General features: G+C 38.5%; 20 protein-coding genes across 39 annotated transcripts in view; 12 read left to right on the top strand and 8 right to left on the bottom strand.

Annotated features, from left to right (window-relative positions):
• Nucleotides 1–17,733, top strand: part of LOC103034590 (GEM interacting protein) — a 23,699-nt gene extending 5,966 nt beyond the window's left edge. The window contains exons 3-21 of one of the 2 annotated variants that reach the window (XM_015603612.3): nt 210–288; nt 381–456; nt 5,330–5,455; nt 6,989–7,053; nt 7,156–7,263; nt 8,404–8,484; nt 8,595–8,756; nt 9,462–9,599; nt 9,918–10,108; nt 10,261–10,367; nt 11,659–11,721; nt 11,870–11,959; nt 12,058–12,218; nt 12,510–12,686; nt 13,073–13,210; nt 13,345–13,547; nt 14,745–15,075; nt 16,244–16,346; nt 17,240–17,733. In XM_015603612.3, coding sequence (XP_015459098.3) covers nt 210–288; nt 381–456; nt 5,330–5,455; nt 6,989–7,053; nt 7,156–7,263; nt 8,404–8,484; nt 8,595–8,756; nt 9,462–9,599; nt 9,918–10,108; nt 10,261–10,367; nt 11,659–11,721; nt 11,870–11,959; nt 12,058–12,218; nt 12,510–12,686; nt 13,073–13,210; nt 13,345–13,547; nt 14,745–15,075; nt 16,244–16,346; nt 17,240–17,691 — 2,851 coding nt within the window. In that variant the 3' untranslated portion in view covers nt 17,692–17,733. The remainder of the gene's footprint in view (nt 1–209; nt 289–380; nt 457–5,329; nt 5,456–6,988; nt 7,054–7,155; nt 7,264–8,403; nt 8,485–8,594; nt 8,757–9,461; nt 9,600–9,917; nt 10,109–10,260; nt 10,368–11,658; nt 11,722–11,869; nt 11,960–12,057; nt 12,219–12,509; nt 12,687–13,072; nt 13,211–13,344; nt 13,548–14,744; nt 15,076–16,243; nt 16,347–17,239) is intronic. The other variant, XM_007229046.4, reaches the window with a different exon arrangement.
• Nucleotides 17,734–21,795: 4,062 nt separating this feature from the next.
• lmx1al (LIM homeobox transcription factor 1, alpha-like) lies at nt 21,796–47,395 on the top strand. 2 transcript variants are annotated; one of them, XM_022668055.2, is made up of 9 exons: nt 21,796–21,981; nt 24,632–24,717; nt 25,783–25,966; nt 41,669–41,901; nt 42,234–42,397; nt 42,486–42,563; nt 42,664–42,781; nt 43,602–43,757; nt 43,870–47,395. In XM_022668055.2, exons 1-9 carry the CDS (start codon nt 21,938–21,940, stop codon nt 44,022–44,024), a joined length of 1,218 nt encoding a protein of 405 aa, XP_022523776.2. In that variant the 5' UTR covers nt 21,796–21,937; the 3' UTR covers nt 44,025–47,395. The 2 variants fall into 2 exon arrangements, with proteins under 2 accessions (XP_022523776.2, XP_007229109.2); XM_007229047.4 differs by lacking the exon at nt 21,796–21,981 and adding an exon at nt 24,117–24,240.
• A 973-nt stretch (nt 47,396–48,368) lies between these two features.
• On the bottom strand, nt 48,369–53,422 carry LOC103035235 (coiled-coil-helix-coiled-coil-helix domain-containing protein 5). 2 transcript variants are annotated; one of them, XM_007229048.4, is made up of 4 exons: nt 53,314–53,422; nt 52,913–53,053; nt 51,317–51,468; nt 48,369–49,913 (listed from the first exon to the last, which is right to left on the bottom strand). In XM_007229048.4, coding segments are annotated over exons 1-4 (321 nt in total). In that variant the 5' UTR covers nt 53,316–53,422; the 3' UTR covers nt 48,369–49,887. The 2 variants fall into 2 exon arrangements, with proteins under 2 accessions (XP_007229110.1, XP_049332023.1); XM_049476066.1 differs by having other exon boundaries at nt 52,913–53,049.
• Nucleotides 53,423–55,339: 1,917 nt separating this feature from the next.
• Nucleotides 55,340–79,017, top strand: atp13a1 (ATPase 13A1). The gene is made up of 25 exons (XM_007229050.4): nt 55,340–55,905; nt 57,845–57,934; nt 58,270–58,530; nt 59,912–60,067; nt 60,296–60,365; nt 60,808–60,914; nt 61,849–61,978; nt 62,148–62,203; nt 62,720–62,846; nt 63,848–63,985; nt 64,361–64,481; nt 64,587–64,744; nt 65,913–66,088; nt 66,249–66,359; nt 67,393–67,518; nt 68,172–68,280; nt 69,682–69,875; nt 70,488–70,584; nt 71,513–71,700; nt 71,966–72,080; nt 72,884–73,080; nt 73,368–73,510; nt 77,730–77,841; nt 78,191–78,334; nt 78,442–79,017. Exons 1-25 carry the CDS (start codon nt 55,573–55,575, stop codon nt 78,550–78,552), a joined length of 3,570 nt encoding a protein of 1,189 aa, XP_007229112.1. The 5' UTR covers nt 55,340–55,572; the 3' UTR covers nt 78,553–79,017.
• A 1,890-nt stretch (nt 79,018–80,907) lies between these two features.
• Nucleotides 80,908–87,809, top strand: LOC103046063 (DSN1 component of MIS12 kinetochore complex). Of its 2 annotated transcripts, none has more exons than XM_022668056.2 (11): nt 80,908–81,003; nt 81,310–81,337; nt 83,047–83,335; nt 83,526–83,599; nt 83,709–83,781; nt 84,248–84,329; nt 84,427–84,477; nt 84,600–84,671; nt 85,429–85,576; nt 87,002–87,089; nt 87,209–87,809. In XM_022668056.2, the coding sequence occupies exons 1-11, from the start codon at nt 80,972–80,974 to the stop codon at nt 87,283–87,285; spliced, it is 1,014 nt and encodes a 337-aa protein (XP_022523777.2). In that variant the 5' UTR covers nt 80,908–80,971; the 3' UTR covers nt 87,286–87,809. The 2 variants fall into 2 exon arrangements, with proteins under 2 accessions (XP_022523777.2, XP_022523778.2); XM_022668057.2 differs by having other exon boundaries at nt 80,979–81,091.
• Nucleotides 87,810–98,368: 10,559 nt separating this feature from the next.
• Nucleotides 98,369–136,813, top strand: pbx4 (pre-B-cell leukemia transcription factor 4). 5 transcript variants are annotated; one of them, XM_007229052.4, is made up of 10 exons: nt 98,369–99,876; nt 105,367–105,480; nt 108,494–108,567; nt 124,678–124,922; nt 126,303–126,493; nt 126,766–126,901; nt 127,811–127,859; nt 129,148–129,251; nt 131,451–131,537; nt 131,903–136,813. In XM_007229052.4, exons 1-10 carry the CDS (start codon nt 99,695–99,697, stop codon nt 131,993–131,995), a joined length of 1,275 nt encoding a protein of 424 aa, XP_007229114.1. In that variant the 5' UTR covers nt 98,369–99,694; the 3' UTR covers nt 131,996–136,813. The 5 variants fall into 5 exon arrangements, with proteins under 5 accessions (XP_007229114.1, XP_007229113.1, XP_007229115.1 ...); XM_007229051.4 differs by having other exon boundaries at nt 98,370–99,876; nt 127,811–127,967; XM_007229053.4 differs by lacking the exon at nt 105,367–105,480 and having other exon boundaries at nt 98,371–99,876; nt 127,811–127,967.
• A 1,404-nt stretch (nt 136,814–138,217) lies between these two features.
• On the bottom strand, nt 138,218–151,725 carry lpar2a (lysophosphatidic acid receptor 2a). Its single transcript, XM_007229056.4, has 3 exons — nt 151,607–151,725; nt 144,621–145,522; nt 138,218–138,855 (listed from the first exon to the last, which is right to left on the bottom strand). The coding sequence occupies exons 2-3, from the start codon at nt 145,357–145,359 to the stop codon at nt 138,545–138,547; spliced, it is 1,050 nt and encodes a 349-aa protein (XP_007229118.1). The 5' UTR covers nt 145,360–145,522; nt 151,607–151,725; the 3' UTR covers nt 138,218–138,544.
• A 1,998-nt stretch (nt 151,726–153,723) lies between these two features.
• On the bottom strand, nt 153,724–170,649 carry LOC103046365 (epoxide hydrolase 3). The gene is made up of 7 exons (XM_015603450.3): nt 170,271–170,649; nt 166,872–166,957; nt 166,033–166,190; nt 165,813–165,941; nt 160,661–160,764; nt 160,222–160,370; nt 153,724–156,571 (listed from the first exon to the last, which is right to left on the bottom strand). The coding sequence occupies exons 1-7, from the start codon at nt 170,511–170,513 to the stop codon at nt 156,262–156,264; spliced, it is 1,179 nt and encodes a 392-aa protein (XP_015458936.2). The 5' UTR covers nt 170,514–170,649; the 3' UTR covers nt 153,724–156,261.
• A 2,005-nt stretch (nt 170,650–172,654) lies between these two features.
• On the top strand, nt 172,655–214,019 carry brd4 (bromodomain containing 4). 5 transcript variants are annotated; one of them, XM_007229062.3, is made up of 21 exons: nt 172,655–172,744; nt 179,036–179,205; nt 199,784–200,159; nt 200,466–200,603; nt 200,745–200,883; nt 201,033–201,367; nt 202,076–202,138; nt 202,692–203,063; nt 203,525–203,653; nt 203,741–203,965; nt 204,162–204,382; nt 204,501–204,874; nt 205,496–205,606; nt 205,705–206,097; nt 206,735–207,523; nt 207,712–207,818; nt 208,039–208,201; nt 208,349–208,479; nt 209,515–209,720; nt 209,813–210,068; nt 211,301–214,019. In XM_007229062.3, the coding sequence occupies exons 3-21, from the start codon at nt 199,920–199,922 to the stop codon at nt 211,367–211,369; spliced, it is 4,461 nt and encodes a 1,486-aa protein (XP_007229124.3). In that variant the 5' UTR covers nt 172,655–172,744; nt 179,036–179,205; nt 199,784–199,919; the 3' UTR covers nt 211,370–214,019. The 5 variants fall into 5 exon arrangements, with proteins under 5 accessions (XP_007229124.3, XP_007229123.3, XP_007229121.3 ...); XM_007229061.3 differs by lacking the exon at nt 172,655–172,744 and adding an exon at nt 172,807–173,999; XM_007229059.4 differs by lacking the exons at nt 172,655–172,744; nt 179,036–179,205 and adding an exon at nt 185,649–186,382 and having other exon boundaries at nt 204,504–204,874.
• A 3,561-nt stretch (nt 214,020–217,580) lies between these two features.
• LOC103037501 (protein PET100 homolog, mitochondrial) lies at nt 217,581–219,771 on the top strand. Its single transcript, XM_007229057.4, has 4 exons — nt 217,581–217,680; nt 217,977–218,063; nt 218,973–219,005; nt 219,155–219,771. Exons 1-4 carry the CDS (start codon nt 217,654–217,656, stop codon nt 219,254–219,256), a joined length of 249 nt encoding a protein of 82 aa, XP_007229119.1. The 5' UTR covers nt 217,581–217,653; the 3' UTR covers nt 219,257–219,771.
• A 1,032-nt stretch (nt 219,772–220,803) lies between these two features.
• On the top strand, nt 220,804–238,801 carry stxbp2 (syntaxin binding protein 2). 2 transcript variants are annotated; one of them, XM_007229065.4, is made up of 19 exons: nt 220,804–221,054; nt 222,191–222,240; nt 222,357–222,438; nt 223,203–223,279; nt 223,387–223,462; nt 223,685–223,788; nt 224,054–224,208; nt 224,716–224,800; nt 226,849–226,979; nt 228,524–228,631; nt 228,733–228,790; nt 229,602–229,667; nt 229,775–229,855; nt 233,102–233,243; nt 234,780–234,886; nt 234,971–235,069; nt 235,145–235,230; nt 236,796–236,953; nt 237,266–238,801. In XM_007229065.4, exons 1-19 carry the CDS (start codon nt 221,018–221,020, stop codon nt 237,343–237,345), a joined length of 1,782 nt encoding a protein of 593 aa, XP_007229127.1. In that variant the 5' UTR covers nt 220,804–221,017; the 3' UTR covers nt 237,346–238,801. The 2 variants fall into 2 exon arrangements, with proteins under 2 accessions (XP_007229127.1, XP_007229126.1); XM_007229064.4 differs by having other exon boundaries at nt 220,806–221,054; nt 236,793–236,953.
• A 768-nt stretch (nt 238,802–239,569) lies between these two features.
• Nucleotides 239,570–251,194, top strand: LOC103046674 (uncharacterized). 2 transcript variants are annotated; one of them, XM_049476217.1, is made up of 11 exons: nt 239,570–239,924; nt 241,079–241,199; nt 242,564–242,748; nt 243,557–243,760; nt 244,669–244,813; nt 245,683–245,858; nt 246,653–246,874; nt 247,089–247,182; nt 248,901–249,175; nt 250,542–250,583; nt 250,697–251,194. In XM_049476217.1, the coding sequence occupies exons 1-11, from the start codon at nt 239,862–239,864 to the stop codon at nt 251,084–251,086; spliced, it is 1,917 nt and encodes a 638-aa protein (XP_049332174.1). In that variant the 5' UTR covers nt 239,570–239,861; the 3' UTR covers nt 251,087–251,194. The 2 variants fall into 2 exon arrangements, with proteins under 2 accessions (XP_049332174.1, XP_049332172.1); XM_049476215.1 differs by having other exon boundaries at nt 239,571–239,924; nt 250,694–251,194.
• Nucleotides 251,195–252,466: 1,272 nt separating this feature from the next.
• On the top strand, nt 252,467–265,949 carry xab2 (XPA binding protein 2). Its single transcript, XM_022668030.2, has 19 exons — nt 252,467–252,642; nt 253,508–253,656; nt 253,774–253,897; nt 254,988–255,185; nt 256,152–256,286; nt 256,395–256,559; nt 256,669–256,813; nt 257,706–257,857; nt 258,766–258,885; nt 259,012–259,143; nt 259,256–259,387; nt 259,500–259,613; nt 260,475–260,637; nt 260,880–261,070; nt 261,539–261,661; nt 262,079–262,250; nt 263,479–263,605; nt 263,814–263,923; nt 265,508–265,949. The coding sequence occupies exons 1-19, from the start codon at nt 252,607–252,609 to the stop codon at nt 265,567–265,569; spliced, it is 2,550 nt and encodes an 849-aa protein (XP_022523751.1). The 5' UTR covers nt 252,467–252,606; the 3' UTR covers nt 265,570–265,949.
• A 3,097-nt stretch (nt 265,950–269,046) lies between these two features.
• camsap3 (calmodulin regulated spectrin-associated protein family, member 3) lies at nt 269,047–330,788 on the top strand. 6 transcript variants are annotated; one of them, XM_049476065.1, is made up of 18 exons: nt 269,047–269,610; nt 297,772–298,037; nt 312,740–312,880; nt 315,942–316,019; nt 316,283–316,315; nt 319,776–319,914; nt 320,462–320,601; nt 321,398–321,491; nt 321,604–321,634; nt 321,749–321,813; nt 322,686–322,722; nt 322,828–324,871; nt 324,958–325,079; nt 325,264–325,565; nt 325,655–325,748; nt 325,863–325,981; nt 326,173–326,291; nt 326,833–330,788. In XM_049476065.1, the coding sequence occupies exons 1-18, from the start codon at nt 269,478–269,480 to the stop codon at nt 327,133–327,135; spliced, it is 4,260 nt and encodes a 1,419-aa protein (XP_049332022.1). In that variant the 5' UTR covers nt 269,047–269,477; the 3' UTR covers nt 327,136–330,788. The 6 variants fall into 6 exon arrangements, with proteins under 6 accessions (XP_049332022.1, XP_049332019.1, XP_049332018.1 ...); XM_049476062.1 differs by having other exon boundaries at nt 322,650–322,722; XM_049476061.1 differs by having other exon boundaries at nt 321,604–321,640; nt 321,752–321,813; nt 322,650–322,722.
• A 2,091-nt stretch (nt 330,789–332,879) lies between these two features.
• nr5a5 (nuclear receptor subfamily 5, group A, member 5) lies at nt 332,880–344,215 on the bottom strand. The gene is made up of 7 exons (XM_022668082.2): nt 344,029–344,215; nt 341,271–341,386; nt 340,510–340,651; nt 337,106–337,833; nt 335,410–335,529; nt 335,172–335,319; nt 332,880–333,684 (listed from the first exon to the last, which is right to left on the bottom strand). The coding sequence occupies exons 1-7, from the start codon at nt 344,126–344,128 to the stop codon at nt 333,437–333,439; spliced, it is 1,602 nt and encodes a 533-aa protein (XP_022523803.1). The 5' UTR covers nt 344,129–344,215; the 3' UTR covers nt 332,880–333,436.
• A 5,449-nt stretch (nt 344,216–349,664) lies between these two features.
• On the bottom strand, nt 349,665–358,924 carry soul5 (heme-binding protein soul5). Its single transcript, XM_015603663.3, has 8 exons — nt 358,803–358,924; nt 357,081–357,140; nt 355,874–355,958; nt 355,664–355,784; nt 352,714–352,853; nt 352,452–352,615; nt 350,571–350,670; nt 349,665–349,911 (listed from the first exon to the last, which is right to left on the bottom strand). Coding segments are annotated over exons 1-7 (651 nt in total). The 5' UTR covers nt 358,805–358,924; the 3' UTR covers nt 349,665–349,911; nt 350,571–350,591.
• A 6,567-nt stretch (nt 358,925–365,491) lies between these two features.
• On the bottom strand, nt 365,492–380,389 carry shfl (shiftless antiviral inhibitor of ribosomal frameshifting). The gene is made up of 10 exons (XM_007229071.4): nt 380,204–380,389; nt 377,687–377,822; nt 375,966–376,015; nt 375,813–375,851; nt 374,449–374,505; nt 374,312–374,356; nt 373,923–374,078; nt 371,105–371,208; nt 369,722–369,879; nt 365,492–369,143 (listed from the first exon to the last, which is right to left on the bottom strand). The coding sequence occupies exons 1-10, from the start codon at nt 380,228–380,230 to the stop codon at nt 368,908–368,910; spliced, it is 1,008 nt and encodes a 335-aa protein (XP_007229133.2). The 5' UTR covers nt 380,231–380,389; the 3' UTR covers nt 365,492–368,907.
• An 877-nt stretch (nt 380,390–381,266) lies between these two features.
• Nucleotides 381,267–390,276, top strand: zmp:0000001048 (retinol dehydrogenase 8). Its single transcript, XM_022668029.2, has 7 exons — nt 381,267–381,447; nt 383,075–383,206; nt 384,524–384,685; nt 386,754–386,933; nt 388,431–388,524; nt 388,710–388,893; nt 389,887–390,276. Exons 2-7 carry the CDS (start codon nt 383,110–383,112, stop codon nt 390,094–390,096), a joined length of 927 nt encoding a protein of 308 aa, XP_022523750.1. The 5' UTR covers nt 381,267–381,447; nt 383,075–383,109; the 3' UTR covers nt 390,097–390,276.
• A 2,017-nt stretch (nt 390,277–392,293) lies between these two features.
• Nucleotides 392,294–434,548, bottom strand: notch3 (notch receptor 3). Its single transcript, XM_007229075.4, has 33 exons — nt 434,204–434,548; nt 431,606–431,672; nt 419,843–419,985; nt 419,057–419,392; nt 417,770–417,892; nt 416,838–417,071; nt 416,598–416,753; nt 416,287–416,472; nt 414,457–414,570; nt 412,568–412,681; nt 409,086–409,319; nt 408,852–408,962; nt 408,543–408,735; nt 407,525–407,670; nt 406,437–406,670; nt 405,439–405,591; nt 405,082–405,310; nt 404,786–404,987; nt 403,943–404,093; nt 403,608–403,792; nt 403,198–403,330; nt 402,182–402,436; nt 401,908–402,020; nt 400,534–401,063; nt 399,213–399,539; nt 398,949–399,097; nt 398,572–398,794; nt 398,338–398,428; nt 397,476–397,644; nt 397,041–397,342; nt 396,790–396,937; nt 396,598–396,695; nt 392,294–396,471 (listed from the first exon to the last, which is right to left on the bottom strand). The coding sequence occupies exons 1-33, from the start codon at nt 434,262–434,264 to the stop codon at nt 394,948–394,950; spliced, it is 7,434 nt and encodes a 2,477-aa protein (XP_007229137.3). The 5' UTR covers nt 434,265–434,548; the 3' UTR covers nt 392,294–394,947.
• Nucleotides 434,549–544,256: 109,708 nt separating this feature from the next.
• Nucleotides 544,257–556,722, bottom strand: rdh8a (retinol dehydrogenase 8a). Its single transcript, XM_022668035.2, has 6 exons — nt 556,556–556,722; nt 550,871–551,032; nt 549,477–549,656; nt 547,882–547,975; nt 547,600–547,783; nt 544,257–546,387 (listed from the first exon to the last, which is right to left on the bottom strand). The coding sequence occupies exons 1-6, from the start codon at nt 556,659–556,661 to the stop codon at nt 546,160–546,162; spliced, it is 954 nt and encodes a 317-aa protein (XP_022523756.1). The 5' UTR covers nt 556,662–556,722; the 3' UTR covers nt 544,257–546,159.
• Between the last annotated feature and the right edge of the window lie 19,994 nt (nt 556,723–576,716).

Here is a 576,716-nt window from a genome sequence, read left to right as displayed (position 1 = left end):
CTTTATGAATATGAACTTGTTTTTTTTGCGTTATTTTAGGTCTGCATTTTTTGTTGTTGTTATTTCAGCCATTTCTTATTTTCTGCAAATAAAAGATCTAAATAATCATAATAATAATGTTAATTTTACTGAAACATGTGACTATAAACAGCAAAATCAGAGAAACTGATTCAGAAACTGAAGTGGTCTCGTTTTTGTTGCTCCCTTAGGTCAGTGGATGAGCTACTTCAGGATCCAGACACACTGTCCCTCTCGGAAACAGCTGATATCACTTTAGATGATTTGACAGTGAGATATAGTTATAATATTCATCCTCACTCTTTTATATGTGTCTGTTTGGTATTATCATACAACACGTGAATGTGTGTGGCTTCTTGTAGAATGAAGAAGAGGATAATACAGCAGTCTGCCAGGATGGGGAGCCATCGGGAGAGGAAAAAGAAGGCAGTATGTCAGGTAACACTGGTGTGTGTGTGTCGGTGCGTGTGTTCGTGTGTGTGTGTGTGTGTGTGTGTGGACGACTATGAGAGTGAAAGAGTTGGTGGCTAGAAAATGTATTATGAGTTTAGAGGACGGAAGTCAGAATGGTGTGAATGTCACACATTAAATTTTGACACACAGAAAGTAACTCTGTCATGATTAGGGCCTCAATCTGAATGACTTCAGCTCGGCATGTTTACTCGTGCTGATCTTTCTACAGCTGCATATCTGCCTGTCCTGTCCTGTGGCAACTGCTGGCAGTGCTGATGGGGTCTTTTTAACTATTTAACGTTCTTCTTATCTGCCATATTTACCATGTTAGAACTCATTATTACAAATAGAAAAATCAATTTTATTTTGCCACAGCCACTATTGGATATTTTACACATTACTAAAGAATTGATTAACTTAATATTCAGTAAAAATACAATGTATTATTAGATTATAATAAAAGTTAATAGAAATTATTTTCCACAGTGTGAAAAAAAGTATTGTTGTGGCATAAAAACACTAACAATGTACAGTATAACACCTACACATAATAAAATCACCTCATCATACAGTTTACCTAACAACACAAATACCCATAAAACACACATCAACAAAAGTTAATCAGATTTGCAAATGTATAATTTTTTTACTGCGTTTGGTTTGGTTTGGTAAAAGTATTTCTTATGCATTTTCATCGTAGCTTTTGGCATCTTATACAGTTTGCCAGTTTGGCTGTCGCTGAGGTCTACCACAAATTAGCCACAATTTTACCTAGATTAGAAATCAGCATGGTTTAAAGCAGCATTGTGCAAGAACTGCTGTTTTTTGGAGGGTGCGTTCTGTCTATTACAGTAATCTGAGCATCAACATGATTCTGAAGCTGATATTTTAAAAAGTGCTTTATTTAAGTTTTTAATAGAGATATCATGTTTTGCACTCAGGCCCTAGATTGAGAGGAAATGAGATATTTTCATCGTGAATGTCTGCACCCTTTCTTCTTCTTTTTCAAAATTGTGTTTTAACTTCATTGGTCAGTGTGGCTTGTTTCGAAATACATGAGACCTCTGACACTGACTTTTGTGGAGAGGATGGGGGAAATGTTTCCTTCAGATGACTCTTCACTAAGGGTCATATTAGTGCAGTTATTGCTTGTTGCTGCACAGTAGAACAGTGCACCACCTCTGCAAAGCCCACTCCAGCACTGCTCCTGTGCACCTTTTTCTCACCTGGACAGGGCCAGGAGGTGATATTTAAGGCGGTCGTCTTGCCACAGCTCTTTAATCTTCCTGCTTCAACCTTTCTTGTTTACATGTAATTAGCCACATGGGCTAATTGCCCTGAACTAACGGGATTATCGTAGGCTGAGGGTGGAAGATTAAACCCATAGGCAGCTGCTGTCTTTCTGTGATACCTCTGAGTGCAGTAAAGATATGGCACTAGAAGCATTTTAATTACAGACGAAATTAATTACAGACCAGTATCACTGACTGTAGTAAATAAACTTCAGTTTAACAGCAGAGTCTGAATGAGATATACAATAGGCATGATGATAAGTGGGGGGGGGGTTATACAGCAACATGCTGTTCTTTACCGTACATCGTCTTAGACATAGAGCCGCTTGCCCTGAAGCCTGAGGTGTGCGCCAACAGAGATTAGGGATTACTCTCACACATGCCACGCACTGTGTTTAAATAACAGCATCAGGAGGCATGCGAGGCACTCTGTTCTGTTCCTGTTCTGCTCATGTTGGGAATATCATCTTCAGTTCTCTGAAGGAACAGTGAGCAGATCTTGGGCTTATTGTGGCTTTTTAATCTGCTGCAGTATAGATCCCCCAGACCTCCAACCCCCATTGTGTGCAGTCTGACCTGTAATTATCAAATGGGGGTGGGTGATGAAGTGGGCCATACCATTTTCAGATTTTTAGATTTAAACATACTCTTTTTTGTACCGTTGCTGTTTTTAACCTTTTAACCCTTTTTAAGTCTTATTAGTCAACCTCCTCTGGATGTGTCTTTCTGTGTCCCATAACAAAATAACTTCTTCTTAAAAGTTCTTCAAATTTTGCCTCTGCATGCCATCACAATTGGATTTGAAATGAAACAAATGAGGAGGCTTTGTAGAAAAAGTGTTGCAATACCTAAATAATTTAAAGGATATTTTTGTTCAACCCCTTAAATTAAACCTATAAGTCTCCAATTCAGTTGCACATCATTTGTTTCATTTTAAATTCAGTGTGATGACATGCAGAGCCCAAATCATAAAGATTGTGTCACTGTCCAAATGTTCTTGTGTCTAACTGTATGTGTGAAGGTTATAATGATATTGTAATTACAGTATTAGAGCAAAAGGATTTTGGTTAAAGGAGTTTATTGGTGAAAGCTGTACAGTTCTATTACCCTGCCTATTTAATATATAATATGCTAATGTCATCTGACAGCTGGATGTGTTTGCAAAATGCACCAGATTTTCTTGGGGTGACAATGCAGGAAAGGTTTTCTGATGAGTAATTTGTGAAGGTCATATTAGTGGTAGTGTTGCTGCACAGTAGAACAGTGAACCACCACTCCGAAATCTGCTAAATATTCCTGTGTAAAATCTTGGAGTGATCATACATCATTTACCAATGGAACACTTTAACTTAAACTTAAAATATATCGGTTCTCCTATTAAGTTGCCATTTTTTATATATTAGGCTTTAATTGAACAGTCATAAGAATGGAAGATATGGTCTGAGCTGTAGAGATGGAGAGAGATAAGGAGATAATAAGAGAGAGTGAATGAGCCTCAGATGGCAGATACCAATCAAAAGAGGCATTGGTTAAGGGTTACCAAGCCCTGCTCAGTGTTAGTACACTAGAAATTAGCAGCTAAATCTAAAGCCTGTTACTCCACAGTCTGGACCCTTCTGGATTAGCCCTCCCCCATACACATGAAGTAGTACCCCAGTCCCAGGATATGGGGCCAGGAGATGGATAGAAGACAGGATGGTATGTGTTAAAGACAGAGTGCAGATCTTTGCTCTGTTTTTCTTAGCTCGTTGAGGAAATATGTTGTCTGAATGCATATTTGCAACTGAAGTCAAGCTGGCTTACTTACAGATCACAGCAAAGTATAACATTTTAGGCTGCAAAAATAAGACGTTTAATTTTATGCACAAAAATTTAAGACCACCTTTACCTACTGTAGTTACAATATAATCACTTTAAACACTTTTTGTGTTCATATGTCAGAAACAGCAATGGTGTTCCCGGTTCAATTTGATTCGGTGCGTGTGTAATTATCCAAAAAATGTTAAAAAAACAATTTTAATGTTTCACTACTTACTTTTAAAAGAACAACATATAAAAATAATAGTTTTACATAACACTGAAACATAACATTGCAATTTTGTTTCAGTTTTAATTTTTGAAGGGGTTGATTGCAAATATGTGAGGGCTTGGAGCATTAGCCGCTAACTGCTATTTCCCCATTCAGAGGTGAGTATTATCAGCCTGTAGCCTGCTGCTAACCCCGGCTAGAACTGCCAGGACAGCATTAGCATTAGCCGCTAATCGCGCTAGCTCTTTTGTTGTTCAGAAGGAAGTATATCGGCCTGTAGCCTGCGTAGTTACTGTGTTAAAACAAGATACATGGGATGAACCGCTAGCTTATATTATTTTGGCTTACCTGAGCATTTAGGGTCCCTCAGTGTAGCGCTGTTGGGTGGCATTAGCAGTTAGCTGCTAATGCTAATGCTCCAGCCTTTGTGCTTGAGGAATTCAGAAATGTAAGCTTACTGTAAATAAACGGAAGCACTTTGTTCACCCAGAAACATCTAGCACTTGTTTGACTTATTACAGTTTTGTTTACTTAGATTAGCTTTACCCCCCCCTCCCCCTCCCCCCAGTGTCTCTTAAAATGCACCTTAAAATTCGGTGTGCCTTATGTATAAAAATAGACCAGAAATAGATGTTCATAGATAATGTACCTTATAAAACTGTATGCCTTTTATGCCTATGACTATCCTCTTTCCTTTTTTTTTTAGAGTGCACAGTGTACCGGTTTTGTAATAGGGAGCATTTTCAAATGCAGCGTAGTTTTTCCCACCCACTGAAGTGCAAGTTCTTAGAAACAAAAAAGAGAACAAGTAATGAGCAACATGATCAAGGTGGTGGAGGGCGAGGAGGGTGAAACAGTGTGGGTGAGTTACAAAGAACTGGAAAGAAATGGAGAAGAGGAGTGGGGGGGAAGAGGTTAAGAGGGAAAGTCTGAAAGTGGTTTAAGTAGATCGAGAGACAGAAGTCTGAGCAGAAGTTGAGGGATGGATGTGTGATTGCAGTGGAATCCAGGTCTGCAGTAAAGCTGTGATTAGTGTGTGGGTTTGACTGGATGGAGGTGGAGGAGGAGGAGGAGGAGGAGTTAGGGCACAGATAGGGTGTGGTCAGAGCATGTGAGGTGCCTCTGAATCCAGAATCCTCATGCACACTGTTCAAATGGCCTAAGAGCTTCTGGTACAGAATTTTTTTTTCATGGAACGATTTGCTTTTTTTTTTTTTTTTTTTTCATTTAATAGCTTGGAGATTTGGAGGTCTTCAAGGACAAGAGCTTTGAATTGATGCTTGGAATGGACTAAAGACTGTTCAGCTACTCAATAACTCAACTGGGAATTAAAGCAAAAAGATTAATCTTTGTTATTTTTCATTGATAACATTGTTCCACACTGGATGATCCAATGGAATCATGAAAAAGTCATTTATAGTTTTGATAGTTTACTCTTTGGACTCATCAGGGTGTGTTAGCCCCCATGGACCAGTGTTGGTAAGGTGAGTTGGGGGTAACACACAGGTTTCAGTGATGCTGATGTATTCACTCTCAGCCCAGGACGCTGACCTGGCCATGTGTCGAAGCGAGAGCGGCGTGGAGCTCGCACTGCAGTATGCCAAGATGTGGTGCCGCTATGCCAAGGACCTTCTCACGTGGCTGGACAAGAGAATCAGCCTGGGTGAGTGGAACCTCATTGTTTTCTATTTAAATAGAACTGTACATTATAAGAGTTTTTGGTCTATATGATCTGGTTATAGCTTCCATGTCTTTTAGATCACATTGAATTCACTTTGATGGTCCTGGGAACCTAACTAAGCCTCAATGAACCTCACTGAGCATCACTGAGCATCACTGAACCTCACTGAGCATCACTGAGCATCACTAAGCATCATTGGTTCATTCAGTGTTGATTCATCTAGGCTGTTGTATCCCTCTATAGATTTCCATGAACAAATGTGTATACTATGCACATTTTCAAAGCTGTGCTACAGTATATTTTTCAGTAGTTGCTTAATTAAGTTTAAAAATAATTTGAAATTAATAATTTGACTTGGCCCTACATGAGTGCCTCACAGACCTCAAGCAGCTTGGACTATCTTCCTCCAAACTCTGTTCCCTTGATTGACAAATGAAATGCAAAATTTACTGATGATCAGTGATGGTTTGGAGAGACATGTCATCTGCTGGTGTTGATCCACTGTGTTATATCAAGTCAAAAGTCAGTGCACTGCATGCTTCCCTCTGCTGACAACTTTTATGGAGATGCGGATTTCATTTTTCAGCAGGACTGGTCTTACAGTATATAATATTCTCATTTTCAGAGACACTGATTTTTGGGTTTTCATTGGCTGTAAGCCATAATCATCAACAATAAAATAAATTAATTCTTAAAATAGATCACTCTGTGTATAATATTTTTTAATTACCTTTAGACGTGTGGGCATCGCTCACAGTGCCATCTAGTGGCAAAGTTATGGTATTACAAGTAAAAATGTGTAAAATGTGAACCTGCTGTGGATCCAGTGTGGAAAAACTTTAAAAGGTTACTTAGGACTCTGGCCTGTCCATATAGCAATTCATGGTTTAATGCAGCGAGTCATGAGCTGAGGAAGAAACAGTGCAGTTAGCCTAGAATTTCTCTATTGGGATTACAGTCCAGATTACAAGGCCATGTCAGGAAAGCTGAGACACTGCTGGAAGAATAGCAAATAGGATTAACCTGGAAACACCATGCTCAGGTGTCCATAGTACACGTTTTTCTGCTATTTACTAACTTTACATACAAACTGTGTTTAAGCAGTTGGTGGATATTTTAAGGGAACACTGGTTGAGCACTAGGCTTGTGCACTACTCTTAGCACAAAGTTGATGCCAGATAAAAAACATAAAAATTCAATATGTACTTTTTCCTGTGCATCCATTTGCTCTAAAATCCATAATTTGACTTATATAACACAAGCATTCAGTTGTATCATATTGATCCTATTTAGACAGCTGCAATCCACTTACAGCCTGTCAATACACATATAATAGCAGGCACTCATATTTCCTAATAGATGACTTTTGTGGTATTCAGAGAAACCTTAAATGCACCAGTGTGTTTGGAAATCATGTACATGAGATGATGTAAGACGTTATTGGTCACAATATTATCTTGCATAAATACATTACATAATCTAACCTTACATCATCTGTTTTTGATTTCTTTGTAGAGCAAGAGTACGCCAAGAACATCACGAAAGCAGCAGAAACTGCAAAGTCCTGTGTAACTCAACAGGTATATGAGCACACGTGGGTAAATGTGGATGTGCATGCTTTTGCCTTAAAATGTGAAGAAACATGCTTTTTGGTCAATGATGCCTCATGTGCTTGTGTGCAGGACATGATGCCCCTGCAGTATATTTACACCATGGCCATGGAGCAGGACATTAAAACCAGCGCCACCGCCAAACACACCACCGAACTGCTCCATCAGCGCTGTTACCAGGTACTCCATCAGACCGTATCTGATTAGAGCTCCAAGCAGGCAGGAATCACTGTAGATAGTGTTTAGATTAAAGCACATATGAATATGCTATATGAACAAATAAAGATAGCACACTGTTTTCAGAAAGCTGTGTGCAAGGACACATAGGAGAAAATCAGCCCCAAAAAAGAACTGAAAGACACTGAAAGATGCTGCTACAAAAAGTGTTCACAAGCAATGATACTTCACAGGGAGGTGTTATTTAAAACTGGCTATACAGGGTTCCCAAACATTTACTTCTACTTTATTTTGTTTATTTAAAATATAATCATGAATAAAATAAATATTCCATCATTGTCAGCATTACAGAGAAATATAAAATGTATTCCTGTACATATGATGAGTTATATATGCAGTGAAATGAAGTAACCTAAAATAAAATAGCCTAAATACTAAATACACCTCAATTAGTGAAATATGTTCAATCTCTCTCTCTTTAAATAATGCAAAGTAAACAAGTTCATGTTCATGAAGTTTTAAGAGATGAGAAATCAATATTTGGTGGAAAACCCATTTTTTTAAATCACAGTTTTCATGCATCATGTTCTCCTCCACCAGTCTTACACACTACTTTTGGATAACCTTATGCCACTCCTGAAAAAAATCCATCCAAAGATCATCTGTCTTCCTCTTGATTATATTCCAGAGGTTTTTAAATTGGTAAAATCAAAGAAACTCATAATTTTAAAAGGTCTCTCCCTCTCTCTCTCTCTCTCTCTCTCTCTCTCTCTCTCTATATATATATATATATATATATATATATATATATATATATATATATATATATATATATTTACATCCAGGAAATCCTACATCCTGCAATACCTTACTAGTGGATTAGGACTTCGGACTTTAAGCTGTCAATCTGGATTTAGACCATGACACTCTGTCTTTGCTATCATAATGACTGGAAAAGTACACTTTGCTTATATATTAAGAAAAATTACTATTTAATGCTATTTAAACAATGCAAGTGAAAGGTGTGAAAATAGAGTGTTGGCGGGGTGTAAGATAGCAAAAAGCATCTTGCTGGAGCGTGAGATAGGAATAATTTGATTTGCATTGATATTTAATCAACTGGTTTTCCAATCATTCCCATAGGCTCTGTCAGCCAAGCGCAATGAGATTGATAAGTGGCGTCGGGAGTTCAAGGAGCAGTGGGCAAAGGAACAGAAGCGCATGGTCAGTACACTATATTCTTATATGCATCTCCAAAGATATTATATTTACAGTTTTTCTGAACATGAACAGGCTGTTCACATGTTAATGTGAGTGTTGTCTGTATGTTAAAGAACGATGCAGTTGCAGCACTGAAGCGAGCTCGGCAGCAGTACCTGCAGCGCTGTGAGGAGCTGGAGAAGGCCAAAGCCATTAGTGCTAAAGGACTAGAAGAAGCTGGAGGTTCAAAGACTCTGGACAAGAGGAGGAAGTCTCGAGATGACGCTCAGACAAAGGCAAGCATCTGTTGACCACGCTTCCTGCGTGTAGTGGATGGAGAAATTAAGTCATCAAAATTCTTCTGAAAGTCACAAATGGATATCTTGTTTTGTAGAACATTATCTAATACAGCAGTCTATTACTGTCAGGGGGAACCAAAGCCAGCCATGTTTGAATTGTTATGGTTGAACAAAATATATAAATAGTAAAAATATAAAAGTAAGTGACTTTGAATGTGTTACCAAACTGTTAATTTACCTCAGAATGATACATTTTTCTTTTATGGTGGGCTCATGGAAAATAAGATAAATGCCACATAGCATCGCCTGGATCAGCCCAGAATGTCTTAGCACAGTAACAAATGAATAGATGGATGGATTGATGGATGGATGGATGGATGAAAGGATGGATAAAAGGATGGATGGATGGATGGATGGATGGATGTAATGGTGTCCTCTATACCCAGAGGTGTGACGTAATGAAGTACAAAGTAGAAATGTTGGTTATCTACTATAAAAAAATAGCCTTGTTACTCCTATTTCATTTCAGCTCGTTTTCAATTTAGCTTCTCATCGTTCAATAACATCCTATCCAGATAAATCTCTCCATCCAGATAGAGTGAATCTAATTGTGATTGGATGTAGAGAAGTATAAACGTATACCATACCGACTCCCTATTGGTTTATACTGTGATCCATCACACCTGCACACTGTCTCCTTAGGTGGCTGATGCTGAAGCATTATACAGGCAGTGTGTGTTTGACGCCAACGCCCACCAGGACGAGCTGGAGAAAGTGAAGGAGAAGATTATCGTGCACATTCGAAAACTCATTTGCCAAGGAGACACGGTGCTGAAAGAGGTGGGATTTAAAAGCTTTAAAACTAACTTTTGAACACTTGGACAAGCAGTTTTTTTTCTCAGTGGCGATATTTGTTTCAGTATCCAAAATGCTCATCTCTTTTACACTAGTGGTGATGGTAAAATCTTACTGAAGCTCAGTGATTACCTGTTTAGTGGTAAAATAGCCAGCTCCCCCATTTCCATGGCTGCAACACACTGTTTGCATGCTGTTGTGTTCTATACCTGGCAACTTGGGGTGTGGAAATGGGACTTACTTACCTGTCTGCACTTACTGTAACATAATTAGTTAAATACAGCCTACTGTTTCTTCACCCAGGTGACCGTGAACATGTTCTACTACCAGAGACAGCAGACTGAGGCGGTTCCTCTAGGTTACCACAACCTGGAGCTGACATGCAGGCCATGCGAGCCCGGTGATCCCTTCCTACATTACGTCTTCAAAAAGTGTCGTCATGAGCAGCCGCTCCAAACCTTCGCCTTCCAAGAGTTTATCCCACAGAGCAAGAGGTGAGGAGACCGATGTGGAGGAAAGTGGACAGCAGAAGTTACACTCATGTGGAAATGCCAACACCTGTATAAGTTGTGAGGTGATATCTGATTTACAACATATACAGTGTTTAATGCTAATGTTGATTGGGACTCTTTTTGATTTCCTACAGGTCTCCCTCTACGGGGCGGCGTAAAACAAGCAACCCCTTGGCGGCTCTGCAGGACCCGTTGGCCTTAACAGATGAAACACGGCGTGGCAGCAGTGTTAGTGATGGAAGTAAGTCCCACTTACATTACTGCTAGATTTTTATTTGTCAACTTGATTAAAATGAACTCTGGTTGAATTGCTCTGTTAATTCTGGTTGTTTGAGCAAGTGTCCATAATGCTTTTAAGCTCTGGTGTGAACCAGACGGAATAAGCCACCTAAGAAGGTTTATAAATGAGTTCCTTTTCCAAATGAACTCTGTATGAATCAAAGATATCTAAACAAACCAAACACAGGATACAGACGAAGCATTTCGCAGCTTTAACATATGTCAATTAGTACCAGTAAGCATACAACATTTAAGAAAATCATGTGAAAATTGTCAGAAATGTTCTTTATTTATGATATCAGGATGAAGTGATTGATGACCCACTGTAAATGAAATCCTGTCTGCTAGTTATTATGTGGATAATGCAGGACCTGTGGACTCATCCATCTTCAGCATGCCTCTGCTAGCAGCCTTCCCTAATACCTAATACATACTCATATGTCACCTATTTTTCCTAATATTAAAATGTTAATGTTGATCAATTTGGGATGCACTAGGCTGTTCCCTGTTTCAGCTGCATATATGCCCATTTAATGTATTTTTGTAGAATGTAAATATGTTAAAGAAGCTTAGTTGGACTGGAGTTTATCTGGAGTTCTCTTGAGTCTCTGCACTGATCATCTTCATACTAGACTACATACGTCTGCTATGTTCTTACTGAAGTGTGGGGTCAGGATGTGTGCAGGTCTGATGGATTGTATAAACCAATAGGGTGTTAAAATGGTATCTGTTTCTACAATTAGATTGACTCTATCTGGATGGAGAGATTTATCTGGATAGGGGTTTTATTGAACGAAGCTGGAATGAAAATGAAGTAGAAGTAAAAAGTTGTCTGAAAAATTATTACTGCAGTAAAGTATAGATCACCAACATTTCAACTTAAGTAAGTTAGTGAACTATTTTTACTTACCTATTTAATACCTCTGTAAATTAGGAGACACAATGTAGAAGAGGATATTAAGAAGAAAGCAAGGTCAAACAGAGACAGTGGAGATCAAGTTTAGGTCTGGACGACCAGCCTAACCACAATAAAACGGATGTGTGCCGTATTTAGATCTATGCCTTTTGGAAATTACTTGCATATTTACAGTATTAATTATTTATACACCAATACAAAAATTTGATTAATTTAGATTAGATTAATTAGATTAAAAAGTTAGATTTTTCTCTGTTTAAATTGGCCATTGTTACACTGCTTTGAAAGTACATCATTTTATACATGAATATATGAATATGAACTTGCTGATACACAGGGCGCATTGGCTACAGTGACAGTGAGAGCATGGGAGGAAGCCTTGAATCTCTCTCCAGTCCAGGTAAGATAAATATATATATATATATATATATATATATATATATATAAATATATATATATATATATATAACTTCGAGCCTCTAATTTTACAAATAAGTATTACATAATCTGCTTAATTTGATCTGTTTTCTGTTCTTCGTCTCCTGAAGCCCATGGAAATCGTAAGCTACCCAAAGCCCCCTCTACTGGAACCATGTCTTCAGACGACCTGGATGAGAAAGATATTAACGCTGAAGCCGGTGAGATCAAAAAGCACATTACACATAACTCCTGCTTTCTCTTCTAAATGTAAGAAATATTGATGTGATTATGCCCATCATTTTTTTTCTCCACTTAGAGTGTGGCGATCCTCTGAATGACAGCAATGGTAGCTTCTGTAAAGTACGCACCGCCTCACGTGCCGCCCTCACCCACCGGCTGAGGAAAATGAAGAGCAAGATGGTCAAGTGCAAACAGTGTGAAAACTTCATCTTGGTCAATGGCATCGAGTGTGAGGAGGTAAGGGAAGGAAGGCAAACATTAGTCTTTAACCTTTGTAGCCTTAGAAAAGGTTTTACTAGTTTGATAGGTTTATGTATATTTTGGCGTCATACATTTAATTGGTCAGCACAACAGTTTTGGTGTTTTGGAATAGTTCCATAGCCACAACTAACAATATCTTTATAAAGAGGCCAGGATTTTATTTTGCAATTCCATGTCTTCATGTTCTATAACAGGAAAACTGCTTTATCTGTTTCTTTCCTTCCTTTACTACTTTCAATTGGACTGACCTGTCTTTCCTCTCCACAGTGTGGCCTTGCTGTCCACAGGAAGTGCCTGGAACTTTGCCAGACAGAGTGTGATCACAGGCGAGGGAACCTGTTTGGAGTGGAGTTTTCCTTGCTGCCCCGAGAGCAGCCTCAGGACGTGCCCTTTATTGTGCAGCGCTGCACTGGAGAGATTGAGAGCCGAGCACTCACCGTACAGGTATACATGCTAAAGACAAATGACAACTTTCATGCAGATGCGGATTTCATTTTTCAGCAGGAATTGTCACACTGCCCACGGTGCCGCTTAAAATAGATCACTCTATGTGTAATACATCTATATAATATATGCATCATATCTGTTCACATTTTGAACAGAATTCTTGAAATTAAGTAACTTTTCAATCAGTTCTATTTTTTTTTTTGATGCACCTGTATATGGAACAAGGCAACAATCTTGGGACACGATAGTAGTTCCTGTCCCATTACCTTTTTGCATGTTAGGATAAAGGTTTTTATTCGTTTATAGGTTTGTTGAGGTGTGCCATAGAAGAATTACTTTGATTTTATAAAGAAGCATTCTTTGTCTCTCTCTCTCTCTTTCAGGGGGTTTATCGGGTTAGTGGCTCCAAACCTCGGATACTGAAGTTGTGTCATGCCTTTGAAACCCAAAAAGACCAAGTTGATCTTGCCGAGGTCTCTCCTCATGATGTCACTTCTGTTCTGAAGTACTTTTTTAAAGAGGTATGTGGGCTTTCACAACATTTTTCTTCATGTCATGAAACTCTAACGAAATGAGACTTAAGAATAGAAAAAAGGTTAAGGTAAAGGTTATGTGCACACGCCCACAACAGTGACCTCCTCATTCTCCTCTACAGCTTCCAGAACCTTTACTCACCTTTGACCTTTACAACGACTTCATTAACATTGGGAAGGAGATTCAGCGACTCAGTGAAAAGGACCATGTAGCAGAAACAGCACAGATAGTGGAGAACATTGTGATTAATATCAAACAGTTGCTGGCAAGACTTCCCCCCTGCAACTACAGCACAGTGCGACACATGATGGGTCACCTGCACAGGTAACACACTGCCCTTTACACTCACTTTTCTCACAATAATACTAATTTCTCTCTAATAACACTTTTCCAGACGTTATTAAATAACTTAAATATATCCAGACCATTCCAGCTTCATAAAGAATCTTGCGTTCTTCAAATGTAACAATGCTGTACCACAGCAACCACTTGGCAACACCTGTTTAACTATCAGTCACTTTCCACACTGTATCACATATCTGTAAACTTACCAACAATGGATCAACCACCTAGCAACACCATAGCAACCAGTTAGCAACACCTTAGCAACCACCTGGGATACCACAGCAACCACTTTTTGACTCCTTACAATACCAAAGACACACCGCCACACCCTAAATCTAGCTGCGTGATGCACAATTGACCGGTGTGCTATATATATGTATATATATATAACTAAAATAGTGCCCTTTGTTTCTTCTTTAGGAATTAGGAACGTTTCTATTTAATTATAATGTCATATTAATTATTATTTTATACATCAAATTTATTTTCAATAGCTTTATTTTCAATAGAACAATAAATACTACAAATATAAGCTTTAGTATTAAAAACAAAAAATGATGTAATCATAATAATATGCAGGTAAACTGCAACCTTCATTTGTATTTTCACTGTGTATTAGATCTAATAAATTCTAATATATATTTATTTATATTCTTGCAGTAAGGACAGTGATGGTGGGGAAAGTAATATAGTGTTATAAAATATGCAAAGCTTGAAAAGACATTAACATTAATAATACATTTCTATCCTTTTAGATATTATAAATATGAATTAATTGTTTTTTCTATTATTTATTATCATTATTTGATTATATTTTTTGCACAATAACTTATGTTATAAAACCTATGCTATTATTTATTTTGTAAGGAAATGCACTCTTCTAGTTAATTATGATGTCATGTTAAGGATGTATTCATTCACCAAATTTATCTCAGTCATGAGTGAGAACAATAAATACTAAAAATGTTAGCTTTGTAATCATAATCATATGCAGGTAAACCACAACCTTCATCTGTGTTTTCACTGGAGTGTATTAGTTGTAGTGAATTATAATATATATGTAAAATATAAATATCTACTTCATTTCATATATATTGAATATATTGAATGGTGTAGATATGTAGTATAATATATATTATTGATACTACTGACAATGTTTTGTTTTTTCTTTCTCAGAATATCTGAAAATTTTGAGGAGAATAAGATGTCTCCTGGGAACCTTGGCATTGTGTTTGGCCCCACTCTCCTGCGCCCCCTGGTGTCGGGGGATGTGTCCATGATTGCACTTCTGGAAAGCAGCTATCAGGCCATGCTGGTGGAGTTTATGATCACCAACCATGACCAAATCTTTGGCCCTGCTCCAAGAGCCTGCACTCCACCTCCACCTGTACCCACCGCCCCGCTCCCGGAAACCCCACCCAGGGCCTCCTGCCCTGCAGCACAGGAGGGATCTGACTCACTAGACGGATCTGGGGCCTCCACTAGAGAACGCCCACGCTCCCTAGAGGTAGGAAATGTGCCCTGCTATTTTGGTCTTTTACAATTTCAACAAATGAACACATTGATTTATTAAAACACCAAATACACTGCCTGGCCAAAAAAAAGGTCTCACACTCTGATATATCATTGGATCACCTTTAGCTTTGATTGTGGCCCACATTCACTGTGGCATTGTTTTGATAAGCTTCTGCAGTGTCACAAAATTTATTTAAATCCAGTTTTGCATTAATTTTTCACCAAGATCTTGCAGCAGCATTGATGATGGTAGAGTCTGACCACTGCACAAAGCAGCTCTTCTCCATCCAGCACATCCCAAAGATTCTCAATGAGGTTAAGATCTGGACTCTGTGGTGAACTCTCTCAATCCATGTGTGAAAATGATAAATGATGATCTCATTCTCCCTGAACCCTGAACTCTTTCACAATTCCAGCCCCATGAATCCTGCCATTGTCATCTTGGAATATACCCGTTCCATCAGGGAAGAAAAAATAAATCCATTGATGGAATAAGCTGGTCTATATTCAGTATATTCAGGTAGTCAGCTGACCTCATTCTTTCAGCACATACTGTTGCTGAACCTAAACCTGCAGACCAACTGCAGCATCAACCAACCAACCCCACATCATTTACTTATTTAAATCCAGACTTCTTTTTTTTTGGCCAGGAATTGTAATATTGGACACAATGCAGTGTTGTGTCAGTCTACTAAGCTTTAATATAAAAAAATGGGCTGTCTCAGTGTTCTGTCCTGCTGGGATTATGATGATGGTGATGGATTACGTTAGTGCTGTCTAGATGACGAATCTGAGCTCTTTTCCTTTCTCTCTCTTGCTATCTGTTGCTTAATCCTACTTTCCTGGACAAGGAGAAACCTGGAGGGTTTAAACACTTAATCTTTAAGGATTAACATGTTTGCCAATGTGTTTGTTGCTTTTACCTGAACCCCAGGTGCTACTGCTGCTGCTGCTACCACGATAAGCGCATGCCATGCCAGTACTATCTTATAGCCTTTTATAAACTTACTGAAATTTTAGATAGATGAATTGTTTATAAGATCACATTTAAGGAGTATTTAGGCATCTTAGAATCTTTTTATGCTTACCAAGTATGCCCACTAGTATGTAGTAATAGCACTTACTTTCAGAATTTGTCATTTTAAAATCATTTTTAACAGAGACGCACACTCAAGAGAGACTTAAGCGAGGGTTATATTTCTGATAAGTCATCGTCCAGTGAAGCAGTGGACCAGCTGAGCGCTGATGCCAGTGAAAGAGCAGGTAGGTGGCAGATGCTGGTGAAAGAGAGTTGATATTAGTTAGGATTATTTAAACTAAAATGATTTAAACTGAATGCTTGCCTCACTGCTTTTTGCTATTTGTGCTTTCTCTCCTGCCTAAACTAATAATGCAACAAGTCTGCTTTTCTTTTGATTAAATTGAGCTTTTTACTAGATGTAATAAAAAGACACTCCAATTGTCAGAATTTCAGCCTATTTTATTGTGATTGTGGAGAAACTGACTCACTTAAATGTCTTTACAATAGTGATGATAGTACCCAGATTTTCTCATTTAACTACAGTCTGAAATGATCAGTGAAACATATCAGTGATCAATTTTTATACATAATTTAAAAATTGTTAGAACAGTTTGTACTCCTCTCCCACATTTTTTTTAATGGTAAATTTGAACATTTTAACAAAGAAACACTGCTTTAACAGTCTGCCGTCAACCCTTATATGTATTTTGAACAATTAAACAGCAATTTATTTTGTATTAATTTAATTAATAAACTTCACAGTTAGTGTATTATTCAAAATAATAAGTGTAGTTACAATGCAGAAATGAGATGTGGGTCCTACATATTAAAGTAACTAAATTAAGTAATTCTCTAATTACTCTAATTTGTAAAAAAAAAAAAAAAAAAAAAGCCAAATGCTGGATGTTAACCTACACAGATTTTTCTCCTGAAAACTATTTATTTGGGTGAGTAAAGTGCTTCTGATTATTTACAGTAAGCATAGATTACCAGGCTGTTAAGGCTGAAGGCATACTAACGATTTTTGGAAAAATTAAAGGATCTTAACTGTGCCTTGTAGTACATATCTGTAAATATATGCATCAAGTAAATTCAGTGCATTACTTTGACTAACATATATTTCTCTCTCTGTCAGTCCTGGCTATGAGGAGTGCCATGACCGCTCCGCGGGGTCACTCAGAGGGGGTTATAGACCCTCACTCAGGGACCCAGATGAGGGGTCACTTCAGCAGACAGCCTGTAAAACCCCAAAGGCATGCAGCTCCCTGTCTGCGCTCAAAGACACCAGAGCATATCCTACGCTCTACCAGTCCGTCCAGTATTACTGGACACTCCCCCCTTCCTCATTCTCTACCCTGCGAGCCTGAAAGAGGGACACGGTTCAACGCATCAGCAGCACTTCTATCCAATGCAAGGACAGAGAAAGCAGGCCCTCCTCTTTATCAGAACAACAACCAATCCAACCACGGACTGACCCGATCACTCCGGAGACACCCAGCAGAGGAGAGGACTGCCCAGAAGATTCTGTCAGGACTGAAGCTGAGGCGCAGCAACTCAAGGAAAGGGGAGCAGCTCCATTTTGTCTGAGACTGACTAGAAAAAGACTGCAGTTGATGCTGACTGAAGGAACTAATTTTTTTCTCTTAAACCAAATGTAGTTGATCCATTTAGGCAGGTTTGGTGTATAAAGATTGCTTCCTTAGATTTGCACAACAGATATTTTATGATTTTTCACTAGAAAGCTTTTAGTATTGGCCCTTTTTGAAATACAATAGGTCACTCCAAGTTGTATATGCATACTGCACTGAAAATAACTGTTCTTCTACTTCTATTTACACCATTGCTTGCATTAGCCAATAAAAGAAAATAGACCGAAAAAGTATTGAATCAGAAAAAAGTCCCTGGACTGACTTCAACCTGTATATTAGGACTCATGGCCTCGAACACCCGACTGCAGATCCATGGAGGGAGCCAATCAGCGATAATACGTTTGCATGTCATGAATATTCATGAGTAAGACCTGAAATCCTGTCCTTGTTCCTCGCCCATTTCTCCGCCGAACTAACAGCCTGAAACAGAAGAACCGGAGCACTTTTTATTTTCATTCATTGTAGAGACCACCACAAAGTTTATGAAAAACAATAAAATAATATATGAAGGAAATTGCCTTTTTAAAAATAAACAATATTGCTTTTCTACTCTTTAAACTTTAACAGGTTTGAGGACCTAAAAACATGAAATAATGTTTCCTCCACTTTTGCTAAAATAAGGTCTTCAATTTTAATTGAAATTTCTTAGTATTTTGTACATTTAGACATATTTGTTCAGTATTTTATATTATATAAAAAATATATATTTTTAAATATTTGTATAAATATCAGTTTTAAAAAACAGTACATTTAGCAAGATTGCTATTATGATCAGCATACTAAAAAATGTAGCATGATATATTAGCTTAGCACTCTCCATCTACATGTGTAGTTCATTATACACTTGCCCCATATAGATTCGTCTGAGGTTATGTATTCAGAGATGCATTACGAAGAGCCTATCTCCCCCATTATATCAGAAAATGACTAAAATCCGCTAGAGTGAGTCCGCGAGTGAGTCCATAATAAATGGGGGTGAATTGAGCAAAACAGCTAAAAACTTCATTTAAAAATAGAAACAAATTGCTTGTTTATTCCTTTAATTTTAGAATTTTGCTAAAAAAAATAGTCAAGAAAATTTACCTAACTATCCTATGTATATCCAAAAATACAATCTTAAAAAAGGCTAGTCTGTTTTTGACTCCACCCTCTGCTCAAATTGGAAAAATGATTTTAAAAAATGGGAGGGGTAGTTTGGGAGGGACATTGGGTGATGTGTGGGTTTAGAGGCAGGCCAGGAGAGAGAGCTGATTGTCTGCGCTGCAGCAGCAGCAGTGTGGTGAGAGGTGAGATGCAGATGTTTGGACATCATATTGTGAGTTTCTGGGTACCAATATAAACAGAAACACCATCCTCGCCTATAGCACAGTTGAATTTGTGATGGCGCTGCAGAGGCAGAAATGTACAGAGTAAAAGTGTTTTAAAGCTTAGGAAAGGTTTCTAAAAAAAAATTAATTTATTTTTGCTGAACATTTCCTGTAAGCTTATTCACAGGCTACACAATGAGATGAGACATGACTATTGACTATAAATCACTATAAGACTGTAGTCTTATGTAAATTATGGAAGTTTAGCACTCTTGGCCAAATTACATGTATTGCTTTTATTAATAGTAAACGCAACCTCTCTAGCTAATCAAATTTAATTTTTATCAGAGATCATTTCAGAAAGAGATTTGAAAGGCTTTATTTGTTGCTGTGTTTTCTTTCATAATCATAATCATATCAGCTGAGTGCAGCAAGCAGTACATCTTCAAAAAAATTTATTTCCTATATTGTAGATATCAATTGTTATGGACACAATTAATGACTGTTGTAGAGTTGTTTTCCTGTTTTCTCAGGGAAAGTGCAAAAGAAAAAGAACAAGGGATTACCACAAGAGGGCACACATGGTACTACTATGCAGACAGAGTAAACGTGCTGGATCCTGAACAGTCTGAAAAAATAATTTCTCTGGATTACACAGTTGCCCCTTCCACCTTAATCAGTCCAGACATTTTTAGTGTTTAAAGTAACCCTTCTTTAGTTGTGCACTGGAGCTAAAAGGCTAATGTAGCTACACCTCATGACTAAATAATGACACAAAGGTCACAGTTAGGTTTGCCACCTGTCCTGTAAAATACAGAACATCCGTTATTTGTCAATTAAATATTACGTACCGCATTAAACTAATATGTGAACCCTAGCCACAGTCAATATTAGTGCAGTACATCTTCTAAAAAGACTTGCTAATATGGATTATGCATGTTTGTGTATCCATACATTTGTCTGTTATAGAGAGAGCTCAGTGTTGAAACACTGTCAGAGCAGACTTGTATTGTCCAGCAGACAATAGAATTATTACAGGCCAATATAATATTATTGTTTGTTATTGTCTGCAACTTCTTAGCCTTCAGTGTTACTGAGGGCTTCTTTCTGTTGCTGCTGTTCTGCTGGTGTCGGTGTTGCAATGACAAGGGGCCCAAGGACTTCAAGGTGTCTAGTCTGCACAAACGACCACAGATTTTAACGGTTTCGTCTATTTCATTCACATCTTCCATCAAGTATCTGTGCTCTCAGGGATCCCACTGATCTTTCAAAATCTGCACAAAATTAAATTATTAATAATCTCAATTCCACAGAATCTTAGGACTGCTCACAGTGGTGAAGAACTAAAAAATCTGTAATTACATGTGTGAGTATTACATATGCACTGATCAGCCATAAAATTGAGACCACCTGCCTAATATTTTGTATAATTTAAGAAGATTTTTCTGGAGGTATCTGGAGGTATCCTGTGTTGTCCGCCACCAAGACATTAGCAGCAGATTCTAAAATCCTATTAGGTGAGGCCTACATGAATTACATTCCAGTTCACCAGTTGGCCGTCATTGGTGCACTTTTGATATGTGATCACCATGCAAACACAATAAAACGTGTATGAAACCAATATTAAAATAAAGGTTTAGTTTTTTTTTTATAGGAAGCAGCTCCCTTTAACCTTACAAGCAGCTTTTAGTGAACAAGCTGAAAATAGCCTCCTTATGTTTGAGTGATATTAAGGAACAGTGTAAAATATTAAAATATTAATATCTGAAGGTGGTTATCCACCTTCATATCACTGCCACATATAAGTTTTTACAGCTTTTTGACAGAAGCACAAGTCTACCTATTGAGTTTCTATATGTACAGTGGCAGTTTCTATATGTACAGATGTACTGTCTCAATTATTCTATTTTGAAAATCACAATAAAGCAGTTATTTCATTAATCAAATTAATTTGTTTAACTTTTCAGCCCTAATTAAAATGATAACATTAAAAATATTTAAAGCTCTGACAAAAATAACATCAGATTTTTTAATTGCATTATATTCATTTTTTTATTATTATTTATAGGTATATATTTGAGTAAAATGAACATTGTTGTTTTATTCTATAAACTATGGACAACATTTCTCACAAATTCCAAATAAAAATATCACTTAGAGCATTTCTTTGCAGAAAATAAGAAATGGCTGAAATAAAAAAAAGATGCAAAGCTTTCAGACCTTAAATAAGGCAAAGAAAACAAGTTTATATTCATAAAGTTCTAAGAGTTCAGAAATCAAGATTTGGTGGAATAACCCTGTTTTTTAATCAGTTTTAATGCATCTTGGCATGTTCTCCTCCACCAGTCTTACACACTGCTTTTGGATAACTTTATGCCTTCACTCCTGGTGATAAAATTCAAGTAGATCAGCTTAGTTTATTAGCTTGTGATCATCCATCTTGTTCTTGATTATATTTCAGAGGTTTTCAATTTTATGGTCATGGTCAGCTCACAAACAAGAATTGTCTCCATAATAGAAGGACAAGAGTGTGTGTCTGTGTGTGTGCGAGAGAGAAAGACAGAAAGAGAGAGAGAGAGAGAGAGAGAGAGAGAGAGAGAGAGAGAGCAAGACAGAGAGTGTGGACCACATTTCTGCCTTCCCATCTTCCCCTCCTCCTCCTCCTCCTCCTCCCTCATTTCCCTCCCTCCTGGCTTTGTGTGTGTGTGTGTGTGTGTGTGTGTGTGTGCGTGTGTCTGCTTTTCAGTCTTGCTCCTCACTCAGCTCAGCCTCTCTCAGTCCAGCAGTCTCACAAACCCACTGGAGTTTAGAGCCAAGCAGGCGATGTCCCTTCAGCCCTGAGTCCAGTCTGGGATTTACTAACTCTGGAGGTCTTTCATGTTACCTATAGAAATCTCAGGAGGAGTGTGTTTCACCGTGAGGTAAGTGCCACTCTGGACATTAGAGTATCAGTGCACTGCTAGAGCACTCGGCTGTACTGTAAACTGCTATCCATATATTGCATGCCCAAAAGTGTTCAGATACCCTTCCAATGAGGGAAGTTAATAGAATTACTTTCAGGTGCACTCATTGCTGACTCAGGTGTTTGGTTTGACCACCACTGAAAAACATTGGCAATACAATGGGATGCTCTGGAGCAGCTGCACATCAGCCAAAGATCATCTAGAGAGGTATAAATCCCCCCATCACTGGAAGGTGCAGCAGGGGAGATGTGTTCTCTGGTGTGATGGAGCTTCATGCAATGCCTTTACTGTAAGCTGGAATGCAGAACAGACATCCAGCATTGGTACTTGATCTTATTACTGTTGTTGTGGCTTAATGCAATCAAATAGTCACAATACGAATGTTTCCATACATAGTTTACATATTTCTCAGAAGAATACAGGGTGTTCTTACACTATATAGCCTACTTACTCTTAGATGGTTAGTTTTTCACAGACTTTATGATACGTATTCATTATATCTCATTGTTTAAGAAGAAAAAACGATCTGTAAATCTACGCAGTTCTGACAGCCGCTCGATTCATTCCTCTGTGTGCGTGCGTGCGTGCATCTGTATGTGTGTGTAACCCGCATTCAGAATCACAGCGTTGGAAAATATAGATTTCATCATTTTTACAATAACGATGTAAACGAGATTAATTCAGAATTTAGTCGTTTAAACAAGTCTGCATTTTATGGGGATTACACATAAAAAAATAAAAAAAAAAACGAATTATTTTTACATTTATTAAATTTGATTTAATAAATTTTATGTGGATCTCGCGGCTTTAAATTAGCACACTAATGTAATTTGTGTAATTTAGAGCTAGCCTTTAAAGCCAAATATCGCGTTATGCTCGGTTTATATATTAATAACTAATAAAATATATATACAATTCAAATTAGAAATTTAGATTTTTTTGTGTCATATTGTTAAAAAAACACAATTTAACCGATTTAATTTAAAGCAATTAGCTAGTTGATCAGGAGCACTGTTAAAATATTATTATTTAATAAATAGAATTATGTATGTTTAAATCTGAGGAAAGACTAGATATAGAAAATTTAGTCAGCTAATAATCTAAAAAATATTTTAATTAGGTTTATGTTATTATACGATCGGGAGGTCAAATAACGCTTGAATCATATTATCCACATTTAAATCTAATCTAAAACAGATAAATCAGAACTGCGAAATGCATTTGTGTCATTTTTAATATAATAATAAATTAGACCTCATCTATCGCTAAACCTATATATATATATAGGTTTAGTATTATAGAAATATTCGAGTCTATATAATATTTAGGGCTAATATCATGCGCGTGTTTTAATAAAGACTGTTTTATAGAAAATAATCAACGAAGACCTGTTAAAGGTTCTACACACATTAATAATAATAATAAATATAATAATAAGTATAATAATAAGTAATAATAATAATAATAATAATAATAATAATAATAATAATAATAACATTATTATTATTATTAGTAGTAGAAGTAGTAGCATAATTTACATACCGCCATGGGTTCACGCTTAAATAAAACTAAGAAATTAAAGGCATGTGTATATATTCTAAAATTATAAAATAAATAAAAACATTGTAATTATTAATATTTTTATTAGTTTTATTTATTACTACTATTATTGTTATTAGGTCTGTTATTGTTAATGACCAGCTCTCACCTTCACAGACCATCATGGGATTTTACCTGTTTGTTCTTCTTAAAGAAAATGTATCAGTAAACTTTCCCAAACAGATATGCAACAAGCCAGCACCAGACATAAAATGTCTTCAAAATAACAAATTACATCAAATAAACAAATTAACAAACAACCTGCGTTTTTCGCCTTTCTCTGCTTTGCGCTCTGGGCTCGTCAGTATTTCGCTTTTCCCACCCGTTGTCAGGCGCATTTCGTTTTTTACGCTATGAATGGCTAATGCTGTGTACTCTGTGCATGATGATGAACTTCCAACCAATCAGGGCGCGAGCAGCAGGGCGCTGTAAACCAATCACAGCGCAGGGAGCGGAATACGGGTGGAGAAAAAAAACACGAATACGCAGCGCTGGAATTCTCAACGGTCAACTGGTTAAGGTGCGCGTGAAGGCGGCTCAAATCGGATTTTTTAAATTTTAAAATGTAACCGTCAACGCACGCGCTGCGGAATAAGATAACGGCTGCAGGCTAACCAGGTAAAATTAGCTGTATTAATACTCAAAGAAACTGTAGAGAAAAACGAAGGTTTATAAAATGTTTAGGCTTAAAATGACATCTTGCAGGCAAATTCGCATATGTATTATAAAATATTCGATTTTTACAAATGATAAATCCAATATAGATTGTTTTGGATAGGTTCTCCTTTAATATAAGTAGGTAGCGTTATGTACTTTAATTTACACATTAAAAATGTACATTTATTTATTTATTCTTGTTTAAATGGTTTGCTTCATGTAAAATGTGAAAAAGTCCTTTTTTCAGTTTCGTTAAAGTTGAATTTTCACACCCGTTCTTTTTTCGATATGTCTGCGTTGTTGAACGTTTCTTAAACGTGTGAATAAAGTGTCATTGTTTTATTTTATTCAGCCAGCACTCAGAGAGAGGCAGGAACGGTATGAAAACAGAGGAAAACCAGTCATGTCTTCAACAGACTCCCTCCACCACACCTTATGGTGAGAACATGAACCATTCAGACACAATTCAGCACAGTACGTTCTTTCTGTAACTTTGCTTTATTCTGTACATTTGCTTTATTTATGTTTATTCAGTTCAGTCCTCTCAGATATGTTTCATTTGATATATACACAACTATGGCAGACTAAGCTTAGCTTGAATATTATTGTCTGTGCATTTGAAGAGGTTTAGACTGTAGTACAATAATTTTATATTATATTTAATTATATATGTATACCTAGCTTTTAAATGCAGTGCTGTGGCACAATGCTGCAATATGCCGTAAAATGGATTAGGGTAGAAGAAATATGTGTTAAAAAAACAAGTTCTTTCAAAAACAAATTCAGTCTGTTGCAGAATTCTACTAAAAATGTCATCACTTGATTTTATTTGTATGTACACTGAGGAGTTGTGAAGCAGTGTGTACTTTTGTACATTTATTTTGGTGGGATATCACCGAGGTTTATCCTTATTACATATAGACATATTTTTGTGTATGTCATATTCTTTATAATAGGTATAAGTTACCTTGTTACATACACATATTTACATATGATCTCCATTGATGTCTTTTTTGCAATAATTCTTTATATTGTGTCGCAATTAAAATTGCATTGACTTGAAAGTATATATAAATATATTTTATATAGGTTTATATAGGTGACAGCACCGGTATATTGAATGCACAGTATAGCCAATACATTAAACCTGTCAAGGGGTGGAACAAACACTATAAACAGCAAGTGAACAGTCAGTTCTTAAATTTGATGTGTTCGAAGCAGAAACAAAAATTGCAAGAATAAGAATCTGAGACACTTTGAGATGAGCTGATTTGCGATGGCTAAATTACTTGGTCTGGGCATAAACTGATGTGGAGTTAACGGGTCATTGCTGTTGGCATCAAAAAGGGGGTGAACATTTTTAGGCAGGTGGTCATAATATTATATATATATATATCTGATGTAAAATAATGAGGGTTTTAGAGCAATTATTTATAAATGACATCATGCCCTGACTATACATAAACAATTGTATATTTTTTGTGTGCTTTTTGTTCGTGTTAGAGCATGTGGGTGGAGGTGAGGTGTGTGCAGGCTGTGAGTCACCCATAGCCGACCGATTCCTCTTGCGTGTAAATGAACAGTCATGGCATGAGACCTGTGTGAAGTGCGCCGTGTGCCTGAGCACCCTCAGCGGGACGTGCTACTGCCGAGACCGTCTGCTCTACTGCAAGCACGACTATGAGAAGTAAGGCAGGACGCCTTGCATGCATCTACACGGCCATTGAACACTTTACACAATACATTTCCATTTTTAGTACACAAGTAGAATATAATTTTATCCAATATCAGCTTTAAGGTGCATATTTTTGCACTTTGTTAAAGTGCATGGGTAGGGAAATCACCAATATGGGTATTCTGGTCTTTAAGATTGGAACTATATGTCCCCTTCTATACCTGTTTAGATATTGTTTGATCCGTACTTGTGCATTTACTGTTCCTGGTTCATGGGTGACCTGGCAGATCTGTGAACCAGCAGTTACATCAGCAGGGCCCAGACAGCTGAAGGTCCATCCCTTGAGCTATTGTGAAATGTGTCAGACGTTGGCAGGCAGCAGCCATACTCCCTTCAGCACTGACACCTGGAGCTGAAAGGGAGAAAGGAGGAGCAGGACAAAGAGATAGGGAGAGGAGAAGTTAAGTATGGTCCTAGCATGACTGTACACTATACAATGTAAATGACTGTGGTTTGCTTTAAATGGTTAAGCAGGTTAACTTTTTTAAACTCATATTTTTCACAAAAAAATTTTGCTTTCAGAGAAGAAATGTAACATTGACCTATATTCTAAGCAGGCAAATAACTATTTCTGCAAAGAACCCTCAATTAACCTTTTTTTTATTAAAAAAACAGCTCCACAAAACGTTTAAATAACATGGTTTATTACTTAAGCCAAATGCAGGTAAATAACCAACACAACACAACCAACATTACTAAAAAGGTTCTAATGGCCCTGGAGTCAGAAGCTTTTAAATGTGCTACTCTACAGATGGCACTGAAAGTGTAGCAGGTCATTCCAATGGGACTTTTTTTTATCTGTAAACAGGTAAATTAATCCCTAGTAGACTGCTCTTCTTATTTATAATGTATGTGGATTAATCTATAAATCCAGACTTAAATCCAGACTGAATATCATCATATTGCGTGGTGGGTTTCTCTAATGAACGCATAGAAACAAACCACCCACTCTGACAAAATAGGGCAATTATTATAACCCACAAAGTAATCCATAGTGTGGGGTGGATTTTACAACATAAGGCTAAAGGAAAACAGACCTTGTACTTGTCAGCAAACAGGTGAGGATATCTCATTTACTAGCTTCTAAATGTTTGAAAGAAAACTCTTATAATGAGAATTCAACCAGCAAATGATTGATGGCTTTGAACAACTTAGACTACAGTATGTCAGATGACCAGTAGAACAGATATTCTGGAATTTTTTTCTTAAAAATAAGGAACAGAACCACACACGTACATATGTGTGTGTGTGTGTGTGTGTGTGTGTGTGTGTGTGTGTGTGTGTGTGGTATTTAGTATAAGTTGAATGGCATGGTATGTATCTGTGAAGGAGATTTGGCACACGACTGTGCTGATGACCTTGAGCGGATGAGCAACAATGACTCCTTGTGTTCCCTGCCGTCTGTCCATCGGCACCCAGCACCACTCAACCGCCCCTCTCTACTCACCACCACATAACCTACAGCAGGTGTGTGCCCTATTTAAGGACTGCCAAGAAATGTCTGATAACAATAATAAATGAAATTTAAGCAAAAATATTCTTGTGCTTTACCCTATTTTGAACAACATGCCCATTTCTATTAAATAATATTTTTTCTTCTTTTTGCATTGCAGTAATGTCAGCACTGTACTTATTTTAAAAGTAGGGTTTGCAGGGTTCCACTTTTTCATGTCTGAAACCAATTCTGAAACTGCAACCTTAAGTATCTGCGGATATCAAGAGCAGTCAGATGCTTTTAGTAATACATTTGTGTAAATGCACTTTTAAGTGCTTAAAGGACCAATAAAGACAGTATGTACTAAATAACAGGAACCATGTAAATTATCTACCTCAATCTAATTTAAAAACTCTGCAAAGCAAACTCATGGCAGAAAACAAAGCTCCTGCTCTTTGGTCATTGTAAGGTTTAGGAAATGATTGTATTGGTAAATAACTATACAGTTTGCTTTTCTGCTTTGTCTCCGCATTGTCTTATAACTTTACATCTTCCTCACTGAGCATGCTTCCTTCCCGAAGTGTTTCAGAAACACCCACACAAATTCACCACATACTATCCCACTTTCATCCCCTCATACTGTCCGTTAGGGTCACAGAGCCAGACAAACACAGTCTTCTTCACGCCTCTAGACTTCTCCACACGCAGCAGGCAGCCAGGCAGCCGGCCCTGCCTGCAGCAGCCAGTCCCACACCAATAAAGACAGGTAGCCCCAGGGCACGGCGCCCTACATGCAGCGAGCGGATATTTAAGATACTCCAGGTTTAATAGATCACTCTGCAGCATGGGGGACACCAACATCACAGTAGATTAGTCCTGTCTTCTGGAGCCGAGAACCATACCCACCAACCGTGAGATCTGCAAGTTATGGGTTTTAAATATGTATTTTTATTATGGTTGTCTTAATGCTTGGCAGATGAAACTTAGTCATCCTACAGTCCACAATTACTGCAGCTGATGATATTGTTCCTTTATTTGGACATTTTAATTGCTTCATAAGATTAGCTGATTAACGTAATAGCCAATTTATTTATTATTTGAAATAATTCTGAATTTTTGCATGCTTGTGTGAAGAGTTCAATATTTTCTTTAATCATCTTCTCTTAAAAACACGTAGGATGCACTTCAGGGCTTAATTCTGCAACAACATATACAGTCTTACCAAGTAACCACTGTTAAACCACAAGTAACAGCTGCTATATGGTAACACATATGTAAGCTATACGTTGCAATACACAATGTCATGTCTAAAGCTGTGATAAGGGTGGCATCTCTAAAGAACCTTTTGGCTCATCTTTTCGATTTAACTGAGGTTTGTCACAGGCTTAAAGGACGTAAGATATCTATGCCAGATAGGACTGCAATCACTAAGAAATAACTGCTTTACCCAACATCTGCAGGTAAAATGAATCCCATCAGAATAGGGCTTACCCCAATACACAGGAAATTTGGCAGTGTTAAATCAACACTGTTAGTGTTAAATTAACACTGAGAGTGTAAAGTTTAACACTAATAAGTGTTGATTTAACACTGCCAAATTTCCTGTGTAGGTGAATTTATTTTGTTGTTTTTGGTATACTATGTTTATGCCATACTTAACTTTATTTTATTGTTTTATTGTAATGAAACATAATTTCAAAAAAGGGAGTTGGTGTTCAAAATTGGACTCTGATATTGAAGAAACAATGACATAGAAGAAGCACTGTTTTTTTCATACAGAACCTATAAAACCTTTTTGAATTCTGAAGTTTTAATAACCACCATATTGGGGCTGCACAATATTAACAATTACACAAGATACCTTTTTTTATATTTATTTTTTATGCTATATATATTGCCTTCCTTTTTGTATAAGGCAAATTATAATATGCCGTGTTAATATTTCCTTATGTGACTATTGAGCATGCCCAAATTACAGTGGCGATGCTAAAATAACAAATTGTGCAGCCCTATTCCATATAATGTAAAGATTCTTAACAATGGTTTACCTTAAAATTGTATATCTATGGCACATCTATGGTGCATGCTAGTACCACATACTACAAATAGGTTTAGAGCTATGCATATAGCAGGGAACCTTTTAATTGGAACAGAACCATCTAATGGTTCTAAATATTTTTTTACTAAACTATTGAATAACCTTGCTTATTTAAGAGTGTAACACTCTTCTCCAGAACACAGGGAGCAAGGATAAGCAGGTTTTTTTCTAATCTTTCTTTCTCTCTATCTCCAGTGCCTCCCTCCATTACCTCGTTCATCACTGTCTGGTTTCTAATAATATTTCTCTGTTCCAAACCTCATTGCTCGCTTGTTGAGATTGATAGCAGTGATGACACCAATCAGTTTATCCCTCCATTTATCGCCCGTTTTCTCTTAATCATCTCCCCGCACGGTGGCTTTGCGTCTGGAGGAGGCGGGAGGGGGCTGCCATGATTATGGGAACAATGCTAATTAGGCTCTCAGACATGTCTCCACGCTGTGCTGAGAGCAGAGAGCTGGCTGTTACTGAACAGCTTCTCGTGTTAATGGACACCAACAGCATTTGGTAATCAGGGTAAACTTTGATCTCTGGGTTAAAGCTGCTGTACTCCAGTGCAACTGAACGTAAAACTGCAGCTGATTTTGTGGATTTATAGCACATTCTTGTTCAGGGATGTGGTTGTCTCACTGAGAGTGAAGTGGTTAGGGTACCCTAGTGTGCTGCTGAGAGTTCAGAGGTGAGCTTCCCAAAGGAATCATTATAGTCCTGGCATCATTGTAAGGTGATGGAGAGAGTAGCAGTACATTTGGAAAAAGCAATCTTAGTGCTGTTCAGATGGCAGAAGCAGCAGTTTAAGGATATATTCCCTTTTTTTTGCTACCACCTCCACCTCAGCACCTAGGGATCTATGCTGATATTGAAATGATCAGTATTGGCAGATGCTACTCAAAACTGAATGTATTGTAATATATCAGACAGTTGTCTAAATTTAATCAATAATGAACCAAGAATGAATGTTTGAATATTTGATGACACATTTATTGTATTCCTCCCAGGTAAAAGTTGCAGTTGTCTGAAATGCTGATCCTGGACATTGTAGTACTGGTTTTATACATGCCATAACTCATGGCATAGCATATTGTATGCTTGGGAATGCCCACACCTGAATAAGTTTTTAGTCAGGTTTTGTCTTGGGATTGAGGCTGAACACTGGCCAGTGTGCTCATGGCAAGGCGATGTAAATTATCATGGAGAGGTGATGCGAGTTCACTTTGAGCATACTTTACCCTCCATAGGAAATGGCGAAATCATACGAAACAATACCAATCCAATGTCTCATGGCATTTAGGGTTAGGGGAATTGCACCATTTCTCAAAAAAATATTCAGAGTGGTTTGATTTAAAATAACTGCACAGAAGCAAACAGGCTTACCTGATTTACACTTCAGAATTTTATGTCATAAAATCACAATTACAGAACTCTGCAGACGGTTTTAATTTAATCACATGGTGATGTGATGATGCTCATCCCAGCCTTCCTGTCTCAACACACTCAGCAGTAAAGAGAAAGAAATAAGGAAGACAGGGAGAGGAGAGAAAAGAGAAATGGAGAATAAACCAGCTCTTACAGTTTAAAAGAACATTCAAAATTAAAACATAGTGTCCATTTGATGAGTACATCAAAGGCATCACATTGCAATAGAAAATTCAAAACCATTGTTTGTAGTGGAGGCATAATGGAGGCATGCTGATGCACGCAGGCGCTTCACAAATCCGAGCACTGTTCACTTCAGCTAAGGTTACTATTCTAGTCCTGTACAGCATGTATCTTTCACCTGAAAACAGCCAGTTTGTATATAGGTAGTAAATAGTACAAACTGTTACCAAGTATGACAAGTGATGCAGAATGCTTTACTTTATTTATTTGAATAGAGTAAAAATTTGTTTTATGTTTCAAAATGAACATAAAGTATTATGGCTCTTTGACATGCACTGCTACGCACTTTTGATATTTGTTTTTGGCCAGGAAAAGAAGGGGGAGTGTTAGCCTGCCTGGAGAAAACGCTAATTTATCAGCATTAATATCTGCAACAATGTAGAGAAATATGGATGTTTTGATTTGTCACTGTCTTAAAACTTTGTAAAGGCAGTTTTTAGCTTTTTATGTTTTGACTTATTTATTTTGCACAATTCACTTTTTTTTTGCATGTTGGGAACATATTATAACAAATGGACTACTAGTAGAATAGTTCTTTTCATTTATATATTTGAGGATTCCTTTGTGTAAATCCTAAATTGAAATGTAGGATTTTTAACAACATTAATGGAGAATTAAAGCTCTAAATTAGAGCTCTGATAGAAGTAAGTTTCACTCATTATCTATTCAGGCCATGCTGAAGAGAGTGGCAGACTTTGGAGGAGAGAATGGAGAGAACAGAGTGAAGAAGTAGAGTTTAGAGGGGGCGGACAGGTCAGGAGAGACTGTGGAAGAACTGAGAGGAGAAAGAAAGGTGGCCATGCTGAGGCAGATGACTCTGAGGTGTCTCCTCCTGCGATATTGCCACTGTTTTTGCATAATGTGTGATGAGTTCTCATCATCTCGGCTCCCCCTCAACAATTTCATTACAGGCGGCTAATAAATGTTTCATGGCAGAACAAGCTGCTCGCCTCTGCTTTATTAAATCTGAGATAATAAAAGGAGAAATGGAGAAAGGGAGGGGCCAGGCCAGAGAGAGAAAGAGAGAGAGAGATAGGGAGAACGCCATAGACATTCTCAAACAGGCCCGCCGTATCTTCTGTTTCTGGGGCAACGGGTCCCCCCTCCCTTTTCTTTTTTTTTCTGTCTCGCTCTGCCACAGAGACACAGGAAATGAGAATCTGGCTGACAGGATATTGCGTTCTGGTGGCTTGGGGATTAGCTGTTTTATCCAAACACAGACACACACACACACACACTCTCTCTCACACTAACACACACACACACACACGCACACACAGGTTTACTCTCACCTCATTCAGACACACCCCTCTGCACGTTGTCACTTTTAATCTATACACCTCTGAGTATCCCACACGCTACATAAACAACCAGGCTGAGGTGATTGAGCTTGTGTAAACCATGCACAGGTCATAGTATCAGTTATCAAATATTTCATATCCACTGTTCAGCTGCAGTCCTACTGTCCACAGCAGTGGTTGTCATCTTCCAGAACATCCACTAATCAGGAGAATTGAAATCATCTCACTGTTTTGACATAACAAAAAAGCAACTGATATTTCACAGACTCCACAGTGTGCCACAGTGTCTAGACAGCATTAACGAATACCATCCATACGAATACCTTTTTTTAACCTGATCACTATCACATCTGTAGCATATGGTCTATCACCACAGACAATAATATCAGTGTGTTTTCTTTCTCTCTACTGGAAAAAGCACAACATCTCTGAATGATGAATGAGTATCTGTTTTGGGCCAATAGTAGTGGACAGCACAGGATCAGATCCAGTTCCTTAACAAATTAAGCCTGAATTAGATCTCTAAAGTCAAATTGTCCTTCTGTTGTCAGCATCATGCTTATATCAAGAATTGTGGGTCTAAGCTGGATAATGTGTGAAAAAAAATTAACAGGAAATTAAAGGAAAGTTTAATCAACTATCTATTGGTGTCAGATGAATTTTAGCTGCTCTTTATAGCTATTTAGATTATATGGATGCCTTGGTCCATATTTTGAGAGGTGATGCAGAGGACACAATACATAACAGTTCCCTATTCAATCTCTAAATGGCAGTATGGACCTCACTCAATTCTGAGGAACACTATTGCTCTATTGAAACAGACAGCGATGGCAAAACCAAACTTTTAGCCAAATACACATAGTTCAGAACCAGCAAGTCTCATGTTCTGAGAGCAAAGCACTGCTAAACTGTTGCAAAACTTGATATAACACTGTTGCACTATGGACTGACATAATGAAAGTATCATCCTCATCAACATACTACAGTAAAAATCAGCAAGCTTAGTTAAGCTAGTTTAGATTCATTTTCTGCCAGCAGTAGAATACAGTTTAAAAAACTTATTTTAACTTTATACGTATTATTATTAAGTGTTAACAATAGGCTGTTTACTTAATGTAACTTTACATTAGTGTATAGAAATGTTTACATACTTATCTCAGCTAAAACCAAAAATTCATGTTTGGACTTGTTAATTATCTGATAATGCAGAGAATCAAGTGTCATTCGGATTTTTTTTTTTTTTTTTTTTTTTTACAAAGAACATCTTTGTTTTAAAGACCCGAAGATTGTTATAATGGGCGTAACACCAATTTAAGAATGAGACACAAGTTCCGTTAACCACATTTTTTAGTTAAAAAACTTTTTTATTTTTTTTATTTTACCTCATTACCACTATGCAATCGCTACATAATTGTCACTGAGGACAGGAGTTGTCAAAGCCAAATTTCCAAAACTGCAAAACATCAAGAAACTGGAAGGTAGTTTTACGCAGGGCAAAGTGTGGATGGCTTACCACAGCAGCCCTAACAGCCTGCACAAGCATCAGCAGAGACACCCAAGCAACAACTAGAATATTTTCTGTAAATGTGTGAATAAAATACACTGTTAAAATGTGCTAGTGCTTTTGGTCTGGGAGTTCATTCACACAGAATTTCCACACCTGCAATGTGCCATTATATCTCACTTATGCCCACAACAGCAACCAATAGGACTATAACTGTGGACTATTTGTCACAGATTCTGTATATAGTAAGTTTAAAATCACCTCATATGAACAACATGCAGATTGGCAGTCATATCAGTGTGTCCTGCTCTTTGGCCTCATTCTCTGCACATATTCACCTAATCAGCCACAGACGGTCTGTATTCATTAGCTTTAGGCTTATTTATGTTTACTTTAATGCTGAGAATCAAAAAGGTTTGTCAGCAGAAAAATTACACTGCAGAAATATTGTACTGCAATATATTGTACTGTGTATTTTTCTGCTAAGGGATTAATTTTATATTAAATCGTGATATATACTGTATTCCCAGATTTTTGTCAATACACTACTCTATCAAAAGTAAGTGAACTTAAAGGCAAATAACATTAAAGTATATTTTGATTGTGTTAAAATCATTTGAATCAATTATGTTCAATTTTTTTTTCGCCTGGCACTGCAATCACCTTAATTTCTTCACATACAAGTCACACTGCGATTACAGTAGCAGGTGAGACAGAGCTTCAAAGCTGTTATACCTAGGCCTTCTTCAGTGCTAATCTGGTTTACAGACACTATTTTATAACCTTTTACTGCTTCTTTGGCCTCATTCTCTGCACATATTCACCTAATCCGACCAAAATAATGGGGGGAAGTGCCATGGGTGTCATTGATTATTTATAATAGCCACTTAATGCATGCTCTAAATGAGCATATTTTTTCATAATGGCTTTCTTGGCTGTGTATGTTTTTTTTAGAAAGTAGATCATGTCAGTCCTGAGCACATTCAGTCATCCTCTATGATCTCTTATTTGACAGTGAGTGGGCTCATATATACATTTATCACCTACCTGTTGGTGTTTGCATATTATCTTTGTGGATATTTGTGTTTCTGTGGGTCTGTGCGTGGGTGCGTATCTGTGTGTGTGTGTGTGTGTGTGTGTGTGTGTGTGTGTGTGTGTGTGTGTGTTAGTGGTTGTAGCAGGCGAGCGTTGTGGGGAATGCTGGGAGATTTTAATAACGCAGAAGCAGTGCAGTGAGATTTAATAAAAGGAGATGATGTGATTACTGAACCCTGGCTCTGAGCCACCTTGCTTCACAGCAATATCCGCTCACATACACACACGCTTACTCAGGCACACACACATATGTGCTCACACAGACACACACACACATACACACGCACACACACGAGCCATGCAATTATATTTACATGTATGATTTGCGTATTGACTCCTAATACATATACAGTTTCTTCAGCACAATGGCTTGCAGTGTAACAGACAGTACAGAAAAAGGGACCCCTGCTTGAAAGTGTGTTCTGCGTGTACGTCCACCCACACCACCGTTCGGAAAGATTCACCTGAGATTTGTGTTAAGCTTCACCAGAGCGACAGTATGCCTACCTGCTGCCTGGTAAGGTGAGCTCCACTGCCTTTTCCCCCAAAGGTCAGGACCACAGTTAACCCCTTCACTCCTGGCTGATCAAAGCTCGGGTGAATGTTTCAACTGATATTGAGACCTCACCATGATGCCATGGTTAAAATATACTTTAGTTTTACCATAATTTACTCTTTATGCCTCTAAATACTAAATGACACACACACATATTGGAGTTTTGCACTTTGTGAAAACTAAACTTAAGGCAATCATTAATATTGTTTAAAACAGTGTTTGGCTGCATCATATATTGATGTGTTTATGTTACAGATAGATACAGTAGCCTAGGCAAACAGATGTGTACCAAATTCAGTGTTCACTCTTTTGCAAAATTGTCCACCCTGTTATTGTCCATCCTTTCATTCAGCTTATATGATATGGGGAACAGGTGACAGGAAATAAAACATGATTAAGATTGGGAAATGATGATTTCTTTTTGGTCTGGAGTCTTTTTTTGTTTTATTTTGACAGCCAAAAGGCACAGTATTTTGATAATGAACTATCAGTATTTTTATTTATATTCCCCCAACTTGGAAAATCTGGCTTGTAATATTGTAAAAGGCAGCAATGTTGTTATCTATAAGCATGAACCAAAATGTATATATAGTGTGTACAGTTATTATAACAAATTATACCACAGTCATTTCTGACCCTCCAATGTGATTGGCTGAGAGGCATTCTATGATTGCCGTTATCAGCCGGTAATGCACTGTAACTGAAGCTCTCCATGTATTACTCCGCCGCATACAGATAACCTAGCAACGATGCAGCACTTACAACCAAACAGTGCAGCTACAAACAGAGCAGCAATGGAACTATTTTAACTCATGGAGTGTTTATAACTAAACAAATCAAATATTCTCGTCCTCTTTAACTTAAATTTTTTCAGTAAACAGTTCATCATTTGTGGACAGTTTTTTTTCCTTTCATTTTTGACGTATGAATATGTCAGCTTTATATTGTGTTTAAATGTTATGATTGATCAATAGAAATGCTCCAAAATGACTTGGAATTAAATATTTTTACATTGACATTTTTTACATAGGAATGTCCTTTCCTGCTTCTGTTAAGTTGTTATTTTTTGACATACATAGATAATATGCAGTGATGATATAAATATTAAATATTATATAATTATTAATATTATATTACATATTGGCAGTATAAATGTGAAGTTGCTGATTTGTCCTGCAGTTTGTGCATTGTGTTGTTCCTTCTGATCAGGGCAGCTGCAGTTTGTTAGTAAGATGCAGCTTCAACCCAGCAGATTCAAAAGCTCTGCTTTTCGGTACAGGAGAGAGAGCTCTTGCCTCTGGCTAAAAAGCAGAAGCTACCAGAGAAACGCACATTAGAGACTCAGCACTAGAGAATTAGTGTTTTAGATGTGAAAATAAACATGTTTGGGTTGACTCGCCTGTGCAGTCCTTTGCATGTGTGACTTGGCCTGTGTATACTGATATACTATGTATATTGAAGTAGGAAAACACAGAGAAATTTGGTAAGTGAGACGTTTATACATTATTACATTTAGTATTTTATATGACCTCAATTACATTCCATATTTTTTTAAATTATTTTTAATATACTGTAACACACTGATCATACTGTACTCAGATTAACAGCTCTGTCTTGTCTTAATGCTTAAACATGAAGATAAACATTGTATGCCGTGTGATAGTGTCAGAGCAGCTACATTGCACAACCCAATCTTTACTTTTACTCCTCATCTTCCTTAGCAGTGCAGGCCGTGTGTGCTGCAGTGATTATACACAGTTACTTGCATAAGGGAAATATATGAAAATAGGTGAAAAATTCATCACAGGCACTTTCAAGGTCTAAAGAAAAGTTATGTTTCTGTCTTCTGTAAATGTAATGGAGTAAGAGTATTACGTTTCTACAAAACTTTAAATGAATACAGTCACAAAAGTATTCTTCACCCCTGTGTTACATATTTGCAGTTTTGGTATTACTGAGTGTTATATAACTTCTCCTGGAGTAGTATTTACTCCTATACAAACCCATTACTGTTGATTGCAATTATATGTATGTAGTGGCATTGTATGAGAGCTCTTTAATTCTATTCTTGTTTTTAGACTTGATTGTTGATAAAGTATGGATAGTCCTATGTAGATTTGATCTGGATCTGTATATTATCAAGCTAAATAAAGTCGACCAGACAAAACATTTAATATATTTACACTGTCTCCAGTGACATCATTTAAGTAAATGTATGAAACATTGCCTATTACTTCTCTTGCATTTTCTATTTTCTATCCCATTGTTTTCTGATTCTGTTAAGTGCTGTTATATGAACGCAGTTATAGCTCTGGAAAAAAATAAGAGACCACTTTAGTTTCTAAATCAGTTTCTCTGATTTTGCTATTTATAGGTATATGTTTGAGTAAAATGAACATTATTATTTTATTATTTAAACTATGGACAACAATATGAATAAAATATTGTCATTTAAAGCATTTATTTGCAGTAAATGAGAAATGGCTGAAATAACAAAAAAGACGCAGAGCTTTTAAATATCAAATAATGTAAAGCAAACAAGTTCATATTCGTACATTTTTAAGAGTTCAGAAAGCAATATTTGGTAGAATAACCGTGGTTTTTAATCACAGTTTTTATGCATCTTGGCACGTTCACCTCCATCAGTCTTACACACTGCTTTTGAATAACTTCCACTCCTGCTGCAAAAATACAAGCAGTTCAGTTTGGTGGTTTGATGGCTTGTGATCATCCATCTTCCTCTTGATTATATTCCAGGTTTTCAATTTGGTAAATATCAAGGAAAAACATCATCATTAAGTGGTCACTTATTTTTTCCAGAGCTTTATATGGGTAGAAATACTATGTGCTTGTGTATAAAGGCAGTGTGAGTGCTAATGACTACTTATATGAAGGTAGTTTCAGTGCTATTGCATGACGGCAGTTTCAGTACTATACACCAGTACGCACACCTTACGTTGAACTATTCATCACACTTCAAAATTAGGCTCTATAACACGAAAAGTTTGTTTCCAGCTGAAACCAAAGATAAGTAGGTTCCTCAGTGGGGACTGAGAGCTCTTGTGCAACTCCCTCTGTTGACGTATGACTGGTGCAAGTTTTTTTGGTTAAAAGGGCTTTTTGAGGACTAATAATGAATGCTGCCATATGAAGGCAGTTTCAGTAATACCTAACGAAGGAGTTTTGTTGTATAATGCCGTTTAAGTACTAATTAGTTCTGTATAAATGCAGTTTAAATTCTGTTGATTGTTGTTCTACAAATGTAGCTTGACTACTGAGGGCTTAATAAATGAATGTAGCTCATGGACTATACATTTGCTTGACATCTAGAACGATATGAGCTCCCGCTGGAGCCTTTCAATCACGGTAAACGAAATTTCTTTGTGTACGTATCCACGGGCTGTTGTTTTGGTGATCATATCTTCAGGCAATGTCTAATGCATCTTTCATTTCAGCAATTATGAGCCAGCCTGTAATTTGTTTTATTCTCATGAGTAAGATTCATTTCTGTTCATTCAGTTTTAAAAATCTTGCTTTGTGATATTTTAGGCGTTTGCAGTGAATGTAATATTTAAAGAGCACTTACATTGTTCTGTAGCAATGAGCAGGGAGATGACTGAGGGGAACTAAAGCTGTGGTTCTGTGTTCTAGTCAGAACTGTACAATATGGATATAATATGCTCAATATACTCCTTAAAGTTTGGCCAGCAAATGTGTTGATTGGGATACTATAGCAACATCCCTGATAGGTCAGGATGCTCACAGCTCACAATTGACCATTCAGTAAGTGGTTAGAGGCATATTTGTTGTACACTTCAGAGTTATCAGGATTGTGCCGGCCGATGTAACAGGCCTATCGTGTGTGGTGAGTGTAGTTTAAGGATCTGTTGCTCTGGGTGACTGTAAGGAGAGCCCGGGGTCTTTGGTATGAGTTTGTTAAGTAGAGGTTGGTGTAATTTGGCTGGTTTGGCAGATGGATTGAGACAGATTAGCTGTAGCAGCTGCGTTTCGGACAGGATCATCACATCCTTGCAGATTAGACCCCTTTATTCGTGGACCTGGCTGCCTCTCTCTTCACCAGATTTGGGGAATAACACCTTCTTCTCACTCAGCGAGGGTTCTGCGACACACGAACACACACTCACCAACAAACACACCCTTCCTGCAACCCTCTACAGTTATTCATTTCAACATTTCAACACATTTCAACTTTCAGAATTTTTATTCTTATTTCTTTCTCCACAATTTTACACATGCTAATTAAAATTTACTGTAATCAGTGCTTAATCTAAAGATTTAATTGCTTTTATATAAGTGATGCATTTAATCTAAATTAATCTAGCTTTGTAAATCATCTCCACGTGAAATATATACACCAGCACAATTTAATTTTTCAGTTTACCTACTTTTTGCAATAACTACTGATATTTTATTAATTAAAAAAAGGATGCTCCACATTGGAGGCAAGTAAATTCAATGTGTTTACGTGTATTGATGAAGTTGTGCACTTGTGCACAAATGTGAGCTTTTCTCCTTTAAGGATGGACTCCATATCAGCACAACTGCAGGTACCTGTCAATACTCATGAGTGTATTCACGTGTCCCTGGTCGGGCGCGTGCATCTGTGTGAGCGAGCACACCGTGTTTATTTGAGTGTGTGAAAAAGAGAGAGGAGAGATTAACCCCATGCTATCCTCAATCCCTGGTTATGAGTTTATAGCGTCTGTCTGGGCATCGCACTGTTTAAACAACAATCTAATTAATCCTGTCTTTATTAGTTTCACTGAGCTGAGCTGCGCAGGGAGAGCGGGAGGGAGCGAGGGAGGACGGGGAATTCTGGCAGAAAATACCAACAAGGGAGGGAGGGCAGGGACAGGAAAAGAATGGGGGATTTAGGAAGAATTTAAAAGTGAACGCCCGCATCTTTAAAAAGATCTGACTTTTTGGGGGAGACCTGATGAAAAGGGAATCTCAGGCCTGTGAATAATTGTTGAGTCACCGATGGTGATAATATGGTGGTATATACCGCAAGAAAGTTGCCTGAATTGGGAACCCCATGAGCTTTTATTATTTGAGGTAATTACTGTATTATCTGTTGGGAACTGCATGCTGCTGGGTTTAATTAATTAATACGTTATTGTCATCTGAGGGTCAGTTAGTCTATTGTCAAGTGCTGCCCCCCAGTGTCTTACATACATCACTGCAGAGACTTTACACAATGGGTCTCTTCCATTACTAGCCTCTACTGAGGCTCCTTCAGGCATAAGAGATAAGTTTAAATTATTAGTTTAAAATTAAGTGTTTAACTGAAAATGTAATTATTGATCAAAGTTTCAAAAATGTTAACCCAATTTTGCTGCAGATTAATTGTATTTAAATGAAAAACCAAAAATCAGTGTATCAGAAAATGAGAATATTATATAAGACCAGTTGGTCTTGGTTTTATACCACACCAGCAGATGACATGTCTCTCCAAACCATCACTGATCATCAGTAAATTTTACATTTTATTTGTAAATCAAGGGACCGGAGTCTGCAGTAAGAGTGCTTAAGGTCTAGTGTGAAGTTTACACAATCAGTGATGTTTTGTAGAACCATGTCATCTGCTGGTGTTGATCAACTGTCCAAAGTCCAAAGTCAGTGCAGTGTTTTCCCGCAAAATCTTACAGCACTTCAAGCTTCCCTCTGCTGACAACTGCGGATTTCATTTTCACGAAGGACTTGGCAAACTGCCCACACTGCCAAAAGTACCAATTGTTGTTATATAATATTCAAATTTTCTGAGACAATGATTTTTGGGTTTTCATTGGCTGTAAGCCATAATCATTAACCATAAATAAATAAACACTTGAAATAGATCACACTTTGTGTAATACATCTATATAATATGAGTTTCACATTTTGAACTGAATTACTGAAATAAAGTAACTTTTTTTTTTAGATGCACCTGTACTTTCTCTCATTCTGGCTTTCTTTTTCTGGCTTGTGTGTGTGTGTGTTTGTTAGGTTGTTTGTGCGGAAGTGCAGTGCGTGCCTGCAGGTGATTGGGCGCTCAGAGCTCATCATGCGTGTGCTGGGGCAGGTGTACCACCTGGGCTGCTTCAGCTGCTGCGAGTGTGAGCGCCGGCTGCAGAGGGGTGATGAGTTTGTGCTTAAGGAAGGTCAGCTGCTGTGCCGGGGTGACTACGAGAAGGAACGGGAGATGCTGGCTGCCATCAGCCCCGCCCCTACTGAGTCAGGTAACAGAATGCATTTGAGAAGAAAATCTCAGGAGGAGGTGTGTCATTGACTTTAAAAAACACTTAAAAATTAAATTAGTGTTTAATAAAAAATAATTCACCATTTAAGAACAGCAGTGGCCAGTAGCGAGACGTACTGCTTTTATTTTAGCTAAATAATTAAACGTGCCATAAGATTAATAACTGAATAATAAGCTTATAGTTTCATGGGCTACTCTAAGGATGGGCAGTATATCTGCAGGCTTCCTACACAGTGAGATAGTGATGCCACTTCTTTGTTACTGTCAAAGTACAATATTACAACTGATGCCTTTTTTCTTCTGTCCTTGTAGTGAAGAGTGAAGATGAGGAGGGAGGAAGTGGCTCTGTGGGAGGAAAGGCTGGAGACGATAGTAAAGAACACAAGCGATCAAAGCGACCACGCACCATCCTCACCACACAGCAGCGCCGCGCCTTCAAGGCATCCTTCGAGGTGTCCTCTAAACCCTGTCGAAAGGTGAGCAACCACACAATTTAACCTGTACTGGATACCCACATAAAGATAAGCATGAATTTAAGAGACGCATCATGTTTCTGTACTGTAGGTGAGGGAGACCCTGGCAGCTGAGACTGGGTTAACGGTACGAGTTGTACAGGTCTGGTTCCAGAACCAAAGAGCGAAGGTAAACCTACAGCACCTGCTCTGAGAAACGTATGCATTAATGCTTGGCTTTATTGAAGCCCCTTCTGAAAAGCAATGTGCTTGTTTTGTTGTGTGATCAGATGAAGAAGATCGCTCGCAGGCAGCAGCAGCAGCAACAACAGCAGGAGCAGGAGCAGATCAGTGGGAGCAGAAGGGGCCCAAGCAGAGGGGGGCGTCAGAGCAATGATGATAGTGAAGGTATGGCATAAAAAAAAGTTAAGAGGTTTACGTTGAGATGCTTTAAATGGTTCAGGAGACTAAGACGCTGTCACTATCATCTGAGGATCATTAAAAATTACAGCTCATTCTGCTCGGCATCAGCAGCCAGAGTTTGAGAGAAAGAGCATGATTGACCTTGCTCACTCAAGGCAGTTAAGAATCCCAGTGTGGAAAGAGGAATGTAATGCATGGGACTTCCCCCTTCTAGTTTTGGGGGCATAGCTGGTGTTTCTAAAAACTTGGCCTTTTAAATTATAAAGAGAATGGGGTAAAATTTTAAATTGAAAGAAATGTTGAAGCAGAGCTTCCAGACCTCAAATAATGCAAAGAAAAAAAGTTCATTTTCATGAAGTTTTAAGAGTTCAGAAATCCATATTTGGTGGAGTAACCCTGGTTTTTAATCACAGTTTTTATGCATCTTGGCATATTCTCCTCCACCAGTCTTACACACTGCTTTTGGATAACTTTATGCCACAAAAATTTAAGCAGTTCATCTTGGTTTAATGCTTTATTATCATCCATCTTTCCCTTGATTATATTCCACAGGTTTAAAAAAAAATCTAAGAAACTCATCATTTTGAAGTGGTCTCTTATTTTTCCTGAGCTGTATGTGGCGTGCTATGCAGAAATATTTCTGTAACAGAGACAGGTTGTTCTGTACATTAAAAGATTACACTGTAGATCAGTAGTCTCTGACCCATTTCCAGAGGTCTTTGTAGAGTTATAAATAAATATACAACTCCAGATAGTCGTAGATAAATAAATCAGAGATGTTGAGGCTCCCACTCTCTCTTCGCAGATGGTTCCAGCAGTCATGGATTAGATGGCATGCTCTCCTATTCCTCTATGACACGGCAGCAGCTCTTGGCTCTCGACCCAAACATATACGGATCTGAGCAGTTCCGGCATGGCCTAACACCCCCTCAGCTAGGCCCAGAGCAGATGCACCCTTATGGTAAGACAGCAGAAACATGCAGCAGCTAAATCTCTTATCAGCCCTTGGATGTTATCGCGCTTTGTCTCATTTTCCAGCGCTTTGTTCACCATTGGTGTTTTTATTCTCCCAGACTCAGAAACAGTGTTTCACGACTTGGACAGCGACGGAAGCCTCGGTCACCTTGGTGATTGTCTCTTGGCGACGGCCGATGGAGTCGTGGCGGGACGCGTGGGAAATCCAATTGACCGCCTCTATTCCATGCAAAACTCCTACTTCACCTCGTGACCCCTCTTCACCTCTGACCCCAGACTAAGCCCACCACCGCCACCATGGAAAGAGGCAGCATGCTGACGAAGTCCTGCTGGATATTTAACCTTCAAACCACCAAGTTTAATAGAACCTCACACATCACAGTCTCACTTCAGCTGTGCCAGTCATGGTCCTTTGGGAGTAAAGTTATATGCGATTTAGAGAGCAGGAAGCAAATTCCACAAGCTTGGGATTGATTGAGAACTAGGCTGGAGGTATCCGGAATAAGAGCATCCACAAGTTTAATCAATGATGATTGTGCATGATACCAAGATAAGGAAGATACATGTACATATACATTTTTGTATCAGTCATTGGCACACTATAAGTACAAACAGGCAGCTGATCACAAAGGTATTACCTCATCGTACATGTACATGTTGTTGATAGAACAGCTAAAATGTTAACATATTAAATTCATACAACCCCAAATGAGAAAGTGTTGGGACAGTATGGAAATGGGGAAAAAATGCTGTTTCTTAGATTTGCTTTGACTCTTCAATTTTTATGTTTTGTCCGGTCAACTTATTTCATTTGTATATATACTGTACATCCATTCCACACAGGTAATTGTATCCACAATTTATATCCACAAAAGGTTTGAGAAGCGAAGATGGGCGCATTACTGTGCAAAAAGATGCCCTTATGTCAACCATGCCCAGAAGTGGAGTCAACTTCTGAGGGCTAGGAGGCATCTGGGGTGAACCATCACACTATCACTGGGAAAATGTGTATTGTGGTCAAACAAATCAGCATTCCTGGTCCTTTTAAAAAAAGAAATGGACCGTGTGCTCTGGATTAAATTATTCCAAACATTTTTGAACAAGACAATGCAAAACAGCATGCTGTACACACATTACAGAGGAATGCCTGTGGACGAAGAGGGTGCAGGTCCTGATCTGTCCCCAGTAGAGAATTTTTGGAGGATTTTTGAATGCAAATGCATGACATGTGATATCATAAAGCAGCCTATCATCTCTTGGTATCTTTGCTACCAAAACAGCACGATGGCAGTCACAAATGTTTTGGGAGTGTGCTAAAATGCAGGAATGGATGTACATTAACAATTTAATTAAGTTGAAAGGGCAAAACATGGAATATCTTGGGTTTATTCCGCTTGCAAAGTTAATATGAGACACACTGTTTTTTATTTGCATTTTTAATACTGTCTTAGAATTCTGTCTGGAATTTAGTGGTAGATCTGTAATTTATAAAGGACCCATTATTTGCCAATTCTTTTATGTATACAGAAAATAAGCATAATTGCCTAGGAATTACTTTTTTATCACCCACAAATGTTTTTTGTTTAAAAAAATAGTTTACATGTTTAAGAGTATATATGACCAGTATAAATGCAACAAAGGACCAGAAGTTTGTTATTACTTATAGCCCAGTCTTTTCTAAGACATTGCAGGGCAAAGTTTAGTATGTTTATTGCCCTCAGCCAATTCTGAAACACTGCATAGGATGTGTTATTCAGCAGGAAAGTGGTAAACTGTGCCGAGTCACAGCCTGTCTGCTTTGAAACTGTGCTCCATTAACTTAGGGAGTTTTGATAGGGTTCAGAGAGCAAAGCAGGAAAATACATACCAGAGTGATTAAGACAGAGCCAAATGCAGCTCGACCTTAGCAGGGATGTGTACAGAGCCATAGCTGGATGGACACGATCAGGTGGAATTGAGTGGAAATGGACTAATGGAATAATTAAATACTGGAAGTCTTTTAGTTGTAAAACATACAGCACTGTGCAAACATCCTAGGCATCTAAACAGATTGTATACAATTGCTTATCTTGGCTATTTGTATTAGATTTGCTTGAAAAAAAAAACATAGGCTGTATATAAGTATACAGTATATGGTAAAAACACCACTATAGGAGCCAATGAGCCTAAATACAGTATTAAATACAAGGAATATCTTGTTTTCAAGGAAGTATTCGAAATATTTTGAGTTGGTTAGTTAATTCGAAAAACACAGGGTTTGTTTAAATGTTCCAATAGCAGCGGGACTAATTAGCCAAAGCAGGCTACAAATAATAATGAGCCATTTTAGAATTATTTTATGCTTACAGCCTTTAAAAAGAACTGAAAAGATTGTTTGCACAATTCTGTATATTAACAAGGACCCCATTTACTCCTGGTCACTTCATGGGATTAGTATGTAGATTTTATCCTCATGCATTTCCACTTGGTGGTCAACTGGATGTTTGGCTAGTTAGACTGAAATTCACTTCTGTGCGGGATTAAATGTCCAAATTTGCTTTGTTGTGTGACGATTATTACTGGTGTTTTGGTTGTACGTGAGATTTTTACACTTGCATTTTATGTATAATCCTGATATTCAAGACACATAGTTACAAGTGACCAGGTTTAAATGGGTCTAAGATAACTGGAGATGGAAATAGAGATCCAAGATTCAACAGATTTAGGAGTAGGACCAATATATAGAGCCAAAATATGGGTTAAATAGATCTAAAAACGTTGAATTAGGTTTATCTGAGCTGATTTTGCAGCAAAGCTTATCCATGTCATTCCACCAAGTCTGGGCTAACTAGAATTCTTAAAAGTGTGCCATTCTTAAAAGAGTTTTTCCTCTTTCTTGATCTCAGACCATATTTAGGGTAGTCTTGAATTGCCAAATGTTGTTAAGAGGCTTGTTTAGGGTCAGGAAACTCATCAGGGTCTAACACAGCTAACAGGGTTGCTTTGAGAGCCTTGCGGGTTACAGGGTAGAGGTATGCTATCATAGCATTTACACTATTGTTATTATTATTATTCTTTACTACGAGTGTTAAGGAAATAAACAGCCCCTTGGTGTTTTTTTGGGGGGGTGCACAGCACTTGGCAGGTTGATGCTAAATGTAATTGAGCTCTATTGTAATATGCTTAGTGTGTTTGTACTATTACTACTGTTGTTGCAATGATCACTACGGTCTCTCTGTGGCTCCGTATGATATACTGTTGGATATTTTGTAGTTTCTCCTGTGTGGCAGAACTTCAGTATTGGAATATTTATGTTGCAGCATGATATACTGTATATGTGAGACCTTTCTTATTTAATAATTGAAGAATGTACAGAGCACTTATTGTTTTAACAGTGTCGACTTGCTATATTCATCTCTGACTAATTGGACCAAGCAGCCGCAAGCTGTGACTGGAGAACCTGGATGTGCAGAAGAATTTTAACAAGTCAGATGTTCCTGGATCTTTTGGTTACGTTGGACTGTCTCCTGGATAATTCAGTGTGTGATATTTCATGAAGGACTACTGAAAGGGAAGAGATTTAAGACACAATGTTTTCTGTTTGTTTTCTTTCTGTGATTCTCTTTGCGTAAAAGAAAAAATGTCTCTGTGTGTTGTGTTTTCACCTTTACAATATAATGACTCATTTTTGCTGTTGATATAACCTTATCTACTTGATTAATAATGAGTCTTCATCTTTCATATTGGCTTTTGTGATTGCCATTCTGTTAAAAGAAACAATAACGGTGCCTGGAAGATCTGATCTTTTTGTCCTAGTGACCAATCCAACACTAATGAGAAAAAGTAATGGAAATGTTCATGCCTAACAGACCTATCCTCCCACTTATACTGTCAGTGGTCAAAGAGATTCTTGCCCTGCAGAGCCCCCCTTTGCTCTTTTTGTTCTCCTGCCAGCGGGTAGCTGGACATGATATGAGGGAGGGACCGCACACATTCCTCAGTTTAATATTATACAGTGATTTCAGGAAGAAGACAAAGAGATCCACGGGAAACTGAGAGAAAGCACTCCACACACTGTCTTGCTTAACTCAAAAAAAGAAAAAAGAAAAAAGCAGCCATAATTTGACTACAATATGAATACTAATAATAGAAATATAATATTACTACAGTAGTCATACTGATATGAATGTAAAAAATAATTTATTCCATATTTGATGAAGCACAACTGAGAGGAACGGGCTTTGTTCAAGTTATCTGCACAGAGCTAACTACACTGATTCAGATCACGTGTGCAGCTTTATAATATATATATATATATATATATATATATATATATATATATATATATATATTACAGACGGTATATTATATCTAAGACATACTTTTATTACAATTTAAAGATCAAAAATATATAAATGCACACAGAGCTGCAGGAAACCTCAAAAACAAAAAAACACCATTAGCCTATACACTGAAGCAGCTTAATTAAGTAAACAAATATATACATAGAATTAGTTAAATATATATAATAATATAATTATTATCAGGCTTAAGACTTCATAATACTGAATTATTATGAAGATTTAAGAACAGATAAGAAACAACTATAAAAACAATATACAATCACCAAGCATTTTATTAGGAACACTTTATTCTACACCTACATATTCATGCATCAATATCCAACCAGCCAATCATGTTGCAGAGATTTTCAACGTATACATTCATGCAGGTACAGGTCAGCAGCTTCAGGTAAGGTTCACATCAACTATGTGAGTTTCTCATATTTCTAGAATTACTGATGTTCTTAAGACTTTCAGCACACGGATCTGTAGAGTTTTCTACCCAGAACAGTGTAATGAAGAAAAGACATCCAGTGAGGGGTTCTGCTGAAGGAAACATCTCACTGATGAGAGAGGTCACTAGAAAAACTGACCAAATTAGATGGTGCTGATAGAAAAACTACAGTTACTACAATAACTCAGATTACCTCCTCCAACCTTGAGGAAATTGGTCTCAAAAAGCAAAGTATGGGCATGTAGGGTTACCATTTAATCATCCAAGAACAGAAAACTGAGGCTGCAATGAGACCAGGCTCACCACAACTAGACAGCTGAAGGCTAGGAAACATGATTGCCTGACCTGATTTCTGAATCTAGATTTCTGCAGAGGCACACCAGTGGTAAGGTTAGAATGAATCCATGAACGCATTTAACCTTGTTTGAGCACTATTTGAGCACTGCTGCTGACCATGTGCATCCCTTCATGTCTACTTAAAGCTTGTGGCATCCATTCTGAGAATAAATAAGGCTGTTCAAGAGCCAAGGAAGACCCAGTATAAAGCCCTATACGGACGGGATAAGGTTCTCGGGGGACGTCTATGAAAAATATTTAACACTTCTACTCAGTGATAAAACTCTTGCATGAAGACTGCAACTAAAAAAACAGGAGAACCAGTGAGTTTTTCGTGAGCTTTCTTGGTCACGTGACATTGCGTTCAGTAGCTCCTCCATTTCCACTCGCTGTTGTGTTTATATGGATCTCCGTGGAAACGAGCGCACAAAGTGTAATTACGGCGCGTGGCAATGGACAAATAGCTATTTTATTAAATGTTGAGCAGACGAAACTCAGATTTGAGATTTGAGTCCAGATGGGACTAAAATTACCAGAGGACCACGGAGTTCAGTGTAAAACAGTAGATAATTCAGCCTGTCATTTTCTCAGAGGTCATCTTAGAAAAACATGTACATGGTCGTTCCAGACGGGAATAAAATCACAGAGGACCCCGCATAAAAGTGAGAATTACTCCAGGACCCCCCCATAAAAGTGAGAATTACTCCAGGACCCCCTAAGAAACTAATCCAGTCCAAATAGGGCGTTAATATAGCATTCCTATAAATGCTCAGAGAGTACTTAGTAGTATTAAAAATAAATACAGAATATTGAGGTTAGTAGATCTTTTTTTAAATATATTTTAAACATTGTGTGCAAAAACAAAATTAACTGGATTAATTGTATTACAAAACCTGCTGTGTCTGTACAAATATATATTTTTTAAAGTACACTTATTGTTTTGATCAAGTAGAACAATAATACTCCATGGCTCAATGTTGAGGTCTGACAGCAGGTCTTGAGGTTTATGTAGGTTGAGGCAGTGAATTTCCTGTTAAGAGAACAATAGACTGCTGTTAGTTTGGGATGTTTCAGAAATACAATAGAAGTTCTTATGATGATCTGCTACAACGATCTGCTAATCACTATGCACTGCATTATGGATTAAATCTCATAACTAACTCACTCTTTTACCCCTTCCTCCTCTCCCTCTCTCACACACACACACACGCGCGCTGCCTCTGTAAAGCCCTCATTTGCAATGTTTCCTCTCCTACCTTTTTTAATCCACCCATTTATCTGCTAAATAGTAGTGTATAATAGTATAAGCAGTTTTGCTGATTGAGCTTCCTTAAAGCTTCTGTGTTTGAGCTTCATTATGTTTGGAATGAAACATTTACTTAGCATATTAAGGACTCTAAATTTAAATCATTCTAACTACATTCAGATAACACATTTTTTATATGTTTACTTTAGCCAATTTGCAATGCATGCTCCCAAAATACGTAATACAAGCATTTTAACTTGGGTTACAAAGATTAATCACAAAATATTGACATAATTAATCAGATTTTTTATCAAGTCACCCCACTATAGAAAATAATATAACAAAAGATTGACAGTTTTCAGCACCAGCTACCAATTCAGAGGCCTAAGTGAGTATTGTTATTAATTATATAATTATTAACTATATAATTATATACATATTGTTATTAATAATAACTATTAGCATTTCAATAAAAAAATTATATGTATATCAAACTGCTCTGATGTCTTACAGTGTTTCTCATCCCCTATCCCAGAGGTTCCCCTGCTTTAATGAGCTGGGATGGATTTCCCAGAAGCTTCCTGGTACAAAGTTTATTTGGTACCACTTTAAAATAAGACTACCTTTATAAAGGGTTTATAAATGGCTTACAATTAGTTTATTAATGGTTACTAATTAGGTGGTAAATGCCTTAAAAATCATTAATAATCAGTTATAACACATACGCAGAAAGGGCAACAATATAGATGGCTGTGGGTTCACTATTTGGCAAAAAACAGGTCTACGTACATTTCTACGTATGAGTTATAACTAATTATTATTATTTTTAAGGCATTTACAACCTAATTAGTAACCATTAATAAACAAATTGTAAACCATTTATAAACCCTTTATAAAGGTAGTCTTATTTTAAAGTGGCACAGTTTATTCTTATATGGTTGAGCGAGCTTCAGACCTGAGCAATCTCTCCCTCTCTCTCATTAGGATATTCTTAATGTTAAGATGATTTTGGGAAACTTGGCCATGATTAGTTGAATCAGAAGTGTTGGGAACATGGTGGGAAAATATGTAAAATATGCAGGACAGGATGCCACCAGGACCAGGGATGAGAAACACTGCTCTACACTGTCTAGATACAGTTAATCCTCTCCTAAATGTGAGGTTCTGAGATGAACGATGATGCATACCTAAACTTTTGACATCGACGCTCTCTGCACAGGCCAGAAATCGTGTGACGTGAGGAGAGCAGGTAAGAGCAGAGGCTTGATTCTCTCGTAGACATTTTTCAAACTCTGTAAATTCTCCTGCACAGTCTGTCCGGATCTTCCTAATCACCGGGCTGCATGAACAAGAGGAAGGGAAAGAAAGGAGGTTCGTAATGCAGAACTACCAATCTAAAGATGCAGAGCCAGTTATTGACCCCCTGAGACAGTCTGAGATGATCAACAGGAGGTCATAATGCCTATTCGGAAAGTCAGGAGAGCCTCATCAACCCAGAGTCCAAATCCGAGATAGTAGTATTATACAGTTTATTAGCAGTTATTTTTATGCATCTCATCAAATCAGTCGTCCACCTATTAATCCAGCTGTGGTTAACTCCTACGTTTAAGTTTTTTTTATTGTAAATGTTTAATATTAATGTAATGAGTGCAACTCATTTACTAATATAACAGACTCTCCATGAATGACTCTGGTATTGCAGGGGGTGCGTTTTGGACCATTGGTATTATTATGAGATAATACCCCTAGACTTCGTATCTCATAATTATGACTTACTAGCTCATAATTACAACGTACTGTCTCATAATGCATCTCATAATTATTAATTATTATGAGATACTAAGTCATAATTGGGAGATAATACCCCCAGACTTTGTATTTCATAACTATGACTTCCTATCTCATAAATACGATTCACTGTCTCATAATACATCTCATTATTATGACTTAGTATCTCATAATTATGACTTAGTGGAGGACCCTTATTTTTCCAAGCGGCGGAAATTGGCTTTCGTATTAATTAGTATATAAGAAATAAAATATATAAAACGTTTATAAACTACAGTAATAATAATTCGCTCATTTGCTCCATATTAACTCACTCGGTAGCGCCCTCTGCTGGTGCAACAAACACCGAAAGGCAATCACAAGTAGGAATTCTCCTTTCTAGAGAGTCTCTATTTATGCTGGATGCATTGACTCGTTTCTGATTGGTTAAGACGCTACACTAAACGCAACCCAATTGGCTTTTTAGCATGTCAATCATGAAGCATGTGTGGGTCTTAGAGGAGGCATGGCATTTCTAAAAAAAAAATCAGGGACAAAAATTTGGTTATTTTACGTAATTTTACATATCTTTAGTTCTCTTTTCAGTGGCTCTCTTTTTCTTCGTAATTCTATTGGAATTATGTAGCTGCTACTCCTGACTCCCAGTTGCTGACTGTGTCAGATATCTATCATGCCAAATATTTGACAGGTATCTCTGAGTGGTCTCTGCCTCTGATCAGAGTTTTTGTCGCTTTTCAATGAAAATCTGACAGCAACTGAAAAACTAAAATCGTGTAGTATGAACTTGGCATAAATGCGATAAGTGGTGTATTTTCTGCCAATACTGATACAATTCCGATACCATCACCACTACTATTAAGTGTCCAGAGAGCGCCCTCTAGTGACTGGACAGTCTCTAGTCATCAGTTTGTCCTTGGTTGTCATGTTATGAATGATATATATACTCTCACACACAAATGCTCAGATCTAATGAGAGATAAAGCGGGTAAACGTACTGGGAGGAGGTGCACTGCGCCACCTGCACCTTCAGGTCGTGGCACTGCTGCTGCCAGGAGGATGGATGAGAGGCAACACAAGCCCCATACTGCTCCATCTCCTTCTGACAGTACTTAGTGGTGATCTCCATAGCCGCCTGCCTGAAACAAGAGGCAGCGTTCAGCATACAGGGTATTATTATTAGTAAACACACTTACTTAAACATAATACAACTTACTATTAGAATAAAGCTCCTACAACATACAAAAAAACACCAACCTAAACCAACACAGACCCACAACAACTCTGCTAATCAAGCCATATTAATCTCTATATTAAACCCACTACTTTTATATATTTAATATATAAATATGTAACTCGAGTGCAGCAGGTTCTTCTCCTTTTAAACTAGGAAACTTACATATTTAGCGGTTAAAACTGAACTTCAGCACAGCACGAAAGAAGCTTGTTTAAAACCACATGGATATCTTCCCCCTGTGCTAAATCGGAAGGTCACAACAAAGCTGGTTTAGGTCGAGCCTGCCCACTCCCTAACTCATCCCTTTATAGCGTAAAATGACCACACCGCTAGAGGGCGCCCGCGAGTGAGTACTCAATGAATAGGGGTGAATGAAGCTAAATGGCTAAAAGCTTAATTTAAAAATAGTATCTAACTACTTTTTCAGGATTTTATTTTATATTTTATAAAGTATAATATAAATCTTTACTAACAATGTAAAAAATATTACGTGTATTTTTATTTTTCTCTAGAAAAAACAGGTTCAATGCAGTACAGACGCTAGCATTACTGCTAATATCAGCTGACTGAGCTTTAAACTGGAATTCAAACGCTTTAAAATCATGTCTTCATGTCTTCAGTACTTCACTAATTTGATATTGTTTTGTTTTGAGAAAATGTGAAAGCCAATTTCCACAACTTTGAAAAAGTCTTAATTATGAGATACAAATGTATTATTATGAGATAATACTCCGTAGTCTTCGTATCTCATAATTATGACTTACTAGCTCATAATTTACAACGTATTTTCTCACAATGCATCTCATAATAATTAATTAATTAAATAATTAAATAATTAAATAATTAAATAATATTAAGTCATAATTGGGAGATAATACCCCCAGACTTAGTATTTTATAATTTTGACTTCCTATCTCATAATTACGATTTACTGTCTCATAATACATCCCATTATTATGACTTAGTATCTCATAATTTTGACTTAGTGGAGGACCCTTATTTTTCCAAGTGGCGGAAATTGGCTTTCGTATTAATTAGTATATATGAAATAAAATATATAAAACGTTTATAAACTAAAGTAATAATAATTAGCTTATTTGCTTCATATTAACTCACTCGGTAGCGCCCTCTGCTGGTGCAACAAACACTGAAAAGCAATCACAAGTAGGAATTCTCCTCTGTAGAGAGTCTCTATTTATGGTGGATGCATTGACTCGTTTCTGATTGGTTAAAACGCTACGCTAAACGCCACCCCATTGGCCTTTTAGTATGTCGATTCTGAAGCATGGGCGGGTCTTAAAGGAGGCACGGCGTTTCTTAAAGAAAAAAATCAGGGACAAAAAAATCGGTTATTTTACGTAATTTTACGTATTTTAACTTGCTGAGGAGGCTTTAAACGAATGCATGTGTTCACATTTATCCAGATTTTAAAATAATATTTTTTTCATTCTTGGATAAAAAAACTAATTTCCTCAACACAGAACAATATCAAATGTTTCTGAACGGAAGACATACGTTTAAAACGTTTAAACTCCAGTTTTAAACATTTTATAACTCTTTTTAAACTATGTTTTATTTTAGCTTCATTCACCCCCATTCATTCTGGACTCACTCGCGGGCTCCCTCTAGCGGTGTGAGTTATTTTCTGATGTAACGGGGGAGAAATGAAGTGGGCAGGCTTAAATCAGCTCTGGTTTCACCTTACGACAAAATAAAAGTCTCTGTAAAAAAAAAGGGGAAATAAACTGTACATTTGTTAAAAACACAACCAATAATAATAATAATAATAATAATAATCATAATATAAAAAACATAAAACTATAATGTTATTAGTATTATATTATTATTAAAATGCATATATATATATATAGCTAATAATGATAAAGCTATTATTATAATTATATAATTATAATAATAGTTTCTTATAATTGTGTCGTACTTGTATAGATGCTAATATTTATTGTGTATTTATTATTAGTATTATTATTATTATTATGTATTGCTTTCTATATTGAATTGATTTTTTTACATAATATATAACTGTTACATGTATTTGTTTTTATACGTTCTTGTTGGATGTTTATGAATATATTATACATACAATATATTAAAATGAATAAATAAGAAATGAAGAAAATTTTAAACACAAAAATCTGATTTTTAGCGGAACTTGCGTGTGATGCGGCGCGTGCTGACGCATGCGGAAGGTGTGTGTGTGAGTGTGTGAGCGGTCGGTCGGCCGCTGGTTTTTAATTAGTTTATTTATTTGTATATTCGGGAGAGACCCGGCGGCCGGACAGCGCGCGCGCAGCGAGCAGATACTGAGCTTTAGCCGCGTGTCCGCCGCCGGTCAGGAGGAGGCGGAGAGCAGCCGGAGGGTCCCCGGAGAGGGAGCGAGGCAGCGGGAGCGGGAGGCGCAGGATGGACGCCGCTAAAGCCCGGGGAGAGGACGGGGCTCGGCCGCCCTCCAACAACCACCTGCCCCTCCAGCAGCGGGAGAACGGAGCCGGGGACGAGCTGGTTCGCTCGGTGTCGCTGTACCGGCGCAGGCCGCGGCTCTTCCACGGCACCGTGCTGCCGTTCGCCGCCCTCCTGTACCCGGGCTGGATGTACGTGTGGCTGTGGGTGTACGGAGCCGCGGAGTACCCGGAGGCCGGCCTGCTGGCCCTCGCCGCCATCGGCATCGCGCACGTCCTCACCGTGCTGTCCGGCTACTGGTCGGTCCACATGCACTGCTGGCTCACCTGCTCCAAGGTGGGTAAACACCGCGGAGAGAAACATCAGCTGTGAGCGGTTTCAGGCAGGAATTCTCTGTGAAAATGCACAGTTTAATGGAGCTAACTCTCCTCCAAAATAGCAGAGCAGACATTAAAGCAAAATAAAAGACCCTAAACAAGCTAAAACTAAAGCTATAAGCTTGACAGATGATGTGGGGTTGATGCTGCAGTTGGTCTGCAGGTTTAGGTTCAGCAACAGTATGTGCTGAAAGAATGAGGTCAGCTGACTACCTGAATATACTGAATATAGACCAGGTTATTCCATCAATGGATTTTTTTTTTAGAAAAAAATATTCCAAGATGACAATGTCAGGATTTATGGGGCTGGAATTATGAAAGAGTGATTCAAGGAGCATGAGATCCTCATTTATCATTTTCACACACGAATTAAGAGAGTTCACCACAGATCTTAACCTCATTGAGAATCTTTGGGATGTGCTGGATGGAGAAGAGCTGCTTTGTGCAGTGGTCAGACTCTACAATCATCAATGCTGCTGCAAGATCTTGTTGAAAAATTAATCCAACAACACTGGATTGAAATAGAATAAATCTTGTGACGCTGCAAAAGCTTATCGAAAACAATGCCACAGTGAATGTGTGCTGCAATCAAAGCTAAAGGCAGCCTAACCATTGGTACCTAAAATTAATATAGTGTGCAATCTTTTTTTCGGGCCAGACAATGTATTATTTAACTAATAAATAGATTTGATTGCATGTATATCTGTCCAGAGTTGTGTTAATGTTTCCCCAAGATCTTGTATTGATGATGGAATATGATAGAATAACTTGGTCATTCAGTATATTCAGGTTGTCAGCTGACCTCCTTCTTTGGGCACGTAATGTTGCTGAACCTAGACTTGAACAACTGCAGCAACCCCAAATCATAGCCCCCACTGCCTCTACAAACTTGTACAGTAGACACTAGGCATGATGGGTGCATTACTTCAGCCCTCTATCTTCTTACCCTGATGCTCCATCAGTCTGGAACTGGGTAAATATTGACCCATCGAACCACATGACCTTCTTCCTTTGCACCAGTGTCCAATCTGTATGCAGTGGTCCACTGTAGTGGTGATGTCAGCAACACACAGATATAGCCATTTTAACCACAATTCAAAAACTGTCTCCCAATAATTGACATTGATTAATTTGTAAAATGTTGTGATTTAAACAAGATGCCTGAACATAACAGGTTTACCCCTAGTTTTCTTCCATTTTTGTTTATAAGAGAGGGCTAGTCTACAGTTACAGTAGATACAGGAGCCATACACGATAGTGTGGCATCTATACTGCTGTGTGACTGGTGTGCATGCAAATATTTTTAACTGGTTATTGTTGTTCTTTTTCTTTGTTGATTACTGAGTTATATTAGCCTGTCATTTATGTAATTTATATGAAATTCTAAAAAAAAAAAGTGCTTTCACACTGCAAAAAATGAGGACTCTCCAACAAGGAATGTTGGACTCTTGTCTCCAGTTTGCAGCAACGTGCTGTTTACACCTAATGATCAGTGTTAGAGTGTTGTTAAAGTGTTGTGGACTGCAGGGCCAAAATGTGGAAATACTGAAAGCTGAAGTTCATCTGGCATACAAGGCATTGATTTAAAAAGAAATGCCTTCCCATTTATACCGTGACAGAATGGAAAATAAGTCTCTGACTTGTCTTTTTAGATGTGAGAGGGAGTCTTTTCATAGTCGTCTAGTGTATGGTTAGCTTTAGGCTGACTTTCACAATTAGGATCTAAAGCATTATGAACCTCTAAGGCTCAGTTAAACAGTGGATTATTATATGGACATATGATTGGACATATAAGTATATGTCCATTCTGTATTTGTTTTATTTTGCTAATTTATTATAAACATATCTGTGGCAATTAATAAAGCAATGTGTGAGAATCTCTCATCTGTTTCTGACAGGAACCTGATCCAGCAAAGGCCAGCTTAGCAAAAGTAATACCCACGCCTAACAATGGTTCTGCTGAGCTGGTGCCGCTTCAGAGGGACAAGGTGAGGCTGCTTATCCTCTTTATTCCTGTGTGGGTTTGACACGGCATTGATGGACATCCGTAGGTGCATTAGCATAGACCGCATGCACTCAGCATAAGAGTTTAGTCTGTTTTACGAGTTCTAATAAAGTATTAATGATCAAATATCAAGCATCTTATTGATTTCAGGACAAATGGTGTCTTGTGTATATATTTTGATTTAAACTGAATGTTAAGACTGGATGTTAAGTCCTATATATAATAGCATAATGTTTTTGTTACTAAATGACTGCAGTTTCACACAGTACATTTACTTATTTTCTAATGCAACTGTGTTTGTGTTTTTTCATACTCCAGGACGAGGACGGAGGGGAGATCCTGTCCTTCGAGTTCCAGAAGATCCGTTATGTGTTTGACAGGGAGAGGAAGCACTTTTTACCCGTGGCTTTCCCTGTCGACCATCCAATGAGCTACTTCCAAACATGGAGAGGCTACCAGGAGGAGGCAGAACTGCGGGCGGCGGAGAAGCGCTACGGGACCAACCGAGCAGAGATGGTGGTGCCTGATTTCCTGGAGCTCTTTAAGGAGAGAGCCACAGCCCCATTCTTTGTCTTCCAGGTGAGAACCTTTAGATCTTTTATTTTAGACTCTTTAAGCATTTGTTGTGTACAGATGCAATTTTCATTGCAAAAAAATAAGAGACCACTTAAAAATGATGAGTTTCTTTGATTTTACCAAGTTTAAAACCTCTGTAATATAATCAAGAGGAAGATCACAGCTATCAAACCAAACTGAACTACTCGAAGTTTTGCACCAGGAGTAAAGGCCTAAAGTAATCCAAAAGCAGTGTGTAAGACTGTGATTTAGAACCAGGGTTATTCCACCAAATATTGATTTCTGAACTCTTAAAACTTTATGAAAATGAACTTGTTTTCTTTGCATTATTTGAGGTCTGAAAGCTCTGCATCTTTTTTTTATTTCAGCCATTTCTCATTTTCTGTAAATAAATGCTCTAAATGACAATATTTTAATTTGGAATTTGGGAGAAATTTTGTCAGTAGTTTATAGAATAAAACAAAAATGTTAATTTTACTCAAAAATATTTAAATAGCAAAATCAGAGAAACTGATCAAGAAACTGAAGTGGTCTCTTTGTTTTTTCCAGAGCTGTATGTGTTTTAAATTCGAAATAACATATTTTTATTTATCATTATTGAAGTAATAAAATATCAGTTAATTAAAAAGTTTAGTATGGTAGCATTTCATATCATTTCTTATTTTTTTTGTTTCGTTGAGATTTAAGGGAAAGGGGCAGTGATATCACTGTCATGCAAAAAACTAGAATCTCCACAGTGGCAACTTGAAGAAAAAGGAACGGGGGAAAAAATGCAATGTCAATTAACAAAAATTTAATTCCAGATAATTTTGGAGCTTTTCTACTGATACTTTAAGACAATATAAAGAACAATTGCCAAGAACAAATTTAAAAGTCAAATTATGCCAAAAAGTTAAAAACTGCAGGTATTCACATGACGATGATAAGCTAAATATAGACTGGCGTCCAAATGTCATGGCACGGCAATATTTAAATTAATCCTAAAATTTTGCCACTAGCACAGCCTTTTGAATGCCCATACTTGTTTAAGTGTGAGGTGTTATCTTGTGAGTGAGGTTGAACATTGGCCTGCATGCACATGCACCCATTAAACATTCCTCAAATCAACATTCCTTAGCTAGAATTGTCTGTACATCCAGACACGAGTCAATTTTACATCCACATTTAATGCAGGAGACTCCAAACACACACCGCACAGGTCAGGGCGACATTCTTTAGCGTCCATGGGACATGATACTAGTTCCTGCCTTTGCTGTGCTACGTCTATGTGTAAAAAAGACTTCCCAACGTGTATAAGGTACAATTTATAATGTGTGTATTTTTGACCATTTCAGAGACTGTGTTTGAATTACATGTTGTTTTTGTGTACATTGTGTGTCTACAGGTGTTTTGTGTGGGGCTGTGGTGTCTGGATGAGTACTGGTACTACAGTGTCTTTACCCTTTTCATGCTTGTGGCTTTTGAGGCATCTCTGGTGCAGCAGCAGATGAGGAACATGTCAGAGATCCGCAGAATGGGGAACAAACCGTATATGATTCAGGTGCTTTTACACTCACAGTCATATTTTCCAGAGAGTTAAGAGACTTGGTAATTTCTTTTTAAAGACTGAAACCTTTATAATTCCATGAATTTACACACATATGCTTTAAGAGTGGAAGTTATATTTAGAAATTCATGTAGCGTGCAGTATCACTGTATGCATGAAACATTTATATGTTGCACTATAATATAATGTTTATTTATTTATTTATTTATTTTACCTTCTTAGGTTTATAGAAACCGTAAATGGCGGCCTATATCCAGTGATGAACTCGTCCCTGGAGATATTGTTTCAATTGGTAAGTTTCACCAAGCAGTTATTGCACTTCAGCTTACTTTTCCTTTTTCAATCAGTCTTTTTATCACCAGTAATACAAAAAAAATGAGCTCATGAGGTGCACATATTGCATTAGCCCAGCCCACATTCTCATCATGATTTCAAAGAATAGACCTGCATCCTTCTGACCTAGTTTAAAATGATAAAAATAATCACCGGGCTCAACTGAAACCTGCACCAGAGCATTTGTAAAAAAAACAAATGCAGGCCAAGGTCTTCTGTTGGCCCACATACACACACACACACACACACACACACATATGCTGGGACCATTTTATACAGAAGAGTTTCTCAGTAAACAGAAATAACATCAGAGTTGAGGACTGTCTAATAACAATATCTCTTACCATTCCTCAAAACAAATTTTCTTTGGAGGTCATCACATCTCATTACTTTCTCCACAGGACGCTCTCCTCAGGAGAACCTGGTCCCCTGTGATGTACTGCTGCTTAGAGGCCGCTGCATTGTGGACGAGGCCATGCTTACCGGAGAGTCTGTGCCTCAGATGAAGGTAATTATGCATCATTCTTTTAAAAAACCCAAACAAAGAAAAACACAGCTTCTCTCTACCTATAGTTCTGGTTACCTAACCAGTCTTGTTTTCCCAGTTCAACCAGTTCTGATTATCATCTGGAAATAGTTCAAGTAAACCTTTTGCTTTAAAGACAGTATTGAACGCTGTTATTCTCTCAGTCAGCTTTATAATGTAGTCCCCTACATTGGATCTTCAAAAATATAAACGTCACCTTCTTCACCAACAATAAAAAACGCCGTAATTGAGAGACGACTCGTAGCTATATAAAGGGAAATGTATTTTAGCAGCTCATATCTGGAGCATCTTTTGCTGGAGTGGAGAGTGAACAGCTGGTCTGGTCGAGGAGATGAAAAGAGGCCAGGTGGTTTGCTTTTGCTGTTTTTGCAGCTATAGCTGCACAGCTGCACCGAGAGATGCTAATGCGTAAAAGCAAAAAGATCCTATGTCCACGGATATTAAACGTATCCGATTAAGGACCGCATATGAATGTGAATCAAATCTGATTTTGAAAAAAATCAGACTTGACACGTTCACACAGCCATAAAAAAATCAGATCTGAAGCCGCATTGAGCAAAAAAAACACATTTGAGTCACTAAAGCCTGGTGATGTGAACGTAGCCTAATGTGCTGCAGCTAATTTTATTTCTAGATCTTCTAAGTTGTAAACTGTGAGGGTGTCCTATTTTTTCCATACAGGAAAAGTGTGTTTCTCTTAAATACGACAGTTTTTTGTAGATTTCTTTTTTTTTATATATATTTATTAGCTCCATCCCTAAACATTATAAAATAAAGATCAATTGTTCATATGCTTGATTATGTTGAAAGGACAAAGCTTTTGCAAAAGGCTGCCTAACTTTAAACTGTGCTTGAAGAAAGCTGCTAATTGCTGGATTGTGTTTTATTTCTGCAGGAACCTGTTGAGGACTTGGACCCAGAGAGAATTTTGGACCTACAGGCAGATTCCCGTCTGCATGTGATCTCAGGAGGCACTAAAGTGGTTCAACACAGCCCCCCACTACGTGCCAGCGCTGGCCTCAAACGTGAGTACGAGCAGTTCTCCCTGTTCCGCTGTGTCTCCTCTTTGATGCCAGTCATCTGTTTGCTCTTTTTACTCTCAGCACAGAGCCTGCTGAGAGTCATCTTTTATTTGGCTCAATCTTATAGTGTTGGTCTTTCTTCTCTCTTTTTCTCTCTTTCTGTTTTCTGCAGCTGTGGACAATGGCTGTGTGGCGTATGTTTTAAGAACAGGGTTCTATACTTCTCAGGTAATGAGTTCTTTACTTCATACTACTTTTCTATATACAGTCTGAGTTTTTGAAAGTGTCTAATGTGATACAAGTCATTTTAAATAAGGCTTATTTAAGGCTCCACCAAGATTTTTTAGGTAATAGTTACCCAGCCAACATGCTCATGGGTAGAAGAATATGGACTAGGTGGGTTCCAGGTGGACATGGGCACTGAGTAGGATTTTACATGTGTTGTTACTGGGTCCTAGTTGGGCTTCCGAAGCTTCCCATCATTACCACCCACCATAACCGCTCATGGGTCCCATCTAGGTCCTAAATGCAGTGCAGAGCCCACTTGTACAATTCATACAGATGTGGGCCTCACATGGGGTTTTTATCTGGAAGATAGGGGTCAGGGTGCCTTTAATATATCATATATATTATATATTACCCTTATTTTTGTCTCACAACATTGAACATTGAATTTCTTTTAATAACAGTTCACTACTTGTTAATATAAAGTCTGAAATTTTACATGCTGTGTTCTGTTTTCAGGGGAAATTGTTGCGGACCATTTTGTTCGGAGTGAAGAGGGTAACGGCCAACAACTTGGAGACGTTCATCTTCATCCTTTTCCTGCTTGTTTTTGCCATTGCTGCTGCTGTATATGTGTGGGTAGAAGGTGAGTTGCTGCAACACACTGTGGAACACAATGACATTTATATTATTAGTCCTCCTTTGGTGTTTTGCTTGCTTATTGGTACGTGTAATCTAATAATCCAACTAGTCCAACTATAATGGTGGCTAAATAACAATGTTCACATATATGTCTGACTAACACTGTGTGATTTGGATTGATATCCTTCTAACTTCTAACCTATTAGTCTAGCCATAACGACACTGTTTGCCACATTATTAAAACCACATTGATTCCACACACACTTAGATTTTAGACACAGAATTGCACAAAATCCTCTGTATTTAATTTCTTATATTGGAAGGTATATAAAGGTGTAATGCTTTACAAAATCACAGTTTGGCTATGAACCTGATGTTTGAACCTGATGTTTGAACCTGATAATTTGGTACGAATATGCTTCAACAGGGCAAGAAAACATAAGACTAATCCAGGTTTGTCTTTATTTAGTTTTAACAGACATTTGTGCTATTTACCATGTTGTTCCATATAGGGCTGCATAGTGCCCCTGTTAGGTGGTTAATACATACTGTAGTTGGAATTAGTATTAAACATGGTATGATTTACATGTTTCCACATAATTCAGACACATTGTCCTTTTTTAATTGTTCCTGCAATTTTCAGTTAGTTTCAAATCCAAATGTGAGAAAAGTGAGTGAGAATGAATGAAGAAACAGAAGGAACAAATCCCTCTCTCTTAAAGCAGCAGTGAGACGGGGAAAAAAATGAGGGAAAGAAGCAAGACCACAGTTACTGAAAAATATTCTTAAACCACTACAGTTCCCATAATGCCATGCAAGACTGGGGGGAGCACACACCCGTGTAATTACTGCATTTACCCTAATGCACCATATATTCTGTGTTACTGCATTCACGGAACTGTCGCTCATAACAGTTCTGTATGTAATGAAATTAAATGGTTCTGGTAGAGGACACACTTTAACTTTTCTTTCATATGTCTTTTCTGTTTTCTGTTTCTCCTCCAGGGACCAAGGACCTGAGCAGGAATAAATACAAGTTGTTCCTGGAGTGCACTCTCATCCTCACCTCTGTAGTGCCTCCTGAACTGCCCATCGAGCTCTCACTGGCTGTCAACACCTCTCTCATCGCCCTGGCCAAGCTCTGTGAGTGTCTGTGTGTTACTGAGTGAGATCTCGGTCTACATGACAAGCTTGACTTAATGAAATAAGTCAAATAATGATGTTGAAGAAATACTCTTACTCAGAACAAATGCATTTTAACTGAAGCTATAGTTCTTGCTCTTTTGCTGTTTTTGGCAAAATATATATATTTTTTATAGCTAAATATTTTTATAAAAGCAATACAAAAGGAAAACATCCAAGGAGTGAATACTTTTTATAAGCCCTGCTTTATGTACATTACATTTTATGAGAGCTGTTGATCTCAAGTTCATAGTTTGTGTTCCCGTCATATACTTTTTTTTGCAGCATTAATATTATGGTTTAATATTTAAATTTTATGTTGTATCTTTTTGTCAGATGTATTCTGCACAGAGCCCTTCAGGATTCCTTTCGCAGGAAAGGTGGAGATTTGCTGCTTCGATAAGACTGGAACCCTAACAAGTGACAGCCTGGTTGTTCGTGGTGTGGCAGGATTAAGGTACAGCTTTTTTTTTTTTTTTTTTTTTTTTTGTTATTTGAAAAAATTGTTTTTTTTTTTATGCTTCTCTGTTTACCCTTGTGAATTTCTCTTGCTTTCTCACAGAGAAGGGAAAGAAGTGATGCCAGTGTCAGAAATCCCTGTTGAGACGCACAGAGTCGTGGCCACTTGTCACTCCCTGGTTACTCTTGATGATGGTCAGCTGGTAGGAGATCCTCTGGAGAAGGCCATGCTGACCGCAGCAGACTGGACCCTAACTAAAGGTCAGGAGGCCTGCCTGGGCTGCTTGTGTTAATCATTGCACGCTTTCTCTAACTGTTATGTTAAATAAAGGTGTAATAAAATATTGATACAGTTGAGTATTGTAAAACGGTTCTTTCTGTATTTAATTACTGTATTGATTCACAAAATTGTATAGTTTTTGGAATTCATTGCTTTCATACAAACATTTATGACAGGCAGTGGTTCCTTTTGTGTTGTGTTATGTTTTTTAACCACTTACACCCATGTTTATTGTTCAGTTGTTGTTCTTAATTTAGAATCTATTGTGAATAATCTAGTAACCATTTGGTTTAGCATTTTTTGTGAAGTTCCCCAGGGCCTATAAAACAGATTTTTAAGAGGGTCTACAAAGCATGGGCTTAAAATACAGCCATTAGACACCACAGTTATGCTAAAATTAGATTTAAGAAATACAATATATTGTCTTGCTAAAAGTATTGCAATATATCACTCTATATCGCCCTGTTCCCGATGTTCCCAGCCTGGCTCTCCACTGCCCACTGTGTTGTTCTCCGGCTCTGCAACCCTGCACTGATTAACATTAGCACACTCAGTATCTGTTTCTGTATTAGTCATAGCTCTATAGTTTGTGCCCGTCACATTCTTGTATTCATAAATTAGTACCTGTTATATTAGCCATAGTTCACATTAATTCTCTGTACTGTTTTTGTTCTGTTATTTGTTTGTTGTTTGTTTGTACTGAGCGGGTCAACCCGAGTAGGATGGGTTCCTCGGACTGAGTCTTGGTTCCTTCCAAGGTTTCTTCCTCTTAAAGGGAGTTTTTTTTGCCACTGTGTCACCATAAAATTGGCATCTCTGTGGTGCTGCTCATAAGAGGCGTGGACCTGTTTTACCTGTAAAGCGGCTTTGTGACAACCTTTGTTGTAAAAAGCGCTATATAAATAAAATTGAATTGAATTGAATATCGAATTGTATCCCCTGTACGTGGATACATTTCACATCGCCAAGTTCTTGCCAGTATGCAGCCATATTGTTAAATAATCTCAAAGCTAGCTATTGTGTTTTATTTTATTTATTTTTTTATCCTTCTGTCCTCTAAACATAGACAGAACTGTGCAGAAACAGGCTGTGACATGCCTATTACTTCTATGTTTGACCTCACTTTTGTCTATTTCTCTCTTGAACTAGATGAGAAGGTGTTTCCTCGTGCAATAAAGACTCCGGGTTTGAAGATTCACCAGCGGTTCCACTTTGCCAGTGCTCTAAAGAGGATGAGTGTCCTGGCATCATATGAAAAACTGGGCTCTACTGAGTTCTGCTACATCTCCACTGTTAAAGGAGCTCCAGAGACACTTAGGAACATGGTAAACACATTTGCCGTCATTGTAAGAAATTTGTGAATATTACACTTTGACCACATTCACTGCATGGACTGGAAAGACTTCAAATGCAATATAGATCTAAAAGATTATATCAGAAAATATTGGATTATTATTAACAATTTTTCTTGTGTCATTTCTCCAGTTCTCCCAGTGTCCAGACAGCTATGATGAGGTGCACAGAGAGATGTCCCGAGAAGGAGCCAGGGTTCTTGCACTGGGATACAAAGAGATGGGGCACCTCAGCCATCAGCAGGTACACTACTACTAGGCCTGTCTGTAGTATGAACATAATCTCAATCATTTTTTTTTGGTGTTGATATTTCCTATTATTTTCACATTTGAACCTCCTAAGACCTGGCGTCCACTTGTGTGGACATCACATTTTGCGTTGTCTAGACCACAACACTACATTTTGCTCTACAAAGGCCTGGTGTCCTCTAATGAGTCCATTATACTGTCACCTAGTGGTGGCAAAAGAGTTTAATACATTACAGTTTTGATTTTGTTCAGAAATTTAATTGAACAGTATGTACAGTAAATGTTTGTTTTTTTACTTTGGTATTTATGTCTTTGTGTTGAAGCAGCACTTCAAATTAGCCATATTGCTCAAAGGGGCACAATTGTTGTTTCTACTTTTGTTTTGTGCTCAGGCAAAAAATGCTGCTGTGTTCGGGGACAAAATAAATGTTTTGCACATCATTACTGATTGTGACTTTATTGTGTTCTATTTGAATATAAAACTAAAGTCCTCATATGTGGACAACATTTTTCTTAAAAAACTACATCATGTAAAAAGATAATTCTTAGTTTTTACACTAATCTGTTGTCTATTAGCTCAAATAGCAAAGAAAAACTAGAAATCCATGCCATGCAAGAGTTCAGGAGGTTAGGAACATCCCACTAATGAATGTAAATGAGTCAATATATCAAGTGATGTAGGATATTTCAACATAACATAATATTCCAATTCTACCTTCTAAGTGTTCTTAATTATTTCAACTTCATTGCTTGTTAAAATAATTTGTAAATACATCTTTATGCTGTTATGGTGTTATTATAATATGAGTGGAACAACATGGTCTTAAAACTAAAATATTCCTGATTATCGTGATCATTTCCCAGAACATATATTGTCCCAAAAAGTATTATACGGTTAAAGTGAAAGGCCTTGTACTTCTACTGTCTAATAGACATAGAGATTGGTAGCTTTTTAGTCCACAACACTGTAATTCCTGCAGCAGAAATGAAGATGTATGAGTGCCGGTTCACCTTTTGTGTCTTTGCAGGTACGAGAGATGAGCCGTGAAGCTCTGGAGTGTGACCTGACCTTCGCTGGCTTCATGGTTGTTTCTTGTCCACTGAAGAACGACAGCAAAGCAGTCATCAGAGAGATCCAGGAGGCATCTCATCATGTGAGTGCACCTTAAAGATTATTTACATTCCTTTAGTCAATCACCACTTATGGGTAGCTCTAGTCACTGTTGATTTTGAATTCAATTAGGATTTAGGAGCATTACTAAAAGGATCTTTGCACTTATATTTATAATTATAAAATAAGTGCCCTTTTTTTTTTCATTTCAACTTTTGTTTGTTTTTTTGCTATTGCTAGGTGTAATTGCAGCAGTTTTAGTATATACAAAGTTGCCATTTTCTCTTTGTTTTTTGGTTTAATTCCGTTTCCAAAAATAATAAATAATAAAAAATAATAAATAATATTTTTTAATAAAAATAAAATGGAATTTGCAAAAAAAAAGCTAAGTGTAGTGATGCTGTATTAGAGACAGTTTAAAAGAGGCGCTAACACTTACATGCATAAGAAAAGGCATGTGTTAGTCCTCACCCTCCTAATGTATTAAGGGCATTGCCAGTATTGGGGGTGAGTCGGTAGGTTACTTGACTAAAAAATGGGTAAAAAAAAAAAGACTGAAAGCTGTACTCTAAATCTGAACTTTTTAAAATGCAAAAAGGTCCATAAACTCTAAAGGAAGCATTATGCAGGCATTCTGATGGTGTTTTAAAGCTTGCATGCTGTGTGTTGTCTCTTCAACTGTCTCTCTGTGCTTAGGTTGTGATGATCACTGGTGACAATCCTCTCACAGCCTGTCATGTAGCGAGAGAGCTCCACTTTATCCAGAAGGAGCACACACTGATCCTGCAGCCTGGACCCACTCAAGGTACATTTAGTCTTTCATAACTTAACTAGTAACCCACATTACAAGCATTGAAAAGGGAATTAAGTCTTTTATATATTAAGCAAGGATGAACATTTCCACTATTACATGTTTTTAATTGACATTACTGTGGCATATGCTCTAATTTTTCAATTGAATGATGGAATGTTTGCCAATGTTCTTTCTAGCCCAAAAATGCACCTTTCAATTTGATGGGAAATCTCAAAACTTGGAACTCGAACTGAGAGCGGAGCACATAGAGAAGGGGCAGGTCATGTGACTGGCTAATTGGGTTACACAGGCAAAACAAGAGCACGGTACAAAAGGAAAATATTAATAATAAAATAAGTAAATACTAATGAATAATCTAAAAAAAAAAAAGGCAAATTAGTCAACCACGAAATTAATTATTAGTTGCAGCTAGATCTTAGATTCTTTGCACCAATCTGAGAGATTTCCCACCACTTTTCTCAGGCCGTGTTGGGTCGGGCTCAATAAAAAGGGTCTGTAACACAGGCGTCCATTTTTTTTTTAATGCTATGTTTATTTTATATAAAGCTATGGCGTGATAATCACAATATAGCTAAGTAACAAAGCAAACTGTGTTTTAAATAAAAGTTGCACAAGTTAGAATGTTATAATCACGCAGCTCGATGGCTCATGCACACCTGAGCTCCTCCACTTGTTTGCATTATGCACTGGACTTGCAATGCAAAAACAAACAAAATTATTTTTTTTATAATTTGATATGTTTATGCTTCTTTAGTGTTGCAGTGTTATTTAACATTATTCTGAACAGATTTTGCTCATTCAAAAAGCCTGTAAAAAAAAAGCTCTTTTTTTTCGCTTTTATGAGGGGTTTAAATCGGGCTTGGGCTCGATGGCTCATGCACACCTGAGCTCCTCCACTTGTTTGCATTATGCACTGGACTTGCAATGCAAAAACAAACAAAATTATTTTTTTTATAATTTGATATGTTTATGCTTCTTTAGTGTTGCAGTGTTATTTAACATTATTCTGAACAGATTTTGCTCATTCAAAAAGCCTGTAAAAAAAGCTCTTTTTTTTTCGCTTTTATGAGGGGTTTAAATCGGGCTTGGGCTCATAATGACAGTGTGTAGGGCTCGGGCAGGGTCAGAGTTTTTTTTTAATCATGTCCACTGATATAAGTTTGGCAGTACTGCGTAATACTACTACTTTAGATACTGTTAATGTGCAGTGTTAGTCATCTTAAGTATCTAAATTGTGGGGTGGTGAGGCGCTCTTTTGGGGGTGTTCCTGTTGAAATTTCCTACCTAACATCAGAAGATCCAGCATCCAAATTCAAATGCATTGTAGCATAACAGCCTGACGTCAATTTCTCTCATCCATATATTTCCTCTGGTTTTCTGCTTTTCCTGCAGATGAATGGCAGTGGGAGTCTATAGATGGTAGCGTGACTGTGCCTCTGCCCCCTCCATCTATATCAGGGCTGGTCAGCCGCTATGACCTGTGTGTTACTGGAGAGGGGCTGACCAGACTCACCCACGACCCTCGTTTACTCAGCGCACTGCTGCCACACGTGCAAGTGTTTGCTCGTGTCAGTCCCAAACAGAAGGTCAGTGCTTTACTTGTAAGCTTGTATGAGATGAATTTCCTATTTCATGAGCTAATTCTGGGCTGATATGGGAACTGAATCATAAACTTAAATACTTTTTTTTTTACTTACCATAGTTTAGTTTTTCATACCATACACTCCTTTTTTATACTAATTTATAATAAAGTGGTTCAAAAATAAAGCTTAAACAACATGAGTATTGAATCACCTGTTGTATGATAACGATCATGTAGCTTGACGCGAATGACTGCAGAGTGGAAATGCTTTTCTCAGTAGGATATATTCATATCCTGCCTGCTATCTAGGTCAATAGAACATCTGTTGTTTTTCTGCTTCTGTATTTAATAACGTTAACTGTAACATTAGGCCAGTCTTGATTGTCTTAATCTGTTTTTAAAGAAAAAGTAGCAATTTTTCTTGTACAACGTTTTTGTTGAGCTAATGTTGATATGCAGTTTGGATTAAAAGATCTTAAGAACCTTTAATTGATCTTAAGGCTCTTTTAGAGTGAATGTGTTTTCATTTAAACATCTCTATTACAAACAGTCATGCTTTATATTATTTTCAGCAAACTAAAATCATATTTTTTTCTTTTGTTTTTTTTTATTGTAGGAGTTTGTCATAACAAGTCTAAAGGGATTAGGCTTCATCACTCTCATGTGTGGTGATGGGACCAATGATGTAGGAGCTCTTAAACACGCCCACATAGGTGAGATTTTACAAATTATAGAGGCTTGCAAAAGTACAAAATATTCATACTCCTGGAACTTATTCTTATTTTTCTGACATTACAACCACAAATTTAAATGTATTATATTAAGATTTTAAGTAATAGACCAACACATATTAGCACGTAATTGTGAATAATTTTAATCAAATAAAAATCTGAAAAGTGTGTCTTGCTAAAGTATTCATCCTTTACTCTAAAAACCCCTAAATAAAATCCAGTGCACTCATTTGCCTTCAGCAGTCACTTAATTAGTTAATAGAGTCCAGCTGTGTGTAATTTAGTCTCAGTTAAATACACCTCTTCTGTGAAGGCCACAAAGCCAGTAGAGACATACCCCCAAAATACTTGCAGCTGTAATTGAAGTGAAAGGTTGCTGATTATTGTTATTATTGTTATACTGATTATTATTGTTGATTATTATTATTGAATACTTCTGGAAGTCAGACATTTTAATTTTTTTTGTTTATTACAATTTTAAAAACTATATCATTTTTATTTAAATACACAATAATTAGCTATTTTGTGTTGGTCTATCCCTTAAAATCTTAATAAAATACATTTACATTTGTGGTTCTAAGTTAAGAAAATGTAAAATAAAATAAAAAAAAAATAAATAAGTTGTGTAATAGTAATGCAATATCTTTTATGTCTATTTTTTGTTGTTTTTCACTTTTTGGCAGAATGTGAATCTGACAGTTGTTCTTATTGTGTAAAAAAATGCATGATTAATTTTTGTGCGACAGCTAGAAGTTGTCAATATGGCCTAAAAATATCATCACAATATTTTTTGGCAGTTAGAATAAACAGTTTATGATATGCCACACACCTAGTGACAGCTAAAATATGTGTGCTTTTGCATTTCTAGAATTTAGTAGAATACACACTGATTCACTGTCTGCTTTTACAGGAGTGGCGCTATTAGCTAACGCACCAGAACGCTTGCCAGAGAAGAAAAAAAGAGGAAGAGATAAGGAGGCACCTGCTGCTGACCCCAGACCCATGCCTCCAATCTCCAGTTCAGGGGGAAAGCTGAGCTCCAGAGCAGCCAGGCAGAGGGTGATGGCCCAGCGAGAGGAGCAGCTTGCTGCACAGAAGGTGTGTGAAGGAGGGTCTATTTGTCTCTCTTAGCGGGAGCTAATTGATCAGCATGTCCTGGGCTCGTATAATCTTTAGGTCCTGGAGGACTAGCCCAGATCACATCTGCTGAACATGAAAATCAGGTGTGATTGACCATGAATGTCACCAGATTGTTCTGGAAAGCAGCACTCCAGGACAGGACTTTTGAATCCCTGCTCTAACTGCTTCCTGTTTAGCAACAAGTTAAGCTTGTTTTTGAAATTATGTATTCATTTTGTTGCAGGAGAGGATCTGTCAGGTACTGCGGGAGTTGGAGGAGGATCAGCTTCAAGTGGTCAAACTAGGGGACGCCTCAATAGCTGCACCATTTACTTCAAAACTTTCCTCAATACAGTGCAGTGAGTACATTTTACACTTACATTTATTTAGAGATTAGCAGATGATCTAATCCAGATTAATTTTACTGGATTAATCTAATCCAGATATTTCATTTACTTATGAAATATCCTAAACTAGTTGGTAGAGGCTAGAATAAAAAGAAACGACAAGCTTAGATAGTGCATCTCAAAAAATAAGAATATAATTGAAAAGTTATTTTATTTCAGTAATTCAGTTAAAAATGTGAAAGTCATGTAATATATAGGTGTGTTACACACAAAGTGATCTGTTTTAAGCGATCTGTTTTAAGCGACCCCCCCCCCCCCCCCCCCCCAGAAATTCTTACAACACTTCATGCTTCCCTGTTCTATCAACGTTTATGTTTATGGAAATGAGGATTTCATTTTCCAGCAGTACTTGGCACCCTGCCAAAGTACCAATTGGTCTTATGTACAATTCTAATTTTCTGAGACAGTGATTTTTGGGTACACTGTGTGTAATTAATCTATATAATATTAGTTTCACATTTGAATACAAACTTTTGAATTGATATATAAAAGATGCCAAGAAGATAAGTGCTAATTTATGTACTCTTCAAAGAGATGGGTCTTTAGTGGCATTTGAAGGCAGCAAGTGACTTCTGTTTGTAATTGTCAGATTTTTAAATGACAAGACACTCCTCAAGCACTTGGGTGGCTTCCCTAGAGAGAAAATGTTGAATTCTCCAGAAAACCTGTTTTTTTGTTTGTTTTTTTTCTGTTTTTTTTTCTGCACTTTCCCACAGATAGTTATACTATGTTTGTTTCTCCCCATATCTCCCCAGTTTGTCACGTAATAAAGCAGGGCCGCTGCACTCTGGTGACCACGCTGCAGATGTTTAAGATCCTGGCTCTGAATGCTCTGGTGCTGGCCTACAGCCAGTCTGTGCTCTACCTGGAGGGAGTCAAATTCAGTGACTTTCAGGCAACTCTTCAAGGCCTGCTACTTGCAGGCTGCTTTCTGTTCATCTCTAGGTCAAAGGTGAGACAACATTCTGTTTTTGTGTTTTTGCTTTCTCTTTCAGTGCTTGAAATATTTACCTCCTAAAGGTGGAATGCTCTATAGGAGAATAACCCTGATTTTTAATCACAGTGTTCATGCATCTTGGCATCATGTAGACTCTAGTCCTGTATCTGTTTTTCTGCATACTTTATTATCCACATTTTCTCCTGTTCTTAACTGGTCAAGACCCCACAGCATAGTCCACTACAGGTCTGTGCTCCCTAATGCTTTAAAATAATGCTCTAATTTCTTGTTCTGGTTTGCAGCCCCTGAAGACCTTATCCAAAGAGCGCCCCCTGCCCAACATATTCAACCTCTACACCATCCTGACAGTTCTGCTCCAGTTTGCAGTGCACTTCTGCAGTCTAGTCTATCTGTACAAAGGAGCACAGACCAGAAGTCCTCCCAGGTATCTTCATCTGTTATGTTTTTTTTACTCTATTTAAATTGTAGAAAATACAAAGAAAAGGATTCACAAAACTGGATTTTTTGGTTAAAGCTGAAATATATATATTTTTATTATGTGTTTATTGTACATGTTAGACTTGCAGATAGATGTCTACCAGTTACTGTCACTGTGGCAATGTTTTGAAGTGCTGCCCATTGCTACACCAGGGAAAAAATTATTCTACAAACTCAGGGGAACTGATTTTTTTGCAACCACATGGTGGTGCTCTAGCAGAGGTGGCAAAAATATACAGTCATCATGCTTTTGTAAAATTACAAATATTCCAGTTAAATACTAAAGTAAAAGATGAAGTATGCTCAATTTTTTACTCAAGTAAAAGGATAACAATATACAGTGCAAAAATTTATTTCTTTAAACAGGAGCTTCTAATTTATATATTTAAATATTTGTTCATTTTTTCAGCAGCAGTAAGAGCAAAAACTGTCCCTGTCCTGTTGCTACTGTCCCGCGACACTCTCCTACTGTCCCGCGACACTCTCCTACTGTCCCGCGACACTCACCTACTGTCCCGCGACACTCACCTACTGTCCCGCGACACTCACCTACTGTCCCGCGACACTCTCCTACTGTCCCGCGACACTCTCCTACTGTCCCGCGACACTCTCCTACTGTCTCGCGACACTCACCTACTGTCCCGAGACACTCTCCTACTGTCTTGCGACACTCTCCTACTGTCCTGCAGAGCTCTTTAACTGTACCGCGGAGGTTTTTAACTGTACCGCGGAGGTTTTTAACTGTACCGCGGAGGTTTTTAACTGTACCGTGGAGGTTTTTAACTGTACCGTGGAGGTTTTTAACTGTACCGCGGAGGTTTTTAACTGTACCGCGGAGGTTTTTAACTGTACCGCGGAGTTTTTTTTAACTGTACCGCGGAGGTTTTTAACTGTTTTAACTGTCCTGCAGAGCTTTTTAACTGTCCTGTGGAGCTTTTAACTGTGCCGCAATGTGATTGTGTCTTATCTTAGTTTTTTTGAGACGACTTAAGACTTATGAGATAATTCCCCTAGATTTGACCATCAAATCTATTATATAATATTTCCAGTGTCATAATACAAAATATCAAATATCAAAAATAGTATGACTTTAAATTAATAACTAATATGGACACAGGTAACGACCTTGTTCATGTCTGCACACACATTACATGTGTATTTAGCCTAATCTCACAGTTATCACACTCATATATCTCTTTTATATTCTATATCACATTCTGGTATAATTATATTTTTTATTATTCATTTTTTCTGATGTGTGTGTACTTATGTGTGTCTGTATATAAGTTCCTGGAACAGTCTAATTAATAAATTATTTTTTTTTGCTATATTCTCGTTTATTATTGTTTATCTACATTCTATTAAAGTCTAAATTAGTCTAAATTAAGTCTAAAAGTCTAAATTTTAGTTAAAGCATTTGCACAGCATTTTGCTTATTTTTTTCTTGGTAAATTTTCTTTAAAAATAATCAATAAAATCTAGGTGTTTGCGTTACACTTAAATTCATAAATCAGTCATCATAAATCACCATCATGAAAAAAACGTATGTGCTTGTTTTGGGCTCTGAATTACTTAAATAATGTAAAATATCATTTCAATTGCTGATATTTAGATTTTTGCAGTGTAGGTATGAAACGATTTCAGTGACACCGTTTAATTTGTGGTCTTTTGATAGAGCCTATTCTATTGCTTATTACACTGTTTTTCAATCCTGGTCTTTAAGGGCCACTGCCCTGCACATTTTATTAATTGTCATACTTTGACAGCCCCACATTAACACAATAATTGACAGCTGATTGTCTGGTGTATTGGAAGCAGGGACAACTCCAAAAACTGCAGGACAGTGGGCCTCCTTGGCCAGGGTTGAGAAACACTGGCCTATTCCATCAAAATCCCATCACTGTGTACTTGTATTAGTTACAATTAGGGTTGTGCCGATGGACAATATCATATTATTTATTATTATTATATTATTATTATATTATTATTAAGATATAATTATTTATATCTAGGTTACAGCTTGTCTTCGTTTTTTTTCTACATGTCTGTATTCATTTTAAACATTTCATGTTATTCACACAAATATAATACGCCTGCTAGATTTCTATTATTATTACAAAAATAATTCACATATTTATTGATATTTAATCAAGAGATATCAGGCAAAATGCGCTGCGCCGTGCCTCTCTCTCTCTCTCTCTCTCTCTCTCTCTCTCTCTCTCTCTCTCTCTCTCAGCGCGGAGCTGAATTCAGAGCGAGGCTAAAAATAAAAACTCAGTTTAGTTAAATAAATTAAGATGAGTGAGGACCTATAAATTGAATCAAATATAAAGGATAGGTTGAGGTTTTGGTGAGCTGTTTCAATTATTTGAAACTGAAACAGATATCATTCTGCGTACTATTAGATAGCCTTTGATTGTGTTTTAAATGAGTTTTTATTTTATATTAATTATTTTTTTATTCATTTTAAATATTTTTAGTATTTTATTGATCAAACTTTTTTTGGCTATAGCGGCGTTGGCTGGTCACCTGAGCAACTACTGTGCTTTTAATCCTCTCCTGCTGTAATAAACAGTGGGGAAACCACTTTTCTTAGGTTCTGGTTAAAACTTTTCCCGCTGTGTTCTCAGAATTAAAGAGGTATAGCGAGAGATCAAATGTTACTGGGTGAAATAGTAATAGACACACAGTTTATCAGCATGATTACTGTATTTTAAATCCTCTGAATTCACTGCAACACCTGCACTCATCTCTGCATTTCATCCACCGAGGTAAACATGTTCCCCTGAACTCCTAAAGTAAACGTCAAGCAAAATGACATGATACATCTACAACAATATTGTAATAACTTAACTTTGTTTAATAAGTGTTGGATAACTGCTTGCCACGTCTGCATTGTATAATTTGATTTAATCTGCTTTATTAGGTCTACAAAAAAACTGCAGGACAGTTTAAAAGTTCCACAGGACAGTTAAAAAACTCCACGGTACAGTTAAAAAGTTCCACAGGACAGTTAAAAAGCTCCACAGGACAGTTAAAAGCTCCACAGGACAGTTAAAAAGCTCCACAGGACAGTTAAAGGGCTTCGCAGGACAGTTAAAAAGCTCCACGGTACAGTTAAAAGGCTTCGCAGGACAGTCGTTGAGCTTCTCAGGCCAGTTAAAGAGCTCCGCAGGACAGCAGGCGAGTGTCGCGGGACAGTACGTGAGTGTCGCGAGACAGTACGTGAGTGTCGCGAGACAGTACGTGAGTGTCGCGGGACAGTAGGTGGGTGTCGCGAGACAGTACGTGAGTGTCACGGGACAGTAGGTGGGTGTCGCGAGACAGCAGCAACAGGACAGGGACAGTTTTTGCTCTTACTGCCTCTCCATTTTTTTGTTACAAAGGAACACAACCATGACATTGAGTCATCTGCAAAATCATACAAAATTTGTCTGTTCTGTTTTTTGTTTATCAAAAACAAAAAGTATGTAATTAATCCTTTCAGACCCCATATCCATAACAACGGATCATGTAGCTTATTTTCTTTATTCTTAAATGTTTTTGTTGCATATAACACTGCTTAAGAGATGTTGTGATGAACTAGCCAATGAACAAGCTTATTAACCAATAAAACAGTATCTTGACCCCGCACACTGCACTGAAAAAACGTGGTACAAGAGCCATTAAGGGGACAGTAACAGCTAATTGTAAATGATTAGGAATGGTTTATAAAATAAAAAAGGTCATTATAAAATATAAAATATTACATACAGGCTTTTAATTGTAATGGAAATAAAACAAATATTTTATATATATATATATATATATATATATATATATATATATATATATATATATATATATATATATATATATATATATGTGTGTGTGTGTGTGTGTATATGTGTGTAGATTTTATAGTAGAATATTAGTTCTTTTCTGTGCATTACAGTCAGAAAACAGCATTCTTACATTTTTTTCTCCATCACTGGAAATAATTCTATAATAAGTTCACAGTTACACAGCTCATAGTTACAGTATATCAAATCAAAAGTTTTTACCAAAATAAATGTAAAAAAAAATACTAATGCTTTAGAGTGCCCAGCATGATGAGACATTGTGTACACTACGAAATAAAGCGTCAGTGCCTCTTCAGCTTTTGTTTTAATTTGTTGTTTCTACAGAGAGGAGCAGTTTGTTGATCTGTACAAGGAGTTCGAGCCCAGCCTGATTAACAGCACTGTGTACATAATGTCCATGGCCATGCAAATGGCTACCTTTGCCATTAATTACAAGGTACTGTTTAAATTATTTAATAGCGGCTATATTAAATATTAAGGGGCAGTTTCCCAGACAGAAGCTAAACCTTGTCTTGGATTATGTAGCATTTTGAAGGAAGATTTTGCATTGAAAGGAAAATATAGTCTATGACTAGGCTTAACCTCAGTCTCGGAAAACTGTCCCTTTATGTTTTATTTCATTGCTGTCACAGAAAAAACGTGCATCTCCAAGCAGTAATTTGACATTTTGGACTATTTTATTGGTTTATTCTTCATATTTACATTATATCAAAAACAGCAAAAATTAATATACTAGTTTGTCATCATTCAGATATTTGGCACTAAGGAGAGTCTTTCTCATGCAGGGCCATCCTTTCATGGAATCTCTTACTGAGAATCGTCCCTTGCTGTGGAGCATTGCCTTATCTGGACTTGCCATAGTGGGGCTGTTAACTGGGTCATCTCCTGAATTTAATGAGCAGTTTGCCCTTGTGGATATTCCAACAGAGGTGAGCACATCCAGCTCCTAACAAAAGCTATTTTCAGTTATTTCTACCTGAACATCAGAAATGCTTCATCAATAAAATGTCTTTTCTTCTGCCTCATGTCCCTGCAGTTTAAGCTGGTGATTGCCCAGGTCCTGGTGCTGGATTTCGTCGCAGCGCTGCTGGTGGACAGAGTCTTGCAGTTCCTGCTGGGCAAAGGGACGCTGCGGTTGCCGAACTGAACTGTTCAGTCAGTAGTCGCCAAAGCAGCTGCTGCCTCCAGCGAGCTGACTGCAAACGGGGAAGAGAGGGTGCAGTCGCTGGTGGGCGGCCAACTCTGCGACGCTCAGAGGAAGCAGGGATGGACAAGCATGGCACTCAATACTGTACACACACCAGTGTTCCCCGTCTGTACTCTCATTCTCTCCCTCTTCTCCTTCTGTCTTTCTTTTTCTTAACTCTGACCTGTTGCTTTCTACGTCAGATTATGTTTCCCCTTCCTACCATTCTAACCTCTGCCTCCCCGACCCTAAAAGGCCAAGAAGATAACAGTATTGTGTGGAATGGGTGTGTGTGTTTTGATGCGTTTTGACTCACGCAGCAGAGAGTGGCATTCTCTAAGAGAACTGCAGAGTGATTTAATTTTTCTCTTTTTCCATTTTGTAAAAATACAAATGTCTGAGAGACTTATAAAAGACCAAAAACCACATATGTCACTGTGTCCTTTTTTTGTTGCCCAGATTCCTAGAAGACACCAAAGTACTGGAGTTTACATTAGAAACTTTTTTCATGTTTATTATAAACATTATAGTTCTATTAGATTTAGATCTGTACATTGTGGGCTTTAAGTGGCTCAGCAGAATAAGACACTGTTGCAATTTCAAATCCAGGGACATGCTCCTTTTGCCATCAGCCATTAAAGTATAAATGGCTGTGCTTTTTCTGGGTGGGTAGATGGCGCTCCCCCTCCCCACATTACTCCCAGTGTGAAGCAGGTCAGCCCATGTACAGCTCTAAAAATAAAAAGCATTAATTTGCAGAAAATGAGAAATGGCTGAAATAACAAAAATATACAGAGCTTTCAGACCTCAAATAATGCAAAGAAAACAAGTTTATATTCATAAAGTTCAGAGTTCAGAAATTAATATTTGGTGGAATAACCCTGGTTTTTAATCACAGTTTTCATGCATTTTGGCATTTTCTCCTCCACCAGTCTTACACACTGCTTTTGGATAACTTTATGCCTTTACTCCTGGTGCATCAAATCAAGCAGTTCAGCTCGGCTTGATGGCTTGTGATCATCCATCTTCCATTGGGAAGAAAATTGGGTAAATGTTCTGCTATCATGCTGGAGAAAGCATGTAAATTGCTGTCATGAAGGGATACACATGGTCAGAAACACAACTTAAATAGGCTGTAGATTTTATATATTAGTAACAGTGGTCTGAAGTACGCCAAGAAAACCTTCTCCACATCATTACACCACCTGTTAAAGAGCTGCACAAGAGATCAGCAGTTCTAGAAACCGTCAAACCAGCCCATTTGGCATCAGCAGTCCTGCCATACTCAAAATCACTGAGATTTTTGTTAGAAATATTCCTAATTCCTAAGGCTAATATCACACATTCATACAACCCAAGGACACAATCAACACTACAAACATGTCCTGCACACCAGCATACCTGTACACACCAGCAAGAAGCAGCAGCCATCTGCAGATCACATTGTACTCATCCAGACTGTGGGCAGAATGATGAGTGTACCGGTAGTGTTGTGTTCTGGAGATTTTGGAGAAAACCATTTAGGAGAAAATACCTTTCTGATGATCTTAGCTGGTCATTATAAGGCACTGAAAAAAATGAGCTGTAATAAAATCAGTGACTCAACAAAGCTGAAACAAATATCACTAATTAAAGTTGTTCAAATAGCAATTAATTTTCAGAAATAACTTTATTCTCAGATATTTATTGGCACTGGGTTCACATGACCGATTTCTAACTCAAGTTTAAATCGGTCAAACTACTACTGATCTCAGAAGATCAAAACACCCGTATGAGAGAATGAGCACTGCTTAATAATGTAATGTAATATAATGACACATTCTGGGATCTGTTTAGAGGCTCTTATTTCTGCCAAAGGAGGATATATTAAATATTGGTGTAATTTTGTAAATCTGTTTGGGTGCCTAAATTTATACGCCTGCCTAATTTTGTTTTAAGAATTATTTGACACTTTCTGTAAATCCTGTAAACTTAATTTCACTTCTCGGATATCACTGTGATTGTCTGCTATATGCTATATTTGATTGAAATTTCTGATCTGAACAACCAATGATTTATAAAGGAAAATCTTGAAAGTTATCAGGGGCGCCCAAACTTTTTCATACTACTGTAAATACAGCTGATGTCTGCTTAAAAAAAAGAAGAAGAAAATAAAATTAATAATAATAATAATTATTATTAATCATTAATAATAATAAGTTGTTATTATTATTATTGTTGTTATTATTATTATTATTATTATTATTATTATTATTATTATTATTATTATTATTATTATTATTATTAACCCCTGACTCGTACTCCAGTCCAGGTGATGGCGGTAATGCTCCAGGAAAAAAGGCGGAGGGCGGTGGAGGCAGCGCGCGGGCTTTGAAAGAAAATGGCGGCGCTTCAAAATGACAATATTGGAGGGTTCGTAGTTTTGGTTGTTTTCTGTTTCTTATTCTAAAACGAGCGCGTGCCAGCCGATCGCTTTTATTTAGAACGATCTTTTATAAAGGTGACGCTTGAATATATACCTGTACTTGTCTTAATTCGGCTAGTTTTTTCGGTAAATGGACTGAGTTGTGTGCTGAATGTTAGTTAAACCCACAGTTAACCTGCCAGCTGACTAGCTTTAAATACAAATATCCTGTTTTTTTGTGCTTTTACTCCAGTATTTACTGTACAACTACATCCTGTGTAACCGGTTAGTTAATATTTGTGTCTGTTTAACAGGGCAGAGGGAGGTGAGATGCATTCTACGGTAAGTAAAATCTAACAAAGCCAGGTTAACTCAAGCTAGGAGCGCTCCTTGTCATATTGGAAGGTTTTCAGTTATTTAGTTACGGTAGCTATCTTTTTTTTTTTTTTTTTTACCTTTCCTATTTATGGCCCACATGTTTATTAAATTAAGGCCTAACTAGGTATGTCACAATATATATTTTTTTTCTTTTAAAGACAAACAAATAAATTAATAATAATAATAATAATAAAAAAAAAATATATATATATATATATATATATATATATATATATAGATAGATAGATAGATATAGATATATTAGAATATCGTTAATAAGTTACTGTATTTCAATAATTCAGTTAAAAACGCATATAGATGTATTACACACAAAGTGATCTATTTTAAGAATGTATTTCTTTTATGTTGATGATTATGGCTTACAGCCAATAAAACCCAAAAATAAGTGTCTCAGAAAATTACAATATTATTCAAGACCATTTGGTATTTTTGGCAGTGTGGGCAGTGTGCCTGCTGGAAGTCCAGCTGGAAAATTAAATCCACATCTCCATAAAAGTTGTCAGCAGCAGAGGGAAGAACAATGAAGTGCTGTAAGATTTTGTGGGAAAACAAAACTGCACTGAGTTTAGACTTGATAATAAAACACAGTGGATCAACACCAGCAGATGACATGTCTCTCCAAACCATCACTGATCATCAGTACATTTTACATTTCATTTGGAAATCAAGGGAGCAGAGTCTTGAGGAAGAGTGGAGAGACACACAGTCCAAACTGCTTGAGGTCTAGTGTGAAGTTTCCACAATCAGTGATGGTTTGGAGAGACATGTCATCTGCTGGTGTTGGCCAGAACAAAATGTTAATAATAGTTAGTAAATTATTGAGGCATTTATGTCACATCTTGATTTCAACCTTTAAATATATGCAGTCTTGTTTCTGCAAAAAGAAACAAATATGAATGAACTGCTCACTGAACGAACCTGGTGATACTAAAACTACTACTTTATACATGGGTTACGATTCAATATGTTTGCTCAAAATTATTCCATATATCTTTCCATATATCTGTTTATTTATTTATCCATATAATAATATAATAAATCATAATAGGATCTGAAGAAACTAGACATAACTTCTAACATCCAAACTGATCTGCACCAATCTTTGCATGTAAACTATATATATTTTTTAAGAATCAATGCAGTATTGCAAGACCACAGTACTTCTCTTGCACCCCTAATTAAAAAGCTAGCATTCAACAATCAACTTTTAAAAAGTTAATCAATTTATGTGGTGTTGATTTTATAAGTAAATGTAAGCCCCCTCTCCTACAAAATGTAGCCACACAAATAGTTTTTTTATAGAATATTCTACCACTTATACTAATATTGTCATATTGTAACATTTTATTACACTGAATATATAAAATTAGCCTATTTATGCTAACTTAACACAATGGGCAATATTGAGAGCAACTAAATTTGAGGTCATGTCCATATGTTGAATAATAAGTCAATACTGTATTTATAAAGACAACAAAAACAATGCATTTTTTATGCCATACCTTCCACCATGACAGTTATTTAGTAATGCATACATAAATCCTACTTTAGAAAAACTGCTTGTATTTTATTTAACTGTGGAACTTTGTGGTCATTATCTTTTTTTACTGCCCGTCACCTGCTGTGCCTCAGCTTTTTGTTTCTTTATCTAGATAACAGAGGATAATTCACAAGGGACCAAAAGACCATTAGACAGGACCCCAAGTCCAGAACCTCCTCTAAAGTCTCCTCGCACTTCATCTGGCCAGCCGTTCGACTTTCCTATAGGAACGGAGAAGCAGCCAGATGAACAGAAGTCGAGCTCCGCTGAGGACAGTGTTCGAGAGCCCGTGATGGAGAGTGTTCCGGTTCCTGATCTTGACCCTCGCTCATGTAGAAAATCTTGGAGGAGGTCAACTAGAGGCAGGAGATCACTCCCTGCCCTCCCTAGCACCTCCCAGGGTGAGTCCATTTGGTCTGCCTTTCTTCTGCTGTGTTTAGATATGCAAAGCATCTCATTGAAATGTAAAACAAAGAGATATCCCAGAATTAGGTCTGCCTTTGTTGTGCCTTTAAAGACAGTATCACTGTCCTGATAAAGTAATCAGTGGTTTTATCTTTTGTTTCTTATTGTTCCCATTATTCTTGGCAGCTCTGTGTAAATCAATCAGCCAAGACCTGCATGATGATGAGAGGCTGGAGAAACTAATGGAAGCTGCAATGCAGGTACTTAACACTGATTGTAAGTTAATTCAGTCTTAAGTCATGCCGTTTTGCTTTGATCTTGCTTTTAACTATTACATTTCCCTCTGTTTTTAACTCTGTGTCTATGTAGCATACAGTCAAGAGGCTACAAAACAGTCTCCAGACCATCCCTGATACTAACATGGAAGCATTTCAAACACAAGGTACTTATTTATCATAAAATATATTTTTAATGGGTATTAGTTTACGTGTTGGTGTTATGGGAAATGTATTTTATCACAGTGTTTACCACAGTATTTAAAACATTTTCACGATGCACAATGTGCATCACACAGATTTTGATTGTAATAGGTTGACTTTTGTTGGTCAAAAGTGTGTTTACTCTGCTATAACATGTGGCTCACTTGCCTCTCAGATCACCTCCTTAAGTGGTTTAAGTGATGGGATTTAACTATGTTATAAATGAATTGTGTATGCATTTATACTTGCAATTTTATGATTTTTATGATTTTCTGATATTTAACAGATTAACTGGCCAGGTGTAATCTATGTAATGTCCTTATTTGTTTATACGACTGTATAGGCACTTGCTTCTGTAGAGGTATAGTTTGCAAAATTCCAGGAATGGACAAATAAAAAAAAATAATAAATCTATTTTTCTTCTTGTAGTTGATTCGCTACAGACAAAATGGAAAAGTCTGGCTAAAAACATTTCTGAAGAACGTTTACTTTTACTCTCCAGCACAAACAGGTAATGGAGAAGTTTGTAAGGATGCTCAAAGCCACCTCTTCTTTAACCCACAATAAAATCTTTATCACTTGTTAACCTTATCTCTGTATATCTGTAGTGACCCTGCCATTCAGAAATCAATTGATCGCACTAAGGAGGCCATCAGCAGGTAGGATCATGTGTATGTTCTTGAGCTACTGTTGTAAAACTTAAAATTGAAATGTATTCAATTCATTTTGAATTGAGAGTTTAAATTTAAACTGAGTTTTAAAAAAAAAATCTTTGTTTAAGGTTGCAAGCTGAGAGTTTGTCTTGGGACTCCTTGCTTACCAAACATCGCTCGAAATCTGAGGAACTGGCCAGGTGAGTAGAGCACGCACACAGACACGCTAACAATCCCCTACAAGGTGATGACTGAACAGCTCCTTCCTACCTGCACTCACTCCTGAAGGCTTACGCTACCTCCCGGCCACTGCTCTCCTCCAATGAACGCCGCATCGCTTTCCCAAACAAACATTTACACAAAGCAATCCAGACTGTTCTCATACAGAGTTTCCCAATGGTGGAACAAACTACCTTCTACTACCAGATCGGGAGAATCTCTCGCTATCTTTAATACACTCCTGAAGACAGAGCTCTTCAAAGAGCACCTACTCTCCTAACCCCTCTAACTAACTACCTTCTACTACCAGATCAGGAGAATCTCTCACTATCTTTAATAAACTCCTGAAGACAGAGCTCTTCAAAGAGCACTTACTCTCCTAACACCTCTAACACACGAACTACTTCTAACTTCATTTCCTTCTTCCCCTCCTTCACTCCTCTATCCCGTTATTATTTCCCTCTGACCTCCTTTAGGCCCTGTCTAAAGATATTTTTACCTTTAACTTCTATTACTTTTGTACTTTACTATTATACCTCGCTTTGGACAAAGCGTCTGCCAAATGTAATGTAAAATAGGTTCACACTTTTACACTCAATTTCTACCTTCCACCTTCCAACCCTAATGACCTGGAGTGTGTATTAAAGTAATTTGCGTTTTATAGTAGTAGTTACTAAAATAAAATAAGCTTAAAAAATTCTAACAGTTTCTAAATAACATGCCTACTTGAATCTGCAGGCGAGTGGAACAGGGGCAAGAGAAAGCATTGCCGCTGGACCCATCCTGCATCGCCCAGTCCTCTCAGAGCAAGCTTATCCTGAATAAACCAGATTATCACGAAGTTCTGTGTAGACAGCACAGGGTGCTCAACACAATGGAGTTGGTGGTAAGTATGCCCTGTACCTATGATAAGTCTAAGAGGACAGTAAAAATGGATTTTAGTACTGATACACATTTTTAGCAAGTCGTGATTGCAGTTACAGCTGTTGTCCAGCAGGCAGTGCTGATGAGCTGCTTTTATTATTTATCACAAGCCAGGCCAAAGCAAGTCAACGTTTTCAGTAATATGAAACCAGCTTTAGTTGCAGGGGAAACTCTGTAACAGAGTGTCCAGTCTTCTAGGCTTCTCTGTAAAGGTTTAATGTGGCATTCTCATACACTCAGGCAGTAGCGCCCCAGATACCACATTTGTTTAATCTTTTGGACCACAGCAACACTAATAAAATGGCAGGTCTTGCAGAAAAAGGCTGTAAAGAGATACAAAAGCATTAGCAAGAAGCAACTTTTACAAAATGCAGTTACCAGAAAAGAAAATGGAGGTTTAGTTAAGGTGAATATTTGGTAAACCAAGATAATTTCAGCAAGAACTGCTCATAGAATTGACTACAAACACCTATAAGAGAATTAAGCAGACTCTTGAGTTGTAATGCACTTTTCTTCAGTGATGCAAAAATTATCTTCATGGAAGAGTCATCAGAGCAAAACTTACAGCCCCCTCACTAAAAAGAATTATAGAGAAAAAAAATAAACAATCTAAACAAGCATGATAAAGTCCTGTGTATATGTAAAGTTAAATATACCAAAAAAAAGGTCACACATTCTAGTATTTCCTTGGACCACCTTTAGCTTTGATTGCAGCATGCATTCACTGTGGCATTGTTTCGATAATCTTCTGCAATGTCACAAGATTTATTTTAACCCAGTGTTGCATTAATTTTTCACCAAGATCTTGCAGCAGCATTGATGATGGTAGAGTCTGACCACTGCACAAAGCAGCTCTTCTCCATCCAGCACATCCCAAAGATTCTCAATGAGGTTAAGATCTGGACTCTGGACTGGTGAACTCTCTCAATCCATGTGTGAAAATGATAAATGATGATCTCATGCTCCTTGAATCACGTTTTTACAATTCCAGTCCCATGAATTCTGACATTATCATCTTGGAATATGGCCGTGTCATGAGGAAAGAAAAAATTGATTAATTGATGGAATAACCTGGTCTATATTCAGTATATTCAGGTAGTCAGCTGACCTCATTCTTTCAGCAGCACATACTGTTGCTGAACCTAAACCTGCAGACCAACTGCAGCATCAACCAACCAACCCCACATCATTTACTTACTTAAATCCAGGTGGAGACTTTTATTTTTGGCCAGGCAAAATGTTAAGCATGGGGTTGGAAGCATTTCACCTGAAGGAAAAAGAAGAATGGCATCAATTACATTCCAAATAAAGGCTGAATATAATTAGGATTGCTTTTAGAAAAGGACCGGCACCAAAACACTTAAATAACCTCTGTTTTTGTTTCTAGCTTGATGCCCAGTGTATGATGGTGAAGGGGCTTCTGTCTTTCCAGCAACAGTCTCAGTTACTGGTGAAGGAGACCAGTAGCAGATTGGGTGAGGAATTGCTTTGTGTCTTTTTTTTAACACATAATTAGAAACGCTGGAATGTAAGAATGTACTGTACAGTAATAGACTTTAATATTAACCTGTTTCTCTCTTATTTTCCCCCACAGCTCAGAGTGCTGGGTTTGAGGACCTCCCATCATCTCCAGTGAGACAGCTCCTAAGCAGGACTGCTACATCGTCTTAGATCTGCTCAACTGTTCTTTTTTTAATGACACTCTTGATACAATTAATTTTCTTGTTCTGTAAAATAAGGTATCTAACCAGCTAATTTTCAATGTCATGCATTATCTTTTGGCATAAATTGAGTTTGTTCTTTACACTGTGTACAAATTTCATTATAAATGCTCCAAAATAACTTAATGTATGTACAATAAAAATCTTATACAGTCTCTTTACATCAATTTCAATTTACGATGGTATCTTTTACAAAAATGTCGATTTCTTTGTCAGAACTTTGTTGGTAGGTCTAATTTTAAGCATTTTTGCACCTGTTAATGTCTACATGTTACTCAGTATATCAGCAGTTAGATGTTGATGCATTAGTAAATTCTATCTCCCCTATAAAGAAAGACTGCTGATCACTAGATGGCAGTGTAGTTATTAATATTCATCACACTTTATGATATTTACTTGTTTATTTACTTACCTTTACCTGTTTCTATGTTTCATATTATGTTAAATAATAAAAGAAAGTGGTTTAATTGGTAAGATGTCTGTTTGTGGGTTTGGCTAAGAGCAATGGAAAGGGAAATACTTTCTTTTAAGCACTTCTAGAAAAACATACATTGTAGATCAAAAGTTTTAGAACACCCTATGTTTTTTTTTTTTATCCAGTAGCAGTGCTGTATGCCCCAGACAATTTAGTAAGTTATTTATATATTTCCACTTATCAATGATTTTATTACTGCCGTTCTTCACCTGTCAGACCTCTAATTTCTTCTCTTCGCTGCTGAAACTGAGACTTAGTCCAAGCAAAAGGCTAAAGATGTTGCCATGTGGGTCAGCCAGACGTGACTCTTTCTGTAGCAGTTTTCTCCGGTTTCCAAGAGTCTTTTGAAGACTGCTGTCTGGCTTCACCTGTAATTTCTCTAAAGAAAAGACTTTTTAAGATACTTTTAATAGTTACAGGGTTCCCTGTGTTTGTGTCTTTTCTAGATATTATGATGAAGTATAAATGTGCTGTGTGTATGTGTGCTTTATTACAGACTAAGGGTTTGTAAAATGTTTTATCTATTTCCAAAGCTCTGTTTATTTCCACTTATTAGCTGTTGGCTCTTAACCAATTAATTAAAAAATCACCCCTTTTTTGAGGTTTTAGTTCAGTTGTTTTTCTTACAGGCCCTGGAAGTTTGCTACAAAATCTTGTACCATTTTTGTTTATTGACTGGACCTGAAGAGCTTAACTTGTGAAAATAAAGGGGGAAAATGGGATTGACTTGTAGTATATACTAATCTGAACCGTTTCTTTTTTAAATGGTTCTATATTTTTCAGCATTTAATTCAGTGAGTTCCGGACTGTGTGATCATTTCCTAAACAGCTCAGGTCTTGTCCTACACTAAGAAGGTTCCATTTGAGAATTGTCCTGCAGGATTGTGTGTATCAGTATGTACAATACATGTAATTAGATGAACCAGTAATGAATAGTCTTTGTTGACTTGCTTCCAGCTGTAATGTTTATGCTGCTTTCTGCTTTATATTCTTAATGAACCGTCCCCACTCGTTCACTGTCTCACAGCGTAACCTCTGTGTCTGCAACAGCAGAAGAAACCTGCAGCCTGCTTCTGATTTTCTCTGGTCCAAAGGAGAAGGTGCTTTGCTGCCCCATGTTCTCGCCACCCATTTGTATCTCATGACCATTCTGAGGGCCTTTCCCCCTCCCCCACTCCAGGCACACCACCCCCTCTCTTCCCTCTCAGTAATGCCGGGCTGCTGAGGCAGAACGAAGCACTGACATTGTGCCAGTGATTCACACTCCGGCTTTTCATTCACATCTTCTCTCATGTGCTCTCTCTCTTTAGCTCTCTCTCTCTAGCTATCTCTCCCTTTCTCTCTCTCTAGCTCTCTCCTTCACTCTAGCTCTTTCTGCCTTCCTCTCTCTCTCTCTTTAGCTCTCTCTCTCCCTCTGTCTTTTTCTCTATCTAGCTTAACTATATCTCTCTCCCTTTTCTCTAGCTATCACTTTTTCTCTCTGCTCTTTCTCCACCTTTCTCTATTCTATCGCTTTCTTTAGCTCTCTCCCCTTCTTTCTAGCTATCTCTAGCTAACTAGCTAGCTGTCTATTTCACTCTCTCTCTTTTTCTCTTTAGCTCTCTCTCTCTCTGTCTTTTTCTCTCTCTAGCTTAATTATATCTCTCTCACCCTTTTCTCTAGCTATCACTCTTTCTCTCTGCTCTTTCTATTCCTTTCTCTCTCTCTAGTTCTCTCTCTATTCTAGCTGTCTGTTCTCTCTCTCCCTTTCTCTCTCTCTCTAGCTCTCTCCTTCACTCTAGCTCTCTCTGCCTTCCTCTCTCTCTCTTTAGCTCTCTCTCTGTCTTTTTCTGTCTCTAGCTTAATTATATATATCTCTCCCTTTTCTCTAGCTATCACTCTCTCTCTGCGCTTTCTCTACCTTTCTCTCTCAAGCTCTCTTCCCCTCTTTCTATTCTAGCTCTCTATTCTATCTCTTCATTTCTCTCTAGCTATCTCTCCCTTTCTCTCTCTCTAGCTCTCTCCCTCACCCTAGCTCTCTCTGCCTTGCTCTCTCTCTCTCTCTCTTTTTCTCTTTAGCTCTCTCTCTGTCTTTTTCTCTCTCTAGCTCTCTCTCTCCCTTTCTTTCTAGCTATCTCTAGCTATCTAGCTAGCTTTCTATTTCTATTTCTCTCTCTTTTCTCTTTAGCTCTCTCTCTGTCTTTTTCTCTCTCTAGCTTAACTATATATCTCTCCCGTTTCTCTAGCTATCACTTTTTCTCTCTGCGCTTTCTCTACCTTTCTCTCTCTCTAGCTCTCTCCCCTCTCTCTATTCTATCTCTACCTTTCTCTCTCTCTAGCTCTCTCCCCCTCTCTCTATTCTAGCTCTCTATTCTATCTCTTCCTTTCTCTCTCGCTAGCTCTCTCTCTCCCTTTCTTTCTAGCCATCTCTAGCTATCTAACTAGGTTTCTATTTCTCTCTCTCTCTCTCTTTTACTCATCCGCTCACTCTCTTTGCATCAAATCGGAGCAAATTTTACTTAAAAAAATGTATAAATAAACATACATGTTGATATATGTACGTGTACATATACTGACTATTTGATTATCTAAGAACTACATAAATCACATGATCTCACCAAACTAATAGCCCTATATTTTCCCCTGTCCCATATTTTTTTAAATGCTCTAAACATAAACTAACTTGGGTTCATACTGTCTGTAATAAAATAAAAGAGAAATAAAATGTTCTGTAAAATGTTCAACTGTTTAGTTTTTTTTCTTTGTGTTTTCACCTACATACTGTCCCAATCTTTTCTGATCTCTCTCTCTCTCTCTCTCTCTCTCTCTCTCTCTCTCTCTCTTTCCTCACTCTCTCTCTCTTTTTGCATCACCTCTGTTTAGCAGGAGAAGCGCTGCAGGCTGCTGAGGGTCGAGGACTGTTTGACTGTTTGAGAAGAACCATGTTTGCTTCTTCTCAGAAATCACAGCTCTAGACTGGAGGAACTGTCAGTGTTGGTGGAGGTGAAGTGAGTGTAACAAGCTTAGAAACTTTCTTTAGAGGGCCAATATTGGAAAAAAGTTTTATGTTACTATTAAAACACATTCAAAACAAAACACATATAAAACAAATAAGTTCATAAATAGTCTAGGATGCCTTCATTTTAACTTATTGTTTTATACTGCCATTAATGGAATCTAGATCCTTTATATATAATCCTCTACTCAGCATGCAGCCCCTTATCATTATGATATTTGGATTCTGTAGACTCACAGGTACCATTGGGTTAATAGAACCATCATAAATTAAAATATATACATGTATTAATATTGGAAAATGTATCTGATTAAAAAGAAAATAATCAATAACAGCAACATATTGTGTAAGCGCTGTTTACATCAATCCTCAAATAGAAGCAAATTTTACTTTCAAAAAATGTATAAATAATCTTACATGTTGATATATGCACATCTACTGACTACACAAATGACATGATCTTACCAAACATGGTCAACTTCTCATTTTCCTCTCCGTCTACGTGGAGCTGCTTATTATTAGGCTTAAATTCCCCCTGCCCCATATTTCTATATATATTATATATTTATTTGGATTGTGTTAAAGAAATGCTGAAAAGATAAAGAAAGAAGAAACTGTTTCTTTGTGTTTTTGCCCAATATTTTCTGATTTGGGGTTGTGCTATAAATTATTTAACTACTATATGTTATTTAGTAACAACTACACTGCTGGCATTTGCTGCTAATTCAAGAAACCAACAAGCTTTTTGAGTGATTCAAATATTTAGATTTTTTTTAAAGGACGAGTAATTGAAATAATAATAATAATGCATTTTATTTTTATAGCGCTTTTCAGGAAACTCAAAGACGCTTAAATAAATAAATAAAATGTCCATCACATCTTATGTTATTACTGTAATAGTTTTTTCAGTAGATTTAAAAAGGAATGAGACTGCAAATAGAACATATATAGATATACACACAACATGCCCTAAAAAGGTCACACAATAATATTTTGTTGGACCACCTTTAATTTAGGGGCATAGGGGCATAATTTACATTACATTGCATTACATTTGGCAGACGCTTTTGTCCAAAGCGACTTACAATATTGAAGTGCAAATAATAGAAGAGGTTAAGTACAAAAATGATAGAAGTTAAAAATAAAACATCTATAGATAGGGCCTTAAGGAGGTCAGAGGGAAATAATGGGATAGAGGAGTAGAGAAGAGGAAGAAGGAGATGAGGTTAGAATTTCCACATGCTTTTTAGTTTTATTTCTGTCCAGAGTTGCATTAATTTTCCCCCAAACTCTTTATACTTTACCATCCTCCTTTCATTCTGTTCTTCATTAATTAAGACCCCACATGACCACCACTGAGCATTATTTTTATTTTGTTCTGGTGAGAGTAGATCAGATGCAGCAGTGCTGCTGGAGTTTTTAAACGCTGTGTTTAATGATTCACTGTCCTCCACTCTTTTTTCGACTCTCCTACCTACAGCTGCTCCATCTTAGATGTAAATTCAGAGACAGAAGCTCTGAATCTGTTGCTGCACAGTTTAATCCTTCATCAGTGGTCACAGAACGTTTTTTTTTTCCATTGGAACCGTTTAAATATTATGCAGCTTATAAAAATTGCAGGATTTCCTTTTTTTAACAAGATTTATTCCTCATGGGTCTACAGGTATCCAAGTAATACTAATGTAATAGCAGAACCTACACTTTAAAAATTCATTTAATGGCGTTTATCTCTCAGAACTGTTGGCACCTTATGTCTCCTGGACTCTTGACGTTTTTCCATCTTGTTGATGAGTTGATTAGTATTTCATGTGCGTGCTGTGAGATTGGAGGAGATGTGGGAGAAAAGTGGGGTTAAGTCCCTGTGTTTGAGGCAGTGGTGGTGGAGGAGGGGGTGAGATGGCACACAGCTAAAGATCGATTCTTATTTAGATGAAAATGAGGCCTGAGTGCTCGTGGGTTGAGAGTGCATCTGCCTCAGAAAGAGCTAAAGAGGACACCTATTAAGATTGCAGTGGACAAAAAAAAACGATTCTCAAAGAGACAGGTAGCTTTCATTTTGAACAGATGTGGCAGGTCACAATCAAAGCCGCAATCAAGTCCACGTGTTTTATATTTATTAACTGATTATTAGCTTAAGTGAAATAGACAGGCAGTCGAAAACAATTGCTCAAATTGCTTAAAAATGTGTCTGCCTCTGAATGCATTTTGTAGGCTCTGCTCTGGTCTTGAGGATATTCTCATTATAGGTTGTCCTATCATTAATTAGATACACCAAAAGTGGTCTAAATTATCTGAGCTTAGTCCAAAAAGTTCTCAGTTTGAGTGTGTCGCCATGATGTTACCTTAAGTTCCTCACTGTTCCTTTTATGTGGTTCTTCACCAAAAAAAACAATAAGTAATTATTCGAAACCTTATAATTATATTTTTAGTGCTACTATAACTATATTATTACCTAATAACATTCTATTATTTTCTTTTTATTATTATTTGTTTTCTGCTGAAATCTTTTCTTGCATTCTTTGTCTCATGGATCCTGAGATATTAGCAGTGTTCCAACTATTTTGCTTACAAAAAAAAAATGAAAAGGAATATGGTTTGGGCACACATTAAACGTAATAATAGCACAAATACGCCAAACCATCAACATGAGATACTGAACCACAGCAACCACCTGGGATACAATAGCACACAAAAGCAACCACCTAGCCATTAATAGTAATATCTGGGCTTGAAATACCATGGCAACCACTTTGCCTTTATCCAGCATGCAATTAACAAACACCTAGCAATTATTAGTAATATGAGATGCCTGAAATACCATGCCAACCACTTTGCTTCAGTGTAGCATCCAATTAGCAACCACCTAGCAATTAATAGTAACCCTGGTTTTTAATCTCAGTTTTCATGCATCTTGGCATGTTCTCCTCCACCAGTCTTACACACTGCTTTTGGATAACTTTATGCCTTTACTCCTGGTGCAACAATTCAAGCAGTTCAGTTTGTTTGATGGCTTGTGATCATCCATCTTCCTCTTGATTATATTCCAGAAGTTTTCAAATTGGTCTCTTATATGTTTTTCCAGAGCTGTATATTTTAGTAATGTAATTTGTTTTTTTTTGTAAATTAAATATACAGCTCTGGAAAAAAATAAATAGGATACAAAACATTAAATATCTTGGGTTTATATGTCTGCAATCAAATAAAGTAAATGGATATGGAAGAAACATTTTTTATGTGCATTGTCCATACTGTCCCAATATGCATATGAAAAAAGCTTTTTGACTTTTTTAGTATCCTGATCTGTGTACAATATCTGAAGCCACATCAAATCATATTGGAAGATTGGACACTGTGTTGAAGTGGATGTATCTGTTAGGGTTAGGTTGTGAGAGATTAGGTAAACAGTGAATGTTTTCTGTGCCCTAAACTCATCGTGGGTGTGTAAACCGCAGTGCTGTGGTAATGAGTCGGGGTCATGGTTGGCGCTCTCTCTGTGCATCCTCGCTCTCTCTTCAGATTGATTAGTTGCAGATTGTAGCCGAGGGATGTGTAGAGCGTCAGCATAAACTCCGGCCAGTTTTTCGTCCCGTTCCCCTCCTCGAGCGGCGTGTTCCGGCCCGCCACTGTGTCTTCCTCCTCCTCCTCCAGCCATTTTTCAGAGAAGGCTGTCGTTCTCCTCAGAGTGATGAACTACCGCAGAAGTGTGCACGTTTGCAGAAAAAAAATGGGACTCGGGCTTATTTTTAATCTGAGCTTGCGAGATAACGGATTGCGGGGGTTTTATTAGGTGGAGTTGTGTACAACCTTACCCGATGAAAAAGTCTTGCCACGTGTTTATCTGTGATAAACATTATGAAATTTAGATGGCCTAGACTGTTGATTCCCAAAAAGTCTGAGTTGTCTTACAATGTTCTGAACTTTGGAGGGAGGCCTGGAATTTTGTTGGTTGTCCAACTGAGTTTAGATATATAGTAATGTTTAATGATGTATGGTTGTTAGGATACATCTCTGATAAAAAGAAAAGAGGAACTTTGCAGACCAGGAGTGGAGGTCTAAGGGAATTTTAGACCTGTAAGTCCAGTTAAAGAAGAACTCCGGTGTAAAATGGACTTTTGGTGTAGTAAAACATCATTAAGTCATTACCTTTGATTAAAAGCACACCTCTGTTCTCCCACAGATCCAGAAATTTTAACAGTTTGTCCAAACACCCTTTAGACTGGATGAAACGGGACATAATTTGCCCTGATAAATCAGCTCAATGTAGCTCCACACCTCCTTGCTAGAATTCAGAGAGACCTGATATTTAAAACGAGTCATTAATAACTTAAAAACTTTAAGTTATGCCATAATAGGCATCATATACAGCTCTGGAACAAGAGAAAACTTACAAATTAAAAATGTTTCTTTCATTTTACCAAATTAAAAACCTCTGGAATATAATCAAGAGGAAGATGGATGATCACAAGCCATCAAACCAAACTGAACTGCTTGAATTTTTGCACCAGGAGTAAAGGCATAAAGTTATCCAAAAGCAGTGTGTAAGACTGGTGGAGGAGAACATGATGCCAATATGCATAAAAACTATAATTAAATCCCAGGGTTATTCCACCAAATATTGATTTCTGAACTCCTTAAAAACACTATGATTATGAGCCTGTTTTTTTTTTTTTTGCATTATTTGAGGTCTGAAAGCTCTGCATCTTTTTTTGTTATTTCATCCATTTCTCATTTTCTGCAAATAAATGCTTTAAATGACAATATTTGTATTTGGAATTTGGGAGAAATGTCCGTAGTTAATAGAATAAAAAAAACAATGTTCATTTTACTTACACATATACCTACAAATAGCAAAATCCGAAAAACGTAACTTTTTCCAGTGCTGTATATTACTTACTGGTGGTTTTGGATGGAACTAGTGGTTCTACTAATGATTAGTGGGGTATAGGGGTTCTTATCACCACCACTATAAAGAGATCTCAAGATTTACCTTAAGTTTTTACAAAACACTATGATTCATGATTTACATCTCAACAACTGCATTATGCAGAAGTTGTAAACAGTCAGTCAAATTCCTAATTTTCCATTTCTTTTCTTTTTCTGGCCTTCTAATTTTGTACTACTACTTGATTGTTTTTTTTCTCTCTGCAGTCACAATACTTTAAATTGAATGTGGCATTATACATCTCTGCATGCCTCTGCTTGAAAATGCTTATGTTCCTGTGCATTTATAATTCACTTTTCTACTAGATGTGTGAGAATAACTTTCTCTCTAAAGGACTTTCACCTGGTAAAATGTGCTGAGTCTTGCACATTCCATCAGATCTCTGAGATTATGACTCCCGTGTCATCTCCCTAATCCCCTAATCCTGAATGACGAGGTGTCAATTAGGGGAGATGGTGGAAAAAGGAGCAGGACTTATTTTGGATTAACAGACAAACTAAAAATATCTTGATGGAAGTGAAATTCTGTGTTGTTTTTTTTTCTGCTATGTTTTCTTCTATATATGTTTGTCTATCTTTGTCTATATATGTCCATCTAATTTGCACATTTTTACTACTGAGTTATACAGAAACAATTTTATGTACATAACCGTGTACTGGGAGAAAAAGGCAGAAACTAAGATGGACTTTTTATGTGATTAAACAAAAATAAGCCACATCATCAGTCGATTTCAACAGTAATTGGACTAATATTATAATTGAATGATGTGCAGCAAAACATGTATAGAAATCATTGTATTATGCAGGCAAAAGTAATGTGAAATATTGTGATATACATTTAGGCCATATAATCCAGCAAGTCAAAACTAATATTTTGGACCAAAAGAATCCCAAAACGATATGAACAAAGTCTGTATATATTAAGAAGTGCTGTGTGAAAACAATTATTTTGTACATGGATTCACCCAAAATGTACAGTTAATATTTTTTTTGATAGATTTTATCCTTGATATGCTTGATATGGCTTTTAATGATCTTTTAATGATCATATGTATTGTATTTTAGTTCAGATAATGATAGAAAATCTGATTCAAACAACATAGGATTATATACAACATATACACATATACAACATAGGATTGAATTTCAGTTGTTTTTTTTATATACTTTTACAAGGATTTAATTGACTGTTACAACACTGTCTATAGTTTGTTTCAGTCAACCCCACCTACACCACCTCACCTACAGTGTTGGTTATAACACTGCACACATTGCAAACCTATTAGGTGATATGTTAATGAAAGTGAAATAATTGCTGGATAAAAAATTACTTTTTTTATTTATTTTATTTAGTATACAGAAGCAGGCTTTTCAGTAATGTTCTTATATACCATGCTTAGCAAATATATGCCCTGTATTGATACACTCATTTAAAAATGAAAAATTGTCTCTTAAAGGAGTGCATGGTTGCAGTTAAAGACATTCTGTATTCTGTGCCTTTTTTAAACAATCTTCTATTTAAAGCAGTGATTTAACATTTCTATTGTTATTACACAATATGTAATAATATTGTTGTAAAATGTAAACTATTCGTTTCTAGTAGAGCTTAACACTGGTCCTCTGCTCTAACAGACTCGGCTAATATAAGGGGGGTTAACAGTAATGGGTCAGTGGTCCCAGGATTCACCCCTCTCTGCTGCAGGAGCACCATAACATGGCTGTCCTTGCACTCTGACTCTGCCTTTGCAAGCTGGGATATGCAAAGAGAACACATATGTGGTCCAAATCGAGTTTACCTATATATCATTAAAGGAAGACGATAAGCATTGTTAACTAGTTAATTTGTTGGATCAGGTGTTATTGCTTGAATATTTTTCAGAAGTGTTTTGGAGAAATGGGCTCTTCAGCTAATTATCATGCAACATATAAAATTAACCACTTTCCAATCTACCAATTTGCCAGTATTTTCTCTTTTACTCATAACCCTTGTCCTAACTGTTAGCTAGTTTGCCAGTTGTGATCTATCTATTGAAAGCAGTGCTTGATCAGCATTGGTTTATAGTGGTGTAATAACATGCTGCTAATATAATACAATGTATGATCAAATTCCCCTTAACTTTTTAAGCTATATTTAACTATGTATGTTACCAAACTTCATGTGAACATCAGATTATCTCAAAAAGAGAGTTTCATGAATAGGCAGACAGGTCTGGGATTGCCTGTTTTTCCATTTTTGCATCTTGTAACACAAATGTGATGGTGTAATGCAACTTATGTTTTACTAGATTAATTTGTTAATTTCATTTTTTCCTGAAATTGTAATTGAGTTGCAAAAAAAAATCCATTTCTTCTATACTACACCAAATAGTAAGGATTAAATAATAAATAGGGATTTGCCCTCAATTTTCTATTTTCGAAATTAACCCTAAATTGTCAGACAAATAAATTGATTAACGTTAGACTGACCGTGCTGTATTTATTATATCGACAATATACAATACATGCTGTCCTATAGATTAGAATAGAGCGCAGCGCCCCCTATGGTCACTCCCCGCACTGCACCCTCCTCCTGGGCGATGACGTAGCGGCTAGTGTGGCCGCTACAGCGGCGCGATTTAAGAGCAGCGAGAGGAGCGGAGGGAGAGACCCACAGAGGGAGAGAGAGGGGCTGAGCGAAAAGCAGGGCTTACGGGGGCACAATTACGGAGCCAGCGGTCGGGTTGGCTGGGATGGAGCCGAGAGTTTTCGCGTTTTCACTCTGACTCGTGAATGCGGCGTGTTTTTCAGCGCGTGTTTCGTTTTTAACGCGATTCGTGTGCGTTTTACTGAGAGCCGAGTGAGAAAGCTAGCTACCGCCAGTCCGTCCTCGCGCGCGGAGCCGTTAACGTTAGCCTGCTGGGCTAGCCGCTGATGCTAACAGCGTACGCTTGGCTACCAATGCTAGCTAGCTGGCCTCGCTGCTAAAGAAGGATAAGAAAGGGAAGAGAAGCGTGTTTTTCCTTTCTTTGACTGTTGAATTACCTTAGAAACTGTGACATTTTCAGCTTTTTACCTAAGCTAGTCTTCCCAGTCGACTTGACTGTGTTTTTAAAACTGTTTATCGACGGTAAATGTCACGGTAACGGAAAGTCAACGGAAGAGCCTAGCCAGCTTTGTGTTTTTACAGTACAAAAGCTGTTTTTTTTAATTAGCTTAACGAGGCTTTACGGCTGGTTTACTCCACCCTTGGTGTGACTATCCTCGCAGACTTTTAACTAACTGAACTGTGTTTACCTCTGATACCAAGAAGCAGATCTATAGGTTATTTGTTTCTCCTGAAATTTAGCTATTTATTTCAAAATTGGCGCTGATGTGGGCAGCCCACTTTTGAAAAGACACAAGAAGCAAGAGCGTACACCAAGAGTCTTAAATGTAGTCTTTCTTATTTTTTACCCCTTTTTCTTTAATCTAGCTACATTTATTGTCTTTTTTGAACTCTTCGTTGTCTCTCTTTGCTTAAGAATTAACTAATTAGCTAGGTTAACACATTTTTCTGTTGGGCTCAGTGTGTCTGTGTTTATCTTTTATTGAGGTTAGCTAAGCTAACCTCTAGGTTAGGTTAGTATTTTTGCAGTCAGGCCATTAACGTTAAACCCTACAACCTCCTTCTTCCATGCTCCCTCCACAGTCTGCCTGGCTAGCTAACTAACTAATTAGTTAACCTGTCTTACTAGCTGATATTTTCACCGTGAATTGTGAAGGAACTGCATGTGCTTTTTTTTTCAATCCTCCTTCGGACTAAAGCCCCTTACCCGTGTGTATGTATTGTTTTCGTGGGCCTTGGTAGTTACATGATCGCGGCGGACACTTAGCCTAACTTAGCTTAAACTCCCTCGCAAGATTGTTGATTTTAGATTTTTTTTAAATCTTCCTTCCACACCAAAACGGCGAGGTTTCTTTGAAGAAAGCATGGACGATCAGACCCGCATGCTGGGTCTGGCGGGACTCGGCGCTCTGTCCCAGGCCGACGTCGGCGACCCGGACGCCGCAAGGAAGCAGCAGGCTCTCGGTCAGCCGCAGCAGGACATAGGGGACATCCTCCAGCAGATCATGGCCATCACGGATGAGAGTCTGGATGAGGCTCAAGCACGGTAAGAAAAGGTCTATCACGAATTTTCAGGCTGTGGAGAGTGAGCAGGCGTGTTGTTACCAGCTAGTTGATCGTTTGCTACTTTAAGGAGTTGTTGTTTTTAATGTCAGTTTTTTAGGTGTATAGTTAACATAGGTGCAACTGTGCTACTGTATTGCCTATGTTAACTATATTGCTTGTAATGTGGCCTTGGCGTTGGCAAGAATATTTGTGTGCATATTTATATATTAGCTGTTAAAGTTGTTTCAGCTCTCAGCTATTGAAGGTCTTTACGTGGCCTTTATAACCCAACTATAACTTATATTACACATTCATTTCATAGTAGTAACAAAATAATTACCAATGGATTTGAGGCAGTGAGTGGTTCGAGGTTTCAGCCTCGATTGTATGTTTTTTTTGTCTAGCTAACCTAGGTTAAATGACTGCTTTCTCAGTAGTTAACCCATTGATTTAAAATTGGTCTAATTAATATCATGAGGTTTTTATCCCAACGTGGAACTACACAGGAAAATCCCTAAACTTTAGCATTGTTTAAATTATGCAGTATGGCTGCACAATATACTTAAAAAAATCACACACGTCTTGTTAAAACTTTCTTGCATGTATTATGTATTATATATGTGCCCAATATCGTTTTACCGACTCCAATATTTGATACACATATTTCATCATTAATATTAAAACATGTTGGATCATAGATGCATATAAACAATCACTGAAAATTCTTGTGTTGTTTTTACATTGCAGTCCATATTACAATACAATACAATACAATATCCCAATGCCAGTTTTTTCCTACTATCGTGCAGCTCTACTGTGGACATGTAAAGTGCAGACATAGAGGGGGTTTAATTCCCTGGCCTTATTTCTCCACAACAATGTTTAATTCGAAAGGAACATGAAGAAAATAAGTATCCGCCAGTGTTGTGCTGAAGCATCCAGAGCTAGTTGTGAAGAGCACGCATGCCTTGGAAAAGCCGTTTGGCCGACCAAACCGTGGGCCCCGGTAGATAAATGAATGTGATTAATCTGCTCCCTCGTCATTAGCATAGCTAATCAGGCAGCTCTTAATTAAGCCATCGCCGTCGAGGGTTTGCTGAGGTGCAGGCCTCAAAAGCTTGGCTCTTCATTGGAAAGATTTCAGCACCCGTAGTGGCCTGTACGTATCGACTGGTGGTCTCATCGATCTCCCCGTGTATGTGAGGATGTTCTCATGGGTCGTCCACGATGGAAGATGGAGGGCTTCTCGGGTTGTGTGCTGTAAGGGTGTAAGGAAGTTTAACCCTAGCTACAGAAATCACCACCATCCAGCTTTTTGACGAAGGATTGTGGGCTGCTCTGCGATGTGTCATTAGCTCGTGATTTTCCACCAAACCACTTGACCACCTGGTTCTCTTAATTAATTCACTTCTTTCACCCCCCTCCATCCCCTCCATCCATCCCTCCCTCCCTGGTGTTCATCCTTTTCATTGTGTGCAGGGCGCAATCAATTCTCCTATAATGTGTACGCGAGTGCAGCTGTCCGCAAATCGAGTTTCTATTAATGAGATTGGGGAGGGGGGTTACACGGGCAGTTTATGAACACAAGGATATTGCTTTCTACGAGTGGATTACGAGTTAAAGGTTTTTACCCAGTCCATGATGCCCATTGTCTGGTTTTGATTGCATGATTTTGCTTAACTATTTTTAAATGTTTCGTGGTGTCTTCACAATAGGTTTACTTTTTTTTTACCAACACTAATAATTACTTATTATTAATACTAACTATTGTATGACTATGTATTGTGTAGTGTACATAATTATGGGGAAAAAAGTATAAAAACAATTTTTTACACCACTTGTTAATTGCACTTGAACATTCAGTTAGGTGGAATTTAAATGGAATTCACACAGACTTAATAAGATGTGAGGGATACTGCAACTGCATGCTTTACATTTTCCTTACGTTTTTTAAGTCTGTTTTTATTAATATTTTATATAATTACACTTAATCGATTAGCTGACTAATATGAATTTATTTTGATTAGTGTTTCACAATGTTTTTGGATGGCTTGTTTTCATTATTTTGAAATAGCTTAGTATCTGTTGACAAGAACCTGAAGAGATTGAAGTTAGTATGTTTAGTATACTAAAGATGGGGTGTATACAACCTGCCAATGAGCATTCAAACACAGTATAGGCTCACTTAGTATTCTAAAAAATGTATTACATAAGTACTCTACTTAAGTATTCTGTTCAAGTCAACCAGGCTATATTAAATGGATCTTCTTTGTTTGTGTTTAATTGAGATAGAGACAGTAGCTATATATTTTTGCTGTCATACAAAAACTGAGTATCTTCAGAATAGCAACTGGATGAGGAATGAAGAAAGAAAATAACTTACTAACTTTCAGTGGCAGTCAATGGCAAAATGTTTTATTCCAATTCATACAAATTAACACAATTTGGATAACAATTAAATAATCTACATACTGACAAAAAGTGAAAACAGCTAAAATTAAGGATTTAGCAGGGTCATGACAAAATGTAAATGTTATGTTAAATTTGGTTTGATCAGTGGTTGTTTCCGAATAGGCTTTACAAACATTCCAGAGCTTTGGCTCTGTTGCAGAAATTACAGTGCGACAGATCTGCAGCATTTTGTTAAAAATGCCACAGCCGCACAGATGAAATTGGAAAGGGTCCCGATTGTCCGTATCCAGCTGGCGTGACCTTTGTTTCCACTCAGAAGTGAAATAACAAGTTAAATGAAAAGCAGGTTGTGAACATACTTTTTTTTGGCATAATAGTGTGTCTGGCTGTAACAGGCAGTACAAGCTGAAGGCAGGCTTCCTCCCAGGACACTGTTAGTGTTGGTAGGTACTTGCATTTCCTGTATGAAACAACCAGATTATTTTCTTTAAAAAGCAAGTCAATATGTGGGTGTGTTTTGCCAGGAAAATCACCAAACTCTGTAGAACCCTAGATATATGCACTGAATGTATATACTGGTGCAGAATCCTGTATGACGTAGTGTATGTACTATATACTGCATGGGACTTTTTTTTTTTTTTACAATCCAATCCAGTATGTGGTTACCATAATCTAGAGTGTACAGTTCTACTGGGTCACATGACGGACAGTTATATCCATGGTTACATCTTCCTAAAATAACCACACTGGGACGCAGTATATCACAGAGGTAGCTCTGATAGCCAACATAATACATCATTCAGGTATCTCTGGTGTACTGGAGAAATTGATGTTGTTCGCAAACTGCATACTACTAATTACTCTTGGGCATGATCGGTGTTACCTTGTTTGCAGTGAAATTAGTTTGAGGCGCAAATGGTAATTCAAATATGGATTGTGGATAGCTGCCATGGTAAAGTAGGGTTGGACAATATGGTAAAATAAAATATATTATATAGTACAAAGCAGTTTTTTGACATGCAGACAGAATGCAATAGTAGGAGTAGATTAAATAATTGCTGTCTAAAACTGTCCCATACATACAGTACACTTATTATTATGCTGCATTTTGCTGCAGCCTGTCCAGTTAAACAGGACTAGTTACATCCTTTGCCATAAAACATGCAGTTACTAAGTGATCTTTAAGTACTGATGGTATCCAAAATATGCTCACCTTAATGCTGGAAAGTTTATTTCCAAATAGGGCTGCACAGTATATTGTTTTAGCATTGTTAGTCATCACAATGTGTGCCTGTGCAGCAGACACATTACAGGTTTTGCAGTTTTACGTAGTTCAAATTAAATCTTACATAGTATGCCTCATCCTGCCTATTTTCCGTGGTATATCTACCTGAGGCAGATTATATCTTGCCAAAATCACTTATCGAGGAATGTGTTTAAAATATATGTAATGCTAGTATTGCAGTATATATCACAAAACAATAAAATATCAGAATAATATCAACAATAGTCTTGTCACACACACAAGATGTGCAGTTTCACATAAGACCAATTAACCCCAAGCTTTTTTTTTTTCAGTTTAATACTAAAGAAAAAAATCCCTTTTCTCAGTTTTTATGGTATATCTTTTAAAATAATATTCTATCTGCCTGGGATCATTTATTTTACTCTAATCCTTGATGCACAAAGGTCATTATTAATATCTTAACAATTATTATGTTTGATTATTGAGGAAATCTGTGAAAACCCCTGGATTGTTTTTAAACATTGCAACATGTCAGTTTTATTGTGCAGTCCTATATGGTACTTAATCATTATTAAGTATTTGATAAATATTTTAGAGCCATATGTGCTGGAAGAGGGGTTAGATGTACAGGAATAGGGGTTGGAAGCACACTCCAGAGAAAGACAATCTGTTTATTCAGTACGTTTTCCTTGTAGTCCAGGACCTTTAAACAATGACTGCTAATAAATGAAATTAAACTATGAAATCTTATTTGTTCTATTTGATTTAGCCTTTTATGTTAAACTGCAGTCATACCACTGGGATATAATGTAAGAAGGGTAGGGTAGGGAAAACTAATGCCAGGTTCTTTTGCTAGTAAATCTTAATATTTATTTTTTATTATTTTAAATCTGATGAAAATATAAATTGTACATTGTTATACATTATGAACAGCAGAGTTTTAGAAAAGTAGGAGATGTTGAGTACAAGTTTTTTGGTGTTACACCAGTTACAGAAAAAGCAGGAAGAATTGTTTGTCTAGGGGGATGTGGCAGGAGAGAGATATATTGGTTGAAATCATTGCCATATGTTCAGTTTGAACTTTGCTGTGAAACCCTACAACTTAAACATAATTTACTTTCTGGTTGTTAGCGTACTGCAAGGGAGCCATCAGGTGCATGCCGTGTTTTTTCTTTCATCTGAATCGTGGATCATTTTGGTCTTAAGTGACTGGTTATTTAATCAAATTCTCCCTTGATAATAAATAAAAGAACCTTTCGATTTCTGTGTATATTTTTGTCTGACCTTGCTAAAGCAAGAAAGGCGACTTGGACTTGATAAATGGACAGTGCTAAGTGCTGCTTAACAGGCCGGATGTGAATCTTATTGCATGATTTTTTTTTCCTTTGCCCTATCAAATTGTTAAGAGATGGAGGGAGAGAGAGCGGACCTTTTACTGGCTGATTTCTGAGAAACAAATCCATTAAAACGTCTGTTCTGTTAAATTCCCAGGAGTTACCGCAGTCATGCATGTCTTATTTATTCACCTCTGATTCCATTGTGGTTATTTGAGCATCAGGATAGCATCAATAGAGACAGACCCAACAATAGATGGCACATAAGACCTTGTTGTCGATGCAAAGACCAAGCTGATGTCAAAGACATACGTGCACCTGATACAACCACATGCTCTCAGGTCTACTATTCTCGGCTCACTGCGGAGCTTCAGCCTCTGACTCACACAGGCGTTGCATTGTTGGGTTGGGTTGTGACATTACTGGGGCGGTGGAAGGCGATGCCGGTGCACTCCGTCCCGGCTGCTCCCAACCTTTCACCTTGTTGCCCTGTGTCCAGATGCTGGCAAGAGGAGGGACCAACCGAGTGGGGTGGAAGAGATGACCCCACAGAGGGAGGGGGAGCTGGGGGGGGCACAGCAGGGGGTGCCCTGCCGCTCAACTTCCAGCACAGGTCAGTATGGGACTGCATGTGCACCCCCCCCACCCACCCCCACCCCGCTCATACCTTCTGTGACAATGGCAAGCAGTCATTTCTCTCATTTTTGGGAGAAAGAAAACCAAAATACACACACTGTCTCAGTGGCAGTCGTTTATTGTTAGGACCTGTTTTTTTAAGGCAGGTTTGAGGTTGCCTACAAGTAAATTTAGACATATTAACTAATATAGTTGGTTCTCACCGTGGCTTGAAAATCAGTGTCCGGTATGAATCCAATAAGGCTACCTCCACTGAGGTAGTTGATACACCCTGTAGTGTATTAAGCAGAAGAATAGAGCTAGTAATTGTACACTTTCACATAGGTCATGTTTTTTATGCAGTTATGGTTCGAAATTGGCTACAAAACCTAACCCACTCTCCCTAATCTAATTAATTACTGCTTTTTAAAATTCTTAGTTGGCTGAATAAGGTGAATTTGGATCGGAGTTGAAACCTGAAGAATAGTAGATCTCCAGGAGGAGGGTTGGAGATCACTGCTCTAGCCCAAAGAAATTACAGAAAAAAAACACCTTTGCCGATTTGGGAAAAAAAGTGGAACAGTCTTCTGTCTCCTGTGTCATTTGCATCTGCCATAGTCAGACAGCATTAAGCCTGAGCTAAGTTTACCATGCCATGTTGATAACTTGGGTGGAACTAAAATTGTGAGTGAAAATTGGGGATGTATAACAATCATCAATCTTTACATATAGGCTGTTGAGTATCCTTTGTGTTACTGCATGCACCAAACATCTGAAATGTTTCAAGAACTGAAATAAATACATGTACCATTACACCTCAACCTAGTTGTGTTTTTTATCTTTCATAGATTCCTCTCTCTCCATCACTCTGTCACAAAAAGCGTCTTAATTGCATCTTTCATAATCATTTGTCAGTGAACAAAAAGTTTGTTTCAGCATGTTAGAGGTGATTGCTAAAACGATTGATCTACTTTACTTTGATGACTGTTACGTGGCATTGTTTTTCGCTTCAGTTTGAAGTGATTTGTAATGTTTCAGCAGGTTATAATTACTGTTTTCATGGTAGGATTAAGCAATATGGTTTAACCAGTGTTAGAAGAAAAAATATTTGAACTCATTTGGAATGGTTGTGAATTTCTGGATTGCGAACAAAAGGGAATGTGTCAGATGCCTTAATCCTTTGGGGTGCATTATTTCCTGAAAGAAAATCTTTTTTAGTTCAAGACAAGAAGAAAATGTAACTGTTTAGGCTTGGCTCTGGGCTGAGAGGGGAAAAATTATGTAATAAAATATAAAAATATAAAGGCTTTATAACTGTAAGCAGTTGTGTCTTTTATTTCAATTTCTGTTCTTCATATTAGATAAATTTACCCATACAAATATTTAGTAAACAGTATTTAAAATGGACCACAACTTAGAGTTGACTTAGGGAATAAAAAAATAGGATCTTTACTGAACAAATAAAATGCTGGACTTATATTCTGGCAATGTTTGAATTTGTTGGCTGTCAATGGTGAGTCTTGGAATTCTTTCGTTTATGACTGTGCTGTCACACAGTCCTTGTTTTACACAGATTTAAATATAATCAGTGTCCACTTTTTACAAGCTGTAGGATAACTGGCTCTTGCACAGGTTCTTGGCAAAGGTGTAAACACATAAACTTTAAAAAATGCTGATCCAGTAAACAGTACTGTAGTACAGCACTGCTTGACATTATTATGCATACGACTTAGAGGCTGATCATAGTCAGTGATACAGAAAGGAATTCTTTCATCTATTTAGTATATATTCACATGTATCTGGATATTTTTAAAAACAGAGTTTTCCTTACCTCTTTTTTTTGAAGTAATTTACATTCATACAGATGAAAATGCTTGCACAAGCATGCATGCTCTGTATGGTGTACCTCATAAAGAGAAACTTCAAAACACATAACGAAGAAAGATAAAAAACACAGAAGTTTAATTCCATATTACACACTATTCACACACTAAGTTGTTTACTGTGAAACTAAATAATAGCATTATATATTTGTAATTGAGTGTTATATACTTTTATTCATGTGGAAGTCTGAAATGTAGTGCCGTCTGCATGTAGACCTAATAGTTTTATGTCTAAATAATGAGTGGTTCACTATATAGAGAGTTGGAAGGTATTTAGGATTCAGCCTGAAACTTGCATTTGTTGGGATATCAGCATTTCATAAAGCAAGTTTTCCCCGTCCACACAACAAGGATGGGTCCTCTGCTGGCCACATGGTAATAACTGGCAATAATATTAGAAAATGTTAAGTTATTGCTTCTGGAACATCTGGTTTATTTTCCTCCTTCTACTGTAAGTGAAGGTTCCCTCTGAAAGCCGTCTGCATACCTGACCAAAATGAATTTTGTTTATGGGAGGCCACATTTGTAATGATTGGCTGCTAGTGTTGCTTTGTGTGTTCTCTGCATAGACCACTCTCAGTGTATAAAGAGGAGGTGGGAAGAGCACTGGAGGGGAGATGGTGCTTAAACAGCTTCTCCCTGAAGACAAATTAGGACTATGCTTCATTTAACTGTAGAGAGGCTGAAGGACTACTACAGTGCGCACTGTAGCTAGGTTATAACTGAGATCAGATTAAATCATTTGGCTTTTAAGGCATGTGATGTCAGTAATGTCTTCTGAATTGTGACTAGTTTGAGGCTTCAAACTGAATCATTTAGAAGGTTGTGTGGGGATTTGACAAATTCCCTTTAGATTTATAAATGAGGAACGTATTTGTTATAAATCAGATATTTGTTTGCATGTATACTTATTTTTTAAATACTTACTCATCCAGTGTTCCTGTGTTTTGCAATATTCTGCAGTATACAGAGACCGGCTGTATTTCTGCACACCACATGCGTCAGTCGTGAGATATTAGTTCATTGCAATGTGTTTATGACTGTCTTTTTGAGTAGTTCAGGAGTGAATTCACAGTCTGAAAAGAGTTGTACTGATGGGTGCTTTCTCTCTCTTTCTCTTTCCTGCAGGAAACACGCCCTGAACTGTCACAGAATGAAGCCTGCTCTCTTCAGTGTGCTCTGTGAGATCAAAGAGAAGACTGGTAAGTTATGCGCTCGTTTCAACTCTACTAGACTCTTGTGCAAGTTTTGTGGAAGTGTCACTCCACTCAATTCCATCTCAACTAGGCAGCTAACCTCTCCCAGTACATCTCTTTGGGTTAAGATTGATCATATAGACTGGCTTAGGTTCAGCAGATGTCCAAATGAAATGTTATATTTGAGTTTTATCCTAAACTGGTCTTCTCTAAGATTTCCTTGTCACACTTTTGTCATGAACAGCAGATTCAGGTTCTGTATGATGTCAAATATGTCAGACAGAAGTACTGAAAATATCGAACTGTTCAGGGTACATGAGCCAAGTCACACTTTCAGCATTGATTGAATGCTCTCGTCATCGGAACTTAGTCTTCATTCATGTTGATGATCCCAGTCCAGAGCGCTGTCAGCTCGTTTTTCCTCATGTGGTGCCTCACTCAGCTGCCTGGAGTATCCTTTGCTTTCTTCATCCAGGCAAGATATCCAGCCATCATGTTGTGATTAGCTGAAGTATTTGACTCCACTTATGTGTCTCCAGTAAGGACTGCATAGATCGCTTTTGAGGGCAGGATTTTATTTGGATCTCATTAACAGATTATACAATATAAACAAATTATTTTGATTTAAGAAGTAGAAGATGTACAGGTGCTTATGCATAAATCAACTGCTTTTAAATGAACACTGACATACAAATGAACTACAAATGAAAAAACTTTCTTTTAGATATTTAAGCTTTCAGGGTTGTAACTATTCATTCAAGTTATGGTAGTCTTTTTTCTGCCAGACTTGACAGTCTGATGTTCTTTATGTTTACACAATACTGTGCAAATGTTTTAATTGTCTATGACAATTTGATTGGGCAGCATTAGTTTATTTATTGAGAAAAATTGTAATGTTACAATAAATAAAAAATTAAAGAAATAAACGTAGTGTATTACATCACTATGTTCACTAAAAATTCTTGTAGTCCTATATGTTTATAGTTATTGTTATATCAGCCCTAGTTTGCTATATCAGTGCTTAATGATGGTAAATCAGGTAAGCTGGTGATGGAACACATCAAACTGGGCCACAAGAAATCTTAACTTAAAAGAATGCAACTACTCTATTTACTTCAAAATGAGAAATTATTAGTAGCATTAATTTGTGTGCTTATTTTACCTGCATCTGCTCTAATTTGATCTAGAGTTTTTTTTTTGCAAGTAGAGCAACTCTCTCATTGCTCTCTAAATGGTTTAAAATAATAGTGCCTGAAACATCTGCACAGTACTGTTTATCCTTATATTTTATTTTCCCAGTCTTACTTTGCAAGAGCCCTCCGTGAAGCATGTCCATGTTGAATCACAGTGTAGAAACGTTGAGCGGGCACCAGTTTACGGCGATCTGTCAATAACCCGGCCTTGCTTCCCCCTAATTGGATGCAAGAAACGGTCGGCTAGAGGAAAGGGGGTGGATGAGGGGGGTTGTCCCTGTTGCCAGGGCAACCTGCTGTCTTATTTACCTAATGTCATTCACTTTGATTTTCACATTTAGCCTGCCAGCTGAGAGTGGGCCTAGTAGAGAGACACAGCACTGAAAGCGAGGCACACAATCCTATAGGGGACACAGACCATATAGAGGGCAGAAAATCTTTTTTTTTTTTTAGCATGTGTGTTATGACCAAGAGGAAGCTTGAAGGAGGCCTTTTTTCCATACATATAGCTAAAAAAGAAATCTGTAGTTTAATATAAACAATTACTCTATATAGCCTAGAGTATTGTTTTTTACAGCATATAGGCCAGAAACCTGCAGTGTATACTGTAGTATATAGGTCTGTGTAGTCGTGATATATGAAGGTGGAGATGCTATAGCTTATTTGTTGGGGTGGTGTAATTATATAGAGTACAGTTGCTTGGTATGCAGACTGGAGTGCTTTAGTATGTAGGCTGATTTACTGCAGTATTGCAGTTGGTGGGCACTATGATAATATTAGTGAATTGATACAGGAAAAAAAAAACAATCCTGGACCTAATCATTCAGGCTACACTTAGATCCCCTAGGCCATTCCCTTTACACAGATTTCACTCACCCACTTAACCGGAAGTTCTGCACATGGTTCATCAAGTAGATACTTTCCTTTTCCAGTGTTTTGTTTAATTATGCCCACTATGATACCTCTGGAAAGCTCACTTCACAGATAGATCACCTAAACAACTTTAAACACACAGAACCACACTGGCCTCTCTGGTGACTAAGGCTGTAGGTATTACCATGCTAAATAATTCTGCAAATCTGTTAGTAACCCTACTGGTATGTAAGATGCATTGTATGATTGTATGCTTTATGTATATTCTGAGTACCAGATTTGCGTGGGAAGTAAAGCATGTGCTAGTGACATTCCTATGCTCAACTTTTATTTGTCTGTTATGCTGATATTTTGCTAGTAAAAATGAGCAGAACTATTGTAAAAAAAATAGCTCTACCACAGTAACCGGTGAGCAGGCAGAGGTCTAGTGTCTGGTATCTACACAAGTTCTGTGGGATTTACATTAAAGTGAAGTCTTACATGTATTCTGTGTGTGTAGGAAATATACATACAACATCCTGACCTCACTAAAGCTATGCTCCACAATTTAATAAAAGTCCTCACTGGACAGTAGGGTATATGGTACTGTAATATTCTATGCTTAAATACAGTAGTGTGTTTACAATGAGGTAAAATACTATAAAATAGTATAGCTGTAGTGTATTTATCAGCTGAAGTGCTGTTGTCTGTAGGTTGGAATACTATTGCCATCAGGCTTTAAATGGGGAAATGTAATCATGTTTAGTATTTAGTAAGATTTTTTGTGTTTTAATGTGTTAATTAATATAAATTAATGTTCTATAATAATAATTAATGTTCTATAATAATAAATTAATGTATTAGGTTTATTAGCTTGTATACTGTAGTTTGTATAGAAATTGGATTTCTGTAGTTAATGTATACAGTAAGCGTTAGTGCTGTGGTTCGTACATATGTAGTACTGTTACTGTAATGTATGGACTGTTAGGTTGTGCGGTGTCCTTTACACATTTACAGCGCTCATTAGGAGTTCTGTTGGCTCGTCCGAGCTGTCTGCCTGACATGGACTATTCTTGATACTTTAAGACCCCATACTGCTTTTTTGTCCAGGCTCTGGAATGTGAATGAAACCAGGGTCTCTCGTTTACTTACTGCAAGTGCCTTTATAACAGCAGTCATCAGCTCTCGCTCTCTCTCTCTCTACACTTTTTTATTTCTCTCTTTCTCTTTCTGTCTCTTTCTTGTTAACTCACCCACTTCACTCTCTTTGCACGGTTCTCTCTCTCTTTCTCACTCTCTCTTTCTCTCTCTCAGCTATTGGTTGCTCTCTCCCTCTGTTACTGCCGAACAGCAGGGATGAAAGCCGTCGGAGCTCAGGGTCTATCCCCGCTGCTTCGGTCTTGTCCTCTCCTCCTCCCTCTCTCTGCCTCGCTCCCATTCTTGAAAGAGAAGACTTGCTCTGAACTCCGGGCTTTGATATGATAATGGGTGGTGGGGAGGGTGATGGGGAACCGGGGGAGAGTGGGGGAGGGTCGCTGAATTCCTCTGAGCACTGCAGTTGAGGAAGATTGTTTTTATTGTTAAGGAAATGTTCTGCTCAAATGCAAGCTGGCCCCTCGCAAAGGATCTTCCCCTTCTTTTTGTCTGCTGTTAAACATGACCTTCATATGCGTGAAATGTTTTAAGATTTGTTAATTAATCTCCTTAAAACGAAATTAAGAGAGATGTGTTTTCTTTCAGTTCTTTCATCCTTTCCCAAACCACCCCACCCCCCCCTTTTTAAGAGTTCGCTCAAAATGGCTGCTTGCCGGTGAGCCTCTATGCATTCCAGATTTTCTTTTGCCAATACATACACTTAGGTTTATAGACTGAGTCATATTGGAATGAGGTATTTTTCTTCCCGGTGTTGCAGCCAGAAATTAATTTCGAGGGCTGGTTATCACAGCAGCCATTGGCTATCCAGTCATTCACTATATTTTATGTTGCATTTGCAATTAAAAAAAGCCATTTTAGTAGCTAGAATTATATTTGCAGGCTTGATTTTTGACTAAAGGCAAATGAAAATGGACAGATTAGCTTCACATCTTGCAAACAAAAGCCTATATCTCACCAGATTTAGCTCAATTGAACTGTAAATGACTTGAGTGCCATGACCTGGGACTAAACCAGTATGGTTTGTTGTAGTTTTTTTAGTTGTTTCTGGGATGGTAAATTGGACAAACAAATGTAGTTATCGTGACAGGCCTTCCCTTTACTCTTATTTACTTAGAGGAGACTACCGTGGAGCACGTCTGTAAAACAGACAGTTAAGTTTCAGTTTGAACAAGAATTAATGGCAGTGACTTATTTGCACATCATATTGTACTGGAGATAAGCTCATTATTATATGCTAAAGCACACTGGTACCATAAAGGCATTAAAAAGCAATTAATCTGACTAATAAGGTACTTTCACATGATAGATTGCTCTGATTTAACACAGAAAGTATTAGTAGGGTTTGTCTAAATGAACAGCTTAAATCTGATCTTCTGGTCTCTTGATTGTGTGGTAACTTGACTGGGCTTGCTTGTTCTTGAGCACTGTAACTTGAAACTTGAAGGTTAACTCTTGGGATTTGGAGAACCGTGTGCATTTCTTTCTTTCTCTGGTAATCAGTGTGCTTTACGTTTACATTTGCCACATGGCCTTTATAAAGAATCTGTAGACCAATTAGACTCCACGCTGTTTCCTTTCTGCATCAAGACAGTATATTGTTTAGTTGTGTTGTGTTCATAAAATATTTACCAGCTTGCATTCTGATCCTTTTCACCTCATCACCTAGTATGACCTGAGAGGTTGGTCAGTGTTTGCAGGCTGAACACACTTACAGCAATACTGCTTTTAGCATGATTGCTAATAGCTCATAATGGTGTGTTGGATATGGCACTGTCAGTTTCACTTGTTTTTCTGCCAAATATTCAAATATTTAAAAAAACATTGAATACATTATTTGTCACAGTGTTTTAAATCTATAGCTATGTCCATAAATGTGAAGTGTGTAGTGTTACGAACCAGTTGTTTACATTCTGCAGATACAAGTTGTTATCCTTAAGGTATCTTGGCTTCTTTTTTATGTACTTTTAAGAAAGACTTTTGCATAAAATCCCCCAGGCCAAAAGGAACGGCGAACGTCTGTGTAGATGAAAGCGTGAGTGTAGCACTTTGGCATGAGTAGCTGCAGTGAGTAGTCTGTAGCACTGCTCATGCAAATGTGCTAAACTACTTGGACAAAAGTATTGGGACTACTCATTCAGTGCTTGAGTATTCACTGCTTCCAGAGCTCAGGGCTAGAAGGCTTTATATCCATCTAGGCCATCTCATGTTGACATTAGGCATGATGCCAACAAGTTTCAGTTTGTCCTATTCTATTGGCTGAGAAGCAGAGAACTGTTTTTCTGTCTGTTACAGTTAATATAAACATATCACTTTACTCAGAGTGGCTGAGTTGATTAATAACTGTCAGATGTTTTATTTCTATACATTTAAACACCTTGGTGAAGCTAAAATAGATTATTTTTATTCGGTAATGGTCAGCAGTAGCATGGTCGTTCATGCATTTGGTAGTCATTGTGGTTGGCTAATTGGGCTTTAAATATTCATTGTGGTTGCCAGATGTAGGTTTAAACATTCGATTATACATTTTCAGTGCTAGAGTGTGCTTTTTTGGGGGCAGTCAACCTCCCTGTTTGTGTCAAAAAGGATTGTGTCAAAAAGACAGTCAAACCTTGAAAAGTACACATTAAAGGTGCTGTAAACTATTCTGGAGAATAGCTTTTGATAGTTGAACTCCTTTAGAAGTTAATTAGTGCAAAGAAACTCTAGTCTGCTGTTGAGATTTTTTTTATTACCAAATATATACTAAACCACAGGTCTAAAGCTAGAAATATGCTTGCTGTTTGCCATGCATTCACGTAAACAACTGCCAGCATTTTGAGTGTAACTATGTCCCCTGTGAGTTTTTCACTAGACGCTTACACTCGCTACAGCAGCAAGTATTATTATACATATGCCGGTAATTGCTGTCATGGCCATCTAACTTTTGGCCATTTCATTGCCTGCAATGCTTCTAACATTGTCTGTTTTGGACATTACATACACATTGCATTATTTTAGGAGGATGTGCACAACCAGCATATCACACAGACACAGGATATGTGAATCAATCAGCATGTGATTGTGAACACGTTGCTAACAAGTATAAATATATCCATCCTCAACTAGGGCTGCACAATATGTAATATTCACAATGCAGGTTGTGCAATATCATTAAAGGCAAATAAAATTATAAATTTTAGATACTTCTGTTCTCATTTTCCATGACATGCCTACTAGAAGTGGCTTTAATACACATAGCGTTTTATTAATATTATGACACTTTTGATCAGTGACTGAATGCAGTATATATCGCAGAACTCAGTGTCAATTTTTTCAACATCATGCAGCCCCAGCCACAGTTGCTGAGATGCTATTGAAAAGCTATGCATATCTGATTGTAATGACTAATGTGTCAAGCTAGCACACTTAAATGTATTTGTAATTATTTTGAGCCAGTTGGTTAGAAACTTGTGTCCTGCTCTGTACATTACCACCCACTACTGCGAAGGGAGGCACCTACTGCTGCGTAATGATGAGAAAAATCTTCACTATTTTACAGATGCAATTATAGATGCAGCGAAACTCAAATTTTAGACTCTATGGGGAGCACATCTATGCTTGGAACAGCTAAAGTTTTTGGGTAATTTTTTTTTACATTTATAAAAAGAGTTTTGCATGTTTCTCCCTTTTTGAATACCCAAAGAAAACTATTTTATTTAACTGACATTTAATCCAGTCTGTATATGCTTGCACCTTACAATTGCAATCACAGCCTTCCAAGTTTCCTGTGGGAGTTGAATTTGTAAAGTTGAGCTTTGTAAAGTTCTGACAGTAAGCTGAATGTCCAAGCCTGGCTGAGCTTCCACTCCTGGAAGTTCAGTCAATCACAGACCTAATTAAGGCTTTTTAATTATTATTCGTTCTTGAGAGAGCTTAATTTGAACCTTGCCATTAAATTTTATGAGTTGTTGGAAACCACAGACTTCTATTATGTTTTATGAGGCCAAGTCTGCTGGCCCATTGAGCAGAGGAAAGACTGCAGGGAAGAGAGAGGCAACAGGAATGGTGGAAAGACATACAAACGGCATACATACAACAGAAAAAGGAAAAAGATTAAGAATCAAATCAAATTTATGTGCACTCATTTCTGTCTCTGTCTCAGCTCTGTTTAATGCGATTAATTTTTACATTGAACATATACCTTTATTTATTTTTGTATATAAAACACTCTGAAACTAGCTATTTTCTCATGTGGCGGCCGTCCACCTTGGTCTGTGTCTCCTCGTCCCTCCGCTGGCGTTTCCTGTGTGGCTCTCTGTCACTCAATCTATTTTTCTCTCCTCCATTCCCCTCTCAAGAGCAGTAAGAACGAAAAAAGATACAGCGTGTGAAGGTGGTGGTGGTGGAGGGGGTCGTATAGAGAGAGCGAGGGAGAGGACGATAGAGAGAGATTGATGAGGCTGTAAGAGCAGCAGTAATTACTCTGTGTCCATTCCCCATGCCGGATTGGCAGACGGCTAATATCGCCCAGACCCCTGGACCTGACAGGCACCCCCCCCCCCTTCCCCCCAAGCACAGCCACTCTAAGAGGGGGTGGAGGGGTGTCGAGCATCACCTCACACCCTCCACTACAGCCTACTGCTGTGTGGGCTTGGATGTCTTTTCTCCCTCATTACGTTATTCCTCAAGGAATCGAGCGTCTGATGTCCTCTTCGCGAGAGGACGGACAAATACAAACTGGGACCGGGGTTGTTCGTGCTGCTGAGATGCTCTGTGTTTTTGGCAGTAGGCCTCCACTACAGGAGCTTTAATGAGCACCAGAGTATTGCAAGACCTGGAACAATGTATCATTAAATATTAAGATATGTGGACTTGTATCGTATCAAATTTACAGAATAACTCTTAAAAGTACACGCTGGTACATCATGTGCATCCTTAATCGAATTGCTGTATATTAGAAATGGAATGCATTTTTGCTGGTGCAAGTAACCCCATACACATGCTTTTAGAGAGCTGTAGTATATCAGGGATTTGACTTCTCTGTGTGATGTCTTTATTTTCTGCATGACTGGTCTTCAGGGATGGGTTGGTTCACACATTTCAATCACACTTTTAATTATTTCATTAAATTAATTGATATCGTACAAGGGTAAGCTATGGCAAAACCCACAGGACCAACTGTAGTAAGTTAATAACGCCAGTCTGGTTGGTTGTACTTTCACTGTTCTGACCTTTCTCTTTCTCTCTCTTTCTCACTCTCTCTTTTTCTTTTTCCCTCTCAGTGTAGGGCCAGCATTTGGAAGAAGCCAACATCTATTTAATTAAAGATATGTAAATATGGCCTCAGCTGGATTGCTTTCGCTGGCGTGGTTGTGGCGGGGCGGTAGCGTGTCGGAGCCCAGCTCCTAATCCAGACTAATTAAAGATTAATTACAATTGATAGGAGCCTTCCACCCCTCTGTCAAGCTCTCTGCCTAATTTGCTGGGGTGTCTTCCCTCCCTTACGCTAGTGACCTGGAGATGCGACCTTTTAGGGTTTTGATCATGACTGCAGCAGTCTTTGGGTCCAGTGAGGGCCTCTCTGTCTTTCTACAAACCCTACGAGCTCCCCTTCATGCCGGGGACTTTACGTGGATGACACTTGGATTGAGGTTTTAGTCGTTTGGTAATCTAGACTAATCTGGGTGCCTCACACGAAGGTGTCAAGACAAACGCTCTTGCGAATGAGCTGGGTCATACAGAAATGTCTGTAAGTTGTATTGGCAGCAACTACGGTACTTAGAGGAATTACTTTGTGGGTCTTTTTGTGATAACACATATTGTGGGTCTCCATAAGTATTGGATGAATCACTATTATTCCAGACAGTACAGTTCTCAGTTCAGTGCAAAGGGGCTTCATTAAGATCAAGCCCACTACTAGGATTAACCATGGTGTCAGTAGGTTAAAAAAAATGTTTTGGGACCAAAGAGTCTTATTCTGTAGGCAATACTTTTCTACAGGGACTACATAAGCTTTAGTGTGTAACTTGAATTCGCTGCATTCTTTTGTTAAAATGGGAATCCACAAACTTTTGGACATATAATGCAGATAAAGTCTTGTTGCACAGCTTGGGCCATTGCCTGTTGAGATGCCTTCTCCCCCCACAAACACACAGGTAATTCTTCTGTTCTGTCTCTCTTGAAAGAGTTTAGCTGCTGCAACACAACGCTGTTCACCTCAGTACACAGTTTGACACCGTCAGCCCTCTCGGGGTGCACACACACAAACACACTGCACGGGATTCTGGGTAGTTCACTCCGGTGCCCGCCTCTCCCTGGCCCTGTTCGGCTCTGTCACGGTGCTCGTTCGCTCGTTATAAATGGGGGCTGCTCCTCTGATCTATTGCTTAATTGCCACCTAATTTGCATAACAGTGCAAATTAACGACCTCTCAAATGAGCGTTCATTTTTCACAAGGTCTTTAGGAGCTCCTTAAGAGGCGGTGCTAATTAGCACAGGAGGCAGCTGTGCTGATGAGCCAGAGAGTTGGGGAGTGCGAGTACAGTAGCGACTGAGAGCAGAAATAGGGGCGTGTCCACCGAAGTGACGCATTACCACAGCATCAACCATGTTGTTCTTACTTCTTAAGACTCGTTTGTAGTAGATGTCTTAGTGTTGTTTGTTAAATGGTTCCACCTTGCACACCAAGTATAATTTTTTTTTTGTGGTAGTGATTCATAAATTCAGATTCAGAGATTTGTGTATTGTATTTTCATAAAATTTGATTGCAATTGAATTGTTTTTTAGTTTAAAAAGTATATATAGAGAAAAACACTACTATTCATATTAAAACTTATCTGGTTGACTATTTATATGCATGGTTCCCCCCTAATGCTACCTAGTTCCCCTGCAATGCCAAATGGTAGTGGGGGTCTGGGGGTGAGAGCTTCACCTCTGCGTATTTGTTTTTTGATGTGATGAAGTCAGACCGGCCAGGGAAGCCTGTTGTCTTGGTGTTGATGTGTCTATGAAATGCTGGCTGAGTTAACGGAAGGCTGATTAGTGGTGCACTAGGTCGAGGCCATGTGTTTGCTCAAGGTGTGAGCACTCCTGTTCACACCTTAATCAGATCCCACTGTGTTGACACTGACCACTGACCACTCCTTCACCCAGGAAGCAGAAGGGTGTGTGTATGAGAGAGAGAAAGAGAGAGAGAGAGAGAGAGAGAGAGGCTAAGTGCGTGCCACACTGCTCCAGTAAATAGACCCAACAGACGCTGATTAACCTGAGCTGCTTAGAGCTGGAACTGACCGATGGATTGTGCAGCTTACTCCACCCTGGCACAAACTTGCATGCCCTCTTCCTCTTTCTCTTGAGTACCTCCAAATAACACCACTCACCCTGACCTCATCTACTCCCGTCTCTCTCTCTCTCTCTCCATCACACTCTGCCTCTGTTTGAGGTAAAGTCCAGGCTCTTGACATTTTTCTCTTGATGATTGTTTGTCTTTCTTTTTCCACTCACTCTTTTTGCTCTCCCTTATTTTCCTTCGCCAACTCTTGCCTCATACTTTCTTAGAGGTTGCTTAAGATGTTTGGGCAGTTGTCTGCTGCTGTCAACCCTGTTGTTTACCCATTTGTGTGCAGTCAGGTTGAGATTTTTAATATGTAGTGTGAAGAGAAAGGATTGTAGTGTCTTGTTCTATTGTTCTATGTTCTAAGTGTAGGTTGGTGTACTTAGTACAAGACGGATTAGAACTGATGTTGTTTTAGTTGTAAAATAGGTGTACAAATAATTTTTTATATATTTTAAAAAAATGTAATTAGGTGTGACTCTTATTGCAATCAGCGACATTGATTACAGAAATCTGTCCATTGACAAATTTAACATGCATTGGCACGTTGCAAAGTTACCCTTATCCACTGAATACAGGCTACGTCCCAAACCACAAACTACCACACCAATTATACTGTATTAAATATAGCGCACCACTGCAGTAAGTAAAGTATAGAAGGCTGTGGTTTGGCATGCAGCTTTGTCAAGGTGCCATAAGTAGCTTTATCTACATCGCCGCATGTTAGTCATTTATGCATTGCTGCTGTTTTGGTAATATAATGTTGATATTGGACATTTTATATGTCTCTGTTTATTTTAATAGCCTGTTTCTACAATGTGTAAATTGTTTTAATTATTTTTAATCCACTACACTGATGTAAACATCCATTTGCCTGTGATGACCGTAAATACCTATATTATCCCAGTAATTAGACAATCCCTACTATATATTAATAACTTAAATGAAATAAAACATTTAAAGCATATATAAATATGTAGGTAATATTGAAATAACATAGAAATTCATGTTTTTGTTTATTTTATTATATTATAATTAAATCATTTTAATCAAGGAGCACACACAAGACCCTTTAGAATAAGATGTCAAACAATCATTAGATTAATCAATAAAAATATAAACGTTAAGTGTAGCCCTAAAGCTGAGCTCTTAGACAAGTCTGAAATCTGTCCTTAGGGACACCCAGATGGTCGACTTTTTTGTTCTACCACGCTTCATTATACACATTTGAGAAAATGTGCATTTTATGTAAATTCTGTAAAAAAAAAAATCTGGACAAGGATCGTAGAAATGATGTAACTTTTAAACGAACAAAGTCATTTTGAAGCATTTCTATTGGTCCATTCATCGAAATAAATGGTAATACATATTTTTTTTCATGACAGGGATATATTTTTTATTTTGTGATGTGAGTCGTAATTCTCAATTGCCTCTATCAGACTGGGCCAGTCAAGATCTGATTAAAGCTGTTATTAAATTTAAATTAAAACAGTGATGTTCTGTTGGTCTGTGATGGACTTGTGAAGGCAATGTTGATAAATCATGATATAAAATTTTTCTGACATCATCCAATATGTTAATCTTTTATAATTTTATTATAATTAATTTATTACAGTTTCTAATAACGTTAAAAAATGTTAATGACCATCATATTCTTGACATATTTGTTATTGTATACGTTTTTACTTAGCTATTTCTTAGTGCTCAGAAATCCTGAGCACCTATTGCTCTAGCCTCCGTCCTGTAGGATTATCAGCAGTTGCGGTCAGAACACAGTCGTTTCTTGAATGTTGTTTCTCTCTCTCTCTCTCCCTCTCTCTCTTGCTCGCTTTCAGCCCACTATGATTACCCCATCTTCTTCTCTCTTTCTAGCCACCCCCCCTCTACCAGTGTGTGTGTCTCTCCCTCCCTGGTTTTGCTTATTCTCTCACCCATCCTTCTCTTTTGTGCTCTGCTCCTCTCTCTCACTCTCTCTTTTGCTCTCTTCGTCACCATGATGCTTTTATATCACCTCCTGTGATTCTCCTTTTGCCTCCCCCCCTCTCCAATTCTCCTTGGTTCTCCTTCTCCCTCTTTCTTACCTTCTCTCCCTCTCTCTCCCTCTTTTTCTCTCTCCCCCTCTCCCCTGCTCCCTCACGCTCTCCCAGTGAAAGGCTGAGAATACCCAAGGGAGCTGATGCAATTAAAATGCTAATCCTGTCTGTCTACAGAGAGAGGGAGGGAGGGAGGGCTGACAGCATGAGGGATTGCGGCTCACATGGAGAACTCGACTGAAATGGAGAACAGAGGGAGAGACCGGGGGGCTGGGGGCGCGGAGAGAGAACGAGGGAGCGAGAGAAGGGGGGTGTGTTTGGCGGGAGAGAGGCCAGAGTGAAAAGGGGGATGCGAGCGAGAGAGCGAGCTTGTGTGTGTGTGCGTGTGTGCGCGCGTGAGAGAGAGAGAAAGCGAGAGCGTTAAGCGGTACAGAAGAAAAAGACAGACGAGGGCTGAGCAGGAGCTGGGAGCGGAGAGCTGTGATGGACTGTGTCTCCAGTAATGCACTGAAAATGGCACCATTAATATACTGCTTGCAGCAGTGAACACAATGCCTTCGTCTGCACTTAACACATCACCTGTAGTGTACCTGAATAGCACCACTCCATCGTCTGGGCCAAAATGAGAGGGATTATGTATGCAGTCAAACCCAGCTGCTTTCTCTGAATATTTCATAGGATGACTTGCCAGCTCTGTATGCCAAGCCCACACATTTTACCAAGCCTGTGAGGTGTAGGAGAGAGATTTCCTTTCTTTCTGGCCCCTTTTTATTTTGGATTTCTAGCTATTAAACGTCCATCATTATTGAGAAATTGGGAGATGTGTGTGAGCTGCGATTGGACGGGATTTTATATATTTACTGTTTTTTTTGTTTATTTGTGTGTGTGTGTATATTATTACGTGGAAGGTTCATGAATTTAATGGAAGGATATTATCGCAGCATGGACAGATGTAGCACATTAAAACGTGCATTATCTCATTAGCATGGGGGTGTGTTTATATTAATGAAGTGTGCTAATTGAAAGATTTACAGGCTGGCTTTATTAATCCTCTTAAAGAACACAAACATTCACACACCGTGAACTCGCGGGCTGCGCCTCAGAGCCTCGGCACAGAAGGGAAACCCACTGAGAGAGATACATATTCCGCCATTTGTCTTTCGCCATTTGCCATTTAATTAGTGGCTAATTGTGGGTTTCAAAATCATTTTGCACCATACGGCGTACTGAATCTGAATGGCAGAAGAGTAGCTTAAACAAGAGGTCTGCAACCCTTGGCTCGGAATGGTGCGGGGGTATTTGTGTGATTATTAGCAATCACAGCTTAATTGGGATAATTAGGGTAAACACAGGCCAGTAAGCTTTAGGGCTGCAGCTGGAGGCTATAGGCTATAGTTTGCGTGTATGTGTGTGTGTGTGTTATTGGAGAGGGGGTGACTTAGAATGGCCCTTGGGGGTGAGTAGGTGGTGGTGGTGGTGGGAGGTGCACTTTGGCTCATTTTGACTCAATTCTTATGCTGGTAAAATGGTACCTCTCCTCCGGCTGACCCCAACCATTGGTCCTTTCTGCCTGGGCAGCTCAGGAAATGGCTGGCGAGTCTGGGAGTGTGTTTGGGGCAGCCGAACCCGTGTTTGTGTACTGAACCATATGGGGTTTTTTTATGCCGTCTGCTCTCTGCATGTTAGTCCAAACCGCTTTTCCGCTGCGCAGCCACCATCTCCACGGAAATGTGCACAGACACTTAATCTGATTTAATGTACCCTCCAACAAAAAAAGTTTTACTTCCTTTTTTATTAGACTTAGGGGAGCTTTACTGACTTGGAAAAAAGAAGAACGAAAGAGGTAAAGATAAGAATAGAGAGAGAAAGAGGGATGGGCGAAACAGGGTCATTAGTTCAGTCGGCTGGGTACGCTGCATTCCTGAACCGTGAGAGGGGGAGCAAGGGAGAGAAGGAATGTGGTGGAGGGGGGTTGAATGGACCCAGAAGAGGCAAGAGGGAACAAGAATGAAACGAGTGCTAGCCAGAGGAAAAAAGTTTAGAACTTGAAGAAGGAGGGAGATTATTAAGTGGGGGGAGTAAGAAACAAATTATGTGGTTAGATGATGTTGCTGTTGGAGCAGCTAAAAATGTAGAATCAGTTAATGCTTGGAAGTGAACATAAAGGAAAGCTTTGATTTTTCTGGTTGGGTGGAAAAGTCAGCAGATCCACGTTAGACAAGGAGCCTTTGCTCTGCGATTGTGCTCCATCTTCACAGCAGAATAAAAGAAACTTTAAAAAATATTTGATGTAAATTAGATTTGACTATTTCTACCAATTCATCCACTGTGAAGTAAATACAAAAACTGAAGAACTGAAGAAAGATTTGATGTTTTATAAATAGCAGAAAAATTGTTACAAGGTTCTGAACTTATAGCAACAATACATTTGCCTTTCCCCAGTATATTGATTAGTTCTACTACTACCCTTTCTCACTGTTTCATCTTTATTTACCTTCTGTGGCTGGCAAGAAACTGGCTGGACCAGCAGCCTCACAGACTCCCAGTCATAGCCTTTGTTCTGGAATGCAGTCTCTCAGTAGTCTGTCACTACAGACTTTTGCTCTTGCTGTGTATCAGAGGACAAAGAGTGTGGCCTTCCTTTCCTCTCTGTCCCGTGATCCACCTTCTTTAACTCTCTGTCTCTTACAGGTATCCCTCTCTGTGGCTTTTCGCCTCCCATGTACATAAATATGAGGGGGGTGGCTGTATGTTGTATGAGAGATGTGCCGGAGCCAGCGGGGTGACAGAGGTCCTGGGTTAATACACTGCTGTACTGCTGGGGCTGAAAGCTGTACTTATGGCTGCTGGCGCTGCTAGTGACAGCACATGCTCTCCTATTACTGGAGCCATGCCTCATACTCGCCTTACACTGGCCCACTGCCACTGAGGGGACATGCTGCCCTCTGTTGGTCAGAAACAGAACTGTACTCTTAACATCATCCAGCTGTTGCTCGTTTTATTTGCTTTTTGGTTTGTTATATTAAATATACAACGGTAGATTTGTTTTACAACTAACTGCATTGTTACATGTAATTTGCTGAGAAAAAAAACTTTCATTAATACTCTGTGATGCTGAAATAATAAACATTCTTTGTGACTGATTGCAATTAAAGCACTCTCGATATGTTGTCTATAATGTTTGTCACACTGTATATCCCCCTTATTTTTTATCGCAGTAAAAAATAACTAGTAGCACCATGCTGCCAAACTCTATTGTGGAGAACATACTTTTTTATGGTTTAATTTAATTTGAGCTGTACTATTGTATAGTACAGTATAGTAATGTAAGGTAGCTTTAGTCTTAGCATTTGTTTGTTTGTTTATTATTTTTTGGCATAGAATTGTTTTAATGATAGCAAAGATGACTTTAAGTTGTATATGTCTTTGAAACAGTAGTCCAAACTTAAGAATGAAAGTGATGTTGGTCAAATTCAAATATTAAATACTTAAGGTGCCTGATTATCAATGTAAAGTAGTTTCTACTCCATCCGTTATTAAAGACCATCTATGTTCTCTTCTTTTTCCACAGTATTGAGTATAAGAGGTGTGCAGGAGGAGGATCCCCCAGATCCGCAGATCATGCGCCTGGACAACATGCTTCTCGCTGAGGGTGTGTCTGGTCCGGAGAAAGGTGGAGGTTCAGCAGCAGCAGCAGCAGCCGCCGCAGCAGCAGGGGGTTCACCCAATGATGGCAGCATTGAGCACTCGGACTATAGAGCCAAACTTGCACAGATCCGCCAGATCTACCATTCGGAGCTGGAGAAATACGAACAGGTACAAGAAATGTTCCAAGTAGTTTTAAGTAATCGCGATTTTACTTCTTTACATATAGACATCTTTTTAATCTAAAATACTGAGCTCTGAGGACTGAATTGTACCGAAAAAAGTTCCATCTCTCCTTTAATGTTTTTTTTTTCTGTGACTCATTTAGTGTGTTATTTCTCAATTTTTATTCACAAACCTGCGTTCTGAAATATAATCCAGTGTCCATCAGTGTGAGTTTCTTCATGGGGGTGTAGACTGCAAGGTCAGAGCATGATATAAACGCAGTTAATTGATTTACTCAATCAGTCGAATCAACCCAAAGCATCTGAACGCCAAAAAGATCACAATTATTTCACGAAATATCAGCGGAGTTTATGTGTCCCAGCTTTTAAATGCCTAATTCATGTAATTTTATGTACAGATAAACCTAGTTTTGAACTATTTCTTTGTCATTTGTAGTTTAAAAAATCAAAAATCTGATTTTTTTTTGTGAAAAAAGTTTTTTTTTTTTTTTTTGTTTCTTTTTAAGGCCATATTGCCAAGCACTAGTTTCAAGAAGCTGAGCTAATACTAATGAAGCTCTTGGTGCATATTGTCACTGTCCAATGAAAAACAAGTATCTCTTTTTTTGTCTCTTTTTAGTTTACTACATAATTTGAAACGACAAACAGTCCCTTACATTGCGCTAATACTTTAGAATGACCTGAAATAAACTTCCATTAAAAGTTTAGAAGATTTTTTTTCTCTCTCCTGTAAAGTTGCTGTTTTGGAGATGCTTGTTTTTTATTGGACTGCAACAATATTTACATGTTATGTTTTATCACATTTGCATTGAATTTATGTGTACTGTAATATACAGTATTAGGCATTTAATTAATGTAGGGTAAAATCACTACAGCACAAAGTTTCTTTGAAAGTCTAAAGGGTTTTCCATTGTAGAGAAAAAATTACATTACATCAGCTAAAAAAATGTATATTCAGCTTGCATTATTTTATTACTAATAGTACACATTCACAATTGTATCGGAGTTCTAGTATTGTGGTAATATTATATTGTGGAGCCTCTGATTGGCAAATAAGTCCTTCAGAATTTCCCAGAATTACCTGTTGTGTGTGTGTGTGTGTGTGTTTTGTCAGCTTTTTAAAAAAAGTCACAAATCATAGGCAAATGTAAATACATTTTATCACTTGAGAACAATGCAAATATGCCATAGGGAAGTAGGTCACATGGAAATATCAAGGGCTTATCTATGTGTTGACTCTTATTACATTGACAGAATGCATGAATATAACTACAATAATATCGCTAATATAGCTGGGGTGATATATTTGTCATGGCCTGCAGCCCTACAGTCTTTAGTGACTATGTTCTTCTGTGTGGTGTCACAGGCTTGCAGTGAATTCACCAACCATGTGATGAACCTGCTGCGAGAGCAGTCACGTACGCGGCCCATCTCGCCCAAAGAGATTGAGCGCATGGTGGCCATCATCCATCGCAAGTTCAGCTCCATCCAGATGCAGCTGAAACAGAGCACGTGCGAGGCAGTCATGATCCTCCGCTCTCGTTTCCTCGACGCCAGGTGAGTCTGCAGCATCCTTAATTGTTTTTGTTTTTAAGATTGTGCATTACAGTTCATCTTAATTAAATAAAAAAAAAAAACCTAAAAGAGAAACAGATATCTTTCATGATTAACTTTTTAACTTCACAAATAAGTTTGTTCTTTCCTGTTACCTGAATTGTTTTGCTTTGTTCGAGTAATTTGTTGTGTAAAAAGTGTAAAAACTATTCCTTCCTGTTTGTGTCTAAAGGTTTAAAAGTAACTAAACTTGCTAAATGTATTTTTCTCCACAGACGCAAAAGACGTAACTTCAATAAGCAAGCGACAGAGGTGCTGAATGAGTATTTTTACTCTCACCTGTCTAACCCCTACCCCAGTGAGGAAGCCAAGGAGGAGCTGGCCAAAAAGTGTGGGATCACTGTTTCTCAGGTGAGAATTCTTGCAACGATTAAGCCGTTTCCATTCATTTTTTTGCTACAGAAAATATTTATTTTACATTTATTCATATAAAAATTAGGACACTCCATGAAAGCTAATGGACATTTGGTCTTTTTTAAACAATACTGAAAGATTAAGTAATGGAGGTTAAATAATGATGACACTAAAGCGAATACATTTATAAAATTATAGAAATACAATGTTCATGAGAGGATAAGTTAGAACATCCCCACATTGTATTACTACTTTAAATGTCTTAAATCAACTGCAGATATTTATATTATGGTTAGAGAGAATGTGGGAGGAGTCTGTCTCATTTAAACCTTAGTGTTAAACATTAGTGTGGTAGTAGAGCTCAATATTTAAAAAAATATATGAGCGATTATCAATTGTGATTATGATTTTTAGTTCTTACATAACTACAGTTGTTTAATTTCTAAACAGACAGCACCATTTAAAGTGATGCCCAAGCTACTGTACTCCTTTACATTTCATTTATTTTATATATTTTTTTTACGAATAGTAAGCAGCCTTATATACAGCTTTTATATTAAACACTTAGCAATAATAACCTCCTTGTATTTCAGTTGAGGAAAAGTGTAAAATATGAAAATCACTGCCACATAGTTCTTCACAGGAGCAAATGTCTTATCTACTGAGATTTCCTCTGGCAGCTTTTATAAGTAAAGATGTACAATCTCGATTATCTCTTTTAAAAAATTGCTTTAAAAAATAAGATTTTATTAATCAAATTAATTAGATTATCCTCCCATTCCTTGGTCGGATTCTTTGTCTCTGAGAAAGAAAGAAAGTTGTAGACATTCATTCATGGTATGCAAGTTGCTACCTTTCACACTTATAATTTATCCAACAGTTGAAGTGGATTCTGTGTTGTTTCAGGTCTCTAACTGGTTCGGCAACAAGAGAATTCGGTACAAGAAGAACATTGGTAAGTTCCAAGAGGAAGCGAATCTGTATGCAGTTAAAACAGCGGTGGATGCTGCAAATGTGTCTGCACAGGCTAGCCAGGCAAACTCCCCGGCGACACCGAACTCAGGTAATGTCTGCACCGCCTACATATTAACACACAAACACACACACACATGCACACACTCATACACCCACATACACTCCTCATAAACTCCCTCCCACTTCACATGCCAGTTCAGTTAGTTCACAGACCAGGGCCTGTACAGGCCTTGAAGGACTTTGAAAGGAGTCTATCTATTTTTCTTAAGTCTCTTACAACACAGACACACGCACACAAACACACACTCAAACATTCAAACTTAAACACACACCCACACAGCTATCGCAATTGGCTTTCCTTTTCAAGGTTCTGTGTGTCTTCATGTTTGTCTTTTCACCAGTCCTGAGTCCTCTTGTTTTTGCTTTGTGTTCATGGTCACCACTGATATTTTGTGCCATGCCCTTTCTAGGTTGTAGTGAGGTCAGGTATTAGAGGCTTAATTTGAATGTAATCCCTAACCATACAGGTTTGTCATTCTATTATAGCAGGGTACTTTTTATTATTTTCAAATAATCATAAAATACAGGTGATTTGTGGTGGTGGTGGCTAAAAATAGCTTTATAATAGCTGTATAATGAGGTTCATACTGAAGATACTGCGTCCGGTTTGTGTGGTTTCCTCTGAATTCTGGCATGCTGTTAGCTTGTGTCTTTGTCACCTTGAGCCATCTTCACACGAGCCTGTTTAACATTAAACACACACTAACCTTCCCCTCCCCCTCCACTGCAATGCATACATATAAACCTCTAGTATAAATAACCTCTATTTGCTATGGAGGCAGAGGGTAAAAGGTAGGTGATTTAACCTTATTTTACCGTGCTTAGTCATGACTGTCACTGATGCCTGTCACTGATTTCAACTGGTATGATGGTTTAAGATATGACTTTGCGTGCAGAGACAAGTAGAGAACAGTTAAGTAGACTTGGGTGTAAAGGACATGTAATGTTAGACTTGTGCCAGCTATGACTGCATCCGCTGTGGCTTTCTGACAAATGTTTGTTCCTATTTGTTCCGTCTATTTTTTTTTCTTTCTTTCTTTCTTCAACGGAAACGTTAATTGCAAGAAGTCACTAAAGCATTGGAATGTGACCTGTCTTGATTTTCGTGCTCCCTGAACAGGGTGGATAGGACATACAAACCGTACAGTTATATATCCTTAAGCCCTTTCCATACCTGACCCTGGCAAAACTGCGTATACTGCCTGCAGGGTCTTCAGGGTCCTATGGCTTGTCTCGCACAGGAGACAGTTACCTCAGCCTGCGTTCGCTCAACGGGGAGGGCCTCAACATCGCCCCCTCTCTACAGCAGCAGGTAGGCACTGAGGACACCCCCATGGCTTGCCTCAATGCCCCCTCTCTCCCAGTGCTTTTACCTTTAGTTCATTGGTTCCCACCCTGGTATAGAGTTACTCTGCCCTGCATATTTTAGTGTTGTTTTGCTGCTCTTCACTTACCTTCACTTTAGAGGGACTCATTTAAAAGCTGCAGGTGTGGTTGTAGTACAAGATGGTACCAGAGATCTGTACTTTTCTTCAATGCTGTTAAAACTGGCTGTAAAGAACGGCCTGGCCTTACTTTCTAAGAAAGACATTTCTAAGAAAAAGTCTTAGGACGCTTTTTTTATCTGGTCAGTTGCTCAAGTTCCAGTGCACTGTTTTTATGAAATCATTAAATCCAATTTGTATAACTGTAAAATAATTAAACCATTAGGCCTACATTTAGTCGCCACATTAGACACACCTATAAATCACACTCCAACAAAACTGTAGTATTGCTTTAGGCTCTATGTTTTCTTCTTTTAGTTGAGAGTGATTTTGACTCACTAGCCACACTTTCCAGTTGAGAAAGTCCAGTTTCTCAACTTCTTATGTGCCTGTAGCCACTTGCACCACCTGAACGCAAGTCTGAACAGACCCTAGTTTAAGCATCAACTACCGTTATGCTCGAGTTAACCAGCTACTAAGTTTGGGATACTATTTGATTGATTTGATTTAATTTGATTTGTGCCACTTTAGAAAAAAAGATTTACCACACAACCCAGACTGAAACAGAGCATACACAGTACAACATCTGTGTTGTTTGGCTCTGAAATACAGTTTTGACTACAGGGTCATTCCAAAACCAAATGTCATGATGTCATGATGCATAAAATACACAAATCAATTGTATGCAGCCATGAGAACAGTTACATTGCTGTTATGTAGAAAAAATATATTTGTTTAATATATTGCCGTAAATTGGTTTCAAGTCCTGGAAGTCCGTAACCCTACAGGTGAATTAAGAGGGAAACATTTTTTAATTTAATTTAATTTAATTAAAAACCAAAATATGGTGCAGAAACATTAATGACACATAGACCTTAAATTAAATACGGAAAGAAAAAATACACTCTGTAAAATAGTAGTAGTACACAGTGTAATACTTCCTTCCTCACCACTTCCTAGTCTGTTTGACAGTGTTTACTGTCACTACATGAACTACATTACCATGTGGTTTAAAATAGCTCCAACTTTTTGCGTTTTTGCTGGTGCAGGTAGCTACTGATGAGTGTGATTAAAAATAATTTGGATCAGGTATGCTACAGCAAGCGGAAAAACACCAAAATGTGAAAGGCAGTGGAACTTTAGATTGCTTTTGTTGTCTTCCCACCCGTCCCGAGCTCGTGCTCCCCTAGTGTTAACAGGCGTCCACCATTGGACTCCAGCAGTAGCTCCTGTATTTTTATACAGTATTTTACCCACTGTGTCTCAGTCCTTACTGAGCCCTCCCTACATAGAACAGCCATCCCAAACCCTTCTGCCATTCCCTTTTACCATCATCTTGTAAAACAAGTTGTCTGTTGTTTTACCTTGTGCTCTTTCTTACCTTGTGTTTGACCCATGTGTTTGTGGGCCTTGTGATTCAGTGGATTCTTTCAATTCATCAAATCGTTTTCCCAATTGATTCACTTTTCTTTTTGCTGCTGTCAGCTGGAACTGACAGAGCAGAGGAATCATCATGTTCTTGCTTGGCCACTGTGGCTCTAATCCATGTAGAACTAGCAAGGGCGAGGATTTTGAGAATAGGGGATTGTGATCTTCCTGACAGCCCATGCCTGATAAGTCACTCCACCACAGGAAAATGATTGGAACCATTGATAAAGCAAGCATTCGAGATCTGACTTGGAATGCTGAAGAGTTTTAGGGATATGTGGTGTGTGATTTAACAAAGCTGTGCTTTCCTCACCTGTAAGATCAGATCAAGATCATATATTTAAACAGAAGTTCTTTATTAAATCGTTATGGAAGATACTATATGGTGAACAATATGACATGCTCTTTATTGTAGCTGATTATGGCCTGTGGCCTGTGAATAGATCTACAAATTTGTACTTTGACATGACGTTTGTACTGTAATTAAAACTGGGAGTGCCATTCAAGTGCCATTGTGTGTTTTAGCCTAGATTAAGGTGTGTGGGTGTGCATGTGCAGGAGGAAATGATGATGTATTCTCTTCTGTTTGTGTACAACAGGTGGATACCCTGCACCGTGCTACACACCTGACGGGCGGCTATGAGGAGCTGTCAGGAAGTGCCCTTTACACCCCACACCACCTTGATGTGAGTAATATTGCACACACACACACACACAAACAAACACACACACACACACAATTTCAGATAATTGTGTTTCGACATTATCTTTCACAGAAGAGCTTTTCTGATTTTTATTGCAGTATTGGCCTCTGCAATACTGATTAATTAGACGACTGCAATAAATATTTTAATTGTGCTTTGATTAATCATATGATATGTTCATGAATTAAAGCAATCAGATAATCCATCCCACAAAAAACATACTGCATATTGCAGCTGTAATTTGGAGAAAAATAATTATAAATATTATTTTGTATTAATTATGCATTAATTATATAGTCTGTGTGGAATCTAACTCTCTCTCACTTTTTACTCCCATTCTGCCTTAGGCCAACAGCAGCTGGCAGGACAACCCCAATCCCTCCTCCATCACCCCTCCACCCGGACATCCCAGCAGCGTCCACTCGGACACCTCCACCTGAGACTCCCAGCTTCCACCGCCCCTGACACAAACACTAACTCACAAGATCTGAACTCAGCTTCCACCAGAGCAGCCCTGCCTCCTCCCTCATCTCTCCTTCCATCACGCAGACTCACAGCTGTTAAAGCTGACGAACGTTTTACCGAGTTCCACTTTGTCGGTCAGCTGCACTGCGGGCTTTGATAGGCCACAGACCACATAGAGAAACACACATATACAAACACACACACACACACACAAACACACACACTCTTACTCTTATTTACTGACCCATTCATTCAGCCACAGTGAAGACCATGCAGGAACTTCTTCCCTCCCTGCTGAAACCAAAGTGCTGTCAGCAGTCGAATCTCCTTCTGTTCGTCAAACTACAACCTCAGACAACTGAAACGCAGAGAAACCGTGCATCCGAAATCTCCTCAGTCCCCGATTAGAGCCCGTTTCTGTCGGGGGACGTTTGCGGTGAACTTTACAGCTGCCTGAATAGAGTAAATAATTTTGTTATTATAAGATTCACAAGCATTTACACTCAATTCCACTCGTTCCACAAGCGTTAATGTATCAGCTAAGCACAAATTTCACAACTTTTTAAGGTGGACGTGAAAGAGACAACACCATTGTTGTCTTTTAGAGGGGCTCATGTTGGTGTCATTTTGGGTGGAATGGTGGGCAGGTCTGAACAGGAACAGAGGGCAAAAGAGATTTCCACCATGCAGCTAGTGGCTATGGTTTAGCCCAGCCCCGATGTGTCTTTTAAGAGAAGTAGTAAAAGAGTTTTTTTAGTTCTGGATTTCTTTGGTTTCATTTGTTGAGGTAGTTTAGTATTTCGTAACACATTTTCCCACAAAGAATGCACCAGCCACCAAATAAATAATAAATACACTGTAGACTGACTTTTTATTAGAGCTTTTTCAGTTTGTTAGAAAGGGAGTGGATGGACGGTGAATGAAGCGGTGGTTTAGTATTGGGCCAGGAGTGTTGCTAGAAATGATCCTATTCTTTTTTTTTTTTCTTTCTTTCTTTTTTTCTTTCTTATTTTAAGGGATACGTTACAAAACTGTCTTCCATGCATGCAGGCTTCAGAGCTGTTTTAGAGATTCCAGTAGCTTGTCGGTTTGAGATTTTGTTCATTTTCTCATTGTTGGTTTTACATAAAGAAATGCTACAGAATGGAGAGGATATAATAACAGACCAAAAACAAAAAATTAAATAAATAACCTTACCATGCATCTTGCGTCATGCGTCACGTACATGCACACAGAGTGCGGCCCCTCCAGGACAGGACACCACAGTTGCGGGGCCTCTTGCAGTACGGTGTGCTTCCCTACGGCTTTGCATCAGCCCCTAGATGCGAGGATACGCTGAAAAAGATCCAGACTGCAGTCTTTACCTGTACTCTTCCAAACCAAAAATGTTAAATACTAGATGCTTATGAGAGCGTCTCATAAATGTAGATGTAAATTGTGCTCGTTACAGTTTGGGAGGAAGCGGATATTGTAGGGAAATGGTTTTGATTTTGTGCTTCTGTATGTGTTGTCTGATGGCCTCTTGTGGTACATATATATGTGTGCGTGTGTGTGTGTGCGTGTGCACGTGCGAGCGAGCGTGCACAGGATGTGTTTGTTTTTTTTGTTTTGTTCTGTTGTTGGTTTAAGTTTTTGTTTGTTTGTTTTAAATTGGTCTCGTCACACTTTTTATAACTGATTGTATTGTATGTGCAATTGAAAGCACCCATTCCGTAATAATAATACTAGCATGCCATAGAAACACATACCGTCTCTTCAGTTGCGTAGCGTTTATGCTTCATTACGCAGGAATTCCTTTTCTTTAAAATCCAGTTAACACACGGCCGAGCAACAAGGGCTTTTCTCCTCTGACGTTTAACCAAAAACTAGCATTAGAACATGTTCTGAATTTGAACTAGGTGGACTGCAGCCAGCACTGAGGAATAACAGACCGAGACCAAATCTCGAGTATAGTTTTTCTTGACACAGGAGATATGGTATGCTGGGTCCTGTTGTTTTTAACGTGCGTCTATCCCTCTCTTCTCTCTCTCTTTTTGTTTTTAATACGATCCAGCCGTGGTAGTAGCAGGGTGTTTTGATACACGAATGGAAATTGTTACACAAAGGACTCGACGCTGAAACATAAGAGGGGTTTTGTTTATATGTATGAAAGAACAAACTCTAAGGACCTTTTCGAGGAATTACCCAGATCATAGTGTCATGTATAGATTTATGTTAGTTCAAATATTTCATATGGCTGTCTTATAACTAATGCTATTACTACACCAAATTACGTTACAGTTTTATTCTTTTTTTGTTTGTTTGTTTTTTGCTTTTCTTTCCTTCCTCCTTTTTGTACCGGCCATCTATGGATGTCATTGTACAGATTGTGGAATGTTTCAGTGTATTTCTCTTTTTATATACTTACATGTTTCTTTTTTTATGCCTGGTTTGTTTTGCCTTTACTCTGCTGATGAGTTATAGTAATATTTGTAATAATGTTTGTTCATTATCAGTTTTGTTTGACTTTTGAATCGGGGTCGTGGAGTGTTACTTTGGTTTGTTTTTTTTGTTTTTTTTTGTATATTTGTTAGAGCTGATGTTTGTGTGATGCAGTGAGAATCTCCTCATTATCCCACACCTTTATGATTCTGTACAGTCTTCAACAACTAGAAACGTGCATCATCCAGCAATAACTGTACTCATGGATGATTGAAGACAGCAAGGATAGTAAAATTTAGGCACCAGTGGTTTAGCAGGTTTTGCAGGTCTTACAGGGCTTGCTTCCTGCTCTTGCTGATCAGGCTAGGCTAAGATAAGCTCTTTGTCTGAGCTGGAACAGTAAATCTTTGAACAGTGAAGAAGAGCTCAGGCTTTTTGTTTTCAGTGGCATTTTCTGAGGCGTAGGTACAGGAACTGTCACGTAACTGTAGTTAGAGGTAGATCTGTCCTAGGAAGAGTCTTTCTTAGTAGCCTGTTGCTCATACAAACGGAGAAGTTGAACAAGGCTATGTGGGCTTTGTGGTACAATTTTCTGCAATTGTGCTTGAGGAAGAGGAAATTTGTTAGGTAACTTTGCCATTTTTACACACTTTTTGTTGTTTTTTCCCCTTAACATTTTAAGCATGCAGAAAATTGTGGGTAACTATTGCCATGAAGGATACATCAGTTGCACCCTCAAAATGTTTCTTAAAGGTGGCTGCATGTTTCATCTCTGTACAAAAAGAGTCCTTCACTTTAGAACAGCTTTCTTCTCCAACTTCAGCTTTGGGTTGCAGCTACTGTTACAGGCTCTAAAGGTTCCAGGTCAGTGTGCAGTTCAGGAATTGAGTAGAAATGAAAGAAAATGGTCTAAAGCCCTATCCAGATGGGATAAGTTTCTCAGGGGGTACTCTCTGGGATTTTATTCCCATCCAGAACGACCATATGTGTGTCCTCTGCGAAAATTACAGGCTAAATTACCTTCTGTTTTTCGCTGAACTCCGTGGTCCTCCGGTAATTTTAGTCCCGTCTGGATCCACATGTCTGAGTTTTGTTTTTTCGTGTTTAATAAAATAGCTATTTGTTCACTGCCGCGCACCATAATTACACTTTGGGTGTGCATTTCCACAGAGATAAACGTAAACACAACAGTGAGTGGAAATAGAGGAGCTACTGAACGTGATGTCTTGTGACTGAGAATGCCTAAAAACTCACTGGTCCTTCTCTTTTTTTGCAGACTGGATGCAAAAGTTTAGAGTTTTATCACTGAGTAGAAGTGTCACGTCTGAATAGGGCTTAAAGCCGTGGCCACCAAAACTGCCCCTAATACCCTAATCTACAAAAGTGTTACCTTCAGAAGTGATTGATTTCCTGAATGTTAGAGTCAGGTTTGGAGGTAAAACCTGCAGTAAAAAGGTTTAAGTTGTGAGATACTAAAGAACTGCATGGAGAGCTTTGCTCTTGGCCAAACCTCTGCATACATCACAAACGATCTTTCATCTATTCTCAGATAATGAAATTAGCTGGGTCTCTTCTTTTACAAAGGGTTTCTCAGAAGTAGAAACCAAAAAGCGCTTTAGACAAGCCATCTAGACACAGCGCAGTTGTACCACATCTCCGCGGTCTAAAACTACTTTACAATAGTTGCAGATGCAGCAGCAGCATGTGCCTGAATGGCACATGCTACACTTTCGTTGCGTCTCTTTGCTTCACTAAAGGAAGTGACACATTTCACACCAGAGATTTGCTTAGCAGGTCGTGCCCTCTCACATTACACTTTTTAAGACGCGTTTTCTTTTGCTCGCCTTCAAACTCGGTGCAAAGTACATCAATGCTCACGCAAGCTGTCACTTAGAGCACTGACCCAGCATCAGTCTTCTCTATTTTTTACTGAATTCAGTCACAAAACTGACCCTAGATCAGCACTCCTGCTCTGCAAAGATCATGAGCAGACCCCTGCCACTCGCGTTATCAACAGAGGATAATTCTCTACTGCATCACAACAAACATCACAAAAAAGAATGATACGGAGGTGTTTTCTTTTGTTTTCTATTATTTTCTTACAACTGTAGTATATCCTTCTTCCTCCCATCGTTTTTTCCCTTCTGTATTCACCACTCCCCCTTTCTCTACCTCTCCTATTCTTTCCATTTCGCTTGTATATAAACCCTGCCATTTTCAGACTTGCTAGTCTGTTATGAACTCCTTTTATACCTCAACTTTAGAACTGTTCTAGTAAGAGAAAAAAAAGACAAAAACAAAAGAAATATGAGAATTGTAGTGTTCCTTATTAGAAAAACAAAAACTAATAAAATAATCTAGTGTGCTTTTGATCTGGTGTGTGTGGTTTATCTTTAGATCGTTTTAATTTTTCTGTTAAATGCTACGTTTTTGTGTGGTTTCAGTGTAGTAGTTGTGTTCAATTTAACATTTGGTTGTGTTTAAGGGTTTGGTAAAGAGGTTAACAATCAGTGGTCTTGAACCAAACTCAGTTCTGTTAATGTGAACCAGTGATTTTTTGTGTTTAAACATTTAGGGAAGAAAACAGAAGTTTTATTTTCTGGTCATGTTTAACACTGATGATATCTCAGATCATGTTCCGTTCACACCACAACTTCCTAAACTAGACTAGAACGTAGAACCCAGTAATGTACTGCATTCAGCAACACTGCTGATGTCAAATTTTTTTTTTTTTTTTTTTAAAGTATGCAGACTTGAAACTTACTCAGAATTTGTCACATGTATTTTTACATTTCACTGCAGCATCATTCTCTGGAGTATTCTTGCACTTAGTTTTTTTTTTTTTTACATTTCTTTTGAAACTGAAAAGATTGGTATATGTGGGTTTTGGGTGTTAAAAATGTAATGTGGTTCTCTTTACACATTTACAAAAGTGCTGCGGCGTCTTTCTGAGACCACACAAATAGTAATAAAGCTATTTTACTCATGATGTGTTTAACCTGTGAGAACTGTAGCTGGTTATGATAAGCCTCAATGTGTTCACATTAACAAACAAAACAATAAGCATTCTGAAAATACACATGAAAAAAATGCCCATAGAAACCTATTCAAAATTATCAGTATTTTAACATTTACACAATAATATGCAAATGTCTACAAAATCCCATCTTATACCCAGTTCAGCACCTTATAAAGAGCACAGTGGTAAGCAGATCTGTGGATTAAAACATGTTATAACTTTTCTCAAAGACAAATATAAGAAAATTCTTTGTGAAGATATTTGCGATTAAAGCCCGTTATCTTTGCTAAGCAAATGACTTAAAGTTTAACCAACTAAACTATTTACAAAATGGTACCAATGACGAAAAGGAAAAAAAAATATTACGAACTTTATAGTCATATCTATAATTGGATTTAGCGTTCCATCAGCTGCCAGAGCCCTGAGAGAGCACAATTGACCTTGCTCTCTTTGGGTGGGTACAGTAGATGGTGCTCTCTTTCCCCTCATTACTCTAAAGGGTGTTGTGGATCAGCACAAGGCTCTGTCCATCTGTGAGCTGATGTATCAGAACCGAGTCGCTACGCTTTCCTCAGAGCGTTAGCGCAGAGTTTGACTTCACATGTGTCCGAGGAGGCACTAGTTATAGGGGTTATAGAGAGTCGAGTCGAGTGGGTTGAGTAACTGGTTGAGCAAATTGGGGAGAAAATGAGATTTAAAAAAAAAGATTCAGACATTTTAAAACATTACAGTAATAGAAAAATGGATAGAAGTGAACTCAAATTTTTGTAGGATTTTATTGACTGGTTACGTGATCAGAGGTTTAGATGTTAACTTTCTTTGCTTCTGCCGTGAATGCAGAACATAACGTACACTTGGTAGACTTGTGGTCTGGGAAGTTTCACAGTTATTTTCATCGTTTCCCTCTTTTAAACCAGTTCAGACAGTGCACCACATCTGCATTTGTGAAACAAGAACAATTTTACTGTCAGTTGCAGTGAGAGGAGTATGAGGTGATCTGCCGCTCGTGTCCGTGATTGCATCAGAATCACGTTTGATTCAGAGAGAACAGCACTTCAGCAGTTCTGTAGCCTGGTAGAAATCCTCACAGAGTGTTGGTGAAGTTCTCTGGGTATTTCTCCTTCAGCAGACGCTCTCTTTTAAGAGTATCGCTCTGGACGTTGGGGGGCTCGCTCTCCGGGTCAATCCCTCTCCTGCAGAGGAAGCACAGGATGCGTTTGAAGGTCTTCCTCATCTCCTTGTCTCGGCACGAATAGATGATGGGGTTCACCAGGGAGTTGCACTCGGCCAGAACCAGACAGTACTTCTCGTATTTCAGAACCTGACACTCTGAACAGTTCAGCCCGTCCAGCAGCAGAATGACCAGACCCGGAGTCCAGCAGATCACGAAGGCGCCTATGGACAAACAAGAGACAATGAGCAAACAAAAAGAAATTGTCAGTTGCTGTGAATCTTCTTTTGTGTGCGTCAGGCCCCACATCCTGTTTGCTGCACAGACAACCACAAGCAGCCTGGTGCATGTAAAGGAGCCGCTGACTTGATCTCATTAGGAACTGCAGTTTCAGTCCACGAACATCTGTTTCCTAGAGAATGTCAGCCTGCAATTATCATTCCAAAGAGGACCCAAACAAGAAAACAGGCTGCATACCAGCCTGTAAAACACACAGTTACGTGTACTGTACTTTCAAACTGCCTTCATCATTATCATTAGCAGCGTGTCGTGGACGCTGACTCACTTCCTCTCATAACCTCCAATTATATCAACAATATACATATATAATCTCATTAAATCAGTAATTAGAACAATATGCGGTGAAAAAATATACAAATTCTAGCGCACACACTACTACTAACTGTACAGAGATTGTTGTGCTTGAGATGTATATAACATTCGTAGTAACCCCATCATTTCAGAAGATCATCACTGAGAAGAGACTGAGGTTTCATTACCTCATTGCATAACAGTGAAAGTCTACAGTAGGGAACGGCCTACAATAAGTTTGGCCGCGGCCCAGATATTTTTCAAGCCATTACGTGGCGGCCACAAAAAATAAAAATTATGTTTTGGAAAACTACGCGGAATCGAACCCGTGTCACCAGGGTCGCGGTACAATACACTCATCACTGCCCCGGCTAGTGAATTGGGACATGGCTGGGAAAAAAACGCACTTATCAGGAGACAGGGAGCACAAGAACAAGCAGAAAAACGAGAGCAGGCAGAAACTAAAGTCACGCTGAGACGGGAGGAATATAAACAAAAGCTCACCAGAGAAGCATTTTATTTATTAATTATTTTCATTATCATTCATTCATATATCGTTCAAAGAACCTCACAAGCTTGTGAGCCACATCTGGCCCGCGGGCTGCTTATTGCCGACCCCTGGCCTACAGCATCATCTCAATCTCAAAACCATAAGCAACTCATATCTGTTCTAAATTACAAGGTATGATAAAGGGTTGAGGTTTCGTCCTCACTGCAGTTTCGAGAAAAAAGAAGAAATTTCACATTATTTACTGTATCTATCACACACTACAACAACAGATAATAATTACAGGCTGCACTACATGAATGTTAAATTGTAAAAATATTGTTAAAATGTTTGTAGGTACAAAAAAAATTCACTTTGGCAGTTTTTGGTATTTTTTCTGTTTTTTTTTTTTTTTCGTTGTTCTTATCAATATCAGATTTAATAATAATAATTTTAACAAAAATTAAGGGGCATACTGTGATGTACTATATTTTCCAGCCCTGGTTCACACTTCTTGGTTCATCTAAGACCCAATGTTCCAGTAACCGTGATGTAGATGAAGTTTGTGTGGTGTGTAAACCACAACCATTTTTTAAAGGCAGCTGCATATTCTGAGAAATTCTAAAAATAATGCTGTCACCTACCAACAAAGAACCATATAGTTTTCCCCTTTTGGAAAAAATTAATTGTTCATTCTTTCTTTTTTTTCCATTTTTTATTTTTCAATGTAAAAAAAAAAAGAATAATAAAAAAAAGAATAAAGAACTAGGGGGAAATGTTCAACATATGATTATCCATTAGAAGGCACACATTTTTATACAGCAGATCTAAAATATATCTGTCCCAGCTGGTACAGGAATGTAGTGTGGGTTTAGAAGGGCCAAAAATAAATAAATAAATAAATGAAATAAAAATCAACAACCAATATCTCAATATGAGTTATGTTAATAACTATTTTTGCTTGAATGATATACTGTCTCAAAAAAACATAATGGGCAACATCAAGTAAAAAAAAAAAAAAAAAGAGGTTGTTAATATATCTCTGGAAAAAGTTCCAAATCGTCAGTTAAGATCAGGAATTGCTTTACTAAATATTTTCAGGATGAAGCACAAAAAGAGTGGTGAAGCAGCTTTGTGTTCTAGCTTTAAAAACCAGATAAAAACACATTTTTAGCTTAGCATTCTATTACCTTCCTTGTTCATTTTATTCTACATTTTATTTTAATATTTAATGTTTTCTTTGTGTAACCTATGTAATTATTTGAGATAAAATAATAATTACAGAGGAGAATAGCAGTTGAAATCAGCAATATGTAAAATCAAATACAAAGGGAATGCCTAGAGAGCAACCCTTTAATCTGAAAACATCACAGTTGTTAGATGCTGTTTAACTGGGTGCCTGCCCCTTTAAGGCAGAGGAAAAAACGACTGTTAATCAGATTCTGCTGTGCTGCTGCAGTTTGCCTGCATCTCACTTATCAAATGAGACTCACTAACTATTTAGAAGCTTATTGTGATTTTGTTGTGGTCTTTCCACCTTAGTTGAAGCTGTAGACTACTTTCCTGTATTTTTTTGACACTCAGTGGGTGACACACTGCAGTGAGGACAACTTGGAGTTTTTTTATACTAATTTTTGGAAGTAATGCACTTTTGTCTTCTAAATATAGGCTAGTGAGCTATTTTTTCCTTTAAATATGAGCAAGCAAATTATTTCCATCTTCTGAGACAAGCAATGGAGTACAAAAGAGGAAAAATACCCTGTATCTGAGCTAGCAAATCCTGGTTCCCCTCCTGGAGTTGTAGCACAAATATTGATTATTTAGTTGTTTTGATCTAACTAGCACTTAAAACCAGTCAGGATACGGTTATAAAACCTTTTTGATAATGATAGTTGACATTGGTGTGAAAATAGTTCAGTTAAACTAAAGCATGGTACTGAACTGTACAGGTGCTGGTCAACGAATTAGAATAATTTGAAATAGTGCAATCATGAAATTCTTTGAATGCATTTTTTGTGCAGAAAGCAAATCAGGTGTTCACCGCACCTGTCCTACTCGTTAGACTAATCACAGAACTCGTTACCTGGAAAAAAATTTGCTCAGCTGAGCTTTCCAAAAGCCATTTAACTGTGACACTGTTGTTTTATTGAATTAGAATAATGGAGAAACCGTTTCATTGAATTAGAATAATTTTTATTATAATTACAATCATCACTTTCTCAGTATTTTGTGGCTGCCCCCTTGGCTTGTATGACTGCCTGAAGTCTCCGCGGCATCGATTTGACCAGCTTGTCGCAAGTTTCCGCACTCACAGCTTCCCAGGCAGTGGCGATGTTCTGCTTCAGTTGGTCCAGCGTAGTAGGCTTTCTGTCTCGAATTTTCCGCTTGACGATGGCCCAAAGGTTTTCAACGACATTGAGGTCAGGCGAGTTGGCCGGCCATGCCAAAACTTCAAGCTGTTTTTTAGTGAACCAATCTTTGGTCGACTTTGCCGCATAAGCCGGTGCAAGATCCTGTTGAAATATGAAGTCTTCTTCGCCAAACTGTTCCTCAACAGTCGGAATCAGGAACGTTTCCAGAACATCTTGATATACGGCAGCACTGACAGTCTTCTTGAGGAAGCAGAGTTTCCCCTACACCTCGAGCGGACATGCATCCCCAGACCATAACGCTCTGGGGAAACTTGACGGATCTTTTCACGCACTCGTGGTTGTAGGTTTCGCCACCACGACGCCAGACACGAGGACCTTGGTCACCGAAGGAGATGCAGAAGCGTGATTCGTCACTGAAGACCACTTTCTGCCAGTCTTCAGCAGTCCACTCGCCGTGTTCTTTGGCCCACTTCAGCCGTTTCTCCATTTGTTTCTTGTTCGGCATCGGTTTTACTGCTGGAACGCGAGATTTGAAGCCGAGTTCGCGCAGACGACGGTAAGTGGTTGATCTGGAGACGTCAGCGCCGGTCTGCTTGTTCCACAAGTCGGTGAGCTCGGAAGTGGACTTGAACCGGTTGCTGACTGCGATCTTTCTCAGCTGCTTGTTGTCGCGAGCAGAAGTTTTTCAGACGCCGGAACAGTTGGTGCGCTTGCTGCAGTTTTTCTTAAGAGCTTTGCAGATGGAAGACTGGCTGATGCCGAGCTGCTCAGCAATTTTAGTTTGGGTCAAGCCTTGTTGGCGAAGGGCTTGAATTTGAGCCACTATTCCGGTTGAGAGGTCGCGCTGCTTACCCATGATTGATTTTACAACTTAGAAATTCTACTCAACCCTGACTATACTGCACAGTGAACACTCTTCACAGAAAACAAAAATTCAAGCATTTATTCTAATTCAATGAAACGGTTTCTCCATTATTCTAATTCAATAAAACAACAGTGTCACAGTTAAATGGCCTAACGGGTAACGAGTTCTGTGATTAGTCTAACGAGTAGGACAGGTGCGGTGAACACCTGATTTGCTTTCTGCACAAAAAATGCATTCAAAGAATTTCATGATTGCACTATTTCAAATTATTCTAATTCGTTGACCAGCACCTGTATAGGGCTAATCATTATGCTGGCAATTGCTAACCATGGGGGCCATGCGGTCTGTGTGCTTGACTGCACAGTGAAATGTAGCTCTATTTTCCCTCTTCCAGTGAAAGGGGTTAAAATATATATATGTATGTACGTATGTATGTTCCAGAAAGTTGTAATTTTGTTCACTGTTCAACGAGTTGGTATTTTGATAGTGTGGAAAAAATATATATTTTATTTATTTTTATTTTTTTGTTAAAAGTTAAATTACTGAGGGAGCATAAATGTGTTGTATGAAAAAAGGAAAAAAGAAACCCAGTATGCTGTAGAGCTAAAGTAATTTCTGTAAAATTTGATAGTAACATGTAATGTAAATTTGATACACATTTGTGCAGACTGGTTTTTTGAAGACTCTTTTCAACTGGAGAACCAGCCCTGTGCACACTTTCTGGAGGGAGACCTGCTTCTTCCAAATTGGCTCATCATTTCCATGGACACTTATCCTCAATAGGTGGTAGGACTTGAGTGCACTCAGTAGGTACAAGGACAAGGGACAAACAAACAAAAAGCGGAACAGGACAATTTTTGTTTTCGATCCATTCTTTTATTTTTTTATTGGAGATCTCCCCATTATTTTATATTATTTAATTTTTTTTCCTGGTACCAGCTTTTCATTGTATAAGGTAAATTACTGTAAATGTATACATTTTGGAACTTGGTGGTTATAAATTAGTTTTGTTTAATGTAGACCATAAAGCATTTCAATGTGAATCTACTTCCGAAAGGGTGAATCTTATTTATCCATTTTAAGAAAAAAACGAAAACCAAGACTCAGTATACTTTAAATACAAACCATTTTTTGTACCAGTTATTCAATTCTGTCATTTTCTTGTTGATGGGGTGCAATTTATTAAAGTAACATGTCTATTTTGCGAGCCTAGCCTAGGTAAATATAAGTAGTACTGGGAGAAATTTAACAGATCCACAAAAATAATTGAGTTGAAAGAATATAATTCCCTTGTTTTAGAAAGGGTGGCGAGCCAGAACTTTAGACCTAACTCCTTTTCTTAGACTAGAATCCCCTTCCACTAGCACACCTAGGTTACATTTGTATTAAATATTTCATTAAACCTTTACTTTTTAATTGTTTTTAGTCGTTTTATATTACTTATTTTTTGTAAAGTTTTCTGTTTTACTTAATTTAATTGTAAAGCACTTTAAGATGCATTTTTATGTATGAAAGATGCTATATAGATAAGGTTTATTATATATACACACTTTTTTTTGTACGGCAGGTCAGTACAGAAAAATCGATATGATTATCGTAACAGGCCTTTGTCAGACATATCTGGCAACCCAGTACAAGCAAACAGACAAAAAAAAAAAAAAAAAAGATTCTTACCCAGAATCATGGAGACGGTCTTCATGAGGCTCACGAGTGTGTCCCCGGTCTTGTCCTGGACCATGCACAGCGTCATGCTCTGGTTCTTCCGCCGAACATACACAAAAATGCGCGTATAAATGGCCACCATGATGGAGAAGGTGAGGAGGTTGAGCAAGGCCCAGAACACCAGGAAGCTCCGAGAGTAGAGCGGAGCCACGGTGGAGCACAGGGAGGTCTGGCACACACAGTTCCAGCCCATGGTGGGCACCAGGCCCATGATGATGGCCACCACCCAGATGAACACGATGAGCAGCAGCACGCGGCGGTTGGACATGGTGCTGTGGAGCTGCATGGTGAAGATGGTCTGATGGCGCTCTAAAGCCACGGCCAGCAGGTTGAGCACAGAGGCGGTCAGGCTCATCTCTATCAGAGCTCCGCGGACGAACCACTGCTGCTGGCTCAGCGTGATGGTCCACGGGCCAGTGTGAAATATGAGATTGAAGTAGGAGATCCCAGCGAAGAGGTCGGCGGCCGCCATGTTCCCCAGCAGGTAGTAGACGGGGTAGTGGAAGCTGCGGTTCACGAGGATGGCCACCATCACCATCAGGTTGGCGAGGATGATGAGGAAGCAGACCGGGACCCCGAGCCCCACCACCACAAAGTCGATCGACTTCCACTGTTCGCTGATGGTCTTATTAGTCTGAGAGTAGAAAAACGAGACATTCTGCCCAAGGCCCTCACACTCCTCAGAGGGCATTGCTCAGGAAAAAGGTCAGGGTTAGGGAAGTGTCCTAACCGTCAGCAGCTAGATTTCCCTTTCCTGTTGTAGAAAGTCACGCTCCATTGGGAAATAGGTGGGAGAACCTTGGGAGGCATCAGTGAAGACGAAATATTCCACTCATTCCACGCTGGTTTTGGTTCTACAAAAAGGAAAATCAGAATGAAAAAAATGGATTAAGGATCAGGATAAACATTCTTACAAGGAGGATTAAAAAAAATCCATATTTAAAAGTATTTCATAGACATGTCAAAGGTAGAAATGATGGCATAACTCGCATTCCAAAGATCAGCAAACACAGATACCAATCCAAAAGCTTCTAAAATGAGATTAAAAGCATGTACATGACCTCCACCGAGCCTGTGCTTTGTTATGGTTGGCAGTAAAAGTGGAAGAGACGCTCCAATGCTTAAAAGACTCTTGGCTCCTAATCTTCTTATCTTGTTTCTCTGGAACACCTTGAGAATACCAAGTCTCTGTATTGCTGTCCACGCAACAGTATAAGTCTAACAAATGTTGTAAACTAATTAGCTATATCTCGCTTTCCTGTAACTTACACTTTTAAAATTAAACCAATCCTTTTTTTCCTGTGTTGCAAACTATAGCACTTTTAAGGTTAATATTTCCAGAGTTTGAGATTCCTATCCTTTATATCACTATTAGACGATTTAACATTTAAACTCCTGCACAGCTGTAGTAGTCTGTTTTTTCTTTTAGGGGCTCCACAATAGAGCACAGCTTCAACTGCAGACATGTGCTTGACACTGAAGACCAATTTGTTCAAGATTGGGATTGTTATATAAACAAACAACAAGCCCTAAAATGATACCTTGTTTGTGTAACATTTATTAGCCTTTGTAAAAGAAAAGTGCATATAAGTATATATTTAAAAAAATATAAATAACATAAAAAAAGTACATATTTTTAGCAAAAAAATGAATACATACTTAAATACATACTAAATGTTCTATTGTAAAACAACTTACGGCAACATAAAAATATTAGGTTGTGCTTTTGAGTATTTTTTTTTCATATATCTTCTGCAATCTTAAGTAGAATATGTATTTTTAAACATCATTTGTAATACACTCGAAGTATATTGTAAATATATTACTTTGCAGATTGATGCACATATTGTGTACAGTGGATTCATGACATTAAAGTGCACTTTAAGCAGTATTTATTGTCACTACATATATTTTCTATCAACACAGCATATCATTTAAAGCATATTGCTTAAAAATGCATTTAATGGAAATAGACAGAAAGTATATTTATTGTGCATTTTCATTAAGTATATTAAACAGAAAATGCATTTTAGTATTCTTCACCTAATTTGAGGTGGAATAAGAAATTAACTTTTATTAGAAACTAAATAATATATAAAATTAAAAAAAATCAATGTTATATGTTTATAATAGAGATATAATGAAATATACTTATTAATACAGATCATGTATACTGAACATAGGGTGAGTTATACATTATTTTATTTCTGTGTTTCCACTATTAAAAGTCTTGGGGTCCAATTTTAGCAATCTATAGTGCACCAGTCAATTGCGTAACATGCAGCTGGATTTAGGGCATGTCGTGCGTCTTTGGTATTGTGAGGGTTTATTAGAAAAAAAAAAAAAAAAAAAAAGCTGTCAGGGTTTTAATCAGTCAGTGGCGCACCTGTATTTCCCACCCCCAAGATAGAAACACGCCAGAAATTTACATAAACACACCTCACTTCTGGAACACCACACCCATTGGCATAGGTGGGTGATTCTCACGAAATCAGACTAATGAGGTGGCATTAAGGAGTGTGATGAACAGGTAAATGCTATCAATTTGGGAAACACTGGTTTATAAACATCTCATCAAAGGCTATATTGGAAGTGATTAAAAGTAGACATTGTGATATTTTAAATTATGTATTTTTTATAATTTAGTGTGAAATTCTCAGTACCGCAACGCGTCCATTGCTGAATCTCGGCTCTTCAATTACACAATTTTAATATTTAAAATAAATAAATAATAAAAAACTTAAATGTATCTCATAAAGTAAATTGTTACAGTCAATAAAAATGTATTACTTGGAATTCATTGGTAAAAGAAAAGAAAATATTTAGAAAAATAACTTTGGTCAGAACCAATGTTCTCAGCCTCCGCAACAATTTTCAAGCACCATTTAAGACCACAAGGAACAGAAAAAAAACAGCCATTTTGAGAGGGGGGACACCTTTTAGTATGACACCCAAGATGGCTACCAGGTAAGCACCTAATTTTATACCTCTCCAGATAAATGTTAAAAACTTGGTTGTCAGCGAGCATACACAACTTTTTGTTTCTCATTACCGAAACAGCTAGTTTTTAATGTTTAAAAAAATGAAAATGTTATTGTGTTTTGGGAATTTTTAAGGTTTTTAAAGTCTAAATACAAAAAGCTAGCAAAAGTTTAGCCAGGCATCATGGTGGCCCCACAGAGATCAAAGAAGGTTAAGGTCCCTCATACTCCGCAACAGCCTTCTCATACACCGCAACAATTTAAGGCCTGTTGCGGTAGAGAGATTCACTGTTGCGGTAAAGAGAAATTAATGTTTTAAGTGACATGAACTTATATATATATATATATATATATATATATATATATATATATATTGTTTCATATAAAAAGCCTTTATTTACTTATAATAAACAATATATAAAACAATACATGATGCAATTTCAGATAAAAAACAGATTTATGTAGCAGGGCAGTGACACCCATATAACTTCCACATAAGATATAAAAATAATATATAAAAATAATATATATATATATATATAATATATAATTTTCATATATATAATATATACATTTCATGAAACAACTTTTATTGTTATAAACTGTTAATAAAGGTTGTTTCATGAAATTTATTTTTATAAACTTTTATTGTTATAAACTGTTTATATGTATATATATATATATATATATATATATATATATATACACACACATTTTATGAAACAACCTTTATTAACAGTTTATAACAATAAAAGTTGTTTCATGAAATGTATATATTATATATATGAAATTTATATATATACACACATATATACATTTCATTAAACAACTTTCTTTAATTTTATCTTTAATTTTAATTTAGTTGCACATTGATGTTTACATTTTTCATGAGATTAATGCTTAATACAAAGATGTTTAATGAGATGTTGAATTGCTTGTTTCATACTTAAATATTTAATTTCAATTTAGTTGTACATTGATGTTTATATCTGTCATGAAATTAATACTTAATAAAAAAGTTGTTTTATGAGATGTTGAATTACTTATTTTGTATTTAAACATTCCATTTCAATTTAGTTATACAGTGATGTTTAAAGTTTTAAGGAATTTATGTCTAATGAGGTATGTTGAAATTTGTTTTATTAAAATACACAGTTCAAAATAGGATATTTTCACAGCTTGAGTCTTACTGAGAATAATTTTCAACAGCAAATACCACATTTTGTTCAATATTACTACTCCATACAAAACTCAAGAAGTACATCATTAGAATTTGTTATTTATTCACAGCATTCACACTCTGTGTTTGTTGTGTAAAGTGTTATTGTTAATTAAGTAGGAATCCTTGTAATGACTCTCTTTACCGAAACATTGACTCTCTTTACCGAAACACCATTCTCTTTACCGCAACACATATTTATTTACTAATTATTTTACTGTTATAAAACAAATTCTAGTTTATAATGGTATTTGGATAAATTGTATTTCTTCATAGGTCATCTGTACTAAATAAGAAATTATACATGTAATTTTTCAGTTAAATATCCTGAAAAGACAGGACATGAATCATGAAATCTGTTGCGGTAATGAGACAAATCATAAAATAAAAAAAAATGGGAAACTTATAAATATAATATTTTCTGGGTTATATACACATATGAGCACAACTGTTAATAATATCTATTTAAAAAGTAACAAATGTGTAACTTTTAAACCATATCTGTTCTGTGTTATCATGTTGCGGTACTGAGAATGTGTGTGCTCTGACTGACTAAAATGGTGCAAAATATACAGAAAAAAATTATAAAATTAAAAAAAAAAGTATTTCTAAAAAGTTCAGACCCTAGTCTTGCATAACAAAAAGAAATTTTATATTTAAATGCCTTTTGAAATTTTTCAAGTGTGAACCCTTTTAAATCTGTTTTTCGTGAGAATCACCCAGATGTATTTTTACACTCCAATGCTATTTTAACAGTGCAGGCACAAGCCGTGTAAATAGACTGTTGACGGGGTGTAAGATAGCAATGAACATCACAACGTGCCTTGCACATGATGTACAATTGGGCCCTCTTGTCTTGACAGGGCCTCAACATGTCCTGGTCTTGGTCTTGATTACAACACTAACAGGAAAAGATCAGGTGTAAACAGAGTCTGTGTGACTGTGTTTTCAAATAGAAGGAACTCTAGATAAGAGTGTTGGCCAAACACTACACACATACAAAAATGATCACTGGAATTTCAGTTTTCTTAAATGAGACCAACATTTCATTTATCTGCAATGGCATACAGGTAGATGTAGAGCCATCTTCCGCACCAGAATTAATGACAAAAACATCAGCTACCTTGATCAACCCACAATTCCCATATTGTTGCATCCCAACAGCTCAGAAAAAGAAAGGAAAAGCAAAGGGCAATGGGTTTATAGCAGGATGGAGAGATGTCCAATTGCTGTTTTTATTATAGGCAACTTCTACAGCTCTGAAAAAAACAACCCTAAACGAAGAGCAATAAAGTAATTCGAGCAGGTCTCTGACTCACTAGAGTGTAATGCCAGGCATTTTGAAACCCTAAACCTTTGCCTATAACCCAACTCTAAAAAAGTTAATCACAATTACAAGCAGAACAAGTGGTTTTAGCACAATCACCCCTAAAGAAGACTGCCAAATTCATAACATCTAACTCTATAGAAGATAAGCCAGGGCTCTGGGTGAGCTCTAAAGTGGTTATATGATGTGAACGGGCGGGACGGTAGCTTAGTGGTTAGCTTAGTGGGTCCCTATCTGGGTCTAGAGATCTACTGTAAAATGACCCAGAAAAATTGGTATTTATGTACGTACATTTGTGTGTGTGTATAAATGTATGTATGTATAAATGCGTGACCAAATATGGATGTCCTGGGTAAAATGCTGTTCTGCCCGATGCAGTCCTTCAGGTGAACAGTTGTTTCTGGTTGAGAGTACGCTGCGTGCTAAATAAGTGTAAATTCAATAATATGATCAACCCCTGTTAAAAAAAAAGTGTTTATTAACCAAAGACATAAAACACATTACCATTCGACATTTATTAGGCTCTTTTGGTTACGATGTTTTCAAAAATTTCTTTTATTATAGCTTTTTTGTTAAATCTCTTTCTCAAATTAATTTGAGTTTTATTAATTTTATTATAATTTTAACTACTTACTTACTTTTACACTTTAAATATTGAATTAGCTCCAATTACTAGCCTTTTATTGTTGGTTAATTGTTGTTTTGTTTAGTTATTGTTCCTTCTGTTTGGATTGTAATATCTACTTTATTAAATTTGCCTTTTAATGTTTGTTAATATTGCTTTTTTTGCTTACATGTTCGTGTATGTACATAATTATAATAATAATAATTATTATTATTATTATTATTTTTTTTAAATTATTATTGAAATTGTTATTATTACTACTATTATTATTAAAGTGTTAAAATATAAAATTTAACACCAGCCCTCACCCTCACCCTCACCTCACCTCACCTCACAAAATATACCGGTTTTTCTGGTTCCTCTTAATCTAGACAACAGACTGTGGGTTAGAGAGAGCTGTAGGCAGGTAAAGGTGTAGGTTTACAGGGATTAAAAGCCTTAAAAAGGGAGGGAAATGTATTTAAACTCTATTCACAAAGTAATGACTAATTGTTTGTCTCAAACTTCTACAAAAATATAATCACTAAAACACTCAATATAATCCAGTGCAGCTCATTTTCATTCCTCAATTTTCCCGTTCCACCTTAAACGATGCAGCAATTCCATTCAGGCGCCCGAAACGCAGCACAATTTAAGGTGGACCGTGAAAGTTCAGAAACAAGCTGCCGAAACATAAAAACCCCGGTCTTTCTCCTTCAACAATTCCCTAGAAAAAATGAACAATTCCCGAAAACAGACCGCAGCTTCCCAAAAAACTAACTCTCTACATGAGCTGAACTGACTTACCCTCACTCCCTGTCCAGAAAAGCCCTCAGAAATGTGAGGAGCTGAATAAACCCGACCCTCCTGCGCGGGTGTTCCACTCAGACTGACGCCCCGACACATCTCTACAGCGGGGTTATGATTTATGGCTCTTTCTGCCTGAAGCCTGCCTCGGCCCTCCTCCCGCCTCCTGATTGGCTGAGGGGCTTTACGCGTCTTACGTAGCCAAAAAAAAACACTTCACGCTTTACGAAGAAAGCTCGTTTTATACAGCTCTGGAAAAAAATTAAGAGATCAATTCAGTTTCTGAATCAGTTTCTCTGATTTTGCTATTTATAGGTATATGTTTACGTGCAATGAACATTGTTGTTTTATTCTATAAACTAAAGACAACATTTCTCCTAAATTCCAAAAAAAAAATATATATTGTTATTTAGAACAATTATTTGCAGAAAATGAGAAATGGCTGAAATGACAAAAAAAAAAAAAATGCAGAGCTTTCAGACCTCAAATACTGCAAAGAAAACAAGTTCATATTCCTAAAGTTTTAAGAGTTTAGAAATCAATTATTTTTAGTTTTCATGCATCTTGGCATATTCTCCTCCACCAGTCTTACACACTGCTTTTGGATAACTTTATGCCTTTACTCCTGATGCAAGTTTAATTTGCAAATTGTGTTTTCTTTCTTTTTATGACTTATTACATTGTAAATTTAATATTAAAGACTATATTAAAGCTATACAGGAGCACATGCTGAATTAGTCTGTAAACAAAACGTATCAAACAAACTAGAATATGTTTTTTAACATATACATTTATCTTTGAGGAAAGATCTGCGCATTCTTGGTATTTTAATCTCAGTGTCTTCATGAGGGAGTCACCTGGAATAGTTTTCTCAGCGTCTTGAAAGAAGGAGTTTCTGGAGGTGCTGAACAATTGTTGCTGCTTTTCCTTCACGCTGTGAAAGACGCTCCCGCTCATCCCAATTAAATGACCTCAAATCACCATCTCAGTTCATCAGGTTTAGATCAGGGAATTAATGTGGAGGATTAACACTTTTATTAGTGTTTACTACATAATTCTTATTCTATATGTGTCCCTTAATTGTTTTCATGTATATACTTTTAATATACAATGTGGAAAATAAATTAAATAAAGAGCAAAAGAAAAACACTGAATGAGAAGGTGTCCAAACCTTTGATCTAAATTTTAATTAGCATTTACTTTTTTTTTGCATAATGACATCACTAAGCCCCAGAATATGCAGAGGTGAATAAAAGTCACTAAACTAGAATATTTTACTTAAAGAATGTATACCTATAGATGATCCATGTTTAATTTTAAATGAACTATAAAACGTATGTTTAAATTTTCTTTAAAAAAACATGCAACTGTTCAAAAACAAGGATTTGTGAGAGATAAAACTTTCTTAACCTTTAATGGAAGTCAATGTAAAAGAGTTTATTTCAGGTCATTTTGGAATATGTATATATAATAGTAATATAATAGTATTTATTACTGTTCCACAAAAAAAAAACAGCTTATGCACATCCATCTACTGCTGTCTCTGGCAGAAATACATGTCAAATCACAACCAGTTTATTTACATAAACCAGTCTTTAAGGTATTTTAAATAGCCAGTTTAATTGTTATTGTCAGCATAAGGTTCAGGATGGTTTTATGATACACTGAATCTAAATATATACTGTCTATTATAAATATTCAAACTGTGTAAAAATGGCAAATAAAGACACATTTCTTTGTATAATTTTGTCATATGATTTTCCTTATTTTTCTTGTTTTCTAATTATTGTTTATGTTTTTATTTAGAGAACATATTTATACTGTACATATATAGTAAGTATATATTTTACCTTGATATATTTAATAACCTCTAAATATACTGTTTCAAATATACAGTTGGCTCCTCCCACCTGATTTTAATTTAAGTCTATCCACCTACTTGCTCAAAAATCATCAACAGCCCTGCCAATACACACAGAACTTCTACGAAATTTCAGTTTCAGTCAAGACTGTTGTTTCAATGAAGCAAAATACAAAATACAAGACAGCCAATCAGATTACTGGTATTTTTTCGTACTTATGCATAGTGTATTTAATGTACATTACCGGAAAAAGAAATGAAAATGAATCACTACAGTTTTTAGTAAATAAATACACACAGTGCTCATAAATGGATCTTTTTTAGGATACTGACCTTTTAACACTGACGGAAGCATAAAGGTCAACGTGTTTATGCATCTCTGAGAATCAAATTCTTGTCATGTTTCAGGGTAAGCTAATTTTCTGTGCAAAAGATGCTACTTTCTGATGTGTTTAAAGTGTTTATGGCTCTCATAATGAAAATATGGGAAGTAGCAAAAGTAGCAATAGCAAAAGTGAAAATATGAAGTCAAAGATGTGCCTAAATGAAAGTTAAAAAAGGAACCACACTAAAATACAAGCAGCTGTACAAAGTATATAAACAGTTAAATTATAATTAATTAATGATGCTGGTAATAATATAGGCCTAGACAAACTGCCATAGTCATGTGGTTTGATTTACACTTATTTGAGTTTGGTTAGCTGCTTTAATAAAACAATACATTTCGAAAAACAGCATCTTGGCTTTTCTGGCAAAAGGAAAAAGAAATCATAGCAGTACTTTGAAGGGCGAATTAAAAATGTAAGAAGTTTTTGTGTCCTTAAAATATAACTGAATACATGCACAAAGATTTAATAGTAGTAGTACTTGAATAATACTTCTCAACATCAGTAATGAAGTACAGCTGTAGTATTTATCCACACAAGTACGAGACGAGAAAAAACTGCTTTAAAGACATGTTCTTGCGTTACTTAGCAGTACTTGAGACATAAGGGAAGCTAAATAAAGAACTAATCCTGAAACTACTAGGGCAGACATACTGAAATCTGTTTCTGAAACTCAAAAAAGGAAGCACTGGCACACAGGGCAAACATTACAATTTTAAATACATTTACATACAAACAATGTGTGATAATACGTTTTACATTTAATAAACAAGATTTACTCTGAATCAGCACATTATTCAAACATAGAGGCTTATAAGGCTTTAATTAAATATCTTTAAATTCACTTTTGTATATTTCATACAGTTTTTTTTTTTATATGAAGATGTTGGGTTTTTCATACCATACCTGTAGTGCTGCCTGATTGAATATTTTTACATAATTACTATACTTTTTTAGCTATTTTCATAAAAACATAAAATTATTTAAACATTTAGAACATCCAGGAAATGTCCACCCTGTCACCTTTTGACAACCCCGCCCTTTTTAGAAAGTTATCTTTGTGAGATCACAACCTCCACACTATTTAATCTCCTATGGACTGAAGACACGTTATGCATGTCCAGAAATTAATAAAACTTTTCATGGGAAAAAATATTTCTCATATTGTTGCCATACGTGGCTAAGGTAAAGATAAATTTGTCCACCCTGTTGTGTTAAAATGTCAGCATAATCAGGAGAGAACTAAGGTTAGCGGAAAGCTAGCTAACATTAGCGGCGAGCTAGATAACATAGTAACGTTAGTGGCGAGTTAGCTACGTTACCGTTGAAAGAACTTAGGTTAGCGGAGGGCTAGCTAACATTAGCGGCGAGCTAGATAACATAGCAACGTTAGCGGCAAGTTAGCTACGTTACCGATGAGAGAACTTAGGTTAGCGGAGGGCTAGCTAACATTAGTGGCAAGCTAGATAATATAGTAATGTTAGCGGCGAGTTCGCTACGTTAAATTTTGATTTCAAATACAACAAATAATTTCCTAACAAAGAAAATATGACTACATTTTTGGGTCTTAAATTATATTTATTGCGGTCTATAAAAAGGTCTTAAAAAGCATTAAAATTTGACGTTTAAAATGGTGCAAGAACCCTGATTTAGTCTGGAGCCTTATAAACATCATAGTCAAAAGAATTAAAAATCCTAAAAGTCTTTTTTATTAGACTGTGTTATAAGACGCCAAAAGACGGCTCAGTATCCTGATAATGACCTAAATAAAGAGGAATAAATGGCATACTACAGATAATATTACAGTAATTATGCAGTCAAAAGTTTGGACATGCCTTCTCATTTAGTGTTTTTGTTATTCCTTTATTTAATTTAGATTAATATTGAAGACATGAAAACAATTAAGTGACACATATGGAATTACGTAGTTAACAGTAATTTAATATAGTCTTTAATATAGTCTTCAATATTGAAGTTACAATGAAAAAAATCATAAAAAGAAAGAAAACACATTGAATGAAAAGAGGTGTGTCCAAACTTTTGACTGATACTCTACATCATTTAACCAAGAAGCCAAGAAAGCTTTCAAAATTACTGAATTAAATCAAACTGAATTACTTTATGATAAAACAGGACATTTTATGATGCCCTAAATTATTTTTTTAAATAACTTTTATATATTTGCTCCATATTGTTGTATAATCTGTGAGCTCTGTAAATAAAAACCTTTTTTTTTCCTTTAGGGAACTCATGCTGTTCCTGCCCAGCCGGAAGCATATTAAGAGTCCAAAGTCCATCGCATGTAAAGATCCATCCCTATCTCAACTCAATCCTTAGCTTATAATAATAATAATAATAATAATAATAATAATAATAATAATAATAATAATAAATGTGAACCATAGCTACTACTGCTGTAGATCACGGGAGTCACCATTCATAGCCCAGTCAGATTTTGAGGCACTAGAGAATCGTCTGTCTTCTATATGATTGGATGGGATGTCTCTGTCCAGAAGGAAGTCCCACAGTAATTTGTTGACGGTCTCTGGTTGGTCTTGCTGTACCCAGTGACTGCAGTCTGGGATGGTATGAACGACCACAGGGCCTCTGACGTAAGGCCGCGTCCCACCGGACATCCCTTCCACCAGGATACTGTCTTCTTCTCCCCAGATTAACATACTGGTCACTGCCACGTCCTGGTGCTTGTACAATGTGTTACTGCATCAGAAAAAAGACACACACAAACAATCACACATTTTCTTTTTTTTATTATTATTTCTAATTTCCTTTAATTTTTCTCCCAATTAAGCTAGGCCAATTGTCACATCTATTCAGCTGCTAGTCACTAGTGATGCCATAACACTAGGAGGGTGAAGACTAGCACGTGCCTCCTCCGACACATGTGAAGTCAGACTCCACCTCTTTTCAAACCTCTTTTCGGTTCCTATACATGAGTTCACAGACGCCTAGTGCCATCTACCCACCCAGAGGGAGCAAGGCCAATTGTGCTCTCTCAGGGCTCTGGCAGCTGATGGCAAGCTGCATGACCAGGCTTCGAACGACGGACACATTTAGGAAATCATTAAGGACACATCTATCTCACTAGAAACCTGCAAGTCTTCATCAGAAAGAGGCGTACGTAAACAATTTACAGCTGTTGGAGTTTCTGCAGTGCTTTTAGAAAGCAGCAATACAATAAAGCCTGAGGGTTTTGATTTGTATGATAATTAAAATATTAATATGATACATACAGTGAAATATTTATTATTATAATTATTAATAAAGATTAATACTTATTATTAATGAAAAACAGGTAAGTACAAGCGTAAATATTTTTATTCATGATTTTATTTGTGATTAACCACAAATATAAATTTGATCTAACATAGATTTTTTTTTAGTTACTTTTAAATATTCACAATTGTGGCTAATACTTTCTTCCACATACGTTCTTCAATCTAAAACTGGATGAGTTCTATGTGTTTATACAATGTGTTTCTGTGTTTGTGTTTATACAATACAGTCTTAAATTTACGCCCAGGTTCTGCTTACAGCATCCGGCATTCTGCTGATCAGGCCTGTACTGTACAGGCCATCTGTTGTTTCAGGGCCTTTTAGCCTTTGGTTTTATCTTTAGCGTGTTTAGCATGTGAAGCGCATGCCCTTTTGGATTCAGTTTGACTCGCCTGACCGATCAAGAGCCGCCTGACAAATGTCTTGGCTTGTCAGGAAAGTGTGTTTAGGGACAACGGCTTGCTCCACAGTGAAGATCTCCTCAACAGGCTCTTCAGATTCAGTATCTGAAGCACTGCTAGTGGACTGTTCTTCTCCATCCTGGCCCTTTCTGAGTAATTGAGGGTAATTATGTTAATCACGCACCGTTCTCTTTTTGAAGCCCACATCTGGTAGTTCACCTCTTTGAAGTTCTGCAAGTAAAGTTTCCTGTTTGCATTAGCCGCGTCATTTCAGCACCATTATTCTGTGTGACTCAGGTCTTGTTAGTAACACTAGTTATTAGTAAAAATTATAATCTCCTGTAAATCGTTTTCAGAGGTTTTTAACATGAAAAAAACATCTCAGATAAAAGACTCAAGCTGACATAATAACCTTGCTTATGTGCGTCATAAAAAACACAGACAACTGACTCAAGGAGCTGTTACACAATAAATGCTATAATAAATACACTAATATTGTAATATTTAACACTCACAGTGTTAATTTAACACAGGCTCATTTAGTTCTGTCTCTGCCATTCGTTAAAAAACATTTATTAATTGTAATAATGGTAAAATATTAAATATGGACTATTTAACACAAATATTGCAAAAATGGCTATTTATCTCATTTCTCGGTGCACTTATTTAGACCAGTCTTTGATGTTTTCTATTTAGCATTTTTTAATCTTATAGATGTATGTTTTAATGTGATTTGTGCTGGGGTTTGTTTTGATTTTTATTTTGTGTACCAGAGCAGATTCTAATGACCCGGTGAAAATATGTTGAAATTTTAAAGGTCGATACTCTGAATGTACTTTGAAGCCACAGCGCTGGTGTTGGTGTGTGTACAGATTCAGAGGCAGACGCAAGGCCTGCAAAATGTATCATTAGTTAATCATTATCACAGTCTTGGCCTTTGCAACAGGATACATCGCCAAGCCCAACAATATAAATAAACCTCCAATCAAATCACTAAATTTTAGTGTGCTATCAGAATCCTGATTTTGTGCTTAAAAATACTTCTGTAAGTTGAAAAATCAACTCAAGCTTTTTATTCCTTAAGTAAAAGTGTAAAAGTACTGGATTAAAAACTACTTATAGTATAAAAGTAAAAGTAATGTAAAATGGCATAGAGTACAAAAGCTTAGGCTGCCCCACAGAGTCCTATAGTGCACTACCCCCCTCCCCAAAACATATTTTTCTAAAAGCCATAATGACTATGATGTTATATTAAAATGTTAATGTTGATAATATATGCTGATAATATATATATGTTGATAATGGGATGCACTAGGTTGTTTCCTGTTTCAGCTGCATTTATGCTTATTCAAAGTGAATGAATTTTAGTAGAATGTAAATATATTAAAGAAGTTTAGTTGGACTGGAGCTTGTCTGTAGTTCTCTTGAGCCTCTGCACGGATCATCTTCATACTAGGCTACATACGTCTGCTATGTTCTTGCTGGAGTGTGGGGAGAGGGAGGGCATGGCGTGTGCAGGTGTGATGGGTCACAGTATAAACCAATAGGGTGTCGGAATGGTATATGTTTATACTTCTCTACATCCAGTCACAATTAGATTCACTCTATCTGGATGGAGAGCTTTATCTGGATAGGGGTTTTATTGAACGATGAGAAGCCGGAATAAAAACAAGCTGAAATGAAATAGGAGTAACGAGGCGTAGAAAGTCAGATAATTGTGTTAAAAAAAGTAAGAAGTAGAAGTAAAAATAATCACTCTAGTAAAGTATAGCTAAGCAAAATTTCTAATTAATAAGGTAACAAAGTATTTGTACTTTATTACTTGACACCTCTGGTGTGTACAATAGCAAAATTCCATCAACAGTCTATTTTCACGCCTTGCACCTGCGTTGTTAAAATATCGTTGGAGTTTAGAAATGTATGCGCTGTTAAGATGTCAACACGCCAAATTCAGAGCACCCCTGGCTCTTAAAGGGAATGACAAGTAAAACACTGATTGGTTTATTTCATGTTACGTCCAAAACACGGCCATGATTAATTAAGAAAATTAGGTAATGCCTTTTGCGTGATTCGAGCCACGCAAGGCATACTTGTTGCGTTTTTATGATACCGAAGACACATATCCAAAGCCCTATCTGGACGGGATTAGTTTCTCAGGGGGTCCTGGGGTCATTTTCTCTTTTATTTGGAGGGTCCTTTGTGATTTTATTCCTGTCCAGAACGACCATGTATGTGTTTTTTCTCAGACGTCCTTTGAGAAAATTACAGGCTGAATTATCTACTGTTTTTCGCTGAACTCCGTGGTCCTCCGGTAATTTTAGTCCCGTCCGGATGCACATCTCTAAGTTTCATCTCCTCGCATTTAATAAAATAGTTATTTGTCCACTGCCACGCACCATAATTACACTTTGGGTGCACGTTTCCACGGAGATGCCCGTAAACACAACAGAAAGTGGAAATGGAGGAGCTACTGAACGCCATGTCATGTGACCAAGAAAGCCAAAAAACTCACTGGTCCTCCTGTTTTTTCAATTGCAGTCCGTTTGGAGGAGTTTAATCACTGAGTTGAAGTGTGAAATATTTTTCACAGACGTCCCCCTGAGAAACTAATCCCATCCGCATAGGGCTCCAGTCAGAATCTGGCAGTGTAGTTTTGTGAGATGGAGTTCTAACCTGAGAAGGGAGCGGTAGTAGCTCAGAGAAGAGGTGAGTGCTCCAGGCTGGGACAGGTAGTACAGGTAGCCCTCCAGCTGGGCTTCAGTTAGTCTCCTCGCCCTGTTCCTGATCCCCATTCGGCCTCCACAGAGCAGACTCCGCACTAACTGCACACAAGTAAAGTATATGGTTTGATTAAGCAATAAAGATATTTACCTCTTATCTTGGAAACTGATCAAAAGGAACCACATTTCCATCATTAAGCAGAATGTAAGATACCCCTGATTTTGTAATCAATTTAGAAACTCGCCCCCTTTGTAGCAATAACTGAACTAAAATGGTCTAGTTTCTGGTAACTGTTGATCAGTCCTGCTTAGTGGAATTTTAAAATGTATCTGCATACAAAACAGCTTCAACTGTGGGATGATGGTGGGTTTGGTTGTGGTTGTGGTGGTACCTTAAAGTCTTCTAAAGAGAGAGCGATCTCGGGCAGGAACGGAAGCTGGAAGAAGCACACTTGGCCTGAATGCAGGAGCTGCGAGGGACGTCTCAAAACGGCATCTGAAACCCAAGAGAACACTGCTTTTTTTTTTACTTTATTTTTTATTGAGTTTAAACATACAAAAAAACAAGAAAAAACATAGACAGAAAAACAGAAAAGGCAGGGCTCTTCAAAGTTTGACAGGGCTCTTCAAAGGAACATTTAAATGCTATACATACAGTATGTATATATTAAGTAGAAAAAGAAAGAAAGGCAAAACAGGAAGTCTAAAATGAAAACTACAATTTATGAATCAATGACGTAAATCAGCTCAGAGCCAAGTAAGATTTCCAGTTTCTCCAGTATTTTTCAAATCTTTTAGTCGCATGTCTTGATGGAAAAGTCATTTTCTCCATGATATAAATCTCCTAAACAATTTCAACCCACTCACAAAGAGTTGGAGATTCTTTACTCAGCCATTTCTTAGTTATTGCTTTTTTACTACCTGCTGATAGTATTTGCAACAAATATCTATCCTGGTTCCTCAATTTAGCTGGCACATTTCCCAAGTAAACGACACTAAAATTGAAACCAAGTTCATGATTGAGTATTGATCTAATCTCCTTTACCAGTAAGCACACATTCTCCAGCCCTGATCATGTGCAGGGTTGTTACTTTGTAACTTTTTGATATTCGAGGTTATGAAGAATCTTAAAATATTTTTCCAAGTAAATTCCCTCCAAAAACTTGAGCTAGAGGTAGTTGACAGCGTCCTACATATAAGATGTATAACACTGTTTTAAAACATTATTTTAACATTTGTAAATGCAATGCTAAATCTGGCTGATATAGATTCAGATCTGGAAAGTATTTGGATGTTGTTAGAAAGTTCAATTTGTCAAGTTTTAGAATGTTTTTTTATTTCAAATTTTGAAACATTCTTGTAACATTGCTGCAACATCATTTGTATCAAGGTTTTCATTTTTAGATTTGAAAATGTCACTTCTGTTGTTACATTAACCCATTAACAGGCCAGGATTTCTGTCAATTGTCTGCCTGACATTACACCACTAAATTTTGAAGATTTCTATTCAAGCATTGCATAAAAAGCTTGTTTGATGTTTCTGAAAAAAAAAGCAGAATTGTAAATGTGATCGAAAATATAAAAAAAGATTTAAGTAAATCTGCTTATGTCAAAATATAATGAATAAAATCATAAAATTGGCTCTTTCCTTAACCTAATTTTGAAATTAATACAAATCATGAACACAAATCAAACAGTTTATGCCCTCCAAACATTTAGTTTCATTACGTTTGTCTAGTTTTTCCGTCTATTTTCAAACCTGCAGAATTTGGGTTGATTCCTGTTACTGATCTGGAATTATTAAGTGGAGCAGAGAGAAAACAGGCAGCTTCTTAAAGTGTCCTGTAGGAGATTTCAAATCCCTCTAATTTCAAAATGTAAATTAAAAAAGTGTATCACCTACAGCTGTAGCCAGGTATATAGGACAAGATATGTTAAGGGTTAATATTAATATTTGTCTATTGTGACTATTTTTCTAATGTTGTGATGCAAACCATTAAAAGGTCACAGTAAGGTTACAGGCTAAACTTCCTGGAACCTTTTTTAAAATGTTTTAAATGTTCCAAATGTAGAACATTCTCTGTTTAATGGGGTTGCCTCTATAGACCAGCCCAATGGATTTGAAAGGAAGCAAATCAGATGTGAATTAAGTGAAAACCTTTGGTTGTAATTCAAGGGCTTTAAAAGCAACATTGCATCACATCAACTGTTTCAGATCTACAGACATTTTTACAGACTAGACAGTTGACAGTTTCACCTTTTCCCTCATTGTATTTTGACATGTTAAAGAGATACAAGTTGATTCCAAGTGCTGAATTCATACAGAGGTTAAGCAAAAAAAAGCATTCATTAGACTGATAAAACAAAACAAACCTACCACGGAGAAACATTATACATTATACAGCTCTGGAAAAAAAATAAGAGACCACTTAAAAATGATGAGTTTATTTTGACCAGGGTTATTCCACCAATCAATATTGATTTCTGAACTGTTAAAACTTTATGAATATGAACTTGTTTTTTTTTTTTTTTGCATTATTTGAGGTCTGAGAGCTCTGCAACTTTTTTGTTATTTCAGCCATTTCTCATTTTCTGCTAATAAATGCTGTAAATGACAATATTTTTATTTGGAATTTGGGATCAATTTTGTAAGTAGCTTATAGAATAAAATAACAATGTTAATTTTACTCAAATATAAACTATAAATAGCAAAATCAGAGAAACTGATTCAGAAACTGAAGTGGTCTCTTAATTTGTTCCAGAGCTGTACATGCCCTTTGTGTCCAGTATATCATGTCATATTCGGGTAATGACTTCCCGGTACACACGCAATACTGTGGATGGAGGAAAGTTGAATGCATGCACAACTTCAGAAATGGAATGTCCCATCCATCTACACTCACTATCAGACCTTGCTCAAACATGCCAACCACCTCACTCCTAAGATAACACCTCACAACTTATACAGGTATGAGTGTTCTCAAGCCATCTCTTGAGGTAACACTTCATTATTAATTCACATACTGATGTCCAATTAGTATCTGGTACATTAGTGGAAATTTGGAGTGTACTGGCGTTCTCAGTAGAATCATCATGTTTAACAAAACATTGAAGAAATCTAAAGTAGATGATCACAGAACTTCAAGTCAAGTCAAGACAAGAACACTGTTATGAAGGTGGGAGTATCATTATCAAAATGTACAATCATGAGATGCGTTCATGTACGTGAACAAGATGCAAACCACTGAAAACAGTTAAGCAGAAAGGTCAGATTAAAACTGTGGTTCTCAAACCTTTTCTGTCACGCTGCTCTTAGAAAGAAGAACATTTTTCTTTCACATCTGCCCTCAATAAAAGCTTACAAAATCAGGCAACTTTGTTGCAATACCAATAAAAATATACAAAACAAATAACATTTTTGTTACTTTTATTTCTGCAATTTTTAAGTTTATTAAATTACTTTTTGTAACATTGGTTTTTATATTGTTGTTAAATATGTGTGCATTTTTGAATATCAAGAAAAAAAAGATTAAACATTTTATTTTAAATGATTATTTAATTCCATTAAATGTAAAGTCCAAAAATGCAAAAAGTTAAAAATTGACTTTTTCTAACTGCACATCCTATTAAAAAAAAACAATGTGTTTAAAAGGGCAGTAGGACATTGTTTGCGTTCTTTGTTAAAGCAGATTAATTTAAAAAATCTAAATGAATAATTAATTGAGTGTGTCATAGAGGCATAGCAGTCTAATATTCAACAAATCTCCCCAAAAGGTACATTACCTGAAACTTGCCTTTGAGAGCCTTTTTATAGGGCTTTTATGCCCTTATGTACCCACACCTAGTCAGGCCAAACCTTTAATTTTATAATCATTTACATAACTATCTCAGACATAATTGCATGCAAATTTTGTAATAAAGTAATAAAGGGTACTTTTTTGTGTATGAGTGCATAAAACTACTGAAGTACTGAAAGTAAAATACAAAGAACGGTATGAGTGAGGTCTTCTTATAAAATCAGCTTGATCTCTTGATTCACTTGATGATGAGCAGCTTCATCAAACCTGGTGAGACAGTGCAGAGCATCCCCCACTCTGGCTTTAGTGATAATGTGGGTTTGGAATAAATCCTAACATTTTTATAATTATAACAAACAGTAATGATGCAACACAAACAATGTATCAGAGTAATAGTATTAAACTTATTCAAAATAATGTATGTGGTAAAGTAAAAGCTGAAATAAGGGAAAAAATAGTAATTCAGTAGAAACAGATACAGAATTTTAATACTTAAGCACAATAGTGAATTAGCTCTATTTCGTTACAATACATCTCTGGTCATTCAAAGGGTTCTGATCATATGTATCCTCAGAAATCTGTGGATGGCAGCTGGTGATAGCTTCCTCTTTTTGCCATTGAGGCAGTGTATCCAGTGTTTTTTTTTATCTGAGCATGTGAACTACTACACTCCCCACTGTATCTCTAGGAACATTCGGTGCCTTGACTGTCTTTTTGTATTCTTTTGCTTGTTTGAGGAAGACAATGTTATCTTCTATGAACATTTTGGACAACTCTCTTTAGACATATTTCTCACATGGCATCAGACATGATAGTCCGCAGAACCCTTTCCAGTGTCATTTTTAAAAGTGTAATTTTTTGTTGAATTAGAAGAAATCACTTTTTATATTATTTATGTTGAGTCATTTTATTTGTTATTTTTAACTCATTATTACAAACAGCTAGAAGTTTGTACATTTCACTAATAACTAATAAATCTAATTTTGAATGGTGGCCAAATAATTGTCATTATTGATGAACATTAATGAACATTGCTCCTTCTGTAAATGTCAGTTTCCTCTGCTGTAATGCACAGAAGCACTGCACTGTTAAAATAGCTATTGGCCAAAGTCAGAGCACACCTGGCTCTTATAGGGAATAGCAAGTGCAAGTGACACGCTGATTGATTTATTTCACGTTATGCCCAAAATTAACCACACCCATGATTAACTAGTTTGCCATAGTTTATAGTTTAGGTGCATTTCAATATTTCTTGTTCAGCTGACTTAAAAATCACCTTAAGGAGAAGAATTTTAAGTTATATTTTTAGTGTAGCCTATCATTAGCAAAATGTGATTAATTCATTTTGTTGGTTTGCTTATATAATTGTTATAATATTTTTTTAACTTCTCTAGTGCCTCTATAATATCAGTTTTGCTGAAGATGTCTTAATAAAGTCAAACAATGTCAATATTAAACAGTATGATCAACTTTATTTAATACTTTGGTCACACAGCTCACTGGTGGCTGGGAGAATTCAGATGGATGGAAACATTAAGTTGTCCTATACAGATAATTAAGTTGCCAGAAAATAACTTATGTTTTTTAGTGTTTAATGGAATATATTTAGTCTGGGTTAGTCAGAAAAGTGTGTTGAAATAATAATAATAATAATCCTGCCAAATTCATATAACATTATTTAAGTATTGGCTAAAGGCCAACAGAATAACTTTTTAGGGTATATTAGAGAACCCTATTCTGTTCTTACCCAGCCATGAGGCGGGATGAGGAGCATTCATGATGACCAAACGATGGACCATGTCCGGCCTCTCCAGAGCAAAGTGCCAAGCCAGCATACCCCCCCAGTCATGGCCCACCAATATACAGCTGGTATGACCTTCAACAAAAGATACACAAATCAGAGTTTAATACACAAATTGTGCAATTACACACACTCATTTCTCACAGATACACACAGAACTTCTCACCCAGCTCATCAATCGTGTCTCTGATGTCATATAGAAGATTCTCCAGTGAGTAGTCCTCCAGCCGAGAGGGGGCGTCAGAGCCCCCACAGCCTCGCAGATCTAGCGCCACCGTATGATAACTGCTGCTAAACTCCACCAACTGATAACGCCATGAGTACCTGAACACAACACTGTGACGTAAATTTCATGTTTAACCATCTTAAACTGCATGTTGTTAGCATGAGGAAACAGCTAACAATAACATGACTACAATGCAAAAGTCATACTTTTCATTTTTTCTATGAGATTCGTTTGTAATATGTTATAATTTTGATCTGATCACATGTTTTCCTACTGTAGTGTCTGCTATATCTCTTTTCTCTCAAACATACAAATGAACATCACACACATCACATGGTGAGGTATAGTGTCTAAAATAATCAACATGTAACAGTGTTTCTTTAAAACTGAAATAGAATTTTTTTTTATAACTTATTTTACAAATTTTATTTTAATTTTTCATTTTCTCAATTTATCTGGCCAACTGTCCCACCCGTTCAGCTGATAGTTAGCTGTATATCCCACAACACCAGGAGGGTGAAGACCAGCACATGCCTCCTCCGATACATCAGCCACCGCCTCTTTATGAACTGCTGCTGGTGTAGTATTTCCGAATAACATCACAGCGCGCTTGAAGGAAAGCACAGCTACTCGGTTCTGATATATCAGCTCACAGATGCCTTGTGCTGATCCACATCACCCTAGAAGTGATGAGTGGAAAGAGCACCATCTACTGTACACACCCAGAAAGAGCAATCTTTAACCCAAATAAAATATAAAAAATATAAAAAAGGAGTAACCAATTTTCTGGGAATCCATGGAGGAAAAGGATCAGTGGCTTTCTGTTGTCTCCTTTTGTCACGTAGTGAAACCGCAGGCCTGAGCTCTAAAAGAAGAAGAACAGGGTACAGTCAAACCCAGAGGAAATTGCTTAGGTACACTATATTGCCAGTTAAAACTCTGTAGAAGTTGACACTATATATAAAATGAAGCATATATCCAGTCCTATTTGTCATAAAAGTAAGGCAAATATCATTAGTACCTTTGTGCATGAGTTCTTTGAATGTGAGCTAGTTGCAATATTGTGGGTCTTTGTTTTAAAAGTGGTGTCAATTTTAAGCGGCAAAACTATTGTGAAGTAGCCTGGTTTATGTTTATTAAATGATGGCTACTCTCTGAATCCTACTTTAAATCAGCAGATTTTGTATACGAGCTTAACAGAAGCTAAAAAAAACATTCTTAAACTTTGGTTTGAGCCAAATATTTCTCTTAACAGGATCTGGCTTGCAGAATATAAACACATTGTCTTATTGGAGCGCTCAACAGCAAGGATAAACAAAACCAAGCCAAGAACGATTAGAGACTGGACAGATATATTTGAGAGTCTTTTAACACTGGACTTATAAAAACTACTGTATGTTATACTGGCATAATGTAGAATTTGAACAGTTTTTTATTAGGTAAATAATCATCAGATAAGATACTTGAAAGACCCGTGCAGCGAAAATTATTATTATTATTATTATTATGGAAAGGTGTAAATTAGAGAGTTTTAATTCTAGCTAATTGTTTAATATGAAATGTGTTGTCTGTGTCTTTATGACATTAGTGATTCAATATCTTCTTGAGACCCTGCGTCCTCATATGAGGACGTCACATTTCTGCTTCTCTGCACCATTATACTTAATAATTTTGCAAAACTTTAACCCTTTGGCCTCATATGGACACAGTGCTGTATCATCTAGTGGTCACATGACAACACTCAACACTCAACTGATTGAAATCAAGAGTTTGGGAATCCCAGTCAGAGGTTTCTACAGCCAGTTCAGACAGAAACATGGGCCAGATACAAAACTCTCATCCAATTTTTGTGTTTTGTATGTTTGAAACAATTCTCCTGATGTTTATTTGCTTACAGTCGAAAGATAAAAGTTGTTTTTTGGAATAATTGGTTCAAAGATAGTTCTTAATTTTTTAAATAAACAACAACTTCTAATTGTTAATTGTTCTAATTTCTAAATACATCTTTTTTTTTGCTTGTTAGATCCTAAAGTCAGGGTCTCAGGAGGATATAAATTTCCACAGTGTGAACAATAAACTTATTATTTTCTAAAGAATAATTTATCAGTAAGCAGTTCCTGTCTGAATAAACCAGTAAACAACTATCATCCTACGGGGACCTTAAAAGATGCTGTACCAGCTGTATACAAAGGACAATAAGTGGCAAACAAGCTTCTGAAAAGTAAGTAATGTTTATTACCTGTGATTACCACGGTTGTGTGCATATTATTAAAAGTTCTGCTTCACAAAACGCCTTGTTTGCCACTTATTGTCCTTTGTACACATAGTGAAGTCCGAGACGTTACTGAAGACGCAGCTTAGCTGGTACAGTATCTTTTAAGGTCCCCCGGGAAAATTCCGTTGTGTTGTGACTCACTTCCGTTGTGTTGTGGTTCTATTTGCAGCGCGTTTTTCTAGTTGCAGCGCGTTTTTCTAGTTGCTGCGCCTGTGTTGTAATTTTGATGGATGTGTTTTGTGCATTTGCAGCGCTTTTCAATTTGCACTGCGTTGGGCTTTCTCGGCCACCGTAATCATCAGCACAAACAGAAAAAAAAAACATTTATAAGGAAATAAGAAGGTTCCTTATCTACTTTTACAGCAGAATGAGGATTAAAACTGAATAAAAAATGAAAGAGTGACGTAGATAGTGGCAATTGCACTGGTTCATAAAGTCTTCGGTTCATTCCAACCACAAGAGGGCCTCTGAGTTCATGAAAATACCAATAAGCCACACTGCTGCCTAATGAGTGCAAACAGTACAGGGCCTAAAAAAAGCTGCAGTGAAGGTCTGTTTGTTCTAATCTCATCAGCACACAAATCTCTGACAAATTCATGTCTCTAATGACCTGAGAGAAAGAGAGAGAGAAAGAGAGAGAGAGAGACAGAGAACCAACTTTAGATTTTAGACACAAGGGGCAGAGAAGAACTAGTTACACTGTTGTGCTCTAACTAACCTTTAACCCACTTTTTAGTGGACAGTTCATGCTGGAAAAACTAAAAACTGGAGCACAAACCCATACTCACAAATTCTGACCACACCCTTATCTACATATTCTCTGCAGGGATGTATATGCTGCTCTAAGAGTCAAGGAAGCAGAATATTCCTCAAGATCCTACGGTAGAATTAACACATTATTACAAATATAGAGAATATCTTGTACATTTTATAAACTAAAAATATTTTAAGTGGTTAAATATGTACTGTATATATTATTAGTTATATATTATCCCTGTCCACCCTGTCATCTTGGGATAACTGTCATTTTAAGAAAGTAAGTTTTGACATCAGTGACATTTCAAACTTTACACTGATTTATTTTCAAGTTACTGAAGGCACAATGTTAATTTTACTCAGTATTTACCTTATTATCTTCATACTAGCTGAAGTAAAATGCCACAGTAATTTATATATATACTTTTTTTAGATTTATGTGTGGTCTAATGTTGTATTATTAAAAATAATTGTATTATGAAGTTATACAGTCCAAAAGGTACCGTATTCTTCTTTTTCAAATTTGTATCCTATTTTCTCCCCAATACATTGCCGATTACTCAACCCACTCATTAGGACTCCTATCTCCTATCTCTAGTGATGCCCCAACACCAGGAGGGTAAAAACTGCCTCTTTTTGAACTGCTGCTGATGCTGCATTGCCGATCAGCATCACAGCGCTAACCCACGGAGGAAAGTGCAGCCACTTGGTTCTGATACATCAGCTCTCAGACACCTTGTCCTGTGCGACATCATACTTAGAAGTAATGTGGGGAGAAAGAGCCACCTACCCACAGAGTGAGAAAAAAGCCAATTATGCTCTATTGGGGCTCCGGCAGCTAATGGCAAGCTACATGAACGGGATTCGAACCAGCGACCACCCGATTCATAGCGGCAATGCTTTAGTCCACTGGACCATTGAAAGCCTAAAAGGTACAGTATTTTCATAATGACCCATATGACATATATGTCCCCATATCAGAAGTCATGTTTTCATATGTTTCCTATAATGTGAAATATAAATGTATTAGAAACATACATACATTCTCTGGATATATGTAGATATACAGTAATTTACAACCCTGCTGTCCTAACTTTTTGGCATTTTGATCAACCAGATACCACAGTTAAAAACTGGGCCTACTTACCCTCCCATACAGGTAGGCATGTTTGCCTAGAGCAGGGTCCCGAAGGCATGTCGGGGGTCTTTTACGAACTGTCCACTGAAAAGTCCCGCATGGATCCCAAAATGCATTCCAGATAATCCGGATCAGGACCAGATAGGCAGTGAGCCCAGCTGTGCCGTACACGAGGGTCCAGTAGAGCAAAGAGAGCAGACATAAACTCACGTGAGTGGGAAGCAGCAGGAGGTGCGTCAAGAAACGACTCATTATCTGTGTCCTCTACACCATGATAAACAGACACAAGCTCACTCTGGAGACCGTTCACCTCTCACTAACCCTGTGTGACTTTTATGGCACTGATCCATATGGCTATTTTTATTTTACTACTGAACACCTTGCTAGGTAGGGGCTATTTTAAACAGCAGCAGCTGCACACTCCCCAGAGAGACTACCATGACTAGCCAGTTGGATTTGCCCAATTCCCTATAAAAATCCTTTCAATCATTACTTTTGGGTAGTGTACCATTTGATGAGACATCATTGACTGACAGATATACCTCAGTAGTGCACTCAAAGACATTTTGGTTGTTTGACAGACTTTGAGCTATATCCTCCTCTCAATATAATTAATACTTCGCCAACCATATAATGCAATAATAAAATTAAATTTTCATTTTGTTGCAGTAGTATATTTATGAAAAATAATATTTAATGTTTTTTCATATCGCCAAGAGTATCGCTATCACAAAAATACCATGATATATCGTGATATTATTTTAGGGCTATATTGCCCACCCTTACTTTTAATCTAATATTGTAAACTCTGACATTTGTCATCATTACATTCCCACATATATATAAGTTTCATTTTACTTCAAAATGAAAAAATCTCTCTCTCTGTCTCTTAACCTGCAAAACATATATATACAGATCTTTAATTATTCATCATCCATGGCATTTGTTTTATTTGTTTTCATTTATGGTATCCTTTTTTATATCTCTGCTTTTGTCGCTTTTGTATTTTATGCTTTATTTTTCACAATTTAACTACTGATACATTATTATTCAGGCCAATCCTGATTCTTTTTCCATAAAGGGATTAAGCTTAATTGCGGACTTTATTTTCTTTTCAACTGAAAATGTCCCCCTATATTTCCTAGAATAAACTGGGATGTTTTCGTTTCTGCGTCTTTAAAATTGATTAATGTTAATGAGCTCTGACACCCACTTCTTACGCCTTATTTAAAAATTAGTCCTGACTAAACAGGCAAACTAAGGTTTTTTTTTTAAATCATTGTTGTCATAATTAAGAAGAAGACCTTTAAATGGAAGTCAATGCATAACGATTTTGTTCCAAGAGATTTGAAGTAATTCTATTGGTCCATTTATAATGACATTATCACATTATATATATAATATACAATTATAATTAAATTAGATTTAATTAAACATTGAATGGGACAGTGTGTGCAAACTTTTGACTGGTATGGATGTGTGTATAATTAATAAACAAAAATGTTTTCATTTGACCTCTTTCACCACAAAGCACTACCATATAAACCGTTGTTTCCCTTCTTACCACACGGTGTCGCAATATGGGCAATTTTGCTTTAGTATGATGAGAATTTCTTTTAGATGTAGCCCACATTGCTGTTACGTAAAATTGTAAAAAGTAATGATTAATTTAAAAAAAATATTATTATAATTTAGGTAATGTAATGTATTCATTATATTTTTTTTATTTTTTGTTGTTCGGTATATTTTAGTTTTTTACCTATACCTTTATTTTTTTAATGAAGTGATTTTTTTTTAATGTTTATATTTATTATTATTATTATTAATTGTCAAAAAGATAAGTCACAACCAGTGACTTGAGAAGTTACAGTACAGCTTTAGGTAGTTCACAGTAACAACTCATTTAATAAGCATTTAAAAAAAAAGTATAAAAGAAAGTATACACTTACATAAGCTTTAAAAAGAACGTATCAACTTACATGACACAAAAATAAAGATGTTTATAACAATTGTATAAAGATACCGAACAAATAAAATAAACATTATTACACTAATAATGATATGTATTTAATCAATTATTTTCTCAGTTTTAGAGCAAATGAAAAACATTGTTAAATTTTACTTAAACAAAAAAAATGTCTAATAAATACATTTTAAACATAGTTCAACTGCCGTAATGTGTTCAAAAATTAATTAATTTGGGTGTTTTTTTAACAGTATATCGGGATTATTTTTTAAAGATTCACTTAGTTTATAGATAACATATTTTACTAACAATTGTTATTATTATTAATATTATTTGGATGGATTTAACTAGCTAATCTAGCTCCTCTACTCTGACAGAGCTGCTGCTGCTGCTCCTACGCTCCGTGCGTGCAGCGCGCGCATGACGTCACCGACGTCTAAGAGCTGTTTGTTCTGGATTCTGGGAAGGAAAAAAAGAGAAAGAGCGCGCGGTGCCCCTGACAAGCGCCCGAAACAAGGTAAATAAACGGCGTATCCGTGTGTCGTTTGGTGCGAGATTTGCGCTGAAAGCCCCGCGGCGAGGGCAGCGCTCGGGCGGCGGTGCTGCTGTGATTCGGGGGGACTTTGCGTAGCCTGTGAGTCAGTATTTTGAGTCATCGTGTCGGTAAGGAGACTGGAGAGAGGCCTTGGCGGTGGTGGGGATGCGCAAATGTGTTAGTTAGTTAAGTTAGCTAAGGCTACAAATAGAAAACTGGTAGCGCTAGCTGGTAGCTAATGCTCCTGTTGTTGGTGGAGAGCGTGCTGAGAGACTGGAGCCCAGTGCCGCTGTGTTTAGCTAGGCTAGCTAAGCTGCTGTGGAAGGCAGCTTGTTTTTATTAGCTAGCTTTAGCAGCCTGGCCATTTTCAGCGGGGCGTATGCAGGAACGGCGTGTACGCAACTTCGTGTGCGTTGGTCTCGTGAAAGCGTACATAGCTAACACGTTGGTTGCGCAAGCTTGTGTGAGCGCGGTGGCGTTACCGCGTGAAATCTCACGTGTCTGTTTCGGGAATGCGGAGACGGGGAGACTCTACGTAGTTTTCTGCAGGAATAATGCGCAGGCTAGCGTTAGCTGGCGTAACGTTAGCTGTGTGTACGGTGTAACTAGCTAGTCGTTTGTAATAAAGCTGGTTAGGATACCTTAACTAGCTAGCGTTATTGTTTCGTTTATTTTTAGAGGTAACAGTTAATATTTAGACACTTTAGTATTTTTACGTATATAGTAAGCTAACTAGAGAGCGTAGCTAACTAGTTAACTAGCTAAGCTAACTATAATTCTCGCCGTGCTGTGTGTGACAGGTCAGGGGACGTCAGGTTCGTATTCTCAAAACCGTTAAGCGCAAAGACGTACGCTCGCAGCGTAGCCCGGCTAACTATAACGTTAGCCAGCCGCTTTGGTGCGGGTCGGATAGCATAGCCCTGTTTTTTTCCAGGCAAAAGAGAGGACACGCAGCGAGGTTATAGCAGTTTTAACACCTTTTCCTGACGCGTAACATCGTTTTTGTCGCAGCCAGCTTCCCATATTTTGGAAGTAAGTTGAGAGAGATGAACGGCGAGGCCAGAAACGCCGCCGAGGCTTCAAAATAAGGAGTCCGAGCTGCGCCGAGTCGCCATTTTGTGCGCTTGCCCCGGAGGACTGGAGAAACGTCGTTTTCGCCCTTATTGGGGACACAAAAAGACTAATTAACCCCCACTTCGCGTCCACTTTCACCTCAAGACTGCGTTTGAGCTTAAAGGTGACTTTAGGAGTCGTTTGTTTCTTGTTTTGGTCTCAAACTTCTAGCCGGCTTGCTAGGTTAGAAGCGTTAGCTAACCGCTAGCTTAGCTTATTCGCCTGAGCTTTCGGTTTGCTGCGATTGAGCAGCATCATTCAGCAGCAGCAGCATCCCTTACTGTCACCAGATAAATAAATAAACAACCACCTCTAATACTAGATTATTATCAGCATCATCATCATCTTCACAATATCACCAGGACTCTGGGCGTTTATTAAACCCGTTTATACAGTTTAATAACAGTGCTTAGACGAGAAACGTCGCTGTTCACGCTGTGCGCTGCAAAAACACTGTCAACAAAAAAAACCCAGCTAGCTAAACCCAGCTGTGGCAATCAGTTATACCCTAAAATAACACCAAATATACACCAGTCACAACCCAGTTTCTACTAAATACTAATAAGAATCATGTTATTAATTAGCTAGCTATGGAATGTTCACTAGGGATAGTATAATATCTAACTACTGAGCTAGCTATAACATCTTTGTGCTTAGTCATATTCAATACATAGGTTAAATTTCTATAATTTAGTAAGTTGCTAACTTTGACTAGTCATATGTTGCAAATATCTACGTTTACTATCTATTATTTATTCTTAGTAAAATTTGAAACTTGTAATTGCACATAATTCCACTGTAATTCTGACTGTTAAATAAAAAAACATATGTGATGTAAATTCTGACCAGTAGCTAAAAAGTTTTGTAATTTAGGTGTCTAATATTGTTTTAGGTATCTACAAAAGTTTTGTCTTGTAATCATTTGCGGATATTGAAACGTTTTTGTTAGTAAATTGTGTTTATATTTATCTATAGCAGATGTTTTTACTAGTGAACACTTAATTTTGTATAAGTGAAAGTGATGCTAATATATGATTGAGCACAATTACGTTATAGATGTCATCCTGGTTATTATATGAGTCATCGGAATGACTTAATAACAACTGGCATCTGAAATGAGAGTTTCTAATAGATATTTAATTTGTGAAAAAAAACTTTGTTAGTACTGTATTGCTGGTGTCAGTTCCTTAGCTAAACAGACCCTCACTTTAGGACCTACAAACATGAAACACTGTGGCTCTGCCAGATGACATTAAAGGTTTACTTATATTAAATTATTAGATCTGCTGTGAAATGGTGCTGTCTGTATTGGCTGACCTCAGCTGCCCTAACTGCATGTTTAAGTAAGATGTACAGACTAAGTTTACTTAGCACTGCTTACTTCTAATAAAGTACCCGACAATAAAGAGGGAAACATCAGCTCACTGTTGTACCTCTCTTAAGTAGCTTGCTGGCTGTTAATGTCCTTGATAGTTTTGTTTTCCTTCCACACTTCTCTCCCCCCCTTACCCCCATGCTGTTACTGTTTTAAAGGCCTGCTTTTAAAAAGTCCACATGTGGTGATCACAAGCCAGGCCTTGTCATATTCATGTAAATGGTATTAATTCACATTGCTTTGAGTTATTGTGTTTCTGTTTACTTCCTTCTTGTATAACATCTTAGGTGTGTATGTTAAGGCTTGGCTTGTTTACAACTGAAACCAGCAGGGCATACAGGGTAGACCTTATTAGTCAGACTAGGGCTGGTTACGTTAATATCTTGACACTTATGGTGTTTCACTGATGTTTTTGTACTTGTTGACTTGCAGTAGACTTGTAGAGTTGGGAAAGAAATTTTTGTGTTGTAAACTTGATTTACCAGAGAATCGAAGCCCAGTCTGCTATGGGGAAGGCCGTGCTTTTATGTTGAAGCATGAAGGTGAATTTAGATGACTAGATGATTAGGATTAGCACACTGGAAGTCTTCATTTCCGTTCTTGGGGTTTGGAGATGTTGGTCTCTATGCACTTCAGATTCAAAGTATCAGCCCTGAACAACCCTGTCTTAGTAGATGTTTAGTTAGTTAACTTGGATAGGCTTGCTTACCTGTTTTTGATACTGTGTAGTGTTGCAATGGGTATAAATAAATACCAGGCCTGTTGTTGTCAGCAGTACTCTTGAAGCCTGAATTTGTTTATTTTGCTGTTATTGTGTCTTTTACGGTGGTTGTTAAATTAATGTGTTTATTTCCAAGCTGTCACTTTACACTCACTAATATATCTGCAGTAGTAGTGGCAGGACCATGTGCTGTATCTATCTGGTCAATGTGCAGCCTGAGTGTCTTCTTCTGCTCATTGGATGTGAATGTGTACATAGCTATAACACAGTGCAAAGTGCATGCAGATTGCAGCAGTTATAAGTTGTGGTGGGAGCTGATAGAGGTCATAAGGTCAGCAGTAGCAGACCAATATTGTTCCATTACATTAAATTGGTTACACTGTGACTTTTTCTACAGCCTTGTTCGCTCACTTATTTTAAGTTGGGCAGATACGTTTTATTTTATATATAGGCTGCACAATACAGCTCTAAAAAAATAAGAGACCACTTCAGTATCTGAATCAGTTTCTCTGATTTTGGTATTTGTAGGTATTTCTCCCAAATTCCAAATAGAATTATTGCCATTTAGATCATTTATTTGCAGAAAATGAGAAATGGCTGAAATAACAAAAAAGATGCAGATCTTAAATAATGCACAGAAAACAAGTATTAATATTCATAAAGTTTTAAGAGATCAGAAATCAATATTTGTTGGAATAATCACAGTTTTCATGCAGCTTGGCATGTTTTCCTACACCAGTCTTACATGCTGCTTTTGGATAACTTCATGCCACTCCTGGTGCACAGAATTTAAGCAGTTCAGCTTGGTTTGATGGCTTGTGATCATCCATCTTCCTCTTAAATATATTCCGTAGGTTTTCAGTTTGGTGAAATCAAAGAAACTCATCATTTTAGGTGGTCTATTCTTTTTTATATATATATATATATAAATAAGTGTATATTGTTTTTGCACTGTGCACATCAGTCACATCGCAGTTACATGCTGTTTGGTGTGAAAGGAAAATTTGCACTGTTCTTTATTTTTCATCATATGTCTACCAGCATGGCAGTTTATATGAAATTGATATGAAATAATTTATTTTACTTAAGTCTACAAACACAGGATGCCTTTTTGATATTGTCATGTTAAGTTATAAAACAAACAGCCAGTTTTTTCTACTATCACAACATTTATCGCACTTGCAATTTCAGTTTTTACAATATTGTGTAACCCTAATATTAACGTTAGCATATGTTGCGTTGGATGGCTGGTAGTTTTTCACCCCAGAAATTCTCTTGGTAGACTAAAAAGTTCAGTTTCCATGGTGACTCCATGTTTTGACTAATTGTGGATGTAACCTCTGAATGAGTGTGTGTGCAGGAACAAGTAGAAACGGGTGGAGAGAAATAATCAGAGAAATTGGTTGCTTCTGTACGTTTCTGTATTTTGCAGAGATAGTAACCTTTGATTTAATGTACATCTAGATTAAAATATAACCTAATTGTGTTAAAAGTACAGTGTCATATAATATATGTATTTTTATTAATCTGTATTTTGAGTTTCTATCTGAAATTGCAATCACCTTAAGTAATAAATAATATAGTTAAGTAGAGGTCATTTTAACCACCTATTTTTTTCACATCTTTGTCCAGGTGAAAACAGCAGATGTGACAGTTTATTTGTTTATTGAAAATACAACTTGTTTACCAGCCTACAGATGTTCAGTCAGGTGCTGTATAATGCGTGTGTATTTCTGAGGTGTGTGTGTAGACCTACACATACACTTTAATGTGGTAAATAGACTTAATGTGGTCTGTAGTGGTGAAGTTGTGGCGTTCCCTTTTCATTGAGTACAAATAGCATATGTAATGTAACTACGACTGTTCTACGCAGTCTCATTTTCACTTCAAGTCAATTCAAGTGACTTGTTATTTTATAGTGTTTTTATTTTAACTTTTTTAAATAGTTTTGACACAATTTGTGAATTTGTTTCTGTTGTCTTTTGTTGACTCTGACTGTACGTCCTACAAGCGTCAAATACTGCTTTTAGAAGCAGCTTTGCTGTATGTCTGTGCTTTTAGAAAAGAAAAGACAGACTATTTTAATCTGTTAAATGGCCCTGCGAGTGACGCACTAAACTGTCAGTGTTTTGGTTAGTTTCAGTTCGTTGTCAGTGGCATTGAAATGTCTGGCTGCTTGCATTTATGACCTTTCACTTTCAATATTGTTCAAAAGCCTATGATTTATTCTAGGTCTATGTGATATAGGAAAAGAGACACTATGATATAAATATTGCCGTATAAAAAAAAAAGATTTCACAAGAAGTCAATAATGTAGCACATGATGAATTAAGAGTTGTATTGCGGAATGTGCTATTGCAGGATGTGCACATCACGTTGACAATACTGACATTTAGATTTTGTGAAGCTCTAGTTTGTTTTGGTTCTTGGGGTCAGTTACCTAGATTAAGCCTAGTCCTAGTCCTGATTTTACTTTAAGTAAAAAAAAAAAATCAATTCCATTCAATGTGCTTTGTAGTCAAACGCCTTATCCACATGGGATTTGTTTCTCAGGGGCACGTCTGTAAAAAATACTTCACACTTCTTCTCAGTGATAAAACTCTTGCTTCTGGACTGCAATTGAAAAAAACAGGAGGACCAGTGAGTTTTTTTTTTTGGCTTTCTCTGTCACATGACCTCGCGTTCAGTATCTCCTCCATTTCCACAGTTGTTGGGTTTGCGTGTATCTCTGTGGAAACGTGCACCGAAGTGTAATTACGGAGCATAGCAGTGAACAAATAGCTATTTTATTAAATGCGAGGTGACTATGAGATGTGCATCCGGATAGGAATAAAATTACTGGAGAGGATGTCTGAGAAAAACACATACATGGTTGTTCTGGACAGGAGTAAAATTACAGAGTACCCCCCCCCCCCCCCACCATAAAAGAGAAAATTACCCCAGGACCCCCCTGAGAAACTAATCCTGTCTGGATAGGGCTCAAGAATATATTTTATTCTGACTGAGAAACTGACCATAAAGTGAAAAGTGTTCTAAATGCATTCTCTTTTTCCCATATCTTCAGTCATCGCCCATTTTTGAGCGTGCGAGATAGTGAAGATCCCGCCGTCCTGCTTCAGATCTGCTGACGTTTCTCTGTGTCTGGCGAGAGCAGCTCCTCTGCTGAGTGCTGCTGGGGATGATGTGCGCTCTCAGATAGGGAGGGGAGGGACTCTACGCACGAGAGCTTAAACTGTAAGTCAAGCACATAACTTGTTCTTTGTTTCACCCCTCTTTTGATGTGTGTTAATGTTCTTGTGAAGACTTATTCAGCATTATTTATTGTGTAACTATGCAACCATTAATTGTACAATTTCCAAATGAGAACAAGTGCAACCAGTTACACTTAAAAGCTGTTCGGTGATGCTCAGTTTGAATAACTGATTATCCTCAGTGAGATGGGTTGTAAAAAGAAGAAAGCTACTGTTCACACACACAAAAAATATTCTGATAAATTAAGAATAAAAGTAGAACATCAGGGATAGATATTATATCAGAGATTTTTTTAATATGTTTGGTTGCTACATTAAACTTTTTGGGCAAGCTTGATAATGTGTGTTCATGCAGGGCTTCTATAGTATTCTGCAATGCCTCACCATGAAATGTACTTATCTTTGTGGGATAGACCACATTAAAAGCTGTTGAACTCCAGGACAAACAACAGTGAAAGCTGGTTAGTACAGTACTGCTGGGGGTAAAAAAATATATATGTACGTTTATATAGGTTTTATTTAACTGATCAGACATTTGCGTATCTTACAGTTTGTAGCTCTTAATGTTATATAGTCTTTTTTAAAGTAGTTGGTATAGTGTGTTAGTGTATTATAGTGGTGTAGTGTGTTAACAGCAAAATCTAAATATTAGCACGTTCAGTGTATTTCCATACACATACCCTTATTGATCAGTGGCCACACTCCACTCATCCTATCCATTACTTACTCTACTTTCCTGGAAACCTGCTACCTTTCCAAACTTTGGGGTTTATTTATAATCCCTTTACGTAGTTGGGTAGTCTAGTAAAATATGGTGTTCTATTTACTTTTTTATACCAGTACTCCAAAGTAAGTGTTCCAAAGTAATCTCAAGCTATATGTCATATAAAACTGAAGGAACCTCAGTGTGTCTAAGCGATCAAAAAAGGGAGTATCCACAGAATTAAAATTATTTAGATATTCTTCTTTAACTAAAGACAGAACCGGTAATTCAGTTCAGTATATTTAAAATTCGCAGAGCTTTAGTCTTGGTGTGTTTCATGAATCATGCATCATTGCAATATAATCAGTCCTGCATAATTCACAATTTGTAAAGGTATTGCAAATGTAGGAAGGTAAATGCTTCACATTTCACTCTACAGTTTTACACACTACATCAAATGGCATGCTTGATTTATAATATTAGCTGATGTGTTATACAGCTGATTGGAGTTAAAAGGCGTTGTGCAGGGGGGAGGATTTCAGTTTCAGTTTCAGGAAGCAGAGTATGCCCTGAAACAACCCATACTGTCTAGTAGTCTGAAGCTTTGTTTTTGGAATTTTGTCATCAGTATGATAGAGGCTAATTGGAGAAGGGTGTAACATTGGTAATTAAGTAATTAGATAACAAATAAGGCTGATTTAGTGGAAAAAAAAAAATTTTCGGACTATATTATTTGTTTAATGCTTTAAAATTAAATCTTATAGTGTCTCAAGTTAGTACACCCCTCACATTTTTGCAAATATTATATTATACTTTGTCATGGGACAACACTGAAGGTATGACACTTTGATACAAAGTAAAGTAGTCAGTGTACAGCTTGAATAACTGAGTAAAATTTGCAGTGTTCTCACAGGGACTTGACACAGTGTCAATAATTTCTAAACTGCTGGCAACAAAGTGAGCCCAATTAGCCATTTTCCCTCTTGGGTGTGAATGGAGAGAAACGCTGTTAAATTTGGTGTTTTTGTTCTCATACTGGTCACTTGAAGTTCAACCTGGCACCTCATGGCAAATAACTCTCAGAAAACCTGAAAAAAAAATTGTTGCTCTAAATAAAGATGGCCTAGGCTATCAGAAGATTGCCAATGCTCTGAAACTGCAGCATGGTGGCATACAGAGGTTTAACAGAACAGGTTTCTCTCAGAACTGGCAGCACCACATGCACATGCTCAGAGTCATATCCAGAGGTTTGCTTTTTAATACTAGCATTACTGCAGAGGTAAAGAGGTTGGGTTCTGCATGACTGTTGCCCAAGAAGGAAGATGATGCACAAGAAAGCCTGAAAACAGTTTGGAAGCGCACTAAGGACATGGATTTTGGAACCATTTCCTGTGGTCTGATGAGACCAAGATAAACTTATTTGGTCAAAATGGTGTCAAGCATGTGTGGTGGCAACCAGGTGAGGAGCTTAAGTCTGTAATTGAGAAAGTTGGTAACATTAGCTGTTGTTTTGATTGAAATGTTTGTTTGGAGATATTTTAGTCTAAAAAAAACCCTGAAAATAATCACAGTAAATCCAGTTTATTGAGAGGGTGGCAGTATGGCTGTTGTATAATTAATCTGTTTATTCAGCACCTACAGAGACTTTACCTGAGAGCAATAGATGTTCATGCCAGCCAACATGCTGTCTTCAGTGGAAAAATGAGAAAGACCTGATGCATTTACAGCCCAGCTATAATCTGTTATAATGAAGTTATTGGGTATGCATTTAAATTTGTAATCTGTACCTGCAGTTGTGTATCAGAATGGGTTCAGAATTGTGCTGTATTGTTACAATTCTAAAATTGACTTGTGATATGATACCTGAATAACCATCTCAATATGGATACCAAGGCAAAAACTTAAAACATCAGTAATTAATGCAAAGATCAATCAAACATGAAACTTGAAAAAAGCAGTAAACGAGTCACAGAAATTTACTTTGAGAGAAACTTTAATGGAGCACTTATTATTGAGTGTTTTTCACAATGGATTAATCATGGATCCTCACTGAAAAGCGATGATGCTGCAATTTTTAGAAATGGTAGGATTTCTTTATAGCTTATTCTTGCCATTTTTATATACTTTATGCTGATATGTTGTTTCATTTGTTGAGTTATTAGGCTGAGAAAATGACAAGATGCGTTGCTATCTTGCAGATGCATGTCAGTTTAGCAATGTGAACCGCTCAGACGACTGTTTAAAAAGGGTTACATTTAAAAGGCTAGTGTAAAAAGACTAAAAAAAAAAATAATTTGAGCCTATGTTACCTGCTGTGATAATGTAGCCTTAAAGAGCTTCCTGATCCTGCTTTTTGTGATGAAACTAGATAGCCCTAACCCTGATTGGTCGGTTGCTTGGATTGATGAGGGACGTTTGTACAGTAGACTCTGTAAAGGCCCTGGAGATACAGAGGGTGGCTAAGAGGGGTGTCTACTGGTGCGCCACTGTGCCAGTGTGTGACTTCTGTGTCATCCCAGGACACTTATTCAGACGACAGATGGGAGGGGTAGGTGTGTGCGTGCGTGTGTGTGTGTTGGGGGTTATGTTGGAAGCAGATGGGACGAGAAGTGAGTTTCTCTTTATTTCAGGAGTGGAATGAATGAATGAATGGATGGATTGAGCAGATGAAAAGGCTTTGTGGCTCTTCCTTTTTTGGCTTCTGTACTTCTCCTTTTTATTCATTAGCTCACCCTCACCTGCTACTATCCAATATCCCTTTCCTTTACCTGGAGACGATTCTGTGTGTGCGTGCGTGCATGCATGCGCCTATGTGTGTTTTTATACTCTCTCTCACACACACACACACACACACACACACACACACACACTGGATTGCTTGCCTCTGTTCTTCTCCAGCCAGGTCCTTGATGGCTCTGGCTGCTCAAATGCTTGGATGATTAATGGCTTCAGAAGTCTAAAGGCGCTTCCTTGCACAGAGTTATTTTCTTCCTGTGCTGCTGCCTACTACCCCCCCCCCCCCCAACCCCATTCCACTCCATCCTCCATCTCCCTGCAAGACTCCTCTATGGCTGCCACCCCCAACCTCCCCCAACCTCTCCAAATGGCAGTGCCGGCATGGGTTTTTCTAGGTTCTCTCTCTGGGTCCAGGCTGCCTCTTTGTCACTCTGGCAGCTGCTGTATTGTCTGTGAGAAATGCATATGGCACGTGTATCGGGCGCAGGGCCTGATTGGCTTGATCCCTTTGAGTGTGTGCATGTGTGTTTATTTATAAAAGGCTTGTGATTACATATGTAATGAAAGAGAAACTGTACCTGAAAACATGCCTCAATCTAGCTGCCAGTTTTATTTTTATATTGACAGTTATAGACTTACGGATGAGGTGAGCTAGAGCTGGCCAAAGCTATAATCATGGGTCATTTAGGGTTGAGGTGAAAGGTCAGCGTCTCCTCCCTTTTAACAGGGCATTTGCCCAGGTGTGGTAACGTAATCAGGGTTGACCTGCTAAACGGACATTGGTTTGTAGAGGAAAGTATGTGGCACTTATAGTATTTCTGGGTGTTGTATGATTTAAGCATATTTTTATCAGCTTGAATTACTTAAATAATAGCCAAATGCGATTAAATTGCCCACATACAGCGAAAGAGCGGGGAGCTCTTAATGCTGCAGGCTGTCTACAGTAAACTTGCTCAAAAAAAGTGCTTTTAAGCCTGCAAAAGATGAGTGCATCCAAAAAATTTATGGGGAAAAACCTTAAATTAAAGCTTAAAATCATCAATGAATTTGGTGTCTTATTTTATTGCCTTCACATGGATATTGGACTAGCAAACAGTGTTATCACCCATGTTTTGCATCCCAAGTGAATTATTTTACTTTACTTTGCTTAATTTAATTTTTTTGCCTCAAAGTGTGCATGTGTGTGCGACAACTTACTGTGTTTTGGGGACCAAGCAGATGAGGGATGTAAAAGACTGACTGTGTTATTTACATCTCTCTCCTGATGTGATCTAGAGGTGGCTAAACCCTAGTTTGGCTGTAATTCTTATCCTTATTCTCCTCGGTTAACGGTCACTCCCTAAAGAAAATATAACACAACAGGGCACAGATTTCCTTATGCTCCTGCCTGAGTAGGTGGTAATTGCTGATTATGTGTGAGTATCTGCTTTGTATTATTAGTTTCGCTAAAGCCCATGCAGAGGATGGATTTATTACTTGTCCCCCTTTCAGAGCGATAAAATCTGATCAGGTTTCCTCAGAATTAGGTCCAGTTCCGCTTTTGATGAATTTGTTTAGCAAGTGGTAATATTTCTTAATCCTCCCTTAATTTTTCACTGCGATTGGCTTGCTTTTGCGGTTGCTTACTCTGCCAGTGAGTGTGGGCACTTGCAGTATAGAGGATTATCTGTTTAGCGGGAGTAAATGTGTAGTCCCCCAGGGTACCACTTGTTCAATTTGGTGGCGCTTATTCTCACGCACGCCCCCGTTGCTAATTACAACAGCATGTTCTTTGGCTCTCACGCTGCAGTTTGGTGGTCACTGCGGTCGTCCGCTCTTCCTCCCTCCCTCTCTCTAGCGGTGCATTCCTCCTCCTGTCCCACTCTTTTAGGAGAGGTGCCTTGTGACGGGGTGGTCTCCAGTACGCCCTCACTGAACCATGCCGCAAGAGAGTGAGGAGAATTAGCCGTGTCTTGATGATGTGCGAAGTGTTTGTGTAGACAGATGGCAGCTTGATTACGAGGGGGAGGTGATGAGAGCTGTCTTCTGGGAGAATAATTCAGTCTCTCCCTCTCGCTATCTCTCTTTCTCTCACACACACACATACATCAGTCTATAATTCAAACTGTAATAATCTGCAGCCAGTGACGAGGCAGAGATTGCTCTGACTTCATCACTTGCTGAGAGCACATGGAGCCTCTGCTGACGGCAAACATGGCTAAAGTTCCTTCACCATGGCCTGACATTGCTTGACACAGGCACAGACAGCACTGTTTGTTTACCACCGTGGCTTTGGGGTGTTGTAACGCTGGTACACCGCTGCGTATGTCCAGCATGTCCAAACATTGCTCTTGTGGCCAGTTGACTGTTTGTTTTGTATAATGTTTTCTAAGCCCAGGTGCCATGCAAATTGGTGTCCAATGAATATTTACTGATACTTCGTCATAAATAAGGAACTGCCTTGTGCCTTGTCCTCTAATTCACCCTCCCACTGGTCACCTCCCTTTCTGGAAGCATCCCCCCTCCATTCTGAATATATTAGAGGCTTTTTTTATTCCATGTGCAAGCTCTGTGGTGAAGGGGAAAAAAAAGCTACAGCGTGGCTGTCTTTTGTACCGCCTTAGTCTAGACGTGTGTGTGTAAGCACATGGAGCTCGGGGAGCGGCTGCAGATAAGGGAGCCATTGGTTTGGTGGGGGAGGCCTGCTGATGATCGGCCTGAAAGGAATTGGGGAGGGGGAGGTGAGGGCAAAGTGGTGGTAGGGAATGGAGGGGGCTGGGCAGATGAAGGTGTGTGTGTGTGTGTGTGTGTGTGTGTGTGTGTGTGTGCGCGTGTGTGCTGTTTGGACTAGAGAGAGGCAGGCAGGCAGGAAGGGATGGAGGGAGGGTGGAGAGACCTCAAGCTATTGATGGGCGATGAGAAGGGAGGGTGTGTGTGTGTGTGTGTGAGCGCCAGAGAGAGAACGAGCAGAGGGAGGGGTCTGTGTGTGTGTGTGGGCAGAGTCTGTTCTGAATGAGGAAGCGGCAGAGCCATTTTCACTGTTGAGTAAGAGCACGCTGCTGCTTCGTGTGGACGTGAGAGAGGGAGTGAGAGGGGGGCGAAAGTGCTTCTGGATTTTTCCTGAAAGCTCAGCCAACACTAACGCCTCTCCTTCTCTCGCTCTCTTTCTCTCTATCGGGCGGTCTGGTGTTGAGCGAACGAGGCCTTGATAGGGGGACACAATGGGGCAAAGTGCCTGTGGCAACTGGGCCGTTGTGCTCCTGAGAGGGGGAGGGGGTAGAGAGAAGACCGGCGCTCAGAGCTAATGCAGCTAGCCGGCTTCAGGCCTCTTCTGCCCCTCTCTCTCTCTCTCTCGGTTTCTCGCTCTCTCTACGCTTTCTCTTCCTTGTACTGAAGCTACTCAAGTTTTGGGAGCTTCTTGAAGGACCGAAGACCCTCACCCTCAGGATTATTGTGGACTTCCTGTGGATTAACATGTATTTGGCTCAGTGGATCTTGGGACATATTCCTTGGAACTGGAGGGCTGAAAGCTAGCTCATGTTTTGGGATTAGAGCAGTCCACTTAAACTTTTCTGCTTCTTCGTCTTTTTTCCTCCTTCTTTTGTGTTTCAGTTTCGTTTTCTGGTGACAGGAACTCATAAATGGATTACAAAATGCATTCCAAGTCTAATGATTTGCTGGATTTTCAGACACTGGATGCACTTTTGGAAAAAATTGCACATTACTCAGCAGCTGTGAAAAGGTAACTTTTTTTTTTTCTTCTGTGACTAACATTTATTTTTCACGTAATTATTTTTAACTAAATATAGCCAGATTTAAGCTGTGGTGAACATAATCTTTGACTTCTCAGCTACTACTAGTACTATCTTTTGACCTTTGCCAATGTTCTGATCAATAGCCATTAGTGTTCTGCACTTTAGCCCAACATTACATATTAGCCTTGTGGTAGTTTTGAACAAGAATGCCTCTAAACAAGTGTTCCAAATGTGGCATTGTTAGCAAAAAAAGATTTAAAAAAAGCTAGAATAGGCACCCTCCTGGTGTGAGAGGGGGTGTGTGAGTAAGCCTGGGGGAGGGGGTGCTTTCAGAGGAAGAAGGGGGTGGCATATTTGTTGTGGAAGCAGGCGAGGGTTTTGGAAACCTGTCCAGACTCACCCGGCTCACAGACTATAGTGGCTGTATATATAGATCATCTTAATTCACTGTATTTCACACAAGGTTTTCTGACTCCTTGGCCTGACTTACTTTCCTTCTTTGTGGTTTTATGTCATATCTCTCAAGCTTATCTTAGTACTGTCACACTGAACATTAAGTACAGACTGTGTTCTGCACTCAGTACCATTCCTTTTACTTTAGTTTCCCATAACCTGAGGGAGTGGTGTTTTATAAACAAAAGATCTATACATAGAAAAAAAATGACCAGCTGGAAAAACATGTACAAGATAACATACAGCACATAGCCCTGTTTTACTGCATTTGTTCTTATCATAAGAAGAAAAAAGATCTAACATACAATCACATGATTTAAAAAAAGTCTTTAACATTGAAGATTCCACATTTTTAATGTTTGTAACAGAAGTGTGTGTGAATGTCAAGGAACTTTTTTTTTTAATGTTTTCGATCGTCTTTACTGGTTCTTTATGGAGGTCAAGTGGTTCTTCTGTGGTATTGCTCAAAGAATATATATATTTTAATTTTATTTTTCGGTGTGGTATAAAAAGTATAAAGGCTGTTCAACAGAAAATCATAACAGAGTCTTGTGAGTGGCAGTGTAATATATGTTTATAAATAAATGGTATGTCTTATTTTTGTGTTGGATTTGCACGAGTGTTGGACTGAACGCAGGCATGTGGAACAGTTGCAGGCAGACGGTGGAAAAAGTTCTTTACATAGAGGCACATGGTGCACATGCCATGCTGATTCCGGTGCCTGCCTGATAATAGGCAGCATTTGCACTGGACATTTGTCAGCAGTGCTGACGAGTTTCAAGTTATCACATATTTTTATGTTTTGAGGATGATATCCGTGGAATGAGACGTACAGCACTGCATGACAAAATGTCTATACATATTCCTATGTGCTATCAAGTGTTGAGCTTTGTTGTGAGAATTTTACTGCAATCAACTACAGTGTCAGGGATTCAGAAATTAATGCATCATACGCCAGAGCATCGTTGACTTTGTTAGAGTTTGCAGCAGAGGTGCCAGCGGAGGCCGAGCTCAGAAGATGAAGTCCCTGGAGAAGTGGTGTTGAGACAGCAGTGTGAAACAGGAGAAGGGGAGATGGATGAGGGCTGTGGGAGGGGTGTTCAGTGCCTCGTCAGTGCAGTTGCATTTATTATTTATGTATATGCTTTCAAGCAAATAACAAACCGACCTTGTCCTTTACCTGTGTGTGTGTGTGTTTGTGTGTGTGTGTGTGTGTGTGTGTGTGAGAGAGTGTGTGTGTCAGCATGGGGGTTCTTTGTGTTGGAAGTTCCCTTTAACATTAATGATTAATTGTTTACTTTTCTCTAGACACAACCATTTTGTTAAACGGTTTAAACTTGATGCTTTCTTTTTATCTGGCTGTAGTTGGGTTTAGCCTGCTTGCAGAACCAGATTTCCCCGTTTGTAGTTCACGACTCCACTTCCTCCCTCACCAACATTCCACAGACATTTGTAATGATTTATGCCGGGGTGAGAGGTCAACTGTTACTCTAGTGAGGTTTAGTACAAAGGAAATGCAACAGGAGGAAGTCTTGACCCGTGTTTTGAACTCTGTTGTGAGTTTGTTTTAAAAACTAGCTGTATTTACTCCCAGTCCAATAATACTTCTCTGTACAATCACAGAAGCCACAGATGCAAGGTGTACTAATTTCTAATTGTACGTACCTATGTTCTAATAGCATTTTGGGGTGCTATTACTTTCACTGAGTGTGTCATTTGTCTTGTCACCATGACTTTGTTTGGTTTTGCTAGTCACTGAAGTGCTTATATGAGCCACTTTAAGGAGGTTAATACTATACTGTCTGCCAAACTAAATCAAGGAGACTTTTTCAACTTTAATACTGAGAACATATTTAGTAGGCCTGCTGTGGATTTCTTGATTAGAAAGGAGAAATTGTAGTCTGTGAAGGATGATATTAATTTATTACACTTAAAACCTCAAACCATTTCATTTTATTCTGAACTGTGAGGTAATTTTTGGGACTGCTACCCTACAAATATGAATTAAACAGAATGTGAATGCTTTAACAGTGTGTGCTAGGGGTCTGAGATGCAAGTAAGGTCACAAATTGGCTGGTACCAGCTTACAGGTCTGTGGGTTCTTTGGTACATGCTACAGGGCCACAGGTTTGCTGGTATTTGGTATAGGAATACAAGTTAGGTGGTATGTGTTTCAGAGTCATGGGTTGGCTAGTTTCTGTTACAGGGCATCATCTGACAGTTGCTACAAGGCAATGTTGTGTTAACATGGGATCTGATCGATGAAAATTATGTAGTACATGAAGGGAAACAAAGAAAAAGTCTAAGGGAAAAGAAAACTGACGCAAGACGCTTTTATAGACACTGATTTAGGTTACATCATGTCATTTCCATATATGCCCATTATTTTAAATCTCTGCTCTACATGCCATTTAACATGACTTGAAACAACCAGTCTTTCCAGGTGTAATATATTTGTATCAGTTTAAGACCCGATCCTTGGTCTCGGCAGTCATAAACTGCGCTTACTCCAACAGAGCGTATTTTGTAGCTGCTGAGTCGTGACTGACCATCTTGTTTTCATTGAATACACTCCAGATTGTCTTCCATTTCTCCTGAAATCCAGAGCGTCTGTTCCATTTTGCTTTAGTAGCAACCGTTGTTCTTTTTAATAAGACTTTAACAAAAGATTTTATAACGTGGCTGTGAGTTTTAGTCACATTTGGCAATATAGTTATGAGTCAGGTACTGATATCTGCGCTCCAACTCCTGTTCTACCTTAAATATAGTAGCTATAGTCACTAATTTTATACATTTTCTTTATACACATTGTGTTTAAGGAAGAGATGGCATATCAGGCCAATAAAGACCTATAAAAATTAGCGTTCAGCTTAAAAGTTCATTGTTTCATCGCAATCCACTACTGGTTCATGACTGGTTCTTTTGGCATTAATGTGAGCAGTATATGGTTTGTGACAAATTTGTTACTTTATTTGTCACTATGGTTGTGAAGAAAGTCCATAGTGCTTGTGCTAGCGCTTGTGCAACTAACTGTTATTATATCTTAAAATAAAGTTAACAGTGTAAAGAGATGTGGTACTGTATCAGCAGAGAATGCTGGGTTGAATATTGCGGGGAAGAAAATGAATGAATCCCTTCCTGTATCAAACCTAACCTGAAATAGCACACACTGTTTGTGTGATGATGTGCTGTTTTTTTTCTCTCCTCCCTCTTCCCCTCATGTAGGGTCATGGAGTATTTGAGCATAAGCCTACTCTTAGATGCTTTTCTGAAGTGAAGTGCTTCAGCTAAAAATGGCTCACTGCAAAGCATAGGCATTTTCAAAGGGAAAAAAAAAATCAGATTGGTATTAGTCGGTACTCAAGGTTTTATCGGTTTTGTAAAATAAAAAAGTAAGTGATGGTGGTCTGTCTCTGGACATATTTAATCAAAATAAAAAAAGCATTCAAATAAAAAACAGCATCATCTGAAGTAAGTAACGAAAATAATGTTTTTACCCAAAGAGGATGTTATTAGGCCGTTTTTTTTTTTTTTCAACTGTGGACAACATCTTTATTCAACAGTGTACAATCTGAAAATCGAGAATAACTGGAAGTCTAGAGCCAATTGAACTGAATATTCTCAGTCAGGTAAAGAAGCTAAATCAGGAGCGCACAGCTTCAGTCCTGCAGTGCTGGTTCATATCTGCCCTACTTAAATTCACCAGGCAACCGTGGGTGTGTTTTGAAGTGTGACGACTCAGAAAAGTTGGTTGCTCTACTCAAAGTCCAAACCAAGGTTCATGTGTTTAGTATCACACTGGAAATTTGGATTTCAACACTGGAACTTTTTTTCACTTAAGTGTTAATAGGTGTAAGTAGCCTTCTTAAACTTCCTTTAATTGGTAAGTCCGAACCATCCAAAAAAGTCCCAAAAATCTTTTTATCTGACCAGAATTTGGTCCTTTTGGTGAGGACCAAACAAAAAAAAGTTGGAAGGTCTGGGTTAAACATGATCGATGTAAAAGCACCCTTAGAAGATGGAATTTAACATGAAGTTGATTTGGAAGGATGCATGAATGTAGGACTGCCTTGCTTAATAATCCAAACCTGTATCATCTCTCATATTGGGATCATCTTCAAAGTTGTCGTTTCCGAGTAAAAAACAAAGGGCTAGCATGTAATACAAACATATCATACAGAAAGATTCTCCAGGTTGTGATTGTGTGGGGTCTCTGAATGCCTCTGTTTTCTGTGTTCATTCTGATTTTAGAAGCTTCCTTGAAAATGACCTTTAACCCATAATCAAGTTTTTATACCCAGAATCAAGTCAGACATGGCTGTCTAGAAGATGCACTGGTAGTCAGCTGAGTTGTAAACTTTTTTTTTTTTTTTTTAGCTTGTGTAGTCTGTGTTCCACTTTGAGAAAACTGGGAGCTTTAAAAATAATTTGTCGTGAGTGGGTTTAGAGACTCACTCATCATCCTGACTCCTCCTGAGCACTGTGTTCTAGCACGGCTGGGTGAGCTGACAATCAGTTTCCTCGCTGAAGGGCAAGTGAGGGTGGTTGTCAGGGAAAGCGCAGACTCTCTCTATTCATGTTTACAAAGTGATTGTCAATTGATATTGACAGTTTTGGTTTGTAACTTTGGAGACTTTTGCTGGGAAATTCGCACTGTATTTTCCAGTGTGGAGTATTAGTTCCTACTGTTCCTTTTAGAGAGGGCACGAATCCGAAGTGCTGTATCAGTGTGTGGCTGTTGGTAGTTGAAAACGGTAGTATGGGGAACACGAGGCCAAATCAGATCAAGTTCTTGATTTGTTTTTTTATATTAGTCTATAGGTACAATGTTTTAAAAAATAAATTAGTTATTGTTTTTATTATTTTATTTTATATTATTTTAGTTAATAAGTTAATGTGACAGTGATATTGGTTTCTGTTTAGTCATTTAATATATATATATATATATATATATATATATATATATATATATATATATATATATATATATATATATATATATATATATATAGATCATGTTAGAACAGATAAATATAAATAATATAAAATAGTAACAAATATTTCTTATTTTGAAGCAGTACCATATAAGGCGCAGTTAAAATCCTTTTATTTTCCTGAAAATAGTCAGTGTGCCTAATAATCTAGTGCAATTTGTGTGAATTTTACCAGTCAGGTTGTAAGGAGCAGTAAAGCCAGAAGCTTCTGTTTAGTTCTCCAGTACTGTGTTATTGGCCTGTAGCCTGATACTAACTGTGGCTAGAGCTAACGGTCAGCTGCTAATGCTAATGCTGCTGCACCCAAAGCTAAAAATCTAAGCTTACTTAAAATAAACATAAACGAGAAAAAATTGTGTAGATTAATATCCAGTGTTTTTTTTTTTTTTTTTTAAGAATTACAGTTTTGTTTTTTGTTTTCTTTAACTTTGCTTAGCTTCACTGAACTTAGAAGAAAAACATGGCGACGCCACTGTTCCTTACTAGTGTCTCCTAATGCACCTTATAATCCAGTGCACCTTTTTTGGTGTGAAAAATGCTGTAGTTATCGTCAGAGATAACTACGCATGTGTTAAATTCCATTATCTTCTCTTCTGCTTTAACATTTATAATTAAGTGCTAAATTACCAGGTGATTGATGATAAATATAAATATTACAAACCATTAGGAGAAATTTGGAGATGTTTTAAAGGACGCTGTGAGGTAAAATCACTGCTATTTATATGAGTGTCGTTTGTATTCATTCTTGTATGTACAGAGTCCGTACGGTCATGAAAAACCTGGAAAAGTTATGGTCTACAGTAACAAATACGTAAGCTCAAGAGTTAATTCAGTATTTTAGGCCTACACAATGAAAATTGTGTATTCATGAAAATTTGCCTTGAAGACATGGAAATGTCATGAAAAAAAATCATGGAAATGTATTGGTTAACGCATGTATGAACCCTGTATATATCACAATACATCGTTGCTGTTTGTTTGTGAACTTTCCTATTACACACATGAACACACTCTTGTAGTATATGTAGGCACCGTCTGAAGCCGTTCATATTGTAAGGTTAAAGTTTGATTCCGCTTACTCCTCTGGTTTCTACGCGTTTTTTTTCCTGGATGGCAGAGAGGGCCTCAAGGGTATGTCTCAGCTTGAGTACTTACCGGTAGCAGACAGAGCGGCATTTTTTTCCTCAGTAGTCATGCTGCAGGACGCTCAGTTCCTCTTTTCTCTGCTCTGTGCCTGAGCACTTCTGGGTGTGGAATACATAGTCATGTGGTCCGCCCACCAGTTCTCATCACAAGGTGAGTCATCAAGAATGTGGTTAGTCAAAGCCCAACAACTGATTGTATGTGTCCACGAGTTAAGCGGGGGATTTTGTGTATTTTGGACGGCGTCACGTTAATTAAAAGAAGAGCTTTAAGACTTAGTGGGTGGTTTAACTGACCCCTCAACACCAGAGCCTCTTCATTTGGTTGTATGTCTCCTTCATTTGGAGTGTTTTTAGTTATGGACTTGTGGGGCAATGTGTAGCCTCAGGCAGAAGGTTCTTAGCCGTCTTTGTGTGTGAGCCTGCATGCTGTGTCTTGTGACGTAAGTGCAGAAGCAGGTGGGGAGGAAAGCTGCAGAACTCTTGGTCCTCCTCTGACCCGGTGGCTCAAGGCACTCCTTGAAAACTCTCATAAAACTCCCCTTTTCTGGAGGCTCCAGAGACTCAGACTTCACATGGTAGCGAACACTTAAAAATACTTTCAGGCTGTAATTCATGGTAAAATTTTATTTATTTATACATTTTTTTCCCTCCAAAACTTCTCTCTGGTTAGTGAATTGAAAACCATGTGTTATCTCGGTTGGAGCAGTTTTTTGAAAACCTGGCCAAGCAGAAAGCATTACTTAAGAACTTCCATGCTATCTCACTCATGGCAGCCCTCAGCTCTTAAACGTCCAATTTAATGCACTCCGAGTATGGCATTTGGAAAAACTGCCACGCAAACACCACTCAGTCAAATATTTTAGCTGGCTGTGCTTCGGCCTGGGCCAATTTCATCTGATAAACTCATGTCTGCTATTGAGGTGCATTTTAATGCCGTATATATCAGTGGATTTATGACCCGCTCAGCAGTCTTACATTCTGGCCTTGCGTTTTTTAAATATGCACAACTGTTCTTCTGTTTTGGTTTCTTTGAACAGTTATCTGAGTACAAGATTAACTGATCTTCTACAGATAAAGTGGAAGATTTAATGAAATAAAACAAATAATTTAATTAATCCGTGTAAATGAATTAATAACATACTCCTACATGATGCGTCAAGAGATTTGCACTTTTGTAACCTCTGCCGAGGCATCACCCTGGCATAGAAAAAAATATTGTCAATTGTTAATATTTGCCCACCATGTCCAATGGAAAGTGTTTTTAACCACTCCGAAGTGGAAGCTAAAGATTTTTAACCATGGTCCTCTTATTTCACTGCGCTAGACAGTGTTTGATGGATGACTTTTGCCATGTCCAATAGAAGAAAAAGAACACTGATCTGTGGGATTTGAGTGTCGGGTCTCCTACTTTAAACACTGATGTGATTTCTGCCAGAATTGCTTGGCAGTCCACACGGACAATTCTAGACAGATGCCGCCGGTCCCGATCATTACCACCTACTGCACAGTCCACTCTGTGGTGTGAGCAATGTCATCTTAACATAAACTGCCTCTCAGTTTTAAGCTAAATAGTTTCAGCATATCTCTGTTATGATCCAATAGCAGGTGTACAATGTGCTTTGAAAATACTTAAATAATGGCTTGAGACTTGTCTGATTTGATGTCTACAGGCAGCTTAAAAGCAGTGGGGATAAGTAGTTGGGTAGAAGTTACTTTTTACTAGTTCTCTTTATTGGTAGGTCCGGATGAGTCCGTCGAATATGCGTTAGTATGTTAAAGCAGCACTGGATATGGTGTCCTTGTTTTTTTGTTTTTTTTTAAAGAAGTAAAATTACAGCTTGAAACTCACTGCAGCGCTGCATTGAGGTGTAATAGGAGGAATAGCGATACTCTTGTGTCTCTGCCGGACTCTGTTTCCGAGGTGGCCATGACCAACGCTCTCGAAGAACTGCGACCTGCTTTCCAATCTTTAGTTCTAACAGTTCTACAAGGACTTCTGGTTCATTCTTTACAAACTAACATACAGCCACTCTGGCAGAAGCTGGAAAGAGACCGAATATGTCTGTGAAAGCCAGAAAATGAGAGAGAAACTAATCCACCTGAAACATTTATTACACTCTACAACTGTAGGGGGAGCCCCAAGCACAAAATCTCAATCCTGCCTAGTGGAGCTTTAGGCCCAAATTATAAACAAAACTATACTGTAGCCTACGCGTATACAGCGAGAATGCGCTATTCTTTTTATACACAGTCATCGTCCAGTCCACCACTCTCTTTCCAGCCCAGTTTACAAAGGGAGCCCAAAGTATTCCCACACAATTGATTTAAAAGCAGCAGGCGGGTCCTCTAGCTCCTGTGTGTCTTTTCCACTTTCCGGTGCACTGTTTCCATTTGCCATACTCTCAGCTCGTGTGCTCAGAGATAAACTTCTCATGGCAGGCTGTGGGCTAAGTCAGTAGAGAGTTGCTAATAGCAACAGAACAACAGCTACACTTTCCGGGTGCAACAATCCTGTGAACTTCAGTTACACATTATTTTCATTGGTTCTCCTACAGACTGCTGTGTACTGTGTATTCTGCGTGCGTTTGAGTGAACCGAACTGTGACACCCGTACTGTGGAGGTTCGTAAAGAATCCATGTACTCTTGTATTCTTACACCCGTAACTTACTTAAATAGTTTGGTTGGACACATTGGAACATTGGACACCCAATGTTAGAAAGTATCATGTCTGGGTGTGAAAGTGCTATATAGGTGCCCATGCCTGATGCACATTTACTCATTGCCCTACAATGTTGTCACATTTTATTTGTGCTTTCTGAACTATTCAGTATTAAGTAGATTGACATGTTGTACAGAGTCATTACATTTAAAAACAAGATAGAATGTATGATATTTAGCAGCAAGTTGTGCTATCTAATTTAAGACCATGGTTTCCAACTTCTTCCAACTATAGCCCAGAGGTTTGCAAATAAATTAAGTAAGATCTTTAATTTATACAGCTGCTAATTTATCTGTCTGATTTTAGCGAAATGTTACAGGTTGTATTACAGCAGATGTTTTAGGTGAGTTGATGAACTATTATGTTGAGGTTTAATTGCTTATTCATCCAGCCTTTATTGACTAAATAAGAAAAGTTTTTTTTTATTATTGTATGTGTATACAATTTGTTACATAGATTTGTTAAATATTATTGTGTAGTGTTTTTTTATTTTGGCTTATCTTTTTAAATTCCAGTCTATATCCGATGATTTGGCTGTCAGTTAAATTAATATTCTGCAATGATGCTTGTTTAATGCAGAGTGGTGCACATTTTTGTATGGTGTTGTGAACATGGCTGTGTTCAAATTACAATCCTCGATCAATTCCGATTTAAACAGTTTACGTTTGTAGTGTGAACAAATTTTGTTTCTAAAATAGTACACACTGAGAAGTATCTGCACATGGTGTATATATAAGGAGACTGGTAACTATGAATGACCTTGTTTAACATGGCATTTGTTTATAAACAAATGTGAGTTCCTAAACAAAAAAGATTATATGACCATTTTTTTATATTCATATGGCATGCCCATGAATCAGATTTGCGTATGATTTGAAAAGATGACTTCAGCCTGGAAGTGTGCATGTAGCTAAAGGTTTGTTTGTTTTTTTGTTCTAATGTATAGGAAGTACACATTAAGAAGTGAACATCTCTGTTGGTTCATTCATTAGAAAGTATAAATGAAGGCGTAAAGAACTGCCATATTTTGACAAAAAGTAAAAATTAGCAAAATGGAGAGAATATTTTTTCTCGACAGTGATGACCTGCTTCTGTGGCAGTATGACCTCCTTTTTAGCACCATTTTCTCAAAATAATTCCAAACTCAAGACTTAGACCCATTTCTGTAAAAAAAAAAAAAAAAAAAAAAAAAAATATATATATATATATATATATATATATATATATATATATATATATATATATATATATATATATATATATATATATATGCTTTACTTCTGTAGGCTGTGTAAAAAACACTTATACATTTGCATGTTTTGACAGTCCTGTATATATAAAAAATATGAATGCTTTAGAACTGGATCACACTGTGTTGCTGAATTCGTTTCCACTGTTTTTCTTTCAAACATGCCTAATTTGGCACCAGTCCTAAACCCTTGTATCTTGTTTAATTCCCTGGTTTCACATACTGCCTCAAGATTCTGTTGAGCATATGTGAAAGCTTGCATCAAAACATGCTCAAAAATCTGGCCAGAAAAGCAGTCCAATCTGGGAGTTTATTTGATGCCAGTTTTACACACTCCTGACTTATTTGCTAACAGTAGCCGGGGTAGTTTGTGTTAATCTGGGTTTGTTTGTACTTGTTCATCTGTGTGTACAAGATTACTTGTGAGAGGAAAGTGTCTTAGGGCATGTTTACAAGGCTGAAGCAACATGTGTACTTTGTATTTTTACTTTGTATTTTTATTAGGGCTGCACATTTGAGTATTTTAGCATTATGTGCAATGTTTAAATGTGCTGTAGTCACATTGCAGGACATGCAAATTAAACCATACATGTCGTGTTACAACTTGCTTGATACGAAAGGAAAATTCCTATTTATCTTATTTTGTCATGACTTCTCAGTGACTGAGGCCCAATCCTATTCCACCCCTTTGCCCTACCCCTGACTCCTACCCCTTCTTTTAGAGGGGGTGAAATCCTTCCTCTAAGAATTGGGACAACCCTTCAAGAACCCGATACGTCATCAGTAGTGCTGAAGTTTAGTAACTTAACTGCTGTTGGTTAACTAGGGTGTATTTTATTGTATGTCTTTAGAAAGGTGGGAGATGGTGCAGAAATTAATTATTATTGTCCATTCCTTAATTTCTCTGTGATGTGGAGCTGAAATTAGCTTTGATTTTATTTTTTATTTTATTTTTCCGTTCCACCTTAAATGCTGCAGCCCCTGCTTTTTGTTGCATCATTGAAGGTGGAATGGGAAATTAGCTAATTTGCTGGCTGAGACAAACTACTAGCGAACTTTTTTTTATGCTTTTTGTGAAGAATTCGGCCATAAAACATTTAAACTACACATTAAACTATGATAATATAGTGCTAATCATCACCTTTAACAAGGAAAATACTTAAATTTGTGGGTTCTTTGGTTGCTTGTTTCGCCATTTTACCAGTGATTTCAGTGAAACTTGGTTTGAAAAGTGCATCTTAAAAATCTGCATATGAAGGGCTAACAAGCCCTATCCCTATTCCTAACCTACCCCTTCAGCCTAACAAGAATCGGGACACCCCTACCCCTACCCATACCCCTTGGCGTCCATACTTGTCTACTTTACACATTATTAACATCATGAAAGTATAGATTATTTTATGGACTAATCTGCTAAATTCTTGAATTTAAATTTATGTATGTAATAGAACAACAGAATACTTACTTACGTAATTTTTTCCAACATTTGTGAACGCCCTGTTTTATATTAAAGAACAGAAAAGGCGAAAGGCCCTGTAAGGTGACAAGATTCCATTAGTAAGAGAAGATTATCTTCATTTTTTTTACCTGTTTCTGTACAAGTTATACCCATAACTATGCCTCTTCAGTGAGGTGACCTCATCCAACTCTGATGATGAGATTTCTCTTGTGGGCAGCTGCCGCTACTTCCCACAACCTCTCATCATCCCAGACAGAGCCAGAGGTAGATCCCAGTCACTGATGTGTCATCAGATAAAGGAAACCCTTTAAAAGCAAGATTCAGGGAATCAGTCAGAAGCATCACACTGGAATATGTTTACATTTTGAGTTTTTGTGTGTATTTAGGAGGCTCTGTCCCTTGTAGACACAATTCTCTAACAAATGTAGGTAGGGTTTATAATTAAAGAACTTGAAGGGCAGTGTGGCTAAAACATGCGTAACAGTACAGTCATGTAAATAAATATTCTAGCATGTGTTTATCTGCCACAAGGGCACTGCGTTGGCCTGAACCTGGCAAGGCTGATGCATATCATGATTTAAATTATTTTTTAATAGTAAAATTAACAAGTATACAAACAAACCATAGTATACAAAAAGTCTGAGAAAAAAGTAAAGTTTTTATCCAGTCAAAACAGTGGTATCTGAAGACTTAAGAATGCAATACTGTTATGTCATTTTGCTTTTAAACAGGTTTTTGAGAACCAGTACCATATTGGGGGGGAAATATTCATATATTGCAGTACCAAGTGTATCAAGTGTACCAATTTTCTTACACCAATACATGAGCAAATGTGCTTTCAGACTAAACTTGTTTAGCCTGGACTTTAGGACTTTTCAGTTTTGTCCAAGCTAAAATAGCAGGTGTAAAAGGTGTGAAAAAACGTTTGTTACGTTTGATGGTCAGACTGTCGGGCCAGTTACAGAAAGTTTTGCTGAAATCTGAGCAGTATGGGCATAACGGATTGCACTGGAGATTTCTTGTATCTACTGTAACTGTAGATTATCACTTATTTTTTCTCACAGCTGGAAAGGCATTCTGACATCTGACAAACAACCTTCCAACACATTTCACAATTTTACTCTTTATATGTTTATATATCTTTAATTCTTTAATTGATGCCAGCATGAAGTTGCTTTGATACAGCGGATTTGACAAAAGGTTACTGCTTGAATTGGGGGAAGAGGATGGATTGGTAATGGTTGTAGTATGCTTGATATGTGAAGTATGCTTAAGAGAGCAATTAGCCAGATGATGATGACTATAACCATGAAAACGAATGTGATTGTTTTTGATGTTGAAATTTCATCTCGTTTCATCTCTCAACAGAGATCCTGGCGAGGAGTGCAATGGAATTGGAGGTGCTCTCTCTGTGGAGCCGGCACCTGGCTCGAAACTGAACGATTGGTGTCCCGCGGCGTCTACTCCCGCCCCTGCCCCTGCGCCTGCGCTCCACCCTGCAAGCATGGGGGACGGCCTGGATGCTGCGCAGATGTCTGGGAGCAGCAGCAGTCAGGGGCAGCCCTCGTCCCAGCCCCCTGGTTCTCTGAACCCTCCACCCCCGGAGATCGCCAACCCCTCCCGGCCAAAGCGCCAGACCAACCAGCTGCAGTACCTGCTGAAGGTGGTGTTGAAGACCTTGTGGAAGCACCAGTTCTCATGGCCTTTCCAGGCTCCTGTAGATGCCATCAAGCTCAACTTGCCTGTAAGTGTTCTGAACTTTATTTGAACCCTTTTCCATGCCTGAGGGTAGCTGATTTTTTCTGCCTTGTAGCCAAAGCTATGAAGGATGTTCATTTTTGTTTTGCAATACAAAATAGAATGTGCAAAATGAGTTTCAGGTAGCCGAGGTATGGTGGTTTGTGGTTGAAGTAAAATTACATAAGAGTGTGACTTTACTTGCCAAGAGTTGCCTACCTGCGTTGGTGTGTTGGCACTGCTTAATTTGGTGATTTATTATATTATGTTTTGATTTTATTTTTACTGAATGTACTGAATCTATTTCCTCTAGGACTATTACAAGATTATTAAGAACCCTATGGACATGGGAACAATCAAGAAACGGCTAGAGAACAGTTACTACCTGAATGCCCAAGAATGTATTCAAGACTTCAACACCATGTTTACCAACTGCTACATTTACAATAAGGTACTGGTGTGTCTGCCCTCTTCCATAAATAGGTTCCTTGGAAGCTGTCCTTGAATTCCACTTTTACAGTAGAGGCTTACTGATACAAGCTATCTCCACTGAATGTGTAGGGTTGTTAATGGTGTGCGTTGCCCCCTGCAGGCTGGGGATGACATAGTCTTAATGGCTGAGGCACTGGAGAAACTGTTCCTACAGAAGATTTCAGAAATGCCTCAGGAGGAGACTGAGATAACAGTCATGACTCCCAAGGGTCGCGGCCGGGGCAGAAGAAACGATGCAGGTATAAAACCAGTCAGTGTGGTTGTGGAGTATGACTATTTTCCACATGCATCTATTTATTTATTAATTTATTCAGTTAAATTGTTGTTTAACAATAAATTACACAATGTGCCTCGTGTAATGACACTCTTTTTCTCACTCTCTCACAAGGACTGAACTTGAAACCTGGCCCTGTCTTGGATTCTCCGTCCACGACTCCTCAAACACGTGGCCTTTCTAGTCTTGGACAAGGGCCACAGACTAGAGCACCAGTCCAGGGGCCCCCTTCTCTGCCCCCACAATCAGCCGTGCCTGCTGTGCCCCCTCGAGTGCCCCCTACTATTCCTTCCCACGCGCCACCCCTCGGAGCCCCCTTTTCGCTGCCACCTTCTGACTGCAATCCTCAAGCCCCCGTCTTGACGCCTCTACCCCAAGTCCAGACTGCGCTGCCACCCATGCCCATTCAGCAGAACACGGCTCCAGTTCTTCCCAATGTATTGTCTAAAGTAAGTCCTGAAAATGAATTTAAGCTGCTGGTGCTAACATTGCTTTTGTTTTTTCTTTCATATCTGAAACTAAGTTAGGGTTTTAAGATATAAATTGCCCTATGGCATACTTGTCAACATTGGGTTTTGAAAATAAAGTTTAAGTAAAATTTTCCACTGCCCTCAGTTCTGCCAGGGTATCTATACCCCTAAGATGTAGACAAGGGAACACTCACTAGTAAATTATTTGCATGTAAATATCAGTGTAACAAAGACTGGGTGAGCTAGTTCCTACATTAAGTGACAGTACAGTACAGTAAGGTGGTCAGGTCATTAGATCCTGGTTAATATTAAAATGCTGTGAACATCCCTTGCATTATTTAAATGTAAAAACACAAAAAAATTGGCATTAACATTAATTTTAGTTTGTGTTTCTTGAATTCCTATTGTTTGCACATTCATTATGCCTGGCAGATGAGGGGATTGGAGGATATGCATCTTTATTCTTCAAAAATCTTACCACAGTCCGGTTTAAATTTGTTTAATATTTGTTGTATTTAAAATGGCAAAGCGGGATGTAAATATATGCAGCTGAGTAAATATTCTATACTTTTGTAATAGTAAATTTCCAAAGTAACTGTTTGTTTAGTGGCTTAGATTGTTTAGCATAAACACTGAAAATACAGATTATGACACTTTCACAATATCACAATATGTGTCTTTCTCAAGGTATGTGAAGTTGGACTGGAGAAGTTGCACCAGCAAAGCAGTACAACCACGTTAAAAAAAACAGTCAGTACCATTATTTATTATTTTTGTGTGAAAATCAAAGCAGACCCTATTCTGTAGCCTGCTCAAGTAACCTACACCAGTGGGAGAATGAATGCTTGTGCATTGGAGCTCTGTGTGCAACTCTTTGCAGTTACACCACCAAAACAATAGCTACAGCTACAGCTCTTGCAGTCTGTGTTGTCACAGTGTGTTTTTTCCAGTGGTGTAGTTTCTACATGGAAACAAAGTTTTTTGCTCTTTGTTAACATGTTTTTGTTTTAAAGAAACAGGAGAGAGTGACCAACATTTGGTAAAATAAATAAATAAATGAAATCATAGTAAAGTGGCATTTCTTGGCTATTATTACTGAACCCCTAATGTAGTTAAGGCACTAGTTGTTTACAGGCTCTCTTTTACGTATATATGTGTGCTTTGCTCAGTGTTCTAGAAGTACTGAAAGATCTGTAATAAAATCTGTGTAAAGCCTGTTGTAATTGAGTTATCATAATAAATTGCCATATTTTGCCACACCATTAACCTCTGTAACACCCTGTATCTCATTTCCATTTAATAGCAGAGAAAGAGCCAAAAGAGGAAAGCGGACACCACAACGCCAACGGCCAACGACCAACTAAGTGAATCTTCTCCAGCAGAGTCCAAGTCAGGGAAGACTCTGCCGCGGCGAGAGAGTGTTCGACCACCTAAACTCCCGAAGAAAGAGGCACCGGACTCCCAGCACCATGTGAACTACGTAGTCCCTGCCGGTGCCCACAGCCCAAAACAGCAAGAGCAACTGCGCTACTGTTTGGGCATTGTGAAGGAGATGTTTGCGAAGAAGCATGCAGCATATGCATGGCCTTTCTACAAACCAGTGGACGTGGATGCTTTGGGACTGCATGACTATCATGACATCATCAAACATCCAATGGACCTTACCAGTATCAAGGTGCGATAGCAGTCTCTCTTAAACCCTGTTTGAATGGGGTTTGTTTTTTACCAGGCGAGGTGCTGTAAAGTAGTTACTGGACATCCTCAGTGATTTTAGTCCCATTATAATGTATATAGCATTCAAATAGAGAAGATGAGCTAAAGGACCTGTTATTGATCCTTTAGTACTTTAAGGATGTATTATTTTTTTGGAGGGGGGGGAGGGGGATGAGTGTGTAAATCAAGTAGCCACTCCCATTTCCCCACCGTCAATTGTGCCAATATTTCTTATCCAATCCTATGTCATGCTTTTCCAGGTAAAACTAATCTTAAAACGTTCTTATATAGCCAGTGGTGTTTCAGTGTTTCAGAGTTCTGATTATTTGTGGGAGTAGAGTTGTTTACCCTGCAGTTAGCAACAAAAACTTAGTTAGCTTGCCGCTCACATTTGTGGTGTTATTTCTAATGTTTTTGTTGCAGGAGAAGCTGGAAAACAGGCAGTACAGAGATGCGCAAGAGTTTGCTGCAGATGTGCGGTTAATGTTTTCCAACTGCTACAAGTACAACCCTCCCGACCATGAGGTGGTGGCAATGGCTCGCAAGCTGCAGGTACGTGGCTGCCTCTCATGAATGCCAACATCTACGAAAAATGGGCATACTTACTTCAGGTAACCAAGATCCTTCTCTTTTTTTCAGGATGTGTTTGAGATGCGTTTTGCTAAAATGCCAGATGAGCCCGAGGAGACCTTCACCCCAGCTCCTGCCCCTGTGCCTCATCCCACTGTCCCTGTGAAGACCCAGCCACCCATTCCTGCCCCTTCATCCTCCGACAGCTCCAGTGACTCCTCCTCAGAGTCTGAATCCTCCACAGATGATTCAGAAGAGGAAAGGGCACAGAGGCTGGCTGAGCTGAAAGAACAGGTAAAGTAACAGCTGTATTTTTGTGGAGGTGTGTTTAGACTCACTAAAATTGATTAAAGTATTGCTTTAATATTAGTTAAAGCAATACTTAATATTAGTATTGCTTGTAATATATTGCAATATTTAGTATAGAAGGGTTGATATTTTTCACATTTAATTTTGCGAAGTTATGAAACCTGCCAAATTTGTTGTGCAGCTTAAGGCGGTCCATGAGCAGCTGGCAGCCCTTTCTCAGCCCCAGACCAGCAAACCAAAGAAGAAAGAGAAGGAAAAGAAGGAGAAGAAGAAGGATAAGCACAAAAAGAAAGGAGCCATGCCTGGACTGGAGGAGATCCTCGAGCCACCTCCTGCTCTCCAGCCACAGAAGAAAAGCAAGAACAACAAAGACCCTGTGCCCAAGAAGACCAAGAAACCCAAGTATGCCAGAGATCTGCCTTGTTACATTTTTAAAAAATGTTGGATTTTTAGACAGTCTATTGTGAGAGAAACACATTTCTAGAAATATGCATATAAACTTTTTTTTTTTTTTGTCCAGCAGTAAAAAGGAGGGGTTGAAGAACAACCGCTCCATGCCACCGCAGGGCCCTGTGCCCCCCATCCTGCAGCCTGTTTCGGCCCTGGACTCTGTGGAAGATCTGGGAGGAGGAGCGGGACCTGCAGGCGTAGCACCAACGGAAAAGAGCAAGCCCATGTCGTATGAGGAGAAGAGGCAGTTGAGTCTGGACATCAATAAGTTGCCTGGGGATAAGCTGGGTCGCGTGGTCCATATCATTCAGTCTCGTGAACCATCGCTCAAAAACTCCAACCCAGATGAGATCGAGATTGACTTTGAGACACTGAAACCTTCCACGCTTCGGGAACTGGAAAGATACGTCTCGTCTTGCCTCCGCAAGAAGAAAAAGCCTCCAGGTGAAGAGCATTATATAATGCTTAATCAGTTTATGTGCTGTTCTTGGGTGTGGTTAGCAGCACTTTGTAGTTTAGCAACCAGAGATTATCTGTTTTGATTGTTAATTATGCTCCTAAAGTCTTAATGTTTTTGTTTTTTTTATGTATATATTTTGAAATTTTCTTATTTTTACGGTTGGTCGCATTACTTAATATTATGTTGGGGACTAAATGTTTGTTGTCAAAACAGTGTAATAACAATCAGTTATTAATTAGTGTGTGGTATAAATGGTAGTTGAGGTTGGGCAATACAGCAAATATATATCACAATACCTAAATGCATTTAGCAAAACACAATGTGCATTGTATTTTATGTGGAAATGCTTTTTGTTCAGCATAGCATGCATTTGTGATCTTTAAATACTCCCAATATATATATATATATATATTTTTTATATATTTGATGTGGATAAAATTTTCACATTGGTTTTATATAGTTCCATTCATCCATCTGTTGTCAATACCTGTTATATCCGTCAGGGTTGCAGGGTTTTATATAGTTAATATAAAAAAAAATTAAAATGTTGAACTTAAAAACTCAAATGACTTATACAGCCTATGTAAATTGTCTTTCACATCCAGTTGCAGAGAAGACCATGGAGGCTATGACTGCTGCTAAGACAAAAGGCTCATCCTCAGACTCGGGCAGCAGTAGTGAGTCTAGCTCGTCAGACAGTGAAGACTCCGAGTCAGGTAAAAAAAAAAAAAAAAAAATGTTAGGAACAGTCCAGCTTTGTTTTAAGGATCTGCATTTCACTCAGCGTTTTCTACTTCTTGTCCTCTTAATTAAGGAATGGCTTCCAAACCGAAGAAGAGGGGTCACGCCACAAAGGAGGGAAAGAAATCCCAGCATCAGGCAATGCCTCCAGGCATGCCCCAACCCCAGGTGCACCTCCAGCCCCAGGCTCCAGCACATCAGCCCACAGCCCAGATAAAACAGCAGCCGCAACATCCGTCTCCAGCTACGTACATGGCTCCCCCCGTCACAGCGCTGGAGTCCTCCCAGTTGCTGGAAAACACATTTGACTCTCTACCACACTTTGGGCAACCCCTCATGCACCTCTCCCACAACAATGACTCGTCTTCTCCCGCCCCACCCCACCTAAATGCTCATCCAGCAGGTGGCCCTGGCTCACCTGAGACGCACCCATTTCTAAACCAGCACCCCATCCTCACCTCCCCAGGTAAGTCTAGGCTTCCAGATTCTTAGGTTTATTGACAATCTGATCATTTTAAGAACTGAAAGCAGTTTTCACCTTCATTTAACATTCATCTACATGGGTGTTTTTTTCATCCACAGCAATTCTCATTAAAAAAAGGATTTTTTTAATTTAAGGATTTTAAGGATTCACTTAAAATCCTTAAATTTTCCCAAAAATCAACAGTGCTCCTTAAACATATATAGATGCAAGGAACAGCGAATTATGAATTCTACCAGTCAGGTTGTAAGGAGCAGTAAAGCCACTCAGCTGAAGTACAGCGTTATAAAGGAGTTTCACAGAAGTTTTTGCTCAATAGCACGGCTTGAGCAGTAATGGCATTAGCTGCTAAGCACAACGCTAGCTCTTTCGCCGTTCATAGGTGATTGTATGGATGTAATTGTACATAAATAATACAATTATAGAATTTATGTAAGTATGTATAAGTGTACATATAATAAATTACTGCAGCCTAAAATGGACTCACGATTTTAGCAAATCCTTATGTGCAAAGCTCCAACATTTGATGGCTGAGATAGGAAAAGCCATTATATGCATTGTGTTTCTTCTCCGCATAATCATTCATATTCATCTCTTTCTTTGTCCTCCCCTGGCCCTGTAGCACTGCACAATGCTATGCCTCAGCAGCCTTCAAGACCCAGTAACAGGGCTCTGTCGCTACCTCCCAAACCTCCTCAGCCGACAACGACGCCCCAGCCGCCTTCGCAACAACCGCAGCAGCCGCAGCAGCACCCACCCCAACAGCCACTGCAGCTTCCGTCACAGCAAGCCCCGCAATCACAGCACCACCTTCCTCCCCATCTCCTGCACCCACCACAGCCTATTCGACAGAGACCCCTGTCCCCTCCTACGCTCACCCCTCAGGGCCTGCTGTCCTCGCAGCCACCACAGATGTTGCTGGAGGATGACGAGGAGCCCGTGCCCTCTATGCCTCTAAACCAGGTTCAGCTTTACCTTCAGCAGCTGCAGCAGGGTCGACAGCAGCAGCAGCAGGGCACGGTCATGCAGGCCCTGCAGGGCCGCCAGCAACAGCAGCCCAGCCAAGCTTCCCTCTTGCAGACGGTGCAGGTTCAGTCGCAGCTGGGTCCACAGACATCACTTGCTCCACCCCAGCTTCCTGTCCAGACTCAGCCTCAGCCTGCGCCGTCGCATCAACCCTCACCCCAGATCCCCCAGCATCAGCCCAGGCACATGCAGCACGTCCCCCAAACACAGACCCAGCAGCAGCAGCTCGCTTACTCGCAAGGCCCTGTTCCGACCCAACAGACACAGCAAGTGCAACATAAAGTGTCCATGGCTCCCAATAAAGCACAGCAGCAGATCATTCAGCAGCAGCAGCAACAGCAGCATCCCTCTCCACGTCAACACAAACCCGATCCATACAGCGCTGGTAAGAGCTAAACAATCAGCAGCAGTAAAACGTATCCTAGACAGTATTTACATGTGTTGTTTAAAACGTGTGCTGCATACCAACCATTGTAGATCACTAAGAATGTTTGAGATATCTGTTATAATGTATTGTATTCAATTTCTTAATTTATTTTTTATTTTAATGAATCATCTCTCTACTCATGTCAGGTCACTTGCGAGAGAACCCCTCTCCTCTTATGATGCATTCCCCTCAAATCTCACAGTATACTCCTGTAGTCCACCAGTCGCCACCTCATAACCTACAGCCCAAAAAAGTGAGTATTGTTCTGTTCCCATATTCTATGTAGGAGTGCACAATAATATTGGAATTGTATTGGTATAGATCGATATTTCAAACCGATACTTGTATCGATATATTTATTGTATGTTTATATATATACCTGTGTAATATCAAATTTATGTTTTTTTTTTTTTGTATGTTTTTTGTTTTTTTGTTTACCTGGTGTTAATCTGTGTCCCTGTGTAACTTTGCAGGAACCACCGCAGCGTGGACCTTTGGTCCTTGGGGGTGTAAAGGAGGAAAAGCAGCAACCTCCCTCGCCTGTGATGCGTAGCGAGTCCTTTAGCCCAGCCATGCGACCGGAACCACACAAGCAGCCTGAGAGCAAACCACATTTGCCATCTCATGGCCAGCCGAGTGAGTACCCTCCTTCCCTGCAGAAAGTACCAACTGCTGATGACAGACTTGTCTCATTCCCAAGATATAAAGCTTAATCACCAAATTAAACAGGTGGCAAATACATCCAGTGTACACTGTGGTCTAAAACATGTCTCCATGTCTTAGGGCAAGATATGAAGCCACTGGAGAGTTCACGCCCCATCATCCGCTCCTCAGAGCAGAGCGGCCCACCTCCCTCCATGCAAGACAAGGACAAATTCAAACAGGAGCCCAAGACACCTGTAGCTCCTAAAAAGGTACAGGTGGATGGAAGGGAAATTCTTGATAGTTTGTTTGTTTCAAAATTAAAAAAAAAATTGTTTTGTGTTAAACGCAGCTTAATCAGTAGTACATAATGTCCCAAGCACAAGTTTTTAAAAATGTTTAAAGTAGCGTAGTAGTCAATCAATAACAAAAAAAAACAAATTCATCACAAAAGAAATCTGTGATTGATATTAATCAGTGTTTAAAAAAACTTAGATTTTTATTAGTGGTGCCAATCCCTTAAGACATAATTTTAAGGGTTATTTGCATTATTCCAACTAAATCATGGATAAAATCATGATAATTTTTTAAAAGCTGGTACTTAACTGATATTTTTGGAAAGGGGGAAAATAATTGTTAATAGTTAGTGTGGATTACACCTAGTAGACTAGATCCTTTTTTTTTTTTTTTACTGTATTCTAATATCTCAGGGTAGTTTTGATGCTTTTTAAAGAAGAATATTTGTAAGGTGCTGAGATGCTGAGTTTAATGAAGAGCTTTAATGGAGAAGAAAAATGCTTGTGTGCGTGTGTGCGTGCGTACGAGACAGAAAGACCATGAACTTCAGCATAAAGCAGCTTGGACTGTGTGCCTCTCCACTCTTCTTCTAAACCTTAATTTTCAATTAAATGCTAAATGTACTGATTGTTACTGATGAACTTAGATTAGATAGATTAGAGTACTTCACGTTCCCTCTGCTGACGAGCTTTAAGGAGATGCGGATTTCATTTTCCAGCAGGACTTGGCACCTGACCACACTGCCGAAAGTACCAATAGGTCTTATATAATATTCTAATTTTCTGATATACTGAATTTTGGGTTTTCATTGACTATAAGCCATAATCATCAACAATAAAAGAAATAAATGCTTAAAATAGATCACTCTGTAATCAATCTGTACATTTAGTCTCACTGTTTGGATTTAATTACTCAAATACATTTTGGATGATATTTACGTAGTGTTTCTACACAGCATGTTGTAGTCTATTTAGCTGCTTTGTCTAATAAGCCTTTCTTCTCTTTGTCAGGATGTGAAACTAAAGAACATAAGCTCGTGGGCAAGCCTAGCACAGAAGTCCACCTCTACGCCATCGTCCGCAGTAAAGTCGAGCAGTGACAGCTTCGAGCTGTTCCGCCGGGCAGCACGAGAGAAAGAGGAAAGGGAGAAAGCTCTGAAAGCCCAGGCAGAGCAGGCAGAAAAGGACCGTCAGCGCAGAGAGCAGGAGAAGCAGCGGTAAATCATGTCATTTAACATTTCAAATTCATCCCCCGAGTGGTTAAAAAGTAAAACAGACTTAATGAACATGATTCTGTTCGTGTCTCCAGGGGTCGTGATGAGGAAGACACGATGGAGCCTGTGCGACGGCCCCACGAGGAGCCGCGGAGGCGTTCGGAGCAGCACCAGGCCCCTCAGCAGCAGCACCAGGCCCCAACACCAGCCCCCAATCCACAGGCCCAGCCCCCATCGGCGCCACCGCCTTCGCAGGCCCCCGCCCAGTCCCCAGCTTCCAGCCAGAGCGCACTCGACCAGCAGAGAGAGATGGCGCGTCGCAGGGAGCAGGAGAGGCGGAGGAGAGAGGCGGTGAGTTCTAGCCTGTTGGCTTTTCTTATGTCACTCTGGATCCCGTCATCAGAGATTAACACAGAGATGCAGAGATGCATCTCATTGCTGTATAAAATAAAGGTTGGCCTTAGTTTGCTATGAGTGTACTCACACTAATCCACTAAAGTATGTTTTGTTTGACTATACCCTGCCAAAGTTCAGTTCTGCCCAACATGATAACACCGTGACATCAGTGATGCTGCTGTGTTCCTAACATGAAAGAGATTTACCGTGTTGCATAATCTCAAAACTCTAAATATACTTCCAAGTAAATATAATCTGTGTCAGCTGCCTGATCTGTAATGTGCATGTGCATCCATTTATACATGTATAATGTATAACTCTTTAAAATATAGTAATAAAAAATAAGAGAAAGGAAAATAAGAGAACCACAGTAATGTAAGGAGGGCAAGACAGCAAATATTCCAGGATAATATGCAGTAAAGAGCTCTGCAAATTATGGCTGGTCAAAATGACTGTAAAACCTCATAGCTCAGTATGCTTAAGAGACGTAGTAATATAACCCTAACAGAGTTTGGCAGTGTGGTAAAACAAAATAAATAAATAAAATTGTTACTAGGGCTGTCAACATGTGTAAATGCATGCAGTTCATGCAATCATGTTCATTAGAACCATTTCTACATGTACAACAAATACACATTCTTTTTTGGAATTAAATCATACATCAGTGGTGTGCTTAGCATGTGTGATTGTTATGAATGTTGTCTCTTTATATTGTAAAAAATCTGAATCTGTCAGCCATACTGCACATGCAGTGATATTAATAGCTTTATTTTTTTTTAAACTGGGGATTTTAAGTAGTGGTATTAGTAATAGTTGTGCTGTAGTTGCTGCTGTTGAACATTGTTAATAGAAAAGACCCCAGAACAGGTATATCAAGTAACAATGTATTTCCAGAAATGCCATATCTGTACCTGCTTTGAAGTTTGGCCCTTTTAACAGCATTTCTGTTCTTGGTAAAAAAATAAAAAAAATAAAAGTAATAACATAAAGACTGTCTTTGTTCTAAATTCATTATCAGAGATTTGTATGTGACGCAGATCAGGTATTTACAGGTTCTGTTTGAGTTTAGTATCTTTGGATTTTCAGCTTTCACTCATGAAGACTGCATTACTGCACTATTGTGAATACATCCTACATCCTGTTTACTTTCATTTAACATTTTTTCTTTCTTTTGCTTTTTTTCACAGATGGCAGCTACCATTGACATGAATTTCCAAAGTGATTTGATGGCTATTTTCGAGGAGAACTTGTTTTAAAATGCACGATGAGGCATAAGAGACTGCAAAACATGATGGATTCCTCTGCATAGAGAAAATGGACTGGTAAAGCGCTAAGGGAATATAAAGACCCCAACTGACCATGAGTAACGCTGAAGAGGCAGAGCCGGCACTGGGCAAGCTATGGCTTCGACAGGGACGCCTGTAGCTCTCCTTCTTGCCTTAGCAGAAAAGAGGGACCCTCAAGCTCGGACAGCATTGCCTCTCTGCCATTCCTCCTGGATTTAAAACCTGTGACGGTAGCAGGACGGAGGGGACGTTCTCATGGGGCACTCGTGTGAATCATTGGGAGCAAACGGATGGATGGACTTTCAGTGGAGGAATATCTAATTGAGAACAGTTTAAATAATGTACTGATTACTCGTAGTACGGCGTTCATCAACTGCCAGATGTCTTGAGGGGTATTGCTTTCTATTCTTTTTTTTTTTTCTTTATTATTTTTTTTCTTTCACCTTTTTTTTGTTTTCTTTTTGTTTTTTTTTACTTTATTGCAAGCAAGCCACAGGATAGGATCTTTTGTGACCCAGGTCAAGATCAGCTGAAGTTGTGTAATCTCAGGAGAGGAGGTACAGCTTGCCATAGCCTCTGACCTGTACGCTCAAAACATCACAGTACATGATTATTCACTGACGGGGGATATGAACAAAACAGTGAAACACAAGCAAAAGAAGTGTTATCACTAGGTTTTTTTTTTCTGTTTTCACTTTTTGTTATGTAGGATCTACTGTAAAAAGATATTTTCATAATGATTACTGGTTATATTTTTTCTTTACTTTTTTTTTTTTTACGCTCTTACAAACACTTACTTAACCCCCTCTGATGTCTATGCCAAACATCCATTACCTTTTTGTGTTGAAGTCCTAGGCCTGAAAAGCTACATTTAACGTGTCTTTTTCTTAATATATAAATATATTTTCTTGTTCTCCCCGAAACCGACATGAAAGTTTAGGTAGCCTTGTAGTAGATAAACCTAATATATGCATTATTCCAACAATTGTTCATTGAAGACAGAGTCGAAATAAGGTATACACTTTAAAAAATAAAAAAAACAAACTTCATCCATTTCATTTAAGGTTGCTGCACCTATCATACAAGTGGGAAGAAGAGGGGACGGGGTGGGGGGAGTATCCTTCACTTTTAAGTATAATTATTTGAAAGCATACAGTAACTATTTTCTGTGCATTATACATAATAGAAAGAAGTCACAAGTCGTATTGTTCGTAACTGGTTCACGCTACTAAATGCTAGAAATGACGACATAAGCACCGGCCGAGCGAGCAGCCGGCTGACTCTGCTCATCGGGAACGCCGTGGAGACCATACAGAGCCAGAGCGCACCTCTCACTTTTTTCTTTTTCTTTTTTGTTTTTTCCTTTTATAAGTAAATGCATGGCTCCTGTATTTTCTTTCGCAGATCATTTTCAACCAATCAGAGGGGACTGTACGCTGTTCTAGGTAATAACGATTACATTAAGATTTGAAAAGGGGAAAAAAAATCAAACCGTTCTGATTTTATATCATTGTTCTTGTTCAATTATAGTGGATGTGAGTTCTAATTATGTTATTTGAGTCGGCAACGGGGAGTGCGGGTGGGCGTGGGCACAGTTCGAGACCTTCCGCAGGGGGTTCTCTGAGTTTTCTCCTATGGTGTTTTCTCCAGTGCCTGTATTGTATTGCGATTCTAGTTGGCATATATTACGTTCTAGGGAGGGCGAGGGAGGGAGCGAAAGTTGTGGGCGGGAGGTTTAGGGAAGAGCTTGTGTAAAAAGCAAAAAACAAGAAAAAAAAACACACAAAAAAAGACAAAAAAAGGAAAGTCAACATTTTTATATTCTACCCATTTACAATATTCAGGTTTAATCTAGTTTTAGCTGGACTTCTTAACTTACACCGGACAGTTAAGTTTTTCTTCATTTTCTTCAACCTGTTTTAAGAGGATGTCAGATGTCAGAGCAGCCACATACTCATTATTATTATTATTCGGTGTGTATGGATAGTTGAATGTGTGTGTGTGTGTATGTGAGTGAGTGAGTGAGTGTGTGTGTATGTATGTATGTATGTATGTATGTATGCATCAGTAAGGTCTTTGTATGGTATGTGGCACGGTGAAGTGTGTGTATGTGTGTGTATGCTCCTTCTGAGAGCTTCCACAGAAACACTTCCCAAGAATAAGTTGTTTTGCTTACACTTTTTTTTTCTTCTTCCCCTCCCTCAATGAAGTCCACATATATAAATATATATAAAATTTTCTTTTTCATTAATTCGGTTTGTAAAAGGTGAACGAAGATACACTTCATTCCTTCAAGCCTTTAAATGTATTCTTTTGTTTTCCTTGGTAACAGTTGGACATTTATGTGCCATAGATACGAATTCTCCAGAGAATGTGCTGACCTGCAGCTCAGCAGAGAGTTTGCTTTATTCAGGTATTTTATTTTATTCTCTTTTTTTCTTTTTTTTTTTCTTTTTGGTTTTTGTTTTAATTTTTTTTTTCTTTTTTGGTTTGTGTTAAACATTGTACTCGATTAATGTTTGGTATGTGCGTGAGCTATCGAGGTCAATGATTCAATCTGTTATGATCATGATATAAACTCATCTCTTTTATAGAAAATTAAAAGGAAACAAAAAATGTGTCTTCTGTCCATTTCCTTTATGGTCATGAAGTAGTGGTCATTTCTTTGGATAAGATTGGAAGTGGTGCTGTCACTGCTTGCCAGTTCTACATTCCTCCTGGTTACAGTTCATTTAGATGGATGGAGTTGCGTTGTTTTATTAAAAGAAAAGTATCAAATATAAACTTTGATTCTTAAATGCTTTAATGCCTCCAGAAATTAGGCTTTGTAGCTGCTTTCACAAATTAACTCCTGAAAATGTCTGGAGACTCAAGTCTAGACATTAACTGGAGTTGACCTTTCGTACATAAATTCTCACCTCAGGAAATGTTCTGTATGGTTTGGACATTGTTATGGTTAGGGGCAAAGTTGTATTGTAATTAAGTACAAATATATTTTTACTTTACTTAAATACACTCTATCCAGATAAATCTCTCCTCCATTCGGATAGAGTGAATCTGATTGTGATTGGATGTAGAGAAGTATAAACATATACCATTCTGACTCCCTATTGGTTTATACTGTGAACTATCACACCTGCACACGTCCTCCCACACACACTCCAGCAAGAACATAGCAGACGTATGTAGTCTAGTATGAAGATGATCCGTGCAGAGGCTCAAGAGAACTCCAGATAAACTCCAGTCCAACTAAGCTTCTTTAATATATTTACATTCTATTAAAATACATTAATTTACAATCAGCATATATGCAGCTGAAAAAGGGAACAGCCTAGTGCATCCCAAATTATATTATCAACATTATCATTTTATTAATGTAAAATTTATAGTCATTATGGCTTTTAGAAAAATGTGTTTTGGGCAGTGGGGAAGTGCACTATAGGACTCTTATAGGATCTTTTGTAATTAATGGCATTTTTTTTCTCCTTATATTACTTTTATACTTTAAAATAATTCGGAAACCAGTACTTTCAGTACTTTAATTCTACATTAGTATTTTAAATCCTAGTATCTATACTTCTACCTGCAGAGTAATGAATGTGAATACTTTTGACATCTTTGATCAGAAGACAACAGGCAGAATAAAGCCTGGGTAATGTGCAGGAGCCCTGATTCAGACATTTGAGTTCACACACACAGTTCCTCTGGGTGATCTCTGTCATGTCTGGGTGAGTTCTGTCATGTTCATCTGTCCGGAACTAAGAAGGTGTTCCCAGGTCAGTTTGACCCGGTGCATGTTTAATCATCAAAAAGATGTCTGAAAATCCTAACAAGCAGTGTGAATTACTGCTTGATTTAATTTCTAACTCCATTACTAATTATTCTATCAAAATTTAGTGTAATGGTGTTCCTTACCTATAACAGGTAATGGTTTAATAAGAAGGTTTTTTTTTTTTTAAATATATATATATATATATATATATATATATATATATATATATATATATATATATATATATATATATATATATATATATATATATATTATATATATATATTATATATTATATATATATATATTATATATTATATTATATTATATATATATATATATATATATATATATATATATATATATATATATATATATATATATTATTTTTATCAGCCTCATTTTTAGTACTCCCCCTGTTGGACAACACGAGGATAAAACACACTAAACAATTCCAACGAAAGCTTGTAATAATATTTTTATTTCTGTATTTAATTTATTTCCTACATTGTAACTTAATATTACAGGTATTTAAAAAACATATGGACTTGTAAACTGTAAAAATGTATTAGTCCTTCACTTGACCCAATCCCCTGATCTAAAGCTGATGAACTGAGATGGTGATTTGAGGTGATTTGAGATGAGCTGGAGCTTCAAAGCATTTAAGGGAAAGCGGCAGCTATTGTTCAGCACCTCCAGGAACTCCTTCCTTCAAGACGCTGAGAAAACTATTCCAGGTGACTCTCCCTCATGAAGACACTGGGATTAAAATACCAAGAGTGTGCAGATCTGTCCTCAAAGATAAATGTGCTACTTAGAAGAATATAAAGTAGAAAACATAATTCTATTTATTCACAAAATAATTCTGTATAAATAAATACATGTTTCTGTATAGCTCCAATCTCTTTAATACTAAATTTTCCAATGTAAAAATCATAAAAAAGAAGAAAACACATTGAATTAAAAAAAAAAAAAGGTGGCCAAACGTTTGAATGGTACTATGTATATACATTCATAGCACTGCTTGGTTGTTACTAGAAAGAAAAACCTCTTAATAATTGTAAAAGAAAATTATTCTTTTTTAATTGTATTATTATTTTTTATTATTATGCGGTACAGCTGTTGTTAATGCCATAGGGCTGTTGGACAAAATACTAAAATGACTAAAAATGACTTATTAAATAATGTTGTGAAAAGAATAAGACTCTTAAATAATATAAAATAAGAGTTGGATTATGCAATTTAAAGCAATAATACAGTCAAAGAATGAATAGAGAGGAGAGTACCCACTTGAAAATGTATTTCGGGTTTGTCAGATACTATAGAGGGCGATCCTGAGTGAGTTTTAAATGAATGGATTCAAATAAAGAAAAATCACAAGTTACAAATGTTTAATAATTGTATACAGACATATTACTTCTTTTCTCTACCAAGGACAATATCAAATGTTACACGACTGAATATATAATTTTAAAAGCTCTTAAACTCTAGTTATAAACCTTTAAAACTCAGTGCCCTGTCTGTAACAACATCACCAGCTGAAATGACTTTTCTGGACAAGGGGCTACACTGTTTTTAATTTGAGTTTTTAGCCTTTTAGCTCCATTCACCGCCATTTATTTTGGACTGACTCGCGGGCTCCCTCTAGCGGTTCGCAGTCATTTTACCTAGAAGTTATCGGGTAGGCTCTGTTTTTGAAAACAGTGCATGAATTGATTAAACAACAAAAACAGGGAATTTAGCCTAATTTCTACCCCCTAAAATCATAACATTTATTTAAAATTAAAGTGCTAAGGATCATGTTTAAATTAGTAGCAAATTACAACAATTAAGTAATTCCTTAAGTGTAGCATACTGCCCCTTAGACACTCTTTGTCCTTAGATTTATTTAAGGGACCTCAATTTCACTCTGAAAAAAAAAAAACTAAAAATATGAATTTTGAGATAAATGAGCCTTTTTACCTTTATAATTTATTATTTCTTAATTAATCAGCTATAAGTAATACAAATATGCTCAGTTTAGCCCGTTTCTTCTTGTTCTTCTTCTTCTTGTTCTTCTTCTTGTTCTTCTTCTTCTTCTTCTTCTTCTTCTTCTTCTTCTTCTTCTTATTATTATTATTATTATTATTATTATTATTATTATTATTATTATTATTATTATTATTATTATTATTATTATTATTATTATACAACATAGTTGTTACCTCTGGGGCTCCGTAGGAAGCAAAACGTCAGCCACCCCTTCCACCAAAATAAAAGTTTGCGTATTATTGTTTTTATGCATGGAAATTAAAAAATATATATTCCTGCTGTATTTTTTGAGCCATGTATTTAATTCTTTGTGTTTTTATTTGTGTATTTTATGTTTAAATAAAGTCCAGTATATGATGAACTGCTGGACGAGGGACTTTTCATTTGTTGTTTAGTGCGGCGGTGAAACCGGAAGTTTGGCATGTCGTGTGGATGGTATCGTTGAGGAGACATGGGGGTTAAAATAGAGATTTTTCGGGTGAGGGATTTTCCGCATTTCTATCTGTACTGTTGTTAAATTTGTGTATTTAACGCTGTAGACAGTATTAAAGAGTATAATCTAACAGCAGGGCTGAGTTTTACTGCGCTGTGTGAGATAATCAGCCTGTGCTGCAGGAGATTCAGCAGCAGCCAGTCCTGCTGTTTCACTGATCTATACATCTTAAATACATCTAAGGGAAAAGAGTGCGTAAGGAGATTTATGGAGATCTGAGGAGGTCTGAGGAGATTTGAGATGATCTGTCTCCTGTATTGAACTCTGCTGTTCCTTTACAGATGATGCTCTATGTGTCCTTCCCTGTGACGATCTTCTGGATATCTAACAGAGCAGAGTACTTTGAGGAGTACGTTGTGAAGAGGAAGGTCAGTAGTTGAGACTGATAGTTTAGCGTTGACACTTCTGGGGTGGGTTTATTGATTGAGTGCTATAACGTGTAGTATTGGCACTGCGGTGCTGAGGTCATAGAGCGAGTGTATTGGACTCATAACCACTAAAAACAAATTGGAGGGGCACTGGGTGATGTGTAGGTTTAGAGGGAGGGAGAGCTGATTGGCTGAACAGTGGCAGTAGCAGTGTGCCTCTGATAGCGGTGCCATGCAGATGATTGTACATCAGCAGAGGGGCGGTATTATTGATTGACTGATTTGCATATTGTGTGTAGCAAAGTACACAAAAACATCATTAAACCTCACCTTTAGTTGAACACAGTTGAACCTAAATAAACCAAAATTAAAGTGTTTTTTTTTTCAAAGGTTATGAAATGTTTATAAAGTTTTAAGCAGGACTGGTTTGTTTCATTTCTTCAAAGAAACACATTTTTGCTATTAATGAAAAATATATGGTTTAGGGTTTCGTGCCTTAAACACCAGACACCAATTCTTAGGGGAGAAATCAGCATGTATTTTTATATATTTAATATATTAAACCCACACATATATCATTTTGCTTTAATACATTTTTAATTATCAACAACATATGAAAATGTTCAATTAGGCAAAATCACAGTTTATAAACAAAGCTGACATAGTAACTAGCTCAATCATGTTAAAGGACAGAGTGAACATAATGTGTAATAAATTTTGAGGTATTCAAAAATGACAGAGGCCAAGTTTATATATTGTCTGATAAATTGTTAATGCAGTTATTGCTACTGACCTAGTTGGGAGGCGCTGTAATAGGGGTCCGTTGGTAATTAAATCGGGTCTGGGAATGTCTTCTCTAGATGCCTTACATCTCTCTGCATAATTCCATGTTTTATTTATTTTTTTCAGAAGGAAATCTTTCCACCAGACGAGAAAATGCAGGTGAGTATTTTTTTTACGATTTATTGGATTTTTCAATGTCATAAATATAAAAATAACAAGTAGTACAATAATTAAATACATAATATAAATCAGGTATGATATCCTCCAATACAGCAGAGTGCTCATATTCTCTTTTCTTTCTAAAACAGAGACAAAGGCTTGAGGAATTTAAGGAGCGCATGAGAGATCGCAGGGAGCAGAAGATGCTGAAACGACTGGGCATGGAATCAGCCAACCCGTTGGACGAGTGACGTCTTTTTATTACACAGACCAAACTAAGATCATGGTTTATTAAGTGACCATGATAAGCCTGAGTTTGGTAATCCAGTTAAGGGTATATTGCGGAAAATGTAAATATTAATGCGGTGCCGAAAAAACCTTGTACCTCCATTTGTTTTTTCACTTTTTGACATAATATAAATTTATCAGATATTTACATACAAGATAAATAGACCAATAGAAATTATCTAAAATGACCTGGAAATTATTTGCATTGACTTTTTTTTCTTCTCTAATAAAAAAAAAAGCACTTTGAAGATACAAGGTTTTTGAAAGGACAACAGGTGTGTTTTGCATTGCAATGTTTCCACAAACTACAAGTTTTTTGTGTAAAACATATACCCCATAACACATGAAAAATACTGGCTCATGTTGTTGCTGGATAATATGCTCTATATTTATTTTTTTCAATCAGAATGTTGCATTGATTTTCATATAATAATATTCATATTCATAAACTTGATTAAACTTTGATTTTATCAGGTGATGAAGGCCGAAGTTTGAAGTCTATTGCACACATGATATATTAATGTAAAAGTCTGGGAGTGAAGAAATACATCTTTCACAAATTTAGTAACACATTACTTCTTTTGGAATTTGTAAAAAAATAAATAAATAAAAAATAAGAAAAGTGTAAAACTATGTCTGTTTGTCCTCCTTGGAACTTATCTGTAATGCTGAAGACCGGAGCCACAGTGGGCGTTTGTAAAGGGCAGAGCATATGTCAATCGTTTTCAACTGCAACCAATCAGGTACTAGACTTTTGTTGTCAATCACTTTTTATTGATCCAGTCATCAGCCAGAGTTAGCTATCCATCATTTTTACTGCAGCCAATGGCGGGATTAATACCAGGTTGGCGTTTGAACGGCAGAAATAGCTTTGTGACCTGAACATAACCTGGAATCGGATTCATCCTTTCTAAAAGGAGACCGCCCAGTTTTTTAAAGGATTCTTCCGCATGCTCTGTGTAATTACCCATTTTTCAACAGAAAGGGCCCTCAATCCTAAATCCCAAAATATAGGGACATCAGGTTTAACGTTAGTTTGTTATACTGCATCATTAATACAAATAACGTTAGCATTAGCATACACACACACATACAAAAATAAGAGACCACTTAAAAATAATGAGTTTCTTTGACTTTACCAAATTGAAACCCTCTGGAATATAATCAAGAGGACGATGGATGATCACAAGCCATAAAACCAAACTGAACTGCTTAATTTTTGCACCAGGAGTAAAGCATAAAGTTATCCAAAAGCAGTGTGAAAGACTGGTGGAGGAGAACATACCAAGATGCACGAACACTATGATTAACAGATTTCTGAACTCTTAAAACTTTATGAATATAAACTTTCTTTCTTTGCAGTATTTGAGGGCTGAAAGCTGTGCATTTTTTTGTTGTTTTTTCAGTCATTTCTCATTTTCTGCATATAAATGCTCTAAATGACAATATTTTTATTTGGTATTTGGGAGAAATTCTGTCCGTAGATTAAATAGCAAAATCTGAGAAACTGATTCAGAAACTGAAGTGGTCTCTTTTTTCCAGAGCTGTATTTTTAGGCTAATTTAAGCTTCTGAAAGGCGGGTTTTAGAATTACTTGGGGCTGGATGTTTTTGTTGGACCTGGCAACCCTGCTGCAGACGGACCCTTCTGGGAGCTAGCAGTGCTGTTAGCCGGCTAAGCTAAATCACTTCGCTCGGCTTGTTTGACAACACGGAAGTGTCAAAATGGCTCCGAGTGGTCTGAAAGCGGTGGTGGGAGAGAGTAAGTGGACATTTTATATTGAATTAATCTCTTAAGAGCTACATTTCTTACATATTTAATAGTTATATACTTCCTTTGTAACGTCTTTGGCCTGTTTTAAGGGTTTAAACGGGAGTATCTGGTAAACTAGCTAAGCTAAACTAATGCTAACTACCTAACTAACACTGGACTTCTCAAAACTTCCGCTTGAGTTCTGAGGGAATAATGTTCTCCAGACTGAACATTCGCTGATTTAAAGCTCCACAGTTTAATATTAGATTATTAACTTCCTGCTGGAGTGTTTGTATGTGATGTCAGGACTGTGCAGGGCGCAGTTAAACTCCTGATTTATGGTGTCCTGATTGTTCTCAGTCTTGTGACTGACCTCACCACCACGGACAGGCCAAGACAGAACTGTGGACTCACTGACTGAACCACATAATTTACCCAAAGCTGGAAAATATATTGATATTTTATTGTATTATTATAAATTTTCTTTTCGTACCGACAGTAAGCATATAAAGGATATCACTACTGCATTAAGGGGCATAAACACCCTGATTTTTGTTGAGTCCACCCTCATTTAAAAAACCTAAAAAATGAACAGGGTAGTTTGGGAGGGGCACTGGGTGATGTATGGGTTTAGAGGCAGATCAGGAGGAAGGGGAAACTGATTGCCTGAGCTGCCACCGCAGCATTGTGCCTCTAATAGCAAGCAGTAAGACACATATGGTTGAATGTAGTTCTGGGCGGTATGATCAAAAATGTATATCACGCTATTTCTCAAGATTCTGATGGTTTCATGGTAGATCACAGTATTTTTATTATTTTACTTTATTTATTTTTTTTTGTATGAATGGGCTTTTATATAGATTTGTGACTTACTCTACTGTTAGGATTACATATAATATTAAACTTAAACACCTAAAGCTTTAAATTAAGGCTTTAATTACTATTGGGTTTACTTTGCCACAAAATTATACAATTTATAAAGAGATAAGACTTCATTAGTGTTAAAATAATTGTGTTAAAGTTTCCTGTGGGGCTTTACATTGTATGCTAACGCAAATGGCTACCAAATAATTGCACCAAATTTAATTGATGCATTGGATATAATAATTTAATAATTAACCTATTGTTTTAACATCTTTGTTCAGAGATCATCAACGGAGTACTGAAGAGCATCAAGAAAGATGGCGAGTGGAAGGTAATGTGTGTAGATTTAAAATGGCCAGTAAGTTTCTCATATAATCACATGCATTATAGTTAAATGTTTTTTTTGTTTTTTTTCGTTTTTTATTTTTTCTTCTTAAACCTTCACAGGTGCTTATTGTTGATCACATCAGCATGCGGATTCTTTCCTCATGCTGTAAAATGTCAGACATCATGGCTGAAGGTGTTACAAGTGAGTTTTTATAACTCTTTATGGTTATGTTAATAGCTTTTGCGCTTTTCTATATTTTATTTGCCCAGAATAATTTGGGTGGAACAGTAATATTCCAGTAATATTTACTGGTTGTCATTGGTTCTTAAACCAGACCTCAGGGCCCACCAGACAGTTCACATTTTTGCTCTGTCTGTGTGCATTGAGAGTCTGGATTGGACAAACACATGGACCGTTTACTGAGCCTGAAGGCTGGTTTTAGAACCTGTGGGCTTTGTTCAACAGCTGATTATCTGCTTCAGAGTTAAGAGAAAAAACAGGCTAGTCCTGTTACAATTATCATATAATGACCGTCTCACAGATAATTCAAACAATTGCCATTATTTAGTTTGACCTCAGTTATTTTCACAGTCATTAGGTTTACAATGAAGCAGATAGAGCTGGACAACAAATCAATATTTATCTATTGTATTTTATGTATTGTGAGAAGCCATTACCAAGTTTCCTGAATTAAATGGAATTGGGCACTGAGTGTTTCATTACACACATAAAAAATTCAGTTAGAGCCACAAATGCTGCAATTTCCTGAACGTCCTGTGATAATACATGTGGTTCATCTCATAAAGTTTTAAATTATGATTTAATACAAGACATCAATATAAATTAGTTATCTTAGGATGAAGAATCATTTCCATTGCTTTATTACAATGAATTAGCAGCCTTTCATACTGGAAGTAGTTGGACCAATATGGTAAAAATAATTGATTGTCCTGTTCTTCTTTCAGTTGTGGAGGACATTAACAAGAGGAGGGAGCCAATCTCTAGCCTGGAGGCCATTTACTTCATCTCCCCTGTTTCAAAGGTGTGAACCTATTCTTAATATAAATTACTGTTGTGGATTTTTTAATGTGATTTTCAGTCAATGGTTTTATTGTTATAATAAATTTGCTTTACATTTTCCATATATAGTCAGTCGATGGTCTGATCAGTGACTTCAAAGACTCAGCCTTTACATACAAGGCTGCACACATCTTCTTTACAGAGAGTAAGACCTATTACACCGCTTTTAAATATTTAAATGTAATGTTTTCCAGATTATATTTATATACTTATTTTAGACATACAATGAGATTTGAGTTTATGTTGCTATATATAATACCATACCTTCTGTTTCTGTTCAGTGCTTAAGCTGTGTGCAATGGCCGGATACACAATGCAACAGGATGTTTCATAGCATGTGCTGACATTGCGTTGTTTTGGTTTTTAGATTGTCCCGATGGTCTTTTTGCTAAGATTGGCAAGTCAAGAGTCGCAAGGGTTATCAAGACACTAAAGGAAATTAATGTGGCTTTCTTACCATACGAGTCTCAGGTGTGTATTTATTTATTTATTTATTTATTTATTTATTTATTTTGCACATTTGTGTGTTAGTAGTTTCTGAGGAATCAAAATTAGGTACTGAATAACAGATAATAAATTAATAAAACACTGAAAGTCAGGAGACAGAGGCTAGTATTAGGCTAGATTGCCACTTAAGGCAATCAATTTACACACACCGTATAGGCATGCAGATTAGGGTTTCAAGGCAAAACTTCATCAGTTTGATTGATTTCCTGTTTCTCTCTCTGTCTTGTAGGTGTATTCTCTGGATGACCCCAGTTTACTGCATGTAGTCTACAGCCCCACTGGATCTAATGAGGATGAGCGCACCAAGAAGATGGAGGCAGTGGCAGAGCAGATAGCAACACTGTGTGACACACTGAAGGAATACCCTGCCATCCGCTACCGCCAGTACGTTCCAGCCACACCAAGACTTTGTTAAGCAGATTTTTACACCGACTTTTACTTTGAAAATTAAAAATTCTTTTATTTATTAGGCAGTTGATCTTTAAAAAGCTTGATTTGATTTTTTTTGGGATGGTAAAGTCACATCTCGCATCACACAAAAGCAAATAAAGCTTAAGTAATTATTGGATTTGGATGGATGTTAAAAGTATTTTAAATGGATATTTTGATATTATCATTATACTACACGCCGCAAACAGTCTATTTTCATGCCTTGCTCCTGCCCTGTTAAAATAACAGTGAAGTTTATGAATATATCAATGCAGAGATAATTTTGCCATATTGTTATCATGGCAACAGAAAATACATGTGTGCCACTGACTGATTAAATCTCTGACAACATTCACCAGTCATATGTTAATTGCTAATTTGGCTATGCATTTGTGCCATGTACTTACGGTGGCATTGACACCCTTCCTGTTCTCAGTAACTCTTAATTCTTGTGTTTCTCAGGGGTCCAAAGGAGAATGTTGCACTGGCGGAGATGGTGCTGGACCGCCTGAATGCACATAAAGCAGATAACCCCAGTATGGGAGAGGTGAGTCCTTTAGATATCAGTCACTCTTGTGCAGGGCAGGGATCTGACCCTATACATCAGGGATCGACAGTGGGCGGCCCCCGGTCCAGATGTGGCCCACAAGCATGAAACATCTGGCCCGTGACGTTGTTTGAACTATAATAAACGATAATACGATAACTCTTTTTTTTCTTCTGCCCGTTCTTGGGCTCCATATCTCCTTATAAGGCCGTTTTTTCCCCAGCCGTGTCCCAATTCTCCCAATTCACTAGCCGGGTTAGCAGTAGTGTATTGGACCGCGATCCTGATGAAACGAGTTCGATCCCGTATAAGGAGCGGTGTGTTTGTTTATTTTTTTTTCCCTTTCTTTTTGGGGTTACCTGCTTTGAGATCAACTGTTCTGCAATTGGGTTTAACAACCCTCTGGGCTGGAGAGATACAAGTCTGTAGCACTTCATCCCATTACACTTCATTTTACTAAACAGAATTTTTTTCATGGCCTGCCATGTAACGGCTTGAAGAACATCTGTCCCTCGGCCAAACTTGATTGTCGACCCCTGCTATACATGCTAATATTTAAATGAAATAAATGTGTATTTAGGTGATTATGATCAGTGTTAAACATTTTAGATAACACAGTTTGAAGCTAGCAATAAAGGGTTTGTTTGATCAGGCATGCTGCTGTCAGTGGCATCTCTTATTTAAATATCTCATTGAATGTAATATAAGGGGCAAACATGCGACACCCTAACACTTCACTTCACACCCTCTACAGTTTCCGCTTTTCTGCTTTACACTTCTTGCCTTAAGAGATTATGTTTCTTTGCTGTCTGCTGGACTGTTTCATCTCTCTCTCTCACTCTTTTTTTTTTCTTCTTCTTTCTCTCTTTGTTTTACTCGGGTCTGTCAGCTGAATATTCCCTGAGCTTGAGGTGGGTATCTTTAAATCTTTTTCTGTCAGTCTGCCATGTATTTTTACACCCCTCTCTCTTTTGCTTTTATTTTTCTTTCATTTTTCTTATGAAACATTCCCTTTATCCTCTTCTACTTACATCAAATGCTTTGATGATAAGTGTACCTTTTAGTTTATACAGTCGTAACCTTGACCGTAACCTAAAATCACTGTACAGCTCTGAAAAAAATACCACTTAAAAATTATTAGATATAATAAATAATAAATAGATTTTTTTTCTTTTTTTTTAAAATTGAAAACCTTTGGAATATTATCAGGTGGACGATGGATAATAACAAGCCATGAAACCAAGCTGAACTGCTAGAATTTTTGCACCAGGAGTGACATAAAGTTCTTCAAAAGCAGTGTGTAAGACTGGTGGAGGAGAACATGATGCCAAGATGCATGAAAACTGTGATTAAAAACAAGGGTTATTCCACCAAATGTTGATTTCTGAACTCTTAAAGCTTTATGAATTTGAACTTGTTTTATTTGCATTATTTGAGGTCTGAAAGCTCTGCATCTTTTTTTTGTTTTGTTTTGTTTTTTTTTCAGCCATTTCTCAATTTCTGCAAATAAATGCTCTAAATGACAATATTTTTATTTGGAATTTTGGAGAAATATTGTCCGTAGTTTTTAAAATAAACAACATTGTTCATTTAACATACAAATATACCTATAAATAGCAAAATGAAAATAAAAAAAATCTGTAACTGAAGTGGTCTCTTAATTTTTTTCCAGAGCTGTATGTTGCAATAGAAAATGTTCAAAATATGTAAAAAAAAATTATATTGGTTATGTAATTCAGTATGTATTATTTACAGCGCCTGTAAAACAGTTCTAAATTCTGTTGTATATAGTATTACCATTATCGCACCCAACCCTACTTTGGTAAATGTGCAGAGCTGTAGCCTGATATAAAGATCTGAGTACAGCAGGACTGTTTACTCATACAAAAGGAATGGGCTCGAACAATAATCATCCTTCAGGAAATAAGCATGTCCTCATTGTTTCCATTCATCTTCCTTCCAATTAAACCTCTCTGATGTAAGACATATTCTCAGATGCAGAAATATTTAAATGTTGATTAGATGTGTCTCTTTGATTCTGGGTGCAGGGGACAGACAAAGCTCGATCCCAGCTGCTGATTGTTGACCGAGGCTATGACCCCATCTCGCCCCTCCTGCATGAGCTCACCTTTCAGGCCATGGTTTACGACCTGCTGGAGATAGACCAAGACATCTACAGGTAACATACTTTTTCCAGCCTCGCTGTGAATGTTAACATGTTGTGTTTAATAAAACCGTGCAAACATATAATCTTTGTGTGGTTTTAGTTTAAACAGACTGTGTTTGTCTATTGTTGTGACTTAGATGAAGATCAGAACAAATTTAATGACTAATTTACGCAGAAATCCAAGGAATCCCAAAGGCTTCACATACTTTTTTTGCAGTTGAATGTTTCTCATATGTACAAAATCACTGTATCAGTGACTCGTGACAACATTTTGAATGGAAGAACATGCCTGAAACCCCTTTTTCTCCATTCTGACATCCTATAAATTACCACCTCTACCATTCATGACTATGAGGGACATGCCCTGGGTCTTCTCCTGCTGTTTGCTTTTATATTATCTATTCAGCCAGGTGACCCGTACAACTCAAATTCACATTTTATGTTCTTTACATATTAACTCAAAGCCAAAAGCCACTTCTCTTCCTCTTACAGTCACACAGTCTCCTCTCATTTTATCATATGGTGATGCCATGGTCGTAACTAGATATGTATTAATATTTTGTCCCATCATTTATTGTGCCATACCATCCATCCCAAATTATTACATCAGGGTACTTTTTTTTTTTTTTTTTGCTGTTTTAGCTAAAGGAAAAATTCGCACTGTTCTCAATTCCTATTATATATCTACTAGACACAAATGATATCTTTCCAGTATTTTACTTTAATCCTGGATATATGGAAATATTTGGAGTGCATTATTAGTATCGTGACATTCTCTATAATTGACTTTTGTTACAAATCTTATAATTTTTTTATATCTCACTTAGGAGTGTGCCATATCAGATCATATTCAATTATAAAATTACATTTTCATTTTGTTGCAGTAGTGTGTTTTTTAAATTAATTTTCTAAATCAGTGATTTGTCATATCGCCAAAAGTATAATTATTGCAAATATACCATGAAATATTGTGATATATAATTTTAGGGCCATATTTCCCACCCCTAATTGACAGTCACATGGTACTGTGGATTGAGGAATGTTAAAATGCCCATTCAACTTTAGAAATATAAACATCCCATCAATCTGTTAATCAATATCAGGCCTGGCTCAAACTCAAACTGATAATAAAAGTTGTCAGCCTAATTCACAGGATAATACCTCACAATTTATATAGGTGTGGGCATTCCCCAAGCTGTTCTTTGTGAAAACACTTCATGATCAATTTACATACTGCTGTCCCAGGATTTTGTGTAATAGCAGTTCCTGGATATGTTCCTGGAGTTCATGACTAGTGTTAACAGTATTACATTATCTGCACCAGAAGAAAAATATTGGAAAAATATTTCTTCAGGGCTGCAAATTATAAGTTACTGATAATTGAATCCTCATTCGAGTTCGATATCAAGGTTTGCTAAGCTGCCATTGTATAGACCCTTGAGCAAGGCCCTTACCGCTCTCTGCTTCAGGGTTATTCTCTTTTTAGAGCCCATCCAGACCTGCTGGACGTCTGTAAAGCTTGTAATCTGATCCCTCTGTAATCTACACGTTTGTAGGTATGAAACAACTGGTGTTGGAGAAAACAAGATGAAGGAGGTTCTGCTGGATGAGGATGATGACCTGTGGGTCCAGCTCAGGCACATGCACATAGCTGATGTCACCAAGTAAGATCACATAATCTAACAGAAAGCTTTACACACATTTTTAATTTTTCTGTACTTGCTGCTTTTTTCCTGATTGAAACCGGCATGTCTGTGTGTTTTAGGAAAGTGACTGAGATGCTGCGCTCCTTTTGTGAGAGTAAAAGGATGAGCACGGACAAGGTGCTGTTTTTTTTTTTTTTTTTTTTTTTTTTTTTTTTTTTAAAGAGCATTTTGTTGATCACACCTGTTTCATTTAGTCAAGCCTACAGGAGTGTTTTGTTGATTTCATGCAAAGAAAATCACATTTCCAAAAATGCAACTATACAGAAAAAGGAATAAATTTCATACATTTTGAAAGAAGTCAGTGTAAAAGAAAAAATGTTAATCTTGGGACATTTCTGTTAGTCCATGGGTAAATAAATTTTTAACAGTGTAAAAACAACATACACTCACTGACCACTGGCCACTATTAGGTACACCTGTCCAACTGCTCATTAACACAAATGTCCAATCAGCCAATCACATGGCAGCAACTCAATGCATTTAGGCATGTAGACATGGTCAAGACGATCTGTTGCAGTTCAAACCGAGCATCAGAATGGAAAAGAATGGTGCTTTAAGTGACTTTGAATGTGACATGGGTGTTGTTGCTGTTGGGCTGGTCTGAGTATTTTAAACACTACTGATCTGCTGAGATTTTCGCAAGGTTGGCAAACAAAAACAATATAATATAACACAATATTTATATTTTGTCCCAGCCCTACTGAAGTAACAGCCTCTGGTGTAGTTACGGAAATATTGTTGTAATTACTTGATTGCATTCAGCCACAAGAGCATTAGTGAGGTCAAGTACTGATGTTTTATAGTCATCAAGCTGTTGCTCAGCTTTAGGCTCCATGGCCTCAGTGTGAGTGAAGTGCAGTGTACAGTAAAGTTGAAATGTGTGAGTTTATTCTTCTGACTCTGAGCTGCAATATCCATCTGTCCATAGGCCAACATCAAAGACCTCTCTCAGATGCTGAAGAAGATGCCACAGTATCAGAAAGAACTGAGTCTGGTCAGTGTTTTTTTTGCCTGTTTTTGCCAACGTTAACCTTTACTGTTACCGATTTGATCAGATGTGGTACTGAATTGTGATTGTAATTTGCATTTTGTGATTTCTAGTACGGCACTCACCTGAATCTGGCTGATGCCTGCATGAAGAAATTCAAGACTTCTCTGGACAAGCTGTGTGAGGTGGAGCAGGTCAGTGCTGCTTATTTTATTTCCTTAGATTGTTGCAGGTTATTTCAGCCTGTTAACTTTGCTGCTACCACAAAACTGCTTCTATTCTCAGAACTGGGACTGCTCTGATTGTATTGTATTGATTAATACTGTTATTTTTATTTGTTTTAATTCTAAGCGTATATCATTTTAAAAACAAAAAAGCATTGTTGATAAGTGGTTGTGCATGTTACTAATTACATGATTTGTATGTATATATATATATATATATATATATATATATATATATGTACAAATAAGAGACCACTTAAAAATTATGCGTTTCTTTGATTTTACCAAATTGAAAACCTCTGGAATATAAACAAGAGGAAGATGAATGATCAAAAGCCATCAAACCAAGCTGAACCACATTAATTTAGCACCAGGAGTAAAGCAGCATAAAGTTATCCAAAAGCAGTGTGAAAGACTGGTGGAGGAGAACATGATGCCAAGATGCATGAAAACTGTGTTAAAAACCAGGGTTATTCCACCAAATATTGATTTCTGATGTCTTAAAACTTGTTTTCTTTGCAATCTTTAAGGTCTGAAAGCTCTGCATCTTTTTTTGTTATTTCAGCCATTTCTCTTTTTCTACAAATAAATGCTCTAAATGACAATATTTTTATTTGGAATTTGAGATAAATGTTGTCTGTAGTTTATAGAATAAAACAACAATGTTCATTTTGTTTAAACATATACATATAAATAGCTAAATCACAGAAACTGATTTAAAACCTGACATTTTTTCCAGAGCTGTGTTTGTGTGTGTAGTTTCGGTACACACCAATAGTTTCAGTACACACCTAAAAGATATATACCTGATTTTTTTTTTTGCTTTTATTTGTTTTTGCTCTAAAAGTTCAGGATGAGTCATAGTATGTGTCTGTAAGTAAATGTCAACTTCACTTGGGTAGGATTCTGTTGACAGTGGGTTTTGTGTGCAGTGTGTAAACACGGAGAATATATTTAGCATCCTGCAAGATATGGTACTGTAGTGGGCTTTGTGTTGTGACTATTCTTTCCTGTTGTAAAATCTGTTCATCATTTTATATATGAATAGTTTTCGTTTTTTTCTTTATAAAACTTCAATTGTCAAAAGATTAGAGTAGAACCCAATATAGAAATAGTGTATTTAATACACAACCATTGTTTTGGAGTAAAGTGGTTTATATAATATGTAAAAGAACCCAGACAGATGTGGTTTAAATGGTGACCTCTTTCACCCACAACGAACGTCTAAATCTCATTTCAGTCGATTTAGATGCTCTTACACAGTCTTATGTTTAAGTATATATTGTTTTATTACATAAGCTGCTAAATATTACTGCAGCTACACTGATAATGTACAGGAAGGCATATAATGTAATCTCTGAGCATGCAGGCCATTAACACTATAGTGGATTTACGTTTCCATTATCTAGCAATGCTGCAGGCAGATTTATCTGCTGGCCTTTCTGCTCAGCTCATCACACATGTACTGCTTTTATCTACAGTGTTGGGGGCTGAGTGTTTGTGTCTGTGCAGAAGTTGAAGAAGTGTGCTGTACAATGTGCTTTATGTTGTTATTGTTGGTCCATTAATGTGTATAACCCCTCTGACCTGCTCTTTGTCACGTAACCTGGGTTCTCAGCTCTGTTTCAGACTGACAGCTTTAGGGTTAATTAATTCCATGTATTTTTTCTATTGCTGATATTAAGTAGATGCTTGTTTTATGAACGATTGCATCATTGGATGAGTTGGCCGTGATAAGGAAATGTACAGCTCTGGAGGAAATTAAAAGACCACTTCGGTTTCTGAATCAGTTTCTCTGATTTTGCTATTAATAGGTATATGTTATTGGTTATGTAGTTATTCTAACTACAGACAAAATTTATCCCAAATTCCAAATAAAAATATTGTAATTTAGAGCATGTATTTGCAGAAAATGAGAAATGGATGAAATAACAAAAAAGATGCAGAGCTTTCAGACCTCAAATAATGCAAAAACAAGTTCATATTCATAAAGTTGTAAAAGTTCAGAAATCAGTATTTGGTGGAATAACCCTGGTTTTTAATCACAGTTTCCATGCATCTCGGCATCATGTTCTCCTCCACCAGTCTTACACACTGCTTTTGGATAACTTTGTGCCTTTACTCCTGGTGTAAAAATTCAAGCAGTTCAGTTTGGTGGTTTGATGGCTTGTGATCATCCATCTTTCTCTTGATTATATTTCAGAGGTTTTCAATTTGATAAAAAAGAAAGAAAAAACAATTTTTAAGTGGTCTCTTATTGTTTTCAGAGCTGTATACTTCTATAAAGTGTACACTCTCTTAAATACATATTTTTTTTGTAGAACACACTGCAAGTTATCAAGAGTGCTAAATCAACAGTGCTAAATTATACCACTAAATGACACATTTTTCTGGACAACCTGTGAAGCTGTGGGTTATGAACTGTGATAATAATTTTTCAGTAGTCTTGGAACTAGGTGTTCTAATGTAAAACCTGCAGTGGTGGAGGCTTCATGCTATGCTGTCAGACTTCATTTTGCAGAAGTATGCTGAGGTCATAAGGAGGTGATTATGCAAGTGAAGGAGGCAACCATTAGGCTGAAAGAGTTAAGCAAACATTCTCAGTGTAAAGAGCTATACGTTCTGCTCAGATAGGATTAGGTGCTTTTGGATTTTTTTTTATGGCTGACCAAAAACACTAATCTGAACACTTACATGTTACAGTTATGGCCAGTAAGAACAGAATATTGTTACTTTAACTCTATTTATAACATTATTTCATGGTATAAATTACTTTATATTATTGTTTTACTTACTGAAACAGGTAATTACATTGTCTTGTTATCCTTAACATGCTTGCCATGTTTTGCACTGTCTTTTGGTTCCTGTATATGTGTTGATGGGTGTTGTGTAAGACTATGAGTAGTTAACTAATTACAGGAGCTCTAACAAGTCCTACTTGCTCATCGCCATGTTGGAACCCCATTTTTTCATGTTTTTATTATTGTTTGTTGTATATCAAATATAATAGTTGGTCGTTTTCAACTGTAATATACATTACTTTTAAGGGCTGACCTATCTAAATCTCACTGTGGTTTTGGCAGGGTGTGTGCCATTGATCAGCCATTCTGCATTTGTTTTTGTTTCTTAGCTGTATATATATATATATATATATGTAATGTATATATGTATATATGTATATGTGTGTGTGTTTTTCTTACTGTGTGTTCTGTGCAGGATCTCGCTATGGGATGTAATGCAGAGGGAGAACCAATCAAAGATGCCATGAAAAGCATCGTTCCTGTCCTGCTAAATGCAGAGATTCAGCCATACGACAAAATCCGCATCATACTGCTCTTCATCTTCCACAAGAAAAAGGGTACAGTGTTTAACACATCCTTTAACACAACACACTAGGCTACTTTCTTTTACTCTTTTCTTGTGCTTTATACAGTTGGGAAACAGCTGGATAAGTAATATATGTTGTAATGGCATATTAAAGGAGAAATCTGGTGTGAAATTTGTGATTTGGGGTGTAGTAAAACATGATAACGAGTGCAAACTTTTGTTGAATAGCTCACCTCCATTCGCACCCAGCATTCTGAAATATAGCGCTTTTTGTCAATGCTTCCAACAGGCTTACAATGGTAGTGATACGGGCAGAGAGTTACCCATGGAAAGCAATCCCTATTTTTACACCATTAATGAGGTGCAAAGTAGCTCTAAACTTCATTGGTAGAATTCTGAGGGTCCTGACATTTAAAACGAGGCACTGAGAACTTCAAAAAGTGCACTGATAAAAACACTGTTTATACACACACAGTACTTTCAGGTTGTTTTCTGGGCACCACCATCTTGAAATTAAGTCCCAATAAGTGAACGGACAAATACAAATGAATAGGTTGGATAGGGGAACAGATTGCAAAATTTGTCCTTTGGAAATGTGTGATTTTATAGAGATATTTTCAGCAACAGCTGGAATTCATGCAGTTTTTTAAAATAAACAATCACTTTCAAAGTTCTCAGTGCCTCGTTTTAAATGTCAGGGCCCTTGGAATTATACCAATGAAGTATGGAGCTACTTTGAGCTTTGAGTTAATAGTGTAAAAATAGATATTTTTTTGGCATGGGTAATGATATGCCCCTATCAGAAGCACAATAATTGTAAAGCACATTGAATTGCCTAAATATGCTATATTAAAAATTGTATTTAAATTGTGGTACAGTTCAGCATTACTTAAAAGCTGAGATTTAAATTTTGTTCATTCTTATTGGTCAGTGTAACGTTTATTAATTTAATTTTCTGACCATTAGAGGCTAAATGCAAAAAAAAGAAAATTATATTTAAAAACTGATCATTTCATTTATGATTTTTTTAATGGTGTACAGTGTGCAAGAAATACGTTTTTCATCCATTTTTCCAATTTAAATTTTTTCATTTCTGCCCATCACAATTGGAATTTCATGAACAATGAAAAACAAATATTTACTTAATTTTCAGATTTCTTTCATTTTTCATTTTGCAAGTTGAGTAATACCATCATATTTGTGTTACAAGATCTGAAAACTAAGAAAAGGTTCTACTTTTTTTTTTCTGTTTGCGAAAGGCTTAAATGAAAAACTAGATCATTGAAAATTTGGATAAAAATCCCATTTCTTCTTTACTATACTGAATGGGAAAAAAATGAATGATTAATTGTTATACCCATTTTTTTATTTTTGAGTTTAGATTGATACAGTCAGAAAATTAAACTGCTAAATGTTACACTGAGCCTTATTGTTTGTATATTTATTATTAATAAATCTGAATCTAAAATTGCTATAGATGAATCTCAAGGCTTAGGTCGACACTCGCAAATTTTGCACCGCTAATATCACATAAGCTAATTTTCTTAAACATGCTGTTGTTTTAAAGGTATTGCTGAAGAAAACCTCACGAAGCTCATCCAGCATGCCAACGTGCAGCAGGACAGCAATATTATCACCAACATGCAGCACTTGGGCTGCCCCATCATCACTGGGGTGGGTACTATTCCTGTTCCATAGCTACAGTATTATATCTGCCATCCAGCTCTGTGACATTCACTGTTCTGCTATGCTTTACAGGGTGCAAACGCTGGCAAGAGTCTTCCAGACAGGAAGGAAAGAACTGAGAGCACGTACCAGCTGTCCCGCTGGACCCCCACCATCAAAGACGTCATGGAGGTAGATGAACTGACCTGTTCAGGTGAATTTCTTTGGGTCCTGTTTTTTGTTGCTTATTGTGATTTTTGTCCTCAGAGCATCATTGAAGACAAGCTGGACAGGAAGCAGTGGCCTTTCCTCTCAGACCCCGCCCCCATTTCAACCACCCAGACTGCTGTAAGGTACGTGAGGATTACACAAGACCATGGATTACAAATACAGCGTTTTTAATCTGAGGGCTTTGTTTAGGCAAGAAGTGACAACAGACTTCGACTAGTGCTCTGTTTCAGCTGAAATAAAATCACCAGTCCAAGATCTGTGCAGATTCATACTGGATATAAATCTCTTTACAACTGGTGGGGTCAGATTGTTAAAACAACAAACATTGCAGATTCATACTGGATTAAAATGATCTGTTAGCGTCAGGCTATAAAAACTACACACAATGCAGATCTATACTGGAGTTAAAAACGCTTTACAGTTACTACTACACTGTATATTCATACTGGTTTAAATCATCTATCACTATTAGTATCAGGCTTTAAAAACTACACTGTATATTCATACTGGTTTAAATCATCTATCACTATTAGTATCAGGCTTTAAAAACTACACATACTATAGATTCACACTGGAGTTAAATCACTTTACAGTTACTATTGGCAGGTTTTAAAAACTACAAACTGTAAATTCATACTGGATTAAAAGAACTCAACAGTTATTAAGATATTTGGTTAAATATTCATACACTATAGATTCACACTGGAGTTAAAGCGCTTTAATTCCTGTTAGGCTTTAAAACTACACTCTATAGATTCATACTGGATTTAAATTGCTCTAACCTTACTACTGTCAGGCTTTAAAATTATACACTGTATATTTATACTGGAGTTAAATTGCTTCACAGTTACTACTGTCAGGCTTTAAAATATGCAAACTGTAGATTCATACTGGAGTAAAATCATCTAGCACTGTTGGTGTCAAGTTTAAAACACGAATCACACTGCAAATCCGTACTGGAGTTAAATTGCTTTACAGTTACTACTGTCAGGCTTAAAATTACACACTGTAGATTCATACTGGATTAAAGTGACTCCAGAGTTATTATGTTATGTTTTAAAAGCTTCAAGCACTATAGATTCACACTGGATTAATTTAATGCCATAATTACTATATTGCACTATTGGAAAAGCTACACACTGCTTTTTTTATACTGTATTTGAAAAACTCCCTAGTTATTCCTATCACTGTAAAAACTACACACATTATGTATCTATACTGCATTTATACTGCATTTAAATTATTCTGCATTCATTACTGTCAGATTGTAAAACTACACAACTACTGAAATTGCAGATTCATAGTGCATTATGATCACTCTACAGTTAGTACAATCGGATTATAATAATAAACCACAAAATTATTGTTCTTCAGGCTGTAAAACTACACACATTGGAGATGTATACTACATTTTGATTACCTCATAATTCTTATTGTTGTACTGCAGAAACTACTCATCATTGCAGGTTCATACTGAATTTAAGTCACTCCAGAAATGTTACTCTCAGACATTATTACTGTTCATTTAGTTCTGCAGTAACAAAACCTAAAAGGTTGTGTAGACTCTCTCCTGAGCACAGTGCCTGTTAACACCTAGATTACATTGTGCTGAACAGGATTAAAAAACAACTTAATAAATCTATGACTGTTGTTTTAATGGTCTAACTGTGGTTCTGTACTTCAGCAGTGCACGATTCGGACAGTGGCACAAAAACAAGACGGCGACGGAGTACCGCAGTGGCCCTCGACTCATCATCTTTGTGATTGGTGGCGTAACACACTCTGAAATGCGCTCTGCTTATGAAGTCACCCGGGCCACTGAGGGAAAGTGGGAAGTCCTGATTGGTGAGTGGTGCATTTTTTTTTTGTCTCAACCGTTTTGTTAAGACTATTTTTAAGAACAAATGTCTAGTTCTAAAAGTGCTCTGGTGTTTCTGTATAGCCCTGCTTTAGTTACCTGAATTAGTGGTCTCTGAAGAAAGACAGGATTTGGGCTCTTTCTTATGAATATTCATATATGCAAATATAACGCCTACCTGCCCCCCAACCACAGTCTGTAAAATTCAGAAGATCAGGCTCTAAAATCAGTTTAAAGTTAAGTTGTATTACAGAGTTAATGTCTGATTAAACATGATTAAACTATGTGCCTTTTTTCAGGTTCATCCCACATTCTGACTCCAACCAGCTTCCTGAATGATCTGAAGAAGCTGGAGCCGCCAGCTCAAGCCTCCGCCTAGAAGTGATGCCCTCCTGATATTTACAGTAACTAATGTCTGTCTGAGAAAACCATTCAACCTCCCACGGTTTTATGACTGATCATAAACACGGAATCGGATAATTCAGTGTCTTTTAAAGTTTTCTTGTTTTAAGTTCTGGAGAAACATGGTGTGTATATATATATTCCTGGTATTTAATTAATTTAAAATGGCCTTCACATTCACAGAGATGCTGTAACTGGAAATTCCTTCTAGAGCTGCACAATATAGTGATACACGATAAATCTTGCCAATCTATGGAGGAACTGCTGTGTGTATAAATACTGTACTGCCCCACGTGTCCCTAACTTTGGACATGCACACTGGATTCACAGATAATATATAAATATATATGTTGTAACTTTTATTTTGTAGTTATTTCTTCTTCTTCTATATTTTGTTCTGCTACATAGATAAAACAGACCTTGGTTGTGTCCCAAATGCATACTATTTACTAATGATACCTAATTTTTGTGTGTAAAATATGCAGCATAGAGAAAAGTGTTAAAAGTTGAGTATACTCAAATATCCACAGTACATAATAAGAACTGCTCAGATTGTAAGTTATGATGGATGATGCTATGATGGAGCCTGGTATCCCACAATACAATGCAACGCAGAAAGAGAAGAGCTTCTTAAATGCTGGTGAGGATGGCTCCAGGAATAATATTGTCATTTAAAGCATATAGAAAATGGGAAATGGCTGAAATGACAAAAACGATGCAGAGCTTTCAGACCTCAAATAATACAAAGAAAACAAGTTCATATTATAAAGTTTTAAGAGTTTAGAAATCAGTATTTGGTGGAATAACCCTGGTTTTTAATCACAGTTTTTTTCCTGCATTCAGGCATGTTCTCCTCCACCAGTCTTACACACTGCTTTTTGATGAATTTATGCCACTCCTGGTGCCACTCCAAATTTCAAGCAGTTCAGTTTGGTTTGATGGCTTGTGATCATCCATCTTCCTCTTGATTATATTCCAGAGGTATTCAATTTGGTAAAATTAAAAAATAAAAAACTCATAATTTTTAAGTGCTCTCTTATTTTTTCCCCAGAGCTGAATGTTAGCATATCAACATCCTTTCCTGTTAGTAAAAAACGGATTCATATATGAATCTGCACAAACCTGCACTGTTAAGATTAATATATAAAATACACCTTACAATAGTAGTGTGTAGTATGCAATTGGGACACAGCCCTTATCTATGTACCTTATCCTCTTTAGAATAAAGGCTGGTGAGAGTCAGTGAGGACAGGCCAGTTATCCAGGCTGTGGTGATGGTATGAAGTGTTCCCTCTAAGACCTTTCAGCTCTCTTCTTCTACACTGTTGCACTTTTCTTTATACGTTCTCACTTATAGCTGTTATTTTCTTGGGAAATGTTTGTTTGTCTGTTTGACTGATGAAGCTAAAAATAAAGGTTGTGCATATGCTTCACCTTCATCTCGCTTTTTTTTTTTTTAAGGTTTCTATAAACATTGTTTTTATTTATTTATTTATTTTTATTTACAGTCTCTAGACTCTTACGCATACTAGTGCATATCAAAAAATAGAATATCATTGAAGAGTTAATTTATTTCAGTAATTTAGTCCTGCTGGAAAATGAAATCCGCATCTTCATAAAAGTTGTCAGTAGCAGAGGGAAGCATGAAGTGCTGTAAGATTTTGAAGGAAAGTGCTGCACTGTACTGACTTTGGACTTGATAATAAAACACAGTGGATCAACACCAGCAGATGACAGACATGACTCTCCAAACCATCAATGACCATCAGTAAATTTTACATTTCATTTGTAAATCAAGAGACCAGAGTCTGGAGGAAGAGGAAGAAGACTGGAGAGACACACAGTCCAAGCTGCTTGAGGTCTAGTGTGAAGTTTCTACAATCAGTGATGGTTTGGAGAGACATGTCATCTGCTGGTGTTGATCCACTGTGTTCTATCAAGTCCAAAGTCAGTGCTGTTGTCAGTGCTTCCTGTCTGTAGGCAGTTTATTCTTAGTAAGCATGATAAAGTCCAGAGCAGGAAAGATGCGTGTGGTTGGAAACACACAGGTTGTAGAGGTCAAGTTGGGTGACCTGTAAGTGCTGAGCCTTAACTGTTTATACGACCTCAACGACCATCATCCACCGCAGCTGTCATCACAGCACTGCTCTGTCTCCAGGCTCTCACAGCATTTAACACTCAGTGGGTTGGACAGTCCAGTGATAAGAGAGGCATTTCCCTCTGCTGTTGGGGGGATTAGGTGGGTTTTATCTGGGATTATACATGAAACACTGGAGAAACAGGGTCTCTTAATGGGCAGGGGTTAATACTTGGCACCCGAGACCAGAGACCATTTAAAAGCACTCTCGCAATCCTCAAACTGTCTCATTTGTTAGTAGATTCGTAAGAACAAAGGCTCAGTTCCGGTGCTGATACAGCTTTTCCATCAAGAAGGTTGTGGAATTTCCAGGTCTGGATGGTGATATAGTGTGTAGAACCTGAGGAACCCTGAAGATGAAGTCCACTGAAGGAGAAGAGGGGAATTCTGGAGGAAATGAAGCAGCAGGGGAGCATAAGGTACAACACAAGACTTTTAAAACCAATTTAATTTGATTAATCACAACAATAATCTGTCATAAACTGTGTTCTTCTTAAGACGCAAAATTTTATAGTGGATATTTAAATGAAAATAAAACAACGAATGTAAAATGTAATTATATGTATATTAGTGGTGTCAATTAAAATACTAGTATATACTTGTATGTTCGAGGTGAGATAAAGCCAACGTATGGCGCTGGAATAAAGAATGCATGATAAATTGGATTGAATGGGAGCAGTGAGTGCTGCACATACTGCGCTCAGAGTGTAAACAGCATGGAGCAGCAGAGACAGTGTTTGTTTAAAGCAATAAATTATCTGGCTAATATATCAGATTAAATTGCACCTAAAAAACAATATGAATAAAATTAAACTCCTGTTTTTAAAGTCGGTATTGTTGACATTTATATTAGTGTGCTCTTCTCACTAAGAAAAACATATTATAGCATTAACATAGTCAATAATGTAATTATGGCAACAGGCCTATAACTTACAGTATATAAATAACATCAAATAAAACAAACAAGTGTTGTATTGTTGAAAAACTGGCTCGTTCACATTTATGTGCAGAAAATGAGAAATGGCTGAAATAACAAAAAAGATGCAGAGCTTTCAGACCTTAAATAATGCAAAGAAAACAAAAAGTTCATATTCATAAAGTTTTAAGAGTTCAGAAATCAATATTTGGTGGAATAACCCTGGTGGTTTTTAATCACAGTTTTCATGCATCTTGGCATCATGTTCTCCTCTACCAGTCTTACACACTGCTTTTGGATAACTTTATGCTGCTTTACTCCTGGTGCAAATATTCAAGCAGTTCAGTTTGGTGGTTTGATGGTTTGTGATCATCCATCTTCCTCTTGATTATATTCCAGAGGTTTTCAATTTGGTAAAATCAAAGAAGACACAAAATGAAGATGACTGCTTTATCTTGAGCTTGGCATTAGACAACCATTGTTGAGGGTGAAGAACCTCCACATAATGTACAGACTCTAGTCCAGGGGTAACCAATCTTGGTTTTGGATCGCCTTTATACACTAAAGATGTCTTTAACCCTTTTTAAGAGATAACAAAGAGTGGTTCTTTTTTTAACATTCAGAATCTCTGCTGATGTATTGTGAATTGTGCTGTAGGACACATCCCCAGAAGAGAAGGAGCTCTGTACTCAGCGGAGTGGGATGGAGGAGCAGCTCCCTGAACAAGAGCAAAAGACTGCGGCCACATCTGAACCCTCAGCCGCCGGCTGTATCCCAGGTCTGCATGGTGCTGCCATAAATGAAGGCATTTTAGATACTATAGGTTTATAAATACTCACACTAGCCAGCCATAACATTAAAACCACGGACAGGGGAAGTGAATAATCTGCGACAGGGCAATGGGTGTCCCAAAAGTAACGGGACCTTCGGGGAACGAACCCAAGCACGGAGTGGAAAACCCATGACAGACATCCCAAGTTGCAAAAGTTGATTTCAGGGAGGTTAACACCCCCTTTACTTTACTTTTATATTAATTAATTATACTTTTTTTTTTTTTATTAAATTTATAGTATGCAGAGGTGAAATTAGTTTTATCTTTTTTCTTTTTGGAAGGCCCGGCCTCTGCTTTCCTTTTTTTTTTTTTTTTTGAAAAAAAGACTTCATTTGACAAAAATTGACAGTTACAATATCACAAAAAATTGCTAAACATCAAAATCATTTCATATCATCTTACAATAATTACTAATATTGCCTCCGCCATGATCTGCTTTCTCTCACTGACTGAACAAATCCCGTCCGGGAGGGGGGAAAAACACTGTCCGCCCACACTAAAAACTGATTGGCTGTCTCACAGACTCTTTGCAGAGAACAGGCCAATCAGAACCCTCTCTGTTTTCTCTCTCTCCTTCCCACACGCGATTAGAGAAAAAAAGTCTGTGGCCTGTGTGCGCGTTTGGGGCGCTCGTTCTGAATTCCGGGAGATTATATGTGACTCGCGGGCATCAGGGAGCCGCTACCGAAATGCGGGAGACTCCCGCAGCTTCAGGGAGACTTGGTTTGTCTGCCATGAGGACGTGTTAAAACTCCACTGAAATATATATATTATAAGTCTTTATTTACAAACTTGGGAAATGTGGATATGTGGAAGTGTAACCAAAAAGTCACTTTGGCTTGGCATTGTCTTTGTCTTTGCCTTCGCCAGCCACAACTAAAGGTGTGACAAAGGCAAACAGGAACCAGCAGGTGTGGATGGTTGGCACCAATTACCTGGGAACTCTGGGAACTCTGGGATTTGGAGTTCACCGGGGGAACAGTGCCAGTCTGTTGCGCCCTCTGCTGGCAGCTGGCAGCGCAGGCTGACCCCTTAAAGCAAGGGTCATAAATGAGATTGATGAAGGCCCCATCTCAAAACTTACAAGACAACAGGACGTTCAGATGTCTTTTTTGAAAGTTATTTTGGTAGCACATACAGGGCCTACGCAAAATCAGGCAGATGGTTTTAATGTTATGGCTGATCTGTGTATGTACTGTATAAACTTATATTTTTTACATGTCTGAAAGATGAATGCAGCTTCAGGTTCAGATTCACACCTGGTTGTTGGAGCTTCAAACCCTCTAAAATGTCTCGCCGTCTCCTCCCAGATCTTTCCGGTGTAGATGCCGAGCAGTTCTTCAAAATACTGGCCAACAGTCAGAGTCGGCGGATGGATGACCAGCGCGTGCCGCTCAGCATGCTGCCGGGGACGCAGATCTTTTCCAGCAAAGGAAGCGCATTAATGAACCAGTGGGAATCAGACCAGCTGTGCAAGTTCATCCTCAGAGCACAGGTGAGCACATTGGTTCCACCAATCAGATACACAGAAACAGATACACTGACCAGCTTTACTGTCCCTGCTAAAGAAAAGCATCCCCACCATACGATGCTGCCGCCACCATGTTTTACAGTGGATGGTGGCGGTTCCATCGATTAGATACACAGAAACAGCAGGTCAATATGTTAATTGTACACTGACAGGCCAGAAGTCATGGGATAGCAGTATGTAAACTGATCATGAAGTGATAACTCAGGGGACGGTTTGGGAATGGCCACTCCTGTGTAAGATGTGAGGTGTTATCTTAAGGTTAAGGTTAAGGTTAAACACTGGAGACATGAATTATGGGAGTTCGAGTGAAATAACAATAAAAAAATTATGAACTTTAAAACCTCAAATAATGCAAAAAAAAGAAAAAAGAAAACAAGTTCATATTCATAAAGTTCAGAAATCAATATTTGGTGCAATAACCCTGGTTTTTAATCACAGTTTTTATGCATCTTGGCATCATGTTCTCCTCCACCAGTCTTTCACACTGCTTTTGGATAATTTTATGCCTTTACTCCTGGTGCAAAAAATTTAAGCAGTAGAAACTCATCATTTTTAAGTGGTCTCTTATTTTTTTCCAGAGCTGTATGTACCAAACAAATTCGATATAAGGCATTACCACCCAGAGTATACAGTGCAGTGGGTGGTAATGATTGTGACCGTTAGAATCTCTTTTTGAACTGCTTTATACATACAACTATACATTAAATCTTCTATAACCAAACTTTTGGCTATTAATGATTATTGAACATGCGTTGTCTTGTGATACTTTTAGCGCTTTAGGATGGAGGACCAGAGATGCACTCTTCCACAGATCATCCTGACTCCAGAGACCCCCGTCAACCAGAGAAAGAGTTACTCCAGACCCCATTCCCCAACTCACGACCCGGACTTCACCAAGCCCCCGCCTAGATCTGCCTCTTTCAGCCCCACCTCGGAAAACGAGAAGACGGAGCACAATAATAACGTCCAGCCCCCGGTGAGTGTTCACCAGCAAACACACAGCTTATGTATACTGTACAACCTTTATAGAAAAGAATAGGATGCTCTGGAGAAGCCACACATTAACCTAAACAATGTTTAAAAACTCCAGCAGCACTGCTGTGTCTGATCCACTCGTACTAGAACAACACACTCACACACACTAAAGCCCTGTCCGAACAGGATTATTTTCTCAGGGAATCCTGGGGTAATTTTCTCTTTTACAGGGGTCCTCTGTGATTTTATTCCCATCCGGAACGACCATGTATGTGTTATCTGCTGTTTTTTGCTGAAATCCGTGGTCCTCCTGTAATTTTAGTCCCGCCCGTATCCATATCTCTGAGTTTCGTCACCTTACGTTTACTGCAACGTACCGTGATTACAATTTGGGTGCACATTTATTAAATATAAAAAGCATTTTCTCTCAGTTTATCTAGACCAGTTCAGCTGCTACTCAGCTGTCTATTCCCCATGAAAGGTGATGCCGCACCACAAGGAGGGTACAAAAAACTCAGATACAAATGAAGTAGCATCACAGTGCACTCGGAGGAAAGCGCAGTGACTCGGTTCTGATACATCAGCTCACAGATGCCTTGTGCTGATCCACATCACCCTAGGAGCAATGAGAGGAAAGAGCTCCATCTACTGTACCCACCCAGAGAGAGCAAGACCAATTGTGCTCCCTCTCGAACCATCGAACCATCTCGATGCTGTGACATGATCTTAAACAGAATGTTCATGCTTGAAAACACTTCAATGTGTCTGAAATAAAACAAGTCTGTAAAGAATGAGATGGGTGGAGGTTTACAAGCTTTTGTAGCATCCATTACATCAACAATTCTACAAACAAACAAACACAGTTCTACACTCAACAGTACAGCTCTGATTCTTGTTCCTCTCCATCAGACTCTTTCTCCAGAGGAGCAGGATCGGCTGCTGACTCTGGTCTGTCAGGCACTGCGGGGAAGAATGGAGGACCAGCGCTGTTATCTGGACCCCAGCATGAGAAGGACACAGCCTCCACAGGGGATTGAGAACATGATCCCTAATGGTAGAACACACCCCTCAAAGTAGAAGATAGGGATGCACCAATGTGGGAATAATGGGCTGCTGCTGATATCTGATATTACATATGTATACACAGCTCTGGAAAAAGTAAGAGGCTGCTTCAGTTTCTGAATCAGTTTCTCTGATTTTGCTATTTATAGGTTTATGTTTGAGTAAAATGAACATTTATTCATTTGCAGAAGATGAGAAATTGCTGAAATAACAAAAAAATAATGCAAAGAAAACAAGTTCATATTCATAAAGTTTTAAGAGTTCAGAAGTCAATATTTGGTGGAAAAACCCTGGTTTTTAATTACAGTTTTCATGCATCTTGGCATCCTCCACCAGTCTTACACACTGCTTTTGGATAACTTTATGCTGCTTTACTCCTGGTGCAAAAATTCAAGCAGTTCAGTTTGGTGGTTTGTTGGTTTGTGATCATCCATCTTCCTCTTGATTATATTCCAGAGGTTTTCAATTTTGGTAAAATCAAACAAATTCATGATTTTTAGGTGTTGTGTCTTATTTAGGTCTTATTTGTTCCAGAGCTGTATATCTGCTGATACAGATACCAGTATACACAGGTATAATGTATAGAGAGACTAGACACTCCAGCATAACTATAGAAACAAATCTAACATATTTTTGTATTACATTTTAGCTTTCAGTTGTATTAGGGCAGCCAGCTTACTTGGTCCTTTTTCACCATACAATATATACATCAACAAGTATCACTTTGAAATATCGGCCAAATCGACTGACTAAAAAGAATTATTTGTGGCCGATACCAAAAAAAAAATGGCATTGTGCATCCCTAGTTTTTCACCTGTTCGCCACATTTATATGTATTTCTGAACTTTTCTTCTAAAATAGGAATAGATCCTGAGCAGTTTTTTAAACTGGTGGCCAAAATCCAGAGTAACAGGCTGGATGACCAGCGGGTAGCGCTCAACTTTTTACCAGGGATACAAACACCCAGCGGCGAAGTGCAGAAACCTCTAACTGTAGAGGAAACTGAAAGGTTATACAACCTGATCTCCAAGGTGCAGGCAAGTAGTCTTTATCCTCATACACTACTCATCTACAGCTGTTATACACTCATTATATACATATTCTGATACCATGACCCGGTGCTGTGCCGAATTCAGCACCCCCGCCAGGAAAAGCACCCCCCTGTAACTTTCGCTCTGTTGACCCAAACATGAAATAACCGTGACTTAAACAACTGTGACTTTTGCTGCGTATTACTAAAAAATTATCTCTGCTTTTATCAAGAAGACAATGTGTACGCTCTCCCAAAAACGAGGGCTTTTCATGGCAGGGTGCAGATTTCGGCACTACTATGGTGCAGACTTTAGCACCCCCGCCAGGAAAAGCACTCCCTCAAGGGATAGGCTGCAGGTGACATGATTATTTTTCATTATTTTTTACAAGTCAGCGTAGATAAGAAAAATATCCTGGGTATTTCATTAAAGTTAAAGTCAAGAAGACGGTGTGTTCACGCTCCCGAGAGAAGGTGCTTTTCCTGGTGGGGGTGCTGAATTCGGCACCATAGTAATTACCTGTCAGACCTCTAATTCTTCTCTTTACTCCTGAAATTTAGCCTGATACTTAGTCCAATCATGTTAATCTGAGCTAAAGACTAAAGATGTTGCCATGTTGGTCAGCCAGACGTCTTCGTTTAGCAGTTTTCTCCAGTTTCTTCAGTAATTTTTTTGTTGGAAAGACTATTACTTGAATCTATCACTCGTTTGAAAGTTTCTGGCTCTGGAGCAGCAGTTAATCTAAATCCATTCAGCCACATCTTCTTTTCAGCTTTTTGCCTTTTTTTTTGTTCCTTTAGTCTCACAGGATGGAAGAACAGCGTTGCTATGCACCCAATATACAACTGGGGACTCCAGCACCAAGCCGGAAGAACTGGGATGGAAATAGCAGCCCTATGCAGAACCTGCCTGGACCAGGAACATCCAGCAAGACATCCAGGAGATCATCAGCACCAGTCTGCCCTCCTTCAGTGACAAATCAGCACCAGAATCACAGCAGCCACACTGCTCACACAGCAAAGGTGCTTTATTACTTTATTGCTTTTCATGTATGATACAATCCAAAATCAGACAAGGTTAGAATTATTGTTGTTGATCAATAAAAAAAGGTGATGACCACCTCTCCTATCACTTACCATTAAACTAGCCAGTGTGGGCTTTCCTTCAAATGTTGTCAACTACCCAGTGACATTGCTGTTTTAATAATCGGTTCTGTTTTTTTATGGTTTGCATCAGATACCAGTCAGTGCCGACCAAGGGCAGTACTTGTCCATGGCCCATAAAATGCAGAAATGGATATACAACCACGGACATTCCACCGATCCCACTGGTAATGAATTTTACAATATAGAGCATTCTATACAGACAGACACTAAATGAACAGAAGTACAGGGGCTGGACAATGAAACTGAAACACCTGTCATTTTAGTGTGGGAGGTTTAATGGCTAAATTGGAGCAGCCTGGTGCTCAATCTTCATTAATTGCACATTGCACCAGTAAGAGCGTGAAGAGTGTGAAGATTCAATTAGCACGGTAAGAGCACAGTTCTGCTCAAAATATTGTAATGCTCACAACATTATGGGTGACATACCAGAGTTCAAAAGAGGACAAATTGTTGGTGCACTAAGTCTTGCTGGCGCATCTGTGACCAAGACAGCAAGTCTTTGTGATGCATCAAGAGCCACGGTAATATACAGGGTAATGTCAGCATACCACCAAGAAGGACCAACCACATCCAACAGGATTAACTGTGGACGCTGTAACTGTGGAAGCTGTCTGAAAGTGATGTTCGGGTGCTAACCCAGATTGTATCCAAAAACAAAAAAACATGGCTGATCAAATCACGGCAGAATTCAATGTGCACCTCAACTCTCCTGTTTCCACCAGAACTGTCCGTCACCACAATACATTATTGTGCTCTAAAACCAGGTGTTTCAGTTTCATTGTCCAACCCCTGTTCTCTGTGGAATGGCTTAACATAAAGAACGATCAGTGTAGTAATGTCAAAATATATCTTTCTAATAACTGTTCTTGGATTTAAAACTCAAAACTGATCTCCATTCTGCTTCTAGAGGTAATCACGACATAAAGGTATATCTGGAGATATTTCTCAAGAGCTTTATTGGAGACAGGGTTTGTACGGTCACGAAAAAACTGGAAAAGTCATGGAATTTGAAAATAGCAATTTCCAGGCCTGGATAAGTTTTGGAAAAATAAAAATACCTAGAAAATTTTAGAAAAGTCTAGAAATTGGTCTACAAATCTTTGTGTTTCCGTTTATCGATGGAGAAAATCTATTTTAAGCTAACAAGAACGTCAGCTTAGAATTAATTCAGTAATTTAGCCCTATACTATAGAGCTCTCAGGATCTGAAACCCATTTTATTATTAAAGTTTGTGTGTCAGATTCATTTTAGGCCTACTATAATCCATTTAAATTATACTTTTAGTTGATTTTTGGTTTTATTGTCCATGTCTGCACTGATTTTTTAAAAATCGTATGGTCATGAGAATTTGCCTTTAAGGCATGGAAAAGTCAGGAAAAAAAAGAATGGAAATTTATTGGTTAAAATGTGTATAAACCATGTGGATAGGTTTATCTAGAATGTGTATAATGTATATGTGTGTATATGTGTGTATATATATGTACATGTATATGTGTGTATAATGTATATATGTGTATAAACCATGTGGATAGTTTATATTGCGTTTATTTAAAAATCGTATGGTCATGAAAATTTGCCTTTAAGGCATGGAAAAGTCATGAAAAAAAAAATTTAAATTTATTGGTTAAAATGTGTATAAACCATGTGGATGGGTTTATCTAGAGTCACCTTCTTGAACTGTGTGAAGAGTCTGGAGAATATGAAAGTGCTTTTAGGAGTGATGAATCACTGGGTATCACTTTTTCTCATCCCATAGTGACAAATCCAGAATCTACCTGTTAAACTTGGTGGAGGTGGAATAATAGGTCATGGCTCTTTTTCATGGATAATGAAGAGATAATGAAACTTGTTGTCATTATCTCCTTTCCTGATATTTTTACAGCACTAAACACAGAACAGTTCTTCACCCTTGTGGCCAACTCTCAGAGCAAACGAATGGATGACCAGAGAACTACAATGCCAGAAGTCAGAACGGAGAAACCATTCGTTCCACAGATCATCCTGACCCCGGAGTCGCCTGCACCCAGGAGAGCTTCCTCCAGACCCACGTCCCTCACACAGGATCCAGACCTGCTCACCAAGCCTCCACCAAGATCTGCCACTTTCAGCCCCGTCTCAGAGAAAGAGAGGACTCAGTATGATAATGTTTCCACCAAGGTGAGTAACATTATCTATACTACCTGGTAGTATAGTGGGGGCCTACAACCCCCCACTCTTAAACATTGCTTAGCATCATATCATACAATCTGCATACCTTTTTGCACATTGTAGTACAAAGTTTTGTTCTAAATTAATTCATCTACTGGATTTGTTTCCAAAATTAGTATTTTTTTGTTATCATAAGGATGTCTGTGTGTACTGGGAGTACAGCATAGAAGGCATTACCACCCACAGCGGACAGGGCAGTGGGTGTTAATGATAGACTGTCTAAAATTACAGCACCAGGTACAGTACTGTGGAGAAAATATGTATTTAATACCCTACAAATTTTGCAAGTTTTCTCACCTACAAACAAATTGAGAGGTCTGTAATTTTTATTGTAGGTACACTTTAACTATTAGAGACAGAATAAAAAATAAAAGAATAAAAAAATCACAATGTATGATTTTTAAATAAATAATCAACATTTTATTACATGAAATACGTTTATGATCACCTTCCAACCAGCAAGATAATAAAGCATGGGGGTGGAAACATTTTACTTTGCTGGTGCTTTCCAGCAAATGGGAAGGGACTGTAACATTTTGAAGGAAGGATGGATGGGGTCATGTATCACAAGATTTTAGCCAAAAACTTCTTTCCCTCAGTAAAAGCACTGACGATGGGTTGAGTCTGGGTCTTCCAGCATGACAATGACCCAAAACACATAGATACAAAAATTAAAGTGGATTTTAAGAAGGAAGAAGCATTTCAAGTTCCAAGAGTGGCCTAGCCAGTCTTCACACCTGAAACCAATAGAAAATCTTGTGATGGAGCCGAAACAGAGTGTTGCCAAGCAACAGACCTGAAATCTGAAAGATCTGGAGAAGATCTGTATGGAGGAAGAGTGGGCCAAAATCCCTGCTGCAGTGTGTGCAGACTCGGTCAAGAACTACAGCAAATGTCAGATTTTTTATTGCAAACAAAGGTTTCTGTATCAAATAATAAGTTATGTTTTTTATTGTATCAAATACTTATTTCATACAATTTAAGTGTACCTGAGATAAAAATTACAGATCTCTTCATTCTTTGTAGTTGGGAAAACTGTCTGAATTGCAAAATCGGCAGTGTATCAAATACTTATTTTCCCCACTTTATGTCTGTTTTGAGCCCTTAATAATAAAATAATAAAATTCCATTAGCTACTATTGGAACATGCAGAGCATGGCCAGGGAACAAGATACTAGTTCCTGTCCAAGACATTTGGCCTGTCAGTGTTGTACACTTGTTAAATATAAAGCAAACAAGCTATTTAGTGGCTTTTTGCTATAGCTTTGAGGTTAAAGATCAGTTTAATCACCATAATCTCCCTTCTTTATTGCAGCTTACCTTCAAAGTGTCCGTATGCCTCACTGCTCCCAAACAGGTGAGTGGACTGTAGGAATTGTGGACCAGTATTTATATCCGTTTTTTATGTGCATACCTGTCGATTCCAACACACATTTCTCTTTGCACTTTTCCCTGTCTTTCTCTCAGCAGAGTAACTCAGACGGTCAGCAGAGTTCTTCCCCAGACGTGTTCCTGACGATTGGAACACCAGCAGGGAAAAATTTTCTCCTTCCACTCACTCCTATGGTTTGCGGACCCCCATCTCTTGAGACGACACCCCGGCCCAGGAGACACCGCTCCAGGTCTTCCTCACCCTACCGAGCTCATGGACGAACGTCCCACCCCAGACCCTCCTCTCCTAGGCCTGCACCTCATCCTCCACCCATTGGAACTGATGAAGATTACTTCTCCCTCATTCACAGAGTCCACACAGCTCAGCTTCAGCAGGGAAACGCCGCAGAGAAGAGCCGGGAGCCAGGGAAGGGAAGAGAACGAGGGGATGGGAGGAGAGAGAGAAAGGATAGAGTGAAAAGAAAATAAGCATTATGAATGTACACTGAGCTCAGCTGCCAATTTATCAGAAACACATACTTTACTAAATTAAACCAAGGTTTAAAACTGTGTGAAATAAATGATTATGAAGGATTATCTCACTGTGTGATGATTGCATTTATTTGAGAGTTACATAAAAAATCTATGTGTCTGTGAACATTACACAGAAGCTCAATGGGATTTAGGTCAGGACTTTGACTGGGCCATTCTAACACATAAATATATTCCTTGATCTTAACCATTCCACTGTAGTTCTGGCTGTATGTTTAGGGTCTTGGTGAAAGATCAATCTTCACAGTTTTAAGTCTTTTGCAGCTTCCAACAGGTTTTTTCCAGGATTGCCCTGTATCTACCTTCTGCAACTAGAATTTAAATTGCAGGTCGACTTTGATATCAGTTCTCTTTTACCCTCGTGTGGTCATGCACACACAAACACACACACACACAGTTAAAGGTACGTTTCTTCTTTTCAAGCTATTTTCTCTATTAAAACTACCCTTAAAAATACCCTAAGATATACTACAATAAATCTACCTTGAGATATTACAATACAGCAAATCTACCCTGAGATACTATAATACAGCAAATCTACCCTGAGATATTATAATACAGTACGTCTACCCTGAGATATTATAATACAGCAAATCTACCCTGAGATATTATAATACAGCAAATCTACCCTGAGATACTATAATACAGCAAATCTACCCTGAGATACTATAATACAGCAAATCTACCCTGAGATACTATAATACAGCAAATCTACCCTGAGATATTACAATACAGTACGTCTACCCTGAGATATTATAATACAGCAAATCTACCCTGAGATATTATAATACAGTAAATCTACCCTGAATTATTATAATACAGTAAAACTACCCTGAAATATTAAAACACAGTAAAAAAAACTACAAACTAAAACAAAAATAGTATGCCAGATGTAAACCACACTTCACCATTATTACTGTCCCCTTCCCAAAAATACAGCTAATTACCAGAATTAAAAAAAAGGGAATCATGGTTTTATCCATGATTTAGTCACAAAATAGTGTTGTGATTAATACAATTATTTTTAAGGGATTGGCACCAATTATAAAAATCTGTTTATTTATTTTATTCACATTTAAATACCAATTATTCATATATTATTTATATATATATTTATATATATATATATAAATAAAGCTAAATAAGGAAAGATAAAGTGTGATTAATTGTGAGTTTTGTGTTCTACGCTGCTAATAAAAAATAAATTAATTTAAAAAAAGAAAGTGGTGAAGTTGGTTTTGCTGTTGCAGTTCCACCTTTAACCGGTGGGGGCAGTGTAATCCGCCAGCGCGGGCTCCAGTTCACCCGGCCCCAGCAGCGGGTGAAAGGTCGAGGGGGCGGAGCTAGTTAGCATTGCGTCCACAACACGTTCAGAGTAGCGGAGAAGCTAAAACGATTAAACAGTTTTATTTTACATTTATAGGTTTATAATTCAGTTCTTCTACCGGGAGAGGAACATGCCTACTTTTAACGGAAAACCGGACGTTACGTTTGTATGTATTTCTGTGTTTTTTATGGATAGAATATCACGGCTAGGCTACCAAGTATGGTATCTGTGGGAAGCTAACAGCTAATAATGGCTAACTTTCGTTACTATTTTAAAATCAGTTATTAAGATTTATTTAGGCAGAATTAGATAAATATGAAACATACACTGTAGTAGATAAATAGGACTGGCTGATACTTTTGCTGTGAGGACTGTTGTTTCTTTTTAGAACGTATTTTTGACACTTTTGTGGCTAACCCTAGCTAGTTAGCTATATTTACAAAACAGAGAAATCCGGTCTGAGATCAGTGTAATAAATTAGAAATGCATTTTGAATATTAGAGTTAACACTGGCTTTATAACCAGCTTGCTAGCTATATAAGCTGTTCTATAATGTCCCTATTCTTCATTTTGAGTTGGTATAATAGGATGAATTGTACTTTTTTTGTAATTAAAATTATTTGTAATTAAAATACATTCAAAGACATTCATAATACATAACTAAGGTGGACTATGAAGCTCTACAACGTAACTTATATTACATATGATTACTGCTACTGTTTCATTGGCTGGTTTATCATCTATTCTGATGAACAACAACAGGTCTCAATTAGTTTTCTGTCCATCAAAACATTAGAAAAAAGAAACTACATATGTTCTACACATGTTCATATTTATGTAATTGACGTATATTGTAATTGATGTAATTTAATTCAAGTATAATTGAATTTAATATACTTAAATTATGCATTACCTTGCTGTATCCAAGTCTTTAAAATGGTTCAATTCAAATGTATAAGTCTGAAGTTCTGAATTCTGCATTCTGCCCTGGTGTTTGTAAAGTTAACTAACTCCATAAATGAATCTCTCAGGAAGAAGATGACTTGCCCTATGAAGAGGAAATCATCAGGAATCCATATTCAGTCAAGTGTTGGATGCGCTACATTGAACACAAGCAAAGTGGCTCCAAGTCAGTGCTTAATATGATCTACGAGCGAGCGCTGAAGGAGCTACCTGGCAGGTAAATGCAGCTACTCCATTTAAAACCATTCATTGTATTTTGATGGGAAAAAAGTTAATGGTTGTTGTTTTATGTATGTAAAAAACAATGTATGTATTTGTTTTTCTTCAACTACAGTTACAAACTGTGGTACAACTATTTGAGGGAGCGGAGGAAGCAGGTCAAGGGAAAATGCGTAACAGATCCCGCTTATGAGGAAATCAACAACTGCCATGAGAGAGCACTGGTGTTTATGCACAAGGTAAAATTACTAGTATCCTATTCTGGAGTTACAACAAATTACTTTTCATGTGATTTCACAGTTGCTTGTTTTAATGTTTTACTGGGAAGGACAATATTTTTTGTCTTCTTTTTCCACAATGCTTTTCTGGTCTATCACCAGCTCACATCATGTGATTTATATGTATACAAACGAATGCACTTTTAGTTGATTAGCTCAGTTGCCAGCTCTGTAGGTTTTAAAATGTTTTTTTTTTTTAATAATTCGATGTAAAATGAATGTGTAAAATGAAAATGATTAGATGAAAAATGTTAGCCTACTAATATGTATTTTTTATCAATCATCAAATAAGAGAGTGATTTAGTTAAATGAATGTATTTGTTGTAGCTGTTATAATGTATTTAATTTGTATATTTATTACAATTTAAAAGTAAGCATGTTAATGATAATGTTAATGATATCCCCCACAATTTTGGGCATTTTCTTGCTTTTTCTCACCAGATTCATTGTTTGTGCAGGAGGCAGAAATACACAGCATTCCTTAACATCAGACATTAATACCACCATAAATTAGTGTCTTCTAGGGGTGTCACGATTTCGATATTTTATCAAAATCGATCGAAATTATGACATGGTCTTGAGCCTCGAAGTAAAAAAGAGGATCGACGATCCCTCCCACAAATGCCGCAGCACGCTCAGCAAATGGCGCAGCGCACTGTAGCCCAGGGTTTTTCAACAGAGAGAGAGCGACTGCTTGAGCGCAGCCCCACCCTCCGACAAAAAGTTCCGTTGTGTGTGAGAGAGACACACACACACACACACACACACACACACACGAGCCTCTCACACGCAGAACAGCTGCCTTTCAACCGCAGAGGAGAAGCTGAAAACGGATTTATAGAACTAAAGAAATAAAGAAAATCGTAAAAAGTAAAAAAAAAAAAAAAAAAGAAAATCAAGAATCAAATCGTGACCCTAAAATCGGAAATAAAATCGAATCGAGGATTTAGAGAATCGTGACACCCCTAGTGTCTTCTGTCCTGTGATTTCTAAAAGTTTTGAACTAATAATAGATTTTGCACTTCATGCTTCTTCTTCTTTTTTTTTCCAGATGCCGAGGATATGGCTGGATTACTGTCAGTTCATTGTGTCTCAGTGCAAAATCACAAGGAGCCGTCGTACCTTCGACCGAGCGCTCAGAGCCCTACCCATCACTCAGCATTCCCGAATCTGGCCTCTGTACCTCAAGTTTGCACGAAACTTACCTCTGCCTGAGACCGCCATTCGCGTTTATCGTAGATACCTCAAGGTAAGAAGGTGTAATTGTAGAGCAGTGACTCCAACTTGTTATTGAACCCTACTGAATATACAGAGCATAATACTGTACAATTGCCGTATTTCTTGCACTATAAGGCGCACTTCAAATCTTTTAGTTTTCCCAAAAATCTTCAGTGTGGCTTATGTATGAATTTTACCAGTCAGGTATTAAGGAGCAGTAAATCCATTTTGCTGATGGATTGTACAGTGTTGTAAAGGTGTTTCAGTTTAGTTCCTTAGCAGAGCAACTGGAACAGAATTAGCATTAGCTGCTATCTCTCTTCGTCATTTAGACGCTATGTGGGACAAACCACTAGCTGATATCGCCCTGGCTTACCAGAACACATTTAGAATTCCTCAGTATAGCGCTGCCGGGCAGCATTTACTAGCCATTTAATAACCAAGGCTAGCAGTTAGCCTCTAATGCTAATGCTGCTGCACCCAGCCTTAATGGAAATCTGGAAATCTAAGCTTACTGTAAATAAACTAAAGTGCTTTACTCATCTATATGAATCGCTTTCAGGAGAGAAATCTGTGTAGATTTACATCCGGTGCTTGTTTGACTTTAAAAGAAAATGTTTTTATTTAGGAGTTACTGATTTTGTTTACTTGGCTTTGCTTAACTTAGTTACCCCCCACCAACTCCCAGCGGCGAGACCTGATGACCTGATTCCTTACTAGTTTTGCGTAACGCGCCTTTTAATCCAGTGCACCTTATGTATGTTTATTGATAGTGCACCTTATAATCTGGAGCACCTAATAGTGCGAAAAATACGGTGCAAGAACAAGAATATTGTTAGTATAGTTCTATACTCCATAATTTAATGCTTAATAATTTTTTTTTTTAGATGTCGTATAATTGATCATTTTTACGTGCTGCCAGATACAAACACTGACATTTTTTTTTGCAACACCGAACACTTAGTTCTGACTCTCTCCTTTCCTCTGCTCTCTTCAGCTCTCTCCAGAGAACACAGAGGAGTACATTGATTACCTGCGCTCTGTAGGACGGCTGGATGAGGCAGCAGTCCGGCTGGCAGCTGTGGTTAATGATGAAAGCTTTGTCTCGAAAGAAGGGAAGTCAAACTACCAGGTCAGCATTTTACAGGATTTTAGTTCATCTACGTTTAGTTCATTAACGTTCGGGCTCTTTGTAGAGAAATCTGAGCTCATACATGTCTTGGTTTGTTTCCAACTGTAGCTCTGGCACGAGCTGTGTGACCTCATCTCCCAGAACCCAGACAAGGTGACCTCGCTGAATGTGGGCGCCATCATTCGTGGCGGCCTCACCCGCTTCACGGACCAGTTAGGCAAGCTCTGGTGCTCCATGGCTGACTACTACATCCGCAGTGGCCACTTTGAGAAGGTATGATCATGTGATCCATTCTCTGCTCTCTGCTACATTTATCTTCATTTTTCATTCCTATCCGGAGTGTCCATGCCCACATTAAAACTGACCTTCTCTCCTGTTTTAGGCTCGTGATGTGTATGAGGAGGCTATACAAACAGTAGTCACTGTGAGAGACTTTACCCAGGTGTTTGACAGTTATGCTCAGTTCGAGGAGAGTATGATCGCTGCCAAGATGGAGACTACATCGGAGATCGGACATGATGAGGATGGTGAGAGGCTATAGTAATTGTCTGTAGTAATTAGTATTTAAAAAATTTAAGAATCTGTACTATTATTTCCTTATGGTTGCTGTCATTCTGTTCATAACACTAGCGAGATTTTCGTTTATGGAGTAAAAAAACAATTGCATCCATAGCTTTTTAATCAGGCAGCGTGCTTATTTATATGTAGCTGTGTTCACAAAAATAAGTCTTTATGCCACATTGCTGAATAAAAGAGGGAAAAATCGCAGACGGAGCTGCATTTTATTATATAATAGTACACTGTCTGGCCAAAAAAAAATCTACACCTGGATTTAAGTAAGTAAATGACGTGGTGTTGATGCTGCAGATGGTCTGCAGGTTTAGGTTCAGCAACAGTATGTGCTGAAAGAATGAGGTCAGCTGACTACCTGAATATACTGAATATAGACCAGGTTATTCCATCAATGGATTTTTTTTCTTCCCTGATGGCACGGACATATTCCAAGATGATAATGTATAACAGGATTCATGGTGCTGGAATTCAGTGAAAGAGTTCAGGGTTCAGGAAGCATGAGATCATCATTCATCATTTTCACACATGGATTGAGAGAGTTCACCATAGAGTCCAGACCTTAACCTCATTGAGAGTCTTTGGGATCTTCTGCAATAAAGCTTATTGAAACAATGCCACAGCAAATGCGTGCTGCAAAGTTAAAGGCGGTTCAACCAAGTATTAGAGTGTGTGATCATTTTTTTTTTTTTTTTTTTTTTTTTTTTTTTTTTTTTGGTGGTAACTTTGTTTGGCCAGGCAAATTTATTTCGTATTATGCAGTAGCCCTGCACAATGGCTACTTGTATTATGATGAATTAAATGTAGGATACAGTAGTTCTAATGGACGTTCTGTTCTCTCTGTTCTAGATGATATTGACCTGGAATTGCGTTTGGCTCGTTTCGAGCAGCTGATCACCCGCCGGCCACTCTTATTAAACAGCGTGTTGCTCCGGCAAAACCCACACAATGTTCACGAGTGGCACAAGAGAGTCAAGCTCTATGAAGGCAATCCTAGACAGGTAGGTGGAGACTTACTGCTTAATACTTTTAGTTAGGCTTTAAAGATAAACATTTGGGTTTATCTTTCACACACTTTATATTGCATTGGGGCAGTCCTGCATGGCCAGAGCCCTATAGAGTTTAGTAACTCCATATGAATTTCATTACTTTGGACAAATGCACACTTTCTAAAGGCAAGATTGTTCTGGATGGTGACTTTCCTGGAACTACTGATGAACTCAGTCAGTGAACGAAAAACACCTTGTTATCTATTATTTTATGTCGCTATACAAGTGCATCTCAAAAAATTAGAATATCATTGAAAAGTTACTACTTTCATTGGCTGTAAGCCATAATCAACAATAAAATAAATAAATACTTAAAATAAATCACTATGTGTCATCTATATATCATCTATATAATACGAGTTTCACATTTTGAACTAATTTACTGAAATAAAGTAAATTATTGTTATAAAGAAACTTTTCAATGATATGTGTGTTTTTTTTAGATGCAATAGTATTATGTTATGTTATTTACTTGTTTAGGGCTTCAGACTAACTTTTTCACAGCTGAACTTAAAATAATTTTGCAATAATCTGTATATTTTGATCATGCTGTAATGTCATCTGTTTTATAATTTCTTCATTTTAGTTTGTTTAGCTTCTCCTCTCTCCTGCTTTTGGAAAAATAAGCTTCACTACTTTTTCCATAGTGTTAACAATATATGTGCAATATATATAAATAAGTCATATTTTGAACAGTGAATGATCACCTCACCTCAGCACCACCTCAGCTGCTTAAAAGTTGCTTATAACGCTAAAATTTACCGAAAGTGTCCCACAATAACTTTTTGTCTGTTTTATCAGCCCTGGGATGACAGAATGGTTTGAGTTCTGTGTGTGTAATCTGTATTTATTTTGTGCAGATAATCAACACCTACACTGAGGCTGTGCAGACAGTGGATCCCGTGAAATCAACGGGGAAGCCCCACTCGCTTTGGGTCGCGTTCGCAAGGTTCTACGAGGATAATGAGCAGCTGGAAGATGTGAGAAACAAGTGAATGTGCTCTGTGCTTTCAGTCACGTGTTACTGATTTGTCTTGTTATTTGTCAAAGTCACTGCTTCTAATTGTTTTATTTACTTATTTTTTAATGTCGTATGTTCCTTTCAGGCCAGAACCATATTTGAGAAGGCCACCAAAGTGAACTATAAGGTGGTAGATGACCTGGCGGCAGTGTGGTGTGAGTACGGGGAGATGGAACTGCGGCATGAGAACTATGACCAGGCACTGCGGATCCTCAGGGTGAGGAAGTTAATGTTGAGATGTTTTAATGCTGTATTTATACACTGTATCAGTATAATAATCACATGAGAATTGTCGTTATCAGGCTAATGCTTGATTTCTTTCTACACAGAAAGCCACAGCGATCCCAGCAAGGAAAGCAGAGTACTTTGATTCGTCAGAACCAGTGCAGAATCGAGTGTATAAATCTTTGAAAGTTTGGTCGATGTTGGCTGATCTGGAAGAGAGTCTCGGCACGTTCCAGGTATCATTTAGATTCTCCGGTATTATTGAGTTATTAATTTTCATTTCATTTAACTAGGAAATAAAAGTGGCAGCAACTTTTTTCAATATTTTAACTTTTTTCCCCCTCACAGTCGACGAAGGCAGTGTATGACCGCATTATCGACCTCCGCATTGCAACTCCACAGATCATTATAAACTATGCCATGTTCCTGGACGAACACAACTACTTTGAGGAGAGCTTCAAGGTAAGCCTTTAGTCTCAATGGTTTGTCTTTTGCCAAACCTGTCACTTATTATATCACATAAATTAATTATTTAAATTACCTAAATGTAAACATTTTGAACATTAATAAAGCAGAAAACTTATCAAAGCTTATTTCTATTTAAAGATTTAGCAGCCAGGATCGGCTGGGTTGGAGCAAATTAGCTGTGATGCTCAGCAGAGTTGCATCCACTATAGTAACGGAATAAAAAAAAATCGTAGTAAAAAGTTAGTAGTATTTGGAGTAAGATAGCAGGGATGCTAACAGTTAGGCTCAGTAGTGTTGTATCGGCAATGCTAACAGACACAAAAGCCTGGCTCAGCAGTGTTCGGACCAGGTGATCTGTGATGCTAACGGCCAGGCTCAGAAGGGTGTGGAGCAGCTTAGCCTTGTGATGCTAATAGCTTGGTTTGGCTGGATTGGAGAAGGTTAGACGTAATGCTAACAGCTGGGCCCAGCAGGCTTGGAGTTGTGATGCTAATGGACACATCAGTTGCGCTCAGGAAGGTTTGAGCCGGTTAGCCACGAAGCTAACAGCCAGGCTATATTGTGACACTATTGGAGCCACGATGCTAATGGGTATAGTATTCAGGGCCGAGAATGTTGAAGCTGGGTAGCTTTAATTCACAGACACAGCAGAAAATGCTAGCAAAATTTGTGCCTTCTTTTCTATCCACTCCATTTTTCCTGTCTTTCTTTAATATCCAGTTTCTTTAGGCTTTCCAAAACTGGATGAACACACAGCTCAGAGATGTTGGTGCTCTAGTGTGATATCTACTGGCAGAAATTTCCTAGTGCTTATTAAATCCTTTGCTAATTTCTTAATTTTTCTTCTCATTTCAGGCATACGAGCGTGGCATTGCCCTCTTCAAGTGGCCCAACGTGTATGACATCTGGAACACGTATCTCACCAAGTTCATTGATCGCTACGGAGGCAAGAAGCTGGAGAGAGCACGAGACCTGTTCGAGCAGGCTTTGGATGGGTGTCCCTCCAAGTTTGCCAAAAGTAAATCCTACTTTGAAGAGCTGTTTAAGATTATAATAACTTGCTGAAAGAATTTAAAGAGGCTTTGAGTGCTTTGGGACTAATCTTCTAGGAATCTTCGAGTTCATAGAATGCTTTGCTGCAGGCTGAGAGAATTAATGAAGCTATTGTCGTTTTTGTAGGCAACTTTTGCTCTGTTGTTGTGGATGTGTTGATGTGTAATCATATTTTTTTTAAATAATCTGTTTCTGTCTATTTAACAGCCATATACCTGCTGTATGCCAAGCTGGAGGAAGAGTACGGGCTGGCACGACATGCCATGGCTGTGTATGAGAGAGCCACACAGGCTGTGGAGACAGAGGAACGCCTTCAAATGTTCAACATCTACATCAAACGAGCTGCGGAAATCTATGGAGTCACCCACACCAGAGCCATCTACCAGAAAGCCATTGAGGTATGGTGCCCTTAATGGAGAAGCAAAATACGTGTTGTGGTTTTCATTCGGCAGATTTCACGTATTTTGGCTCAATACAACAGAACAAATTCTGTTTATAAATAAAATAATTGTCAGCGTCAGAATAATTGTCAGGACATCAGAATGACAGTCACTGTAGAAAATAGAAGTGTACACAAGATGGCAGAGTGGAGACAGGTGCCAAAAGCATCTTTTTCCGACACAATGGATTGCATGCAATACTCTTCCCTAAAGATAAATAAATAAATATATTTTAACGGTGCATTAAAAGGAAATAAACTTTGCTTCTATTAAGAACCATTTTTGTTTCAGATCTGTATGTGTAGAGAAGCCAATATAAAGGTTCTTTATCAATTTAATTTAATCTCTTTAGAAAAAAGTTTGGTTCTCTATGGACAAGACCCTTTTTGTTTAGTACATTAATTTATTTTGTTGCTTGTTTTTCAGATTCTTTCAGATGAGCATGCCAGGGACATGTGTCTGCGCTTTGCTGACATGGAGAGCAAACTGGGTGAGATTGACCGAGCGAGAGCCATCTATTCCTTCTGCTCCCAGATGTGTGATCCCAGGGTAAGCTTCCCACTCTCAGCCTCGTTTAACATGATGATATGCTGGTTATGACTTTCACAATAATATTATCAACTTTTGCCATATATGGACAAGATCGCAATCATTTTTGCTAGCTTAAATGTCGTCCATTTTGTTTGTTTACATAAGAATGAACTTATAACAATATTTTGGCAAGTTGCAAATGACCAATGCATTAATACCTTATTATTAAAGTATTATTATTTACCAAAGGTTCATTATCTTTTAAAAGGGTATTAGCATGGAGTATAATTTCTGTGCAAGAAACTATATCACACTTTTACAGTGTCATACAAGCAAGTGTATTTAAGTCATGCTTTTATCTTTTTTTTTTTAAACTGTGTTAAAAAAAAAACTGTGTTGTGTTAAACCTTCTAACTCTCTCCTCTTGTCCCTCAGATGACTGCAAACTTCTGGCAGACATGGAAGGAGTTTGAGATTCGCCATGGAAACGAGGACACCATCCGCGAGATGCTCAGGATAAAGCGCAGCGTCCAGGCCACCTACAACACACAGGTCAACTTCATGTCCTCACAGATGCTCAAAGCAACCACAAGTGCCACAGGAACAAGTGAGTGAACCTTGATTTACTATGTTACTTCCGTTTACACCCGATCACTTCTTAAGACTAGTATCTTAACCGCATGCAGCTAACTTGCAGAACTTACTGTTCTAGCCCGGCTGCTAATATGCTGGGGTTTTGACCTCAATACCTAAGGACCAGAGTAAACTAAAGACATGTAGACATATTAAAAAGCAGGACTTAGCCTATCTAACCAGCACAGTGCCATTAACCTTATCAACTATTAGGACGTAATACAGCTCAACAAATAGCACAGCTTAAAAAAACACAGCTAGTTGGTGGCTGTGGCTAATCCACTACTGTAGACTTCATAATAAGAGTCAGGAGTCCTCAGGCCTGATTGTATTAATAAAAAATACAAAAAAATACCCTACTGGTACAAAAAAAAGTCAGTCAGTGTACAAAATTTAGCAGTAAACTGCTAGAGATTTAGGTAAATCAAATGAACCAAATACTTGAAAAAAAGTAATTTTTTGTATTTAAAAAAAAAAAAAAAAACATATATTGTTTAAAAAAAAAAAAAAAAAAAGAGTACAATACTTTGGGTGGGCGATATGGCCTTAAAATTATATCAGTATTTTTTATGGTATTTTCGTGTACTCTTGACGATATGACAAAACACTGAATTTAAAAAATATATATTTCAAGGATACACTACTGCTACTAAATGGTTTTTTTTTTAATATTGCATACGATATGATCTTGCACATCCCTAACTGAGATATTAAAAAATACAAGAATTTGATCAGATTTGTAACAGTTAAAGCCCATGTTTCAGAATGTCATGATACTAATAATGCACTTCATATATCTCCATTTATCCAGGATTAAAGTAAAATCCTGATACTGAACAGATATAATCTGTCTCTAGTAGATATAGAATAGGGAAAGAGAACAGTGTATTTTTTTCTTTTGATAAAAACAGTAAATAAGTACTACCATGATTTGATGTAATTAGGGATGGGTAGTATTTCATGGAACAATATTTCAGGGTATAATATTGTTCACAATATAAAAAAATGTTGTCAATATTATTGCGTGTGATACGATATAGCACACCCCAAGTGTATATATGCCAATTATTGTGGCATCCTCTTTAATTATTGTGTTTATGCCAATCCCACATTGGCCTGGCATTTCTGACAGCATGTCTAAGCATGTTAATGATGTAATGAGTATAAAACTGCATTTTATAAGGACGTTCTTTGCCCCCCAGTATCAGACCTGGCTCCTGGTCAGAGTGGTGTTGACGACATGAAGATGTTGGAGCAGAAGGCCCAACAGTTAGCTGCAGAAGCTGAGCAGGATAAGGCCAAACCCAAAGACAAGATACTGTTTGTCAGGTGAGAAGCACTTCTCTGCTTTTTTTTTTTTTTTTTTTTAACTGTTTACCCACGTTCACGAGATGAAGTTTGAGTGTGTGTTAGGTATGTGTGTGTGTGTGTGTGTGTTGGGTATGTGTGTGTGTGTACCCAAGCTTAGGCAAACAAAGTCTCTGTTGAGCTACTTGGCCTTGTTCTTGAATGGAACTGTGTGTTTGATTTTGTGCAGGAGTGACACCTCTCGGAGCGAACTGGCAGAACTCGCCAAACAGGCCAACCCAGACGAGATTGACATTGATGATGATGAGGACGACGAAGATGGAGATGCAGAACCAGATGGTGAGTCCTACAGTTAATCCTGTTATTGCATTCTGGCATGCACTAGCTGTTCAGTGAGTTTAGTGAACTAGTGGCGTAATTTCAAAAAAAGCAGGTCTACTACCGTATTTTTTGGACAAAAAAAAACGCACTTAAAATCCTTTAATTAATGCTCCTTATAATCTGGTGTATGAACCTTATGTATGAATTTTACCAGTCAGGTATTAAAGAGCAGTAAAGCTGCTCTGCTAAATTGCAGTGTCTTACAGAAGTTTCAGTATTAGCTGCTAACTGTGCTAAGCGCTAGCTCTTTGGACATCCAGAGGTGAGTATTATCAGCCTGTAGCCTGCTGCTAACCTCGACTAGCACTGCTGGAGCAGCATTAGCATTACCCGCTAACCACGCTAAGTGCTAGCTAGCTCTTTGGCCAATCAGAGGTGAGTGTTATCTAGAAATCTAAGCTTACTATAAATAAACAGAAGCACTTTACTCACCCAAATAAACAGTTTTCTGGACAGAAATCTGTGTAGATTAACATCCAGTGCTCGTTTGACTGGAATCTGGAATTTTTAAGATTTACAGTTTTGTTTATTTTATTTAGCTTTACAGGTCTCACCACCCAGCGGTGAAACCTGCTAAATTAAAAGAGAAACATGGCGACACCGCTTATAATCAACATGGCAACATGCGCCTTATAATCTGGTGCACTGAAAATAGATCAGAAAATAGACGTTTATTGATAGTGTGCCTTAAAAAATGCGGTGCGCATAATTCGGTAATTGTTCTTTAAAACAATAGTAACAAGAGATGGTACATAGCCAACATAGGCACCTCTATCAAAAACGAAAGCACCCCTCTATCTATCACTACATGATTCCTATGGACTTATTACACTGGTTAAGGTATTCTTAAAAACTAGCATATTTGTTGTTAGATAAGAGGTTTGTCTTTTGTCTTTTGTAACTGTAAGTGATTTGAGCCTCAGTTATTCGGAACATGATTTGTTCTTAGACATTAAGCCTGCTTATCTAAGTCTAGCTGGCTTGCGACAGGTTTAAACACAACAGAACGCTCAACTTGGCTCTCTCAAACAATAGTTTTTTTTTTTTGTCATCAAAAAAGCAGTTCCAACAGTATAAATACTGCCAATATGATTGGGAGATCGCTGGTTCGAATCCCAGTCATGCAGCTTGCCATCAGCTGCCGGAGCCCTGAGAGAGCACAATTGGCCTTGCTCTCTCTGTGTGGGTACAGTAGATGGCACTCTTTCCCCTCATCACTCCAAAGGGTGATGTCGATCAGCACAAGGCTGCGTCTGTGAGCTGATGTATCAAAACCGAGTCGCTGCGTTTTCCTCCGAGTATTTTGTATTCTGTGATGCTACTCGGCAGTTGGAAAAGAGGCGGAGTCTGACTTCACATGTATCAGAGGAGGCGTGTGCTAGTCTTCACCCTCCTGGTGTTGTGGCATCACTAGTGATAGTGGAGTCCTAATGAGTGGGTTGGGTAATTGACTGTGTAAATTTGTGAGAAAATAGGATAAAAATTATTTTTAAAAAGTAAAAGTGGCTTAAAATGGTGTCTGTTTTATTTTTTTCTGAGCAGAGGTGCAGCTGGAGCAGAAGAGCGTCCCCACTGCTGTCTTCGGAGGACTAAAGGATGACTGAACTCTGATCCCTGGGATTCCTGATTGATTCATCTTCTAAAAAAAATAGACAATATTTTCAAAATGTAATTGACTGGTTTAAACTGGTTGACCTGCTGTAGATTTTGTACGGTTGAGTTCGGGCAAGATTCTCTAGTCTCTTTATTTGCTGGTGTCCAGCATTCGCTAAACACCAGTTTAGACCAAAAGAGGTCACTCTTTTCCCACAGTCACTGTTTATCTCAAAACATGTTGATAGATTTTATTACCAGCACATGGGTGGAGCTTAAAGTGTGAAAGTTCTGAAACTGTAGATTGGAGTTCACACATTAATGCTTATGTGGGTTTTGGCACTTTGTCAGGAATAAAATTTGTCAGTGTTTGTCCTTTTTTTACTGCAAATATCTCTACTTTTTCTTCGGATTCGTGTGAAGATATGTTTTGCATTTATTTGGTAATTAATCTGTACTTGTAAAACTATGTAAAACTCCCTCAGGCTGTGTCTTTCCACTTCAGAGAGTGCACAAATAAGCAAGAAACAGGAGTAGATGTAGTGATTATAATCATGCTCAGCGTGAGCTTTTTTTCCAGTCACTTTTTGTCCACAGCAGCAACAACAAGCTTCACTACAGCAGAAGAAAGAAGAAAAATGCCATGTTCCCCTGTAATTAGATTAAAATAGTTACGTGAGCTAATCCTCTTAAGGCAGTTACTGAGGGGCTGCCTTTGGCCAGCTCCCTCCAGACTTTCAGGGGACATCATGTGATGTGGACTTGCGGAGGACTTTGATTTCTTTGAGTTTGGTACAAGAGGCTCAGCTCTTTCAGCCTTTAAATGCCAGAGTGGACACGCAGCTCGCAAACTTTTTTTTTTTACATTAAAGATCTGGGGTTTAAAGGTTGTCTGACTTTTCAGAAACTGTAGAAAACGTTCTGAATAACTCAATATACATAAAGGACACTTTTATTTGTGCTGTCCTAATATTTATAATGTTTTTATCCATCTGTAGGACAATTTTTTGGGAGGGTATATTTTACCTCTTTTTTTGGGAGCTTGATAGAGCAATAACAAAGAGGTAAAGAATAATCTAACAGCATATTGTTGCCCTAAAGAAAAAGCAACATGAAACAAAATTGCCTTTAAACAGAAAACATATTTATCTACAGATTCATGTACGTATACATGTAAAAAAAATAATTTCAATTATCTGCAGTAGCTAGTAAAAAGAAAATATTAAGAGAAACGAGTCGATCAGGAAAAGCAGTTTCTACGTCAACCTGTGAATTAGTATTCATGGCCACGCCCACCATGGCTTGTGACCGCTGAAGCCAGGCAGCGACACAGTCTCATCAGATAGGAGCTAAAAGCGCTAGGAACAGCATGGCAGTTTGTTCCTGTGTTATTTGTGCGAATAACACACATGAGTGTTATATACTTTATCCAGCAAATTAGAGCTTAAAAACAAATAGTTAGAATTAGTCTATGGAACACCACCAGCGAAGTACAATTGAGATAGGTAGGTGTATGTTTATAACAGTTCTGTTTACACTAGTTAAAAGTACACATGTTGTAAAGTAACATATGACATTGCAAAGATTGTTTATAATGTAAAAATGTCTTTATTTTAATTTTATTTATTTATTTATTTTACAAAAAACAGCTCACATGACATTCATTCATTCAAGAGACTACAACTAGGCATTTTAAAATGAATGAAAAAACGATAGTGGAATAATGCTCACAATGATAAACTGGGGTATAAACACTGGGATTTAGAACAGTTGTGGTACACTTACAGTTTTTTGGAAAATTTGCATAACTGTCTAAATGAGGGTCTTAAGGCAGGGCCCTTAGTCACAGCTGAACAAACCCAGGTACTGAATCTATCACAACTTGTTATCAGTAACCCACTGAGGCACAATTTTCCTTAATGATTTCACTGAGACTTAAACCCCAAACAACCGTGTGAGAGATCAGCACATTTAAGCATCTATTTTAAGCTTGAGTTATCTGGCATACATTTTGTAAAATTGGTGACGGCCCCCTTTGACCTGGCTTAATTAGTGCTCTATATTTGAGATTTGAAGCCATTTGAGATTCAGCCCAAAATTTAGACTCGTTTTCTCATTCAGTTTCAAAATCTTCTGCGTAATTGAATGGAGGAAAAGTTGAAGTAAAGTTATTTAAAGTGGGTTTGGAATAAAACTCTCTGTTCTAGTATTACATCCCACCACAGAACTGTTCAATGTGTTGGTGAATAAAATCAGACGCCTGAAGTGTTTAGTGACTCCAAATATGGCAGCATATAAATATAAAACATTTTATATACAAAAATAATAAAACAAAAACAAAATTGTGTATTATTTTAGGAGCTTTGTGATAAGAGGGACTTTGCTTAGCCCAAAGTCAGTCCTAGTTGTTAGGGGGAAAAAACAGTGTAAAAGTAAACTTATTAGATAACAGGAAGAACTTAAAAGAATAACTAAGTTTTTTGAGGGTTTTTCTTACTGACTTGTTAGAAAAATCAGTAAATTTTCCCTTTTACCCAGACTTAAGTGCACTACAAAGGGAATAGGGAGACACTTAAAAGCATACCTGGAAGATTTTACAAATATACCATAATAATTTAATAGTCCAAAACTATTTCTAATCTAAAAGTCTAAACAGAAAAATAAAAATTATCATAGTCCCTATAGCTAAGTGAAAAGTTCGCGAACGCCCCTTTTAATCTACAGTAGTTATCTCTCTAGTCTACTTTGTGCACTTATTAGGGAATAGGGAGCCAACGTTAGTACAGCTCTGGAAAAATAAAGAGTCCACTTGAACATAATGAGTTACTTTGATTTTATATGGAAGATGGATGACCACAAGCCATCAGTCAAACCAAGATGAACTGCTTGAATTTTTGCACCAGGATTAAAGGCATAAAGCTACCCAAAAGCAGTGTGTAAAACTGGTGTAGGAGAACATGATGCCAGGATGCTTGAAAACTGTGATAAAAAACAAGGATATTGATTTTTGAACTATTAAAACTTTATAATACTTTATAACTTGTTGTCTTTTTTTGCATTATTTGATGTCTAAAAGCTCTGCATTTTTTATTTCAGTCAAAAAAATGAATGCTCTAAATGACAATATATATATATATATATATATATATTTTTTTTTTTTTTTTTTTTTGGGAAAAAATGTTGTCTGTAGTTCATAGAATAAAACAACAATGTTCCTTTTATTTAAACACATTTTTTCCCAGAGCTGTATATTCCTAGGTGTTTTCCTAGGCGGCTCCACCTGTTGGCTCCGGCTGCACCTGTTTAAGAGGGAATAGAAGGTGGGAAAGCGGTGAAGTGAACCGGCCCGTCCGTACCTGCTGGCGGCGTTCACAGGGTTAAATCCCGCCCCCTGCTTTCCGCAGGTTTGGGCTGCGGCGCTTGTGATTGGTCGGCGGGCGGATGATTGACAGGCGCGCGGAGCACCTGGAAATCAGTCAGCGCAGCGATTCGCCCAGAAGCGCCGCGATGCGGGGCTCAGAAACGGGGTCAAAAAATCCTCCATTCTGAGGGAAGCGACTGAGAGGCAGAGCTGCGGAGGGGCGGCGGAGACTCGGCGGAGACTCGGCGGAGATTTGGGCGCCTGTGTGGATGTCTGAGAGCCGGAGAAGGAGGGAGTATTTGGGTTGGAAGAGACACTTTTTTCCAGGCTAGGCTCCTCGCTGTATTTTCCCTTTCCTCTGTAGAGAAGAGGAGGAGGAGGAGCAGGAGGAGGTGAAGGAGGGGACTCGGCAGGAGCAGAGTGCGTTTCTCCGGGCTGAATGAAGCTGGATATATGGGATATGGAGGGATGACTGTTTAATCCCGCTGTTTGTACCGTTTTCACGGCTTTATCTCGCCCCGGTTTCCCCCCCCTTTCCTCCCCCGGGCCGGACTCGCTATGGTGGACTCCACTGCCATGAGGAAGACTTTCGTGGTCCCGGATATAAAGCCTTTGGATCAGTACGATTTCAGCCGGGCTAAGATCTGCGGCAGTGTGGGCTGGCTGCTGGCGAAATCCTACGGCAATGCAGGTACTGAGAAATGCTTACAGCTGGAGGGGGGGTCCTTGCCTCCCCTTCCACCCCCCCTTCCCCATACACACACTCTTACACACACTCCACCCGCATAACACACACACACACACAGTCACACACAGCAGTGTTCCACTCAGTTCAGTACCACAGTTATTAACCCAGTATTGTTCCCTGCCTTCTAAAAGCCTGAAGGTGAACAGGCAGCAGCAGCAGCAGCAGCAGGCTGTGTGTGAACTCAGCGCTTTTCCACAGCTCCACACAAAGAGCCATGTGAGCAGACCCTCACATTTATACCCCCTGCACCTCTATTTACACCCCATAATATATCTTAAAAAAAACACCCATAAAACGCTAGACCTTATTAGATATCTCTGTGTGTCTTTATTTAATTTAATCGCTGTATAAGACCTTTATTTTGTAAAAGCAAAATTGCCCTTTCAAATCATTGCTGTAGTATTTTACTCGTGGCATCACACTTATTGCTAGTTACGTTATTAGTATATTTCATATTTCTAAAAAAGCAGGGTAAAGGAGAAATGCGGATATTTCAGAGCATTGACTGACTGGAAAAATCATTTTCATTATTTATATGTTTTAATCACTATAAAATGCATATTTAAAAGCTAGCTAAATAATCCCCATCATATTGCTTTAGTACTACTTTATTTAGCATTGTTGCTCTTCTAAACCTTAGAAAAATGCTTATTTTATTATATATCTCAATAACCATAAGTATTGTTTTAGTGATACTTTTATCCTTATTCTTCTTCTTATTATGTTTATTGGATTGGCTGTCTGACTGGGAAAATTAGCTGTATTTATGTTTTATGTTTCAATCACTAAAATTTTATATTTAAAAGCTAGCCAAATAACCCCGTTATATTGCTTTAGTACTACTTTATTTAGCATTATTGCTCTTGTAAACCTTAGAAAAATTATAATAATATTATACATCTAGATAGTCATAAGTGTTGCTCTAGTAATACTTTTATCCTTATTCTTCTTATTTTTTTTTATTGGATTGACTGTCTGACTGGAAGAATCAGCTGTATTTATGTTTTATGTTTTAATCTCTATAAAATGCATATTTAAAAGATAAGTAACCCTGAAAGCATTGCATTAGCACTACTTTATTTAGCATTATTGCTTTTCTAAACCGTAGAATAAAAAACAAGAAAACCAATCTACAAGATGCTAGCTAATATATACACGTGACTATATGTGAATAACCATAAGTATTGCTTTAATAATAGTTTTGCCATTATTATTATTGTTATTATTATTATTGGATTGACTGTCTGCCTGGGAAAAGCAGATGTGTTTATATAATACTTTAATCACTTTAAAGTGCATATTTAATAGCTGAATAACCTTCACTGTGGCTTTAGCTTTACTCTTTTAGCATTATTGAGCTTTTCTGACTTCAGGCTAAAAGAGAAATGCTAATATTGATGGATAGATGAAGGACTGGGATGAAGGAGAGAACAAGGCTGGGTCCCACTGCACCAGCTTGGCTAACTGTGTCCTGCTTTGGCCCATGCTGCTAAGGCTTATGCCCCGCCACAGCAGAGTCCCAATTCTACACAATAGACTGTTCCACACACTGTTTTCTCCAGGAATTTCCTTCTGTTGTGGGCTTTTGTAGTGTTTAGAGTGTTATTGTGCTCATTACTGAGCTAAACCATAGCACTAGCTAGCTAACAGTAGCTCTGTGTGTGTGTGTGTGTGTGTGCTCTGGCCTGTCAGTGAGGCGAGCACACACCCACCTTCCCCTGATCCTTTTGTTAATGCAGCTACATCATGCTGTCTAATGGGAGTTTCACCATTTCTGAAGAGGGCTGAGCACCTCGGATTTCATTTTGTGGCATTTAACATTAGAGTACTTCATTTAGGCTGGGTCTTGGGGATTAATGGTGGGCAATATTATATCGTATACAATATATCGTGACACAGAAATATCATGATATTAAAAATCCATAGATAATAGAGATGTTCTGTCTTAAAAGTAGTCTATTATTTACTGTGAAGCTTTAGGTGTATTTGTTGTATAATTGTTTTAGTTTGCAGGTTATATGCATGCACTAAATGCATGCATTATATTATTTTATGCTATATTATTTATTTTGCCACATTATGATTATTCTGTTATACTGTTATACTATATTCCCTCTATTATTTTAGTTTTCCTATATCGCCAAGTATATCGTTATCGCAAAAAAACCCTGAAATATCATGATATTATTTTAGAGCCATATCGCCCACCCCTATTGGGGATTCCCACCCCCACCTCCACCGAGTGTGAACCTGGGATAATCGTAATTGATTTTTAATGAATTGTTGAAATTAGAACCATGTTTACACACTTTCTACACAACTAAATGGTTAATTCAGAAGATCATTGTGAGTAGTTGTGAGTAGTGTGGGATCCTCTGTTCTAGAGAAGCCTGTAGAGTCAGAATGGTTTATAGTGGTGATGGGAACAAGGTATCTGAATATTTGAATTGTTCATAAATATGTATCCTTCTGATTTAATATGTTGTTTTATCTAGTTGTAAAAAACAAAGTGGTTGGATTAAACTGTATTTAGGGTTACTATTATAGGGTTATTATTGATCTTTTAACTGCAGCTGTTAATATTATTATTATTATTACTTTTATCGCTACCGCATTTTTCTGGTCATATTAAATAATCGTTGTTTTTATAATTGTAGACCTTGTTGTCCAAGTTTTTACGATCACCGTTTAAGGAACCAGCTGGAAAGTTTCTCTACAGTGGAACGTTTTACATCAAACCAATCTTTGTTTAAGATTTATTGATTGATTAAAGGGGATTTTTTAAAATCAAATAAAGTATGGAACATTAATATTAATATGATATACTCTTAAAGATTCACGATACATACCCATAACCTGTTGGGAGTGCCGCTGTGATGGCAGCAATAGAACTTTCAGTGATGTATGTAGAAAATGGATTAGTCTGCTAATATTTTGTGATCTAACTTGCCAAACTTGCATTATTAAAATGTGAATATTGTTGCTGTCCAATGAAAAACATGTATCTCCAAAACAGCATCTTTAGAGGAGAGAGAAAAAACGTAACTTGCAATACTTGCAAAGGAAGTCGATGTCAAAATAACGTACTTCAGGTAATTTTCTAGAATGTATGTAAGTCCATTCATCAGGGACTGTTTGTGTGTTTAAACTATGTAGTAAACTAAAAATCGACAAGCACAAAGATACTTGTTTTTCATTGGACAATAACAATATGTGTCGTATGCAATTAGGACACAGCCACACTTGCCATCCCATGTAAACCAAAATGTTCCTGTTCAAGTTAGTAGTGCTGGCCTCCTGGGAAGAGGATTAGAACCTGTGTGTGAACTGGGGGCCTTGGCTTTAGAGCTCTTAGTCATGTTGTTTTTGTTGTTGAAGACTATACAAGCCTTTCCAAGGCTTTTAAAGATAAACATTGATTTGAGGTGATTTGGGATGAGCTGGAGCTTCACAGTGTGAAGGAAACGCAGCAACTATTGTTCAGCACCTCCAGGAACTCCTTCCTTCAAGACGCTGAGAAAACTATTCCAGTTTTCTCCCTCATGAAGACACTGAGATTAAAATACCAAGCGTGCGCAGATCTGTCCTCAAAGATAAATGTGCTACTTATTTAGAAGAATCTAAAGTATAAAACGTATTTTAGTTGATTTAACACTTTTTGTTTGTGTTCTTCTATAGGTTTAATGTCTTAAATATTAATTATACAATGAAAACAAAATCTTTAAGAGAATGAGAAGAGATATGTCCAAACTTTTGACCGGTACAGTAGATATAAGAGAGCTGAAATTAATGCTGAAATCTAAGCTTGCTTACTATACCCGTGCTACTATAAAAGAGGTGGCCTGAGTGTGTGTTTTTGATTGTTCTTGATGTTCTATTGTGTTTCGTCAATGATCCGCTATGAATTCATTTATTACTCTGCATTCCTGAACTTGCTGTTCCTCGCTTCTCATTGGCTGTCGTACCGAACGGCAGCTTGAACTCAGGGAAGAGCAGCGCTGACGTTTACTTAAGCACCATAAAGCCACAGCTGACGTGTTATTATAGATAAATGGCCATCAAGGTCCTGCACACGTCCTGTCAGATGATACTTCCAGGTACAGAGCCAGTCTGTCCCAGTTCCTCGGAATAGCAGAGCTGTCTCAGTGGATGAAAACAAATGGGCTTGTTCTCTGGTCGCTCTGGTGGAACGCTTTGGAGTGGTTGAGTCTGAGAGGGACACCAACTCAATTGTACTTTTATCAACCTGGCTTGTGTGTCACTAGTTATGCAATCAGCAGCCGCGCGGCTCTGGCTCTGTTTGTATTCGTTCTCTCTCTCTCTCTCTCTCTCTCTCTCTCTCTCTCTCTCTCTCTCTCTCACTCTCTTTGCATGAACGACTGGCCTGCTTGACCACACCCTCCGGTCAAAGTCACCCTCCCTGGAACGCACAACAACGCTGGAGGGGGGAAAAACCGGAGCAGATTAAGCCAGCTTGGCCGGAGCAGTGAGGATTTCACTGCATTTGGGCACGCCTGTGTGTGTGTGTGTGTGTGTGTGTGTGTTTGTATGAGTGTGTGTGACCCTAGAGTGCCGAGATCCTGCTGAGCCAGGACTCCACTTATCTTCCTGTCTGACTTTGATGACCTCATCAGTTTTCTCTGAACCTGGATTCTGAAGTGAGCTGATCTGTTCAGCCAAACACACGTTGTTCATAGCGAAGTTGGCCTAACTTGTTTAGGGGGTAGGCAAAGTGCAGTGTAGTCTATGTAGCAGTATACAAAAAAAAGAAAGGTAGTTTTTTTTTTTTTTTTTTTTTTAGTTAAAAGTGTGAGGAAAAAAAAAAAAGACACCTTATGATAACCCTCTTAAAGAGCGTCTAAACCTCAAACCATATTTTTTCCATTAATAGCTGAAATGTGATCATAAGAAGTTATGAAACATACCATTCCTGCTTATAATTCTTATAAACCTTTTCTAACCTTTCAAAAAATGCTTTTATTATGGTAATTTCTGCCTCTGCAGCGCCCTCTCAGGTTCAACTGTGTTATAGGTCTGGATGGTGTGTTCGCGTACTTTGGTACGCAGACACATCACAATATGCAAAACAGTCTATCAGTAATACCCTCCCTGCTGACGACGTCCAACCATCTGCGTCTCACCGCTATCAAAGGCACACTGCTGCTACTGCTGCAGCTCAGCCAATCAGCTTTCCTCCCCTCTTGCCCAGCCTCTAAACCCATACATCACCCATTATGCCTCCCAAACTACCCCTTCCATTTTTAGCCTTTTTCAAATTTAAGCTAAGGGGGGGAGTCAGCTAAAATCAGGGGGTTTAGTCCTCCTTTAATTTTTGCTTCACATCAGCCAGTTTAACAGGATTTTAATCTTAATATGCTTATTAAAGCATGTTGTTTGTGATAAAATATCTCTTTATTGCCCAGCTCTATTTCATAGAAAGCAATACCACCCACTAATCTGTCCAGTGTGACTAGAATTAGAATTGCCTAGATTAGAATTGTCTTTGCTCATCACACAGGTCAGTGCAGCGTTCTTAAGCTTGCATGGGACATAACACTAGTTCAGCATCAGTGTATTTCTGAACACTCAATAAATGTCTTGTAAATGTCTTTACAATACTTTTTTTTCTTTTTTTTTTATACAGTCTTTACAAAACTCCAAAATCCTCTCTGACCATGGCCTGTTGGTCTGCAGCTGATGTGCTGCACCTGATTCTAATTTTACACATTTAAAATAGCAATAATTTGCATTTATCCAGTTGGATTTGTGTAGTCGTCAATACTTGGCTCATTTAATATTGTTTATATGAAAAACAACTTTTTATATGTTTAATTATGTAAAACAAAACACAACACAGGCTTTGCATATTATTGTAAAACTGTAGTTCCCACACGTGTTTGTTCCCAAAATATGACATTTTAAATGGAAAATTATATTTATACTATTATGACGAATAAAAAAAAAACCATGTAAGCTTATACTGTACTTCTCATCCCTGGGAATGATCTTCTGATTACTGGATTTTCCTAAGTAAATATGATCCCGCTGGATGTGTTTCAGGAAGTAGATGGATATTCGAGCCCTGTAGTTCTGTGCCACCTGAGTGATGGTGCTTCATATGGCTTCAGGAACGCAGTGAGTCAGTTAATTCAGGCACCTGTTCTCATGGGTGAGGCGAGTTATGACAAGTCCAGCTTACAGTTTGCATCAGGTACATTGTGATGCTGAAATACATTAATCTGGAGGCGTGGATTCAACTGCATTTATTATAGAATGGTGTTAATTAACATTTAGTAATGCACAAAAAAAATCTAGCCACCCCATCTATTTACTTTTTATTTGTTCCCTGAAAGCATCATCTGATTGGCTGATACTGGGAAAATTAACATATTCATATATAGTGTAAAATTTGTATCTAAGCATAATTTCCTAATTTCTTAATATTTGAAAAAGTTAAATGACGTTTATATAATGTAACACAAATAGATCAAATTTAACTTTAATTAACTTTAATGTTGCATTTGACTACATAGTTACTTAATGATCCTGATTGCGTTAGTATTCTAAGTAGGTATCATATTGGTAAGTACAAAAATACATGCACTCGTACTTAGTTGGAAAAAAAAATATTGATGCATCCCTAATTACAAGATTTAAAACCCTATAGAAAAATGTTCTGGATTTGTATTACGTTTCTTTCTAATGCTTATCCAGTCAAATTATTAAAAAACAAAAAAAAACAAAAAAAGTTTTATTTTTTTTCAAAGTTAAACGAGCACTGGATGCTTAGATTTCCAGATTTCCACTAAGGCTGGGTGCAGCAGCATTAGCATTAGGATGATATTAGCTAGCAGTGTGCCACGTTTATACAGAAGGCGCATTGGCGATTTTTTGGAAAACTTAGAGGATGTTAAATTCGCCTTTAAAGTACGAGAAATACGGTAATCGTTAGTGTGTGACTGGGGTGAACAGTGCTCATATACTGTTCAAAATCCTGTTTACAACCTCAGGACGAAACACTGATTTTACTTTCATCGTGGGAAAAAGATTGCAATTTGCCCTTACTGCACTAAATCACTTTACCCACATAGTATAGTATAGCGTAGCCTAGCGTTGCATAGCTTAGCATTGTAACATGAATGAGAAGAAGTATTTTTTGCAAGTTACTTACGTACTTAAGTATATTTCTTAGTGGGTAGTGTTGTTATCCTTTTAGTGTTGTGTGCTGCTAACTAGCTAGCTAAAAAAACTGTAGCTGGTCAGCTGGGCTAACTTTTAGGTTTTTAGGGGCTCCCTCCAGTCAGTCATTCTCCATAGGCCATGTTAGCCTCGCATCCATATTCTCCATATTAAAGTTTCTCTAAGATTTTACCTCAAAAGGCATAGTGTGTGTACAGTATGTGTTTGTGGTCCATAAAAAAGAAACAAGACTGTTTTGTTATTGGCTAACTTTATTGCTTTGTTTATGGCTTCTATTGTTTAAGGTTTGCCATTTGCTGAAATAGGTAAATGTGATTTTTTTATTTTTTTATTTTTTATTTTTTTATATTTAATAAATCATTCAAGACTTAATGTACGATTTGGGTACATGCTGTGAGTTAACAGTAAATACCCTGGTCCTTCACCCATGACCCTTTATGATAAGGAGCTCCTTGTGTGTCTGTGCTGAACACTTCAGGCGGTGAGGAAGGAGCCTACAGGTCTCTCTGAGCTCTGCCACCCCAGAGCTCGCCATGCTGCTAATTGCCACCTGTGTTATGTGAGCACTTTCTTAGCATGTGGGCGTTTGTACCGTGTGGGCTGCCTTTGCTCTGAAAGAAGGCAGATCTCTTCAAGCCTAGTCCTTAGTGCTTTTGTCCCAGTTGACGGATAAATCTAAATCTATTACCTTCACCGGTCCTCTCGCTGCTCAGGGGACGGTGCCGTTGCCTGGCAGACTCTGCCCGCGTGCCTTTCCAGTTAAAATTCAAATGAAGATGAATAACACTTAACTGAAACCGGTGCTTAGCTCAGCTTAGCTCCGAGATACGAATGGTAGATCTTTTCCAACTGGGAAGGGCTTTAAAAGATAGAGAGGTGTTAATAATTTATCATGACTGTCAGCAGTCTTCCTTCATTTTCAGAATCCTGTTCTGACTTTATTAAAAGTGCTTTTTTAACTTGCTTATACATTAAAATAATACTTCTGTTGATTTATTTGAAGTTGTTTGATATATACATACTAAGTACTGTATTCTTCACACTATAAGTTGCAACGGATTATAAGGCGCACTATCAATAAACGTCTATTTATCAATAAACTGGTCTATTTTCATACATAAGGCGCACCAGATTATGAGGTGCACTTTGCAACACTAGTAAGGAGCAGGGGTGGTGAACACTTTGTACCTCGTAGCTTGTTTTAATACAGTAAACATGCAGACTACAGTCCGATATACTCACCTTTAAACTTCAGAAGAGCTAGTGTTTAGCGCTGTGGTTAGCAGCTAATGCTAATATTGCTCCAGCAGTGCTAGCTGGGGTTAGCAGCAGGCTACAGGCTAATAATACTCACCTCTGAATGGCGAAAGAGCTAGCTAGTGCTTAGCTCTGTTACAGGCTAATGCTAATACTGTCAGGGAACTAAACTTAAACTCCTGTATGACGCTACAATTCAGCTTTACTTTGGCTTTTCTGCGCCTTATAATCTGGTGATTATTTGAGATTTAAAGGATTTTTATAGTAGGCCACTGGAACAAGTACATTATTATTTAATGACTTTATTTTGCAGTTTACTCTACTGCCAGTCTTGCTTGCTAGTATTGCTGTCATCTCTTCCTAGAAAAGCTTTGTCTGATGTTTTTACACTGAATCAAAAACACTAATTATTCTCAATTCAGATAGTGCTGCTCTCTTCTCATTGTTTCTTCTCAGTCAGTATATTGTTAGTAAGCTAAAGTAGATTGTTAGCTTTTAACCTTGCCCCCACTTAGTTCCACAGGTTTGGGTTTCTTGGGTCTTACAGCTAAATATTGCTAAAAAAAAAAGTAGCTGGTTCTTTTCCTCCAGTTACCTTCAGCAGCAGTAGGTCAGTTTCTTTCTGAGAGAGCAAAAGATGAGAGACGAAGAGATAGTAAAATCCTGGTAATTAAGGTCTTAAATTGTCTTAAATTTACTGGAAGTTTGCTGTAGGTATTACATTATCAGAAGATGCATTTAATACAGGTGGGAAAACACAGTGGCCCACCATAAACATCTAATCCAGGGAGAGAGCTAGCTAAAATTAGCGGCTAGTTAGCTAGCATACAAATGTTAGCGGCAAGCTAGCAATGTTACCGAAAGGAGAACTAAGGTTAGCGTAGAGCTAGCCAACATTAGCTGCGAGCTAGCTAGTTACCGATGAGAGAACTAAGGTTAGCGGAGAGCTAGCTAACATTAGCGGCAAGCTAAATATGTTGCCAGGGAGAGAACTAAAGTTAGCAGAGAGCTAGCTAATATTAGCGGCAAGCTAAATATGTTACAGAGAAGAGAACTAAGGTTAGCGGAGAGCTAGCAAACATTAGTGGCAAGCTAATTAGGTTACAGAGGAGAGAACTAGGGTTAGCAGAGAGCTAGTTAACATTAGTGGGGAACTAGCTAACATACTGTCCTTACTGGTGAGTTAGCTAGACTATAGGGAACAGAACTAAGGTTGGCGGAGGTTTCCAATACAATATTTTTTCAATAATTTTCTCCCAAAGAAATTATGATTACATTTTGGGGTCTTAAATTATATTTATCGAGGTCTTAAAGTGGTCTTAAAAAGCATTAAATTTGACTTTTAAAATGGTGCAAGAACCCTGTAAAAAAGATAAGCAGTCACAGTCATGTTTTACCACTCAGTGAGGTTTGTTCTCTAAATTTTGGGTGTGTAAATAAAACAAGTCAAGACTGTGATGTAACAGTTTTGGTGTTTTGGAATTGGCGTGTTTTTCAGCTCTGATTTGCTTCTACTGGATTTTTTTTTTTTTTTCAAATTAAGGGACAATAATGTTTTTGAGTTTCACAGTTTTTACTTTTAGGTACTGAACTCTCCCAAAGCATCATGAAATGTAATTATTATTATTACTATTACTATTATTATTATTATTATTATTATTATTATTATTATTATTATTATTTTGACCCATGCCAGTCACTCACCTCCAGCTGCCACTATTATGTGGGTTGCCTAGCAGGAACCTGGCTCTTCTGACCCCGCCCAGCTCTCAGCTGGAGGCTCATCAGCATGATTAGTCATCTGTGTCCCATTGGTGTGTCAATATGATGAGTCAGCAGGTCAGGCGAGTCTGCTGTTGACGGTGTGAGAGGAGTGCAGTCAGACAATCCCCATTCAAATCCCTAACAGTTTCAGCATCTACTGTTCAGCACAGCCACATGCTTTACACTCTTCATAAAGCCTTTCAGCAAACCCAGCTCCGCCCAGTGCTTGTGCTTTTGTCTATTTTTCCTTTGTTATAAAGTTTGGTGGGGCTGAATTGTGGTAAATAAAGAATTGAGCCTTTTTGTTGTTTTGGTTACATTTTAGTCTAATCAGCCCTGGTTTGGGATCTACCCCCTACTCCAAAAGGGCATGGACAACTCATCCAGGAGGTCCAAAAAAATTCCAGAATAACATTTGTAATGCTGGAGGTCTCCTTAAAGCCATACCTGGTAATTTGGGTCAAGCATACATTGTCTTGTGTTGAAAGTAGGGTTGGACAATATGGTCAACATTTAAATTACAATATGTTTCTTAATTTCTGTTAATTCTAATATAGATATGGACTATATAAAAGCCTTAGAAAAACTGCCAACAATGCCCAAACAGATATCTATACCTACAACTGTGAAAAATGTATATGCTAATTCATGTAATCTGAAATATCAAGATATTGTTTAAAATGATGTCAGAGATACTGAAAAACATTTTGTATTGCAATATATATTATTAGTTGCTAGTTGCTAGCTTTTTATACCAAACAATGATTAAAGTACATTGCGCTTTATTGATATGTCTGTTGGGATGTTAACATTTTCAATGTTCAATATTTATTATTAGATGGCAATTTATTATTTTTCCTTTGAAAAGTAAGACATACATTTAGGCTATTCAATGTAATGCAAAGGTGTAAAAAATGGCAAAATTAAAACCATAACCAGTATTCAACCTTTGCTCAATGTTTTATTTTGTTTGGTTTTGTTGCATCCCTAACAATACACTGTAAGTTAAGATAATACCATTGGTGTGCCAAGTGGTCCAGTGGGCTGAAGTGCTGCCTCTATGATTGGGAGATTGCTAGTTCGAATCCTGGTTATGTAGCTTGCCATCAGCTGCTAGAGCCCTGAGAGAGCACAATTGGCCTCGCTCTCTCTGGGTTGGGTAGATGGCGCTGTGCTTTCCTCCAAATGCGCTGGCTGCTCTGCAATTATTAAGAGACCGCTTCAGTTTCTGAATCAGTTTCTCTGATTTTGCTATGTATGTATTTGAATAAAGTGAACAATGTTGTTTTATTTTATAAACTACAGACAACATTTCTTCCAAATTCCAAATATAAATATTGTCACTTAGAGCATTTATTTGCAGAAAATGAGAAATGTCTGAATTAACAAAAAAGATGCAGAGCTTTTAGACCTCAAATAATGCAAAGAAAAAACAAGTTCATATTCATAAAGTTTTAAGAGTCCAGAAATCAATACAGTTTTCATGCATCTTGGCATGTTCTTCTCCACAAGTCTTACACACTGCTTTTGGATAACTTCATGCCTTTACTCCTGGTGCAAAAATTCAAGCAGTTCAACTTGGTTTGATGTCTCGTGATCATCCATCTTCTCCTTGATTATATTCTAGAGGTTTTCAATTTGGTAAAATCAAAGAAACTCATCAGCAGCATATCAAAAAGATGCAGTGGCTGACTTCATATATGTCAAAGTCTTAATGTGCTAGTCTTCACCCTCCTTGTATCGTGGCATCACTAGTGATGCGGTGGGACAATTGGCCTAGCTAAAGTTAGAAAAAATTGGGGAAAAAATACAAATAATTAAATAATAAAAAAGGAAATACCCTTAAAGTAGTGTGCATTTTAACCTACTTTGTCAGGCCACATTGAATAGCCTCAAGGGTCTTTTCTGGGCTTGTTCTGAACTATGCAAATTGTGAATGTGACGTTTTCTCTGAGCATCGTTCTCAAGAGCTGAGTTTTTTACGCTGTCTGTAATTTTTTAAAGCCTTCAAAAGAAGCTGTTTCCACACATCTGTGAGCCGAGCCTTGCGGATAAGGAATCCCCACAGCAGAATGAAAGGCTGTAACAGGCAGCTGAGTGTCATCTACTGCTCATCATCTGGGTTTAGGGAGGTGACGTAAAGCAGGCCTGGGTGAACTTGTGGTCAGTTTCTCTAAGCCTTGTTGGAAGACTCGTTGTGCGGCTGGGCAGATGCTTATCCACTGAGCTGCCAGGACCACATGTTTCTGTTTTCTTTTTTCTTTTTTCTCTTAACATGAGGTGGAACGTGACCTCCTGCAAGAAATGGTTAAACTCTGGGGCTTGAAATGAATCCAGCTGGATAATATCCACGGCTTGACATGAGGCATTACTGCAGAGGTTAGGACTGGTATGTACTACAGGATATTTATGGAGAATTTGAGACTGGTTTGCTAATCATGATGATCACAAAGATAAACAGTGATATTCCAGTAGGGTTGCAGGATATTGGAAAAAAAAATTTACATTGCAAATTTTCTTTTTTCGATGATATATCAAACAATATCGCAATATTAAACAATGCAGGGCTTATGACGTCACCAGCCCTGCCCACACGCGCACACTGTCTCGCATCCAGACCAATCAAGAGTTGAGTCAGCGCCGAGCACCAAGCTCTCAAAACCCGAGGAAAACAGCAAAACAACAGTAATCGGCCCTTTAATCAGGCCTTTAAATTCCTTTTTAAAAGGTAAATAAGAGCGTTTGTTTTTCTAGGATTAAAAGCGTGAATTCAGCTGAAACTAGAAATATCTGTACTGCAAAACTGTGCTGTACCGAGGTGCACAGCTTTCGACACAAGCATTTACGAGCACATGCCCAACCATGTGGATAAAGGCAATGCGGTTACCTCATGTTTACTCAGAATTGAGTGAATCAGCTCATGTATCGAATACAAATTCGAATCCGTGATTCAAAACATTGTTTAACAAGTCCATGTGTTGATATCAGGATCTGAGCTGGTGTAAACACAGGTGTGGGGAAACTCAGAGATGACACAGAGCTCTCCTCAGACAAATGTGGGTTTGTGCTGAAAACGAATAAAAGGAATTAAACAGTAAACGAGTCATGAAGTAATTTTGAGAGAACTTTTAAAAGGAGAGTTTATTATTAGGCGTTTTCTTCAATGGATTAATCACTGATTCTCACCGGAGGGCGATGGCTCTTAAATGTTTAGAAACTGTGGGACTTCTTTCTAGGCTTTTATATGCTTTATGTTGATGTATTAAGGCATTCTTGAATTTATTAATCTTTGGTCCAGCGGTTTAAAATGCTGCAACTATATGATTAAGAGATTGCTGGTTTAAATCCCAGTCATGCAGCTTGCCATCAGCTGCCAAAACCCTGAGAGAGCACAATTGGCCTTGCTCTCTCAGGGTGGGTACAGTAGATGACGCTCTTTCCCCTCATCACTCCTAGGGTGATGTGGATCAGCACAAGGCTGCATCTGTGAGCTGATGTATCAGAACCGAGTCACTGTGCTTTCCTCCGAGTGTTAGCGCTGTGATGCTACTCGACAATGCTGCATCAGCAGCAGCTGGAGTCTGATTTCACATTTCGGAGGAGGCATTTGCTAGTCTTCACCCTACTGGTGTTGTGGCATCACAATCACAATTTGCCCAGATAAATTGGGAGAAAAATAGGATGAAATGCTGCTTGGTGCAGATTGGGTTAAAGTACTGCTCCTAAACAAATGTGGTATTATATTGCTTTTAAAGAGGAAGTAAGGGAGGTATGCCTCCTTATTGCAATAAATTGACACATGCATATGGTTGTAGATTCGAGTTTGGGGACATGCAGTTTGGTAGAGGAGACTGGGATTTGGTATGGGCTGAAATTAATGGATAATTAAGAAAAAACATCAGAAGAATTAGTCAAAATGAGTGGAAAAAAACGCTCTTCATTATAAAAGTGGATTAGTGTGTGAGTGGGTGTGCGGTAGCTGTGGTTAAAAGCTGTATACCCAGATCTGTGAAACATTTCATCATTTTTAATAAGGCCTCACATCAGTACGCTGTGGTTTAGCCACGCTCCGATGCTCCCTTTCTCACTGTGCCTTCATATCCCCACATTCACTCTTTCACATTCACTGATCTTGACTTTTATAGAGGGGTTTGAGTCAGAAAGGCCTGCTGCCATCTGACCACTGTGCCAGCTGCGATGCCCTCCAATCAAAATAAAGTGTACTCTGCGCGCCACGTTCCCATGACAACCCTCTTAAAACTGGAGACAAGCCTCTGCTCTCCGCTGTGAAGAGGGGATTCTCGATAAACGTGTTTCATAATTACAGAAGTCCCTCAACCTCGGCTACTCACTTTATTTAGATTTAATGAGCAGCAGTTAGAGAAGTACAATACTAAAATATATAATAAAAATAAAAATATTTCTGTTCTGGTACTGAAACACTGAGGGTGCTTTTCCCACCTGCATTGTTTGATCTGGTTTTTTTTTTTTGTTTTTTTTTTGGACTTTTCAGTTCGTCCACACTAAAACGGCACATGTGAAAGTAGGGCTCTGCCATATCGTATCGCACACGATAATATCGTCAATTTATTTTATATCGTGAACGATATTATACCCTAAAATATCGTGCCATATCAGCCATCCCATTTCCCACTATATATCTACTGGAGACAGATTATATCTGTCCAGTATCATGTATTTAACTTTAATCCTGGATATATGGAGATATTTGGAGTGCATTATTATTAGCGTCATGACTCTCTTGATCATTAACTTCTGTTTCAAATTTGATAAAATTCTTGTATTTTTTAATATCTCACTTAGGGGTGTGCAGTATTATATTGTATGTAATAATACATGTTTTTTATTTTCTTGCAGTGTATAGTGTATTTTTCAAATAGATTTTTTAAAAGTGTTTTGTCATATCGACAAGAGTATCGTGATCGCAAAAATACCATGAAATATCGTGATATTATTTTAGGGCCATATCGCCCACCCCTATGTGAAAGGTGCCACAAGCCACAGTGTGGACTGAAAAATCTAAATTTGGATCTAATAAACCATAGTTCAGTTTGTTTGCAGCCTTATAGAACCTTATAGATGGAAAGTCTTAATGGTTTGGACTTTGCGAACCATCGATTACAGATTACAGGAAGTTGAGCCAGGCTGTAATTACTTATTAAACGAAACTGGAGAAAACTATACTGGTATTCAAACTGGGGTGTGACTTGATGGGTTCTAGATTTTCTAAAAGCTAAGTGATCTTATCTATAGATTAGCTAAAATCTATTACACATTTTGAGAAGAAAATCTTTTTAAAGTTTTAAGATGGTACGTGTTTAGATGGTGTGGACTGTTGTGATTGAAACAAACAAAATAGAGAAATGTATCTCTGTCTGTTTTTAGCTGAGTGATTTTTACAGCCAGATGCAGTCTTTTTTATGGATGTAGCAAAGCAGAACAAGTGGTCTGCTAATGAGGACTTAAATTTCTGTACCATCCGACCAACATTCCCAATGCTGGGAGTGCAAACACACCAGACAGTTCAGGGATAGAAGTGCAGAGTCATTTTGCAAAAGAGTTTTGGGTTTAGCATTTCAGAATGTGACCTATACAGTAGAGATGCACAATATATTTTGTTTTAGCATCATCATCATCATGATGTGCGCATGCGCAATAGTCACATCGCAGGACGTGTGATGTCACTTAAGGCAATTAAATCAAACACGTCATGTTGCAATGCTATGATTTTTGACACAAGAACTTATAGAAGATACACAGCGCTGTCTCTGTGTCTGTGTGAGTGAGCGGCTGCTGCTGCCTGAGAAGCGCGAGGGGGGGGCAGGAGTAAACACGAGGTAACCGCATGACCTCCATCCACATGGTTGGGCACGTGCTTGTCCAGCTCAGTTTTGTGCAGATATTTCCAGTTTCAGCTGAATTTACGCTTTTAATCCCAGAAAAACAAACGCTCTTATTTACCTTTTAAAAAGCCAATTAAATGTCTGATTAAAGGGCCGATTACTGTTGTTTTGCTGTTTTACAATATTGTGTAGCCCTAGTTTGTACTAAGCAGACACTAATGCTGGGTATCAAGTGGGTGCCCTCTCTCTCCAAGTCCTTCTCAGGCATCTTTCTTTGTGTTTAAAAGACAGTCAGTAGAAAATATGTAGTTCGACTTGAAGTGAGTGAGATTGAGTTGTTCAATCTCATGACTGATCCACATGACTGAGACAGTAGGAGTTGCTGATGACTCCCAAAGACACTACGGAAGCTCTCCGTTTACTTTTGCAGTCTTTCTTTTTTTTAAGCCAACTTTTTTTTAAGGCTTAAGGGATATTCAGGGCTGCTGTCTACGTCTGCAGGCTAATTTTAGCTCTCATTCATCCCTGATGCTTTTTAAATGGAATCAGTTCAACCTCTCAGCCTCAACCCTTCACCTCCCTGATGATTGAGTTGGTTTGAGTGTGTGCGTGTGAAAGAAAGTGGTGTGATGTTGATTAGTGTAGGCCCAGTCCTTCACGTAGTGTGTGTGCTTATGAAGAGATTATAGTTTGCTTTCACAGTCATGTCTCTTTTTTTTCTCAGGACTCTGAAGGCTAAACTCAGCTGAACTTTTTTTTAATGACCGTTTTATTGAACAGAAATGAGTAAATCTCAAATCTCAAACGCTTTTTCTGAAGGACTATTATGGTTAAAGTACAAGACATGGCCTTGTAGATGAACTGTTTTAATAATATTAGCTATGTTGGGTGAAAGTTAGGAAGCAAAGCAAAAAAGTAAAATGCAAAAGTTTTAAAGGTCCTCCTTCAGCTAAAATCCACTTTTTCTTGTTCTTTGTGAAATACAATAGGTCTCTATTGTCTGTTGTCTGCAGTAGGTAGTAAAAGAAAATATTCAGAAAAACGAGTCGATCGGGAAAAGCACCGTGTCTACATCAACCTGTGAATTAGTATTCATGGCCCCACCCATCTCGGCTCGTGGCCGCCTACGGACAGAACTGAAGCCGGGCAGTGACGCCTTCTCGTCAGATAGAAGCTAACAGCTCTAGAAACAACATGCCAGTTCGTTCCCGTGGTATTTTACTTATATTATTTTCTCTGTGTTGCTGCTTTTAATTCATGGCTGTTTTATTGGAAAATGTAAAACCACATGATCACTATCTGAATTTAGAAACTGACAATGGTAACTTTAGAAACATGGCTAAAAAAATAAGCCAAAAATAGCTTATAACTATTTTTCTAACAGTTTCAAAGTCTATATAGGCAACCTTACAACAAATACATATGACCATATTCGTTCAAAGTCAGAATTTGATGTTGGTCATTACATTTTGCTGCAATATTTGTCTGAACAGCAGTCAATGTATTGATTGTTAAGGTCAATCAACTCCCTGACCTACTTCAGTGATAGCTAAATCAATGTAAATAAAGAAATATAAATTGAGTGCAAATGCTTGATCTTTTTTTGAGGAGAGTTTTTGGAAATGTTTAATAGTGTCTTTCTGCTAAAATCCACTTTTTCTTGTTTTTTGTGAAATACAGTAGCATGCTGCGTATGAAACTTCCTTAACCACCATTGTCTGCAGTAGCTAGTAATAGAAAATGTTCAGAAAAATGAGTCGATCAGGAAAAGCACTGTATCTACATCAACCTGTGAATTAGTATTTATGGCCCCGCCCACCTTGGCTCGCGACCACCCACAGGCAGAGCTGCAGCGACGCCGTCTCATCAGGAAGGAGCTAACCGCGTTAGAAACAGCATTGCAGTTCATTCCTGTGTTATTTGTGCAAATATCACATAATTGAGTATATATATATATATATATATATATATATATATATATATATATATATATATATATATATGCTTGTTATCTACTTAGCCCAGTAATAGGAACAAATGGTTAGAATTTGTTTATGGAACACCACCTGCGAAATACAATTGAGATAGGTAGGTGTATGTTTAAAACGGTTCTGTTTACACTAGTTAAAAGTAAAAATCCACAAAACCAGCTCACATGGCATTCATTTATACTACAGACCACAACTAGACATTTTAAAATGAATGAAAAAACGATGAAATGAGATCTTTAAGCTTTAAGCTCTATTCTGTCCGGCTGAGAAATTTCCACAACCTTCTCTGTTTTCAGGTATGGTTCTTTTCCTGCTTTTCTTTCAAGGTGCAACACAGAACGCTCATTCATTTACTGCCAGTCCTGCAGGGAAACAACAGCTCTATCGATTCCACTCATCAGCCTGTGCTGTGGCCTTTGCATCCTGCTTTGCATTCTGGGTTTTTCAGCTCTACATAGGAAACGGCTGTTACATGAACACCATGAACATTTCCATGGTTTATTTTTAACCTACATTACCTTTGTGTTTATTTTTTTATTTCCTCTATTTTTAATTGTAATGTATTAGGCTTTTAGGCTTTTCCTAAAAAGCCTAATACTTAGTATAATAGTATAATATTAGTACAAATCTCCTGTCCTGTATTGAGCTGCCCCTGATCCTCCCTTGTAAAAGCAAAAAATAATTAGGATATTAAAAGTATGTTCAATTTGGGTAAAGATTACTAAAAGAGAATATATATATATATATATATATATATATATATATATATATATATATACATATACAGGTGCTGGTCAACGAATTAGAATATTTTGAAATAGTACAATCATGAAATTCTTTGAATAATCACAGAACTCGTTACCTGGAAAAAAATTTGCTCAGCTGAGCTTTCCAAAAGGCCCATTTAGGCCATTTAACTGTGACACTGTTGTTTTATTGAATTAGAATAATGGAGAAACCGTTTCATTGAATTAGAATAATTTTTATCATAATTACAATCATCACTTTCTCAGTATTTTGTGGCTGCCCCCTTGGCTTGTATGACTGCCTGAAGTCTCCGCGGCATCGATTTGACCAGCTTGTCGCAAGTTTTCGCACTCACAGCTTCCCAGGCAGTGGCGATGTTCTGCTTCAGTTGGTCCAGCGTAGTAGGCTTTCTGTCGCGAATTTTCCGCTTGACGACGGCCCAAAGGTTTTCAATGACATTGAGGTCAGGCGAGTTGGCCGGCCATGCCAAAACTTCAAGCTGTTTTTTTGTGAACCAATCTTTGGTCGACTTTGCCGCATGAGCCGGTGCAAGATCCTGTTGAAATATGAAGTCTTCTTCGCCGAACTGTTCCTCAACAGTCGGAATCAGGAACGTTTCCAGAACATCTTGATATACGGCAGCACTGACAGTCTTCTTGAGGAAGCAGAGTTTCCCTACACCTCGAGCGGACATGCATCCCCAGACCATAACGCTCTGGGGAAACTTGACGGATCTTTTCACGCACTCGTGGTTGTAGGTTTCGCCACCACGACGCCCTTGGTCACCGAAGGAGATGCAGAAGCGTGATTCGTCACTGAAGACCACTTTCTGCCAGTCTTCAGCAGTCCACTCGCCGTGTTCTTTGGCCCACTTCAGCCGTTTCTCCATTTGTTTCTTGTTCGGCATCGGTTTTACTGCTGGAACGCGAGATTTGAAGCCGAGTTCGCGCAGACGACGGTAAGTGGTTGATCTGGAGACGTCAGCGCCGGTCTGCTTGTTCCACAAGTCGGTGAGCTCGGAAGTGGACTTGAACCGGTTGCTGACTGCGATCTTTCTCAGCTGCTTGTTGTCGCGAGCAGAAGTTTTTCGGACGCCGGAACAGTTGGTGCGCTTGCTGCAGTTTTTCTTGAGAGCTTTGCAGACGGAAGACTGGCTGATGCCGAGCTGCTCAGCAATTTTAGTTTGGGTCAAGCCTTGTTGGCGAAGGGCTTGAATTTGAGCCACTATTCCGGTTGAGAGGTTGCGCTGCTTACCCATGATTGATTTTACAACTTAGAAATTCTACTCAACCCTGACTTTATACTGCACAGTGAACACTCTTCACAGAAAACAAAAATTCGAGCATTTATTCTAATTCAATGAAACGGTTTCTCCATTATTCTAATTCAATAAAACAACAGTGTCACAGTTAAATGGCCTAAATGGGCCTTTTGGAAAGCTCAGCTGAGCAAATTTTTCCAGGTAACGAGTTCTGTGATTAGTCTAAAGAGTAGGACAGGTGCGGTGAACACCTGATTTGCTTTCTGCACAAAAAATGCATTCAAAGAATTTCATGATTGCACTATTTCAAATTATTCTAATTCGTTGACCAGCACCTGTATATGTTTTTTTTTTTTTTTTTTTTTTATTTAATATACTTTATGAAAATACACATTAAATATGCTTTGTCTGTATTTCTCTAAAATGTTTTTTAAGCAGTATGCTTTAAATTATATGTTGTGTTGATGGAAAAATAAATGATAAATGCACTTTAGAGTAGTTTTTTTTTCCAGTGTCATTAAGGTGTACACATTATGTGCATCAATACGCAAGGTAGTATATTTATAATATACTTCAAGTGTATTAAAAAGGTGTTTAAAAAACACATATTTAAATCGAATTAAGTTTGCAGAAGTTGTATGGAAAAAGCTCTCAAAAGCACAATCTAATACTTTTATGTTGTGTTTAAATATAGCTTAATTACAACTGATATATGCTTAAATTCCCATAAGTTGTTCCAAAATTATACGTTTTGTATGTATTTAAGTACATATTTTAAAATTAAAACTTATGTAATTTAAAAATAAGCTTAAATGCACTTTTCTTTTACGAGGGCTAGTGTAGTGTGGCTTTGACTCTAAAATGGATTTCTTAACAGGTGTTGCGATAGATTCATGCTGTCTTCTTGCATATTCACCTCTCTAATTATTGTAATTGACACGCCTGTTTATTGGGTGTGGCAACCTGGGAAACCACCTCTAGGTTTCTGTAAGCAGTGCCTGTTTCAGTCCGAACCTTTTCCTTGTCCTAGAATGTGTCCTTCCCCTCATCTTGGAACAGGTCCGGCTGCTTTTAATTGCCTCTTTAGAGTGTGTGTGTGTGTGTGTGTGTGTGTACGCGTGTGTGTGTGTGTGCAGGGCATGTACTGTAGTCCCAGAACACTGTGGTTTTGATTGGCTGTAAATGCAGCAGAACCAGTTTGCAGTGGGAGGGTGTGTGTGAGTATGTGTGTGTGTGTGTATAGTATATGTTTCAGGCTTGACTCTCGCACCTCTTTGTGTTTGTTTTTGGTGCTTGTTTAACCAGCATTAAGCTAAGATGAGTCAAATTCAGGTGAAAACTGCCTTCAGCAGTGTGTGAGAGACGGGTGTAGTGTGTCTGAGAATGGGCCATTGTAGCTGGAGCTTTATGTATGTATGTATGTGGGTCATTGCTTCCCTGTTGGTGAAGTGGTTCAGGTTACATTTTTAGCAGTATTCCTTTGCCCTAAAGCTCCAAAAAATGTGTCTTCTAGTTTTGTAAAATTGTGGTGCAGTAGAGCTCGGAGAGTTCTGAGTGGTTCATTACTTCATTAACTACTCATTCACTATTCGCCATATAGAAATTCACTATGTAGTGAACTGACTTGGGAATGACCAAACAACAAACAATGTGGGCCCTGTTTTAGATATCTACAGTTTACTGTTTAAGTACGCATCGCACAGCTGGATTTAGAGCATGTCTGTGTGTCTTTGGTATCACGAGGGCACAAAAAAATTATTCTAACTAAAAGGGGTGGGCAATATTATATCATATACAATATATCGTGACACAGAAATATCATGATATTAAAAATCCATATTGTGATAATAGGGATGTTCTGTCTTCAAAGTAGTCTATTATTTACTGTGAAGTTTTAAGTGTATTTATTGTATAATTGTTTTAGTTAGCAGTTTATATCGTGTCTGTCCTATGAAAAACACTTATCTCCATTTAAATGAGTAAGTGTGTGTAAACCTATGATGTATAGACATTTACTTATTCTTTAAAGCATTCATTAAAAATTGTCTGGCATGTACATTTTATAAAGTTATAAACATTTGCAAAAAATGAGTATGTACAGTGATTTTAGAATCATATTAAGTGGCAGAAGTCAACAATGTAAAAGAATATACAGAGCTGATAATCTTATGATAAAAGTTGGACGTTGGATTCCTTAAGCCTTCTGACTTTTACTTCTGTACTTTTGGTTTCAATTTGGTGTGCTCTGCACATTTTGCAGGCATGTTTTTGTTGTGCTAGCTGTATTTTCTGGTTGTTGTCTTTTTATTTATTTTTTTCCTTTCATTTTCGTTTTTTCACTGTATTCGGCTGAGTGATGTACTCGAGTGTCTTTGGTCTGAAAATCAGCGTATTTCAGTCTGTATCCTATTGATCTTTCCATCGTTAATGATCTACAACCAAGCATTTGTACTTCAAAATGTGCATATACATTTTTATATAATTGAAAAGTTACTTTATTTTAGTAATTAAATTTTAAATGTGAAACTCACAAATGTGAAACTGTGTATTACACACAGAGTGATCTATTTTAAGCGTTTATTTATTTTATTGTTGATGATTATCAAATAAAAACCCCAAAATCTCAGAAAATTTTAGTATTATATAAGACCAATTGGTACTTTTGGCAGTGTGGGCAGTGTGAGAAGTCCTGCTGGAAAATGAAATCCACATCTGAATAAAAGAGGGAAGCATGAAGTGCAGTAAGATTTTGCGGGGAAAAAACTGCACTGACTTTAGACTTGATAATAAAACACAGTGGATCAACACCAGCAGATGACATGACTCTCCAAACCATCACTGATCATCAGTACATTTTACATTTCATTTGAAGGAAATCAAGGGAGCAGAGGCTGGAGGAAGAGTGGAGAGACACACAGTCCAAACTACTTGAGGTCCAGTGTGAAGTTTCCACCAATCAGTGATGGTTTGGAGAGACATGTCATCTGCTGGTGTTGATCCACTGTGTTTTATTATTAAGTCTAAAGTCAGTGCAGTTTTGTTTTCCTGCAAAATCTTACAGCACTTCATGTTTTCCTCTGCTGACAACATTTATGGAGATTTCATTTTCCAGCTGGACTTGGCACACTGCCCACAGAGCCAAAAATGCCAATTGGCCTTATATAATATAATCAAATTTTCTGAGACACTGATTTTTGGGTTTTCATTTGATTGGCTGTAAGCTGTAATCATCAACTAAAGCAGAAATAAAAGCTTAAAATAGCTCACTCTGTGTTTAATACATCTATATAATATATGAATTTCTCATCAATAGGGTTTTAGGCTCTGAGTGGATAGGTGGCCCCCACCCACCTATCCACTCAGAGCCTAAAACCCTATTGATGACATAGACTGGTCTGTATACTGAAGGCTGGAAGTGAAGTAGGAAGAAGGTGTCACACGCAGAGAACTGTCAGTCAGGGGTCCAAATGGTGCAGAAGAAGCCCAGATACATTAAGCTTGAGCCAGAGTGTCATGGCCGTCACCCTGTATTGCTCTGCTTGCTCTTGTAGGTGGTGGTTAGCCTTGAGGACGCATGCGATTATGCCTCGCATAACCCTTGCTTTGCTCAGTCGGTCAGATGATTGGGCCCCCCGGGATAGAGTGGGATAGGCTTGCTTTACTGGTTTGTCCTCTCTCTGTCTGTATATGTGTGTTTGTGTGTGTTTATTCCAGTATAGGTTTACACTGCATGTTCAGAGGGTTGTAGACACCTGCATCCCTTAAAGATCTTTCTAAATTTAAGCATGTTCATAGAGAGTTTAGCTCACATTTTATTTCAGTGGCAACATCTATTCTTCTGTTAAGATCTTAAACTCAATGGTGGACCATTTTGATGTTGGTTCATTATTTCTACACTCTAAGTTAATAATTGCTGTTGTTTTTCTATTTTACTCAGGTAAAAACACTCATACATCGAGGAGCAGCAGCAGGAGCTCCTCAGATAAAATGCTGTTCTCATTTTATCTGACTTTATCAGGCAGGACTGAGTGAGATGAGCTTTTGACTCTACAGTGCTAAGCTACCATTACTCCAGTGTATTCGCTTGTTATGCTAACTGGCTAGCTTTAGCTTGTGAGCTGTAGCCGCTACTTTGGTGGTACTGTTCTACACAGCACCTCTAGTGGTATGGCAGTGTAATGGCCAGCACTAGGTTGTACAGGTTGTGTAGGTATAGTTTGATACCAGTGTGAGCAACAGATGCACCTTAAAGTCACTAGTAGTGAATTCACTGCTTTTAAAGGTGTGTCTAGATACTTTTGGAGATATTATGTGTACAAACTGCTTTTCAATGCTATATCAATGAGCACATTATGGACAACATTTAGGTTTTAGGATGATTGTTTAATCCATTCTCTTGTGTCTTAATGTGTTTATTAAAAGCTGCTGTATGTGATTCTGGATAATGACTGTTTTTGCAGTTCATTTCAAATATCAGAAGCTCCACCGCCCACATTTATTCAGGCTGTGGGTTTAAAAAAGGTTGCTACAGTTGCAGCTGCTACGCAAAACAGTTTATTATCTGTTCGTCTATCACAAACATTTGCAAATGGGACAAAACAATAATGAAAAAATGAGTGTTCCCTATCTAATGCACAGTAACAGCAAAAAAAAAACATCATACTTTCTCATGCCTTTCAATGGTCTGAGGTCTCTCTACTGTCCGAATGCCACACCAGTGTTCACAAGTGTCTTTACCCTTGCTCCTCCCCTTTTCACGATCCTGTGTTTCCTGGCCTGAGCCACTAGGTTTCTTTTGCATTTACAGAGCCAGAGCCAAATACAGACACCAGCCTGTGTACAATTTCCACTGGATTAAAAGTGTAAACAGTGCCTTTAATACAAGAGCCACTCAGCCCTGACACCGATTAACACTGCTAAAATGTTGACATTTGTTCCTCTTGCTTCGAGACAAGTTTGGTTCCATGCCCGAGGATACTGACAGATGTTGCAACAAGCATCATGTGTTTGTTTGCAACTGTTTCTAATTAGTAACTGAATATTTTACATTTTCTGTTCTGCAAAGCAGGATGAGCAATACCAATAAGCAATAATTGGATTCTCAGACCCAGTTAAAATGAAAGTCTGGACTTCTAAAGTGTTTTCAATGCTTTAAAACATCACCATTGACACGGTCGCTCAATACAAGACTACTAATTTGCTGCAAAACCAGTTGTAAGCTCTTTCAAAAATAGTTAATTATGTAGTGGATACTACTGTTGAGATATCCAGTTGACAATATTGATTTTTTTTTTTAAATGTATTGATTTCAAATTTGCACTCCTCATTTAAAATCCTTTAATTTTACCAGTTAGGTTGTAAAGAGCAGTAAAGCCACTACAGGAGTTTCAGTGAAGTTTCTTCAGCACCAAGACTGGAGCAGTAATAGCATTAGCCACAAACAGCGTAAAGCACTAGTTTTTTAACTGCTCACAGGTGAGTATTATCGGCCAGGAGACTGCTGCTAACCTTAGCTAGCACTGCTGGAGCAGCATTAGCATTAGCCACTAACCGTGCTAAGCACTTGCTCTTTAACCACTCAGAGGCGAGGATATCGGGCTGTAGCCTACACATTCACTGTGTTAAATTAAGTTACGTGCAACGAACCGCTACCTGATATCGCCCTGGCTTATTCAAACAATCAGGGTTCCTTAGTGTAGTACTGTCTAATGCTAATGCTAAATCTGCTGCACCCCAGCCTTACTGGAAATCTGGAAATCAAATCTTACTGTAAATTAACAGAAGTGCTTAACTCACCCAAGTAAACAGTTTTCCAGAGAGAGAAATCCTGTTTTTTCAAAGAATTACAGTTTGTTAAGTTAAGTTAGCTACCCCCACCACCACCACTCAGTGGTGAGTCCAGCTGAATTAGAAGGGAAACTAGATTGTAACACCTGTGTTCCTTACTAGTGTCTCCTTATAATGTACCATATAATCATGCGCCTTATAATTCCTTCAAACCTTCAAAACCAATTCCTTCAAACCTACTGCAAACTATCGCACCTGCAATCATTCCGGCTATCACTCACACGATCAATGCCTCTTTAACTTCTGGTGTATTCCCGACTGCTTTCAAACAAGCACATGTGACACCACTGCTTAAAAAGCCTTCTCTCAACCCCGCCCAGGTTGACAACTACAGACCGGTCTCACTGCTACCCTTTCTCTCAAAAACACTAGAAAGAGCTGTTTTAAATCAGGTCTCTGGCTTCCTCTCCCAGAATGACCTTCTGGACCAGAACCAATCTGGGTTCAAAAAAGGACACTCTACCGAGACGGCCCTGTTGTCTGTGACTGAAGCGTTGAAAACTGCCAGAGCTGCAGGTCAGTCCTCAGTGCTCATTCTGCTGGACCTCTCGGCCGCATTTGACACAGTCAACCATGACTTCCTCCTAACTATACTCTCAAACATGGGGATCGCAGACAATGTGCTGTCATGGTTCAGATCGTACCTCACTGGGCGCTCGTTCAAGGTGTCGTGGCAAGGACAGCTGTCCTCAGCCCGCTCCTTATCCACTGGGGTTCCCCAAGGTTCGGTACTGGGACCCCTTCTCTTCTCCATATACACCACCTCTCTTGGTCAGGTTATCCGCTCACACGGATTTTCCTACCATTGCTTTGCTGATGACACCCAGCTATACCTGTCGTTCTCACCTGAAGATCACTCAATCTCTGCACGGATATCGCAGTGTCTCTCTGACATATCCTCATGGATGAAGGAGCATCACCTTCAATTAAATCTCTCAAAGACTGAACTTCTGGTTATACCAGCAAAACCATCTTTTCAACACAACTTCTCTATAAGCATCGACTCTCTCTCACCGACAAAGGTTGCTAGGAACCTGGGTGTTCTGGTTGATGACCAACTCTCCTTCACGCACCATGTGGCCTCGGTTGCTCGGTCCTGCCGCTTTGCGCTCTATAACATCCGAAAAATTAGACCGTTCTTGACGCAACAGGCCACCCAACTCCTGGTGCAAGCGGTCGTCATCTCACGCCTCGACTACTGCAATGCCCTGCTAACTGGCCTCCCGGCCTGTGTAGTAAAACCACTCCAGATGATCCAGAACGCAGCAGCACGTCTGGTCTTCAACCAGCCAAAACGGGCACATGTCACCCCGCTGCTCATTGAGCTCCATTGGCTACCAGTTGATGCTCGCATCAAATTCAAAGCTCTTACAATCGCCTACAAGGTGATGACAGAACAGGCTCCTTCCTACCTGCACTCGCTCCTGAAGGCTTACGCTACCTCCCGGCCGCTGCGCTCCTCCAGTGAACGTCGCCTCGCTTTGCCAAAAACTCACACAAAGCAATCCAGACTGTTCTCATACAGAGTTCCCCAATGGTGGAACAAACTACCTTCCACTACCAGATCAGGAGAATCTCTCGCTATCTTTAAGAAACTCCTGAAGACAGAACTCTTCAAAGAGCACTTACTCTCTTAACACCTCTAACACACTAACTACTTCTAACCTCATTTCCTTCTTCCTCTCCTTCACTCCTCTATCCTATTACTCCCCTTGTCCTCCTTTTATCCCTATCCAAAGATGTTTTACCTTGAAACTTATTTTACATTGTACTTGACTATTGTAAGTCGCTTTGGACAAAAGCGTCTGCCAAATGTAATGTAATGTAATGTAATGTAATGTAATAATCCAATGTGCCTTATGCATGAAAATAGATTAAAAAAATAGACGTTCATTGATTGTGCATCTTATTGTGTGATGATAAAATATGGTAAATAATGACACACAGCATTTTATTTGATATTATCATTATATATTTTATTATCTCATAGTATGAAAATCATGGTAATATTTTATTTAAATTAAAAAGTAATACCTAAAATGCCCTAAAAACTACTGATTAATATCCAGAAGTGCTGCTTGTGTTATGTTACACACAATGCGTATTTGTGTCTGTGTTGTGTGTGAAAATAATCGAACTGATTGTTTCCTTTCCTGTATGAATGTTTTCCTAGAAAACGTTCCAGTGGAGCTGAGAGACCCCTTCTATTGTGACCAGTACGAGCAGGAGCACCTCAAGCCTCCAGTGACCAGGCTGCTGCTGTCGCCCGACCTCTACTGCCGCACCTACGGCCTGCTCCTGGCTGGGGGCTCCGGCGCGGAGGGCCCCCCCAAAGACAGTGGTGCTCTCCTGCAGACCCTCAGCAAAAAGGGCCTGTCTCCAAAAGACCAGAACGTCCCTGTGACCGAAGCTGACCTCAGCCACAAGCCCATCAAAATGGTAAGAGATGCTGTGCTGGGGTTGTGGTTTTTAGGCACATTCCCATCTGGTGCGCTCTAAAAGAGAAGAGCCCGTGGTGGGGGTGCGTCCTAATGACGGCTGTGTGAATTATTGAGCATCTGCGTCTGCTGGTGGGCACGTTTTCAGATCAGAGAGCCCCCCCCCCCCCCAGCCTCACTGGAGCCTGTCCAAATATCCAGATCAGTCCAGCAGTTGACTTCTTACCTCGCGTTTAGTAAAGCCTCTGCTGACCAGGACAGAGGGAGGGGCTGGGATGGGGCGTGTCCTGTTTACGCTTTGAATCAAGGGATTAGAGCCTATAAAGACCCACCCCCACTCTAGCAGTCATTAAGGCTGAGTGGCTTCATCTGGGAGAGTCCGGGGCCTGACTGGAGAGCTGGGAGAAGGTGCTCACAGTAATAATGTGCTATTAGAGAGATCAGGCCTTAAAGGAATAGCTACACACTATCAATAAACGTCTATTTTCTAGGTTTATTTTCATGCATAAGGCACATCGAATTATAAGGCAAATTATGTGACACTAGTAAGGAACAGTGGTGTCTATGTTTTCCTTCTAATTCAGCAGGTCTTGCAGTGGGTGGTGGTGGTGGTGGGGTAACTAAAGTAAACCTAAGCTAAGTAAATAAAACTGTAATGCTTAAAAAATATATTTTAAAGTCAAACGAGCCTAGTTGGTGAACAACAGGCTCCAGCCTGCCAGTTCTGTGATACTCCTTAAACCCATCTAAAAATCTACTTGAGTAAAAGTAAAAAAGTACTCAATTTAAAATGTACTTTGAGTAAAAGTTACATAGTTACTTTTAATTAAATAGTTTTTATGAACTATTATTCCAGGTAATAATTTGGACCTTTCACGAAAGTTTTTGTTCAGACCACACCATAAAACATTTTCAAGAACAAGTGGTACAGGGTTCTATGATCCATTTTTTTTCCCATATAGGTGACTATAAACCATCTTTTTATAGTTTAACAGTTCATTGTTATTTTTTAACTTGCCATTGTTATGCCTTAACTGCTATTTAAATGTTGTTTTTTTTAACATTTAAGCAGATTGTTTAGCGATAAAAATACGTACCACCACATGCTTTCACAGGTTTGATGTGGAAGTTTTGAAAGCTGACAGCTCTGTCTGGCGGGGCACATTTTGTATTGCCATTATTGTTGTTGATGTTATTGCGTTGTTATTCCACGGGCGAGCATCCGTACGCCGGCGCATCCGCGCCAATTATTATTATTATTATTATTATTTTATTCAGATAATTGTTTTTTTTCCCCCAGCATGTTATTTTTTACTCAGTAATGGGGAGTTTTCCAATGTAGTGAAGTAAATTACTTGTGTCAAAATGTACTTGAGTAAAAGTAAAATTACCTATTTTACAAACTACTTAAAAAAATACTAATTACTCATAAAATCTACTCAATTACAGTAACTTGAGTAAATGTAATTCATTACTTTCCACCTCTGACAATAGCCAATGTGTTGCAGATATGGCACAAAACACAAACAAACAAACTGCCCCAGGGGGTTTTGAGGGGAGGGGACGCTTCTTTTTTTAAAAATCTCTGATATCTGGTGAATTTGCTTGTATTCTCAAACGGAATTCTTTTTTTATGTAACGTCTTTTATTGTTGTAGAATAAAACAGGATTCCACAGACTGAAAGAATAAAGCAGGATCTCCTGTTTGATTGGTCGTACTCGTCTGCAGTGACCTGATTATCACTCTTCTTTCGCTTCCCTCTCCAGATCTGTCTGCATGTTTTTTTTTTTTTTCCTTTCTGTTTCTTTGTCATTTTTCACAAAGTGATTTCACAGGGATGTTGAGATGATTTTTGTTTATTTGATCCTGTATTGTCATCTCCCAGTGGATTTCGCTGTGTGTATGCGGCTATCCCCATGGCGGTCATGGCAGCAGGTGCTGCTCTGGTGTCATGGAGAGGTTCAGCGAGGTGTGATGATGCGCTCTGTGCTCGACCGGCACTGTCTGGCCGCGTGTGGAGCTTTTCCCAGGCTTGGCTGGGAAAGCAAGTGCTGGGGTTTGGCTCTGACGGTCTGGTGCTGGCTGCGCTGGCTGTGGTGGTGGTGGTGGCGGCGGGGGAAAGTGGGTCACGCGGCAGCAGCTTTAGGAGGATGGAGCAGCAGGGTGGGCCATGGCCAGTAAACAGCTTTAGAACAGCCGCGTTCGGAGCAAAGCTCAATGTGCTGGCATGCGTTCGGCTTACTTATGAACGTGGAATAACCGTAACTCAACAGAAAAACAGCGTTCTGCTGTTCTTTTCCTGCAGACTGTTCTCCAAAACTAAAACCGCAGCTGCATGTGCTTCTCGTTCTGCAAAATGTTGGCTAGGGCTACATTCACACAGCTGGTAAAAGCGTCCCAAACTCGATTTTCTGACCAAATCTGACGTTTATCTTTGGTTGCTTACACAATCATAATGTAAACCATAACAGACATGGATGCATGCATGACAGAGCATTGCTTCACGTTAAGTTTCACTTTAACCGTGTCAGAATCTCAAAAGCTATAAATTCAGGAGTTCAGGCTGCAGCTGAGCTTATCACTGAACTCAATCGACCTTACTAAAACAGTCAGTATTCAGCCACAGCTAGGATTTTCTTTGATTTATTCATTGACGCTGCAACATCGATCTGTGGCCTCGTTCTTTAGCCGCATTCTGACAATTTTTAGGAACACTGCGCATCTGAGACACAAGCCTTCTAATATTATTGGATCAGAGACTGCCAGAGCCCTGAAAGAGCACAATTGGCCTTTCCTCTCTCTGGGTTGGTAGATGAAACTCTTTCTCTCATCACTCCTAAGGTGATGTGGATCAACACTCACGGTGTCTGTGAGCTGATGTATCGGAACCAAACGCTGTCCTGTAGGCTGCTCTTTAACCAAAACACAACAATGTGCCTTGCAGTTCTTATCCTGTTGACTGTTGTATAATTAAATAGGCTGTCATATAGACTGTTCTTTAACTACAACCCCAAACTTCATATGGATCGCTCTCTAGGCACAAGCCCAAACAGCACATTGCTTGCCGCATTTCCACCAATAAAAATAGGTTCTGGAACCCTTGCAGTTTTTTGTCTTGTAGACTACTCTAAAACTTCAATGCTAGTGTCCTGCAGTCCGCCCCTGCAGACTATTCTTATTGTATCGTATTGTAAAGTACCAACATTCTGCAGTTCTTATCTTGAAAAATGCCAACGTCCTGCAGTTCTTATCATGCAGGCTGTTCTCCAAATATAACACTTAAAAAAAAACACCCTGTGCTTCTTGTCCTGCTGCTACTTCCTAAAATAAAAGGCAGACTGTCCTGCAGACTGTCTTCTAACTAAGACACCAGTTCTATCAGTGAGCAGAACATGCAGTTCACGTTCCTTGGTACTGTAGATTACATACGGGCTGGAGACATGGATGACCAGCATGTTCAGAGATCAAGGGTGTTGTTGGTTTGTATCTCTCTCTCTCTCTCTCTCTCTCTCTCTCTGTCTTTCTCTCTCTCTCGTTTAGAGTGAATGAAGCCCAGCCCCCCTCAGCACTCCTCAGATTGAGGATAAAAGATCTGTGAAGATTAGTGATAATCTGTGATCCAGACTCGGCGTCACTGGCTGCAGTGTACCAGCAGAGCGAGGCTGCTCTGCTCTAGCGGCTGCACTGGGATAACTGGGTCCGAAAGACAGCCAAAACCCTGTCTTCTACTCTCGCTACATCAACAGCGACTGTACAATGAAGAAACCTGGAACAGGAGATCAGAGTCACCCATGCGTGAATCATCTCCCCTGCAGGCCAGGAGCTCGTGGGTCTGGGTTCACTCCAGCAGAGCCCTGGGCTGTTTTTCTAGTTAATTGATGAGGAAACTGTCTAATAAATGCCTTGTCGGGAAAGCCAAAACAGTGCTGAGCTCGCTTCCTGTGCGGCAGAAGCTTTTCAAGTGTTTCAAACCAAAAGTTAGTAGGACCTGTTTTTTTTTTTTTACACTCAATTTATTATGTCTCAGATAGCTCAGGAATGCTAGCGCTCTGCCTGACGACATGTGGTTCTACTGAAGTGGCAGCGTGTTTAAATAAGTAATTAAGTAAATCAGTAAATAAGTAACGTGGCTTTTTGCTTTCCATGACTGAACGCTAGACAACAGAGTCTCTTTAGATTGCGACATTACACTTCATGGGCCATCCAGATGGGTGGGTTTTGCCTAAGCTAATACAGATTGCTCTTGCGGCCTGCGTGTTTACATTCATGTCTGCACGGAGGAAGAAGCACACTGTCCGCACTATCACTCATGGTTTCCTGAAAACCACCCCCCTACTGGGAGCTTGACCCCACTCCGCCGCCTGCTCGTGGAGGTTTGGGGGTTGGGGGTTTTATTTATTTTTTAAACCTCAGTCATAATCGCAGACGCAGTGGTTCTTTTGTTTCTGTCATGGGGGCTTTAAGCTTTGAGGGTTTGTTTTGATGTTATGATGAGAGGCCAAATTCTGCTAGGTCTGTGCAATGCAACAGTAATGCCTATGAAATAAATATTTTTATTGAAATAAATATATTAATAAAGCATGTTTTGGGGTTTAATGCAACCATATTTTAAACCCTTAAAAAACATTGGCCTGTATATGGGCTACAAGTGTAGGTAATAGAAAAAAAAATCAATTTTCTCTGCAGTAAAATAAGTTATTTACATCCTGAAAACTTTTGAGGGCTTTGGGGAATATCCTACTGGACACTTGGAGAAGCTGCATGTTCACACTTTACTCTGCTTAATTTCAGATCACTAAAAGAAACCAATCCCACCTTGGTCATGTTTAAAATTAGACATAAAAACTAGACAACCGTAACAAAGCAAAAGTTTTGGAGGACATAAAAAATTGGATTTGTATTCAGAAAAAATAGAAAAAAAAGATTTAAAAATTTACAAGTTCAGGAAATTGCCAATTTTATGATTTGTATTCATTATATTGTGATAGTTGCAGATTTACTTTAAATGAAAAAAAATATATATTAAACAAGAAACTTGAAATGTTTCATAAAATGAGTGGATGGAAATCTTCAAGATATAGGTAATATAGGTCATAAGACATTTAACATTTAAAGAGCACATATTTTGCAAATTACACTTTTTGCAGGCTTTCGTTTTTTTCCACTTGGGTCTCAATTGCCACTATAAATGCTCAAAGCCATTTGGATGGCTCCCTTATTGTGATTTCCCAATAAGGAAGTGTGCATTGAACCACCTTGGTACCACTTACCCATTAACCCCCACCAGAACTCCACCCAATAGATCAGTTGAAGAAATGCCATATTTGTCATTTTGGTTAAGAACCTTAGACGGTACACAGAAGGATTAGCCGGCAGACTTTGTCTGAAGGAGGGATCCGTACCTACTGTACGTGGTAAGTCAGCAAATGAGGGAGATGTAAGAACTTTCAAATAAATAAATAAGCCCTTTTATGGCTTATTATGACTATCTAGTAGAAAGCCTTTTCTGACCATTAGAGACCATTAGTTACTCCAACAACATTTTAATACTTTCGATTTCAGAGGACATAGTGAAGGAGGAGGTGTTCTAATACTTTTGGATGTTGGATGATCTCAACTTTGCTCCTCACAGTAAAAAGTAGTGGATGGAGCTCCATCATTCCGGAGAACATAGTTGCCCTGTCACTGCAGCTTTTCTAGGCCTCCACTCGGGCCAGTAGCTTTAGTGCACAGCTCCTCCTTTTTGGGGAGGTGCATTGTGGGTCACGGTTGGTTGCTATGGTTACGAGGCAGGTTTTTTCGTGCTCTGTGTTCCAGGACTGGGCCTCGCTCCCTCTCATTAAGGGAAACTTGTGATTTGGCTCAGCGAGTTTGTGGAGGGCCGGCACGGGAAATCCGAGGCTGCATTCTCCCTTTTTATTCTTTCATTCCTTTCTTTTGTCTTGAATTGCTCTCTACGCGCTCCTCAGAATAATCACTGTGACCTTCACACAACACACATTCTGTCTTTCTCTCTCTCTCTCTCTCTCTCTCTGTTTTGTATTTGTCTGGAACACAGTGTGTCTGCGCTCCTCCCACACTTCATCATGCATTTCAAAAAGTAGCACAACTGTCCTCCAGAACTCCACGAGTAGATAACGGACATCGCTCAGGTCTCATCAGATCTCCTCCTTTCAGCTCTTCCCTCGTCCTACACTCCAGTGGGCTAAACCCCAGTCTCCGGGGGCTTATTCTGTGTAGCACGGCCCCTCGGCCCGGGCGGCTCGTCCCAGGTTGCTGAGTGAATGCTGTGCGACGGGGCGTCACGAACAGAGCCGTGCAGAGGTCAGCACTTCAGCTCCAACTCGCACACTCGCCACCGCTCATGTGTGTGACTGCACCAGTCTGCAGCTTTCTAACATTTTATACATTATTTGTACCCCAGCATAAATAATTCAGTTTGTTTTTTAAATATCAAAATATGGTTATTGTTTTTAAAATGTTGATTCTCCTTAAGAGACAATGCAGTGACATCCCATATAGCATTATCAAGAGTAAGAAAAAGTGCAAAATCCAAATATTTCTCCATCCAATAAGTCAGTTGTGCATCAAATCAAACATGCACATCATCTGTCAATGTGTTGGTACAACACAAAGCTAGAAGTTTAAATCAGCAAAGCTACAATGATAACAGCCAGGCACAGCCGAGTTGAAGCCACAATGCTACCAGAATGCTGCTTCCGCAGTGCTAGCCAGGAGGCAGGTTTACAGTCCAATACATATATATATACTCACCTGTGAATGGTGAGCTAGCGCTTAGAGCGGTTAGCAGCTAATGCGAACTAAACTGAAACTCCTGTATAACGATGTACTTCAGCGGAGTGGCTCTACTGGATTTTAAGTGCGCCTTATAGTTTAAAAAATATGTTAATTTTACCCCAACATAGGAAAACAGTGTGCAAAGTTAATACACTGAATTTTCCTAAAATAAATGTATAAATGTATAAATGTACAGCAGTTAATAATGGCAATAGGTTCATGTTTATCTGTTTTAAAGAGGCTTGTTTCGGTTTGGGATTTACAGGGCATCTTATGATACCAAATTATCATATGTGCTGCCCAAAATAATGATATTATGATGGTATGATTTTTGTAAAACACAGTATATCACAAGAAAATTCGTTACGATACTTCACAGCATCTGTGTTACTGAAGAGGATAAAACAGGTGTCAGTTTCACAGAATTTTAAGACTAAACATGTCTACATTGTCTAAAAATGTCTACATTTTCACATCTGTGTCAGCAATAGATGCAATGTAATGTAGCTGAAAGTAAGCATTCAATAGAAGGGATGTCCAAAAAAACATTTGGACATACAGCTCTGGAAAAAAAATAAGAGACCACTTCAGTTTTTGAATCAGTTTCTCTGATTTTGCTACTTATAGGTTTATGTTTGAGTAAAATAAACATTATTTTATTCTATAAACTACAGACAACATTTCTCCCAAATTCTAAATAAAAAATTGTCATTTAGAGCATTTATTTGCAGAAAATGAGAGATGCCCGAAATAAAAAAAAGGTGTAGAGATTTCAGACCTTAAATAATGCGAAGACAAAAAAGTTTTAAGAGTTCAGAAATCAATATTTGGATAGGATGTGGATGAACCCTTGTCTTTAATCAAAGTTTTCATGCATCTTTGCATGTTCTCCTCCACCAGTCTTACACACTGCTTTTGGATAACTTTATGCCTTTACTCCTGGTGCAAAAATTTAGGCAGTTCAGCTTGGTTTGATGGCTTGTGATCATCCATCTTCCTCTTAATTATATTCCAGAGGTTTTCTTCATTTTTAGTTGGTCTCTTATTTTTTTCCAGAGCTGTATAGTGTTTGTATGTGCATGAGATATCAGAAACAGTAGAAAGGTCTGTGTAGGCTTTGTGGTAGCATGCACTGGTGAACATGCTCTTCTGACCTGTTCCTTCACTTGAGAGAGTTAATGATTATAACAGAGGCTCTGTGTGTAGCCGGCGCAAGAGAGGGAGGAGTCTGGAGGCTGTGTAGTAGCACCACATCGGGCAGTCATATTTAGGACACTGTGCCCGGGCTCTGGAGATAACCCAACATGCCACACAGGCTGCAGTGTGTGTGTGTGTATCCTTTTTTTTCTCTCCAGGCATTGTGTCCGTTCATTTGAAAACATGGCCTCATCACATCAACCCTTGGACGGGGGTCGTTAAAGAGCTGGCTCTCCTCCAGCTCTCTGGAAATGATTGGCTGTCCTCAGACGGCTGGGCTTGGCATCACCCTCCCTGTGTGCGTTGAGCAGACAGCTAGCGGGAACACAGGGCCTGTCCTTGAAGATTCCAGCAAATGTGGTTCAGTATAAACAGAGTTATGTCTCGCATTTAAGAGAGCTGTTTGGATAATGCATGCCAGTGCCAGTTCAGGGTTGGAGGGGGTGTTTCACAAAGCTATATTTCTCAGGAAACTGTATAACTTAAGCCCACTACTTCACACCACTGTCGCCTGTAGGGGTGAGTAAGGAACTCGTAATTTACATCACTGTTCTAATGTCTGAACCAGTGGCTGTAAAAAAAATAAATAAATAAAGGGACTGTAGCAATGTAGGGCTGCATGATATATCGTTTATTAACTAAAGCTGTACGCCAGTTTTGTGCAGATATCCCAGAAAAACGCTCTTATTTACCTTTTAAAAAGGCATTTAAATTCCTGATTAAAGGGCTGATTACTGGTGTTTTGCTGTTTTCCTCGGGTTTTGAGAGCTCAGCGCAGACTCAGTTCTTGATTGGTCCAGACACGAGACAGAGCTTGGGTGTTTAATATTGTTTAATATTGTGATCCATTTATATATTTGTAATGTAAATTTTTTCCAAAATCGTGCATCCCTAGTGTGAAGCCACCACAAGATGTGGTTCCACCACAAGACTATCACCTCTCCTGGCTGCAATAAGATTTGTAGCTCCGCCCTTTATCCCTATATGTTTTCATAACAAAAAAAAATACATTTTCCAGCATCTTTCTATCCAGTCTTTAAATCCGGCAGTTAATTTTTACCTGTTCTAATACTGGCTAATATTTTTTTGTTTTGTTTTGTTTTTAAAATATTACTTGCTTACTGTATTTTTGGACTATAAGATGCACCATCAGTTCATCAGGTTAATGAATGTCTATTTTTATACATAAAGCACACTGAATCACAAGACACATTAAGTGACACTAGTAAGGATGCCTACATTGAAGTGAGCAAGGGTGTCGCCATGTTTCCTTTCTAAAGTGGAAGCGCCTGAGTTAACAAAAAACTGAAATTAAAGAAAAAATAAATTCTTTCGAAGTTGAACAAGCACTGGACGCCGCTCGAAAGACTGAGGAACCCTAAGTGCTCCGGTGCTATCAGCTAGCGGTTTGTCCCACGTAGCTTGTTTTAACACAGTAAACACACAAACTACAGTCCAATTTACTCACCTCTGAACAGTGAAAGAGCTAGCGCTGCGTTTAGCGGCTAATGCTAATGCTGCTGCACCCAGCCTTAGTGCTGGAGAAACTCACCCTTATTACGCTTTACTTCTCCTTAATACCTGACTGGTAAAATTTAATTTGATGAAAATGTTTAAAATTTAAAAGTTTTGGAATAAAATACATAAACTACACTTGTACTGTTAAAAATATTACACTTACTTGACCTACTGGGTATCGGGTGGAAAAAAAAATCAACTTTGTTTCAGTGGACAGTTCCAATTAAATGAGTCTGATTGCGTGTTTGACAACAATAGTGAATGTTTTTGGCCTCATTTATATAGAACATGAAGGAAAACGAACTATCACATAAATATTGTATCACTGTGTTGTAGCTGCTTGCTGTATTTCCATCCAGTATGGAAATACCGTATTGGATATATAAGCATTTCAGAAGTGGAAAGAGAATTTCAGAGGCATAATAAAGACAAATGAAGATCAGTAGGGTTTACTGATTACTTAAAGGAAAGTTCAATATCTGGCCTCAGTCCAGCCGCTGTGTGCTGAGGCAGCTTTCACTCTCACTAGGTCAGTGTTTCCTCCAGTGTCTGAAGAACCCGGGTGACCTCACTTCCTCCATTGTTCTCGGTTCATGGAGTGTAACTTGGAGACAGTAGTGGTAGTAGTAGTGATAGTAGCAGTAGTAAGTATAGTAGCGGTAGATGCAGTAGCAGTCAGTTAAGACCAAAGGTCACCAGGGTCTAAAAAGTGAGTGAAGAATCGTAGTAACAAGATCAATACTTAGTTACAACATCCCCCCACACCCCTCACACCCACCATATCCAGCTGAAAATCTCTCAGCTCTTGTATTTATTTTTACTTTGTCTTGCAGAAGGCCTCTAGTTAAAATACACAGTTTAATTGTCTTCCTGCACAGCTTTTTAGCTTTTTAACTTTTAAGGTCTAGCCACAGCTATGTTAAGGTCTAGCTATGTTTAGGTCAGTGGGCTGTGAGGGCCATTCCGCAAGCTTCAGTTTTTGTTTTGCATATTTTTGTTCTGTTGTAGTAGCAATCCTCCTTTTAGCTTCAGTCTGTAGTTTACAACCAGGAATTGCTTTGCTGAGTTCCAAACGTTCTGTTTCACAATCAGTTGAGAGCACTGGAGTTTTTTCCAATGCTCAACTGGTTTCATTATATGTTCAGTAGTGTGCTCAAGGTCACAGGTAAGCTTTACCTTTGAAGACTCGAAAGCAAAGGTGTGAAAAGTATTCACATTCATTCTTCTGTTGGTAGAGGTATAGATATTAAGGTTTAAAATACTTCTGTAGTAGTTGAAGTCAAGCTTTTTACTCTTTAAGTAAAAGTGTAAAAGTACTGGTTTTAAAACTACTTAAAGTATAAAAGTTGTTTAAAAAAAGTGATGTAAGGGGGCGTGTGCAGGTTTGATGGATCACAGTATAAACCAATAGGGTGTTGGAATGGTATAAGTTTATACTTCTCTACATCCAATCACAGTCAGATTCAATCAGTTTTAATATGGATATTATTATTTTTTTTTTTTAGCCAGACTGAAAACAAGCTAAAATGAAATAAGAGTAACAAGGATTTTTTTTTTAAATGTAAGGAGTAGAAAGTTCAGATAACTATAAAAATGTAAGGAATAGAAGTGGGGAAAAAAGTTGTGTGATAAATAATTACTCCAGTAAAGTATAGAGAACTTTTTTCTGCTTAATTAAGGTAACCAAATATTAGTGCTTTTGTTACTTGACACCTCGGCTCAGAAGTAAACAGTGGAACAGTGCACCACCCTCTTGGTCTTTCAGATCTTATCCTGGCCTCCACAGTTCCCCTGAACTGCCATTTCTTACATAATTGCAGCATAAGCTGCCTTTAAGACATCTTTTTAAAGGATGCCCATGCATTTTCTTTTTATTTTTTTTATCAAAACCATGTAAAACCACTTGCTGCACATTTTACGAAGGCATGACCGTGGAAGAAAATTGTACAGGTACTAGATAGTTCAGCCTGCAGCTCTGACCTGTCCCCAATACAGAATGGGTGGAGAATTTACTATGACATGTGAAAAGAAATGACAAAAATGAATATAACTCTTTTGTTTTCAATGTTTTGCATTCTGAAATACAGAAATTAATGTACTAGTGCATCTTAAACATTAGAATATCATTGAAAAGTTACTTTATTTCAGGAATTTAGTTGAAAATGAGAAACTCATACAATATATTATATAGAAAATTAGAACATTATATAAGACCAGTTGGTGCTTTTAGCAGTGTGGGCAGTGTGCCAAGTCCTGCTGGAAAATGAAATCCACATCTTCATAAAAGTTGTCAGCAGAGGGATGCATGAAGTGCTGTAAGATTTTCCGGGAAAACCTTATGCTCTTAAGGCATAATCTTAAACAATAAAATAAATAATCACTTAAAAAACTGCAAATATATGAGTGACATTTTGAACTGAATTTGTGAAATGAAGTAACTTGTTTTTAATGACATTCCAATTTTTTAGCAAAAAAAACAAAACAAAACAAAAAAATCTTGAGTTTTGCACTAAAATAAGTTCATTATAAAGTTATTATAGGAAACATTTTTTTTGTATTTGTTTATTAATTTATTGTAGCATTTTTCCGTACTGTCTAAAATAAAGAGAGGTTCTAAATTGTGAAGGCTGTTATGATGTAATTTTGCCATTGGAGCACTAATAGCCATAGCAGTAGTAGTAACAGTAGCAGTGTGTGTCTGTGTTTGGTTTGAGCATGCAGGTGTAGTAGCTGGTGTAAGCGGAGGCTGCGGGTAATGGTCTAACCCTCTTATCTGCTGTAAGGAGCTCTCCCTGGCTGAGCTGCTAATGTGTGCGGGTTGTTTTAAATGGACTGGGAGGATGAGAGGAGAACTAATGGCCTCTGGTCACGGGAGGTCCCTCACTTCTCTCTACTTCGCTGACTTGGACGCGAGCCGGAGGCCGGAGCTGGAGGCAGTCGAAATGTTGACCTGGCAGAACTGTGTGAAATGGCTGTGCTGATAGTGTGAGGAAGGAAGGACTTACGACCAGTACTTTGTACTCCCACGCTCTAATTCTGCTGCAGTCTGGAGACACACAAACTGCACAGATGTGGACGCGAGGCTCGTAGAACGAAAGGAGGGAAGGAGTGGGGGGGCATTTCCCCAGTGGATTCATTTGGAGGGGGGGGGGGCTTTGCTGGAGCTGATGCATGCATGAGTCATGCTGCAATATATCAAACAGAAAGAGGAAGTTGAAGTGGGCAGAGGAGAGGAGAGTCCCGCTGTAACTCGGGCAGAGGGAGAGGGAAAAAGTGCAGACTCCATATTTAATATTGATGCGTTCCACTCTGACTCACTGCAGCTGTTTCAGACTGTATATCATACGGCCTAACATAACAGAACAACACACAAACAGACGTGAATATGTCTCTCTCTCTCTCTTTCTCTCTCTTTCTCCTACTGTCTGTCCTTCTCTCTGTAATCCATCAGGCTAGACCATAGACTGTATATAAAGATGGACGCCGTGTCGCCGTTCCCATTCATTCAATGAAAATGAAGCCAAAATCTTTTGGCGATTCAGAGACCAGAGTCTGCGCAGTAGAGACCAGAGGAGGGAGAAAGGCTGTGGAGAGCTCCTACTCATTTAAATAACCCCGCCCCTGAGGGCTGCCTCGCGGTCACAGACTGCAGAGCGAAGCGGAGCGGAGCTGACGGTCTGTTATTGGTCCCGCCCATAACCAGCCCTTTTACCATAACCACACCTTTTTTGAATAGAGCTGAATAACGTTTTAAAAAACGAACTCTGTGAGAATATAAAAAATTGACAATATAAGCAGAGGTTACACTAGCTGCTGCATTTAAATAATGGAGGTCGAATTACAGCATATTAGAAAAAAACGTGATTGAAAGTTGTCTGTTTTGCCATTGAAACCTATGGGGATGGGTGGAGTTACACAGCTTTCTGCAGCCGAACAGCAGGGGGCGCCCGACCTGTGGTGGCTTCACTTTTGAGAGACGATGCTCTGTCCAGCTACATACAGTCTATGGGCTAGACTGATATAAAGTGATTGAGAAGGTTTGGGCATCCCAGCTCATAATGTGTTACAGTAAATTGCAGGGTTGTGTATTGGCAAGGGCTCTATGATACAGTATGCATCACAATACAGTGGGGTATTATTCCTTATAATACAATATAGTGTTGTAAAGTAAGCAAAAATCTGCTTTTAGGAAAAAATATCATATAAAAAGCTATCATAGTATTAAAAACGCCATAGTACCCTAGCAAAAAAAAAACAGCATATGCATAAATTCTTATGAAAAAATTGTTGACACTGATATCTAAACACAACACTAAACAAACCACTCTCTGACTTCAATCTTTATATATGAAATAATCAGTAATTCATTTTTGATGAGTATTGCAATACTGTAATAATTATCACAATACTTTAATATACGTGCTAGTGCATCTCAAAAAAATAGAATATCATTAAAAAGTTACTTTTTCAGTAATTCTGTTCAAAATGTGAAACTCCTATATTATATAGGTGTATTAAACACAGAGTGATCTATTTTAAGCGATTATTTCTTTTACTGTGTGCAGTGTGCCAAGTCCTGCCCGAAAAATGAAATCCACACCTCCTTAAAAGTTGTCAGCACAGGAAAGCATGAAGTGCTGTAAGATTTTCCGGGAAAACTTCACTGACTTGAACTTGATTTGATTTGATTGTTTAATGTTTTCTTTCAGTATTTACTGGTATTTAATTTAATCCAATCTTCCCTCTACCAGGGATGTTTCCTGTGCCACTGGCTGCAACACAAGTCTGTGCTTAACAGTTGGAGAAGTGTGCTTTTCATACAAGCATTCGTTTTCTCGTTTCAGTTTAATCAATCCTCACTTCATCTGTCAACAGGAGCAGTTTTGTTGATGCATCTTCAATGTTTTTAATAGTTTTGATGCTTGTTTCCTGTGGTTTAAGGCTTCCGGTCTAACAATTGCACTTCTCTAAACTTCAGACCCTTACTGCCCCCATTGCCCGTCTCAGATTCTTCCCGTTTTTCCCATCACAGATACCGTCTCCAGACTCTTTCCATTAGCTGCTGCGATGTTGTCAGGCTGCACTAAATGTCACTGGTCTTCTTTATTGAATGATGCTGGATGGTCGTAATGGTGGCTGGGTTTGGTCCGCCCTCTGACAGTTGCTCTTCTCTTCTGTGATTGGTGCAGAGTGCCCATTTGGCATTGATAGACGCGTTGATGGTGGTGGCTGCCATGGAGACGGTGAGCACGGTGCGGGCGAATGGCGGAGCGGAGCAGTTCAGCGGAGAAGCCTCCTGGGAGAACGCCCTTCTGGACTGGGTCAACATGGTGAGTGTGTGACTGTACACAACCTCACACAGCACAGTACAAGAAAAAAACATCAGGCAAGACGTTGTCTGGTTTCTACAGATTTATTTTAAAGGTTTTACACTAGATGTAAACTAAAAACTCGTATACAACAAACTGCACAAATTCTACACTTTAGGATGACCATTTTATTGCTGCTGTTTTAGCTACATGATGTACTTTTGTCTAATTTTTAATTGTAAGATTAAAAATCATATTTGCAAGACTTTTAGAATACTTAACCACTCAGAACAGTTCTACCGGTACTACTTTAAAATAAGACTACCTTTATAAAGGGTTTATAAATGTTTATTTCTTACAATAAGTTTATTAATGTTACTAGTTAGGTTGTAAATGCCTTAAAAATCATTAATAATCAGTTATAACACATACATACAAAGGGCAACAATGACCTGTTGCTTGCCAAATAGTGAACCCACAGCCATCTATACTGTTGCCCTTTCTACGTATGTATGTGTTATAACTGATTATTAATGATTTTTAAGGCATTTACAACCTAATAAGTAACTATTAAAAAAACTAATTGTAAACTATTTATAAACCCTTTATAAAGGTAGTCTTATTTTAAAGTTTTTATTTAAAAAAAAAATAATAAAAAGCTGTTTTGTGACTGACTGTACAAACATATTATGAAAAAAAAACCTGAGCTGTCATTTTATAGACTGTCAAAAGACAAAGAAGGGAGAAGAAAACAAATTGCTGCAATTTTGCAAATTGCAGAACCAACTGGCTGTGCTTAGTATACTAGTGCATCTCAACAACCCAACAACATCAGTGTCTCAAAAAAAATAGAATATTATATAAGACCAATTGGTACGTATGAAAGTGTGGGCAGTGTGCCAAGTCCTGCTGGAAAATGAAATCTGCACCTTCATAAAAGTTGTCAGCAGAGGGAAGCATGAAGTGGTGTAAGATTTTCCATTTTGGACTTGATATAACACAGTGGATCAACACCAGCAGATGACAGACATGTCTCTCTAAACCATCACTGATTGGTGGAAACTTCACACTAGCAGCATCAGACCTCAAGCATTTTGGACTGTGTGTCTCTCCACTCTTCCTCCAGACTCTGCTCCCTTGATTTTTCCAAATGAAATGTAAAATTTATTTACTGATGATCAGTGATGGTTTGGAAAGACATGTCTGTCATCTGCTGGTGTTGATCCACTGTGTTTTATTATCAAGTCCAAAGTCGGTGCAGAGTTTTTCCAGTTGTTTTTTGACACAATGTAAAGAACAATTGACATTCGTCAATTGTTCTTTAAAAACGTCTATTGAGATTCTCGTGTTATGAAACTCACACTTGCTTTTAAAACATCAAGCGTAGTGTGGATAATGGTCTGTACAAACAAGACTGGATTGGAAGCATCTCATGCATACAGCCCTGTTTCGACCGCGCCCACGTCAAGCACATATAGATTAGTGCAGTATTATCATACTTAGCCTGGGTTATGTATTGCAGCTTATTTCATCATATATCCTGTCAGAAACAACATGTTTGTTTCATCCTTTGATGAATGAAATATTACAGCTTTGTACTGACCAAAGTTTCATTATGCTGCTTTGTTTACTGGTTGCTAAGTGAGCAAGTCACTAAAATGTGCAGCACATATTTGTTGAGTAGTAGACTTTCATAGTAGATTTGCAGTTATAGTTTTGATCTTATAATAATGGATCCCACTGTTCTTATGAATTGAACAAATTCCAAATAAGAAAACACTGGTGAAAGGTAAGAATATATTTTTTTAAATAAATAAACATATTTTTAAAGAAATGTCTTTATTGTTCTCTGAGTGGAGAACAGTGGATATGGCCTCCACTGTTCTCCACTCAGCCCTCACACACAGGCAGAACACAAGAAGAACACCTACGTCAGAATGCTGTTTGTTGACTTCAGCTCAGCATTCAACACAATCGTCCCCCAACAGCTCATACACAAACTGGACAGTCTGGGGCTGAGCACTTCACTGTGCAACTGGCTGTTAGACTTCCTGACTGGAAGACCACAGGCAGTGCGGGCTGGCAGCAGCACATCCAGCATCACCACACTGAACACAGGGGCTCCCCAAGGATGTGTGCTGAGCCCCCTTCTGTTCACTCTGCTGACCCACGATTGCACACCAACACACACCTCCAACCTCTTCGTCAAGTTTGCGGATGACACGACGGTGGTGGGTCTCATCAGCAACAACGATGAGTCACACTACAGGAGCGAGGCATCACTAGTGATATACTAGGGATATCACTGCCTAGCAGCTGAATGGATGGGATAATTGGCCAGAAATTGGTAAATTGGTAGAAATACTAAAGAAAATTTGAAATAATTTTAATTGCCAAGCCCAATGTCATACACTTCTACCTTAAGTACACACACAGAAATGAGCTTTATTCACCAAGAGTAAGTCAAGTCAAGTCAAGTAGTATTATTGTCAATACTGCATATGTACAGGACATACAGAGAATACAGCGAGGAGAGTATAGACAATCACCGCCTCTTTTAGAACTGCTGCTGATGCAGAATTGCAGAGTAGCATCACACCGACTCAGTTCTAACACATCAGCTCACAGACGCCTTGTGCTGATCGGCATCACCCCAGGAGTGATGAGGGGAAAGAGTGCCATCTACCCACCCAGAGAGAGAGCAAGACCAATTGTGCTCTCTCAGTGTTCCAGCAGCTGAAGGCAAGCTGCATGACCGGGATTCGGAAGTTTCCCCATTCTGATATCCCAATGTTCATAGTAAAAAACCTGCCCTGCAAAAATATACCCTGATCTGGATCCCAGGACCTACCAGATCCCTCTGTTTTATAGAATGAGTATGGTCACAAAAGCACATTTATATCCGTTATTTTTTATATGTAATTTTATTTCTATTTTTATTCTTTTTTCTCCCTAATTTACAAGGCCAATTACCAAGCCTTCTTCTATTAGGAATACTACTGTTTTAAATGTAATTAGAAAAAAAAAATAGTGTATGAATTGTGTGTTGATGCACGTGTGTGTTTGTTTCCTCTCTATCCAGTTAAATGAGAAACTGAAAGAAAGAACAGATGATGACCAGACCCAGCCCAGCTCAGAGCCACAGCCTGTTCAACCCTCAGTAAGAGATGAATACACACACATACACACATCCATACACACACTTACACACTCACATCCATACACACACTCACACAATCTTAAATTCTCTTTCTAGAAAGTTGTGCTGATCTCGTCTTTCCTTCCTGTGCCGTTGTCTTCTCCCTCTAATCTTCACTGTTTCCACTGCAGTGTATTTACTACTTCTCCTCTGTGCTCTCCCTCTTTCTGCTCCTGTTCTCTCTTCATGCCCCCCCTCCTCCCCCCTCCACCTGTCTATAACAGTGTCCCACCCGCTGGTACTGGAAACTTGTTCCTGTAAGTCTCTTTCTCTCCCTCTCTTTTCCTCTCTCACGGATTTTGTCTTCCATCCCTCGTTTCCTCCATTTTCCTGTACTTTCCTGTTCTGATATCAAGTGTGACTGTCTTCTTTTGCCCCCTGCTGGCATGATGTACAGTGGATTGTATCATTAGCAAGACTCTCTCTCTCTCTCTCTCTCTCTCTCTCTCTCTCTTTCCCTCTCTTCCTCTCATCCTTCAGCCAGATGCACCTCATCACAGCCTCACAGTGCTGATGTCACTCATTATTATAGCAGCTGAGACGTGAGCTTAGGCAGACGTCTAGGCCCAGGAGTGTGCATGAAGGCCATGCCCCTGCACTGTCTAATTACTGTCTAACAACATGGATTTAAATTCAAATGCTAAAAATCTTCGTCCTATTGCAGAAAAAAGTGAGATTTATTTTACAATGAAAAACAGTAAAGGTGCATGTAAATGAAAACTATTTTTCTAAGCATTATTGAATAAATTATGCCAACTAAGCCACTGGATGTGGGAACTGTGAACCTAAAACACTGTTGTGTCCTCCTTTAAAAGCAAAACCCATGTAACAAAGACCAAGCTAGAGATGCAATGTTTTTTAAAAAACAGTATTTTATCTTTGCCATCAAGCTGCCGGCGCTCAGAGGGAGCAAAATTGGTCCTGCTCCCTCCGGGTGGGTAGATGGCGCTCTCTCCCCACATCACTCCTAGGGTGATGTCCGCAGCACAAGGCGTCTGTGAGCTGATGTATCGGAACCGAGTCACTGCACTTTCCTCCGAGCGCGCTGGCTGCTCAGCAATGCTGCATCAGCAGCAGCTCGAAAAGAAGCAGTGGCTGACTTCACATGTATCGGAGGAAGCATGTGTTAGTCTTCACCCTCCTGGTGTTTAGGGGCATTACTAGTGATAGGGGGAGTCCTAATGAGTGGGTTGGGCAATTGGCCATGTAAATTGGGGAGAAAATGGGAAAAAAATAAAATAAAACAGTATTTTATCGAACCATACGATACACCGCAATATTTCGGTAGGTGCACCAACAGAATGAGACCTACAGATCCTTATATGGCTGACTGGTGAAAAAACTTGTAAACTTGAATAACAAAATGTATAATACACTGCACACATTATTTGTATTGGGCAATAGCCTGGACTGTCTGGACCCCGGGATCTATATAGTTATATATAGTCTATATAGTGTGCTATATAGTTCTGCTCAGGGTGTCTTTCCACAACCATACAACATCCAATCAGAATTTCCTGGAATGTCCCTGAAGCCAATCGGCACTTTGAATGCAGACGCTGGAGAAACACACTTTCCCAGTTACATGATCATGGTGAGCAAACAAGAAATTAGCAAAAGTATATTTGAATTGACACAGTCATCTTATGAATAAGCTGTGTTGGAACATTTCGTCTTTAGCGTTAAGTATGATGAACAGGGCGAAAAGACAGTTAGCAAACAAAGCACTCTGTGCTGACGATATGTCTTTTAAGATTATTAAATATTATATCAATGTTAGTTCCGACCCTGCAGTGTGACGTTCTATGAGTGCCATTATCAGCCGGTAATGCACTGTAACCGAAGCTCTCCATGTATTACTCCACCACATACAGCGCTTACAAACCAGACAGAGCAGCTACAAACAGAGCAGTAATATAACTATTTTAACAAACTAAAACAGATCCTTTTTTCATTTCTTCTCAGAATCTTTCAATAAACAGTGATAATGGAACTAAAGTGCAGTATAAATTTTTGCAAAGTTGCCATTCTGTTTAGCCTCTTAAGCTCAGAGTTTGTTAACAACATCTCCAATCCCAAAAAATGAGAGATGGGAATCTTACAGCCTTGTTGTCGCATATGTTCCTACAGAAGACAAACACAGTTACACCAAGTTTACGGCGAGGCTTGAAGAAGCCGGCGTGGTCATGGAACAGCGTGAATGAGACATGTTTATATTGGCTTGGCGTGGCGTGGGCGTGCGAGGCAGATTAGAGTAATGTTAGATAAGCCAGGCTCCGGTGGCGTATCAGATGTTGGCCACTCACACAGCTGCCTCTGTTCAGCGCTGTGACCTGTCAGAGTTTCTGAGTTGTCTCTCCTGAGTCCCCGCTGTCCCACTTTCCTCCAACAATGTCTTTGCTGTTCCTCTTTCATCAGCTTGCTTCATTCTCACTGTGTTTGGCTGCAGTGCCTCGCATGGTTCCTGTGTGTCTCTCTCTCTCTCTCTTGCACTCTCTCTTCTTCCTTTTCATGTGGATATCTGTTTCTCCTCTCTTTTTTATTTGAAGAGGGGTGTTTAATGGCATGGTTGATTTATTTTTTTTTCACATATTTGCTTTAATGTTGCTGTTGATTCATGTTTTTTTTTCTCTCCTAAAGGTAAACAGGGTGTCCCAATTGTATACTAATAAGTAACAGCAACTAGTTTTGAGTACCGTATTTTACACACTATAAGATCCTTTAATTTTCCCAAAAAACGATAGTGTACACTAAAATCCAGTGCGCTTTATGCTGTAATCACTATTTCCCCATTCAGAGCTGCGTAGTATTGGCCTGTAACCTGCTGCTAACCCCAGCTAGCACTGCTGGAGCAGCATTAGCATTACCCACTAACCACGCTAGCTCTTTCGTCATTCAGAGGGAAGTATATTGGCCTGTAGTCTGCGTGTTTACTGTGTTAAAACAAGCTACCGCTAGTTAATATCGCCCTGGCCTACCGGAGCACTCACAGTTCCTCAGTGTACCTCTGTTGGCAGTTAGCCGCTAATGCTAGTGGAATCTATTCGGGAATCTAAGCTTACTGTAAATAAATAGAAACGTTTTACTCTCCCAAATAAACAGTTTTCAGTAGAGAAATTTGTGTAGATCAACATCTACACAAATGTGCCTTATAATCCGGTGCGCCTTATAGTGCAAAAAATAAGGTATAAATAGTATAGATGCTACTATATACTACTAGAATTGAGCATACTCAAATATTGAGCATACTAATATATCCCTGATGCATAAATAGGTCATTTCTAAATATGGCTTCGTCAAAATTGTGTACTACACACTAGCAACGCCTAAGCAACCATCTAGCAACCACCACAGATACCGTAGCAGCACCTTAGCAACACGATAGCTATTATTATTATTATTATGTTAATGCTGTGATTCCGTGAGTTATTATCCCCTGAAATGGGTATAATAGAATTGCAACTCTAGTTCTAATCTCTTTTGTACATTAAATGATTATTGATTATTTTGCATTATATTGTATCATGTTTCATTTATAAAGTATACTCAACCTTTACACTTTATTAAGTATTAAGTACAAATTAAACAGGAAATATTACTTATTAGTACAATATTGGGATGCTCCCACCCAAGGTGAATATTTGAATCATATTTAACATGGACCAACTGAGCATGTCTAAACTGTTCCCACCAATCACCCGCTCTCATCTCATGCAGCTCCGGTACAGGAAGGATAAGATGCTGTCCAAGCTGAAGCCCTGTTTTCCTGTGGTGAAGGAAGTGAATGACCTCTCCAATGGCTGTGCCATAGCTGTTGTTATCCACTACTACTGCCCCGGCCTGCTGCGCCTGGAAGGTACAAACATCCCACCCCACTTCCAAATACACCCATACACCTTCCAAATACAGAAAAAGAGAATTAATTCTTAGGAACTTCCATCTGCTGTATGTCTGTTTCCTTATGCATATTTATTCATGTTTATATGATCACATTATCTATTATCTTTCTATGTTTTATTATTAAGCTTATGTTTCAAGTCGTCCACAATAAGCTTGTTTCAAAGTTTCAAAGGTTCCATGTTTGTTCACTCATATTATCTCTCTCTCTCTCTCCCTCTCCCTCGCTCTCTCTTTCTGTCTCTTATCTTTTCTGTCTCTCATTTTCTCTCTCTCTCGCTTTCTCTTTCTCTCACCTCTCATTTTCTCATTTGCTCTCTCATTTTCTCTCCTCCTCTCTCTTTCTGACTCTCATCTCCTCTCATTCTCTTATTTGACCTCGTTCTCTCTCTCACTCTCTATCTCATATTTTCTCTCTCTCTCTCTCTCTCTCTCTCTCCCCCTCCTCTTTATAATTCTGCCTCACTCTCTTATCCTCTCATTTGTGCTCTCTCTCTCTCTTTCAGACATTTGCATGAAGGATTCAATGTCTCTGGCGGACAGTCTCTACAATCTTCAACTCATTCGTGAGTTCTGTGACAGTTGTCTGAAGAGCTGCTGCCACCTAGTGTTGGAGGACATGCTCTACAACCCACCTGAGTTGCAGGTACTCCTCTATAAATGATCAGAAATGTCTGGATTGATGATGCTCACCCATAAAAAAACTGAATGTAACTGATTTTTTTTTCTTAAAATATTTTAAAACATCTATGAAAAGTGAATATGGTTGTAATATATATAATTAAATCTTGTTTAATGTAAAGACCATGCAATAACTTTAAGTGTAGATATTGTAGGCCTCTACACTGAACACTCTATAATAAACTAATAAACGTCATGTATTTATAAAGCCTTAAAAAGGTCAGACATGATTAATGCAAACATTTACATATTTAAATATTTATAACGTAGTGTTTGGGATGTTGTCCAAGAACCACCAAGGCCAGTTTCACACATGCTGTGTCTGCGTGGTCTAGAACATCTTTTACGGAGATGCAGATTTAATTTTCCAGCAAGATACTGACTTTTTGGTTTGTAATTGGCTGTAAACCATAATCATCAACAATAAAAGAGATAAAACTCTTAAAATGGATCACTCTGTGTTTAATACATCTATATAATATATGAGTTTCACATGTTAAACTGAATTACTAAAATAAAATAACTTTTCATTGATATTCACATTTTTTGGAATGCACCTGCAAGTGCCAGTGAATCTAAAGATGTTTAGGCGATTTATTAACAATTGACCTATTGCAATTCCTTGAATTTTGGCAGGTATGTGCCCATCTGAAATTATACTTACTAATGTAGCAGGTACATGGCAGGGATTTATAACCCTTTTAAGAGGTTTTCAATGTCTGGATTGTGTAGAATAACACTTTTTTTTTTTTATTGTGCAGGTGAACATACTGAGCTTTCTGGCAGAGCTCCTGTACTGGTTTGAGGTCTCGAAGCCTGAATTCGTTCAGCCCTTGCAGGCTCCAGAGCTGACTGGTAATCCTCAGTCTCACAAACGGCACATTTACTACATTTGCAAGAGCTTTGAAGGAAAAGATGACTACATAAACATGCACTGATATGTATCTCTCTCTTTGTCTCACTTCAGAATCCACTGAAAGGACTGATAATGGCAACAGCAACAGGTACAGAGTCTGATAACATCACAGTGTAGAAAGTTTGTATCTTATTCTCCTAAGCTGTTGCGTTGCTGTTGAGCTAAAATGAGGTGTTTTGTATTTGCTCTCTTCCAGTAGCTCCCCCTCCATCTTTAAAAAGCCCTTCCTGCCCATCTCCTCCCCTGTGACCACAGCTCCAGGTAAGCTACGCAGAGTGATGCTATGCTATGCTATGCTCTGATCTCTGATCATTTCCTACACTTGCATGCCTGTGTATTGCTGTTTTTGGTTTCTCACCCACATCAGTGCCTTTTGCTGTGTTTATCGTAAGTCACTGTGTTGTCTCACTGTGTTGTGAATGCATATACTAAGGTAACTACTGTCTTAGGAAAATATAATGTTATAGCCTTTAAAATTATAAGGGTTATAAGTAGGGGTGTAACAGTATACAAAATTCACGGTTTAGTTCACACTTCGGTATAAACTCCACAGTTCGGTATGTTTTCCGGACGTTTTCTGTAAATTTTCTGTATGTTTTTGGTACGGTTGGTGAAAAAAATAAAGAGGCTGGGCATTCTGTATAACCTCACCTTTATTAACTTAATAATAACAATGGAACTTCATTATAACCATATTTAGTTTGTCTCCCTCAAGAGAGAGAGACAGTACAAATGAGAGCCAGCGAGAAAGGGAGAGACTGTACGAGCGCCTAACCCTACGTTCACACTGAAAAGCAACAGTGGACCATTCATGTCCAATGGCAGGGCGCAATTCTGCATTACATTCATTGGTTCCACAAATCTCCTATAGACTGCCTGTGTACCGTGTATTCTGCGTGTATTTACTCGAACCAAACCGTTACCTCCGTACCGTGATGATTCGTAAAGAATACCGTACCGTTACACCCCTAGTTGTACGATATTTTTGGAGGTAAGGTTTTCTTTTGACAGCAGCAGTGTGCATGTGTTGTATGTGTAGTCATTTATTGACATTCATAGTCTGTGTGTCTGTGTATTTTGTGCCTCTGTGTGATCAGGCTCTTTGACTCAGTCTACCTCAATGTCTCATGTAGAGGCAGCTGGTCGAACATGGACTAAGAAACCTCCAAGGTACGATCCTCTTTTTGTATCACAGTATTTTCCATTTTACTAAAGATTTCTGTCTCTGGTTTGTAATTTTATATAATTGACCTTTCTCTTTTTTTTTCTGCACAGTCGCTCGCTGTCCTCTGCAGTGTCCTTTAGTATCCCCTTCGGTCTGGACAGCGACGTTGACATAGTGATGGGTAACCCAGTGATAACCCGCTCAGTCAGCTCTGACAACCTAAATCCAGTAGGACAGCCAGCGACGCATGTTCCCTACACCCCTCCAGAGGACCTTACTCACGTGTTGAGCAAGCCTTCTGGCGCCAATGGGCCTCACCGTGCCTCGTGGGCCACCCAGAACCCTAAGGTGCCCCTGCTGGTGGAGGAGAACGGCCTGGATGAGAACGACTCCGGTGAGTTGCCTACCATTGAAGAGGCTCTGCAGATCATCCACAATGAAAGCAAAATGGAGCCCCGGCTGCACCCAGATGGAGCACCTGATGGCTTTTATTTGCACTCGCCGGATGACCCAGCCAGCCGAAGGCACAATGGAACCCCTACCACTCTCAGCTGCTCCGCCCCTTCCCACTCAGGAATGCAGCACCGGCCATCTGGGGTTGTACGTGAGCCGGGCCGCACCAGACACACATCGGAAGGCTCAAGAGATGATGATTCAGTGCTCAGAGATGGGAGCATGGACTCTGATGCATCCGAGGACCTTCCCAAAACCCATTCTACACCCGCCACCCCTGCAGGAAGTGCTCGTGGCACCCGCTCCCAGGGTGCAGAGACTCCTGACAGTGGAATAAAAATGACTAGCTTTGCCGAGCGCAAGAAGAAAGCTGTTCCAGAGCAGCCCAAAACCAGTGAGGCCCCTGCCCCACAGATGACAACCTGGGCGGCCAAGAAAGCAGACGAGAGCCCTGGAAAGAGCCCAACTCTCACCAATGAGATGTCAGAACTAGGGGCCAGACTTGAAGAAAAACGTAAGGCCATCGAAGCACAGAAGAAGCGCATCGAAGCCATCTTTGCAAAACATCGACAGAGGCTAGGCAAGAGCGCCTTCCTGCAACTCAAGAAGGGACAAGACGGAGAATCAGAGGAAGGTGAGGGCGGTTCCTCTGCAGAGCTAGATGAGCGATTGGCTCGCTTGGAGAGTGAAGTACAGCAGGATGAAGAGGAGCAGAAGAAAAAGCAACCTCTACCGGAGGATGAGGGTAATTCCTCAAACAAAGCTTCTGCACAGCAGACCCCTAATGAAAAGCCAGTGGCCGGTACACCGGGTGAAAAGAGCACAGTCCCGCTGGGTGACTACAACAACGCTGTATCAAAGCTGAACGCTGCTCTCAGCTCGCTGCAGAGCGACATGCAAAGGCTGTCTGAACAGCAGAACCAGTTGATGAAGAAGAAGACCCCAACCTCCAACCAGGCCTGGGTAATTCCACCCAGCACAAAAGCACCCACTCCAACAGGACCGCCTCCGCGACTGTCCAGAGAGTCGACCCGTGAAATGGTGCCAACCTCCACCTCCTCGTCCCCTTCCCCATCTCGCAGGGTCAGTGCTCAGATCACAATCCCCAAGTCGCCAGGCTCCCACCGAAGGGCACAGTCAGCACCACCAAAAAGCCCAAAACACCACCAACCACACTCACGATCAACGGACCTTAAGGCGCCAACAATTACCCGAGTCATCACCGCTCCTCATAGCGTGGACAACATCCCCCACCGACGCAGGGTGTTTCCTTGGCAGTATCGTGACCAGACCTCATCCTCTTTTAGCATTGGCACACCAGCGTCTCAGCTCGATTCCCGACCAGCTTCCCAGCTTCTCCTGCCTGAGGACGACAACATCTCTGACACAGGCTCCAGTGAGGACCGCACAGTCTTCAGCCTGGACTTAGAAGGGGGCTCCACCAACCAACTTCTACCCAGGAAGGACTATCAGAGCGGAGGTGGAAGTTCTGGAGCTCCATCAGAGTGCTCGTTTGAGAGTGATGTCCCAGCAGCTTCCTATAGTGGCAAGCGAAGCAGCCTAATTGAGATCTCCCTCTCTTCTTTGAGAGGGCTGGAAGGAGAGGACCCTGACCAAGGATCGGGACCCGATGCAATTTCCGACTCCATGAGTGACCTGACTGAGCCGGAGACAAGGGGCGGTGTCGGGTTCTTCTTTAAGGTTGGTGCAGAAATAAAAAAAAAAAAAGTGTTTTGTGTTGAGAGAACTTGAGGACCACCTGTATAACATTTTTCTTTTATTTCTAGGATGAGGCTCGGCCAGAAGATGAAATGGCTCAGAGGAGAGCTGCATTGCTGGAGAAGCAGCAGAAGAGAGCTGAAGAACTTAAAAGGAAAAAACAAGAGCAGGAGAAAGAGAGGGAGGCGAGGTTAGACCAGACTGTATTTACAATTGTAACATACTTGAACACATACCAGGGTTTAATTTTGAAAGTGAATTGGAAAATGTATATTAATATAGTCTATACAAATGACAATAATAAATAATAAGCTGAAAACTAGCAATGAAACTGCTTAGTAATGTTAAAACACAATTTTCTGTTTGTTCTACAGCAGACGCGGCTCCATGGACGAGTTGCGGATAGGTGAGCGAGCGGACCGTCCCCAGACGCCCTGCACCCCTCCCCAATCACGCACCCCACCCCGTGCTCCTACGCCCGAAGGTACCTCACACCGACGAGGAGATTTCACCCGACAGGAGTACGAACGACGCCACCAGCTGAAGATCATGGAGGACCTGGACAAGGTGCTGCGGCAGAAACCCACCACCGTCCGAGGGGTCAAAAAACAGCGACCTAAAACAGTGTTCCACGATGACTCCGCCCTCTCCCGCAGCCCAGCTAAAGGATTTATGGGTATCATAGCTGACAGTTTTTATTAATTGTTAAGATTTCTTATTTTAGCCCTTTCCAAGGCTCATTCTGCTGTGTACGATTTCCTGCAGGTTCTCGTCTGAATAAAGTCTACTCTCATTCCACCAATAATCTTTCCTCTATGGCCAACGATGGTGGGACGCTGACCGTCAGAAAGTCTCCAAGGTAACCAGCTGCGTTCAAATCAACTATGTTATTAGTTCTTTTCCAGAGCTGATTTAGAAGCTAACTTTTGTTTTGTTTTGTTGCCGTTGTTAACCCTTACGTCCTGCTCTACAGTCGCTCTCATTCTCCATCACGGCTGATGTCCCCAAGTCGCTCAGCCATGCAGAATGGTGAGAAGGACTGGGATATTGCATCCACCATTTCTTCACCTGCCTCCATCCCTGAGTATACAGGTACATTGTTTTAACTTCTATTCATATCTTTTTTGTATGAAATGACAAAATGTCATCCGATGTAATATCATTATCATGAATTCAAGCTGGATCTGTGTGAGTGAACGGGTTTGTGCCAATTCTTCTTTATGACCCAGTGTTTTCATATGTGATGTAACCAAATCTGGGATGTTTATCTTGCTTTGTGTCAGGACCCAAACTGTATAAGGAGCCAAGCTTCAAATCCAACAAGTTCATCATCCACAATGCCATCTCACGCTGCTGTTTGGCAGGCAAGGTCAATGAACCACAGAAAAACAAGATTATAGAGGTGAGCGACCTTTCAGCCGTTTACCTCTGTTCCAGCCGCTTCCAAAACAACTGTGCCTTTACACTGTTCAACCGAGAATAAAACTTTAATTTGGAATAAAATATTGTCACATATACTGTAAATGCTGAAGTCTTCCAGACTATGAAGAAACATAAAGAATCATGTAGAAAGTTAAGTGTTAAACAAACCTAAATACACAATACATCGAAGCATTTAGGTGCTCTTACTTGGGGAGCTGTAAATTAAGTTTTCTGAGGCTGGTATGTGATGAACTTATCCTGTGCAACAAAGGATAAGGGCCCAATGACATTAAGAATGTACAGGCCCCAGAATTTGCTGCTACGCCCCTGTAGGTATATGTTTGAGTAAAATAAACATTGTTGTGTTTTGTTTACTGAATAATTCCATATGTTTTCTTAGTTTTCATATTTTGGATAACTTTGATGACTTAACATTTTAAAATAATGAAAATTCAGTATTCAGTAACTCAACATATTTTGTGTGTGCTTTTCCTCACATTGCTCATTTTAATTCTCCAAAGGAAATGGAGAAGAGTGCCGCCAACCACTTCCTCATCCTTTTCCGGGACTCGAGCTGCCAGTTCCGTGCGGTTTACACCATGAACCCTGAGACCGAGGAGCTGGTCCGTCTAACTGGAATCGGCCCTCGGCTGATCGGCCCCTCCATGGTCGAGTCCATCTATAAGTACAGCTCCGACCGCAAGCAGTTCACCGCCATCCCGTCCAAAACCATGTCCATGAGCGTGGACGCCTTCACCATCCCTGGCCACCTGTGGCAGAGCAAGCGCCCAGGGACACCCAAGAAGCTCGGAACACCGAAATGAAAGAACCGGGACTTGGACCTGGCTGATGTAGCCTGTCCTATCTCAACCTTCTGTCCCCTCCCTCCTTTCTCCAGTTCAGCAGGGGAGCGGAATCGGAGATAAAAAGGGGGTTCTGTTCCAGGTGGGGTTTTATCACTTTCAATCAACGCCCCGCGGATTCATTAATGCCCCTGCTGAATTCCTCCGTCTGCTTTGGTTCAAGTGATCGGATCGGATGGAAGGAAAAGTGCTATAGCCATTTACTCAAAAAGAAAGAAAAGTCCCAAAAAGACTGGAATTCCTTTTTGATTGTATAAAAAAAACCCTATTTGCTGAAGATAAACTGTAGATGAAGTGACCTCTCCTCTCCTTTTTTTTTTTTTTTAAATTGGTCATCTCGAATGTTGGCCGCTTGGCCTATCTTAATGATAATGGGAAGAGGTGCAGACAAAAACTGACGCTGCTTTAAGTACATGCCATTAAACCGGAGCTTGGCCTCCTCCACACTTTCCCTACTTTGCCTACTTTCCCTTTCCCATCTTTGTTTGTTTGTCTGTTCGTTTGTTTGTTTGTTTTTCTACATTTATGCTCTTTCTCCTCTTTTTTCCTCCCGTCTTGCCCTTCCTGTCCAGGGCATTAGATCGCATCATTGAACTGAGGTCTTATCCTGGCGCAGAACAGAATATCACAACTGAATTCAGCCCCTTAATGAATGTAGGGCACAAGCCAGCCAAGGGCTTCTGAACTTTCGAGTTTCGTCAATGGGCCAGTCAGTCCAGTGGGCTGGGGTGTAGAGTTCTTCCACTGTGGGGGGAAGGGGGACGGAAGAGGGGGTATGGTTATTCATGCGACTGTGCCTAAAACTATCTAATGGGAGTGATGACTCGCGCTGCAGTGTGTGTGTGTGTGTGTTGAGCACGTGCCTCTCTGACTCTTACACACTTCTCGCAGCCCTGTTCTTTGCCTAGCCTAGTTAGCTCTAGACATCTGGATGTTTTTTTTTAATAAGAAAAAAAAAACATAATACTTTTGACATTTATCCAAGTAGATCACATGACACTAGCCTTCGGGCCTCAGGTGAGCTGGGTACCATGACTCGGCTTGTGTGCGATAATTTTCTGTCATCTCTGTTTCTGTTGATTACGAATGAATGAGGAGAAAAAGAAAAAAAAAACAGACATCGCTCTCTCTGATTGCATTACTGATCGTTTCTACTCTACTCTTCTCCTGTAACTGGAAAAAAAAATATGGGGGTGAAACAAAAAAAAAAAGAACTTCAACAATCATTTCATGTACATCATGAATGCTGTTAATTAGCTGATTCTTTTCCATTTTGTTTTGTTTTTTTGACAATGATTTGTATATGATGCTACGAAGATTTGTAAAGGTGTGAATAAGCTGCCCTGTGGTTTCGGTTCGAGAAGCTGTGCACACTTGTGTAGGTGCACGAGTGTATGCGAGTGCGAGAGAAAGAGAGAAAACGAGAGAGAGAGGGAGAAATCAAAAGTGAGAGAAGAAGGAGAGACAAAATGAATAAAGATTGAACATCTACAGAAACTTGATTTAATTCCCCTTATTTCAGGTATTCAAGGTCTACTTTCATCTCAAACAGGTAGCAGCACTAACCTAGTGATAGTTTTAACATGTTAATAAGAATTAAGGCATTCTATAGCGTTTGACCAGCCTGATCTCTTACTGCTCTGCTGTATTTGTAGGGAACAGTTTGAACAGTAAGACCTAAAATTGTTGCGACCTAAAGAGAAACATTGATCATTAAACATCTATTATTATAAAAAAATTTCAAATATCTAAAAAGAGAAATATGTAAAAACTTTAGTAAATATGTAAAACATGTAGTAATTATGTTACAAAATATCTTGGACATTTAACTATGAGAAAATATTTGGGGAAAGCTTATGAATTTGAGTGAAATGAACATTGTTGTTTTATTTGCTCTATAAACTACAGACAACATTTCTCCCAAATTCCAAATAAAAATATTGTCATTTAGAGCATTTATTTGCAGAAAATGAAAAATGTTCTCCTCCACCAGTCTTACACACTGCTTTTGGAAAAAAAAATATTTAAAAATCAGCTTGGCTTGTGATCATCAATCTTCCTCTTGATTATATTCCAGACGTTTTCAATTTGGTAAAATAAAAAAAAAATCATCATTTATAAGCTATGAAAAGTTTCTATAGATGTTTAATGGGACTTAATTCTAAAGATTTTCAAATCTACAGGTATCTGTTTATCTATGTACAAAGAAGAAAAAGCATCTCATTGATTTGTGGTATTCAATATTGTGCTACAGATGCAGCAGATAAAGATCAGGTTGGAAAATGCTGGTTGAAGATTTCTGTACTGAAGGTTCTGCTGAGTGAGGGGAAAGCTGCTGCCCCAGGTCTCAGCAGTGGAGTCTTGAGAAATAAACAGCTCTGGAAAAAATTAAGAGACCACTACAGTTTCTGAATTGGTTTCTCTGATTTTGCTATTTATAGGTATATATTTGAATAAAATGAACATTGTTGTTTTATTCTATAAACTACAGACAACATTTCGTCCAAATTCCAAAGAAAATATTGTCATTTAGAGGGATTATTGGCAGAAAATGGGAAATGGCTGAAACAGATTTCAGACCTCTAATAATGCTTTCATCTTGTCATGTTCTCCTCCACCAGTCTTACACACTGCTTTTGGATAACTTCATGATGCTTTACTCCTGGTGCAAAAATTCAAGCAGTTCAGTTTGGTGGTTTGATGGCTTGTGATCATCCATCTTCCTCTTGATTATATTCCAGAGGTTTTCAATTAGGTAAAATCAAAGAAACTCATCATTTTTAAGTGCTCTCTTATTCTTTCCCAGAGCTGTAGTTTTGAGTTGATGTATTTTGGCCTTATTCATTTGTGGGGACCAACCACTGCCCTGAATCTCGTTCCTGTATATCCTGAGGGTTTTCCAGGCTCTCCTGTACTTATCTAAACCTTGATTAAGCACTAGAACAATTTGATTAAGCCAGGCTACGCTCTCCTGGCTCTAAGAATTAAAAGTGATTGAACCGCTTCCAACTGATGAAGAGGCCGTTTGCTTATCTGAAGTGAAGATGTAAATATTTTTATAGGAGCACAGTCCTTATTGTGGAGTGGTTGAAGATGTTTTTTTTTTTGTATGTGAAGTGAATGGGCGATTCCTGCACATGTGCGAAGCGTGAAGCTGTGTGTGTGCGCGCATCTGTGTGTGTTTGTGATCCGTATGAAAGATCATAGTGATGAAAGTTATTGTAGTGATGAAACTGGAGTCTGTGCAATCCTCCTGTAGAATGTTCTGTCGGTAATGGATTATTTATTGGGTAAGGACTAGCTGGAATTATTATTATGTTATTGTTATTATTATGTTAAAAAATATTTTTTGGTTAATGTTTAGATTCAGATTTGTATTATTTATGTTCTGGTAAGGTGGTGATTCACACATTCATTTCATACTTTAAATAAGGCACCTTGAACATATTGGCCATCTTTTTTTTTTTCCTTTTTTTTTGTTCTTTTCTTTTTTTGCCACCACATCCATGTCTGTAGCGTCTCTATTTCCTTTGTTCCTCCCTGATTGTTGATAATTGCAGATCTATCAGTCTGATTCACTGAATGATCTGATGAATAAAATCATTTTTAAATCATCCTGTTCATTATTGTTTCAGCATGACCCTTTATTTTCTGTCTGTGGACTTTTATTTTGAAATGTCACATTCACAGTTATTATTTTGTCAATGTTCTGGTGGGTCAGTTTAAAATATCAGACACACAACTGAGTCATATGCATATAAATGCACTTTAATCTGATATGAATTATAATGTGCAATATGGTACAGTCTGTAAAAAGTGAATGTGTTTACAGAAGGCAGAGCTTGGCTGTGTTCACATTACAAGTATCAATTCAGATCAGATTAGTCTTTATTGACTGTTCACATTCATAAACGTAAGTGAACTGTAATCTGCCACTGAAAGAGCGAGCACACATATATACTGATACATTTATGGATGTCATTCATCTTTATTCCACTGTAGTCACAGCTTTTCTGTACATGCACACAGTCTTTTTACTGGTCACTGCATTCACATTACGTACCAACAAATAGGATAAATAGGATATTTGTCTAGTCTAGTACAACATACAAGGGGTTATGTTTATACTCTAAAGCCAAATCTATTTTTTGACATATAAACTAGTTCTTTTCAAAAAAATATATATTTAATATCATTGAAAAGTTACTTTATTTTAGTAATTCAGTTTAAAATGTGAAGCTCATATATTATATAGATGTTTTGCACACAGAGTGATCTATTTTAAGTGTTTATTTCTTTTATTGTTGATGATTATGGTTTACAGCCAATGAAAACCCAAAAATCAGTGTCTCAGAAAATTTAAATATTATATAGGGCCAAATAATAATTTGGCAGTGTGGGCAGTGTGGCAAGTCCTGCTGGAAACGTCAGCAGATGACATGTCTCTCCAAACCATCACTGATCATCAGTACATTTTACATTTCATTTGTAAATTAAGGGAGCAGAGTCTGGAGGAAGAGTGGAGAGACACACCGTCCAAACTGCTCGAGATCTAGTGTGAAGCTTCCACCAATCAGTGATGGTTTGGAGAGACATGTCATCTACTGGTGTTGGAGATGAAGATGCAGATTTCATTTTCCAGAAGGATTTGGCATAGTGCCCACATTGCCAAAAGTACCAACTGGTCTTATATGATATTCTAAATTTCTGAGACACTGATTTTTGGGTTTTCATTGGCTGTAAGCTTCATAATCATCAACAATAAAAGAAATAAAAGCTTAAAATAGATCACTTTATGTGTAATTTCTCTATATAATATAGGAGTTTCACATTTTAAACTGAATTTCTCAAATAAAGTAACTTTTCAATCATATTAACCTTTTTTGAGATGCACTAGTATGTGGACAGCCATTGTCCTGTTGTAATAGTGCAGAGGAGTAAGTGTGTGTTCAGTGTCTCCACATACATTCGTTGGTTGTCTTCAACAACTTTTGCAAAACCAATAGCTGAGGAATCGGGGAACACAGACGTTACTATTTTTCAACCCTTCAAGGGTTAAACTCAAAAACAAGGGGTATGGGTACTAAAGAAAATTGGGATTGGGCCTAAGTGTACTTTTTGAAATCAACTACAGTTAAAACACTGTCATACACCCATCTCACTATAGTGAAAGCCTTCAGTGCTATGCTAAAAGCTAACCACCACACAAAATCAGCTTTTTACCATCTTACCATACTTTTCAGCATCTGCTCCCTTGATAACAAACTGGACTACCTCAGACTAGAGATACTGTAAGTACACATCAGAAAGGGCACTAAACCCAGTGAATTGAGCGTGCGCTAGGCTAAAAGCTTACACTAGCCAACAAGCTGCAATTTTTTCAGCTAGCTAACTGCTCAACATGGCTCTCAAAGAGAGTATAGCAACAGTATACTACTATAAGGCTATATTAATGATATACAACATAATATAGTTGCATTGTTCTAGTTAAAGTGCTTTAAAAAAATCAAGAGCTATGTTATGCTGTGCTACTTTGCTCTTGTGGGCTATTTCCAGTGCTATAAACAAGACAATAAAAGCAGAATGTACTGTTTTGTTTCCTGGAGCTCTACATAAAAGAAGAATTAAAATATCAGGGAGGGAAATAGCTGTGTAAAACAGTCACTGCAACCAAAGTCACACAAGTGAAATTTTTGGAAAAGAGATTATTCAATGGCACCTTTTAATTTATATAATTTTGCTATGCAGTCATTTTACAGACGTAGAGGAATTTCCCTTTAAACAGTGATAAGACAAAATGTTCGACCAGGTTACGAAATGCCTGTAAATGTCATGTTTAACAGTCTAAAGCGATCCCACTATGACTGAGAGAGCGCTGGTTTTGAATATCAGTCATGCAGCTTGCCATCCGCTGCCGGAGCCCTGAGAGAGCACAATTTTCCTTGCTCTCTTTGGGTGGGTAGTGTAGATTGTGCTCTTTCCCCTCATCACTTCTAGGGTGATGTTGATCAGCACGAGTCGCTGTGTATTCCTCCGAGAACGCTACTGTGATGCTACTCGGAAAAGCTGCATCAGCAGCAGCAGTTCAAAAAGAGACAGTAGTGAGTTCACATGTATGGGAGGAGGCATGTACTAGTAGTCTTCACCTTCCTTGTGTCGTTGTACCTATCACCTCTAATGGGGGATATACAGCGGAGTAGCAGCTGAAAGGGTGGGACAATTGGCTCAGATAAATTGGAAGAAAATAAGAAAAAAAAAATTGTCAGGTGTGTTTGGCGTGCAGCATTTCTGTGAGCAGCGAGTTGCAGGGCAGGTCTCCCAGCAGGTGGCGCTGATACAGGTACTCCTCCACCTGCAGGCTGATGCTGCGCACTTCGGGCAGCCGGAGCAGCAGCTGGCCGAACTTGTCCGACTGACCGGGGTAACTCTGGAGAGTATGTCCCATAAGTGCTCTGTTCACACGTTCCTGCGTGCGCTCCACCTGCTGCCGGTCCTGCACTGACTTCACATCTGTAATACACACATTTACATATATTTACACACATATACACACACATTTACATATATTTACACACATATACACACACATATTTACACACAATTACAGGCTAAAAATCTGTTTGAAGCCAAGACTCATTTGAAGACATTGTAACTAACAAGTTGTTACAGGTAACAGTTTGAAGAGGAATTGATGCCAAATTGAAAAGCAAACACTATTGTTGAAAAATGTAGATGCGATGCATTGTTTCAAAGTACCGATCTCCAGTAGGTTTTCACGGGAACCAAACACGTAAAAGACAAGCGCGGATACTAAACAAATCGTTTATCAACTACAGGATTAAGCAGATATAGACAGGCAGGGTCAGCAACAGAATGTCAGCGTAAACAAACAACATACAAGAGTGTGTCCAGGCAAAGGAAAATAAGAAAAGAAAAGAAAATAAAAGCTAGGCAAAGGGAGGGTCGGTAAACAGAAAAAGGGTCGGCAACGAGAAAAACAACAAAGAACCTGCAAGGTAGAAGAGGTAGAAGAGCTATACAAGATACACGACAGATTTAATACCAGGTAACTAGTTAATAAAAATGGGAGGTATATATACTAAAGAGTTCAGCTGTGAGCAATCTAGAAGCAAGGTGAACCGGAACGCTGAAGTGTCACATGGCCAGGCAAGTCTGTAGAAATGAGTGCAGGTGCATTCTGGGAACTGGAGTCTTTCACAAGAGGACTAGAATCATTGGCAGGCAGGCAGACAGGCAGTGACAGGTCTGACATCAGTTGTCTGGGGTTCGCTGGTGAGGAAATTTAGGAATTTTAGCCTGGGTCACATACATACAGGCTGGTGTGGGTGTGCTTGGTTAATTTGTTTATGTAATGCTTCCCCTTATTGAGTTTTTCTCTTACTGGTTTCTCAGCCCTGCCCCAATTTCAGTAGTGGGTTCTGATTGGACAGTGATTACATTTTATTTTGGCATAATATTAGGTGCTGCTCCTAGACAAAATGCAATCCTGTGCATTGTGATTTGCTTTTGAACATTGGAATACAATGCAGTTAAGCTGATTGCATTTTAAGTGAAATGCGTGTAAATGTCAGGTGTGGGGGCACCGGGCGCCACTATGATTGTGAGCTCGCTGGTTTCGAATCCTCGTGATGCAGCTTGCCATCAGCAATAGTGGTTTTGCATTTCATTTTGGAACGTATTCTGTATGGAAGTGACGAAAAGCCATTTTTTGTGGATTGCGTTTACATTTTTCACTGTAGTGTTTGCTTTTTTAATTTGTCACTAATTCCTCTCCATATAAAAAGAGGTTTGTAGGGTGTAAGTGAAAAAGGAGAATGTGAAATGTGAGCCCTTTAGTGTTGTAAGATGCTGCTGATGATGCTGCTGCTGACATGTCTTCTTTAGCTAGTTTAAGTATATTAGTGTAGCCTGAAGATGGTGGATCTCCAAAAAAACAGATGTTTAGTGCATTAAGTATTGAGTGCATAATGTTCTACCTGGGTTGAAGAGAACGAGGTACTTGAGGCAAACAAACTCCTGCCGGTCCAGCTGAAGAGCTCTGAGCTTCGACACCAGATCTTGTGCTCTGGAGACCAGACTGCTAAGTGTCGGTCCAGCCTGGGAAAGCACAGTTGACACCTCAATCTGCACAGATAAAAACACAGAGGAGTTAAAGAATGTACATTTTTATTTTTTGTCTTTACAAAAGTGCAGAAATTGATGATGTGTTATAACCTGTTGTCCAGTAACCAGGTAGACGCTGCCGTCTTTCCCATAAGCCACCTGTCTGTACAGGTGATCCAGGACCAGCAGCTCACTCCAGCAGCTCTGCAGCAACACCATCTGATCCTCCACCTGCAAGCCATCACACACATCACACACACTCATTATGTATGAGCATGCATGCACCCTGTTACTACAGTGGTGCTTGGAAGTTTGTGAAACATTAAGGCTGGAGCATCATTAGCATTAGCCACTAACCACAGAACTAGCACTAGCACTTGTGGTTATATGAGGTTAGTATATCAGACTGTAGCCTGCGTGTTTAACGTGTTAAAACAAGCTACATAGGACAAACCGCTGTCAGATGGCATTTAATGGCTAACCAAGTGCCGCTAACCAAGGCTAGCACTGCTGCTAGAAATGCTACAATGCTGGAAACATCCAGCCCTTGTTTGACTTTGAAAGAAATTGTTTTTCTTTTAAGAATTACAGTTTTGTTTACTTAGGTGCTTCCCCCAGTGGCGAGACCTTCTGACTTAGAAAGAAAACATGGTGACACCCCTGTTCCTTATTAGTGTCACTTAAAATGTGCCTTATAGTACAGTATGCCTTATGTATGAAAAAAGACCAGAAAATAGACGTTCATTGCTTATGGGGCTTATAATGCAGCGCGCCAAAAAATACGGTAGATAAAGAGAACCAAATCAAACAATTGAGATAGAAAAACACTTGGTAATTTATTTACTGAGGCAAATGAAGCTCAGTAAGCCCTGTTTTATCTACAGAAAGAATTGATCTAATCTAGACAACATATGCTTGTCTTGCAGGGGTGTGTTATGGCAAGAAAAAGATAATCAGACTGGAAAAGCATGAATAATAGTTGGGCAGAAGGCAGGACACACCCTGGACAGGCCACAAATCCATCGCAGGGTTGACAGACAGACATAGTCAATCACACTTTTACACCTATGGACAGTTGTAAACACATCCAATTCACCTGAACATTACATCTTTGCACAGTGGGAGGAAACCCACGTGAACATGGGGAGAACATCCTCCAGACAGTAATTGAACCCAGACCTTCTTGCACTACCCACTGTGCCACCATGACACCTTAACCCTTGTGTGGTGTTCATATTTTTGTTACTCGTTTACTTTGTTTTGTTGTATTTAATTCAGCAAAATTAAGCAATTTAACATTAAAATGCTTTACACATGCTCGCTTCACCTAAATTGCAAGCAATATAAACAGCTTACATGGTTAATATTTGCCCTTTACCTTTCTTATGTTACATTTCTTTTAAAAAGTGCTACTCTTTTTTTATTAGTTTTTTAATAAAATGTAAAAGAAAATGAATTAAACTCAAGATATGAGTAGAAAATTAGTTTAGTTTCAAATTTACAAATGAAGCAATGTTTATTAGCCCTTGGCCAAACATACTGTATGTAATATAAATGTGTGTGTGTGTGTGTGGGGGCGGGGGGGTGGGGGGGTGCAGTGTGTGTTTATCCAAAATGTGTTTTGATATATGTTTTTCACAAAAAATGAGCCAATGCCAATGAGTTTGAGTTAGAAAAAATATTTTTTTAGTATCATTTGATGAAAAATGAAAACGGGTCCCACAGACCCGAACACCACACAAGGGTTAATATTGACAAATTGACATAATTACCATAATTAGGAAGCACCAGTTAATAATTCTTTTACCTTAAGCTCTTTAAACAGGGCGCAGTTGCGGGCCCACTCCACCAGCCCGAAGAGCGTCTGGTCGGCCATCTTGCACATGATGCTGAAGGTGTTGAGGCAGTCGTGTTTCCCGCGGCTGGCCTGCTCCCTCCGCAGACTGGCCACCACCCGCGCGCTGACCTGCGACTCGTCCGGCTCGCCCTGCAGCAGCTCGCTCAGGAAGCATGCGCGGGTCACCGAGGGGTCAGAGGTCAGCGTGGGAGTGGGAATATGCGTGGGTGTTGTTGGCGTGTGTGTGGAAGGTGTTGAGAGGACAGGTGAGGTGTGGGGGTGTGATCCGCTCGGGATTGGGGGCGATACGGAGACAGGACTGTAGCTGAAAGCCATTTCTCTTTTCTCGTGAGGGAAACCGTGGAAGCCGGGGTGGTAGAGTCCGCTGTAGGGGAGGCCTGGAGCGGCCAGGGCTCTGTCTCTGGCCAGGCTGCAGTCCAGCACCACCGGGAGCTCGGGGGGGACGACTCCGGGCTGGGACTGGTTGAAGGGGTCGAGGGCGGCTGGGTAAGTGCCGGGTAGCAGGTGAAAGTCATGTGATCCAGTTGGTAAAGGCTCTTGTGATCCTTCTAGCTTTACTCTGTAGTGGGCAGCACTGACCTGGTGGAAGACCCCTCGCTGCTGCTTCAGCTGCCTGTCCCGACGATACAGGGGTCCGAATTTGTTGCGTCCCCCTCGCATTCGGTCCGCCCGCACAGCTGTGGAGGATTTCATGAGACATGTTCAGTAAAATTCAACAAAAAGGCATTTTCAGATTTATTTAATCTTAATTTTAATAATAGATTTCTGTTGCAGTGCTGCTTCCCTTGTGTACGGTGGCCCTGAAGTGCAAAACAAATTTACATGCCAAAAAAAACTTAATTACAAAAATCTAAACAAATTTACATACAAAATAATTATTACACTCAAGAAAACAAAATCACCAAAGAAAAACCTATTATACATGGGCTAAAAAAACATTACAGTTCAGAATTTTACAGAATCTACATTACAAAAAGAATACAAAAAGTGCATTTTAAATTTAATATACTTTATGAAAATACACATTAAAAAAACTTTTTCTGTATTTTCATACAATAAAATTTAATATTGATATTGTGGCATTAAATACTGCATAAAGTGCACTTTATTGTATATATTTTTTTCCAGTAGCAGTAATTTGAACACAATATATGCATTAATACGCAAAGTAGTACATTTACAATATACTGACTGTTCACTCTCTACTTCACTTAATAATTCCAGATCAGTAGCATTGCTTCCCTTTTAAAAACGAAAGTATGCTTAAGAGCATTAAAAGTATGCTCAAATAAGGTAAATAATACTTAAATTGCATTTTCAATTTAATATAATTTATTAAAAAATACCCATTAAATATACTTTCTCTGTATTTCCATACAATGTTTTTCAAGCAATATGCTTTAAATAAAATTTTATATTGATATTGTATTACATTAAATACTGCATAAAGTGCACTTTATTGTATATATTTTTTCCCAGTAACATTAATTTAAACACAATATATGCATCAATACGCAAAATAGTACATTTACAATATACCGCCTGTTCACTCTCTTCACTCACTCATTCACTTAATGATTCCAGATCAGTAACACAAATTCTGCAGGTTTGAAAATAGACGTAAAAACTAGACAAACATAACAAAGCTAAAGGTTTGGAGGAGATTAACTGTTTGATTTGTATTTAGAAAAATATTTATTTTAAAATGAAGTTTTATGATTTTATTCATTATATTTTGACATTAGCAGATTTACTTAAGGGGTGACAGTACAAAGGAGCAAAAAGCATTGTATGTAAATGTATTTTATGGGAATACGGTGTAGTATCCACTACCCAGTGTGTGTAACTGCAAACCATGACAACCATTTATTTGTCTCCTTTCTCGCTTACTGTCTTCCTGCACTTTCGCATTTCAGCCTCTTTTATCTCTGCCATCAAAGACTGCTGTTGCCGTAGTTTTATGGGTTCAAAGATAAATGGAATAAGGGCTGGACTGGAGAACACATATCTCAGCATGCTTTAACTTTCACTGACTCACTCGCCTGTCTGTACATATTACACAGGCTCAGGAATATCAGACTGTTTTATTATCTTTACCACAGCTGAGTATACCGCAAATTAGAGTTTAGTACATGGAAATTACCAATGAACCTCAAAAGACTCAAAGAGTACTCAGAATAACCAAAACAGAGCTATGAAACCAATTCTAATCCCAAAACTCTTAAACTATTACATCACAGTCTTGACTGGTTATATATAGTCCAACCCAATATTACACACACTTTACGATTACAAGGCTGAAGACAAAGCTGGTGAAACAGCAAAACAGTGCACTAGAATATGGTGTTGTTGATGCTGGAGAGCAGCTATTCTCCTCAGGACCCTGTTAGTCATGGGAATACAGGATTCTATGGAAAACACATTTTGTGACTGTGGCTTTTCTTGTGTCTATCTTCACAGAGGGGGAGCTCAAGCTCAACAGTAATTCAGTTGAAAATGTGAAACTCATATATTATATAGATGTATTACACACAGAGTGACCTATTTTAAGCGTTTATTTCTTTTATTTTTGATGATTATGGCTTACAGCCAATGAAAACCCAAAAATCAGTGTCTCAGAAAATTAGAATAATATATAAGACAAATTGGTACTTTTGTGTCTTTTGTGTGAGCAGCGTGCCAAGTCCTGCTGGAAAATGAAAGTTGTTTTCAGCAGAGGGAAGCATAAAGTGCTGTAAGATTTTGCGGGAAAACTCTGCACCAGCAGATGACAGACATGACTCTCCAAACCATCACTGATTGGTGGAAACTTCACACTAGACCTCAAGCAGTTTGGACTGTGTGTCTCTCCACTCTTCCTCCAGACTCTGCTCCCTTGATTTACAAATGAAATAAAGTAAAATTTACTGATGATCAGTGATGGTTTGGAGAGACATGTCTGTCATCTGCTGGTGTTGATCCACTGTGTTTTATTATCAAGTCTAAAGTCAGTGCAGTTTTGTTTTCCCGCAAAATCTCACAGCACTTCATGCTTCCCTCTGCTACTGACAACTTTTATGGAGATGTGGATTTCATTTCATTTTCCAGCAGGACTTGGCACTTTGCCTAAACTGCCAAAAGTGGAAATTGGTCTTATTATATAATATTCTACAATTCTTTTCAACAATAAAAGAAATAATGCTTAAAATAGATCATCGTTTGTAATACATCTATATAATATATAATACATGAGTTCACATTTTGAACTGAATTACTGAAATTAAGTAATAAAGTAACTTTTCAATGATATTCAAATTTCTAAGATGCACCTTTATGTAAGGGGGAGGGGACTGCATGAATAAATTAAGGCATACCTTCTCTCTTCATGCCCACAGCCAGGCACTTTTGAAAGCGGCAGTAGGGGCACCTCTTCCTCTGTGCCGGATCCATAGGGCAGCTCTGTCTCTCAGCACAGGTGTAGCGCTTATTATTCTGAACAGAGCGTTTAAAGAAGCCCTAAAGGGAGAGACAGAGAGAGACAGAGAGAGAGAGAGACAGATGTGTGACTCTATCATTGGCTCAATGTGCTCTACAATTGGAGGGCTGCCCTATCTGATAGAGAATGTTATAAAAATGTTTAGCAACATTTAATATAACAGAAATAAACATTCTGAAAATGTGTGACATGATCATGGTTTACATCAAAACGTTATTAAAATGTTTCTAATATAACATTTCTTAGATAGACAAATACTAGTTTTAAGGAAAAAATAAAAATTAAAACATTGATAATTTTTTTTTTATAAAACATTCTAACAACATCCATAAAAAGTGAAAGATTAAATGATAATTGGCCGTCCCAGCTAACCAATTTTTTCGTTTTATAGTTAACGTACTTAGAATGTTCATCCTGTCAAGTTTTCTGAATGTTCTTAGAACATATGTATTTATTTATTATTATTTTTTTAATCATTTTATTTCAATTTTTTTCCCATTTTCTCCCCAATTTGCATAGCCAATTACCCAACCCACTTATTAGGACTATCCCTACCACTAGTGATGCCCAAACACCATGACTAGCCCATGCCTCCTCCGATACATGTGAAGTCAGACTCCACCTCCGAAGTCAAGTTACCTTGCAGCTCTCACAGGTCAGCAACCCATAATGATATCCTGACACTCGATCTCCACACACCGGACAGGCCTCCTCCTGCTCTGGACGAACGTCTGGGTCTGCCTTCAGCTCCACTGCTGAGAGACACAACAGAGACACAAGTTCTTTATTAATTTTCATCAGAACACGAGAGCAGAACTCAGCAATCCACAACCTGAGCTGATGGTATTATTGTTAAAAATACTGTTCAAGTTCCTTGAAAATAAATTGTGGAGGAACACTTTCATGGCTAAATTGGTCAATCTTCATTAATTGCACATTATTGCACCAGTAAGAGCAGTAAGAGTGTGAAGGTTCAATTAGCAGGGTAAGAGCACAGTTCTGCTCTGGAGCATCTGTGACCAAGACTTTGGTCTAAGCAAGTCTTTGTGATGTATCAAGAGCCACGGTATCCAGGGTAATGTCAGCATACCACCAAGAAGAACCAACCACATCCAACAGGATTAACTGTGGACGCTGTAAGAGGAAGCTGTCTGAAAGGGATGTTCGGGTGCAATGTGCACCTCAACTCTCCTGTTTCCACCAGAACTGTCTGCCAGTACAGTAAATTATTTGAATTTGAAGACTAGGTCTGCCTAACAACAGAGCAATCTATATTCTGATTGGCTCAACGAGAGTACATTATAATATGCAGCCGATGGATTGGCAAGCGTGAGAAATACCATGTGTGAGATTTGAGAACACTGCTATACTGGTCGAAAGCTAAGCTGGTCATCCAGATCCAATCATTTTAATACTTGGATTGTTGTGTTTATGGTTATGGTTGTACTTTTGCTTTAGTGTATTTTTGTAATCCACAGCAGTAACTAAACCTCAGTCTCACTATCTTTCATTCTTGTTCATACAGTGAAAAGATACGTCAGCAAATATGAAACAGTGTCGGTGCGCCGTCTCTTATCTCTGAGATTGTTGGCAATCTAGACTGGTGTTGAATTATGCAAGTGCCATGATTTATCTAAGTTTATCCAACAGACATAATAAAAAAAACGATATTTTAAAAGTAAATTGGGTTTTGCATTTTTAGTGCTGCATTATACTGACATGCCAAAATTCATGGGACAGCAGGATGTAAATTAATCAGGAACACTGGCCACAAGATAACATTATCAAAATCCAGGTGAGGTCTGATAGTGAATGGGACATTCAGTTTGTGAAGTTTTGTGAACAACAGAAGGTATTATATATACATACCACCCACCAGGAAAAAAAACTGCACTGACTTTAGACTTGATAATAAAACACAGTGGATCAACACCAGCAGATGACATGTCTCTCCAAACCATCACTGATCATCAGTAGATTTTACATTTCATTTGTAAATCAAGAGACCAGAGTCTGGAGGAAGAGTGGAGAGACACACAGTCCAAACTGCTCGAGGTCTAGTGTGAAGTTTCCACCAATCAGTGATGGTTTGGAGAGACATGTCATCCGCTGGTGTTGGTCCACTGTGTTATATCAAGTCCAAAGTCAGTGCAGGATTTTATTTTCCAGCAGGACTTGGCACACTGCCCACACTGCCAAAAGTACCAATTGGTCTGTTTTCAATGGCTGTAAGTCATAATCATCAACAATAAAAGTAATAAATGCTTAAAATAGATCACTCTGTGTGTAATACATCTATATAATATATGAGTTTCACAGTTTGAATGGAAGTAAAGTAACTTTTCAATGATATTTTATCCTGTTTAACATTGCAGCCATTATTTATGTAAAAAAAAAAAATCATAAAGCCCATAGTGTTGAGAGGTCTTCTCCCAGTAAAAGGATGGACAGGAACACCTGTGGATGTTCTCAGATCTGAAGCGATTAGAATAGAGCGTGCTTTTCTCTTCTTTCTCTCTCTCAAAGATTAAAGCTTTCTCAAAGATGAAAGGTGTAAATACTCTAAAATAGCGTATCAAAAATTGTTTGGTTAGGTTTGGTGGTCCACCAGGTATTGCACAGTTGTTAGGTGTCCCACTTTCTTTGACTATTTGATTCATCGTTTTTTTTTTTTTATCTTTAATATCAATATTTTATCTTCACACTTAACAATCACTTAATGAGGATGTTTTTCCTTGATTTTACCAAATTGAAAACCCCTGAAATATAATCAAGCCTTCAAAAGCCATCAAACTAAACTGAACTACTTGAATTTCTGCACCAGGAGTGAAAAGTTATCCAAAAGCAGTGTGTAAGACTGGTGGAGGAGAACATGATGCCAATATGCATGAAAACTGTGATTAAAAAACAGGATTATTCCACCAAATATTGATTTCTGAACTCTTAAAACTTTATGAATATGAACTTGTTTTCTTTGCATTATTATATTTTTTTTTTCTTATTTTCTGCAAATTAATGCTGTAAATGACAATATTTTTATTTGGAATTTGGGAGAAATGTTGTCTGTAGTTTATAGAATAAAACAACAATGTTTTATTTAACAATTTTACTCAAACATAAACCTATAAATAGCAAAATCAGAGAAACTGTTTTTTTCCAGAGCTGTATATCTAATCACAAATGAATAAACATACTGTATACACATAATAGCCAATAAATTATTTTCAGCATAGATAGGTACAACTTAGAATCATATATTCTCATAGCATCATTTACCAGATAATTAAAATTATTCACAGATTGACTTCCAGCAAAACAAGATCTCTAACCCAAACAAACACCGATTAGCCACCAGTATACAGTCAAATCAACCTGTAACACATGAGTCTGTACTTACATGTTGACGGGCCGTCCTGACCCGGCAGATCCTGCGTGTAGCCGGCAGGGTGCAGGACCGTGGCGTGGGGGTTATCTGAGTGATAGCCCGGGAGGTTCATGGTCGTGAGGAGTGGAGGAACGCGGGACACCCCAGCCTGCCACACATAGCCGTGGATTCCCCGGGACAGGATAGTGAATGGAGAGTGTTAAACAGCTGGTGCTGTGTGGAGGCCTGCTGGAGGACTTTGCTCCATGCTGAGGGTAATAAACCTGCTTTTGGCACACCTTTCCAACCTGGAGCATGCCATCATACAGCAGGACTGCAAGTGATACGCCACCATGTAAAAATTAGTATGGAATTGTTAAAAAAAAAAAAGACAAATTGAAAGTTTGCTTCAAATGTTGTGAACCCTTTAGAATATAGAATTTTCTATATTTCTGCATAAAGATAACCTAAAATATCATCAGATCCTAAAAGTACATAAAGAGAACCAAGTTAACCCTTGTGCGATCTTAACATTCTGTTTGCTCCCCTTTTCCGAAGGGTCAAAAATGACTAAAAGCATTTTTAATTATTTTATTTCCCATTTTCTCCCCAATTTAGCACAGCCAAGGACCCAAACCACTCACTAGGACTCCCCCTATCACTAGTGATGCCCCAACACACAAGGAGGGTGAAGACTAGCACATGCCTCCTCCGATACATATGAAGTCTGATGCAGCATTCACAGCACACTCAGAGGAAAGTGCAGCGACTCGGTTCTGATACATCAGCTCACAGATGCCTTGTGCTGTGGACATCATCCTAGGAGTGATGTGAGGAGAGAGCGCCATCTACCCACCCGGAGGGAGCAGGGCCAATTGCCCCATTGTTTCTCCAGGATGATTTTTTGGATGGCTGGTGTGATGAACAGGAGAAAGGTGGGATGAAATGTCCTGGACATGGGCAGCTGAATACCCTGTTGGCCCTGGAGGCATCCTTATGATGTTTGACGCTGTGTGTTTATAAGAGAGAGTTTGTGTGGCCTTAATACTTTTTCTGGTGTTTAAATGCTTTTATAATTCAAAATTCATAAATGACCCATAAGGCAATCCTTGTACTCTAGTGGTGTACAGCCCACATGGAAACATAAACAAAAACAAAGTATCACTCTTTCTAAAGATGGAGTGGCTTTAAGAAAAGACATAAAATTGAAAAAAGATAGTTTAAGGATATTTTCTACAGCTAAACATGGTAGTGGGTCACTTTTGACCCGCAAGACAACACAAGGGTTACACAAATAAGATAAAAAAATTATTATACTTTGAGATGATCCAATATTATATATTTTTGAGTGGTAAAAAAATTATCTGCTCGCTTTTCATTTGATTAAGGTCTGGACTTTGACTTGGCCATTCCAAACATTAACTTTATTCTTCTTGAATCATTCTTTGGTAGAACGACTTGTTTGCTTTGGGTCGATGCAGCAAAACTGTAATACTACCACCACCATGTTTTACAGATGGGATAAGATTCTTATGCTGGAATGCAAATAGCTCTCTGGCTTGTCCACGTGATCTTTTATTTTGGAGAACAGTGGCTTTCTTCTCGTAAAAAACATTGTTGTTAATGTTCTCCTGATGGTTGACTCATATACATTAACATTAGCCAATGTGAGAGAGACCTTCAGTTGCTTAGAAGTTACCCTGGGGTCCTTTGTGATTTGCTGACTGTGCTATACTTCTTTCTCTTGTTGGTCAACCACTCCTGGAGAGGGTAACAAGGGTTTTTCCTCCATTTGTACACTGTAATCTGTCTGACTGATGGATTGATGGACTGTGGTCCAAACTCTTAAGAGATGGTTTTATAACTGCTGAAGTATGAACTCCTAGAAGTTCACATACTTTTGCTACTCATAAATATGAAATATTGGATAATTCTCCTCAATAGATTAATTACTTAATGTAATATTTTGTCTCATTAGTTTAACTGGGTTCTCTTTATCTACTTTAAGGACTTTAAAGACAAAGACATCAGGGAAGGATCATCACACAACGGAAACCTGTATTGTGGTGAAGTGAATCAGTATGGATGCTCTATGCTCCAGACGAAGGAAGAAAAGGACCATTCAGACTGTTATCAGCAACAAGTTCAAAAGCCAGGGACTGCCATAGTATGGGTTTATGTGAGTGTCCTTGGCAAAGGTCATTTGTACTTCCGTGATAATACAGAGCCTTAATACAGAAAGGGTTGAGTGGGATCTTAGTACAACACATGTTGCCCTCAAGTTGACATCTTTTCCAGTGATGTTCATGCCTTTTACCACAAGACAATACAAAACCACATGCTGCACACATTCCATTAGGTTTTTAATAGTGAGTTTGTGAAGAATTTTGAAATAAAAAATATGACAATGATGACTTGCTGCTGTTGCACAATGTGAGACATGTTTGTAGGAAGACTGAGACAAAATAACACCTTTCCTGATTGATATCATCAGTGCTAAAATATATATTTTTTATCATTTTATTTCTCATTTTTCCCATGTTCTCCCTAATTTACCCAGCCAATTACCCAATCCACTCAATAGGACTCCCCCCTGAAGACTAGCACATGCCTCCTCCAACACCTGTAAAGTCAGACTCCGCCTCTTTTTGAGTAGCATCACAGCGCTAACGCTCAGGGGAAAGTGCAGTGAATCGGTTCCGATGCATCAGCTCACAGACGCAGCCTTGTGCTGATCCACATCACCCTAGGAGTGATGAGGGAAAAGAGCACCATCTACTGTACCCACCCAGAGAGAGCTAGACCAATTGTGGTCTCTCGGGGCTCTGGCATCTGATGGCAAGCAACATAAACAGGATTCGAAGTGGCGATCTACTGATCATACTGGCAGAACTTAGCCCGCTGGACCCTTTAAAGCCCCATAAAATATCTTTTAAGTGCTGTGTGAAGAAATGGCAACATTATAAAGTGGTAAAAGCTTTACTATACCAACATATTGATTTGGAATGCTTTGCAGGCTTGAAATGCAGGATTTAACAAATGAAGTGAACTTTATTTTGCATACTGTATTTACTTTTTGATGGATTATATTTAGATTTGCCAGGTATTAATTGATTCTGGTCCAAATTCATTTTTTTCACATGTTCAATGCAGTCAGTACTTGGTTTGCCATGGTAACAATCGCAGTGTCTCCTAATGTGTTTAATTGTGGACCATTACACTGTAGCACCACCTTTGAAACTGATAAGAAAACTGGAGTACCAAGTCAGTAGAGCCGCTTTAGGCCACCTGGATTATGAGACATCTGACGTCAAAAGAGATAAAGTGGTTCAAGGGTGAGTTGGATGACTGACATGGTGATGCGATACCTATTCCGACAGACTTGATACAGAGTCCCGTTTCGCTGATAATGCCTTACAATAGCAAGATTAACCCTTTAGGAACAATGCCTAATTGCTGTAAAGCCAGACAATATGTCAAGAAGTGTGATCTAAATATCAGACACAGTGTTTGTGTATGTGGGAAGCAGGAAAAAAGATAAGAATCTGAGCTGTGAGGTGCAGCAGATCACTGTTTAGAAAAATGCTGGGTCATGCTGCTTGGCATCAGCAGCTGGAGTCTGAGAGAGCACAATGGCTACACCCTCTGAGGGGTGGCTAGACAGCCAAGGAACGAATTACACAATCACAATTTAGGGGATCAATTTTTTTTTACAAGGTATTAAAAGAAACCAGTCCAATGCAGTCACTGTGATTTAGAGAAATAAAGTAAATGTTAAGTGCTTTAAGAGTTTTTTATGCATTTATACATCTACATAAAACTGAACGTTAAATGATAAATGCTCTGATCCACCTTAAAAGCTGAAGCCCTTAGGTTCAAAGCCCCTAAAAAAACGCATCTTCAGCATCTTAAAGGAGCACTAAACCTTCTGATTTTTGCTGACTCCACCTTCAGCTAAAAAAAAAAAAAAAATATATATATATATATATATATATATATATATATATATATATATATATATATATATATATATTGGAGAGGCAGTTTGAGAGGGGCATTGGGTGATGTATGGGTTTAGTGGCAGGGCAGGAGGGAGAGCGAGCTGATTGGCTGAGCTGCTACAGCAGCAGTGTGCCTCAAATAGTGGTGAGATGCAGATGGTTGGACGTCAGCAGCAGGGGGCGATATAATTGATTGATTGATCTGCATATTGTGAAGCGTCCAAGCCTATAGCACAGTTGAACCTGAGAGGGCACTGCAGAGGTGAAAATCACCACAATAAAAGCGTTTTTTAAGGATTAGGAAATGTTGATAAAAAACTATGGAAGCCCATTCCCGCCACCTAAAAAATAAAAATACTCCAGCAATTTTTTTTTATTATTATTAAGTAAATTGCTATCTCAATATTTTGAGATACTAAGTCAATATTTTGAGATACTATCTCAATATTTTGAGATACTAAGTCAATATTTTGAGATACTATCTCAATATTTTGAGATACTAAGTCAATATTTTGAGATACTAAGTCAATATTTTGAGATACTATCTCAATATTTTGAGATACTAAGTCAATATTTTGAGATACTAAGTCAATATTTTGAGATACCTTAAATGCTGGCTGAATATACATGCGGCCACCTGTAGATAATGACCTGGGAATTAGGCCAAAAGTGAGAGCAATAACGTTTTAATTCATATTTAATTTTATTTACATTATATTTCACTCAGAGTTAAACTCTGTCCCTCGCATTGTGTTCTCCCCTTTATTCAGAGTGTTTGCACAGCGCTTTGCTTACATGCTGTTTTTTACTGTTAAAATGCGACATCTACAGGCGGCCGCATGAATGTTCAGCCAGCATTTAAGGTGGAACGGAAATCTGAATAAGACACTGGCGAATAAGAAGCTAACTTCAGCCTCGTCCAAGATCCGGAGGCTTATTTTGATATTGTGTGATTCCTCTAAAAGTTCCAATATTTCATGATTTGTGAATCCACGTCTGAAGTAGTCCTCAATGATGGTATCCATTTTGCATCTTTGTCTCACCTGCTTCTGTCTCTGTACAGCCTACTAGTATCTCAAAATATTGAGATAGTATCTCAAAATATTGACTTAGTATCTCAAAATATTGACTTAGTATCTCAAAATATTGAGATAGTATCTCAAAATATTGACTTAGTATCTCAAAATATTGAGATAGTATCTCAAAATATTGACTTAGTATCTCAAAATATTGAGATAGTATCTCAAAATATTGAGATAGCAATTTACTTAATAATAATAAAAAAAAATTGCTGGAGTATTTTTATTTTTTAGGTGGCGGGAATGGGCTTCCATAAAAAACACAGCAGCATTTAAGGTGGAATGATAAATTCGAGCAATCTAAAACCTTTGTGTGAATGATTACTGAAGGAAATAAAGGTCTACAATGCCTAGATGTTCGATGGCATTATGCAGACCTGTGTTTTTATTAAGTAGTTGGTTTTAATGTTATGGCTGATTGCTGTAAATAAAGGGTTCCGGTTCACACAGTAACTCACTGTGCATACTGAAATGCTGGGCAATAGCGACCCCTGCTGACAGTAAGCAACATAATTGGTTCAATCCATTTAAATTTCATTCAAAAAAATATTTTTAGATCAAAAATGAAGAAAAAATAAATATGAGAGACTTTATTTCATTCATTTCTTCTTTTATTGAGCAAATGTTAATTCAGAATGTTCAGTCTGTTATAAAAAATGTGCACATACATGAGTCTTCTGGATAAAAGTCAGTACCATTAGAACAGTATTAGGATTAGAAACTGTGGAATTATTCGAGACAGTCAGAAATTTCTCCAACTGAATTTAAAATAAGGTAGACGGTCATTTTATTGACTTCCAGGTCCAGAGAGGAGCACTCTGCAGCATGCTGGCTTTCTAAAAATGAATATAGAAGAAACAATAGTATTAACATAACATAATCATTGTTGATGATTATTAATATCATGGCTTATAACCAATGATCCCAAAAATCCCAAAAATCAGTGTGTCAGAAAATTAGAATATTATATAAGACCAACTGGTACTATTGGCAGTGTGGGCAGTGTGCCAAGTCCTGCTGGAAAATGAAATCCGCATCTCCATAAAAGATAATACAAAAAAAATACAAAAAATCATATTCTATTTTTTTGAGTTGCACTAGTATTCATGTCAATGTCTTTTGTAATTTCTTAATACAAAGCCCTAAATTGTCTTTTTAAATAACTATATTGTTATAGGTGGAGCTATGTATTATAGCTTCCTTCCCTATTTAAACCATCACTTCCTCTCTACCTGCTCGTTGAACAACCTCGCACCCACCTCCTCCCCATCTTCCTCCTTCTTTCATTTTATTCTTTTCTTTATGTTTCTCTTTGTGTGAGGGGGAGCTTCGGCTTCATTCTTTACAGCGAAGCTGCCCCAAACTCCACCCCAAATACTCTAAATTTACTCCCCCTCTTTTCTTCTTCTCTGCCCAGTCAAGGGTGTGGGTATGCTATTGTAAGTATTCATTTTAAGCACATTAAAAAAAAAAAAAAAACTTTAAACACTTTTACCTCAGACGTGGACGCAGTGCATCACTCATTCCCTGGACACACAGGCTTGCCTTCAGGTATGTACCACACTTCGTTATGTCTCTCCGTCAGCTTCATTGGGCTAAAAAACACAAAACACACACACATAAGTCTTCAGGAACAGTGTTTCTCAGTCCTGGACCTGTAGCTCCAAACACTCTACTGCATGTTTTAGAGCATCACCTGCTCCCAGCACACCTGTCCCAACTGATGCATCAATGAACAACCACTTCTGGAAGTTACTATTAGCTGGAGAGTAAAGACCTTGGGGTTAAGACTATCACTATCACTATCCTAGACTTACTTATTTGGCAGTTTTTGACCACAATAGAAGGCAAAAAGCATCTCAGGCTAATGTAGCATTGCTAAATCGGTTTTATACACTGATGAGCCAAAATATGAAGACCAGATTCTTACTATGATGATTGTCTTCCGCATCCCAACAAAACAGCTCCCTCTACAACATCTATGCTGCCCTGTTAGATTAGTCTTTCACCAATATCTATGAATTTTAAACTAAAATCCTTTAATTTTCCTAAAAATTGACTTTGCACCTTTTAATTTGGTGTGCCTTGTGTATGATTCTACCAGTCAGGTATTAAGGAGCAGTAATTCACTCTTCTGAAGTGCAGAGTTATACAGGAGTTCCAGTTTAGCTCTTCAGCACCGAAGTTGGACCAGTATTAGCATTAGCCGCTAACTGCGCTAAGCGCTAGCTCTTTTGTCGTTCAGAGGTAAGTATATCAGACTGTAGTCTGTGTGTTTACCTTGTTAAAACAAGCTACGTGAGAAAAACTGCTAGCTGATAGCACCCTGGGTTACCGGAACACTCACAGTGTACCACAGTGTAGCGCTGTCGGGTGGCGTTTACTAGCGCTAAGTGCTGCTGCTAACCACGCTAAAATATAAAAAATCTAAGCTTACTGTAACTAAACGGAAGCGCTTTACTCACCCAAATAAACAGTTTTCAGGAGAGAAATCTGTGTAGATTAACATCCAGCGCTTGTTTGACTTTACTTTTTCACAAATTACAGTTTTGTTTACTTATGGCAAATAAACATGGCGACACCCTTGTTCCTTACTGTTGTTGCTTAAAATGCGCCTTATAATCTGCTGTTTATCCGCCTTATGTATGTAAATAAACCAGAAAATAGACATTTATTAATAGTGCGCCTTATAATACAGTGTGAACCTTCGATCTGGAACTGTCTACAACTTTATATCATCTATAAAACTGTAATACCTTCATTAGCTTCAGAAAAACAGATTAAAACTCATTTACTCTTCCTATAACCAACTTTAATACAAAATATGCAACTGTGTTTGTCTTCCTTTGTTTGTGTATTAAATAATTCAATATTAATTTTCTAATTGTGTTTCTTTTGTAAAAAAATAATAAAATAAAGTCAAATAAATTGTGTGCTCCCATCCATCCATCTTCATGATGTAAGAGGAAACCAGAGTTAGCTAGTTTAATTTAACAGTTTTTTTGCTCTCCTGTTCCAGTATCTTTTACTTCTTTACGTTTTGTTGTGTGTTGAGACATATGAAGACTATCTCCAATTCCTGTATCTGTCGTTTCAAATAAAAAGCCCTCTACACAGTTTTGCAATTGTGGTTTCATAACATTACATAACAAAAAGCAGTGGAAACAATGATTTTCCAGCGCCTGGCTGCTAAAATATAGGAAATAAAATATAGTAAAACCACTGCTTGACATAGGTCATGTAACATGACAATGACCATAATTAATGTATAAATGAGAGGTTGTAACATTACTTTATTTGCTCTAATCATATTTGAGTATAAAAAATATTCATATTAATAAAACTTAAAGCTAAACATCTAGATATAGAAACATACCTGTTATAGCCAACATCATAGTGATACTCTTTGTTGTAAGAAGCTTGGACACTGTTGAGTGATTCTCTCAGGCGATAACCATAATATTTGGCGGTCAGTGACACCATCCAGCCCCCATAACTCCTCACGTACACATCCATCTCCGGCATGTCGGTCAGGTACACCTGTAGTATTCAGATAAATGAAGCAGATACTTCATTAGCATGACCTGATTAAAGCAGACTGAAGGGAATAAATTAATACATTTGTCCTATTAACTTACTGAGCTGTCAGTGGGCTCGGGGGCGTATTTCTGGTAGGCAGAGGGTAATAAAAAGCTCATAACGTAGACCGATCGGTCCAGCATGTGCCGTTCGTCTTTCACTTTAGTGATGACTGGAGCCGTCATGTCGATATTTATTCCTAGAAATTTAAAAGTAAAAAAAAAAAGCTTAGCATTGGATTTTTCAACAATTGCTTAAGAATTGCTCAATGTCTAAACCTGTAGTCTGTTCACACTACCTAGGAAATTGTTTAGTGGACAGGGAGCATTTTTTTAGTCATTCTCAATTAGAAAATCTGCTATTTTTCATGAAAAAAAAAGCTTTTCCCCACTTTACCATAATGATGACATATAAATTGTCAGTACGTGAGAGTAAAACGCCGTCTTATAAAGGGACAACATTGAACTGGAAGCAAAAGACTCTGGTTTCCATAGAATCCCCAAATAATTCTGATTAAACACCCTATCATACACCCTGCGCAAGGCATGTTGCGATGCTCTTTGCTATCTTACACCCCATCTATTAGTCTATTTTCACGCCTTAAGCCTGCACTGTTAAAATAATGTCTAATAATGAGTTTAGGAATAAATCTACACTACAGGTAAATCTCTGACGTGTTGCTATCTCGGCAGCAGAAAACACAGGTGCTCCACTGACTGAAATAAACCTAGACAATAGTCAATCGTCAAGAGTCCATTCCTATAGGTGCTCCCAGTGTGCTGTACACACACACACACACACACACACACACTGAAGAAACTGATTAAGGTCATTGTGCTCAAAATAAGCTAAATTACCTTACAAGGCTTGATAAGACAAACCTTCATATCAGAGAAAAAATAAGATTTAACTTGACATTGCCTTGAAATTAAATAACTTCTAAGCTTGCTAAGATTTTGTTTTTTTTTTGTAGTAGAGCATAAACTACATTAAAGGAGGAGTGCTGGCTACTGCCATTAAGTTTCTAAGCAGTTTTAACAACACTAGCTAATCTGTTCTTCAGCTGAGTTGAAAGTTGTGTTGAAATTACCAAATCAAACCAGGGTATGCCATATTTTAAAATACATCTTATCTTGGTGTGTTTTTACAATTATAGTAGAAGAATCCTTGAGTATTAGAGAATAAAATTAAGATTGTTGTTTTGTTCTATAAACCACGGACAACATTGCTCCTAAATTACAAATAAAACTATTGTCATTTTGAGCATTTATTTGCAGAAAATGAGAAACGGCTTTCAGTCCTCAAATAATGCAAAGAAATCAAGTTCATATTCATAGAATTTCAGAAATTAATATTTGGTGGAATAACCCTGGTTTTAATCACTTTTTTCCATGCATTTGGCATCGTGTTCTCTCCTCCACCAGTCTTACACACTGCTTTTGGATAACTTTATGCTGCTTTACTCATGGTGCAAAAATTCAAGCAGTTCAGTTTGGTTTAAAGGCTTGTGATCATGCATCTTCCGCTTGATTAAATTCCAGAGGTTTTCAATTTGGTAAAATCAAAGAAACTTATCATTTTTAAGTGCTGTCTTTTTTGTTTTATCCAAATCTGTATTTGATACTTTCTGTCACTTAATGATGCTGCACTTGATCGCCCGTATTTTAGACCAAAACAAAAGCTTTATATTCAGCAGCACCTCCCTCTTCCTGTTTGTGTTCTCAGCACAGTGCTGCAAATCCCAGAGAAAGCGACTGCTGAACAGATGAGAACAAAGGGGCAGTTATCATTTTGTGAGTGATGTCAAATGACTAGGTAACACATTCAGGCACACAGTGCTCTGTGGGCGGCCATTGGCTTGTCTCTTGGGCAGGGCCTTTGTGTGTACAGGGCTGGGCTAACATGCTAACATTGTCAGACTGGCTATAAACACAATAGGGATATATGATACGGACATAAAATTTGATGTGCGATAAGGCTGTTGGATATATAATATGTTTAATAAGGTTTTTTCACACTTGGTTGGGATGCACTGTGGAACCCACTATCTAGTTCTACCTGACTCTTTAACTGCTTATTATTGTCCTCTAAGGTATTAAAGACCTAGATTATTTTCTAAGGTATTGAGGGTACACTGTAAAAAAAACAAAAAAAAAAACAGAAAAAAATAGTAATTTTCTAAAAACAAGGGTGTCAGCATATTTTTGTCATTTTAGTATACTTTCCACAGATTTTCAACAGAAATATTTTACAGGGAAAGTACTAGGGCTGCACGATATAAAAAAATTGTACATTGCAAATGTTCTTTTTTCGACAGGGCCAATGTGGTCACCAGCCCAGTCTTGCGTTCGGACCGATCAAGAGCTGAGTTAGCACCGAGCTCTCAAAACCCAAGGAAAACAGCAAAACAACAGTAATCTGCCCTTTAATCAGACTTTTAAATGACTTTTTAAAAGGTAAATGAGAGCGTAGTTCTTCTGGGACTAAAAGCGTGAATTCAGCTGTAACTGGAAATATCTGCACTGAAAAACTGTGCTGGACTGAGGTGCACAGCTTTCGGCATGTGCTCACGTTTACAAGCACGTGCCCAACCATGTGAATGGAGGCCATGCGGTTACCCCGTGCTCCCCTTTGCACTTCTCAGGCAGCAGCAGCCTGTCACTCACACAGACACAGAGACAGCGCTGTGTATCTACTTCTTGTGTCAGGAATCAAAACACTGCAACATGACGTGTTTGATTTCATTGCCTTAAGTGACATTGCACGTCCTGTGATGTGACTATTGCACATGCGCACATCACAATGACGATGCTTAAATGATATATCGTGCAGCCCTAGAAAGTAATGGATATTATTTTTAAGTATTAAAGTAATACTGTTTTATTATCGCTTTGTTGTTCTGGTGATGCATGTTGTCACATTCATGTTTTATGTTTTTGGAATATTATCTCTCTCTCTCTCTCTTTAATGACAGTGCTTTAATAAACAGAAGGGTGGTTGTGAGCTCACCGTCTTTGTTTTCACCAGTGATATATTTAAAAAGTTTCCTGAAGGCTCTCATGACTGCCACGTCCATGAAGTGCGATTCTACCTCTGCGGTCACCCATTTAGTCTCATCATAGTGGCGAACCTATAAATAAACAGTATAATCATCTTATTGTTAGACTCAATGTTCTGAAGTCTGTAGATCTCTGACCGTTTCTTTTGTTAGACTCTCACCTCGTATCCTTCTCCTTCACAGATCAAATCAAACAGCAAGCACTCCTTGGTCTCCGTGCAGAAGGAGGTGGGATCTGTGGAGTTGCTAAAAAGCAAAAGTTCAGATGATCAGATGTCTCACTCTGTAATGGTACAGTGCTTTTTTTGATAGATATTTAGATTTTTATACAATTTTCTTCCTAATGTACCAGGTCAATTACTTAACCCATCTATTAGGACTCCCCCTATCACTAGTGATGCCTCAACACAAGGAGGGTGAAGATGAGCACACGCCTCCTATGATGCATGTGAAGTCAGACTCCACCTCTTTTTGGAGGAAAGTGTAGCGACTCGGTTCTGATACATCAGCTCACAGATGCAGCCTTGTGCTGATCAACATCACCCTTTAAAGTGATGGGGGAGAGAGCGCCATCTACTCTACCCACCCAGAGAGAGCAAGGCAAATTGTGCTCTCTCAGGGCTCTGGCAGCTGATGGCAAGCTGCATGACTTGGATTTGAACCAGCAATTTCATCAATCAATCATAGTGTCAGCGCTTAGCCTGCTGGACCATGTGGAGCCCCAAATATTTTGATTTTTGACTACTAAAATAATGATATTACATTATGTACATTTTTAGCAAAGTGTGTTAAAAACAACTGTTACAGTAGTTGACTTTAAGTGTAACTTTTTAGAAAGTTAATTATATTACTAAATTTATAAAAGCTTAAATACATTTGTAACACGCTAAAAATTGTACTACAATATAGTAAAATATATATTTACACCCAACGAAGTATACTAGAAGTGTGCTACTTACAAAAGACAGGACCAAGAAGCATATTTGTAATCTAATGTAAATAGATCACACATATTTAACATCAATTCTTAGTACATTGCTATTATACCTGGTGTATAATAAATAGTGATACAGTTGTAATACTCATTAAATGTATTATTATTATTATAATTATGTATATTTTGTACTATTTTTATACAATTAAAGTATAATAAGTACAAAAAAGTTGTTCCATTTTATCACTCTTTAAATATACTGATTAATAATAAAGTTTTCACTAGTGCACACATTCTCGCTTTCGCAGTTTTAACTACTGGGCGTCACAGACAAAAACAAATGCAGGAGTATAAATGTAGACAGAGGCGTAGAGCACTCGCACAGGGAAAATGATGATAAAGTCTAAATTAACATTAATTGTTTAAACTCTTACCCAACTCTGGCTTCTACGGTCACTGCCAACAGCAAAACCACTGCTCCTGCAAAGCAAATCCTGCAGCAAGAGTGTACAGCAGGTTAAACACCTCAGTATCTGGTCTTTCACTGATGTGTTGTTGTGATGTAGCATTTTGTCAACATTACTCTCCTCTGTGTCTGTCTGGGGTTTGATCGCCTGGACAGGTAAGAACACCAAGCTACACCAATAAGAGTGTTCCTAAGTCTAAAGATTGCATTCACCTAGATAAATTATTATGCAAAGCATTATCCATCACAGATCGTATGATTTAACATATTATCATTGATCATGTAAGGGGGCACTTGTGAATATGTATGAACAGGTGTTAGCATTCCTGCAGTGCATTGCTGTATGTATTCCAGTACAGATCATAGCATTTCTTGTTTATGTTAATGAACTTATTAATTATTAAAGATGTATATTATTCATAAATATTTTACTAGTGCATTATATATTACTTTGCAGAATGAAATAAGTAAGTAAGCTATAAACCAATGCATTGTTGGCTTAAAATCACTCCCTCTTTGTTTTAAACAATATATTATGTTTTCAGGTTTTTGTAAAATATAATTTTATAATATACTAATATTATTTCTTTATTTTTTTTTACAATACTAAAATTACATTTATATCATGTATGTTTTAAGCTCATTTGTTTTTCTTAAAGACCTTGGCAGTTTATTGCAACATTTTGAACACTGGATTTTGTACCAGAACAGTTATGCTACTCATCAATACATGCTTCCTTAAGGCCGACATTCACGACCCAAAAACTATATTTTAATAATTCTGTTTTTCTGTGTTTTTTGTTTATTTAACAACCTGTACTCACTGTCATTACATAAAACTGTAATTGACTGATAATTAATATTACCAATAAAACATATATTATTAAAGAGATACAAAAGCAGATTCTAACAACCTCTAATTACCATAACTTTACCCTGAGGCAGTGCTTTGTATTTGTATTTTTACTTTTAAATATACAGCTTTGGAAGAAATTAAGAGACCACTTCAGTTTCTGAATCGGTTTCTCTGCTTTAGCTTTTTATAGGTTTATGTTTAAGTAAACTGAACACTGTTGTTTTATTCTATAAACTAAGGACAACATTTCTTCAAAAAATTCATTTATTTGCATAAAATGAGAAATGGCTGAAATAAAAATAACTTTCAGATTTAGTTCTTAATCATATTTTTTAAAAGTTCAGAAATCAATATTTGGTGAAATAACCCTGTTTTTTAATCACAGTTTTTCATGCATCTTGGCATCATGTTCTCCTCCACCAGTCTTACACACTGCTTTTGGATAACTTTCAAAGTTCAGTTTGGTTTGATGGCTTGTGATCATCCATCTTCATCTTGATTATATTCCAGAGGTTTTCAATTTGGTAAAATAAAAAAAACGTATCATTTTTAAGTGGTCTCTTATTTTTTCCCAGAGCTGAACACTAGGAAAGCATGACTTGACAAAGTAGCACAACTCGACTGAACACCTTCTATTGAGCTTTTAAATTGCAAAAATAAAGAAAATAATATTTGTAGGCTTTAATTTTTTAAAAATTGCATTATGTCAAATATAAAAGGTTTGGTTCATTCTGAACTGATTTAGTATTTATTATTTATTATAAAGCAGCAATTACAGATATGTTATTATATTAATAATGAAGAGAAATACAGGTTTAAAAGAGTTGTACTCACATTGTGAGGAGGTGAAGGCTGCAGCTGCTCTTGTGGTGAGGTGTGGAGGATCTGCAGCGCGTATTTATCACTGTTGTTAGTTATGAAAGCTGAAGAAGCGCCACCCCGCCCAGATCTGCGCTCATATAAGCGCCTTACATAAAAACACCCCGCAGACTGCTGACCCCGCCCGCTTCCGCACAAGCCCCGCCCACCAAGAGGCGACTGGCTTGCAGAAACAGGAACTCAAAACTATTAACCAATCCTATTGAGCGGGAGTCTCAGCTACCAGCCAATCCCAGCGCAGAACGCTGGTGTGGTAAAATCATGTGGAGCAGAAGCAGCTGTGCCTGTTTCCAAACGTCCCCAGAGAGGAGTTACACAAATGATTTATTAATGTTTTTTTTTTTTATCATTTTGTGTATTAAATATATACTTTCTGCCCTCTTATTTAAACCGTTAATATTAAAAACATGTAATTTTAAATATTGTGAGATTAAATGCTCAGTTACAGATACTCAGTTACTATAAATATTAATGATATTAATCAGTCCAGAGGAAAGGAGGAAATACTGCACTATATAAATAATGATGTGTGTGTTGTATAATGTGTGAGACATGCTTTTATAAGTGTTTTGGCATAGTCTGCAATTTTGTAAAACTTAGGCTAATTCAGGGTGGAGGGTTACATGCAGTTAACATGAGTCATAAGGCAAAATATTTCCCCCATTTCATTTTTGGGCCATTTTCCTGAATGGGTGCCATTAAACTTATTTTTTTTAAATCTTTTTTTTTTTTACTCTGAATCTCATAACACACATTTTTAATATTTAACAATTCAAAACATGTACTGGTCAATCTCAGATGGCTTTATTTAATTTTTCTACAAGGTTTCAAAGTTCTGTTACCAAAACTCATGTGACATTTAAAAAGCATGTTTAAAACAAGTTCTAATTCCTAATTCCTTTGATTTTCTCTCAAGAAAGTCTTTATGTTAAATAAACAATTGACTGCATGTTCAAATAATTGATATTTATGACAAAAAAAATAATCAAAGCCATTTTTATCTTTTCAAGAAGACTTAAACGAGAAATTTATCAAATGTATTATCATGCAATTTATTAAACAAATAGATAAATGATGAACTAAGCAGAATTGGAAAAAAGTGCTTTACATGAACTAATATTAATATTAATAAATCAATAAATCAGGTGACAAAACTTATTCCTGTTACTTAAACTCATTTCTGTTACTGGCACTCAATCCTGTTACTGGCACTGGCAGTTTTATGTTTTGTGTAACAGAACTAAAAGTAACAGGAATGAGTTTTTAGCATAGAAGTAGCAATAACATAAGAAAATAGCTAAATGGTTGCTATGCTAATAGCATGAGGACACTGAGCACTTTCTAGTAATTCTCCCAAAATTTGTATTTTAAAAATAAATAAATAAGATATAAGAATTAATTTAGGTAACAGGACAGAGTGTTGAGATTGAGCTCCTCAGTCACCGTTACAATAAAATCAAATATACAGAAAAACAACTAAGGGAACTTAAATTTGGTCTTCTCATGGTCTGATGTAACTGATGTCACTTCCTGTTGTAGATGTTCCAGTTGTTTCAGACGATCAGGGCAATGTGTTACAGAAAAAGGGAATGAGTAAAACCATGGGACACAACTAAAATGTGTATTTTAACTTATGGATTTATTATTTAAAAATTGTTTTTAAAGCAGATGGGATTTGGAATCACACAACAATGCAAAAAAATCTCTGAAGGATTATAATAACTATATTCTATGGTTAAGTTTAAAGTTAGAGAGTTGGGATGTTGTAATTTCTTTCTACAAGACAATATGTTTAGTAATAAAATGTATTTTAAAGTTATTTTGTGTGCAAATTTGTACATGTAATTTCCTGGGGACAGATATTGATTTGGTGGAATATTCATTTGATATTTACAGTTAATTTTACATTTATTATTGGGTTTGGATAGTATGACAAAAGTCTGGATTTGTGCCAGCATTGTGCCCTGTGGTTCCTACCACCACCACCATCACCAGCATCACCACTGTGAAGCAATGATTCAGCAGAATCACATCATTCACTGAATGACTGTTAAGATAACACATCTCAGTCTGAACCCCTGTGCTCTGTGCTCCTGCTTTCCTTTCCCCTCCATGTGATGAAAAGATGTATTCAGACTACAAGGTATGTACTAAGGTGATATCATGTTAAAAATAATGCACTGCTTATTAAGGCGTGGGAACGAGAACCTAATGCATGGGAATAAGATTATAAAGGCATGGAAATGAATCATTATGCGTGGGAATCAAAATAAACGGGCATAAAATAAAATAAAATAAAATAAAAGGCATGGCCACGCAAAGAACAAGAAAACAAGACCAAGAAAAGGTGGATTTTAGCGGAAGGACACCTTTAAGTCTGTGGTCTTTGATTATTGATCTACACTATCCACTAACAGAAACTGCCAAATGTGTGTGTGTGTGTGTGTGTTAAACTTGTTTTAGTGTAGTAAGCACATTGTTTCAGTGAGAAAATCAATGCCAATCAATTAGTGGAATCAATCAGAAGAAGGCCAACAAATTACTTTACAGATATACTTTAAAAATACAGCTTTACCTGATCTGTACAAATTTTAAAAACAGAGGTGACTGTAAAGAGGGTGTGCCGGAGGAAAACATGGTCTGGATCAGAGTCTTTTAGTGTCAGCTATCAGTGGATTCACTCTGAACACTGGTTATCTAAATTCTTTTCACCGTGATCTCTGCCAGACGGAGTGTAATCTCAGCTGTTACACTCAGTATCATAATCACACCACTCCATGGGGTAGCAATGGAAGGCCCCCCTTTCCTAAATGTCAAAAGTCAAACTCTAGTGGAGTAACTGCAGCAAAACCATTTACACTTAAAGCAACACTTAGAGCAGGAGGTGAGAAGCCTTTCTTCAACCTCAGGAGGTTATTGGCTTTAATTTGCATGACTTTACAGCTCTAGTTAATCAAAACCATTAAAGCAATGCTGTGTAGAGACTATAGACACCAGCAAAAGCTATTCAAGGGACTTGAGAACCAAGGAAAACATGAAAAGCCACAAAGATACTCAAATTATCCATAGCGATAATTAAGCTTCCACACATTTTATTTCCACACTTCGAAAATTAATGGAGAGAAATTTGCACGGCCATATACGTCACAATTTTTGAGATACAAAGACCAAATTCAGAAGACCTATAGAACCTATTGCGTTCTTTCCTAAAATATCAGCGTCTCTGCACACGTAACGCGTTACCTCCCCTGCTCTCCAGTACTGAGTGTGTATGGAGGAGCTATTGGATAAAGCGGCTATTCGTCAAAAGTTTAAACAATCCGCACATCCAGAGCAACCTAGCGTCCATAGCCGACCTCAAAAGTTTGCACACCCCGTATGTCAGCCAGCTACACCACCATGGACATCATAGCAACACCATAGCAACCAGCTGCAAATCAGCACTGCAATCACACCTCCAGATTCTGCAGGAACTGCAATCTAGTTATTATTATTATTATTCCACATGTTAATTTGTAGCCACTACAGTTTTTGAGATATTGATAACGTCCCAACTCTGACACATATATTCTGATCTGGAATAGTGTGCTAGTATACAGCTTTCGGATAAGTGCAGTAGTATTCATATAATAAGCATTCAAACAAAAAAAATGTGACCAAAACTCTCCTATAGGAATGCATGGAAATGTGTTAACTTTTGTCAGAAAAATTACTAAGAAAAATTAAACATTACTACAAATCACACTTTTTAAGCTACTGCTGACAGTTTAGGCACAATCATAGAACTGATAGTTTACTTTCATGTTTTATGCTTTTTAAACTAGTTACATTTTTTGTTTTTTATAAAGTCATCATATATTTTTTCCCCAATGGTGAACTGTATGGTGGAATGTTCAGCATCATTTCCACACTTTTGGAGCTTTTGGATCAACCAGCTTTTGAGCAAAAGCTTTGGCATCATTCCACATCAGCCAAATATTTGTGGACAAGGCTTATTTTGGCACCTTAACAACCAACCTATTAACATATAAACCAATACCTAGCAACATATAAGTGATCAACTACTAAGTTACAGAAACAACTAAACAACCATAAAACTAGACCGTAGCAACCAACTGAATAGTAGCATGCATAGTATCCACCTAGGTTGGCTATAGAAACCAATTAAGCGAACATATCTAGCAGTATCTGGTAGAGTATTGAAGGGTGTGATTGGAGATAACCACACCTTCACACTCTTATTCTTAAATGTTTTATACATTTATATATACAGTTATTATTTTTACTGTTCACATTATAATTCACTTAGTAACCTTATGATCTCTGCTCTCTTTTTAACTGTCACGGCGACACAAGGCTTTGGAGGTTGTTTTTACTTTTTCAGGAATCAGGAAGGTCAGAGTGTTTTCATCAACAATGAGAGCTGTGAGGAGAACGTGACCCTGAGTGGCAGAGAAGCTTCACTGCTTTTCTGCTGTTCTGGGACCAGTGCATATGAACTAGGAGACAACAAGCTCTCTGAGTGAAGTGCTGGGAACCTCTCCTCAGATAGCCAGCGCTTGCCTGTTCTACACGGCGTAAAGTCACACACAGGCCAGAAGATCTTTGCATCCTCTCTTTTCCTCTGTTTCCTCTTCTCACAGACTTTAGGACACTTAAGGACTGTCTGCTGTGTTCATGAAGGACACAGTGCTGAACAACATCATGATAAGAACCTGTTGCTCAGACAGGCTGGAGCGGATCACGTCATTGGAACTGGACAACAAACTGTTTACTGGACTCTGCTGACGTAATCATATGATAAGTTCTGTCCAATCACATGTCATTTGCAAAATGTATAACTGCTTGGGTGAAGTCTGAGGAGTTCTCTCTGTCCCTCGACTGGCTTTAGTTTCTTTCTCTTTCTTTCTCTCTCTCTCTCTCTCTCTCTCTCTCTCTCTCTCTCTCTCTCTCTCTCTCTCTTCTCTTTCTCTCTCTCTTTCTCTCTCTCTCTCTTTCTCTCTCTCTCTGGGTTGCGAATGTGTTGATCTATCGAGATTGTATTCGTTGATGTACTTTTACTCTTTTCTAATATATATCTATTAATTTTTGTTCCTTTTATATATCTGTAATGCTGAAACTATTTTTCAAGTAAACTTTAATATATTTTAAATTCTAAGCTCTGACTCATTGGTCATCATTTCATGTTCTGAGATTTCTCACATCCGAGTTTTATCTAAGTCATGCTGTGGTAAATTACCCTACAGTATACATTTTAAGTTTCATTGGAGTTCGCTGCTGTCTAGAACCACAGTATTTTCTGATCCTCGACTCACAGTTATGCAGCGCTGGACAGTGTAAAAGAGTCAGTGCCAAAATGTGCAGCTGTGTGGATTATCAGAGTGCCTCCTGCAGAGATAAGGCCACGTTCAGCTCTGCCTTGCATATTTGTGTAGATTCATGGTGTACTGAGACGACTTCACCCACTGTGGTGATCCAAACTCTGACTGCAGTGAATAAAGTCTTCAGACATGAGATCACTCCAACATTACAAAACCAATTCCAGTCACGAATTTGACAACTTGTCAAATCTGATTTAACAAAATGTTAAACTCATATATTATATAGATGTATTACACACAGAGTGATCTATTTTAAGCGTTTATTTATTTTATTGTTGATGATTATGGCGTACAGCCAATGAAACCCTTTTTGGCAGTACTGTGAGTGAGTCAAGGCCTGCTGGAAAATGAAATCCATATCTCCAAAAAACCCATTTGTGAATCAAGGAACCAGAGTCTGGAGGAAGAGTGTAGAGAGAGACACACAGTCCAAACTGCTTGAGGTCTAGTTGTAAAGTTTCCACCAATCAGTGGTGGTTTGGAGGGACATGTCAGCTGCTGGTGTTGATCCACTGTGTTAAATCAAGTCTAAAATCAGTGCCACAAAATCTTACAGCACTTCATGATTCCCTCTACTACTGACAACATTGATGGAGATGTGGATTTCATTTTCCAGCAGGAACACTGCCAAAAGCACCGATTTGTCTTATATGAATATTGCTTAACTCACTTTACATAAAAAACACAAATGTGTTTAGGCCTTATTTAGATGCTACATTTGATTTTAGTGTTACTGTACATGCAGTGCTGTAAAAACTTGTATTTAATCCTCCTGTTACAACAGGCAAATGTATTTCATTTAATCTGAGTTTTCATGACTTTAAAATGTTGTTGATTTTGCTGTAAAATAGCCATATTTTGACTTAATTAGCCTATTATGCATTTACGTTTAGTCTTACTGGTTGACCATCTTGGTAATGATGCTAAACTAAATTAAACTCTGACCCTAACCTGGTCAAGAACGTAGAGAATCATCTTAAACAGCATGACCAGCTTAAACTGGGTTTGAAATATTGCAGTATTTCATCTGCGGTTCTGCCAATCAGGTTGATGCTCCTCATAATGACACTCAATGATCTTTAATATATAATCATACTGGGGATTATCTTAAAGAGTCAACAGCAGTTTTTTTGAAATGGTACTGTACTAGTAGCTTCAACCCAAAACCTCTATTATATAAAATTATAAAAGACATTTAATACCCACTCCCCACAGGACAACCACAGTCCAATATCACAACACAAAAGAACACCCTCTACACAATTCAGCAGAACATCGTAATTTAATATAGCAAATCCTGAACAGTACAGTTTACGTAACATCCTCAAATAATAGTCTTTGTGCTTCGTATGATATAATGATATGAAAAGCTGTTTATTATATATTGTTCCCTCTGGAACCTCAGGAACATGAGCTGCAGAACCTGCACAGTATTCAGATAGATTGTTATGCAACAGTTTGGCATAAAAGATACAAAAAAAGGGACTGACTATTACAAAACTTCACCCTGAACAGTCCTCATAGTGGAATTCCCTAATAATATCAATCACACACAACATTTGGGAGAATTAATAGTAGAATTAACCCGTGAGTTAAACATATAAATAACAAATTTCAGTGCTTTTTTATAACTTATTTTATAACTTTTTTCTGTATTGTTGCTGGTTTATATACAGCAAATTAGCACCTGTATTATATAAGTGAAATATGATTGAACTACAGTGTTAGATTAAAACAGTTTAATGCTAATTTTACTCTCATGTAGGATGTAAGGATGTTTTAAGTAATATTTTAAGCAAGTAAGTATTTTTCGCACTATAAGGCTCACCTAAAATACTTTAATTTTACCAAAAATCATCAGTGCGCCTTATAATCTAATTTAACAGTCAGGTATTAAGAAGCAGTAAAGTCACTCCCCTGAAGTACAGCATGAAACAGGAGTTTCAGTTTAGTTCTAAAGCAGTATTAGCATTAGCCGCTAACGGCGCTAAGCGCTAGTAGCTCTTCCACCATTCAGAGGTGAGTATTATCAGCCTTTAGGCTCCAGCTAACCCTGGCTAGCACTGCTGGAGCAGTATTAGCATTATCTGCTAACCGCTCTAAGCTCTAGCTCTTTCACCGTTCAGAGGTGAGTATTATCAGCCTGTAGTCTGCTGCTAACCCTGGCTAGCACTGCTGGAGCAGCATTAGCATTAGCTGCAGACCATGCTAAGCTCTAACTCTTTTGTTGATCAGAGGTGTATTATTGGACTTTGGCCTGTTAAAACGTTTACCATGTTAAAACAAGCTACGTGGGACGAACTGCTAGCTAATATCGCCCTGGCCTACCTGAGCACACAGGGTTCCTCAGTGTAGCGCTGTTGGTCAGCATTTACTAGCACTTGCGGTTCGCAGCTAATGCTAATGCTGCTAATGCTGCAGCTTACTGTAAATAAACAAAAGCACTTTACTCACCAAAATAAACAGTTTTCAGGAGAGAAATCTGTGTAGATTCAAATCCAGTGCTTGTTTGACTTGAAAGAAAATGTTTAAGAAGTCTAAGCTAAGTTTTGTTTACTTAGCTTAGCTTTTAGTTACTCCCACTACCATCCAGCAGCGAGATCTTCTGAATTAGAAGGAAAACATGGCGCTTAATGGATCTTATAATCTGATGCGCTTTATGTATGAAAATAGACCAGAAAACAGATGTTCATGGCTAGTGTGAAAAATATGGTAAATATGCTACAAGTGATTATTTGAGCAATGTAATTAAAGAGACACTTTTGGTCCAATCCAAGAGAGAACCATGTTTGGAGAAAAAAGATGAATGATGTGTGAGGAACCTTTTAAGTGTTTAAAATGTTTTTGTCCTGTTTTTTGTATATTTTTTTTCTATTTAAGCCAATTTTGTGAATTTTGTTCGGCTTAGGTTGAGTAATTCATCCTAGGTTTCTGTGATTTTTTTTTCTCTTAGAATTTTTATCCCATTTTCTCCACATTTTACAAGGCCAATTACCCAACCCACTCATTAGTACTCCCCTTATCACTAGCGATACCCCAACACCAGGAGGGTGAAGACACATGCACATGCCTCCTCTGATACATGTGAAGTCAGACTCCGCCTCTTTTTGAACTGCTGCTGATGCAGCATTGCCATGTAGAATCACAGCGCTAAAGCTCGGAGGAAAGCGCAGCGACTCTGTTCTGATACATCAGCTCACAGATGTCTCGTGCTGATCGACATCACCCCAGTTAAACGGAGCAAGAAGCATGAGATGAGTTGCTCAACTGCACTGTATTATCAAAAAGATATTAACAGAAACATCACTAAACACTTGATTTGATGCGTCTGTGAGTTTGTGAATCCCAGAGACAGAAAAACATGGTTCTTTCTGCCTGAAAACAAAAGTGGTTCTTCTATGACATCATTAAAGCACAAGTATTTAAAGTACTTCAGCTAAACACAATTAATAGAACAGAATTATCAAATGAATATCAGAGAATATCAGTTTGGCTACCTGATAAGAAGCTTTACAAAAATGATGCTTTCTGACAAACAGCCTCATTCAGCATTTAGCCACAAGGATTTGTACAATACATTGGTTTAAGTGTGTTTTGAATTATTTACAGTATCAAAGCAAAATTGTACAGAATTACACAGCTGTGCAAAAGTCAAAGGCCACCCTTGTCAAAATTTAATATAAAATCAAAGTGTGATGTTGGATCACAACCAATATCCATGTGAAACAAGGTAAATTAATTAAATACATTTATCTTCTCAATGTTTTTCGGTGGAAATGCCAAAAGTTTCATACCAAAGGTTTTAATTTCCACACCTCTAAACATTCAGTCTCAACATCCAAGTCGCCCCAAACAAATCAATGAATGACAGATGACATGTCTCTCCAAACCATCACTGACCATCAGTTAATTTTTGCATTTAATTTTAAAAAAAGGGACCAAAGTCTGGAGGACGAGGTTTGGAGAGACATGTCATCTGCTGATGTTGATCCACTGTGTTTTATTATCAAGTCTAAAGTAAGTGCAGTGTTTACCAAGAAATCTTACAGCACTTCATGCTTCCCTCTGCTGACGTGGATTTCATTTTCCAGCAGGATTTGGCATACTGTGCACTCTGCCAAAAGTGCCATTCAAATTTTCTGAGACATCGATTTTTGGGTTTTTCTAGGCCGTACTCATTAACAATAAAATAAATAAAAACTTACTGCATGAGTTTCACATTTTGAACTGAATTACTGAAATAAAGTAAATTTTTTTATGATAATCTATTTTTTCAGATGCACTAGTATATAGGTTTAATCCAACACACATCAGTTGTAAGAAATATATTTTTTGTTTATGTTTATGCAGGTTTAATTAAAGGTTTAATAACTTACCAATGTAATAGAGATTTTTAAAGGGTGGCCTCTGACTTCAGTACAGTAGGTTATAATATTACACAATACAGAAATTCCAGAATATGCTGGAGATAAATCAGAGCTAAAGATGATAAGTGCTGTGCAAATATATTATAATTATAGAGTTAAACATGAAAGCACAGTGGTTTAGGCTAAGCAGGCTGGGTGTTTTCCTCAGGCTGGAACACACCCTTGCCCTGTGACATGAAGCATTCCCACTGACTGCAGTGTAATCAGTGCTTTGGTCTGCTGAAGCTGAGTAAACACGCCGCTGCGCTGAGTTCAGCTGCTCACGGTGTGGCCGCTGCCGCTGCTGTCCGACTCCTCTCCACTCTCTTCCTCGCCAATGTCGTCCAGGATGAGCTCATACACCTGCTCTAGCAGGCTGCCCTGACTCAGGCAGGTGTTGACCGTGGAGCCGCTGCTGATGTGGGGCAGGCTGGGGTTCACCACCTGCGGCTTATTGTTCTTCTGCCTACTACGGGGGTGGACACATTCTGTCCCGGTCACATGGGGTTCTACAGTGGATAGAACCAGAAAGACAGAAATAAAGCATTTATTTCCATTTATACCACAGTTAGGTCCGACCCTGCAGTGTGATTGGCCGAGAGGTGTTTTATGAGAGCCATTATCAGCTGGTAATGCACTGTAACTAAAGCTCTCCATGTATTACTCCTCCACATACAGGTAACTTAGCAACGATGCAGCGCATACAAGCAAAACAGAGCAGCTACAAACAGAGCAGCAATGGACCTATTTTAACTTGCAGAGTGTTTATAACCAACTCGATTGTATATGTTTTTTGTCCTCTTTAACTCAGAATCTTTCAATATACAGTTTGTTGTGTTATCTCAATAATACAATAATACACTCGAGGTTCGTGCTATAAAATAAATATTGGCACTGCCATTATTACACGTTATAGCACTGCCTCTTATTTATTATTGCTTAAATAACCCAAGCGTAATTGATCAAGCTTTGATTTATACATTAATAAAATAATTAATACATTCATAAGCTCATAATGACAGTTTGCTGTGTTGTAAGCATGCTAAAGTGGGAGATGGATGTCTGGTGGAGGTCTGCAGCAGGTTACCTTGTCTGTTGTAGCAGTCCTCTGCCAGGCAGCTGTGCTGTTGTCTTCTTCTTGGCCCCTGGTCTCTCATGTTTCTGCGTGGAGGCAGGATTTGTGTTGGCAGTATGATGGACCTGCATATATAACAGGGAGAGCCAATGTCCATCCGGCCAAACCCCCTAGTGGAGAAGCAGAATGAGTCATGTTAAGAAGTGAGAATGGAGTAAATTAAACTATACTCTTAACAAAAAGTGTTTAACAAAAATTTGACATGATGCCTCACTTCAGACTTCAGTACATTTAAGAAGTCTCTAAAGCATACAAAATTCAAATAATGAGAAATCTGATGATGTACCACCCTCTAGACTTTTTTAAGCCTTCATGTGAGTTCTTCATGGCAGACTTATGGGCTTTGATTTGCCCGTCTTACCAGCATATGCACAGTTCTCATTAAAAAATATGGTTAAGGGTTTAGTCGCTCTTTAAGAAATTGGAGTCCAGTGATTTCTGGGAATTTCTTAAAGAGCGAATATACCCTTGAATAAACCCTAAAGCATACTTTTTCCATTAATACCTGAAATGTATTACTTTGAAGTAATGAAACACACCAGTCCTGCTTAAAATTTTTGAAAACATTTCCTAACCTTTAAAAAACGCTTTTATTTTGGTAATTTCAGGTTCAACTGTGCTTATAATAATACTTTGGTATTATTTTTCATGATCGTACGAACCCTGAGATTTTTTCTAAGCATTAGGAATGTGATGGTGGGACGATGTTAGTCTGGAGCCTTGCAAAGGTATAAGTATATGGGCTATCATCCCTGGCTTAAAAAGCCTCTAAAGATGGATCTGCTTGGCACTGATTAGCCCTAGTGGGGCCAGCCTTAGTGGAAATATGGTAATCTAAGCTTACTGTAAATAAAAGGAAGCATTTAACAGTTAACGCTTTTTTTTAATAATTAAAGTTTGGTTTACTTAACTTTACAGCTTAGCTTTACAGGTGGGCAGAGAGACCTGCTGAATTAGAAGGAAAATATGGCGACACCCCTGTTCCTTACTAGTGTTGCAAAATGCGCCTTAAAATCCAGTGCACCTTAAAGTGCGAAAAAGTGCTGAGCGATTATGTCCTAAATTTTTTCACAAAAAATCTGATTTTCAATTATAATCGATTATTTCCCCCCCTTCTAAAAATCAAACTACAGATGGCAAATAAATGGTTCAAAACAATATATATGGAAAATCGTGATTACTCCATTTATAAAATTGCATTAAAACTGTAATTTGAATTAACTGAATTAATCGTGAAAATCACCCAGCACTACATATGACACATTTCTGCCTGTAACAATAAACAAAATATTTAACAGTGTGGCTACTTCAGTTATTACCTAAAATTCTACTTACTTGAAAGACCGAGAGCAGTTTAAACAGAAGAACTCTGCGATGCCCCACATTTTGTGAGGAGGCACTGGATCATATTTCTTTTTGCATCGGCGGCAGCGAGACACCTGGAAAATATCACAGATTACACACTGGCAGATTTTCCACTCATGTTAAACACTGCTCTGATCCTAAGAGGGTTCCCAGCAGAACCGCCACAAGATGTCTCTGTTCCTCTGTCTGAGATCTTAATCTGACTGAATAGTCCCAGTTAAACTGGGTTTTATACTGTATCTGTCAAAAACTGATTCTAGGCCAAATATGACCCTGCTAAGCCACTGAAGGCCAGGGCACTTTGTTGTTTTGTGGCTTTGTTTAACTTCCCAGATATGAACAATGTCATCACTGTTAATTCACACCCGTATGAGGGCCTTATAAAACAGTAGGTGTGGTCTAGTTTGCCAGGGTTTGCAAAAATTCTTACAATTCTTGAAATGTGTTTCCAAACACAAATAGAAACCTTGACTCTGTTATTGTTACACATAACATAACATAACAATTGGAACATAACTATTGTTATGTTATTTTATTACTGCTGTCATTGTTACTGAACTATTCTAGAACTAGTACAGGACCCAACAGGTTTTGGAGTCATAGTAAATGAAGAACATTCAGAATTATGTCTGTATGTATGTATGAGGTGAAACGGCACTATTAATAGCTACACTCTAAAAAACAGAGGTACGGTATGAGTACTTTTTTGTACTCAAAGGTACACTCTTCATAATTGTACCCTCAAAGGTACAATATTGGTCTTTACAGGGTCAGATTTGTTCCCTCTGAAGTACAAAGTAATTTCTAACAGAAATAAGTACAAATTTGTACCATTTAACCGGCCAAAGGGTACATTATCACAATTCTGTATCACTGTACTAATAAACAATATATATTTTAATTGCACATTTTTATTTGAAAGCCAGACAATTTTGGATCATCAAGTTTTTGAGCCATATTCAGTTGATGATAATGTTTATAATCTTTATAATCTTTACTGGCACAAAAAACATGGGTACAAAAAAGGACTTTCACTGAAAGGTACTTTTTTGTACCTCAATATAAGGTACAGCCCCAGCGACAAGCTTTGTACTCTTTTAAGTACAAATCTGTACTCACTTTTCTTAGAGTGTACAGTAAGGGCATGTTTACACCTACATTAACATGTGTTTTGTATCTAGCAAGCTAATGGCAAGCTGCATGACTGGAATTCCAACCAGCAATCTCCCGATCATCCTGACATCACCTTTTAGAGTGATGTGTGGAGAGAGTGCCATCTACCCACCCGGAGAGAGCAAGGCCAATTATACTCTCTCTGTGTTCCAGCAGCTGATGGCAAGCTGCATGAGTGGGATTCTAACCAGCGATCTACCGATCATAGTGGCAGCGCCTTAGTCCACTGGACCACTTAGAGCCCCTCCATATTTATTATATTATATATATTTTATTTTTTAATGCTGGTACCTGTATTTTTGGGAGGGATACAATAATAATAGTGTAGGCCTGGTATACTAGATTTAGACTAAAGCCTTTATTTACTGTATTATAATATAGTTTTAAACATTTTAAATTAGAATATTATAATCTGCTGAGATTTTATGGTGGAAATAAATGCTAGTTTATCTGCATATTTTATCTTGGAAAGACAAAACGTACCAGTAACGTATCAGTTGTGTGTTTGCGAGCGTGAGTGGACGCGTGAGAAAATGAAGTGTGGATGCAAGTAGCTTGATGGATTAGCATCCGATAAACAGTGCAACAACGTGAATGGTCAAAAACACGCCGACAAAACATATAATAGTAAAGCTGCTTTAAGTGTATTTTTTCCTAAGTGAATAAAATACACCTTAATATCAGCTTGCATATTGTTAACACAGCAATTAAGATATTATTATAGACTACATAGCTATGTTGCACACCCCGAGTATTATCCATAATATGGTCTCAGACTGAAGTGCAAAGCCAGGCGAGGCGGGTGGGGTGGTTGGGTGAAAATATAGCGCTCTGATTGGCTGACAACACTCTGCATACGTGCAGGTCTCTGTAGCTTAGTAGTGGAATTAACATTAGTAAGAAACCTGGTGACAACTTGACTAAAACTGGCGAAATGCGAGATTTACCGATATGCATACTTTAGAACATGGAACCATGAGTTTCCATGTTTGTACCATGAGGTCAAAATTGAGTGCCAGTTACGCAAAAAGCGTAAATCTGTGATTCTATCAGGGATGAAACTGAAACTTCACGTGAAGCAATGCTCTTTTGTACAGGCAACACTGTTCAGACAAATTTTATATGTGGGTCTTGTTAAAAAGATTGAAATTAGAAAGAAAATTTGGCCACTTAGAAGGGTGTGTGTGTGTTAGGGGTGGGCAATATTATATCGTATACAATATATCGTGACACAGAAATATCGTTATATTAAAAAGCCATATCGTGATAATAGGGCTGTTCTGTCTTAAAAGTAGTCTATTATTTACTGTGAAGCTTTAGGTGTATTTATTGTATAATTGTTTTAGTTTGCAGTTTATATGCATGCACTTAATATTCTGCAATATTATTTGCTGCATTATATTATTTTATGCTATATTATTTTTTTAGCCACAATATGATTATACTGTTATACTTTTATACTATATTCCTATTATAATATATATTCCTCATATTTTAGTTTTCCTATATCGCCAAGTATATCGTTATCGCAAAAATACCCTGAAATATCGTGATATTATTTTAGAGCCATATCGCCCACCCCTAGTGTGTGTGTCTATGTTTATTTGGTCTTTACCCTTTTTCTCTGGGGCACTCGTCGCCACCACACCTGGTCACATGTCTCACAGGCAAACTGGTGGATTACAGAGGGCATTAGGTTCTTCTGTGCGTGATCAAACATTCGCATGTTCTTCTCAGTCAGAGGCAGGACACGAAGTCGCTTCCCAAGCTCCTGCACACACACACACACACACAAACACACACCCATAAGCTTAAACAGGACAACTCCTAAGATTTGTCATTTGAGGTAAATGTGCAGCAGCCTCTGTTTGCCGTCAATAATCTCTGTTTTTTGTTATAAAGCTGCAGAGGCGGGTGCAGGTTTTGGCATTCATAAGGGTTTAGTCAGCATTTCTTTGTTGCTGCACAGAGAAAAAGACTGAAAATGGGCTTTAGGTAACTGACCTCTATGTCCCTGTCCTTGTTTGTCCCTTGTTTGCTTGTTTTAGGCTGCTGAGAGACAAAAGTGAGATTATAAACAGGCGTCAGAGGATCCATTACTAATACTAAATTACACAGCTGAGTGCCACACCTTCACTTACCTGTTTGGAGCGTTTGGAGTCATCGCTGGCTCCTGATGACCTCGCGTCTCTTTCACTCTGCAGTTTAGACAATTGAAGCCCAGACATTACAATAAAACAAACTGTAAATTTACTATATGTACAGTACCAGTCACGGTACTGCGGTCAGACACACCTTAAAATCACTGGTTTTAAAATGACTACTTTTACATGTTCACACTTGTAAATCTGCTTTACTGAATTAAAGGAGAACTCCGGTGTGAAAAAATAGTACTCCATACTTCTATAGCTTTCAGAGATCCAGTCATTTTGTGAAAAAATCACTTTTTACACTCTTATCCAGGTTCAAAGTAGCTCCACACTTCGTTAGTAGAATCTGCAGAGCCCTGACATTATAAACAAGGCATTATGAACTTTAAAACTGCACAATAAGCTTATTAAAAACCACTGTTTACATCCAGTAGTGCAGGTAAATCTCTAGGTGTCTACATCAATGTAAGGACAATGTCATAGACATACATACATAGACTGTGCATAGCCTGCCTTCTGGCATTGCAGCCGGCGCCCAGTGCATTTATTTACACTGAGGAAGGTGTTTATTTAATACACCTATAATAATCACAACCATTTTTTTCCAGATTTTCACACGTTTATTTGTTTGTTACAAACAGCAGAGATGTAGTAATGATTCAGGACACTGTCACACATTACAAATACATATACCAGCTTTCAGCTGAAATATTTAGCATTATGCGCTGGCACATATGATGTGGCACATTAATAATTATTATTGTTACGTGTACACATGTTTAACATTTTGTTAAAGAGCATAATACAAAGTATTTCAGCATGAAAGCAGGTATTTATAATGTGTGACAAACCAAACCGTGTGAAAATCGGGTAACATTGGCAGAGTTGTAATTATTGTAGGTGTATTTAAAACCTTCCTCAGTGTAAATAAGCGCACTGGGCGCCGGCTGCTACGCTAGGAGGCAGGCTATGCGGAGTCTATTTATATATACATATATGTGTCATTATCAGTACAGCGGTTTTTAAAAAGTGTTTTTTAAAAAGCTTCTTGTGCAGTTTTTAAGTTCTTAATGCCTCGTTTTTAAAATGTTAGGGCTCTCTGGATTCTACCAAGCAGGTGTGGAGCTATTTTAAGCCTGAATAACGGTGTAAAAAGCTAATTTTAGTGGGGCAAAATATGCTCCGAAGCACGGGTTGAGTGCTGGGCAAAAAGCACAAAATTACTGGATTTTGGAAAGCTGTGGGAGGACAGAGATGTGCTATTCAAGAAAGGTTACTACTCTTTATCATGTTTTAATACACACAAAGTCCATTTAACACCGGAGTTCTGTGACACGTGGCATGCAGAACCTTACTTGTTCTCTTTCCTCAGTTTGCAGTTTCTGAACCACATTCTGAAAGTGAGCAGGAAACGAACATGAAGCACTGGCTCAGTCATGCAAAACATACTCATGGCTTCATGTAATGTATTTTACATATCCCATCTCTAGGCCATTAAAAAACCTTACCCTGACAACCGTGTCATTCTCCAGAGACCACTTGTCCTCTTCATCCAGGTCTGTGTATCAGATTAACATCGCATCCATTAAAATTAGATTAAAGAGTTTCATGCATGACATGCAGGGACAAAAAAAACTGTAGCACATTTTGTACTAAATTTTGCGAGAAGTCATTAAAATCAAACGTCATGATATTAATAAATGCAGTGTGTAGTTTGTTGGGTGGTGTATTGCATATACAGCTCTGGAAAAAAATTGAGACCACTTCGGTTTCATGCACAACACAGTATGATAACAGTGCTGTTAAAGTATATATTGTAACTAATGTTCAGTAGTTGTTACAATGATGTCACAAATAAAAAAAAAAACTTTTACATTAACCAGTGTTAACCTGTGGGAAGGACTATGGAAAGTAAAGGACGAGGTCATTTGAATGCTCGGATATTCAGCCTCATCACAGGATTTGTTTACTTATTTGAGTAATCAAACAGGGTTTCCTATAAAAGAGTATTGAACTGGCCATGCTCTTAAATTTTAAGATAAAAAAAAAAAACTCATGGGCTTGGGAACTACATGATTAAGAGGGATACCATATTTTTTGGTGCATTTTAAGAAACACAAGTAAGAAAGCATACTTGAAGTGAATAAGGGTTTCCCTTCTAATTCGGCAGGTCTGGCCGCTGTAATTCTCAAAACTGTAATTCTTAAAAATATATATATTTTTTCAAAGTCAAACGAGCAGTGGGTATTAATTTACACAGATTTCTCTCCTGAAAACGGTTTATTTGGGTGAGTGAGGTGCTTCCGTTTATTTACAGTAAGCTTTGATTTCCAGTATTTTGTCCAAGAGTAAGCACTAGCCGCAGTTAGCAAGCGCTTAGCCATCCCTGGTTAGCAAGAGCTTAGCCATTCCCGATTAGCAGGGCTAGCCAGCTGCGGTTAGCAGCCCCCGATAGCGATAGACTGAGCAACCCTGAGTTTTCCTGTAACCCAGGGTGGTTTGTGCTGCAGTTAGCGACTAATGCTAATAATGCTGCAATTAGCGCTGACCAGTAGAATTCATACATAAGGTGCACTGCCTATTTTTAAGAAAATTAAAGTATTTAAAATAAGTGTGCAAAAATTTAAAACACTACAGTATACAAATAGACCCCCCCCCCCTGTTTCTATACTCACTGTGCATCTTATCAGCACCAAAAATCATATAATACCACTTCGTAGTTCTCTAATAATTACAGATTGTAGTCTTATATCTGTTTCTCTGCTTTCCTCCTCTCACTCTGTTCTTCAGTTATCACGACCCCACAGGAGAGAGATACCACCACAGAGCAGCTATTAATATTATTATTATTTGGGTGGGGGGTCATTGTTATTCTCAGTTATACTGCAGTGATTAGCACTGATTAGCATGGTGGTGGTGTATGAGGTGTTGGTGTGTGTTGTGCTGATAGTACAGTGAGTGGATCAGATACAGCAGTGCTGCTGGAGTTTTTAAACACTGTGTTTAATCACTCACCACTATCCTCCACTCTATTACACACTCCTACCTATAGTATCTGCTCCACCTTGTAGATAAAGTAAAGTCAGAGACAGAAGCTCTGAATCTCCTTCTATAGTCTTTTCTCAGTGCCCGCTGGATGCTGCCCACAGGATGCTGCCCGCAGGATGCTGCCCACAGGGCGCTGCCTACAGAATGTTGATGGCTGGACACCCCCTTCCCCTCCCTTTACCTCTGTCTTTCATAAGGATGATCTCCATTGCAACCATCCGGTGGTTGTTCCTGTAGCGCCGCATGAGTACAGTCGCCTTGTCCACTGGAATCTTCCCGTGGAAATTCTCCCTCAGCCGACGGACGCTCATTTCCAGCTGTAGTCAGCAGAACAGAGCAAAGCACTTTTTCACATGGCCGTGCAGAACAACAAACACTTAACAGTACACACATGCAATAGACCTAATAAACAACGTTTAGGAGCAAAGGTAACAAACTATTACGAATCTGTCATCCAATAATCAGCAGTTCGCCCTAGGGTTGCAGCGGTAACCGGTTTCACGGTATACCATGGTATTAAAATGCGCGGTTATCAAACCGTGTGAGTTTGCTTATTACCGGTAAAACGCAAGCCAGCGGAGAAACTCACCCGCGCATGCGCAACTCTGCTCCGCTTCAGCTGCTCAGCACACAGCGGTGAGAACAGCAGAAAGTGCATCAGACTAAACAAATCTCTGTCCGCCTAAAAAAAGGCTAAACTAAAATCAGCAGTGTGGGACTATTTCAGAGACCCGCCGAACACACCCGAGGATGGTTATCTGATTTGTAATCAATGTGGCCGTAAAGTCACAGCTAAAGGTGGACATACGTCAAACCTGTTCTCCCATCTCCAAGAACACCACCCCGCCGTGCAGCGCAAAGTATGTGTTTAGTTTATAATTTTAATCTGAACATAAATAAAACCTCTTTGTAGTCGTGCACAACCCATGCGGTAAGCGCCCGCAAAAGCGCTGAGTTATCCGAAATTTGGGTACGCAGGTACAGGTGTGGAGTGCGTGCTACGGTGGATTCACGTGTCCGTGTAAAGGTCCTGGCCGGACTGGATGTGAAAGACGCCATTCATTTACATGCGTTCATTTTCAAATTCTGACGTGCCTGTTTTTCATATGTTAAAACCAGACTCTGTGTGAAAGCCTTGAAATAGAAATCTCTATTGTGAGGATCATGTCAGAAATAAATCCCCTCTTTCTGCAGTATGTGGTTATATACCAACTTGGCATTAAAACGGATGTTTACAACAGTTGTTGATCAGACACTGACCCAGGCTCAGTTTATCAGATATTAAATAATTTAAACTTAAATAATTGTACTGAATAGTGTAAACACAGGATCTTTACTTCTTAGAGGACATGTAATGTGTGACATATGTGTGTGTGTGTGTGTGTGTGTGTGTATATATATATATATATATATATATATATATATATATATATATATATATATATATATATATATATTTTATTATTATTATTATTTTTTTTTTTTATACACCCTTAATGCCCTTAAGAGTAGTGGAAAAACCTGGTTTCCTTCACCTAATGGTGTACAGCTTATTTTTTTTAAGGAGACATTATCTAAATAGTTGTTCCAGGTTTCTACAATAAATAGTTAATTGAACAAAAAACCTTTGTTGTAATTTCTTTAAGGGTCAGTTTAATAATATATGTAAGAAACTGTGATACCGTGATAACCGTGATACCGCGGTATTTTCTGAGACGGTTATCATACCGTGAAAATCTCATACCGTTGCAACCCTAGTTCGCCCACTGAACTCTTTTCTTATCAGCTCTGATTAGTTTAAACAAATTATGATTGGCATAATGAAAAATATGTCTTAATGGGTTGACAAGATTATAAGTTAAACAAAAATATTATATATGGCCACATCTTGCTCTCAAAACAATTCAAATTCTTGATGGAGTGGATTCCACAAGATGTGTGAAACTTTTGATGATACTTTTGAACATTCTGGTCAGGGGTGTGGCATATCGCTTCATTCACAATAATAATATCACCAACATTTTTGAATAGGGTGAACAATATTATACCCTGAAATATCGTTCCATATCACCCACTTCTAATTATCACATCATGGTACTACTTTTTCTGTTTTTAGCAAAAGAAAAATTCACACTGTTCTCATTTCCCATTATATATATACTAGAGACAGATTATATCTGTGCAAATAAATGCTCTAAATGACAATATTTTATTTGGAATTTGGGAGAAATGTTGTCTGTAGTTTATAGAATAAAACAACAAAGTTCATTTTAATCAAACATAAACCTATAGATAGCAAAAACAGAAAATCTGATTCAGAAACAGATGTGATTTTTTTTTCTAGAGCTGTAGATGCTTTAAAACTAACCTAGCTGTAAGTAAACAGAAGGAGTAACAGGAACTAACAGGCCCACACATTACTATAACATATGTTTAGAGAAGGAAATGAACTATTAAACCTCTAACACACACAGTCACACACACTGCAGCTGTGCAGACATTTCTAATAAAGAGAAATGATGTATAAAGTGTTCACACTCTTCACAGTTAACGTTACCTAAACCTGTACCTGTAAAACCCCGCTAAACCCCCGCAGATAAACCCTGTATTTACTTCAGTTTCCCAGCAGGTAGTTTAGTTTAGTTAGCTGTGCGTTACAGCGCGGCCTGCGGGTCCTGCAGCGATTAAATCAGCCTACCTCCACCTCCTCGCTGAAGCGGCTCATTTCCCCAGCGCGTTAAAGTCCCTCCACACCAGCAACTCGCCCACGAACGCGCCCAGACGCCGAAACACTGCGGTGAGGATTTGTTTGTACTCAGACTCCGCTCTACTTTCAGTTTCATATCGGGAGCGCTTTCCGGAAACCGCCGCTAGGTGGAGCCAGAGACTGAGCGACACAACGCAACTCTCATTTTTTCGCTTTAAATCGTGTAAAAAGCGCTTAATTTTCAGTTTAATTGAATAATTTAATTTAATAATTTGTGAAATTAAGCTGTGTTTCCTGTGTAATTTAGTGTGTTTTCGAGCTCCTTCTCTCACGAAATCCCCTCCAAACCTCTTAAGGAAGCGCACGATTTCTAAAAAAAAAAAAGAGAAAAAATATATATAATAAATAAAAAACTACATTTCCCATGGTGCTGTGCACACATCAGATTTGCAACAGAAGTCAATAATCCAGAATGTCATGATACTAATTAATTCGTTAATTCCCACTAAATATCTCCATATATCCAGGATTAAAAATAAAATAAATAAATGATACCAAGTGATCTCTAGTAGATATAAAATGGGAAATAATAAGACCAGTGTATTTTTTTCTTTTGCTAAAAAATAGCAAAAAAACAAAACTATATTTTCACGATATTCCAAACATGTTGGCGATATTATCGCGTACGATACAGTTGTCATCATTTTTAGCATTTGTTTAGACCTTATTGTGGTGCGTCATTGTCAGTGTAATTAAAAAATTAATAATAATAATAAAACAATATATATTTAAAAATTAGTCAAATATCTAAGCTTTTTTAGTTTTTATTTTATTTTTTCCATTAACATCCAGTTCTTGAGAAATTCGTATGTTTTAAATCGTTATAAAATCGCTTGATTTTCAGTTTAATTTATTCATTTATGGAATTATGTTTTTGAGCTCCTGCCTTCGGAATCATAAAGAACATAAGGAAACGCACGATAAAAAAAATTCTAATAATAAAAAAAACTACATTTCCCATAGTGCTGTGCGCCACTGCGCGATCTGCCCCAACGCTCAGGTTTCTGACCAGCGTCCTGCTGACCTGTAGGCGGAGGGCAGCAACCTGATACACAACAAACTACAGACACTGCAGAAACCAGTATAACTGCAGGTCTAAACGCGGATTCTCAGCGGAATTACAGCATTACAGACAGTAGACTGCAGTAGACTGCACTGCACGAGCTGTTAATAAGGTCAGTCTCTGTTTATTATTGGGTTTATTTGGTGGGTTTTGTTCAGTCAGATATCACAGCTAGTTTTAGTACGTTACTCAGAAACAAAATACATGTGTTTAAATACAATATTAAAAACAGTATTTAGCAGAATTGTACTTTTCTGAGTATGCTCAGATGATAATACCTTAAATTAAATTGAAAATATTTGTTAGAATGAGTATAATATTTGCAGTACAAATGGATATTTATTTTATATTAATAATAATAATAATAATAATATTGATGATAATAATAATAATAATAATAATAATAATAATAATAATAACTAATTTATTCCATACTATTCTACAGCTCTGTAAAAAAATCTCAGAATTCTCTGATTTTGCTATTTATAGATATTTATATTTATATTGGTGGAATAACCCTGGTTTTTAATCACATTTTTCATGCATTTGGCATGTTCTCCTCCACCAGTCTAACACACTGCTTTTGAATAACTTATATAACTATACATTATAGCTTATTTAATTCATCCTGTTGCATTTGTATTTCCTTTTATTATTGCTATTAGCGGTGGGCGATATGCCTCCTAAAATAATATCACAATATTTTATAGTATTTTTGTGATAACGATACTCTTGGCGATATAAAAAAAACATTGAATTAAAAAAAAAACAACAAGATACTAAAATGTTATTATTGAATAACAGAGATATATGTTATCTGCTGGTGTTGGTCCAGTGTGTTATATAAAGTTAGTGCAGAGTTTTCCCACAAAATCTTACAGCACTTCATGCTTCCCTCTGCTGACAACTTTTATGGAGATGCAGATTTCATTTTCCAGCAGGACTTGGCACACTGCCCACACTGCCAAAAGCACCAGCTGGTTTTATATAATATTCTAGTTTTCTGAGACATTGATTTTTGGGTTTTCATTGGCTGAAAGCCATAATCATCATATATATTAACAATAAAATGCTAAATTTCCTTCGGGATCAATAAAGTATCTATCTATCTATCTATCTATCTATCTATCTATCTATCTATCTATCTATCTATCTATCTATCTATCTATCTATCTATCTATCTATCTAAAAGAAATAAACTCTTAAAATAGATCACTCTGTGTGTAATACATCTATATAATACATGAGTTTCACATTTTGAACTGAATTACTGAAATAAAGTAACTTTATAAGATGCACCTGTACATGGGCATGCTAATGCTAATGTCATGATGCCATATATCACAGGAGATCTTGTAGGGTCTATGTTTTAAAGAGTCAAATGTATTTTGGCATCACAATATTAAGGATTTACACAACATTAAGCAGGTTATTTTCAGAATGTTTGTGTTCTCTTGTTTTTCTGTGCTAAAATATCTGCTTTTGTTTCATTTAACTGCATTCGTAACCCTCCTACACATCTTTGTAATGCTGAATGGATGAGAACTAGGTCAGACAGTGTCTGCCACAGTAACTTCACACACAGTCTGAGCAGTGTAAACCAGATTAAGAGCTAATCTGAGGTGGAGCCCATGCTGGTGGGGGAAAGAGTGCAGTTGTAAGGGTGGATTGGATCACTGCTCACAGGAATGAAAGATAGGAAACTGCCTCATTACATTAATATCTTATTATCTGTTTAGATCAGAAACTGTTGCTGACTGAATTCTGCAGGATTATGGGAACGAGAAGGGTTCTGGTGACCGGATGCTCCTCTGGAATCGGGTTGGCGGTGGCTGTGAGACTTGCCAAGGATGAGATGAAGAGGTTCAAAGGTTAGAATGTCTGTCTTTCTGCCTGTTCTATACTGTAATAAATCAGTATCACTGTATTTTGTAAATAAATCATGATATAATGCAATTAGGCTTATAATAATTAAGCTTAATTAATTTGACAGAAGTTTGAATCTCTCTTTTAATTGAGTTTATTGAGCAAAAAGTCTTAGAAAATGTCTGAGCAACAAAACATTTAAAGTTGAGTCGACTGTAAGAATTATTCCTTTTTAATAGTAATTTAATAACAGGAATTCCAGGCTTTTTTAATTTAGAATAATCAACTCGTTTTTTGTGCAGTAACACGTAATAATCTTTGCATTTAGCCATACAGTTAATGAGGTAAAGTTAATATTAATAAAGTAAATGTACCGTTTTTTCTTGAGGGCTGCTACTTTCTGCGAAATAATCAGACCCTGTGGGCGGAGCTTATGACTTTTCCCTATTAATTAATCACAGCGCATATAATTAATTAGATTTAAAAAACTTTAATCGCTTGGCAGCAATATAATTATATTACATTCATGTTTTATGCATAGGCCTGAAATAAATGTGTTATAGATGTCATTTATGAATTTTAAATAACTACATTGTTTCTGTTGCTTAAAAACTTTGTTTCTAAAAGCTCATAGCAAAACTCATGTTATTACATTTTGGAGCATTTCTATTGGTCTACTCATCCTGAAAGTTTGTAAAGAAAAACTGACTCATATTATTGGTAAAATGGGAGATAAAATGCTTTGCATGGTAGTATATTACACTGTTATTATATAGAGATTATATATTATTTTATATTTATTATATTATATTATTATATTATTATACACCATAGCAACATCTTACAACCACCTCGCAACATCTTAGCAACCACTTAGTAACAACATAGCAACAACATAGCAACTCCATAGACACCATAGCAACACCTTAGCAACCACTTAAAAACAACATAGCAACCGACACAGATACCATAGCAACATTCTAGCAAAGTCATAGCAGCCGCTTAGCAACACCTCAGCAACCACCACACACACCATTGCAATATAATAGCAACCCATTAGCAGCACCCTAGCAACCACGAAGCAGCCACTTAGAAACAACATAGCCATCAATTAGAAACAACATTTCAACAAATACGAATATCAACATCTTAGCAGCCACCACAGACACCATAGCAACACTATACCAATCAACCACGAATCAGCACTGGAAACACACACGCAGTTATACTAGATGCAAATTGAATGAGAGTATGAAGCGTATTATATAATTATCATTAAATGATTTTACTAAACTCGTCTGTTCTGTGTTGGTTTGAGTTAGTGGTGGCCACCATGCGAGACCTGGAGAAGCGAGGGGCTTTAGAGCGAGCAGCCGGAGACACACTGAGCAGGACCCTGGAGATTCGGCCGCTGGACGTCTGCTGTGAGGATTCTATCAGGGAGTGTGTGAACAGCATGCCGGAGCGCCGGGTCGATGTCCTGGGTGAATAAAATAGTTATCTTTTCATCTGTGCTTCAACTAGATAACAAAAACTTATACTTTTAAGAGCGTTTTTTATATTTATTCAAAGTCCGGGTCAGCGGAACAAATACATTAAAATCTTTGGAGTAAACCAGGCCATGTAAAATGACTTATTATGTCTTAGAGTCTGCTGCTATCTCTGCATCTCTGGTGATGACAAAAATATATATAATCGATAGATTATAATAGATAAAATATGTCTTACATATGGGTAAAGTTAAAGAGCAGGTATTTAGGATTTGCTTAAATCATATGAATCAGTGTATCAATTGTTCCTATGATTCCGTTTTACGTTTTTGAATATAATAATATAATACCAAAAAACAAATAACGGCTTGTATTGTTTGTTTTTATTTGATGGTCCAATCAAAAATAGGAAATTTTGCAGGGGTTTCTGCTGCATTTCAGTATGTTTTTTTTGTGACCAAACAAACATAAATACAGTGAATTCCAGTTATGAATTTAAGGAAATAAACCTTTTACTGATGAAGGATGACTGACTGTCTGTGTGTTACTGCAGTAAGCATTTAAGGTGGAACGGAAATCCGAATAAAATGCTGGTAAAAAAAATCTAAATCAAATTCGGCTCATGGTCTGTGTTTTAAATTTCTTGTAATTTATGTTTGAGTCATCGTAACTAAAAAATAAAACCAAAAAAATTCAAGCCGTTATTAGTTTTGTGGTATTACATTCAGAAACGAAAAATGAAATAATTACTTATTTTTTAATTTTCCGGTTTTGATTCTCAATTGAATATCAAATAAACAAATGATACACAGATTCATATAAATACTCAAATATTTGTTTGTTACATTTTTGTTTGTTTCTCTAATTAGAATTTGGAAGGCTAGTCTTTTTACACCACAACTTCACTGACCCCTGATGCATATTTGATATCTGACATGTGCTTATTTACCATATTAGGCTAACGATGCTAATAAACACTGGACTTCCACAGATGGCATCTATCTTATCTTAATGATGTATTCCTTGCTAAAAGAATTTGTCTGTCATTTGTCTGTGTGGAAAAGTTTATTTTAGTTTATTACGATATAATAAGCATCTTATACTGAGATACTTTAATGCGGTCGCTGTGATAAAAGCCCAACTGTAAGACACTGAAACTCCTTGAAAGCTAATGTGATGCAGGAAAAGATGAAACCGAAACTTAATGTGAAGCGATTGCTCAGATTACGGGTTTTGTAACCGCTGTGTTAATGTATGTTATTTGTTTGCTATTTCCATTGTTTGTTAGCAACCTTAGCGTAGCATCTTTAGTTCTAAATTAAAGAAACACATATTAGCTTCCACATCTGCCATGGTTGATTTACTGCAGGGGTGTCCAAACTACGGCCCGCGGGCCATTTGCGGCCCGTTTCCTTTTTTGGAGCGGCCCGCGAGGTATTTTAGAAATAGAATGAAAGTTGGCCCACTGTTAAGCAGGTTTTTATAATGTGAGATTCAAACTTTGAACGCTAGGTGTCAGAAACGGGGTAAAAGAGTCTAAAAGCGGAGAGGGTGCACAGTTATAGCGCAGAAAAACGGACCAAAGAGTCTAAAAGCGAAGAGAGTGCGCATTTCTAGCGCAGAAAAACGGGGCAAAGAGTCTAAAAGTTGCCGTAATTAAGGAGTTTAATATTAAGAGACATCATGAAATTAAACATCAATTTGAAAAATCTTAGTTTACACAACACTGTCAAAGATAAAGATAGTAAGTCAAGTAAAATGGTGTGTAAATGAAATAATCAGGAAAAAAGTATTATTTAAAGTGGTATATTTCATTATTTGTTTTATTACAGAGTCTGTGGCCCGTGACTTCAAATATATTTCTCCTTCTGGCCCCCAACAAAAAAAGTTTGGACACCCCTGATTTACTGCATCTCTAGTTAGTGATAAAATGTGCTCAGTTGGTCCTCAGAGTAAAGATCCTCAGTGTAAAGATGTTTAACTAAGTGAAGAGAGTAAAGAGAGTGATCAGGGTGATTCTCTCTGTACCGTTTTGGGAAGCTCACCCCTTTCCCGTGTGCAGTGAGCAACGCGGGCGTGGGCATGATCGGGCCTCTGGAGGTCCAGAGTGTGAGGGAGATGCAGGATCTCTTCAACACTAATTTCTTCGGGCTGGTGAGGCTGGTGAAGGAGTTGCTGCCAGACATGAAGAGGAGACAGAGCGGACACATCGTGGTGATGAGCAGCGTCATGGGCATTCAGGGTACTTTACTGAACACCATCACACACTGCACACAGGCTGGGGGGGGGGTGGGGATTGCAATCCGGAGATTTCAGTTCTGTGAAAAGTCATGTTAATCTGAATCTGGAACATATATTTTTTTTAGCGTCAGAAAGTCTCTGTGATTAAATTTAATATAAATTTAATTTCAGTAATTAGTTTACCTTCACCTCCAGGAGGAACCAACTTTCATAAATATATATATATATATATATATATATAAGCATTATAATGCTTAGCATCTCTTCACAAACTCTTCACAAATCTAAAACATCTAAACCGTACAGGGCTAAGATAAGATAGGGTTAACTGAGCTAACTTAGCTTTAGCATTTGCTTCTTTACCAAAAAATTGACTACATGTGAGTGTGACATGTGAGTAGCACTACTGGTGTAAATTTATGCCTGAAAATGCACTGCTGAGGTAGCTGATGTTGGAAAAGAAGGCCTGGCTCACAGTCTCCACTCTAATTCATCCCAAAGGTGTTCTATCAGGTTATGGTCAGGACATCCATGTCTCGATGGACCACTGGTGGCTCGTCATGTTGGAACAGGAAGGGGCTGTCCCCAAACTGTTGCTGCAAAGTTGAGACCCACTCTGTTATTTTACATGTCCAACCACTTCCAGGCTGAGTTGCTGTCGTTCCAATTTGCTTCCACTTGGTTATAATACCACTGACAGTTGACTGTGAATATAGCTACAGCTCTGGAAAAAAATAAGAGACTTAAAAATGATAAGTTTCTTTGATTTTACCAAATTGAAAACTGGAAAAAAATAGAATTTAATTAAGAGGAAGATGGATGATCACAAGCTAACAAACCAAACTGAACTGCTTAAATTTTTGCACCAGGAGTAAAGCAGCATAAAGTTATCCAAAAGCAGTGTGTAAGACTGGTGGAGGAGAACATGATGCCAAAACCAGGGTTATTCAAGCAAATACAGATTTCTGAACTCTTAAAACTTTATGAATATGGACTTGTTTTCTTTGCATTATTTGAGGTCTGAAAGCTCTGCATCTTTTTTTTTTTGTTGTTATTTCAGCCATTTCTCATTTTCTGCAAATAAATGCTCTATATATTTATTTAAATATTTTTATTTGGAATTTGGGAGAAATGTTGTCTGTAGTTTATAGAATAAAACAACAATGTTCATTTAACTTAAACATAAACCTATAAATAGCAAAATCAGAGAAACTGTTTTTAGTAGAGAGAAAATTCCCAACTGCACTGAAAGTGAGCCATTCTTAATTCTTAATTTTTTTAAATGTTTGTAGAAGCAGTCTACATGCATGGCCTGTGGCCATGGCAGTGACTTCCTAAAACAGACTAATTAGTTAGTTAGTTAGTTCTGTGCTCTCCTGGATTGTAATTTCCCATCCCAGCTGTAACAGGATTATTTTTAACATGTAAAAGTGAACCAGCAGAGGAAACAGTGAGGAACTGAGGAAACACTGCATGAGCTGATCTTTGTTGCTTACAGGCCTGCTCTTCAACGATGTCTACGCTGCCTCAAAATTCGCAGTAGAGGGCTTTTGTGAGAGCCTTGCTGTGCAAGCTATGAAGTTTAACATTAAGTGAGTGACAGTAAATGCTAGTTTAACTGCTTTAACTCAGAGCAGGAGTAGCTGGAGTAGCCTCATAGCCAGCCAGTAGTCATGCATCTGCAGTTCATAGTTCTGTAGTATGTGAGAACTTTCTTTCTTATCTTTTGTTGGGGTTTTATTTTTAAGTAGTAGTTGAATTTTCTCGTTATCTACAGTCTGAGTTTGGTGGAGCCGGGGCCGGTGATCACCGAGTTCGAGAGGAAGGTGTACGAGGAGGCGCAGAACATGGACCTGTCCGGGACCGATGAGGAAACAGCCAGAATCTTCTGCGAGATTTACCTGCCCTACTCCAGAAAGGTGTTCTCTTCTCTCGGACAGACGCCGGAGGAGGTGGCAGAGGTGAGAACACGAGAGAAAACATCCTTTTTTGTTGTTTTTTCTCCGATTTTATCAGAAAATAACTGAAAAACTGCTGGAGGGAGCCTGTGAGAGAGTTCATACCCCATTGGACCTTTTTACATTTTGTCACTTTACAAACACAAAATTAAATGTATTTATTTTATTGAGATTTTTAATTGATAGACAAACACAAAGTAGCGCATAATTATAAATGGGAGGAAAACGAAAATGATACATGTTTTTCAAAATTTTGATCAAATAACTGAATATCTAAAAAGAGGGATGAGCAAAAGTATTAAAAGACTATCATTCTTTTTGGCTTATAATTTTAACACCTGCAATTCATCACACTTAACTATATACACTCATTTTACAGTAGTAACTAAGTAAAAATTATTCAGTATTATTATACTATATATATATATATATATATATATATATATATATATATATAGCTCTGGAAAAAAAGAGACTTCAGTTTCTGAATCAGTTTCTTAGATTTTGCTATTTATAGGTTTATGTTTGAGTAAAATGAACATTGTTGTTTTATTCTATAAACTCCGGATAACCTTAGAGCATTTATTTGCAGAAAATGAAAAAAATTAAAAATGTTTCACTTTTAGAAAAGACTTCATATAATGCAAAAAAAACAAGTTAATATTGATGAAGTTTTAATAATTCAGAAATTAAAATCAATATTTGGTGGAATAACCCTGGTTTGTTTTTAATCACAGTTTTCATGCACCTTGGCATCATGTTCTCCTCCACCAGTCTTACACACTGCTTTTGGATAACTTTATGCTGCTTTACTCCTGGTGCAAAAATTCAAGCAGTTCAGTTTGGTGGTTTGATGGCTTGTGATGATCCATCTTCCTCTTGATTATAATCCAGAGGTTTTCAATTTGATAAAATCAAAGAATATTATCATTTTTAGGTGGTCTCTTATATTATATAATGGAATATCCTCTTTAGCATGTCTTTGATTTGTTGCAGCAAACCCATCAGCTGCTTGTAGCAAAGAACCCGCCTTTCCGTCACCAGACCAACCGCCTGTACACCCCCATGACGGCCATGAAGCACGCAGACCCCACAGGCCGCCTGCCTATAGACGCCTTCTACAAGATGGTCTTCCAGCACGACCGCGTGTTTAACGCCAGTCTGGGCATCATGCGGCTGCTCCAGAGGAGGACGGGGAAGTCTTAATCGCTTGGGTTCTGGAGGACAATGGATAGTTGGTGAAACTGCGTGTGAATACTGTACACAGGCTGTGTGTGTGTGTGGGGGGGGGGGGGGGGGGTGCGGCTGTCACATACTTGAAATAGTTTAACAGTTTTAAAGGAGAACTCTGGTGTAAAATTGAGTTTGTGTGTAGTAAAATATGATAATTAGTACTAAGCTTTGTTGAATAGCCCACCTCCGTTCTCCCGCAGCTTTCTGAGATCCAGCAATTTGATTTCGTATGTCCAAACACCCTTTAGATTGGGGGATATGGGGCATATTCTTGCCCCTGCAGATACATCGCTTTTTACACTGTTATTCAGGCTCAAAGTAGCTCCGCACCTCGTTGATAGAGTCTAATAACTTTAAAAGTGCACAAAAAGTTTATTAACGGACTTTATGACTTTAAGATGGCAGTCCCCACAGATGTAGCTAATGCTATGGGTTGTAAACAGAGGTTTTTAATAAGCTTCTTGTGCACTTTTAAAGTTCTTAATGCCTCGTTTTAAATGTCAGGGCTCTCCAGATTCGACCAATGAGATGTGGAGCTACTCTGAGCCTGGATAACGGTGTAAACAGTGATTTATCTGCAGGAGCAAGAATGAATATGCCCCATATCACCCAGTCTAAAGGGTGTTTGGACAAACGGAATAAAATTGCTGGATCTCAGAAAGGTGCGTGAGAGCGCAGGAGGGCTATTCAACAACGGTTAGTACTCTTTATCATGTTTTACTACACCTAAAGTCAACTTCACACCAGAGTTCTCCTTTAAACAGCAGCAGATTTAATGCCTTTAGATCAAGAATCATGATCTTATATCATATAATATCATCTAGGATGCTGTATGTAGTTCATCATCTGGAAGCTTAACTTCTTTTGGAGATTAAGTTTGGAAACTCTTGCTCAAGCTGCTGAAGTGTAATGAGGACTTTACTTCACTGTAATGAATCTTTTTATGCTTTTTAGAACAGAATTGTTAGGACTCAACACACAGCCATTAATGTCTACATATCTGGCAACACAAGTAAGAACACCTCATACTTTCTAGTGATGTTCCTTGAAAGTTTTCACCTGTTGACGTCACCTGTTCTCTTCTATTTTTTGGATTGTGTTGCAGGCCTGAAATTCAGAATTGGATGAATATTAACATTAATATTGAAAGGTTGACTAGATTAACCCCTGCTGAATACAAAGCCTTCAAATTCAACATTACTGAAGATTTGAAATCTGTGATTTTAATAAATTTTAGTTTGGTTGCAGATACATGTATATGATGTCTTTATTTTAATCCTTAGGTGTGTCCGATAAATGATGAATAGAATTGCATATGTGCTAAAAGAACTGAATAGTCCTTTCTATCTGGATATTTTATGCAGCTAAAGACAAGGTTTATTATGCATGAAGTGAAACAATTATTGGTGTCAAGTGTTAAAAAAATTTTATTCGATTAATCACAACAATATTTTGTAATTAACTGCAATCGCACTTGTTTTTCTTAAGACGTAAGTTTTTATAGTAGATTTTTAAACGAAAAATAAAAGAAAGAATGTGAGAAATGTAAAATGCAATTATACTTATATTAGTGGTGTTAATTAAAATACTGGTATATACTTGAATGCATGTTTGAGGGGAGATAAAGCCAACATGGGGCGATGGAATAAAGAATGCATGATAAATTAGATAAAGGAAACTTTTTTACATTATTATAAACACCTCAGCTTAATTGTAAAGATTTCTGAATTATAACTAAATTTGCTGAGTATAAAAGAGCGTGTTCACACCTGTATTTGGTTTGGTTTCACACAGGCATAAACCTAAACGAACCAAAATGTGTATTAAACGTATAATCACATCGTCTCCTCTGATTGGTCAGAGCTGTCTGGCGTGGGAGCAAGAAAGTAAATAAAGCGAGAAGATTACAATTAATTGTGTGCATTACTGCTTTAACGTTGACAGCACTAGAATAAATGCATGATTGTTCTAACCTGCAGTTGAGAAAACTGCTCTTTATCATTATAAACACATTTTTGATCTGTTTTAGCTGCAGCTCATTTACCAGTGTTTTTGCAGTATAAAAAATGTGGGTTAGGAGAACTGTTGATTAAAGGAAGTTAGAGTAAAAGTTAACTAATGGAATAGTGTTTTTTTACAAAATACAACAATAAAGGACACGGGACAGAAATGTAGTTCCCTACTGTTTTATTAGAAGTAACTTATTTTACAACTTTTGTCTGTAGAAAGAAACAATGTGAAAAGGTGTTTATATACAATGATTTAAACTACTTTAAACAAGTACAGGAATTAATAAAAATAAAAAATAAAAAAAAAAGCCAGAAAATATCTATGGCTGTTCTAGTAATGCGAGACGAAATATATATCAGTCACATCATCGGTTTCAAAAATAATGCTAATAGAAAGTACACTTTTTGTCTTTTTAGTACATAATCATTTTTTTTTAAAACATAAGACTTCTCTTACACAAAATAGACCTAAACGAGACAATTATATTTACATGAAAATGCTGGATTTACGAAATGTCCAGAGCACTGGAGGGGGGGAGGGGGTAATGACTGAATTACTGAAGGGTAATGATAAAAAAAAGGAGGAAATTAATCAAATATATCAAATATACCAAATATACGACGGGTGGGTGTGCCTGGTGCGCTCGAGTCCAGCCGGAGCAGTGAATCTGAGTGTACTGGTAAAATCCTGTGCTACAGTTTGCTGGTGTCCTCAGTTGGGTTGGGTTTGGTATTGGGTCAGACAGCTTGGAGGAACATCTAACCTGAGCTTTTCCACTGAACACCAGGGGTTTTACTCTGCGCTCGGGAAGGGATCGTTCCCAGAGGGATAAGCATCTGTACCTGTGGCGGACAACAGGGGGAGCCGGCGCTACATAGCAGCGTTTGCTCCGATTGGGCCACAGCGTGCAGACGCCATCCCTCCAGACTGGCCGGGTGGGGACTGCTAGAGATGCAGAGAACACTGCATGCTATATAACACCTCCCTGAGGAGTAACAGAGCGCTAGCAGCCCGCTAGCCACCTCTCCAGACCACCCCTTTCCACACAAGCACAAACACACACACATAAACACATGCACAGGCACAGTTCACATCTAGCTAGCTAGCTAGCATGCTAACACACCAGGAGTTGGTCTCAGAAGTTGGTGACTAGACCAGAAATACAGAAATGTATCAACAGGACCGATTTTGGGGAATTGGGGTTCAGTCAATTAGTAACGAAAGTAAGACGTAACCAGTTAGCATTAAGCAAGCTACTCGAGCAAAATGCTAACTAGTAGTTCTTAGCATTCTATTTTTTGAAGATTTGTGCTGTTTTACGCCCCGAGCTCAACAGGACCAGGGGTCATAATGCAACCGAAAACATTCTTCTGGTCAGGCTTCAGCTCAGGCTGTGGCAGTGTTCAAATCAACGGCTCTGAAACAGACCAGAAACCATCGGTTAAAGTAAAGGGAGGGGAGTGGGCGGGACCTTTCACCAGGGGACACAGAGGCGTCACAGTAGCGCGACAGAAAGCAGCAGCCTATAAAAACACAGCTTAGCACATCAGAGCGATGTTCCAAAGGTAACCATGGTTATAACATACAGAGTAAAAACAATAAAAAAAATCATCATACAAATCTTTCAACGCAAAAAAAAAAGAAAAGAAAAAAGATGAAAGGGCAGCGGGTGACAGTTTTAAGTGTTGCCAAATCAAATGACCTCCGAATGATCTAAAAAACGCTGGTAGCGGGTTAACGCCAAAAAAAGTAGCCAGTAGGAATCTAGCCTTCAGAATCTAATCCGATCCCTTCAGTCGACGTCAATGGTAGTAGAACAGTAGCATATTTCCTATTATCGATAATGTATATCAGTAAATCAGTCTGCATAAATGCTGTTCTGGAATGGCAGCTGTCACTTTTTAAACCCCTGCTTGGCCTTAGAAGTGCTTCAAAGATGCCCCTCGAAAATATTACACATTACTCCTACGGAATGTATAGATTCATCCATTCACTTTAGTTCATCAAATTCAAATATATCACTAACGCTGGCCAATTTACACGCGCCTAGGTGTTTTTGAAAGCCGATTTCATGGATCAACGCTGGCCTAAATAAATAATATCACTCGAAACAGGTGCGACGCCCAGCTCTTTCTGTCTGTAACTCAGAATTCCGGTTGTAATTGGTAATGAAAACGAACAAAACGAAGAAAAACACTAAACAAAAGAAAAACGAGCTGTCTTCTATTGCTGTAATGCTGGTACAGTTGTGTAACAGGCTTGGAGCAGCATAAACAAGAGCAACAAGAGCAAACACATCTTGACTGTGAGAACTTGGAGACAGACAGAGGGAGAGAGGACGCCCCCACAAGGCAGTGTTTTTTTTAGAGGAACATGTCGAGAACAATAAATAAAAAGAAAAGGAATTTCCTTCAAAAATTTCACTTTTTTTTCTCTCGTAACTCTACATTTTAAAAAGTTTGTTAGTTTCAGGTTGAACGTCCCCAAGTCTTTGAAATGAAAGACGTGGTTCATCTTCTTCTTCATATACTTTTTAATAATAAAAAACAAGTCCATCTGTGACAGAACGTCTTACTTCATTAAATTGTCTTTTCTTTTTAAGACAACACAACTTTTTTTCCCTTTTACTCTTTTCTCCTGCGGACAAGAGCCGGTAGACGGGTCTTCTTGGCACCGAGTCAATCCTTAATCCAATTAAAATCTTGGAAACGGGCTGACGCGTAATTAATAAAAAACAGACGAGAAAAATTAACGTGAGCCCTAGAGTGAGACGTTCTTCTCTACTCTTGCCGGGTCCCAAAAGTTCGGCTCGATTCACGCGAACACCTGCATCTTGCCATTGGGCTCTGAGACGTGGGGGATCTGGGTCTGGGTGGGGCCGGTGACAGCCGGGCTGGGGGTGGAGTCAGACCAGTCGGATACGCAGTGGGGCGAGGGGCTGGACCAGGGCTCGGGAGATTCGGGGGAGGGCGTCAGGTAGGGGTGCTCGCTGGGCAGGTGCAGGTAATGCTTGGGCGTGGTATCCATGGTGGAGTTGTAGCTGTGCTGCGACGGCGGGGTGGGATAGTCCTCTAAGCCGGTGCTGCTGGTGCTGCTGCTGCTGGCCTGGGCTGGTGGTGCCTGGGAGGCCTGAGACGAGGCGACCTGGCTTTGCGAAGGCTGTGTAGCTGAGGGGGCCTGGGCTTGCTGCTGCTGCTGCTGGGGTTGACCTTGACTCTGCTGCTGCTGCTGCTGCTGGTAGAAGGCTGGAGGATTCTGTGGCTGTGGAGTCGGAGGTGTTGAGGAACCCATATTGGTCAGGGCTTGTTGGTTGCTGAGGGTGTGGCTGTGGATCTGTTGCTGCTGCTGCTCAGCAATGGAGGCTAGCTTGACGGGACTGAGCGAGGGGGCACCGGCCAACACTGGCGTGGGCTGCAGCATGGGTTGCTGAGCACTGCGGAACACTTGCTGCGGGTGCATGAGCATAGTAGGCTGCATGGAGCTGGGCGTCTGCGGGTGCATGGCCCCCTGAGCGGGGTGCACCATGCTCACCATTGGTTGGCCGCATTGGGGAGAGGGGGGAATGCGGCTGTGCCAGTCGAATGGCACGCTGACCGGGTTGACCATGCCCACACTTAATCCCATCTGTCCCGGGGTCAAGACATAGCCATGGCTAGCCTGGGCCGCCTGCATGGACATGCGACTCTGTAGAGAAAGACCATCTGCCAGGTCATTCAAACCCGCCATAGACACTGCAAACGGGCCGCTGCTTCCATCCAGCATGCTGGTGTGCACCATGGGAGTGCTGGGCACGGACATGGAGGTGTGGAAAATACCCGGAGAGGGCATGGCAGCTGGAGATGTAGGGTTAGTAACGTATCCAGCATTGCTAGCGCCCCCACGTGGCGAGTCCAGGGAGTCCACAGGCGAAAGAGTGACCGAGCTTTCCAACAGAGCGCTCTGCATGTCCAGCGTCAGCTTCTTGTTCCGTGCCTTCACTGAATCCTTCAACCCAGACGCGTGCCCACCTCCAAGGCCTTTGGCACCTGGGCGACGACTCTTCTTGCCCTGTGGGGCATTCTTCAGGCTGGGCAGGAAGCTGCTGGGTGGGCACATGAGCGGTGAAAGTGTGTGACCTGCCAGATGGTGTCCAGGACCTCCAGAGTGTCCCTGCGGGCTGCGCACCGTGTTGTACTCGTCCAAAAGCTGCACAATGTCGTGATGCATGCGATCTTGGGCGATGTCACGCGGGAGTCTGTCCATGTGGTCCGTGATCTCCCGGTTCGCAAAGTGCGCCAGCAGAATCTTCACAGCTTCGCAGCTGCCCTCTCTTGCGGCCAAGAAAAGTGGGGTCTCCTCCTGAGGTTGTAAAAAAACAGAAGGCATGTGAGTCAGTGAAAATAATTTTGAATGATGAAAAAAATCCAGGTATAGGAGGTACAAGGATGGACAACGTAAGAGGAATAAGAGTAATAAGAAGAATACCTTAAGGTCTTGCATATCTTTATTGGCGCCGTTCTTAAGCAAGGCAACAGTGGCTTCAACGTTATTCACAGCTGCTGCCCAGTGCAGTGCAGATTTACCTGGAAGGAGAAATGATCGACATGACGTCAAATACCTGCTGCATTTTAAAGATACAATGTTCACACAGTCCCACTCATAATGCTGGACACTCACCAAGCTCATCCACAGCATTGACGTCAGCATGGCAGGTGATCAGCTCTTCCACCATGCCCTCCACAGCCAGTCTGGCCGCCAGTATCAGAGCTGTGGAACCGTCATACATGCGTGCATCCAGATCGGTTGCCCGTGTCCTGATCAAAATCTGTGAGGCACAGAAGCGGTATGTCAAGTCCACAATACTAATGTATGCCTATACACTTGATCTAAAGCACCTGATCTAAAGTCACAATAGCATGCTGGCATACCTGGAAGACTCCCTGAGCATCAGAGGCCACGGCTGCGTGCAGAGGCGTACGGCCAGTGTTGTCCTGTGCATTGGCATCTGCCCCAGCATCCAGCAGCCTCTTAGCGGCATCAGCACGAGCGTAACGAGCAGCCAGGTGCAGAGCGGTTTCTCCAGTCCGGTCAGTCTGTGCACCCAGAGATGCCCCCTGGTAGATAAGGTCTGATATGATGTTGGCTGAAGACTCCTCCTCCTCCTCCTCTGCCACCTCTGGCTCCAGCCCTCCGCCACAGAACGAGGCCAGCATCAGTGGAGTAAAGCCGTCTGCAGCAGCACAAACACAATAGATAACCTTGTTTAGTCTTGTTTAGCAGATCGATCAAGAATATCCCATTCCATTGTGATCTATATTTATTTGCTAATATTTAAATATCTTTTAAACAAGCCAATGACGTACCTGGTCCTCGCACATTAACATCCATGCAGTCACCATCAAATTCGCCCTGTGGAGGCGTGAGGGCCATGGAGGGAGGCATGCGTATATCTGCAGCCGCAAGATGATGCTGAGTCCACTGCCTGCTGTCCACAGCGTCCTCGCTGTCTGACAGAATACTTGGTTCCTCCACCTGTGACACACATCACATATACATAGCTATTATATAAAAAAATTACCACCAGAGGTTCTTGTTACCACAGTTTTAGTTGACTTTTTCAGTTTTTTATGCCCACTGTTTTAGGGTGTACTCCCCACTCCCCTGCTGGCCTGCACTCACACTACATTTAAACAATCCGTGCCTGAGCATGCTTACGTAATTACTCACTGCTCAGTGGGCTTGCCGGTACTGTGCCGAATTCAGCACCCCCGCCATGAAAAGCGCCCTCTCTTCGTAGCACATCTTCTTAATAAAAAGCACAGATAATCTGCTTTAACTTACTTAGAAATATGCCCCAAAATCACAGTTATCTTAGCCCCGGTTACATACATAGCAATAAAGTGTGCTTGCTCCCGAGAGGGGGTGCTTTTCCTGGCAGGGATGCTGAATTCGGCACAACAATGCCATTTTACTTACAGGAACGTGTGAGTACACCCTTACAGACAGCTTACATGCACGTAATGTAATCTGAATCTGAACTGTTTCTAAACATTCTTGTTTAGTTGATTTGTAGTACGTTTGAGTTTGGTTCTTATTCTTTTGGAAAGTCTTTTGGAAAGTACATGTTCTGGAAAGCCTGGATTAATTTACAAATTAATCTGTGTACATGCGCATGGCTCCTTTTTCTGTTTTAACACAATCAAATACCAAATAAAAAAAGAATACCTTTAGTCTCTTGGCTTCAGGACAGTCTGTGTCTATCCACTGGTCACTGTGGTCTGCAAGTAAGGACTCTTCCACTGTCTTTGGCATGTGCCTGCGGAAAAAGAATAAATGTGGCCGGATTAATCTCTGGAACTACACACTCTACTACTACAAGCATATTACCAAGTGACTGCTCTGACACTATTAGTTACAGCTGTCTAAGTGAACTATTGAAGATTAAATGAAGTGACTTACTTCATGCCCAGAGCGTCCTGACCCACTGGCTCTCTGCGGTTCTTGTTGCTGCTGGTGTCTTTCTTGAGGAAGAATCCCTCGGGGAACCACAGCGTGCTGTGTTCCCGCTTGCGGCGGGCGATCAGCATGCCCACCACTAGAATGATCATCAGGAAAAGTGCCGCCACGCTCACCAGCAGCAGCTTAACCCATAAGGGCACAACCTGGTCCTTAATTTTCTCACCTGTGGTTGTGAGACAGAGTTTGTTTAGTAAACTGAGGTACATGTTGGAATGAATGATGCAAAAATGAATCTTTAACAAGAAAAGTCCTTTTCAGATTTAACTATTCTGCGAGATCTAAAGTTGTATTTAAGATTGCTAAGTGAAGACACTCACCGCGGACTTCTTTGAGTGGATAGGGGAAGCGTAGCATCTCCCGAGCTGACAGAGCTCCCAGGTATTCAGCAGCACTGTCTGCTGTTGGGAAACAATCATTGGAATCTTGGGAGCAGAGGCGGTTATCAATCTCCAAGTACACGATGGACCTGAACGGAAAGAGTAGCCATTAGAAAAGACATCAAAAACGATGAATTATGAATTATATACGATTATTTTAGCTTTTGAAAAGAAATGCATGGTGCTATTATGTATTATGCTCACCCGATGACCTCCTGCTGGGGCATGAGCTCTCGTTTGGGGCGGCCATCTCTGCGAGTGTAGGGCCGAATCATGGCGTCTCCGTTTTGGTCGAGACGGAAGCGCAGTGAAGTGCGCAGGATGCTGCTGAGTTTCTGCAGGAAGGCCGTGCCTGTCCGTAAAAGCTCCTCCGGTGGCAGCAGCACCACGATCACCAGCACACCATCTGCCAGGTCCTCGGGAACCGTCCTTGCACAGTCCAGACCATCCCAGCCACACTCCTCATTATTACAGCCCTGATCACAGCGGCCGTCGGCATAGTGGTCCATGCAGTAAGTTTCATAGATGGGACTGGAGGGAGAGAGGTGAAAATGAAGGTAAAAATGGAGATCAGATATCTGTTGTTTTGTATGTTTTTATGTACATTCAAAGGTTTCTACTCATTCTTTAATTCTGTGATTAAAATGTTTGAAAATCTGGCTTTTTTCAGGATAATGCTGGAATTCTAAACATACAGAAATGTGTGAAAAGGTAAAATTGTGTGAGTTTATTCTCCATCTTAAACTACAGGTTGAGTTGAAGGGAACTTATTCCAAGGTGCTGAGGAGCGTGACTGAACTCTCTAATGGGCGTGTCCTCCAATCCTAGCTCACCATCAGTGTGTAGTCTTCCCAGGGGGTATTTCATTATATTTTATATAATGGTTGTTTGCTAGACTAACATTTTGTTGGTTTTTGTTTGTTTAATAAAACTAAATTGGGTACCACTTTAAAATAAGACTTCCTTTATAAAGGGTTTATAAATGGTTTACAATTAGTTGTTGTAGATGCCTTAATTAATTATTAATAAATAATTAATAATCAGTTATAACACATACATAGAATGGGCAACAATTACCTGTTGTTTGCCAAATAGTGAACCCACAGTGAAATCCACATCTATATTGATACCCTTACTATGTATGTGTTATAACTGAATATAAATTAATTTTAAGGGCTTTACAAACTAACCATTAATAACCATTAATAAACTAATTGTAAGCCATTTTTAAACCCTTTATAAAGGTAGTCTTATTTTTAAGTGGTACCCAAAATTGTTTGCATTATTTGTTTTACACAGTGAAGGTTATGGTAGGTTTATGGTAAAATGAACTCCAGCTGAGAGCTGTATTTTACTCTGAATAGGATTTTAATATTTGAACTCCCACAACAGTTCCGATTTAACTCCTTAAACAGAGTTAAAAGGTCAACTCCCAGAAATAGAGTGTATTCGATGGTCACACGTAAACACTTAAAATCAGTTGATATTAACAGAATTTGCTGTGTATGAACTAAGCTGCACTTACTTGCAGACTTTCTCCTTGGTCTTGCAGTCAAAGTTGTCGTACAGGCAATCTGCATTATTGCAAGACTCGTCGCACTGGCTGTTGTTGAAGACGCGCCAGCAGCGTGGGTCAGCGCAGCGCGCCCAGGGGTTCGCAGCCAGAGAGCAGTCGCCCCCATCCCAGCGGCAGGCCATGCTGTTACATTCCTTATCACAAACCCCATCGTTAGCCTTCCCGTGGCAATCTGCAATGAGGCATGTGGGCGCCGGTCGCTCCAGCATGCGGGACTCCTGCTCGCAGCGCTTCCCCTTCCAGCCCTCCATGCACTGGCAGCTGAAGAAGGGGAAGTTGGCCTCCTCGATGCAGATGCCGTTATTGCGGCAGGGCTTGGACGAGCAGCTCTGGTTGCTGCGGTGCTGACACTGCGGCCCAGCAAAGCCTTGCTGGCAGGAGCAGCGCGCGCCGCGAGAAGTCACAGTGCAGCTGCCGCCATTATAGCAGGACAGCTCTCTGCAGGACATGCTGCGCTCACAGTTAGTCCCTGTGTAGCCCTAAGAGACAGAGAGATGGAGATGAGGAACAGGACCTAACATCTGGGTGGTCAATGTGATCATTAGGGAGTAACTGAATATTTGGCAAACAAAGTTATTCGACTATAAAGGAAAGAAAGCAAAGAAGCATAATGATTCATTTGGTAGTCTAGACTAATCTGCTGATTATATTTTCGATTAGTCGATTAGTCACTGATTATTTATATCAGGTCCTCCACCTGTAAAAACGATAGAAACAGCTGATCATGAGAGTTAAAAGGAATTTAAATGTCTAGATGTTGTTTAAACATGAAAAGTGCTGATTATTTAATGAGTAAATATTTAAAAAAAAAATTGGCACTTTTAATCACATTTTTCATGCATCTCGCCATGTTCTCCTCCACCAGTCTTACACACTGCTTTTGGATAACTTAATGCCTTTACTCCTGGTGCAAAAACTCAAGCAGTTCAGTTTGGTTTGATGGCTTTTGATCATCCATCTTACTCTTGATTATATTCCAGAGGTTTTCAATTTGGTAAAACCAGTGATATATATATATATATATATATATATATATATATATATATATATATATTATATATATTTGCAGCAATAAAGAACACATTTTGCAAAATGCATTCAGTATTCAGTCTCTGACCACATGTTTCTTTTTGAATAAATTGATTTTATTTCTGTGCATCCCTAGCTTTCACCTATCAAATGATTAGAATTTGGAAATCAACTGTTATTAAAATAAAATTCTTAAGCTAGTTAGAGCAATCAGTTAAACTGTAATAAATAGTAATTCTAATATAATTAATAGTGAGAAACTGCAGGAGGAACACTTATATCAATGTTACTCACCAGCTGACAGGTGCAGATGTATCCCAGCGGTGAGCTGCCGGCTCCAGAGCACGCCCCACCATTCTTACAGGGTTGAGACTCACATACACCAAACCTGTTCTGGCAACCTCGACCTGGACACATATAATCACAGCAGTTAGAGTCTGTGTGTGTGTGTGTGTACACAAATCTACACTCCCACACTGTTATTCATTAATTCGCTCACACTCGTTCCATGCCTATCCACACCTGCATAACACACACCCTCTCAGAACACTCTGTACACACTGCGTACCTGTAAAGCCTGGCTTGCACACACACAGGTAGTCATTGGGCAGCTGGATGCAGTCCAGGCTGTTGGCTGCGTTGCAGGGATTGGAGTGGCACTCGTTTATATCTCCCTCACAGCGATCGCCTGTGTAGCCTGGTGGGCAGTTGCACCGATAGCCTCCCACGCGGTCCACGCAGGTTCCGTTGTTTTGACACTTGGGCGTGCCACGAGGCCTTGTGGGAGTGGCACAGTCGTCCTCATTTATCTCACAGAGAACCCCTAAAGAGACAAATATATCATCACTATTATATACTGTAGCTGTAGCTTGGGTGATACGGCCCTAAAATAATAATACAATATTTCATGGTATTTTCGTGATAATGTTATTCTTGGCAATATGACAAAACAAGAATGACTACTGTAACAAATTAAACGTTAAAAAAATATGAATTTTATCAGATGCATTCCAAATATCTCCATACAGCTCTAAAATAAAATAAGAGACCACTTAAAAATGATGAGCTTCTTAGATTTTACCAAATTGAAAATCTCTGGAATATAATCAAGAGAAAGATGGATGATCAAAAGCCATCAAACCACCAAACTGAACTGCTTGACATTTTGCACCAGATGTGGCATAAATTATACAAAAGCAGTGTGTAAGACTGGTGGAGGAGGACATGCAAAGATGCATAAAAACTGTGATTAAAAAAACAGGGTTATTACACCAAATATTGATTTCTGAACTCTTAAAACTTTATGAATATAAACTTGTTTTCTGAAAGCTCTGCAGCTCTTTTGTTTTTTTCAGCCATTCCTCAAAAAATGCTCTAAATCACAATATTTATATTTGGAATTTGGGAGAAATGTTGTTTGCAGTTTATAGAATAAAAGAACAAAGTTCATTTTACTTTAACATATACCTATACATAGCAAAATCAGAGCAACTGAAGTGGTCTCTTAATATTTTCCAGAGCTGTATATCCAGGATTAAAGTAAAATGAATGGTACTGAATACTGATGGGGGTTTTTAGACTTACCCATTGTGCCAGGAGGGCAGGAGCAGATGTAGTGGCCCACCAGATCAATGCAGGTACCTCCATTCTGACAGGGGTGGGAGCGGCACTCGTTGATCTCCCTCTCGCAGTTCTGTCCCTCGTACCCGGGCATACACTGTCAAAATGTAGAAACAATACAGTGAATGAGTGGACTGACTCTTAGTCTAGAGAAGTACTAGAAAAGTGCACTTTTTGATTGGTAACACAGAATAATTATCCAGCCTAAACCGTTCCTAGTTACAGATAATAGCTATGGGGGTTCCTAGGTTGTTGCTAGCTTGTTACTGTGGGTTGCTCTGGTATTCCAGATGTGTTGGTATGTAGCAACACCCACTCCTAGGTGTTCATTAAAGTCTTTGTTAATAGAACAAATTTTGTGTGCTGCCACTTACATCACATGTGTAACCTCCCACATAGCCCCTGCAGGTGGCGCCATTGAGACACGGTTTGTCCTCGCAGTGATCCACCTGACTCTCGCAGTAGCTGCCAGTGTAATCGTTAGGGCACTTGCAGTAGTGTGTGTTCCCAGTGTTCACACAGTGTCCGCCGCGATGACAAAGCTCATCTGTCTGAAGACCTGAAGCAGCACAGAGGAACAGTTACTCTACTGCACACAGTTACATTACAGTCCTTTATAGCTGTTTTGAACTGCATTAAATGAGAACTACATTATTCGAATCCAGAATTGATGACTTTAAGTACAGTTAATGTTTGAGATCACACAAACCTCTCTGCATGGCAGCCATCTCACAGGAGACCCCAGGGATGTCACAGTAACGTCCAGACCATCCACCTACACAGTCACAGGAGCCGTCTTTAGGCCTGCAGCGGCCACCGTTTTGGCAGGGGTTTGAATGCCTGCACCAGTCCACTCGCACCTGTACAACCACACAAAGATATTTAAACAGACTGAATTAGGCCAGCAAAGATCTGAATAAAATTATGGTTTTATTGTTAACAGTGAAAAATGCTGTCAATTTGTTAACTTTTCTACACTTTCTACACTTGCACCATATTTTTCACACTATAAGGCGCACTATCAATAAACGTCCATTTTCTGTTCTATTTTCAAACATAAAGCGCATCGGATTGTAAGCCGCATTATGCGACACTAGTAAGGAGCAGGGGTGTCGCTATGTTTTTCTTTCTAATTTAGCAGCTCTCGCCTCTGGGTCGGTACACAGGGGAATCCTGAGTGTTCTGGTAAGCCAGGGTGATTTTAGCCCACGTAGCTTGTTTTAACACAGTAAACACGCTGACTAGAGTCCAATATACTCACCTCTGAATGGCGAAAGAGCTAGTGCTCTTTGCTAGGAAACTAAACTGAAACTCCTGTATAACGCTGTACTTCAGCGGAGTGGCTTTACTGCTCCTTAATACTTGACTTTGTATAATTTATACATAAAGTGCACCGGATTATAAGGCGCACTGACTTTTTGGAAAAATGAAAGGATTTTAAGTGTGCCTTATGTGTGAAAAATACATAAGATACAGTATTTGTATATAATGTGAATACTGAATGGATACACTAATTCTTTAGCTTAATCCAGGTTAAGGCTGGAGTGTTTACCTGGCAGCGGCTGCCGGTGTAGCCCTTCGGACAGGAGCAGCGGAAGGACTCCAGGCCATCTTGGCACACTCCTCCGTTAAGGCAGGGCTGTGAGTCGCACTCGTTCACCTCATACTGACAGTGTTCTCCTGTGAAGCCCACGCGGCATGTGCAGGAAAAGCCATTGATCTTATCCACACAGGTTCCACCGTTAAAGCACGAGCTGTAGAACATCCAGAGCAGAGAGGTTAGCACCGTTCCTGACCATACCTGAACATTTCAGACCTCAAAGAACCAAAAAGCCTGAGATCTCTCACCTCTCAGTGCAGTCCATTGCGTTGGTCTCGCAGTGGAGGCCGGTGAAGCCTGGCTTGCAGGTGCAGGTGTAGCTGTTGACGTAGTCGGTGCAGGTGCCTCCGTTCTTGCAGGGGGCGCTCTGGCACTCGTCTACTTCTATGGCACACCGTGGGCCTGTGAAGCCGGGCAGGCAGGTACAGTAGAAGGTGTTGATTCCATCTGTGCAGGAGCCTCCGCTCATGCAGGGGTCTGCGGGGGGGGAGAGGAGGAGGAGAATGAGGAGTTAAAGGAGTCAAAGACTGAGGAATGCAGCTTTTATATATGTGTGTATAGGTATCAGAGAAACATTGTTGTAGAAACGATGTGAAGTTACTCACTTGGGAGGCAGTCGTTGATGTCGGTTTCACAGTTGGGTCCAGAGTATCCTCCACGGCACGAGCATACGTAGCCTCCCAGCGTGTTGGTGCAGGTGCCGCGGTTCTTACAGGGGTTCGAGGCGCATTCATTTACATCAATGTTACACAGATGACCTGCAGAGACACAGAGCATATTTAGACTAGAGCCCTATTAGTTTTAGGGATACGTTTCTCAGGGCGATGTCTGTAAAAAATACTTCACACTTCTACTCTTGCATCTGGACTGCAATTAAAAAAACATGACATCGCGTTCAGTAGCTCCTCCATTTCCACTCGCTGTTGTGTTTGCGTTGATCTCCGTGTAAATGCACGCCCGATGTGTAATTTCAGTGCGTGGCAGTGAACATATAGCTATTTTATTAAATGCAAAGTGATGAAACTCAGAGATGTGCGTCCGGACGGGACTAAAATTATCGGAGGACCATGGAGTTTAGCAAAAACAGTAGATAATTCAGCCTGTAATTTTCTTAGAGGACGTCTATAAGGCCTCAGTTTAAACTAACTTCAGCAGCTCTCTGCAGTAATTTAACTTAAATCACGGGTAATGTAGTTAATATAGTTTTTATTAGTTAGTGTTTAAACTGTACAGAACTAGTAAAGACAGACTGTAGAGTATAGTGTGGAGTTAAATGTCTTTCTCAAGTCCCACCCACACTGAAACCTCATTGGTCAACTGAGCATGAGGAAAAGCCAATCAGGGTGCTCAGGATTTGTCTTTCCTTTTTTTCCTCTTGAGTGAGCTCTCTCTCTCATTCCATCACACATTAACGATGTGTTGGGAATGAAATAGTTTATAGTCAATGCTGTCGATTGCACAACTAATCGATGCAGCCCTAATTTACAAAAACTGTATATCTGCACAGCTAAAATATCAATCATCTGAATAAGCTTCTAAAAGACACCATGTGTCAATTTTATTCATACATGCATGCATCCAAACCAACGACAGGATCCCTTACCTTGCCATCCTGGCTGGCAGTTGCACTGGTAGCCGAAGTAGTCAGGCGTGTGTGTGCAGACAGCGTGGTTAGAGCAGGGATTAGGTGAGCAGGGTGTGAGCACCTCAGCACAGGTGGGTCCGCTGTAAGGAGCCTCACACAGGCATGTGAAACTGGCCACACCGTCCACACACGTTCCCTGATTCAGGCAGGGGCTGGAAGCGCACTCGTTGATGTTCACCTGGCACTGATTACCTGAGGAGAAGGAGGAGGAAGAGAGAAAGAAAAACAGGAGTGAGAAAGAGACACAGAAAGTGAGGATGTACACTATGAAAAACTATAATGCAAATCATACAATTACCTGTAGGGGGCGACATGGCCCAAGCATTAATGTCTTTGAATTTATATGTAAATACAGCTCTGGAGAAAATTAAGAGACCACTTCAGTTTTTAAATCAATTTCTCTGATTTTGCTATTTACAGGTTTATGTTTGAGTAAAATGAACATTGTTGTATTCTATAAACTACGGACAACATTTCTCACAAATCCCCCCCCCCCCCAAATATATCATTTATCATTATTTATTTGCAGAAAATGAGAAATGGCTCAAATAATGCAAATAAAACAAGTTCATAATTATAAAGTTTTAAGAGTTCAGAAATCAATATTTGGTGGAATAACCCTGTTTTTTAATCACAGTTTTCATGCATCTTGGCATGTTCTCCTCCACCAGTCTTACACACTGCTTTTGGATAACTTTATGCCTTAAACTCCTGGTGCAAAACTTCAAGAAGTTCAGTTTGGTTTGATGGCTTGTGATCATCAATTTTCCTCTTGATTTTATTTCAGAGGTTTTCAATTTGGTAAAATCAAAGAAACACATCATTTTTAAGTGGTCTCTTATTTTTTTACAGAGCTGTTTATACGTTTAGACAGAGATTTGGAATACATGACATTGTAAAGGAGATTAAATAACACATTTAAATACTTGTAATGATCTTTCATTACTTCTTTTTAGGACTTTGCTAGGCTTTGCTTAATCGCTAGCAGGAATGTCAGAGCTGTCATGTATTATGAATTAAGGGAATTATCTGGATGTAACACCCACCTCTGAAGCCCTGTCGGCACTTGCAGGTGAAGCCGTTGAGCTGGTCGATGCAGGTGCCTGCATTCTGGCAGGGGTTGGGCAGGCAGTCATTGCGGTCTAGGTCACAGTTCTTCCCCACCCAGCCTGGCTCACACTCACAGCGGTACCTGCGCAATACAATCCAGTGTCATTCACTGTCAGGTTTGTATCCACCTTCTAAATATATATATACATTTATATATATATATCTTATTATTAGTACACATCCTTATGTGGCTAACAATAAATAAAAGAACTATCTAAGTTAGCACAGCATTACTTTTATATATATAATTATTTAAAACAGAGCTTTAAATAAGGCCAATTCTAAAAGCACAAAAGCAAAAAAGTCTTGACTTCTCCATTTATCCATGGTTCATGAAATTTTTAAACAAGAATTTTCCATGAATTTTCCATGACTTCAAGGCAAATTTTCATGACAATATGATTTTAAAACATCAGTGCAGACATGGACAATAAAACCAAAAATAAACAAAAACTATGATCAAAATTGATTACAGCAAGCCTAAAATTAATTTGAGAAAATCTTCAATAGTGAAATGTGTGTATTACTGATATAACTCTGAGCTGATGTATTTGTTAGCTCAAAATAGCTTTTAATAGAACAAAAAACCCAAAGATTTGTAGATTGCAAATTCCTATGACTTTTCCAAAACAATTAGGGTATTTTTATTTTTCCAAAACTCATCTACGCCTGAAAATTGCTATTTTGAAATTTCATGACTTTTTCATTGTTTTCAGGACTTTTAATTTTCTTTTTGTCCACTCCCTTAAAACAATATGGAGTTCATCATCTAAACCAAAACTAGGCTAAACACAATAGCATTCTTTGGTAAGACTTGAAGGTAAGAATGAGTGTTTGTACAGTTTTTAAACTATTCTATAAAAATAATCATGTTACTTAAGCAGTTCTATACTTCTCTTATACATCTCTTTATTAAATAATAATTTATAATGAATAATCTATATAGTGTTGTACCCATCGGGGTCCTCTCTGCACGCTCCATGCACACAGGGGCTGCTGCTGCACTCGTCCACGTGGGAGAAGCAGTACGGCTCGTGGAATCCAGCAGGACAGAGGCAGTGGAAGCCATTTTCGTCATCCACGCAGGTTCCTCCATTCCGGCAGGGGTTCGACGAGCACTCGTCCAGCTCCACGTTACACTGGGGTCCTGAGAGCGAGAGAGTACAAGTGTTTTACTGAACTGAACTGCAGTGTGTTAATAATAACCCTATATTTTATATTACTCAAATAGAAGAACTGAGTCTGAGGCAGAATATATCTCACCAGTGAAGCCGGGTTTGCACACACAGTCGTAACGGTTGATGCCATCCTTGCACATGCCATATTCACAGGGATTGCTGGCACAGTCATCATAGTTGATTTCACAGTTGGTGCCTGTGTGAAACAATAAGTATTAGTTACTATTTACTTTATACAGAGTGTAATTATAATGTAAATGAAATCACATAGAAGTGACTCGATATATTCCACAGCAGGATTATTAAAGCTTTCTCTCACCTGATGTGCCGTGCTGGCACTGGCAGATATATTTGTTGACCAGGTCCACACACTTGCCCCCGTTTTGGCAGGGGTTGCTGTGGCACTCGTTGAGCTGGTTCTCGCAGCGGTAGCCTGTGTAGCCGGGCACGCAGTTACAGGTGTAGCTGGCGATGCCGTCCACGCAGGTGCCGTGGTGGCAGGGGTCCGGCTGGCAGTTGTCAATGTTGCTCTCGCAGAGTCTTCCCTCGAAACCTGGAGACAAGACAAGACAGAAGAAGAGTCAGTTAATTAGTACACTACTACAAAGTGGTTCCTAAAGTGTTGCTAAGTGGTTGATAGCCAGTTTCAATGGTATCTCTGTTAGTTTATGAGGGAGAATATACAGCTCTGGAGTTTCTTTGATTTGACCAAATTGAAAACCCTTGTAATATAATCAAGAGGAAGATGGATGATCACAAACCATCAAACCAAACTGAACTGCTTAAATTTTTGCACCAGGAGTGCAGGCATAAAGTTATCCAAAAGCAGTGTGTAAGATGCACAAAAACTGATTAAAAACCAAACAAGGGTTATTCCACCAAACACTGATTTCTGAACTCTTAAAGCTTTATGAATATGAACTTGTTTTCTTTACATTATTTGAGGTCTGAAAGTTCTGCATTTTTTTTATTTCAGCCATTTCTCATTTTCTGCAAATAAATGCTCTAAATGACAATATTTTTAATTGGTTTAAAGAATAAAACAACAATGTTAATTTTACTCAAACATATACTTAGTATATAAATAGCAAAATCAGAGAAACTGATTCAGAAACTGTAAAAGTGGTCTCTTGATTTATATCACTAGTGAAGTCCGGTTTGGGGTTTATAACACCCTCTTCAGCAAGTATCACAGCTTGTAAACAGTAGAACATAAGAACACTCTAGAGTCTCTTGCAGTTAAACGTGTTTTTTAATTGTTTTTGATTAATCAAGCAATCAATCCTACAAGCAGTCTCTTCTAGACGTCTTCTTGGTCTTAACTTAACCTCCACTGTATTCACCTGACATTTACTAATAGTGATTTTGACATGCCATTTGCCTAACAAGCTTGATTAAAGTTTTAGACCTTAATAAAGGTTATCTAAGATCTATCAATACATCTATACATCTCCTTAGTTTTTGAAAATAAACCCTGTAAGCTTTTGATTTAAAATTTTGAGGATGTGCAAAGTGCTCCAGGCACCCAGGTCAGGGTTAGTTAATTTCTAGTACGCTTGGTGCGTATATCAAAATATTCAGATTGGCAGAGTGTTGAAGAGTTTGGATCTCCTCTCGGAGCAGCAGAGTCCGTAGCGAGTGGCTGAAGTGACTCAGACATGCGCTCACCCACAACAATCCACGGGACGGCGTCTCTTGTGCCGTCTTTTCTCTTCTGCAGCGCTTCTGCATTTCACACACCGATTCAGCCCCTGCTATTCATTCTGCTATTTTGTCTGTGATGTGAAGACTTCCTCTCTTTCACTCGCACGCTCCTTTTACCCCTCGCCCTCCACCTCTTTCCCAGATTCTCTCTCTCGCTCTTTCTTTCTTTCTTTTTCTTTCTTAAATCCCAAAACTTCCAATTCCTTTTCCTCGTTCTCTGTCTACGTGGTGGCGCTCCCCCTCCCTCTTTGGAAGGTTTCTTTCTCTACTTCCTCTGTTTCCTTCTCACACTGTCTCTCTCTCTCTCTCTCTTTTTCTGTCTGTCTCTCTCTCTTCTACTCGCTCGCTCTCAGCTGAAAGGTCCTACAGTGCGGTGCCCAGGTTCCCGTGGTTTCCATGCCTACAGGTTGTCAGGCAGCGGCGGAGCGGGGCAGGGCCGAGCTGGGACGGGCCGCCGGGATGAAGGAGGGGGGGATGGGGGGTAGAGGGAGCCTTTCACTGGGCCTCACAGAACTGCTTTTGTCCCAGAGATCGGTGGGACAATACCCCGCACCCCTGCTAACGGGACGACTCCGTGCAGCAGAACAGGAGCAGCAGAATACCAAGCAGCTGCTTCCCCAGACAATACCTCCAATAACTCTCTTATAATAAGCAAACTTTCCTTTTTATTCCCTTCCAAAAACAAAAAGCATTTACTCAAAATACATGCAGGTGAATCCCAAGAATAAAAAAATACACCTGCCTATTTATTGTTTCTTTTTTTCAAAATCAAGGAAACTCACAAGAGTTTAGGGCGGCAACTAATGATTACTTTGGTAATCGACTAATCTGCAGATTATTTTTCTGATTAGTTGATTAGTCAATTAGTCAACGATTATTTCAGCAATGCCCGCCCTCTCTGCTTGCTGTGGGTACAGCTCCTAATGTTTCTAACTTTTATTATTGGTTCAAATGTTTAGAACATGGTCCTTTGAATGTGAAAGATGCTGATATTTAGTGAGAAAATGTGAAATCTGTTTTGGAGACGCAGGCCATGTTTTTATACCCAGTAATTTGTGTAGTGCTACTAACTGACGATTAGTTTACAACAAACATTTGGAGTAGACAAATTTAACAAATTTAATATAAAAAACAACTAATCATTGCAGCCCTACAAGAGTTCATGCTGTATTCGCTGCAGCAACTGTCTCTACTGTACAGAGACAGATTTCTAGTATCATTTTCAAGTTTTTGAGTATTTCAGTGAGAATTGATGGTTGAATTTAGTGACAAGAGCGTGAGTAACATCAGTATATCAATTGGATTCTCAACACTGTACCAGAGATTCATTCCAGAGAACACAGATCACTACTTAATGCTGGGCGGGGGGATTTATACCCCTCTAGATACCCCCATGCCTGGCCCTGGCATTAGAGATGGTACTGCAAATAGGGTTATATTGGCAGGACTATAAAAGTTAGCTGTGTCCACAAAAAGCTACACAAAAAAGTACTATTCACAAACCTTTGTACATACATATACGTAGCATAGTGGCATACAGTTTTTTCAAAACCCTAATCTATGGGATATGTACATATCTCAACTACATGCACTTGGCCTCGTGCAGAATGAGGCCAACAGGATCCACCAGGACAACAGACGCCGCATTCCTCCAGACGGCACAATGTAAATACGGTGCTGTGTGGGTATGTTATTGTAGGGTACGGATGAGCAGATGTCGGGGTGACAGCAGAGCGTAACCCCCGTCCTCAGCAGCTGCTGGCCCTGGGTGACCCTGTGATCCCTGAGGTCCAGTGGGGGGACGAGGGGGATTAAGAGCCTGTTGACAGTCTGATCACCGACGCATAATAGGAGGCGTCTGACCTCAACATCAGACTCATTTTCATCGCGGACAAAGGTGTGTGTGGTCAGTCTGACGCAGCTGATATTGACTTGAACTCGGGAGAAGATGCCCGACGCAGTCGAAAGGGGGTTATGTAGGGGGTAAATCTCTGACCTTGTGGTGGAATGATTGTGATTTACTACTATTACACTATTACAGAGAGTCACACATACATGCATACATATATATACACACACACAGTTTCTATGGCCTACCTTCAGCACAGCGGCACTCGTAGCCGTTGGGTCGGTCGATGCACTTGGCTCCGTTCTGGCAGGGTGTGCTGGCGCACTCATCAATGTCGATCTGACACATGGTGCCGGTGAAGCCTGGGACAGGCAAATACAGAGGTCAGGGGTTACTCCAAGGCAGCAAAAAGGGTCACTGTGCTCAGCTACAGAGAGCAGAGGTGCCCGGCCTGGGTTTGGGGCTGTGTCGACAGACCTCTGGGCCACAGACACTGACCAAGCTGTGGTCAGTTATGTAGTTAACAAAATCCTATTTGGTTAAGCTTCATTCTTACACTTTAAATGTTCAGTCTGACAATGCAGGAGCGTTAAGTGTGCAGTCTAGCTACCTGTTGTTCATGCTGAATTTGTAATTATAACAGAAAATATGCTTGATATTAGGGGTGTGCCATGTTGTATCGTATTGTATTTAGAATATCGTGAACAATTATTATACTCTAAAATATCAGCCACCCCTAATTATCACATGAGGGTAGTACTTTTAATTTTTTTCTTAAGAAAGAAAAATTCACACTGTTCTTATTGCCCATGATTTATTATATTTCTACTAGAGACAGATTATAATTTACTTCTGTTAGTTACAATCTGATGAAAAATGTTTAATTCTTGCTTTTTTTGTATATCTCAGTTAGGGGTGTGCCATATCATATCATATGCAATAATAGAATTTAATTTTTTTTTGTAATTTTGTTGTAGTAGTGTATTCTTGTCATATCGCCAAGAGTATCGTTATCGCAAATATCTATATCATGAGATATTGTGATATTATTTTAGGGCCATATTACATATCACCCACCCCTACAGCTTACAATAACCGTCAGTAATCTCTAGACATCTCACTGGGAGTTTTACAGAACAAGGCACTAACAACACTAACAATGCAGCGTTTCATCCTCCTTCTGTTGTCTTGTGTACAGGACAAAAGTAACTAAACTGAATGGGCGGGATCTACACACTGCCAGATACGTAGTAAAACACGCCAGCTATAGTGATTAGCCATTCAACAAGTACATTGTTTCAATCTGGCACATATTTCTCCTATTTTTTTTGCCCTCAAACACTCAAAACTGCTCAGATATGCTCCGGCTTGTGCTGAGCTTTTAATTACAGGCTGGCATGCGCTGGCTGGGAAAAAACGTGGGGCACCGGCGCAAAGTAAGAAGAGCAGTCTATAGGCAGGGGCCCCCGTGGAAAACGTCCATTTCTGCATGCACAGAATGCGGCATGTTGATTAACAGTGTTGTGATGGGATCTTGTGTGCCGATGCTTGGGGCAGGAGGTTAGAGGTAGGAGAGGGGAGGGGGGGGGGGGGAGGGGGGGGCGTATGAATTGTTTTCTCCATGTGCCAGAAAAAAAAGCAAAAGCACCCCCCTCAAACCCTCTTTCCACTGCTAGTGCAAGCTCTGCCCACTCAATAGCTAGATGGGGGTATTTGGGGGGGTTGTCTGCCCCAGATGTAAATTGCAGACCAGGAAAAAGAATCTCATTAGCAGGACTGCTGTTACCCCCCCATTCCCTATTCGCCAAAACCATGCCGTCCTCTTCTCTTGCACTATGGTTGGGTTGGGGGATGGTTTTGGGAATAGGGGGGCACAATGGTGCCTTTGTCCTGGCACGCAGCCCTGCTGCCCCGCTGCCCCCAAAAGGCCTGGCTCTTATGAGTAATTACGCATAACACACAACATAGGACTAGTCCAGCATTATCCAGTCCAGTCTTACATTAATTGACTTAAACATTCCACAAGTGCTCTTGCAGCACTCTTGAGGATGAATTTGGTTAAATCCTTTAAAAAAAAGTTGCTGGCTAGTGGAGTGGATGGGGTAGTGATGGGGTAATGGAGGCCACCTCCTCTTACCTGTCTGGCAGGTGCAGGTGAAGGCGTTGACCAGGTCTCTGCAGATACCATCATTCACGCAGGGGTTGCTTTCACACTCGTCTATATCTATCTCGCAGTGGGTTCCAGTGTAGCCTGAGCAAAGGAAGACATAGAAAGATTATTAAGTACCATTAGAACCTGATAATGGATCTAGGCTTTATATAGAACTAATAGTTCCAAATATGATTAAGATAAGAAAACATACACCGGATTCCATTAAAACAAACAAATTAAAGCAAACAGAGGCTTGAACATCATTCAACTACATTCACCACATAACTCCGCTTTTATATTCTTAAATTGCAGCAATTACTCAACATCATAAGCTTATCACATAAACTAGTCTACACACAGCTCAGGGGCCCTCACACAATAATACCAGGGGCCCGAAGAAGAGGCTACACTACAAATGTAGTACATGTCTAAGAGGTTATGGGTAATGGTTCCATGTGTACAAACTGGGGCCTCTCCTTTGAGCACAACCTCTACTCCCTACTGTCTGTGGCATGACCCCACACTACCATAGACCCACAGACACCCCTCAATGGAGCACTAGCGTAGCATGTCGCACAATCAGCCATCAGTTGTCCCTTTTTTAAATATGGATAGAAATGATGTGGAGGACTGAGCCAGAAATCAGAAACAAACCAGTCAGGCCCACACAGGGGCCGACGACGATGATGAGGAGGAGGACGGAGAGGAAGAGGTGTCTGTGGAAATGAAAGGGTTTTTTTTTTGCTTGGGGTTTGGGGGGGTGGTGGTGGTGGTAGTGGGGGTTTTGGGGGGTTGGGGAAAAGCGCTGGGAAAAAGTTTGCTCTCTCTCTCTGTGTGCGAGGGGCACAGAGAGGAGCACAGAGGGGCCCTATTGTTGCCGTCAATTCCCACCACTCTACTACTCATTATCATGCAACACACACTCCCCCCCCCCACCTCTCTCTCTCTCTCTTTCTCTGTCTCTCTCTCTTTCTCTCTGTGTCTCTCTCTCCCTGCTAGCCCTATAGACCTCACACTCCCAGCAGCCCTCATTTGTATAGTCCCCCCAAGACCCCAGGACGCATGTAAGTGCCGGGTACGGAACTTTTGAGATGTGATTTTGTGGATGCGTCTGTAAGTGCGTGTATATGTGTGTGTGTGCTGGAGACCAGCAACATCCTGACACTACGGTCTTTTGCCATCAACAGTTTGAACATATGGCAAACCCCCCACCCAAAAACTGAGCAAGGTTATGTAACAGATTCAAGCAATACTTCACTTGTTGGACATTTGGATAAAACTACAGACCCCTCTAATGACAGACCACTCAAATATACAATGATGTTTAAACATCTGAGAAAAAAAACAAAGAACAAAAGTGATCACATTACAGACAAACCACTTTTTGGATTTTTTTTTTTTTTTTGGGCCATTTACAGGATGCTGAGGAAGTTCATTGTCGCCTATTAAACAATAGAAGAAGAAAAAGAACCCCTGTTGTGCCGAAATCCAACTCTACTGTATCTACTGTAACTGTAGATTAACCCTTATTTAAAAACACCGCTGGATTCAGGTAGGGAGGCAGAATTTTCAACAAGTTTGACAACAAGCCATCAAGCCAAATCACACCCTTCTACAGACCAGTCATAGTTCACATATACACTGCCTGGCCCAAAAAAATTATGTGGGGTTGATGCCGCAGTTGTTCAGGTTTAGGTTCAGCAACAGTATGTGCTGAAAGAATGAGGTCAGCTGACTACCTGAATATACTGAATATAGACCAGGTTATTCCATCAATGGATTTTTTAACTCCTTTGAGTTTGGTCTTGTGGGTACCTGGCATGCAGATGCAGGTGAACTCTCCAATGCGGTCCAGGCAGGTAGCATCATTCTGGCAGGGCATGGACAGGCACTCGTTAATGTCGATCTCACAGCGAGGGCCGGTGTAGCCACGGCCACACTGGCACTGGAAGGAACCCACTGTGTTCACACACTTCCCAAAGTGTTCACATGGGTTGGCACCTACACACAAAAGAGAAAGAAAAGCAGGAAATGGATTAACAATGATTGTTATTATGCATTATCTTTAAAGAAGGCACTACTTCTTTTATTTTTGGACCCCAGAAGTCCGAACAGTGCTAACATACCAATAGAGCACTCGTCCATGTCCTGGATGCAGGCACCCCCGATGAAGCCAGCAGGACAGGTGCAGATGGCGCGGCCGTTCAGTGGGTTGGTGTCACACACTGCCCCTTCGTTACAGGGATTACTGACGCAGGCATCGTCCAGGTGACACAGCAGACCTGCAAACACCAGTGTTAAAAACAAAGTCTGGGGAGGAAATGACAGGAAAAACAGCAGAAAAAAAGTTAAAAGAAGGACAGTACCTGTCTTGCCCACAGGACACTCGCAGTAGAAGGAGGCCACGCGGTCATGGCAGGTTGCTCCATTAAAGCACACGGCCGTGGCGCAGTCGTCGATGTTCTCGCTGCAGTCGTCGCCGGTCCAGCCATTTACACACACGCACGTGTGCCCGCCGATGGTGTTAAAGCACGTGCCACCATTGTGGCAGGCATTTGGCTGCATAAGGCACTCGTTTACGTCTTCGGCACAGTATTGACCTGAGAGCATAATCAGAATCAGACAAATCAGAAACAAATCAAATGCTACACAGAAGTTTAGGTTATTTTTTTTCAATTAAGGCTTTCAAATTGCATAAAAAAGCTAACTGGTGACTGGTGTCAACTCAATTTAGTTAAGTCACAAGCTTAAGTTGATTCAATTTGAATAAATATTATTTAAGATGTCTAGTTTGTGTTTGTGTACTGATTATTTGTATCTGTAGGCTAGAACATTTCTTATTACATACAGGGAATGCATTCCTATTCAAAACTTCCTAATGTACTTCTTCTAACAAGCAGGAAGTTAGACAGATGTGCCACCCAAGAGCTGTAAAATGATCTATGTTTCTTTGTCCGAAAATGAAGAGAAGGGTAATAGTACTTAAGCTGTGTTTTATGGATTGAAATTTTATAGATGTAGAGTGGCCCTACAGTCTAACTGCTGCTAATTAGGTGGAAGGAGATGACGACTTTAATCCCAGCAAACCCCTTAATCTGGGGACAATGTTTTATAGAGGGAGTTCTAAGATGGTAATAAACAATATTTAATGAATTTCAGCTGCAGCTCATTTACTACTGTTGCTGAGGCTCAACTCAATTTATCCTGCTGACCAAACTATCATTTAGTAGAATTAGCTTTGTAGTTCCAATGTAAAATATCTTTGCAGAAATAACTTTGTATGAGAAAGGTCATTTACCTGTCCACTCTGGAGGGCACTGGCAGTTGTAAGTGTTGACTCCGTCCACACAGGTCCCTCCGTTCATGCATTTGTGGCCAGGACAGTCATCTACATTCACCTCGCAGTTAGTGCCCCCAAAACCTGCAGGAGAAAAGAGTGTTATACTTAAGCAAGCCTTGTGCCTGTGACCGCAGCACAGCAGTGCCAATATTACACGTTATAGCATGAACCTCAAACTGTATTACTGTGATTAATATTATTGAGTTAAAATAGTTCTATTGCTGCTCAGTTTGTAGCTGTTTGCACTGTTTGGCTTGTAAGCGCTGCATCGTTGCTAGGTTACCTATATGTGGCGGAGTAATACATGGAGAGCTTCAGTTACAGTGCGATTACCGGCTGAGAACGGCACTCATACACCGCCTCTCAGCCAGCCAATGGTTGTTGGAGTGTTTACATGTTCTCCCGGCGGTTCCCACAGTGGCTGCAGTGAGCCCTCCTGCGCCGGGCCACCCTCCCTACCGGGTTTGCTTGTTTTAGAATCACTCACAGTTTCAATGGCTTCCTCTCTGGTGAGGGCCGTTTCCTGTCGCGCTCCCCAGAGGCAAAGCAGTAGGGTCAAAAGTAAATTCCTCCTTAATATTGAGCAGCCTCTCTCTCTTTTCCCCTCTTTTCTTCTATGCTCTCTCTCCCCCCACTACTCTCCAAGCTATTTATAGAAGGCAGCAGTTTGACCTATAGCAGGCCTATAGAGTGATAGCCTGGGAAAGCCTGCAGCATGAAGCCGAGAGAGAGAGGACGCTTAGCTTTGGGGAGGATGCACGTGTAGGAGTGTGGGAATATGACTGTGGGAGTGTGTGTGTTTGTGTGTAGGGAGCTGGTTTGGGGGAGTGTTTTAACCTTTTTTGCTATTTAAATATCAGTTTTACATTATTTAAGATAATAAAACAAAAACAAAACGGATACAAATAGTTTTAGATAGATAGAAGATATAAGTTATGTAATAGTCCTGATTTGAAATATATATTTGCACGCCCAAAAACAGTACATAAACCCTATCAAAACTGACAAAATTGTAATTTTATCGCTCAAACACACATCTTCCCAAGTACTAGTGATACATAAAAGCAGCAAACTACCTCCAAACTCTGCTAGCAACGGAAATACAGATTGAAACAGGCAACATGCTATAATATTGATTCTATGCGACGTTACAGTGCCATAACCAAAATTATTTGGCATAAACATAAAGAACGCTAATATAATTTTGCATACAAATACATAATATTTAATCCCTATTGTTTTTACCTGGCAGGCAGGCACACTCGTAGGTGTGGTCTCCAGTCTGGTGGCAGGTTCCGCCGTTAAGGCACTGTGACGGGGCGCAGGGCTGAGTGGGCACCTCGCACGTGCGCCCGCTGTAACCTGACACACACTCGCAGCGGAAGGAGCCGTGTGTGTTGATGCAGATTCCCCCATTCAGACACTTGCCGGGTTTGCGGCACTCGTCAATGTCGTTGCGGCAGTTCTTGCCCTGGAAGCCTGGTGGGCACGAGCAGTTGTAGTGGTTGTTCCAGTTTGTGCAGCGGGCACCGTTGGCACATGGGCTGGTGGCGCAGGCATCAATCAGAGAGCAGTTTTGACCTACACACAGGAAGAAAAGCCCAAAATGATGGTTAATTGTGTTTAAATGGATCATTATTATATTGGGTACAAAATAATCAAACAGAGTCCCATTTTCAGACCAATCACTGAACAGCACGTCTAAAGCTTACAGGATAATACAGTAAATTAGAAAATTTAGTATATTTAAGAGCTTTTCGGATGCTTTATTTAATTTTGGGTGTTGTACAATCAGCCAATCATCCAATTTTATGTTTTTATGATCAGTTACAGGTAACAATTGAGCAATTAGCAACAATTGGTGTTTGAATAATCAGCTTAATTTTGTGATTTGACAGTCTATTACATTTGGGCCTTTGGATGATCAGCTACATTTGGATTTTTGCCAGTCAGCTAAATCAATAATTTTAAAAAAGTAATAATTTATACATCTCTTATCCAAAATGTATACGACATGATGTTTTAGCTCACCTCTGAAGCCCCTCTGGCACACACAGGTGAATTGCGGAACACCGTTGGCCACCTGGCTCTTGCAGGCGGCTCCATTAAGGCATGGGGATCGGTGGCATGGGTCCAAGTGCTGACACAGTGGTCCAATATACCCTGGCCGACACCTGTAGAGCAAGAGCCAATCGGATCATGAGGGTCATGAAGATCACAGAAGAAAGGTATGTGTGAATGTGTGTAAAACCCATTTATATGTTCCTGATTCAACAGTAAATCCCGCTGGATTCTGAATCTGACTTACTTTGTGACATCTTGTGACATTACCAGAAGACTCAAACGCCACACAAGCACACAAAACCACAACTCTTTATACACATGTCTTTATACTTACTTGCAGTGTCTGTGCTAGCTGTGTTTAAGACAAACACACACTTACACACACACACAATTTCATGCTCTGGGGCAGATGCAAACTATCGTTCCTTCTCCACTAAAACAGACAATCCCACTCTCCAAATTCCCCCAATATTCCCAGCTGCATCATTTTGCTCTGTCCGTGCCAGTCCACATTCCTCCATCATTACTCTGACTGAGTGCTGTGGCCAAGGCTTGCCTCTGCACTCACCGGCAAGCCAGAAAAGAAAAGAAAAGGATTTACCTACAACAGCCTTTACCAACAAGATAAGCGGCCTATACAACCAGGACCCAATGTACAGTACAAACCTTTATTTGTTCGATAAAAAAGAGGAAAGAGGTCACTCTAACAACTCAATAGAAGAATGTACGGAAGTAGTGCAGTGTACAGAGCGCCGCCATGTCCGTCAAATCTTTGTGATGAACGTGCAGTGTCTCCTTCCTTGCCTGATTCTATGCCTTTCATCCAGGTTATATATTATCTTGATGTATGGCTGAGTGTGACCTGAAACTGCTCAGGTGAGATAACACACAAGCAGCTCTTTTGGGTTTTAAAGGTCGTCTCTTGGGGGCCCGAGCCGGAGCCTTTGGTCCGCTGGGTTTGAGAGGCCAGTATATGTGGGGTAACCCTACACCCACCCAGGGAGCTACAGGATGGGCCACATCAAACAGGCCGTTTGAAGCTGACGACAAGGCCGGGGATGGCTGTTCTCTCCCTATCCTCCCCTCCCCTCGCTCTCTCTCTCTCTCTCGTTCTGTCTTTCTCTCTTTCTCTATCTCTCTCTATCTTTTCACTGTAAACCAAACCCCTGGGCAGAGGCAAACAATGGCTTTTCCTCTGCCTCTCTGTTACAGGACGGGTACTTTTAACTAACTTACTATCTCTGCCTTTATTATTGTGCTCCTTTGTGATCTGGTCGCTCCTCCCGTGGGCTCATTTAATAGTTTTCTGAAGAGATCTGTGGTGACTGGCCTCAAGGGGGCGATGTTAGTAGTTTCTAGCAAGGAATTTGCAGTCCTTGGAAGAGCACACAGTTTGTTGCCCTTCTTCATCCAAACAGGGACTATAGAAGGCCTACATTGAACACTGAACTCAACTCAATGGCAACAGCCGTTTTCCCTTTCCAGCAATACAATGGAAAGACAAAGAAGCCACAGCACTCGGCCTGGAAGACGTAGGACGTAGGAATGCTTAAAATTCCTAAAACTCCTGATTGACTGGGGCCCTTGACTTAGGATCTGTTCCCACACATGTGAGGCAATATTCCTCTTACCCCAAAAGCATTGGATCAGCCAAATGTCCAGCTCTTTCCACAAGAGTTTGGCAGTGAATCCGACAAGATTGCAATGTGCAATCATCACACATTTGCCTCCTCAAACTGCACTACATCGTGTTATGAAATCCCAATTAGACTCGCCTATGTGGTCTCAAAAAGACCCCGATACAAGAGACTTGGCTATTCAACTCCATTTGGAAAAAATAGTTGCGTAAATCTTACACTACTCTTTCAAAAGAGCCCCGCTAACTCAACAAGAAGTTTCTGGACCTCCAGTACTGCTGCAAGGTAAAGTGAGACTCTTCCTCAACGCAAAAGGGTTAATGAAGCCTAAGCCATACAGGAGGCCGAAAAAGTTTTGTGGAGTTACCAGGGCTACTCCTCCACCTCCTGAAGGGCCCCCAGAGCACTGCACTGCCTTCCCTATGAAACCTCTCACACGCTGGGAGGTCAAATGTCAGAGGTCAGCAGTCTGATTGTAATGATAATGTTTCGCGAGGCAGAAGAGCTGAGGGTGGGGTGTGGGCTCTGATTTGGGGAGAATGTCTTTGGAGGGCCGAGGGTGGGTGAGTGGGGGTTGGTTGGGAGATTGAGGCGGGGTGGTGTGCAGGGGGGGGGACAGGCTAGGGTCCGGTACGGAGGGAATGTCATGTCATACTTCCTGTAATCCTCCGACTCCCGCTCTGAAAACACTCGCCCTCTCTCTCCAAATCCCAGATCCCTGTCGCCTTAGCAACCTCACAGACGAGTGAGCAAGGCCTGACACACCACCAATCAGACGCTCCCCTCCGTCCCCTTGGCTATTTGTTATGGCTTGGCGGGGTTTATTTAGAGGCAAATTAACTATGTCTGGAATTTTGGGTGTCACTGAAAAAATTAAACCGGGGGCTCTCGGCACAAAGAGAGGCCTGGAGGAAGGACGAGGACAGGGACCTGTTCTGAGGCTCTTTTTGCTGAGAGTATGAGGTCTCAGGACTCACTTCTGAAGCTTGCTGGCCTTTTAAAAGACCAAAGAAAATGTCTAGACAGCTCTTGATGCACTTAAATTAACGTACATTTACTTCAAGAATGGAGGGTCAATGTGTTGGCATGAGTTTATAGGGCTGTGTTTTGTCAAGCACTTGGCTTTATGATGTGTATAACAATGCAAAAATCACAATTCTACATACCTTTATATTTTGTAATTATGTAAACAGAATAATATAATGCAATTGTTTAAATAAAAAAAATATTTATAAAATACGAATAAAGGAAACCACAAAATATGCCTCAAAATCTTCTAACCCTAATAGTTTTTGTGTGTGTATATGTCTGTAACAAAAGGGAGAATGATATGTGGAACATGTGGTAAACCCTACCCTTATCTTTCGTCTAAAGAATGCCTTCAATTTATAGTTGTTTAGTTAGGCTTGTGTTGTCATATTATGATACGTTGTGCTAGAGATCAAGACAAATATGTCTTGGAAAGAGCAGCCTGGGCTAAAGTGCCAAAACAGCTACACTGGGGATTTCAGACACTTACTAGACTATGAGGTATTGCTGCATATGCTGACAAGAGTCATTTCAACACAACACACGGAGGCCCCAGTAACGCAAACATGTTTTAGTAAGTGTGTATGAGTGTGGGTGTTGGAAAACCTCACTGGGTGTAGGTGTGGATGTGTGTTTGTGAACGTACGTGGGTGTATCAGTGTTGCCGTCTGCATTGTGAAAGGCCCTTGGTGAGCATGTGCTTGTGTGTGTGAGAGAATGTGCAGATATTGGTCAGGCAGCCTCAGGAGGGAGGACAGGAAAGGAAAGGATATTTGTCCTCACATGGGGCACTGCAGCCAAAACACACATTCTTTTGTCTGGGCCTTGGTCGTTCCTATCATTCTAGATTTCCAAGAGGCCTATCAACATTTTCTCTAAGGCAAACAATTCAATGTTCTATTAGAAGGTCTTCACGCATTGCCTAAAACGAGATCTTAAGACTATCTTCCATTTCGGAAGTAGGCGTTTGCAAAGAGGATGGAGGTATTTGCAGTGATTTTGTGGTTTTGGGCAGGTGCAAGACGTTACGCAACGTGGGCAGCGAGACAGCTCCAGAGCCTTGACCTCTGACCCTGGAGGAAGAGCCAGGGCGGCGGAGAGCGAGGCCGGAGTGTGTGCAGAGACGCTAATCCCGGCACGTCACAACACTTCTGAAGGCTCGCGCCAGCTGCAGCTCGGCCCTCCGCATCTGTCCACATCTGTCAGCACAGCCCCAGCTGGACGCTACTGCCGGGGCTTACTGGCCGAACAATGCCGCTATTCTACTTCCAAGAGGAGCTCCAACACACACACATGCATGCTCCCAAAACAATGCCATGCACGTAAGTGTGCCAATACGCTCCCAACACACTTCCCACGACAATATTTGGTCTGTCAATAGAAGCAGGTTAACGCAGAAGCCGGAGAGTTCTGGCTATCTCGGATTTGAGTAGAAGGCAAACAACTTCAGGCACTGATGCAAAGAAAATCAAATACAACCACAGCAACTCCCATGCAGACAACACACACATATAAGCTCAAACTCACTCTGGGTCTTATTTATCAAACTTCTTAAAGGGAGAGAGAAAGAGTACTGCCCTAGGACCAGTTCTCTACATATGATATTCTATCAAATGGACTGAACTGATCCTATTCCAGCACGTTCCTTCCCACGTCCAAAAGAAATTTGATAAACAAGTTTTTAAGGCTTACGACTTACAAATACTTCTCCACCATTTCTTAGTTGGTGCTGGTGCTGGTGGGAGAATGGCCCACTACAGAAAAGGAAGCTCTTTAAGAAACCACAAAACATTAAGTGAAAGTAAGAGACAAGGGTAAGCTGGATGCATGCATCTTTAATACTCATATTCATCATTATACACACTATAGCATGTGACCTACAGTATAATCCTTTGTCTAAAGATCTTCACTCCACTAGACCATGTCGTCTATGGTAGTTCTAAGTAGTTCCTTGGGTGACATCTACAGAGGCAAGATGCTGACCGCATGATATATGTGCATGTGAAAATCGTCGCCCACTCTTGTTATTGGAACCTGACCCCGTTTTTCCTGTTCTGGAGGTCAATATGGGCAGGTAACTGGACACCGCTCTCTGTGGAGCTATCCCACACAATCATAAGGATGAGGCACCTGCAGAGGAGAGGCACAAACACACCGTCTCATCCTGAAAAGAGCTCGGCGTGGTCAGTCACGGTCCATCAGCTGCTGAACATGGGAGTATTCCCTGCGGAGGGATTCCGATCCTTTTCCCAGGTACTTTTGAGACATGCTTGTTCACAAATATGAAAAACGTTGAGTGCTGAGTCTACTTTTTACTGAGCAAGATACTCCCTCTCTCTCTGCAAATAAAAGCTGTTCAAAATGTTTTAAATTGTTTTAGATTGTGGGTGACCACCTATTGCAAGTAAAACTGGATTTGACAGGATTTGAAATTTGTTTTCTTATCGTTCTTAGCTAAGCGCAATCAAAATACGATTTTGGGGCCAGCCTTATGGGAACAGGAGACGTGAAATGGAAGAAAACCCCTTACAAAACCAGGTCTGTGGCAATGTCTGGCACACACAGTGCAACCCCCACTGTCCAAAGCTCCACAAGTGGGGAGCAACTCCATTCCTTTGTAAAGAGTCCATACTGACACCACACTGCCAACAAGAGCCTGCAAGCCTCCCTCCCCCAGCTCCCCCCTTTTCTCAGAGAGGAACCAAAGTGGGGGTAGGGGAGCATTTTGTGTCCCAAATAAAAGAGCTAAAGTAGTCAGAACCCTATTGTGTAAGAAGGGAGGTGGGAGGGGGGCAGTGACCCAAACAGCCAGGCTTTCAGGCCCGTTCTTATACGAACCAACAGGCCTCAGCTGTAGCCTGGCAACAGTAACCCATGGCTGAGGAGAGAGAGAGAGACAGAGTTTTGGAGGGGGTCGTAAGGGAAGGGTTCCATAAGGACAGTTTCAGGACTTTCACAAGAATTTCCTTCCAGGCTTCGTGCCTGTCTGCAGCAGACGTTGCATTTGAAACCGAAACATGCAAATTAAATATGACTTTAGCCAAAGAAAAGTCCAAGAAAGGTTTGCGTAAAACAATGGGTCTTTTGTGCTTTTGTGTCTACTGATACGAGATGGAGCTTTTTTTGATTCCACTCGTGGCATGAACTCCTCCAAGTAACCATTACGAACCTTGTTACCTCTTGCACAGGGCCTTTTAAACAACCGCTCTCCCTTTCTTCTGAAGGACAAAAAACATCAAAAACGAAGATATGTCAGAATATTTACTAATGTCTTTCCTAGGACTCTAGGAAGAACTTCTATCGTTGTTCTAAGCTGCTGCACTGCCATACAATTATCTTACTTTTCCAGATTACACTGAGACTGGAAGGGAGTGGTTTTGTACTTTAATGTGATAATGGTCTATGATAGCAGAACTGGCAAACCTAACAGCTGCATGTACAGCCAGAGACTCACAGGGAAAGTTCCTGTAGGGAAAACAAGGCGCTCTATCAGAGCTAGCACTGTGGTGTATTTGATCCCATTTGGTTGAGCAATGTAACGAAAGGCGAAACGAAGAGACGAAAAAGAAAAAAGTCTGGAATCTTTGCTATTGCTAACAAGCCAACCATAACCACATTGCATGCACCCTGGAGTCGAGGTCTTCCAAAGCATTCTTCAATGTGTTTGACCACAGAACCCCACCCCACCACCTAAACTGAACCAGATCCTTGGGAATTTTAATAGATGGCCTGGCTTCGGAGCACTGCTTGGACCTGAGGAAAAATATGCAACTCCTACTCATGCTAATTAAGACCGAAAAGCAGTCTATAAAACCATTTAGTGAATCACTTTTTCACGACCACAAACGCAATGTTTCTTTTCCTTTCCTTTCACCAAGATTTTTTCACTATTACCTATTGTTTGGTTCCCCGCATGAATCTAAATGTTTATGTTGAAATATACAAAGAGCACCAGAGCAACCGAAGGAAAACTGGTTGTAAGAGCTCCTATCCCAATAAAAACATCTGTGGTTTTGAGCAGATTTTTTACAGAATTCAAAACAAATTGTCCAAACGACCAGCAAAGACAAGCCAAAGGCTCATGTCAATATGTTAAGAAACACGTATAAAGCAAATGTGAGCATGGTCCACAGATCCAGACAGCTATAACATCGGCTTATCTTTCACAATGTCGCCTATAAACTCAGGCCCAAGGGCCGAGGTTCCTTCTTTTATCTCCACCGCCATCGTCCTCCTCTTCCGCAAGCACCAAAACAAACAGAACCACGTTGTGAAACTTGATTGCAGTGCACTCTCACAGAGTGCCATCTTTGAATCAGCACTTTCCTGGTTTTCATCATCACCATAGGGGCAGCCTCAGGTTATTGGCATCCATGATGTCTCCAAGGCCCACAGCAGGCGTACCACCCGCATACAAAAACCTGCTCTTCCTCTGAAGCGGTGGGATATCTTATAGTGTCTGAATGAGGGCTGAAATGAGCAAAGGGGTGAGAGTGGTCCATAAGCTGTCTTAATCTGCCCTGACAGACAGGATGCGACTGAAACTGAAGGGTCAGGGGGAGTCATCACTTCCTGTTGCAGGGCCTGGGAACCATCGCTAACTGCTGCTTACTGCCACCACACTCCCACTTAAACTCAGTCAGTGCAAGATTCTGCCCAATCAGAGCCCAGTGATGCAGGTTTCCAAAGTTTCTGCATGAACAGTTAATTCCTAGCCATTCAAAGCAAGAAACAAAGACTGGTAAACTTTCTGCAAAGTTAGTAAAACAAGCCTGTTTCAAATCAACCTCAGCTGACATTATTATTCAAAGCATTCCTCGCATGGCCACAAGACGAGGAAGGTTTTTGAGATAGAGGGTTGAGGTTGAGATTCTTATGAAGCATTCCACTCAAATCCATCACAAGGGGACCAGGAAGTGCACCATGCCTTAGGAACATGGGATCAAATTTGTCAGAAACTATGATGCATTTGTCTTTACAAATAACTCTTAGGAGAGTAACAGCATCTATTACACGTTTAGTAAGAATATAATTACTTAAAAGTATGAAGAATGTCTCTAAAGCAAGAGTGGCTACAATATCCACTTAAAGTCTTTGGCCTTTAAATCACAGTCATGATTGATTTAACACTACAATTTCAAAAATCTCCAATTTATCTGTGTCTCTCCACTCTGTATCTGTGAAGAAACAGAGGAAGCCCTTTTCTTGTTGCTGACATTCTTTCAAAAACACTGACCGAGGAGATCAACTACACTATCTCTCGAAGACACATTTGTGTGTCTATGTGGGTGTGTGTACGCACGGAGGTCCACGAACAGGCAGCTCCGCTCCTTCACAAGCCTGTCTGTCTCGGCATGGGGCAGCAGGCCACTCAAAGGCAGCACCTGGCCCTCCACTCCCCCCTTTGTGAAAGTCTGACTTCACTGGATTACCATCACAACATACACCAGCTGCTGTCCCCTGCACCCCAGCTCACCCCCCCCCCCCAACATACACACACACATACATACACATCCCCAAACCTACCCCCACCCGCCTCATTCCTCCAGCTGGAGCCTCTCTGAATGACACCCTCACAATCTGCCTAATTATCTCTCTGCTTCAGCTGAGGCTTTATCCCACAGTGGGCCGAGCGCTTGCCTGCACACACTCTCCATGCAGGGGTGGGATGAGATCAGAGGCCCTGCCGCGGCCACTCCAATGGGACTTCCTGACTCTTCACCTAGAGACGGATTCCTAGACTCTCCTCCAACAAGTGCGCCGTCATCCTTTGTGTTGCGACTACCTCAAAAAGACTGACTCAGTCTGCAACCGACTATAGTGGGACTTCTGGGTACTGAGGCCCCCCAGCTGGGTCAATGCTTCAGAGCACTGTCCAGACAGAGTTTGACACATTCGTTTGATGTGATTGACCTCTCGTGGAGAGTTTTCACTGTTGCATCAAATGTGTCAAGTCCAACTAAGTAGAGAGCTTTATTACCACTGGTTTTGACAGCAAACAAGTCTAAGTCAATTCCCAGAGGGATTATTCTGTAATCTATAATCTGGCAGGGACTATGCTGGCTACTGAAGTTCTCATTAGGACAGAGCACCATGAAGTGAGAAATGAGGCACAAAGTGAACTGAGAAGTGATATTTATACACTGTCCTCAGACAGAACCTGCTAAGGCTTGGCCAGGGGCCTACACATCAGCCGATACTGTGATAACTAGGGCAGTCACAATGGCTGTCCCTGGGGCTCCACAAGCATAATATTCCAGTCACTTGAGAGCAACAGTGCTGGAAGGAAGGAACGGAAACGCAATGTTGCACAACCTCTTAAGAGGACAAGCAATGGCCTCAGATTGTACAACCCCAAAAAGACAGAGCACTGAGCCTTTCACAAAAATTCCACGGTGCAACTGGTTCCTCAGTCCTGTGCCTGATTTCAATCTTCAGCACTGTTTGCTAAAGCTACCTTTATCCACTTCTTTTCTCTGTTTTTCCGTCACTCTCATTTGCCCTTTCTTCTCTCACAATCCCCCACCGTGGTGCCAGGTTACAGGTTGGTATCTGGAGGAATAAAAGGTTCTTTTTTCTGCTGTTTTGGAGCTCCGGTTACGTCCAGTTCCCTGGGGAAGGAGGGGTGTGGTGGAGCGGGATCACTGGACCCAGAGTTAGCGCGAGGGCTGACCGGTCAGACCACTCTTCTGCGGCCGAGTGTTTTTCTTTTCTCTTTTTTTTTATGGTCATGTTACCGCGTTGTGTGGCATGACATTTACTGTCCCCTTTTTCTGGTAGCCCTTGTGTTTCTGCTTGAAGAAACAGCCCTGCTGATGGCCTCAGACCAGCTGCACTGATTACGCACAAAACGACCCACCGTGCCCTGCTGCTCCACACACACACACAATGCGAACAAGTTCATCCACATTACGCACTTTGAAAAGAGCACAAAAATACAGTTTTACAGCGTGACCAGTTCCACTTTGGGGTTTAATGTACCATTTAGCTTACATATCCTGTCAGGAAACCCACAAGACAAGTGGGATTATAAGGTAGGAGTGTAGATGTGCTTAGTGTGTCGTAAGGCTGTAAGTATGAAGGAGCAGGTCAGGGAGAAACCAGGACAAAGCAGGGCAGGTCCATAAACTTAGTTAAATATTTACCTACACCGTTTTAATACCACTCTGCCTGATGTGTGATGCGTAATGATTGAAAGGCACAGTTGGCCATTCTGAAATCACATTCCTCAGTGACTTAGCATAGCTACCTTTGTCTTTCTGAGCACTGACAGTTTTTATAGTTAAGTTAAGGTAAAGTAAGGTATTAGGAATGTGCCAAGAAAAGAATCCAAAAACTTTTTAAAAGTTTCTTTTAAGGAAGAATACAGGTTTTAAATTCTCCTTTGTGTTTCACACACAATCACCTGCCCCTCAGGTGTGAGTCTGCATAACATTACAGGGTTTGAATGCAACTGGAAGCTGATTCTCAGTGAGCTGGTCAGTAACCAGGTAATAACCCTTTGCCTGAGGACATAACATTCATTTATAACAAAAGGCTGAATTTGGAGGGAAGCAAAATGCCTTGAGGGACAAAAGACAAGCAAATAACTTACAGACAAAACATGGTCTACCATGTATAGCTGCTAGAATAGAAACACTGTGTGAACACTTAAAGTTGTGGGACACCAAAACAACATATTTTTCGAAGATAATGACTTGTTTCTCATTATATGTACAAAACAGAAACTGGGATGTCTCGCCACAGCCATTCTTGAGACTCTTTAGACTGGCATGCATTTTTCCCTTCTGAAAACATTAGCTTTAGACAGGATAAAATATCTACAGTAACTGGCAACTGCTCAATATTTAGACTAATGGGAATGAAGGAAACCAAGAGAGAAAGCAAGAAACTACACTAAACTATTTCTGGTGTATTTTTTTAGGATTGCAGACAGGTCTATGCAGTTTTTAGCCACTGTGTCTTAATTTATTTTAAGTAAAGCAGTGGTCGCCAATATAGACTAATAAAAGTGACCAGAGAAGAGGTCTAGGCAGACAAACCATCTATTAATGGTGAAAAATTGAAATAAAGTATCCTATCTCATTGTTTTCCACAGATTATGGTCACTGGAAATCGGAACCATCGCTTCCCAAACTGGCAATAATAGGATTTTTGGTTTGAACAACAGCCTAAATCCCAGTGCCTGGCGTTATACTTAGCCACTGAAAATGTTTCCCACGTACTCTCATGCCTACTAAAGGGAAAAAAACACTAATCACCATGAATGAAGGCTAGAGTGCACACACACACAACTTTCCAAATCAGGCGGGAAACTTAAAACAACAGCCTCAGGCTTTCATGTGATAACAATCACTTTGCATTAGCATACAGAGTGAAGACAAAGGCTGTGTAAAGCAATGGAAAGAAACGGGACGACAGCAAAGGCCCAAGACAGCTCCTTGGACCGCTGAACAAGGCGTGCAGTTTTGTAACTGCGCTGTGTGGTTTTTTTTTATAATCCAATAAATTTAAGCGGCTGAAATCTCAGAGACAGGTGCAACCGGACCATGTGTCATCCAGCAGACATGTGAAGACTTGAACAACATTATTGCTCATTTTGCCTGGCAACCCATTCAGCTTCTCAGGCTGAGCAGCTCAAAGCCACACAGCACGTTCACTCCAAACAAGCGGAGCTGGAAGAAGAAGGCCTTCACCAAGAAAAGGGGAGAAAAATTGTGGAAAAAGAAGAAAGGTGATGACCGTTGCTTTGCTTTGCTTTGGTTTTGGCTACCTTCCAGAAGCTTTCACTAAGACATACAGCTGCAAGTGTATCCAACACCTCCTAACACAATGTGACACTTAGGCTAAGGCTACCAAGGCTAAATGACAACAGCAACTTTCCATCCCACAGCGACGCTCAGTAAGTCACGTATCAGGAGCAAGAACTCCTTTGCAACTCCCTGATTCAACCATGCACAGAATAAGGCCTGAGTTTTATAGTGGGAGACAGATGTCACCTTTGTACATTTGATGTCAATGAAAAAAAAACAAGCATGCTTTAGATTTAGAACCAAAAACTTACATGCATCTTGAGTCTAGGCACATTCCTCCATTTTCACATGGTCTGAATGTGTCCACACAGCGCAGGCCTGCAGGGGAGAGAACAGTCACTTCACATACATTGCAGGAGACAACATACTTGTTATTTATTACAAGCAATTATTAAGCTATTAAACACTTATTAAGCTACTTTAAGCCTATCATGTACTCAGATTTAGTAGAAAACATAACAAACTGAATTGAGTTGGCTTGATACAAAAGCAAACTTTACAAATCTTTCAGTTTCCTGAAAATAATTTTAATAACTGTCATTATTGCTGTATTTTATTACAGGAAACTGATCTAAACAGGCTTATTTGATTGAGATTACTGCATAAGAGCTGTAAAAAGGTGTATTTTGTGTCTTTCTCCTTTGTGTCTTTTCCTTATTCTCCTCTCCAAACTCATGCACAGCTATGCTGGGGATAAGTTCATGTTTGCTCAGTTCAGAGCTCATACAATAAAGCCTTATCTGTGCAAATGTAGGTGCGATCGGAGCGGAGAGCACACAAGGAAAAGCTTTCCTATTCAGATTCCTTCACACTGATTGTGGTTAGGCCTGATTTAATAACTGAAGAGAAGGTTTCTGATCAGTGGTGTCGATGAGGTCCTGAGTTGAACTGAGTGCCTTCAGTAAGCTGAGAAGCTGAGAAGAGTTTAAATGTGGAGCAATCTACCAACCTACTCCTCTCAAGACAAGAAATGACTTCTTGTCTTAAATTCTACACCTGCAGAGTAAAGGAACTGAGATGCTTTGCTGCTATCTGTAGTAGTAGTTTTGAGTGACATTACCCACATTACGGCCCTCATTCCCCCATCCCCCATAGCTCTGTGCTACAAAGTTCAATTGTTAATAGCTCTTTGTTAGTTGAAGGAGGGGGGCAAAGTTATGGCTCATCACCGCACTCACTTCACACATAAGTACACCCCCCACCACTTCTTCTTCTTCTAGGACCCACAGTAAAGATTCCAGTTCATGCACAAAAAGAGTGAAAATGCAAACAAAAAAGGTACAGGGAAATCCTCGCTGCACATCCCAGCCTGTCTGAGCCTGAGCCATGTAATTGCCTACAACCAGCATAGCAGCTCAGCCTGTTCTCACGGTTCAGGGACCTCAGAACCTTACATGAGCTTCAGAAACTCCAGCTTTGGATATTAATTATGCAGCATAAATGTGATAGAAATAAGCAACAAACCCATAAAATGCACCTGTACAACACAATAAAGTGGAATTAGGACTTTTTTTTTTCAAGCTTTTTCAGGTTCTACTTGTTGCTGCTAGAAGGCTCTTGGGCCCCCAAGGAGCACAAAGGGCCCCTCAGGCACTGTTTTAATATAGACTACTAGTTTAATCCTTAAAACATAAGTATCTCCATATGTTATTGGAACAAAAGTTAAAAATTTTAAATGATTCTTTAAATTAAAATAGAATACATTAGATTTATATGATGCATTCATTAATAATGAAATTTCTATACAAATAAAAAGGGGAAGCACAAATGAACAAACTATGCAACACAAAAATAGTATCAATACAATATTATTAATAAACAAAAAAGTGAAAGCATCTATAATTTATTTTCTTCATATCAAGTTTTCCTTATTCAAAATGAATAAATAAATAAATAAATAAAACGACAAAAGCATCTTAATCACACAAAGAAACTCATTCATCAAATTTTGATTCGCCATAAATTTACTAACATATATTTTTAACATATATAAATACCCATACAATAATAAAATCATATTTGACACGAATTTTCTTAATTTAAAACTGTTAATAAAATGATTAAAGTAAGTAAGAGTTTAATTTATTTAACTAGTCTATCTAACCTAACCTACATCATTTAACGTTATGTCACTTTCTTCACCAAACAAAAATAAAAAAAATAAAATGGTTTAAATGGATTAAATAATACAAATACTTAGTTAAACTGTAGTTAAGCATTAATTATTATTATTATTATTATCATTATTAATATTATTAATTAAAGTTAGCTACTTAACTTGCAGTTATTGTCTTGAACTGACCATTTCTCATTTAACTTATTAGCTAATCCAGAAATTAAAGAAGTTTTATTTATTTAACATATTTACATACACAGTTAAATCTCTTAACATTGTTTAGGACCCTTAAAGCTTTATAAAATGTATTAAATACACTGTTAAAAGAGCTGAGTTATTTCTACAGTCCTGCTTCCAGTTAAAGAGCTGCTCAGGGCTGCAGCAGCCGGCTGATTAAAGCACTATAGCCGCTATAGTTAACGTTAGTTAGCGGTTAGTTAGAAAGGATTTAAATGCTCCCAATTAAGTAAAGTTGGACTTTTCAGGACGACACACGCCAAAGTTCACAAACCAGCTTCACAAACACTCACAAAACACCTAAATTAACAAGTTTAAAGAGCTGAGGTAACGTTAGCGTTAGCTAAACACACCGCGAGACACAAGAGAGAGACACAGCGAGTGATGCCCAACAGAAGAGCAGCAGCAGGTTGAGTCTTTCATAAAGTAACTTACAGCTCCTAAAACTGTATAAATAAAGCCATAAACAGCAAAAAAAGCGATAAAACAAGCTTACCTTCGCTATTCTGTACGAAACATAAAATACTCAGGAATATCCAAATACTGTAATCCCCCATTTTAGTGTAAAATCTGATCCAACTCCTCTTCAGAAGCGTTAGAAACAACAATACATCCTTCAAAAACCGACTGAAAAACTCGGCTCCAGAGGAATCACATCAAGACGGAGTCTCAAAAACCCGTGTAAGAGAAGATTTGGCCGCTTTAGTCTCTCAGAAATCTCTCGGTGAGTGTTAAAATTGTGTAAATTACTCCAGCTCCGTGCTGCTGCTGTCCGAGCAGCTCCGCCGCGGCTGCACTGCGACTCCCGCTCTCTCCGCGAACTTCTGACAGACTTTCCTCCTCGCGCAGCTTCAGGTCCCAGCAGCAGCAGCAGCGCCGCCGCCAAGGTATCACTCCGCCCTCCCCTTTCTCAGGCCTCAGCACGACCCTCCCCTCCGCCCGCGCAAGTAGTGCAAATTATAGTTTTAATGTGACTTTTAAAATGGAATAATCAGGATTCTGTAAATAATCAAAAACTTATCTTTAACCAGACATGTATAAAATACTAGAGACCCAGAATTCAGTAATAGTAAAAGAGCTTTATCAAAAAAGTGACTTGAGTAGAAGTTGAAATGTTCTTTATGCTCCACAGTTAAGTAGAAGAACATGTATAAAGTACAAGAGACCCAGACCTTAGTAAATGTACAAGAGCTCTATTAGAAAAGTGACTTAAGTAAAAATTAAAGTGTTCTTTAAGCTCCACATTTAAGTAGACAAAAACGTAAGCAGAAGTATGTTTATTATTGAATCTGGGCAGAGATTCTGAAAAAATAAAATAGATTTTCAGAAGCTAATCACAGATACTTACACTAGTTCTCCAATATAAAGAGGAATAGCCTGAAATACACTTCACTGAATGTCTAAAAGTACCATCTTTGCTTGGTGGTATGTGGCGGAGAGGATAATCAGCAGTGCAAATTAGCTTAGCTATGGAAAGTAGCATTTTACACAGATTAAAATCTGACTAGATATTTTAATAAAGATGCAAAAGCACAGCTGTTTAAGTGAGTGCCAAGGAGAAAGAACATTTAATGGCTCAGTGAGTTATTTGTGTAGCATAGTGGCTAACAACAACATTTTCCCCACAGCTAATGCTACATTCGCTTCCCAGAATGAACTGATTTAAATGTCAGTTGCTCTGGAAAAGAGTGCTAATCAGTCAAATGCCTCAAATATAAATGTGACAAAGAGGTTTAAAGGTCTAAATGAAGCTCAATAAAGAATATAAAAGTGGTCTCAAACAGGTATCTTACCACATACAGGCCTCTGAATGCAAAAAATGCTTAAAAATCATACAGATATTAGTCTTTTGACTTTTAATAGAATTTACATAGTGCTATAATTACTTTAATCTACTGTACTATGAGTACAATTACCAAAGTACTTTTAATTTTCTAGCTTGAGTTACACTTGTACAGTTTTGAGACGTACAAACTTCACAGTTCATGAAGTTCATGAGACATCTACACTTAATCTACTTCAAATTCAGGCTGCTGCATTTAGTTGGTATCTGATTTCTTCATTTTAAATCCATTTTGATTTAGTCTTCCCTTTTTGAAATGTATTTTTAATAGTATTTTAGCCCAAGAAAATCCCAAACCATTAAAACAGACTAGTTTTACAGACTTTAGAATTCCTGTGAATATAGATACCGGAGGTGCTATGAATTTCTTCTGCAGTTTTATAGAACAAAGGTTCCAAAGGTTCTCAGGGACCGATTCCAACACTATGGGATGGAGCAACAATTCAGAGCGTCTAGACTCTAGAGGGCCCAGAGGGCCGGTTTGAAAACCACTGCTTTAGTTGGGTTTTCTCTATCCTGATATTTTTCACAATTACTGTTAAGTTAGATATGAGTCTTTCTTTCAATTGTATTGAAGTAACAAAATTATATATGACGTTTTCTGTGCAAGAATTCATGAAACACCATACCCTGCCAAAACAAAGTCCAAAAAAAATCCAGACCAGGACTAGGGGAACCAAAATAAATGATGATGAAATGCGTCTTGGTTAACAAGAGTCGAGACTGAAGCTTTTCCGTTGACTGACGGATCGTGTAACTCTGGTTTGACCCGCAAATTTGAGAAAAACCAAACACGCCAAGAATTCCTCTTTGTGTTTGTCTTTCATGATCTTTTACTTTCTTGGGAATGGATCATTTTAGTGCTGCTTTGGTACTTTATCTTGCTAAAATATGAAAACTATTACCAAGTCAACCCAAGAGGCCTCTCTCATCAGCACAGCTCAAACATTTCTGCAAGTTAAGTAAACTCAAACAATTTGAGGAAACCGATTACCTTAAACCATTTAAGTTTAATAACTTAAACAATTTTTTTAATAAGTGTGAATAATGCACATGAATCATTTTTTTATAGAATTGAGTAAATCAAGTGACTTGTACTAATCCCTATTTTATTATAGTATTTATAAATTAGTTAAGTTTTTTAAAACTCATTTTTTTTAGTTAACTTTAATACTGTGTGGAGTTGGACAAACATTCATTCTTAAAATGATTCATTCACATAAATTAGCTATAGACTGAACAGTATTGAGAGCACAGCCAATAGAAAGTTAGCAGCTCAGAAAAATGATGCTTGTTCTTACAGCCTAAAACAACACAGAGAGAAGCATAGCATACCTAATGTAGCCCTGGGGGGGATCACTACACACTGATGGTGAGTGTTAGTCAGAAACTGGAGGACACACCCAATATGGAAATAGATTTGCAAATAGAAGCCAATGGAAAAGAAGCTGTTCATGGCAACAGGCTTAACTCAGTTAATATAAGTTGGTTCAGCTCAAAGATCTCTATTTAAATGTAATATATAATAGTTGTGCCAACTCATTAAAACTTAACAGACGTGCATTACACCTTAATGCACCTTAAATGCACTGTTTTACACAAATCCTGTAGTTATAACAGCATCAATGTATTTCATTTGAGGAAACTGATTGCCTTAAATTATTTGAGTTACACTCAAAACTCAAATCAAACACTTAAAACAAACCCTTTTGGTAACACTTTACTTGGATGGTCCATTTTATGGCCTTGTTGATGCGCAACTGACATTCAACTAACAATGAGCTAAATGTCCATTAAATTTAACTTAACCATATGTTGAATGTGAATGATTCAAAATAGAACCTAACTGTACACCTAACCCTAACCTTAACCCTAAATCAACCATAAAATCTAACCCTACACCTAACCCTTACCCTAACCTTAACCTAATCTTAAAATCTAACCCTACACCCAATCCTAAAATATTAAGATAAGCGTTTGGATTAGAGTTGAATGTAGGGTTACATTCAATAGAGAATCATTCACTTTCACCTTTTCGTTCATTTGCATTTAAGACATGTTGTTGAATGTTTGTTGAATGTCAGTTGAGCATCAAAGAGGCCATCAAATGGACCATCCAAGTAAAGTGTTACCACATTTTTTTTAAAGAGCAGCTATAAATGCAAGAAGGCAACTAATCATTTTTGAGTAAGTCTGACTTTATCAGCATAAGTGATGCCAAGATTCTGTAATATTTAAGTTATGTTAACTTAATGAGTTCAGTCAGAAATGCAGTTAGGTTTTACAGTGTGTTTGTGTTGCTGTTTACGCCGTGTGAGAGGACGAATTGTGCCTGCGGGACGGAAGCGAGCGCAGACGTTTCCCCCCTCGACTCTCCGCGGCCTGCCCTGCCCCGCTGTACTCTTTCTCCGCCATGTATAGAGCCTCGGTTGTTCTGTGGCACAGAGCAGAGCTGCTCGCTTACAGAGACAATGGCGGCGATTTGAATGAGAAAGGGCCTGCTGCATTATGACACAGTTTCTCTCCACAGGAGGTAGAGGAGAAGGGTGGACGGGGGGAGCGCACTGACATGCATGGACGTGGTGCAACCCCTCCCGCGTCCCCCCCTCCCCTTAAACACCAACCCTCATCAGTCCTTGAATAAATTAGTGGCGAGCAAAGGACAGTGAATCTAACAAGGCCGGTCTGAGAGAAGTTCGTTACCGAGAGAGAGTTGTTTTGTGGCGACTGAAAAGCTTGTTGCATTCACCGAGCACCTGGAGCCCGCGGCCCACTGTCGCAGCATTGTTTAATGCCTAGTTTCAGGCCAAGGGCCTGTGCAGTGAATGAGCACAGGTTTCTACCGTCTACAGCCATAACGCACTTAATAAACCCAATGACATGTTTAAGAGTACTCGCCACCAAAAGCAGAAGCATTCTGTTCTCAAGCCTAACTCTCTGTCTTTCATTACTCTGTCTTTTCCCCTCTCCTCTCCTCCCCAGCCCAGCCCAGACCGCTTCTCGAAGCACAGTCGATTAGTAACACAAGACAAACAAATCAATTGTGTTATTTAGCTGAACTGGATCACACTGGAAAAAATGGACGTTTGTAGATTGTTGCGGTTTCCTCAGACTGAAATCCATTCCGGCAGCGATACTCCCATACGTCCAAACATGGATTTCAGCACTGTCACATTTAGCAGCAATGAAATCCTCAAAGAAACCACAAGAAAATCAAAGCTCCTCGTGCGGGAACATACGAGGAGTTCATATCGTAAGCATATTGTAGATGCAAAAATGTTCTGCTCTAATTTAAAACACTATACTAATGCATTTCTGATATTAGATATTAGATATTAAAACATCATTGAAAAGTTATTTTTTTTAAGCAATTCAGTACAGCCAATGAAAACCCAAAAATCTTAGAAAATTAGAATATTATATAAGACCAATTGGTTACACCAGCAGATGACATGTCTCTCCAAATCATCACTGATTGTGGAAACTTCACACTAGACCTCAAGCAGCTTGGACTGTGTGTCTCTCCACTCTTCCTCCAGACTCTGCTCCCTTGATTTTTCCAAATGAAATGTAAAATTTATTTACTGATGATCAGTGATGGTTTGGAGAGACATGTCATCTGCTGGTGTTGATCCACTGTTTTATTATCAGGTCCAAAGTCAGGTTATGACCAGGTTATTCCATCAATGGATTTATTTTTTCTTCCCTCATGGCACGGCCATATTTCAATATGTTAATGCCAGGATTCATGGGGCTGGAATTGTGAAAGAGTGATTCAGGGTTCAGGGAGCATTAGATCATCATTTTCACACATGGATTGAGAGAGAGTTCACCACAGAGTCCAGATCTTAACCTCATTGAGAATCTTTGGGATGTGCTGGATGGAGAGGAGCTTGTGACATTGCAGAAGCTTATCTAAACAATGACACAGCGAATGTGTAAAGCCGTTATCAAAGATAAAGACGGTCCAACTAAATATTAGAGTGTGTGACCTTTTTTTTTGGGCCAGGCAGTGTAGATGAACCTATATTTACTGTACTGTAAGACCATTGGGTATTTTATTTTGGTTTTATGTTTATTTTGCTTTAAACACTAATCTATTAATAATAAAACCAGAGAGACTGATCATGTGGAGTGGTCTGTGAATGACCAAATTTATTCCAGGCCATTTAAGCTTTAAGCTTTTGTTAATATATGGCAAATGTAATAAATAACAAATGTAATGTGACTGGCAGATTCATATATGTCATATACTGTTTTATTGCTTTCTTTCTTTCTTTCTTTCTTTCTTTCTTTCTTTCTTTCTTTCTCTTTTTTAAACAATCAGGTAAGCTGAGCTCATAGAATATTCTATGTCTGCAGTTCATATAGAAGAAGCAGTATTCATAGAAGACCATTGGGGAAAGGCCTGCAGTGCATAAAGTGCATTCTCCCTTCTCTCAGAGATCAGAGATGAACAGTTATGCTCTGTAGAAGCAACAGATGGGGTGTTTCTCCACGGCCGAGGAATAGAGCGCTGTTGTTGTTGTTTTGTTGTGTCTGCTTATGAGGTTAATTCATGCAGCGCACCCACGCTCGCTGCTGTAAAGCGGAGACAGTATTGTCTGTCTGACACTTTGTGGTTATGCTTTGCAGATCCTTTGGCGCGGGTCCAGGGAGATGGCTTTGATGATGGCACAAGTAGAGCACAAGTGACGTTCACACTGACCCAACTACTAACTACATCTCATCCAGAGATGGGCAGTGAGTAGGGCTGGTTAGGCCTGTATTTATTCGGTTATGCGTGTTTTTTTGTTCTGGTGTCACTGTGGCAAGTTTTCTTGCCATTAACCCTAGAACCCACACAATTTTTTCACGTGATTTTCATTGTGAATTGCATGGGACTTTGGGTAGCTTCAGGGCGCTCATTGATGTCATTAATGTTATGGTTGATTCCCTCCTCCCATCTATATTTTTTTCAAGAGGCATGTGTTCAGGTGATTTTCATCTGATGTTAGTCATAGAGAGAAACATACTGTATTTTATGGGGGTAAATCAGGCACTCACACGTCCCAGGAATGGATGGACCAAAGACCAAGTTCCCAGCAGCATTATTTTATTTTTGTCAGGACATTACCTGTTAAGAGTCATCAATGGTACCTTTCTTTTTTATGTGATGTTGTATGTTGTAAAAAAAGGTTCCAAAACTGGTCATACAGTGTAAACCCTATGTTAGTGATGGTGTTACTAATTTTAATGTTAGTGTTCTAGGGTTAAATGAGCACATGAATAGAAAAATGTAGTCCAGGTCTACCTGTACAACTCATTTGAGCATGTTTTACTTCAACCATATACACTTCCTGGACAAAAAAAGTCTCCAGTCTCCACCTGGATTTAAGTAAGTAAATAATGTGGGGTTGGTTAATACTGCAGTTGGTCTGCAGGTTTAGGTTCAGCAACAGTATGTGCTGAAAGAATGAGGTCAGCTGACTACCTGAATATACTGAATATAGACCAGGTTATTGCGTCAATGGATTTATTTTTCCCCTAATGGCACAAACATATTCCAAGATGACAATGCCAGGATTCATGGGGCTGGAATTGTGAATCAACATCATTTTCACACATGGATTGAGAGAGAGTTCACCACAGAGTCCAGATCTTAACCTCATTGAGAATCTTTGGGATGTGCTGGATGGAGAAGAGCTGCTTTGTGCAGTGGTCAGACTCTACCATCATCATCAATGCTGCTGCAAGATCTTGGGGAAAAATTAATCCAGCAACACTGGATTGAATAATAATAATAATAAATCTTGTGACATTACAGAAGCTTATCGAAACGATGCCACAGTAAAAGCGTGACACAATCAAGGATAAAGGTGAGCCAAAGGTGAGCCAACAATGTGTGACATTATTTTTTGGCCAGGCAGTGTATAAATATAGAGGTGGATGTGGTCCATTTTGCTTGGGGACCCCAAATGCCATAAAACTGCCCTGTTTGGCCGACTTAGGTTCTTTAGTTCTTTAGCCCACTCACTAACCTGCAGTGGTACAACTTCAATTAATTTCTCACCCTAATTAAACATCATCTGAGCATGTTTTATGCCAACCATATATTTTACACCAACTTAAAACACTGAATAAACACAATATTCAGCACCGTAAACTAACCTAACCGAAAAGTGTTGTAAAATGTGTGTTGTTTGATTTTTTTTTTTTTTGCATTCAGGTCTAATTTGTACAGCAACAAAAATGGGTTTGTGGGTCACGTCAGTACAATGTTTTTTTCCCGTCTTTTCTCACAGTAGAATTTGTTTTTCACATGGACTATTTGTTTTCTATGAATGTTTGAGATCTTCTGGATTATTGTGATAAGGTTCAGTGATACTCAGATAAAGTTTGTTTGTTCACAGCTACAGTACTGCGATGACATCTCCCACACAGAGCGAGAAACTTCACACGAGTTTGTGTGTGTTTCTCTGTGTGTGTGTGTGCAGAAAAACGTGAGTAGCGTGTGTGTTTGTGGAAGGCAGGGTGTGTGTGGAGGGAAAGGCAGGCGGCAGGATTCTCGCCGAGCTCAGAGGGGATCCAACATCAGACAAACAACAAGGTGTCGGCGGCCGTGATTTACGCGTCCCGCCGCCTGCGTCTGCTGAGAGGAAGAGGATATTCCCTCATGTCCAATTTCTCCAACCTTCAGAAGTTCCAGCCTATTTCTGATTCCCAGGATCAAATTAAAAATCCCATACAAATCAAATCCACGCAATCATCGTCTTAAAGTAAACTTGTTTACTCAAAATTTGCTTTGATTTGACAGGTTTTATGTGGGAAATGTACAAAAAAACACAGATTTATACTTTTTGTGTGCACTCCAAATATGTGCATGTAATCATCTGTTTTTTTTTTACACGTTTGATCTGTAAACCAGTAAAACTAGTAAAATTGTATTTAAGATTACCTAATAGGGATTTATGTTCTCTAAACAGTTCTTGTTCTGCTCACAGTTACGACTGCTTAGGACATCTGACTAAATGGTTACCAATTAGCTGATTGATGCTCCATATTATTATTATTTTTAATAATTAATTTTGAAATTAAATTAGGCCTTAAAACATTTGTACAGTACCAGTCAAAAGTGTTGAAACTCCTTCAATTCAGTGGTTTTACATTATCTGCAATTTGGATTAAAACTAAAATCATCCAAACTATGAAGAAAAACATATGCAATTATTTAGAAGACTGTGGTCCTCCGGTAATTTTAGTCCCGTCCGGATCCATATCTCTGAGTTTCGTCTCCTCGCGCTTAATAAAATAGCTATTTGTCCACTCCCACACACTGTAATTACACTTTGGGCCCACATTTCCACAGAGATCCACATAAAAAAACAACAACGAGTGGTAATGGAGGAGCTACTGAACGCGATGTCATGTGAATGAGAAACCCTAACAAAACCTCACTGGTCCTCCTGTTTTTTCAATTGCAGTCCAGATGCAAGAGTTTTATCACTGCGTAGAAGTGAGAAGTATTTTTTTTACAGACTTCCCCCTGAAAATCCAGATATGGATCCAGATATGGCTTAAGACAGCTCTGCGCATCTCGGCTGGATTTTCTCAGTCAGCTTTATAAAGTAGAGTCACCTGGAATTCAGGCTTTCAGTTAACAGCTGTGCTGAACTCATCAAGAGTTAATTACTTGAATTTCTTGCCTCGTAATAAAGTGTTTGAGAGCATCAGTTAAAGTAAAGTAGTGAAGAGGTAGAGTTACAGGTATACAGTGAATAGCCCTATCTGAAGAATGGTCTATGATCCATATTATAAAATGAGTTTAAGAAATGAAGGTCATTTAATACGATGATGAAACTGGCTCTCATCAGGACTGCCCCGGGAAAGGAAGAGCAAGAGTTACTTTTGATAAACAGAGTTACCAGCTTCAGAAACTTCAAGTTAACAGCTTCCCAGATAAGAACACAACTAAATGCTTCTTCAGAGAGTATTTTGGTTTGTTTAACTTAACTTGTTTAACTATTCTCTTTGAGTACATTTTATTGATTGATTGATTGATTGAAATGTGGATACATATTAACCTTGCAGTTAAGCTTGTATGAATTGCTAGCTACCTTAAATTAACCTTATTCAGACACAAAAAATGTCTTGGCAATAATACATATGATAATACATTTGAAATTTTACTAACAAATGTACCTTGCGTTCTCCATGGTTCCAAACCAATCACAGTGAATTACCACCATCTCTTTGAAGTTCCTCGCTGAACACCAACTGTATGTACCAAACGTCATTTGTTCAGCTGCATGTGACCGAACCATGCTTTCCACTGATGTGCGTCCAGCACTGCTCACATGTTTTCTGCACTATTGTGATGCGCCACTGCTTTGTGGTGTGTTTCTGTTTGTGGTCCTTGTGCTCTTTGTGGTGCGTGAATGGTACTGTATGTTTGCCTTGTTCAGAGTGAAAGCAGGAGGTTAAAGTTACTTTGTGAAAGGAGGACCACCCTGCTGAGAGCAAAGCCACACATCTATCTCCCCCAGCGGCCTCTTAACCCCTCCACCCTCCCCTCCCCCCGCCACCGGTGCCTCTCCTGAACCCTGGGGACGCAGCTAATACCCCTTGTGGGGGCACTTGGGAAAAAATAACGCAGGCTGTGACCGTAAAGATAATTGGGCTAACAAGATGTGAGAAACGTTAAGTGGAAAGCCTCGCACCGCAGCATTTGATAAGATATTGATGAGGGAAGAAAGGGATTCCTTTTCGGTTATCTTGAGCTATGCTCGCATATCTAAATACCTGAAGCCACATATACTGGATAACAGTAATACTGGGTTTACTTATGTCTGTGGGCATCAGGAATCACATGCATCATGGATCACAGTATAAAAATAGAGTGGAAATTGCATAGAGAGTTTTTTTATGCTGTGCTATCACAAAATTAGTGGCAAAATTATATATTGTATTTTTCACACTATAAGGTGCCTTTAGAATCCTTTAATTTTCCCAAAAATTGTGAGTTTGCCAGTCTACCAGTCAGGTTATAAGGAGCAGTAAAGCCACTCTGCTGAATTACAGCGTTATAAAGGAGTTATAAAGGAGTTTTAGTAAAGTTTCTCCAGCAATGAGGCTGGAGCAACATTAGCATTAGCTGCTAACTGCAGCACTAGCTCTTTCACTGTTCAGAGGTTAGAATATCAGACTGTAGTCTGCATGTTTATCATGTTAAAACAAGCTAGTGCTTTACTCACCAAATATAAACAGTTTTCAGGGAAGAAATCTGTGTAGAATAACATCCAGCACTTATTTGAGTTTTTATTTTTAAGACTTACAGTTTTGTTTACTTAGGTGCCACCAGAGACAATACCTGCTGAATTAGGAGGGAAACATGGTGACATTCCTGTTCCTTACTATTAAAATGTGCCTTCTGTTTAAAAGTAGACCAGAAAACAGACGCTCATTGATTATGCGCCTTATAATACAGTGCACCTTATATGCACAGCAAGCTATTACACAATGCTATGCTATCACGTCTACGTACTTGAATATATTCTAGACATAACACTTGACTTGTCTGTGTGAATACTAAATCAGAAAATCATTTGTTTTAAAAAAGGTTGACACTTAAAAGGGTGACTCATATAAACTATACTGTACCAGTCACAAGTTTGGACACACCTTCGATTCAGTTGTTTTTCATTATTTATTTAGTCATCCAAACGATGATGTACACAAAAAAGTGTTAAAGAAACCAGAATATGTTTTATATTTTGATTGGATTTTTTTGACAGTTTTAGGAGTAACCTGGAATTCAGGCTTTCAGTTAACAGCTGTGCTGAACTCATCAAGAGTTAATTACTTGAATTTCTTGTCTCTTAATAAAGTGTTTGAGAGCATCAGTTGTAAAGTAGTGAAGAGGTAGAGTTACAGGTATACAGTGAATAGTGAATATTTGAGTAATGTTTTAATCCATATTGTGAGATGCAAGAACTACTTAACTAAGTAAAAAAGAATAAAAAAATTAAGAAATGAAGGTCAGTCAATCCGAAACATTTCAAGAACTTTGAAAGTATCTTCGAGTGCAGTCACCGCAAAGAGCATAAAAACGATATGATGAAACTGGCTCTCATCAGGACTACCCCAAGAAAAAACGAGAAAGAGTTTACTCTCTTTAGCTACACTATACTATACTACTATACTACATTCCAGAACAGCCATGGATATTAGATGTATAGTAAACGTATGCAATGTATTTAAACTATAGATAACTATATATTCGTAAAATGTGTATGTAAAATGTGACAAAATTGTAAATTCCAAAGAAACTGTGAAAAAAGTAATGACATAATAAACAGCTAGAGAGAGCTGTTTTATTTATTTAATATAAAGCATATCACTGATACTTGTTGCTAACTCAAATGTCTAGGCTAATGTTAACAGGCACTCAAAAATGTGTGAAACTTTTAAAGACACTGTTTAGAATTTACAATAAAGTAAGCTGTGTTTCTGCTAGCATGCTACATGCTACACAGCCACATTCCAGTGTGTAAAAGCTGAATGAAAGCGTGTGTGTGTGTGTGTGTGTGGACTGTGTGTGTGTGTCTGAGCGGGGACTGAATGGCCGGTGATGACTTTACCACCCCGGTGCAGTATGATTTATGTGGGAAAACTCCGTAGAGCGCCTGCAGAGAGTGTGGAGAGGATTACAGCCCCCACCACAAACTCTGTCACGGCCAATCACCAAAGCAGACCCCCTGCTGACAAACGGCCAATCAGAAGGCTGCGTTCATGTCTGCTGTCCTTATCCCCTAGGTGTAAGCTTATGATCTCTCTGTGATCAGAGTTTGGAGATTGTATCACGGCTTGTGGTTGTGGGCCATAAACTGTAGAGATAAGAGGGAAAGGTCAGGAGGGTTAAGCATCGTTTCTGTAGAATAAGTTTGGTGTGTTTTGACACAGGCAAAAAAAAAGCAATTTTATAGCAGAATTGTTCCTTTTCTCTTCTTAGTTAAAAAAATACTAATATATTTCCATTTTTAACCCATCTTTGTACCCATTTTATCAGTGTCAGTCCTGGCACTGACCGTTTGCCTGTCCTGGACTCTAGTTCTCTCACTAAAGACTACATTTCCCAGTATGCACCTGCGCTCTACCCCCGGACAAGCCTGAACATGTGACGCTTCGGAGTTCCGGCTCACCTGACTGTTCCAATTGCCATTTCCTGTTTCCCCTTGTATAAATACCCCTCTGTTTCTGCTCCCCGTTGCCGAGTATTAAAACTATTTTTATAGCTCTTCTGATCAGCATTTCTTTTGTACTTTGTATTCGTTTGTTGCCTTTTTGACCACTCTTTAGCTTAGCCCTTTGTTTATTAGCTTCTCTTGGTGTAGACCCTGCTTTGTCTATTGGCTGTTCATTGCCTTGTGATCTTGCTTTGTTTTGGACCTCCAGTGTATCACCTCTAGCCTGTTTTCTCTGGCTGCTCTACTTACCCTGGCTGTCCCACGGAACTCTTACAAGTTTAACCACTTTGCTAATAAACTTTATGTTAAGTACCTGCGCATGTCTATGTCTCAAGTAATAATGTCTCAGGTAGTGTCAGTTAATGATTAGTTACTTAGCCATTTAACAATTCAGTAACAAATTTGTTACTGTCATATGTACTGTGATTTGTGACCTTTATTGTGAAGTGTTACCAGTATATTTACAGCTAAATATACACACTGTAGAATTATTATAAGAGTGTAGGCTTTTTGTTTTTTTAACAATTTGAATGCACAGGCCAATTGCATTCTCTCAGGGCTCTGGCAGCTGATGACGAGCAGCATGACCGCCATTCAAACCATTTATTTTTTATTTATTTTCTACATTGTAGGTTAATATTAAATACATAAAACAAAAAATAGACACATATTGAATTATATACTGTAGAAAACATTAAAAAAAGTGTTCGTCATCCACATTAATCCTCTGATCTGAATCTGATGAACTGAGATGGTGATTTGAGGTGATTTGAGGTGATTTAATTGGGATGAACTGGAGCTTCACAGCGTGAAGGAAAAGCAGCAACTATTGTTCAGCACCTCCAGGAACTCCTTCCTTCAAGACGCTGAGAAAACTATTCCAGGTGACTCTTCCTAATGAAGACACTGAGATTAAAATATACCAAGAGTTTGCAGATCTGTCCTCAAAGATAAATGTGCTACTGTGTTACTTTTTATCATAAAAGTAAAGAAAGATATTGAATGAGGAGACTAATACTGTACATAAAAAAATAAATAAATCCAAAACAGAACTTTGAAAGTCTTTGAAATGGACAGAACTACAAAATTAGCCATATTATCAGTTCAGGACCTTCCCATCCTGGTCTTTTCTTCCATTAACACACACTCTCTCACACCTACCCAGTTCCTCCCCTCCTTTCCCCAATGAGATAAAACATCACAGTCCTGTTGGGGCTGGAATAATAGGGGAGTCATCTACCAGCACAGTTACACCTCTGCTTTTCCCAACTAGATAAGCAAAGAGGAACAAAAATATGAGCAGCCCTCTGGTCCCCTGAGCTGCGGTTTCATCCAGGGCCCATAATTCTGACTCTTTATTATAAAGTCCAGCGTACATGGCTCTCATGAGAACCATGGGTTTGATTGAGCAGGAGCCTGGGACCGGGGTATCTGTGTAATTGTTTGTTCTGTGAGGTTTTCAGTTAAGTTGAATTTTCCTTTTCCATTATTATAAAATGAATAGGTCCCACATCCCAAATTTGAAGAGCTGAGTCATTGCGAAACACTGAATACACGCAGACATGACCACATACATCAACTGAATGCTATATTAATGTGCCAAAGTATTAAAAACATTGCGACTGTTATACTTGGCAACTATAGTCTACTGTCAGGCAGTAGTGGACCAAGAATATTAGAGCTAAGCCTTCAGATTTGGCTGTAAATGTCAAAATTGATGTAAAAAATGTGGCGAAATATTGCTGATCTTTCATAATAATGCTAATTTCTGCTTAAGGGTTCTGTAAGGGCTGGTTTTAGTGTGTTGTGTGAGCAGCGGTGGCTCAGTGGTTAGAGCACCAGGCCATCAACGACAAGGTTGTGGGTCAAATACCTGAGTTTGGTGACTGCCACTGCCACTTTTGGGCCCTTGAGCAAGGCCCTTAAACCCTCACTGCTCTTAAGTGCCCACTGCTCCAGGCATGTGTGTTCACTTTACAGGAGGCTATATGGGTGGGATTGGATTGTTCATATTAGGTTGTGCTGGTATAAATAATATTATATACATTTATTATGAATACATGATCTAAATGATAATGATGTAATGAATAAATGAAATAATTATCGTGTAATATATGAATGTAAAGTTGAGATCTATCTACCTACCTAGACACCAACTTAACAACAAGCATCAGTTTCCTAATGGTGCAAAATATCTTTAACCAGAAACCATACTCTCATTTTTTTAGCTATAGGAAGCGTTTAGGCTACGTTCACATTACAAGCCACATTCACGAATGTAAGTGAGCTGTATCTGTGTGTAATGTGAACGAATCTGTCCCTGAAACTCCGCCTTCTTCACCAACGACGACTCGTAGCTTATTAAGGGAAATGGATTTGGAGTTAGCAGCTCATAGGTGGAGCATCTTTTACTGGAGTGGAGAAACAGTAAACAGCTGGTCTGAAGTTCATGCTCAGGTCGAGGAGGTAAAAAAAAAAGGCCAGGTGGTTTGCTTTTGCTGTTTTTGCAGCTATAGCTGCACAGCTGCACCAAGAGATGTGTGGGTGCGAGAGAGAAGCACATTCATGTCGCATGTCCATGAATCGGATACGTACCTGATTTAGAACCATATATGAAAATGACTTAAATCTGATTTGAAAAAAATCAGATTTGGTATCTTCACACAGCCATGAAAAAATCTGATCTAAGCCACATTGAGCAAAAAATCAGATTTGGCACGTTCACACAGCCATGAAAAAATCAGATCTGAGCCACATTGAGCCAAAAATCAGATTTGGTACGTTCACACAGCCATTAAAAAATCAAATCTGAGCCACATTGAGCAAAAAATCAGATTTGAGTGACTTTAGCCTGGTAATGTGAATGTAGCCTTAAGGGCTACTATTTCTGCAAATAGAGGATCTACTAAATAATGATAACATTTTGATGTTGGAGTGGCGAAATTTATGAACGTGCTAAACTTCATTTCACTTCTCAAATATCACTGTGTTTATCTGCTATATGATATACAGTATCTGAACAAATAATAATTTATAAAGAAAAATCATGAAAATTATCAGGGGTGCCCAAATGTTTCATACCACTGTATTGATTTACACTATGTTTTCTTTGGTTAAAGTGTTCATTGAGTATTACTGCGTTTTTGGATATTAGCCACAGTAATGCAATGCCACTTTTGGTGTAATGCTTTATTCTGTGCATTATTATAATTATTATGCAAATGCACTTCAGCCTACAGTATAATAGTCTTATGTAATGCTGCAGTAAGAGGAGCTAAATGAAGCTACCTTGCTGAGAGACGGGGAATTTGAGAAGGTAAAAGAGTTCACAAAATTACAATATGACCTCGGCCTTACCCCGTCCTCTCTCTTTCTGCCGTCTCGCAGCGTTATTATCCTAGGCAAATAAGTGTGAGTGATGGACCTCCGTGTTGCATTGTGGGACAAGGTGTTTGATTTTCACACCAGCGCTCTAAGCACTTATTAAACTCCCCCTGACCGCTGCAGTGTGGGACTGGGGCTGCAGATGTGTGGGAGAGAGCTGAATGTTTATGTGTAAGGGGATCAAGGGGACATTTATTTTTCTGGCCCGTTTCCCGCTCTCTCGGCCCTGGTCCTCTGTTCTTCGGCCTCCCCTGGCAGTGATTGTTGCCCAGGCTGACTCTGTGTGCCAGTGCTCTGTTCCCAGTTGGTGGGTTTTAATCTCGTGCCCCAGGGGTGAGTGGCTGACCGCAGAGCGCCTGAAGCGGCGGGTCGGCCAAAAATGCATTTTTTACACAATTTTTCTGTTTATTGCCAAATATAGTCAATCAGCTAAGATGTTGAGTGTCTTCAGTTTTATACAGGAGCTTCCAAAAAAGCTGATAGTCACTCATTAGCATTGTGCAAACTATGAATACATCATCATCCACTTATCCTTTTATCCATTTACCATATTTTTCACACTATAAGGTGTACCGTATTATAAGGCGCATTAAGCGTCACTAGTAAGGAACAGCGGTGTTGCCATGTTTTCATTCTAATTCAGCAGGTATCACTGCTGGGTGGTGGTGGTAGTGAGAGAGGACAAGCTAAAAGCTAAGCTAAGTAATTAAAACTTTAATTTCTTAATAAAAACATTTTAATTTAAAATCAAACAAGCGCTGGATGTTAATCTTCACAGATTTCTCTCTAGAAAACTGTTTATTTGGGTGAGCAAAGCGCTTTCGTTTATTAACAGCAATCTTAGATATCCAGATTTCTCCAGCACTAAGGCTGGAGCATTAGCTGCTAGCACTAGGGGTTAGCGGCTAATGCAGCATGAGGAACCCTGAGGGTTCCTGTAAGCCAGGGCAATATTAGCTAGCGGTTTGTCCTATGTAGCTTCTTTTAACACCGTAAACTTACAGACTACAGTTTGATATACTTGCCTCTGAATGATGTAAAAGAGCTAATGCTTAGCACAGATAGCAGCTAATGCGGCTCCAGCAATGCTGGCCAGGGTTAGCAGCAGGCAACAGGCTGACAATGCTCAACTCTAACCAGTGTCAAAAAGCTAATGTTTAGCGTAATTAGCAGTTAATGCTGCTCCAGCAGTGGTAGACGGTCAACGATAGACCTAAATGGTAAAAGAGATAGCACTTAGCACGGTTTGTGGCTAATGCTAATATTGCTCTAGCCTTGGTGCCCCAGGCTAAACTGAAAATACATTTTTTTTTATTAAATGGTAATTTCAGGCTTCAAGGTGGCTACTAATGCTGTTTTTAGGTTAGCAAGGTAATGAAAGCTTAGCTCCAATGCTATATCACCTAATTACCTATCCAACCAGCTGCTCCCTTCTGCCTTTAAATAACCAACTTTCATTCAGTACCTTTGCTGCCTTTCAGATGCAGACGGCTCATTCTCCCCCAAACATTTTCCCACCTCCTTCAGGTTGGTCCTGTTTGGATGCCCAGAGGTTTAGCTCCTCCCTGTCTTCCATTTATGACAAGACGTATCAAGACCTGGGCCAAAACTCTATCTAAGAAAAGACTGTTTCTATATAACCTCTTTATTATATGAATATATTTATGTATTTTTGTTATGTATGTTTGCTTTCTGAGTCATAATAGTAAAACTATTGTTTAGTTTATAGTTGTTTATAGACATCTGTCTGTAAAACAGTATCAGAAACCAAAGCACAATTACGTCTAAGATTACTCAACAAGCTTAAGTTAAGTTTCAGGCAAGTGAGAAATGATTCAGGCATGTAGTTTGTGCAATGCTAACAGGGGGCTTACTCACTATAGACTGTCAGCCTTTTTATTTAAGCAATAACCTTAAGCCCTATACTCTGACCTTGAACACATTAGGTTATGATGTGATTAGGGTTAGTTTTTGAAGTATGGTTGATTAATAATTAGGGGTTGACCACTGCTTTCTCAAAAAAAGCTGCATATGTCCCACTTTCTAACTGTGTAATCTCAGCATGCTCTCTAAAGGACCACTATTGGAACTTCACCAGGCATGGATCGAGTGCCATCACTCAGCTTGCTTCCCAGTGTGCAGCAGCAACCTGTGTTGGGATGTCTGTGGATGCAGGGGAACGCGGAATTTCGAGGACAGAAGCTGGATGAGAGCCAGCTGGAGGAAGACCCGGAGCGCCGGAGCGCCGTGGCTGCGCTTCCATGTGAAATGACTTGCTTAAGACCACTGCGAACAGCTGCCGGACAGCGAGGTGCCCCCTCCGCTCCCGCCGCCTCCCGCCCGCGGCTGTAAATCAGGCCTGAGGACGGCAGGCACTGCTGAAACGACTTGCTGAAAAGGCTCTTCGGGGTCAGCGAGGCTAAAACAAAACAAAAAAAAAAGGAATCGGAGCTCAACCCTGTTACCCTGTTACCCGACTGATAACATTACTCAGGCCTGGGGCCGTGCTGTTAATGTAGCTGTAGGTGTTACCCCCTTGGACTGGACGTGAGACCAAAGAGCATCGGAAATGGGAAATGGCGTTCCAGAATTTGCAACAGAACGTCTGGGGTCACGCAAGCTGGCCGTCCCTGGCCGAGCCCGATTCGCCTAATCTGACAAATAATCACTAAACAAATAAGTTGCGGAATGTCTCGTTCCCTCGGCAGCGGTTAAAAGGTCTTTAAAGAGTGTTAAGAGCGGCATATGTTCCAGCGAAAAACGTCAGAAAGAGACATATTGAGAAAAATGACTGAATTACAACTTCAATTGATCCCGCATTTGCCTGTGAAAAAAGGAGAAAGAGAAAGGGGGCCAGGGGACCCCGGTACTCCGGCCGTCCAGGGCCAATTGTTGGCCAAGCCCGGTGTCAACCCCGCACCATCAATCACCCGCTTTCAGAGGAGGGGAGACAGGGCCGGGACACGCCCCCCAGGACAGGGGGGTGGTGGTTCTCATGCCCTCCCCGCCCCCCCCCAGCCCCGTGTCCCCGCAGACACCACTCCGACAGCTGCTCCAGCCATTAGGAAAAGGGCCGGGACCTGAGGGCCCCCAGGCAGCAGCGACAGCTGCCAGCCCCACTGCCTCCCACAACCTCCGGCTACCAACACACCCCCCCAAAACCCCATCCAACCCCACATAATACACACATAATACACACACATACACACACCTCAATAGCTCCATTACAGCTCATCTGATATCTATCCTATCTTTAATCTAGCAGTGAACCATCTCATCTTTCCCAAAAGCGCTCTGCGCCAGCATGATGGAGACAGATCATCAGATCATCAGTGCATCACAGCGCAGCAGCTTATCTGTGTACATTTGTGGTTTTCCATGTGACACATTGCGTCTCAGGCACTCGCTCTTCAAGTTCAACAGGTGTGTGGTGTAGTGATGTAATCCAGCTCCCAAGAGATTTGTTTACGAAAAAGGGAGAGAATCAGCTCTGATTTACGAAACATCATTTACCTAAACACATATCTGTTCAGAATCAGCCTCTGAATTTTAATCTGAATTTCAGAATGTGAGAACGAACAGTAAATGATTGTAATTGAAGTGTTGAAGCACATAAATAAAATTAAACGTTAGGCAAGTGCTACACAAATAAATGCAAATTAATACAATACACAGTTTCAAATAAAAAAAAACAAAAAACAATATAGATGGCTGTGGGTTCACTATTTGGCAAACAACAGGTCATTGTTGCCCTTTCTATAAATGTGATATAACTGATTATTAATGATTTTTAAGGCATTTACAACCTAATTATTAACTATTAATAAACAAGTTGTAAACCATTTATAAACCCTTTAAAAAGGTAGTCTTATTTTAAAGTGGTACCGAAATTAGTAATAAGGAGTTTTGAGTCCTGGAGGGGCTGTAATCCCCCATAACCCCCTGAAAAAAGTGCAACTATGTACCGTATTTGCATGCTGCATGTGAATCACGGAGTGAAGTAGAGGTAAAAGGGCAGAGTGGGAGCATCAACAGATTGATGGTTTTCTTTTTTTTTTAAATGACTGAGTAGTATATATGTGTGTGTGTGTGTGTGTGTGAGAGCATGTGTGTACGATGGTGTTTGTTATGTGTGTGAGTGTGTCTTGGAGGTAAAGTGAAAAGAAAAGCGTTAGTGAAGATTACGCCACACTCCCCTGCGGGTCTTGTTACTCATGCACCACTGACAGCTCGGCGGTTCCCACACCTCTGCACTGGAGCGGAGTGAAACTGCACCCACAGCCGCACCTGTAGCTACCTGCCCAGGCACGGCCCCCCGGCCCACTGCAAAGCCTCGGATTTGCTGCTGCTTACAACCTGGAGGAGGAAAGACGTAGTAAAAACACACACACACACATACACAGCTCAAACCAAGCACCAGCCAGCCATCAGCCGCTTCATTACCAGAAAGGTATAATTAGGACAAGCATGTCCATATAAAGGATAATTACAATACCTCGCTCAATCACTCGCTCGCAGTGTTTTCACACAGACACCACACTCACGCAGAGAGTCACGAGAGACACAAGTGTGTTATAGTGAGTTTACAGATATACAAAAGATTTAAAACTGGCCTCAGTCAGAATGTAGTTCTAAAAGTTTTCATCAAATAATGATATGTCTGAACTCCCAGTTAGCTGATGAAGATGTAAAAGTACTGTAAATAATACAGCCCTAATTATGTCCACCTGATTTCCAGAACCATCAGACTCTCCTCAAAGCTCTGCAAAGCTGTGCCACTGACCGCAACACTCAAAGCCCAAAGCATGTTCCACCCACCCCCATGTTTAACAGTTGGACAGGTGCTCTGTACAAAATATTCTTAATTTCCTTTCGAACATACTGTGCTTTAGTTAAGGCATGACCCATCCAACCAGCTAGACCCCGTCTTCAATTCAGCACTGCTAAGCTGGAAGAGGAAATGCCACTGGCTGCAACACAAGCCCAAAGCCCAAAGCATGATCCACCCACCCCCATGTTTAACAGTTGGAGAGGTATTCTGTACAAAATATTCTTAATTACCTCCGAACATACTGTGCTTTAGTTTAGGCATGACCCATCCAACCAGCTAGACCCCGTCTTCAATTCAGCACTGCTAAGCTGGAAGAGGAAATACCACTGACTGCAACACAAGCCCAAAGCGTGATCCACCCACCCCCATGTTTAACACTTGGAGAGGTATTCTGTTCATCAAATTCTGCTAAATTTCCCTCCAAACATACTGTACATCTAATCACTGCAAATAAAGTTCTACTTTAGGACTTGTTTTTTAATTTGCATGAGGCTTGTTTGTACATCGTCATTTTAGAATATTATCACCAAAAAACTAGCATGAATGATACTAGTGAGACATTATGACATAGACTGCATTAGTAAATAAATGGATGAATGAATGAATGAATGAATGTTTCAGTTTAGACATGACCCATCCAACCAGCTAGACTCCACAATGAATTCAACACTATTTCCCTCTACCAGTGAAGTGTTTCCAGCGCCACTGGCTCCAACACAAGCCCAAAACATTTCCCTCCAAACATACTGTACATCTAATAACTGTGACTTAAGTTCTACTTTAGGACTTGTTTGCAAAATAAGAATAACTAGCTTGAATGACACTAGTGAGACATTGTGGCATGGACTGCATTAGTGAACGAATGAATGAATGAATGAATGAATTAATGAATTAATTAATTAATGTTTCAGTTTAAGCATGAGCCATCCAACCAGCTAAGCCCAGTCTTTAATTCAATACTACTTCCAGTGAAGTGTTTCCTGTGCCACTGACTGTAACACAAGCCCAATGCCCAAATAATGATACACCCACCCCCATGTTTAACAGTTGTAGAGTTATTCTTTTTATCAAATTCTGCACAATATTCCTCCAAACATACTGTACATCTAATCCTGGCAACTAAAGTTCTATTTTTAGACTTTTCAAAATGGAAATAACTAGCTTAAATGACATTAATATGACATTGTGGCATGGACTGCATTAGTGAATGAATAAATGAACGAATGAATGCTTCAGTTTAGGCATTACCTATCCAAAAATCTTGCGTCACTGGCTGCAGCACAAGCCCAAATCATGATACACCCACCCCCATGCTTAACAGTTGGAGAGTTTTTTTCTTCATCAAATTCTGCACAATTTCCCTCCAAACATACTGTGCATCTAATTAATAAAACCATCAAACTGTTAGTCGGAATAACTGCCTTTGGCATGGATTAAACTAGTGAGACATTATGGCATGAATAAATACTTCAGTTGAGGCATTACCTATCCAAAAATCTAGGCCACATCTTCAATTTAATGCTATCTGGAAGCACTTATGTACATATTGGATGATTTTTCTCAATAAATATATAATCAGGTTTAACATGTGTGTCCTATTTGTTTGATTGGGGTTTCTTTATTTACTTTTATGACTTTCCTACAAGGTTTTAGGTCAAATATATGCAGAAATATAGAAAATCACAAACTTTTAAGCACCACTTTTTAGCACAATATGTGAGAAGCCCATTCTCAATACACCTTCACTACATAACTGTGAATGATCTTTTTAACATGTAGAGATTACTGCTTACAACACATATAACAACACATACGGCCTGAAGCGTGTGTCTCGTACTGAAGCTCTGGAGTTGTAGACGTCTCAGAAACCATCTGTATTTACTTTCTGAAGTGTGTTTTATCCTGCAGTAAAGGCCGTGGTTGGACTGGTGACTGGCACGGCTGCCGCCAGGCCTGGCTCGCCCCACGCCATCTACTCCTCTGCCAAAGTCAACCAGAGCTGTTTGTTCTGCCGGCCAAAACGTCTCAGATCGTGAAATCCATCACAAGGCCCTCCCCGTGCTATTGTTCACCACTGCTGGAGCAGCATCAAATTAAAGCCTTTTGGCCCAGATCTCATTCTTATTCATTAATATTGAGTATCTGCCAGTACTAGTAATTCTATTTCTGTAGTTAAAACTTCAAGTACGTTTCTATAAAGCACTATAAATGCACTCATAAAGCTTCATAAACCATACAACCATACAACACTTGACATAAGCATTTCTAACTATACATAAATGTTTAGAATCTCCAACATAAAACGTTATAACAACACAGTATAAAGCTTTATAGCACAAAGCGATATAAAGCATTATAATATATGTATATATATATATATGTGTTGCTGTCCTTTACATTATTGTTTAGAGCAATAAGGTTTCATAAAGCTTAATAGATGTTGACTTGAGTTAATTCACATAATGCTTTATCAAGATCCACAGCGACGCCTTCCCTCTAACTGCTATATGTTATAATGCAAATTGAATATTCTGTAAATGCACATAACATCTAATGAACACTTATAAGCGCTTTTCACAGACTTGTGATGAAAAGTGATGTCATTCCACATTACCATAGGCATATAACAAATTATAAACCTTCATAAGCGTTTTTCACAGACTTTAGGTAAAGTAACGAGTTATTTATTCCACATTACCAAAGGCATGTAGCAAATTATAAAAAGTCTGTGAAAAGTGCTTATGAAGCTTTAAAATTTGCTATATGCCTTGGTAATGTGGAATAACTGATCACTATACCTAAAGTCTGTGAAAAGCGCTTATAAGCGATCATTAGATGTTATTTGCATTTACAGAACAATTTTCATTATAACATATAGCAGTTAGAGGGAAGGCATCGCTGTGGATCTTGATAAAACATTATGTGAGTGAACTCAACATCTATTAAGCTTTATGAAACAGGTCTGAACAATAATGATAAGAACATTATATCGCTTTGTGCTATAAAGCTATAAAGTGGTGTCATAACGTTTTATGTTTGAGATTATAAACATTTATGTACAGTTAGAAGAAAAAGCATTAGTTAGTTAAAAAAGCATTATGAATAGTTTATGAAGCGTTATGAATGCATTTATAATGCTTTATAGATACCATGTTCATAGAAAGTGTTACCCTAATGGCTTTTAAATGCTACAGTGAGTCCAATTCATTAGGATGTGCACATGGTGACACTACCTGAACCCAAGTGTCTGGGTCAACCAGAGCTGTTTGTTCTGCTGGCCAAGATGTCCTCCATCGTGAAATCCATCAGTGCTCCTCCTCCCACCCACGCTATTGTTCACCCTGCTGGAGGAGAGTCAAATTACAGCCCCTGTTATTACCACACTCTTCCTCCTCCTCCTCCCGGAGCGATTCTGAGGGCGAGACAGACTCAGGCTGGGCAGTAGAGAGAGATCCTGATGTGGATGCTGTCACGCACCATACTGGTGCAGCTGCTCCACTTCATCACTACAGAGGTCTATGACAGCCTTGTGCTGCCTTCACATGCTCATTAGGTGGTCCAAGTCCACGCTGGCAAAGATGCCTAAGAAATATACAGCACCCCACAATTATATTTTAAAAGTAGTTGTGTCAATCAATTAAACAATTTGCCTCTTAAAAATCAGTTTCTTTGATTTTATCAAATTGAAAACCTCTGGAATATAATCAAGAGGAAGATGGATGATCACAAGCCATCAAACCACCAAACTGAACTGCTTGAATATTTGCACCAGGAGTAAAGGCATAAACTTATCCAAAAGCAGTGTGTAAGACTGGTGGAGAAGAACATGATGCCAAGATGCATGAAAACTGTGATTAAAAACCAGGGTTATTTCACCAAATATTGATTTCAGAACTCTTAAAACTTTATAAACTTTATGAATATGAACTTGTTGTTTCTTTGCATTATTTGAGGTCTGAAAGCTCTGTATCTTTTTTGCTATTTCAGTTATTTCTCAATTTCTGCTATTTGGAATTTGGGAGAAATGTTGTCTGTAGTTTATAGAACAAAACAACAATGTTCATTTTACTCAAACATAAACCTATAAATAGCAAAACTGAACTGGTCTCTGCATTTTTTCCAGAGCTGTACATTAGTGATGTCAATTACAATACTGTTATACCAAGGTTAGTTCTGACCCTGCAGTGTGATTGGCTGAGAGATGTTCTATGAGTGCCGCTATCAGGCGGTAATGCACTGTAACCGAAGCTCTCCATGTATTACTCCACCACATACAGGTAACCTAGCAATGATACAGCGCTTACAAGCCAAACAGATCCAGCGCAGCTACAAACAGTGGAACAGCAATGGAACTATTTTAACTGGTGGAGTGTATATTACTAAATAGACCATTATGTTTTCTCATCCTCTTTAACTCAAACCTTTTTTTTAATAAACAGCAATAATGGAACTGTGGTTTAAAACACTCAAGGTTCGTGCTCCCCCTTGTATATACTTGTTTGTTTAAGGGGAGATTCACTGAAATAAAGATTTTTTTTTACTTTATTTTAAACATCTCAGCTTGGTTGTAAGGAATTCTGAATTAGAACGTAATTTGCTGAGTATAAAAGAGTGTTTTTTTTTTTTATCCCTCTGTTTGATTTGATTGATTTCACACAGGCATTAAAACCCAAACACAGCAAAATGTGCACCAATAAGTAACCTCATGTAGTATTTGTTAAAACTCACCTAGCCTCTTGGGTTACTCATTTAACGTTAGCACGTGCTCTGTTATACAGTAGCCCAGAGCTGGGCTGTGGAAATGATTGACCCAAATTGGATTGGATTGGATTGGATTTTTTTTCGTGCACACATTTTTTATGAGAGTTTGATTCATGTATTTATGCTATGTATGTTCATTCCAATAGCATATGAAGGCAGCTTAGGTACTGATCCAGGCCTAAATCTGATTAAATAAACAGATGAAGCACAATGGAAGGAGGACGTGTGGGGAAGTGACCGGCCGTCCATTCACAAATTCCCTGCTTTAAATCAAATTTCGGGCCGGGTTAGTTTTTGGGGTGGGTGGTGCGGCGGTGGTCGTGCTGGGCTGCCAGTGTGAGGCCTAATGGAGTGAAATAGTGTGTAACAGGAGGAGAGAAATTGCAGTGCTGGGATGGTTTGAATACCTCACGTCCCGAGGCTGCCTCACTTCCACAAAAGAATATTGTGGGGCCTTGGGCCGAGCGTCAGCGCTCCAGCTTGAAATGCGAATATACAGCTCCTGAGACAACCGGCCATTGTGAGAGATCCACTTTGCCGTAGATAAGCATCTTATCCTCAGAAAACTGTTTTCTCAGCTTTAGCTTTTCCTCTCCGCGGAGCATCCAGCGGTCCTGAACTGTCTCTCTGGGGAAAAGCAGTTCTCCCGGCTGTGTCTGTCAATCTTCTACAGCTTCTAGATCTTCTAGAGCAGGGGTGTCCAAACTTTTTTTGTTGGGGGCCAGAAGGAGAAATATATTTGAAGTCGGGCCACACTCTGTAATAAAACAAATAATGAAATATACCTTATACTTTAAATTATACATTTTCCTGATTACTTTCATTTACACACCATTTTACTTGACTTACTATCTTTATCTATCTTTGACAGTGTTGTGTAAACTAGGATTATTCAAATTGATGTTTAATTTCATGATGTCTCTTAATATTAAACTCCTTAATTACGGCAACTTTTACACTCTTTGGCCTGTTTTTCTGTGCTACAACTGCGCACCCTCTCCGCTTTTAGACTCTTTGGCCCATTTTTCTGAGCTACAACTGAGCACTCTCTCCGCTTTTAGACTCTTTGGCCCGTTTTTCTGCGATACAACTGCGCACCCTCTCCACTTTTAGACTCTTTGCTCCATTTTTCTGTGCTAGAAATGTGCACTCTCACATTCTAAAAACCTGCTTAACAGCGGGCCAACTTTCATTCTATTTCTAAAATACCTCGCGGGCCGCTCCAAAAAAGGAAACGGGCTGCAAATGTCCCGCGGGCCGTAGTTTGGACACCCCTGTTCTAGAGCTTCTACACTGAAAAAAATTATGAGTAAAAAAAGGTTTCACAGCTTTCTGCATTTGCTTTTTTAAAGTAAATTTAATTTCAGATTTTTAGTAACTTCAACTCTGTTACAATTACTTAATTTATACAATATTATACAATATTACTAAAATAATTTATGATACATAATAAATTTAAATATTTTTAGTTAAAACACACATATTATTACACTGTCTCAACACATGGATGGTATGTAATACATTTTTTTTTTAGTAAACTAAGAAGAATGTCTTACGTGCCATCCATATGTTAAGACAGTGACACGTGGTCTGTTTACAAAATAAATCAATAAAATATATATAAAAAATTAATATACAAAAAAAATATTTGAGTAATATTGGATAAATGAAGTAATTGTAATTAGGTAATATTGTATGCAGAAATTAAGTACAGGTTACTAAAAAAAGGATTGATTCAGAAAGGATTGACTGAAGTTTAGTTCAATTATTTTCTCTATGTAACACTAAGGTTTAAGACTTGAAACCGAGTTGAAGTTACTTAAATTTATCTAAAATTAAATTTACTTAAAAAAAGCAAATGCAGAAGGTTGCGAAACTTTTCTTAAGTAAAAAATTTTTTTCAGTGTAGAGCTTCTGGATCCATGTCTTTAAACAGCAGTAGGGATGAGAGAGGGACGCTGTTTCAGAGCAGAAGTTAATGATGATATATTTTATCTGCTGTAACGGGGTTCCCTGGGTAAACGCTGTGATTAGAGAGGAGCGGCTCTGTTCTCCTGTAGCTGGGGGTTAGGGGGGGTGGGTGGGGGGTAGGAGTGGGTTCTGGGGGTGGATGGGGCAGACATTCCACACTGGTCTCAGGTCAGGGCGCGGGAGCACTGTAATGCTCCTTTTATTAAAATATATTGAAGGAAAACAAGGAGGCGTGCTGTTGGCAGCTAAGAGAAAATCAGCATGACGGATCCCACTCTGCTCTCTACGAGCTCTCGCGCTCTCATTCTCTCTCACATCTTCTCACATAATTCTCTCATTCACTTTCTCTTTCTTCAACATTTGTAACCTCGTTCTCCTCTCCTTTCACTCTCTTATTCTTAGTCTTCTCTTTTTGATCTTCTAATTCTCTTTTAACCTCTCTCTCATTCCCTTTCACTCCCTCCCACACCTTCTCACTCTCTTACTGACTGCCTTTCTTTCTAGCTCTTTCTGTCTCTCTTACTGTCTCTCACTCCCCTATCTCCTACTGTCTCGCTCTCTTGCTCCCTCTTCTCTTCTCTTGCTGTCTCTTTCTCTTATTGTCTGGTCTGTCTCTTACTCTTTATCTCTTGCTTCCTAACTGTGTTTCTCTCTCTCCTCCCTGTCTCTCTTACAGTTTCTATCTATCCCCTTTATCTTACTTCTCTCTCTCTTATTGTCTCTTTCTCTGATTTTTGCTCTCCCCTCTCTCCCTCTCTCTTCCTTAATAAATTTCTCTCTCTCTCTCTCTCTCTCTCTCTCTCTCTCTCTCTCCCTATCTCTTACTTTCTCTATCTTACTGTCTCTTTCCCTCTCTCTCTTCTTTCTCCCATAATGTTTGTCTCTCTCTAATTGTCTTGTTTTCTGTCTTTTTCTCTCTCTCCTTCTCTTACTGTCCCTCTCTCTCCTATCTCTCACTGCACTCTCTTTCTCTCTTATTGTCTATTTCTATGTCTCTCTCTCTCTCTCTCTTTCTCTCTCTCTCTCTCTCTCTCTCTCTCTCAATTCAATTCAAATTGGCTTTATTAGCATGACTGTTTTAAAAAAAAAAAACAATGTTGCCAAAGCACACAAATATCAAAACCGAACCTATAATGAAACAACGATGAAACATAAACATCAATTAATTAAAGAAATAATAATAATAATAAAAAAAAACACAATAATAATAATAACAACAATGATGATAATAGTAAAAACAACAATAATAATAACAATAGTAATAATAAAAAAATTATAGTGATTAAAATGATCAAGTATAATAATATTAACAGTTGTTTATTAGGGGAGTTACTCACTGTCCTTCAGGCGGTGACAAGTTGCCACATATTTAGCCGCAAGAGGTGCTGTTTTTCCTTCACCTTCTCTCTCTCTCTCTCTCTCTCTCTCTCTCTCTCTCTCTCTCTCTCTCTCTCTCCTTACAGGTTTTTCACATTGTTTACACACAAAATATGGAACTATGCACACAAATCCAAAAACATGAAGCTCACGTGTCAACATTGTGACTCCAAACTTCTAAATTCTAAACACAATTCCACATGTTCTCACCCAAATACCATTCTAAATCACAGCTTTGCAAATCGCCAAACACAAACTGCATCATTTAGTACACTATGGTCACCTAAGAATCACTGACCTTCCAATACAAAACCCTAATTACCAAATAGCACCAAGTTGCACCGATGTAAACTTAATTAGCAGAACATTTCAATCATTTGTCAGAATATAAAAGAGGCCTCATGTGACTGATACAGCCCTCCTATGTTGTCATCTAGAATAATGTAAGTTTCCACCGGGCAGCTCTGGTCAATGATTGGTTCTCTAAATCCACAGTTTGTTGTGCTGCACCTTCCACCATATTCCCCATTTCTCAATCCAATAGAGGATTTTTTTTCTGCATGGAGGTGGAAAGTGTACAAACTCAGACCCCACGAGCGTGTGGCTCTACTTCATGTAATGGGGGAGGCATGTGATGACATCCACACAGATGATTGCCAAAGATGGATTTGCCATGCAAGGCGTTTTTTCCCCGCTGTTTGGCGAGGGAGAATATTGCAGCTGATGTAGATGAGGTCCTCTGGCCTGATCGAGATCAGAGGTCTGATGAACAGTGATCTGTTTCTTTGCATTTTGCAATAAATACATTTTTGTGTCCTCTTTGTATGTGAATTTTCTTTATCATGTTTCTCATTGTGAAAATTACAGTTTTGCAACATTTTACATACAGTACATATAGCTTATATTTGTGTAGTACTGTAAATGGGGGGGTCCTACACCACACCAAATAAATAAAAACAACAGAAAGCCAACATGTTTCCATGGACTTGTCTGCATTTGAATTTGTACAGCGGCCTCATGAAGTCAAAAACAGAACCAAATACTTCTGATAACAGTGCTTTGAATTTATCTTGTCAGTGTTTATTTGATGCTCTGTGAGAGATAAGCATAAAATATCTGTGTGTGTTGTTTTGGTGGAAGGAATCAGTTTTGCTGGAGATTTGTAGAGTTTCAACAAAGGAGTTAATCATTTTCAGTTTGTGTTTAGAGTTTTGAGAAACTGAGCCAAGTTTTTAGAAATGCGTTTAAACATTTGTGAAAAACTGTAATTAATTCTTTAAAATAATATCTCTCACCTTTTCACTATCCCTGTCCCTTTCTTTAACTTGACTTTCTTCCAGTTTCCAGTTTGAGTCTCTCTCTCATTCTCTCTCTCTCTCCCTCTCTCTCTCTTTACCTTGCCCCTGTTCCTCTTTGTGAAGGCTCACCCATTTCCTCAGAACCTTATCCATCTTTTCTTTTCACAAAACCGTTGTTTAGTCACGTGACCCAGGTTTTCCTTTCATACTGACTGCTTTAAGCCTCCCACTCCCCATTTCCTAACATGACCCCCTCTTACCCCTTACTCCCCCCCTAAATTACACTAGTCCCCCCCTCAGGTGAGGGTTATTGCTCTGGGTGTGGTTCACAGTAGAAGACTTAAGGAGTCGCATTCCTCCGGCTCTCTGTATAATACTCACTCTCTGAATTCCTCACTCCCCCTCTCTTTTGTTAGGGTGATTAAGCCACCAGGCCTCTGGCCGTCGTGACCTTTCTGACCTGGTCAGCGCGTTTCCGTGGCGACCGACCAACAAGAGAGAAGCCCCCAGCACTTCCTCATCTCCAGCTCAGATATCCTGCACTGTCTCCTCGGGGTTAAAAAGATTAGGAAATGATCAGTGAGGCGTGATTTCAGTGATCAGCGGCTCTTCACTTCTTCACATCTTCTAAAACCAAACAGTGGAAACCACACTTGATACACTGATACACAAGCACACAGATGATCTGCATGAGTCTATAGGGGTCTATGACTTATTCTAGGACTATTCAGGATTTATATTATCTGGTGGTGACTCATAACATGATCAGGGTATATCAACAGATATTAAGATATCAAACATATTACGTTCAGCAGAGCTTCGGCCAGTATTTTCTTATTTGAACTTTATCGTAAGTCACAGAAATCTGTGTGAGTTGTGACCTCAGAAACATATATTCCACCAGTGCCATTTCCACACCCTGGGCTGCCAGGTATAGATAACAGCACGCAAACAGCTGCAGCCATGCAGCTGCTGGACAAGTAATCACTCAGTAAGGTTGCTAACCATTGACACACATATATTCACTGATTAGCTACAGATTAAGACTCGTTGTTGCTTGCCACTGTGTGACAATCTGGCAACCAATGTGTGCCTCAAACCTAAGGAGGAGCAGGTAGAGCAGAAAGCTCTCTCCAGTTTTTTTTTTAATTGGAATCCTGTCACCATTTCACTCAAGCTCTCACATTTTTTACTTATTTCTTCCTTTAATAGACAAAATGCAACATTCACCCAGTAGCTGATGCAGCAGTGGACAAATCCGATTTCCCACCAAATCAGATGTTTATATTAGGCTGTTCACACAATATTTGAATGTTACTCATAGCTAACATTAGTCCTGAATGATTGATCTGTGCAGTGTAACTGACACACATTCTTGAACAGCACTGCTTCCCTTAAAGTTTTGGTTTCATACTTCTAGTTCAAATCTAGTTCGAAGCCTTTTCTCTACCTTTCCTTTATATTCTCTTTTTGTCTCACCCACCTCTTCTCATGGTCTTACTTTGCCTTTATTTCTCTCCTTTTCTCTCATCACTCTATACTTCTATAACTCACCATACATTCCTTATCCCACTCTCTCTGTATAGACAGGGATATTAATGATGTAAAAAAAAAACACAAATAACGATGCTATTTCAAAAAGATTTGGTACAAAAGTAGTATCAGGATCAGAGTAAAGGATATCCGGGTTGTATCTCTAGGCTCTGAGGCATTTGGGATGGACCATCACACAATGTAAACATGAACTGTGGTCAAACAAATCAGTTTACCATATTTTTTTGTGTGAAAAAATTAAAACGATGTGTTCAAGATGAAATCTTGTCTAGAGACATCCAGTAATATTTCAACAAGACATTGCAAAATCACATGTTTTGAACTCTTGATTTTTGCACACCTTAAGAGGTGTTTGTAGGAGAAAATGGGTCAAAATAACCCAAGAGCTTTAAATGAGTTCAGGTTGGCCACTGGGATTTTTTTTAAAAATACTACTTTTGAGCTTGTTATTCAACTATGGACAGTCAATACTTTCTATAAACATCATTTTTTAAACTTTATATTTTCTTTTGACACTGCAACAGCGTTCTATAGCCATGTTTTGCCATTTCATTAGAAATTCTAAGCATTTGCAACAAAGGAGACATCAGTCCAAATATTTATGAGCTCTGTTATCTCATTATCCTGCCAATGGAACCTTACTCACAGCTGTTTTGCATTTTCTCACCTACTTGCCTCCATTTTATCTGCATTTTATCTTTTTTTCCCTTCTCTTTGACGTCAACACCACATACTGAAGTGGCCCAAATCGTAAAAGTGTTAAACAAACCAAAATACTCTGTGAAGCATTTAGTAGGTGGCTCTTATTTGGGATGCTGGTAACTCTGATCTTCTGATTTAACTCCTGGTCTTGCTTTCCTGATGAGAGCCAGTTTCTTCATTTCTTAAAGTATTTTTTTCTTTACTTACTTGAGTAGTTGTTGCTTCTCATAATCTGGATTAGAACATTACTCAAATATTCACTATTCACTGTACACCTGTAACTCTACCTCTTCACTACTTTACAGAACTTCACTAATGCTCTTAAACACTTTATTAAGAGACAAGAAATTCAAGTAATTAACTCTTGATGAGTTCAGCACAGCTGTTAACTGAAAGCCTGGATTCCAGGTGACTCTACCTCATGAAGCATGGATGTCCCTGGCCAATTCTTGGACCTTGAGGACCATTATTACGTTCTGCTGTGTAGTTTACGTAATATGGGGCACCATTAACATTCTTACAGTCTCTTCACTGTAAACCCAAACGTTGTTTGAACTCAAATGATTTAAGTCTGTTTTACATAAAATTGGATATTTCTAAACAATACTCAACTATTTTGAGTTAGTTGAACTCAGATTTGTGGGCACATATACTGTACTATTCAAACTGAGATCTTTGTTGAGTTGAACCAACTTATCTGCTTTGCCATTAACAGCTTCTTTTCCATTGGCTTCTGTCACAATCTATTTGCATACTGGGTGTGTCCGACAGTTTCTGACTAACACTCACCATCAGTGTGTAGTGATTCCCCCTGGGCTACCTTACAAATAAATCAACTTCCCCTTTAGTTGTAATAAGTTGATGTTTTAATTCATGCTAACTCAATTACTTAAAACATTTGAGCAAACTGGCTGCCTTAAAAAGTTAAGTAAACTCAACTTATCCGGCCTTACAGTATAACAAAAATAAAAAAGTTAAATTAGCTTCCCCTTTAGTTGTAATAACCTGATGTTCTAAGTTATTCTAACTTAAGTTTTCATTACCCATGACTTAACTTATTTAAGGCAACCGGTTTCCTCCAATTTTTTAAGTAAATTCAACTTATCCGGTCTAACAGTGTTGAGGAAAAGCCTGAGAATAGTCCATACCACCTTAACAGTAAGTGCTCTTATCTCCTAATTTTTAAATTATATCACCACTTCACTTGACCTGAGCTTTATTACTGCAGTCTGAAAGGACGTGCTGCTGAGCTCCACTGTTAGAAGAATGTGTGCAGAAAAGTTACACCACTGCTCCTGATTTCACAGGCATCCGAGCTGGGAAGTCTTGGCATTCCTCAGCCTTGTCATGTCGTCTCCTGGTCTCTAATTTGGGAGCAGCTGTTGGGCTCTGCTAGGCCTCAAACCATCAAAGCTAGGTCGGGGGGATAGCTGGGGAGGGGGGCCGGTGTTTTCAGGCCTGTAGGCTGCTCTTCTTTCTTCGACACACTTTCCACCTTCAGGTCACCTCTGCAGTGGAACACCTGCGCTGGGTTAGGAAGACAGAGGAGATTATAGGATAAGTGCAGGTCTCAGAGGCTACCGTAAAGAAACAGTAAAAATAAAACCATTGTCTCTGCTTTTTTACAGATGGTCACTAGGAAGAAAGCTGTCCACGTAAAGCTAATGAAAGGCTTTGGGATAAGAGTGACTCACAACAGAAAGATACAGAGAGAGATAGTTTAAAAAAATCATAGGTACAGTCATGGCCAGAAATGTTGGAAAAGCCTCAGAAAATTGAAATATTATATATAAAACCAATTGGTGCCAAGTCCTGCTGGAAAATGAAATCTGCATCTTCATAAAAGTTGTCAGCAGAGGGAAGCATGAAGTGAACACAGTGGATCAACACCAGCAGATGTTGGACATGTCTCTCCAAACCATCACTGATCATCAGTAAATTTTACACTTCATTTGTAAATCAAAGGAGCAGAGTCTGGAGGAAGAGTGCAGAGACACACATAAAAATGCCTTAATTTTAGCATTAATTACACTTTTTGTATAACTCAATAGCTTTTTATGTCAAAAGCTTTTTATTGTAATCAATTAAAGCTTAAAAGAGAGTTATTAGGCATGACTCTATTAGGCATTTTTGCTTGCTTTTGCATTTTCTCGAGTGTTAAAAAAAAAAAAAAAACATCCACCTGTTTTTTTGCAAATCAGTTAAAAGAGTTTGGTGTCAGAAATCATATGTTTCTATGAGCCGTTTGGATGGAAACCACTAGATTGATTAAAGAGACGCCATTTGAGGCGCCTGGTTGAGAATATTAGACTTTGTCTGATGGAGGGATCTGTACCTACTGTCCATAGAAATGTAACTACTTTTAAATAATGATTTAGCTAGCTTGTTTGTGTTTTGCCATTTAGCACAAGCTAATGCTAACATGTGGAAAACTCTCAGCGTAAGCATAAAAAGTGACAGAGCCCTTAAACGGCTCATTCTGAAAGAGACTAAAACTAGAAAGAATAGAGCAGGTGAGATCTTTTTTTTATGTGAGAGTGATTTTGTGCAAAGAACTTCATTAATAGGTTTTGTACAGACCATAAACCTATTTTAACTTGTTTAAAAAGAGGTATATTATATCTACTTTAAATTATGTGCATCTTATGTCTGCAAAAAAAAAAAAAAATCAACTTTTTATTGCTAATTTTATTGAACCTACATTTTCATAAAGAGTTTGACAGTGTTTAATGTTGCCAGATTTGTAAGATTTGCCCACTTTTTCTCTCCAACAAATCAAAAATTCGAAAAGATAAACAATTTATTTTATATTTCACAACAAAACAAAATAAAACTTATGTACATTTAAGAGAGCCTGGAATGCATGTAGCTCAAAATCACCACAGCTTCATCACAAATGAAATACAGCAGAGGTTTTATCTTGACTCGCGCTGTGTTCCCGCAGTGATCTGGTTAAATCTGCGTTCCTCAGTGATGTGTTTGCTCAGGGTTAGAGCACCTGCAGCTGCTGTATGGCCTCAGAGAGAGTGATCAGGCAAACAGAAAGAGACGGTCTGCTCTGTTTTTAACCCTCAGCGTGGTGAGATCAGCAGGGCGGCTGCAGCGTCCGCGTGGGAATCTTCCTCTGAAACCAGAGCTTCAAAAGCCGATACACCCGTGTGAAACTTTAATTTTAAATTATCTTTTAATTTACGAGCCCTCTGACCTTCAGAAGCCTGTAATTGCACATTTACATAATGTAATTTATACATCATACCAAAGTTACTATTAATTGAGTTATGCCAACAAATAACCATATATTGACCATTTCTCCCTTGTGGGAAAAATCTTGGAAATGTTTATATTAAATAATTAAAATATGATTTATTTACACTAATATTTAATTCTTTAGGAGGGCACATGATGTAAAATAACTTGTAAAAAAAATAACTGATTGTTCCCAAAGAGGGAGCAAAGGTCAATATATGGTTATATCTCACAGTGTCTGGATAAGCTGAATTTAATCAAGTTGCCTTATAATTTTATGCAATGTTTACTGAAAATGTGAGTTAATTTTTTAAAACTTAAATGCTATTAAATAAGTTAGTTATAAATCTTATTTTTATATATAAATTGCTTTGCACAATATTTCCACCTTAAATGTTACACTTATTTGAATAAAAAATGATTTAAAATAAAATGCTATACAGTAAGAAGTATAGCACACAGCCGATACAACCACTAAATACGCTAAGCGCTTCAGAGGTGAGTATTATCGGCCTGTAGCCTGCTGCTAACCCTGGCTAGTACTGCTGGAGCAGCATTATCATTAGCGCTAGCTCTTTCGCCGTTCAGACGCAAGTTTATCAGCCTGTATCCTGCGCATTTACCATGTTAAAACAAGCTATGTGGGATGAAACATTAGCTAATAATGCCCTGGCTTACCGAAACACTCAGGGCTCCTCAGTAAATCTCTGTCAGGTGGCATTTACTAGCGCTAACCCTGGATAATGCTAGAGGTTAGCTGCTAATGCTAATGCTGCTGCACCCAGCCTTAGAGGAAATCTGCAAATCTAAGCCTACAGTACATAAACAGAAGAGCTTTACTTACTCAAATAAACAGTTTTCAAGAGGGAAATCTGTGTAGATTAACATCTAGTCATTTTTTTTTTGTTCTTTTGTTGTCTTTAATGCTAAAACTATTTTGCCAGTAAACTTTAATATATTTTAAATTCGAAGCTCATGTTCATGTTCGGGGATTTCTCGCATCAGAGTTTTATCATGCTGTCTATCATATCAAGTTATGCTGTGGTAAATGACCCTACAGTAAACAAATTGTGGGTTTAAAGTGTGGACGGTAATTATTATACATTAATTAATAACTATATATTATTATACACTTTTTGTATACATGTATTTAATTGTACTGGTATTATTTTTACTGGATTTATCTGCTTCTCTCAATGAATAGGAAATAATTAAGCGTACTGAATGAGCAGAGTTCCATGATGTACAGAAGGCCATGGGTGGGAGACAGCAGAGCTGTAAACTGACTATTAGTTGCACAAGCACCCCAGGGAGCCCCGGCGCTGCCGTTACTGAAAGCGTGTACGTAGGTGAAGCGCAGGTTCTCACAGTCGGCTGTACATGTCGAGGCGTGGGTACCCTGGGGGATTCCAGATGTGGTCTGCTTTCTGCTGCATGTAAACCCTTAATTACACTATTGACTCCATTACGGGCCATAATTAGTGGAAATCGCGCAGTAGTTCCAGGCAAGTGCATGATGATTGATTTATATCCCTCCATCTGTCCTCCTCTGCTGCGATCTCACAGCTCCTGCTGCGTGGAAAGAGTTCTTCATGCTCTCTGTTGGGGTTCTGCACCCGAAAAACATTCCCACGTCACGTGGAAACGACTGTAAACACAACACCATCTATGAGAAACTGGAAGATGACGTTTGTTGTTTTTGAGAGTTGGGAACTGTAGTTGCCTTAGTTGTAGTTAAATGATAAAAGTTTGATACATAAAAGTTACAAAATGCAAAGTTAAAACACTTTTTAAAACACAATTTAAAAAACACCAAAACTGTTACATCACAGTCTTGACTTATTACAGTCTTTCCTCTACTTCTACATTCTTTATTTTATAAACATGCATCTCTACACAGACTCTGGAAACTCTACATCTCAGAAAAATGTAATATAATTGAAAAGTTACTTTATTTCAGTAATTCAGTTCAAAATGTGATTTTATATATAAATATCTGGTAGATGTATTACACAGAGAGTGATCTATTTTAAGCGTTTATTTCTTGTATTGTTCATAATTATGGCTTACAGCCAATGAAAACCCAAAAATCAGTGTCTCAGAAAATTTGAATATTACATAAGACCAATTGGTACTTTCTGAAGTGTGGGCAGTGTGCCAAATCCTGCTGGAAAATGAAATCTTGAAGTGCTGTAAGATTTTTGTGTCTAAGCCTCACTGAATGATGAATGTTTCAGCTGGAAATACTAGAATATTATAATATTTCTGAATCAGTTTTTCTTCTATTTTGAGTAAAATGAACTTTGTTGTTTTATTCTATAAACTGCAGACGACATTTCTCCCAAATTCCAAATACAAATGTTGTCATTTAGAGCATTTATTTGCAGGAATAACAAAAATATGCCTCAAATAATGCACAGAAAACAAGTTCATATTAATAAAGTTTTAAGAGTTCAGAAATCAATATTTGGTGGAATAACCCTGGTTTGGTTTTTAATTACAGTTTTTATGCATCTTGGCATCATGTTCTCCTCCACCAGTCTTACACACTGATTTTGGATAACTTTACACCTCTCACTCCTGGTGCAAACTTTCAAGCAGTTCAGTTTGGTTTGGTGGTTTGATGGCTTGTGATCATCCATCTTTCTCTTGATTATATTGCAGAGGTTTTCAATTTGGTAAAATCAAAGAAATTCATCACTGTTTTCATATACATAAATACTGTAGTCTCTTGACACACTATTATGTGCAGATCGAATATTTCTTACATACTTGACTTGATCCATAATAGATTTTCAATTTATTTAACCATAAAAATCTAAACCAAATAAACTGTTTCATATGCTGCAAAGAGAATTGGACTTGGACTGTCATTGTTTTCTTTGGGTTTTGAGTTTTTACAGGCTTCAAAATGATGCTCTACAGTAAATAATACAAAAAAAAAAAGGTTTGCACGTGCTTCTGGTTTAGAATGATGGTGTAGAATTCAGTCATGCACTTTTCACCCATAACTCTTCTAAAGTGTGTCTAAACCTCACTGAATGATGAATGTTTCAGCTGGAAATATTATAGTGCTTTCAGTTGTTTTTTTTTTAAATTGTAAGATCTCTCATGAATAAAGGCATACTGTCACATTCTCAACCCCCCCATCACCACTGCCAGCTCCTCCACAGACTCTACCAGAGCTTTCTACAGCCTGTTCTAATTCAGCCTCTTCCTCGTGGCCCGACAAACAAAGAGAAGAGAAGAGCCGACGAAGAATTCACAAAAATCAGGCCGACCCCAGGGCAGGGGCAGGAAGAGACCCCGGCAGGGCCGGAGCACAGGCCTGAGGGAGAGTTTGTGTGTTTGTATATGTGTGTGTGTGTGTGTGTGTGTCAGTGATTGGCTTGGTGATTACACAAATCAGAGGATGAGGCTTAAGCACACACTCGGAGGGCTTCTCCTCATTGTATGAGCTGCATGCTGCGGTTTTCCAGCCTCAGATGTGTCCCATTGGAAGTGTTTGATGTCCTGCTGTAACCCGAGCCTGTTCCTGCTCATGCAGCCTGACGTTCCTGAATTAAAGTGATAGTTTAGAGAAAAATCTGATTTTTTGGGGGGGGATAATATCCATTTTTATATATATATATATATATACAGTACCAGTCAAAAGTTTTTGGATACACTTTTCAATTGTACATTTAATATTGAAGACTTATTTCTTATATTAAAGCTATACAGGAACGCATGCAGAATTTTTTCATGAATAAAAATTGTTAAACACACCGGAATATGATTTATACTGTAGATTTATCTTAGAGGACAGATCTGCACTTTACTGTTGGTATTTTAATCTCAGTGTCTTCATTAGGTAGAGTCACCTGGGATAGTTTTCTCAGCTTCTTGATAGAAAGGAGTTCCTGGAGGTGCTGAACAATAGTTGCTGCTTTTCCTTCACGCTGTGAAGCTCCAGCTCATCCCAATTAAATCACCTCAAATCACCTCAAATCACCATCTCAGTTCATCAGATTCCGATCTTAATACTTTTTTGCTGTTTACTACATAAATACATACAATTCTGTAAACAATTAAGAGACTACTTCAGTTTCTGAATCGGTTTCTCTAATTATGCTATTTATAGTTATATGTTTGAGTAAAATGAACATTGTTGTTTTATTCTATAAACTACAGACAACATTTCTCCCAAATTCCAAATAAAAATATTGTAATTTAGAGCATTTATTTGCAGAAATAACAATTGAGAAATGGCTGAAATAACAAACAAAAAAAAGATGCAGAGCTTTCAGACCTCAAATAATGCAAAGAAAACAAGTCCATATTCATAAAGTTTTAAGAGTTCAGAAATCAATATTTGGTGGAATAACCCTGACTTTAATCACAGTTTTTTTCATGCATCTTGGCATCATGTTCTCCTCCACCAGTCTTACACACTGCTTTTCGATACTTTTATGCCTTCACTCCTGGTGCAAAAATTCAAGCAGTTCAGTTTGGTTTAATGGTTTGTGATCATCCATCTTCCTCTTTATTTTATTGCAGAGGTTTTCAATTTGGTAAAATCTAAGAAACTCATCATTGTTTTCATATTTATATATATATTGTAGTTACATACTTACATACTTGACATCCATAATAGATTTTTGATTAATTTATCCATACAAATCTAAACCAAATAAACTGTTTCATAAGCTGCGAGTAGAATTGGACTTGGACTGTCGTTGTTTTCTTTGGGAGGCAGTACATTAACCTGGCTTGATCTCACTGTGAGTTTTTACAGGCTTCAAAAAGATGCCCTATTATGATCACCAAGAGAATCATTTATATTATCTGGGAGGGAATTCTGTGATTTCTACACCCAGCTCTGTACTCAAAAAGACTTACGATGAAAGAAGTTGCTCTCACAATATAAAAGGGGTCTTTAGGGGCATCATTTTGAAAAGAAAAGCACATTAACATGAATATAAGTCACATATCACTCTTGTTTTATCATTTCTTTGATTGCAAAAAATAATAATAATAATAACAAGTCCTTGCTGATCCAAAAAGGCTGTCTCAAGAATCTCATGAATACACTCTAGGGGGAAAAAAAAACATAGCGCATCCAACAAGAGCAAAATCCTTGTACATATTTATACAGTAATAAAGCATGAAAGCACACAGAAATCACTTAAAATTGCAGTGTTTCTTATCATTATTTGACATCCCAACATCTACCAAATGAGTTAAATTGAGGGCTAGTAGTTAGTAATAAGAACTAAATAATAATCTTGCGATTATTTGGTACAAAAACATGTAGCAAATTAACACCTATGATCTCTTATTTATTAGACAGCACTATATCAAGACTCATCCTTCAATAATAGCTAAAAGAACCAGCAAATCTTAATCAAAATCCGCAATTCAGATTTACAATCACTAATACCACTTAAAACTTTACTTTACAGAACAGAAGCCTTGTGTTAATCATGTCTATTGGGCTTGGAAACATTTGGGATGGACCATCCCACACTAGAAATGGTTATTGTGGTCAAGAAATGGACACAATGTAATCTGGATTAAAAATAAAGTGATCCATCCAGACTGTTATCAGAAACAAGCCAAAATCCAGGGTTTCTTTTTGGTATGGGGTTCTATTAGTATATAGCTGTGATGGCAGTTGTAAAACCTTATTTTGATGGTTTATTATAGATTCCTATAGATGTTTAACTTTCAATTAACTCATCATAAAATTAACTTAACTTTTAAAATGTTGAATGGAAATGGTTCTCTATTGAACCTTACTCTACATTTAATCCTAACCTTCAGCCTAATCTCACCCATTAATCAATCCTGAAGCCTTACCCTAACCCAAACCTTTACCTAAACCTCCAATCTTCCCAAAACTCAAGCTGAAATGTTAAGATTAGAGTTGGGTAGGGATATATTTAACAGAGCTAAGTTTCTAAATTTTTCTAAATAGATCTAAATAGCTAAATTTCCTTTAGGATCATTAAACTGTCCATCCATCCATCCATCCATCCATCCATCTAGAGAATCACTTACTTTTTCACCTTAGAGTTCAGGTCCATAAGAAGGGTGGGAAAAGTGATCAAGGAGGGGCTTTGGTCACATGTTGCTGCAGGAGGGCGCAGGTAATCGAGTCTAAGCTCTGTGAGCCTCACCTGTACTGATTTTAGTCAGGTAGAATTATTTTAATTTATTTATTTTCTTTATTCAGTCGTTTTTTTATTTTATTTTTCACTGTGTGTGAAAAAACAAAAAACTTTTGAGCTTGATGGGGAGAGAGAGCGCCATCTACCCACTCGGAGGGAGCAAGGCCAATTGTGCTCTCTCAGGGCTCCGGCAGCTGATGGCAGAGCTACTGTACATGAACGGGATTCGAACCTAAACACTGTGATCTACTATATATCTGCTGTCTGACAGGATAATTAAGACATGCCATAATGCTAACTATTGGGTATAATCTTCCACTTAGCCATATTGCTTCACTGCATCAAGGACTTACAGAACTACGTTTGTAAATCTCTAGGGAATTTTTTGTTTTTTTCCAGACTATCGCTTTAAAGTGGAAAAGCCTCTGCCTGCAAACGACATGTGTCTTTCATGCGCAACCGTGGCCAGAGATACTTCCAGTTCAAACACAGCTGGAGGGCAGGAGCAGGGCGCTGTGGAAAAGCTGATCAGAGACTGCCGGTCCGCTGTGGTCGGCTTTTGAAGACAAACCGCGCTGCCCTCACCACAACTATGCACAGTCACCGTGGGACTCTCTGAAAGCGAGGAGGGGAAAGACATGAATGAACGGACTTCTCTGTAAATCGCGATCAGGTTTTACACAGCCGATCTTTTCCTTCCTTCAGCTCGGGAAAAACGCAGCTCTCTCTCCTGCGGTTTTGGACGTTCTGCTGTTCGAACGTGCAAAAACTTCTTTCATCACTGTTTCTGCACATGAGGTATTTTCCACCGGGGGATTTTTATGGAAGAGGGTCTTGTGGAGAAAGCAAGAAGGCTGCAGGTCAGTTAAGGTTTGAAGCAGTGCAGGAGACCAGCCAGTAGGTTTTATGGGTTTATTGGAGTTTGGTGGAAAACAGGGTTCATTGGGAGGGAGGGAAGAAAAGCTGTGCCATCAGGAGTGTGAAAAAACAACACAGTTTCTGCACAGTTTACCCACATAAAAAAAGCTTAGTGAAGAATTAGAGTTACAAAATTTCCCCATTAACACACAAAGAGTCTCTCAGATTGGACATGTTGAGTGTCTGACTTCTCTGTTTCTTTAGCTTTGTGCTTCAAGCTAATAAGCTAATGAGCCAGATAGCTAATTAACTAATTAACTAACGACATTGGTGCTTAAAAGTTGGTGAAACCTTTAGAGTTTCGATATTTCTGCATAAATATGATCTAAAACATCATTAGAGTTCTACACTGCAAGTCCGGATAAGTTGAATTTACTTAAAAAATTGAGGTTTGAAGGAGTGCAGGAGAGCGGCCAGTAGGTTTTATGGGTTTATTGGAGTTTGGTGGAAAACAGGGTTCATTGGGAGGGAGGGAAGAAAAGCTGTGCCATCAGGAGTGTGAAAAAAAACACAGTTTCTGCACAGTGTCTCAGAGTGGCCCACTGAAGGCTACAGGTTACCCAAATAAAAAAAGCTTGGTGAAGAATTAGAGTTACAAAATTTCCCCATTAACACACAAAGAGTCTCTCAGATTGGACATGTTGAGTGTCTGACTTCTTTTTCTTTAGTTTTGTGCTCAAGCTTCACTTGTCATGGTCTTGTCCTGTTTTTGAATCTCTCTGCTCTGGCCCTGTCTTCTGGTTGCTTACCTGTTCATTTGTAGCTCCGCCCCCCTTGTTTTACACGTTTTTACACACAACCATTTATACTCAGCACTCATCCGCATACTGGTGAGAAGCGGCAGCCAATAGCGTGCAGCGTACTCTCAACCGGAAACAATGACCGGTCTCCTGGAGGACTGCATCGGGCACTACAGCATTAACCCAGGACAGAGTTTAGACACACCAGATCAATTTAGAGTATCCAATTTACCTGATCCATGTTTAGAAGTATTATTTGACGTTGTTTTGGCTGCTGGATCTGGTTTAATGGAGCAGTGGAAGTGTTTTACGAGGCTTGGTGTTGATTGGTCTTTGGGAACAGGTGAAGAAAGAGCTCCAGCGTTCCTCTGCTCTGTGTTCTGGGTCAGAAGAGACACACCGAAAGTTGTAACAAACAATGTCAGACCTGCACTTTCTTTCTGCGAGGCTTTGTTTGGGCTTTGAAGTTTTTGTTGTGGTTTAGACATGGATCTCCTCGCTCCTCCTCACTCTGCACCTCCTCTGATGAGCCTCCTCAGCCGAGTCGGCGGTGTTTTAACCAATGGAGGAAGAGGAGGAGGCGTCCTGCACATCTGAGCCTGCTGATGACAGAAACACATGGACTGTGTGTGTGTGTGTGAGTGTGTGAACAACCTTGACTAACTCATCCCGGCCCTCCTTACTGCTCAGCAGTCCAAGCCCCTGTTTCATGACTCAGAAATGCTGAGAACAAACTCAGTCCTCCCGTGTGTTTTGTAAGCTGTTTTTTTCCAGTGTTGTAAAAAAAAAAAATGTAATTCTTTAATTGCTTAATTCAAATCCAGACATCATTCCAAGATGATTACAATACGATTATTGGCTTGAACTACCCTCATAATAAGTAGATAAATATTTTATTATAAACTGTAATGTTCAGTAGGATCTAAAAGCCTAAAGTGACTACAATGGTATAAAAAAACAGAAAAATAAAAATAAAAAAAACATACAAAAATGTGGAATGATACACATTTTACACAGTAATTTAGTACTTAAGTACTAGGTAGTGAAGTAAAAAAATAAAATAAAAAAGCTCCAGTAGATACAGATACAGTTTTTAGTACTTAAGTACAGTAGTGAAGTAAAAAAAAAATACTCTACTAGATACAGATACAACATTTTGGTGCTTAAATTCGGTAGTGAAGTAAAATAATACTTCAGTAAATACAGCGACAGTAATAGTAGATACAGATACAGCATTTTAGTACTTGAGTACAGTAGTGAAATAAAATAATACTCCAGTAGATAAGGATACAGTATTTTAGTAATTAAGTACAGCAGTAGAGTAAAAAAATTACTGCAGTAGGTACAGATACAGTATTTTAGTAATTAAGTACAGCAGTAGAGTAAAAATATTACTGCAGTAGGTACAGATACAGCATTTTAGTACTTATATAGTTACAGTAGTGAAGTCAAAATAATACTTCAGTAGATACAGATACAGTATCTTAGTACTTAAGTACAGTAGTGAAGTAAAATAATACTCCAGTAGATACAGATACAGCATTTTATTACTTAAGTACAGTAGTGAAGTAAAATAATACTCCAGTAGATACAGATACAGCATTTTAGTACTTATATAGTTACAGTAGTGAAGTCAAAATAATACTTCAGTAGATACAGATACAGTATCTTAGTACTTAAGTACACAGTAGTGAAGTAAAATAATACTCCAGTAGATACAGATACAACATTTTAGTACTTAAGTACAGTAGTGAAGTAAAATAATACTCCAGTAGATACAGATACAACATTTTAGTACTTAAGTACACAGTAGTGAAGTAAAATAATACTCCAGTAGATACAGATACAACATTTTAGTACTTAAGTACAGTAGTGAAGTAAAATAATACTCCAGTAGATACAGATACAGCATTTTAGTACTTAAGTACACAGTAGTGAAGTAAAATAATACTCCAGTAGATACAGATACAACATTTTAGTACTTAAGTACAGTAGTGAAGTAAAATAATACTCCAGTAGATACAGATACAGCATTTTAGTACTTAAGTACAGTAGTGAAGTAAAATAATACTCCAGTAGATACAGATACAGTATTTTAGTACTTAAGTACAGTAGTGAAGTAAAATAATACTCCAGTAGATACAGATACAGTATTTTAGTACTTAAGTACCGTAGTGAAGTAAAATAATACTCCAGTAGATACAGATACAACATTTTAGTACTCAAAGGAGACCTAAGGTTAAAATTGACTTTGGGTGTAGTAAAACTCTAGTATGGAGGTCACTAATAGGCGGAGCATGGTTGACCCAAACCGGACCTAAACTACAGAGAAGGATTTAATTCTGAACCAGAAAAAAGAAATTAAAATACTTCCATTTATAAAACATACAAACAGTGATAATATTAAATAAAATAAAACTGCTGTTTTTAAACAAAGCTGATATTCTGGACAAGTTCAGCAAACATTTCTCCATATATTGTACGATTTGTCATTCATGTAATTATCAACAGGCAGGACTAGATCTAATATAAATAAAATCGAATAAAATAAATATAGCATTTAAAAAAAAAAGTTGACATACAGATTCACATTAATAGACTCGATAAGTTAAGATAATTAAGGAGGGTGTTTCTATTTATCTTAGACGAGTCGATAATGTAATTATTGTGACAGGCCTGTTTTAAATAATAAATATTGTTAAAATAAACTGAATAGTATGTGTAATTTGTTCAGTCTTTCAGTTGTTAATGACATTAATAAAACACTGACAGGACTACTAGGCTTATTCAGTAAACAGGATATAACACTTAATCATAACACAAGTTAAACTCTAACTGGACCATACTGAATTCTTATTTAATTGGTAGATACAGATACAGCATTTTAGTAGTTACGTAAGTACAGTAGTGAAGTAGTTCTACTTCATTACTATACATTTCTGGCGCTGCTGTCTATCTATGAAGATCACAGAGTTCAGCAGTGGGTGCTCTGAGCTCCAGTTGCAGCAGCGTGACCCTGATCTGATGAATCAGTAGCATGCTCTGAAGGAAGTCCAGATTTCTGCTGCAGGCCCAGAAGCAGATGTTGGGCTCAGTGTTTGTTTGCATGGTCTGTGTGTGTTAGTGTGTGTGCTGTGGAGGTGGGTTGGGGGGTGGGTTTGTAGTGTGGGAAAGCTGCTCTCCGCAGTGGGGATCGATGGGGAGCAGATAAGAAAATGGATCGGCCTTGGTGGAGCACGACCGATAGAGTGTTGTGGTGTGAGAACTTCCTCTTGTGCCGCAGTTTCAGCAGAGCACAAGCCGTGGCGAAGTTGACCGTTTTGGTGTTCCCGCTCTTTTTCGCTCCCCGTGCGTACACACGCGCTGCGCCGCAAGTATTCCCGACCCCAACAGGGTCCGGATCTGGAATTTTTCTCAGATAGGTCTCTCTGCAGCAGCGTGGGAATGAAGGGCAGAGATGAGAGGATGTGGGAGAGAGAGAAAGAGAGAGAGAGAGTGTCCTCTGTCACTGATGTACACAAAAGCATAAGAAGGATGAGGGATATGAGTGAGTGGGCGTTTAACCCTTTAGACTCAAGTGTTATTACTGAGAGTTTGTTATACTTTTGACATGTAAATAAACAGTTATCTCTATGTAATTACAGTACATGTCAATACTATAACACAGTAACTCACATTTTGATATAAAGCACTGGAAAAAAGCAAGAGACCAGTTAATGATGATGTTTTTCCTTAAATTTGACCAAATTGAAAACTATAATCAAGAGGAAGATGGGTAAACACAAGCCATCAAACCAAGTTTAACTGCTTGAGTTATTATTTTTGCACCAGGAGTTGCATAAAGTTATCCAAAAGCAGTGTGTAAGACTGGTGGAGGTGAACATGACAAGATTTAATTACAGTTTTTAACTGTGTTTAAAACCAGGGTTATTCTACCAAATTTATTTAAAATTTTTATCCCATGATGATGCAGCATTGCCAAGTAGCATCACAGTACACTCGGAGGAAAGCGCAGTGACTCAGTTCCAAAACATCAGCTCCCAGATGCAGCCTTGTGCTGATCCACATCATCCTGTGGAAAGAGCGCCATCTACCCACCCAGAGAAAGAAAGGCCAATTGTGCTCTCTCGGGGCTCCGGCAGCTAATGGCACGCTACATGAACAGGATTCGAACCATAGCCTTTTAATATTTTGATACTGCCTGACCATGTTTGACCTCTGGACTGTATTTGGTTTGTGCTAAGTTATTCTCCTGTTTTGGTAATGGGCCCGAAATATGAAACAACAATTCACAAAATTAATTACACACAGCTCTGGAAAAAAAATAAGTGACCATTTAAAAATGATGAGTCTCTTTGATTTTACCAAATTGAAAACCTCTGGAATATAATCAAGAGGAAGATGGATGATCACAAGCCATCAAACCAAGCTGAACTGCTTGAATTATTATTTTTGCACCATGAGTAAAGGCGTAAAGTTATCCAAAAGCAGTGTGTAAGACTGGTGGAGGAGAACATGCCAAGATGCATAAAACTGTGATTAAAACCCAGGGTTATTCCACCAAATTTATCTCATTTTTTTTCTCCCGTTTTCTCCCTAATTTATTAGGCTGATTACTCAAGAATATAAAAGAACAATTTATGAGGTTAAAAAGTGGAAAAAGTGATCACTTACTTTGATTTTAGAAAATTGAATACATCTAGAATATAATCAAGAGGAAGATGGATGATCACAATATTGATTTCTGATCTCTTCTTAAAACTTTATGAATATGAAATTGTTTTCTTTGCATTATTTGAGGTCTGAAAGCTCTGCATCTTTTTTGTTATTTCAGCCATTTCTCATTTTCTGCAAATAAATGTTCTAAATTACAATATTTTAATTTGGAATTTGGGAGAAATGTTGTCTGTAGTTTATAGAATAAAACAACAATGTTCATTTTACTCAAACATATACCTTAATTTCAATCTCCCGAAAGCTTCCTGCCTCAAATTTCTCAGAATTCACCATACAGTAATTTATAAATGAAGCCCTGGGTGCTGCTCTACTGTAAAGTGCAACTTCTGAAATTAGAGGCCCTCATAAAAGCTCCGTATCCAGAGTCTTAATACTGTTGATGGTGATGGTCTGATGGGAACTAAAGTACAGATTTATGGATAAGAGCAACCTGTCTCTACCTGATCCCGTCAACAATCCACCTCTTCCACTTATCACGCTGATCACTATCACCCCTTCCAATCTGACTTTCCCACACTTCACACTTTCTCTCACCCTCAGACACACTCCCTCTTCCTGCGGCTGTCATGTTCGGCCAGGATTTAGAGCTGTGAATGCTAGCAGCTCGGATCACGGGTGCTGAATCTGCAGAAAAATTATGCCTGTGGGAGCTCCTCTCTGCTCCTCTCGCGTGGTCCTGCTCTCTACTGGAGAAGACAGCAGGACTCCCACAGGCCCGACTGTGCACACTGCACATATATCACCTTTAACAAGATTACATTCCTGTCCAGCACCAAGGTGGACAAGAAAGAGAACAGAGCCGGGGGTCGGTTGACTCAACCCGCCGCTCTTGGTCATCCTGCCCAGAGACAAATACAGAACATTTACTTATACTCAAAATCAAGCAAGAGCTGACTTTAACACTACTGTGTGCTTTACTGACACTGTTTACACTGAACACTTATTGCTGGAGCACAAGGATTAAGCTCTAGGCAGAGCTTGATTTAAAAATATTCTTGAAAAGGCATTTTTCTTTAATGCAAAGTGTTAACACTCCTTTTATCTTCAATTATACCACAGTTAGTTCCGACCCTGCAATGTGATTGGCTGAGAGGTGTTCTAGGAATGCCGTTATCAGCCGGTAATCGCACTGTAACCGAAGCTCTCCATGTATTACTCCGCCACATACAGGTAATCTAGCAACCTCACAACGATGCAGCGCTTACAAGCCAAACTACAATGCACAGCTACAAACAGAGCAGCAATGGAACTATTTTAACTCCTGGGGTGTTTATAACCAAACAGATCGTATTTTCTCATCTTCTTTAACTGAAACATTTTAAAAAATTGCGATAATGGAATTATTGCTGTTTTAAATGAGATAAGCAATAATAGTATTATTGTTTAACTATAATCCATTGTAATCAAAATGTTCACCTCTTACAAAACATAATTTTATCAGACTTCACATAACTCACAAAATTACTAGCCTTGGTATGACTTCTATATTTTGACTAGTGGTGTCAAAGATAAGCATTAATACATGTGATTAATCAACAACTTTGATCAAGTATTTATTTTTGTTTTTATTCTATAAAGTTTGTTTTAGCCTAGTTATTTTAATTTAATTTCTAATTTCTCAATTACCCAGCCCACTCATTAGGACTTCCCCTATCACTAGTGATGCCCCAACACAAGAAGGGTAAAGACTAACACACGCCTCCTCTGATACATGTGAAGTCAGACTCCGCCTCTTTTTGAACTGTTGATGATGCAGCATTGCCAACTAGCTCGGAGGAAAGCGCATCGACTCGGTTCCAATACATCAGCACACAGACGCTAGGAGTGATGAGGGACAAGAGCGCCATCTACCCACCCAGAGAAAGAGCAAGGCCAATTTTGCTCTCTCAGGGCTCCAGTAGCTGATGGCAAGCTACATGAACAGGATTCGAACCAGTGATCTCCTGATCACAGTGGCAGTGCTTTAACTCGCTGGACCACTCCAAGCCTTAATCTATAAAGTTAAAGTCCCTCTGCCTCTTGCTTTATCTCACTGGTGGTGTTGTGTTTCTGTCATCTGCCTCTCATCTGTTATTGGTGGATTCCGCCTATGTTTTGTGTGATACTGACCAGTGGACACGCGGAAAATAACTTAGATTAGACAGTTTTGCACATCTTGGCTTTTGGATTTTCTCAGTCAGCTTTATGAGGTAGAGTCACCTGGAATTCAGGCTTTCAGTTAACAGCTGTGCTAAACTCCTCAAGAGTTAATTATTTGAATTTCTTGAAGGATTTGTGAAGGAAAAAGGTCAATATCAAATCTAAAATAAAAAATAGTTAACCATTCAATGCAATTGACATTAAGAAATCAATAGAATTAGTTAATATTTAGTTAATTGGAATTAATTTTTATTCCTCTTCAGACTATTGGACTCTTCTTTTGTGTAAATTGCAGACAGAAAACAGCATTCCTACATTTTTCACTGGAAAATAATTCAGGTTTGAAAGGGTTAATGCTCAGAGAGAGAGGCATATTATTATAATATTATAATTTATGATGCCACTAACAATTCTATGCATCCAATGGTGGTCTGGCAAAACTAGACTGGCCTGTTTTTCTTTTTCTTTTTTAGCATAAAGATTAAACTTCTGTTTTAACTTATGTGTACCACTTTAAAATAAGACTACCTTTATAAAGGGTTTATAAATGGTTTACAATTAGTTTATTAATGTTACTAATTAGGTTGTAAATGCTTTAAAAATGATTAATAATCAGTTATAACACATACATAGAAAAGGTCAACAATGACCTGTTGTTTGCCAAATAGTGAACCCACAGCCATCTGTATTGTTGCCCTTTCTACGTATGTGTTATAACTGATTATTGATTTTTTTTGTACGGCCTTTACAACCTAATTAGTAACCATTAATAAACTAATTGTAAACCATTTATGAACCCTTTATAAAGGTTGTCTTATTTTAAAGTGGTACCAACTTATCTGTTTCTACTGTTTTAAATGAGAATATTGCCTGAACTCTAATTCAATTCACGGTTCATCTTTTATTTTTTTACTTTTTCCTTTGAAAGTCTTTCTTAACACTGGCTCTAATCAGTATGCCTATACACTGAGCAGCTTTTAGCTCAGTCATGTGTGCGATAATTTACCATTGGTGACTTTGTGGTGGTGCCATACTCCTTAAGAATGAGAGAATCCGGCAAACAGAGGGCTGAAGGAAGCTGGATTAGAGAGAAGAGTAGAAGGAGTGTATGCGGTCTGGGACTGTAAAAACATGCCATGTGGGTACAGTGTTTAGCTGGAGTGTTTAAGTGCAGTGCGGCAGCCTGTGTGGTCTCGTCTCTCTCTCGCTCTCTCTCTCTCTCTGTCTCTCTCTCTCTCTAAGGTAAAGTGTAAAGTGCTGGAGCTCCGGCGTCTCCTCACCTCTCCCTGTGGGTCCTGAATGAGGAGAGGAGGGAGAGACCGGCGGCAGCAGAGCCAGAAAACGCAGTGGCTTTGATGCGGCTGCGGGGCTCATGCCAAATCCTCCTTTTGTCTCGGTGCAGACAGCACGGCCGGCGAGGAACCGCTTCGCTGGTGTAGAGCTGCTTTCACGGACCCTTCAGCTCACAGCCTGTAAAACAGAGAGAGAGAAAGAGAGAGAGAGAGAGAGAGAGAGAGAAGAGAGGAAGAGAGAAAGAGAGAGAGAGAGATTTAACAAGAAGTGCATCATCATATCTAGCCCCAACCTCTAAACTCCCACTGTTGAAATTTTGGTTCTGCTGAAGTAGATTGTACAGCAATTTGCAATTTTCCTATTGAGCTAAATGAAGTGTCCTAATAAACAGGGTGCAAATTACAGGGGGGTTGGGTTGGTCCGACCCCCCCGATTAAAAACAATGCAGGAAGTTCTAGTTAGTGAGTGAGAGCTAGCAATGAACAATATATATGTCACGTCCTGGTCTTGTCTCATGTCTCTGTGTGTTATTTCCACGTGACCTGTGCTCCTCTGTGTCTCTTGTCAGTAGTTTTCCACCACGTGTGTCTCATTTGTAGCTCCGCCCCTTCCCCTGGTGTTTCCAATTCTAGTGTGTTTCCTGTTTCTTTAAATAGATCCCCTGTGCCACTTGTCCCTTGTCGGTCTTTGCACCTTCCTCTGTTGTTTTGTCGTTCCTCGTTACTCTAGTTAATTCTCCTCGTTCCCTAGTTCCTTGATCTGTGTTTTTCTCTGTTTTTGCCTTGTATATATATTTAGCCTATTTCCTTGTTTATTTCTTAGTTTATTCTTGTATATATTCCCCTGCCATGTTTAGTTTGTTTCTTATTATTATCCCTAGTTGGTTTAGTTTATGTTCTTTGGTTTCTCTCGGTTGTTTTGGTTTTTGGTTATTTGTTTATCTATTTTCAGTCATTTCGTTTATTCCCTAGCTCCTTGTATATATCTCCCTGTTTTATGTTTACTTGTTCCTTGTTTCTTTGTTTATTTGCTATTTATTTATCATTTATCATTTATGTATCACATTTCTGCAAGATAGCATGTTAACTTGTGAAAGTGTCCATTAATCAGGTGCGATTAATCCCTTATCACAACAGAAATTGAGCTGATCAATTGTTCTTCGTTTCTTCAACTTGCTCTTGAATCTTTTGGTCAGACCAGACAATACTACTGTGTCCACCATTTTTTTTTTGTACTTTTTTGTAAATATACAGACCTTGGATTATGCATGATGTTCTGACTGATTGAGTTGCTGTGCAGGGTGAGTCTGAGATTGGGACAGAATTACAGTATGTCTATACATTACTCATTATTCATGCTGTTGAGTGTGAGTATGGCACCTCCTGTCCACAGAAAGTATGAACATACAATTGTGTTAATGAAGCAAAGCCTTATTGTCTTATTGGAATGCACTTTCCCTAAGCATCCTTTAGTAAGTCTTTAGTTACTAAGTATACATTAGGCTAAAAACAATAGCTCCACTGCAAAACTAAAGAAGAAGAAAGAAGCAAGCCTCCATGCATCACCATGCACCATGCATGTCTTGGCTGAGCGAGATCCTTTTTGAGCTAAAGGGAAAACTATGCTTGAATTTCATTCAAACTATTTCTTTAAGGTCCTGACTCACCTCTCGCCGGATCCAAAAACAGCAGAGCTCTAAATAAAGCGGAGCACATTTGGCAGTTATCACTCGGCAGGTAATCAGCGCTCTGAGAGAGGTCTACAGATTGGACAGGGCTGTGGAGGAAGCACATGGTACTCATCAGTCGTTGGCCCAGCTGTCAGTCTCCCAGAGCTCTTCTTAAAGGAGTTTAGAGCGGAGAGCGTAAAAGCGAAGTGAGGCGGCCAAGCCCTCTAAACTGATTGGAACGGGTAGTAAATATGAAATGGTGATGATAAGGAGAAAACGTTTGGCTGCGGAGAGACAAGTTGACAACGCCATTTTTATAACTCACGGGAAAAAATAATTTACGGTTGTGATTACAGGATATTCCTTCAAATAAATTTCCCTTCAAAAGTGAAACGTCTACTTTTGAAATCTATTATTTTTTGTTTTTTTATTTTTCACAAGTGCTCTACTTCACTTGTTGCACGCCTCATATGAGCTATGGTTTGGCTCGGGCTCACAACAACTCTTTGGACCAACTGGCCGTCGTGGAAAAGGTTCAAGATTCCTGCTTTCCTGCTTTCACCAGGAGAAACATCTCACATTTCCCATGAACACATCCAACATTCCGTTTAACGACGAGAAGAAAAATACGAACTAACACCAAATAACGCCACCCAGGGTCAGAGCGGACACTTATACTCCACTTATTTCCTCGTTAATTTCTTCTAGACGGCAGCTTCTAGAGCTTCTAGAGTGCCACCTGTGAATCCTGTTAGCGTAACAAAGTCTCCGGAGACCACAGTGAAGTCTTTGCTCTTGGTCATGCTGAGAATGGGATTTAACCAGAGAGGATTTTCTTTCTCCAAGTTTTTTCGGTTTTTGTTCTCTTCCATTTGGCACAAAATGATTGGAAAGCGTCCAGTTTTTTTTGGGGGGGTGTGCTGTGATTATCGTCATCAAATGGCATTCGGTTGCGTTGTTGTTCCACGTTGAAGTCCAGTTCCCCTGGTTCTCCCTGTTTTCTCCTAATTGGTGGGGCCAGCCTGAAGAAACTCTAAACTGAGCTGAAGATCAGGTGCACCCCAGCACGCCTATTTCCCACAGTTGGAAGAGTGTGCAGCGCAGGCCAGATATTCGACACTAATCACTCATTAATAGAATAATGCTGCTTCTGCACTGAGCCAAAAAGCCATTGAGCTATGGACAGCTGCTGGTATGTCTGGCGGAGAGGATCCAAGGACATACATACGCAAAAAAAAAAAAAAAAACGAAAAGAAAAAAAAGAAGTACAGACAGAGAACAGAACCCATTGTGAATTTCTCTGTGTCGCTTCCAGAGCCTTGGTCTGTGAAAGCTTCAAGATGAAAAAAAAAAAAAAAATGGAAAGAACAACATGGCACCTATCAGGGATAAAAACAGCAGGAACAACACTGGAAGGATAAACTGGATCAGCCTGTTGGAAAAGCAGATGAAGGAGGGTAATCTTTTGTAGGAACGAAAAAAACGAAAAAGTCAGACCTGCATGAACCCATCCACTTCCACTCTTTTCCACTCTTCAGTCTTCAACGTTCTCTATTTTTCAAACCTTTCGTTTATGATGATGTTGATCTTTTTCCTACAGTTCTTGTAGATATGGTAGTGTGGCACCTATCAGGGATAAAAACAGGAGGTTAAACAGCAGGAAAAACACTGAGAGGATAAACTGGATCAGCCTGTTGGAAAAATAGATGAAGGAGGATAATGGCAGAAAGAGAAGAAAGAATGAAAGTTCCTTTTGTAGGAACGAAAAACGAAAAAATCAAACCTGCACAAACCCATCCACTTCCACTCTTTTCCACTGAGTCTGTTCTCTAGTTTTAAGCCTTTGTCTTAACACTATAAACCCATAAGTTGTTTGAACTCAAATAAATTAAGTCTGTTTTACATCAAAACTGTTCATTCTATAGCATTTTCTTTCTTCATCTACTTTTCTACGAGTATTTAAAAAAATACTTGAAATAAATAAAATCAAAGAGACTAAATTCTATTAAATACATAAAAAAGTAAAAAGCATTGATTGTTTTCTTTAGAACTTTTATAACCATGCAATTTTCTAGGAAAGTCAACTAATGCATTACTGTTGCACATTTAATTTAGAATTTTTGGCTCTAAAAAACGTAAGATAGACGGGTTGTGCAAAAGTTACTTTAACTTAAAAACTTAAAGTTAAGTTTAAAGTTTAAATATGAACGTTTGTTCAACTCCATACAGTATTATAAATTACTAAAAAAAAAAATAGTTTTGAAACGTAATTAATTTGAGGCAACAAAATACCTCAAATGATTTGAGCAGACTTAACTCATTAGGATTTACAGTGTATGGGTGATCTTTTTACTACAGCTCTGTTAAATAAGTTAATGGGGGCAAGGGGGTCTAAGGTCTGCATAAACTCTTTAAACTTTTAAGGTGTTTATTATTCTCTTTACTGGGATACTGGGTGTAGACCATTTTGCACCCATGACTCATGAGTACAGCTACGATAAAAAAAATAACTAAACATAAAATATGTTAGAAACATTCACCTTGTGCTTTAGATTTAAAGTAATGGCATTTACAGCCAGTATACACGATTACCCAGAGCTTTATAAACGTTATAAAAGTGCTTTATTGTCCATTTAGCTATAGTGTGAATAAACTGGAGTCCAAAGGTGCCAGACGGGGGAGTCTCTGTGTATTTCTTGATACAAAGAAGCATGATACCTTAATTCCTTAAGTTCCTGAAGCTCCACTTTACTGCCAGTTTGAAAAGTAGTTGAAGTTGGGCTGTTCTTGCTGACACACTCTGATAGTGTCCTGCACTGACCCTCCCTGAGGAACATCTACTCCACTGGATTTCCTTAATACTGCAGAATTGCACAAGTATCGCTGAGTCCTAAACTCTATTTACTAATGATCTTCCCTCAGGTCTGAACACAGATGCTGCTTTGGTCGCTGTTCATGTTGAAACCAGATCAGGAGAATCTCTCGCTATCTTTAAGAAACTCCTGAAGACAGAGCTCTTCAAAGAGCTCTTACTCTCCTAACACCTCTAACTAACTACCTTCTACTACCAGATCAGGAGAATCTCTCACTATCTTTACTAAACTCCTGAAGACAGAGCTCTTCAAAGAGCACTTACTCTCCTAACACCTCTAACAAACTAACTAATTCTAACCTCATCTCCTTCTTCCTCTTCTCTACTCCTCTATCCCATTATTTCCCTCTGACCTCCTTAAGGCCCTATCTATAGATGCTTTATTTTTAACTTCTATTATTTTTGTACTTAACCTCTTCTATTATTTGCACTTCAATATTGTAAGTCGCTTTGGACAAAAGCGTCTGCCAAATGTAATGTAAGGTAATGTAATGTAATGTAATGAAACATTGGCCAGTTGAAAATCACAGATTTTGTGAATGGAAAAAAAGTCCAAAGTGTCCCAATAATGATCCTCCTTCCTTTGTTTCCAAATCAAGTTCAGCTGGACGAGCTCTGCCTGTTTATACATCCCTCAGAGCATGATATGATGTTTATTGTTTAATTACATCATGCAGTGCATCTGCATAAAAGCCGCTATTGTGTTTCATTACTCACTTTGAGATTTTTTCTTCTCAGAGTTTCCAACAGCTGAGCTCACATTAGATCACCTGCTGGATTTAGACCAAATTAAGAAATTAGACTGACATGCCAAAAGTCATGAAATAACAGTATATAAATCATGAATTCATGATCATTGGTAATGCCCACTTGCTAGCGTACTCATGGCAAGGTAAAGTGAATAATCAGAGATGGAGCGAGTGGGTCTGATAGTGGGTGAAAGATGAATGGAACTTTCCAAGTTTTCCAGAATGACTCAAGCAAGAGTGAGTAATGTAGGAAGTTAAAAGTGTGCAACAAACCAAAATACTTATCTGGGCTCTTATCTGGGGTGCTGTTAATTTGTGGTTTCTGCTGTTAACTTATATTTTCTCCCAAATTGCAAATATAAATATTGTCATTTAGAGCATTAATTTGCAGAAAGTGAGAAATGGCTGAAATAACAAAAAAGATGCAGAGCTTTCAGACCTCAAATAATGCAAAGAAAGCAAGTTCATATTCATAAAGATTTAATAGTTCAGAAATCAATATTTGGTGGAATAATCATGTTTTTTAATCACAGTTTTCATGCATCTTGGCATCATGTTCCCCTCCACCAGTCTTACACACTGCTTTTGGATAACTTTATGCTGCTTTACTCCTGGTGCAAAAATACAAGCAGTTTAGCTTGGTTTAAAGGCTTGTGATCATCCATCTTCCTCTTGATTAAGATAAGATAAGATAAGATAAGATAAGATAAGATAATCCTTCATTAATCCTGCAATATGAAAATGTGTAGTATTACAGCATCACAAAGGAAGTAGCATGAATATACAAGCAATATATAAAATAGAAAAACTAAATAACTAAATAAAAGTAATAATAAGTAAATGATAAAATCTTGCATATTAAACATATTGCACACGATGGTGGTAAACATCCTAAAATTGAAAAAAAAAAAAAAAAAGAAACTCGTTGTTTTTAAGTACTTAAAAGTATTTTTTTTTTCCAGAGCTGTGTGTACTGGACATACTATACGCCATAGAAGGCATTACCACCCACAGTGGAGTAGTCCACATTCCAGTAGTTGGTACTGTAATTATCATGACCGGTGGCGTCTGGCATTAACTGTCCATGCCAACATACAAGTGACTCTTTCTCTACATGTTCTTTAGCTTCCATGGGACACAATGCTATTTCCTGCCCAATGAATGTACCATTTGTAGTAATGTAATGTAAGTAAATCAGCCAAATACACTGTCATTCCTTTTTTATTCACTGAGGATAATTTATATGGGGTCTCATTCCATTGCCATAAGATTCATAAGACCCAAGTTGCACCACTGGATTGGGATTTGGAGCCCAGAGCTCAGCCTGGCATCGGGTTTTACAGCTTGAAGGCCCAACCCTAGCGGAACTTACACAAGGCCTCGCACAAGTGCCTGTGTGTGGACTTTGGCTTAAGCAGCGGAACCGGGCTTGAGGGGCCGGTCTTATCCACCAGCACCTGTCGGGACTCGTATCTCACACTGGCTCCGAGTCCAGCTCATGCAGCTGCGCCTGAAACAGCGGTTCAACACGCAGAGCGTTCAGCCTGTGATCTCTCAGCACAGATAACAATGGCACAGAGACAGCGACGGAGGGTCCAGAACAGAGCCGCGACCTAATCCTCCGTGATCCTACGGCCACTTAGTTTGAGTTATGTTTACGCAGACGTATCAAGTTCTGACCCCCGGCCCCTCGACACGGCTGGAGTCATTTCCCTCCAGACGAGCAGACGACTACATCATTATAAAAATGGCTGAAAAATATCAAAGGCTCTGCTGCGACTATCAACAACTATTCCACAAACTTCTGCAGCTCCGGACAATTTACGAAGATCTGGCGAGCCGAACACACAGTGGCGTCCGCAGAACCGGGGTCCCCGCGGACCCGGCCGCGCTTTCGGACTTCGCTTCTACGACTGACCGCTGTTGTAAACATCTGGGGTTAAAAGCCAACTCGAGGCATGCCAGCATTTTTTTCTCATGTTATGAATGGAAAAAATGCATGGCCCTCGGCACCTCTCCCCTCCGAGCTCCGGCCTCTCGAGATTAGGGACGTAAAAGGGCCTGATTGGACTGATTGGAGGCTGTGAAAGTCCTATTGTGAAAAAAAAAAAAGATTGGTACAAATAAGCAGAGGGAACGAGAGCAACACTTTCCCACAGTGGCGAAGGGGGGGGGGGGGGGCGGGGGCAATTTCCAAATTACACTGAACCAGCAGTGAAACTGGTAGATGCTCTATTTACTTTGCGTGGGTACCTTCCCAGGATTTTAAGCCCTTCACCAAGTTACAAACATCCTGCATCAAAATGTTCAACTTTCTCACATACAGTGCCCCTTACTTCCCCATGCAACCCATGCCCCATGGCTGTTCCTCGTTGTGTTCTCAGAGTGCTTCTTCTGATTTGTTCTTCTGTTATCTTCCATAAGTTTGACTTAGTTAGTTTTAAGTAAGTAAATGATGTGGGGTTGGTTGGTTGATGCTGCAGATGGTCTGCAGGTTTAGGTTCAGCAACAGTATGTGCTGAAAGAATGAGGTCAGCTGACTACCTGAATATACTGAATATAGACCAGGTTATTCCATCAATGGATTTTTTTTTTCTTCCCTGATGATCACGGCCATATTCCAAGATGACAATGCCAGGATTCATGGGGCTGGAATTGTGAATCATCATCATTTTCACACATGGATTGAGAGAGAGTTCACCACAGAGTCCAGATCTTAACCTCATTGAGAATCTTTGGGATAAAGTGCTGGATGGAGAAGAGCTGATTTGTGCAGTGGTCAGACTCTACCATCATCATCAATGCTGCTGCAAGATCTTGGTGAAAAATTAATAATAATAATAAATAAATCTTGTGACGTTGCAGAAGCTTAGTTAGTTAGTTTTAAGTAAGTAAATGATGTGTTGGTTGGTTGGTTGATGCTGCAGTTGGTCTGCAGGTTTAGGTTCAGCAACAGTATGTGCTGAAAGAATGAGGTCAGCTGACTACCTCAATATACTGAATATAGACCAGGTTATTCTATCAATAGATTTTTTTTTCTCCCCTGATGACACGGCCATATTCCAAGATGACAATGCCAGGATTCATGGGGCTGGAATTGTGAATCATCAAAATGCCAGGATTGAAACAATGCCACACTGAATGTGTAAAGCTGCATTCAAAGCTAAAGGCGGTTCTACCAAATATTAGAGTGACCTTTCTCTTGGCATCAAATTATAGCTCCGCTGGTCAATCAGCTTAACTAGCAGGTATTGTAGATGCTTAATACTATTATGTGTACCTGATTTCAGTTAATTTGCGCTATCACCAGCCCGTACTTTACTGGTTAAAGGTTCGAGTCCTGTTCATGCAGCTTGCCATTGGCTACCAGAAACCTGAGAGAGAGCACCCTGAGAATTGCTCTTTCCCCTCATCACTTTAAAGGGTGATGTCGTTCAGGACGTGGCATCTGTGAGCTGATGTATTGGAACCGAGTCGCTGCGTTTTCCTCCGAGCGTTAACGCTGCGGTTCTAAAAGAGGTGAGAGAAGAGTGTGACTTCACATGTATCGGAGGAGGTGTTGGAGCACTATCACTAGTGATTAGGAAGTCGTAATAAGTCCTAATGAGCCATGCTTGTAATAATGTTAGTAATACAAAATATTGTGTTCACAAATACATAGATTTAGCTGTGTTTTCCTACTAATTAGGTCATTCCAACGGTGTGCTAAAACAAGAAAGAGTCACAACTCTAAAGACTTGACTTCTAAAGGGTTAAATTTCATAGATGGCTTTCTACAGCTGGACAAAACATCACAAAGGGAAAAAAAAAGAGAGGGCACCAAGGCTGTTCATAAGCTTCCTATAGCTGCGGCCACCTGTTCCCGACCACAATGGCCATGAAAATGGACTTGGCTTGAGCTGCCAGCTCTCGTTCTGATCCAAGAGTCTCCCTGAAATCGTTCAAACTCTCTTTCCGTGCTCTAGAGTGGACCGTCCTAGCAGGCTTCCTTTTTTCCTCCCTTTCTCCGGATTTCACGGCTATCCCGTGTCCACCGCGGCTCGAGGATCTGCGTCCGCCGTGCGTTCGGCTCTTTCAAGTGCTCCTGCTGCAGCCGCTGAGGTCTCGACCCCCTCTGTGTGGGGGCTGGAGGCTTTGAAGAGGATTTACTGTGAATTAACACGCAGATTTGATAGTGGTGCAATCGGGCACGTTGATATGGAGGCGAGGGGTGAGGGACCTGCACTGTGCCATGTGTGGAAGAATTGGTATGGATGCCAGGCACAGGATCAGTTACAACACCTGCAGATCAGATGAACTTTTCCCTCTGGTTTAAAGCAGATTAAGAGTCGATTGAAACTCCCTCCACCTGCAGCAGCAGCAGCTTTTTTCTTTTCTTCTTTAACCTCAAATTTAGTAACACCCCTTATTCTCTGGGTCAATATGATCCCAGCAATTTAAACCTCTAGAGAATTTTTAAAGTTACAAAAAAGTATACTGTACCAGAGGTGGAAAAAGTACTGAAAAATTGTAATTAAGTAAAAGTACCTTTACTTTGCTACAATTCTACTTAAGTAAACGTAAAAGTACCCATTTTAAAAATCTACTCAAGTAAAAGTAAAATACTTCACGCAAAAATTACTTTGAGTAAAAGTTACATAGTTACTTTTATTTATTTGATGTAAAGCAGATGTTCCTAATAAAAACTTAAGAAAATATCATGAAAAACATGAAAACATACAAAAAAAAAAAAACTGTTGGTCGGCACATGCGCAGTGCCATAAAGCATAAAACACATATCGATGGGTAGAACTGCGGACTCTCTCCGCTTTTAGACTCGTTGGCCTGTTTTTCTGCGCTAGAACTGCGCACCCTCTCCGCTTTTAGAGTCTTTGGCCCGTTTTTCTGCGCTAGAACTGAGCGCTCTATTCGCTTTTAGACTCTTTGGCCCGTTTTCCTGCGCTACAACTGAGCACCCTCTCCACTTTTAGACTCTTTGGCCTGTTTTTCTGCACTAGAAATGCGCACCCTCTCCGCTTTTGGACTCTTTGGCCTGTTTTTCTGCACTAGAAATGCGCACCCTCTCCGCTTTTGGACTCTTTGGCCTGTTTTTTCTGTGCTACAACTGCGCACCCTCTCCGCTTTTAGACTCTTTGGCCTGTTTTTCTGCACTAGAAATGCGCACCCTCTCCGCTTTTGGACTCTTTGGCCTGTTTTTTCTGCGCTAGAAATGCGCACTCTCTCCGCTTTTAGACTCTTTGGCCTGTTTTTTCTGCGCTAGAAATGCGCACTCTCTCCGCTTTTAGACTATTTGGCCTGTTTTTTGTTTCTGACACCTAGCGTTCAAACTTTGAATCTCACATTATAAAAACCTGCTTAACAGCGGGCCAACTTTCATTCTATTTCTAAAATACCTCGCGGGCCGCTCCAAAAAAGGAAACGGGCCGGAAATGGCCTGCGGGCCGTAGTTTGGACACCCCTGACTTAAAATCTCAATAAAATCCATTCAAGGGGTATGAATACTTTTGCAAGTAAATATTATAAATATTGTGTTGGTAAGACAGGGCCTGAAGTGAAGAAACATTCAGAGAAAGATTATAAAACTGAATGTCATAGTGACCTTAACATTATTACCACATAAATATGTGTAAAATATTGATATTTTCTTATTTCTTATGTTTTATGCCAATAAAACAGCCTTAATGAAACAGACATTGGTTGAAAAGTTGAAACATTTTTTTTACTGTTTTATTGTCTTGAAATCCAATTAATAATATACAATAAATATGAATAAATAATCACAAAACTATTGGCAACCATTTTTTAAAGAGGCTTTAAACATTAAACAAGATAATATGAGGGTTATTCTCTTTTTAAAACTCCACTTTACCTATCTCAAACTCTTTCACAGCCGTGTAAAGACTCTACAGATCTGCTGAAGACATATCATACATCTTCTAGAGCGCAGACTTGTCCTTTTTCTGGCCGTATTTCTCCTCATATTTGATAAAATAGTGTTAAACAATGGTCTATCAGTATGTTGGCATGCCTTATCTAATCAGTTTTGGGCAGCAGCTGTGCGGCCTAAAGCCCGTGGAGTTCCTCCATACAGCTGGCCAAGGTTCTGGGAACCTGAGACACAATGAGACACAACACACACACACACACACACATACACACACATACACACAATATGCAATCGTACACACAACTTTACACAACCGTACCGAGAACCCGATGTTCCGAACAGGACGTACTCGACCACATCACTAAAATCAGCTAGTATGACCTCAAAATCAAGAATTAACCACAGACAGGTCATGTCTGTCAAGATGTCCAAATCCAGTACAGTGGACAATGATACATTTCTTCCAGATAATGACATGTATGATGTGTATAATGTGAGAGAGCAGCTGTTGCCTGCATGGCTGCTGTATTTTTTCATTTCTTATTTTTTTCAGTTTCTTGAATATGAGGCCAAATCATTCAATCTGAATCAGTCTGGAAACGTCAATTTCATGTTCAGCACTTAGAAAAAAGGAACTGGTAGCCAAATGAGCAGTTAGCTCGGTTATACTTTAAGTCGTACTGCAGTTAATACAGCTGAAAAAAATAAGAGATCACTTAAAAATGATGAGTTTCTTTGTTTTTACCAGATCAAAAACCTCTGGAATATAATCAAGAGGAAGATGGATGATCACAAACCATCAAACCACCAAACTGAACTGCTTGAATTTTTTGCACCAGGAGTAAAGCAGCATAAAGTTATCCAAAAGCAGTGTGTAAGACTGGTGGAGGAGAACGTGATGCCAAGATGCATAAAAAAACCACTGTGATTGAAAAACACACCACCAATATTTTCCACCAAATATTGATTTCTGAACTCTTAAAACTTTATGAATATGAACTTGTTTTTTTTTCTTTGCATTATTTGAGGTCTGAAAGCTCTGCTTCTTTATTGTTATTTTAGCCATTTCTCATTTTCTGCAAATAAAAGCTCTAAATAACAATATTTGTGTTTGGAACTTGGGAGAAATGTTGTCTGTAGTTTGTAGAATAAAACAACAAGCTTTATTTTAATCAAACATGTACCTATAAATAGCAAAATCAGAGAAACTTGTGGTCGCTTATTATTTTTTTTCCAGAGCTGTATGTTTTTATTTAATCTCATATTTGTACATATATTACGTTTTCAGAAGGGGAAGTTTTTGAAAAACAGAACATTTTGTCGGTAGTGTTACAGTCACTGTCATAACACATTTGTACTACGCTTATTTAACATTAGATAAATAAATATTAAATGTTTATCTACTTTATCTACTTTAAGTTCATTACAGCTATTATTGCTACATACTGCTGGTCTTGAACATTAGTTCTGGGATTCTTGGTCAGAAATATCAGGAACTATTTAGTACAATTTAGTATATAGTACAAAAAAGTTGTACACACCTAACGTACATGTAAAAAAAAAATATGTTCCACTTAAAGGTAATGAGTTTCTTTTTACTAAATTTGACCAAACTGAAATTCTCTGGAATATAATCAAGAGCACCAGGAGTGCAGACATAAAGTTATCCAAAAGCAGTGTGTAAGACTGGTGGAGGAGAACATGATAAGATGTATGAAAACTGTGATTAAAAAAACTTCAAGAATATGAACTTCTTTTCTTTGCATTATTTATTTTTTCTTATTTCAGCCATTTTCTGGATGTTGAAATGTTGTCTGTAGTTTATAGAATAAAACAACAATGTTCATTTTGCTCAAACTTTGTTTTTACTTTAGTTGCATATTTGTTCATTCATTACATTACTTTTGGAAGCGAAATTATTTATATATATATATATATATATATATATATATAAAAACAACAACATTCTGTCAGTAGTGTTACACTGTCACTGTTATAACACATTTATACTATATTTATTAACATTAGACATCTACTGTAAGTTATTATTGCTGCATACTGCTGGTCTTGAATTGATTTTAATTGAGTTGTGGGATTCTTGGTCAGAAATATCAGGAACTATTTACACTTAATCAGTGATTTTTTTAAGGTTAATTGTGTATGAACTTTGCTGATTACAGTAATCAATATACAAAAACTACACAATGGCAGAACGGCCTACCAGCGCGTGTGATTAATTAGCATTGTGCTGCCCTGCTAGCGTTCATCAGACATAAGCAGTGTTGTTTCTGTGGGGTGATGTATTGCTGAAGGATGTGGTCACATGCACTGCAGGCCTTCTCCAGAGTTTACAACAGCATGCAGCTTCACATTCCCACATTACAGGCACGCTGCACACGGCGTGGGCAGCCTGTTCCGCTTCCTGGAGATTAGCTCAGAGCGCTCGCTTCCCCGGCCTGACGGCATGAATCAATCTAACGTAAATAAGAACTGATGACTTTCTCCTACGTCTTCTATCTCTAGAGAGAGAGAGAGAGAGAGAGAGAGAGAGAGAGAGAAGCGAACAGCTGGAAGGTTTTTGTTTTTTCCCCCTTACCAAACCCTTCCTCCGCCGCTTCCCACAGACGCCCCCAGTTCCATGACTCCGTCTTCCCACATTTAAGAATGACTAAAAAAAGCATCTTCAAATTGCAACCAGAAGTCCAACTCTAACCCCCCTTCCCTTCGCTTCCCTCTCACTTACAATCCTAATGGGATCTTAAACAGTGGGAACTGGTGCAAAACCAGTTCCTCTACCACCCCCTCATTCGTTCACACTCAGGGGCGGATTTGGACGTCCTGGGTGCCCTGATTAAATGGATTCTTTTGTATAGCAAAATGCAATATTTAGGGTACCTTCATACACCTTTAATTACAAGGTAACATTCAAAATTCACCTTTTAATCACTTTCAAGGCCCATTTTTAATTTTTTTTTCAGCACCTTTCCGCTGTGGTAAATTGATGATAACGATGATATCTCAAAACTGCAATTCAGCAATAATCAATAAATCGCAAAACCATTCTCCACACTTCACAGCGACTATGCTACTGAGAAACAAAATACTTCTAAGTAAGTAAATAAATTAGCAGGAATTATGAATTTATTGGTGTCAGTTTCACACAATTTAAACACCAATGTTCTTCACTGTATGTTTACCCTGTTCATTTTAATTAAGCAGTTACTATAGTATGTCAAATTTGGCGGTGAGTTGAGAGCATGTATCCATACATGTACTCAAAATGATTGATTAGCTTTTTTGTCACACTGTAAGAGATGGTATTATGTTTATGTGAACACAACCAGAATTGTGTTTGGTAATAGCAGAAGGAGAAAAAAATTTAAGCAAAATAAGTTGTATGATTATTTTAAAAGTATCACCTATCTGTAGAGTATCCAACTTGATTGGGTCAATAATGAAACTATGACACAAAAATCACTAGGCAAATAATTTTTTTACCAATCATTTTTTTTTACTGAGAATGGCGCTGACGCCGGGCAAACAGCCCCGGAGATCGCCTCGTTCCACAGCGCTGACGCCGGGCAAACAGCCCCAGAGATCGGCTCGTTCCACCACAGCGCTGACGCCGGGCAAACAGCCCCGGAGATCGCCTCGTTCCACAGCGCTGACGCCGGGCAAACAGCCCCGGAGATCGCCTCGTTCCACAGAGCTGACGCCGGGCAAACAGCCCCGGAGAACGGCTCATTCCACCACAGCGCTGACGCCAGACAAACAGCCCCAGAGATCGGCTTGTTCCACCACAGCGGTGACGCCAGACAAACAGCCCCAGAGATCGGCTCGTTCCACCACAGCACTGACGCCAGACAAACAGCCCCAGAGATCGGCTCGTTCCACCACAGCGGTGACGCCGGGCAAACAGCCCCAGAGATCGGCTTGTTCCACCACAGCGGTGACGCCGGGCAAACAGCCCTGGAGATCGGCTCGTTCCACAGCGGTGACGCCGGGCAAACAGCCCCGGAGATCGGCTCGTTCCACAGCGCTGACGCCGGGCAAACAGCCCCGGAGATCGGCTCGTTCCACAGCGCTGACGCCGGGCAAACAGCCCCGGAGATCGGCTCGTTCCACAGCGCTGACGCCGGGCAAACAGCCCCGGAGATCGGCTCGTTTTACAGCGCTGACACCGGGCAAACAGCCCCGGAGATTGGCTCGTTCCACAGCGCTGACGCCGGGCAAACAGCCCCGGAGATCGGCTCGTTCCACAGCGCTGACGCCAGGCAAACAGCCCCGGTGATTGGCTCGTTCCACAGCGCTGACACCGGGCAAACAGCCCCGGAGATCGGCTTGTTTTACAGCGCTGACACCGGGCAAACAGCCCCGGAGATCGGCTTGTTTTACAGCGCTGACACCGGGCAAACAGCCGCGGAGATCGGCTTGTTTGTCAAGCTTTATGTGTTTTTGGGCACTGCTTGGATAAGATCGTTTTATGGTTGTGCCAAACCTACATTAGTCTACCTCGCCTAGCTTAACCTGCATGTATGGCGTCTCTTTGGTGTCAAACAAAAAAGGAAAAATGCGTTTAATTTTTTTTCCCGTTTTTTTTTGCCAACCTCTTGGCCAGCAGTTGCGTGTTTTGCGTGGTGGTAAAATCCACCCCTGTTCACACCACCCACCTCAATGGGCGAGCATTTCCTGCTCGCCTATTGTTCTCACTAATAACAGTAGAGTATCAATGAGAAATCCGAGTGGCTGGTTTCAGGAGGCTTTTAGGAACTGGAAGACGATATTCCTAATTCGGATGTAAAAAGAAAAAACAAACAACACTCGCTGAGAAAAACTCAGAAGGAGTTCCAGCTGAGTTAAAGGGGGCGGTCTGAGGGGGATCCACGGCCCGAGTCAGCGCGGGGGTCAAAAGCAACCTCCCACAGGACCTCATACAGGGATTAAATGGGCCGCTTTAATGAAATCACTTCCTGTGAAAGCCCACTCTGCAGTGAGAACGCCACCGGCCATGTGTTGCACAGCAAGGCAGCAAGGTCTCGTGAATCTGTGGAGGTTTTCCGAATGCCTCCCGGTGGTCCGTACGATTCCCACGAGAAACGTGAAAAACCTTGTTAGCTAATAAAAGCATTTAATAGATAATCACGTCCATATTGTGCTCTGGGACTCTCGGGACTGTGATGCAGTTGCTTGTGTTTGTGGGAGTAGAAGTCACATCACTAGTCACTAGTGAGACTTGTGAGTCACTAGTATGGACTTTAAACTGTTTAGATTTACAATAATGGTTCCCAACTCATATAGATATATTACACTAAACATATTCCTGTTCCGCTAAAAATTAGCTTTTTGTGCTAAAAAAAACAGGCTCTGTGTTGTAATGTTGCTTAGTTGATTTATACTTATATTATAGCAGCCAACAAGTTTACTTATGTTCACTTAAAATAAATTGAACACATTGAATGTTGTGCATTTACAATGTAAGAAGCACTTTGCTAGGCAGGAATTAAAGGAGAACTCCGGTGTAATTTTTTTTTGTTGTTGTTGTTGTTGTTGTATTAAAACATGATAAAAAGTTGTCACCTTTGCTGAACAGCACACCTCTGTTCTCCCTCAGCTCTCCAAGATCCAGAAATTTTAACAGTTTGTCCAAACACCCTTTAGACTGGGTGACATGGGGCATAATTTGCTGTACAAAAGCAAAGCAAATTTTTCATATTTGTTAGGTTCTACTCATTCCAAATAGCTAGAGAAATTAGAAATTAGAAATGCACACCAAGCTCTCAAGTCAGGCACTCAAAATACAAGGTTGGTAATGTGGTTAAAAGTGAATTTTAAATAGTTGAAGTTAGCAGCCCAAGACAAATAAAGCTACTCATGTCTGGAAAAATGTTTAGAAAACTATGGTGGACAGGGTGGTAAAATGATGCATGTACAGAGGCAACGGCATCTGGCAAACCTGTCGAGATATACAGCTCTGGAAAAAAATGTAAAATTTGTTGTAACATTGTTGTTTTATTCTATAAACTACATACAACTTTTAATTCTCCCAAATACCAAAAACAAAAAATGTATTTAGAGCATTTATTTGCAGAAAATGAGAAATGGCTGAAATAAGAAAAAAGATGCAGAGCTTTCAGACCTCAAATAATGCAAAAAAAAAAAAAAAAAAAACAAGTTCATATTCATAAAGTTTTAGGAGTACAGAATAAATCAATATATTTGGTGGAATAACCCTGGTGGTTTTTAATCACAGTTTTTTTCATGCATCTTGGCATCATGTTCTCCTCCACCAGTTTTACACACTGCTTTTGGATAAGTTTATGCTGATTTACTCCTGGTGCAAAAATTCAAGCAGTTCAGTTTGGTGGTTTGATGGCTTGTGATCGTCCATCGATCATCAGCTAAGAATTATCTTAGTGTGAAGAAAGTTTTGGGAAACCCAGCTCAGATCTGAGTGTCTGTTACACGAATCTGCAGTCTAACATCTCATGTGCTCCACCCACAACTCTCAATATTGTTCCCGCCTCTATAAACAAATCTCATTAAACACGTTTTTATACAGACGTCTGGCTCACGTACAGTACCAGAAATCTCCAACGTACCACAATTCCATCGTAATGTTTTATAAAGGACTAAACACCCATTATAAAGCCTTTATAAGCTCTGCGTACTCTCCTCTGCTGACACACCTTCCTGTATACTGAGCTGGGAAATGAGATTTAGGTTAGGGTTAGCTGCCAAAAGCAGCAAGTGTTAAGTTCTGTGTGCAGACTGAATAAAAGAGAGAGTGTTAAGTGTGATGCTCTCTCTTTCCACCACTTAACCCTTTTAGGCACACATAGAATTTATTTCCATAGATTATATATATATATATATATATATATATATATATATATATATATATATATATATATATATATATATATATATATATATATAAAATAATAATATAGATTTACTAATCTGGAAAAATTACAAAGCAATAAACTGCAGCAGAGTTGGGTTGTGAGTCAAAGTTCATACCTCAGGTGGGTGTTGACTATATCACTTGTGGGATTCATTTAAACTAGGGCATTAATGCATGTGATTAATTTTGACTTTTTTTTAATGCAATTAATTATGCCACCAATTTGAGTCCAACTTTTGTTGTAATCTGTCCTGCCCCCGCCCAACCTGCAGATTTTTAACTGGAGCGGTTCTCTTGTGGTAAGAACATAATCTGGTCTTAAACTGACCCAGCTATCAAATATACTTCTTTTTAATATAATATACTGCTATGAACAAATGCTATCTCTGCTGCTCCATGCTGTTTAAACACTGTGAGCGGTACGTGCAGCATTCACTGCTTGATACTCTGTTTAATACGTTTGTGCTGCATGTCCCATTAAAAACACTGTGTTTTGTGGGAACACAAAATCTTCTCACTATATTTATATTTATATTTTACTTTCTTGCTCCCACCCCAGACAGCTCTGACCAATCAGAGGAGACACTGCGCTTGCATGGTTTATTGATGCACATTTTGGTACGTTTAAGTTTTTATGCCTGTGTGAAAACAAACCAAACAGAGGGAGAAAACGCTTCAAATAAACAAACTCATCAACTGACGCGGACCATAGAAACTTTCACAACTACAGGTGTGAAAAAATCTTATCTGCTCTTTTCTTGTATATAGTAATAACTTTGAAACCAATAGCAATTAAAATTTAAATTGCGTTTTTATTGTCAGTTTCTTAAATACATAATTTCCTTTGTGGGTTGTTTTTAGACTTGTTCTTGTGCATCTGTTGGTTCTGGCAGTACTACGGGTTTCCAAAACCAACCTCTGACACTGGACAATCACCTGATTATTGATTTCACCTTAACACTTTATTTAAAGGATCACAAATTATTATTAGGCGCTTATTAATGTCTCATTATTTGCTTAATAAGGCCTTAATTAGACATTTGTAAATGATTTATTCACTACTTATTAGGCTTTATTCTATGTAAGTGTTATTGGCTCTTAATTAGGGGTCTGTTATGTGGAATCATTAATAATGTCTGTATTATTTCTTATAGTGCACAATAAACAGTTATGTTAGCACCCTGTTAAGCAGATTATTAAGCATTAACTATTAGCTTATCCTACATGTTATTAGTGTATAATTGGCAGCAGTTTTATCTATATGTGAGTTTGGGAAGGTCATGGCTGTGCTGGAGTTTATTATAAAAGAGTTAATAAGGGGTTAATAAGTCACTAATAGACCAAGATATGTACCATATTCTAAAGTGAGCTTCTGTTCATCACTAATTAGACACTAAAAAGAACTGAATACATATATTTAATCAATCACAGACCCCTTATTAAGCACTAAAAACACACTTACACACAGAATAAAGCATAATAATAAGTAGTGAATAACTAATTTACAAATGTCTAATTAAGGCTTTATTAAGCAAATATTAAGACATTAATACGTTGCTAATTTGTGTTGCTTAAAATAAAGTGTTACCCATTTCGGTACCACTTTAAAATAAGGCTAAGGGTTTATAAATGGTTTACAATTAGTTTATGAATGGTTACTAGTTAGGTTGTAATTGCCTTAAAAATAATTAATAATCAGTTATAACACATACGTACAAAGGGCAACAGTATAGATGGCTGTGGGTTCACTATTTGGCAAACAACAGGTCATTGTTGCCCTTTCTATGTATTTGTTATAGCTGATTATTAATGATTTTTAAGGCATTTACAACCTAATCAGTAACCATTAATAAACTAATTGTAAACCATTTATAAACCCTTTATAAAGGTAGTCTTATTTTAAAGTGGTACCATATATATATATATGTATACATATATACAGAGAGCGAGAGAGAGAGAGAGAGAGAGAGAGAGAGAAATAGAGAGAGAGAGAGCGTTTTTTCTAGCATTTTTTGTTGTCTATTTTGTGCATGACCCTTTTTGCATTTCTGATCTCATTTTTGCCTTGTCCTGTTTTTGGCCAATTTTTTTTTTTTTACCTCTTTGTTTTGTTTATTAAACGCATTAATCCTGTCTGGGCCTATTCATAACACTTTAATTACACTTTTATTATTATAAAAAAAAGTAAAAGCACATAAGAGTCAAAAATAACAAAATAAACAGTCTTATGCTGAATTGTACTGTGAAGATTCCTCGCTACAAATATTTTATTTTTAAATTAATCTGTATATTCAATATGAGTTCAGATTTCTCTCCAGACTTTTGGCCAGCATGAGTTCGGGTCACGGTGCACATATCTGTCTCTTTAGCTTCTCTCCCTCATGCGGCTGCTGATGGTGGAACCCGAGCCGTGTGAGACGCTCTCAGCCACCCGTCCCTCACCCTTTGCTCCGGCCCAGGGGAAAGTGCAAGCACCCACCATCTGCTATTGTTTCCCTCTCTCTCTCCCCGCAGAGGCCCGGCGCAGATACAGATAGGGGTGAGACTGCTGTAACGACTGTTATCTTCTCAGCAGCTTCACTACAACAGCTCCACATCAGAGGCCCCACAGGGATGCAGGCTGCTCCAGCAGGTGAGACCCGCTGAAACCCGGAGCCGGGGCTGTTGTCGTTACCGTTCACTGGGAAGGTCCTGGTCCAGCAGGTCTGGGCTAGAGCTCTACAGCTGGAGCTCCAGCAGGAGCATCAGGAGTTAAACTGAAACAGGGAGTAAAGGATTCCTACTTTGTTGACAGATGCTAAAAACGAGAGAGCGATACTGCACTCGGCCTCAGAGCATGAAGAAGCTTTTAAACACAACATATCAGATTGCACAAGTAACTTGAGAACGATGTTTGAAGTCATTTACCTGATATTGTATGTCATTTATGTCATTCGTTGAGTCAAGCACCAGTATATGTTATCTATACTTCACTGGAGTAATTATATATTACTACTCTTTATATTTCCACTTAAAGCTCTGGAAAAAAAATAACAAATCATATGTTTGAGTAAAATGAACATTGTTGTTTTATTCTATAAACTACAGACAACATTTCTTCCACATTTTTGTTTTTCTTGCATCTTGGCATCATGTTCTCCTCCACCAGTCTTACACACTGCTTTTGGATAACTTTATGCTGCTTTACTCCTGGTGCAAAAATTCAAGCAGTTCAGTTTGGTGGTTTGATGGCTTGTGATCATCCATCTTTCTCTTGATTATATTCCAGAGGTTTTCAATTTGGTAAAATAAAAAATAAAAACTCATCATTTTAAAGGGGTCTCTTAGTTTTTGTCTAGAGCTGTAGTTGTGTTAACCTTCTATGCCTCACATTAAAAAAATAGCCTTATTAGTCCTATTTAATTTCAGCTTCTTTTTATTCCGGCTTTTCATGGTTCAATAAAACCACTATCCAGATAAATCTCTCCATCCAGATAGATATATAGTATGAAGATGATCCGCGCAGTATCAAGTCAGTATTTCGGAAAATGAGAATATTATATAAGACCAATTGGTGCTTTTGGCAGTATGGGCAGTGTGCCAAGTCCTGCTGGAAAATGATCTGAAAAAGTTGTTATCAGAACAGGGAAGCAGATGACATGACTCTTCAAACCATCATTGACCATCAGTAATTGTGCATTTAATTTGGAAATCAAGGTCATCTATAAGTAAGAGTAGCAGCAGGACTTGGCACACTACCCACACTGCCAAATATATATACTTATTATACTTTATTGTGCTTTATATATATATATATATATATATATATATATATATATATATATATATATATATATATATATATGTAAAGAGAGAGAGAGAGAGATTTTTTTAGTTTTTTTTATTTTACCAAAATTGAAATCTTCTGGAATATAATCAAGAGGAAGATGGATGATCACAAGCCATCAAACCACCAAACTGAACTGCTTGAATTTCTGCACCAGGAGTAAAGCAGCATAAAGTTATCCAAAAGCAGTGTGTAAGACTGGTGGAGGAGAACATGATGCCAAGATGCATGAAAAATGTGAGTTGCATTATCCACGGTTATTCCACCAAATATTGATTGATTTCTGAACTCTTAAAACTTTATGAATATGAACTTGTTTTTTTCTTTGCATTTTTTGAGGTCTGTAATTTCTGCCATTTCTCATTTTCTGCAAATAAATGCTCTAAATGAGAATATTTTTATTTGGAATTTGGGAGAAATGTAGTCTGTAGTTTATAGAATAAAAGAATAATGTTTATTTTATTCAAACATAAACCTATAAATAGCAAAATCAGAGAAACTGATTCAGAAACTGAAGTGCTCTCTTCATTTTTTCCAGAGCTGTATGTATTCCAGTTTGCTCCAGCTCGGTTGAAGCCTCTGATCGAGGCCTGCTGTTGGAATTCCTCTATGTAACAGTGCCTGTGCAGTGCAGGCAAGTCATTTTGAAGAGTGTTTTTCAAAAAAGAGCTCATTACAGCCCACAGCCACAAGAAAGGATCGCCACTATCTGCATCTGTCACACTCGGCTGACGCTGAAAGCCTGTGCCCACGCTCGGTGCCTACCAAAGACTGCGGACCATTACTCAGTCTGACTGGGAATTCAGATTAAAAAGTATTTCTATATAACCATGAGCCATGAGCCATAACTCTCACATCTCCTGGCCTGCAGTGACCCATTCCTCTGGTCCTGCCGCCGTCAGAGCGTGCTCTCTGCAATAACACGCGCTACGTCAGGGTGATGTATGTGCGGCTCCACCAGCAGAAACAGGCTTGTTTAATATAAAGTAAATGAGGAAGGGGAGCGGGATATTAGCTCATGGTTTTAGACGACATCACACAGAGCGAGCCCTGATGTATTTGATCTAAAAATACGGCTTGTGTTTGTTGTGGTATCGCGAGCGGTGGAGCTGAAATAGCTTAGCGGAGCTGAAATGAAAGAACGCTTTATTCTGTTTGTCTTTCCTATTTTTAGTCTGTTTTTTAGCGTTTGTTACAATTCTGGCAAAGACGTGAAAAGACCTTAATGCCTTTAAAAGTCTCAGCAAGACTTTCAGTGGACTGGCATCCAGTATAAAAGTATATAAAAGGCCCTTATTTTAATTCTGTACTCTATATGGAGAAATGTATTTTGTCTATATGGACACATGCTAATTTGTTGTTTCTTCTAAAATCTAAAAAGCGTTTCTCCAGCTTGTTGCTCATTCCAAATTAAAATTGATTTGCAACTTTGATTTTAGTGGCTATGTCTTGACAAAAAAATATATATATATTCAATTTTAGAACAACATTAAGGAACATATTTTCTCATTGGAAATCCCATCCCTTTAAGATCTATATATAAGTTTGCATTTCAAAAAAGTTGGGACAGGGCCATGTCTACCATTGTTGTACCATTTCCTGTTCTTTTTGTAAAAGTGTCAGTCCTCATGATGTCAGTCACCCTGCCATGATCTCATATACACACACTAAAGACTCCAACTCCCAATATGCTTCCACATCAGACCTTCCAGACTCTGCTGAGCATGTGACATGACGGCGTTCTAACTCGCCGAGCTTCTAATTACCCACACCTGGTCCTGTATGTATAAATCCTCCCCTGTTTCTATTCCTCATTACCTGGTATTGAATCTAGTTCTTTTGTTTTTATTGCTCTTCCATTTTTGTATTTTTTGTTTTAAGTTTTATTTTTATTTAAGTTTGTTCCCTTTATTAATAAACTCTGTGTTTGATATTTTCGTGTGTCTGTAAAGCGTGACAAACTTATGTTTATTTGTAAACTTATGGGAAGAGAGGAAACCTATTGCTTAAGTTTTCAGGTCTGTCAGACAGGTTCTACTGAATCACTGATTGGATATTGTGCTTCTCTGAATCTCACATTAATCACAGAAACTCCTAGAAAATAGATTCAGTCCCACTACGACCTTCACGCAAAGCGAGAAGAGACTCAACGACAAGAGGAAGGAAAGATCATTCTCATTCTCTCTCTCTCTCTCTTTCTGTTTCTCTCTCTCTCTCTCTCTCCCTCATTTTCTCTCAGGGGTCTTTCTCCCATGCTAGCCCATGCTTCATCTCCTCTCTCTCTCTTTGCATGAATGGAGTTATAAATTGCAGTTTGGGCAGCGAGCAGGGACATGCCGTTCCCCCCTGCGGGGATGGGTGTCTCTGAGAGAGGTGGGAAGAGGAAGGGTCCTAGCACACACCTTCAGGGAATGGGCGTTCAGGAGCGATTGTCTGGGTTCAGGGTTCTGTCCTCTATTGGCCTCCCTCTGCCCTCTCTCTCTCTTTTTTTTCTCTCTTTTTTTTTTTAGATCTGATGGATCCAGCGGTCACCACTGCTGTACTGCTCCAGTCACATCCCACCCCCCTCCAGACCCTCCAGACCCTCCAGCCAAGAACAACTCCGCGCGTCTCTCAGGGGTTTCATTAGACGGAAAAATCGCCTCAGACAAATAAATGAACTAACCTCCGAAATTGCCGTCCATGCGTGGGAGAGTTCAGAACGCTCAAAATAGCCTTCGGTCATTCGTGAGGAATGGACTTGGGTATCTGCACAACTTCACCATACAAGGCTCTACCACTGGACCACCTCCCCCCGCCCCGCCACGCCTTGCATTAAAAAGAAAGAAAATCTGAGTGGATTTGAGAAGGTTGTTCCATGTTTTGGGCAACAAAATCAATCCAGCAAATGAATTCTGGACATCCGTCATCCAACAGCAAAAGTGCTACTTTAACCTCTTGAGACCCAGAATTTGGGATTAGAAGGACCTAACAAATAAAAAAAACTAAACTTTGTCTTCGTATAGAAAGTTGTTTTTGCAAAAAATAACATGCTGAGTAGTTTTATTTTAAGCACTCACAAATTATCCTTGCTATGTGGCATCAGAAGAACCCAATTAGTCCAAAAGCAAAATTTCGAAACTACTTTAAAGCATCAAACTTTAAAAAGTTTGATGAAAATTTTGAGCTGACTGGACTGGCTGTAAAAACTTTGGACTGGGATTCCGGCTATCTTGTTTTCAGTCAGTTAAGTGTAATGTTGTCGAAATTAAGTATCATGGTGCAGAGAAGCATGTAATGTAATGTCTCCTAATGAGGATGAAGGATCTCAAGAGGTTAAGGTTATTGCTATTGCTAACACAGGTGTTCAGTTATGTTTAGGCAGCTTTTTAAAATATTATAACTCTTTTTACACAAGTTAGAAGTGAAAGAGATCTCGCCATCTCTATTCTAGCCAGTTTCAATCCTTTTTCAGATTGAACTTTTTACAGTTTGAGCTGTTTAATAATCAGTTGCTGGCCAAAGCTGTGGTTACACTGATTATTCATTTATTTTATGTTAGTTTTAGCTTGTGCTAAATGGCAAAAAAAAAAAAACACAAAAAACAAAGCACAAAACTCATTATTTGATTGTAGGTACAGATCCCTCCGTCAAACGAAGTCTGCTGACTAATCCTGCTGTGTACTGTCCGAGGTTCTCAACCAAAATGACCAAAAATGGCATTTCCTCAACTGATCTAGTGGGTGGGGTGGGACAGGTGATTCTTGACACTGAACTCTTTCAGCTGATTCACAGAAATCGGGTGGATTTCTTTTTTTTTGCTTTAATTATTTATAGGAGCAGCCGAGTACCAAATAAAAAAACACAAAAACATGCAAAAAAGTGAGTTTTGCATAATATGATTCCTTTAAACAGCAGCACTTTAAGGTCTAAGGTCACTAAGGTCAAAGCCCAAACAGCGTCACCCTACATATACAGCACTACATATACAGCTCTGGAAAAAATAAGACTTCAGGACTTAAAAATGATGAATTTCTTCGATTTTAGCTAATTAAAAAAAAGCCATCAAACCAAACTGAACTGCTTAAATTGTTTGCACCAGGAGTAAAGGCATAAAGTTATCCAAAAGCAGTGTGTAAGACTGGTGGAGGAGAACATACATGCTAAGATGCATGAAAACTGTGATTAAAAAACAGGGTTATTCCACCAAATATTGATTTCTGAGGTCTGAAAGCTGTTTTTGTTTGGTTATTTCAGCCATTTCTCATTTTCTGCTAATAAATGCTCTAAATGACAATATTTTTATTTAGAATTTGGGAGAAATGTTGTCTGTAGTTTATAGAATAAAAACACAAAGTTCACTTTACACAAACATATATCTATAAATAGCAAAATCAGAGAAACTGATTCAGAAACAGAAGTGATCTCTTAATTTTTTTTTTCAGAGACGTTCACGTCTGTCAGTGCTGTAGCTTCATTTGCATGATCCTAAATTCCAAAAGGACACTAAGTAAACAGCTTTACTGCTGCAACATGCCTTACAGTTGACTAGCTTTTGTTGTGGTTGCCTTTAAAAAAACAAGATCATCCAGCGCGTCTCCTCCGTACCTGCTTCACTACGTCTTAATTTGCCTGATAAAGTACTAAAACTTAATCTGTCTGTACAGACTTAAGAGCTTAATGGTCTAAATGGTTTTCAGGACTGGTCTGCTGTTTGCCAGCAGAGTGAGCTCAGTGCTGAAAGGCCCGGCGGCTGACACGTGGCCCGTCGCAGGTGTAGACTGGCAGCACTTGAATTCATGAGTTTTAGAACCTGTTGGAGCTGTTTACTCCTCTAATGGAAATTGACATTCATATTAATCTGTTTCAGACCCTGGAAAAACTTACAAAACCTGATCTATATAAACCAAACCTTCAAAATCCAGGCCTGACCTGATTCCACCCTCAGTAGCTCTGCTCTGTGCCAAAATACACACATACACAAAAATCTAAAGCAAACTAACAGTTTGGGAACAAACATGCTTTGTTGCTGCTTGTTTTTGCTTGTTTTACTGAGTTGTTATAATAATCTGAAGGCCATACTTTATTGTCATACTCTTAACAGTCTTTATAAAGAGCCTTGTTTGGTAAATTTGGTATTAGTGTTAGCATTTGGATTAGAAACAGACTCAAAATCCCTATGATCAAGAGATCGCTGGTTCGAATCCTGTTCATGTAGCTTGCCATCAGCTGCCGGAGCCCTGAGAGAGCACAACTGGCCTTGATCTCTCTTTCTCTGGGTGGTTACAGTAGATAGATAGCTCTCTGTTCCCTCATCACTCCAAAGGGTGATGTGGATCAGCACAAGGCTGCGTCTGTGAGCTGATGTATCAGAACCGAGTCGGTGCGCTTTCCTCCGAGTGTTAGCGCTGTGATGCTACTCGACAATGAGCAGCAGTTCAAAAAGAGGCGGAGTCTGACTTCACATGTGTCGGAGGAGGCGTGTGCTAGTCCTCACCCTCCTGGTGTTGGGAAATCACTAGTGATAGTGGGAGTCCTAATTAGTGGGTTGGGTAATTGTCTGAGTAAATTGGGGAGAAAATGGGAAAAAAAACTAGAAATAAAAATAAAAAAAGTGAGGGGTTGCATCTTTCTGAAGATCCACCTAGTGTCTGGTAGAATAGATAAGAATATAAAAAGGAAAGTGTTACTACTACTTGATTATTTTTAAGATAAATTAAACCTGCCACAATTACTGTTTTTTTAAGTTAAAAAGTACTGATCACTTGTTCTTGTTGGATACACTATGTTTTTTTTTATCATATATACAATTATTAATTGGTTAATAGAAAAAGAAGAAATAGAATGGCCTTTTCCTTTAAAATGTCTTGCTACAGGATTAGTTAAATCATTCCTTGCAATCGAGCTTCTTTGCTCTGTAATTCTGTCTTTTAGTGGTCTAGACGTCTCTCCCACATATTCTTTTCCACATGGACATTGGATCATATAGATAACATTTTTAGTTTTACATGTAATAAAGCCTTTTATATTAACCAAACATTTGTATATTGGATGAGAAAAATGCTTTACGTTCTTAATATATTGATAATTTATTATAAGACCTGAAAGAGGAACTGACAAAAAAACAAAACAAAACAAAAAACAGAGAAAAACACACCAAGGGTTAAAACATGGATATTAATAAAAGAAAATGGTTACAAATTGGAGTATTTCTTAATGTATGTGTGCTGATGTGTGTCTTCTCTTCTCTTCTGTCTTTTTGCTTTTCTTTGTATCGAACATCTTCGAATTCCACAACATTACAATTCCACAAGAAGATTTTCCTCACACTCTATCGTGCCATCAGTTCTCTCTGAATGAAGAAAAGCATGTTTTCTCTCTCCGGCCTGTCCCAGTTTCTCCGTGTGAGGATCCTGAATCGCTCCCTGTGATTCATTCAGACGGAGGCTTGCGTCATGGACCCCGGCAACCGTTAGCAGGCCGCCTTAATTGCTTTGTTTGTCGGCCGCTGCCAAGTTGGAGGCCTGCAGTGTGAAGGGGAAAGAGCTGTAGAGGATGTGCCAGGCGAGAAGCTTGTTGACTGTTCAATAGCCGGTTGGGCTAATCCCGTGTTCCTGGCCCTGTGCAGCACTGGCAGCACCAGAGAGCTGTCAGTCTGCTGAATCTATGGGACAATCTGGCTTTCATTTGCGAGAAAGAGGACGAGGACGGGGACGCAGCGGAGGAGAGGAAGAGCCTTTTGTGACTGCGTTTGAAGGGCGAGTGTGGTTGCTCGCTCTTTGTATGTGTGTGTGTGTGTAGCTCTGGGTGTGTGTAGCTGTGAGAGGATTTGTGGTTTTGATGTGAAGGAAGCCTCAGGGTGGAGAAGAAGAAGAAGAAGAAAGCTAAAGTGATGGAGTGATGAGTTAAGGACAGTGTGACTGGCAACTCATGCCTTTAGATCTTATGTGTGTGTTTTTTTCCACATGTAGCCAGTGGCTGTGTGTGCGTGTGTGTGTTTTTGTGTGTGTAGGTGTGTGTAGGTGTGTGTTGGTTAGGCCCAACCCATAAATAAAGAACTTTCTCTCTGTATTTTACCAACAACATTGGTTAATGCTCTGCTGTTGTGTGGTGAAAGTGGAGAAGAAGCCAAGCCAAGAAGACAAGACTCCATACTCAATATCCACACTGTAAAAAATTGAGAAAAAGTTGGGAAAAATCCAAATTTTAAGGCAACTTACTGCACTAGATTTTGTTTTGAGTTTTGAGGGCAACTCAAACTTGTAAGTTTTGAAACAAAAAAAAAAAACTCACACAGTTGTACCAACTTAAAATCCTTCGTTTAGATAATTAATTTTTCATATCTATAAAAAAACTTCTAAATTTGCAATGTAAAAAAAAAAAAAAGAGTTTATTTCAGGTCATTTTGAAGAACTTTGGTTCTATTGGTCCGTTCATCAAGACATTTTGGCACAGTGTAGGGGACAGTTTGGTTAAACCAAAAATCGACAAGACATGGAGATACTTCCTGTAATTGGTCTGAAATTCCAAATCAACTAAAAAAAGAGCTTTTACACTGCAGACAAACCGGAACATGATTTAATAGATCCGGATCGAGACCACCTCTTTTGATTGGACCAAACTTTTGATCAGACCTTTTCATCTGTGATGTGGTTTGCAGTACTTTGGTTTGGACCAATTACCATCAAAAGTAGACTCCGGAACCTGGAACGTTCAGTGCCCTCTGTTGATGACGTATGATGTGATGTTTTGATGGTCCCACTAAAACTGTTGGAAACGTTGGTTGGTTAAAAAACATTTTTTGCAAAATCAGCCATGTGGACCATGTAGGGTTCTACAATATTTTTTTGATCATACAATTAAAACCTGTGATGCACTGTGAACTTTTCCTTTTTTTCAGAGGATATACTTGCTTTGTGCCCAATAGATTTTTGATGTAGGCCCACTATGATTCTGTACAAAGAAAAGATTTTGCAGCAGAAAAAAAGATGATGAACGTGTCATTATATTTTAGGGCTGAAATGATTAGTTGAGTAATTTGAGTTACTCGATTTAAAAAAATGATTGAGTAATTTTCTGCCAACATCTCTGCTGTTTAGAAGCTAAGATGCACAACATAATGCAAATGTTCATGCCTTTTTTTATTGATTAATTCCCTATAGTAGTATCCCTGTTGAAAATAATTTAACTGAATTTATTAAAGTACTAATTAATAAGCTATTATAATTCCTTTATTTATTTCTATTTGTGTTTGCTGTTTGGAAATGTATGTTGTGAATTTAAAAATATAACTTATCTAAAAAAGGAAATCAATTGGTCATTCATTTTTAAGTGAAATGTCTTGTTTTCTCTTGTGTATTTTTAATTACTCTTTAAGCAAACAAATATGTTTTATCCGATTACTTGAATAATCGAATCGATTTTTCAGTAGAGTACTCGATTACTCGAATAATCGAATCGACTTTTCAGTAGAGTACTCGATTACTCGAATAATCGAATCGACTTTTCAGTAGAGTACTCGATTACTTGAATAATCGAATCGACTTTTCAGTAGAGTACTCGATTACTTGAATAATCGAATCGACTTTTCAGTAGAGTACTCGATTGCTTGAATAATCGAATCGACTTTTCAGTAGAGTACTCGATTACTTGAATAATCGAATCGATTTTTCACTAGAGTACTCGACTACTAAAATAATCGATGGCTGCAGCACTATTATATTTTTTTAACATTGGTTTAAAACACGGATATGAATCAAAGAAAATTGTTGTAATTCTTTGTGGTCTCGTAATGCGTGTGTGCTAATGTGTGGCCTTCTCCTCTGTCCTTTTGCTCCTTTTTTCAGGACTTCTGGGACACTTTAGGAAGCGGTGCTTTTCCAAAAAGCAAAAGTTGCTCAAGACTTCCTAAAGAGTGTAAGAGAACACAGCGAACACAGCCCATGGTCCGGAGTGTGCCAGTGTTTGAGCAAGAGGCCTTTACTGTTTCGCAATTACGGCTTTTCTTTTATGCTTTGTGTGTGTGTGTGTGTGTGTGTGCACGTCTGTGTGTGTACTCATGTGAGAAAATCCACACACTCTTCCCTCTATCGTCCCGGCGCGTATCGACCTCAAAGCCAGTGGCGAGAGATGAGTGTATGGAGCTGCTGGAGTGTGTGTACGGACTTGCTTGTGTCATGTGCTTTGCGTGAGTGTGTGATTGAGCGTGTGTGTGTGTGTGTGTGTGTGTATGAGTAAGTGATTGAGTGGCAGGTAACGGTAAAGCTCTGGCCAGTTTTTCAGGTTCTCTCGCTGGGATCATTCAGTCAAGCAGCAGCTTGCCCTCGATACTCTTCTCCCGAAAGCCTGGGAATCTGCAGCCTTCCACCGTTCCCATCCCATCTCATCTGTTTATTATTTTCCTGTGAGGACTCGCAGCATTACGAGGAAAGAAGGAGGAGGAGGGGGCAGGAGGGGGACGGGGGATAAGAGGGAAAAGCTTGGGCTGCGGGTCAAAGGAGATGAAACTCATAAAATTTCATAAACAGTCTCTCTGAGAGAGAGAGAGAAAAAAAGGAAAGTATGCATTTAAAACAAAGCCATGTTTTCCTTTTCCATGAAAAAGACGCGCAATGCACTGACACACAATACACGCCTATTGTTAGTCTAAGCGAGTCCTGACTGCACATCAGATACTCATCCAAACGTCCAAAAGAGAGTAGAGACGGTTTATTAATGAGCCTCTTTCTGATATTGGTGTTCCATTATTTATAACCAAAAACCTTAATTTTGCAGTTCATTTTTCTATTAAGTTTGTATACAGAAGGTTCTGGTAGTTTCCTTTCAGCACCTGGTTTATTTGCTGTATTTTCTTTTTTTTAGTATACACTCTAATAAACACACTCTAAGAAATATAAGTACAGATTTGTACTTAAAAGAGTACAAAGCTTGTCGCTGGGGCTGTATCTTATACTGAGGTACAAAAAAGTACCTTTCAGTGAAAGTCCTTTTTTGTACCCATGGTTTTTGTGGCAGTAAAGATCATAAAGATTATAAACATTATCATCAACTAAATATGGCTCAAAAACTTGATGATACAAAATTGTCTGGCTTTCAAATAAAAAATGTGCAATTTAAATATATATTGTTCATTAGTACAGTGATGCAGAATACTGAATGTACCTTTTGGCTGCAGGTTAAATGGTACAAATTTGTACTTATTGCTGTTAGAAATGGCTTTGTACTTCAGAGGGAACATTCCTGACCCCGTAAAGACCAATATTGTACCTTTGAGGGTACAATTATAAAGAGTGTACCTTCGAGTACAAAAAAGTACTCATATCGTACCTCTGTTTTTTAGAGTGCAGAGGTATGATATGAGTACTTTTTTGTACTCAAAGGTACAATATTGGTCTTTACAGGGTCAGATTTGTTCCCTCTGAAGTACAAAGCCATTCCTAACAGCAATAAGTACAAATTTGTACCATTTAACCTGCAGCCAAAGGGTACATTCAGTATTCTGTATCACTGCACTAATAAACAATATATATTTTAATTGCACATTTTTTATTTGAAAGCCAGACAATTTTGGATCATCAAGTTTTTGAGCCATATTCAGTTGATGATAATGTTTATAATCTTTATAATCTTTACTGGCACAAAAACCATGGGCACAAAAAAGGACTTTCACTGAAAGGTATTTTTTTGTACCTCAATAAAAGGTACAGCCCCAGCTTTTAAGTACAAATCTGTACTTACTTTTCTTAGTGTGTAAGGAATATCACACTTAAAATCCTTTCATTTTAGTCACCAGGTATTTTCAGCAACAGCTGGAATTTTTGTATTTTTACAGAATTCATTTTGCATCTGTTTTCCTATTCTATCTATTCATTGTGCTTATCATTTGACTTTTCATGACTTTTCATACTAATAAATTGTGAAGCTACTTTGTGCTTGTTAATGGTGTAAAAATAGTGATTTCTTTCTTTATTCTTGTTTTGGAGTGCTGGTTTTGAACAAATGTGGGCTTTTCGACAAAAGTTAATACTTGTTAATGGTGTAAAAATTGTGATTTCTTATTTAGAGCATCAGCTAAAAGCACTGGAATTATGGGGGTAAATGAAGGTGGGCTTTCTGATAAAAAATTGTACTTGTTATCATGTTTTACTACAAACAAAGTCCATTTCACACTGGATTTCTCCTTTAATTTGTGAGTTTGAGTAACATCAACGTTTGATTACCTCACTTTACTTCCAAGAATATTTAGCTTGACTCACATCAGTCAAAATGTATATTCATACAAGTGGCATTATTTCATTTTTGAGGCAAAAAGTTACATTTTTAGTCGATTAAACTACTAAAAGGTTAACCATTGTCACTTTTGTGTTCTTCCAACCAAAATCTCAATAACTTCCTTCATATGCAGCCATTTATAAATGCTGACCACTAACTTTACACTTAATTGTGTTTATTCTGGTTCTCATTTAGAGCTGTACTCCCTTCCTGCTGAGATAAACATAGTTAAAGAGATTTCTCAGCTGAACCCGGTGAGGAAATCCAACACTTGAATTAGTCACACTGGTTCCTCCTCACTGCCCTGTGGGTGAAGCGTCATGTTTTGGTGTCTGTCTTTTGTTTGCTGCTCGTACGGCATACGGCTCAGTGACAAACTGACTAACAGGCCTCGGGCGGCTGGGGACTTTATCGTGTGCCAGGAACCAGATACGGACTTTTATCACATCCTGGGCGTGTTGCTGTTGTTTCTGTGCTCTGTCTGCCTGCTTTTAGTCGAGTTAAGTCATGGTTATTTTTGTTGTGTTAATATTTTGGCCCCTTTTTAAGTGATCTATAGCACACTGGTCAATTGCGGACCACACTGCTGGATTTAGGGATAGTCGGTGTGTCTTTGGTATTGTGAGGGCCTAAAAAGCAAGCCTTGGGCGTCTCAAAGTACACAAAGGGCATGTACTAATTCTCTTAATTAATCATGGCTGTGTTTTGGGCGTAAGTGAAATAAACCAATCAGTGTGCCAGTCGCCATTCCCTTTAAGAGGCGGGTGTGCTCTGACTTTGGCGCGTTTAGACGTCCTCTAAGTAATTTACAGGCTGAATTATCTACTGTTTTTTTACTGAACTCCGTGGTCCTCCGATAATTTTGGTCCCGTTCAGTCATCTAAAATAGTTATTTGTCCCTTGCCACACACCGTAATTGTACTTTGGGAGCAGGTTTCCACAGAGATACACCGAAACACAACAGCGAGTGGAAATGGAGGAGCTACTGAACGTGATGTTGCTCACGTGACCGAGAAAACCAAAAAAAACTCACTGGTCCTGCTGTTTTTTCAATTGCAGTTCGGATGCAGGAGTTTTATCACTGAGTAGAAGTGTGAAATATTTTTCACAGACGTCCCCCTGAGAAACTAATCTCACGCGGATAGATCTTAAGTCCTGTTTTCATCATACAGGTAGGCTTCATCTCCCCATATATTATTTACTTTACTCAGACTGGCTTGTAGAATGCTGGCATTTTCGTGAGTTACTGTCTTTTCCAGGTGTCATGCTGAATTCTGCCTCTCTGCCAGAATCCAACACCCCTTCAATTGACTCTTGTTACATTTATTAATTTATGTTTATAATTAAGAGTTAATCTGCAGTTCCAGTAGACACAGGATTCATGGGTGCAGTATGGAGAGCATCCATGCTGCTCCTTGACATGCATTTAAGCAGAACACCTTTTCTTTTCTCTTCCTTTATTGTTTAATTGGTGATGATATCCTGCTTTATCCAACTGTACTGTAATTGTTCTGAAAGTTTATAAACCATGGTTCAGTGGATCCGCACTGAGACCACCTTATTTGGTTGGATAAAAAAAAAAATCTTTTGGAGACTTCTACAAGGTAGATGTGAAAGTACCCCAAGATAACAAACCACAAACCACAAATCAAAGTCATGTACATGACCAATCACAAAGCAGTACAGATACTAAGTGTATGATTGATTGTTAAGTCCTGTTGTCATCACGTATGTGGGCGTCACCTCCCTATAATATAGTTACCTCAGACTCCTCTCCACTTCAAATGATTCCTTATACTCTTATTTACGCTTATTAATTTATGTCAAATTATTTCTGTTACCCTTAATAATTTTATGTCTTTAAATAAGGGTTAATCTACAGTTACAGTAGATACAGAAGTCATGAGTGCATGCATTAGCGTCCATACTGGTGCCTGACGGGCCTTCATGTTGTTTAATTGGTGATGATATCCTGCCTTAGCCTCCTGTAACTGCTCTGAAAGCCAATCAACTACGGTTCAGTAGATCTGCACTGGGGCCACCTCTTTTGGTCGGACCAAAATAAAGTGTCTTTTGGACAGTTTCACATGGTAGGTGTGAAAGTACCTTAAGATACTTAAAACTATAAACTTTTTACCTCAGTAACTGCTGTGATCATGTATGTTCTATATGTTACACTATGTTGCACATCTCTGCACCTTGCCCTTATTATACACATAACTATACCGTATCGGTTCCGCACTGTCCTGTCTTTTAAATTGTCTTGTCTCTTGTATTTATTGTAGTGTTATCATCACACCTTACACTTTATGTTGCCTATTGTTTGTAGTCCCATGTTGCACCATGGTTCCTCTTGACTTGACTTGACTTGAGAGCACAGATACTAAGCGTACGCTTGATTTTTAAAGAATGGACTTGTTTTTTTTTTCGGCTGGGTTGTTTGAAATCTCCACTCTGTGGGCTGTTTGGAGGTGAGGCGGAGGTGAGAGTGCACTTGTGTCTCGGTGAGAAACGAATCTCTGCATTTTTGCAACTACAGAACAGTACAGTACAGTCGGTATTGTGTCTTTGGATGTGTGGCTACTGGCCGACTCCCTGACCCCAGCGATGTTCCTCTCGTGGTCACTGGAGCTGAGAGAGAAGGAGATATTCTGCTGAGAGAGACGAGAACAGTCATGCTAGTCCGCCCCCCCCCCCCCCCCCCCACGCCCTTCACGAAGTGACATTCCGCGAGGCACGGTTTCCCACCAAATCCCAAACACACGGCTCTATTCTTTCCTGGCCCGGGCCCAGAAAAGTGGGTGTTCACATGAGAGGGGTCGTGCGCACTGCTCGGGGCGCCCGTGACCCCCCTCTCCGGGGGCACGGCCCAGCTCCTTGAGCGCGGCCCACCGCCAGGGAACCCTCTGGCTTCTGTCAAACAATGACAAGCCCAAGAAGCACTATACATTCAGATTCCACAGATCACTCTCTCTCTCGCTGTAAAGCTCACACAGTTATACACAGAGATGTGTGTGTGTGTGTGTGTATACATGTGGTCTAGATGTTCCATTCCTTTGTAGGTTAGGTGGTTAGGTTGGGGGGCTTTGTGTTGTGTTTGTCTTTAACAGGGGCAGGAAGTGACCTCTGGAGACGGCATGGCCCTGTTCCCTGTAGAACTTTATTCTTTATTATGTTGTGCCCACTACTAAAGCTAATCTTAAGTAGCTATTTTAGCTCTAGACAGGAGCCACAGGAGAGGTAGCTGAGGTGGAGGACATGATCAAGACCAGGAAAAAAAGAAAGAACAAACACAGAGAGATGAATGAGAGACAACTATGGAGGTCATCCACAGCATTAAAAAAAAATGCTGGTTCGAATCCTGTTCATGCAGCTTGCCATCAGCTGCCGGAGCCCTGAGAGAGCACAATTGTAGAGCCTTGTTCTCGCTCTCTCTCTCTGGGTGGGTACAGTAGATGGCGCTCTCTCCTCTCATCACTCCAAAGGGTGATGTTGATCAGCACAAGGCTGCGTCTGTGAGCTGATGTATCAGAACAGAAAAGAGTGCGCTGTGATGCTACTCGGCAGGTGGAAAGGGGCGGAGTCGGACTTCACATGTATCAGAGGAGGCATATGCTAGTCTTCACTTCACCCTTTTGATGTTGGGGCATCACTAGTGATAAGGGGGAGTCCCAATGAGTGGGTCGGTTAATTGGCCGTATAAATTGTGGAGAAAATGGGGAAGAATTAATAAACAGAAATAAAATTATTTAAAATTTATAAAAAAAAAGTGTGCCAAACACTGTCACCGTTGGTGACAATACCAATACATTTTTGAGTAGAGCTTCATAACATCAACATAGTGCACAGGTTCAAAGTGCAGTGCTTTCAGAAAGTAAAAGTTCATATTAAACCATGGCACTTTTTAGGATGAGGATGAAGATAAGGTCCAGTGAGTTTTTAGGCTTTCTCAATCACGTGACATGGAGTTCAGTAGCTCCTCCATTTCCACTCGCTGTTGTGTTTTACATGGATCTCCGTGTTATTATGGTGCGCGGCAGTGGACAAATAGCTATTTTATTAAACTTGAGGAGACAAAACTCAGAGATGTGTGTCCGGACGGGATTGAAATTACTGGAGGTCCACGTAAAAAAGTTCAGCGAAAAACAGTAGATAATTTAGCCTGTCATTTTTTTTGTAGCGGAAGTCTGAGAAAAAAAAAAAAAAAACACATACATGGTCGTTCCGGACGGAAATAAAATCACAGAGGACCCCCATATAAAAGAGAAAATTACCCCCGGACCCCCTGAGAAACTAATTAGTCACTCCAGAGGAGGATCTACAGTATAGGAGGAGTAATGTACACGCCTGCATATTATAGCTTTTCTAAAACAATGTACAGTACAAAGAGAAGAGTGGAAGGTGTTGTGAGATAAGGTCCAGTGAGTTTTTTGGCTTTCTCAATCATGTGACATGGAGTTCAGTAGCTCCTCCATTTCCACTCGCTGTTGTGTTTTACATGGATCTCAGTGGAAACACGTGCCTGAAGTGTAATTACGGTGCGCGGCAGTGGACAAATAGCTATTTTATTAAACGTGAGGAGACGAAACTCAGAGATGTGTGTCCGGACGGAACTAAAATTACCGGAGGACCACATTAAAAAGTTCAGCGAAGAACAGTAGATAATTCAGCCTGTCATTTTTTGACAGGCTGAGAAGGACGTCTGAGAAAAAAAAAACACATACATGGTCGTTCTGGATGGGAATAAAATCACAGAGGACCCCCCAAAAAGGAGAAAATGACCCCAGGACCCCTACAGTATAGGAGGAGTAATGAATAGCCTGCATATTATGGCTTTTCTAAAACAATGTACAGTACAAAGAGAACAGTGGAAGGTGTTGAGAGAGGAGCTGTAAAAAAAAAATGCTGATGAGAAGATATATCTGTGTGTGTGTGTGTGTGTGTGTGTGAGAGAGAACCCAGAGCTGGAGGAAGAAGTGGAATGAGAAACACAGTGGAAATGGAGAATAATGAGCGTGTCCGAGAGAATGTGAGGTGAAAGCTGTGGGAGAGCGAAGTGTAAACGTGGTGATGAGAATGTGCTGTGTGTGTGTTTGTGTGTGTCCAGCAGAATGAGGAGCATCAGCCAAATCACAGAGGCGTGTTTGTGTTCTGATTGGGCCAAGTGGAGGCGGCTTTCATTCGGCCAGGCCTACAAAGAGCTCAGTGAGCACAAATCTTCTCACGTCTCCTGGAGCTCAATAGACGACACTGCACTCACTGCCGAGATGAAATTACTCCAGAGTTCCAGTTCTTCAGTTCTGCACTGTAAAAAAAAATATGAGTAAAATTTACTTTAAAAAAGTTTCGCAACTTTCTGCATCTGCTTTTTTTAAGTAAATTTAATTTCAGATAAATTTTAATAACTTCAACTCGGTTTCAAGACTTAAATTAAGTTACATAAAGTAAATAAGTGAACTGAACTTCAGTCAATCCTTTCTTTTAGTAAACTTTACTGAATTTCTGCTTACAATATTACCTAATTACAATTACTTCATTTATACTACATTACTCAAATAATTTATGATACATAATATATTATAATTCCTGAAATGTAAATATTTTTAGATAAAACACACATATTACACTGTCTCAACACATGGATGGCATGTAATATATTCTTTATAGTATATTAAAACATTTATTACATGCCATCCATGTGTTGAGACAGTGAGACTGTGAGTCTGTTTACAAAATATTTTAATCTGTGTTTACACTGAAATTATATATAATAATAATATTGTATGAATTAAGTCATTGTAATTAGGTAATATTGTATGCAGAAATTAAGTAAAGGATTGATTCAGCAAAAATAAATTAATAAAGTTTAATAAAAGAAAGGATTGATTCAGTAAAAATAAATGAAGTAAAGTTTTCTAAAAGAAAGGATTGATTCAGCAAAAAAAATGAAGTAAAGTTTACTAAAAGAAAGGATTGATTCAGTAAAATAAATGAAGTAAAGTTTTTTAAAAGAAAGGATTGATTCAGTAAAAATACATTAATAAAGTTTACTAAAAGAAAGGATTGACTGAGTAAAAATAAATGAAGTAAAGTTTAGTAAAAGAAAGGATTGACTGAGTAAAAATAAATGAATAAAGTTTAATAAAAGAAAGGATTGATTCAGTAAAATAAATGAATAAAGTTTAATAAAAGAAAGGATTGATTCAGTAAAATAAATTAATAAAGTTTACTAAAAGAAAGGATTGACTGAAGTTCAGTTCACTTATTTACACTGTGTAACATTTAAGTCTTGAAACCGAGTTGAAGTTACTTAAATTAATTTTTTACTGAAATTAAATTTATTAAAAAAAAAAAAGGAAATGCAGAAAGTTACGAACTTTTAAAGTAAATTTTACTCTTAATTTTGTTTTCAGTGTGCATTTCTTCACTGATCTTCTCTGAAAGCTCAGCGTTTATGTGTTATGCGTGTGCCCACGTTCTGACCGCTCCTCGCCGGTGCTGCTGTCCGGAATGACATTATTCGTCTGCATCCACTTGCCAAGAAGTGATGTTCTCAAGCTGAATAAACAATGATGTGAGCGGCGTGGCCTTAGAGCAGTCTGCTGGCAAGGACAGGAGAGGCCCCCGCCCTCCCAAACGGCCTGGCAAACAAGAAAAGACAGAGAGAGAGAGAGAAAGAAAGAGAGAGAGATTAGAGAGACACAGAGAGAAAGAACGAGATTAAAGTGATATTTTGGCAAGAAATCAAATATATAGAAAGCCTACAGCATCCACAGATTTCCTTCTCCTTGAAAAAAAACAAAAAAAAACAGTCAATCAGTGAAGATGTGCTTGATCTCTAAAGCTGGTTTCTGCATCTGATGGAGATATTTGAGTTTTATGTAGCTAAAAAGCACTAAGCATTGACCACTAGCGCTAGGTATCGTTTTACATTTTTTTAGTACCGATACCCAAACAGTACTTTTTTCAATACCTTTTTCTAAATTGCAAGCAAAAAATGCAAAAAGCGATAATTATTCTCACACAACGGATTTATTTATTTTTATTTACTTATTTAACAGCCGACATGAGTAATCTCATTCTCACACTGTCACCATGAGAGGCTACCATACTTTTGGATCTTGTTGGAACAAACGGACAGTGAGAAAAACAAAAAAACAAAACAACAAAAACAACAGATACTAATATTTTTCCTGAAGCATGTTTCCCCGCCCCTGAGGGTTGCCTCGAGGTCACAGGCTGCAGAGCGGAGTGGAGCGGAGCTGATGGTCTGTTATTGGTCCCGCCCATAACCAGCCCTTTTACAATAACCACACCTTTTTTGAATAGAGCCGAATAACGTTTTAATAAACGAATTCTGTGGGGATATAAAAATTTAACAATATAAGCAGAGGTTACATTAGTTGCTGCATTTAAATAATGGAGGTAGAATTACAGTATATTGGTAAAAAATACGTGATTGAAAGTTGTCTGTTTCGCCATTGAAACCTATGGGGATAGGTGGGGTTACACAGCTTTCTGAAACCGAACAGCAGGGGGCGCCCGACCTGTGGTGGCTTCACTTTTGAGAGACGATGCTCTGTCCAGCTATACACAGTCTATGGCTGATAACATCAACATAGGTCCGTTTTTTTTTTTTTTTTAACTGATGCTTTAATAAAAATGAGGCCTGGTAGATTACAATGGCCTTTCCACTTAAAAAGTCAATTTTGAGGCCAGAAAAGTGTGGGCACCCCTGATCTAAAACATCTAAATCTGAATCTTAGTTAACTTAAAGCTCCACTTGGTAGGATTGAGATTTTGTGCTCGTGGGCTCCCCCTACAGTTGCAGAGTGTAATAAATGTTTCAGGCGGATTAGTTTCTCTTGCTCGTTTTCTGGCTTTCACAGACATATTCGGTCTCTTTACAGCTTCTGCCAGAGTGTCTGTATGTTAGTTTGTGAAGAACGAACCAGTAGTCCTTGTAGAACTGTTAGAACTAAAGGTCGGAAAGCAGGTCGCAGGTCTCGCGAGCGTTGGTTTTGGACGTCTCGAAAACTTACAGAGTCTGGTTTGAGCTCAGAGGACCTCCGGCACAGACACGAGAGCACGGCTATTCCTTCCTATTACACCTCAATGCAGCGCTGCAGTGAGTTTCAAGCTGTAAGTTTACTTCTTTAAAAAGATCCAAAATCAAGGAAATCCTACATAGTGTGCCTTTAAACCCTGGCAAATACAGACCCTTTTTTAGCTAATGCGCTTTCTGACACTGTGTCAGATTTAAGCAGAGAAAAACATGAACAAATCTCAGAACTCATGATAACATGATAATACTGATAAATATCAGTGCAGATTACACTATGCCAACTGGTGGCCTTCTTTACAGTTTAATAGCTTCTATTACTTCTTGTTAGCTACATCAGCTTCACAGCTTCAGTGCAAAACCATACATACGTCTTGGCTGAGACGTAAGGAAACTTGTGCGAAAGTGATCTTTCTCCAAGCTATTTCTTTAGGACACACCCAGGGGCTTCTGTAGAGGGCTTTGGACAGTTGCCCGCAGCGCTGGAGTCGTCACAGGCCTGTTTAATGAGCAGGCGGTCGTACTGAAGGAGTGATGTGCATCGCTGCTGTCTCTGAATCCGGGCCACGCGTCACAACGTCAATGTCTGCGCATGCAGACAGCGCCTTGATCGCCTCTGAGAACGATCAGAAGATCCCAGCAGCTAACGAATAGAGAGAGAGAGAGGGTCCTGGCAAGAAGAAATAAAGGATAGTCGCCTGGAAGACGAGGAGAAAGCTGAAAACATATGCTGCCAAGGACAGAAGAACCCACGAGATGCTCTAAATTAGAAACACAGGCCGCCTAGGGCTCAGATTTTTGGAGATTTAGGAAAACAGAAATATCAGGACAGATGATACCCATAATGAATGCTGCATTTTGATTTCTTAATAAGGAAAGGGGGATATGGGGTTGGGGTGGAGCTGGGATAAGAACCAGTGCCAGAGTTGCCAGGTTCATGGTTTTCCCACCAAATTGGGCTTGTTTAAAATTCAGTCACAGGTGAAACTTCAGGGGTGGCGGTAGTGCTGGGTGGTATACTGGTTAATTCGGTATACCGCGGCGTGAATTTGAACCGGTGTGCGTTTCTGTCATACCGCCACACCGCTAGAGGGCGCTGCGTCTAGTTCCGTTCTGCAGAGAAATCAAAACAGCTCCTGCTGCTGTTTCTACTGTATGTGTGTTTTTATAAAGCACTAATTACAGCCCTTTTAAAAATATTAATACTGTAGCTTGAAGGATTATTTCAGGAATTATAATATATTATGTATCATAAATTATTTGAGTAATACTGTATAAATTAAGTAATTGTAATTAGGTAATATTGTATGCAGAAATTCAGTAAAGTTTACTAAAAGAAATGATTGACTGAAGTTCAGTTCACTTATTTACTCTATGTAACATTTAAGTCTTGAAACTGAGTTGGAGTTACTTAAAATGATCTGAAATTAAATTTACTTAAAAAAAGCAAATGCAGAAAGTTGCGAAACTTTTTTAAAGTAAATTTTACTCATAATTTTTTTTTTCAGTGCAGGTTAGTATTTTGAATGTACTGGTTCATCTAGAGAAGTTACACTGTAAGTAAAGGGAAAGTGTTTGAGCACGGGACGAGGCAGTCAGGCAGGCAGGGGTTGGATGTTGCATGTTGGCTCTGGAGCAGGTGCTTATGGAGTCACAGGCTGGGAGGAACCTTACTGGCACTCGCAGCCTGTGGTTTGGCTCACAACCAGCATGGAGTGTGGGAGCCGAGATTGTGCCAAAGCTTACCTGGGAAGAGCGAGAGAGAGAGAGAGAGAGAGAGAGAAGAAGGGAAGAAGGGAGGGAGATAATGATGGTGGTCTACGTAAGACTTTTTTACTTGGCACAGTGGTTTCTCCACCCTGGCTGCCAGGGAAAGGTCTTTTTTTTATAGTTAATTAATATTGTCTCTAAAAGAACCTGTAAGGGAGTTTCACTCTGTCTGTCAGGGGAAGAATAAAGAAACAGATATGCTCTTAAAGCCCTATCTGGACTGGATTCGTTTCTTAAATATTTCACACTTATACTCAGTGATAAAATGTTAGCATCCGGAACCACAATTGAAAAAAAAAAAAAAAACAGGAGGAACAGTGAGTATTTAGGCTTTTTTACTCGGTCACATGACATCGCGTTCAGTAGCTCCTCCATTTCCACTCGCTGTCGTGTTTTTAACGTGGATTTCTGTGGAAACAAGCACCCAAAATATAATTACGGGGCACGGCAGTGGACAAATAGCTATTTTATTAAACGCGAGGAGACGAAATTCAGAGATGTGCATCCGGACGGGACTAAAATTACCGGAAAACAGTTCAACAGAAAAAAGCAGGTAATTTCTCAAGGGACGTTTAAGGAAAAAAAAAAAACAGACATGGTCGTTCTGGACAGAAATAAAATCCCAGAGCCCCCCCCCCACCATAAAAGAGAAAAGTTAAAATTACCCCAGGACCCCCTGAGAAAGTAGTCCCGTCCAGATATGGCTTTAGTTTTATTTATATAAAACTATACAGGTTTAGATCAGAGGATTATTGTCTAGGACTAACACTTTTTTTTACTGTTTACTACATAATGCCATATGTGTCCCTTAATTGTTTTCGTGTCTTTAATATTAATGTATAATGTAGAAAATACATTAAATAAAAAAATAAAGAAAAAGATTGAACAATTCATTTGTTACATATTAATAATTTTTTAATACAAATTTTCAATTTTTTTTTAACTGTTAGACTAAACAAAACTTAATGCTTATTTTGTTGCATATATTCTACGCCGCTGTAGAATATTCCTGAAATTAATCAAATAATCAACGTTCCTTCTTAGCCATTAATATTGGAATTATATTTATATAGTATTATGACATTATTTACAGCTAATTGTAGCTACATTTTTAAGCTATAGCTATAGATCCCGCCTTAAAACAACAACACATAATACAATGGGTGTTAATTTGTTATAGCCAATAGTTTGTTTTTTATAAGGTTCATCGTATTTTTTTTATGGATTTTATTTAAAAAAATTGGTAACACTTTAATGGATGGTCCATTTTATGGCCTTGTTGATGCTCAACTGACATTCAACTAACACTGAATTGAATGTCCATTTAACTTAACCCTATGTTGAATGTAAATGATTCAAAGTAGAACCTAACCCTACACCAAACCATAAACTTAACCCTTAATCAACCATAAAATCGAACCCTACACCTAACCTTACCTTAACCCTTAATCAACCATAAAATCTAACCCTACACCTAACCCTAACCTTAACCCTTAATCAACCATAAAATCGAACCCTACACCTAACCCTAACCTTAACCCTTAATCAACCATTAAATCGAACCCTACACCTAGCCCTAACCCTTAATCAACCATAAAATCGAACCCTACACCTAACCCTAACCTTAACCCTTAATCAACCATAAAATCAAACCCTACACCTAACCCTAACCTTAACCCTTAATCAACCCTAAAATCTAACCCTACACCTAACCCTAACCTTAACCCTTAATCAACCCTAAAATCTAACCCTACACCTAACCCTAACCTTAACCCTTAATCAACCCTAAAATCTAACCCTACACCTAACCCTAACCTTAACCCTTAATCAACCCTAAAATCAAACCCTACACCTAACCCTAACCTTAACCCTTAATCAACCCTAAAATCTAACCCTACACCTAACCCTAACCTTAACCCTTAATCAACCCTAAAATCAAACCCTACACCTAACCCTAACCTTAACCCTTAATCAACCCTAAAATCAAACCTTACACCTAACCCTAACCTTAACCCTTAATCAACCCTAAAATCAAACCTTACACCTAACCCTAACCTTAACCCTTAATCAACCCTAAAATCAAACCCTACACCTAACCCTAACCTTAACCCTTAATCAACCCTAAAATCAAACCCTACACCTAACCCTAACCTTAACCCTTAATCAACCATAAAATCTAACCCTACACCTAACCCTAACTCTAACCTTAACCCTTAATCAACCATAAAATCTAACCCTACACCTAACCCTAACCCTAACCTTAACCCTTAATCAACCATAAAATCTAACCCTACACCTAACCCTTACCCTAACCTTAACCTAATCTTAAAATCTAACCCTAAACCCAATCCTAAAATATTAAGATAAGCGTTTGGGTTAGAGTTGAATGTAGGGTTACATTCAATAGAGAATCATTCACTTTCACCTTTTAGTTCATTTACATTTAATAGACATGTAGTTGAATGTCAGTTGAGCATCAAAGAGGCCATCAAATGGACCATCCAAGTAAAGTGTTACCAAAAAAATCCTACAGTTTGTCACCTGACCAGCTTTTACATGATTGGCTAATGCACATTTGAGCAGAACATTGTTTTTGGTAAAAGAACACCATTCTGAGAATGAAATGGAGGAGAACTGGAGCTTGAGAAGTGGAGGCAGGAGAGGTTGAAGCTTCGTCACCTGCACACACCCCTAAGCCCAGGATATTACAGTGGTTTCGGTTTTCTGACACCTTAATCTTCTCTCCTCCCCCTTGTTTTCATGCCGTGATTGAGCGGCACAGTCCCGGCCTACAGCTCTTCCAGAGCCTCCTGCACCTCCTTTCCCGAGGTAGGGGAGGTCCAGGCTCATCTCTATTCAGTGGCCACAACAAAAAATAGCTCATATTTCCGTCCAGAGAGCAGAGAAAAGCAGCTTAGGTTCCTCACACAAAGCCCGGCACAATCAGCCGGCAGCCTGAGCTCTGACAGGGTTAATTGTGGGATAGGAGATCGGAGAGTCTTTTAATCAGAGTTTTGCTTTTTCATTGGACGCAGCAGAGCATGCAGACGCCTCGTCTCGCTCAACACTGAAAATTCCAGCAGCATCTGTTTACATTCAGTTTTATCACAGAGACGGAAATCTACAGTAAATACTGTAGCAGTTTAGTATCTTTCTGACACGCTCAACATGTCATAACCTGTTCTGAGGAAATCTCTTGTTTGTTTAGTATTTCAGTGCCTGTATGCAGATATCATGATTGCTTAGATGTTTAGATATACAGCTCTGGAAAAAAATTTAAAACACTGAGATGATGATGTTTTTTTCTTGATTTGACCAAATTGAAAACCTCTGTAATATATAATCAAGAGGAAGATGGATGATCACAAGCCATCAAACCACCAAACTGAACTGCTTGAATTTTTTTGCACCAGGAGTAAAGCAGCATAAAGTTATCCAAAAGCAGTGTGTAAGACTGGTGGAGGAGAACATGATGCCAAGTTGCATATAAAAAATGTGATTAAAAACCCGGGTTATTCCACCAAATATTGATTTCTGAACTTTTAAAACTTGAAACTGAATGAGTATGAATTGCATTCTTGCATTATTTGAGATCTAAAAGCTCTGCATCTTTTTTGTCTTATGTTTTGTTTCAGCCATTTCTCATTTTCTGCAAATAAATGCTCTAAATGACATTTTTTATGTGGAATTTGCAAGAAATGTTGTCTGTAGTTTATAGAATAAAAGAACAATGTTCTTTTTACTCAAACACAAACCTATAAATAGCAAAATAAGAGAAACCGAAACAAAAACTGAAGTGGTTTCTTTTAATTTGTCCAGAGCTGTATATGGAAAATACATCTATATCTATTTAACTGTGTGTATCATGCTTTCTACAACAATCCAAGCAATCTATCTAATGAGCACTGCTGTCCTTGACAGGAAAATCTATCAACACAGAACTGATTAGTGGTGTCATTTGATTTTTTAAAAATGTAATCCAAATAATCAATAAAAATTCTGTGATTAACTGCGATTAATCGCACTTGTTCTTCTTAAGATGCTCTTAAGTTTTTATAGCGGATATTTAAATGTAAATGAAAGAATAAATGTAAGAAATGTAAAATGCAATTATATTTATATTACTGGTGTTAATTAAAATACTGGTATATACTTGTATGTTTGAGGGGAGTTAAAGCCAACGTTTTAAAAAAGAATAGATGATAAATTGGGTAGAGGAAACTTTTTTTTAACATAATTATAAACATCTTAGCTTGGTTGTAAGGATTCCTGAATTAGAACCTAATTTGCTGAGTATAAAAGTGCGTTTTCACACCTGTAGTTGTGAAAGTTTCTATGGTTCTGATCAGATGATGAGTTTAAGTGTTTATTTGGAGTGTTTCTCCTTCTGTTTGGTTTGTTTTCACACTGGCATAAAAACCTAAACGCACCAAAATGCGCACCAATAAATCACATGAGTACGTTGTCTCCTAGAAATGAAGTAAAATATGGCGAGAAGATTCTGTGTTCCAGCGTGTATATATGTGCAGTGTGAATGTAAAATTCTGATTTAAAGCATTAGTAAGAACCTCTGAGAAGAAGGTAAAAATTGTACTAAAAATCAGGTATTTTCCTGTCTAGTATAAAATATCACAAATATCACAATTAGTCATACATCCCACTGTATACTATACCAAGTACTCTATTGTTTTGTTGTCTTCTGGCTCAACAGAAGCTCATTTTAGAATATGGAGGCATCCCTGACGTATCTCCTGGGCTTGTTGTTCCAGCTGGGATGTTCTCAATCAGTCTGTAATGTCTTCCAGGTGTTCTCTCACTCTGCAGGGCAGAGACAGCACAATGTTCTACCTCTTTATTACCCACCCAGAGTTTATTACCAGTTTACGGGCCCAACCTTCAGAAGACTGACTGAGACACTCACATGCTTCAGCTTCACAGAGCTTCTAAACTTCTAACTCCAGCAGCGTCTTCTGACTGGAGCTGAGCTGAGAGAGACACTTCCAGACTTTCCCTAGACACTGACCTCCAGGGGGTTTCTTGTCCATCTTGAGATGGATCGTTCCAATTCAAACAGCAAAGAGAATGATCCTTGTAGAGGGAGAAAGCAAGTACTGTATATTCTAGTGCTGGATGACATGAGGCCAATCAATATTACTATTAATAAGACAATTATTTGATCAATTATTTTAATGAATGGAAGATGAACCTTTTTCTTTGATGGCCTGTTCTGTGAGTTAGCCAATCAGTTTTTACTGTGAGCAGGATGCGTTCAGTAGCATCATGGCTCATATCAAAACACATATCACCTCTGACTACTCTAAAGTATATCTAAAGTATATCCATGTATGGTAAAAAATCTATCTATCTATCTATCTATCTATCTATCTATCTATCTATCTATCTATCTATCTATCTATCTATCTATCTATCTATCTATCTATCTAAGTCCCTGTTATTTAACGTCCCAATTAATTTTTACAACTTGGTATGTCTGTTATTGCTTCATCACCTTTGCCTCAATCAATCACCATCTTCTCTCTCTCTCCTCTCCATTGCCACCAGTTTCCAGGTACTTCTGGGGATTCCAGGGAGTTGGCTCTGAACCTGCTTTCCAACATCAGGGACTTTGCAAAAGTGTTTGACTTTAAATCAAATACTTATACTTCAGAAATTGTTTCTTTTCATATATTTTTTGTATGTCTTCCTCCAGAATAGAACAGTGATGGCTAGATGATATGGTCATCTCCAAAACACTTAAACCACAAAAATTATGATTGTCTTTGATTTTACCAAACTGAAAACCTCATGAATATAATAAAGAGTAAGATGGATGATCACAAGCCATCAAACCACCAAACTGATCTGCTTGAATTTTTGCACCAGGAGTAAAGCAGCATAAAGTTATCCAAAAGCAGTGTGTAAGACTGGTGGTGGAGGAGAACATGATGCCAAGATGCATGAAAACTGTGATTAAAAACCAGGGTTATTCCATCAAATATTGATTTCTGAACTTTTTTTGTTTACATTATTTGAGGTCTAAAAGCTCTGCATCTTTTTTGTTATTTCAGACATTTGCCATTTTCTGCAAATAAACGCTCTAAATGACAGTATTTTTATGTGGAATTTGGGAGAAATGTTGTCTGTAGTTTATAGAATTAAACAACAATGTTCATTTTACCCAAACATAAACCTATAAATAGCAAACTAACATCTCAATGCCTTCAGGTATTTTGGAGTTCATGACTTGAAGCCTCAGAGATGTGACCTACACATTATTAAAGTTGTCCACAAGTTAGTGAGATATATCTTCACTGTTATAAATTGTGGTAAATCAGGTTTATTGGCATGTAAACCACTAGAGCTACATTTGCCCCAGCTCCTTGTTTGCAGGTGCTACTTGGCATAAACCTGCTTCACTTTAAATATACTGTAACCCATATTTCCTATAGTAGAAGAGCAGTTACGAATTTATGATGCAGATACAGAGTCTCAGGGTTTTCAGTTTCTTTACTTCTCATTATTTCCTCCCACACTCTGCCTCAGGATCTGTTTCTGTCGTTCTCATCGCCTCTGTATTCTTCTCTGGTTTCTTTCAGTCTCTCTTTTCTCACGTTTAATGGACTTTGGCTTGTGTGTACCCACGCTATAGGTTTCCCTACTGCGTTACTCATGTTGTAGGCATTGAGATCCCTGGAGGTCCATTAAGTCAGTGTTGCAAGCAGGGATGTACAATCATATGAAAATCATATCATACAATATGGTATCAGCAATGTTTGAGGTTGAGTAAAATTTCTACCATTTCTACCACCTTGCCCTCAGCCAATCACCAGCTTCCACCGGTTCTGATACATCAGCTCACAGACGCAGCCTTGTGCTGATCCTCATCGCCCACCCAGGAGTGATAAGGGCAAAGAGTACCATCTACCCACCCAGAGAGAGCAAGGCCAATAGTGCTCTCTCAGGGCTCCGGCAGCTGATGGCAAGCTGCATCACCAGGATTCAAACCAGCGATCCCCCCAGCATAGTGGCAGTGACAAACACCTGTTTAACAAAAACAAACAGTTCTTTTGTGGAACACAAAATGGTTTTTCAAACAAGTGATAGACATATATTTTGGGCTAGTTTAAGCTTCTGAAGGGCGGGTTTTAGACTTTGGGCTGGATATTTTTGTTGGATCTGGCAACCCTGCCTACATTCATGTTCCTGAGCTTTTAGGAAAACATGGCAACTCCAAAGAAACCAAAGAAACAGAAAATGGACAGCAAATGCAGAAAAAAACAGAGGGAAGTGTGAAGGAGTATAATATTAAGAAACATTAAGAAACAAAACATCAAATTGATGATGTGTAAATTATACTAATCAAGAAAATGTATTATTATAAGTGGTATATTTCATTATTTGTTTTATTACAGAGTCTGTGTCCCGTGACTGCACATATATTTCTCCTTCTGACCCCCAGCAAGAAAAGTTTGGACACCCCTGAACTACACTATTATGTAAAGCTCCTGATTAATTCTTAATTCTAAGTAGTTATTGGTATCAGCACATAAAAAATAAAAACAAACCCATATTCGATTGGAAAATAGCGGTATCTATGCATGGCTAGTTTGTACTCTGGACTCTGGATTGAGTGCTGAAGCTGGGTGTGTATCAGTAGACTGAACCAGAACTGACCCAGGCACTGAGAGGCCCGACCAGACGCCCCAGGAATGCATCAGACAACCAGCATGCCAAAGATAACGCTGCAGGCCTGCACTCTCTCTCTCATCATCATCAGCTCACTCCATCCCACTTCATCCCAGTACCCTTCCCCAGTTACATGTGACATCACAAACTGTCCTCCAAAACAACAGAAATCTGAGATCCTGCAATGATTCAGCCAAAGTTAAGCTGAGTCTGATCTGCATGTAGAAACTTCCAGTTCCTTCAAAGAGCAAAACTTTACACAAGCAAGCGAAACATGACTTAATTATAATCAAACTTTACACAAGCAAGTGAACATGACTAAAACTTTACCAAACTTTACACAAGTAAATATGACTAAAAAAATGTACAAAAATTTTACAAAAGTTTCACAAGCAAGTAAACACGATTAAAACTTTACCAAATTTTACAAAAGCAATTAAACATGACTAAAACTTTACACAAGCAAGTAACTTTACAAAAGCAATTAAACATGAATAAAACTTTACAAAATTTTACACAAGCAAGTAAACATGACTACAACTTTATCAAACTTAACACAAGCAAGAAAACATGAATAAAACTTTACCAAACTTTACACAAGCAAGAAAACATGAATAAAACTTTACCAAACTTTACACAAGCAAGTAAACATGACTAAAACTTTACAAAAGCAAGTAATTTACAAAAGCAACTAAACATGACTTAAACTTTACGGCCAGTAGCTGCTAAACAACACCCCTTTTGGCATCACAGTTTCACAGCTTGTAAATTATTTTTGTAGCAGCTAAAAATCCTTACATTTTTGTTTAGAGAATTTTTAAACATTGAACGATTGTTGCTGATTTTTCTTTCAAAGCTGGAACCTGGCTTTACCTATCAATAATTTTACACAACCCAAAACAAGCTAATGATCTGAGAGCTCATATCTGTTGTTGTTCCCGAACATTTGCATTGTGTTCTGTTTTTTCCAGATGTCCTTTTTTCTGGAGAGCAGTTGATCCTGTGCTCACTTATCTATTCACAGTGACAGAACGTTTCACCAGGGGAGTCCAGGAGAGGTGCCTTCACTTTTTTTTTGTTTGTTTGTGAAAGTTGCGTGAGTGCAGTGACACTCGTTCCCAGGACTGGGTCAAAATTCGAATGCAGGCAGATGATTATGACATAATAGTTTGCCTTGTTTTGCGATGGAACAATGGGGCGATAGGAATAATGGTCTTGTTTAATGAGATTTGTAACTCCTGTATTCGCTCAATTAGTAAAGAGGGCCCCTATTCAGCACTCAGTAGCCTAGTCCTAATTTTCCCAAATCGGCCGACCCCCCTACACCCCCATCCCAAACCAGCCAAACCCCCACCCCCCCTCGCGTCCCACATCGAGACCAAGGAGCCCCCAGTAGATGCAGGACACACATGAACCCCTCCCCAAAACCCCTCCGGACTGCCTTCTTTCTCCCTTTTGATTGTGATTGGCAGATCTTTTGTCCTATTGTACGAAGCTGTCGCCTCTGATGAAGACACACACACACACACACACACACTCCCTCTCACATGCTTCCACAGGCCACGGCTCCACTTGTTGCGTGGAACAGAAGGCAAGCCACCATTCCTCCACTGCGTACAGCGACTGTTGATACTACATCAAGCTTTAAGTAAACATCTCTGGATCTGCTGCAGTGAAGAGTGTTGACCCACTCAGCGGAACGCAGTGTGATAGTGAACGAGAGAGTGTGAAGTTAAAGTTATGACCCTGAAGAACACTGAAGACTTGCTCTTCTCTTCTGTTTTATTTTTTCTTTACTGACTGCTGCTGCCAGCTCAGGCCAAGGAATAACCTCTTAAAATACTGTAGATTTGCACATCTAAACTAAAATGCATGGAAGTATAGTATAGAAATATAGATTAAACAAGTAAACATGACTAAAACTTTACACAAGCAAGTAACTTTACACAAGCAAGCAAACATGACTAAAACTTTACACAAGCAAGCAAACATGACTAAAACTTTACACAAGCAAGTAAACATGACTGAAGCCTTACAAAACATTTAATAAGCAAGCAAACAAGACTAAAACTTTACCAAACTCTACAAAATCAAGTTAACATGGCTAAAACTTTACCAACTTTACACAAATAAATAAACACGAATAAAACTTTACACAGCAAGTAAACATTACTCAAAGTTTACAGAAGTAAGTAAACATGATTAAAACTTTACAAAATATTACACAAGCAAGTAAACATGACTTAAACTTTACAAAATTTTACACAAGCAAGTAAACATTACTCAAAGTTTACACAAGCAAGTAAACATGATTAAAACTTTACAAAATATTACACAAGCAAGTAAACATTACTCAAAGTTTACACAAGCAAGTAAACATGATTAAAACTTTACAAAATATTACACAAGCAAGTAAACATTACTCAAAGTTTACAGAAGTAAGTAAACATGACTTAAACTTTACCGAACAATAAAGAAGCTGGTAAACATGACTAAAACTTCACACAAGCAAGTAAACATGACAAAAATGTACCAAACTTTACGCAAGCAAATAAACGAGACTAAAACTGTACACACGCAAGTAAACATGACTAAAACTTTACCAAACTTGACACAAGCAAGTAAACATGACAAAAATGTACCAAACTTTACGCAAGCAAATAAACGAGACTAAAACTGTACACACGCAAGTAAACATGACTAAAGCTTTATAAAACTTTACACACGCAAATAAACAAGACTAAAATTTTACAAAACCTTACAAAAGCAAGCAAACATGACTAAACTTTACCAAACTTTACACAAACAATTAAACATGACTAAAACTTTACAAAACTTTTTACAAGCAAGTTAACATGACTAAAACTTTATCAAACTTTACACAAAGTTACACAAACAAGTAAACTTAAGCAAGCATGAAAGTATAGACTGAAAAATTAAATTGAAGACACTTAAAATTGTAACAAACATGGGGATATTTGCTCATTCATTGTTTCTTTTAAAAATCAAGGGGCATTGACATTGGTTAAAATAACTGTTATAAGGTTTTCTACGATATACGCTTGTCCAAATCTCCTTCAGCACTCCAATAATTCACTGATGTTTTCATAATAGGTAATAATTCATGAAGCAGATAATAAGCATGCAGTCTAAAGTTCCATTAGATAAACAAGCCTAAAACACGCCTCAAACAAGCCTCAAAAAAACCTTTTTCTCAAATGTATCTGTAGATCCATTCATTTTATAGATCTCTTAATAACAAAATTACAGAATTAAGTCAATTTAACCTGGTCTAACCACTCAATGATTTAGATACACAATTTCCCCTAACACCAGCCGTATTCATAGTAAGCAATACCTCAAAGTAATAAGCAGACAATAACCAATCAAGCTAAAGCACCAGAAGATAAATCAAGTCAAAAACAAGCCTCATTAAACCATTCAACACTGTTTGAGTTAAGTCCACAATGATTTAGACTCAACGTTTGTTGCTAACAAAGCACCACGTCCCCTGACAAAGGTCGTGCTCATAGTAGGTAATAACTCATATAGTAGCTGGCAGATAATAAGTATGGAAACCTAATATATATGTATAATATATACATCAAAAAATACACACAAACTAGTCTATTTGGCATTACTCAATCCCTCAACACTGTTTAAGTCTGCCATGATTGAGGCATGCCAAGTTTTTTTGTGGCTAACAATGCTAACTATTGATCATTGTGAGCTTCTATTGTTAGCGACATTATAGCCTCCTAGCTCCAGAGCTCCAAACTGAATCAGCAAGCGCCCAGTGGCCTGTGGATTAAACTGAGGACAAATAATCCAGGACGATTTTAGACTGTGTTAATTTTATATTTTAGACAACTTTGAAGTCTTATATTTATCTGTACCTTTGTTAATTTATAACTTAATATAAATATATTTTTAAGGAAATATAGTTCTTAGTAATAAGCAGACAAAAACCATGAAAGCTCACAAGATAAATCAAGCCTTAAACAAGCCTCAAAAATGTTTTATCTTCATTCAAAAGCTAACAGGGTACTAGCATCTTTTTTTAAATCCTTAAATGTGTCTTTGTACTTTGTATATTTCATAGATATCTCCATAAAAAAAAACTAAATCACTCAACACTGTTTATGTCTGCTATGCTGTGGCTAACAATGCTAACTATTAAGCTTTGTGAGCTTCTATTGTTAGCGACATTAGCCCTGTAGCTCCAGAGCTTCTACGGATGAAACTAAGAACAAATAATCCAAGAAAGTTTTAGACTGTGCTGATTTTATATTTCAGACAACTTTTCTTATGTTTATCTGTACCTTTGTTAATTAATAGATATATTTTTATAGATATATGTTAATCCCCATATTAGGTAATATAGTTCTAAGTGATAAGCAGACCATAACCAGTAAATCTAAAGTCTCACAAGATAAATCAAGCCTTAAACAAGACTCAAGAAATATTTATTTTTAGCTTTGTGCTTTTGAATGAAGGCTAAAGTCAACGTTTGCATAGCTAACAGGGTACTAGCATCTCTTTAAAGCCTTAAATTTGTCTCTGTGATTGTCCATTTAATAGATATCTCCATAAAAAATACACAACAGCCAGTCTATTTGGCGTTACTTAATTACTTAACACTGTTTAAGTCTGCCATGATTTAGGCGTGCCGAGTTTTTTTTTTTGTTTGTATGGCTAACAATGCTAACTTTTGAGCATTGTGAGCTTCTGTTGTTAGCGACATTAGCCTCGTAGCTCCAGAGCTCCGACTGCCTGTGGATAAATCATGATAAATCAAGCCTTAAACAAGACAAGAAACAAGAAAATATATATTTTTATATTTGTGCTTTTAAATGATGGCTAAATTCAAAGTTTGCATAGCTAACAGGGTACTAGCATCTCTTTTAAATCATTAAATTTGTCTCTATGTTTGTCAATTTCATATATATGTCCATAAAAAATACACACAAGTGAGTCTATTTGGCATTACTTAATTACTTAACCCGGTTTAAGTCTGCCTGTGTTTTTTGTTTTGTGGCTAACAATGCTAACTATTGAGCATTGTGAGCTTCTATTGTTAGCCACATTAGCCTCGTAGCTCCAGAGCTCCGATGGCCTTTGGATTTAATTGAGGACAATTTAAGACTGTGTTGATTTCAGATTTTAGACGACTTTGAAGTCTTATATGTATTTGTACTTTTGTTAATTTATAGATATCTTTTTTATAGAAATATTTGTTTTTTAGTAATAAGCAAACAATAACCACGAATGCTCACAAGATAAGTCTCAAATTAAGTCTTAAACAAGCCTAAGAAAATCATTATCAATTAAAATCACAAAGCTAAAGGCTTTGAATAAAATAGTAAGAAAAATAAATAAATAAATAAATAAATAATATTCCAAGAGTTTAAGGAGTTAAAGCTTACTCTGTGGGATGAGAACCAGGTCACATTCCCCCACTAGGCACAAAGCTGGGTGTAGGAGAGGGATGGAGTGAGGGGGGGGGGGGGGGGGGGGGGGTCTGGGTGAGGGGTCTGGGTGAGGGTGGTGGATGGGGAGTAGGCCATGACCTCTTTATATCCATCAACATATCACTGGCCGGGTGTGCGCTGTTCAATCTGCAGCGTGCTAGCACAAACTAGCGTATTCGTTTTGTTCTCTCTCTCTTTCTTTCTTTCACTTTTTCTCTGTCAGTCTGTCAGATAGACAAATGTGTAGAGCTGAAAAAGACTCAGCCAAGCTTCAGCAGCATCTTCTGATCTTCAGACCTTCATGGGGTCCACCTCAGGATCCTCTTGATTCCCTTGCGTCCTTAATCACAATGGAGCTCTGAAGGAATCTCATTCCTTTACATTCTTCTCCATGGCTGTCTACACTCTTCCCTCTCTCTCTCTCTTTCTTTCTCGTTTCTTTCCTAGTCCTGTACTTTGTCTTCTTCTCTTCCAAAACACTCCAGAATTTATGGAGGCCCCATCTGCGCCAAGAACATCAATCAGTTCCTACGATGTTGTGCAGATCCCCTACTTCTCCATCACAATCCAATCCAATAATCCAATCAAATGCACATTTTAATATGTGGTTCAGATTGTTTAAAGAAAAACTCACAACATCACAGTAAAAAAGTAAAAAAATAAAATCTGTACTCAATAAACTACATGCATCCAAGATCTTGCTGAGAATCTGTACCATGTGGCCCAAGTTCAAATTCCTTCACAGTGTGAAGGAAGCTAAGGGCTGAAAATGAGGGCTCTGCTGCTCTCTGCTGTTCAGAGTATTTAATGCTGTTACAGGTTTGGAAATGTCTGTGAAGAACTGAATGGGACTGAACTTTACTTACTTTACTAAGTAATCAATCAAATGTTAAACAGGATTAGACAGGGATTTATGTATAGAGGGGAAATTAAATGAATATAATTAAAGGTATAAACTGTATTTACCTGGGCTTAGGTAGTTAAATAGACGTTTTCAGAGCATTTTAAATTTTCCAAGACTTCCATGTATATTGACATATTATTTAATTCACTATTTAACACCTAGAGCCCTATAATTGTACACCCTTAAAATAGTGCCGGTGTTCAGAAAAATATATATCTACTGCTCTCCAAACCATCACTGATCATCAGTAAATTTTACATCTCATTTCTAAATCAAGGGATCAGAGTCTGGAGGAAGAGTGGAGAGACGCACAGTCCAAACTGCTCGAGGTCTAGTGTGAAGTTTCCACCAATCAGTGATGGTTTAGAGAGACATGTGCAACATCTGCTGGTGTTGATCCACTGTGTTTTATTATCAAGTCTAAAGTCAGTGCAGTTTTGTTTTCTCGCAAAATCTTACAGCACTTCATGCTTCCCTCTGCTACTGACAACTTTTATGGAGATGCGGATTTCATTTTCCAGCAGGACTTGGCACACTGCCCACACTGCCAAAAGTACCAACTGGTCTTATATAATATTCAAAGTTTCTGAGACACAGATTTTTGGGTTTTCATTGGCTGTAAGCTTCATAATCATCAACAATAAAAGAAATAAAATAGATCCCTCTGTGTGTAATACATCTATATAATATATGAGTTTCAAATTTTCAACTGAATTACTGAAATAAAGTAACTTTGTAATTATATTTAATTTTTTGGAGATGCACTAGTATTTGCACACACGACACTTCACTATTACAAACAAATAGAGCAATAAAACGTAAAGTGTAATCAATGTGGCTCAGTAGCTCGACTTCACAGGATATGTAATTTGTTCTCTGTTAAAAATGTTCAGTTTTCAGTGAATATTAAAAAAAAAAAAAAAATTTTAAAACAAGACAAATAATAAATTTTGGCATTTAATTAATACAATGGTGGAAAAAGCCAAGTGAATGATTTAGTTTACAATAGGAAAAATCAAGTGGTCCAATTTTCCATAAAAAATGGGAACCCAGAGGAAGATAATATTTTCTAGGTTTGGGAACACCTTTTACACTTGACGTTTAGTTATTTTAACAAAACAGTAAATAAGAAATTCTGCCATTTGAAGGTGCAGTTAATTTCTGAACTAACCTAATCTATATGCATTAAAACTGAATAAGGATTCATACTACAGTTCCTCCAGTATTTTCCACCCCATTACTCTCTCAGAAAATTGGCCAGCCGACAAAAAACATACATGACTGTTAAAGGATACAGCAGTAGTACAATAATAAACTTTACATTCCTCTCCAATTATTGTGTTTTATTTAGAAATCAATAGATCTTTAGACATTTATATTATTAACCTTAATATTCACATTGATATTTATCCACATTTCCCACACAGCCTGGGTGAAAATCAGTGATTAAAGAACGAGAAAATGTTCAAAGAAGCTTAAACAGAGTTTCACAATAGAGTTCACTGAAATCATTAGCCTGAACAAAAGCAGCTAGAGAATTAGCCTTGAGAATTAGTCTCACACGGTGAATTAGCTTTTTTTAGACTGGCTGCGTTTATCTCATATTACATTTTCAAATTCCAAAACTTTAGTATCACTCCTCATAAATAAAACAATAATTTATCATTCACTCTTTAAAATAAAGGTGCTTTAAAGTTTTTTGTTTGTTTGTAATACAATGAAGCTTTTTTACATTCAGTGAAGATTTTTAAGACCTTTAAAAGTTTCTTTACATAATATTTAAAGTATAATCCTCAAACAATTAAGAACACTGTGCGAACAAAAGCATTAGGACACATTTTCATTCATTGATTCTTATAAAATCTGGGGTATTAATAAAAGTTAGTCCTGCTTTTGGTGAAGAAATTGTCTTTAATGTCCAGGAAAGGCTCTCTATTCAATTTTGCAGCATTTTACTGTGAGCATTTGATTGCATTCAGCAACAGGACTGTTAGTGAAGTCTGGTGCTTGTACATTTATCTGCTCCAGAGGGACGTAAAATACTGAATTAATTTATTAGACAGAATGTTCACAAACTTTTCGACAAAACAGTGCGATTTAGCATAAAAAATCATGTTTTTTTTAGCATGTTTTGGTATTAAAGGTTTTAAAGTAGCATTTTAGGTCTGTTTATAGTGTTTATGGAATTATTTAAAAATATTTAGTTTTGAAAAGGAAGCCATGTTAAAGTGTTAAAGTTGCCGTAATATACTGCGAAACCATCAGAATCTTGAAAAATACCGTGATATACAGCTCTGTAAAAAAAATAAGAGACCACTTCAGTTTCTGAATCAGTTTATCTGACTTTGCTATTTATAGGTTTATGTTTAAGTAAAATGAACAGACAACATTTCTCCCAAATTCCAATAAATATATTGTTATTTAGTCATTTAGAGCAGAATTAATTGCAGTAAATGAGAAATGGCTGAAATAACAAAAAATATGCAGAGCTTTCAGACCTCAAATAATGCAGAGAAAACAAGTTCATATTCATATTAAGAGTTTTAAGAGTTCAAAAATCAATATTTGGTGGAATAACCCTGGTTTTTAACAGTTTTCATGCATCTTGGCATCATGTTCTCCTCCACCAGTCTTACACACTGCTTTGGGATAACTTTATGCTGCTTTACTCCTGGTGCAAAAAATTCAACAAGCAGTTCAGTTTGGTGGTTTGATGGCTTGTGATCATCTATCTTCCTCTTGATTATATTCCAGAGGTTTTCAATTTGGTAAAATCAAAGAAACTCATCATTTTTAAGTGGTTTCTTATTTTTTTTCAGAGCTCTGGACCAGGACTGGAATTCTATTAAAGTTCTATGGAAGCTTCTTTATTTTAAAGAGTGCTGACCCTCTTTAACACTTTCTGCTATAAGCAGTAAACCTGTTTGAGTCCTGGGTTCCACCTGGGGAGCAGAATTTGCTTCTTTACTCTACACAATCTCCCCTGATTCACACAAATGAATGATTATTTAGTGGGTAAGTTCAGGTCAGGATCAGGTGTGTCAGATCGGAGAACACACACTCTTCTAAGGCACATTTTAGAAACCCTTAGAACACATGAAAGCATACAGTATATGATCATGTTCACGTGTAGAACCCTGATCACCAGGGTCCGTTACGCTAATCCAGACGTTCTGAGGTACGGTTGGTGCGTCTCTGCCGTGGGCTCGCTGCTGCCCTCTCTCCCCTCCTTCAGTCAGGTGAGATGGTGCGCCTGCGCAGGCAGCTGCAGGTCAGGCATTTGAGGATGCTCATGGTGATGTGCATCAGGGAGCCGAAATTGAACAGCAGGTTGTAGAAGGTGTGGACGGACAGGCCTCCGGTCTCGTCTGCGTACTTCATGGCCACGATGGGTGTGTACAGGCTGTTGGTGAGGTTCCGAAACCGAGGACTAGTCGACTCGATGACCTTCTTGGTGCACTGAGGAAGAAAAAGAAGTTTAAACTATTTTTTGTATCTAATTCTAACAAGAATTTGGCACATAAATAATAGGTGTTTTAAGGTGTCTATCCACTAAAATCCACTTGTTCTTGTTCTTTGTAAAACACAGTAGGTCTCTCTGAGTTGTTTATGATGCTGCACATGATGAAACTCTTCCTCAAACTCCATTGTCTGCAGTAGCTAGTAAAATATAAAAGAAAACGAGTCGATCAGGAAAAGCACAGTGTCTACGTCAACCTGCTAATTAGTATTCATGGCCTCCAACACCTCGGCTCGGGACCGCCCACAGGCAGAGCTGAAGCCGGGCAGAGACTCCGTCTCGTCAGATAGGAAGAGCTAACAGCGCTAGGAACAGCATGCAGTTCGTTCCTGTGTTATTTGTGCGAATAACACATCAGTTTTCTTTGCTTTGCCCAGTAACTCAGAGCTAAGGAACAAATGCGTCTGTGAAACTCCACCAGCAAAGTACAATTGCGATTGTACTAGATGTATTTGTAAAAAGTGGATTTTTTACTTTCTGGACCTGGACTACCCACCTCTGTGTGCAAGTAACTATAGGTTTACATAGAATATCCGGTGGATTTTGTGTTTTACAGAGACTCTAAGACTAGGTCTGACTAGGCTGAACTGCACTTAGCAGAACATTAATTTATGCATGTTGTAAAGTGACATATGACACTCCACAGACTGTTATTAGTGTAAAAATGTCTTTATTTTAAAACGTTTCTAACTGTTTTCCGTCTCACTGCCTTGTAGTGCTGTTAGCCAATCAGAACCTTGAACAAATGAGGGAATGAGACCTTTAAGAACTCCAGCTGCACCCCTGTGTCTGATCCACTGAAACAGATAGTCTATATTCTGTTAAAGTTAACTATAACATTAAAGTGCTCTTATACGGTCAAATGGAAATGAGTACAATAACAAGAGTTTGTTTTAAGGAATGATTAAAGCCTTCATCAACAATTATCAACTGGAATGCGCATAATCACCATCAGCTTTATATCTACATTTCCTTTGTCTGTCTTTTATATGTCATCTGTCTAATTAATTACAGTTAATTACAATTACCTGTTTTGAAAAACTGTGATTTAATAACATTTCACGAAATTCAAAAGCAGCAGCAGCGGCAAGACGCTTCAGTCATGTGCTGGTTGTTTGGTCATGAGATAAGGGCCAAAGGTCTTCGCTTACTTTAGCTATGTCTTCTGGCATCTGCCCCATCGCCTCGAAGATATCGATGGAGGACGGCATGTACACGTCCTTAAAGTATCTGACCGTGTCCGGGTCCGTCCCAGGAAAATCCATCTTGGCCACGTCGTCCATCATCTTGGACTCGAACTCTGTGTGCACGGGCCCTGGCTCAATCAGAGACAGCCTGGGGGAAAGATGAAATATGAAGATGGCACTTTAGCTAATCCACTTAGATCCACTTGGACATGAACAAAAGCTTCTGTGAAGAAGGAGAGTACAGACTTCACATTAAACTTGAGCAGCTGCACTGCCATGCTTTCACAGAAGCCCTCGATGGCAAACTTGGAGGCTGTGTAGACGTCGTTAAACACCACTCCTGTAGACATTTCAGCCACACAGACAGATTTCAGGCTCACGAATACACAGACTCAGACTCAAGCCTGATTTCTACTTCTGTGTAGATGCAGCACTGTGTATCTCTGTATCTGCATGGGTGCCGTATGCACATTATAGTTAATATCTAACCAGTTTTTTAATCACAGTTTTCTTTTCATGCATCTTGGCATGTTCTCCTCCACCTGTCTTACACACTGCTTTTGGATAACTTCATGCCTTTACTCCTGGTGCAAAAATTCAAGCAGCTCAGCTTGCTTTGATGGCTTGTGATGATCCATCTTCCTCTTGATTATATTCTAGAGGTTTTCAATTTTAGTAAAATCAAAGAAACTCTAAATTTTAAGTGCTATCTTATTTTGTTCTAGAGCTGTATATATATGATATTTGTAATTGATGATGTGACACAGATACACAGTTGTCTACACAGAGTATAAATCAGCCTTTTACACAAAACAAAAGCTTTTCCCAAAAATCTAGAAGCATTTTTATGTTTCTACAATTAATCGATTTATTAACAGCCAATGACTGTAGAAAACATTGATTCCAACACTATGATTCCACTAACTCTGTTCTATAGAAATAAAGCCAACACTGTCTGCCATGTTGTCAAATTTGACACCAGAGGCAAAGACAGACTTGTCTACTCATTTTATAGACCCACCCCCTTCTCCCAGACCAATCATGTCTCAGACATCCTTCATTAAGGCTACAACTCAGCTTACAACTCAGCTACTCCATGTAATGAAAAATAAGATTTTAAAAACGACATGTTTATATAATAAAACTATAATTAGCATAGGGTAAAAATATTGTATTTTTTGCACTATAAAGCAAACTGGATTATAAGGCACACTATTAATGAACGTCTTTTTTGTGGTCTATTTTTATATTTAAGGTGCACTGGAATATAAAGCGCATTATGCGACACCAGTAAGGAACAGGGGTGTCGCCATGGTTTCCTTCTAATTTACCAGATATTGCTTGTTACAAATAACAAGCAGTTCAGTTTGGTGGTTTGATGGCTTGTGATCATCCATCTTCCTCTTGATTATATTCCAGAGGTTTTCACTTTGGTAAAATCAAAGAAACTCATCATTTTTAAGTGGTCTCTTATTTTTTACCCAGAGCTGAATATCCAACGCCTATCAGATATCAAGCATTTTTTATGCACCATATCTGGGTGGTAAGTAACACATCATGTTAAATTAATTTCTCTGAACTAAAAACTGCCGTAAAATATTGAACTAATTTGCATTAGTGTGCTCTTACATGGGTAATAACTGGTAATTACAGTCTCTTACACTGATCAGCTTTCATTATTAACAAGCTTCTAATCTGTAGACACGCATTTGGCCTGTTTATGTGTCACAATATGTTCTCAGCAGGGAAATGAATGAGCTCTATCGCCCCCTGGTGTTGAACTCTACAAGGTTGCCATTCGTCTCCAGTCTCCACCTTCAGGGTTGCGGAGCCTGTCCTACCCTGCATGCCCATCACGCTGCTCATGACGACGATGTGGCCCGACCTGCGTTTCTTCATGTCGGGCATGACCTCTTTGATCATGCGCACTGTGCCGAAAAAGTTGGTCTCAAACACCCGCTTCATCTGGTCTATACTGATGCTCTCCACTGGACCCAGCAGACCCACTCCAGCATTATTTACTACAGAGAGACAAAGAGAAAGCCAGTGAGATATTAATGATCTAAATTATTGTTCATATATACAAAGCAATCCAGACTGTTCTCATACAAAGTTCCCCAATGGTGGAACAAACAACCTTCTACTACCAGATCAGGAGAATCTCTTACTATCTTTAATAAACTCCTGAAGACAGAGCTCTTCAAAGAGCTCTTACTCTCCTAACACCTCTAACTAACTACCTTCTACTACCAGATCAGGAGAATCTCTCACTATCTTTAATAAACTCCTGAAGACAGAGCTCTTCAAAGAGCACTTACTCTCCTAACACCTCTAACTAACTATCTTCTACTACCAGATCAGGAGAATCTCTCACTATCTTTAATAAACTCCTGAAGACTGAGCTCTTTAAAGAGCACTTACTCTCCTAACAACATCCGGTACAACACTGCTTTAGTCCCATGGAAGAGTGGGCAGGGAGAAGAGATAGGATTTCAGCTCTTACTCATGATTTTTTTTTGATACATGCAAACATATCACCTCTGATTGGCTAATAGTACTGATATTTATCAGTTTATACCTGAACATTAGATTAGTAATAATGCATGGTAAGTGATAAGTGCTGTTTTTAGCTAACATTAGATTGTCACTTAAGTTATTTAAATAACAAAAAAAAAAAACTAGGTTAGACCATATAGACTTATAGAATTGCTTTTTTTCTTAATGTTTGGTACATTACTATGATTAAGATGCTTTTATTTATATCTGACATGACATTTAACTGACATTATTAATCTTCTCTTTGCAGGTTAGAACAAACATACCAGCATATCTGCAGCCATATCTGCAGCAGATTTGACTTTAATCTGATAATCTGATTGCAGTTTGTTGCAATAAATGCAATAAATCACATTAGAAGGTAATATTAGATATTACACATAGATTTACAGGTAATAGAAGCTTCCATTACCCTCACCAGTGCTAAACCACTAACGTCCAATCAGAATATGCCTGCCCCAGTCCCTCGTTCCCTGCTATTTAATCCCTTTCATTCTGTTTTTGTATATTCTTTGAGTATACCGTAGCTGCCTCACAAACCACAGCCTGTCAGGCAACGCATAACAGCTTGAGGGACGGCTGCAGAAACAAAGGACGCTTGTTTATGTACTCTAGCCCTGAAAATGTGCTTATGAGGTCAAAGGGCGCATGACGCTCCCTCAGCGCCTGCATGACTCACTGAGGATGTCAATGTGGCGGTCTTTGACACGGTTTATACACTGCCTAACTGATTCATCACTGCAGACATCCAGAGCTTCCAGCGTCAGGGTTTTCCCAAAGGCGTCTCCTGCTGCCTCCACCAGCTTATCCTTCTTCTTCAGGTCTCGCATGGTGGCAATGACTAAAAGAGAGAGAGAGAGAGAGAGAGAGAGAGAGAGAGGGGTGGAATGTGAATAACAACAACATAATACAATACAGCAGAATTAAACGATTACGCAGATCTGAAAATTGGGCTTTGTTCTTTGTTTGCTCCTCATGTATAGCTGTACACATGCATTTGTTGACAATCTAAGAGATACAGAAACCACATCTGAAGTGAACAAAGCATGTTTACAGAGATGAGAGTAATTTTATCAGATTTTATACAAATACACTGATTTGCCATTTGTATAATAGGCCCGTTGCAACAGGACAGGCAAACCATAACCAAGCAATTGCCTGGGGCCCAAAGTTGGCCTGAGGGCCCCAGAAAATGACTGGTTATGAATCGAATGCAATGACAAACTGTGTGAGCACCCCTTTAAATTCTGTGATGGCCGATGCAGGAAAGTCCAACAACACTGTGATCAAAATCCCCCTTTAAAGGGGTCGCCTCCCACTGACAGTAGAATATAACCAGACTGGAACATGTTCAGCAGTATCAATCCACACCAGCTGTTCACTGTCTTTAACACTAAAACTGATAAACTTATCCTTTATATTTGACCATATTTGATTAACTTTACATGTCCTAGTATTATATGGTTATATTTGTAGCTGCGTTTTTTCTGAATGTAATGGGGTGCATTTTGCCTTGGGCCCCCAGGTGCCTTAAAACGCGCCTGCCTTATAATATACATGTGAATGCATGTCACCTGTCTGTTCACATGGACAAATCTGGTCACAATAATAAAACTGTCACACTGTGGGCGGAGGAATGTGGATGGGAATAAATGCCCACACAACTTCAGAAATATAGAATGGCCTCGCTCAAATTACAACAATTCACATAAATTGAGCACATGCCAGTGTCCAGCCTCACTTACAAGGTAACACCTCACGCCAAGTTGTTCCCTGAGGTAACACTTCATACGCTGATTTGCATACTGCTATTTCATGATGTTTGGCATGTCAGTGTAGAAGCTGTAGGGCAGCTGTTGAAACACGTCCTCATTGGCCGCTGTTATAAGTGTGAGTACAGATATAGAAATGATGCAGCGGTGTTGAAATACTCCATTAACAAGCTTTGACTTGAAGTCTACAAAATGTAGCATAATGTGTTAATGTGATAAACTGATTGCACTCGGCCCTCTGTATCTGCTTATCTCTCTCACACACACACACACACACACACACATATTACAGAGTACTAAACACAAATGGTGCCAAACAAAGCTATTACACTCAGACTGGACCATAAACAGATGTACTCAAGGGATAAGATTCTCTTTTGCACTTTGAGCTTTTTCATAGACATTAACCTAAAACAGGCGTCTATACAGTTCCACAAGGGTGCCTTATATTCTGTCAATATTACAACATTTGATGAAAAGAACTTATAAAATACCTAATACTTACTTGATACAGACACACAAGATGTATATGCAAGTCAAAAACAGCCTTTAAAAAAAAAACATAACCATTTGCCAAAAATCTACAAGAGGGCTTTCCGAGTGGTCAAGTAAACCATCAGCAGCCGGAGTCAGAGAGAGCACAATTGGCCTCTCGCTCTCTCTCACTCTGTCTCTCTTTCACTCTCACTCAAGCTGTCTCTCAATTTATCTCTCCCTCACACTCTCTCCCTCTCTGTCATTCCCTTTCTCTTTCTTTCACTCACACTGTCTCTCCATCTCTCTCACTCACACTGTCTTTCATGCTTTATCTTCCTCTCTTTTACTTGCTTTGTCTCCATCTCACTCGTGGTGTCTCTTGTGCTGTCTCTCACTCTCACTCGCGCTGTCTCTCCCTCTCTCTCACTTGTGCTGTCTCTCCCTCTCTCTCACTCGTGCTGCCTTTCCCTCTCTCTCAATCGCGCTGTCTTTCCCTCTCTCTCACTCGTGCTGTCTCTCCCTCTCTCTCACTCGTACTGTCTCTTGTGCTGTCTCTTCCTCTCTCTCACTTGTGCTGTCTCTCCCTCTCTCTCAATCGCGCTGTCTCTCCCTCTCTCTCACTCGCGCTGTCTCTCCCTCTCTCTCACTCGTGCTGTCTTTCCCTCTCTCTCAATCGCGCTGTCTCTCCCTCTCTCTCACTCGCGCTGTCTCTCCCTCTCTCTGTCTCTCACACTGTCTTTCTTTCACTTACTCGGTCTCTTGCTAACTCACACTGTCTTTCTCTTAGTTGCTCTGTCTCGCCTTCTCTCAGTTTCTATCTGTCACTTGTGCTGTCTCTCCCTCTTTCTCACTCGCGCTGTCTCTCCCTCTCTCTCACTCGCGCTGTTTCTCGCTAACTAACACTGTCTTTCTCTCACTTGTTCGGTCTCTCAATCTCTCTCCTGAGATTTTATAAGACAGTAAAAGTCTGCCCGACCTAAACCTCACTACAAAAGAATCATGATCATAATGAATTTTTAAGTGATTTTTCATCTCTCATGGTGACAGTATGAGAATGAGATTACTAATGTCGGCTGTCAGATAAATAAGTTGTGTAGTAATTATTATCGTTTTTATATTTTTGGGTTACAATTTAGAAAAAGGTATTGGTACTGAATTCAAAGTATTGCATCAGTACCGGTATGACCATTTTTTAAACGATACTTAGCCCTAGTCATGATATGCCCTTTTATTTCCAGCCCTACTCTGGATCACTACGAATGTGCCCGATATCTTCATCAGTGCTTCACCTGAAAGTGAGAGTACATGAAATAAATCTTCAGACACATGGCTCGGCCTGAGGGAACAAACAAGGCCGGGTCTTTATGGGCTGGACTGAACAACCGCTTCATTGTTCCCGCTGTTATTGTGGAATAAGATTTGAGAAGCTTAAGCATTGCTGAAGAGAATGCTCAGCCCTGGGATTATTTATTTATTTATTTATTTGGCCTCCTCTTAGCTGGCATAAGTCGCCTCTCCTCATTACAGCCAACGAAACGAAAATTTTAAACCGCCAAGGATTTTCCACTCTTTACCAAACAACTACAGCAACACCAGCAACAGCCAGGCTCTCGCTGGTGTTTTGCAATGCTTTCAGAAATGTGTCAAAGTTCAAGAAGGAGTTGTTGTACCAAAGCTCCTTATTACACTATAGCCTATTGAGCTGCTGAGCCGCTGCGTTTCTGCGAAAAAAAATCCTTCTTAGAAGGCACAAAAAATGTTAATAACAAAAGCATTAAAGAAAGATATCTGCAGACTATAGATAAAGCTGCAGGAGCTGTTTTTGCTTAAGATGACACCACTGATACAAGTCTCTTTAATTTAGTACATTACTAGTAGATTCTCTCATTTCAGATATCAGCTATAAATATTGACTAGTAATAATATCTGATCTACAAATCTATAAATGTGATTATATTTAAATGATCATGCATCAATTTACATTTATATGCATTTATAGGAATAATGTATATATTATATTCTATTTATATTACCAATATGGCATATCCTTAATGTAATTTTGAGTAGTCATATGTTACCATTGATTTACATGGAGTATAATTCTTTATTATTTTGATATATTAAGTCATTATTTTGAGACATGCTTATTCATTTTAGATACCCAGTTATTATTTTCAGAAACTGTTTTTAAAACTGTTATATTTGAGATACTATGTCATTATTTTGAGATGCTCTCTCATTATATTTGAGATACTAAGTCAACATTTTGAGATGCCAACTCAAAATTTTAAAACGCTCTCTCATTATTCTTGAGATACTAAGTCAGTATTTTGAGATGCCCTCTCATTATATTTGACATACCAAGTCATTATTTTAAGAAATGTATTAATTTGAGATACTAAGTCATTATTTTGAAATGCTCTCTTATTAAATATGAGTATTATTAAACACTATTTCGAGATGCTGAGTCAATGTTTTGAAAGTCTTATTAACTTGTGAGAAACTGTTATATAAATTTCTGAAACTGTCATTATTTTGAAACAGTCTTATTCATTTGAGATACTAAAGACAACTAAGTCAATATTTTGAGACATTGTCTTGTTTATTTGACATACTAAGTCAAAATTTTGAGATGCTGTTTCATTAATTAGAGATACCATGTGAATATTTTGAGACGCTCTCTCATTATTTTTGAGATACTAACTCATTATTTTGAGACAGTCTTATTAGAGATACTAAGTCAATATTTGAGACCCTCTCTCATAATATTTGAGATGCCAAGTCATTATTTTGAGATACTAAATCACTATTTTAAGACAGTCTTATTTATTTGAGGTATTAAGTCAATATTTTGAGATGCTCTCTCTTTATATTTGAGATACTAAGTCATAATTTTGAGATGCCAAGTCAAAATTTGAGGCGCTCTCTCTCATTATATTTGAGACACTCAGACAATATTTTGAGAGTAACTTATTATTTCAGACAGTCTTATTCATTTCAGACATTAAGTCATTATTTTTGATGCCAAGTCAAGATTTTGAGACGCTCTCTCATAATATTTGGGATACCAAGTAACTGTTTTGAGACTCTCTCATTATATTTGAGATACTAACTCATTATTTTGAGACAGTCTTATTAATTAGAGATACTAAGTCAATATTTTGAGACACTCTCATTGATTTCAGATACTAAGTCATTATTTGAGACTCTCTCTCATAATATTTGTAATACATGGTCAATATTTCGAGACAGTCTTATTAATTTGAGAAACTAAGTCATTATTTTGAGATGCTCTCATTATATTTGAGATACTTGGTCAAAATTTTGAGACAATGTCTTATTAAGTTGAGATGCTAAGTCAATATTTTAAGACACTCTCTCGTCATATTAGACATATTAAGTCGTTTTAAGTCTAGTAAACTTTTCATAGCCCATTTCTGCAATGTTAAATGTTTAATATTAAACTGTAAAATGTGCTGTAATGATGAATAACTGTTCCTGAGGCTGATCTCAGAGCTCAGAGTGAACCCTCTCTTGTACAGGTCTCCAACTTTGTCCTTCTCCCAACACTCACTTCAGTGGGGGAACTATGGCAGCATTAGACACGCCACTAAAGCGGGGCAGCGCTCTACAATTCACAGCCATAAAGGGGGCTTTGTCCAGGAGAAGTCACTTGAAAGAGAACTGGCAGTGTCTTTATGATCTTCGCCTGGCTGAGAAACTCAAGCTTTCACATGGTAAACAGCGCTGAGGCTCGAATTGGCTTCATTCGCCAAGTGGTTTTTGGAATTTTTCCGTTCCACCTTAAATGCGGCAGCAGTTCCATTCTGGCGCCTCAGGCGCCAGAATGGAACTGCTGCAGCATTTAAGGTGGAACGGAAAAATTCCAAGACCAAACTTGGGAAAGTAGCATACACAAAAAAATCAACTTTACACTACGTTTTACTTAGAAAAACTGTATTTAAACATCCCAGAAAATCCTTTAAAGTGTTCAACCATCTAAAGAATCGATTAAAAATGGTTTAAACACCAATTTTAACACATTCCCACACTTTTTTTACCTCAGGATAATCGACGCTTCGTACAGTAAGGTTAGCTAAAGAGAGCTTGTTTACCGTGGTACCGCCTCTTCTCGTCTTTGGCCAGTAGGACGGCTATTCGCAGCCCAATGCCTGACGAACAGCCGGTGATCAGCACCACTTTCTGCCCTCCGCTCGCCATATGTGAGTGTGTGTGTGTGTAAGTGTGTGTGTGTGTGTGTGAATGCGTGTGTCCACACGGCTCGCGCGCTCTGAGAGTCTGGGTTTAAAAAGCGCCAGCGGATCAAGCTAAACTGCGCCCATGTGAGTCGATAATTCGGTCACGCGCTGAGAAGAAGAGAAAAAAAATCGATTAATCGACTCCCACAGAGGCAGCAGAGCTTTTTTTTTTTTTTTTTTTTTACACGCGGGGATTGAGTGGGTTGCCAGTGAGGAATATGCTCACATATGCTCACATAAATTACAGAAAGCATTTCTTCCATATTCCAAATAAAAATAGTCTAATTTAGAGCATTTTATTGGCAAAATATGCAGAGCTTTTAGACCTTAAATAACGCAAAGAAAACAAGTTCATATTCATAAAGTTTTAAAAGTTGAGAAATCAATATTTCACAGTTTTCATGCATCTAGACATGTTCTCCTCCACCAGTCGTACACACTGCTTTTGGATAACTTTATGCCACTCCTGGTGCAAAAATTCAAGCATTTCAGCTTGGTGGTTTGATGGCTTGTGATCTTGATTATATTCCAGCGATGTTCAATTTGGTAAAATCAAAGAAATACATAAACATTTTTAAGTGGTCTTGTTTTTTTTTTTTTTGGTTTATCCAAAGCTGTGTATATTTATGTAATTATGCCATCTCATTATTTTTAACTACTAATTATTTTATAATACTGAGTTATTAATTTGAGATCAGTCATTACTTTGGGATGAAAAGTCATTATCTCGTTATTTTGCGATACTAAGTTGTTATTTTGAGATACTAAATCAATATTTTGAGATGATAAATCATCCCAGCTGGCCACCAACGTCAATAGACGTCAATTTTAGGTTAAATTTAGTCATTATTACTATTATTATTAGGTCATCTTGTTATTTTTTTAAATAATAAGTCCTTATTTTGAGATGCTAAGTCATTATCTTTTTATTTTAAGATACTACATCATTATTTTGTTAGTTTAAGAAACTAAGATTTTTTAGATGTAGTTAAAAGTAGTCATTAAGTCAAAATCTCATTATTTTTGTGATGCTAAGTCATTAATCGAGATCATTCATTTTAGATGCTGATTTATTACTTTCAGATTCTCTCTCATTAGTTGAAATACTCTCTCATTATTTTGAGATACTAAGTCTTTAATTTGAGATCAGTTATAGGCTCAGTTAATGCTTTTAGATATTAGTTAATACTTAGTGCTCTTGATTTTGTAGTTCTTTATCTACATGATCAAAGATCTGCTTAGAATATAGGTCAAATCTGGAGGTATTTTTCTTGTTGACATTTTGGTTGAAAGCCAATATCTGCTGATACTGATACGATTGTGCTATATAATACTCAAAAACTTGATAAAACAGTACTGCAGCAATAATCCAGATATTGTAAGATAAGATAAGAGCTGTAATGAATCCTCAGGGGTTCTGGAGTGTAACTGCATGTCCCAAGCTTTCGTGAAAAAATGAGACTTTACTCTAAAAGCAATTAAACTTGGGTTAAAAAGGTGGGTTAAATAGAAATATAGAGTATATATAAAATACTGTAGCAGCTGATCTTCTGTAAATTCTGAAATAGTGACTCAGGCTGTTTGATATAGCAGTGAAAGCATGTTCCAGCTGTGGGTAATAATTCACCAGCCTCTGGAGTCTCTGCAGTAGACTTTAGTCCTCAGCTCACTTTAGTCACCAGATCACTTTATCTGCCCCGGGGCAGTTTATTTACAACCACACACAACACAGCAGGCCACTGTCAAATTCTACACCCACCACAGATAAGCCAAGTCTATGGGTCCAGGAGCAAATGTGAGGCTGTCCTGCCCTCTGCTGTAACATCAGATAAATGCAGCAGCAACTAAAATGTCAAAAAATAAAATTTAAACCATTTTTTACTTGCAGAGTTTATAGAGGCTCAAATGTCAGTTCATTTCCAGCTTAAATAAAGCCATTCAACCATCAAACCGTTTCCGCTTTAAAGGAGAACTTCAGTGTGAAATGGACTTTTGGAGTATTAAAGCGTAATAAAAGTACTTACTTTTGTTTAATAGCCCTCCTCAGTTTTCTTGAAGCTTTTTGAGATACAGTATTTTGTGCACTTTGCCCAAACAGGCTTTTAGAATGAGTGAAATGGGGCATATTTTGCACCTGCAGAAAAATCTCATTTTACACAGTTATCCAGGCTCAAAGTAGCTCCACACTAAAAAAAAAATTAAAAATAAATTTAATTTCAGATAAATTTAAGTAACTTCAACTCGGTTTCAAGACTTAAATGTTACACCGAGTAAATAAGTGAACTGAACTTCAGTCAATCCTTTCTTTTACTAAACTTTACTTCATTTATTTTTGCTGAATCAATCCTTTCTTTTAGTAAACTTCACTTAATTTCTGCATACAATATTAACTTATTACAGTTACTTAATTTATACAAAATTACTCAAATAATTTATGATACATAAGATATTATAATTCCTGAAAATTATTATTTTTTTTTCGTTAAAACACACATATTACACTGTCTCAACACATGGATGGCATGTTATATATTTTTTTGGTATACTTAAAAGAAAACAAAAAATAGTAGTATACTAAAAAGAGTACTAAAAATAACAGTAATTAATATAAAATATAAAATATATAATATATATATTTATCAGCTTAAATAAAAGAAGTATATTTAATAGCTGGGTTGGATCAAGACCAGAACCACTTGGGGGTTGTTTTGATCCGCACCTGAGTGTGATTACTGTATTCACACCTGCTCAATCGAACCGCATTCAGGGTACAAACGAACCAGAGAAATAGTTCTGGTGTGAAAACACTCTAAATTAGGTTATTCCGGGTTTTAAAGTAGGTTTTAACCTTGATCACACTGATAAATGCACTTGTTAAATCTCCTGTACCCATAACGTCTCCTATGTCTTAAGCTCGGTTGAATGGAACAAAGAAAAAAGTGAGTACTGAGGTGAGAAGTGTGTAAAAAGAGCCCCCGCTGTCATGTGTACGCAGTATTAGGCTGCTATTATGTTCAGTGGGTCTTTTTAAGCTCAGCAAGAGGTGGGAGGTGTCAGAGTGCAGGTGATGGACCCACTGGGCTCTAATGCAGAGGTCAAACTCAAGTCAGGACCTGTTGGGTATTGTGCTGCGGCCACAGCTGTGCATCTATAAAGCAGGGCTGTAACATAAGAAGCAAAGGAAAAGCCACAGAAGTAAACACATTAATGCATGCACATACAGACAGACACTTCCCCCAGCTCACACACACACACACACACACACACACATATACACACATACACACAAAGGAAATGTGTCTTTTTTATGTGTAAGTGTGTGTGTGTGTGGTTGTGTCTACTCAGTGTAACTTACTGACTTACTCGTACTATAGCAGAGGGCAGTGGGTTAACCCTTTGAACTCTAGGCTGTTTTGGTGTGTTTTTTCTCCGTTTCTCCTCTTTCATGTCTTATAACACAGTAATTATATCAGACAGACACATGCCCTGATCTCTTTTACTCCAGAAGACATACGGCTGCTCAAAAATATAATCATTTAATATGTAGGAGAGAGCAGAATTGTTATATTTTCCTGGAACTGGTTTTGGTCAAAATTTTATTTTATTTTTTAAATGTATAGACTTTAAAAAAAACACTTTTATTTAGGACACACAATGAAAACTATATACAAAAATGTAAACGTTTTAGTCAAAATAAATAAAAATGTTTAGTGCAAAAATAACTACTTAGTAAAAATGTGCAAGTTAAATAAAAACTATATAAAGTAGTGCGCACACCATACCTATAGCTTTAGTTTGAGTAAAAACAGCAGGTAGTTTCACACTTTTTTCTGTCTGTGGACACTTTTGATTCTGATATTTACTGATATTATTTGGTTTATATAAAACATCATATAAATATGTTTGAAGCACTAAAGGTAAATAATATTGGTCGGGGAAAAGCAAATTACAAATATTGTTTTTTTGTTGTGTGAAAGGTCCTGTTTTTCAACATTTTTAGGAATCAGTGGCGATGATGACATCATGCAATTTACTCAGAGACTCAAGTGTGATTGTAAATACAACTGATTATGTGTTTTGAGCAAATAAATATAGTTATAATGGAAGAATAAAACAAGGAACTTTTAAGGAGATTTTTGTTTCGGTGTATTTCCCAGTGGATTTCGTGCAGATGAGTAAGTTCCGCCCTTTCTAACCATATATGGTTTATGCTGATGCATAAGTCATTGCTGACTAATTAAGCTGAGAACACAAGGTGCGATTTTGGACGTAAAATCTGTCCGTAAGGTTCTATGGGTTAAACTAGGTGCTAAAAGTGAGCTTCTGTATTAATATACTAATCATTTGAGATCAATGTTCAGGTTGTGTGAAACAGCTGGAACTATTAAAAAATTCCCAGTACCTTGTAAAACCTTTTTTAACCCTTAAAAATAATCCAATTTATCTGGAGTACACGTGCACAGGTTGTTCCAGCCAGCATTTTTATTGCAAACCAAGCAGCTCTGAAAGCCAGTTTTTAAAAAGTGCCAGTACTGGCAGATTATTGATGGGATTGGGAAATTGACATTAACTACCATTGTAGAACATTCTGCTTAGTTATTCTATGACTCGTGTTTCTTCGGCCTTCAGCTTGAGATCCATCAATGCACTTAATAATCTGATAAGTGAAGAAAATCAGATTTTGTCAGCAATCCCATCAACACTTGACATGCACTTGGGTAATCAGATACCCAAGTGCAAACACCCAATGAAATATGAGGCAGATAATAATTTTGGACTTATAATAATAATAAAAAAATAAAATAAAATAAAAAGCAAATATTTTACAGGGACCTCCGATGCAGTTTTCAACAAGACAATGCAAAACCACAAGCTGCACGCATTACTGAGCTGCACGGCTGCAGAAGAAGAGGTGGCAGGTAGTGGACTGGAAAATGCAGCAGCATCAATCTCATTCTGTTGAACCACTTACAACATGTTTGCAGGACAAATGGACCAAAATAAAAAATAAAATTTTATATTTTACTGTTGGTAACCTCAGTGCTAAAACATCTTTTAAGTGTTTGAACTTTTTTTTTTGGTATGTGTTGCAGGCTTGAAATGCAGGAATTGATGTTTATTAACAAATAAAATGGTAAAAGGTAACCGGACAAAACATGAACTATGTCCACGTAAAGACCACTTAAAAACAATGAGTTTCTTTGATTTTACCAAATTGAAAACCTCTGGAATATAATCAAGAGGAAGATGGATGATCACAAGCCATCAAACCACCAAACTGAACTGCTTGATGTTTTTTTTTTTTTGCACCAGGAGTAAAGCAGCATAAAGTTATCCAAAAGCAGTGTGTAAGACTGGTGGAGGAGAACATGATGCCAAGATGCATGAAGAAAACTGTGATTAAAACCAGGATTATTCCACCAAATATATTGATTTCGGGACTCTTAAAACTTGAATGAATATGAACTTGTTTTCCTTTTTATTATTTGAGGTCTCTGAAAGCATCTTTTCCTTATGCAGCCATTTCTCATTTTAAATGCTCTAAATGACAATATATTTATTTGAAATTTGAGAAAAATGTTGTTTTATTCTATAAACTCTCGCCCTTAGTCGTGAAAGTGGCTACAATTTAGGTTACTTTTACTGTGATGTTCTACTGCATATACATTACAGAAGCTCCATTCTGCTTTGCTAGCTTTTATGCTAATGAGCTCAGGCCTGCTAAAGCATCCTCCACTCAGTGCCCCAGCAGAGCGTGAGACTGTTCACTTCTGTCCCCGACTTATAAAAGCAGACCGGACACTAACCCCATTCTCCTCCTCCGGGGCTGCTGGAGGGACTTTTAAAAGCAGACACACACACACACACACACACACACACACACACACACTGCAGTGGAATGTTTGCTACAGGTCAGGAGTGGCTCCTTTTCCTCTATTGTTTGCCGTCTGCTGAGGAGGTGCGGAATGCAAACTTCACAAGACAGAAAAGAGAGAGAGAGAGAGAGAAAAAAAAGAAGGAAATGCGACAAAAAAGGAGAAAATGTCCCTTTCTGAGAAAGGGAAAGGGACCTGGGGAGAGTGAGAACAGGGAATAAAAGGGAAGAGAAAGGGAAAGGAGAGGCTGAGAGGGGACATAAAGAGAAAACGAGAATAGAAAAAAGGAAAGAGGAACATAGAGAAGAGGGAAAAAAGAGAAAATGAGAATTGAAAAAAGGAGAAAGACAGAGCGAGAGGGAGTTGGAAAGAGGCCTACATGCATTTTTCATGCAACAAGACAATGCAAAAGCACCTGCTGCACTCAATATAAAGCATGTTTTTTTTAAGAAATGGCATGGCTGAGTTCTGGACAGAAAGACGTTAATCTCATATTGTTGCTCATGTTATGACAGGAATAAAAAAAAATAAAATAAAACAAGAAACACTTCATTCGCTTAGTATCCTCAGTGCCACATGTGTTACAATGCAGGAAATGCAGGACTCGCGTCTTGAACTAAGGAGTTCCTGGGGGTACTGAGCAATAGTTGCTGCCTTTCCTTCTTGAGTGGTGCTGCTGCACCTAGCCTTAGTGGAAATCTGGAAATCTATGCTTACTGTAAGTAAATGGAAGCACTTTACTCAGCCAAATAAACAGTTTTCAGGAGAGAAATCTTTGTAGATTAACATCCAGCGCAATATTGGCTTGACTTGAAAGATAATGTTTTTTTTTTTTTTTTTTAAGAATTTAAGATGTTTTGTTTACTTAACTTAGCTTATCTTTACAGGTCTTGCTGCTGGGTTAATCAGAACTAAAACATGGTGACAACCCTGTTCCTTACTAGTGTCACTTAATGTGCCTGTAAAAAATGGTAAACACTGTATGTAACTCAGTAACTAGCATTAGTTGCTAACCACGCTAAGCGCTAGCTCTTTCACCATTTAGAGGTAAAGATTATCAGCCTGTAGTCTGCGTGTTTACCGTGTTAAAATAAGCTACGTTGGATGAACTGCTAGCTAATATCGCCTTGGCTTACTGGAACACTCAGGGTTGCTCAGTGTAGCGCTGTTGAGTGGTATTAGCTGCTAACCAAGGCTAGTGCTAGCAGTTAGCCGCTAATGCTAATGTTGCTACACCCAGCCTTAACAAAAATTTGAAAATCCAAACAGAAGCACTTTACTCGCCCAAATAAACAGTTTTTAGGAGAGAAATCTGTGTAGATTAACATCTAGCACTTGTTTTACTTGATTTGAAAGATTTTTTTTAAGAATTCCTGTTTTGTTTAACTAACTTAGCTAAGCTTTACAGGTCTTGCTGCTGGGTAAATTAGAAGTAAACCATGACAACACCCCTGTTCCTTACTAGTGTCACTTAATGCGCCTTATAGTCTGTGAAATACAGTAAATACTGTATGTTACTCAACAACTACTAAGAAACATAGTGTATATATTAGTTATGTAGTCATAAGAGTTAATGGTTATGCCCTTTTTAAGCACGTTTAGGGGAAAATAAATTAAATTAGGCAATAAAGAAAAGTATTAAATAAGAAGGGTGCATACTGTCTGTGATTACATAAAAAAACTAAATAGTTTTAGTCACTTAGTTTTTAAAAAAAGCTACACCTTATGTATGAATTTTAACAGTCAAGTATTAAGGAGCAGTAAAGCCACTGAGTTTCAGTTTAGTTTAACAGTATTAGCATAAGCCGCTAACCTCGCTAAGCGCTAGCTCTTTCACCATTTAAAGGTAAGGATTATCAGCCTGTAGTCTGCGTGTTTACCGTGTTAAAACAAGCTACGTGGGACAAACTGCTAGCTAATATCGCCTTGGCTTACTGGAACACTCAGTGTAGCACTAGCTAGCTAATGCTGCTGCACCTAGCCTTAGTGGAAATCTGAAAATCTAAGCTTAAGGTAATTAAACAGAAGCACTTTACTCACCCAAATAAACAGTTTTCAGGAGATAAAACTGTGTAGATTAACAACCAGTGCTTGTTTGACTTAATTTCTTTTTTTATGAGCTAAGGTTTACAGCTTAGCTTTACAGGTCTTGCTGCTGGGTAAATTAGAAGTAAAACATGGCGACACCCCTGTTCCTTACTATTGTCACTTAATGCGCCTTATAATCCGTAAAATAGGACTACTAAAAAGCATAAATGGTTTTGCCCTTTTTAAGGACTTTTAGGAGAAAATAAACTAAATAAAGAAATAAAGAAAAGCATTGAATGAGAAGGGTGCATACTGTATGTGATTAAATAAAAAAATCAAAATAGTTTTAGTGTCTCTTTTTTAAAAAAAGGAGATGGACCTGGGCAGAGTAAGAATAAAAAAGGAGGAGGAATGAAAGGGAGAGGCTAAAAAGACAACAGAGGCCCACAGAGAGAAGGGAAAAAAAGAAAACGAGGATGGGAACAAGAGAGAAAGAGAGAGAAAGAGAGTTGGAAAAACCCGCTCCCACGTATAAATGAACAGAAGCACCCTTGCGTCAGTAATTATTCTAATTAACGCCATGCTGCGATCCCCTCCTCAGTACCCCCGCCAGCAGCGCAGCACTGTGTCAGTATATTTTTCACATTAACAGTGTGCTGTAATTAATTACAGAATCGGCTCTGCCCCCATGACTTCTCCCGGCATGTTTGCTTTTCTCTTAAAACTGTGCAGAGGCTTCTCTTTATGAGGTCAACGCAATTACACTAAGCGCTTTTTATAGCTGACACTAATGGCTTCTCTCCACATTGACTTGTGTAGGACATGACTAAACACAATGGGTTATGGTTACACACGCTGGCAGAAAATGAAAATAGACTAGAAATTGTTTTGATTGGCTTGACAACTTCCAGCTATATTGTTTTACATCGTAAAAACAAAAAAGGAAGGAAACTTAGTTAAATTAGCATAGGTTCTTAATCTATCAGCAGCTTTTTTTGCAATGAATTTAACTCTCCTAATCCTAATCCTAATATCCTTAATTTTTTAACACCCTTCATTCTCTGGATTAATATAATCCCAGCAATTAAACCTCCAGAATCCAAATTGAACATTTCTATATTTAAATTTAAATAAACTTGTTAGCAATGTTTATTCATCAGTTAACATTACTTTATGTTTATTTGATGAATTATCAGAGGTTCTGGCATTATTATAAGGTTATATTAGTAATATTATATAAGTATTATAAGTAAGTGTTGTGAAATTAAGGATGTTTAGAGAAAAATGATACAACTCAATGTCATAGTAACCTTGTATTATAAAAATGTATTACCAGAAAAATGTGTGTAAAATTCTTAGATTTCTTATGTTTTATACATATAAAACCAGCTTTATTAAAACATACATTGATATTGAAACTTTTTTTGTCTTCATTAGATTAAGAAAAGACAATAAATATGAATCACAAAACTAATGTCAACCATTTTTTTTTCAGAGACTTTAAACATTAAATGCACTCAAATTGAACCCAAAGATAATAAGAGGGTTAAAATTTCTGCAACAGTCCGGTGCGCATTTCTAGCGCAGAAAAACAGGGCAAAGAGTCTAAAAGCAGAGAGAGTGTGCATTTCTAGCGCAGAAAAACGGGGCAAAAGAGTCTAAAAGCGAAGAGAGTGCGCATTTCTAGCGCAGAAAAACGGGGCAAAAGAGTCTAAAAGCGAAGAGAGTGCGCATTTCTAGCGCAGAAAAACGGGCCAAAGAGTCTAAAAGCGAAGAGAGTGTGCATTTCTAGCGCAGAAAAACAGGGCAAAAGAGTCTAAAAGCAGAGAGAATGCACATTTCTAGCGCAGAAAAACGGGCCAAAGAGTCTAAAAGCGGAGAGAGTGCGCATTTCTAGCTCAGAAAAACGGGGCCAAAGAGTCTAAAAAGCGGAGAGGGTGCGCATTTCTAGCGCAGAAAAACGGGCCAAAGAGTCTAAAAGCGGAGAGAATGCACATTTCTAGCGCAGAAAAACAGGCCAAAGAGTCTAAAAGTTGCTGTAATTAAGGAGTTTAATATTAAGAGACATCATGAAATTAAACATCAATTTGAAAAATCTTAGTTTACACAACACTGTCAAAGATAAAGATAGTAGGTCAAGTAAAATGGTGTGTAAATGAAATAATCAGGAAAAAGTATTATTTAAAGTGGTATATTTCATTATTTGTTTTATTATAGAGTCTGTGGTCCGTGATTTCAAATATATTTCTCCTTCTGGCCCCCAACAAAAAAAGTTTGGACACCCCTGATTTAGGTGTTACTTCACTCATTTTGAGACTTTGCCATTGCTGTTTTTTAAAGAAATCTTACCCCATTGGCAGATTTTTTTTGCTTAATATACATATATTTGTCTTAATTTGCATATATATTGTCTAGTTTTTGCCAATGGATTTTTTGCAGTGCAGCAATAGTGCTTGTAAATAATTCTACGCTGATGGTCGTGGTGCTTTAGAAGTAAAGTGTCTTCAGGTAAATGTCTTGTAAATGTACTGGCAATGCTTTCTATCACATATTCTTTTGTAAAATTTACCATTTTCTATTAAATATAGATGTTTTTTTTTTTATTACATTCAACTGAATGGCCCGGCCACCAAAGCAGAAGTGATACAGGGAATACTGAGAATAACTGAGAGAACAGCCCACTTTGTAACCCTATAAAAAGACAGAAACAGTTCATCACTGTCAGGAGACCTGAGATCCTGAGATCACTGTCGAGAGGCATTAGAGCCTTTCAGACTGAGCTGCAGTGTCTACCTGCAGAAACCTGGAAAGCGTCTGACAGGATGTGGATTTATATCAGCAGGTGGTGGGGGAAACCGAAACGCCTCTACTAGATCATAAATCACACAGGCTTTATGACACATGTAGGAAATTGAGGGTGTGTATCTTTTAGTACTTTACTGTGCCAGCAGCCTCCTGTGTGGAATGATAAACTGTGTGTAGATCTTTATAGATCGGTTCGGTTGTGATGATGTGTGTAGTTTAGTCTACGGAAAGGTGTAGTATTGCTAAATGAAGTAGATGAAGATTGAGTGTCTAATGTTTGCCTATTTAGGCCTGATCCCATTTCACCCCTTGGCCCTACCACTTACCCCTACTCCTTCTTTTCGAGTGTAACCCTTCCCCTTAGAACTCGAGCACCCGACACGTCATCAGGAGTTCTAAAGTTGAGAAACCTAGCTGCTGGTTAACAAATTAACTGTAGGGCGTGATTATACCACAGTTAGTTCGGACCCTGCGATGCGATTGGCTGAAAAGCATTCTATGAGTGCCGTTATCAGCCGATAATGCACTGTAACCGAAGCTCTCCATGTATTACTCCGCCACATACAGGTAACCTAGCAATGATGTAGCACCTACAAACCAAATGCAATGTTATTATACACCACTGAGAGTCGCTGGATCCCATATAGAGGCACAGTGCAGAAACACCATGTCTCCAATAGGCGGCGCAGGCAAAGACGCACAAAAAATAAAAATACGCATACTTACACACATTATTAGCCACCAATATCAGATTAAGTGTTGTTATTATTAAAATAAAAGCTTATTACGTATTATGTAATTCCGCAGGTCTTGCCGCTAGGGAGCGCCGAATAAACAAAACTTAAAAAAAAAAAAAAAAAAACATTTTCTTTCAGTCAAACGAGCTCTGGACTTTAATCTACACAGAATTCTCTACTGTAAACTGTTTATTTATTTGCTTCTGTTTATTTACAGTAAGCTTAGATTTCCATAATTTTGACACAAATGGCCGATAATGCAGAGCTTACAGCGCAGCTAAAAAACAGAGCAGCTATGGAACTATTTTAACTCACTAATTCAGTGTTTATAACCAAACAAATTGTATTTTCTTGTCCTCTTTAACTCAAAATCCTTTTAATAAACAACAATAATGTTGTTATAATAATAATGTGTTATAATTGCAATTATACACTCAAGGTGCGTGCTATAACGTGTCATATTGGCACTGCTGTGCTTGTCCACAATTGCATCACAGCAGTATCAGTAATGTCAATATTACATGATATAGCACGAACCTCGAGTGTATTATTGCTTAATTGTATGTCTTTAGAAAGGGAAGGGGAGATGGTGCAGAAATTAATTATCATTGTCTATTCCTTAATTCCTCTGTGATGCTGAGCTGAAATTAGCTGTGATTAGCTTTTATTTTATTTTATTCTTCAGCTCCACCTTAAATGCTGCAGCCCCTGTTGTTTGTTGCACCATTTTAGGTGGAACGGGAAAGTTAGCTAGCTAGCTAGCTACTGAGACAAACTACTAGATATCTTTTTTATGCTTGTTATAAAGAATTTGGCCATAAAACAATAAAACTGCACATTAAACTGTGGTAATATTGTGCTAATCATCACTTTTAACAAGGAGAATACTTTTAATACATTTGTGGGATTCTTTGGTCGCTTGTTCTGCCATCTTACCAGCGATTCTTATACTCCTCGGTTTGAAGTGTGCCTCTGAAAAATCTCTGTATGAAGGGCTAACAAGCCCAATCCCTTCGGCTAACCTACCCCCCCCAGCCTAACATGAAAATGGGTGGTGAAATAGGATTGGGCCTTAGTGTTTAACTGGAGCTAAGTTTCACGGAGTCTCACATTTTATTAAAGGCTACATTAAAAAACATGCATTTTGATTTTTTTAATCAAATAAAGAAACGAGAGTGGTTAACTTCCAGTCAATAACTGGGAAAACTAGATTTAGAAATAAAAAAATCATTAAATCCTCCATCATTACAGCATAGAAACTGCTGTTTTGCTTAGATTGCACCAACTCAGTTTGATTTACAGTGTTAATTACAGTGTAATTACAGTGTAACAGCAGTTATTACTCTGTTACTAATAAGCGGGACCCACTACGACAGGAATAAGTGGGCTGTGTCAAGATTTTACATGGCAGTACATAAAAAAAGAGACCCACATCACGGGGTCGTATCACAGCTCCAGCAGAGGTGCAGACGGGGGGAGAATTATGGAAGGTGACTCTTGGCAGAACATGAGTCGCAGAGAGTTGATTAATTGGGAAAACATTTTTTTTTTCCTCTTTGAAATCCCTACAAATCTTAGTCTTGGCAGGCGGCGAGAGTCGGTCTCGCAAATCTAACATGCATATTTTTCGTTGCTGGAGGGCCTCCTGCCCTGTTCCGGCGTGTTCCCTGACTGAAAGGGAAGCCGTGGAGCTTTCTGCACATCCTCACATCCTCGAACATCTTAACTTTAAACATGGGGAAGCACAGCAACCACCTGGGATACCACTGCAACTGCCTAGCAACCCTTAAAGGTCTTATTACATCGTTTTTTCATTCATTTTATGTGATGAAATGTCTAGTTGTGGTCTCTAGTATGAATCACTTTTTTTGTGGAAAAAAAAGTGCTCCTGTGATCCAGTATAATGCTGATTTAGTCCAGTGGAGGAGCGTGGGGGAGAAACGATAGGATTTCGACTCTTGCTCGTGAATATTCAAACATGCAAACATACCGCCTCTGATTGGTTAACAGCACTGCGAGGCAGCAAGACGGACAACAATTTGAAACATTTTAAAATAAAAACATTTTTACACTAATAACAGTCTTGGGAATGTTATAGACTATGTTACTAAGTGCAGTTCAGCCACTGACCTAGTTTTAGAGTATCTGTAAAACACCAAATCCACCGGAGATCCTATTTAAACACACAGAAGTGGGTGGTCCAGGTACAGAAAGTAAAATTCCAATTTTTACTTTTAACTAGTGTGCAGATTATAGCTGGATTAGTTTACATTTCGTCTCTTACATACTGAATCCTTACTGTTACTATTACTATTCAATTAAATTACAAAATTATGAGTTTCTTTGATTTTTATCAAATTAAAAAAAAACTCTGTAATATAATCAAGAGGAAGATGGATGATCACAAACCATCAAACCACCAAACTGAACTGCTTGAATTTTGCACCAGGAGTAAAGCAGCATAAAGATATCCAAAAACAGTGTGCAAGACTGGTGGAGGAGAACATTATGCCAAGATGCATGAAAACTGTGAATGAAAATCAGGGTTGTTCCACCAAATAATGATTATTGAACTTTCTTTGCATTATTTAGGTTCTGAAAGCTCTGCATCTCATTTCTAATTTTCTGCAAATAAATGCTCTAAATTACAATATTTCTATTTGGAATTTAAATTTGACTCAAAAATATACCTACAAATAGCAAAATCAGAGAAACTGATTCAGAAACTGAAGTGATGTACATGTAAATTGCTTGTCCATTCTAGAGCACCTTAAATGTTGTAGATCTTTAAACTAAAGTTTTATCACTTTTTCTTTTTGTAGCTGCTAAATTTACTGTGCCTTAGCGTGAAATTTTACAGTGCTTTTTTCTACAGTGTAACTTTCCACCCTGCTGAGAAGGACAAGGGCCCCAGTGCCCTTCCATTCACTACAGCATCCCTGTGAAAGGAGAGACAGGTAGTGGGTGGCCCCTGACACACACACAGGCCTGATACTTGCTCTAAGTGCCTGGGCTGCTGATAGGATTCGAGCTGGACAAAGACTCGTACAGATGGGTGTGAGCAGTCAGTGGGATGGCAGAGCTGTGGGTCACTGAGATCTTATTACTGTCTGCTGCATTAGCTTCTGCATTAGCCTGAGTAGGGCTGGGTAGTGACATAATACATGTAACACTGTTATTTAATCAGAATCCAAAAAAAGAGGCTACCACTTTAAAAACGAAGACCTTATAAATGGTTTATAAATGGTTTATAAACTAGATTATTAAGTATTATTGATTAGATTGTAAATGCCATTGATAAACCATTGGTAAAACCATTGATAAGCAGTTACAACACATCAATTAAAAAGTTTCCTGAGTCATTTAATTTATAGTAAAGAGTTAAACATACTTACAAATATATTAATATGACAAGTTTAATGCTTAACACAAAGTAAAGGCCCTGTCCCACTGCGATTGCGTCTAAATATCCACTAAAGTACGTCCAAATTTATCAGAAAACACTGCGTCCACTGAGTGAACGCGCTGCGTCCAAAATATAGACGCACTGCGTCCAAATTACGTCCATATTCCGTCTAAATTAAAGTTGGACGCCGACTTCCAAATTTGTACGTCGACTTCCACTTTTTGGACGTCGACTTCCAACTATATATGGTTGTTTTTTTCTAGTGAATCATCGTTTCTTCTTGAGCTACAAGAGAGAGCACATCTATTCTCTTCTACACAACCATGGACCACAGATTCCTTGCAGTGATGGTGCAGCAGCAGAACATACTCCTCCATGTGCTGGACCAGACCGGGAGGAGGAGGAGGCGGCAAAAAATATTTTTATGGACGTCGACGTCCACCTGTACGTGCCGTCCAAATATCCACTAAAATACGTCCGTACTGCGTCTAAATATCCACTAAATTACGTCCATATTAGTCGCCGTCTATTCCGAAAATTTTGGGAGGTACCAAAACCACTTTTGCATCTAAAGTGGACGGCAACGTCTAAACTACGTCCACTTGGACGGTGCCGTCCAAATATCCACTAAACTACGTCCATATTGCGTCTAAATATCCACTAAATATCCACTAAACTGCGTCCACTGAAATTTGGACGTACTTTAGTGGATATTTAGACGCAATCGCAGTGGGACAGGGCCTTAAAATCAGTATCTAGAAAGATCTGAGCTCTGACAGTAGAAACTACTTTGCCATTTTTTTTTACTCACTGTTGTCATTTCTATCCATGTTTATATTAATTTATTAACTGCTTATTAATGAGTTTTAAAGTATTTGCAGCCTAATTAATAACACTAAATAATCTCCTTTATAAACCATTCATAAACCCTTTATAAAGATTTATAAAGATTTAAAGTGGTACCAAAAAGAGTTACTGTAATTTGCTATGTTTTAAGTTGAGGATGGGACTATAGAATATCAAACTTAGCAGCCGAACCAATCAGAAGCAGTAAGAATTTCTATATCATCAGGGGGTGGGACAACAGAGAGTCAAATTCAAAAGCAGAACCAATCAGAGTCTTTATTTCAGCTGAGGGTCAGACAAAAACAGTCCCAACTCGGAGAAACAAACAAACAAACAAAAAATCAGAATCTCTTTTTTAGGCTTAAGGTGAAATAGACTGAGAGGAAGAACCAATCAAAATCTTTATCTCATCTGGAAGTGAGACAGAGAGTCAAATTCAGTGGCAGAACCAATCAATTGGTACTCTTCCCAAGAAACAAATACTACAAAAATATGCAGAGCTTTCAGACCCCAAATAATGCAAAGAAAACAAGTTCATATTCATAAAGATTTAAGAGTTCAGAAATCAATATTTGGTGGAATAATCCTGGTGTTTTTTTAATCACAGTTTTCATGCATCTTGGCATCATGTTCTCCTCCACCAGTCTTACACACTGCTTTTGGATAAATTCAAGCAGTTCAGTTTGGTTTGATGGCTTGTGATCATCCATCTTCCTCTTGATTATATTCCAGAGGTTTTCAACTTGGTAAAATCAAGGAAACTTTTTTTTTTCTGGAGCTGTATATGGATATATCCTTCTCTGACAGTAACTAACAAGCAAAACATAGATGTTTTTAACAGTAATTCCCTCTGGTGTCACATTCTGCGAGTGCGGAAGATGTATGGTGGTGAAGGAAGCCTCGATAGTTGGTGTGAAATGGTTGGTGTGCAAAACCACACCATAAATCACATAAACAAACTCCTAAAGTCCTTTAGCACTCCTTCACCAGCAGCAGCAGCAGCTCTCGAGCTGTCAGACAGACGCTTACAGCTATTTTCATTATAGAATCTGAACACGTGGCTGAAAACCAGAGGTGGAAAGTAATGAATTACATTTACTCAAGTTACTGTAATTAAGTAGATTTTATGAGTAATTTGTAATTTTTTAAAGTTTTTAAAATAGGTAATTTTACTTTTACTCAAGTACATTTTGACACAAGTAATTTACTTCGCTACTTTGGAAGACTACCAATTACTGAGTAAAAAATAAAATGCTGGGGAAAAAAAACAATTGTCTGAATTAAAAAAATAATAATTGGCACGGATGCTCGCGCATGGAATAACGAGGCAATAACGTCCTCATGCAATACAAAATATACCTGTCCCGCCGGACAGAACTGTCAGCTTTCAAAACTTCCACATCAAACCTGTGAAAGCATGTAGTGTAAGTAATGTTATCATTAACCTCTAAAGACCCTGTGTCCTCATATGTGGACGGTACATTTCGCCTCTCTGCACTGTATTATTTAATTTTTTAAAACCTTGATCCTTTGGCATCATATGGAGACACTGCCTATACCATCATGTGGTCACATGACAACATTGCTCTTATTACATTGATTGTTAACAAGATGATGGGAATCCCAGTCAAAGGTTTCTACAGCCAGTTCAGACAGAAACATTCATACATTTTGTTTTTGGACTAATTGGGTCCTTCTTACCCAAATGGCAAGAATAATGTTTAAAAAAAGTTAATTTAGGTCCTTCTATTTAGAAAATAGCTAGGAAAAAATTAAATGCACACCATGCAAAAGTCTGGGTCCCAAGAGGTTAAACATTAATCTGCTTAAATGTAAAAAAAAAAAAACATGTAAATAGCAGTTAAAGCACAGCAATGGCAATAAGTTAAAAAAAATAATAATGAACTGTAAAACTATAAAATTACAGTTTATAGTCACGTATATGACCATAACTTTTTTATTTTTAACATTAAAGAAAAAAAAATGGATCATAGAAACCTATACCACTTGTTCTTGAAAATGTTTTATGAATTTATTGAATTTTTGCACCAGGAGTGCCATAAAGTTATCCAAAAGCAGTGTGTAAGACTGGTGGAGGAGAACATGATGCCAAGATGCATTTGATTAAAACTGTGATTAAAAAAAACAACCAGGATTATTCCACCCAATATTGTTTTCTGAACTCTTAAAACTTTATGAATATGAACTTGTTTTCTTTGTATTGTTTGAGGTCTGAAAGCTCTGCATCTTTTTGTTATTTCAGCCATTTCTCATTTTCTGCAAATAAATGATCTAACTGACAATATTTTTATTTGTAATTTGGGAGAAATGTTGTCTGTAGTTTATAGAATAAAACAACAATGTTCGTTTTACTCAAACATAAACCTATAAATAGCAAAATCAGAGAAACTGATTCAGAAACTGAAGTGATCTCTTCATTTTTTTCCAGAGCTGTAAGTGGTTCAAATGGTATTAAGACCTTCGGTTATAGTAAACGCTGGTCTGTCTGGCCGTGTTGCAAAAATCCCAACATTTTTTAAATGCTACCCATGAAATGTCTTGTGTTCTGTTTGTAGTAAAAAAAGTAAAAATAATAATTAATTATTATTACATGCATACTTGCATATTACTTCCAACTTGCTTTGAGGTTTTACATGTAATCATTTTATTTGTAGACATCACAAACCCCATTGAATAAATCTCTAGTTTTGTCCTCCTTACTTTACCTTTACTACACCGAAAAAAAACACTGTGTACTATTTCCAAACACCCCTACAATGGGATTATCCTGTAACCTCATTAGAATTCCCACTTTTAGAACGGATTTTCATGGAAGAACTGATTTTCATTAAAACGTGTCCAAGGGATGAATGGGTGGAGAAGAACCACCATCAGAGAAGAATGTATGAACTAATTCCTCTGCGCTGGACAGACGTGCTTTATTCAGAGGACAAAAGGAGGACATGTTGAGACACGGATGAAACAAGACCACTCTGTCTGAGAGCAGCCGCCGTCCAAGATCCCCAATCGAGCTCCATCACCAAACAGGCTGGACTGGAACTGACTGCTATCGACTGGGTCATACACTGAAAAAAAATGATGCGTAAAATTTACTTAAAAAAGTTTCGCAACTTTCTGCATTCGTTTTTTTTAAGTCAATTTAATTTCATGTAAATTTAAGTGACTTCAACTCGGTTTCAAGACTTAAATGTTACATAGAGTAAATAAGTGAACTGAACTTCAGTCAATTCTTTCTTTTAGTAAACTTTACTTAATTTCTGCTTCATACTATATTACCTAATTACAATTACTTTATTTATACAATATTACTTTTTTATTGCCTTTTTTACGTATCGAGGTGTACTTTTCCTGTCATTACAATAGCAAAGAGACACTGACATGCCCTAAATCAAGCTGTACTGTCACACTTTTGCCTGTTTCTGTTTTGTATTTTTCTTGAATAACTTGATTGTTTAAATTTGTGCTCATTTTAAGTTCAAATGACATAAAAAAAGTCTTTATTTATTTATAGATTTATTGACTTAAATTTTGAAAATTTCACTTTTTGCATGTTTTTGCAAAAAGTTAACAATACCTTCTTTTTCCTTAAAAAAAAAACCTTCTGCATTTGATTTTTATAAGTAAATTTAAATTCAGATAAATTAAAGTAACTTCAACTCGGTTTCAAGACTTAAATGTTACACAGAGTAAATAAGTGAACTGAACTTCAGTCAATCCTTTCTTTTAGTAAACTTTACTTCATTTCTGCATACAACATTACTTAAATACAATTACTTAATTTATACAATATTACTCAAATAATTTATAAAACATAATATATTATAATTCCTGAAATTTAAATATTTTTAGTTAAAACACTCATATTATACTGCCTCAAGGATGGCATGTAATACATGTATGTATTTAGTATACTAAAAAAAATTATTACACGCCATCCATGTGTTTTAGCTAAAAATATTTTTTTTTAAATTCTGGATTTACAAAATAAATCTTTGAGATTATGTAAATATTTGAATATGTGTTTTAACAGAAATTATATATAATAATATTGTATAAATAAAGTAATTGTAATTAGGTAATATAGTATGAAGCAGAAATGAAGTAAAGTTTACTAAAAGAAAGGATTGACTGAAGTTCAGTTCACTTATTTACTCTGTGTAACATTTAAGTCTTGAAACTGAGTTGAAGTTACTTAAACTTGTCTGAAAATAAATATACTTTTTTAAAAAAGCGAATGCAGAAAGTTGTGAACCTTTTTAAAAGTAAATTTTACGCATCATTTGTTTCAGTGTATAATG

The sequence above is a fragment of the Astyanax mexicanus genome, chromosome 3 (genome assembly GCF_023375975.1).
Source record: "Astyanax mexicanus isolate ESR-SI-001 chromosome 3, AstMex3_surface, whole genome shotgun sequence".
NCBI classification, from domain to species: domain Eukaryota; kingdom Metazoa; phylum Chordata; class Actinopteri; order Characiformes; family Acestrorhamphidae; genus Astyanax; species Astyanax mexicanus.
This window is presented reverse-complemented; position numbering and strand designations above follow the sequence as displayed.

Coding starts and splice junctions, on each gene's coding strand:
- lmx1al (XM_022668055.2), top strand. CDS start 21,938: ATGTTACCTATAGAAATCTCAGGAGGAGTGTGTTTCACCGTGAG. Junction 21,982..24,631: donor GGAGTGTGTTTCACCGTGAG/GTAAGTGCCACT, acceptor TATTTTATTCAG/CCAGCACTCAGAGAGAGGCA. Junction 25,967..41,668: donor TGCAAGCACGACTATGAGAA/GTAAGGCAGGAC, acceptor TGTGTTTGTTAG/GTTGTTTGTGCGGAAGTGCA.
- LOC103035235 (XM_007229048.4), bottom strand. Junction 51,469..52,912: donor GCGCAGTGCACCTCCTCCCA/GTACGTTTACCC, acceptor TTGTTCATGCAG/CCCGGTGATTAGGAAGATCC. Junction 49,914..51,316: donor CGTCGATGTCAAAAGTTTAG/GTATGCATCATC, acceptor TTCTCTTAACAG/GAAATTCACTGCCTCAACCT.
- atp13a1 (XM_007229050.4), top strand. CDS start 55,573: ATGGACGCCGCTAAAGCCCGGGGAGAGGACGGGGCTCGGCCGCCCTCC. Junction 60,068..60,295: donor ACAAACCGTATATGATTCAG/GTGCTTTTACAC, acceptor TTACCTTCTTAG/GTTTATAGAAACCGTAAATG. Junction 78,335..78,441: donor TTGTGGATATTCCAACAGAG/GTGAGCACATCC, acceptor ATGTCCCTGCAG/TTTAAGCTGGTGATTGCCCA.
- LOC103046063 (XM_022668056.2), top strand. CDS start 80,972: ATGGCGGCGCTTCAAAATGACAATATTGGAGG. Junction 83,336..83,525: donor CCTCCCTAGCACCTCCCAGG/GTGAGTCCATTT, acceptor TATTCTTGGCAG/CTCTGTGTAAATCAATCAGC. Junction 84,330..84,426: donor TTACTCTCCAGCACAAACAG/GTAATGGAGAAG, acceptor GTATATCTGTAG/TGACCCTGCCATTCAGAAAT.
- pbx4 (XM_007229051.4), top strand. CDS start 99,695: ATGGACGATCAGACCCGCATGCTGGGTCTGGCGGGACTCGGCGCTCTG. Junction 127,968..129,147: donor CCCGGCGACACCGAACTCAG/GTAATGTCTGCA, acceptor TACTGCCTGCAG/GGTCTTCAGGGTCCTATGGC. Junction 131,538..131,902: donor ACACCCCACACCACCTTGAT/GTGAGTAATATT, acceptor ATTCTGCCTTAG/GCCAACAGCAGCTGGCAGGA.
- lpar2a (XM_007229056.4), bottom strand. CDS start 145,359: ATGCCCTCTGAGGAGTGTGAGGGCCTTGGGCAGAATGTCTCGTTTTTC. Junction 138,856..144,620: donor GACCGTCTCCATGATTCTGG/GTAAGAATCTTT, acceptor GTTTGTCCATAG/GCGCCTTCGTGATCTGCTGG.
- LOC103046365 (XM_015603450.3), bottom strand. CDS start 170,513: ATGAGTCGTTTCTTGACGCACCTCCTGCTGCTTCCCACTCACGTGAGT. Junction 160,765..165,812: donor TCATCCCGCCTCATGGCTGG/GTAAGAACAGAA, acceptor CTTGGGTTTCAG/ATGCCGTTTTGAGACGTCCC. Junction 156,572..160,221: donor TACTACCGCTCCCTTCTCAG/GTTAGAACTCCA, acceptor TTTCTGATGCAG/TAACACATTGTACAAGCACC.
- brd4 (XM_007229058.4), top strand. CDS start 186,282: ATGGATTACAAAATGCATTCCAAGTCTAATGATTTGCTGGATTTTCAG. Junction 203,064..203,524: donor TGGACCTTACCAGTATCAAG/GTGCGATAGCAG, acceptor TTTTTGTTGCAG/GAGAAGCTGGAAAACAGGCA. Junction 208,480..209,514: donor CACCTGTAGCTCCTAAAAAG/GTACAGGTGGAT, acceptor TCTCTTTGTCAG/GATGTGAAACTAAAGAACAT.
- LOC103037501 (XM_007229057.4), top strand. CDS start 217,654: ATGGGGGTTAAAATAGAGATTTTTCGG. Junction 217,681..217,976: donor TTAAAATAGAGATTTTTCGG/GTGAGGGATTTT, acceptor GTTCCTTTACAG/ATGATGCTCTATGTGTCCTT. Junction 219,006..219,154: donor CACCAGACGAGAAAATGCAG/GTGAGTATTTTT, acceptor TTTCTAAAACAG/AGACAAAGGCTTGAGGAATT.
- stxbp2 (XM_007229064.4), top strand. CDS start 221,018: ATGGCTCCGAGTGGTCTGAAAGCGGTGGTGGGAGAGA. Junction 222,439..223,202: donor CATGGCTGAAGGTGTTACAA/GTGAGTTTTTAT, acceptor TTCTTCTTTCAG/TTGTGGAGGACATTAACAAG. Junction 228,632..228,732: donor CACATAGCTGATGTCACCAA/GTAAGATCACAT, acceptor TGTGTGTTTTAG/GAAAGTGACTGAGATGCTGC.
- LOC103046674 (XM_049476215.1), top strand. CDS start 239,862: ATGAAGTCCACTGAAGGAGAAGAGGGGAATTCTGGAGGAAATGAAGCA. Junction 246,875..247,088: donor ACACTGCTCACACAGCAAAG/GTGCTTTATTAC, acceptor GGTTTGCATCAG/ATACCAGTCAGTGCCGACCA. Junction 247,183..248,900: donor ACATTCCACCGATCCCACTG/GTAATGAATTTT, acceptor ATATTTTTACAG/CACTAAACACAGAACAGTTC.
- xab2 (XM_022668030.2), top strand. CDS start 252,607: ATGCCTACTTTTAACGGAAAACCGGACGTTACGTTT. Junction 259,614..260,474: donor ACTTTGAGGAGAGCTTCAAG/GTAAGCCTTTAG, acceptor TTCTCATTTCAG/GCATACGAGCGTGGCATTGC. Junction 260,638..260,879: donor TCCCTCCAAGTTTGCCAAAA/GTAAATCCTACT, acceptor TCTATTTAACAG/CCATATACCTGCTGTATGCC.
- camsap3 (XM_007229067.4), top strand. CDS start 269,478: ATGGTGGACTCCACTGCCATGAGGAAGACTTTCGTGGTCCCGGATATA. Junction 298,038..312,739: donor GCCACAAGCCCATCAAAATG/GTAAGAGATGCT, acceptor TGATTGGTGCAG/AGTGCCCATTTGGCATTGAT. Junction 325,566..325,654: donor CCCAGCTAAAGGATTTATGG/GTATCATAGCTG, acceptor GATTTCCTGCAG/GTTCTCGTCTGAATAAAGTC.
- nr5a5 (XM_022668082.2), bottom strand. CDS start 344,128: ATGAACCTCCCGGGCTATCACTCAGATAACCCCCACGCCACGGTCCTG. Junction 341,387..344,028: donor TCAGGACGGCCCGTCAACAT/GTAAGTACAGAC, acceptor TGTGTCTCTCAG/CAGTGGAGCTGAAGGCAGAC. Junction 337,834..340,509: donor TGTGGGCATGAAGAGAGAAG/GTATGCCTTAAT, acceptor AATCCTCCACAG/CTGTGCGGGCGGACCGAATG.
- soul5 (XM_015603663.3), bottom strand. Junction 355,785..355,873: donor GTGAAGGAGAAGGATACGAG/GTGAGAGTCTAA, acceptor GTTTATTTATAG/GTTCGCCACTATGATGAGAC. Junction 352,616..352,713: donor CCGAGCCCACTGACAGCTCA/GTAAGTTAATAG, acceptor TGAATACTACAG/GTGTACCTGACCGACATGCC.
- shfl (XM_007229071.4), bottom strand. CDS start 380,230: ATGAGCCGCTTCAGCGAGGAGGTGGAG. Junction 374,506..375,812: donor AAACTGAGGAAAGAGAACAA/GTAAGGTTCTGC, acceptor TCTAAACTGCAG/AGTGAAAGAGACGCGAGGTC. Junction 374,357..374,448: donor ACTCCAAACGCTCCAAACAG/GTAAGTGAAGGT, acceptor GTCTCTCAGCAG/CCTAAAACAAGCAAACAAGG.
- zmp:0000001048 (XM_022668029.2), top strand. CDS start 383,110: ATGGGAACGAGAAGGGTTCTGGTGACCGGATGCTCCTCTGGAATCGGG. Junction 386,934..388,430: donor CAGCGTCATGGGCATTCAGG/GTACTTTACTGA, acceptor TGTTGCTTACAG/GCCTGCTCTTCAACGATGTC. Junction 388,894..389,886: donor CGCCGGAGGAGGTGGCAGAG/GTGAGAACACGA, acceptor GATTTGTTGCAG/CAAACCCATCAGCTGCTTGT.
- notch3 (XM_007229075.4), bottom strand. CDS start 434,264: ATGGGGGATTACAGTATTTGGATATTCCTGAGTATTTTATGTTTCGTA. Junction 407,671..408,542: donor TGCAGAGAGGACCCCGATGG/GTACAACACTAT, acceptor TGTATTGCGCAG/GTACCGCTGTGAGTGTGAGC. Junction 396,472..396,597: donor AAGATATGCAAGACCTTAAG/GTATTCTTCTTA, acceptor TTACAACCTCAG/GAGGAGACCCCACTTTTCTT.
- rdh8a (XM_022668035.2), bottom strand. CDS start 556,661: ATGGCGAGCGGAGGGCAGAAAGTGGTGCTGATCACCGGCTGTTCGTCA. Junction 551,033..556,555: donor CGAGAAGAGGCGGTACCACG/GTAAACAAGCTC, acceptor TCTCTCTTTTAG/TCATTGCCACCATGCGAGAC. Junction 547,976..549,476: donor CAGCGTGATGGGCATGCAGG/GTAGGACAGGCT, acceptor AAATGTCTACAG/GAGTGGTGTTTAACGACGTC.